General features: G+C 51.5%; 29 protein-coding genes across 43 annotated transcripts; 13 read left to right on the top strand and 16 right to left on the bottom strand.

The window, feature by feature from the left end:
- Positions 1-9413: 9413 nt before the first annotated feature.
- Positions 9414-15536, bottom strand: FGF8 (fibroblast growth factor 8). The gene is made up of 5 exons (XM_065746535.1): positions 15505-15536; positions 15356-15392; positions 13534-13714; positions 10290-10396; positions 9414-9701 (listed from the first exon to the last, which is right to left on the bottom strand). Exons 1-5 carry the CDS (start codon positions 15534-15536, stop codon positions 9414-9416), a joined length of 645 nt encoding a protein of 214 aa, XP_065602607.1.
- Positions 15537-21071: 5535 nt separating this feature from the next.
- NPM3 (nucleophosmin/nucleoplasmin 3) lies at positions 21072-24087 on the bottom strand. The gene is made up of 6 exons (XM_065746052.1): positions 23976-24087; positions 22853-22938; positions 22237-22356; positions 21884-21977; positions 21609-21725; positions 21072-21491 (listed from the first exon to the last, which is right to left on the bottom strand). The coding sequence occupies exons 1-5, from the start codon at positions 24007-24009 to the stop codon at positions 21625-21627; spliced, it is 435 nt and encodes a 144-aa protein (XP_065602124.1). The 5' UTR covers positions 24010-24087; the 3' UTR covers positions 21072-21491; positions 21609-21624.
- Positions 24088-26391: 2304 nt separating this feature from the next.
- OGA (O-GlcNAcase) lies at positions 26392-46598 on the bottom strand. The gene is made up of 16 exons (XM_065746546.1): positions 46077-46598; positions 42651-42702; positions 42237-42334; positions 41015-41145; positions 40141-40312; positions 39090-39188; positions 38687-38971; positions 37972-38130; positions 36126-36736; positions 35603-35777; positions 32144-32229; positions 31169-31273; positions 29664-29749; positions 28478-28670; positions 27522-27681; positions 26392-26835 (listed from the first exon to the last, which is right to left on the bottom strand). The coding sequence occupies exons 1-16, from the start codon at positions 46261-46263 to the stop codon at positions 26699-26701; spliced, it is 2736 nt and encodes a 911-aa protein (XP_065602618.1). The 5' UTR covers positions 46264-46598; the 3' UTR covers positions 26392-26698.
- Positions 46599-48333: 1735 nt separating this feature from the next.
- Positions 48334-68420, bottom strand: KCNIP2 (potassium voltage-gated channel interacting protein 2). 5 transcript variants are annotated; one of them, XM_065746569.1, is made up of 9 exons: positions 68267-68420; positions 51174-51297; positions 50166-50322; positions 49871-49940; positions 49731-49801; positions 49450-49557; positions 49172-49276; positions 48883-48945; positions 48334-48652 (listed from the first exon to the last, which is right to left on the bottom strand). In XM_065746569.1, the coding sequence occupies exons 1-9, from the start codon at positions 68337-68339 to the stop codon at positions 48605-48607; spliced, it is 819 nt and encodes a 272-aa protein (XP_065602641.1). In that variant the 5' UTR covers positions 68340-68420; the 3' UTR covers positions 48334-48604. The 5 variants fall into 5 exon arrangements, with proteins under 5 accessions (XP_065602641.1, XP_065602638.1, XP_065602637.1 ...); XM_065746566.1 differs by having other exon boundaries at positions 50166-50286; positions 51198-51297; XM_065746565.1 differs by having other exon boundaries at positions 49731-49940; positions 50166-50286; positions 51198-51297.
- A 2456-nt stretch (positions 68421-70876) lies between these two features.
- On the bottom strand, positions 70877-178711 carry ARMH3 (armadillo like helical domain containing 3). Of its 3 annotated transcripts, XM_065746550.1 has the most exons (26): positions 178639-178711; positions 172564-172675; positions 172065-172121; positions 171783-171929; positions 170775-170882; positions 170300-170392; positions 169883-169957; positions 169082-169168; positions 163717-163773; positions 162322-162365; positions 160576-160636; positions 159915-159961; positions 159405-159480; positions 156552-156645; positions 153673-153774; positions 150600-150658; positions 149156-149221; positions 148028-148097; positions 146562-146622; positions 143638-143726; positions 130260-130342; positions 129629-129755; positions 126814-126889; positions 98386-98464; positions 77599-77715; positions 70877-72817 (listed from the first exon to the last, which is right to left on the bottom strand). In XM_065746550.1, exons 2-26 carry the CDS (start codon positions 172663-172665, stop codon positions 72725-72727), a joined length of 2070 nt encoding a protein of 689 aa, XP_065602622.1. In that variant the 5' UTR covers positions 172666-172675; positions 178639-178711; the 3' UTR covers positions 70877-72724. The 3 variants fall into 3 exon arrangements, with proteins under 3 accessions (XP_065602622.1, XP_065602623.1, XP_065602624.1); XM_065746551.1 differs by lacking the exon at positions 163717-163773; XM_065746552.1 differs by lacking the exons at positions 70877-72817; positions 77599-77715; positions 98386-98464 and adding an exon at positions 119993-120196.
- A 10-nt stretch (positions 178712-178721) lies between these two features.
- Positions 178722-184131, top strand: HPS6 (HPS6 biogenesis of lysosomal organelles complex 2 subunit 3). The gene is made up of 2 exons (XM_065746549.1): positions 178722-179033; positions 179162-184131. Exon 2 carries the CDS (start codon positions 179176-179178, stop codon positions 181624-181626), a length of 2451 nt encoding a protein of 816 aa, XP_065602621.1. The 5' UTR covers positions 178722-179033; positions 179162-179175; the 3' UTR covers positions 181627-184131.
- Positions 184132-184179: 48 nt separating this feature from the next.
- On the bottom strand, positions 184180-191000 carry LOC136054997 (prominin-1-A-like). Its single transcript, XM_065746579.1, has 25 exons — positions 190950-191000; positions 190610-190747; positions 190105-190166; positions 189802-190007; positions 189371-189491; positions 189193-189256; positions 188900-188989; positions 188526-188716; positions 188369-188440; positions 188195-188258; positions 187925-188084; positions 187682-187834; positions 187476-187599; positions 187270-187361; positions 187023-187107; positions 186798-186941; positions 186582-186653; positions 186370-186459; positions 186226-186279; positions 185898-185978; positions 185559-185627; positions 185392-185481; positions 185205-185317; positions 184946-184963; positions 184180-184681 (listed from the first exon to the last, which is right to left on the bottom strand). The coding sequence occupies exons 2-25, from the start codon at positions 190737-190739 to the stop codon at positions 184630-184632; spliced, it is 2397 nt and encodes a 798-aa protein (XP_065602651.1). The 5' UTR covers positions 190740-190747; positions 190950-191000; the 3' UTR covers positions 184180-184629.
- A 2113-nt stretch (positions 191001-193113) lies between these two features.
- Positions 193114-210033, bottom strand: LDB1 (LIM domain binding 1). 4 transcript variants are annotated; one of them, XM_065746561.1, is made up of 11 exons: positions 209853-210033; positions 196986-197088; positions 196447-196491; positions 196190-196265; positions 195928-196030; positions 195511-195683; positions 195212-195334; positions 194998-195081; positions 194687-194810; positions 194428-194570; positions 193114-194111 (listed from the first exon to the last, which is right to left on the bottom strand). In XM_065746561.1, the coding sequence occupies exons 1-11, from the start codon at positions 209875-209877 to the stop codon at positions 193881-193883; spliced, it is 1230 nt and encodes a 409-aa protein (XP_065602633.1). In that variant the 5' UTR covers positions 209878-210033; the 3' UTR covers positions 193114-193880. The 4 variants fall into 4 exon arrangements, with proteins under 4 accessions (XP_065602633.1, XP_065602631.1, XP_065602634.1 ...); XM_065746559.1 differs by having other exon boundaries at positions 194422-194570; positions 209853-210031; XM_065746562.1 differs by lacking the exon at positions 209853-210033 and adding an exon at positions 201176-201191 and having other exon boundaries at positions 194422-194570.
- Positions 210034-212101: 2068 nt separating this feature from the next.
- Positions 212102-222335, top strand: PPRC1 (PPARG related coactivator 1). The gene is given in 16 exon segments (XM_065746539.1): positions 212102-212197; positions 212200-212243; positions 212245-212470; positions 214375-214515; positions 214621-214773; positions 215072-215188; positions 215301-217863; positions 218151-218204; positions 218487-218547; positions 218757-218824; positions 219028-219805; positions 220918-221097; positions 221219-221282; positions 221473-221594; positions 221676-221827; positions 222009-222335. Coding segments are annotated over 16 exon segments (4923 nt in total). The 3' UTR covers positions 222113-222335.
- A 10111-nt stretch (positions 222336-232446) lies between these two features.
- On the top strand, positions 232447-288061 carry LCOR (ligand dependent nuclear receptor corepressor). The gene is made up of 8 exons (XM_065746554.1): positions 232447-232543; positions 260293-260358; positions 260782-260861; positions 268149-268281; positions 272710-272997; positions 275805-275898; positions 278646-287315; positions 287382-288061. Exons 1-7 carry the CDS (start codon positions 232447-232449, stop codon positions 279613-279615), a joined length of 1728 nt encoding a protein of 575 aa, XP_065602626.1. The 3' UTR covers positions 279616-287315; positions 287382-288061.
- Positions 288062-293790: 5729 nt separating this feature from the next.
- On the top strand, positions 293791-301743 carry LOC136054974 (uncharacterized). The gene is made up of 2 exons (XM_065746542.1): positions 293791-293853; positions 296990-301743. Exon 2 carries the CDS (start codon positions 297057-297059, stop codon positions 301428-301430), a length of 4374 nt encoding a protein of 1457 aa, XP_065602614.1. The 5' UTR covers positions 293791-293853; positions 296990-297056; the 3' UTR covers positions 301431-301743.
- Positions 301744-306694: 4951 nt separating this feature from the next.
- Positions 306695-336312, bottom strand: SLIT1 (slit guidance ligand 1). Its single transcript, XM_065746541.1, has 37 exons — positions 336095-336312; positions 330552-330623; positions 330209-330280; positions 329587-329658; positions 317441-317512; positions 317245-317316; positions 317001-317072; positions 316722-316885; positions 316494-316641; positions 315959-316030; positions 315763-315834; positions 315566-315637; positions 315330-315473; positions 315065-315228; positions 314971-314994; positions 314618-314762; positions 314426-314500; positions 314143-314286; positions 313760-313903; positions 313512-313678; positions 312771-312903; positions 311999-312067; positions 311723-311794; positions 311454-311525; positions 311237-311308; positions 310670-310833; positions 310407-310531; positions 310180-310277; positions 309602-309741; positions 309425-309518; positions 309185-309322; positions 308725-308962; positions 308521-308651; positions 308265-308419; positions 307906-308194; positions 307262-307473; positions 306695-307189 (listed from the first exon to the last, which is right to left on the bottom strand). The coding sequence occupies exons 1-37, from the start codon at positions 336310-336312 to the stop codon at positions 306942-306944; spliced, it is 4635 nt and encodes a 1544-aa protein (XP_065602613.1). The 3' UTR covers positions 306695-306941.
- A 4479-nt stretch (positions 336313-340791) lies between these two features.
- Positions 340792-359975, bottom strand: ARHGAP19 (Rho GTPase activating protein 19). The gene is made up of 12 exons (XM_065746555.1): positions 359905-359975; positions 352630-352895; positions 349520-349600; positions 348970-349179; positions 348196-348422; positions 347866-347952; positions 346878-346943; positions 345966-346154; positions 345148-345246; positions 344455-344547; positions 343909-343977; positions 340792-343451 (listed from the first exon to the last, which is right to left on the bottom strand). The coding sequence occupies exons 1-12, from the start codon at positions 359973-359975 to the stop codon at positions 343395-343397; spliced, it is 1515 nt and encodes a 504-aa protein (XP_065602627.1). The 3' UTR covers positions 340792-343394.
- A 1712-nt stretch (positions 359976-361687) lies between these two features.
- On the bottom strand, positions 361688-370533 carry RRP12 (ribosomal RNA processing 12 homolog). The gene is made up of 34 exons (XM_065746543.1): positions 370380-370533; positions 369810-370045; positions 369625-369708; positions 369364-369440; positions 369140-369245; positions 368936-369052; positions 368691-368829; positions 368395-368522; positions 368033-368131; positions 367868-367959; positions 367686-367797; positions 367440-367537; positions 367245-367359; positions 367027-367169; positions 366751-366872; positions 366567-366631; positions 366317-366479; positions 366046-366200; positions 365834-365901; positions 365557-365650; positions 365308-365466; positions 365153-365233; positions 364981-365086; positions 364783-364890; positions 364537-364694; positions 364336-364427; positions 364099-364254; positions 363751-363923; positions 363551-363667; positions 363268-363317; positions 362971-363049; positions 362668-362735; positions 362225-362307; positions 361688-362019 (listed from the first exon to the last, which is right to left on the bottom strand). Exons 1-34 carry the CDS (start codon positions 370516-370518, stop codon positions 361917-361919), a joined length of 3885 nt encoding a protein of 1294 aa, XP_065602615.1. The 5' UTR covers positions 370519-370533; the 3' UTR covers positions 361688-361916.
- A 223-nt stretch (positions 370534-370756) lies between these two features.
- PGAM1 (phosphoglycerate mutase 1) lies at positions 370757-373058 on the top strand. The gene is made up of 4 exons (XM_065747020.1): positions 370757-370961; positions 371075-371349; positions 371774-371954; positions 372052-373058. The coding sequence occupies exons 1-4, from the start codon at positions 370823-370825 to the stop codon at positions 372219-372221; spliced, it is 765 nt and encodes a 254-aa protein (XP_065603092.1). The 5' UTR covers positions 370757-370822; the 3' UTR covers positions 372222-373058.
- A 475-nt stretch (positions 373059-373533) lies between these two features.
- On the bottom strand, positions 373534-375191 carry EXOSC1 (exosome component 1). The gene is made up of 8 exons (XM_065747019.1): positions 375117-375191; positions 374921-375036; positions 374774-374848; positions 374512-374600; positions 374322-374355; positions 374136-374186; positions 373956-374040; positions 373534-373775 (listed from the first exon to the last, which is right to left on the bottom strand). The coding sequence occupies exons 1-8, from the start codon at positions 375145-375147 to the stop codon at positions 373669-373671; spliced, it is 588 nt and encodes a 195-aa protein (XP_065603091.1). The 5' UTR covers positions 375148-375191; the 3' UTR covers positions 373534-373668.
- Positions 375192-375308: 117 nt separating this feature from the next.
- ZDHHC16 (zinc finger DHHC-type palmitoyltransferase 16) lies at positions 375309-379855 on the top strand. The gene is made up of 11 exons (XM_065746108.1): positions 375309-375378; positions 376451-376703; positions 376860-377054; positions 377247-377335; positions 377560-377588; positions 377787-377920; positions 378168-378215; positions 378785-378870; positions 379146-379269; positions 379343-379413; positions 379687-379855. The coding sequence occupies exons 2-11, from the start codon at positions 376467-376469 to the stop codon at positions 379799-379801; spliced, it is 1128 nt and encodes a 375-aa protein (XP_065602180.1). The 5' UTR covers positions 375309-375378; positions 376451-376466; the 3' UTR covers positions 379802-379855.
- A 468-nt stretch (positions 379856-380323) lies between these two features.
- On the bottom strand, positions 380324-394674 carry MMS19 (MMS19 homolog, cytosolic iron-sulfur assembly component). Of its 2 annotated transcripts, XM_065746544.1 has the most exons (31): positions 394515-394674; positions 391900-391948; positions 391023-391123; positions 389399-389484; positions 388967-389041; positions 388339-388408; positions 388025-388153; positions 387741-387802; positions 387415-387501; positions 387051-387125; positions 386662-386739; positions 386206-386344; positions 385626-385780; positions 385331-385409; positions 384940-385065; positions 384558-384639; positions 384138-384235; positions 383692-383832; positions 383370-383525; positions 383035-383134; positions 382579-382681; positions 382409-382483; positions 382146-382272; positions 381950-382050; positions 381822-381878; positions 381550-381736; positions 381353-381435; positions 381104-381268; positions 380962-381021; positions 380771-380871; positions 380324-380696 (listed from the first exon to the last, which is right to left on the bottom strand). In XM_065746544.1, exons 1-31 carry the CDS (start codon positions 394600-394602, stop codon positions 380669-380671), a joined length of 3063 nt encoding a protein of 1020 aa, XP_065602616.1. In that variant the 5' UTR covers positions 394603-394674; the 3' UTR covers positions 380324-380668. The 2 variants fall into 2 exon arrangements, with proteins under 2 accessions (XP_065602616.1, XP_065602617.1); XM_065746545.1 differs by lacking the exon at positions 384940-385065.
- A 223-nt stretch (positions 394675-394897) lies between these two features.
- Positions 394898-398900, top strand: UBTD1 (ubiquitin domain containing 1). Of its 2 annotated transcripts, none has more exons than XM_065746573.1 (3): positions 394898-395111; positions 397874-398101; positions 398192-398900. In XM_065746573.1, exons 1-3 carry the CDS (start codon positions 395045-395047, stop codon positions 398575-398577), a joined length of 681 nt encoding a protein of 226 aa, XP_065602645.1. In that variant the 5' UTR covers positions 394898-395044; the 3' UTR covers positions 398578-398900. The 2 variants fall into 2 exon arrangements, with proteins under 2 accessions (XP_065602645.1, XP_065602647.1); XM_065746575.1 differs by lacking the exon at positions 394898-395111 and adding an exon at positions 395870-395933.
- A 411-nt stretch (positions 398901-399311) lies between these two features.
- ANKRD2 (ankyrin repeat domain 2) lies at positions 399312-401785 on the top strand. The gene is made up of 9 exons (XM_065746563.1): positions 399312-399933; positions 400104-400217; positions 400294-400455; positions 400574-400681; positions 400765-400863; positions 401039-401137; positions 401261-401359; positions 401441-401539; positions 401609-401785. Exons 1-9 carry the CDS (start codon positions 399814-399816, stop codon positions 401711-401713), a joined length of 1005 nt encoding a protein of 334 aa, XP_065602635.1. The 5' UTR covers positions 399312-399813; the 3' UTR covers positions 401714-401785.
- Positions 401786-402034: 249 nt separating this feature from the next.
- HOGA1 (4-hydroxy-2-oxoglutarate aldolase 1) lies at positions 402035-405008 on the top strand. Its single transcript, XM_065746564.1, has 7 exons — positions 402035-402762; positions 403046-403174; positions 403248-403375; positions 403482-403616; positions 403764-403860; positions 403988-404121; positions 404485-405008. Exons 1-7 carry the CDS (start codon positions 402555-402557, stop codon positions 404632-404634), a joined length of 981 nt encoding a protein of 326 aa, XP_065602636.1. The 5' UTR covers positions 402035-402554; the 3' UTR covers positions 404635-405008.
- A 731-nt stretch (positions 405009-405739) lies between these two features.
- On the bottom strand, positions 405740-407810 carry MORN4 (MORN repeat containing 4). 2 transcript variants are annotated; one of them, XM_065746577.1, is made up of 5 exons: positions 407790-407810; positions 407046-407142; positions 406770-406884; positions 406551-406660; positions 405740-406321 (listed from the first exon to the last, which is right to left on the bottom strand). In XM_065746577.1, exons 2-5 carry the CDS (start codon positions 407110-407112, stop codon positions 406173-406175), a joined length of 441 nt encoding a protein of 146 aa, XP_065602649.1. In that variant the 5' UTR covers positions 407113-407142; positions 407790-407810; the 3' UTR covers positions 405740-406172. The 2 variants fall into 2 exon arrangements, with proteins under 2 accessions (XP_065602649.1, XP_065602648.1); XM_065746576.1 differs by lacking the exon at positions 407790-407810 and adding an exon at positions 407467-407601.
- Positions 407811-407977: 167 nt separating this feature from the next.
- Positions 407978-414476, top strand: PI4K2A (phosphatidylinositol 4-kinase type 2 alpha). The gene is made up of 9 exons (XM_065746129.1): positions 407978-408394; positions 410866-411066; positions 411241-411372; positions 411455-411608; positions 412168-412229; positions 412417-412516; positions 412710-412843; positions 413116-413175; positions 413295-414476. The coding sequence occupies exons 1-9, from the start codon at positions 407987-407989 to the stop codon at positions 413454-413456; spliced, it is 1413 nt and encodes a 470-aa protein (XP_065602201.1). The 5' UTR covers positions 407978-407986; the 3' UTR covers positions 413457-414476.
- A 71-nt stretch (positions 414477-414547) lies between these two features.
- On the bottom strand, positions 414548-415995 carry AVPI1 (arginine vasopressin induced 1). 2 transcript variants are annotated; one of them, XM_065746077.1, is made up of 3 exons: positions 415724-415995; positions 415241-415534; positions 414548-415168 (listed from the first exon to the last, which is right to left on the bottom strand). In XM_065746077.1, exons 2-3 carry the CDS (start codon positions 415522-415524, stop codon positions 415048-415050), a joined length of 405 nt encoding a protein of 134 aa, XP_065602149.1. In that variant the 5' UTR covers positions 415525-415534; positions 415724-415995; the 3' UTR covers positions 414548-415047. The 2 variants fall into 2 exon arrangements, with proteins under 2 accessions (XP_065602149.1, XP_065602148.1); XM_065746076.1 differs by having other exon boundaries at positions 415241-415995.
- A 134-nt stretch (positions 415996-416129) lies between these two features.
- Positions 416130-418483, top strand: MARVELD1 (MARVEL domain containing 1). The gene is made up of 2 exons (XM_065746075.1): positions 416130-417180; positions 417314-418483. Exon 1 carries the CDS (start codon positions 416179-416181, stop codon positions 416866-416868), a length of 690 nt encoding a protein of 229 aa, XP_065602147.1. The 5' UTR covers positions 416130-416178; the 3' UTR covers positions 416869-417180; positions 417314-418483.
- Positions 418484-420347: 1864 nt separating this feature from the next.
- On the top strand, positions 420348-424909 carry ZFYVE27 (zinc finger FYVE-type containing 27). The gene is made up of 12 exons (XM_065746098.1): positions 420348-420586; positions 420654-420724; positions 420815-421001; positions 421123-421218; positions 421397-421509; positions 422172-422302; positions 422632-422703; positions 422875-422895; positions 423084-423228; positions 423493-423539; positions 424384-424465; positions 424670-424909. The coding sequence occupies exons 1-12, from the start codon at positions 420348-420350 to the stop codon at positions 424732-424734; spliced, it is 1269 nt and encodes a 422-aa protein (XP_065602170.1). The 3' UTR covers positions 424735-424909.
- Positions 424910-426999: 2090 nt separating this feature from the next.
- SFRP5 (secreted frizzled related protein 5) lies at positions 427000-429144 on the bottom strand. Its single transcript, XM_065746067.1, has 3 exons — positions 428625-429144; positions 427969-428046; positions 427000-427742 (listed from the first exon to the last, which is right to left on the bottom strand). Exons 1-3 carry the CDS (start codon positions 429142-429144, stop codon positions 427402-427404), a joined length of 939 nt encoding a protein of 312 aa, XP_065602139.1. The 3' UTR covers positions 427000-427401.
- A 1747-nt stretch (positions 429145-430891) lies between these two features.
- Positions 430892-435993, top strand: GOLGA7B (golgin A7 family member B). Of its 2 annotated transcripts, none has more exons than XM_065746068.1 (5): positions 430892-430958; positions 434200-434325; positions 434612-434764; positions 434851-434952; positions 435052-435993. In XM_065746068.1, exons 1-5 carry the CDS (start codon positions 430902-430904, stop codon positions 435142-435144), a joined length of 531 nt encoding a protein of 176 aa, XP_065602140.1. In that variant the 5' UTR covers positions 430892-430901; the 3' UTR covers positions 435145-435993. The 2 variants fall into 2 exon arrangements, with proteins under 2 accessions (XP_065602140.1, XP_065602141.1); XM_065746069.1 differs by lacking the exon at positions 430892-430958 and adding an exon at positions 433626-433658.
- Positions 435994-436234: 241 nt separating this feature from the next.
- CRTAC1 (cartilage acidic protein 1) lies at positions 436235-446075 on the bottom strand. The gene is made up of 15 exons (XM_065746065.1): positions 446022-446075; positions 443060-443256; positions 441596-441792; positions 440695-440825; positions 439998-440154; positions 439432-439566; positions 439071-439216; positions 438811-438947; positions 438155-438237; positions 437947-438047; positions 437696-437864; positions 437471-437616; positions 437327-437369; positions 436923-437066; positions 436235-436741 (listed from the first exon to the last, which is right to left on the bottom strand). Exons 1-15 carry the CDS (start codon positions 446073-446075, stop codon positions 436632-436634), a joined length of 1950 nt encoding a protein of 649 aa, XP_065602137.1. The 3' UTR covers positions 436235-436631.
- Positions 446076-446566: the final 491 nt, after the last annotated feature.

Genomic DNA, 446566 nt, shown 5'->3' with positions numbered 1-446566 from the left:
TCAGCTCAAGAATCCAGAGATCAGGCACAGTACGTCCACTGTAGCATGACTCTGCTGCATCTTTCCATACAGAATGTTTCCCCGTGCAACAAACAAGTCCAACCATCCATCCCTTAGCTTGGTCGCAGCATCCCTCCTCCCGCAGTGCGCATCCTGCTCGGGCTCGGTACCACCTTGATAGTGCCTATCTCGGGCCTGGATTTGTTAATAAACTCGGGCTCCCTCTGCTGGGACAGAGCTCACAATACTGGGGGGGTTTTGCGGGCGCAGGTTGCTTCCCAGCCGGATTTTTACCCTGCTGCTTCAAGAGCCGTTGAGAGAAAGGCTGCATTTTTCTCCTCTGGGTGATAACGGTGGAATAAATTTTGCACTGCAGCATCCTTTACTGCATGCTCTAAAACCTCTGGGAAACCTGCATTAACCTTTCTGTGACCTGTAAACTTGGCATCACCTCTGTTTTAACTTTTTGTATGAAGCTCAGACACCCAAAACAGTTCCAGCAGAGGAGAAACCATCTCTTCCCGCTGCCCAGGAGTATGCTGTGCAGCAAGACCCAGCAAAGGGAGCTGGAGGTGAAACCTGATAGGAAAGAGGTGCAAACCCAGTTCTTGAGCAGAGCAGGCAAAGCTGCAGAGAAGACCCTTCAGGGAGACGTTCCCAGCGGGTCTGTTACTCACCCCATCTGCTGCCTATGAATCCAGCATGCTACATTATCTCTGCGACCTTTAATCCACCCCTGGTTCCTTCAGAGAATGTTACTGCATCAACATTTTTTTTTTCCCCAAACAAAAAACTGCAGCGTAGCTCGGATTAAATGCATTTCCTCAGCAAAGCTCCTGCCTCCATCGCTCACTGCTGTGCTTCCTGCCCTGAGCTCGCTGCCGAGGTTATGCAGGCTGAGCTGATGCTCTGGTTTCAAGGAAGGTCACACGTTTCCTCAGCAGCTCAATACTGGCTGAATAACTTGAGGAGACCTGTTGAGGTCTGTGACAGCTCACTTCAGTAATTGGGGTGCTTGGGTTGCAGCTCGGTGCACTGTGCTGTCCTGCAGCACCCTGGTGCTCTCCCTACTGCCTCTAGTCTTAAATAAGATTTTGAAGAATTTTAGCACTTCGCCACAATGCACCCTTTGAAATAGCAGGGGCTAATGGCTTCAGAGTTTCTACCTCCATAGGGATGTTATAGCATTACATCAGAGCAAGCAGCAATGTGGGGAGGTTTCTGCAGATGAGCTCTCCGTAGCAGGTTGCAGACTCTCCTCTTGCTCTCCCTTGCCTGGGTGAGTGATCTTTGGACTCCTTGGGGATGTTTGCAGCAGGGCCCCCTGCTAGCATTCAGCAACAGCAGTAGCATCCCATGCAAAAAGCCCGGCAAGGCAGCAGACCTGGTGCAAGTAGCATTCAGGGCTCCCCTGGACTGCAGAGCAAATTCTGACCTTGGCTGTAGACACCCCACCTGCTGCTGCATGTTCCTGGGCTCCCATCTCCAGGAGAGCCACCCACAACACAGGCAGTGAGCAAAATAAATGCCATGACCTCACCATGCATAAGGTGATCCCGTGTCACAGTGTGGAGAGCTCGTCTAAAATCCCAGCTCACGGAGCATCACAGCTTGAGGGAAAACCCAATTGTGGTTTCCTTCTGCGGGTTTCAGCATCCCACCACTCCACAGAATGCAATGACCCCCATGCTGACAGCAGGGATCTCAGGCTCAGCCTTGCACCAGGCACAGCACACCTCCACTTGGCAACACGTTGCAGTGGAGACAGACATCAGGCACAAGTAATCCTCTGTGCTGCTGTCAAGTGCATGGCAAAAGCACAGCTCTGTGCATGGAGGTGGTGAAATACTTGGTTCCTTGCAGCGACTGAGTGGGAGTGAAGTGGCTGGGCCCCACCACAGGGGCTGCAAGGGCTCAGCACCTATCAGCCACTGCCGCCCTTAGGGGCTGGGGACGCTCCTTTGCCATCCAGCAGCGATGACTAGGAAGGAGGTTTCCTTACAGCTAACTGGGTGATGATGATCACGGGTCTGCGTCAGGTGCTGCATGTATTGCAATGGCCCGATCGTGCCTTCTCTGTCATTCAGTCATTCCCAAGGCAGTGCTGTGGGACAGCAAGCAGCTCCCCTAGCTCACTCTGCCCTAAGCCTGCATGAATGCCTCTGTGCTCACTGCTGTCTCTTCTTGGTGTAAGAGAACTGCAGATGTGGACACTGGGGATAAGTGCAACAAACCTCTCATCTGAACTAGCCCAGAGCAAGTCTACTGATGTCAGAAGAATGACTTCAGGTTTATCCAATCACAACAGAGAGCAAAAATATCTCTGACTTCAGCAGCTGAACATTTGAATGGCAGAGATGGAGCCCTCCTGGGCAACCACAGGGAATCAGCACTTCAGGAATCATTACACGAGCAAAGCTGCCATTGCTTTGGAGACGTGCTGCAGCCTTTGTGCAGAGGGACAGGAGTCTGCAATCGTGCCTCAGGTGTACTCCCATGCCAAGGATCCAATGAGGGAGACTGCCCCATGGGCATCACTGCATGACTGCCTTCCCAACATCCCCCACAGAGCTACACCAGTGACAGGCTCCTTCACCAGGTGCTGCAGCCAACACACACAGGCTCCACTTCACAGAAGATGCCAACAGATAGGAATCAGCTGAAAGAAATGGCTGCAATATGCAGAGAGACCTGGAAAACCTACCTTGGTGAAGCAGGATGGCACTGTGAGCTGGAAGGGTGAGTGCAAGACTAACCGCCAGGAGGTGAAGTTACTCAGTTTCAAATGAGAAATACCAAATGATACTGAAATGTGGCATCTCAGCAGGAAAGCCTTCCTTTCTTGCCTATGGTTCTCACTCAGAAGACACCAATCAGGATCCCCTTATCCGGGTATTGCAGGAGGTTGGACCGGACAGTCAGAGCAATTCCCATGACTTTAAAATGCATTCAGAGCAGGTTCCTTCCAGCCGGGATGTGGGACAGGGTCCAGCGTGCAGTCCAAGTTACAGAATCGGGCATGAGGTTTAGCAAAGGATCACTTTTGAGGCTTTGTACTTCATTTACAGCTGAGATTATTGCATATAGGCATCAGTCCACCTGCTGGACCACCTCCGTAGCTTTCCTTGGCCTCTTGCAGGGGACATGTCAGGATGTGGGACTTGAGCAAAGAAGCCCTGTAAATCCTGCACTGCTTCTCCTGCTGGATCCTCTTCTGAGAGCTTGGCTCAGGCAGGCTGGCTGCTGAAAGCAGAGCCAGCCTGGGGGCGATGGAGCCTTTTCAACATCTAAAAAAAGCCCCCAACAAAACCAACTGCTTCCATTTATAGCTTTCTGTAAAACAGAGAAAGTCAAAGCCCGAGCAGCAGCTCCATCCTGGAGGGATGCGTTTACCAACAGCTGCTGGGAGAACAAGGCAGGCAGGAGATGCAAAAACCAGGACTGCCATGTTCAGCCCAAACATTTAAATACACAAGGTGCAAATGTCACTTCTGCTCACGGATCCAAGGAGTGGGAAAACTGAGTTCTTGATTCTCCTGCTTACCCAGATTTCTCATTTTTCCCTTTGTAAGAATCAGGAAATTACAGACAGAATACTGATGGGCACCTGGGACAACCATACCTCCCCTGAAAGGCAGGAGAAAGCATCACATCAGGGAAAACCAAGGTCTGCACTTGGAGATTCCTCTGAAACAGCAGAGGGAACTGGAGGAAGAGCAGAGCAACAAGCTTAATCAAAGCCTGGGCTCTCTCCCAGCCTTACCTAGGTTTCCAAGAGTATATGACCTTAATAGATGTGCTCATGTCTGCAGATGAGTTTGCACTGCCTACCTGCTGAGTTGGACCAATATCCTGGGCTGCTCTCAAAGTGTTCCCATTCCCTATCCAATCTCCTGGCTGGCCACACAGATGGAAATGGCCCGTGGGAATTGTGGAAACACCTGAATATTCCAACTGGACAAACTCATCTTTGCACAGATGGAACAGAAACTGCCCACCAGAGAGATGGGCACCAAACACTCTCCATTCATGGGGGCTGCGATGACCATGAGTACCAGTGGTTACCTTACAAACAGGGCTGGAACATCACATGGTGAAGGATCTGTCTCACCCTAACACACTTTGATAACCTCATTTCAACCACAACAAGCAGAAAGCTGCTGCCTTGCCTGCTCTGCTGATGGCCCCAATGCCAGCTGCCTGCAAAAAGTCTTGGCTTTCATGGCATTTCTAGGAGCAGGTTGGCTCCTCCACGGCAGCCCCAACTGCTGAGAAATCAATCATGACCAGCACTTATCTGTTTGATGGTTAACAGCCCGAACTGAAGCCAAACTGGTTGTTAATTGGGATAACAACTGATTTCAAGGGGTTGTTCAGCAGGGCCCAACACTCCCAGCAATTGACTGGGAGCTGTAACTAGCAGCCAGCCGGCAATTAACGGAGCCTGGGGAAATTCGCAGGCCGTTACCAAAGGGCCAGCTCCCAGCTGGGCAGCTGCTTCTCCGGGGTGCTGGGCTGAGTGTGCAAATCAAGCCAGCACTCAGCGTTCCATTTCACATCTCCAAGCCAAATTTTTCCTACCAACGTACAGCCTGCGTCTTGTCATCCCGCATTTCAGCGGCATTTTCTGTTGTTGTTGGGTTTGGTTTTCTTTCAGTCAGTTGGTCTTCCTTTTGGATGTTGCAAGTGGAGTTTTTTCATGTTTGCAACAAGAATCCACCTTCCAGCCCTCCTCCAAATCCTTTCCAAAGTCTCCTTTGCTATGGCAGCAATTAAACCGGTGAGCACACCGAGATCTGCCATGATGGCTGGTGCCAGCTGGTGTGACTGACCTTACACAATAACAAGTCTTTGGGCATCCACTCTGGGAGGAACTCATAAAATGAGAGACTCCAGCCACCAAGGTGTTACTACAACGTAGAGTTGGTGAAACAATCACTGAGGCTGAGTTTTTCCATCTCCTTCTGCTATAAAAAGCTCTACAAGATGGAAAAGAGAAGAAAAAAACTGTTGGCCACATGGAAAGGAGAGGCCATCCCAGGAAGCAGAGACCCTTCACAGTGCCACGACTGCATCTGCTAGGGGTCCTCCAAACCAAACCCAGATAGGACCCAGATGGGAGCAGGGACACAGGTCAGGCATGCAGGTTCCAGCAGCCCTCAGTCCCCCATTTCCAGCCCATAACAGCAGAAGCTCAGCAAAAATACCTGGGCACAGCCCAACTTCTGGTTCAGGACTTCACAACCACAGATTGCATCTCATCCACAGCATCTGACAGCCACAAGAGACCTTCTGGTGCTCCAGCCCCTTTGAATGCAGGAGAGATGCTGTGCATTGCAGGAGCATCCCTCTTCCTCAGAGCAGGGCATCTGAAGCAGGCTTCATGCTGGAGTAGCATGGGCCACTACTCACAAGCCCTGTCTAACCCTGTCTCACCTTCTGTCTAATACAGCACAGCTTTTTTCTTTTCACCCCATCCAGGAGGGCAGCATCTTGCCCCAGCTGCAAAGAAGAACACGGTTGCAGCTCCCTGAGACCCTGCCCCAAACAAGATTCCTGGGGAAAGCAGGGGGCAGCCCTATTTCTAGGGGGAGCTGTTACCACTGGAGGTGTATGTGAGCAGGGGACAGAGATGCTGCAAATTGGAAGTGGGGTGGTAACGAGGAGCAGATGTGTAGGTGCTCAGAGCAACCCAGGTGCTTTGGAAGTGCTAAGTGTTATTATCATTGCCAGGAAGCAAGCTGCAAAAACCTACCAACTCCACAACCCCTAGCTCTATGTCTTCTCCAGGATCTGGGGCCGATTCCCTCATCAGCCCCAGGCAAATGGGAGCCAGAGTGGAGGTGCCATCAGCTGTGCCAGGACCACCAGAATCAGAGGGGCAGTGGAGAAAGGGGAGGGGTACAGACTGAGAAATGCTCTGCAGGAGCATTGGGACTGGTCCATGCATGGCCACAGAGGCTTCCTGCCCTGGAGACTTCCCTGTGAGAACACTGAGCTTATTTCTGCTCAAACCTTCACCTCCCTCCAAGGATGTTCCTGCAACACGTTGGGACCACAGCTAGGGGGGCTGGAACTGAAGGATCTTTAAGGTCCCATCCAACCCAGCCATTCTATGATTCTATGTGGAGCAGCTGTGTGAGAACAGAAATATGGAATCCCCTTCTCAGTCAGTAAGCATCCCTGCTTCTGTATATAAACCCCCTTCCAAGGAGGGGTCTTTAGAGAGCGGGGCTGAGATGATCCACACACTGTGGCCATCCCCCGCCCCCTCCTCGAGAGGAATTGCTCGCACACAAATGAAATGTGTGTAATTAATGGGCAGGGGGCTGGACAGGTCCGAGATGAAAGCGTTTCCTGGACTTGTCCTTCATTTGCATGGTATCAGAAGCTGTTCAGAAGGTGTGACTTTTCCCACAGGGAGCCCTGACTCGGTGGCACAATAAAGCCAGGACTCCTTACCCAGAATTAATTAAAGGAGGGGGATGGGGATGGCAGGGAGATGTTTGAAAGCTGAGCCTGATGCAATAAACAAACAGCCCAGCCCTCCTTCCCAACTGGAGTGTGCCCCATCCTTGCCATGCACCACAAGGCTCATGTTGCTCCATGGGCACCACATGGACAAGTTGCTGTGGGTTGACTCTGCAATGATGTCCAGGGGTGTTCATAAGGTGAGAGATGGGACAGAGCGCAGACATGTTCCAGTAGGATTGGTGAACCAAGCCCTGGTGCAATGGGGGGATACAGCCCTGCTCCAGCAGCACAGCTCCTTTTTCTTGCCACTTCCACCTACTTATTCTCTGCCATGGAATCATGAAGGCTGGAAGAGATCACTAAGATCATCAAGACCAACCATCAACTCATCACCACACTATGGCCACCAAACCACATCTCTCAGAGCCATGTTGCTGGGAATTGGGCACGCTGCTCCAGCCAGGATCAAGTGATATCAGCACAGGAACAGGGTATGAGGAGCCATTAATTAATTCACTTACTCATTAACTAAGTAGCAGTAGGCTCTTTAATCTTCCAAGCAAAGGCAAAACAACATTTGCTGGCTGGAAGCTAAATCTAGACACCTTCACGCAATAAACAAAGCCCCAAATTGTAGTGCTCCAAGGTTGTATGGTAACCCAAAAGCACTTTAATGAAAAGGGGCTAATTAACCTCAAACCAACCACCCTGAGAGAACCAGCAATCCTTGGCAGGAGCCAGGCCCGGGCACCTTTCTCAGCAGCACAACTGATAGCATGAGTTGGCAGGTAGCACAGGGCAGTGCTGGGACACATGGAGGTGTCCTTCCCCAGACTCTATCCCCTGGTCCCAGGGTGCTGGGTGACCCTGAGCATGGAGTGTTCATGCCATGCCCTCCCCCACACCATTGTCCCTGTGTAGGGGGGGGAAAGACAGTGAGGAGACACTTGGTGACCTGCCCGAAGCCAGTCCTGCCTTTCTGCTGCCCTTACCTGGAGCAGCCACCAAGTACCGATTCATCCAGGCTCGCAAAACCATTAAGAGAAGCAATTACACAAATTAATGAAAGAAAAGCACCCATTAAGACCTATCAAACACCATCTCCACCTGGGGAAGGGCCAGGAGCCATTCACCTGTATCCTCTGCAGTCTGGGGACAACACAGGCGTTATCAGTTCCAGCCTGATTGATACCCCTCCTTCCACCATCGTGCGGTCAACTGGAGCCAAGTGGGGCTACCTGAGAAGAAGCACTGGACATGCCCAGAGAGCTGTGGGTGCCCAAGGTCAGCTTGGATGGGGTGGGCACCCAGCCCACAGCAGGAGGATGGAAATGGGTGGGCCTCAAGGACCCTTCCAACCCAACCACTTTGTGATTCTGGTCTGACTCCATGAAGGCTTCATCCCATGCCAAGTTTCCATTTTACCATGTCCCCCAAGCACCAATGGATGTGCCTCCATGGGGCAGTGAGGTGCCATCACCCTATAAAACCTGGGAATTCCTGCAAGGAAAACCATGATTTCCATAAGAGAAACCTGAGTCCAAGAGCTCATTCACTCTCCCATCTCCACTCCCTGGGGAAGGGCTCACACCACGCAGCAGCCTCAGCCTGTCCTGCAACTCTCCATCCTTCTCCCCCCCCTCCCCCCCCCACCCCAATCCTCCTCCTCACAGGAAAGCAGGCAGGCTCAGGTAGACTGATACAAATTTTTAATGCACATATTAAATAAATATTTCAAATCATTTCACATTAAAATTTGTACACAACTGAAAAAAAATTCTCAAGGAAACAGGAAAAAAATAAAATTAAAAAATGGATGAAAATTCACCCCTGGTCCTGGCTCCTATCCAGTGTCTTTGTTTGCCCTCCCTGTTGAGAATAATTGCTTTAACCCTTTGGTGAGAAGCAGTCTCAGGGCAGCATGTGCGGAGTAGGGCTGGGGTTGCTCACTTGAGGGATTTCATCTTTCCCCATATCTGTTTCATCCTAAATAAAAATCTGGGCCTCCATCAACAGAGATAGTTATAGAAACCCTCTCTTTTCCTCATGCAAAGACGAGAGAGCAAACCTGGAAGAGACAGCCAAGAATGGAAAAGTCGAGCACCAACTGAATAGTACCACAAAAACAGCCCAAAGGGGCTCCGCAGTGATTTGTAAACTTCTTTAATTTGACAGATGAAAAACTCCATCTGATAAAAAAGAAGAAAAAATGATAATAATGTCATTTTTTGGTGAAAACTTCACATTCTTCAGATGGGAAAAAAATAAAAACCACCACAAAAACAGATATCAGCCATCGTGTGCTGCCTCACCTCAGTCATTCAAAAAAAAAAAAATGAATAATAGAAGAAATTCAAAGATGCTCCAATGGGTGAGCGGTGCCAAACCTGTCCGGGACTCTCTGTGGGGCACCCAAGGGCAGTTGTACCCGATCACAACATGGGGACAGAGCTGAGTCCTCCATCACCTCGAGGCGCATCCGTGCCCTCCATCATTATCCGACCTCTCTGGTGAGCATCCATTCAGCTGAGCATCCATTCATTCGGTTGCGTTGGATTCTCATCTTTCTTTTTTTTTTTCCTCCTTGCTTGTTTGTTTTAAATGACAATTCCCCCCCCTAGAGCTACGACAAAAAAAAAATACAAACTGAAACACGACCCCAAACACTAGGACATTCCTAAGTGAAGGGCTCTTCCCCCCCTTCACCAGTCTTTGAACATTTCATCTCTCGTAAAGTTGGAGTATAAAAATAGAGCCTCTTTCTTCTTTTTTTATCTTTTTCTTTTTTTTGTAAAAACAGAACAACCCCCAAATTATCAACAACTAGAGCGTGTAGTTCCTTTATCCTCCCCCCAACCCCCACTTTGTTTTTTGTTTTGTTTTTTCCCTTTAATAACCACATCACAATGTCTCTACGCCAGTCCACCGAGGGGCACGCGTCACGGGCGCACCCTGGCGCTGGAGTTTCGAGTCCTTTTGCTCCTGCGGTTGAAGGGGTAGTTGAGGAACTCAAAGCGCCGGTGGGGCTCGGTGGTCTGGTGGCCCTTGGGGAGCCGCTTCATGAAGTGCACCTCGCGCTGGTGCTGCCGGGTCTTGGAGCCCTTGCGCGGGCGGCCCTTGCGGGTGAAGGCCATGTACCAGCCCTCGTACTTGGCGTTCTGCAGCGCCGTGTAGTTGTTCTCCAGCACGATCTCAGTGAAGACGCAGTCCTTGCCTTTGCCGTTACTCTGCACAGGTGGGGATAGAGGGATGGAGCTGGGTGGGTTTTTACGGTCCCTTCCAACCCAACCAGTCTGTGATTCTGTGATTCTTAGGGTCCCTCCCAACCCAACCGTTCTATAACAGCAAGAGATGCCGGTGGGAGGGAGCTTTGAACAGCTAGAGGCTGAGCTCCTGCACATCAGACAAAACATGGGGACCAGGGAGAGGACCCTTGTTGGAGTTGTTGTTCCCAGCTGGGTTAACATCAGCCAGCCCCAAGAAATGGAAAAACTCTCCTGAAAATTCAGTACCCTGCCAGGATTTTGCTCATCCACCCCGGGGCAGGAGGATGGAAACTCAGAGGGAGCGTGACTAACCGGTGTGCCTGGGGCCTGCCCCATGGAGCATCTTAACATTCCCAGCCCTTGTACCATGTAATCGGGGAGAATAGCCCAGCAATCCGCCTATTTGTTCGGGGAGATACAAGGGCACTGGCCCACACAGCACCCCCCTCCCCTTCCCTTTCTGCCGGGCTGCAGGTTCCTTGTCCCCAGACCCCATACAGAGCCCTGTGCCCCCCAAACCCACCTCCCGACCCAGGGTGTGTGCCCTACCTTGCCGATCAGCTTCCCCTTCTTGTTCATGCAGATGTAGAACCCCGTGGCTGCCCCTTTGATGCGCACACGGCTCCCAAAGGTGTCAGTCTCAACGATGAGCTTGGCTGGGGAGAGCAGCAGGAGGAGAAAGAGGGAGGTCACAGGGACAGAGAGCCTGGCAATGCCAGCCTCACCCCTGCCACTACATCCCTGCACGGCCTTGGTCACCTCACTTCGTCACCTGGAGCAGCTCTGCCTTGCCCAGATCCACGTGGATCAGGTGCCACAGAGATGTCCCAGTAGGAAACAGGGAACTCAGGGGACAAGCCAGCTGCCCTGCACAGTGCTCTGCCAGCTGTCCCCAGCCCGTGGGGACAGCACACCGAGCTGGGGCTGCAGGAGGAGAAGTGACTTTGCAGCTGGCAGGAGAGGCGTGAAGGGTATGGCCATCCTTTTAATGCCTTTCACCTTTGCGTGAGTCGAGAGGGCGTATTGATTTGGTCTCAGTTTTTTAATGGAGGCATCGATTGACTTCCGAAGGAGCTATGCAAATTGCTGGGTCGATGGGCTGCCTATAAATAGACCTGTCACCTTCCCTCCTGCGGCCACCCTGGGAACAGGGCATCCTCCTCCCTGCCCTGTAGCCCCCCTGCAGCTCTTCTGCTGGGCCAGACCCCAAATCCAACAGCAGCAGCAGGGCTGTGCTGCGCCAGGTGCCACTCCACAAAAAGCCACCCAGGGCTGTCCCACCTCACCACCACATCCTGCCACACGTCAGCCTCCACTGCAGCCCGCCTGACTTCAGAGGGCACTCAGAGCACACAGCCTCCACCCCACAGGGTGCCCTGTTTTCCCAGCTCAGCAGAGAGGATGCTCAGTTCCTCAGGACCACAATGCAGCTCGCTTTCACCATCAGCCCCCAGCCCCATGGGGCAACGGGTGGCTTTGCAGCAATGCTGCTGAACAACAGACCCAGGCCACATGCTCACTAAACCCAGCCTGAGCCATGCCCCAGGACCACGAGTAGATCACTGCCTCCATCTCTATCACATCTTGATCCCACACCAAGCATAGGGAACTCTCCCACAACCCCTCACCACCAGCACCCCAAGAACCACCCCACACGCACAGCACAGCTCAGAGCTGGGATATTTGGCAAGATCTGCCCTCACCCCACGCCAGCCCCCTGTATGGGGCTCAGCATCCCCAAACCGCCGAGCCAGGGACCCCCATTCACCCGTATGGGGGAGGATTGATCTGGGAGGCAGTAAAAGGTTTGAGGAGAATCGATTTTTCCCTGCTCTCTCCCAGAGATAGGAAGAGCAGGGAGGGAAGGAGGGAGGGAGGAAGGGAGGAGGAGGGCAGGCGTGGATGCACGCGGTGCTTCCCTACAGCCCTGGAGTCACAGCCGCCACCCCACAGGATGGGGACAGCCCCGAGAGAAGGGACCACAGAGGGTAAACAGATTGACGGCACCACGGGATCGAGAAGCCGGCCGTGCTGCTGGGGACGAGGAGGAGTCCATCAGATATTGACAATGAAGACAGATAACCGAGAGCGCCGGGCTCGATGTGAAGTCGGCTGTAAAAACGTCAGCATGGGGAAAGGGGTCACCCGCAAAAATAAATCAGCGCCTCCTGCACGCCCGCCCCAAAATTCAGATGGGGAAAAAGAAATCCCACAGCAGAAGGAAGGGCCCTTTCTGACGAAGGGTGTTTCCTTCTGACAAAGGTTTTGGGGAGACCTTTTTTCTCCCTATTGAAGGGACAGAGCTTAACATTTTCAACTCTGTTCTTTTGCTGGAGTGACAGATTTATCCCAGAAAAGTTATGTTTCGTGCTCAAACTTTGAAGGGAAAGCGGCTACGTAAATGCTGAAAAAATGCAGCGAGACACACTTGATCCCCCAACTGGACTGCGAAGAGGAGAAAGTATTCAGGAAATGTTAAAAAAGGTGAAAGTAAGAAGCGATTTAATAGCTCTTCCAGACATGGGGGCCTCCCTGGAGATTCATATAGAACAATCCCGAACCTCTATTTTAACATTTACAGACTTGCAACTCCTAAAACTTTACATCTGAAAAACTGCTTGTTCTCTTTCTGCTTTAGATCAGCCATCGTTTTCCTGCCCCGCTCCTCAGATGCTTCGCCTCTTTTATTACGTTTTAATAGAGTTTTTTGAGCCGCTGCCGCCGCGCGTCCCCTCCTTTTGGCCTTATTTAAACCTGTCTGCTCCTGGAGGTACGGAGCCACCTCGAAAACCCCAGGTGTTATGGGGCTAAAGCCAGAGGAGGCTTTGGGGTTTGCTCGGCCCCTTAGCTTGGGAAGCTTCGATGCGGGAACTGCTCCCTGCTAATGCTGCGCGTGGGATTCCGCGTGCACAGCTGAAGATCGGCACGACATCAGCAGCCGAAGCAAAAAGGGGAATAAAAAACCAACACCAAATCAACCAGGGAAGGAAGCAAAGTGCTTCCACTAATCTCCCTCAACAAGAAAGGGAAATTGCGGCTAATGCCAAAGAACAACAGTTGGGATGGCTCTGGGTGGTGCATGCTGACACGGGCACCTCCTATCTGCAAGGGAATAGGGCACGGTGCCCCAGTGAGCACGGATGGGGCCGTCACCACTGTCCCTGTATGACAGCAGCGTGTGTGGACAAGGTGCCCTGCTTGTTGGTGAATGCAGTGTGGCACTGCTCTCCTCCCCAAGTAACCATGGGCTGGGGGCACACGGGATGCTAAGAGCGGCATGGCAGCAGGAGGGCTGTGCACAGCTCAGGCTCTGTGAGCTGCACAGCCCCCCAGCTTTGTCTCCTCCTCACCCGCAGCCAACACCTCACTGAGCCCACGCTCCTTGCTCAGGAAGGGGAAGCACAGAGGGAACGTGGGAGAAAACACCGCTTTGAATGGCTCTAACTCAGGGCAGGACTCCAGAGCAGTGCTTCACCTACAACTTCAACCCCTTTGCTTCTTTTCTTTTCCAACCTTGCCCTCTGTTTCTCCTCCAAAGGAAGAAATCAGAGACGCTCAGCACTGCCTGTGCCAAACCGAACCTTGCAAGTCAGGTGCACAACAGCAGCAAGCAGCACCCACCCCACAATCACCCAAACACACTGAGCACTGACCCCACCATTCTCCCTTCACAAAGCCCTGCACAGCCCTAACAATTTCTGGCCAACCAACAGGACAGGAACCACCCATGGGCACACAGCACTGCAGACACTTCCCAGCCTCCCAGCCCCCCCCCAGCCACATCTTTCCTTACCGTGCACGTCCCCGTCCTCAGCCATCGCATTGATTTTCTTGTTGTCCAAGATCTGCACGTGCTTCCCGCTGGTCCGGCTGTACAGCTGGTAGGTGCGCACGAGCCGCCGGCTGAGCTGATCTGTCACCAGGCTCTGCTCCCTCACATGCTGTGTAAAATTAGGTGGGGACTGAACAGTTACCTTTAGGAAATTAAAAAATATATGACACACCATTATAATCTCTACTCCTCAGAGGGGCGAACGGGCTGAGCAAGGATCGCCGGCGCCTGCAGAGGAGGAGCAGAGTCAGTGGGATGGAGGGATCTGAGCCCTTCGGGGACAGGGATCCCCCTAACGGGTGTAGGAGTCCTGGGGATGTGACCCCCAAGGTCTGCCAGGACTCAGTGGGTCCCAGCTGGCATACAGGTACCCAAGGTGGGGTACGCAGCTGCCAGGACTCCCGTTGCTCCCAAACACCTCACTCTTCACACCCAAACCTGCAGATGAGGCAGAGCTATGAGCTGTCAGGACACCGCTCCCCTCACCAGGTACCTATGGTACAGATCCCAGAGCACAGTACCCGTGCATAAGCCATCCCTCACCATCACCCCCAACCTGGTGCCGTCCCCATCCCAGCGCCGACCCCCAGCCCCGTAACAACAGCCGATCTGACCCCTCCAGAGCCACTGCTCCCGAGCGATTTTAGGATCAACCTGACCCGCTATCCTCATCCCTGGCACAGGACTCCTTTCCCCCCTCGTCTCCAGCCCCTCTTTTAAGTCCAGAAAGTTTCGCTGCTCGCTGACATTTATAAAGACGTATTCTGAGCAAATGTTAGCGGGTCGCTCCTTTCAACACCAGCAGGCCGGGACCACCCCCGCCTCCCCCACAAACGGGAAGATTCCCCACCACCAGCAGACCCCACTGAAAGCCGGAGCCTCCGCTGTCCCGAAGCCGCCCGGACAGCGCTATCTCCCCTCGGCAGTGCCAGCCCTCTCCCTCTGCCTCTCCTCCAGCCGGCGTTGGAGAACGCCGCCGACTCTCCCGGCCCTGATGAGGGTACCATGTGGAGGAGAGGTCATTAGCCATGCTGCTCCGTCTCGTCCTCCAAAATATTACAGCTACGTTTTATACAACCGCACACTCCTTTGCTGTGGGGCTGGAAACTCCATCTTTTTTTTTTTTCTCCCGAGCTTCCAATGAAATAATAATAAAAAGCGGCTTAAGGAGCGTTTTCAAAACGCTTCTGCACCTGTGGCCCCGGGGGAGGGGGTTTCGCCCCACTTTGCACACACGGGCACTGCCCCATCTCCCGCTGTCGCTCCTGGCCCCAGCGTTGCCAGCCAGCAGCAGCAACGTTCAGCTGGAGCAGAAGCTGCGCTTTTTAGTAAGGAAATGGATTTGTTTTTCTTTCTTGTTTCCCCCCCGTTCTTTCTTCCCCTCCTTCCCCTTTTCTTTTTTCTTCCCTTTTTTCTTTCCCTCCTTTTTTCATTTTTCCCCGCTTTTCATGTATTCTCCCTTTTTTACCTCCCCCCCCCTCCCCTTCTTCTTAATTCTACTTCACTTTTCAGATGAAAAAAAACAACCCCAGACAAGAGGAAGGGGAGACCCGCAGGGCGATTTGAAGAAGAACGGGAGGACCCAGCACCCGAAGCCCCTACAACCCGGGTGGGAGGGGGCGGGCTTCCCAACCCCGCACCCCATCCCGCACCCGGGGTGCGGCCGTCCTCTCCCCGCTCTTTGCAGCGGGGTTCGCGTCGTCCGCGGGACTTTAACCCGATCCCCCCTCCCGATCCCCGGCCCCGAGGGGCGAACAAAGCCGGCGGCGGAGCGGGCTCTTACCTGGGCTTGCAGGCAGAGGACGAACAAGTGCATGAACCTGGGGAGGGCGGAGGGGGGACAGAAAGCGGGAGAGAGGTGTGAGCCGGGGGGCTGCGGGGAGGAAAGGAGGGAGGGCTGGGGGCAGGCGGAGGGAGGGCTGCGGTACTCACACGTAGCTGAAGAGCGAGGAGCAGGGGTCCATCGCGGAGCGCTGCGGGGCCGGCAGCCCGGAGCCCGGCGGTGGGGTGAGGGGAGGGGGGGGGGCGCGGCGCTGCTCGGCTCCTCGGCTCCTCTCGCCCTGCCTCGCCCCGAGGAAAGGAGGGCACAAGCGGCTACAGAAGGGGAAAGGCCCCCGCCGGCCCGCCCGCTCGCCCAGCCCCCGGGGGAGCACGGCCGGCAGCCCCCCGCCGCGGGGAGCCCCCCGCCCCGCTCCGCTCCGCTGCCGGCCCGGGAGGCGGCGGGGGCGGAGAGCCCGGGGGGGGGCGGCCCCGGAGGGGAGGCAGTGCAGGGGGACCTCCGGAGGCGGCCGCTCGGAGGTGGCACTACGGACTCGGCCGGCGGAGGGACGCCGTCCCCGCGCCGTGCCTCAGTTTCCCCATGTGTAAAACGAGGGCTTAAGGGTCCGCGTTGTGGATTGGGGCCGAGCCCTCTCGCTGGACGTGCCAGACATTAAAAGGATTACCGGGGCGGAGGGGTGGGCAGAGAGTTTCGAGAGGCTGAGCAAACAGCGCAGCCGGGGGCACCGGGCAGCGGGACCCCCTCCCCTTTCCCCAGGACATCCCCGCCGGGCACTTACCTGGAGGGGCGGCCGTCCGTTAGCACCGGCTGCGCGGAGCCATGGGGCCGCGGCGGGACGGGGCTCAGCCCCGCAGCCCGGGTAGGGCCGCCGAGGGCCGCATTGTTCGGCGAGCCCCGCTGCTCCCGGCCCCGCCACCTGTTGCGCACCGGGGCGGGGGCTGCGGCGGGGCTGCGGCGGACGGGCGGGACCCCGGGGCCGGTACCTGGCCGGGGCCGCCTGCTCCGCGCTGAGTGACAGCCGCTAATTTGCCGGCCGTGCCCCGCTGCCGGTCCCCGCGCTCCCCGCGCCCTCCTTTATCTTATCAGAGCCCATAATTACAATTGCTATTTTGTTTCCTCGAATCAGCAATCAGCGCTATCTGCCGCCGCTGGAAAGGCAGCTCCTGTCAGCCGGCCTCTGAGTGACAGCGCACACACAGCGCTGCTGCGCGGCCCTCCCGCACCGGTACACACACACACACACACACACACACACACACACGCACACCCCGCACAGCCCTCCCTACCCTGCACGCTCACCGCCGCCCAGCTCGCTCATCCCCCCCTTTGCTCGGGCGCCCTCCAACGCTTCGCCCCAAACCGCTCCCCAGCGTCACCCCCTGGGGCTCACCCACCGCTCGCCCTTCTGCCCAGTGCAAAAGACCCAAGGGTTTTCCTAAACGCCGGGAGTGCTCAGCCCGCGGGTCCGGCTCAGAGAAAAGCCCTCTGCACCGACCCCGCGTGCTCCGTGCCCGCAAGCCGAGCGCCAGAGCGGGCGGCCCCGGGTGCTCCCGACAGCGGGGCGATCCTGCTTCTCATGCACCGAAAGGGAAGAGGTCTGGATGCGGCATCCCTCCCCCAGATGCCGCTCACGGTCACCCCTCCGTGGGCGCGGGGTCAGCCCACGCAGCGCCCGCACGGAGCGTGCACAGCCGCGCCGCGTCCGATTCACGGTGTGCCCGGGAGGGGGGGGAGGTTGGAGGCTGCCAGGGGCTGATGGCTCTGCGTGCCCCCTGCCCTCAGCAAACGGGATCGAGTGGCAGCGCGGCTGTGACGCGGCGATCACCCACGGGCGGCCACACGTCGCTGACACAATGACAAACGGTGCTCCCGCTGCCCTGTCCTTCCCTGCCTTTGTGCGGGTGAGGGATGCCGCGGGATGGGGAAGCAGGGCGCTGGGCTCAGCTCGCGTCTGGCTCTCCTGCTGGGTGGGGAAAGCCCTGCCTGAGATGTGAGGCTGAGCTGCCACGGGGCAGGGGAAGAAATCCCATCCCAGCAAAGAGCCGCCGACCTGGGGTGTCCCTACTGCCCCGGCTGTCGCCCCTGTTGGAGGCAGCCAGCACGGCCCCATGGGGTCCCGATGCTAAACGCTGTGGGTGAAGCATCAAAGACCCACAGAGATGTGAGCTTTGCTTCCTTCATCCTTTTCCGTAGAGCTGGGGATATCCGGGTTGGTATTTTTTCCCCCGGACCACCCTCTAGCCTTGCCGTGGCCAATGGTCAGCGCCCACGAAGGCAGCCCACGGGCAGGGTGCTGGTGGCCGGAGGGGACCCCAGGGCTGCCCCAGCTGAGCCGAGCCACGGAGCAGACAGCAGAGGGTCTGTCCCGTCCCTCCGCTGTGCAGCATCCCCGACAGCTCCCGCAGCTCAGCCGGGACCCCGCTCCGGCCCCATCCGCACCCACAGCCCAGGGGGACACTTCTGCCAGAGGAGGGCGCGGTGGCTGCAGTTCCTCGTGAGCTCTCAGCTCTGCTGGGACAGGGACCACAGCACCAATCCCAGCCGACGACGGAGGAGAGCAGCACCTGTAAGGCACCACCCCAACACCCATCCAAGGGTGAGAGGAGCTCCTCTCTGCAGGCCTGGATGCTCGGCCACACACCCAATGTCACATGGAGACCTCCCAGAGGAGCCAGAGGGACACCGCTCCCCCCTGCTCGTGCCCTCCCCAGCCCACAGCATTAATGGGGCGTTGTGGAGGCAGCAGCTCTCCTCCATGGCTGAGTGGTGCTGAGCAGCCCGGGGCGATCCCACCGCTCACCATTAACTCGGCATCCCCCCAAGGCCAGAACCCACCATGATGCATTACATGGGAATGACCTCGTCTGTGCTACCCACCGTGCCAGGAGCAGGGAGTGGGGGTACAGCCACTCCCCATTGATTCTCCTCTCTGTTCAGCTGGTGGCACCAGGGCTGAGCACGGTGGGAATGCTGGGACAGGAGAACAACAGCACTGGACTGGCTACTGGTGTAGCTTCATTGGGTTAACACACAGGGAGGGCTTGGAGGTGAGCCAGGGACATGGGTAAAGACCAGAGAGTGTCCAGGAGCAGTGGGGAGGGGGCAGCAATGGGGAGAGAGACCTCCAGGCCACACACATTTCCAAGGACAGAGAACTGGTAAAGGTCCTACCAAGTCCCACTGCTGGGCTTGAGTTAGATGGAAGCTGCCAATAAGGGCGCTCTGCATTGGGTCAATTAATAAAGAAGGTGATAGCCCCAGTCCTGAGTAATTTCAACACAAGTTTGGGCATTCTGGTGTCCATCTGCTCTGTACCAACAGAGACTGACCAGGAGACGACGGCCCTTGGGCGTGGGAAAATGGTGACACACACAGATGAGGATAAGCACATGTGATGCTTGAGCAGCTCCACCCCATCCCTGCCCCCCAGCACAGACCAGACAGCACCTCCAGGACCTGCTCCCAGTGCTGGCACAGCCCACCCAGCACCCTCCTTGTGCCCTACAGCACATCTGACTTTGGTTTGGGTCCTCCTGGGAAGAGGATGCCTGCACCCAGCCCTTGGGGTGGGCTAAGCCTAAAACCAACAACGGTGGCCGGGGTGGGGGGGGGGCCTGTTGGCTGGCTGTAACTCTACCTCCGTTTGTTTGCTAATAGCATCCACCCAAAATGCCCGTGTGTCTGTCTCCAGGCCCCTGTGTCAGTGGCAGCTGAACTGCTGACCCCAGGAGTTTGCAAAACACCAGGGTTACGGCCCCTCGGACATCCCAGCCCAATGGAGGCATTGCTCATCCTGACCCCATCCTGAGGAGCCAGCCCCAGGCACACTGCATGGGGATGGAGAGATGGTGGGGCCAGCGAGATCCAACCCCACAGGGGTTGGGTGGAGGGGTAAGGTGGGCATGCTCCCCATCACACCTGCTGCTCTTTGGACCAGCCCCGTGGACTTACCTGCTTATCCAAGCTCATCCCTCCACCAAAGTTCATCAGCACTCATCACAGACACCAAATCCTGCCCATCTCCCCTAGGAACAGGGGGACACCAGATCCAGCCACCAGACCTTAAAATCCCACCGGGCACAGCCCCATTGGCACCTGGCAGGGAGTCACAGCTGGTGGTGACAGCTCTGCCAGCATCGGGGCCATTCCAGCCCATAGTGATTAGAGGGGGCGGAGGGCAGGGCACCTGTGACCCCAGGGTATCTCAGCCGTGGATGTCAGGCACAAAGCTGCCATCACTGCCTGGGGACGCAGGAGGAAACAAGGTGGCAGAGCTGTGCTGTGTGGATGGAAATCCCCACTGTGCAGCAGTGGGCACAGACCGCAGCTATCTGACACCACCCAACCCCATTCCCTTCTAACACCTGCCCTGGGTGCTTATGGCTTCTGGCCCATCATACGGCACAGCCGTGCTCTGCAGCCCTGTCTGTGCTGGACACCCAGTCAGCCACTCGTACCCGAGGAAGAAAGCAAGCAATGTGAGAACAGAAGCAGAGTACTGATGGAGCAGGGGACCAGCCCCACCTACAGCGTGGCCACAGCTGTGCCTCACACGTACTGCCCAGGGTCAGGGTGTCCTAGGGATGCTACATCCCCTGGGATGCATCAGCATGCAGCCTCAGGGAGGGAGGAGGATGCTCAGGGCCACCCACATCCCAGAGCCCATGCTCCCCTTTCCCACACACCCCAGCATAGTTGTAGCTGAGCTCACCCACTCTCCTCCATCTCTGTGTTTGCCCAAGGTATTTGTGGCCGGTGGCACCTGCTTCGATACCATCAGCTCAGTGAAGGAAGCTGCTCACCTAGCGTGACCCCTGTAATCCCATCCTTCCCATTAACAGCCCCCCTTCCAGCCCCCTGCCATCTCAGCATCCATCTACCTCTCTCCAGAGTGCATCAGTCTGTGACATTGCTGGGCAGGGAGAGCAAACCTCCCCAACGACACTGAGGGAGCCCCTGGCTGTGCCAGCCACCTCATCCCCTCTGTATCACTCCTCACAGAACTGTCCCTCCTGCCACAGCCCCTTGTCCCAGCATTCCCAAGGCAATGAGCACCTTGGCATCCTCTCCTTCTATCCTACAAGATCCCAAATGCCATCTGACATCAGCCTGCACAGCCTCTCCCTCTCAGTACCACTCTCCTTGCCCCACACCAGCCGCTCCCCCAGCCCACTCTGGCAGGAGAGCTTGTTAAAAATGATCTATGGGCTCTTATCTGTCCCAGGGAAAAGCAGGACCAAGGGCCCAGCAGATAAATCAGCCCCGATGCAGTCCAAGCACCCAGCTGCTCCCACTGCACGAGTAGCTGGAAGGTTTGGGCAGAAGAGGGGGAGCTCAGCCCAGGGACTTAGTGCAGGTGAGATGGAGAAACCCTAAACAGGGCAGGGAGTGCCGCTCACCTCTGGAAGCAGACATGAGTTTCCTGACCAGGAGGGTTCAACAGACCCCACACACCCGAGGGCACCGGTGAGATCCCACACACACCAGCCCCGCTCTGCAGGGCCCCATCCCGCACGATGCAGCCAACAGCTCCTCACCCTGTACTCCCCTCTCAGAGCCCATCCCCGCTGCAAGGCAGGGCTGCTGCGCTGCCTGCCTGCCACCTAGCGGCCCCAAGGAGCCACCCAGAGCCCCCCACGCCCCCTGGGACCCACACCTCTCCCCCCGTACCTCGGTTTCCCTACAGGGATCGGCGACAACCCCGAGCACGGGAGGAACCTGCCAGCCACCACACCAAACCCACACCTTTATTCAGTGTGTAAAAACGGTCCTACAAAGCGGTGTGACCCAGAACCTCCCGCACACTGCGGCAGCAGTCAGCTCCCAGCACAGCACTCTGGAAGCAAGGACACTGCCTCCTGCTGCTGCTGGGGAACGGCACATGGGGCACTGCAGTGCTAGCAGGGCCATGCACGCAGCACAGGTCCAGGGCAGCAAAAAGGCACAGGGCAAAGACCGCCATCCCGGACCCCCAGCACAGGAGTGGGGAGATGGGATCACCTCTCAGGGCCGTGAGATGCCCACCACCCCCGAAAGGTACAAGAGAAACTAAAAATTAGAAAGAAATGCAGCAAAGGTTGAGGTCCTGGTGAGAGGTGTGTGAGGTAACAGCTGTCTGTGGAGAAATCCCAGCGAGCACCTGGAAGAAGAAGCAGACTGAGATCAGCATTCCCGGCAGCAGGACCCACTCAGCACTGGCACCCTGTGGCAGGGCAGCACCCACCACCACCCACTTCAGAGCTGCCCAGCCCCTCACCTCGCTGGGAGATGTGTCACTGCTTCCTTCTCTCCTTCTTGGCAGGCACGATGGGTGCTATCTCCTCCTCAGACACGTCATTGTCATCCTCCTCGAAGGAAGCGTCATCCCTGTGCACTGGGACACAGACAGGTGGGTCACTGACTTGGGAAGCCAGCACTGAGCACCCGTGCTGGGAAGCACCCGGTGCTGCTCTCATGTGCTCCTTGGCTGGAGCACATGCCGGAGCACGGCCCTTGCTCCTCCCAAGCCATTCTCCAGCCATGAACCCTTACAGATCTGGTGCCAGCCAGCAAGATGCACGGGGCCAGAGCCTGCTGCCAGGCGGAACGTCACCGGAGGCTGCAGCTTGAAGTTGTTCAGGCTCAGCTGCAAAGAAATGGAGACGAGTTGGTGGAAGCAGGACATGCAGCATCCCATGCTCCCTAGGCTGGCACTTGGCCCAGCTGGCCGCATCCCTCCCACCTCACCTCCACCCACTGTACCTTGTTTCTCCAGCCCCTTGCATCAGCCCCCACCACACGATAGCTATTTACGGAAAACGATCAGGTGGTCTATGCCACACAAGTTCCTTTGCACAAACTACAGAGCTGCACCCCCACCACCAAACGTCAGCTGGAGCTCTCACCAAGGGCTGGCACGACAACTTCAGGTTTGCCACCGGCACAGTGATCTCCTGGTTCTTGTGGTTTCGCCCGATGACCTCCACCACATTGCACTCATCCTTGGCACCATCAGTGAGGCACACCTTGGGAGGATACAAACTCCTGATGGGCACAAGCTGGCTGCCAGCTCCTGGGAGGGAGCCTACAGACCCCCCAGCACTGTGCCCTTCCAGCTGGGACAGCTGTTCCTGCAATTGCCTCAAGAGATGGCAGCTAGGCTGCATTTTCTGCTGACCAGACCCTTGCTGGCAGCTCCTGTGCTCCCAGGACAGAAGGCAATCCCCAGTAAGAGCCAAATACCTGAGCACGGAGAGCAACAGGCCAGGGATGCAGCTGGTGGGGGCCCCCAGCAAAGTCAAATACGAGGAAAAATATCCCCCTCTGCCCTATGGATAGGGTGTTCTAGAAGCTGCCTCCTGACATCACTTTGCTTCAGCAGCTCTGTACAATGACCGACAGCAACAGCCCCATGTGAGCAGCCAGGGCTGAGAGCTCAGCCCAGGGCATCTCCCGGCACAGCTGGGCCAGGGGGGGAGCGAGGCTGAGGATCTCCATGAAAGAGGCACAGTTCATTCTTACCACAGACAGGGCCAAAATGTGGTCAGAATCATCATCCTCATCCACCTGGAACGTGTAGCACTTGGTGCTGGCCGTCAGCTCGCAGCCTGGAAGCAGGAGCAAAGAAAACTGAAGCGAGAGTTACACAGCCCTGAAATGCCACACGGTCCCCAGGGCAGACAAGCTTGTGGCACCCCTGAAACACACCGCTTTCCTGCTGACTCGAGGTGACCCCCAGCTGCTGCACACCCAGCACAGCGCCCTACAGGGGCGGCCCCCAAGCCGCCATGAGACGGTGCCACAGGGCTGGAGGCCCTGAGACGTTTCGTCACGCGTGGCTCTGAACTGCTACGAGAGCAGATTATCCAACGGACCGTGGCAGGGAAATGGAGGCGGGGTGCGTTCGCCTATTGCAGGATGGCTCAAAGCGCGGAGCTGAGCCCTGCGTGCCAGGCGCCGGGCTCTCCATGGTGGAGGAGGAGCCGGCCGCAGCCAGCACGGCTCGGGGAGAGGCCCCGGCCCAAACGCCGCCCCGCACTCGGCCCGGCAGGACGAGGAATGAAAGCCAGGTGCCCGGAAAGCCGCGGGGCCGCTCCGCTTTGCGGGGCCGCGCCGCGATGGGCGGCTTTGGGCCGGGGACGGCCCCCAGCACGTGCGCGCAGGGAGAGCCGCCCGGCCACGTGCGGGGGCTCGGCCGGCTCCCAGGGGGAGGAAGAGGAGGAGGGAGGATAGGGCCGCCCACCCGGCACAGGAAGGAACAGCCGGGACGGGCCGGCAGCGCACGTGGGAACGCCGGCACCCCCACCCCCGGCGGCCGTACACGCGTGCCCGTGCCCCGGCCACGCACGTGGCTCTCCCTCGCGTCCCTCCCAGCCGCCCCGCCGCTCCTATCGCGCCACTCACGTGTCCGCGTCCCCCCCGCTCCCCTCCTGGCCATCTGCTGCCCCCAGCCCCGCTTACGCGTCCCTATCGCACCTTGTGCCCCCCTCCCCGAGTCTCCCCCACTTCCAGCCCCTCTGTTACCTTTCCCCACGCACCCCCCGCGTTTTAACCCTCCCCTCTCCCCCCACCTCCTGCTCCCAACTTATCTCCCCCCCCGTTCTCCCTCCTCCCACCCCATTAACCCCCCCCCGCTGCCGCTCACCGAACAGAACGCTGCCGGGGCCGTGCGGGTCCATGGGGCCGTGCGGGTCCACGAGGCGGGCAGTGCCGTGCCGAGCCGTACCGTGCCTTGCTGAGCTGTGCCGGGCCGCCCCGCCCCGCCCCCGGCTCCGCCCGCCCCACCCAGCGGCCGCTACGGATGGGCCCGGCCCCAGCGCTGCGGTCCGGGGGTGGGGCGAAGCCGTGGCCCGAAGGCAGCGGGGCTCTGCTGGGAGGGCTCGGCCCGCGGAGCGGCAAAGGCTCGGTGAAACGGCGTATTTATGGCTTTTCGCGCCCGCGCAATAAAAGAGAGAAGGGATATTAACCCCGGTGGGATCCTAGCGGCTCTTCCTGGCAACTGGCGCCTTCCGGTAGAAGGCTTTTTTCTGAAGCTGAGGGCGGTGAGCAGCCCCCAAAAGGCACTTTGGGCACGGAAACGCTGATGGAGGGGTAACAGAGTGGGGTGCAGCGGGAGGGAACGGCCCATCTCTGCTCCTTACAGAGATGGGAAGGCAGTATCCCGCTCCAGCACACAGCACGGGGAGCAGGGGGCTTCCCAACTGCTTGCCACGGTAACCTGCAGAAGCCTCACACACAAAAGGCACGTTTCTTATTTACATTCACTTCTCCATTTTTATTCTATTTCTTGCATGGTCTCCAAATACAGTTTTACAGGTCGGGTTTTTTTTCTTTCCTGCTACAGATAATGTTGATCTAAAAACAGATTAACGAAAGTGGCATTCCAACCTTAATGAAAATTCTTAACCATGAAAGATATGTCAACGTATCACCTTACAATCCTAGAACGATGGCATCTGCCTGACATTCCCATAGGCTTATACAATTAGCTTTTATAATAATAAAGTCATAGGAAGAGAAAATGTGGCAGCTCCTTTAAAAGCCAAGAAATAAGGCCACGAGCATCCTATGCTGTAACGCTATGGATCCAGATGAAATAAGTTGACTCTGGGATCCGTGAAGAAACGAAACAGAACACCTCTCCCGGCTGATAAACTGCAGTATCAGCTACTCAACGTGCACTCAAAGCTGTGTAAGGACTAGTGGCATTCAGCTCTTACATGAAATCCCACAGAACAACCCCGTACCTCTCTCTAAAAATGAAATGAACTTATTTCAACTTAAATAATTCCGCTACCGCGTTAAGAAAATAAAGAAATTGTTCACATTCTGCAAAGGAACAAAATAAATCCGGCGTGGCTGCACCGGGAGGCCGAGCACAGCACCTCCTCAGGGCTGCAGGCGTTACTGCAGCCTCAATGCCGGTCACTGGAGGTTGTGTAACGTCGGCGCGGCGGCAAGCTCGTGCAGGGAACCGAACTTCCGTCGCGCACCACTGAAAGAACCCCGGGAACTGAAGAAGGAAGGTGAAGACGGCCGCGGGTGAAAGGAGGACGGCACCGCAGCGCCGCCCAGCGGCCGCAGTGTGGCTCGCTGCCAGGCCACACCGCACGCTGCTGACTCCATCACACAGCCCAGGTGTCACACCTGGCTGAAGACACCGGATCCTGGCAACGTTTAAAAACGGGTAACCATTGAAATCATGAGAACAAATGTGCTTACTGTGGCATTTCGCATAGAAAAGTTACTCGATACAAATGTGCAGGACTTGAAGACCCTGGTTTAGTCAAGCTAGAACCAACAGGCTTTGAACCATGGTGGTCCAAGGATAAATCCCAGCTGCGGGCCAGCTCTCTCCCTCTCCCCATCTTCCATCCACAGCTGTGTACTAATGCCACCAGAAGTAACAGCTTCAGCAGCCCGCCCTGTGAACTGCTGCTTCTGCCCAGGGGAACCATGACACAGCCTTGAGCTGCAGGGGCGTGGCAGGAAACCAAGTGCCACCTGAAGGAAGGATCCTTGGGATCAGCACTCCTTACCCAACACGGTCAGTTTCTAGCCCTGGACATGAGGCACAGTTAAAAAAAAACAATAAAAAAACAAACAGAAAAGTCAGTGCTGAGGACAGATTTGCTCTCCATTGTGGTTTTATGTTATTCAAAAGTGCCATCTTGGACCTATATCCTTTCACTTTTTAAAAGAAAAAGTTACAAAAACCGGTAAACAAAAAGTTAGTCAGGATACGGCTAAGTTTATATACACTGAAATTTACAGGTTTGTCATTAAGTGACTTCTGCCACAGACCACTGCACATTTGTCCCTAACAAAGCACAAAGCTTGAACCAACGGTCATCAGAAGTGACAACGGGTCGTTGCTTTATCAACAAGCATAAAGACAGTCAAAAATCGAGCTGTCACTACTTATCTTTACATTTGCTGATTGACACAAGTAATCCCTCCCATGTCTGCAACTTCCAGTTGTGCCTCTACGACATAGAAACAAAACTGCACCTTTCACAGACACTCCCTTAGAGCAGCCACTTTTCTGGTGATACTCAAACACAACTGCTGTCAGCCACAACGCTGACTGGGAAGGATTCCTCTGGGAAGCTATACAGTCCATGCAAGATTCCTTGGCACTTCACACAAGACCAGGAGAGGACAAAGGTTCTCTTGTAAAGACAGTGTTTTCAGCAGCATTATCCTCTCCCAACAGATGAGTCTGAACTGTGATGGGTGATTTTCACATAGTCCCCTCACCAAGCTGGCTTACTGCTGGCTTTGTTCAGCTGGACCATATGAAGATCCCCACCACCACCTGCCCAGATGTTAAGGGACTACAGCACTGGAACAGTTTGCTACAGTGCTTCACAGGCTTCTTCCAAGGATAACAACATCCTTTGGAAATCCTTCCATTTTAGCAATTTCAAAACAGCCCAGCTTGCTGTAGAACTCCAGAATTCTTTTATCATCTGGTCTCACTTCACAAAAAGCCCCACGGGAGCCTGAAGAGGAAAAAAAAGAGGGACAGAACAGTGAGAGAAATACCGTAAATGTGCAGTTGAGTACTGGAGTCCCCATCTAAACCCAATTAAATCACTGATCCAATTCCACATGCAGCACGGTACCCAAAAGAGACCAGATTTATGGCAACATAGCCCACCATTCCCTAAAGGGGCCACGTATGGCAGAGATCTTGTCAGCGTGAACAATCCATGGCCCTCTGAAGATCTTTTATTTCACATAAAAGCATCCTGAAAGCCTGATGTTGGCTCAGAAAAAGGCACTACAGGAAGGTACAGAACTGTGTGAAAGACCTGTGAACCTCAGATGTGCAGTAGGGCAGGTGGCCAAGTGCTTTCCCATGCTGAAGGTTTTGGTAATTATTCACCAGTGCACACTTCCACATGTAGGAAAAAGCACCAGCATCGCTGCCAGCAGAGCAAATATGAGCATTTACATGATCGAGATGGCAATGAAAGCACACGTTTTGCAAATGGCTCCTTCAGTTCTTCCCACTTTCCAATTTGCAGGGTAACAGCTAAAGCTAAAAGCTACCTTTAATGAAGACAGCAGCAAAAGTTAATTATAAAGGACATCTAGATGGCTATTTACCTCAATCTACAGTGCCAACTATGGCAGACCTAATAGGAATTCAGAAAACTAGGCATTCTGAGTGCAATAAGCTTACCATTAGCCTTTAGAGAAGAGAGCAGGCAGGCCATCATGCTTTTAGCCACACTTGGATCTGTCACTTTTTTGTGGATATCGATCTTTATCAATGATGGGAAGTTGGCAAGGAATGATTCTGGCAATACTTCTTGTTCTTCATGGAAGCTTAGCATTATTTTCTGAAACAAATATGAGAAGTAGATATTCAATCATTGTTCAGCTTCTTATTCTCATTCATTTTTTAAGTGAGGTTGCTTTGCTTACACCTCTAGAAAGCACTTTTCAACTACATCTGATGATCACAAGTAGCTGTAGCTCTAAGCTTCCTATCTTCCCACACAAATCCTGCAGCTGGAAAAATCTCCAATGCTCATGCTGTTTCCTAGATTATTTGCCCCAAAGCCAAATCTGAAGTACATCAATCATACTACCTGCCATTTAAAAACCATTACAGGGCACTGGCTCAAGTAAACAAGCTACCTAACTTTGTCTAGCAGAAAGCTGCTGTCATAACAACCACAACTGGGGCTTCATCACACAAGGAACCTTTAAACTAGCACAGGCCACAGTCAGGGTTTTTTCAGGTCAAGCTTAGATACTTTCAAATCTATAATCTGCTATCTCCCACAGTCCTTCAGTGACAGACCAAGTCTCTGCTCAACACTGGTACTTAAGACTGGCTGAATCACTTCAGATTCAGAACGAGGCCCTCACCCTCTGGACCTTAACACAACTATAGCATGAACAATCCCACAGAAAGCCTTCAAAGCTAGCCACGCTGGTACTGAGCACCAAGGCAAAGGCAAACATTACAACACAACACTCAAAGGGTTACTGATACTACTTTCAGACTACAGAAACTTATGAAAATTAAGTTACAATAGCTTAAAATGCTAAATAAATACAAAGGATTGCATTTGAAAGAAGGAAGAATGTAGTTCAGCATAAAGTTCCAGTCTCATGGGTCATACCAACCTCTGCCTCAGACAGCTCCTTGTCACTATTTGGTTTAGTGTATTTTTCTTGCATGAAAGGGATCCAAGACATTTTGCATTTCTTAATGAAAGGAGTTACATCAACTGTTCCCAAAGCATAGCCACATATGCCATCCTCATCTTCCAAGACAAAGCAGTAATCCAGGCTGAGGGTGAGCAGACCTCCTACTAATCTGCAGAAAGATGCAACCAAATCAGTCAAAAGAACAGGCGCACTCATCACGTATTCTGGATGAAGCTGGGGTCACCCAAAGGAGTGACAGAGCTCTCCAGCAGCTTAAATGAATTACAAGGCTTCAATTAACAGACCACTCAGCTGTCAAAGCTCAGTGATGAGCAGCAATAGTTCAGAATTACCACAGGTTAGCTCTATATAGCTTGCTGTTCTGACTCACGACACAAACTTTCTTCACCTTTTGCTCTTCATATTCCTGCTGCCATTATCTTCCTGTTCATTATTTTTAATGAGACCAGTTACACAATCTTTCTTAATTAACTTCCCAACTCTCAGAGAAGCTTCTATACAAAGTTCTACCTAAAATATACACCCAAGACACAGCAAAATGCCCTGCAAAATGCCCTAAGTCACTCACTCTACAGCTCAAGATTTAATGCTTTTTTATTTTAATTTTTAAGCTCTCATCTCACTTGTCATTGTTTTAAAATACTGGTGCAGGTAAACTATAATATGCATTTCACAAATAAGAAATAAAATCAATGCAGTTGCCTGGCACGTTAAATGCTCAAAAAGAGTCCTTCAATTATCTGAAGAACCACAGTGTTAGAGGTGTTAGAGAAAAAGAGAAAAGAGCTATTAGAAAAAACCAGAATGTCACCACAGATACACATGATGTACTTTCACAAAATCTGAAGTTGTATTACGATGCACAAGTTTCTTACTGCAGATATATCAGCTCAATCTTTTTTTCAAACAGCTCACAACACGTGACCAGAGCATGAATTGAGGCACAAGTGTTAACATTATCTTTTAGAAGCCAAAATTTCAATTTCTTAACAATTACAGATGGGCTTTTTTTGCTTGTTTGTTTTATATCAGAAGTTTTGTACTCTGCACACATACACTCGAAAAAATTCAAATTATATACAGTGTCACAACAACATCTCTCATAACCTCTCCTGTCAGTTCACTCATATCTACAACGTACTTGTCTCCAATTAAGTCTGGTAAACTATGGAAAGGTTGATTGGCTCCATCAGCATACATTTCTCTGCAGATCTTATATACAGATGCCTAGGAAGACAGAAGAGATCTTAAAGTCATAAAACTCAAAAGCAAACAACTTTGTTTTAGAGAAATTTCATTAACAGCTCCACTCTAAGCTACCATTGGCACGATTTAAGTTACACCAAGCAGAAGTACACCTCTATATGAAAGGATCGATTCCCTGCCCCCTCCCCCCCTCAACCAAAGCTATCTTACAGTTGCCTGTCAAAAGTATTGGTTACGTTCAATGGAAGGAAAAGAAAAACTGGAGGTCAACTTTCTACATGTTTCTACAACTGAAGACTGACCCTGAAGGCTAGTTACTAAACTTTCACTAGATAGCACGATACCATCAATATCAAGGTTGCTTTTCAAAACCACCAGTGTTTGTTTAACTGCAACAAATTTAACCTCTGAAGGATTTGTACATCCTCACCCTGAAATGTCTTTAGCTGTGTTTTCTTAAAGAGATAACGTGTATCAATCACAGTTTAAGTTAGGGGAAAAAAAAAAAAAAGACAGCCACACTATTTTTAAGAAACCAGCTTTTAGTTCTGCATTATTGTATTGAAAAGGGCTCCTTCACTGTCTGTGAGAACACCACAGGACAGAGCTAGCAGATAAAGGACAAGTCTTCACACGATGGCCCTATGTGCCTGGCCAGCTTCAGAAGCTGAGATTTAATGAAGCTGCTAGACACTTATGCTTCAAATGAAACACATTTCAACCCTTTGCAAAACCAAGTTAAAGCAACAACAATCTTGATGCTGTTTAAACTATACTCACAAGGGCTACTAACTTGACACAACAAGTATTCATCTTGCCAAGACAGTAGGAACCCAAGAGACACAGGGAAAAAAAACTCCTTCCTCATTGAACATTAATATTAATCCCCAGTTTCAAATGCTCCAAAACAGATTTGATAACAATCCTTTAAAAGATTGGCCAGAAAACCTCATATTTGTATATAAGCAATAAAACCAGCTGACATATCACCCTTTTACAATTACATTTTGAGAGGCAATATCATCTCCAAGTTCTGCCTGTGCAGCTCTGAGAACATACCAGGAATTGCCAGAATAATTACTGGGTGAACAGGTACACACACCCACCTCTACAGTTATATCACTGCGTGTGCTCCCGCTGCAAGAATTCCACTATCAGCAGGGAATAATTTTAATCCGCTGTTCAGAAACATGGAAGGCATCACAAAAAAAAAAAGGAGGGGTATGGGTAGGGCGAGAGGCTGCAATTAAGCTGTGGGTGTAACTATACAGCAGCACAGTAGGCTGTTAAATCATAGGCAAATCCCTTATCCTCCATTCTTATGTAGCTTTTGTGCAAACACTGGAACATCTGTTTCATTAGAGGGTGAAGGGACGCACGAGGAACCAGTGTTGCCACAAAAGGACATGCATCAATAAGAACAAGAGGAGAAGCAGTTACCTCATCTTTGGGGAAGTAGGGTCGTATGGTGTACACCTTGGAAGTGGGCGTTAACGGAGGTGGTTGAAAAAAGAGGTCATTTGCCCCATCAATAGGCAGCAAACGCTGTGAAAACAAAATACTTAGTATGAGTCCGTGAACAACAACCCAAGACTCTTGGGCGTGCACTGCAGACTTCCAAATTAACATTTGCTATTTGCAGGCACCCCAGAAGAAGGTGGGGTTGGTGGGCTTTACAAATGCAAGACCTTACTTGAATAGAAAATATCCAATTGGTGTTTTAGAATATGCGACTGAGAAGCACATTAAAAGCCTGCTTATCTTATCTACTTTAAAGTACTTTTACCAATCGTATCTACACTGTCTCTGTATGAGAACACAATGTCAGGAGGAAAGGTTTGGTCTGAAGAGGGTTAACTGGCCAGAGGAGAAGCTTTATCCCAAAAGCAATGCGCTGACTCTATTTGCTGCGCGCAGAGCACCTGTGAGGGGGGAAAAGTATAGCACCTGAAAAATCCATGAACAAATTCGAACGTGCCATAAACAAATTTCACAAGAGGTTTTAGTGCGTTTGCCAATTGAAATCCTTCCAGCAAAACACATCGCTGCTTTATTTAAAGAGCAACCAAGATCCGTATCGCTGTCTCTTTTGCTCATGGAATTCCCATCGGTACACGAGCATGCGCGCATTGTGCAATTGCGGGCGCAGATAAAAATGCTGTGCGACCTGCAAAGAAACAATGTGAAATGTACAACTAAAGCCGCTGCGCTTCGCGTGCGCGTGGGACAGGCAGCATCTCCTTGAGAAATTACTGTAGAAATGGGAGGAAAGTTGTTTTAAACCAAGGTGTAAGGCTAATGGGCTTTGGACCAGAAAGCCTTCGGCAGACCAATCCTTCCAGACCTCTGATGTGCAACAAAAGGTTTCTCATAAAACAAAGAAAACGTCATTCAGTTGTGAAGTCATATTGATACCTGGAACTCTCCTGCTAGACCACCTCTAAAGGCCCAGGGTTCTTGGTCTCCACTTAAGAACTGTGCTGAAGATTGACTACGACACCCTGTTGAGATCAGATCCAAGCGGAGAATGTTACGAGAAGGGGGATTTCCTGGGTGTCTCACATGTCCAAAAAGCTAACACACACTTGTGGAAAAAGCTCTCTAACTGAGCTATAAATCCAGGGCGTTAGTAGAGGCTGTAATAATATACGATTAATAAACATTTTGTGCTCGTGCACCAACTGTGGTATTTCAAGTCTACAATCTCAAGTAGCAGGTCAGTTTAAGAACAGGTGAGGTGACTGAGACAGCACACCTCATCCAACACCAGACACAACATCAATTCCATAAGCCTGCCAGGCCTTCTGCACGGTTTTTTTTTTAGCAGAAGTTGATCTATGAGACAAGGACATCTTGGATGGCGTTTGGCTCAATAGCTACTATTGGAAATACAAGCGGTTGAAGAACAAACAAATTCCATTATCACAGCCTCTTGAAAAAAAACTGGATCTTTCTGAAGTCACATTTTTATTAATTATCATTTCTAGTCTTGTCAGAAAACTAGGACTGGCAAAATGTGCAAACAGTTTGGAACAGTTGAGATAGCCAGGGCAGCTGTATGAAACAGCGCTCTTGCAAGAGACTAAACAGATTTACAAAATCCAGGCCATACCTCCACAGTGCCACTGGAATGTTAATAAGCTAAGCCATGAGTTAATTCTAGTTCACACTAACTAGTACACCCAGTCTGTCACAGGTAATACTAGCTCTGCATCTTTAGCATCTCAGTTTTTCCTCTTCAAGTATTTCCGAGGCATCAGGGTTCCTACTGATCAGTCACAGGAGACCCATGGGTGTGCTTAGCTTTACAGAGTAAAAAAAAGCTCCCCTCAGCCAACTGACTTGTTACACTGTTCCACTAGCAAGATGCCATGCCCTTCAGTAACTAACATAACGACCATTCTGTTAGGAGAAAAATAACAGTGCAGGATCTGGAGTAGAGATCACCTGCCTAGTTTTCTGACAAGATGAGCAGCGCAAATATTCTTTTCCTTTTGCAGACAGCAGTCTAACTCCTGTTCAAGTAACAGTCCCAGATCAGTACAGACAAGTGTGTCGTGCTAGTCAGAGAGTCCCAAAGTGTGCCAAGTTTGACATTCAGTAGAATTTAGGAGTACACATTAAATGCAAACTACCCTAAGCACGGTAAACATCAGAAAGTATCCACACATCCGAATTTGAATTTGGTCAGCTCCCACGCTTTAGCATTCTCTCAGAAATATCCTCTTCACGTGGAAATTTAGTCAGTAACTTGGAAGACAGTATCTGTCTCTCCTTTGAGACTACAACTTAACTAGCACTTCCAATTATTACAGTAAAGAGCTGTGTGAATGAAGAGCTGTATAAATGAAAAACATAGTTAATGCCTTAGTCGCTGCGCAAATGTGACTTCAGCTCGTGCCTATCACACATCTAATCTATCTGAGCTGCCTCGCAGACAAAACCTGTCCATTTTAATTAATTAATGACGACGCGCTGCGAACATCTGGCGCTGTCCATCCAATAGCAGTAGAAACTTGTGCTGAAGATTCTCCCATCTGTACACAGTGGGGAAGAAGACAATAAAAGTCATTAGTAATCCATAGTACTGCACAGCCACACTAATTTAAGGGACTGAATGCTAGCTGGACTTGGGAGAAGAGGTGAAAATGAACATTCAGCGGACCATTGAGCACACCATCTTGAAAACTAATTTGTTTGGATTTGGACATGCTTGGTTTTACATATATTTACACTTGTGATAAAACACAAGCTAAAGACAGAAATATCTCCTCTCACAGAAGCATTATTAGTTTAAGTCTACTAAACTGTAAACATCAAACTCCTTCAGAGAATTTTTCAACTATCCAATGCCAGGCACGACAGTGGAAAGAACAGTGCCAAAGTTAGAGGGCTGGTATCTACAGAATTTCATCTCTGAAGGCAATTGTAAGTATTTGATGTATTTAAAAGACTTGAAATTGAATTTATAGGGATATGGGAAAACTGGAAACAATTTTACCTGAAATAAGGGAATGCAAGAAGTAGCTAATGAAGCTGAAACGTAAGCTGGGCCCTCAAAGTTCTGAGGTAACAAGAAACCGTGCTCTCTTTACAGAGAGTGGGTCTAGAGTTTTAAACAGGCTAAGTTACCAAAAAGAGCATTCTTTCTAGTTCAATGTCAACATACAGTAAGGATAGTAAAGCTGGGGGAGCGGTGTCTTAAAACCACACACACTAAAGCTTCCCAGCAGCGTCAGGCAGAGATGTTAATACAGTACAATGCTGCCAAGCTCTTCTCTGCACTTTATATAAGGCAGTTCTACAAACTCACCATACACATAAGGATCACTTCTTTAATGAGCACGTCCACAGAAAGCTTTTAAGTAGGGCCTGACTTATGTCTTCACAAGTCTTCTGTGTCTCTACTGTAATCTGTCAGTATTTAAGACTATGATTTAAGAATCCAAACGTTTGCATTTGACCAAGGTTGTGCAATGGTTAACCACTGTGAGACTTGTGACAGCTACAAAACGTGTGACAAGAGACCATCAGCTTTGCTGCCTGCTGTGTATGTCAAGCATATCCATAGCATATTCCTTACAGCTGCATTGAAACCTGAAAGTGAAATGAAGTCACTGGAATTACCCAGGCCATGCTGGTGCTATCTGCCAACTTTGGATCCCTCAAAAATTTTTCAAGAAAAAAAAATAAAGCCAGAACAAAAAGCATTTCCAGATCAGTTTATGTCTCAGACTAAATCAGTCTGGAGAGCTCCAGAATTTTTACCCACTGCCAGATAATAATTGAAAAACAACAACAAAAAAAATCAATTTCAAAGTGTTTCAAGAAAATAATTTTGCACCAGAATAGCCCTACACTACAGCTCGCATGCGCACAGGGCTGGGAGGATCAGCTTCCTCTTGGCCAGGCCCATTTAAAGGTCACTTCTGGAATTGTTCTGTTGAAGACAGCAACAGTGTTATCAAGACAGAGCAAGCAGCAGGTGGCTGATGTGGTCACATTTCGTAGAGTCATTGCCAATTACATACCAGGGTACCCAAGGAGTTACGTGGCGCAGTCCAGTGTGCATTCAGTCAAGAATAAGTTAAAGTCAACACTTACGTGTCAGATGAGATTCAAGTTTCATTAGCCCAAGAAGAAAAATCAAGGTCTCCAATCTTAAATATCCAGCAGACTTCACTTTAATCCAAAAGCAAATTCACAGCAAACATCGATTCACATAGTGAGACAAGAAAACCTTTAAAACAGGGTCAAACCAGACCCAAAGTTCATGAAAACATATCTGCATATTGCTTTGTTTTCCCCGTGGGCTAATTAAAAACACAAAAAAGATGCTCTATCTGGGATTATAATGGCTCCCAATGCACCTACCTAACCACTGCACAAAAGATTTCACCATTGACATAATACTCTTGATATCCCAGACGTAGGAGTACATATCATAAAGGATTGTTCTGTTGGCACAATTGGAGAGGCGAGTGAACATTCCCATCACCAAGCTGCACATCTCTTCAAACTTAGCTGCTCGGTTACGCCATTCTTCTATCTATGGATGGAGGCAAAAGATCCACAAGATCAAACACTGCCTTCTAAAGAGGACAAGTACTCTAAATAGAAAGGATGACTACAGTTCTGTACTTGAAATCACCACACGTGACTCACAAGTACTCTCTTACTGCTCTTGGAAGTGAAGCCAGTACACGGATCACTGTTTAAATGCAGGGCTTAAAACAGTAAATTCCACTGGATGAACAAAAGTCATTGTCATCCGCGGTTGTTACACACTACCTTTCAGCTTCCAGGAAATGGAACATCCATCTCTATTTCAGAAAACAGGCAACACTGCTTGGGATTTCGATTAAAAAGGAGAGAAACAAGCTTAAGTCACACTCACTTTTTCAGCATCCTTTCCTTTGCAGTTAACACTGACAACACTGCTATTTGCTCTAAGCCACTGGAATTCCCTCAGCATCTGTGCACCTTTGGGCCCATGTTCATATGGGAGATAAAATAAATCAGCAAGAAGCTGCAAGTCCTCTAAAGTCACTGGTTCTACTGCATAGAGAGGTTTTTCATTTGGCCCAGGCACAAATTGCTCTTTGTTAATTTGTTCATCAGTCTGCATGGGGGCAATATCACTACCAGAGTCTTCTTGCATAGACATCTCTGGAGACTTTGATTCAGCTATGCTCTCCTTATCAGTATCCATCGGCTTCAACTCCTCTGTCATCTTCGCTTCAGCGATATCTGTCAAAATCTGGTTAGCATTCTTGTCTGCATCATCTTGTTTTTCTACAACCATGTCCATCGGCTCCTCATCAGATTGTTTCTTCTCTTCCTCCTTTACCAAGGCTGGCGACTCACTGCTCAGCGCTGCGCCTTGGCTCATGATGGGTTCCTGGTAAACCGTGGTAACCACAGTTGATGCATTTAAAGATGACGGTGCCACCAGAGGCCCTACATCCCCTACAGCAGTTTTAGCTCCGCTGTGGGCCACTTGTCTACCTGAGGATAAGAAGAAAGAAGTTTAAAAGTTTCAGTATCAGCCAATGAACGTTCAAATCAGCAACTGCAAATCGTGAATGATTCTGTTATTGTGGAATCCAATTACGTAGCTTCCTTCTGGCACTTTGCCTGTTCACGTCCGTTCACTGGAATTCTAACCACAGACTTTACATTTTGGCAAGTTCCCCCTTCAGATAACCACTAAGCAAAGATAGGGAGTTCACAGAACGAGTTGACACACACTGCCAGCAATATTTCTGACTATGATAGCAGTACAAAAAGCTTTTCAATTTAACTTTTTCCCTCTGCCTCAACTGAACTTTTATTTCCATTCAGAGTAGACTTCAAAATAAAAAGTCAGATGCTTAAACACTTCAATCACAAAAAATCTTTAACCTGGGGAAACTGGAGATATTTAAGACCCCGATGAAAAAAATCTTGGCCAATTTGTTCTAGTCAGCCCTGCTTGAGCAGAGGACTTGGCTAAGGTGATCTGAAGAGGTACCTTCCAACCCAAATGATTCTGTGAAAGTGCAGAAAGGTGACACTAACTACCACTCCTCATCCAATGTTTTTGCCACAGCACAGCTTGGGAAAGATCCTTTTAAGCTACTGTAACGTTTCAGTACACAGAGCAGAGCTAGGAATCAGGAGAAGAGATTCTTCCACTCCACCAACAGTTACAAGAGAAGGCCACTCTGACCACCCAAAAACCATGTTTGAGAGAAACAGATTTTACCTCCAATCTTAAGCTCCCAGTGCTATAAGAGGTAAGTTGTACAATGCTGGAAGGAACTCAACTGGTTTCTGTAGACAGAAACTCAGAAAAACAAAGCCAGCTGAAAACAACTGGAAGAACATGGACTCTTCTGGGGCAGTAATATTGTTTGCAGTAATCTAAAACCCCCTTAAAAAAATCTTCCTCTTCTCTCAGGTCCCACAGAAATCTAGTGGCAACAACTGGGACTGACAAGACCCAGACTCTCTCCCGTCTTAAATCAGAAACGCCAGACGATCATCCTGCTTCAAGGGTGCTCCAGCTGATCAGCTGGATCACTAAAGGCACACTGCAGAATACCAAGCATTCCTCTTAATTAGGGTTTCCCTGATGAGTAAAGTAGCAAGTACTTCTACAGACTGCCAAGATCTGTAGAATAGTTTTTATCTAAGTGCAAGTATTAAACATTTAATCGCATTTTCCTACCAACCCCAGAATGATACCAAACCAAGCTCACTGCTGTATTGCTGAGGTACTCCAAACTCCTGAAGCCATTCAGTTAAGGCCAACTTCAGGGCCATCTGTGGGCTGTAGAGAACATCTGTTTCAAGATCTTCATCGCTCCCCTCATTTTCCAGTTTAATCTGGATAGAAACTGTACTGTCTTCAGTATCAGCTACAGAGAGAAGTTGATAAAAGAAGCCATGTAAGTTTCATCTAAAATAAAGAGAGATGATGATAGACAAGGCACTCAAGAACTTTCAGTCTTACTTCATAAAGAAGGACAAGGAATTGAATAAAACAGAAAAGCTACAGTCACTATCAATGTCAGCACAGAAACAGTATACAAGTTACATGTTATAGCATTCAGAGTTATTCTTTGATCTGATGTGCTTCTACCCCAACGTAATCACATCCACGGACACTTGTGTCAAATATAAACCACTAAAACTGTTGTTATTGATTCTGGAGATGTATCTGTAACCCAAGCTACAGATAAGTGTTGTTTTTTTTTTTGGTAAGCCTGAGATGCATCTGTGGATGCATAAAAAGTACTCCTAGTAAATAATTTGGAGCTTGTTATTTTTTTGGACAGGAAGTGCTAGGCTATCTTAAAAATAAACTGCAAGGAAAGTCTAGAACAATTAAAAAACAAAAACAAAACAAAAAAGAAAACAGTGTAAGCTACCTAGTTAAAATGCATGCCCCATCAAACAGGTACTCATACTTACTCATCACCACATCTTTTCTCACTCCATTCATGTTAGACTTGTACCAGGTTGCAAGTGTGTGAATAGCAACGTAATTGGCTTCAAATTCACAGTTTGGATTGGTCAGAACTCCCTTTAGTCGAGGAATGAGCTCAGTTGACCGACCTTTGTAAGGTCCAAGAAAAAGCCTCTTTTGATCATAATCATTAGCATGAATGTTGTCCCAAATAACTGGTGCTCTCCTAATGATCTTAGAAACTTCTTCGATAGACTCTACTGGAATGTCTTTGGATACAACCTTCGGACCTAAAAGTGAAATGCAACCATCAGAGTGCTTATGTGTGTTTTTTTAATTTCTTACTAAATATTTATGATAAATCACTTTGAACACCAACACTGAATTAAAACTAAAAAACTACTTTACCTGTCCATAACACATCAATGCCAGGAAGGAGCTTTTCTCCTACAGTTCGTAAATACGGAGACTGAGCAACATTTGGGTAACAGAAAGTTCCACAGTATTCTGCAAAGGAAAAGAGAACGTTGCTTATTGAAATACATACAGGTATGACAACATACTATCACTTGAGAATCCTCTAAATTAATCTCTAAATCCCCAGTAGTCTAAATTAAAAGAGCATTACAGTTTCTTCAGCCTCTGAGGCTTCACAGAGTGACAGAAAGCAAGAGTACAGCATCTATTTGAAATTGTTCAGTTGTCAAAATTTGGAAGAGAATGAAAGTCTGGGTTATCACACACAATACACAAAAGAATTAGAAAGAAAGAAGACTAAAGTGCAAACAACCAAAATAGTTTAAAATCACAACATACAATTTGTTAAAAGAAAGGAGGACTGCAACAGAACCAGAAGAGGCAAGGGGATAAACAAAGTAATTCACAATGGTAACACTGCTACTTAAGTTTTCCTTCTAACAACCCACACCAACAAGCACAGCAATACTGACTCCATTATAAGATATTCTTACAAGTGTTACATGCAGCTTAGATTAAAAATAATAATAAAGCAGCAATAAACCTTGAGAGTCACCTGCTATTTCAGATTTTTAAAGAAGGCAACTCAGAAATGAATAAAAGTGAGTAATCTTACTAAAACCACGTACCACTGAAAGAAGTGAGCACAGAAAGTGCAGCATCTCTGTTTTAAGAAAATTCTAGGAAACTAACAGCTAGCCCAGACTTTGGTACAAGTCATACAGAAGTCCTCATTTAACTTAATTTTTAGTTCTTTTTGAACCATTCCATCAAGCTGCTTCTTTGCTTGGGAATAAACTTCCCAGTGATGCATAGATTTGGCAAAACCTCTACATACAAATGACTTCAACCTTTCTTTATTCTTCAAATGACTCCCCAAATACTGCCTAAAGCGACAGTGAGACATGAAACCAACTTATCAGGCAACAAGATAACGGGTCCTATCGTTTGAGGCTGAACTAGAGGATTCATCTTGTTTTACCTGTAGGACAGAAAAGGAATGTGTCTGGTTCTCCTAGATACTGGTAAATTTCATTTGTTATGGAAACTTGAGCATGAGCAAAGGAGCTAAACACTTCTTTGTCTGCAGCACACATGTTGTGATCGATATCATCAAACAGCAGGGCAAAAGATCTGCAGCCAAACTGAGAAACCTAATACAAGAAACAAGAGTGAAAGTTACTTTTCTTAAAAATAAATCATGTAATTTTCAAGATCAAAACTATCTTTACAACAGGATAAAACATCTTAAATTAGAAAAAAGTAGTTGAGGAATTATTCTTCAGCTTATAAACCTGTAAAAAGGAAAAACTACAGGAACAGGGAAGAGAAGGTACATAAAAAGACAGGCTTTGTTATCTATTTACAATGAGTGTTTGTCTCTGATCCACTGCTCAAAGTTGCTTGACCTTTTACCCGTCCCAGTTCCTACAACAAAACTGATCTTACTGGACAGACAGCTGAGAAAGAGTTAACTCTGAAACAGCACTTATACAAAGGAGAGCAGTTAATTAAGGGAACAAAACAATATGTAAACACGTCAGATCTACCACCAAAAGATTTGCTACTGGCAGGGGTTCTTGCGATGGAAATGCATCTTAGCTTCAAGGTCCTAAAATACTCAAGACAACCTTCCAAGAACAGCCTTCAAAATCTGATAGCAGATTTAATTATTTTCTTTTTATCTAGATGATCAGTGGTCACTTCTGCAACACATATCCATTCAGATTTTCACTGAGACAACCTAGTAAAGTATGCAAAAGCAAGCACGGTACTGAAGTTTCTTTTATTATTATTATTTTTTTTTTTTTTAAGTTAAGTAGGACCACAGCTGCAGAAGTTCACACCACATTTACCTGGTCCAGCTTGCGTTTCAATGTGGATAGTTCTTTGGGATTTGAGAAAGTGATGTCAAGTCCAGGTGAGATTGCATAGATGAACTCTATTTCATGTTCACGTGCAGCTGATATTAGAGTCATGAGCTGCTCTGGAAAGCAAATTCAAATATTTCAGAAGGATTCAACAAGGAACCGTTTCACAACTGTACATAAATAACGAACTGAAGATGCCTGTTCTACCAGAAAAATAAAAATAAGAAATCAAGGAATTTGCTCAAATTCTAAAGAGAAAAAAAAAAGAAACTAAAAAAGAAGATCTCAATGACAAATAAGGATGAAGCCTGTTGTTACAGCATGCATATTGGCAGTTCTAGAATTTTTTCAACATCCATTTTTTCAACATCTGTCACACACCCCAAAACAATCCCTTGTAGGAATCACCTCGCATGGGGCTAACTCACTGCTCATAATACACATTTCACTGAACCTGCTGCACATTAAAAAGGATCGTTTAAACATCACAGGACAGAAGTAGCTGCTTTAAGAAATAAACTTCAAATTCAGTCTTACATACAATGAAGAAAATTAGCTCTAGAATATCTAATGGTATTTGTTGTTATTTGAAGTTCCCTCACAGTACCCTCTAAATAATACTTCTGCAGTGACAGAAAGCGGTACCCAACAAGGATTTCAAGGGGGTATCACTTATCCTCTCACTCAAGGAAAACAATAATCCCAAAAGACAGTAAGACACCACAGAATCTGTAGAAGACAGAGGTGGACAAAAAGCCTTGCATCATTTTTTACACAGACCTTCCATGTTCTGACTAGCCATAAGCTGCTTTTATAATCCATGCTCGCACAAAAGGCCAAACTATTTTTTTTCCTCTCTTTTATTTTATTCTTTTTCAATGAAGCAAACCATTCTGCTCCACCCTATGGCTCAGGGGATCAAGAGCCAGAGGAACACATCTAAAACTCTCCGAGGGACAGAAGGTGAGAAGCAATTTTGATAAGACAAAGCCTTGAAAGCAATTTTAGAAGGTATCTTCAGAGTTACAGTTAAAAGAAGCAAACCCAAGCTTGTATTAAAATTCCCTTAAATACAACTGCAGGTCTCAATGCATATTTGGAACTGGTTGCTGTGATTAAATACACAAGTGTACAGAGCAATGAGCAATTCATTAAAAAGAAAAAAAGCTACTCATCAAAAGCACGGAGTAGAAATAAAAGTAATTACCTGCTTCTTCCACAGAGTACATTTCCCGCCAGAACATCCTATGCTTGTAGTCATCCTTTGGCGCATACAGGTACGTATTTAGACCCCACTTCTGAAGCCTATGAGCACAGGATGAAAGCCTTAATTGTAAGAGCAAGCTACAGACTCAAATTCTGTCTTATTTGGTCCAACAGGGTTGGGTTTTTTGTTTGTTTTTTTAATACCCCCTTCATTGAAGATTGTGTTTTACTCTCAAATACACGCTTGATATGGGACAGATTTGTTTGAGACAGGACTGTGAATGTGCATCCCCAGAACATAGATATTATGCAAAAAGTTGCTCTAGGTTAAGCCTGAAAAGAATTTCTGTTCTAAGTGGAAGATGATGATTACATTACACTGGAATGTGCTGCAGAGAGAGGAAGCATGACTTGCCTTCTAAAAAGTTCTTTCCTCTGCTCCATAACCCAAGGTCTTCCATAAAATCCTGCAGGAAACAAGATTAAAGTTATCCAGTTAGAGGTTAAATAATGCCCGTTCCATGCAACGTTACATTATAATCAACCATTCCCATTTTCTTCCTCTCCCAATAAAATAATTCTACTACATTCATCAGAAAGTTTCCCAGAGCAGAAAGTAAAATATCTAGCTTGACAGTATTAGAAAAACATAATAAATCAAAAAGAACTAAATTTAAAATGCAATTAAAGCTTTTTAATTTCTCATGATCTAAAGACTGATAAACCTGGCCATTAAAGAAATTAATTTTCAGAACCCAAACTGAATTCCTGAGCACATGCTCTTCAAGAGACAAGTCAGCATTATTATAAAGGCAGACTGAAGAGTCATAACCTAATTGAATTATTGTTCCAGACACCTGGAAAGTACATGCCATTTTAACATGAATACTGAAAATGCCTGATGCTACTGAACAGCATTAAAACACTTAATTCGTGATACAGATTACAATCCTAAGTACATACACATAGTGCATAAATACATACTGAGCCAGTTGATACATAAAGAGTATGAAATCTTGAGCACTTGGTTGACTTGCCTGCAATCCCTTTACTCCAATTAACAGGTTTCTTGTCAAAATTAACTCAGTTCATCTTTTACTTAACAAATGTCTACCTCTCCAAGACTGCCTTTGAATAATCACACAAAAACAACTACAGATTTTATAACAGCACACCCTTGAGGTCACTTCTACATAAATTTTAATTTTCCTAGTTTAATTCTAATCTTCCCATTAAAAAAAAACTAACAAACAAACAAAAAAACCCACCTGGATAAAAATAGAGTGCTTTTTAAAGTAAAATTCACTTAAGTTCTCTGTGCAAACAGCCCAACCAGGAGCAGGCACTTCAAAACAACATCCTGGTAGTTTGTGCAGAGGTTGAGGACTAGAAAAACACCAACTAATAAGCATGTACTTTCAAACAGCATGGCCACTCCATGATGAACATTGCTCCTAATACCCAAAGCTCACAAGTTCCCACAGGACACCAGTTCAAAACGTTAACAGCTTCTTCGTTTTCAGAGCTATTCACCACTGTAAATCTGTAAATCCCTCCTATGGCCTGTCAAAGCTAATGCCATTGAAGCATTTTCTATGTATTTAATTCACCCACTAAGTGACCAAAGATTGCTTCAATAAGTTTGAAGCAGACTCAAGTTTTCAGAATTAGTCTCCCAGAGAGTGATCTAAGATTAACTGGCACTACAAAGTGGAAAAGCTGAGTAACTGCTTCTCACTGGAGCTGTGAGGTGACGAATTGAGGATGGTTAAACAAACGAGCTAACAGCTGCAGTGCATAACAGCCTCCAAGACCGTTCCACCCAGAAAAAAATTCACATTTTCACTACTTCATGCTGACTAATGCTAGTCTGAGGAAGCTCAGCCACTCACAAACACAACAAGTAACTGCAGTCCCTGGTCAACACCAGCCATGTCTCATAACTTGTCCAGAATACTTCTACTTCACCAACAATACTATTGTGTCAGACCTAGCTGCCCACAGCAGAGCAGGGGCCTACTGCAAAAACAAGGCATGAAGAACAAGAGAAACAGATGAAACAGAAAACTGAAGAGAACATGCTAATCAGAACTGATGCAGTACTTGTCCATCTGTCACCACATTTCTTATATTACTGATGTCATCAGCTGATGACTATCCTTGGATCTCTCTATCTAACTAAAATTGACCCGGTTTTGTATTACTGCCTCAAGACTGCGTGCCAGGTTCATACAAAGTCACAAGATCGTGCCAAGGATTCATATCCCAGCTGCCACACTCTCCATCACTAAAAGCCATGCTGTCCTGGAGGATGGGCACCATCACTGCACATTCCAGAGCTTAAATTTTATTACTCTCAAAATGGTGCATTCAACGGCCTGGAAGTTCTTCACATTCTTTGAGTGCATTCCCAGTATACTTGCCTGATATTTCACTACTTTTTGTCTCCTCTTCCTGCACAATACCCAGACTCTCCTGCTCACTGCTTTAATTAAACAATATCTCTAGGCTGTGTTTAGCTACTGCACTATGTAAGTATTTATCTTCGCTCCTGAAAATAATCTCTTTTTCTCTTTACCCAATAATTCTCACATTACTAAAGAGACTGGTATTTCCTCCTGCTCCCACTCACCTCAGTCAACACAGCTGCTGCTTTGTTTTAACACTCCCTTATTCCTTTTCTTCTGTACACATATTAAGGCTGAATGGATAACTCCCAGCTAACGCTAGACTGCTCCACCATGCAGGAGCCATTTTCTTGCTTCATTTTTACAATGTAGTCAAGAATGCCTGTATTTATAGCAGCTGCATCAAAATATATCCAAAGAGATGTACAATGTAATTAAAACACCCCCCCAAAAAAGGGTCACAGTGTACACGCAGTGGCTTGACACACTCCTGGATGTATAGGTGATCCCGCACTCGAGGTGCATTGTTCAGGAGTGTGAGAAATCGCACAGTTACAGCCTATGTTTCTGTCCACTACTACCTGCCTCCAAAGCATAATTCTTCACAGAGAAAGGCTTTATAACCAGCCCATCTCTCTCCACACTGACTACATTTAAGCCCCAGCAATGCCACAGACGAAAGGCACGAACGAGGCCTAGAGCACCTCACGCAGCGACATTCACCAGAGCCAAATGCTCTCTTTAAGATATGAACAAAAGGCTTTCTGCAAGCAGTGCAGATATTGACTTTGATAAACTGCCCGTTTCGCTTCTCATCTGTTAGTGCTTTTGTTCTTCTACTGGAGAGTCATTATAGGTACCAAAATAACAGCAGTCCACAGGAATTCAGAGGTATTCCAAGCCAGCTAATTAAGTAGGAAACAGGCCATTTTTCTTGCTGGCTTGCAACCATCTACCTTAAACAATTCAGCAGAAACGCACATAAATTCTGTAGTTACTGAGAAACGGAAAAAGAGCAGCTCTCTTCTGAAGCTTCTGGAACAACTTAAACTTCCAACAGATTCGGCATAAGAAACATCCCACAGCACCATTAAAACGCTAAACCACAGCACCGCAGGGTAGAAGGAGCACCTGATATTAAACAGCAGAACAGATATCTCCGGGATCACCTATTCTCTGACCCACTCAACGAATCTGAGCCCGCAGCGCACGGCTGTAGGGATAACCGCTTCCCTCCCTCTTTCCCTCCTCCCCCTTTTAACGCACACCAACATGCGAGCCGCCCCGGCCTCCCTCAGGAATCCTCGGCCCGCCGGGGGTGCCAGGCCCGCCCAGCAGCTGCCAGCCCGGGGCTCTCCCCGCCCCCAGCTCCCGCGCAGGGCCGGGGCAGGAGACAGGGCCCCGCACCCCCACACCGAGGGCACAGCTCTCACCTTCCACCACGCCGCAGAGGAAGCGGCGGGAACCCAGCGCCGTCTCCGTCTCCGTGTCGGTTTCCTCCCCCCCCGGGACGGGCCCCGTGGCGGCACCCGGCGGCTCCAGGGGAGCTCCGGGCACTCCGGCCGGGTTTGGGCTGCCCTGGGGCTCCTCCAACGCCGCCTGCCCCTCCTTCTGCACCATCCTGCCGCCGGCCGCCAGGACCGCCGCTCGCCGGGCCGAGCCCCTGCTGCCCGCTGCCCGCAGCCCCTTTGTCTGCGCCGCCCCGGGCCGCCGCCGCCGCTTCCTGTTTACCGGGCCCTGCGCCTGCGCGGCGAACCGGCCCCAACCGGTCCTCACCGCTCCGCCCGCAGCCCGGTAAGGCGCGGAAACACTGCCGCGGGGCCGGAGGAAGCTGGGAACGAGACGGGAGACCACGGCCGAACACCTGCCCCCGTCGTGCTGCCGGGAAAGCGCGGCCCGAGCAGGAACAACGGGCTGAGGAGAGGGAGTTACCTCAGGGAACTGGCGGGCAGAGGGGAGAGCCCGCCTAAGGCGCATGCGCGAAAGGCGGAAAAGAGCGCATCGCGCATGCTCAAGAGACCGGCGGGGGGAGGGGCGTGCCCGCGGCAGCTCACGGCGCCTGCGCGGGCTGCCGGATCGTGCCTAATGCGCATGCGCGAGAGGCCCCGGGGAAGGGGAGCGGGCGGCAGCGCGGTAGCACGCAGGTGCGTGGCAAGGGAAGGCGCATGCGCAGTCGGCTTTGTGTAGGGAAGCGTCGCGGACGGGGAAGGGGTGGGAATTGTTTACTTCGGATCTGCGCGTGCGCGCCAGGGACGGGCCCCGAGAGCGCCGCGGGCGCTGCAGCAGCATTGGCGGCAGCGCGCGTTCCCGCGGGCGCTGACCTAGTTATCGCAGCGCGCGGGTGGAAGGCTCAGGCCGGAGCTGTCTTCGGAAGGCGCGGGGATCGGAGAGGAAGCCCGTGGGCCGGCCTCCGTGTCCGTGCTGCCGCGGGGGGGAGGGCTCCGAGCAGCCTTGCAGCTGTCCTGTGCGCGGCCTCGCTCCTTTCGGCTCCCGCAGCGCATCTCCAGGGAGCGCCTGTGCTCAGATGTAATCCTTTCAGACGGCAAAAGCAGCAGTTGACGCGTGCAGCTGGGGAAGGCTGCCTCGAAGCCGGGAGCTTGAAGCAGGCAGCACGCTGCTCTGAGCACCGCGTCACAGCCCGCAGTGGCGGCTCCCACGAAGCTGGGCTGCATCCTGCCTACGTGCCCTCCCCGTAAGGCTGCTCCGTCCCAAGCACCGGTCCCTGAGCACCCTCGAAGTGCTGCACCCTGTGCAGACAGGCCCTGCTTCCTCAGCCATCCCCTCCCGAACATCCAACAAAGGCAGAGGTGGGGCCAGCAGTGTGCATAGCGATTGTGGTTAGATTTTATTTTTTTTTCTCTTTTTTTTTCCCTTTTTTTTTAACCCCTATTATTATTATTATACAAAATATACAGACTGGAGATGCCAAGCGGGTTGTGGGTCACCATGGGGCAGGGGTCACGCCATGCGACTGCAGCATGATGGAGGGAGGAGCCCTCCGCTCTGCGTGTGGGGGACAGTGGGTGCCCCGGGATGGGACAGGAGGTAACCCCTCGGTTGGAGTTGGAGTACCTGCCCTCCTGCCCAGGAGCAGGGCTGTGAGATGGACAGTGTGGTGGACAGACCTAAAAAACACATCACGTCTGCACGAGCCAGACCTAAAGTAGGCCCAGTGGGGGCTGCCCCACAGCTGAGGCTCAAGGCCCCACGGGGAGGGGGAGGGTCTGAACGGCTCTGACACCAGGGGCTCAGCCTGGTGTGGGGCACAGCCTTGATCACCCCTTCCCCATCAATACCAGCCACTGCTGCCCCACAGGACACAGTGCTGGGAGCAGCTGGGCCAGGCTGCAGACTAGGAGCTGAAGCTGGTGGGGCTGCACAAGGGGGTTGGTGTAGAGACATTAGCTCCAAGACAGGATTTGGAAGGATACATGGGTGGGACAGGAGTGCACACCCAGCTACTGGTAGCTGTTGGTGACAGAGGGAGCCCAGCACCCTGAGTGAGCAAGGAGGGGGACAACTTGTTCATGTCCCACAGAGTGGACATGTCCCCACATTAGGGCATGGGAAGAAGCCGAGCCAGTGGTGCCTGTTGTGAGACTCATAGTTCCTAGATGTGTCGCTGGAGGGTTTGGGCTGGAGATGGTGCTGGGGCTGCTGAGGGCGTCATGATGTGGACCCTAACCCTATGGCAGCCCAAGGTTGTGGCTTTCCCTCTGGGATTGGATGCAAGAAGCCCACCCGGGCCTGATCCCCTGTGCCAGCTGTGCCCACGCTATGGTAGCACTTCAATAGGGCCTCCCAAGGAATGCAGGGCCGGCCTAGGGGGAAGGGAACATCCAGGTGCTGACCATGTCTCTGTGTGGCAGCTGGCAGCAGGAAGGGCTGGAAGGAGAAGTTGAGAGAGGAGTGGGGTCTGGGCCCAGTAGCAGGAGAGCTCAGCTGGAGTCAGGTCCGGGAGCTAAATCACGTTGTCGAAGAGCTGCATGGACCGCATGATGTTCTCATCCTGCAGGGAGGAGGGGGGTATGGGCACAGAGCGGTTCTCTGGACTGCTCCCCCAAACCTGGTGTTACCCCATGGATCTTTTCTGTCTGCTCTGATGCACAGGACAGGAGCTCCGGGGCTTACAAGGGCCGTGCTGGGATGCACTGTCCCTCACCCACACAGGGATGGTGGCATGAACCTGGCTTCCAGAGCAGAGCCCCAGCAATGCCACTCTGAGCCCTGTGGCTTTACCTTCTGGCAGGACTCCAGGAACTCCTCGATTGTCACCACACCATCTTTGTTTCGGTCCATTTTCTGCAGACAAGCACAGCATGGAGGGTATGGCATGGACAGGGACAGCCCAGCACCCTCAGCCCAGGTCCCATGGCAGCTAGATGCAAAGCAGAGCACCTGTTGCCAAAACCCTTAAGGGAGTTTGAACCCCACTCTGTCCCAGGCAGGCTGCTCACTGAAGCCCCAGTTTGTCCCCAGCACAGGGTGTTTTCTGCATGCATGGTCCCCACAGACATGCCTGGCTCACCTGGAAGAAGTTCTCCACGTGTTCCCGGGGTGCTTCCTCCCGCATGGCTGGGTAGGTGTACTTGCCCATCATGTCGTAAATGGATTTCATGATGTCCAGCATTTCCTGGAAGGAAGGCAGAGTTGCGTTGCGGAGAAGCTCTGCCTCCGTATGGTTCCCTTCCCAAATGTTGTTCATTATGTCCCCAAAGGGCCCATGAGAGTCCCAAGAAAATGCCCCAAGCCCTGCCCTCATCCCTGTTGGCTACAGACCTGTGCCAGCCTGGACCCCTCTCCCACCTCTTTGGTGATGCAGCCGTCTTTGTTCAGGTCATAGAGATTGAAGGCCCAGTTCAGGCGGTCATCAATGGTGCCTCGCAGGATGATGGACAGCCCAGACACAAAGTCCTGGAAAGCAGGTCGTCACCCTTTGGTATGACAGCCCCACAGGAACACTGTGTGTCTTTTCCCTCCACCAAAAACTACAGAACTCTTGTTGCTTTGCACTGTTTTTCCCACTAACAAAGTCCTCCAGCAGCTGCCCATGGCACACAAATGGAGAGCCCCCAGCCTCAGCTCACCTCAAAGCTGACGGAGCCATCATGGTCAGTGTCAAAGGCATTGAAAAGGAAGGTGGCATATGTGCTGGAGTCTGGAGGAGGCAAAAAGTGAGAGAGGAGCCAGCCCCACAGGGACACTAGGGATGGGGACCTGCACTCACCTCCTTGTGGGAAGAACTGTGAATAGATCTGCTTGAAGTTTTCTTCATTGACGATGCCACTTGGGCACTCCTGCCAGGACAAATGGAAGCATCGTTCCATCGGCTTGGGGAATGGTGTGATGCTCAGCACTCCTTGCCCCTAAATACCAGTATCAGGCCACCCTCCTCCCCCGAGCATCAGGGGAAGCTTCATCCCCACTGCTGCCATCTGTAGACATTCAGAATGTGACAGCAGGGAGGCAAAAAGCAATTCCAAGGGGTGTGTGGCAGCAGAGAAGGAGAGAGGGCTACTCACATTCTTGAAGCCCCGATACAGGACCTGCAGCTCTTTGCGGGTGAACTTGGTCTGCTCCTGGAGCTGCTCCAGCCCCTCAGGGCGGTGGCAGACTGTGGAAAGCTCAAACTCATCCTCGACACTGTCTGCAAGGAAGCCGGGGGGGAAGAGAGGGTGACTGAAGCCGTGCTGTCCTGCCAGCCCTGCAGTGCTAGGGGCAGAAGGTGTGCTTAACACTGCACACCCCCGCTCAGGGCAGTAGTTTTTTGGGGTGTTCTGCTCAGCTGGAGCCAGTTGTATGCCAGGAGTGGACACAGCCCTGCCTGCTCTTTCCCAGCATGAGCATCTGTCTCATAGAGCTGAGACCCTGGATGCCTGAAGGTCTGTGCTGCACTGGGGCTTTTCCCTAGCAGGAGCCCTTCCACCCCTCACCTTCCCAACCCCCTACTCCAAACACCCTTGTCTAACCCCATCCTGCCTGCTGCACCCCATCTTCAGCCATGGCTTCTCCCCATTCCTACATCAGCCAGGGCCTTCACTGCAATCGTGTGAGGCTCTGGACTCCCCAGACTCTGCCCCTTCATACTCACCTCATCCTTTGGGGTGGCTCAGCCTATATATACCATGGAGCAGGCAACACCCCCACTCAGGGTGTCCCAAAGGGGCCAAGAGTGACCCAGTGCAAGTTGGGGGGGCTTTGTCCCTACTCATCCCCCTCCCTCCCCTTCACATCTCCGACACCAAGCTTCCAGCATCATCCTCCAGCCCTTCAAACAGCACCGGGGGGTGTTGGTCCCACTGCCCCCAGCCAGGTCCAGATACCACCATGCATCCCATCGGAGCCGCTCCAAGGTGCTGGAGGGGGTAAAACAGCCTGGGATCAGGCAAGGAGGGAGGTGTGTGCAGAGCCCATCGGATCAGACCCTCAGGGGCAGGACTGATCCTGCCCCCTCCCTCTCCCCCTTCCCCCCCACCCCCCACGCTGCAGGGGAGGGAGGACGGCAGCCAGCAGCACCGCTGGGGACACACACACACAAAGGCAAGAAGAAGCACTTGCTTTCGCTGAGCGAGGGGATGGATTTGGGCCGGCAGCAGGGCAGCAGTTTGAGGAATCGCTGCTTCAGCGCTTTTTTAGTTTGGCCCGGCGGGTTGCCTGGAAGAAAGAAGGAGTCACCAAGCAGAAGAAGAGTTAACAGAGCAGTGGGCCCCAGACGCAGGTTGTTCGGCACGTGGGGGGGGGGGGGGGGGGGGGGGAGCAGGACCAGCGCATGCACATGGGGATGGAGCAGGGAGGCAAAGCCCAGCCCAGCCCAGCCCAGCTCGGCCTTTCTGCTCCATCCCAGGACAAACCCGGCCCAGCTGCTTCCCTCATTGGAAGGAAATGGTGGAAGGGTGACCCTGGCCCGTGGCCAGCATCTCTGGACCCCATCAGAGCACAGCAGTGTGCAGCAGAGCCCAGCAGCCAAGGAGATGGCAGGGCTGGCCTCTGCCCTTTAGCCCCAAAACCAAATGCCTGCTCCGTGGGGACCTCACTCCACGTGGGGCTGTGCGGGATGGAACCCAGGATGGGACTGCATCCTCCAGGACACCACATCCTACACAGGGGCGCGGGGCCGGGGTTGATCCTGCTGGCCCATGGGGCTGAACGCGAAGCATGCCCCCAGCTCAGCCATGCAGCCCCACTGCTGCATGCATCTCCACCCCAGTGCAGCAAAGCCCAGGGCCCTGGGTAGGGACAGCAAGGAAGGGATGAGGTGTGGGGCCTTTGCCTCTTCCAAGGGTCCCCTGCTTCAACCTGGCCACTGCCATCGCTTCCAGGTTCCCCTGTTCTGCAACCCACCCCAACCCCTACCCCCCAAATCCTTAGTCTTGATCCCACTGTAGATCATGACCCATCTCCCCCAACCCGGCACTACCCCTTGGCCACATACCCGCTCTCCTACCTTTCCCAGGGCCACACATACTGCCCCAAGCTGGCAAACAGCACAGGGTGAGCAGTGCAGGTGGAGAGGAGGAGGAGAAGGAGGAGAGGAATGCCATGCTGGGCTCCAGCCCCCAAAGGCAGGCAGGCAATAGGACAAAAGGTGCAAAGTCCCTCTGAATTCATACCAATGGATTACCCCCATTGCTTTTAGGTGGTAGAGAATAGCTCTTAGAGGTTGCTGCCTCCACAGTGGGATGTCACACAAAGCCACTCGAAGAAGGCAAGTGTGTCCCAAGAGAGATACACCCTCAGCAGGGATGCTGCAAGCATGATTTTACCCAGCTATTATTTACATTGGGACATGGCACCTTCCAGCCTGCTCAGGATGCTCTGTACCCAGCCCTATCCCCAGCATCACTGCACTGTGGGACCAGCTCTGGGAGCAGGAGCAGCCCTGGGGACAGGGATGGGGCAGGCAGTGACACTGCTCTGGTGGTGGGACCACGGGAGGAATGGGGCAGGGGGAACCACGCAGCCAGACAGATGCAACAGAGAATAAACTGTGGTTGGACTCACAGGGGCAGCAGGTATAGGCACGTGCAGTAGGTCAGGTCGGGTGCAAGTTACACTTTAGTTTGTTATAAAGAAGGAAAAAGAAAAAAAAAATAACACAGGCGTTTTCTTAAGGAGGAAACAGAATAGGGCACAATTCTTGGGGACCCAGGGTGGAAGGGAGAGGGTTCAGCACATGCAGCTCAACAGGAAAGGGACACCAGGGCTGGTGCTTTGCTGTCCTGGCTTTGTTGCTACTGAGGGCTCTGCTGGGGATGGCATGCTGTCCCCTTGTCCCCAGCATCCACCCTAGTTGTGGTTGGGTCAGAAGGCAGTTCAGGGGCATCCTCAAGCACAAGTGGCCCCCAGGCACAGTTCCCTGCTCCTCTCTTGGTGCTGTGTCACCAATTGCTTCCTATCACGCTCTTGATCCTGCCCAGAGGGATGCAACCTGCAACCCCTTCATCTCACAGCGTCCTTGATGCTGGCTGTGATGGGTACGGAGGGAAACTCACAGACCCAAATCACACTGCGCAGAGTCTGCCAGCAGCCTTCATCCCAGACAGCACTGCTGGCAGACAGACTGGGATGGCAGCCAAAGGGGACAAGCAGCAACACTGTGCCTCTCTGCACTCCCACCTCTCCAGGCACAAGCAACAGGTCCTGCATCCCCTGTCCTGACTTATTTTGGGTTCAGACCCAGGTATTCTCCCCATCCTAATGCTCCCAGACATCCCAGCTTTCAGTAATCCAGCACCCCACATCCAAATGACTCAGATATCCCCCACTCCAGCATCCCTGATACCCCACATCCCAATGCCTCTCTCCACTCTAGCATTTTAATAATCTCCAATAACTCACACTCCAGCACTCAGAACTCTCATTTCCCCAGCTCCTTACACCCTGGTACCCTCATATCCTCCAAATGCCCCAAAATGCAGTCACCCTCCTAAACATCTCAAGAGCACACTGCAGCTCCTGAATACTCCACAGGGACAGGAGGCAAGGACCAAATTTTACACTGCACCCTCATCCCATTGCAACCCCACTGCACCGCATCCCCACCACAATTCTGGTCCAGCCTCCCCCAGTCATGTTGATGATGCCCAGGGCATGGAGCAGCTTGAAGCTGGAGCAGAGCAGCAGGATGATGCCTGCTGTTTGCAGTCCCTGCAGGTCCCAGAGTGCAGCAGGGACTGACATCCTCCAGCTGCAGTGCCAGACCCAGCAAAGCAGGAGACAGGAGAGTGTGGGATGCAGCAGTTTGGGGTCCCCTCATTAGGTACATCAGTGACAGGAGGCAAGAGCCCAGCCAGAGGGAGTTGGAAGGGAAGCAGTGTGAGAAATGATTAATGCAAGGCCGGAGGGAGAAGAGATTCAACAAGCTAATTATGTCTGGCTGGGCTGAGTGGGACGTGACACCGTGTGGAGTCAGAAGGGCGCGAACCACGGCCCTCAGGATCACTCAGTGCTGGGAGTTACAGGTGTTGGGGTCGGGACGCAGGGCCAGGTCCTGCCCTCTGCTTCCCCTTCACACCACAGGGGTGCTCGCCCCACTGGGAGGTTCCTTCCAGTCCCACATCCCCAGCAGCACCCACCAAGCACACCTCAGGAGCTCACCAAGATGATCCTTTCCACCCACCCCACAGATGGGGCCTGGCACTTGCTATCCCATCTCTCACAATCCGCAGCTCCATCTTATGTTCATCCACGGCTCAGTTACATGGGCAGCTCTCCCGGCCCTCTATCTGCCTGCCCAGCCCTGCTCCCAGCTGGGGCTGATTGCTCCTCAATTAATTATTGATACTGCACTTCAGCAGCCAAAATGGACAGCATTTTTCTTTGCCTGTCCCCTCTCCAGGACTTGGCCATGGCAAGCTCTTGGCAGGGGTTGGGGACAGGCACAGGTCAGGTGGTGGCACAGGGCACAGCGGGGTGACCGTGCTTGGCAGCGATTAACTGGCTGAAAAATGATGCCAGGTCCAGCATCACCCCTGGGTTGACACCAGCTTGGCCACAGAGATGGGGCAGGGGGGACTGGCTGTGGCTCCAGCACGGTGTGTGGGGGAAGTGCAGCCGCTGCGGTGGCTCGGGAGTGCTATCCATTAGCAGACCCAAACCATTAGTGTATGGTTTCAGGCTCTTTGCAGTCCACAGGCTGTCACTAGGCACAGCTGGTAAACAACAGGCAGGCAGGCCACTAGACACTTCCCCATCCTGAACACCAGCTGGGGCCGTCCCCAGTAGGCAAAGCATCCTACCTGCCACCTCTGGAGCTCAGGGGGTGACAAGCCACCAGGAGACACATGCAGCACTCAGGGCATGGCACCAGGAGCCTGCCTCTCCAGCCAGGTGTTTCCCTCTCCTCCACTCAGCCCTGGGGGGATGGGAGCTGATCCAGGCCACCTGGTCCCACTCTTGTCCCTATACCTGGGGCAAATCCCTGTGCTCCCCGGTGTCCCCAGCCAAGGGTACGTGCAGGTCCCAATGTGGTGATGTGGATAGAGAGGGAAGTTTGGATGGACTGTCATGATGGCACCATGAAATCAAGGAGTTCATGGGGATACAATTCTCCCTCTGGGTGGGCACAGGACCCCTATCCCCACCTCCTGCAGAGTCTCTTGCTGGGGACAAGAACTGTGCTCCTGGGGACAGGGTTCAACCAAGAGCTGGTTCCTGCCGTGCCCTGTACCCCCCTGTGGGGTTTGTACCGTGGGGCTCCCCTCTGCTTCGCCCTCCCCACTGTAGCTTGGAGCCAGTATGCCACAGTGCCAGTGACTTTGGTATGAGGCTTAGGGCAATAAAAGCAGAGGGTCAGGGGGAAGCCAGAGTCTGGGTCAGCTCCGGGACACTCTGGAGCTGTGATCCAGAAAAAGTTCCCATCACATCCTGACAGTGCACCCACAGCATCCTTCAGGTGGGTGGGCTGCATGCTCCCATCTCCTGCTCCCAGAACACCCCAGAGCCCCCAGCACACCCCAATCTCACACAGACACCTCACCATCCCTGTGCCACACTAGGGTCCCATTCCTTCCCCAAGTCCCTGGCCACCAGGACTGTGCACGGACACCCCACGCTCACCCGTACCAGCTTCAGACAGACACCACATCCCAGCACCCTAAGAGCATCCTTGGGGGCAGTTCTGGGGCTCCTCACATGGCCGTGACACTGGTTAGGTGGGAACCCACCTGATGGCCCCCTCCCACGTCTGTTACCTTCCAAGGACACGGGCTCGAAGAGGCCGAACTGCTCCAGCACCTTGATGAAGAGGACCAAGACCACCAGCATCGCGACCATCTCCAGGCCTTCCAGGTTCATGGTAGGGGCGTCTCATGGCCCCCCACCCACCTGGAGCCCCCTCACCCCAGTGCTGCAACCGCAGGGACTCCCAATGTCCCCAAGGGGGTCGACTGTCCCCCTGCTATTTGGGGCTGCGTGTGAGCGAGGGGTCAGTGTGGGGCGGTCACAGCAGCAAGCAGTCAACAGCCCTGTCAAAGAAGGGCTGTGTCTGTGAGTAAGCGCAGAGCAAGGCCACACGGGAGGGTGGCGGGGCATGGGGGTGGCAGGAGGCATGCCCTCCCCTTCCAATGACACTACTGCCATCGATTTTCTTAATGCAGTTGCTAAGGAGACGGGCTACAGATTATTAAAAGGCACTTGCTCCCAGCAGGGGACATGGCAGGGACAGGACACTGGGCACTGGCAACACACCCAGGATGTGAATGACTCAGTCTTGTCCTCTGCACCCCATATACATATCCACCCCACAGGGACCCACCTGGCCCAGAACCTCAAGGGGTGCCTGTAGGTCCCCAGAATCCAACAGGGCCAGTCTGGGGTCATGGCTGGGTATCACCAGTGACATGGAGCTGGTCCAGCTGCTGAACTGTGGGATCAGAATCCTTAAAGCATGGGGCAATGAGGGGCATACCCCAGACACAGAGCCCAGGGGGCCCAGCCAAGGTCAGGCAGCAGCAGGCATACGGGCACCTCCAGCACGCAGCCTGTGCAGCTGCCAGGGCTATATTTAGCTCCATGCATTTTTTACAGCATCCCAGTCCTTGCTCCAAGGGTGTCCCAGTCCCACATGGGGGAGCGGAGTGAGAGCACTCCCAGCATCAGTGCAGGGAACTGAGCTACTCCATGCTGCAGGTCCAGGTGGGGTGGCAATGTGCAGGCTGCAGGGCAGCCCCTGCCTAGCTGTAGGGTCCCTTCTGATGGGCCAGCACACTAAGACCTTTATCCAGCATAGGGGAAACACATCACTGGGGAGAGGCACATCATGCTGGGTGGCACCTGCTGGAGGAAGGGGGTGGTGGAGGTGCTGATGTCTCCCAGCGAAGGCCACCCCACACCAAACCCCCAGACCCCATTCCCAGCTGCAGGTTTGTCCCCTGGCAGGTGACCTAGAGCCTGCTGGCAGCATAACAGGGCTACCTGACAGCCCTGTGCTCAGCAACTCCTCCAGCCCCAGGGCTGCCAGCAGAAGATGCCAGCAAGGCATTGGGAGTGGCTCCGGGAGAGTGGTGGAAGCCCTCCCTGGGGAAGCATCCATTGGGCTGGAAGTTTGCAGGGCTGTTTCCTTTTCTTGGAAAGCAGTGAATTTCCAGGCACTGAGGCCACTGAGGCAGGAAGCAATGGGCCTGGCTCTCAACCTTACTCCCACCCCAAGTTACTCCTTTGGTGACAAGGTGACATCAACCTGTTGCACAGTAGAAGGAAGTTTCCCTGAAGCCAACTGCTCTTGCTGAGCCCACCCTCTCCTCAGCCTGGCTGCTCCCACGGCTGACGGCTGTCCCATGTGCTACCGGACTATTTCAGCAACCTAATTCTGTTCAAAAACAGCCTGGGTACCTCCAGAGGGGCCCCTCCATCTAAGATGTGTCCCAGCAAGGAGGGCTGGCTCTCTGCAATGCTCCTCCAGCTGCAACTGCCCTGAGGACAGAAGGAACGCATGGGATAACCCACGGAGCCAGACCCACAGCCTGCAAGGGGTGTGAGGGAGAACCAGACCCCACACATCCCATCAGAAGTGGGGCAGAGCTCACTGAAAAGCATCCCTGCCAGTGTGTGGCTACATTATGGGAAGAGCCTGCAGGCCCTGTGGAGGCAGAGGTCATACAGGTGGATGGAGAAACACATGCCCCAGCTTTACACGGCCCCAGATACACAGACCATTGGAGCTGCTTCAAGGTGCTGGAGGGGGTGAAACAGCCCGGGAGGGACCAAAACACTGCCTGAAGCATCTCCACTGGGCACCTCACCAGTTACTCTGGAGGTGGAATAGGAAACAGTGGGATAGTGCTGGTACCTGGAGTGGGCACTACCACTGCTCACACCACTGCCCCAGCCCAGCCGCATCGGGGGGGACAGATGGAGAGACCCGAGGAGAAGAGGTGTGCATAGAGACGCCCCCAAGCACCCAGTGCCCAGGTAAACCACCACGAGGCCTACAGAGAGGATGGCATCACTCTGTCCCCCCATATCCCCGGCCCCATACCTTCGATGCCGCTGATGATTTTGAAGCAGCGGGTGGTGAACCAATAGGAGATGAGGAGGAGGATGGCAATCAGGGAGGCATAGAGCAGGCTGTCGTTGTGCAGGGATGTCCTCTCCATGGCTCCATCCCCAAACCAACCCCACCGCTATCTGGGGCAGCCCTGCCCTGGCAGCCCCCACCACGGAGCTGGCCACGGCGGGCAGGGAGGTGGGAGCCGGGCGGGCGGGCAGGTAATTGGGAGCGGCGTGTGAGAGCCAGGCTCCCAAACCAATTACCTTAATTGTGCTCAGGCAGCACATGGCAAACAGTTAAAAATAACCCTGCGAGCCCCAGGGGGAGCCTGGCACCATCAGGCAGAACACAAAGCAGGGGGCTGAGCACGGGTATGGCTCACTACATGTGTGTCTGTCTCCATGAATGGTATCACCTTCAGGCTGCTCTGAGTCTGCCAGCTCCCAGTGACCCCAGCACCATGGGCCAAGGCAGGGCTCAGCTCCTGGGTGAGGGGACATGGCCATCCAGCGAGGGGCAAGGAGCACAGGGTGTGGTGTGCAGTGGGCTCTGGCTGTCCCCCAGGATACACTGTGGGACCAGTTGGGTGCACAGCTAATGACATCTGCCCCCAGTCCCCTGGGGGCCCAGCCTGATGGATAGGAGCCTCTCCTTTTTATTTTATTTTATTTTTTGGTTCTCGGGGCCATCATCCATTAGGGAGTGTTAAATTTAGGTTACAGCTGATCCCTTATTACCTCGCTGCTAATCAGAGCGCGAGCAGATTATTAATAAGCACATTAAAATATTGGCGAAATGCTATTTTTGGGGAGGTGAAGTCACAGTTTTAATCTGGTTAATTGATTGTGTCATTTCACTTTTCCCTCCATCAGTGACCCGTCCTTGGCGAGCTCTCTGGGGCATCCACCCCCGAGGGTGCCCACCCAGGGGTCCCTGTGCCCGCGCATGCATTGAGCTCCTTACACTGCACAGAGGAGCTTGTTCCCAAATAGGGGCTGATGGAGGCACAGAAGCTGCAGGGCACAGCACCTATGCACCACATGGACCGAAACAGTGGTGTGGGAGGAAGGGATGGCACGAGGGGCAGAAGGCTGTGCCAACCCCATATCCAAGCCCCAAGCCTTCAGGAGGCAGAGACCTGCCTCTGTGTTTCCCATCACTTTGGCTGTTTCCCAGTGCAGAAGGATCCCAAACATCATGGGCACCCTGCGTGGTGGCCAAACAAGCCCTGGGGCTGCTTAACACTATGTGGATGAAGCATCCACTATAGACCAGCCCAGCAGGGGAGCAGAATGAAGACTTGGAGGACATCCTTGCAGGTTGTGGGACCACGAGATCTGCTCTCTACCCTGCCCCACCACCTGCAGCTCTGCCCTCACACCCCACTCAGCTGACTCATCCTCCACCCCGTGGAGCTGATGGAGGTGGGGATGGCCCCAGTGGTACCCAAGGGTGATAAAGGGCTCACACAGAGCTCCACTGACATGGTGGCCCCTGGGGCTGGAAGTGGTGGGGAACACCTCCATCATCATGGGGCATGGGGCCACGCAGACACGGTGGCATGGCTTGCAGGGGACACACCGCTTCCACATCCCCACAGCCATGGCACTGGCCCCACAGCTGCACAGAGGGTACCCCCACCTTCCCCGTGCCCCACGAGGAGGAGGCAGAGCCCAGCATGGTTTTCCAGGCAGGCTGGGTCCCAGTGAAGGCAGTACTTTGCCAGCTCACAGTGAGTGCCAGCCCCACTGAAGCAGTGACGTGGCTGTGCTGGCCCAGCAAGGCTTCCCCACACTCCCAGCATGGCACATTCCTCCCTGCTTTCACCAGCATGGGTCTCTGTACCATGCTGAGCACTGCCACCACCCCATGGCCCCAGCAAGTGGTGACATCCCTATGATGTGCCTGCAGAAGTCAGGAGTTAGCTGCTGGCCCCCATCCAGATGAAGGGTGGGAAGGGAGTCTCTGCCCTTTGAGAGACAGCCTCACCTTATACACAATCCCTCCACCTGGGGCTGGATCTCCAAGCACTGCTCAGCATCCCCACCCCAAATAACTCCGCAGACACCACCTCGCAGAGACCTCCCCACCCAGCACAGCCACGCACCCGCAGGGCAGCACCTACCTTGTGAGAGGGTCCCGGTGACAAACTGGTAGAAGAAGCGGATCACCCGGCCCAGCTGCCTCTTGCAGCGCTGCTGGCAGTGGCTCATGGCTCCGGCTCACTGGGGAGGGACCCAGCCACAAAGCCGGCACAAAGCCCCCAGCTCCCCTGAGCGATGCCCAGGGCAGGACAGAGCCTTCCTCTCCCGCACCGATCCTGCGGGCATGGGCGGCAGGAGCAGCCCTATGGGAGGGCAGCGCAGCGCGGCAGCCTCCAGGCCCCGCTCGCAGGCAGGCAGGCACGCAGCCGGGAAGTTTGGCGCTGGGATGATCCCGGGAGGAAGCGGCTGTGAGCTGAGCTGCCACCTCTCTCCAGGCTTAGGGGAACCGAAGCTCGCCACCTGCTGCAGGTCAGTCGGTGAGACGCCTGGGTGAGCTCCCCGTGCCGTGCCAGCCCGCTGCCCACACCGTGCAGCAAAGCACAGAGTGCTGCCGAGAGATGCTGGGGGTCAGGGAGCCCGGCGGTGCCAGCCAGCTCGCCAGGACAGCTGGGTGGATGCAGAGCCCTGGCTTGCCCCTGGCTGCCGGTCCGCCCCTTGGCACCGGCACGACCCGGCACTTCACGCCCCGGCTCCCCGGGAACCAGAGGCAGGTTGGTATGGCAACCCGCAGACTCCACAGGTCCCGCTGACCAATGAGGCACTGCTGGATCCCAGGGCCGCCTCTCTCCAAGAGCTGGGAAGGATGCTCCTTCCTGAGAGGAGCCGACAAGGAGAGCACCGTGCATCCTCCAGTCCTGCTATCCAGTGCTGTAATCCCTGGGCACCAACCACCTGCTTCATCCGTCCAGTGCTGGGAGCACCCTGCATCTCCCAGCAACAGCCGGTGCTGTGAGCATCCTGTATCCCCAGGTACCAGCAGTCCGACACCACGAGCATCCTGCATCTCCCAGCATCAGTCACCTGGCACCATGAGCATCCTGCATCACAGGCACCAGCTGTTCAGAGCTGTGAGCATCCTGCATCCCTGGGCTCCAGCCGTCCAACACCACGAGCATCCTGCATCCCCGGGTACCACCTCCATATAGGGGAGGAGATGAACCTCGTGGGTTTAAGGATGGGAGGAAAAGGAGCTGGGATCCCAAGCTGCCCGGACTCGGAGCTGCTCGCTCAGCTCAGCCTGGCAGTGAGCTGCTGGTTTCACGGTGTGTCAGAGCCAGGAAGAGTCAGGCATGTGGCGGCAGTGGGATTTCCCGGCTCCCAGAGCCAGCCGGAGATGTAGACTGGCAATCACCTCCCTTCCCGAGTCCCATTTTCCCAGCTGCAGTTCCTTCTTCACATCACATTTACCCCACACACTGGCGGGTTCTCAGCTCTGCATCCATCCAGATTCTATTATCTCATAAGCTTCATCACTTATTAATGGGGGAGGGAGTGAAGAAAAAGGGACCTGATAGAAATGATGGCTCTGGCTCCCCTGAGGGTGGGAAAGGACGTGTGGGCATGCTCCAGCCAGGCACAGTCAGACCACCCAGTGCCCTCATATGTCCCCCATGGGAGCCCCAGGAGAAGGAGCTGAGCCCCACAGGGACTGATATGGGATAACCTCCCCCCTGTTCCCCAAAATAAGGGCCATGCCCTCCAAACACAACACCCCGTCCAAACCTACCCCTATGGACCTGAGAGCTTCCAGGTCCCCTCCCACCACCACCACACGGGGACAGGTCGGGGGGTACCTGGCAGCCCCACTCTTGGCTCATACCCAAAACACGGCCACGGAGCCCTTGGGACAGCAGAGAGGTGACAAACAACCACAGGAGGGTGCCAGAGCCCACGCCACAGCAGCAAGGTTGGCAGACCCAACCACACAGCAGCACCCCACTGCTGGCAGCGAGCCCCTACCTGGCCCCAAAGCAGCCCCACCGCAGGGCTGGCGGGAGATGCCAGCATCACACCACCACGGCCCTAGGCAGGGTTCTGCAGAAATAGATACGCAGACACAAAACGGGGATGCTCATCCACTCCCAACACAGATTTTCCTGCTGGACATCTGTCACCTGGGTCCTGACGCCGGGGACACCTGTACAGTACCCAGCTCTGTGCAGCGCCGAGCACAGAGCCGTGCCACCATGCCACTGCTGCCGCCTGACGCTAAGAGGAGCCCCCGTGCAGCTCAGCAGCAGCACAGTCATAGGGAGGTGAGCTGGGGACATGGCTCATTCAGACAGCTGGTGGCACAGGGGACAGCGGGGGACACGTACAGGTGTGTCGGAGCATGAATGTGAGCAAGGCAATGGGTGCAAGCAAGGATGCAGGGGGGGTTGGTGAAAGCCTCACATGACCACTGTGCTCCCACGGATGAAGGGCCAGGGACAGCACTGCTGGGGAGGGGACAGCAAGGTTCACCCCAAAATGGGGACAAGGGACAAGGAGATGATGTCCTGGGCCCTGCGAGCCCCTGATCCCCAGCAACATCACACTGCCATCGATGCAGCCAGCCCCGCTCCCAGCCTGGGCACCCGCAGACTCCAGGGCCCGGAGTAGTGCCAAAAAGATGATGCCGAAGAAAATAAATAAGGCAGCTAATGAGGTAATTTGCATAGCTATTAGCAGGCAGGATTCTCCGCGGATCTGACATGGGATGCGCTGTCACAGTGAAGCCCCAACCCCGAGGGCTCTGCGGGTGCTCTGGGAGAAAAGCACACAGCCCAGCAGGTCTGCACGGGGCCACCAATGGCCTCCAGTGCCCACCTGCCCACCTTGGGGCTGGGAATGCCACGGGGTGGGAGGAAGGGTCGGAGTGGGGCAGGCACCCCAGTATCCATAGGACATGGCTGTGATGTGCCACATCCCCAAGTCCCTAGGAGCTGAACTGCCCCCACCCCGGCCTCCAGCCTCCAGGTTACGCCAAGGCACCAACTCCTCTCAGGCTGCGTTTTTAAGTCAGTTCTGCTAAATATTTCAGGGATTTACACAGAAAAGCTCTCTGTGCTCAGCAGCACGTCAGCCCTGTTGGCACCACGCGGACGTGAATAATGCATGGCACCAGGGAGGAGAGATGGGGTGGGCACGCTGTGGGGGGATGTGCCCTGAGACCCTCTTTGAAGCACAGCTGCATGCAGGGACATTGCCATCTGTGGTGTGGCACACAGAAGGGCATCTACTCACCCCAGAGCAACAGCAGTGGGGCCAGCAACCTTTTCCTCCTCAGATGCCCACCAGCTGCATGCCACCAGGGAGGGCCACTGGCAGTGCCACCAGCACCACCAGCAAGGCCACTGGGAGGGCCACCAGTTCACATGCTCAGCCACTGCTGCAAGCCCAATGGAGCCCCCCAGTGCCTACCTTTGTAAAGTGACGTTTTGGGGACAGGAAAGCTATTTTGGGCTGTGTCAGAAGCCGTGCTATCGTGTCTTCATTTGTCTTCAGAGTGTGTGAGGGTACTCTCTAGGAGACCCTTGGAGACCTATTTCTGACCTTGGAGGGGGACTGGAAGCTCCCAGACCTGCAGAGTTGAGCCCCCAGGAGACGCCAATAGGAAAGGAGTGCACCTGCAGTTACTCAGGGTGAGCACAGCCTCCCGCTGCAAGCTCTCAGGAATAAATACTAAATAATCAGAAATAATCAGGAATAATCAAATACCACCCCCGCACCTGAGCTCACGGGAGGATTTTCGGGTCTAATTAGCAGCAGACTTGTACCATTGCTGCCTGGGCTCTGGGGACGGCTCGTCGGGGTTCCCACGGAGTGAGAGCTGGGTGGTAATTAGCCAGGCTTGACCCCAAACTCCACGCTGTGCTAGGAGGAAGGGAGGGGGAGGAACTGATGAGCCCAGATGAGATCCCCCCAGGCTTTGATGAGCCTCCCAGCACTACCCGACCAACAAGGGGTTAACAGCCCCTCACTTCCCAACAGTTATTTAATTAAGTAGCAATAAAAGGGAAGCGGTATTATCAGAGCGCGGCGGGGTGGGCTGGGAAAGCAAGCAGCACCGAGGGGAAGGCACGGCAGCTCGGGACTCCCGCGCCCCCTGGGCAGCTTCCCCCCGTCTCCGTGGGCTGCTCTCAGTATGAAGCACTATCTCCCCCTGTTCCCCCCTGCAGGGCTCAGCACCGGGTACCGCCGCTTCCACAGATGGGATTTGTTGGGCCACTGCGGGATGTTGCTTTCCTCTGCGCAGCCCCCAGCCCTGGCCGTGTCCCTTCCTCTCGCTAAACGCAGCCCAACGCAATTAGGTTTCCCCCCTGCCTGACTGCAGCATCCTTACACCGAGCAGGAGGACACCAGTGCCGGGCAGTGGCCGTGGGGCAGCCGGCACAGGGATGCTGCAATCCCGCGGCCCCACGCAGCCTCTTCTGGAGCAGCGGACGCCGATGCGGTGACAGTCCCCTCCATCGCGCCCTGCTGTGCTCCAGGAGATGGGGAGAAGCTGTTGGGAGCGGAGGGTGTCGCTGCCCGAGCCCCGTCCCGACCCCAGCGTGCGGGCATCGCCCGGGAGCGGCTCTCGCCTTCGCCCTTCGAGTTACGCAACCAATTATTCCACGCGCATTAATGACTTTGCAGCAAAGGTGGAAGCGGCGGGAAGGATTCCTGGAGCCGGGAGCGAGTCAGGGCCGGGGAGGTGCTCAGGTCAGCACCTGTGCTGCTGCACCAGGAGGGAGACCGAGGTGGGGGGAAAGGAGACCCTTAGGGACGCTGGCAGGAGGGGGGCAGGGCTGAGGATTACTGCTTCTAAACCCATCTGGGGGCCGTCCGTAAGCAACGCCGTTTTTTAAAACTCAATCTAGGAAGAAGCAATTATCCCGACGGGCCGGGATTGGAGTCCCTCCGCTCGCCCGTCCCCCCCGATCCCGCTAACGAGAGGGGAATGGTTCCCAGCCCGCGACGGAGCCCCATCCCGGGGTGCTGGGGCAGCAGCCCCCCCACACCGCCCCGGCACAGCGGGGATCCGTCCCGCTGGGGGCTCATTCATTCATCTGCAGCGCGATTACTGCCCGGGGCCGGGATCCACGCCGGCGGCAGGAGAGCGATTTGCCGGCAGATGGATTTGTCATCTCCCGAGCACAGCAATTTGGCTTAAATGAAACCAAACCACTTCTCCTAATGAAAACACCACTAATGAGCCGAGCCAGCAAGGGGGGGGGGGGGAGGGGAACTCCATTAATGGGGCCTCCCGGGCTCCTGGTACCAGACCCGTAGGGCAAAGGCTGTGCCCAGCACGTCCCCATCACTCCAAACCAGAGGTGAGATGTTCCAGGAGCAAACTCCCCACACGTGCATCCCCAGCCACGTGCAGTGGGATCCGCACACCTTGGCCAAAGTTGTACAGAGCCATCAATTGTGCGTCGTGCAGGAATCCGATGGAGCGAAGGAGCTCCGTGCGCAGCCATCCCCCACCGCCCCGACCCGCAAACCCCAGCCTGCAGCGCGACCCCTACCCCTGCAACCCCGGCATCGCAGCCCCATCGCTGGTCCCTACAGAGCCGCAAAGAAGCCAGGACAGCAAAGGGCCGAGGCGAGGAGCAGACAGAGGGAGGGGAGGCAGCAGACAGACGAGGCAGTCAGGCAACACTCCCATCCACCCCCCCGCGAAGGTGCAGCATCCGCCGAGGGTGGGCGTGTTGGCACAGTGGGTACCCCCCCACCCCGGAGACCCCTTTCCCACACCACTCCCCACCCCAAGCAGGGATCTCCCACGGGGGGGACTGGGACAGCCCGGCTTCCAGCCCCGCCTCACTGCCGGGCAGGGCAAGCGGAGCAGGGTGGGAGTGAGGGGTGGCAGCAGCGGTGGGGGGGAGCAGAGGGCAGGCAGCAGGCTGGGACCTCTGGGCAGGGCGCTGGGGGGTGGGCTGTGCACCCCAGGGTGTCTGTATGCTGGCATGTGGCAGGCAGGGAGCTGTACACAGCTGTCACTGTCCCCCTCCCTGTGATGCACCCCGGAGCGCAGCACGCAGCATCCTGCTCTGTCCTACAGCTGCACGGCCCTACACACTCACTGCTACTGGGGGTCTCATCTCATGGGGGGCTGCAAGAAGAATTGTGGGGTCCCCATCTCCCCGCCGGGGGAGGCATAAGGGCCCCAAAGCTCTGCTGATGGTCTCTGTAGCAGTTGTTCACCCCCTGCTAACACTGCGGCTGCCTTTGGGGTGGAGCAAATAATTCACTCAGGGCCCTGCAATGCAACGGGAGGGAGAAAGCAAGGGGAAAGTGACCGCCCTAAAAGCAAATCCTCACCCCTAAAGGCAAATCCCTCACCCCGACGAACAGCAGCCGGAGGGTCCGACCTGCTGCAGGCAGCCTTATGTCAGCCCTATGCCGGTGCCCGCTGGTCCCATTGGTGACGTGGGACCGCTGACCCTACTCCCCCAGGACCCCCCGTGCTGTGGGACCCCATACCTTCATTCCTGAGGGCAGAGTGGCACTCAGGTCCTGCTTCTCCCACGCTGAGGGCCATGTCTCTGGACACAGGCTGCGCTCGCACTAATCACCCGTGTCATTAGCGGGCCGGAGGACTCATGTAATTTATGGACGGCTTTTATTTCTCGCTAGCGTCATCTCCCTATCCCTGAAATGGACCCTTTTAATTTCCTGGTGGCGTTTCTCCCCTCTGCCCAGTGCTGCCCATGTCACACCCGCAGACACGTGCAGCCCCCTCTTCTCTCAGGAGCTGCTCTCAGCTCTCCTGTGCTCGAGGTTCAGGTCCTCGCCTCCCTCCCCCCCACTGGGGGGTGATGGACACTAACCAAGGGATGATTACCGGGGCTGTGCCATCTCCCGACATCAGACAACCTCAGGTCACATCTCACAGTGTGAATGTCCCCAGGTCTTTGCTGCAGCAGGATGCTGATCCCTAACGGAGCTACAGAATGTGGGATGAGGGTCCCCTCGATGGGTCAGAGGACACAAAGGCCAGCCCTGCCAGCAGGGCTTTGCTACAGCCCCGTGTTCCTGGGGGAGCCAGCAGGCTGTGGCTGTGCCAGGAGCTGGGCCGGCTGCTACAGGGCCTCCCTGTGACCCCATCCCTGGGTCTGTGCCGCGTGCTGCGCTCAGAGGCAAAGCCCGGCCCTAAAAGGTCTCAGCCTGGGAGAGCCTCGGGTTTATTTTTAACCTCGCTTTGATTTAAATCCATATGGACGTGTTAAAGTTACCGGAGAAACCAAAAGTTGTGTGTGGGTTCCAAGTTCCTACACAGCTCAAAAATATCTCCCCGCAGCACGGTGGTGCAGGCAGCCGGCAGCACGTCCCTGCGTGGGGCCGCCTATGGGGTGGGGGTCCTGTCCTGCCCAGACATCCCCTCGGAGCTCCTGAAATCCACTCTGGAACACATCCGGAGGAGCATCACGGGGCCGAGTGCTCCATTGCACGGGATCCAGAGCGGCTCAGCTCCGTCACAACCCTGGGAGGTGGGAGCCCCACTGCACAGCTGCTGACACCCTGCAAGGGGATGGGATTCGGCCAGATCCACAGAGAGCACGTGGGGAAGGAGAAGGGCACGAGGTGCGATGTGGGGAAAACGGGGTGGGATTGGGAAGACTGGCCGGGGACGAGGATGGAGCGGGATGGCACGGGGTTACAGATGGGTCGTATGTGCTTCTCTGCCCTACAGCCGTCCCAAAGCTGGGGTAGGGCTGCTGCGTCCCAGGAACACCCAAGGGAGGAGATACGGAGCTCCGGGTGCCGCTGGGGGGCCCAGCTCCCGCGGGACCCCGCTGCCGGGGCGCTGCCGCGAAACCCCGCCGTCCCGAGCGGCGATGCGGGAGGCGGGATTAGGGGCGGCCGGCAGGGACCCAAACAACCCAACACCCGCGGAAAGGATGAGGGTTGTTTCCCCGCGGGGCTGCCAACCCACCCCCCCACCCCCCTCGGGAGCAGTGCCCCCCCTCGGGACCGGGGCTGCCGCTCTGCTCTAGCGCTCCGCGGTCGAAGCGGGGCGGCGGGGGCCGGGGCTGGAAGCGGGCCGGGACCGGGGCGGGGTGGGGGTGGGGGGGCGATCCCGAGCGGCTGCTGCACCTTCCGCGGGGGCGGCACTCACCCGTCAGCTGGTCGTAGGAGCCGTCCAGGTCGCGGGAGTCGGACAGGCTCTCCTTCCTGCCTTTGCTCCGCATCTTCTCCGCGGTTGGGGGGGGAACCGCGACGGGGCGCACGGGCTCCGCCGCCGGGCAGGGGGGGCCCGCGGCCGCCGCCTCCCCCCGCCCCGCGCGGCTGCGGGAAGGGGGCAGCGGTGCCGGAGCTCGGCTCGGCTCTGCTCGCAAGAGCGCGCCGCCGCTGCTACCGCCGCCGCCGCCGCCGCCGCCGCCGGGGCTGGGCACGGCCGCCCCCTCCCTCCCGTCCTTCCCCGCCTCCTCTCCCCGGAGCCGCCGGCCCGGCCCCACCGCCCCGGGGAAACTGAGACACGGGGAGGAGGGGGCTGCGGGTATACGGGCGACCCCGCGGTCGGGGAATGCACGGGGATTGGGGACGGGACAGCCGGGAGAGCGCAGAGTCCTGCACGCCGCTGTGGGCATCCCCACCCCCTTTCTTGGGATCCATAGTGGGGAAAGTGGAGCCCTGGGGGATGCACTGTCTGGTGGAGAAGCTGGACTGCAGCCGGGCAGCGGAGATGTGCAGTGCCAACGCAACGCAAAGGCACAGAGAGGGCGGCCCGAGCCCATCAGGATTCCCGTCGCTCCCATTCCCGACACTATTTGTCCCAAGATCCTCCCCCCACCGCAGCCCCACAGAGCAAAGCAGCATTACAGGGACAGGCGGCCCACGGGGGCACACGGACAGCGTCCCACGGCCCCACAGCCACACTCAGTCCTGCTGCTGCACCCGGCTATCCACTGTCATCCGTGCCCGAACCTATTTGGGGTACACTGAGAGCCGCGAAGACCCCACGGCGCAGCAGTGCCCCACGTCACGAGTGGGGACGGGGTGCACCTGCCAGCGTGTGGCACCCCTCGTCCCCTGCTCCCTGCAGGGAGATGGAGGGCAGAGCATCGCGCCCCGATCCCCATCGTAGCCCACGGGGACCGCGGGGCAGAGAGGGAACGCGGAGCAGCGCGGAGGGAGGGCCGCGCTCACGCGGCAGCGTGTTGTCAGCGTGCTTTGGTGTCAAGCCACGAAAGCAGCCGCCTTAGCGAGGCAGCGATGCTTAGCAACTGCCTGCATCTAAAAATAAGAGCCATTTAGCAAAGAAAACGCGGCAGAGAAATGCTCGGAGAGCTGCTGGGGAAACACGCTTTCTCCCTGTGGCCACGGAGCCCGAGAGGAACCCCCGGGACACCTCCACCAGCCCCACCTGCAGCTCCTGCATTGCTATGCTCAGCCACTGTGTCACATCCCCGCCCTGGGCACATGGCAGACCATGGGGACCGGCTGCACCCCAGGGGTGCATGAAGGGAGCAGTGCTCGGGTGCACCCCGTGGGCTCCAGCACCCTGGGCTCAGTGCTGCAGGCACAGCCAGCCCGGAGGCACTGCGTGGGGAAGCGGTCACCTCCTGCCACCCTCCATCCACTGGGAGGTGAACACAGCTATTTTTATCCCCACTCAGTGCTCCTGCAGCACAGCGAGAGATGCTGTGCCAGGATGAGAAAGGCGGGGGGCTGCAGGGAGGCATGGGGTGCCGTGGCTCATCCTGAGCCGTTCCCATGCGCACAGCACGAAGGGCCCGGCACAGCAAACCCAGGCGATGCCATTAATCCTAGTTTGGGGATGGGTGCTGCTGACTCCAGGATGCAGAAGGGCTGCACATCACGGTGAGGGCTCTCCTGCTCTCAGAGCACAGCCCCGCAGCTTCCCCCTTCCCTCCATGGGACCCCAGGAGCTCCTGGCTCCAGCAGCAGGCTGGCGGGACTCGGAGCCACAGCGAGCGGCAAGCCCAGCTCATTTAATCTACTCAATTGGATTCAATTTCCAGCCCCGTGATTCCATTAGCCCTGGAGGGACAGCACAGGAGAGCAGAGGCTGTGGAGCAAAGCTCAGCACGCACTCCATCGGCTGCCAAGCCGGGCCAGGGCCCGAAGCGCAGGTGGGCAGTGGGCGAGGTGAGCCTGGCCTATGACCCCACACACTGTGTGGTCTGGGGGGAAGGCACAGCAATACCCTGCCCCATGTGGATGCCTGAAGCTCCCTCACTGAAGGCAGCCCAGTGAGCAGGATGGGGAGGGGACCGTTCCCCCTGAGAGCCACCTCTCACTCAGCTTGGCCTGAAAAATGGGACCTGTATGAGCCATGAAGGAAGGGTTGATACCAAGCATCACAGTAGCACTTTCAAATCAATTTTTAATAACTCTCTCCAAAGTTGAGCTCAAACTCAATTTTTCTCCTATGGAATTTGGTCATTATTTTGTAAATTATTTGTTTCCCTGCAGCGGCAGCCTCATTTAAAGGCAGGAGTCCCATTTCTCCCCACACTCCCCAAGCCTCAGAAGCAGCTCTTCCAATAATAGACTGGGTTATGAATTAGGTGTAATAAAACACAGTCAGGGAAGTGTGGGGTCACAAGGCAGCCCTGAGGCGGGATGGTGGGGCTCAATGGCTCTCTGCCCAGCTCTGCAGGGCTCCGCCACGACCCCTCTGGCTGCCAACACGCCGTGTGCTGGGAGCAGGGCCATCCCCCACTCTTGGCTCCGTGGTGACAAACACAGCACACACGGCACAGGCAGGGCTCTGCTCTTTATTGAGCTCTAGGAACGTATGTACATCCATTTACAGTGCTCGGTTCGGTGACAGAGTGACAAGAGGACACGTGCAGACACCTTCCCCAGCTCAGCCTCAGGTGGGGACAACCTCAGGGGCTGCTTCTCCTGCTCACAGCCTGGCTGAAGCACAGCAAGGGGACACCACGGGGAAGATGAGACCGTTCCTACTCCTTTGTCAGCAGAGAAACGTCCCCCCTCCCCGTGCCCCAGCCTGCTCTCAAGCTGAGTGGTTCCACACACTTGCATGGCAGTGCAGCAGGTAGGGTTTGGCTCAGCTGACAGAAGCCAGACAGCTCCGTGCTGCAGCAAGCATCCTCTGCGGGGAGAAGCTGCTGCTGCTGAGGAAAACACAGTGCCCAGAGGGTCCTGCAGCCAGCGGGCAGCAGAGGATGCAGCTTGTGGGATCCCACACTCGTGGCAGGTAAGGATGTAACGTTGAAGTAATTACACGTTGACACGAATAAACTGCCTAAAACTGGCAGAGAATGAGCACGACGTCACACGCAGCACTCCAACCTGTGAGGCTAAGAGCAGGGCTAGGCACTTTTTGTTTTCCTTCTCATTTTCTAGGAAAAAAAAGTGGATGTGGGATGCAAATTACTTCTTTAGCTCAACCTATCGAGTCAGGTCCTAACATCACTGCCGGGAGCTGAAAGTGCACCAACAGGGAGAAGGTGTTCATGCTGCATATCCCTGAGTTGGCAGCCTGCCCTACCTGGGCACCTCTGACACACTGAGCACAAAGGTCCCCTCCGTGCCCCTGAGCACTGTCCTGGAGCTCTTCCCTTGGAAGCTTGCTGCAGACTGCTGAGGGAAAACAGAAGGACACACTAGAAAGTGAATTAACTACTTCTGCAGCTGCACTTTAACTGCATAGCTGCAAACTACAAGGAAAAACTGGGACTTGTCAGTTCAGGAAGCTCACCACGCACTTGCAAACACAGGCAAGGCAGACATCCCTGTGAGGAAGAGGATTGTCACAATGCAGTCTCTGATGGGCAGCAAGGGGAGTGGGGAGGCACTCAGCCTGTCCTTTGCCCCACGGAAGTGGAATATCTAAAAGTTTCCCTCAAACCTAAGAAGAGCAGAGATGTGCTGGGCTGCTGGAAGCAACGGTGACCCCAGCCAGAGCTGGTCTCCAGTTGCACAGCAATCACTTTGGTGGCCAATATCCTGCACACCGGCTCAACTAGACCTTGAAAGCAAAATTTCTCCTTCTTTAGTAAAATTTGATGGCACATCAAGCAACACTTTCTGACACCTGAAACCAGCAGCGATCTGGGCCTACTCTCTTGGGAATCCATTTTACATCCCCCCAGATTTCCCAGCAGGATGGCAGTGGATTTGACCCATGGTGCAGGATTGATCCAGAGAGCTTTAAAGGCTCAGAGAACTTTCCCATAGAACAGATGAGTGACCTCCACCCAGCACTGCCTCACACAGCCAGAGTGACTTTATTGTTTTGGTTGTGAGCTCTCCCCACCTCTGCTATGAAGGTTTCCAGTACATCCTCCCTGAGGCTGCGGAGGGAATTTCCCATTGCTGCTTCACAGAAACAGCCACCCACCCCCCGACACTGTACAGAATTGTTTCCTCCTCCTCCTCCATAGGCTGACCACCTCTCCTCAGCCACAGTCCCATTGAAACACACGCCTTTGGGATCAAACACACAGCAGCAAGGCTCTCCCCTGGAAGAAGTGCAGTCCATTCTGCAGGCAGAAGGTGAGGGGTGACTGGCTGCAGATGGGTGTCCCTGCCCAGCCAGGCCCATCTCTCGTCAGCCCTGTGCAGCAGCGATGCCTCTGCTTCAAGAGATGGTGGAGAATTCCTTCAGCAGGAGCTCCTGGCTCAGCGTGTTGAAAGCAAGGTTCTTCCTCACGTTGATGCTGATGGACCGAACCTGATGGGACAAAGCAAGACGTTTTAGCCAAGGGATGCTTTTTGGGTCCCAGGAAGCACAGCGACTTTGACGCTGCTCAGCATGAAACTGTGACAGCTCCAGAGGACCCTCTGCAGCCAGACCTCTGTGGATTCAGTGCAGAATGCCCTGAACTTGACGCTGAATGGCCAGCTGTCTCTGAGGACACATCTTCACCCCTTAACGATGCCTGACTTGTGGCCACCCCCACAGGAAGAAGTGGGCAACCTCACAGCACAGCAGCTCCCATCCCTCTGCTCCTGCCCCAGACTGGGCTCCATCTCAGCTGCACTCAGCAATGAGAAAACAGAGTCAAACATCATCTGTGTCAGCACCTGTGCAGCAGTGACAGAAAGCAAAACTGACACGAGCTCATCCAAACATCGGGATTACAGTTCCCAGAGACTTGGAGCCTGTGATAATAAGGTTGTTGCTGACCTGGTTAGTGCTTTGTGCTTTTTAACAGCACTGGGGGATGAAATAAATAGAAGCAGAATGAGGGATCCAACACCGGGGGCTGGAAGAGAAGTTTGTGTTTATAGTGGTGAGGGCCCCTCCTGCAGCCCTGGGGGGAACGCATGGGGGGAGAGGAAGGGCAGAAATATGCTGTGAGTAGTGTAAGCCAGCATCCCTACTCTGTCCAGAAGCATTCCTGTGGTTCCCAGCAACAGAAGGAACAAGTAAAAACAAACTCCTGGCTTTAGGAACTGCTGCCAGGGCCAGGCATCAGAAGGACACCTAACTCATATACACGTACAGGTCTGCAAGAAGGATGATCAGCAGTCTTCACAAGCCAAGAAAGTGAAGCTGGAGTGACAAATGATGAGAGCACAAGGCTTAGCAGAAATTGTAGCTATGGGGCAGAGCAGAAGAAATTAAGCCTATTTAGTCTGCAAAGAGAAGCTTTAGGAGGAGCAGAGCAAACATTCTCCAGTATGTAAAATGAGGTCAGGAAGGGAACAGTGAGTAATACCTCCTTGGCTCCCCAGGGATGGGGCAAAACCTATTCAGCTTAATTTAAGACAAAAGATTTACATTGGAAAAGAGGAAATACATTTAACCCTATGGGTTGTGAAGCAATGGAAGGTTGTGAAGCTGAGGTTTACACTTAAAGATAGCTCCAGGTTTCAAGAGGAGCTTACTGCAACTTTGGCCATGAGTGGTCTAGATAGACCTAGATCTGCTTTAGCACAGATCTGGGAGAGGAGCAGGTGGGATAACGACACACAAGATGACCCCGACATTCTGCACACCTCTGCCTAGCATTTCTTCTGCTCCAAGAGAGCAAGCAGCTCTGAGCTGACCGGCTGGAAAGGTAAGAATAGCTCAAATTAAAGCTAAATCGAATCATCTCCAGCACCAAGGCTCAACACAGGGAGCGGGAGCTCATTCCTCTTTTGGGGTTGGAAGAGCAGCCAGCTGTCTGCCTGCAGCAACGAGGGACTTGAGGTGCTTCCTACAGGCTGGCTGAGCTGCTCCAGCCATGAGGGTACTCCCAGGAGCACTCAGGGTGCAGCAGGCAGGCAGGCTGCTGGCGTGGGAGCTGCCACATCTCTTCAACGGAGCTGATACAAGCCTCAGAAAGTAAGCTTGGAGCTGTAGCATTTGTTCTGCAAGGAAATAAAAGCAGTGCATGTGTCCTTTCCTGCTTCTGTACAGAGCACGCTGAAGAGCTTTAAAAATTGTTTTCTCTCTATTAGTAGCTTGGATCTCATTTAACCCACAGATTTTGGAGAAATGGGGAATGCATGAAGTGCATCCCTTGGAGAACAGAGAGCAGAGGAAAGGATGAATGAATGGGAGGCATTAACCACATAATTCAGTTCTAGTTTGGGTCATTATAGGAGTATGTGTACAATGTTGCACAAATCCAGCTATCCTGTAGCAAGTTCCATCAATTAAACCTGTTTCCAATCAACAAGATGCTCTTAAGAGATTTGTACAATGGGAGGAAGGTTTACACTGACGCCTATATCTAATTAAAAGTCAAATTAGTGTAATTTCCCCTGCAGAAATCAATCCCTAATCAGAGTATTTTGAGACTCTGCTGAAACCTATCCAGCTGCAGACAGTGAGCGGCTTGGAAAGATGATGAATCTCTTTCTACGTATTTCTGCAGCTGCAATGTGAAGGTCCAAAAGCCCACATCCATGCCATTCATTCTATCAAAGCAACACAGATCTCAAATGCCATCCCTGGTGTTTCAAAGCAAAAAAATAAAAGGTAAAAAGCCTCCTAACTTCCTTCCTCTAGGTCTTCAAAGGCAGCACAACAGGCCAGGCTGATACACACACTCTGCACAGCACCTTCCACCACAACGTGGCCACAGTGCTGCAAGCCTTTGAAAACTTCTTTGAAAAGGGAATGGGAGAAGAAAGCAGATTTTTCTTTGGGATTAGTGAGAAAGAGCAGTGCAGAGGCAAAGCCAGAGCAGCGAAGCAGTGCATTAGCAAAGCATGTCAAAGGAGTGAGAACAAGATTTCTAAGCATAAAGGAGCCAAGAGAATGGCCTGGGGAAGTTTCTGCTCACCCACTTAATGGGAGCAAAGAGAGATGAAAAGAAGGCTGAGAGGAAAATGGCTCCTGTATGTCATTCCCCACCAAGCAGGGTTTGCTTTAACGCAATCCCACAGTTAGAGACAGGGATAAGAAAACCAGGCAGAAGCTGGAAAAGCCTTCTTTGCAAACAAATTCTGTTTAAGAAGACAGGATGATACCAGTGTGAGCTTGGAAGCTATACTGGAAACCAGTAGTTCACCGGCAGCCATGCTCCTTCAGAAGGAGGGCCCACAAAACAAATTCATTTCACTTTTCCCCCTGTGAAGTCCTGCAATCTCAGCAGCTAGGCACACTAGGTATGGGGATGTTATCCAACACCACACCAGCAACAACCAGAAGCTGAAGTAAAAGTCAGTCAGCTCTCCAGTCTGAAGAGGATTTGGGCAGGGCCTTTCCCGTATGAGCTGTAAGAACAATTAATAAAGCCATCAATTTCTGTGCACCTAGAGGAAAAACAGCATGGAGGACAGGAGGAGAGCTGGGTTTGCTGAAGACAAATCATAACCTATCACGTTGATTTCCTGCTGTGCTGAGGGAACAGCTTAATGGAAAGCAGGGGATTTTCTGTAGCTGTGAGTAAAAAACCTTTAATAGGGTCCCAATTCTCAGGGCATCGAGAGAAGTGTGGATTAAACTGATTCACAACTGGGTCAATCAGCACGTTTAGACAGTAATTATTCAGGCATCACATGCTCTTGAAGAGAAGGTCCCAGGGGTAGCTGGACTGCTAATTTTCAGAAGCGGGGACCAGATTATGTTAAACAGATTCGTAAATGATACACAATTTGGAGGAATCACACACACATACAAAAAAAGATACTACGAGGGGAAAAAAAAAATCAGCCACACTGTTTTGAAGCTGCCATGATCTTAGAGCTGAGAATGTCATTTTAATCAATCAGCATGATCAGCCTGAGCTCCTGCCAGGCCACACGGAAAGTGGGACATGCAGGAAGCACGTGGCAGAGAGGCTGGGCAAGGAGAAGCTGGCTGAGGAGGGCAGGAGCCCCTGGGACAGAGCAGATGACAGCAGAAACATGGATGTGTTTTATTGCCAGGGTACAGCAACGGGGGGAGCCTGTGTCACAGGGAGGCTTTGGTCACATTTCCTTGCATGCATTCTGGATACGGCATCAAGTAGCAGGGTAGGAGAAAAGAACAGGCACGCAGCAGCAAAGAAAAACATGAAAGTGGTCAGAAGTGGCTTTTGCCCATATCCTAACTCGGGGCTTAGTGCTGAAATGACCTAAAAACATGAAAAGGTTAAACAGTATGCTGCATAAGGGATCAGAAGCAACTCAGGCATGCCTGCTCTGGAGCAGAGTAGACAGAAGGAGGCGTAACGTTCCCAGACTCATGCAGGCTCGTGATGGAGTGGGCTGGCATCAGTTACTCATCAATCAGCACGGACAGAGCTGGAAGAGACAACCACTCCTCAAACTAGTGGAAAGAGCTGCCAGTCAGAGCCAGCTCCTCTCACTCAAGTCCTGATTCAAAAGTGAGAAAAAAACAGGCTGTCCTCGGGGCCACCAGCTACTACAAAAACATCAGCTCTGCTGGATGGGAAAATGCCCCAACCCAACAACTGCGATGCAGCTCCCTGCAGCAGGGTGAGCAAATCAGCCTGCTGAAGAACAACACAGCTACCAGCCCAGATTATATGGACACTCTTTTGTCTTCAGTGAATTGCTTTTTGTGGTGTCCTCTTCTGGGGCAGGAGGAGATGTTTCTAGAGAATGCCGTTGCTTTCTTTCCCTGGGATTTTGGGAGTGATGGAGGAAAGCCTGTGCAGGCAGCTGTGTGACCAGCATCACGTGCTGCTCAGTCCCACAGTGTGCGGCCTCACGCACACAACAGCAAAAAGACTCATGCTCTATGCAATAATACCAAGGTGGGAGCAGTCAGCTCTTTCAACATGCACACTCATCACCACAAAGCACAGTAGATCCCCACACAACCAAGGAACAGAGACTGCTGGTCTGAACAGCCTGGTGGTTCCTCCCTAGCCATATGCTGCAGGGCAGGAAGCTACAGGGAGGCTTCAGATCAGACAACACACAGCATCTGTTTGGATTCGACCCGTTGCTCCACCTTTGGGTGCAGCCCCCAGTGGAGTAATTGGGCTGTTCAGCTATATCCCGAATGTCCCTGCTCAGACCGTAAGCAAAAGCTTCAGAAAAAGAGCCATTGATTCTGCAGCTTACCAGCTCTTTGAAGAAGGCAGCCTCCTTATGCTGCTCAGAGTAGCGCTCATACTGATCCAGTCCATCCTGCAGCTTCAGGGTCAGCGTGTCATAGTTGGAGCGCACCACTTCCAAAACCTGCCAAAGACAGTCAAACACAGCACAAGAATCAGCAGCTGCAGATGTCGTAACACAAGAGGAACAAGACTGTGGTAGATCACATCTCTGGCACCTGTTTTTGCAACATAAATGGCTTTAACAGTCAATATTTGGTACGTGACTAATGAAATGGAGGTGGGCACGAAAATATTCCCAGTGCCAGTAAGGAACAGCCCTCAAATTTACAGAATTTCTGCTTTCACAAGAAAAGCAGACGAGCCTCTAACTAAGGCAGCAGCAGTTGCCCAAATACAATTACATCACAGGAGATGTAGATACGATCTCATTAAGTTACCTCATTAAGGTAAGCTAATTACCACGTGCACACCCAAACATAACACGGTAGGCAACATGCAAACACAGGCTTGCCTGACCCCTAGCTCCTCACAGTGCTAGTTTTGCCAGCACATCACTTGCTTGCTAATTACAATTCACAATCTGCTTAAACGTTGGCTTCTACAGTGGCTCAGGTCACCCTCCATTCTGAGCACTGCCCTTCTCTGCCAATGGGAACAAACTTGACAGACATTAAGGTAAAGCCAAGTCCGTAATGAATTGTGGTATTAAGAACAAGTGGAGCTGCACATCCAGGTTTTGCTGCCCAGGAGATACCTTTTTGTTGCCCGCAGTTGCTGCAGCCAAATCACTCTGCTTACATTGCTGCCTTACTCTGCACACAGCACTGCAAATTTGTAATTACATGTCTCTGCCCTAACAAACTATTTGCTCTCCTATCTAGGGGACATCAAGAGGGACTCCCACAATACTTCTTGGCTTCAAAGCACTGCCTGGACAAATTCATTCCTCAAAGCATTTGTGAGATGGTAAGTGACAATGATCTTCCTACCAGGAACCATGTAGTGTGTACTCCTGGGTAAAACGTATGCTTGAAACAGTTCTCTTAGACACAGGACTTCCTTTCCAAGGCTGTTATCATTTGATCTCAGAGCTAAACAGAAGCATAGAATATCAACATGTGAAGTTTGCACTACAGGAGCTTACATGCAAGCAGAAGAACGATACAGGGTGAAAAGAAGAGTACCCTGTGCCACACGAGCTAGGAGCAGAGTCCCGCTAAGGCAGAACTCAAAGGACATCACCCAAATGAGGACTGGACATAAAAAAGGGGCTCGGAAGTGGTTGCCTGGTGAGACGGTCCCATGGTACTCTTTTCACAGCTCAACTGCCCTCCAGCACTCCAGAGACAAGTCAGAGAAAAGAGCCAGCGTTTTGTGAGGTTATTTAAGAACATCCTGTCAGCGTCCTGCTGCTGCAGCCACCTCTCTGGGAGCACTCATTCCCTAATTCTGTTTGTCAGCTCCACTAGCAAAGGAAGAACTCTGCAGTAACAGCCATCTTCAAATTCAGTCTGGCCCTGTTATTGCTGCGTGCAAAAGTTGGGAGAAAAATCACAGAGCCAAGAGCAATGACAGAAGACAGAAATCTAGGTAGAGGAATGATTTACTTTAGGTTATGACTATCCACCAGGGATAGAGATCAGAAGTATAATGCACCTTCTGAGCAACAAAGCATCCAGCAGCTGGCGTGAATCAGAGGGCTGTCCTCCCGTCACTTGGAGGAAGCCAAATTGACCAAGATTAGTAAGACACAGGGGAGATGCCCTGTCTGAAAGGTGAGGAGCAGTTCACTGGAGGCAGCAGTGAGCCTTGTAAGCAGCACCCTGTAAGTCAGCCCTCTTGTGCCACCTCTGAAAGGCAGCTCACAACTGTGTGTGCTGCTCCAATAGGACAGGGAAGAAGTAAGAGGCCCCAAGACCCTGCTGTGTTACTCACTCCTTTATCATGATCTCTGCTGTGAACTTGGGATCAGCTTATCCCTTTAGCTGTGTACAGTCATTGGTCTCCCTGCCTTATCTTCTTTTAATTATGAAATAGAACTTGAAAAGAAAGGGTAAGTTAAAAATAAACAGCTTCTCTTCACTGCCTGATAATTTCCCTTTCTTGCTGCTGCTGAGAAAAAAAATGCTACGTGGGATCTGAGATAAACCCACTCACAGATCATTTCACTTATACTCTGTAATGGATAGGAGCTGTTACTGAGATTAGGACCTGCCATCCTCAAGACAATTCCATCTGCTCTTTAAGATGCAGCTGCTAGACAGAAGAGAGGTTAAAGATTGCAGCAGAAGGTATTAAGAACATCTAATGTGAAGGTTTGAAAGGCATCAGCATTCTGTACAGATGACAAATACTCACATCCTCCGTGCGACAACATCCTGAGCTGGCATCCTTTGCCCTTTTTACACCTGTTTTGACTTCTGCTCAGGAAAACTACTGCAAGGATGCCCTTGTGCGTCGAGTGCACAAGACCTTTAACTATGCCTTTCTGTCAGTACAAAAGACATAGGAGAATTTAACTTTGAGATTGAACCATTTCTCTTTCAAGATCCTGCTCAACCTGGTTTCCCTAGAAGGCTCCACGGAAGAGTAGAAAACATCAGTTCAGAGTCATAGAATCATTAAGGTTGGAAAAGACCCCTAAGATCCTCTAGTCCAACTGTCATCACATCACCACCATGCCCTCAAACCACATCCCTCAGTCCACCCTTTTCCTAAACAACCCCAGGGAGGGTGCCCCCACCATCTCCCTGGGCAACCCGTGCAAATCCCACACTGCTCCTTTTGAGAAGAAACTTTTCCACACATCCAACCTGAACTTCCCCTGGCACAACCTAAGGCCGTTCCCTCTCATCCTATTGCTAGTTACCCGGGAGAGATGGTGAAGTACAAACAACTGAAGAGCATCTCATCCCCATCCCACCCAGGAGAACACAGTCAGCAGCAAAGCCAGAGGCACAACACACTTCAGTGACCAGTAACTTTTTAACCTGCAGAACCTTACATCATCTGCAGCTAGCTACACAGCACAGTGTAAAATTAGGTAATGCCAATTTGTGCCACCCAGCAGCAAACCTGGCAGTGTGCAGCTCTGAGAAGCAAGTACAAATAATGACAGAAGACGAGTGAAAATAGAAGGAAGAAGAAAGCAAGGTCTCTGCACAGTGTTTGGAATCAACATAGAAGATGACAAGAGTGTAATTGGCCAGCCATGCCAGAGCCTTGCTAGAGCCTCTCTGTACCTGTGAGATGGTCATTAGCTACCAGGGCACAAACGTGGTTGGAAAGGAACCAAGTGAATGACCCTGCATTAAGCAAAGACCAGAAAGCTCACAAGGATGGGCTCAGCAAGCCAATTCCTATCGGGCTAGCAAGGCCCTGCAGGATGAAGCTGTGTTTCTGTGCCAGCTGTCCCCACACTAGAGCATGGAGCATCCCTCAGCAATGCTACTGCCTGGATACAGTGTAGGGACCACAGAAAAACAAACAAACAAGCCTCCTGACCTCTCTAAAATGGCCCTAGAGTGACCATCACAGGGAATTAGCACAATCCCACCTCCAAAACACTGTGAGCACATCCTGCAGGCTGTCAGGCTCAGAGGAAAGAGGCTAAAAGAGACATTAGGGTTTCCTATTCCAGTAAAAGCCTGACGCCCATTTTATACTGGAATCCTCCAACTGGTTTCTTTCCTCCAGGTTTAGTACAAACCTTCCCCCCACATGGATCTGCACACACAACTCACGGTCCCTGAGCGTTTCTCTACAGAGAATCCAACTGAATAGCAACATTTCTCACTGCTAATGAAAAGGCTGCTGCCACCTGTTCTACAAAGAGGCTATTGCCTCTCCATAACGAAGTGCTAGATAATTGACATAAATTTTACAATACTATCTTCTAATTAATAAGAAAAATGATTTTTTTTTCCAAATGGTATCACACTTCTCAGAGAGCAACTTAAAAGTTGCTGACGCAGGCTGAAGTCTCTGCTAGAATTAATCCCCAGAAGTGCCAAAGATAAAGCAGATAACAAAATAATTAGAAGTTAAATAAAAACAAACACAACTGCCACATTTCCTAACAGACTCTGCCCAGTCCCCTGCTGTACTCAGCTCCTTCTCCCCTTCTGCAGAAGCCAAACTCAGAGGGGATCCACTCAGGCTGCCAGCACTACCCAGGTGTGCAGTAGCAGCTCCCCTTCTCCCACCCTGGGACAAGCAGCAGCACAGAGCTCTCTGCCCCGGCACTACCTTACCTTTGCAGCTGTTCTGGAGCTAAATTCAGTGCTGGTGCTCCAACATCACCCTTCACCCCCAAGCTGATCAAGCCATGAGTCTTAATTCCATGTTCATGAATGCTAAGAGGAAGAGGAGGAGGATGTTGCTATGACAGTCACAACTCAGATTTCTGTGTACAGCTCACATCCGTGGATGCAGAGTGGGTCTGATGAACACAGCAGGAAAGAAAGATCTGGGCACAAGATGCAAGCTGTCACACTATGCATATACAAGATATGCACCATGTTGCCATTTCTACTCCTGTGCCCCAGACCCCCTGCACCAGGCTCTACTCTGAGGTAGAAAAAAGGACTGTACTGGTGCAAGGACTAAGATACGAGTGGTCTGCTCAAGTTACTGGAGGGGGAGAGGTCTGCAGAGGCACATCCAGCTACCCAGGAGGAGAGGAGCTTGGGAGTTAGGTCTGTGAGTGTCAGTTTTGGTCCTTCACTGCTGGTGACCACACCCAGCTATAGCTGGTAGTTCTGTTGCATGCTGCAGCACGCTGGGCACAGCCAAACAAAACTCCCCATGTCCCAGATCCTTCCTGAGAGCCGCTTTCATCCATATGAACTTGCAGTACCGAAATCCAGGCCTTGCCACTGTCCTACACAAGGCAAAAGGTTTTGATAGTAGGTGAGAGAGTTTTTTGTATTTTACCCAGCATCATCAGGGAAGGACACTTCACACCCCCTTTTACTCATATCTCAGTACACAGCCATTCTGTTGGGCTCAGATTTTCTGCAGCTCAGACTTCAGTTCACTGATCATACAAAGACCTGCAATCTTTAGAGGCACAAGCCTAAAAAGTTGACAGTTTCCAACCATGGAGTGGGAGTGTTCCATGGCATTCTTTCCTCCTCTGCCCACCAGGTGCCTCTTTGAAGGATAAATAATTGATGAGCTGACTCAGAAACAACTGCTGCTCTCCCAAGGCTGCTAGCAGAAACTACATCCTGCTTTCGGACAAGAGTGATCTGCTCCAGAAAGGTTTCCAAATCACCACCTATCAGAAGCCGGAAGGTATTCAACTCTATTGGGATATTTCTGAAAGCCGTGAAAATTCAAGACTAGTTGGATCAGTGAGTCTTTTCCCACTGTTAAATAGTGTTGGATAAAAGCTATGGAGGATCTGATCTCATGAATACCCAAAGCCAAACCATCATCCAGCTCCACCAGGAGGGAGCTGCAAGTGCACAATGAAGCCCCTAAAAAACTCCTAAGGGACAAATCAAGAGGAAATCCAGGAGGAAAATGTGTCATTCATGGGAAGAAAATGGCTATGGTGTGTTTCTGCCATGAGGATGACCATCCATATACTGCACAATGCTGGCATTTCCAAAGCCCAGGCAGGTGAAAAGATCAGAAGTTCATGACACCAACTATCTTTAAGATTATCAATTCATAAAATAAACACCCTCTAAAGTAGACTTTCACAGATGGGAAGATCTGGCAGGAACTGGAGGAAGGGAAGCCCATAGACTTCCCTGCAGCTAGAAGCTTTGGGAGGAAGGCAGGCAGCAGACAGGATGATGGCAGGAGCATTAAACGCTGAGATAGATCGATCTGCTGTTTTGGAGTTACAGCCCATTTTGAAGTTGTGAACCCTTGTCTCCAGCTGGTGGCATTTATGAAAACATTCCTCACTGCTACGTATGCGAGAGCACTTGCAATTCTGCCAAGGCTCCAAATGCACTGCAGATAGCTATGGACTGGACCGTTAATTTTTTTATTTCCCCATTGTGCTCACAATTAACTTAAGTGCTGAAAAGCGATGGGCTGTTCCAAGAGAAGCTTTTATCTACCAGCTGCATTCTAGCACAGCAGTAAATCAACTGCTGTCACCAAAACAAGAGGAACCACATCCTTAAGCTCACTGTGTGCTACCTGTACAGCCTACCTGGCCCGCTAGCATTTTGCAAATGAATGCTGTGATCTGTGTACATTTGTCAGAGCTATCCTCTTTTCACAGAGGAAGATTTTGTGTCCCTCTCTAGAAAACAGCAACAGCTTTCCAACATTCCAGTTAACTGACCAATTAAGGTCAGCAACCCCGGTGCCCAAAACAAGATAAAAGTTTAGAACAGTTCCTAAGGATGTAAGCTGTGAGCTGCTGCTCCAGTCAAGCTGAGAAGCCAGGACACACGCAGCTGTTACAGAAATCAAAGACAGTTATAGGAACCTAAAAAACAGCAGCTGAAGATTTTAAGAAAAGGTCAGACATAAGACCTTTCTAGGCACAGCGGGCAGAAAGCATTCTGGCAAATTCTGAAATAGAAATACACAAGTCTGGGTTAGATTGCCTTGATGAGATGGTAACAGCACGCCTGGTGTGCACCAGCAGAAAAGGGGAAGAAAAAGAAGTTTGTTCCTAGTAAAGAAATTAAGATTTATCAGAAGACGGTTGGCTCAGGAGACAAGCTGCGCAAAAAATAAAATAAAGAAAAGCACCAACCTTATCATTCAATTTAACCTGAAAGACAGAAGCAAGCAGATTTAGAATGGCTTGGGTTGGAAGCTGACCACAAGCAGTAAACGAACAAGTCCATTTTAAGATGGGGAAAACCACAACTTTTAAAAGTAAGTCAGAAGTTCAGAGAGCCAAGATATCAGATAAGCATGTTTATCTCAACCCAGGAGTACTATTTTGATTCCAGTTCTCTCTTTCGTCCCACAATGGGGACAGTGAACAAATGGCTGTGTGGTGCTGAGCCACTGCTGGGTTAAAGCCTCACAGTATTTGCACTACTTTTGCAGTTGTTTTCCAAAATAAGGGCACTTGAATCGATGTTCAACATTCAAACCACGGGCTATAAAAGACTTATGAAGAGGCAACACAGCACTGCTTTGTTTCTGTTTTGATTTTTCATTCTCTAACACTTCCTAGCCCCCTGCTTGACTTCCTGGATGACTGTGGAGCCTTGAGCCAACGCTGACAGACTTAGAAGAACGATTCCCAGAGTCCTTCCCTGCATGGCAGTATCTAACAGACTTTCCTACAGCTTCAAAGCTCTAAGAGCCTTATAAGCTCAATCTGAAAAAATTCCCACTAAAGAAATCAGAACCAGTTTGTTAGCTACAAATAGCAGCTTTGCCCCTGGGGACAAAAACTGTTGTAGCAGGATGCTAGGCAAGTTAGCTAACAGGGAAAGGTGGGCACTGCACTGAAGTTGATGCGTTGACTCAATCCATATGGAAGTTTTAGCTATTAATGTCTTTGCAGGTCTGGAATTGGAACAGACAGCTGTAAAACTGCTGGATGATCCATGCAAACAGAAAATCCTGCCATTGCCAAATGTACACTCTACGGCTGCAGTTCCCAAACTGGTTTAAGTTGACCTAAGTGCAGGCTACCTAAGCTATAATACTGAGCCTATAATTCCTCCTTCAGACGAACTCACTTCCAAATTAAGGCATCCCAGTATGCAGCTTAGTGCATTTGGGACACAAGCACTGGAGGTGCTTAACGATGGGGTGTACCAGGCGTAGTTGAGAAGGGGCAAGGAAGAATAGACTATGTGTCTGTCCCCTAGGAACTGAGATTGCAACTATGTCAGCAATGAGATTCCTACAAAGGAGACAGAATCAAATCAGCCCCAATTGATTCCTTGTTCCTTGTATCCTACTCTAATGTCTACTGTGCAGCTAGGAAACAAGGAAAGAAAAACATGTCTGATGACAACAGAAAGAAGAGAACCAAATGATTTCTGATATGACGTGCTAAAAGAGAAGATCTTGTTGACATTTTAATTTGTTAAATTATCCCCTTCTGTACTGTTGGAATGTGTAATTCATTTCAAACTCAATCTGGGCAATGACCAGAGCTGAAACAGAATGATTGTGTTTACGCTTGGAAGCATTCATGGCCACCACAAAAAAGGTCTTTCGCCTGTAGAAAAAATACAATTAAAAAATCACAGAGCTGCTTAAAGTTGATTACTAAGTTAATTTGAAAAGAGCATTTGAAAGGCTAGCAAGACAGCTGGAAACACAAAGGCTGCTATCAAAGAGCATCACTTGCAAGGGCAGGCCCTGTGAGATGCTGAACTTAGTGGGCTGAGATGCTCCTTGACTGAAATGGAGATGTGGTGGAGGACAGTTGTCAGCAAGGTGAACCTGAGGGGGAGCAGAGATTTGGGCATGGACCATACACAGAAAACAGGTCAGATTTTTTAAAAATGAAACACCTGCTTGTCACTGCCCTTCTCAGGGAAAGAAGTGTGTGTGCATTCTCTGAAACAAACACAGAAGCTCTAAAAGTTGCTGACTCCCTGTTATTTCTAGCCATTTCTCCTTACACCTAACAGAAGTAATCAGGGCCAATAACTATGTCTCTAGAAGGATCCCTGCTCCTGTAAAGCAACACCTTGCAGTCCAAAGATAATTGGAGGACCAAAAAGGGTTCTGTGCTGGGAACTTTGTGTTTATCCCTGCAACATTTGTTCTTACAATCTTCAAACCTGCTGGCGCTTCAGCACCAGCTCTCTCACAATTCCAGTGCACCCAGCAGACACTTCAAGGCTCCACAGAGGACAAATGCTTTCAGGAGGTGTGGCTGAGAAGGGGCTGAAATGAGGCATCTCACCTCAGTGTCCATGCTACCTCTGCAGAGGTTTGGCTGCTGGGTGGACAGAAAGGACAGGAGACAAAGGGGAGGCTGATTGCTAATAGGCCAGATAAGATGATTGTGTTGGCTCTATGCCCACCTTTGATGCTCAAGGAAAAGGTGACTTGTGCTGGCACTGAAACCGTTCTCTCCTAAGGATGAGGAGGACAAAGCACACACTTCTACTGCAAAGCACCTTCGGCTGTAGAATCCTCAAGCTAAGCTGTTCAGCACACGCAGCAGCGAAGTGCAAAACTACCTGTCCTCTGAATCAAAATGCGCGAAGATGGGATGCATTTGTGCAGCACTACTGAAGGCTTAGCCAGGAGTGATACTGCTCTCACCTGGGGACAAAGAGTTGATCACCAAGGCTTCTCTCTTGATTTCTCCTTAGCCATATATCTGGATACATATCTCCAGGATCAGTAACAGAAATATCAACTCCACAGCAATTCCTGCAGTGCTCGGAGGACATCATTGTTCTACAGCCTAAAAACCCCTTTGTGAGGATTTAGTGCCAAGTGCCTCTTGGACATCAAACATTTTCAAAGCTATTAGCTCTGATGGGTTTTTGAATAAGGCTCAGGGAAGCCACTCGCTCGCTATTTCTCATAAGGAAAAGGTAGCTCTGACCTGGCAGGATAAAAATTGCTGAGAAGGAGGGGGAGGAAGAAAGCCCACACAGCCCACGTTCTCTGTGAGCAAGGAAATGAGATTTGATTTACTCCGTGGTTCTGGGGTGTGTTCAATTTCAGCTTGAATTTCTACTGCATAAAATTCAGCTTGGCTGCGCAATGTTCCCATTAGAGACTGTCCAAAGCAATGTATGGCAATACATGCAATGATCTTTGAAACTGAAGGTTCAAAGTGAATTATTTTTAAGCATATTTTTGCATATGCAACCCACAAACCTGTGTCTTCCAAGAAGTTGGAAGATGACAAAAAAAAGCAATTAGACACAGTGCATACATAGCTCCTTATTGTTGCCAATTAATCCATTTCTTCTGCTCATTGGTTAATTTCCTCTTACTACACAGCAGAGAAGGACTCTGGGACTGTTTTCCACGTTTCAAAGGGATTAGACAACACGCAGAAGTCACTCACTGAAAGGACTTAAGGGCTTCAGTTCAGGGATTAATAACTCAGCTGCTTTTTCTTCAGATTTTAAAACCACTAATTTGTATCGCATCAGCTCGTGGTTTTATTTGCACAACTATTTTTGTTTTAATGGGAATCTTAAATCCTGCTCCTCCCAAATTGCTGCCGCATTGCCCTCTTGATATTATTCTTGCATATGAAGTTTTGACTCTATTTAAAGAGGATTTCATGCTCACTTAGCAGATTTCTTAAGAAATTGCACCTTATGCTATTACAAGTGTGCTCATTCCTGCCTAACCAGGCACATCTGCTGTGCAGCCCACTGAGGAGCTCAGCATCAGCAGGGGCAGCTTGCATGGAAGCTTTGGAGCAAATACCTCTACATCTCCATCTTGCACATCAGAAAAGCTCTACAGGAGCTGAGTCCACACCTCTAAGGTGAGATAAAGCACATGGGTCTGTTATCACCTTGGGTTCACAGAGAAGACAGTGGTGTCATGTTCATCCCACTGAGCCAAGGGACAGCAGCTGAAGGGGTACACACTTCTGCATTTAATGGGCTCCTGATCTCACAGTTCTGAGCCCTGCATGGTGCTACAATTTAACTCCAATGCTTCTGTACTCTTGAGCTGTGTGAAGAAAATCCAAGCAAGTTGGCCAGCTGAGAAATGCAGGTACTAAAAAGCGCTGGATTTTGTTGTAAACATGCAGCAGTCAGACTATGGCAATACCCAGTTCCTTCCATATGCCTTTTAAGGACTGACTGGTGGCTGTGCCTGGAGCTCCAGTTTGGTGCGTGTTTATAAATGGTAATAAGTGGAGCTGTTCACTTGGTTTACTGCTTCTAGACGACAACTGCCAGCTACAATCAGCTCAGTCTGAGCAGGAGGGCAGGCCTGGCAGCAGCCACAGAATGCATCACAGCAGCCAGCGATGGCTGTGTATTGGGAAAGCTGTCACTGCTCTCCCTTCTCATCTCTCAGAAACACATCAAGGACACTAATTAACAGGGCATTCAAGGTATGCTAAGGATAAGAAGAAAGAAGGCCTCGTGGCCTTCTAAAGGCTAATCGGAAGATGACTTCAGGGGACCACTGAGCTTTTCCTGTCACATAAGTCTCCAGAACTGTCTGATACTCAGAAAAAATTCAAAGATCACAAGAGACGCAGAACTGAGAAAAACAGAAAGAAAGTGACCTACTTTATATTCTACCATCTCATGTTGAAGAAGCGAGGCCTATAAAATGCTGGAAGAGACACATGTAAAGGAATCCTCTCAAATACATTGCTGTTGCAGCACCACGATGGCACACAGCTCCCCACAGAAGAAATGAGGGCAGAGGAAAACCCAGGTCGAATAGGGTGGCAGAACAATAATTCAGTGCCCAGAGAAGAGAACAAACAGCAGGAGCTGCAGAGTATGAGAGGGCTGCGAGGTGAAATGCCACTCACCACTGCCCCAGGAGGCAGTGAAGCCTCTGCCAGAGCCGTACCTCAGCATCTAAGAGTCCAATCACCTCCTCCATGAGACAGCAACAGAGGATAGGTGTGATCTCAATCACGTTGTAGATCATTTCTGCAGCATCTGTTCTCACGTATACTCAGAGAAGGGGCAGAAGAAGCTGCAGCAGGCTGTGAGCACCTGGGCACAGCCATGTAAGAACACTGGCAATGAGGTGAGCACATCCCAGTTTGGATTTGCTTTGTAAGCCACAGCCCTCCTGAGAGCTGGAATGTACTGCTTTCTGTGAGAGCACAGGAGCATGGTATTCCTTCTGTTTTTAAAGAGGAATGCCATCAAAATAAAATACTCCTACTCCCCAAACAGATTTGCCTTGTGAAATATCTGGCATCATTCACTTTTTAAACAAAGAACAGCAGGATGGAAACAAGCAGCCGTTTTCCTTCAAGCATCTCAACCTGACCTTTTCCAAGAAAGCTCTCCCTGACTTTTGTAAGCTGAGGTCACACTGAGGTATGTACGAGTTTATGTACAAAGAGTGTACAATTACCTCCATCTTCAAACTATACTTCACTCAGGTGAAAGGCTTCTGGGCTAGGATGAAGGAGCAGGTGATGCCTCCAGCCAGCAAAGCAGCTGCAATGAGACCATGGGCTGCTGGTTTGACTTAACAGCGGAGATCCTGATGAGCAATTGGGGCAGGCTGGTCTGCAGCCCCACTACAGAGACCAACTTCTTTAGGTTTGCTATGACATGAACTGCCCAGCCCCAGCATTGCTGAGTCCTTCTTCTGAAACATCACCATGTTAAATAATGACAGACACACCTCAAGCAGTGCTGGAATATTATTCCTCTGGGCACTACTGAGAGTGGAAAGCTCAGCAAGAACTGGATGATGTGAAGCTGTCATCAGCTGACGGAATTAAGTTCACATCATGTTAATATTCTCTCCTGCAAAAAGTGTGTCATAAGCTCAGGTATCTGCAAAGAAGGCTGAGATGAGGCATCACAGCAGCTTTCTTTTTATTCTGAAAAGGGGAGTTTTAGCCCAGCGACAGCCCTGTTTTCTTTCTATGCCTACAAAGCAGCTTGTAGGTGGTACTGTAATTAAATAGGTCCATCACTTAAAATAGAAAAGCACATCCTTATAAATGAGGAAAGAATTAAGATTCTGTAGTGAGATGCTTCCATCAAATCACTGGCTTTCAGGAGCATTAGTTACCAGCACAAAAACTTCCAGTTAAAAAAAAAGTCTGGAAAAGAAAAAAGAAAAAGATGAGTGTCTTTGTTGCAACTAGAACAATGGTTCGGTTACCTTGAGTACTTTTCACTTCCCAGATGCTGCTAAGGAAATACAACCAGTGGGGAGCTGACAGCACTGCCCAAAGAGACAGGTTCTTACAGTAGCATCATGATGATATTATAACTTCTGGCTCTTCACTGTGTTAAACACACTCACAGGGCTCTAAGACAGCTCAGACCATGGGCAGAATGGCTCATTTTGGTCTGCAAAAGATTGTGAAGACCTCCCAAAGCCAAAGCTTCCCCACCAAAGCAGATGGCTAACCATATCACACCACCAGTTGCTTGACCTGCTTCCAGTGCTAAATCACACTACCAGAAATACATCACATCCTTTGCTGACATTAGATGTCACTGCACAGAGCAGTTCTCATCCCTGAGCCTTAAGTTCAAACATTCCTTAGTGGGTTCTGCAGACAGGTAGGCTTAGCAGCAAACTAGAGTGCGGTAGGGGCTACGGGAAACAGTGTTGTTAGATGTCATTCTGCAAGAAACTCTCCTGTACTCCAAATATTAAGGATGTAACTGCAAAATTTCCACGCTTCTACTACTACCAGAGGTCATCCTAAGTAAGCTCTGCTTTCACGCAGGATAAAAGCTTCCTACACTACAGCTAACACTGATGCAAGTGTGACAACATAACTTTATTGTAAGTGGTAATTGCTGTTGAGTTGCATCTGGAATTTCTTATTCCAGAAATCCTCATTACTTTCAGACAACGGTCCAGCCTGCTCCATCAGCTCCTTGTCTGAGAGGCTGGAAAATACTCTCCTTTTAGCAGTTCTTACTGCCAAAGCAATAGATGGAGATCCACAGGTTGGAAAAAGTGAAAGAGGAATTCCGACGAATAACTGCTCCGGTGAAAGCAAGCACAAGGCTAAGAATTAATATCCTCCCACAGGCCTGCTCTCATGCCAGCAAAGAGGCAGATGTTGCTGCTGAAACAGCATGTGCTGCTAGCAATACTTAGCCCCCCAGGAGCTTATTTGTGCCTTAACTGAGCCATGGGGAAATCCAAGCGCCCTATGACTAAGGCAGGGGAATTGATTTATAGCCTCTGGCAGATGCAGAATCATCTTTCCCAGCTTCATCTCTGGACATACATCCTTACTCTCTTTGAATGATGTATCTCAGCTCTTTGAGCAGTCCCACAGCTTGCCTCACATCTCCCATGAAAACAGGAAGAGTGACACACATCAGAGATGCCTCTTTATTAAAATATTTGTCTCTCAGCATCCTACTGCAGACAAGGAGTCTGAACTTACCATCTAAACATTCAAATGCCAAATGTTAGAGAGCCAAGGGAACAAATCTTCCAGCTGAGTGAGCTCTGTTCAGGTGCAGCACCATTTGGCTCAGCAGCATTTACTCTCCTGCTCTGGGAGGCACAGAGACTGCAAAGCTCTATTTGCTTCCCACTTCGAAATCATAGCAGTGACCCAATTTGTCACTTTAGGGAAACAGCTGCAGCTCCAGCTAGATGATCCAGGGGAAGAAGGCAGAAAAACATCATCTGTTACAGCAGGGTACTACCGGAGAGAAGGGATGCTGGCGATCTCTGAAGGCAGGGGGGGTTTATCCTATAGAAGCCCCGGAGTGAGTTTGGATGGAAGTCACTGCAAAGTCTGTCCCCTTTTGGAATAGAGCAATGTGATTCCAGCAAAGGCCAGATAGTGCTGAGGCTGTAACTGGCACAGCAGGCTATAGCCTGCCTCCATTAGGGCTCTCAAGCAGAGGGGCAACAGAGAGAAAAGAAGCTTAGGGTGGAGCCTGGGACAAGAGTAACAAAGTGCAGTGCTACAAATCCAGCTTTGCAGAGAATGATGAAAGAGAAGTTTGCATGGTAACTTATGCATTATGCACCTGGCAACAGCCAGTGCCTATTGTTCCTGATTTCACAAGGGATTAAAAACTCTCCTCAATCTGAAGTTCTACAAAAATGCAAATGGAATTGCGCATTCTCGCAAGCCAGCCATTGACAGTTCCTCCTTTAATCGCAGATGTGGAAAGTTGTAATTTAATCTTTATAAATGCAGACTGTTTTGATCCTTCTGTTGCAATCCTCTGCAGAGCTCTCCCTGCCCCACACAGGCGCTCAGCGGTGACAGCAATCCCTAAACGTCACCTTGCACTTTGCACAGTGCACCATGAATGCTGCCCGGCTCCCTCCGGGCTGCCCTTCCACGCGGGAAGAGATGGGCTCAAGGTTTGCTCTGGGCAGCCAGGCAGCAATTCAGACATAGCCTGCAGCAGCCCCATCCTCTAGCTAACTAGGCCAGGAAAAGGGTCTGTGGGTAAGAAACTATAAAACCAACCTAGCAGGCACGTAGGGCTGCTCAGGAAGAAGAGCAAGCCCCCTCTATGCAGCCAGGTCACCTGGCTATGGCAGCTTCCAGGCCCGTATCAGTCCCAGTGGTTCTAACAAAAGGCAGGCAAGGATGTGAAAACAGCCATGAGAATTGAAGGAGAGTCTTGCTTCGAAGTTTAATGGGCTTATTTTGTTACCAGTTTGTACTCTGATGCAGTCCCTAATCTGCCCAAGAGGACAGCTCAAAAAAAATGACAGGAAGCAAGACAAGTTGAAGCAAATGCTGCTCTGGGAGCAGCCAAGGTGAGGCAGGGTCACACTGCCTCTGCCACAGGATCAGCCAGGATGCTGGAGCAGTCTATGTGAGCCTGGAGAAGGGAACGGGAGACTTCCCCCGTCTCTTAGTTCAGTTTTCTCAGCCTGAGTTAGGAATACATCTCTCCACCAGCAGATTTATTTTTGTGTTGTTGTTTTGTTTTTTTTTAAATAAAACCCTTCTTTTGTCACTCTTTCAGTCTACCACACTTGTCCTCCCCACTCCAACGACACAGACTTTATTGCATTCTGCATGTTAATAAAAGGCACTGCACAGCACAGAGTCACTGCTCCAAGGCTCACCTCCAGCTTCATATCTTGTAGCAAAGCTAATCAGTCCTTGAAGCCTCTTCAGAGCCACTCAGTTTGGCACATTGTATAAAAACATCTGAGGCATTGTGCAGATATTTCCCCAGTAAATCGAAGAGAAAGGGGAAAAACCTAGAGCAAAGAGCCCTGATCAGCTAGGCAAACTAATGATTTGCCAACTTCAGAAGAAATCCTCTACAGAACCCTTCAAAAATAGCTGTGATTCAAATTTCACCTGGTACAGCTCAGATCTATTTAAACAATAAAACCTGTTTCAAGCCATTAATCTTAAGTAGGTGTCTGTAACAAGATCACGAAGACCAGCACCTCTGCCTAATTGGCAAAGACATGAAGACCTTAAATTAAGGGTTTGCCTTGGTGACCCTTCAGCTGGAGTCTCACATACCTACTGCTGAGCACAACACCGCACTAGCAAGCTTCATACTTTCTATCCCAACATTCACTGCATCTCAGAACTAAAGCAGTGTTACATCTGAATTATTGACGTATTTCTGGAGCCCTCACGACATGCTGTATTAATGTAAGAGATTAGGAGGAGTTACTGTAGTAGTACTTTGCACTGATGGTACTCAGCATTTTAAAAATATCAAGCACACACATGCCAAAGGGTTTTAACTCTTAACCCTGCTGCCAGCAGTGCTGAGAGAACAAAGCATGTTGCATCAGGTAGTGCTTTTACTGCTAGTTATGGAAAACAGCAAGTTGAATAAACCATGACGTCAATGGCTCTGAGTGAGAATACCTTGGGGCATCTAAAACCAATTGTGGCGTTCTGTGCAAGGCACTGACGTGGCTGAAGCTGTCTGAGCTGTGCTTTGAATCAGTGCCTTGCAGCCCCACCTGGGAACTAAAAGCCATGTGGATTAGGTGGCTGAGAAGGGGGAGAAGGCAGACAGACCATCCAACACCAGAGTATGACCTCAAAAACAAAACACCTCTTTCTTTAAGATTGTCTAATCAAACCAGATTGCAGCTACCCGAGTTATAAACGTATTACAATATAGAATGACCTGACTGTTCTACTCATTTGTCACAATTTCAAAACCAATACAGCCATTCTGTTTTTCCATCACAATCTGTTCTGGCTCCCAGCACTTTCCATCTGCAGTCACTGCACGAATATACACAGTACAGGTGCTACAACAGCCTTTCACACTGAACTTGATGCCACCTCCACCCCTGAGGTACCTCATGTGACTGTGAAGAGTGAGGAGCTTCATTTAGAAAAAGCACAGCCATGTGCTTGTGACTTGCAAGCATCAGCAGTCCTATATGCCTGCTCTCTCAAACATAGGACCCTTACAGTAGAAACCACAGTGAGAACAAATGTCAAAGAGAAAACGAGACCATTGTGAGCAATTCCACTACCTCATTCTACAGCAAACTGGCACAAGACTTGCTTGGCATGCAAGGCACCACAAGATATTCCTGGTCTGAGAAGACTTGATAAAAAAATAAGATAAAATAGCACTGTGTCTCTTTCACTTCAGCTTCTCCAGGTTAACTGTTACACATCCAGAAAAGGCAGATGTGAGACCCCATTCAGACTTGTGTCCTGTGTCCTCAGCCTGCTTGTCTGCACCTGTTCTTGTGGAGCAATTCTTTCCTGTGTTGCTGTCTTCTCACCACCTTGACTACTTCTCTGCAACTGCTTCTTCTGAAAAGCATCAGGAGCTTTTTAACTCAGATACAGCATGGAGAAACTCCACCGCCTTTCACATACTAAGTACAAGGCAGCCCAGTCATCTGGAGTGCACAGATAAGCCCATGAGTTCACTGCACACAGGGTTACTCTGCCCTTTGACTTGAGAAGGGGCCTAAATGTCTTTGAAGACCAGGGAATAATCACTTACATGGAATAGCTAAAACTACGTAGGATTGACCATAACTGCCAGTCCTTGTAACTGCGCAGCATCCTAGCATCCTTCACTGCCTTAAAGGAGAAGCAGGCAGGAGCCAGAAGTGCTGTGGGAGAATGCCACATCAACAAGAAATTAACACTGGAGACAGGTTTAACAAATCAGCAAGTGAAGGGAAGAGGATGACTTTGGTTTGGCAATCAGACTCTGCAGAGTGGCACTCCTAGCAAGGCTGACATGCTGCTTATAGCTTGAGGTGGCTCATCACCAAAACCTGGCATGGGCTCACTCCTTGGAATCTCTTCCCAGTATTTCCAGTGTGACTGCTGAGTAAAGCACAAACCAGCCAGCAAAGCAGTGCCATGGGATCTTGTGAGCCTACTTGCCTAGAGCACAGACCGATGTGTTCAAACATCGATTCCTGGAGATCTACTGGACTGAAAACGTACAGCAGTAGGGGCTCATTAGCAATCTATCCTTAGAATAGTCTCATGCCCATCTTCTTCAAGGGTCTATGAATCCCCTCAGCAAGTAATAATGTTAACATTAATGCTTACAAATAAAAAAGGAGAAAGCACTTAAATGACAGACTGAGAACAGTAATAAATGGACATTAGTGATTAACAAGGTAATAAAACCTTCAATAGGATTAGGAAAAGAACAAGATAGAACAAAATCTCTTTCAGCTGATTACTTAGCTACTTTTAAGGGCATTAAAAATAAAATAAAATTAAGAAGTTAATCTAACGCATGATCAGGGCACCAAAACAGTCAGGAAATAGCACAGTGAGTCTCATACAGGTTCAAGCAGAAGTCTACAAGTTGTGTAGGCTCCAGTGAACTGGAAGCAATTCAGAGCACCTGGAAAATGCCCCTCAGACAGAGGTATGTCAAAGCCAAGCCTGCCTGATTAATAGGAGACTGTCAGATACCACAGAGGAGTAGGTGCAGTCATATGAAAATCTGCCAAAGATTAGCTTCTGGGAACAAAAGCTTCATTAATATAAGAGTTTTTACAATTATGAGGACCAAACAAACGTTCTCAGAGAAAGAAGCGCCAATCTCCTGAAACTACTCAAATAACAGAGAAAACCAGCAGTCCCAAACGTAGCATCTCCGTGTGCATACACAAGTTAACAATTACATTTTAAATGTCACCGTTAAATGTTTCTGTGCTGTACACTTGAGAAAATAGGACTGGAGAGAAGGATCAATTTTGTGTAGAAAAGATTTACACAGAGAAGAGGGAAGGAGAACTAAGTAAATATAGAGGTACAGCTGGAAGGGGGAAAAAAAAGACCGCAGTGCCCAAGAGGTGAGCTTGATGCCCCCAATCCGAGCTGAACCACTAACACTTCTTAAAAACAACAAATTCATTTGTCTCACAACGGGCCAGAACCTGGCCTCGACCTCAGCCATCTACCACCACCTTCTGCATTCCCAGCATGCAGGATGGCTACTGACAGAGGGGAAGCCACTCTCCAAAGCACAGACAGGAGCTCACTGGCTCAGAAGTAGAGGTGAGTCCTCTCCCTCCGTTTCTTCTGCAGCAAATTGTGGAGAGCTGACTAAATACCCTCTCTGAGACCACACAGCCCCTCTACAGTGACATCTCTCTGCAGTTCCCTGGGGCCTATTACAGTTTTGCTTTGTTTGATGTCCTCCCTACGCTGAGAGAAACTATGAAGGGAGAGAAAAGAAATGTGTCTTTCAGCTTCCTAATCATCTTCCTCAGAATGCTCCATGCATCAGCACTGATTTCATTATCTGCCTGCTGCTACAGATTTTATTTAAAGAGTAACACAGGGAAGAAAGGATTTAACTTGACCTCCCTGAACTGCTGGAGGATGAAAACTATGAAGAGCTGACAGTGAAAAGCTTGTTTCCTTTCACAGTCTAACCTAAACACTATGCAAAATTCCCTTCTATCCAAGCCTCCTTTTAAATTGGGCTATCAAAGGCTTTCCTTTTTTAGAGGCCTGAGTTACTGCAATCAGTAGATCATCAGTGAATGAGGATTGATAACACAAGCCCTCACAAAGCATAGCTGGGGGTACAGTGACCAACAAGGGCAGAACAATACAGAAAAATTGAGTAAATTAAAATCAATGTTCTTCTAGCCAGCTATATTAAGAAGAGAATAAAAAGCAGTAGGATCCATTCTTTTTTTCCCCACTGCATTAGTGCAGCATTCAATGTGAGACTTTGGGGTGTTATATATTACAGATCAAGTGGGATAATAAATGGAAAGGTTAGTGGGAAGCATGGGAGGATAACATCAAGTGATGATGAAAAGTATTCTGGACAGGGGGTGGGGGAAAGAGAGAGGGGAAAAAATGAGCTGTAGAACAAGATGTGGCCAGGACCTTTAACAAACACAAGCACAGGACCCCAGATCAGTGGAAGCAGCAACCCAAAGTGACCCAAATGAGGTCTGTTCTGAACTGTGTACACAGCTTCCGCTTCAGGAGGTCCCGAGCTCCTGACACAGCTGTCTCTGGCTGGCTCCCCAAAGTTTTATGGAAGCTCTTTTTATTTTGGCTACCACGACCTCCTGCAGTCATTCGCTTCTTCAAGAGTGATTAACATATAATCCAAATACTTTATTTTGGGAAATAGGCCATCTCTTCCCTTTGTGAGACCCTGCACAGCAGCCTATTTTCAGGAAGCCTCATTTATACATTTATGCAATACAAGCAGGACATGAAGAGAGGAAAACAGGCCAAATTAAGGAAGGGAAACCTAACCTTATCACCTTTTTTTTTTTTTTAATTTAAACTTTTCTTTTCCCACCCCCTCCAAAATCCATCTAAAACAACTGTTCAGGACACAGAATTCAATTACCCTATAAAATTTCTACCACTTGTTGCCTAAGTTCTAAATGCCCAAGGTATGCCCAGCAGTTCTCCAACACCTCCCTGACAAGCAAGTTCACTGCCAAAAGCTTCCCATCCCTTTTTTACACAACAGCATTCTCAGTCTCTAACCACACTTGCTGACAGTGTGGCTTATTTTTGTAACTCCTGCCTTTTCTTCTGCATTTACAGGACCAAGCTGTCTGCGTGCAATAGTAAATTTGGCTAAGGCCTCATTCGTCTTCCTCTCACTACGTCTGAACAAGGAACAGGAAAGCCCCACCCTTGCCTGCAAATCTACAGTCACAGTGAGCACGGGGCACTCCACAATACCTGTATTCCAGAGAGCAGAAGGAAGAGATGGTCACACATCTGGCTTACCTGATCCTCAGAGAGCTGTGATATGTGATTCACTGCAGCGTAAGACTCGATCTTCGGGTTGAAGTGATTAATGATGGCTCTGAAACAAAGAAGGGAAATTTTCATAGGTCTCCAGAACAGCTCAGGGATGCAGCATAAACTCCCTGCCAGCTGAAGTCGGTGCACATGGAGCTCTTGGAGAGCTTCTCCCCCAGTGCACTACACCATTTGCTCTGCCACAGGCTGGGTGCCCAAAGCAGATCAAGTCACACTCACTGGAAAATGCAAACACAAGCACTACCATACACGAGGGTCCATTTGTCCCACAAGGTTTAGGACTGTGCCTGCGGCAGTAGCAAGAGGAGAACTTGCTGGGAACAGGCTGCAAACTACTCAATTCCAGCAAGGACAGCAACACTAGAGAGCACTGTCCCATCCAGCTCAGGAACCATACCACCTGATCCTCCCCAAAATCAGCACTGCCTGACATTCTTCTCTACATAACTTCATTGCCTAAGAAGTTGAAGCTAGTGGCTTTTTGTGGTAGAAGTCCACCCTGGTTTGAAGGGCAGTAGTCAGCTCCTCCCTGTGGCTGTCCATCATTGCAGCCACTCCTTTGACAACCACCGTGACTTCAGTTCTCAATTTACATCACTAGCAATAACATACACCAGTGTTCTAAACACAGCAGCAGGAACAGCACTTCTTTGTTTTGAGTCTCTGACTGCAGCAACATATACCCGACCCTCCCCTCCAGGTGGATCTAAAGACAGGTGAAAAATTGGGAAAAAAAAACCCAACAACAACAAAGCTGCAGCTGGTATATTGCACAAGAACTTCTTTACAGTGAGGGTGATGGAGCACTGGCACAGGCTGCACAGGGGGGTTGTGGAATTTCCTTTTCTGGAGATATTCAAGACCTGCCTGGACACCTACCTGTGCGACCTGGTGTAGGGAACCTGCTTTGGCAGGGGGGTTGGACTCAATCTCTAGGTCCCTTCCAACCCCTATGATTCTATGATTCCTCAGGTTCTCCTCTGCTTTCCAGGTGCAACTGAGCAGACAAATGGCCAGACAGTAAGGGCTCCCCAGGCTGGTGTTTGCAGCTGGCCTGGCTCTCAGTGGTGAGACTCACTGCTGAGGTTTGGGCTCACGATGGGAGAGCCCATACCAGTGCTGGTGCAGATGTGTGCTGACAGTGCCTGGAGAACACTTGCCAGGACGAATTACCACTGCAGCAGCCATCAGGGCTTTTGCTCTCATGTTCATCAGCACAAAAACTCAATGCAGCTCCCTTTGTTGCACTCTAATGTGCTCCTCCTCCCCCATTCCTCCCCCTGCCAGAAAGGCTTTCAGCTGCTTTCTCAAGACCTCATCACAGCTAAGAGCTGGTGACTGAGTTCAGGAATAAGTGATGTTCCATGGGTAATCAAACTGATGGAAAGAAAACTAGCTTGGAAGCATCCTCACCTCTTTAAGGGGATGAGAAGGAATAGAAGGGAGGGAGGGGAACTGAACCTCCAGAATCATTGCACTGTTCATAGCCTGTTCACAGGACAGACAGCTCCCTTGGCTATCCCTACCCATCAGTACGTACTCAGTACAGGGGCTCTGCAGTCTCACTCAACAGCTAAATCAGCAAAGCAAACCCTTGATGGCCCCTGCCAGGCTGCTGCACACCCTCTCCTGCCGAAGCAGAGCAAAGAGGCAGGGAGAGACGTGCCCAGCCTCTTCCCATTGCAACCCAACAAGAGAACAGCTCCCATGAGTCACGATCACACTCTCCATTACCCAGCCTCCTGAATGCCAGGGCTTTCAAGTTGCATGTTTCATGCCTGGCTGGAGTCGTATTTACACTCCTACAGGACACACTACAAGCTATTGGGGAAAAAAAAAAAAGGGAATGCAGATTTACGACAACTTAACTCTGGCTTGACAGAAGGTTTGGCAGCTCAGTGGGGTTCAGTGCACTCATATGGTTCCAACATTTACCAGGGAACAGATTTAGCATTCATTTGTATCCAAGTGCTGTGAAGCACTTCAGCATGGGCTGCCTGCTCACACGTCCCTGCTCGGATCTGAGCTAGTGGAGCAGCACCTGCAAGCACAGCTGGGATTCACCCAGGGAGAGCCAACTCAGCAACCAGCTGCTGTTGCAGTGAGAAACAACAGATATTAAAGATAAGAAAGAATTCAAGCCTTCCTCCTTTCCCTAAAGGCACACAGACAACTCTTCAGCAACTAGAAGTTGAGCCGTTTAATTTGGTTCAAAGAACTCTCTCACTAGGAAGAGCTCCTTCCCAACCTGACTTTTTGCAGAGCTGTTTCCCTAAGCCTGCAGGCAGCCTGAGGAAGAGGAGCACAAAGGGTTTGTTTTGCATGCTGGCTTTGCACAGCCAGGTTCTCACTGCTGAGCACACACCATGGAGGCCAGGCTCTGCATGCTCTCCTTCTCACACCTGCAATGAGAAATCCCATCTGTAGCCAGCAGTAACAGCCCTTCTGCATAAACCACTCCAGTACACCTCTTCTGCTCCTCCATCTCCTGAAAGCTGTGCTGTCCCCACAGTGTACTTTTAAATAACTGTCCTCCTGGGCTGCTGCAAACAGCTGGAATTTCACTTTGCAGAGCTGCCACTCCAGGCATGTGCTCCTGGAGGCGATGGGGGAGCACAGCTTTCAGGCTCAGTCTCCCCCTTATGGACAACTGAACAGCAGCTTTGCCATCATTAGTTTGCACACCAGTGCCAAACAGCTGAGCCTTGGCAGTGTTTTATTTTTACACTGTGATTGCCTTGATTGTTGGGCTATCAGCCAGTGCACAGTACATACAGGGAGGAAAAAGGAGTGGTTAAAGCTCTCACGGAGGATTCCTGATAGGTTGTGCTATCAGATTTTTGTATCAAGGGTGGAAAAAAAAGAGAAAGAAGGGAAACCTTTGTTCAGTATTCAGAAAACACTAGCATCTTCTGCACAGCAAGGAAACTGTAAAATGTCATCTGGAAGGCAAAACATCTCAGTGCCCCACAGGCTCTGCTGGCAAACACACACACTTATTTGCACAGCCCAGGTCCTGGTGGGGCTGCCCGCCATTTGTCAAACACACTGCAGAATGCTTTTGGGACACAGATCCCCAGGGAACAAAGAACTCAGCAGCTCCAGAGGGATGTCACTCCAACAGCGCTGCCTCCTCTGACAGATTCACACTTCAACAGTTACCCACAAGAAAAAAGACTGTTGCTGGATGAGGAAGGAAGTTCAGCAGGCACAAGGGGGTAAAACAACAGCACAGTAGCCCTGCTTGTGCTCTCAGAAAAACACTCTCTCATCACTCCACACAGCTCTTAGGGAGCAAGCTATCTGGATGTCACAGTGCCAGAAGGCAGGAAGAGATGCATATGAACCTGTACTTTTTTTCAGGACTCTTGCATTTATTTTTGCATATATTGCATACTTACTCTCTGCATTTATTTCCTTGGGAAGAAAGGAATAACTGCAGGAAAAAAACTGAAGTGTTCCACCCTGATTTAGGAACCTGGGCACCAATGAAGCATTTATTTTCATTAGCTGTATTAATTATTAGCCAGTAAAACTGGGTCCCACTGAAACTGGTGCTGTACAAACAGCGGTAGGAAGACTCTGTCCCAGGAGAGCTGATGGTCTCAAACGCAAGAGAAGAGGGAAAGCTCAGAAACTGGGAAAAAAATGCAGTGGCAAAGAAAACATAATGCTGCTGTATTTACTCTGCGTCATGAAAGACTTTAGCTAGAAATAAACCAAGGATTAAAAAAGAAACCCAACCAAAGTACTGAATGAAGAAGCAGAGAGTCAAGGAAAAGGAGACAGATAGGATCAAAAAAAAACAGAGGTGAAGAGTGCAGCACAGAGATGATCAGAGCAATATCAGCTTATCACAGGGCAGCCTGTCTTCTGCAAACTGCAAAGCTCTGACAGCCAAAGGTTTCTGCATCAGCTGCTTGAGGTGACTACAACTGGGCAGTCTTCAGCTGCTGCTGGCCTTTTGCCTCAAAAAAGGATGGGCTGGAAGGTGAGATGTGGGAGAAAGTCAGGCTGCCCAGAGCCACTTGATAAATAGAACTGTGCTGCCCTTTGGAAAAGCTGAAGGTGGGAAATATTAAGAGACAACTTCTGATGATGCAGCGTGCTGACAGCAAGAGGCTCCTGTGAAAACTGATGTGGCATGCATAGAAAGAAGAAATTTCATCGATTCCTCGGTTTGAATTGCCACTAGATGTAACAACATCTTCTAGCCCGGGTGCATCCACAGCAGCAAGCGGTGTACCCTGCCCACCCTAACCTCGTGGTCTGGGTCCAGTGTGCAGGGAAAACAAAGTCACCCTGCTCAGACAGGCAGCACTCCAGCACGTTTTCTCTGACCTCCAAAGTCTCCCCATCATGCTGTTGCAGATGAGCTGTCTAATACCCGCTCCTGCTTGACAGCAGTTACATTTCCAGAGTCCCAGAAGACCACACCGTCCCTCTTGTCCTGAGAAGTGAAATTAAGCACTCGGGAGGTGCTGAAAGTAGGCTAAGGAAAGAACAGAAGAGTTGCAAAGCTCATTAAGAAGAGAGGAATGCCAAACTATCACTCACTGCATGAACCTGATCTTTGCACCTGCTCTGCTGGCCCAGCATGCAGAGCCTGACATAAAAGTGTACCCAAACACTTCTTGTACAATCAGGACAGCACCACAAGCTCATTTCTTCCTACATCCTGCTTGAGGCAACACAGAAGCAGCAGTACACGGCTGATATTGACCCCTTCTCACCTTAGCTTCTCTCTTAACAAAATGGGAGTCAGAACAATTGCCTCTACAGTGTTTTCAACCAACAAAATGAAGCAAGCTCAGTGTTTTACTATGCAGTATCTTTCAAACCACTCAAGCACAAGGCAGCCAGTAAATTACACCCAGGGACCAAAATGAACAAACTACCACCCATCCCCTTCCCCCACCATCACATCCCTCATTGCTAAGACCTGCGCAAAAGCTCCCAGCCAGCAGCCTGCCTTCCTGCAGCAAGCTGTGCCTCAGCAAGCCTTTGTTTGGGGCAAGGATCCTGCTGGCACCGCTCTCTCACGCACACCCAGCACTCGAGGCAGTAAAACCCCATCTGTTCGGTGCCTGCAACAATTAGATTGAGTTACTCTGTATGTATGGCTCCACGTGGCAGGAGATGAGAGAGTATAGATTATTTTATCGCATGTCCATGAGGCATTGCTGTAAGCATACCTACCTGCCATACCTAAGCTATGAGCGCCAATTAAACCCAAGCAAACTCCCTGGAACAGTTCACTAATTCTTCCTTCTGCTGTGGTTTAACTTTAGTCTGTTAAATTTCTCTTGTTCCTGTACTTTAATGAGTACTGACATTAGGCTGAAAGACCACAACACACAGGAGGAGGCATCTTCCAGACACAATAAAAAAAACTGCAGGGAAGAATCCAAGACAAAAGGGTATTTTAGTCAAAAGCACTTGCTTTAATGCTTACAGAAAACATCTGAGTCAGCACTTGTGTAATTTCACAGAAGAAATAAGCCTGCTACACCTGCTCAGTTCTGCCACACTGAAACCTATTGATTGCGACGACAGGCTCCGCAGCAGAGGGAGATACATGGTCTATTTATTTAATAAGGAGGGACAAAAGCTTCCAGCAGTTCCCTGCACTGTTTTACCAAGCCCCATTCAGCAAGAAAAGAAGCAGAGGATGTGACTCATGACCCCACATGCAGCTCCGCAGTGTACCTTTCCACTGTTTGCTGGGTACTAACCCAATATCTTCCTAGTACGACATGCTGGTCTTCTCAGAGTTCACATTCATACATTTAAGCCAAGCAAATCAAATACCTCCATCCTCACACCCAAAACACATCAACTTTGGCTTCTTCTCTAAGGAGGTCTTCATGGGTGAGTAGTTAACCCTTTTGGGATGGTGGCATCTCATTGATTCACATTTTCACACAGCCAAAGCACCACACAAATTGCTCGTGAGACTCTCCCAAGTGCATTCATTAGCTCAGTCTTAGCCTACATACATTTCTGTTCCCTTTTCACAATTAGTAGACTTCAAAACTCTGTATTATACATAAGCAATAGCACTGCTAGTTTAACTAATAGGAATAACAAAGTAGAACATTTTGCCTGTGCACTGGGAATGGAAGTATCTGTTGAAAGACAGGGCACGGACCGGATCTCTCTTCTCATTTGCCTGCTGGTCTGTCACCGACTGCTCTTCTACAATGAAGCTACAACTTGATAAGGAATAAATTCCTTGTCTTGATCATATAATTTACAAGAGAAATCAAGAAAAGAAGCATTTTAAAGTGATTTATCAGACAGGTTTGTGGAGCCACATTCTCCATGAGGACCAAAAGTAAAGGACTTCTGGCAAATATTTATTCTCAGCATCCCCTCTAAGTGGGTCAGCATCTTCCCATTGTTTTATAACTCACATTATAGACTTCCATCCAAGCCTCTTGAGGCACAAGACACCACAAAACCTCAAACAGCATAAAAAACTGCAATATCTTAAATTAGTTTTATGCCCATTAGTAACTTAATTAGAATCTTATCACAGGATGCTTAACTTTAAGGGAAGCAGAAAATCTGGCTGATTGGATGCCACATTCAGTGCACAATACCATGTGCAATGCAGGCACCAGCTTCCAAACATACCAAAGTATGAAATTTAAGAAGTGCAAGTCACCCACTGGGACCTTTAGAAGTTCTCTGAGAAAGGCAATGACGATGGCTGCAAAACAGTCGACATATGTCATCAGCCACACCTTGTCCAGAGAACTTGGAAATGACTCTTATTTCCTTCATCTTATTTCCTTGTCTGATGGGAGCCTGCAAGTATTGCACGTGGTCCTGAGCATCCTAATTGCACACACCACGGCAGCAAATCTCCCTTCAGATAACAGAACATAACCTTATTCTTTTGACTTCCCGTAAATCCTGTGTCTGTGACAGAAGTCACAGAGGGAAAAGAAGGCACTGAGGAATCTGCATTTGTCTGGAGTGACTGAGCGAAGAACAATGCAGTCGAGCTGTGAAGCAGCTGGGATATCAAATCACACAGAGAAAGAGATGAAGGAATATTGCCTAAGCAAGAATCAACTGCAGTCAAACCTACTACAGGAAGAAAATGAAGTTGAGTCCCACAATGATATTTAATTAACTTAATTACAGTAAGTGTCAGCTATAGCTGTACAGCCATGTAATCATCTAAACAGAATTCACAACCTTAACCGCTCAGTCACTACCTACTACCACGTAGAATGAAACCTGTATTTATAGTCCAAACCTCTAAAAATACAAGACACTGTAAAGCTCACAGTATTTCCTTGTCAGACAGGTGCAAATGAGAATCACCTCTGCTAGGAAATACCTGATAGAAGCCACCACAGCAATATCCCTCTCCTTGTCTGCACCAAACCCAGGACCAAGACCAAAAGATGAGTCTGAAGACAACCCCTGCCAGTCCCAGGGTGAATGCCATGTCCTCAGTAAGATGTCTCACACATCACCTGGTTAAGTTGGCTTTCAGTGCCAAGGTAAGCTATACAGCCAAATACCACTGCAGCTGAATGCACAATGTTCTTGTGATGGTATTTATTTTCTCTCTGAAAGCCTGAGGTGTCTGTAGTTGATTAAGATTCTCTTTTCCCAAGACAGCTATCTGACTGATGGACCAGTGGAGAGCTTCATCTCATCACAGGTATGTAACTACGATGCTAGACCTCACGTGCACCTATCTATTTAGTTCCCTTAACTAGGTCTGCTGCCCTGAAGGTCCCAGCTCCCTCCAGACCTCAGTGATCTCACAAATCTACTCTCAGTATTTAAGGGGTGATGATGAGAAGTAATTTATTGCAGTTGAACAAATTACCAGTTGACCTACTGACAGGTTATTACACCTGTTGTGACTGCAAAGGGTGGTCATGCCAAACTCTAAGACAACCAATTCACCTATACTAATAGCTCATTTTGCAACAGTGAGGACGAGAACTGGGGCTCAACTAATCACAGCCCAGCTGATAAGTGATTGTTAAGTCACCTGCCTACAGCAAGGGTTTTCAGAACCACTGGATGTGCTGTAGGATTGCTTTGGAGGTTTCTTTTTAGTTTGTGGTTTAGGTTTACTGCACATGTTTATGCTGCCCCAAGCTTCAATCAGATGCTGACAACAACCGTTCACAGCTGAACTGGCAGCCAAAGGACAAAACTATGTTTTGGGAGCACATTTTCTTGTGCTACATGAAGGATGAGAGAATTATTTTCTTGTCAAATTCCCACTCTCACCAACCATCATACCTGACATACATATGCTTGCTGCTGCCTCAAAGCTTTGGGTTTGTAACTTACACCTGCATTTACTTTTTCTGCTCTGTTCTTTTTACAAGTGTTACTGAAGGCGAGGCCAGCAGAGCACAATTTCTGTTTATAAATGATTCTCCAATCTAAGAAGCGATGGAGCATCAAGCATTTCAGAGTTAATTGCTGATGTTTTCCCATAAAATAAGACAAAGCCCAAACTCCTACACCACTCTATAACTGATGTCTTTCTTATGCTTTGAAAGTTTTAGTGTGTTCTTCAAGGCTCATAAGAAAACAATGCAAAAAAAATAAAGCCATGCTTTTTCATCAGTTACATAGGATATCAAACAGGTGGCAGAGGATTTGCAAGCAGCCATGAGGCCTGGACTTTGCTCTGTGAGCTGACCTTTGGCTTTTTTCCACCGTAGTGGCTGATTTAGGACCACACACTGGGGAAGTACATCAGTTCTAACAGCCTCCACAGTGACAAAAGAAATCTCCATAACTGCATTAGTTTCTTTAAGTCCCCTCTGATTCAGAATTGCTCCAAAACCTAAGCCTTCAAAGCTTAACAGGGCTGTTGGAATCTTTAATTGACCTGCTGTTATTACGCTTGCATTGGCAAAAAAAAAACAAACCCACACAATGCTTGTATTAAGATACCTGAACTTTTCATCAATTCCCTTAAGGTTTTAATTTCAAAGACTGAAGGTGACCCTTCCACCTGGTCTGCTCACTGCAGCTGGCACATCCCTATCCTTCCTGCCACACTACACCAATGCCACATCTTCATGCAAGGAGCTACATCTCTCTGTGTCACTGTGAACCAGCTGTCACAATAACATCTCAACACTAGAGATGTTTGACGTAGCAGTGCTGCCATACAGTAAGAATGGAAAGTTCTTCAATTTAAGCATTCTGGGAAACAGAAGGGGAGGCATATAGTGGGGAAGAGAAAAAAAAAGGGCATTTTGCACACATACAGGTCACTATTGCAAAGTTAAAAGCTCCCAATAACTACTGTGCATACTATGAATGATATGGCAGATTTCCCACATTTAAAAAGGAAAAAAAGATCAGCATGATTTCAGTTACCTTGGCTTGCATCCATTCTGAGTACATGCAGAATTAGCACTGAGGAATTCACACTGAAACTTCTGACACTGTAACTCAGGTTAGACGCTGCTCTAACCTGTCTGATGCAGCACTGCCGGGTGGTTGGAGTTGCTGCAGAAGGCCTGTTAGCACAATGTGAAACAATCATGCTGCCCATTATTCATCTACCAGACTGTGCTTTCCCTTCACCCACACTCCCCTTGCTTAAGTCACCACTTTACTTTATTTAGAAAGTATTTCTCACCATCAGCTTTCTATGTAAGCTACCTTGCATGGCAAAATTTCCCTGTCTGCAGCAATAGTCCTACTGGAATTAAGCCACGCAAGCCATTATAGAACTCTGATTATTATTTTAAATACCAGACCAGTCAGTTACAGAACCCATTCAATATCAGAGGGATTAACTGCTGCTTTAACAGCTAACATGTACTAGCTGAGAGACACAGTAGAAGTGATACAGGCTGTGGCAATTGATGCTAATGAGCAATGACATCAGTTTGAGAGAGCCAATGCTTGGCACCATATTTACTATATGAAAAAGAGAAAACTGCATAAACATCTCTCTCAAAAAAAAAAACAACAACAAAACAACCCAACAAACCACAAAAAACCAATAACTAAAGAAACCAGAATGCTTTCTGAAGGGCAGATCTATATCAGGTTTTGCAGACAACCCACATTGTGACACTCAGCAAGAAAGACGACGAAAATTAGAATAGAATCAAAGGATTTTAAGATTTAAAAATCTGGATTTGTTTCAAATTCCAAGTGATACTCTATGATCTTAAACCTCCATGAAAACTGCATATTTCTCTCATTTGATCAAACACTTCATTTGGACAAAATTCAAGATTTCAAGCCGAACTCTGGCATACCAGAATTCAGGAGGAAAAACTGTAACAAATCATACTGAAACCCTCCAACTGTTAAAGAAATTGGGTATTTCAAAATAAAAACTGACAAATATTGCCAAGTATTTTGATTGCAGACTGCCACTGGAAAATGATTCTATCCAAGCTCTTTCCAAACTATCTTTACTGTAAACCCATCAAAGCTCTCACCTGAGCAGGAGCAGCCCAGGAGAGCAGGAGTAAACATGATGTTTAACCTGAACTGCAATAGCAAACCTGAATGTCAACAAACCTTAATGACTTTCTGCACCTGAAACCTCTGCCATTATTCAACAGGCAGAATTAAGAGCCAGCATGAAAAGAGCAAAGACTGAACTGAAGCTCCTGTAGATGGTCTGCACTTATGCGTTCGGGCAGATGCTATGAGCTCCAGAACAGGCTGTGCTTTTTCAGACCCTTCCCCAAGCCAGCTCTTCCTGACCCAGGAACAGAGCCATATCAAGTATTGACGGCCTTCCTAGTTTCATTAAAAGGCTTTTAACACATCATCAATCACACCACTACCAGTTCTAAGTGATTTTAGTCATTTAACAGAAATGGAAGCTAACTGTTCAAGGTCACATTCTCTTCCAGCTCATGCCCCACCTTCACATACAAAATGCTGCTGTATTCAAATTGCAAGATGCCAAGCCCTGGAAGGAGGTAAGCAGAACATCTAATGTCAGAGGGCACCTTAATGTCCTGACCTAAAGACTTGAGCATCCCCAAGGTCAGCATATAAGAACACCAGCACCACAATAGTACTTCCTTGCGTGTATGTCTTTGTTGCAAGTTATCATAGAGAGACTTCGCTGAAATAAACAGCATATTTAATCCTTCTCCAAGTTTGAGGCCAACACCCAGCATGGATTTTGTGCACCCATCCATCTACTCCACAACTAAACATGGAGGCTGAGCAAAACTGATTCAGGAAAAGATAATTTTTTAAACAAGGAACATGACCGGAAAAAAACAAACACTTCCCTGAAGTCACTCAAGCTTTTCTTTGTCATTGCAACTTACTATAAAGCCACTGCAATTTTAAAACACAATGGGGAAAATCCCTGCTCCTCTATAGAAACTGAAACCTGTATGGGTGAAGATACAAATGACAAATGTGAGATCGATCAGCAGTTTAAGTCCAGCAGCAATTTCCCCACACTCCCTTACAGCACAGCTCCTCAGCTCTGGCCTGTACTCACAGAGTATGGCCATGACTGCAGCTGCAGAAAGATGAAAAGGTTGCAGCCCATCACCATCACCTTGAATCTCTCCTCTGCCCCCTGCTCTCGAGAGCAGCAACAACTCAATAGGTCTCAGGGCAGTCCTGTTTAATTGCTGCACTGATAAATTTCATTAGACTTAAGGCTGACATATAGAGGTAATTCTTCCAATGCAAAAACACAAGCCTGAAGCACAGAGATCAAGAATTAATTTGTTAAATTTCAAACACAAAATGAGACCTTTGATCTAGTCTTTAGCCGATTTGTGTAACTACAAGTCACTGGCTCAGCTTATTTGAACTTCTACATATCACAGGCTGATGCGTTTTACAGTGCTACCCTTTGCACTGTGTATTCCCAAAGCAGCAGCTAGCTGGAGCATCTTTCATAAATGCATCCTATTTGGATATGAAGAACCAATCAATTCCACAGTTTACTACAGTGGTTAATTATCTGTCAAAAATGAGAACCTAATTTACAGCTTCAATTTGGTTTCAGGGTCTAGCCTCAAGATCCATTTGGGCATTTTTCCTTCCCAAAGGTGCTTGAGCACTCTGAAGACAATTGCTCAGCTTTAGTTTTAAGGAGTGTAAGACACTAGAATCTCAGAAGCATTTTTGCTAACCCCTCTGGCAACTGAGTCTTCTCTGTCCTCTTTTTTTTTTTAGTACATTTTTTGAAAGTCATCAGATTAAAATGCAAAAAGTACATGATTGTAAATGATTGTAAAAGTCACTTTCCTGGTCCTGCTAATATTTCAGGGGTCAAATGAACCTCTTCAGCTGAACACTTCATGAGAGACCTAGAGTAAAGCTGCCAGTCAACGCTTCTTATATCACTACTTCGCAAGATACAGCACCTCTTTGACAGGCTAGCACTGCCTGATGCATTAAAAAGCAATTCAGATCACTCTGCCTCATCCCCTCCTTGATTGAACCTTCTGCCAGTCTTCCAGTAACTGTAAAATTTATCAGAAATTCGTATGTCTTTCCTCATCACCAGAAAATATACCACATAGCACTACATTCACTCCCATCACCTACGAAAGCCCTTTCTTAGAAGTCTTTGCCTTCTGATGATGCTCCACCCATATGTGCTTTGCCACATCACTTATCCTCCAGCAAATGCTAACCTATGACTCCAAACTCCTAAAAAACGCCTACTGAAGGGCTGCCTGGTTCATGTGGTTCATCTGCTGTAGCCAAGACAAAGAACCTGATGCTAATACAGCCTGAAGAAGAATTAGTGAGTTCCAAAATTGGCTGGTAGCTGTAGCCAGCCATATGCCATTTGATCATACCAGCAGGTTTGGCATTATCCAGTCCAGAATAGTGACAGAAAGACAAGTCTCAGCTCTGAAAATAGGATGCACTCACGTTTCCTCAATTAACAACGCTCATGCCACACAAATACATTCTTCATTTTGCAACTGTGGTAACTAATATCAAGTAACTGCCAGGGAAACATTGATCAGAACAAATTTATGAGCACGCAAATACATTCTCTCTCTTCTACAGGAACCACTGTCCATCAGTTGATCTCCCCAACATAGAGGAGAATCAAAGCTCCACGACCACAGAACATTCTGAACTCATCCTCCTTCCACAGCTATGATACGCTGGGTATTTCTAATAGTGCAAGGAAAAAATCCTCACTCTAGCAAACACCACATCCCTCTACCTATTTGCTTTCTTTACACATAACAGACAAAATAGAGCAAAAATCCAATTACATTTCCATAAACAGGTCACCTCTAAAACTGCCATAAACTTTCCAGAAGACTGCCAAGAAGTTCTCTCACAGATCTGGACCTAGTCCAAACCAAAATATATTTTGGTGCCTTTAAGCCCGTGGAATCTCAAAGGAACAAACTATTCATCAACACCCCCTACTAAAATGTATTCTGCAATGTTGCTAGCACAAAATGGCAGTTCTCTATGAGTGGGCAAAATTAATTATTTAGTGTATTTATATACGTACAGGCTCAGACAAACTGCAGTCCTTCTGATGAAGGGGCATACAAATGTGGGGATTACATGGACAAATCACAGGCACAGGACTGGATTCACTATACTTACACTGTGTGTTTGTATGTGATTTACAATGAGTTTCAGATGAAATTTCATAATACCTTTAACTTTAAAAGGTGTTGCTTTATAAAGTTGATTACCACTTTCAAATACCTAACTTCCCACCTCTGTGTGTTGACTAATACATTAAAACTGAGTAATACAATATACTATCTGCTTGGCAACTATTGAGAAACTCCTAACCATGATTAGATTAGCACAGTTCAGCCCAGACCAAAATGATATCTGGGATGTTCCTACAGCACATTCCATCTAGTACGTATGCATTATTTATGTCATTTACACAAGGAGAATTGAAGGCTTTTATAAACTAAGATACAAATCAATACAAGCTCTTAGCAGATGGGGTCTTAGTAGGGTTCCACAGCAGCACCACTCCCCTCTGAGAAAACTCTTTCAACTGAATAGCTGACAATGCAGAACTGAGGGTTTGCTTAGAAAGATGTGAACCAGAGGCACCCTTGGCACCCAGCATGGTGAGAAACATTGTACTTGCCTCCTTTATAGGCTAAACAGTAAGGGCCGTTTCCATGCGACAGGTCACCTATACTGCTTCAAAGACATCAGACTGTAAGCAAGACATAGCTCTGCTTTATTTCACTCCCCAAGCCACAATAAAGCAGCAGTAACACAGATGGCTTTCTCCGTCAGAGGCACCATGGATTAGGGAGGAAATGGATAGAAGGTAAATTCAGCCTGGCACTTCATCAGGTCAGCAGTGTACTACAGAGCAGGCACTTGCAGTCTCTGCTGTGTAGGTACCTGCAGCAGGCAGCACAGAGAGGGGCATAACTAGCCTGGCAAGACCATCACTGAGCAGGAAAATCAGCTGGAGCCACAGAGCCTTGGGTCTTCACCTCCATACAAACACAGCCAGCGCCCACAGCTGGGCCAGCAAGAGCTGGCAGATGACAGTACAGTACACTGCTTCACATCTGCCTCTTTCCAGATAATGCACTCTTAATCCACCGTGGCTGGTCTTCATAGATAAATGCTCTTCACAAAGTACAGATCATTATTTGAGGCACTCACAGCAGAGGTCTCACCCTGATCCATTTGTTTTCCTAACCCATCTAACTCGCGCACTGAATGAGAACTGATGATTTTGGATTTAGTGAAATTGAGGTTTGCCTTCAGAGATTTCTATTTATAGAGCAGTGCAGGAGGATCTGCAGTATTCAAAAAGAAAAATGAATGAGTGATAAATTATCCATCATGTACTTCCTTTAAACAGTAACCTGCAACAGAAAAACGAGATTATGTCCCTGTACAATTCATGACTCTGCAAAGGTTCAAGTAAAAACATTTTGCCCTCTTAACAAAACAAAACACTAAGGTCCTTTATTTTCTTTTTTTTTTTTTTTTTTTTTTTTTTTAATCTAAAGGTCTCAACAACTCATCTGTCTTCAGCTGACAAACTATTGGGAAATGAACCAGTGAAGACCTTTCTTTCCAACAGCTGTATTTGAATCAGGGCTAGCAAGAAAGAAAAAAGGCAAATAATCCTGTTAGTCTTAATTAAAATCATGCCATGCTCAGCTGGCATGGTCTTCACTTTCACGAGGCTTATGAGTTCATGATCCTGACAGCTCCTCCTGAGTTCTTTCTGGAAGGAGGAAGCAAAAATATAAAATAAAGGAAAAATGAAGATAATAATTGGAATTCTGAATCAAAATCAAGGGAAGAAAGATGTTCCAAGGCTCACCTCTCACCAGTGCTCCAACTCTCTGCCATTCCCAGAGCACTGCCAATGACTGCTGGATCAGAGATCAGCTCAGAAGAAAGCAGTCATCCCTCTTCTAAATAAATCACCCAAGGACAACCACACACAAGTGGCAGCAGAAAGACACAAAGGTTTGAGGCCCTCTTTTCCATATGTAAAACTTATGTAGGTCAAAATGACAGCAAGTGATCCCTTCCCATAGCAACAAGCCCCCCAGCAGACACTTAGCATGGGATTTCAGCCTCCTCAATCCAGAAGTAGTGGTAGATTTAACAAACCATATGTATAACCCAGACAGGTGACTGTAAGTGAAATGTTCTTCATCCTGAAAGTAGTGGGACAGGGATGCTGGCACATTGCCTTACCCTTGGTAAAGGCTTTGAAGTAAATAGCTGACGCTTGAGAAGTTGCTGACAGATAAAATATACATAAACATTAAAAACTGCCACACTGAGCCAGGTAGCAAAGGCCAGCTCACTTTCCTGAGTCTGAAAGAAACAGAAGCTGAGGGAATAGTATAAAACAGGACATGAATAAAGTGTTGCTGCCTCAAAACCAACTCTGGCTTCCAATCTAGGCAGCTTAAGGTGATATGTGAGGCAGAGCAACATCAGTATGATCAGTAACAAGTGACACAATTTTCCTCCATTAGCTTACATAATCACTACCTCAAGTTCACACAACCTTTTAGCTACACCCCAGCTTAACTACGTTTTACATAAAGGAGTATCGCTTTGGTTTTAACTTAATCTTCTGATGCACCCTCTTCCCACAGCTGCTCTTCCCTGTGACATTCGCTGTCTTTTATTCTCTGCCATCTCTCTTCCAGATTGAAGCATTGTCACGTAAACAAATGCTCTTCATCACTCATTTGGTTCCATTCCTTCTGTCACCCCTTCACTGTTCCTTCCTGACACTTCCCTAGTTCTGCTACACCATTTTCAAATTTTCTCAGGTCTGAATCCACAACAAAAAAGACTTGATTAATTAATACAAAGACTTGCCTTTGGGGAGTAGAAGTATAACCCACTGCTTCCTTGGGGACAGCGTGTGTTGAGAGGAAGCAACACACAGGAAGCAGTATATGAAGTTGAGAGAAAACCAAAAGTAGATATTGCAGCTGGTAAGGGAGAATCCCTTACTTTAGATCAAGAGACATGAATGATTTCAAAAGGAGGAAAAGAAAAAAGAAAAATAAGGAAAAAAGAAAAAAGAACACTGCTGTGGGAACATTAAGCTATGTGTAAATCCCAAAAACTCAGTGTTGTAAAAGCACAGGAGTAATCCTGTGCATGCATATGGGCTGGGTGCACGTGTAGTCCAGGAACAGACTAGCATCCCAGAGACCTGGGCAGGTTTTACAAAGAGAGCTCAAAATTTTGTGACGTTTTCCTCAAATTATTTCCTCTTAGCCTCCATAGCTTTGTTTCAGATATTCTTAATTTCTTGCCCCAGATTGGTGAACATACACAGGGCTAGTACCATTCCTGTGTAGCACAGGAAAGAGAAATCTCAGAGTATATCTTCTTGTAGTGTTCTGCAAAGGAGTTTGAGACTGTTTCTGAGAAAGGGGTGAAGGGTTATAAAACAATGGTCAAAAAGAAAATAGAGACATCTTTCCTGGGGCTAAGAGAAAGCATGCTGTGCTGAACAATTTAATAATTAAATAGAACTAGAAAATACCATTGTAATTAACATACAAAGAACCAGCATGGCCTAGCTAATCTCATCATGAAGAGATTGAATAAAGTAGTGTGCGTTTTATGGAGCAATTTAATCTGGCAAGCAATTAATCGTAAGAGCACTAAGTCAAACGAATAGATTTCCCTTTAAGGAGATCACATTCATCATCTGTAATGTATTCTAAACTGCAATTTGTTAGCCGGCCCCTGAATTCTACAGACGACATTCACTGTCTTCCTTTAGTGAAGAAGTGATCCCTGACTGACGGAAGGAGTGGCATCAGTCTTTCTGAAGCAGCGAGCCTATTAGCACTAATAGGTTCTGAACCACTGACACAGGAAGAAAATAACTTACAGAAAGACATAGCAAGTTTTTACAACCCTTATACTTTAGAAAAATCTACAATGCTATTTACTTGGATGCTTGAACTGTGTTTTAACTCACTGTCCATCCCCTTGGGTTTGAGCCATCGCACCGAGAACCTCAGCATGTTTCCCTTACCTGGGTCCCCTGGCACATGGCCGGGATGCTCCACCTCTCTTCCCTCTCACATCCTCAGCTACAAGACTGCCCTGACTAATTCTAAATGGATCTGCTTAGATTGCACGGCCCTAACTGAACACAAGACCTCCCCAGATCCTCAGTGCTATCAGTGTTAGAAATCCTTTGACTTAACTTTTATTTATGAAGCTCCATGCCTGTTTGTCCACGTGACAAAATACCTTCCAGCTTCAGAAACTGCTCCACTTGCTTGTTTCCCACTACATTAGTAAACAGTCATTTTCATTTTGCTGGACTGTGCAAAGCACACCTTAAGTGCCCTTTTAAAGGGAATGATGATGGCTCCTCCTCCCTGTGCCTGTACCCACCCAAGTCCAACTTGGAACACAATTTCTCTTACTGGGAAAGGATCTATTCTGCATGTTATCCTGCCTCCCTGTGCAGCAGTATCACTGTCCTCAAGTGAACAGTTTGGATGCTGAAGATTAGCAGGCTTACAGAGACAGCTAAACTCCACTAAAAGATACATGGCAACATCTCACATGATCTGGAAACCTCACAATGTTCACTCAACTCAGTCATGACTAAGGACCGTGCATGAAAAAAAGACTGCTAGAGACATGCAGCTTCTGACAGCATCTTCCTGCCCCGCTGCCACCCCGAGTCCATTCCAAAGATGGATTCCCTCCATAGAGTTGTGCTGCCAGCAGCAGACTAATGATGAGATGAGACCTATGCCTGGCTGCCTTCAGTCCTCTTCCATCCTGGTAATTTCCTTCATCCCCAGCTCAGGTTGCAGGCGTGAATATAAAGTAGCTCCATGCCAAATCAAAGCTAAATAAAGACTAGTGGAGATACAGCACGGAGGAAAAAAGCATACAAAAAAATCCATGAGCTGTGTTTCAGACCAAATTCAATGGTATAGCCTCAGTCAGAGACTCAAAACCCATATTAAACTGATTATGAGTAAAGACTGCTTTACTGCATTGTCAGGAAGGTCTGGGGAAGGATTTATTGACACAAAACCATGCAAAATACAGATTTGATTATTCTAGATGATAAAACAAACAAAAAAAGACAGCAAAAAAATAGCTACACTAGGAAAAAAAACCTCTTTATGGATAAGCATCTAAACTCTTCTGGCCTGAAGACAAACAAGTAGAATTGTTTCCTGATGTTTTCCTGCTATATAACATCATATTTATAATTAGACTGATACCACATTAAAATGACAACAAGCACAGGCACAATTCATTTAACAATTAATCTACCCTAGCTATCATTTTCACTTGTCATTAACTGCCTCTTAAATGCCCTCAATTCTATATAACCGTAGACTCTTACTTTAAACACAACCACACAGGGGAATATGCCATTACAGGCATTATTCAAAGAAGTGCTTTCTGTCCTCATCACTAACCACGGCATTAATCATACTGGAATAGTTTCTCCTCACAAATGTCTGAGTTGCATAGTCAGACCTCACCAGCAGGACTCAGCTGGATGACAAGTTCACAACCAGCAAACACCGGGCATCTGCAGCAACACACACTGCGAGTGCTTTGATTTTTGCCCCTTACAGAGAAAGAAAGTAGATGTTGAGCACCACAAGCTCCTCTTGATTTCAAGAACTGCTCCCCATTCAGCACCTTTAACTACTGGATCCAAGGTAAATACATAGCTCTGAAGTCAAAACAAAACCAACCATCCTTCTCTCACATTTGTCCAGGCAGGAAAGAGGCTGCTCTCTGCAGAAGCACTGGGCTGGCTGGAAGGGACCTTTGGAGGTTATCTGGTCTGACACCAGGTTGCTCATAGCTTTGTCCAGACCAAAGTGAATAACTCCACAGATGGTGACTGCTCAACCTGTTCTACTTACACATCACCTATTTTGAGAGGAGTTTAGAAAGCACCTCCAGGACCACACTGATTTACCTTATGGTCAAACTTAAGATCTTGGAGCCATCTTGTTTTGTGGCTCTAAATTCCAAATCAAGCAGTGCTGCAGAATTATAAGGAGAACATAAAATATTTTCTTTTAAAAGTAAAGGCAATTAGTCTTTGAGTGTGTATACTACCCTGCTCAAGACACCCCATGAAGGGCACTGCAGAAGTTATATCATGTTCACATCTCCTCTGTCAGCAGAAAGAATATTAATTAGCACAATACAACCTTTTAGAAAAAGCATCCCGTTTAAAGTTTCTCATCCGAAGTCTTAGCTACATCATGAGTTTCTTTAGAAGATATTTCCCCTGCCCTCAAAGCACATCCCAGCTACATCTTCTACAGTAGATGGAAGTGTTTTTTTCACAGTGCCCAAAGACACTGATGAAATTCAGTGTTTTAAAGTTTGAAATCATCTCTCATTTGGGCACAAAAAGTTACATTGCTTTCCATTCTATAATCCATAAGATGAGAAGAAAAATGTCACTGTAATTAACACAAAATGATGACCTAATTAATCACTAAAGCAGCAAGATGACAAAGCTTTTGGGCTTTCAAAGTCTTCTAGCAAAGTCAGGCAAAAGAACTGCCAGGGAGCTTTTCAGGTCATTCCATATTCGACCATCCTCAAAATAAGGCACAATTTAAACAAATTGTTTTTATTCCTTATCAAGTAGACATCTAATGTTCCAAGGTCCCCTACAACACATCAGCAACCTTCTGCTCAAGACACACTGCCAAGTCTCAAGTCCAGTACTTCAACTGAAACTCTAGGCAGTGGCTACTCTTACGGTTTGCAATACTTGCAATAATTCACAGCAGTGAATAAGGTGAACCCTCCTGTTTGGCCACATGCATACCAGGGTACTTTTTGCCCCAGAGTAACATCCTTCAACTAAAGCCTTATTAGCATGTGATATCAAAAAAATCTGATGTCCATCACAGGTGATTTTCACTCTGTCACCATTACCTTAATCTATTTGGCCTTGACAGCTGAGAAACTGTTAAACAACTGAGCACTGTGACTGCCAAACCTTTCCAGCTAGCTTCTCCTGGGACAGGTAACAGGACAAGCTTACATCAAGCTTAGCCTCAAAGCTGAGGAAGACACGGCTACTGCAGAGGCACTACCCCCATTATTTTCTGAATTGTTCTTCCAGCTACAAGAGTTAGGAAAAAAAATCAGTAATAAAGCAAAATTTTGCACTCCCGAACAGGGGCTTTCTCCCAGATATCCTGGCACTTCAGCTAACAGAATTTAGACCAGCTGAACCCCAAATGTTTCTTATGGTCTCTGACTGGACACAGCCCAAAATATTTTTATATTTTGGAGGAAAAATCACAGCTCAGTCAAACTCCCTTTTTTCCAACTCCAGGTAGCATTTTATTTTCACCTTGCCATAGGGACAGCCCTGGAAACACCAACTGGTATCTACTGACTGCTGCAAAGATCCTGTGCTGGTAAGATGAGACAGTGTTCTCTGCCTTCAGTAGGAAGGGCTCCTAAACAAACATTTTAATTTTGAATGCTAGGATGCATGTTTCTTTTAATGCACAAAGGCTTCTAAACAAGATGCCCTCCTCTCAAAGCTCCCTGGGAAGGGAGCTCCAGATTCTAGCGTGCTCTTCAAACAATGTATTATCTTTGCTTCTAGCACACGGTAGCTACTTCTGTTCCCTAGCAAACAGGTGTACTTCATGAGCAGATACTTTGTCAATTTAGTCCTAAAGGAAGAATCAAGAATGGGACATTTACATTTCTAGTGAAAAAGAAACCAACAAATTTCAGGCCCCCCACTAGTAGAAGAATACAAGAAATACATGCAACCAGATTTTTAACAGCTTTTCTTCTAAGCACACATCCCACAGCCCAGACTTGCAGAGGGAATAATAACTCCGGCTGCTGCTGTGAGCAACAGATTTCTTTTAAACAGAAGAGCAAAGCAGCATTATTCTACATCATTTTTCGAGGAATAAGGGTGTTATTTAAGCTCACAATGATTTTACATTGTTTGGGTTATGAAGAAAGCTGCTTAATGTTCTCCTTCCATTAAAGCAAATCTAGAAAGCTAGACTTGAGACCAGTGGAGATCAGAGCCCCTTATACTTACCCAAAGAATAAGAACAGCGTGGGCAAAGTTCTGGCAAACTATAAGCAGCTGTTTCAAACCGTGCTTCAGTCACGTTTCAGCAGGGCCAATTTTGGGGGTTGAGAGAAGGTGGTTGCTAAACCTCCTCTTTTCTTGTTTCTTGGCTGCAAGAGGGCTACCAACAAAGATGTCAGGCTGAAATCTGTCAGTTAGGATTTGAACTCAGGCCAGCTACGATACCAGAGAAATAATAAAGGTTGTTTTTGTAAGCAAAATGAAACAATACAATCATCTAAAGTGAGAAACCTGCAGATCTTTTTGGATTTCGTAATGCAGCAAAAAATAAAAAATAAAACAAAATAAATACTAGATGCTTATGAAAATGCATCCTAGCACAATAGTATATGCTTTGATGTATTTTTGAGCTCACACAAAACTTGCCTGGACTCAGCAAGGGAATTCAAGACCAAGGTAACTGCAAACAAATGAGGTGACAAATAACTTCTGACCAATAAATACTATGTCCATCTCTGAGATAAATCAACAGCAATGCCAATGGTAACAGACACTTCCCATGACTTTCATGTTTCTTCAGAGAAACGTATTTGGTAAACAAAAGATGACAGAACTTCTTGTGTGGTGCCTCACTGCTTTACACCACAGTCCAAATTAACTCAATCAAACAGGAGATGACAACTGCAGCAATAAATGCCTTTCACTTCTTCCCTCTCATGACTGCTCTCTCTAAGCTCCAGACCCTGAATTCACTAGCACAAAAACTGAAAACTGTGTGCCAAACATTATTTCCAAAGCTGAATACTCTGAACACTAGGCCATCAGAAAAAGTCTGCTAGTAGCTTAACTAACTCCATCTCACAAGTCTGCACACATGAATTCAGCTAAGAGGATCTACAGACAGATTTCCCTATTCACAGGGTAGTTGCATTTGATAAAGAGTAGATGAAACCTCAGTAGCAATACCTCAGTAACAGAGGTTAACTCTGCTAAGGAGCCTACGGACCCTGTGTAAGTTTCCAAAACGTTCAGATTTTGAGGAAGTAGCAGAAAGATGAAGGCTTACAAGTGGGTGAACTTCGCAGAAAGCTGTTCATCTTAGGAGAATATCACACCAATTAAGACATCTGCTGAACTTCAGAAGAGACCTCCACGCGGCAGCTGTGTGCAGGAGGGCTTCCTTTCTGCCCAAGAACAGCCCTCCCTTGTGCAGACACACAGTCCCTGCATAGGAGCTGTGGTACACAAGCAAATCCTTTGCACATTTCCTCTTAGAAACCTAATCTATTGACAATACCTGAAGAATGGAGATGAAAGCAGCCAACAGACATCAGAAAGGCTAAAGAAACCAGGCAAGCAAGGCTGCCATTCTGGGAAACACATCCACTTCATGTTTATCCCATGCTGCAGCATAGCTTTCGAGCATAGCAAAGAAAGCAAGCTGTGGCATCTTGGGTAAAGGCAATACAAACAGCTCTGTTCAAATGTGCATCAGTCCTAGAAACCTTTAGGTACCACAGAGAGAAAAGTTAATCCTCCCAAAAAACCAATGCAGAAAAAGAAGAGCCAAGAGAAAACAGGCTTGACACAAAAAGAGTCACCTTTCAAACTGCAATGGAAGTTACTGTCAAAAAAGGGGAAGGTGACCTGGGATGCACCTGACCGACAGAACTGCGCTGCTGTGCTGTGGAATTGGTCCACACAATGTCACTCCACAAACAGATTTGGTCTCTGGATTTGGGCCAGTGGCAGACAACATTTAATTAAGCCACTGCATGAATGAGAAAGAATGAAGGAAAATTATAGCAGAATGAAATTGGCTAGCACTCTGTAAGCAAAGCACACCGAGATGAATCAGCGAGTAAACAAAGAGCAGTAGCTGAAATCTAACAACACTGCCTTGACAGGAAATCGTATATTGTAAAACCAATGAAACATTCAAGTTACACAACTGGAGAAAAACCCTTAAAGTTAATAAAAATACTGGCAGCGTGGGTAGAATGCTATGCAAAGATGAAACAGTGTACCCTGAGATAGCAATGCTTCTTTTTCTGGTCTTCCATTATTGCACTGCTGATCACACTGGTCTTTCCAAGGAGGCCTTTGCCTTTGAATCCACTCCCATCCTTTGTCAAGATGCCAGCTAATGCCATAACCTATCCATGTCAAAATCTGCTGCTCCCAGATTAAACTTTTTCCCTACCAGAGACTGCAAGGTCAGGCGAAAAACAAGCCACAGCTGAACTCTGAGTAACAACACTCTTCCACACAGTCATCATGCTATCCCAGGAACTGCTCTGCTGTGCCAGCTTCCCTGTGCAACAAGAGAAGCATGCAAGAGCAAACCTGTGAAACAATACAAAGGGTCTGCTAACTTTGCTCTTTCAAGTAGCAGTGGTTACAGATTACTAAAAAAAAAAACCTTAAAAAAATCAAGACAGAATCCTTATCCAGGATCATTTTTTCAGGTCATCACTTGAAAAATGTGTTGAAAAGAAAAATTCTTCAATTAAATACACATATTTCACATATGGATTTTTTAGTAACAATTAGATCCTTAACCTCAGCAAAATTATATTAGGATTTAAAGTACCAATAAAATATGTTTATGAATTTCTCTTTGGCTTTCATCACTTTTTTTTTTCTTCCTCACTTTTCTAATTTGTTAACTATCTTGTAGCAGCCCCTGATCCAAGTTCAGCCCCACTGATTAGTAGTGACAGCATGTCAGAGGTCATTACCATTAAACACACCTCAGCAAACAATTTAATGGAGCTGTTATTCCACCAGTGGCAGCCCTTACTGTCGTGCTGAAGAAAAACTCCAGAGGAGGCCGAGCTAACCTGGAAGCTGGAGCACCCTCTGCTGTCAGCACTGAAGGTCCGAGCCCAGCAGAACTGCTGCCTGACTTCGAGGTGCTCAAGCAGCAGCATGGTGCCACAGGCAAACGCTGCCTAAGGGAACAACAGCTGAGCACCTTAACAGAGGCTGATGCTGTATCTCAGAGAAACTTGTGGCTGTAGGAGAGAAGGAATGACAGAGACAAGGGGAGAAGCCTCCACCCTAGAAAGAAGCACACTTCTGTCGGCAGGTCATCTTTCATACGTCCTCACAAATGCTACAGCCACCCATTACAACAGGGCTAGGTCAGCTGCACTTGGCTCTTTCTCTCCCATTCCAATTCCTTGCTGTAAAGCAGGACAACGCTGAAGGTATGATACAGACTGCTTGCAGCTGCTCGGTCTCTAAAAGATCTCTGAGTGGAGTCACCTCCTCTGCCAGGTTTTCAGTAAGTGCAGATCTATGGAGTGAGGGTAATTTAACAAAACACAAGATACAGCAACTGAGCAGGGATTCCAGGTAACCTACAGCAAACGAGCACGTAAGTAAAATTGCAAATGCTCCTTTAGAGTTCTTCCGCAGCAAGCATAACCATTGTATATACATCCATGCAATGCTTTAAGTGCTCCTCCAAATCCCCAGCCTCTCCTTTATGAACTCAAAAGCAGCCATAGGAGAAGAGCCCCTCCTAAGCAAAGGGAACATCACACCAGGTGGCTCGTGTGGAACAGAAGTAGCTGCAAGATGGGAAAGTGAATGAAAGCAGCCAAGCAAGGATTGCATAGGATGCTGTAACAGCACATAAACCATGCTTGGGGGAAAAAAAGAAATCTATTACCTATGCCATGGTGCAAACGTACTCCATTAAAAGTGTTTTGAGTGAGAAAAATAAAATTGCTTTAAAAAGGATGACAGGATCAAATTTCAAACAATGGGGAATTCAGTCTATTAACCACTGAGTTAATCTATTTATTCACTTTGGAAAAATTACAGATCAAGAGAAGGTCTATTAAAAGAACAGGAGGCTTTAGCTGCCACCTTCTTCACTGAGTAAGCAGTCAGAAGGTGCCCCTTTGAACTCCGCATTAATAACATTCTCATTAAATGCAAACCTGCACAATGTTATCTTAAGGAGGCTCATTAGCTTCAAAAAAATTACTTTTGATACAAGTTGCTTACTTCCTGAGAGGTGAGAAGGTGAGTTTTCAAAGCCCTAATTGCCAGAGCTTCTCATTTCAGCCCCGTCTGTGCTACAGCAGTATTGTGCAGTCCATCATATCTCAATCATTTACGTAAAGCAGAGACAGATAAAAGTTTAAGCACTACTGTGACACAGGACAGCAATACGGATCACTAATTCCAGTGTGGTATGCATGACTTCAGCCAAACGAGGTTATTATTCTGTCTTCTTCACAGTTCCACTTTCTTTAAGCTGTACAGAAATCATGAAGCACATCTAAAAAGAAGTGTGGAGATAAAAGAGGAATACCACCTGCCATCTCTCAATAAACAGAACATTCATGATTGTTCTTTTCACCATGGTAAGGACTAGAATAATCATGTAAGCTAACCAAAGTGTGACTTTGCACTGAAGTGGTGCAGCAAACAGATAATCATTGCTTATAAAAACCTTCCAGAGCAATGGAACGTGCTGACAAGAAATCCAACATGAGGAGTATTTCTCTAAACTCACTGTCTTGAGGAGAAGGGCATCAAGTAAGAAACAGTATGCTAATCCTACCCTAAGGGGAAACCAAAGGGGCATAATCAACAATGTTGGGTTCAAACCTGCATGTCCTTAATAATGCAAAAGATAAGTAAATGTAAGAGAACATTGTCACGTGTTAACACTGCATTTCTCCAATAAATCCATCAGCCTGACAGCCTCATAGGCTTAAGGCTCTTACTCCTCTCAAGCATCTTCTCTTCCTGTTTCTCTTGGCTGACTTGGGCTTGCAGCATCTTGGTGTGCAACACAGAGCCCTAAGTATGTGTGCATGCAGTGCTCTGGTGTGTGCTCGTGGTCCAGCAGTGACAGAAGCACACAGCTTCGGTACAAAGTCTGCCTAAGGACACTGCTGCAGCCAACAGCACGGGACAGAATGCTTATCCCCACAGACTGCACAGAGCTTCAGACCCTGGAAGGCTCCAGACATTCCTGAAGGAATTGTCATCTTCTCTTTCTCTGCTGCATGATCTGCAGCTTTCAAACACCTAAATTCAGTCTTCAGGCAAAAAAGAAATGTTGCATCATTACAAACCCCTGATTTCACACATTTTCCATTCTTTTTTACACCCCCCCCCCAAACAAGTAGAGCACCTTTGAATTTCTTCATCTTCCAAGAACAGGCTGGTCTGAAATACACTCAGTTAAATAATTAATTTTAAATGTAAAGGGTTCTTTATTAAACATGAGAAGTGAAAAAACACTTTTTTTTTATTTAGGGGGTAGGGAGGTAGGAAAGGGGATAAGCCAAACAGACCAACTTGTCTAAAGCCTAATACCCTCTCCAGGCCTCAAGTCATCTCTAAACGTAGACCTCGCCTAATCTCCCTGACAAAATTAGTCATTTGTGAAAATGTCAAAAGCAAGTGAAAGACCAGATGAAATTTTAACATACATAAGTAATGAGGCAGAGCAAGGGAAAACCTACCAGAAGTCTTCAAGAGAAAGGTGTCAGAGGCCCCACTGGCCCCAGACAGCACTGTGCACTGAGCACGTCTGATGCAGGCTGGGAAAGCTGTCACAATACTACTTGTGTGGTTGTAAGGATTGTCCTGTAACTAAGAAGGGTTATAAAACCAACTGTGAAGCTGACAGTAAGTGAACAATCAAAATCTTTGCTGCACAAAGCAGAGTTGAGCACAAATCTTCTATGACCACTTGCTTGGCTGTTTCTGTTGTTTTTATTCTAATTTTTTAAATCTCTTCCCAGTTTAGACTTCTCTCCCTGTATACACAGAGAACTGCCATGTCACAAACTGTGTCACGTTAAATTACATTACTTTGCCAACAGCTATCTGTTGTGCTGCTTCATTCAGGGTGCATTATCTATCTGCAAGCACTCATTTGTCTGTTTACAAAAAAAATAAAAATAAAGATAGAAAAAAATAAATCATCCAGAAATACACGTGAAGTTATTAAGCTTACAGTCTTACAAGGAGAACCTTTAAGGTGGTTTATAGACATTGACTGAATTGAAAGATGTCCTCAGAGAGCCTGTGCTACACAAACTCTCTTGGAGTGAAGAAAATGACAAGCATTAGCAATGAAGCAGTACTAAGCTACCTAGTGTTACATAGAAAGGCACCACGCCTCTTGGAAAGAGCAGCTAGGAAAAGAGAAGGCAGTGATGGAGCAGATGCTTTTTTCAGTATAAATACTCATTTCTTTTCTGGTTTGTTTGTAAACCAGACACTAAGTAAATTCTCTCTCTCCTTCTTTCCAGTCAAACAGATCTATAAACCACTTGTTCCAGCACCCCATGCTCCAGCTTTGTCAGTACAAGCGACTTCAGAAGACACAAAATTACTTCTGCTACAGAGGAACAGAGCACAAGAACACCCAAGATATTCCCTATCCTTACAAGCAGTGCATAACTTCTGTCTTTGAGCGAGAAAGGAAAGTTTTGAAAGTTTTAAACAAATACTAAAATGTTTCTGAACGATCAGCTTTAAACGCACACAGAAATCTTGTGATTTTAGGAGAGGCTTAGAATCTGCTCATTATAGCAGTTCCATAGGCCCCTCTTCATACCTTCACAGAACTGCAGTAGAATCATGCAACAGAAATCCATTAGCAACACAATCATCCTGACAGCGCAGCACTGTTCCCTACTGCGAAATTTCTCCCAAGGATGCTCAGAGCAGCAATTTTGCCCAAGAAAGTAAACAAATTCAAAACCAGGTTCAATAAACAAATGTCAATATAAGAATGTAGTCACATAGGACTAAAAAAATCTCTAAAATGGTTATTAACTTCTGCACCTTACCTAATGTTGACTAATGCATGGGTCACCTTGCTTGCAGGCTCTTTCCATTGACCAGCATTGGTAGAAATCCTGAGAACTGAAAGGAAATGGCAGTTAAAGCTGGCACAGAACTGGCCACTTTCTAATCCAAAACACCTAAGATCCGCTTTGCTGAGATGGCAGTCTACAAACCAGATCAGAAGAAAGTTCATCTTTGTGACCATCTGTACTGCAAAGCAGAAGTGCCCTTTAAAGCCCATCTAAGATAATTAAGAAACACAGAAGAGGTGTACAGAACACCATGACACCTCAAAGGCAACAAGCAGAGGGGACACAGACTCCATCTTCCTGACTTATCACCACACATTAAAGCTGCTCTCCCTCAGAAAGATGACGGCATCCCAAACTTTTATTTCATACATTGCTATTCTCCTCCAGCTCCTACTTAGGCAAAGTTCCACCTGAGCTACACCCTTTAATTTAAACCTAACCCAAGAGCAATGGGTTCTCTACTGCTCTGTGCATCTTGAATCATAGAGAGAAATTACACACTAGCCTAGGGAAAAACTTTCCCTGTAGGAATGAATGTGTTGCTCTGCTGCACAGATGGTCTCTGACAGACTTGGGAGCAGATCTGAAAACATTCTGCAGGAGGAAAAACTTCAAGGGAATCCATATATATATATTTTTTTTGCTGCCAGCACACCCAAAATATTTACTTAGGTCAGAATCTGTAGCATTTCTGCAGTGGCAGTTACCTGTACATCTTTTGTTAAGCACCAAAACAACATAACAATAGCAAGTGTGAATCATTTTTCTGTTTGCCTGAACAGAAATGAATTTACATATATGTAAATATACATAAGGTTTCTAGGGTTTCATTCTACAAAATAGGTTTGCTCTGGGGTTAGAAGTGAAGAAATAGCACTTCATTCAAATTTAGGATCATCTAGAAACACAGGTGCAACAAGTGAATCCCAAAGCACGGTGGCTGCAAACTGATGCTTATTATTGCATAAGAGAAGTTTTCAGTCTTTGCAGATCTGGATGAAGTTCAGACTCATGAAAAGAAAAATAAATTGATGATTTATATATATATATAGTTTAAATGTATATAATTAAATATAAATATCAAAACAACTAGATTCTACCTCCACTCCCAAAGTAAAAAGTTTCAACTACTTCCACAAAATAAATAAATAAATAAATAAAGCTTATCTTTGCTGACAAATGTCCCAGGACTAAGGGACAGAAAAGTGACTGTAGTCTGAGTAAGAGGGTTAACAAACCTAAGGGAAGCTGTTAGGATAGCAGGCTAAAATGTGATTTTACCAGCTCAGTGCTATCTTCTCACTTTCCTGTGCTACAATTTTGTGCCATGTGCAGAAAGAATAAAATAAAAAGATGTCAGCATTAAGTAATATGATTCTGTCAAACAGAAGGTGCTGCACTTGAATACCTGAAGTAATGCCTGAATGGAAACTCTGCATACATCTAGGATGTTAATTCAAAGCGGTTTGTTCTACTTATCAGGATGGAAAATAATCACACAATAAGTGAACAGTTCAAACAGGTCAGATCTGCCTGTATAGCCTAATTGTGTCTGAGTGCGTTACTCTTCCATTCCACCTTCCTTCAGCTTCCACAGGGGACTGGTTTGAAATGACGCTGGAGGTAAAAATCACCTCATCTCAATAGCTGCAATTTTGTGAGTGGGAAATAAGTTAGCAGAAACTCTTTTGTGCTCAGAGAACAAGAAATGGCAAACTGATTCCTTACAGAAAGGATGAAAACCATAGGAAGTTTATACAAAAAGGCAGCTCATTCTGCTTGAAATTGTAGGGAGTATGTGGCCCCTTTTATTTTGGTGTGGACAACTCTCCAAGCTAGAAGAGTCCTTCAGCTAACTACCTCTGTCCCACTACCTTTTCAAGTTCCCTTACATCCTTACAGTAACTCCTGTTGTTCGTAGGGTGATCACAGTGAGAAGGGAACAGACATAGCATGGAAGAAAGGTCCTTCTAGAACAAAGTAAGCAAAGAACACAGTTTTATCCTTTTCTTCTCAGCTTCAAGCATGCAGGCACTACATCAGCCTTGCTGCAGCTACCCCTGGCTACAGGCTCCTGTGTATACACACTGCCTGTTTTTGTCTCCACACATTCCTTGCTCTCCTTTGTTCCTCTTTTCCCTGCTGGGTTTCACTTGGTGGCATTCCAGCATGTCTCTCTCCCTCTGATGGATGGCAGCTTCTCCTTGTTTACCCAGCAGGCACATTCCTCAGTCCAGTGATTTACTTGTCATTGCAAGCAGGTTTGTGAGAGCTGTGTTCTTGGTTTGTGTTGGCAACAACCGCAGTAGATGTGATTTGCCTAGCACAGCAAGCTTCCTGTTATAAGTTTCTCAAATTCTTTTCCAAATTCTAGCTTGCATTGAGTACTTCACTATGCTGGCTGGTTCTGCAGCATGTAAGCACCTTCTGATTTGAAGCTGCCAGATGTGACAGATGCATCCCATAAACTGATCAAACTACACAAAAATGCATGAAACAATTAATACCACATATGAATTTGTTGGTACAATTGTCTCTTTCAAATCAAAGTAAATAGCTGCTAGAAAGGTAATGGGGCTGCTTCTATTTTTTTTCTGACTAAAAATATTTATCACTCTAACAAGTTTATTCTTCTCTCAATTCTTAATTTACCAAACACACCAATACATAAATTATATCCACTCGAGAGAGGCATCAGCAGGTAGACACAAAACAGCAGACAAACAACTCCCTCAATCACTCATTTCAACTCAGTAATATTCCTGACCAGGCAGGAGGTACTCACCCATAGAATAAAGGTTGTCAAAATTCTGATGCATCCGAATGATTTCATAATACAGCTCATCATAGCTGCTGGGAGTGGGGAGGAAGGTGTCTCCATAGGTGATGAACATGTTGAACAGGTTTACAACCTGTACAAAGAGGTGAAAAGAGGTTGCAACAGGATGTTTCCACAAAAGCTATTCTGTTTATTCCTGTAGCAATACAGGCTACCTTCAAAACCTTTAAAGAAACAGCTCTTGGCTCCATTAGCCAGTAGCATTACATTCATTCGTTGCTCAGTTATCTTCCTTACAGTACAGGAGAAACAGACAAGCAGCTTTAACACTATCACACCTAGGGCCAGGAAAATGGGTTTCTGGTATCTTGTATACAAAGGGACATGCAATAACAAAAACCATAAGCAAATCTGGAAAATTAGAGTCTTTCCTCACAAAAGTTTATTTCAATGATGAGACCCTACAGTGTCTCCAAGCACTCCTCTTTCTAAATATCTGGCAAAACCAACCACAGTGATATTCCCCAGCTTTTTGCTTTGTTCTGATATCTCCTTACCAGGCCAGAAATTCAAAATTCTTTCCTAACATTCGTTCAAAATTATGTTGTTTAAGAGGATTTGCTTTGTCTGTACTCACCATAAGAGCAAGGGTGAAGATGTTGTGTTTGGCCAGCAACACAGTCTCATTAGACATGAGGAACTTCAACAAGTTGATCAAAGCTAGGAGGAAACGTTTATTTTTTTGAATAAAATTAAAAGCAAATTCATTCTCAGCAGGTCACTTAAATACAGATGCACTTTCATTATCCAGTACCAACTCACCAAAATGCAAGCTGCTCACTTCATAAATTTATCAATCTACACATGGAGTTGTATATTTTCCTCCTAAAATTCTGAGCTGGACAGTTATTTCAGTATCCTGCATTTATTTTCCTTCACTGACTTGCTAATCAAATTCACTCAGGCTCAAGGTAAGTCATTTGTTAGCTCAGTTCACTTTTTTTTCTTCTATCTGCCAGATCTTCAAGTGAGCCTTAGAGCTGGAGAATCCGACCGTCTCCTTTCTACTTCGCACATCACCAACATGATGTGTGCAGTCAGCCCCAAACTGTCACTCCTGTCGATACACGTGATTTTAAAATGACAAAAAAATAACACAAAGAACCCACAGCACTGCTTTCCTGTAGCTGCTGCAGCAGTACAAGGATGGATACAGTACTTTATTGTGTCAGCTATCTAGGGCTGTGCTGTGAAGGCTACAGATCTGGTTCACACTTGTCTTGAGAAGGAAAACAAAGGCTGCTGCTGTAACCACCCAGTATCAGTTAGCAATAGCAGGAATTAACAAAAAGGTTGGCTAAGAGAGCTTTAATCACACAGACTTTACAATAAGAAACTGTGTTCTATACCCTCGAGTGAAATGGAAATTTCTTTAACTTGCTGCATCCCATTCTTCAAAATTTCAAAAAGAAAAGCTACTCTCTTCCACATGATATCTGCACAGGACTGAAAGATGATTCTTAATGTACACTGCTCTGAAGTCAAGAGGTTTCAAGACCTAAAGTAGCCAAATTAGATGATCTGAAAGGTTGAGCTGGAATGCCCAAACCATTTCTTCAGAATGTTCTTGATTACCTGCATCTACTGATGTCTTACAGTTAAAAAAAAGATTCTGTTAACCTTTGCCTTTTCCAGTTTGTGACAGCACTTCTTCAAAGCCTTCTGCTGCTCATGGCTTGAGGCAGACAGGAAAGAACATCAAAACAGGAGACAAAAGTTCAGCAGCCCCGGGAGCAGCTTGGGACAAGTATCTCGAGTCAGTCTCCAGCCATCAAACAACCAGAATTAATTGAACTCACAAAATTCACTATGGCTTGTCAGGCTCTAGGAAGATATGAGTGATAGAAAGCACATTCTGCAAATTTTGGATGCTGAAAGAGAAAACTGACTGGTCAGTGAGACACAGCAAAGAGCAGATTTGAGATATGCCATCTGAGCTGAAAAAAGAAAATGACCACAGATTTATAAAGTTTAAATGAGGCATCAAATTACTAGGCAATATATGTTTGAAGGTGATAGTGATTACACTACCACTATTTACCCAGCTATTACACACTACTGAGCGGCCTGCAAGAAAACCAACTATAGTTTGGGAGAATCCTGCTGCAAATAGAGAGCAGAACCCTCAACTCGGCCCAAAGGCAAGAGCTATGGAATAGGAGTAGGTAAAGTCCAGGAAACAAGAATACTAGTAACTTTCAAGCCCCAGCACGGACTACACCAAGCAATCATCACCCCACCATAAGACTCAAATGCCTGGGACCAAAGGCAGAGCCTGGACCCCACATCAACCTGGAGCTGGAGCTGCTCCCCATCAGGTATTGTGCCGCAGAACAAGCATTTGAAAACAAAGAAGTAGAAGGTACAGACGGCTCTCTGCTGGAGCAGAGATCCAGCTAAAAACAGGTTTCCAAGGTAACCAAAGCCTCCACAGCAAAAAGCACGGCCTCCTGCAGTCAGCGCTATGGGCTGCAGACAGCTGCCATGCCTCTCCATCACAGCACCTCATGGGCCATTTCTCTCTTGTACCCATAAGTACAATTTTACCTCTTTCCCAGCCACAAGACTCCATGCAACCACCTCTCCTGGCCCTGTGTGTGGCTGTTCAACTACTTGCAGCTGAGGTGCCTGGAAGCAGAGCAGCACAGCTCTGGATTCTCCACAAGCAGCATGAAGCCTTGGATTTTTGTGCTGTGCCTCTCGTGCTTTCTCCAGAACACTACTGAAAGGCCTTTGGCAGCAGGTGGCCATGCAGCAGGAAGGCAAACCACTCAACATCGAACACAGTGAAGGTGAAAGCTGCTCGTGATGAGGAGACACTATTTCTAAAGGAAAGCATAAGCATCACTGTCTGGAGCAGTATGCTCTGAGTGACAAGGCAAGCAACTGTTGATGTTTATTTCTCCTGTTCCAGTTTGAAAGACAAGATATTGCTGCTGCTTGAAATCAATCCTTGCACTTAAATTACACCGCATCATAGCCCACTATGCTCAAACCACACTGCTCCTTCATGAGGATGAAGCAGGAGAGGGACAGTGCATATGGAGAACTCACTGCTGGGATCAGCACTGGTCAGATCCTCTTGGTCCACAGTCACTGTGGGCACTGCACAGGTAAATACCCAAACGTTTGGGAACTTCGCATTCCTAGAAAAGCGTAGGGCACTTAACGACACCAGTGCTCAAAGAACAACCTGTGTTGGCACATTCTGCACCATTCAAGCTGCTCAAAGGAACAAGAACACTGTGAACAGGAGTCCTTAAATCCATGACTACCTCAGTAGTCTCTGTAATGTGCTTGTTAAGGCACACCCTGCACTGAAAATGAGGACAGCTGTACCCTGGAGTTTTCAGAATTAACAACCCTCAGACCCTGCTTCAGATGCCCAGTTCCCTTCAGTGACAACTACACACCCCCCAAAAACCCCTAGAGCAAAGGTCTACCTGGCCAAACACCCCTCCATTCCTCAGCTCCAGCAGGGCATCAGTACTGCCACCCCTGAGCAAGCTGAAGCCAAACTAGATGTGTCCTTCCCTGCTGCAATAAACTGTGGGTACAATCTGCAGGCTAGCCAGGAAATTACCCATGTTTGTTCCCAATGGAGCAGCAGTTCAGTTTCTCAGCTGCACAAACAGACAGAACAGCAGCCCATGCTTCAGCTCAGCCATATTAACCAAATTTGTGTTCTTGGATTTAACAGTGATGGATCTGAGCAAAGAGATATATTTCAGTATGAACTGGAAAATATTTTTTTTTTCAATCCTCTTGAATATCTTTATATACAAGCTACCTGCCTTTGACATCCCAGGCCATGATACAACACACCACCTCTCAAAATCCATAATTTCACATTGTGGCAGTATCATCAGAACTTCTTCAGCAACAAAAGCTGTGGCAGGCTGTAACTAAGCTAACCTAGCAGCAGCTAGTGTTTGCATGCAAACTTGTGACCTTTGCTGAGAACACCAGCTATGCTTCCCAAATCAACAAGCAGAGAACAGAACCATGGACACCCTCATATACAGCCTCAAAAGGAAGTAGATAAGCACACAGAATGGACTTCAATTGGGCATGAAGCCATATGACTGGCTGAACATCACAGTGGTGTAACTCATCCACATCATGTTTTAAGCAATTTTCCCTCCCAAGGATTATTATAGCCAAAGGATGAAAAATGAGATCACCAGCTTTTACAGATATCCTCACAGCTTTTTAAACCAAAATGACTGCAGTGAAAAAGGTTCTTAGCTGCCCTGCCATGCAGCTGTTTTTGAGTACTAACATTTTTCCTTATCAGCTCCTGTGGCCAGATTGTCTGCTGAGGACCAAGTGCTCCTGCTCAGTCATTTGCTGCCCTTCTGCAAGCCAACCCTCTGAAAGGAGGCTGCAGAGAGATGGCTTCTCTTCCTCTCTTCTACTAGGAAGGAGACAATTCCAGTTCTGGACAGATGCACTTCACTTTCTCCTTCCCCTATTCCTCCTCCCACAGCAGACTTAGCTTTTTTTTTTTCCCCCTGTAAGCATTGTTTCAAACAGAAACAAATTCAGCTTTGGCATACCTGGGATTCACACAGTTTTTGTTCTTTTAGTGTCTCAGTGTTTAGCATTTGGATCACGTGAAATGCAACAGGAGTGCAGGGACCAGTTAAGCAGAGAAAAGGGGAAGAAGGAGAAGTAGCACTGTCCCTTGAGTAAGTCAGAATGTAACACAGACACTTCCACAAGCATCAGAAGGCTCTGATGTGCTACTGCACAACAGAGCAGAAGAGAATAGCCCTGAGAAACACATCAATGAGATCTTAGATGGGTTAAGCACAGTATGGAAGCCTCTGTCACTGCATCTGCTGTGCTCCCAGGTCAAAATTCTTCTAATAGTGCATATAATGGCCCTCAACAAAGGAACAAAGGAAGAAAAAGAAGATGTGAGGGCTCCCCAGAAGCTGCACTATAACATCAATTAAGAGGGATCCTGTAACTTTACTAATATCTTTTAATTTTCTACCATCACAATCTCGGGGCACAGTAGGAAAAGCAGTGATTTCCCCATTCCCTCAGAAATTACCATCATACCATCAGATATCCAATGTCCTGCTTTTAGTACTTCCACTCACATCCCCCTTAGGGTGATCCACAGCCACATAGCACGGCAGGGGAGCTGATCATGACAACTGGCCCAAAGTTCTCTGCTACAGATCTGTCCCTTTGCTTCCAAGCTGCTCAACATCACCAAGCTACCACAAGTCCTACCTGCACCAGGCCAGAGCAAAGGCTCACCTGAGCACGGTGTTCTGCCCCAAACAGTGGCCAACACCAAAAACCTGTCGAGGAGCTGGAAACCAGTCAATGCTTTCTCAACATATTCTTCCAGATTCCATAATTCAGCATGACTCCCTTCACATGTTAGGGAAACCACAGCACAGACTATGGAAACAGTCTCACACAACAAGGCAATAACATAACCATGGATGGGTCCAATCTCCTGTTCTAGACTGGCAATCATTAAGAGCTAAGCCTGAATAATCACATGTTCCAATTGTTTTCACTGCACAGTTACAAGGAAAAAAAAGAGACCCTGGAACAGAGTAATCACCTGTAATAAATGCCATATCTGATGAGAAATTCACAATCAAAAGGCTGAAATTTGAAATACAGAGATGACCTGAGCATTAAGAGGGAGCAGATCTGGCCATGTTCAGCGTGGGCAAACACTCAGTGAACAGTGATCAAAACAAACTCAGCAGGAGATGAATATCTACAGATAGGGTTTGACAGAGAAGAACTAGAGGTAGTTTCCAAATAGAGCAATAGGAAGAGGAAACGTGTCCAAGAAATAGCTACATCATTATTACAAACTAATGCAGCAGAATCCCCCAAGGCACAAACTACCCCAGCATCCCTGGACAAGTTAACCAATTACTCAGGGACAGCACTTGCAGATCCCTGTCAATCAGGCAAAGCACTGGGAACAAGATCTTTGCACTGATGCTGCAATCCCCTCCAAGGAGGGCAGGGGAAGAGATTTAAGCTCTGTCAGCACCACTACATAACATGCTTCAGCTTCTCTCCTTTGCTCCAATAACGAGGGAGCAACATGCTCTGGGTTGAAACAATTTGCCTGGCTGGCTAGCTCCTCTCCCTGCTGCCACCACAGGGACTGCCAAATTCGTGCACCTAGCTGCCAAAGCTCTGTGGCAGCCAGCAGCCTGCTACTGGCACGTCCCCATCCCCAGCACCTCTACAGCTGTTCCTCTTCTCCCTCCAGCTGTCAAGGTATAGCAGGAAAGCAGCCTTAATGAGAAACAGCAGCATGCCAGAGGGCTGGAGCACATGCTGGTATAACCCACGGCTCCCAGGATCAGGTGAGCAGGCCAATTCATTTCCAATCCTTTACTTTCTTTATATAGCTCCCATCCCTGGTACTCACTGTTCCCACCTAACTGCAGCCAATGGTGTAAAAATTGCAAGCTTAATGGAAATGCTGCTTGCCAATGCCAGAGAAATGCTGCTTGATAGCATCCCTGCAAGCAATAGCAATGAAAACAAGTTTTCTAGCTTCACCTAAGCTTCACCTTCACCTATTGTTACTCAGATAACAACATATTCTTAAAAAGGTAGATTTTTAATAGGAAATAATTTAAAAGCATGCACTCATAACTTCCACTCCTTTTTAGAGGAAAGGGAAGTCTTGAGCTTAACTCTATCTTGTCTGATAGTATAGGCTCACTATTAATTCAATAGACTTGAGAGTTAAGGTTGTACTTCTTCCACAGTATCTAAAACCAGAGCCAGTTCAGAAAGAAAAAGAACAAAGAGCAGAAACATAAGTAAGGGTTTGGAAAGACAGTGAAATAAGGGGCCCAGAAGTGCTGCTTCAAAAAGTGAAAAGGGTGAATAAGCTCAGAATAGTGTGTTCTGAGCACTGCAACCCCTCAGTGCAGAAGAAGAAATGGCTGCCAACATTTCTGGCATTTCTATCATCAATAATGTGATAACCTCACAGGAAACCATCCTCCCTCTCACTAGGTCACCGTGTTCTGTAAGCTCTGAGGGATTCACAAACGAATTCCTCAGTGTTCAGCTGCATGTAAAAAAAATAATAATGGTGTTTTTTGTTGTTGTTGGTGGTTGTTTTTTTGTTTGTTTGTTTTTTTACAGGATAGAACAACACATCCACATGAGATCTGCCAGGTATGACTAAAAGGTGTTTGATGAAGAATTCCCATCCTGATCACCCCAGGCAATCAATAACAGCAACATATCTGTGAATCTGTAGCCATCAGCAGCTGGAACCAAAACTCATCACGGGTTATGATAAAACATATTAAAACAAAGCAATGGCCATTACAGATAAGTAATAGTACACTAAGAAACATGCAAGTAAAAGGAGATACTTCCTAAAAATAACCAACTCATGGAATTTTGAATATTCTCTTTTACAAGAAAGCCACTCAACTTTTGCACTTCTCATGCTGTCTACTTCAGGAGATTTACACTAACGCATTTCACCAAACACATCTACATTCTTACCATAGAAGAGTTTTAGTCTGGGCTGAAAAAGTTAACATGGAAAGGTTAATAAGAAAGTGGCCAAGCAGTCAAGGGTGACAGCACCTGATTCTTTCTCATGAACTTCATGCATTGACTGCTTGTAAGCTTTGTAAGGCGAGACTGGGGTTTCCTTCAGGGCAACATGGAAAGCTACAAGAAGTAAAAATTAAAATAATAGTTTAAAAAATCAATTCATATCAATCCACAACATATAGTGTAGCCAAAGATAAGAATTTTATAAAATCATCTTTTCATCCTTTCCTAAATTCACTGAAGCAGCAAACAGGACTAACAGTTGCACCCTGTACCAGGCTTGAGCCAACACAGTACTGTGCGTCCAACCAAGTGTGAGTAAATCTGCAACTCCAAGGGCAACTCCACTATCTGCTATACAGCACATAACAGTCACTGCCATTAGTTTGACCAACTCTGTTCTTTTTTTCAGAAACCTTCCCAGAATCAACAAGCACAAGTGCTTGTGAACCTGTCCTACTATACAGTTGGTACAATTTATTTTAATTTCAGAGATAAAGTAAAAAGCTTGCCAATTACCTAACTTAAAGTGAAGTGAGCTGCCTCAGTCAAGAACATTACATACAAAGACATGCCTCAGACATTACATACAAAGGAAGTTAATCACAACTCTATTACTGATTTACCGAGTCATTTAGAAACACGTGTTAAGTCCAAAAACCTCCACTTAATCACTCCACTCACTGGAACAGTAAAGGACATAACTCAGTAACACTTCCAATCATATAAATACTAGTAAGATCATTTAATAGCAGAAACTTCAACTTATATAACTGTACAAGCTCATTTGTACAAACCATCAGCTCAGGTGTATAAAACTGCTGCCACACGTGGCATGTAGCAGCAGCCAGCAAGTGCTGGTTTTGTAGTCCCGCAGCTAAGAATCTCAGCCCTTGGGATGTTAACACAAGAGATATGAAATCCTGCCCACGTCCTTGGCAAAGACAAAAGTCACAGAGTGATGTTTGGGCTGTTTCAGCCATGTATGCAAAAAGCATGCAAATTAAGAAGTGCTGGAAAAAAACTCACTCAGGACACACACCTTAACTAGATACTAGTTTTCATTCCTCAAGTTTCCCACATCAAAGCAAGGTCCCAGGAAGACGTTCCAAACAAGAACAGGAAAATTTAAAGTTAAAAATGATGAATAGATCTCTCTTTAGCTCACCAGATTAGATAATTTCTCATCTTAACTTCATACCCAGTAACACCTCCTAGCCTTCCCAGTCCTCCTGCAGAAACATTAAAGACCTTTCACTCCTCCTGCTACATCGGCTTCCCAGAATGACCCAGTTCTGCCCGTTCTCTCCAGCTTCCCATACTCAGAGCCTCCCAGCCCTTATCACACGCAATCACCTCAAATTTTCCAGCCTCCCAGACTCAAAGACCAACCACACCTCTCATCCACCCCATCAACTCAGAACTCTCATTCCTGTTACAGCTGCTCAGTTCTCCTTTACCCCACCTGGATCCTCCTCTTCTTGCCTCTTCCTCTCCATTCCTGGTAACCCCAACTGAACTAGTGCTGTTTTCAGCAGCTCCATCCCTGGGAACAACAGGGGAAGGAGCCTATTCTTCCCACTTTGAGAATACCACTTCACAGGGTGGTACTCTCCTTAAAAACTCAGCATCATCTTATACTCCTGAATGAGCTGAGGCTCTCCAGCTGGGCATACATGCCTGGAGCTCTGTCACATGGACGAGATGCAGCTTCAAAAGGTTGGACTGGCATCCCACAGCCAAGAGGCACGAAGAAATGATCCCATAAAGCTCACGCTAGGTAGTGTATGTTAACATTCAAAGGTCATAAAACTCTAACATTTGTTCTGTAGTTCCCTTCAGAGTTTACAAGCAGTAGAGTCAGAAAGCATTTTTGCTGGAAGGTACTTAAAAGGACAAGTCTTACATCATAATTTTTCTTTCTGAAACAGCACAGTTCATGTAGATTTAACAAATAGGCATTCTTTGTACTCATTGCAATTTTCTGTTATGAACACATTTTACACTCAACACACAAACTCCTGGTCCTTCTGTCCTATCTCTACACATAACCTTTAGCAATTACCTTTGAAAATGCTTTCATTATTTCTTTAATTATTTTTTAAGAAGTCTTTAAGTCATTTTCTAACTGAACAGCTCTATATCCTTTTTCTCATAGCAGCTAGCGATCAGGCATTTTTACCACTGAACTAGACTGTCTGGTACACCAGTAGATGAATCCTATCTCCATAAAAGTTCCAAGAAGACAGGCTTCCCTTGCTAGGCAGCCACTGCAGAACAACAGCAAGACTAGAGATGAAGGGGAGATGCAACATCATCTGATTTCCAGTCTGTTCAGCAACTCAAATCAAAGTCTGAAGCAGACTTTATCACTAACTAGAGAATCATAAATGCCACGGTTATCAAACAGTATTAGTAATAAGTATTTGGTATTTCTGTTGCTGAAATACATTTCACTTCTTTAGTACTCACCCCCCTAAAAGTTTCAAATTATTATCTACACCTTATAAAAATGAGAAACTGACAAAAAGTTCCAAGCAGTCCACACAAAGAATAATAGTATATTTTGTTCAGTAGCATTGCCAAAGTCTACTCTGTTAATCCCAAAATAGAAGTAGATAAATACTAACTTCTTGATGATGGCATTTGAAGCACCTTCATTTTAACAGTACACTCAGCATCTGTCAAAAACGACCAGTCTATAGGATCAGAAACTATAGCCTGCACATTACAATAATTTGGGAACTGAATTTCAGAGCTTCCTATAACGTCAAAACTCGTTTTTTAATTCAACTTTGTATTCAATTGTCCTAATAACTAGCTATTTCAGCATTATTCACTATCATATGCATTTTCATGTGATATACTCCTGCCATTTTAAGTCTGTATTAGAATTGGTTTTCAGTTTCTTTAAACATTACTTTTACCTAAAGCAAACCATAGCAACTGCAAATAAGTTACCTGCACCCTCTAAGCTCAGAGCAAATTGCTCAAGCATTACTAATTTTGAGGTGGGAGAAGTTGAAGAAGTGAGGTATTTTTATATAAAAAGCTTAAATGACTCACAGAAATTCTTTTGGCATAGCTTATACATACTTGACAACAAAAACATATATAGCACCTTCCATCGCCCAAGTACTGCACATACTAGCTAAGAAAGAGTTCAACAACTAAAACTCAACCTCAGGTCTATAACCAGCAAAATCAAACTCCTCACATGACGTAAGCAGAACTGAAGAAAAACATTAGGCATAACATGGTATTTCTGAAAGTATGGGACTGGTTGTTACCAAGTGGTTTCCTCACTACCACTGTTAAGTACCTTACACTTGATACCCAATAAATTAGTTGCTTCTAGAAAAAAAAAATTATCAGCTACTTGGCATAACAGCCCTGGAGATCTGCAAATTGCCCCAAGTGTCTATATGGGAATAGGGGAACACAATCATATCTACATATGGCTTCTGACCTTGGCCAAAATTTCCATGCTCGTCACCAAGAACATTATACAGCCACAGAAGAAAAACTTGCAAAAGCTCAGAAGGAAGAGCCACGTACAACCACAGATGACTGAATAGAAAATAATGAACTGCTATAATGTTAAGTAGGAGCTAAGATCAAGAGCACTGCAGACTGCACAGACAGTTGGGTATGAGGAGCCAAGCATGTGGCTCCACTGCTTTTCTCTGCACTCTTTGCAACTTAAATCAAAAAGGCAAAGGAAGAAACTTTCCTGAAGTTCTGCCGGACTTCCACACTGAAGATAAAGCATCCACAAAGGAAGAGCACCTGTCTAGCACGTGACACACAAGTGGTTTTCCTTAATTAGAGAATAGCTAATATTAGAACCAGTTAAGCAGAGGGCTCTATACACTGCTACTGCTTCCACCTACAAAGTCTTAGTTCCTCCGCACTCCAGACTACCACCTCATCCCACAGTATTCCCTTTGTCTTTTTCTCCCACTCATTTTTCTAACTGAAACAACTCTCCTCACGTGCCAGGTACAATTCTTTGCCTTCTTTTCAAGGCTTTCTTACATCCATTCTCTTCTCCTCAGAGAAGAGTCCCACTCAGCTATGCTGGGCGCTTCCACTGCTATCACTCACACTGCACAACAGGGACTATGCTCCACTTGTCACACAACTTGCCTTTCAAGTAGACAAGCGTGGGCTCGAAGACCTGTAAAACACACCTGATGGGGGCACCTGAGATCTCAGACCTTACAGTTGAGTGTGTAGATGTTCCCTTTCAGCTGCTCATCTGGTAGCAACAACAAATCCTCCATCCAAAGCAAAAGTCTCAAGGTGAACGTGCTCACATACAGCATAGAAATGAATACAGAAGTCTCTGTACTCTGTTTTGGCACTGTCTGATGGATTGATCAAGACTAGAAAAAAAATCCATTCTTTCACATCAAAGGCAGCAATGTCTTGGGGAATCAATGAGCAGCCTTGACAGATCTCAGTAGGGATAAGAGTTAATTATGAAATATCTCAAGACAGAGCTGGCAATTAGCATTTAGTCAGCCTCATACAACACTCTAGAAATGCACATCTGGAGCAGCCAGGATGTGTACTTCTGCAGGTGCACATACCAGTCAACACAAGAACTTTCCAGCCTGCATGAAGCACCTAGCAGCAGCAGAAGAATCTCAGTTCACTTCAACACTTACTAGGAAAAAAAATTTGAAACACTTACTGTAACTTCTATATGAGAAGATCTCCCAAAACACACAGAAATCCATAGTAAGCGCAGAGCTCTTCAGCTACATCAGCTGTGCAGACATTCTTGGTCTTTCACAGAAGCTTGATCCATCAGAGCTTTTTATATGACTACTTTGCTTTTTAAGCATGTGCAGTACCTAACATTTCTGAGGCACTTTACATTTCCCAAGCACTATGCAAATACCTACAGCTAATTTAATTAAAGAGCATTAACAAGGACATCCCTGTATTTTGAATTTCAGTGTACTGTATGGATTTTTTTTTTCCTCCCTAAAATAGGGAAATTTAAGAATTGAAAAATGCCAGAAGGTGTACTCTCTGAACTCTGGAAGAGTACCCTCAAGAAGAAAACCTTATTTTGAGACACCTATAATGCCAGTGTGTACCTAGGAATGGATCCAGTTTGCTGCTCACAAGATGCTGCACACAGTTAGATGCAATTTCTATTCACAACATACATCTACACTGTACGTGCTCTTCTCCTGAACTAGTACTGTGCTGCAGCCATGTCTCTAGGGGCTCTGATCCAAAGACAGCAACAGAACAGAACTCACTAATCCCTTAATTAGGGACCCCCAATTCACCTACACAAATAATTTCAGAAGCCTGAATGGGCCACATGTCACATAAGGCAAAAATTTAATAAATGAACTTGACTCAGATTGTTGGTTTATTTGTCTGTAACTACAACTCAGCTGTGCAAAGCTACTGAAGGAAGTACTTAGTGTTAATTAAGAACAGCTTCAGAAGCCACTCACCACCTTTTCAAAAGTCATCTGCTCTCAAATTTCTGATAGCAGTTGTATTACACCAGCAAGTTGCTGATCCTAAATCTCAAGTACAGCTCCAGACATACACAATTAGGGTCATGTTTCCCTTCAATTTTCATAAACCTCTTGTTTAAGCCACCACAGCTTGGGGATTAACTGTACTTTCCTAGCTGAGCTACTTCATTACTCACAAAGTTAGAACAGGAGCACACACCATAACCACTAAAGAACCTGTTACATCTAATGATCCATTCTGCCACCATCTTCCATACACAATGACTGCATCATAAAACAGTCCTACAACACAATGTCCACCAGAGAAAAAAGTCAAACCTCTTAGGACTCTTTTAAGAGATGCCAGTTATATAAACCAGACTATCTGTCATCAATGCAAAGGTTAGAGTCAAACAACTCTCTTTCTTCCCACTGACACTGCCAGGTTGCTCTCATCAGCAGGAGTCATACACACAGTTCTATGTACATTCACTTCCTACAGTGGAAAGGAAAAGTAGTGTCCACCACCATTTTACCTAAGAAAATACCTCCCTTCTACTTCCAAAGAACTGACAGAAACACTACTGCAAAAAACATTTCATTTCTCCAATCAGGCGAAGAGAGACTCAAGTAATGAAGAATAAAGGCACTCAGATACCATGGTGATCATGGCCAGACGAGAAAGTAGATTAGCTATCATTATGATAATGACCTGGCTTTCTAGAAGAGGTAATTTGCATGTAGCAACTAAGCAGTAAAATAAAGATGATTTAACAGAACTGATGCTTGCTGCCTAACCTTACAGCCATAGAACAAGCAGCCACAGCCACCAAAAAGACAGGCTTTTTATATTTGACTGTCTCTGCAGATGCAGGTGCGAAGTACCTGACCAGAGCTCCCTCCAGGTGTAATGAAGCCTCACTCTGCATTTCTTCTGGTAACACAGCAGCTTGTGCACAATCTGAATACACCGTCTGGAAAAATAAGTAAATAAATAAATAAATAAATAAGGGTAAAGGATTAACTGCATTGTATTTTTCAGCAATTTTATATCAAACCTGGAAACATCAGAGAAAGCAGCAGGGAAGTAGACAAATAAAAACAGTAACAAAGGAAGAGGGGGCTCACAGTTTTGGGCTCCAGAAGGAAAGCAACATCCATCAAAATGAAGCAGATTAGACCAGAGAAAGAAGCCCGTACACCACTTTAAGCTCAACATGATTAGTCTGATTACAGGTGCAAGATTGCTGTTTACATTTAATTAGTACTTTCCACTCTTTGTTGACCCATAAGCTCTACAAAAGGATTTATCTAACTTGCAGGCTTCCTAAGTACAAGGTACTGCTACCAGATTTTGGAAAATCTGGTCATGATGGAGCTTTTCTCTTTCTTTGGCCCAACTGAAAAGGCTAAAGGAATTTCCACAGTGAAAGCAGAACTGCAAGACTTTCACTTGGACTTGATGATGCACACAGTTCAATTACATTTAAAAAAAATAATTTCAAGCTTAAGCATGAACTTAGGAATGAACAAGCAATACACCTACACAGTCTGAAATCTCTCAACAGAGAGCTCCATACTCATGCACTCTCCAAATCCTACAGGCCTCTATAGCCCAGAGTACTTATACAACCTCTTAGTCATGCAAACATACTCCAAAACCAAATCAGAATTAAATATACAATATAGTGAGTAAAATAGCATGCACTTGCCATCATTAAGGACAAGACAGAAAATATATTCAAACTTGAGTTTGTTAGACCAATCTACTTTAGCTATCGACATTTAGGAAAAAAGGAAGAGTTCAAATGAGAAAAAAACCTTTTTCCCTTAAATTCTTATTTCTCAAAAACATCTCATTAATATGAGCATCTTTCTGAAAAGATACTACAGAGACACTAAAAGTCAGGCAAACAGAGAAATCAAATTAAAAGTTTTTGCATAGTAGCTGTTCAAGAGGAGGTGAAAAGTTCAAAATAAAGCTTTAAAAAGCCTTAATAATATACAAATGGTGTAAGTTCATCTTTTCAGACTCTTACATGATCCCCAAAATATGATGATGAGTTAAGGACTGGAACTTCTAACATCAGAAGAATAAAGGTAAAATAATTTGTGATAGCTGAGCACCACATTAAATGCTATATTACAAATTGGATTTTGACAAATTCAACCAAGATAAGAAAGTAAAAACACCAAGATAGCACAGACAGCTACCTCGAACAGCAACAGCCCTGCGGATACAGCTACTGCCTCTGATGTTGCTGGCTTTCCACCTATGTATCCAGATGGCTGAAAGACTACACCTGGCCTCTTTGAAAGAACTATTTAAGGCACTGACCAGCAAAAACCAGGCAAACACTGAAACATTTCTTTGTAATTACAGCAGCATTACTGCAAAATACTCTGCAGACACATTTCAGCACTGAAACCTACTGGTTACACATAGTAGCATATTGTTTTCTGGGTGAAAGCAAGGCACAGAGAAAAAAAAACCAGAGATGAGGAAGGGCATGGCAGCCCTAGTACCCCTGCCTGAGGGGCCAAAGTACCAGCTAAAGCTCTACAGACTCCCAAACCACACTGCTTCAGTGTGGAGGCTGCATCCATTCTGGTAGGGCGTCCTTGTTTATTCAGCTTTACACTAAGAATTCATAATATATGTGACAGATAAAATAACACCTCTAGTCAAAGGAACCTGGATTTATCTTTTAAATATTAATATGTTCTCCATTGAGCAGCTTCATATTCACCTTTAAAGTGTAATGCAGAGAAGTATGACACTATTTGTGCATTCAGAACACCCACTTTCTTTGCAATAACAGTGTCTGCTATGGGATGGTTTCAGACAGAAATGTAGTGTAAGGACTGCACAAACATGCCAAAAGGAATGGATACGGATGCCTACTGATAGTTACTACAGCTCATTATCTTCACTCTCAAAGGTTTCTAGATGGGACCTTACTTCTGAGCCCAAACATTTCATATCTTTCTTGTGAAATCTCAAAGCACTACCTATCTACAATTAATTCTGTTATTGTCATTACAGATACATTTCTCACAAATAAGTAATTGAACTACACAACCCTTGCAAAGGCCCTGTAGTTTTGGGGTTATTTGAGCAAAACTGGAACATGCTGAGAAGTCACCTTCAGGGAAAACAGCCCAACTATCTGTATCTCTTCTACAGAATACAGGGCTGTTCAAGTCTGAGGGAAATTCAGTACTGTATGAACAGTCAGAACAAAGCCAATGATCTGCCTAATCCTATTGCTGCCCTTCATGCCAAAGCAGAACAAAACACTCTAAGAGGCAAGTGGGACACAGCAAGTACCCTGTTCTCCTCTTCTTTCCCCCGACTAAGTTTTACCCTGACAGTCTAGCAAGCCATTTCAGGTTTAAACCTCTTTTCCACTCTCCACATTGCTTGTCAGGCTACACATCAATCATCCTTTTTTTTTTTTTTCTTCTCAAAGCTGTCTTTTCAACTTCTAGATGAAAATTCAGCTTCTGGGAAGAGGAATTCTTGCAATGAGGGTGTATTTTGAAGCTTCTTTCGGATTGAAAAGCTCTTTGTATTTGATCAAGTAGATTAGGAAATCAGCCTGAAAGGTGGAAATTCATTTTGCTTTCAATTTTCCTGGCATATAGAGTGTTTTAAAAGTATAAAAAGTTGCTGGAAGAGTTCATGAAAAGCCATTCTACTCCCCACCACCCACAAAATGTTATTTCAGCCAGACTGTTAGCATGACTAGAATTCCACCCAAATTCAAACTTCCAATGAAACCAGGAGACATCCTACAGACACTTACATGTAGAGATCCATAGGAAATTCTTTCATCATGTGTGTCACAATGAATTCCACCATCAAATCTGATGGAAAAGAAAGTGATAAAGTTAGTACTGAGCTTGCCACAGTTAAATTCTAGTAGACAGTGAGGAATTCAAACTGATCCCTACAATCTTACTACCAGCTGATGATCCTGCTTAAAAGAAACACATTTAAAATTTTTCTTTTTATTAAGGAGAACTAGACATTCTCTGGAATTAAAAAGTACACTGAAAACTTACAGCATGTTTTCCACCAGTACTAGTCAAATGAAGAATAGACCATGAATTCTGATGCTTGGAATAGCTCTCATATTTCAAGTCCTGTCACTAGTGGAGAAGTCCTTTGAGAAGCACGGTTTAGAAAATTATTCTCATCAGAAATAACACAACAAAAAGGTTTCCATTCAGAGATGTCACAGAGAACACCTGTTAATCACCAAAATAAATTCTGAAGCAAGGAACTCTAGCCTGATCTTAACACAGACTACAGTTCTGCTTAAGACTCATTCAGCACATAAAAAATGTCCCTTTAGGTTATCCCACTGTGAGTAAAGAGCTCAAAGCTACAATTGAAAGAGATAAGTTACTACAGTTCAGCCACTAAACGCTAATCAAAGGTGTGTGCTTTCAGTTCAGCATAAAATGCTTAAGCTGTGCCACTGGTAACAATGTGGAGATGTAACCTCAAAGGGTCCCAATAGGCCAGAAATATGACTGAAGGGTGAACAAAAATAAGTCCAGGGCAAAAGCATGAGATATCTGGCAAGTCTAGAAAGATTAATTCCATATTTGTTCCATTGTGCCTTCAACAAACACCTGCTTGAAGATGCTGGACTCCAAGATTGCCTCCATTTCATCAGGCTGAAAAGCCAGACTCCATCCATCTCTGTATCCATTTATACTTGTGGCCTCCATGGCAATAAGTCTCACAATTCAATCATGCACTGCATGAAAAGCTTTCAGCTGTGCCTCCGTCCACAAAACAAAACCAACCCTTGATACTGACAATCCTATTGTGGCTTTTTCCCCTCAGAAAAGGCTAAATGCCCAGCAAGCCTTCCTCAACAAGCATTTGTCTTTTTCATAGGTTTGTTCTCATTTCATCATTTAGATGGTACTTGCAGCCTGCTGTCACTACAATCATTTAAAACTCCAAACTTATTAATCATCTGTCCTCCCTATTGTTACATATTCAGGTAAAAGGGGCCAACAAGCTTCTGCAAAACTTACTGCAAATGTATACAGGACTTCTTGCTACCTAACGGCAATCTTGGATTTAATTTCTCTGTGAGGCAGCCAGGCAGAGAGATGGACTGTACAGTGCTGGAAATCTTACTTAACTGTCCTATTTTTAAGTCTATACACCTCTTAATCTACACATCTCCTGTTTCTGCTGCAGAACAAAAAGAAGCTTTGGGAAGCACACAGGCCCTCTAACAGTACTCACCAAGCACTGCACACACCAGTGGGCGACAGGGCAAGTTCTTGTCTGCTGCTTTCTTCCTGTGCCTCATTGGCTTCAAACACACAAAGATGAAAGGAAGTCAGAATAAGCCTGAAGTGACATCCTGTGTATTACTGTATTTTTCATGCAAATATCACCATCAGCACAGAATTCCCCTTTTTTTCCAGCTGCTATCTCATTTATATTCATTCTGAAGGCCACAGCTGAAGCAAAATTTGGCTTGGTTTTCAGCATGCTGACCACCAGGTTTTTGTTACTCTAGCTGTATAACTACAGAGCACTGTAATATCACAGAACAAAAAAAAAAAAAATCACAGCAATTCCTTTTCCTCAAAAACATATTGCTTTGCTCCTGATCCAGAAGCCTGATCTGCATTCTTAACAGCACATGCAGTACCAAATGGCTTTGGCCTTGATTGTAGTGAACCAGAAAGGCTAACTGAGCATCATATTTGCTGTCAAGTGGGAAAGACTAGCACCCTCACAGTATGCTTATTTGGATTAGTGACTCTTTTGAGCACTCTTCCAGCCTCAGATGAGGTGGCAATCACCTGCACCCTAGAAACAAAATGCCTTAAGTCAGGAAAAATACTTTGTTACCCCTATCTACAAAGCTTCATAAGCTAGATAAGGACACTTCCTCCACAGATACCTATAGGAAAAAGGTATAGAAAATAGAATAGAATATCTAGAATAAATATAATAAATAGAAAATCTTTCACCCTCAGGAGAAAGCATAAGCCAAATCAGAGAAATCAGTGCAACTCCAGCTGGCTATCAATATATCACATGAGGGCTAATGCTTGCTGAAGGTTAAGGCAGAATATTGTCACCTATTTCCTCAGATACCTTATAGTACACAGCAATTTTCCAACTACATAGGTCTCCAAATTCACAACAGTGCAACCAGCTCCTTATCCTTCGAAGGAGTGAGACATTTTGGGAATGATTTTAAAATCATCCTCTAACTGCTGCATTTCTGACAGCATCTCTACATGCCTTAGCAAACTAGGTTAGATGTATGTGACATAGTTTTCAGCACACAGGAACTTGAATCCTGTGTTATCACTCCAAAGAAAAAAAGCAAAGTATCAGTAGGAAAAGACTTACCATCCTGTGCAGGTTTACTCGAAAATTCATGTTGTCATCATGGAGAAAAGCATTAGCATATTGATCCTATGGGAAAAAGGAGGAAAAAAAATGAAAAGGGAAGGAATGATGAATAAGAAAAAAAACTACCTGCCCACTAACTTCCACTTGCCTCTCAAACCATGCACGTTCCACTGCAGAGCTCCCAATAAGCAGCTATAACACTAAAAAAACCCCTGTAACCTCCTCCTGTTCCCAGCCATGTCTCCAGTTCCACAAAGGTAAAACCCTCTCAATCTCAATTCCATGTCACACTCTGCACTGTTCATTTTGTTCAAGATCCATTTTCCATTCTGTTTCTCTTCTCCTTGAAACTACGGACTGGACTGCACACATTACAGCATCAAGATTTCAACAAGTGCTATATAACAAACACAAGTCCCTGTAACTTCGTGGAGAAAGGTTGTTTTTTTTTTTTGTTTGTTTTTTGTTTTTTTTTATAGTCCAATCACACCAGAAGTCACTGCATGCATGTAGTAGCAAGTAGGTTGATCAGCTATCCCACTCCTCAGGCAAAACCAAAACAAGCTCTAAATCAAACTGATTACTCCAGGCAATGCACAGCCAGGTAAGGTATTAAACACACTCTCTAAATCAAAGCCAAAGCCCTTGATACGTAGGAACAGAATTTCTTATATTATCTAGCCATCTATCTCTCTCTATATATATATCTTCATATGTATATATGAAGAGAGCTCTTCAGTGCAAAGTCAATTATAAATATCAGAAATACAACTGTACCCTGAAAAAACACTACTTCAGAATTCTCACACTATTCTATCAACATTGCTGATTTTTATTCTTTGCTAAGAATGAAAGGTCTTCACTTGCAAGCAAGCAAAATGCAAATGCCCACAAACTCAATCACCATTCAGGACAAGCTGCCAGGCAGGCCATCACTGTACATTTCCCATGAGATTGGAGCACCTCCACCAGGACCTGCTGACACAGACTGCTGGTATTGTTTTCTTGTCCTACTACCAGCTTTCCTACTACTCAATAACTGCAACACTCTTTCAAGACTTATAAAACCGTTCTCAGGCAGATAGGATACAGCACTGCCCATGTTTACCATGAGCAGCACATGGGTGAAAGACATTCACACATTACTCATCTGAAAACGTGTAATACCACAGTGCTCAATAGCTAAGTGAGATCAGGCTGAGGTTCACTATTTTCTCTCTTTGTCCCTGTGAGTTGGCTAAACCAAATATGATGATCCAATTTTTAAGTACATTTTAACAGTATGGCATCGGCTTTATCAGCAAAACATCATGCGCCTGAGGGTCTCATTACTAACAACCACTGTAGATCTTCAGCTCCCAGTGAACAGGAGGCAGGGGATGTGCACACAGATAGGGCCCTGAAACACACCATCTGCTAAAGAGTCTCACAAGAAACCTACCTCTGCTATGCATGTCAGGATAATCAGACACAGCTTGCCACTGTGTAGCCGGTGCTCATCTGCAAAGAAGCAAAAACAGTTCCTGCATGAGCCACACAATCCTGGCAATACTGAAGACTGAGAAAGCTTTTGCAACAGGAGATTTTTAATACTTCTGCTTCCTCCATGATAGCTAATAGCATAACCGCTTCACACTGTACACTCACCCTCCAGCCTGGGCGCTAAATCCCATTAAGTTTTTCCACTCAAAGTGTCTGACAACAGCCAACTTTCTGATTTGAATCTTCATCACCACTGTAACTATCAACGAGGCTTCTGTCTCATTTAGTTTTACTTTCACAGGTATTCTAAATAGTGTTAATCACTGCCTTCCTGACACAGTGGAGATGTACTTTTTCCCCTCTCTCAGATGGAAAGACATCAGTTTTGTTGTAGGTTATGAAACAAGCCAAGTTTTGGCAGAGGCACAGCACAGCAGAACAAGCATGTCAGGAGTTCATGCCCTAAGTTTTAACCCCACTGCTGAGAAACATGACCTAGTTTGCCCTATGTAAAGCCACAAATGAATGAGGCCTGCAAAGCCAAAGGAGTCCCACCCTGGTCACGTCCTGCAATCAGCAGCTTAACTATGCAGAGCTAGTCTTGCTACATGGAGAAAGAGGAGAGGAACTTTGAAATGGGAGAGTTAAAAATCTCTCCTATGTCTCCTTACCTCAGCTTAAGTGTGTAAGTGAAAAGTTTCCTATCCTAGCAAAGCAGGAAAAATGGCTTCAAGAAACTGTGATACACCAGAGCCTTATTATTTTCCTACTGTAAGGCTTCACTGTACATTTCTGTAGGTGCTGCTAACACCTCTCTCTGGGGATTGTGCTGTAAAGGCTCCTGAAAGCACTAAGTACTCTGCCTTCAGCCAACACGTTGTGAAGATCTTGCCATTTTCAGCTGTTATGGGGCATCTATGCAGGCAGTTACATGCACAGATGCTCTATACCTTCACAGCACTCTTCATTAAAGGAACAAAGCAGACCACTTCCCACAGGGAGATGTATCAGTATGAACCCTATTTTACAGATGGGGAAAAAAAACCCACAACACAGTGCTTTTGTTTCTCCCAAGGCAGCTGCCTCTGACTGGCACAAGAGAGAAACAGAGAGGAGGATCTAGCAGAATGCTGTCTATTAAATTATGCTCTTTGGGATAGGACTGGAACAACTGCCTAGTCCTGGAAGTGTAACAAACCAGTCTCCTCTCTGTGTTCTCATCTGTCTCAAGACAAAGAGAAAAGTTCTGTGTATTTTTTTCCTCCCCTCGTTACCCTACTGTTGTCAAATGATCTCTCCTACACAAGAAAAGAAAGTTAGGCAGAACCCAATATATCCTTGCTAGAATTAAAAGGCAGCAGTTTGGAAGGCACACTTCTTTGTATGATTGATCAGTAGAACTATTGATACAAACTGCCATCCATCACAGAGGCAAGGAGATTGTCCATCAGCCACACAAAGTTCAGTTGTTTTACATGCCAGCACCAAGGGAAAGAAAGGAGCATCAAGTCCTGTCTCATACTGGAATACACTCATCTTTACTGTGATAGCTTGCTTATCACAGAACTCCCTCTATCAAGATCTCGTTCCACCTGAAGCTAATCTAGTCTAGCGGTTCATGAGGACAAAATGCATATTTCCCATACTACAATGAAAGTGCAGCAGTTAAATTTAAAAATGTCAAATTGTTCTACAGACTTGGATCAGCAAGAGAAGCCCTGAAATAAGCAAATGAGAATTATTAGAGAGCTGGTAACACCCTCGTCATGTGTACAATCTATAAAAAATTACTGAGCAAAGATTGAGGTTGTTTAAAGACAAAAGCGAGAAGCAACATGAAAGCAGACTTCAAATACATAACAGATGTCACAGAGAAAAAAGAAATCCATTCTCAACATCTGTCCTGGGGAAGATAAATAGTAATTTAAATCACACTAAAGAACTTAGGATGCACGTGAAGCTTTCTCATAATAAGGGTAGTTAAACACTTGAACAGGTAGTCTAAAAATTATGCTCCTCTAGCAGTACCTTATTCAACCTGTAAGCAACAGCTCTCAGAAAAGATACAGGTAGACCTGATTCTGCCTTGGTTCTGAAGAACATGCTAAATACTGCCAGAAAGTACTTTTTAGTCCCAATTTTAATTATTTGCCTTTTCCTCAAGTAGCTTGCATATTGAACAAGAACAAGAGTGCCAGAAACAACTTTCCAGCAAATTTTTGCACAGGAAAATTCTCCTACACAGCATGTTCTTCTTTTACAAATGTTCATCACATTCAATAATCAATGCATCATAGCTCTTCAGCCATCTCCCTACTTTTGTTCAGCTGGTATGTCTTAACTGTTATGTTACAGCAGTGTTAAGTTGGCAATGGGCTGAAATGCAGAAAAAAAGATCACTTGTTTTGTTCACACTATGGTCCTACCCCCCAACCACTGGGCACAAGAGGACCCTTGGGTACATGAACATCAGCAAGCTTCAACTCCAGCAAAATGAAATGAATCCCACTCCAAAGTCATCAGAAGAAACAAGAGCCACAGTATGGAAATGCATCTCATCAAGCACATTATTGCCAGTACAGCAAAGATCGCTGCTGCCACATTTATAATTAAAGAGTTGTCTGTTTGACCACCAAGTACCAAAGGACAAAGGCAATATTTCCTTCTAATGCTGAGCTTTGCCTCATGTGTCAGACTAAACGTACTTTGAAATATAGCTATCCAGCACAGTTTCTCCTCTCTGAGGGAAGGTTTGAAATCAGACATGCTCACAACTCCTGCACAGGAAAGAGCTTGGTTATTAGGTATTATTATTACATTCTTCCCATAGTTGACTTCTCTTCTGCTTGTATTCAGTCTCTCCTAGTCTTATATAACTGTTATCTTGCAATAAGAAATTGTTTCATTTTCTCAGAAGGTGGAACCTTCAGTCATTTAAAAGGACTGCAGTTGGCTTCTAATTCTGGAGATGTGTTCCTATGCCTTCCCCATTTCAAGAAACACTGCTTGCTATATCAACAGAATTTACTTACCTTTTGTGTCCTGCATCACAATGGAGCTGTACTTCAAGAAGGTTATCAGCAAGTTGCTAGTTTGTACATCAGCATCCAAAGGCAGCTCCGCAGAGCTTATAACTGGAACAAAACAGATAAGACACGCTTACCCTCCACAAACACAAAACAGAAGTACACATAACAAAGTCACAGACTGGATAAGTCTGGGACAGAATCAACTTATCTATAGAGTCACCTGAGTTCCTCATCCTGCTAACATGACTGCTCAGCAAAGATTTTGTTTTGAAGAGTGGTATTAGTCCAAAGATCATTTATCCTGCTCTAAGGGTAGGATGGGGTGCCCTGCGAAGTGATATCCTTCTCTGTCCTACTCTACCCACTTCAGGAGATCAGTCTGCTATTTTAGCACTCATCCATTTTCCTAACCTAAGGATCTCAAGATATTCTCACCAATACTTAATTAGGCCCCATATATAACTGTACAAGCTATATGTGTTATATACAAGTTATATACAACTTAGAGACAAGGGTTTGATTTAACAGTGCCTTCTATAATTCAAGCTGTAAACCTTGTAACCCTGGAATGAGGTAAATAAGGTTAGTTACCCCTGGAACTAAAGGACACAGGGAATGAACCAACAGTAAAACATAGGAGTCTTAGAACTGAGCACTGAGACCCGCTGTACAGTAAATAAAGGTTCTCAAGGAGCTCAGGATTACACAATCCCCTTGAATACAAAATTGTAGCCCTTGGAAACAACAGGCTAAATAGATCAATGTAACCTTGTTGTTCAAATCACATCAAAGAAATAACAATGTGGCTTTTAGCTTCTAAGGGATGCACACCCGCAAGCACTAGCTGTTTTAGTCCATTCAGTCCTGAAATGGTGCCACAACACGTTGCTAGCACACGCAGTTTGCTGGCAAAGTCCAGGCAATGACACTGGAAACTCTTTAACCTCCAATGTTAAGAATAGCTCAAAGAATCAACTAAAAGATTGGGAAAAAAGTATTTATATCTGCAGCATGTCCTTCCAGAGCTGTTACAATGAATGCAATGAATGAATATTTAACAACAGTAAGCAAACTGACATTTAGATAACTATGGTGACAGGCACCCCTCATTTACATATTATGGATTAACACTTTGTAGAAAAAGTCTCATTTAAAGAAAAGAGGAAATCACTCTGAAAATCTCATCACTGCCTACCCTCATTCACGGTACAGACATTGCATTATTTACCCAAATATTCTGAAACTTTCAAAGGCTCTAATTCACATTAAAGGCTAACAACCATAGACATTTCAAACCAGAATATGAACCCATTTTTAATCCTAGTCAGCATTATAAAGTATCTGAAAACCATAGATGAAATTCCACACATTACTGAAACTTGAAAATAATTCATCTGAGCTTTTATTTTTTTCAAATGCATGTAAAAGAAGAAAGCAATCTTTTCATTCCTATGTCAAAATGCTTCTTTCTTACTCTCAGCCAAAGGCGAGTTTAAAAGCTGAGTTGCAAGACATGCGAAAATGAGGAAAATTCTGACATACCTTTAAAATAACAGCAATACTAAAGAACTCAAACATAACTAAGCCAAGGTCAACAAAAAACAAAAATAATAATAATCACAGAGCAGGGATCAGCAAGGTGACAGCAAATACAAATAGAGAATGCTTCCTGGTGTAATTCCTGCACGCTAAGATCAATTCCCATCCTTAAACTTGGTAACCTCACATGCAGAAGAAAGCCTCAGGCTTCTTAACATCAATGCCTCTACTGAAAGCAGGATGGAGTTTTTGTTTTGCTTTTGATTTTTGGTAAATAAAATTAAAAAAAAAGAATAATATGAACGAGCTGTAGATATGGTTAAGCATAAATGCTTTCAGTTGTATAATAGTGTGGGCGTGGACACATTTGCAACGAACACGTTGAACACAAGCCCACAAAATGCCCGTCCCTCTACATTTTATGCTACACAAAATGTGTAACACAGGGAGACTTGAGACATAGGGAGCTTTTTAACTGAAGCTTTTGATATCCATGGTAACCAGACAGAATCCATCCACAAGGAGGATCATCTTTAACTAGGATATATCAGCTATTCAGGTCATTTGATAACTAAGTAACCCAGGCTGCTCATTCCCTAAAACATTCCCAAATTGTGCTCTATTCAAAGCAATTCTCTTCTTTCACTGAATTCTTACTTCAGATCTATGCCATTAAAGTAGGTGGCAACAGCTGTTTGATTTCTTTCCTTAAAATGGACTATATCTATCCATGATAAGCAAAAAGGGTTTTATTTTCAATTATTTTTAAAGAACATTTATTTGGGCACATAACCTCACTTAGAAGAAAGATCTCAGCACAAGCAGTCATTTACAAATCCTAGGAGACAAAAGACTACGAGAGGGAGGAATATCTCAACTCCCAGGTTGGATTCTAATCCCAGTTAATTCAAAGCTGGGGACAACTGCCTTAATGGCAAGCAGGAATCCACGGGGATTCTCTGTAAAATCTCCTCCAATAAGGAATAATCCCAGGCAGGGAACTTGATGCTAGAAATACTCAAAAGCAAAAGCCTACAAAGAATAACTAACAGGTGGGGTGTGCCTTCACAGATACTGGGACAACACTGTTTTCAGAAGGAATATCCACACAGCTTCATTAAGAAATGCACAAGGCAAAAGAGGAACTACAATAAACATCTTTCAAACACTTAAATTCATGTCAAATAACATTTCTTGCTCATGTTCAGTAGGGCAGATCTCCCCAGGAAGAGAACACCAGGTTACATCTGCTCCAGACAGACCTCATTAGCTGCTGTCTTGAGAAAGTGCTTTGCCAGCTATTTGTTAATTGTTCATCCCCAGGAGATCATTACATTTCTTACCATCCGAAGAAGGTGGGGTGGTTCCAAGCGGAGTGACAGGTGTTGTTGGGGTAGGACTTGTTGGTGTTGTCATCAGCCCCATTTCAGGATGGCTCTAACAGAAAGCATAAATCCCAAATATACACAGGTTAATAGCTTCCCTGTGAGGAACTCATACAGGTCACTACTTGTACACTCACACACAGACAACTTCACTAAAATCTCAGGAAACTTCAACCCCCTCCTCAGAAGAGGAATTCTACACTTTACAGCCATGGACATTTACAATTAAACTGTAAATTGATTTATTTACTCAGCAAAACATACAACATATCAAAAAGCAGTAGCAGTCCCCAACAGACAAACAACATACCTTTCTCCAGCACAGATGAGAAAAAGGCACACAGAAGCCTACACTGTTTATAGCTTCTGATCACCCCAAAGCTAACCCAAGGGTGAGCACCTGAAGTCTTCCTTTACAATCCTTTTATTTCTCTTTCTAAAAGAGAATTCTTCTGCCTCCTTGCCCTCCACCTGCTCATATTCAAAGATTATGGTTATTTATTTCTTCCCTCTCTCCCTGTAAAACTCAGACACTGGAGAAAAAGTGCATAACAAAGAACACTACCATTATTGATCTCTGCTTCCATCAGTCAGTTATTCAGCCCATTTCATCTTTGCTAATAGTTGCCTGTCTAATTACTGCTTTGACTTTACTTTCAGCAAGCTTCCAGCTCTATCCAGACTGGTGAGATGGTAGGCAATCTGCCATGCTATTTTAAGTCAGTCTGCCAAGCAGAGTGTCCATTTCATAGGGCAAGTTTTACATAAATGTATCATCCGCCTTAATATATCATCACAGTTTGAAAAAGGAAAGGGAAATAGAAGTACTGGTTTGATGTTAGTTCTTTCTTCACAAGTGGACAGCCTCCACCCTGTCCCTGAATATCTCATATTATGAGCAACTGTAAATATGTGGTTTTTATGGGAAACACGGATATACACTAAACACAAGTTAAGGACAATTTTAAATTATTACATATACTAATTGAAAATTTAAAATGCAATTTTTCATTGAAAAATCTTACATAAAACAAGTTTGCTTTCAGATTTTGCTATGGTGTTTACCTTACTCTTCCCAAACATTAACTGTCAGTTAAGAGATAATAGTGCCACCTAGCAGCAAAAACTGAGGACCAACAAGCTGGTAAACAAAAACAATTAACACCTCAGGCATCATCACAGGTATACTTCAGCCCTCTTCATGCACGCTCACAGGAGCAGGCAGTCATTCACACAGTCCCTGTCCCAGCAAGGGACACAAATAAGAGCTTTCATCAGTTTTCATGAAGTTTCCCAAAAGACAGCATGCCCTACCCTGACCTTTCTTAAATGAAGGATAACAGACAATTCACCCAAGAATAACATTAGAACCAAACTTCAATCAAGTCCACTAAACAAGTGGCTGTTTCAGCTACCACTTTCACAAATAACTAACCCATTTTTTCATTATTAATGAAAGATCTTATGCCAGCTTATTTTCCCATTCTTCTCTTACTCTCTCCTCCCTCAGGGATACTTTGGCCACGAAGGCCTGAACTGGTACTACGCAACCAGAAGCAGTTGGGATGAACAACCTGCAAAAAGCAGGGAACTTAAGCAAATTAACCACCCCCAGAACAGAAGCTTTTTTCAGAGGCCATAGATCTGCCTGTCAGTCTTCTGATACCAACACCACTGCCAGGAGCTCCCCAGAGGCCCACTCCCTCCATCGTGCCACGTGCCTAGCTAGTGGTGTATTACACAGCAACTCAGAGGTTGGAAGGGATCTTAAGAGATTACTGAGTCCAAACCCCCTGCCAAAGGCGGGTTTCCTACAATAGGCCACAAAGGTAAGCATCATCCAAATGGGTCTTGAATATTTCCACAGAAGGACATTCCACAGCCTCTCTGGGCAGCTTGTTCCAGGGCTCTACAAGCCTTACCTTAAAGCTCTTCTGCACGTATTGCTGCCCTCTGATGAGCTGAAGTAGCTGGGAAAAGGCCTTAACTGTTCTAATGTCATTTTCTTCACAGATTACTAGCAGTTCTTGCAAAAACCCAAATTACCATACTAAAATGTAATGCCTTCCCAAACTCATCAAGCCATTCCTCCAGCCAGCCACAACACAATCATCAGATCAGACAGACTCAGTATCTCTTCCCCATGGTGACAGTCTTTGAAAACTCATATGCTGATTAAAAAAAGCATCCAGAGGCCTGTGTTCAGAGGTACAGAGCAGCCCACTGCTACTCAGAAGGTCACCATAGCTCTGCTTCTTCACCATAAAAAGCACAAGCAGTGCTCTATTCTGACAGCAGTCACTGATTAGTTCCTAAATGAAGGATACCTGCACAAACAACATGTAGTATGTGCATATCCAGACAGAACAACTCATCCAGCTTGGAGCTGGATAAGCTTCTTTCCCTCATCTCTAATTTATCATGGGTATGAATTGCTCCAATAGCTGCAGCACTCTTACTGCTACAGTCAACTCACTGCACCCTCTCTTATGGCAGTACTACAAAAAAATTGAAAGAACTCCAATCAGCCCTTCCACCCAGAGGGAAAAGTGGCTCCTTGCATGAGCTGTTCCCTCAAAACTTTGAGCACTTTCTGGCAAGGCAGGAAGCATTTTCCTAAAATTAAAATAAACCCAGTCCCTGGTTTGCTTTTCATCTTTTGCATCCATCTACATCTGTGACAAGCACCCAGAGGGAAAAAAAAATAGAAGAGAGAAAACAACTTCTCTTTTCACCAATTCAATTTCTGACTCTTTAATTTCAAAAGGCATCTACTAGTAAGGGAAAGGCAAACATAGTACAGAAACTCACTTGTGCCAGAACTGTAATGAAGTTCCGGTTTAAGTGGACAGCTTCATAGAGGGCCAGAAGTATTGCTTCATTAGTTCTGTGGAGAGGACACAGACAAGAGCACAGTTAATTAAGGGCTAACTCCAGATGAGAATCCTGAGAGCAAAGCTTCTGAAAGAATATTTTCTTCCCAATCATTTTAAACTCTGCCCCTGCAATCCACTTTTGTTTCATTATTAGTAGTACTGATCAGTCCACAAAAACATCTATTTTTGGATTTCAACTACAGCTGCTGCTCTCCTCCTGCAGAACGTCTCCCTTGCTGCTCACTCCCAAGCAATGTTTTCCTTATTAAAGCCCTTTCTTTTCAAGGTAGAGGTCTCTACAGACACAACACACCCTCGTATTTATCACTTGCCCCTTTTATTTGTTTTGTTACATTAACACAGTTAATTCCCCATGATGGGGGAGATCACGTTGATCAGAGCACTCAGTTGTCACTCACTGTGGAAATCATATCTGTACACTTACTGGACTGATATCTTCTCATCAGCATCTGCTATGAACATGCTGCCCACCTATGGAGAGAAAAAGTATTGCAGAGGAGGAATTTTTGAAAGCCATTGAACAAGAGAGAAGACGCGGATTTAACTAAATCAGAAGTACTCTAGGAGATGTGCTCTCATCCACAGCATAAATGCAACTTACTTCCCAAAACCAAAGAAATACAACTGGGAAAGCTTCTCAAAGGACAGAACAGGATGACCATATACAAACCCCGTTTTTTTCTTCTGTAACTGACCAATGCTTAATCTGTCAAGTCACAGAAAAAAAAAACATTGCATATTTTAAATCCCAGCCCTGATTAGTCTGTGGTTCTGTGAGACAACAACAGGGATTGCTTCCTGTCGGTGTACCCCAAAGCAGTAGCAGTTTTACCCACATCACTCCTGACAGATAACTGTCAACACCAAACTACCCTCATTTTTTAATCCACTTTCCCATCCAGACAGCAATATGCTCCTCAGAATACAGTTACTTGTATACTTAGCTGTATTTGGTTTAGATCATATCAGTCCATCCCTCCTACAGAAATGCATTCCAAACCGAGTTTCTGGAAACTCTCACCCACCTGCTGAACTTCCAGGAAGTCCCTGTTTTAAGAACAGAACAACATCATATCCTTGCTTACCATATTAGTCAGGGCTGAGAAGAAACCACTCTGGTGCTCCTCTTCTTTATCTTTGTACTGCCTGAACAAAAAAGAATCAGGATAAAGCTTCAAGTTTAGAAAGGTAACTGCAGTTATCTTCTCTAAATCCCCACAATAGAGCTTCATCTGATCAGGATGCAGGTGGGAGAAAGTTCCAACATTGAAAATTCCTTTTTAAGAACCCAGAAAAAGAGAAGCAGAGGGTATTAAAATACCTGTGAAATGCTTAAAGATAAAGTGACAGTGCTGAAAGATATGACTCTGAACAATGCCTGTGCCATTAATACAGGATACATTCAGTCTGAACTAACACTATGGGTATATTTCATCTTGAACTAACCACACAGTATACTATGAACCATATGAACACAGCCTGTAACTACAGGGTACTTTCATTTCAATTATCATCAGCTACAGAGTAAACCACACTTGATCACCATGGCCAGGAGAACCCACAAAGACCATTAGACTAGTTCATGACCCAATCCTGCCAGATCCCATATTCCTCTCTCCAGAAGATGACAGGTTGCAAGGTGGTTCAATGAACTGCCCTACTGACAGCTGTCCATTCCTACTTGTCTTACTTCCAGGGCAAATTAGAAAGCACGAAGATGTTCTGGAACAGTCTAGTAAACATGACAACATAAGCAAACATCAGACCTATCATGCACATAGACATGATCCAGAAACACAACAGCAGTCATGAGCCACAGGAGGCCCTTGACTAGGACTGGACTTGGAACAAGTCATCAACAAATATTTTGGGCACCTCAAATTTAACCTCATGTGTTCATGAGGCACTGAAATGGGGAAGCAAAGCTCACAGGGCCATTTACTCTCTTTCATAAAGGAATCCAATTACACTTCCTGCATCATGCAAAGATAACAACTCTTTAACCTTCCTGGAATTCTAGTAAGATAAGCAAACAGATCACAGCCTAAGACAAGTTTTGTCAGAATAAAGGAAGGTGAGTGAGTGTAAAACAAAAAGCCCACTATGTTAAATATATTTATACAGTTTGTTGACTCACATCATCTTGTGGGTATATCTGTAACAGTGGATATTCAAACAGAAATAGAATATATTCCTGGATACTTTTAGAATTCTTCTGCCCCCCAGAAAACTTAGGGTTACTCAAGTAAAACTGCTATGTATTGCCAAATTTTCTGAAGAGCTTTCTCCTTAGGAAAACTTAGATATTTTGTATTGTTACTTATTAAACTGACATTGGGAACATACTATCCCTCCTGTTGGCTGGCTTACTGGCTTTTTTTCTCAGGAGTTACCGCTGTCCAATGCTTGCAAGAACACAGATCTCCTCATCAACTCTGATGTGACATGTCAACAGCCCTGGATAGATCTGTTTGTAGATCAGGTTTCAGTTAAATAAGAGAAGTATCCAGAAAATCATTTAGCTTTTCCAATTGAGCCATAAGATTTTACACAAAGTTCATACAGAGGTAAAATCCACAACAGTAAAAACACACAATAGAAATCCTCCCCTACAGCAAGATCTCTCCTGACACACATCTGCACAGCTGGTACAGATGAATCTACACTTGCAATGACAACAACTGAGCAGAAGTATCTCCAAGCATAAAACTATCCCCTGCCTCTCCAGCTGCATCAGAACTATTAAAGGACAAATAAGGTAACTCTAAAAAGTTTCTTGAAATGGAATGCAACTAGCATGCATTTGAAAACAAGAGATGCTTATGCTTTACCTGTTGTATTCCGATAAAGCCTGGGCAATTACAAGTCCCATTCCCTGCAAGTGTTTAAAGAAGTTTATATTAGAAATTGTAATGCAGGAAAACAAACACTGAACACACATCGCACTCCTGCCCCCAAACATACCACAGTATGATGCTAGGAATTTCCCCTGCAGCAGTTTGTGCTTTTGTTGTATAAGTGTATTAATTCAAACAAACAAAAAAAAGGCACCAAAATTTAAAGTTGAATATCTATTAAGTACAGAGGAGAAAGTTTATTCTCCTTTGGCCACCAGAAACATCTTACTCACTCAAGAAAACTCAACAAAGTGGTGACAACTCCAGAAGGAAGTTGGTGTTAGAGGAAAAATATCCAAAAGTTCAAAACAAAGTGTTTATACACTAATGACCTTGTCATTTCTTGTAAACAGCCTCCACCACTCCACAGTTACCGGTCATCCTTCTCTAACAAGCTAATTAAATTAACTCAAAATAGTTGTTCTCATCCTTTAGTTAGCACAGTTTGCTTTTACTTCACACCCAAAGGAAAGTTTCCAATCCACATCTCTCCTCAGCTAGACGTGCACTGACACCTTGTATCGAAGCTTAAATACACTGTAGATGCTGCCTAAGTTTTGTAAAGTACAACTGGGGACTCTTGATTCCGGTTCCAAAGAGCTACAGTAAATGAGTTGTGGACACGTAAAAATCAGGTAACACTGCACTCCAGAGCAGATGTCCTTCAGCAAAAGCCATCTTAGGTAAGCAACAGCAAGGGACACATCGGCATTTGACAAATTGTAATGCTGTAACAATGGAAAACAGAGCAACAATAGTGGGGTAGCAGAGTCCCAGGCTGCAGCAAGCGAGGATAAGCCCAAGTGTAGCAGCCATGGATACAGAAACAAAGGAAAAAAGTTGCTACATACTGCTCCCCTTGGAAAGCCTCAGGTAGGCACCCATCTCCAGTGAGATGCTCTTACCTCCCCTGCCAACCCTTAAATGAGATCTGGGAAGGGGTGGATCCTGGCTCCACTCCTGGTCACTCACACTGCATGCACCTGAGCTCCCCTGGGTTGGCCCTGCCTTCCCACCAGGTGCTCAATCACTGCTTCAAGCTGTGACTTAGCATTTCCACTACACAAATGTCTCATAGATCAACCTTAGCATGTTCTTTGCTACCTAGTCTTTTAACCACCCCCATCATTCAACTGATGACCAAACTGTCCAAATCTGGAGTTACCTGACATACAACAAGAGTGCAGTTAGGGCAGAAATCCACTACACTGGTGTTCTTTGCAACAGCACTGCTCCCAAATCCTCTTTGCACCAGTCATCAAAACTGCATTTGTTAATCTCTCATATGGAAGAGCATCCCCAGCAGCACCAAATAAGTTAAATACTCACGTTGAGTGTGGCCTCATCATCCACAATAGAGAGCTTCACGATGTAAGGATTCACTGACTACTCAGCAGCAGGAGAGAAGAAAGAAAGCAAACTGGTTTTAAGTTCCCTCTTCACAGAATAAGAAACCATCTCTATTATCTTTCAAAGGCTACCCACCCACCCAGGAAGAATTTCCCTCCTGCCTCACAAAGCAGAATGCACACAAAGCACCAGAAGTCACGTTGCATGGTATAGCTGCTATGTTTGGGATACCTTCTCTTTACCTCCTTAGCAAGACAGGCTGCTGATTTCATTGCAATGGAGTCTCTGCTCCTTCACTAGCTGGACTGTCATCCCTGAAAGTGGAACAGCTGTCCTGACAGCCTGTTATCAGTGACACACACACAGCAGGCACAAGCAATGAAGCTGGGACTCAACATCACTGCTCTGATATCTCTCTTCTGCAACACCTCACAAAGATTGCTTAAAGGAAGGAGGACTCAGGAAGGCATGACAACATTATACAGACTCATCTGCTGCAGGGTTAGAGCGCAACACTTAACAGCTTATACCACTGAGAGCCAGAAGTCCCTGGAGAATATACATTCCTTGAACTAAGCTGAACAAAGCACACAGGCTCCATCTATAAAGATAAGGCTTAATAATTTAGGGAGCATTTTAGATTAGCAACGTACATTTGTTTTTCTTTATGTCAGTGCAAAGTTAACAAGGTTGACTTGGAACTAGGACAGAGAAGAAAAGATTCTGCCTGTGCAGTTAAGTCCAAAGTGGATGGGATGAGCAAAGCAGGCATCAAACAGAGCCTTACAAGTCAAGCAGTTATCTGACTGTTAAGCTCAAGGCTTAACAGCAGGTTAAAAGCCAGGCTGATCATAAAACAACACACACAATTATTCTGTGCTTTTGGGAGAATCAGATTTTCTCTGGTCCAGGGAAAAAACTGATGAGAACAACCAGAAGCTCAACCATTCTGTCACAACCTGCATTGTCTGCTGCCTCAGAAAATAACACAAAACTCACATAGAACCCACGTGTGCAAGAAACATACAAAGATTTCCTAGAGGCTGGAGGAGAGGCTCCTATCAAGTAAGAAAATACGCTTCCTTCTGTGCAACCACGATCTTCTGCCATTTAGTCTATGTCAATAAAGCAGAAGCAAAACTCAAAAATTTGTAGTTAAAATACAGCTTTAAATTCATTCCTTCTAATGCATCTTAGTTTTACCAATTTTGATCATGTTCTCATTATACCATGAAGAGTAACTCAGGCCAAGCCTCTCCATCCCAGAGCTCACACAGAACACTGGTCAACCTGTGACTCGTGACCAATAAAAGTGACAAAGTTTTTCCAGACAACAGACAGCAGGGCTATGGTGGATTAAGGGCGGTGAGGTGTTCAAAACTCCCAGATAAGCAAAGTGGGAGATACTGCACTGACCAATGCAAACAGGCGGCCCTGAGACCTCAACATACATTCCATACCATCACAGAATGGATGGGGAGCAGGTCCCTTGCCATCTTCAGCCCATGAACAGCTCCTCACACTCCCACTGCCCTCAGCTCCCCAAGATGTGTACTACATGTCATCTGCTCCAGAGCCAGCAGTTCCAAATGGTTGCTTCCTGCTCATCTGTGATGAACTTCAGCAACCTGCAAGTTGTACAAGCACCCCTAAGCCCCCGCCCTCAACCCCCATATTCCCTGCCTGCTTCCAATCATGTTATATCAGTTTTCTTAGCTTTCTTTTTGCTGGAAATTACTGCTAAATGCCTGGAAGTCTAAATTACACCTGCCACTCACCAATGCATGCAAACACACAGTAGGCTTGAAGAGGGGCTGATAAGCACCTTGAAAACTCAAGAGTGTGTCAGTGAAGTGGTGACACAAACTTAGAAATAGCTTTGCCTCCAACTGCCTCCAGAAAGAAAACGAAAATATGATCTTCATCTCTTCAGAGAGCACACTGCCATCAGAGAGTAAATACTGTAATATTAAGGCCTTCTCTTCAGCGATAAGGTACAGACACAAATGCCTGGAATGCAGGAATACTCAAGATGTCCTCTATGAGCTAGTCACCATTAGATACCAACAAGCTCAAAACAATGAAGGTACAAACTGGAAGTGATGATTACCAAGTAATTTCTAAAAGATAAGATAGTTAAAACCAGATCAGAAACATAATCCCCAAGCAAGGCATGTCATACAAAGTGAGAGCTACATGAAGAACCACACAGATGTGACAGAGGGAGCTAGATCTTCCCTGTAACTCTAACGTATCTTAAGGTCTGGCACAAACCTACAGGAAGCAAATCTTCGCTAAGAAAATAAAGCAGAAAAAGGAAAGAAAAAAAAAAATCAAGCTACCCATATACAATCTCAAGTTAGATGCTTAACTTCTTTTCATGTCTGTAACACAAATGAAGCCCAGAGTCCACTTGATTATCCCCCGCAGGATTTTCCCCCTGAACATTCATTAGGGATGATTCAGCAGCTTTGCTGCCAGCGCTGATGAGGCCATCTCCTCCGCAGGCAAGGCATCTTGCGGGGAATTGGAGCTTGAAAAATGACTCTTTTTGTTAAAGAGATACATTTAAAAATCTTTCAAGTTCTGAAAGGACTTTTTTTATTTTCATAATTTCATGACTCTAGCATTGTTAAGTCTCTGCAGCAACTGCTGGAGACTACATCAAGGCAACTAAACATGAAGGGCTGTCTGATACACGGTATGCAGACAAGAAAAAAAGAAAAGAAACATGTTTTCACTCATTACTTTTCAGTTCTGTCTACTGAGGGACACAATACACAATTCTACTTGAAGAAATTAGCACATGGATTGATTCCTAGATAACATCTATTTTAATCTATTTAAAAGTCACTGCTTGGTTTTATGCTATAAGTTGCTATTCTAGCAGCCATCCCTTACAGCACTGAAAAAAAGGACACTGAATATTCCTCATTGCAGTGTTTCCTCTGCTTGGCATCCTTTTGAGCAGCTAGCTTCGCTATTTCCCAGTGTAGTCAACAATTCAATGCACTTCTGTGTCTCTCCCACATAGCATCTAGGTAAAAAATATTCTCTGAAATAAGGAATAGGATTATTAGACCAAAAAGTAGAACTGAAGAATAAGGACGTAGTTGTAACAAGTTTTGAGAATCATTAGGTTTCAGATCAGTGACTTCTCTTTAAATGTCCTATGTAAAGACACACAGTTTTTACTTCTAGAATAGAAGTTACTGAGCAAACCAAGATCACAGCTACACTAGTAATGAAGACATGGGCAGATATCCCCAGGCAATTGGAAGGGAAAATAGAAAATTCATATCCTAAAAATATGGAAGAACATATTTGTACAGAACACACAAGTATTCACATTAAAGACAAACACAACATCACAGGCAACTAATGAATTTCCAGCCTAATTACATGTGCTTAAGCAGCTGGAACCAGACAAAAAAAAACAACACTATCCACAGCAGCACAGTTAACTAAAAAGAGAACTCCAAAGGACTCAAGGCATGAAAATGTGCCACAACACACTGAGAATCAGGCAACCACCAAATTGACTTCAGAGGCTAAAGAGCAAAGAATAAAAGATGGTGACTTCACTTCAGGACAATTATGACTGTATTATTATAGGCACTGCTTGCAGCATGTGACACTTATAATAGGCAGTGTCAAGAAACTGTCTTATAAAAGCCTTAACTGAGTTGGTTTCAACCTTACCAGATAAAATACTCAAACTGATTTTTCACTCACTCCACATCTGCCTTAGGTGGATTGTTTTTTTGTCTTTTTGGTTTCTTTTGTAAACATCAGCACAAACCATCATTTTCTTTGGTAGTTCAGTTTGAAGTCATCTAGAACAACATTTCAGCACTAATTGACCCCAACTCTAGGTGTTACTGCAAAGAGCAGAGGACAGCTCTCACAGCACTCTGCCTTACTTAGGAGATAAACTGTAGCACATAGGGAATGTTCTCAGTGATGGGTCTAGAAAGGTCTACCCCTTCTGACCCAAACACGTAAATAAATACACTATCATTTAATGAGGAAAGAAGTTCCTTAGTGTGGTTAGGTTGCAGTTGGACTTGATGATCTTGAAGGTCTTTTCCAATCCGAGCAATTCTATGATTCCGTACTTTGCTCAGATGACACAAGTTAGCCAGGTAAGACCTTGGACAGATGTAGCAATCGCAATTTCAGTTAAGATTTCCACCTGTAGGTGTAACAATTGCAGTGAGAGCTCTGGTCTTCCCACTCCGTCCTCATCAGTAACAACACCCATCAGATTTTTCTCACCACCCTATGCTGAAACCAAACTGCACGCTCCTGTTACACATTACCACGGCACAGACTGAACAGTACGTAGTTCTGGATTCAGACAACATCCACAGGAATGGGAAATTAATAGGAACTGTCCTGTCACCGAGTGTACTCTGTGCCTTTACTTTTTCTCTAAACTCTATCCATAATTCAAAGCAAGCTCAATTACAAAATCACACGGGTTCCCCCCTCCCAGTTTTTCAACCAAGAAGAGGATATTCCAGAATTTTTTCACACTTTCTACCTGTCAATCTACTCAGAGCAAAATACTACTAATTGTGGGGACACAGGGGGCGCACTAAGGAAGAAATGAAGAGTGATCACTCAAACATCACTCCTCCTGTAAAGAAAAGCAAATGTTATCTAGGTGTTTTTCGACATCTGAAGTGTTTCTTTTTCAAGGTGATAAGCAGAGGAAAAAAATAGGGACGGGGGGGAGGGGGGGTAGAACATGACACAAAGTAGCACAACCAGTTTACAAAAATAAAGAGGAATAAAGCTTTTCAGAGAACAAACAGGCAAAGGAAAAGATTACTCTTGGAAATGCTAGCACTCTGATGTTTCAGTTCATTCTTTGGTCACACCTTCAGCATGCCTTCTGCCTTCTGGGATCTATACTCAGTCTGCTAGTCAAGTTCTGAATCACAAAATCAGTCCGAAGCCCAAGGTGACTGACAACTAATTTTGCTTCAGAGATCATACATAAGCAGCATCACATATCAAGAGGCAAGCATGCAAGTTCTGCACAACACAAACTCTTACAAGAGGACCATCCCTAGAATACTTTCAAAAAGGAAATGAGTATCTCCTATGTAGTTCCTCATGCATGCACAAAACAAACTGTATATTAAATACACTTGATCACACACATACAGAGAAAGATACAATTAGCATAATAGGACTGCCCTGCAAAGTTCCTGTAGCTTTCATAAAAGCTACAGTCTGTACTACTAAAAACTGTACTGCAGGCCTTCTTAGTAACCCAGAGGGCAGTATAAAATAACAGAGATAAGACATTTCTGATACCCAGCAGAACACTTACCTCATACTTTCTGTAGTTCACTAGCAAGGCAAGCAGGACAACAGCATCATAGCCATGTTCCCTGCGACTAAGTGGGCTGGAGAGAATCTGAAATAAAGGAAGACTTACATTACTCTTTTCAGGCCTGCATCAGGAAGCTTGCTGCAACTCTGAGAACACAAACAGCAGTACGATGTGTGTACAAGAGCAAATTATATCCTAACTGAAAGAGGATATTTATGACTTAGGGAGCATCAGTGCTTTGAGAAATGTTGCACAGAGAGAAACTTGCTTGTCACAGACAAATGTATACATGCTTTCTGGGCAATAAGCAAATATATTTCTCAGCATCACTGGACATCTCAGTGCATCAGTGGCATTTTGTGTTTTTTCCCAAATCCAGCTTCACTTGTAAAAAGTATAATTTATCAAGGAACAGAAAAAAACTCCATACATCCAGACTGCCTTTTGAATCAAGATCCCCTAGGAAAGGAAGCTCCTGTGAAATTAGCCCATAAACCCATTCAGCTTACAAGGACAAATGACTCAAGTGAAAATACCTTAAATACTCAGCAATGACTGAGAACAGCAGGCTGAAGTAAGAATCCATAATCAAATAAATAAATAGAATCTATTTCTTTTACTCTAAATAATGGTTTACTTTTTACCTATCCTCTGTGCTACAAGTAGAAGCAGCACACACTGCCAGTTGTTTTTTTTTTTTGTTCTCTTGTGCAGCATTGAAAAGGCTGAAAAGCAAACATAAGACTGAAAAGAAATACATGGGAGAATAACCCCTGCAGTAGATGGAAAAAAAATTACCTGTAATATAGCTTCAAATATGCTGTTAATCATCACGTACTCCAGGATGGTGTTCTGGCTTATGTTATCTGTCACCTAAGTACAAACACAAGTTAAAATCTCAAAGCCTCCCATGATGCTCTAGCTGCCTCTGGCAGACAGCAGGAACAGCAGTGTTATACTACCAGATTGACACCTTTGTTCAGAATCTCTCACTTAGTCAGCAAGTCAAGGGTGTGCTGAGCACTACAGCCAGACACGAGGGAAAATCTGCCCTGTTTCCTACCACTGCCATCTCTGGCAAAAAGTATGACCCATGGACTGAGCTCCCACTTCCTCTGTGGACTGATGCAAGACAGCTGCATGACAGCACCACCAGTGGCTGAAAAAGTCTGCTGCACTGGAGGTAGGGGGTGAAAAAGCAGAGCCTTTATTTACCGTCACCAAGCAGAGGAGTAGCTTCAGACACAAGCTTTTTAGGCTTTCAGAACCTTCTGCACAGAGTAGTGAGTCCAAGCTCTCCATCAGATTCTAAAAAAAACCAAAACCAATCATACAAATTCAAACTGATATTCAAAACTATTTAAAATATTCCTTATAAATTTGAGATTCACGAGTAGCAACACAAAGCTGTGTTATTCCAAAATCAGCAATTGAGCCCCGTCCTGGTTTACACTGGGACGTAACTACTGGATATACATAGCTATATACCACAGACTATATTAACACCATTGCTTCTCATTCCTGCTTTAATGTTGACTACATTTTTATGACTGCAGAGATAACATCACGATCATTCGTCAAGTTCTGCCTAGATGCACAAGAGGTTTTTGTATACACACCTGTCTACAAAACACTGCCCCTGCAACACAGCTGCTGTGCAAACCACTTCCCTACATAGGCAAGGCCTCACCTTCATACAAAGCTCTGCCTTATCAAATCCCACAAGCATGTTGATGATGTCAAACCCAGAAGTAGATTTGTTCTTCTGATGGACGCCCCGAATCAATGCACACAACGTCTGCAAATGGAAAATTCAGAGGATAAGATGTAAGGTAACACCTACAACTTCCACAACAGAACTTGCCCTAGAGCCCTCTCAGAGCATTGGCAAAACACAGATATTTTTTCAAATAGCATCAGCATAGAAGGAGCTGTACCTGCTATATATCCTCTACCTCTGATGTTTCTGAGGAATATATGCTGTATTCTCAGAACTCAAAAGAAAGCAACCAGAGAAGAATGTATTTATCCACATTTTTCCTATCCTGTCATATTCCTATCTTACAGACTTTCCAAATCTGAAATTTATATTCTGCACTTCTACAGTTGAGAAAAGCTAGGATAAACACGTTCACCAACTGTCAAGAAGCAGCTTGGGAACTAATAACAGTAAATGTCAAGACTGAGGAGGACAGTCTCACATACAGGGCAAGCACTGGTAAGGAACAGCAGCTTCTAGTTTTGTTTGATGATTCTTGACAGCTTCCAGCCAGGAAGAGTCCATTAGGGACAGTCCCCTGTATAAAGTTAACATCAGCTTCTCCACTGCTTTGTCATTTTTTATCCACAAGGAAATTAGAAAAAAAGGAGGGCAAAATGGAAGAGAAAGAAGAAGACAGACGAAGCAACACAAAGTATTCTTGAAACCCCAAAATGATATCTTGCAGTGAGAACATGCCCCTCCACTGCCATCTATCTCATTCTGCAATGCCAGATCCTCTTAAATTTTGAAACAAGCTACTGTTTCTCAAACACTATGAGCACATGTAACCTCTGTCAACCAGAAGCAGCAACTGCTCTGTAGGTATCATTTCTCTTCACAGCTAAGGAAGCATGAATAAGATGCTTGATAATGGAGGAAAACATACTGCCTCATCAGAAGCAGGAGAGAGCATTTCCCATCTCTCAGCTGTGGTACCTGTAGTGCATTGACCACTCTGATTGGGTGCTCCTCACCCAGTGCCTGGATGCAGTGCTGAAACAAGCAGTTGATGTTATCTTTTATCTTCATCAACTCTTCCCCATCCAGAGCCTCCAGCTTGCCTTCTAGATATTCCAGGTTGACCTGCCAGGTTAAGGAGCAGACCACACATGTTACACAACTGCTCACACCTTAGGAAAGCAAGTCCTTGCACTGACAGTCTGCTGTCTCATAGGCAGAATGGCAGCAGCAAATCAGAGAACATTCAGTTCCTGTTACCTTCATGAGGAACAGCTCCTCCCAAAACCTAGGGTTGCTTTTACTGGGGTCCTCTGTCTGAAAGAGAAAGGAACAGCCAATGAGAGCAAACAATAACAAGTCACTCAGGCAGAATTTGAACAAAATTACGATTGCAAGTAGGTCAGAGCCATTGGATGACCAAGTGGTCTAACAGTACAGCATGCTCTCTATGAAGATCCCCAGAAATAGAACAGCAAACAGAAGCAGCTCTCATTTGAGATGCTTATGTACATTTTCTGGATTACCTTTTGAGAAACACTTGAAAAGCCATAACGTCATGCAGGTGACAAATGGTCCTGGCGGACATCGGGATAAATTGACGTTAAGGAAGAGAGCAGATTACAGAGTTCTGCATGACAGCAGAACTTGAAGTGCGTGCCTATGCTGTGCAACATATCCCATGGGAAAAGAATCCAGCAGACAGAGCCCTCAGCACAAACTACATAAAATTTACCAGAAGAGGTGCCCAAGTCCTTACCGTGAAAATCTCATCATACATCAACACAACCTTCTCTTTCAGTGGCTTCTTAGAGGCTGAAGATTTCCGGAGCAGCCCACCTTTCTTCTCTGTTTGGGCCATGTTGGATGCCCTGCAAGAGAACAAAAAAAAAAAAAAAAACAATGCTAAGGAACCTTGAACTTTTCCTCAAGGGATACCTAGCCTGCTTCAGCCATGAAAGATGTCTTCACTATACCAACAAACACTCACAAGCTGGAAGCAGAAGCCTTAATAAATATCCCTGATGAGAAATCGGACCAAAAGTCTCATCCAGTCCTATCACATATTACAAAGAAAGGTGCTAAAGTTCATCCACAAAGATGATGATAGAGAATAAGCAGCTCATCACTGAACTGTGGAATGGTTGAAAGGAGACCTTGGGATCACCAAGTGCAACCATTCTGCTTTAAGCAGGGTCACCTAGAGAACATTGCTCAGAATCACATCCAGAAAACAGTCCTTGGTCCCTTTCACAGCAAAAGGTTTTCTAGAAATGCAAACAAGGTTTCCTATAATTAAGTAATTAGTATCTAATGCTTCCTGGTTACCCTAGTGAAAAAGAAAATTATCATTTCTATAAAACAAGCTGCTTGATAGAGCAACAGCCACAGCTGTAGCCCTGAACCATTTTCAACTGTCAAGACATTTCAGAGGCTGACAGAACGCATGACTTGCCACGCACCCTCAGCCCCACATCTGATGCAACTGAAGCACATCACCACCCTGGCCTCACAAAACACATATTCATCTGCAAGCTCAGAATTTTCTGGCAAGCATCGCAGATTCAGCAGCATTTCTAGCCTCCTCTATCACTGCAGCACATCAGAGGTACTCAGCAGAAAGGGAACGCTGTCCCCTGTCATATCTCAAAGCTCCAAACCCTCCTCCCAGTACCTCCAGAGCTAACTACTCACATGGCAGCAGCACACCTCAGGCAAAAGCACAGCTGAAGTCATGCTCCAAAAAAGCCACACGCAGGCCGTGGTGGCAGCTGCACTCAGCCATGCTGAATTATGCACAGCGAGGTAAGCACACTGCAGCCTGCCTCTGGGACCCCACAGCTTTCTGAGTTGGCGGCCATGGAGACATGTTTGGATTTCTCCACCCCAGACTGCCTGAACACCTTTCATAATCATGGCACACTCGGATCTATCCTTCTCTCAAAGGACAAGTACTAGCAACTATCAAACATCCCTTCCAGATCTCTTGTGCATTCTTGCCTTTGCAGACAGCTATGGATCATCTTAGACTACAACAACGTTCCCAGCTAGGACTCCCAGGCTCCCACAGCCTGCTACAGGAAATGTCTGGGGCTGGAAAAAAAACACTGCAGCCCTAACCCAGCTGTGAGGGCAGGAGGTTTGCCTGGATGGGAAAGCAGCAGGGCAGGACAGTGGGGGATAGCTCTCACACCTGACAAGCTGAGATCTACATAGAAAAGGAGTGAGGGGCTGTCTCTTTCAGCTAGGATGGGAATATGAACAGCTGGGTGGTTGAGAGCCAGTTTGTACATGTCAGGTGACAGCAGAAACAGGCCCGGGGAATGCTGATAGAAGAATGCACAGGACCTGCAGCTCTGTAATCTACACACACACAGATATCATTGCTGTCATCTAGTAGGTCTACAACTCAGGTGGAGAAAAGGTTGCAAACTAACAAATGAAAAAGAAAATATTACTCAATCATCTTGATAGCTTTCTCTTGTACAGATTGCAATATTTTTAAACTGTCATGGGAAATAAGACATTACCCTAATTAGAAACATAACTGGAAACAGAGAAACCTATTAAAAACCAAATCAAGAGCAATGTCACTTTTAGCCTAGCAATATAAATCTCACCCAAGATTGCACAAAACAATTTCCCCAACTGGAACTGTAAGCTTCTGAATGTCAAGCAGCTGCCATGCCCAGCACACAAACACATCCATCAGCGTGCTTCTAATTGAATCACAGCTAACGAATCCCAATGTCAAAACTCATAAACTAACTCACGGCACTTCCAGGTCAGTGTTCTCAGACCAAACACACCTGTGCATGGAGGGATCAGTACACTGTTTAGCCCCTGAATGTCAAGCACCACATTTTAGCACTTTTCCCACATTTTCCAGAAAGATGGAGAAGCCTAAATCCTGCAAGGCACACACGCCTGATGCTCAGTAAGCACCAGAGGGACCGCGTGACCAAAATTCTCATCTGTCAAAATGAGACTTGGGATTCATATTCTCTCAACCAGGGCTGCACGCAGTACGTAGAGATGACTGCTAGAGGCAAGGATTAAATAATGTTCTTGTTTATAATTTGCTATTCTACAAATGAGCATATGGAGGAGCAAAGGGAGAAAAGTAAAAGTGGCCTTTCATGCCAGCACTCTATTAGGCTTTGCTTGTTTCATGACCTATGATGATCAGGTCTTACAAATGGCTTTTTCTTTTCACTTTATGCAATTACATTCTCTAGATGTCATAAAGACGGAAAGAGGAAACTGCTTTTTGCTAATGGGGACCTTCCAGGCAGCTGCAGAAAACAACAGTCAACTGCGACTTAGAAATGTTTTGTGCAGAGGTACCAAATTATCAGGACACCATGATAGTTTATGAAAACAATGCTAAATATAGTTAACAATTATCCTGTAAAACACATTTGGAAAGCGTCGGTGCCATTTCCACATCTCAGGTTCATGTGGCTAATTTATTCTGTCAATAGGTCAGTGCCATTAACACAAAGTGTTAATTTGCTAAGTGAATCCTGCTGCAGTCCCAGGGCAGAGAGAAGCACCTGCACATGGATCTTCAGAACCACTCTACGCTGCTGGGCTGCAGAAGGTCCAAGATGCTTCAGCAGGAACTAACAGAAACCTTAGCAGAGCAGGAATTCTGGCAGCTCAAAGGCACGAAGATGAAAGCCAGGCAGGCAGAAGTGGAGGCAGACTCTCTCCTTATCTCTCATCAGCCCCAGGATCAGCTGATCCAGCCAGGAACAAAGCCACAGAGCACATCCAGCCATCCGCCTCCCAGCCACTCCATTCCACAGCTCATACCAGAGATCCACATCAAGCCCGTGACATTCAGATGAACACATCCACATCCACAGGAAAAAGAAAAGGGAAAAAAAACCTGACATTTTGAGCCTGAGGTTTAGTCAGACCTTAATACTTTCAAGGTTACACAATACACACGAATGTTTTTTTCAGTGTAGAACCACCAGAAATACACCATTATACCACCTGGCTAAACAGAAAGTAAGCAGATAACACCAAGTGGGATTTTCACGTATGTATTTAATTGGCAAACCATTTATTCTGCATCTGAGAAAGGTAGTACAAATGATGTGCTCATATATTAGTCTGCCAATCTCAAATTGATTTTAATCAACGCGAATGAAAGCTCTGAGTAAGACACTGTCCCTCCCTGAACCCAACCCCTTGGCTCACTGCTGCTACTAAGATCAGGCTTGCTCGTTTAGATGATTTCCAGCTGGGTAATCAGCCTGACCCCAACTGCACACACCTGGGACCAGCAGGATCACGCTTCGCCTTCTGAGGCATTTGGCAGGTACATGCTTAAATCTAGAAGGAGAGTCTTTCAAAAATTCTCTAGACCATGGTCAAGGGATGAATCTCTGCCTAAAGCTGGCCTATGGTTTGTAAAGTGACACTGCAATCCACTTGAAATTCCCTGCAGAAACTTGCACTGAACTCACGTGATGAACCTGCAGGGCCAATATTGGGCCTAAGCAATAGGGCAGTTAAAATCACAGGCTCCAGCACTCATCCATCAGAAGAAGCCACAGTCAGCACAAGAGCTTACAAATCCAAACACGGACAGTGCCCTGACCCAGTTTAAGCCCCAGCATTAACCCCCCAGCAGGAAGCTGTAGTCTGGGCAGAACACCAGTGAAAACAGAGGGGAGGGACTGGTGGGCTGTATTTTGTCAACACTTAAGCAACCAGCACAGTCAATTTTCTGTTATAAGCCCTTCAGCAGCTTAAACTCTGCCAACTCTAGCATCAGCAGTTACAGCCCGTGCTAACAGGTCCGTGCTACCTTGGTACTTCATCCACTCCTTACAGCTTTATTTGCGTATCATTCAGTGGAATGAAAACAGCTCAGACCATATCTCCCTCTGCAACAGCAAAGCACCCAGCCCGCCTGCCAGGGAACTGCTATCACTCACAGCACAGAAGCCTTGGATCGATCTGGCACCATTCCCAAGTGCCTTCATGTAATATAGAGCAAGAAATACATTCTGAGGTTGTGACAACTGAAACCCACACATTCTCTACTTTTTTTTTTTGCAGTACCAAGTAACATAACCTCTAGCACAGCCTCAACATACGTGTTACTAGCTGGCCCTTCCACCCCGCTCAGAGCAGTAGCGGTGCACGCTTCTATATCACACAGCTTATACAGTTACACCACTACTGACCTATCTTCCCCCCTCTGAAAAACAGGAGAAGTGATTTCTAACACAGATATAGCCACAAGCTTTCCCGGCACCTGCCTTAGCAAATGACATAAAGGAATACTATCCGATTACATTTTTGACACTTCAATCATAACCGCCTTTAATTTCTCTCTGTCCAGTTAAAATAACACCCAACCCACCAACTTCACACCACCAAGCAGTTGAGCTTCTTCCTGCCGAGCCCATCCAGATACGTGTCACATGTTTGCACCTCCATCTGTTCAGACCATTTGTCGAAATTAATTTTTTCATTTCATCACACTTCCTTTCCATGCTTGTGGCTTAGCTCTCTGGTGCGAGAAAGTTTCTTTGGGTTTTCACTTTTCAAGCCCCTCAGAATCCATTCTCCCCAATTCACCATGAAATACCCCACACTGCCTCCACACCTACAACTAAAAGCTCATTATATTTGAAGACATTTTCAGATGTCTTCCTTCTGAAGGAAAGCACTGTGCCCTAATGTTCCCCCCCTGTTTTCCTGGACCTTCAACCATCTGTGTGGTTCTGAGCCCAGGCTGAACACAGCACAGCAACACAACCTCGGCCCTGACTTCTGAGGAAGCTGCTGCATTCCAAGACACTGCAGAGCAGGGACACACAAGGTAAGGAAGGCAGAACTGTGGAAAGGTAAGACTGAGACACAGACCACTAGTAGCACAAGCACTCAAGACAGACATAAAAATGTAGAAAATATTAAAATAAGTCAACAGTAAGACAGAACATAGCAACTCAGTCATTGTGGGCCACCGAGCCTGACCCATCCGCTCCTGAAGGATGCCAGTGGCTGCAGGATGCCTCAGCAGAGGCAGTGAGCAGCAGCACACCCAGCTGAGTGCCTCATTAAAGCCTCAATGCTCCTTCCCTGCACACTACCTGATAGCAATAGCAGAGCCACAGATTGGCTGGGTAGAAAGAGACCTTGAAGCCCACCTAGTCCAGGGCCATCCACCCGCTCAGGGCTCACCCAACCCAGCACCCCCATGGATGGTGCACCCAGTGCTCGGGCAGCGGTGCGGCTGCCCCACATCCCTCTGTGTGATGAACCTCTGCCACAGTTAGCTGAGGCCGCTCCCCCTTGCCCTAGTACCACGCAACCGCTCAAAGAGCCAGATTCAAACCATTTAATACCTTTAAGAGGTCTGTATCTCACCTACAGAGCCTCTCTGCATACAGCAGGGGAAAAAAAAAAAAGCCTTAGGTAACAGACAGCATTACGTTATACCAAGAGGACAAGTCAGCCGGTCTCCTTCCCCCTCGCCTCCTGACATTCCTCTATCCCTACAAAGCTGAAGCAGCCCTAACCACCGCGCTCTCCCCGCTCGGTGCAGTGGGTCGGAGCGGGACGCAGGACGCGCTCCTCGGACAGCGGAGCAGCAGGCCTGGCCGCAGCGCTACGAGCTCCGGGCAGGGCCTGGGGACGGGACAGCCTGCCTGTAGCCGGGCTGCGCCGAGGGGCTCCCGCGGAGAGACCCAAAGCAGGCCGGGACCGCGGCACTGCGAGCCCGTTATTGCGGCCGTGACTGCGGGGCGCGGGGGCGTGTCTCGCCCCGCGGGGGGGGTGGGCACCGCGCCCCCTCCCCGCCGCTTACCTGCGCTCCCGCCGCTCCGCTCCCCAGCGCGCGTGCGCGCGTCTCTCGTCGCCTCGCGCACGCGTTTCGAGGGGCCCGGTGCCGCGCGGTCCTAGTGCCCACCGTACGGCCGCTGTCGGTGCCGTTCCGCCGCGCTCTCACCGGGTCCGGCCCTGCGCTCCTCGGCGGCGATGGGGGTGGCCTGTCGGGGCCAGCGTCGGGCCGAGGGCCCGGCTGTCCCGCTTCGCTCTTGTCGCGGGGCCTGGAGGCCGGGGTCGCGCGGTCGCTGTTGAAACGGCGACGGAAGTCGGAGGGGGGCGGCCCGGCCCGGCCCGGCGCCCCGACGGGGAGCGGCTCCGCCCGGAAGCGGCCGCCTCGTGATTGCGCAGCGCACAGCCCAGCGGCCGGCCCGGCAGGTAGGGACCGGGCTCGGGACCCCGAGAGCGGAGGGGGCGGCGGAGGGGTCGGGGGCGTGGAGCGGGAACGGAGGGCCGGGGGGGCGGGGGCCGCGTCAGCGGAACCTCAGCCTGCTGTCGCCGGGCAGGGCGGGCCGCCGAGATGAAGTTGGCCGGGACGCTGCGGCAGATCTCCGACTTCAGCGACTTGAGCCGGGGCCGGCGGTTGCAGGAGCTGCTGTGCCACGGCGATGAGCCCCGACGCGTCCAGCCCAGCCCCGACGGGAAGCACCTCGTGGTGCTGCAGAAGAACCGGCCGCCCCCTCTGTCCTGCGTGGTGGCCTTCCAGCTGCAGGGCAACGGCGGGGCCGAGCTGGACAGGAGCTGGCGGTCCCCGCAGCCGGCCCTGGCGGGACTGGTGTTCCCACAAAGCTCCGCGGGCTGCTGGGCACTGGGCATCGTTTGGGAGCACGGCCGCACCGAGCTCTGGCGCTTCGTCCCAGCCGTGGGCTGGCAGCTGCTGCAGACACTGGAGCTGTGCCAGGGTGCCCGGGCACGCGTGGTGTCGGTGTGCAGCCAGGCAGCCAGCCTGGTGTGGTGCGAGGAGAGGCCGCCCCTGGACGCTCACTTGGACATGAGCAAATGTGCCTTCAGGTTCTGTGTCTGCGCTCGCGCTCTGGAGCTGGGGGAGCAAGGCGTGCGGCTGGGCCCTGTGAGGATAGTCCTGCACAACTGCCCCGAGTACCAGGTCCTGGCGTCTCCTCAGCACGTCTTCCTGGTGCCTGCTTCCGGCAGCTTCGCCACTGCCTCCAGGTTTTTCCTCATCTGGCATCCCGAGCAGGCAAAGCTCACCATTGCAGCCCCCTCCGCAGGCTTTGTCCACAGTAAGGTGCTGCACTCCAGCAGCGAATCGGACTTCAGGAAGCTCCTGCTTGGTTCTGTGGGTCTTCTCTCGGCTTTTGCGCCTCTGGACATTCACACCTGTGCCATGTCTGGCTGCGAGGCTCTGCTGCTGGTGAGCAGGAAGGGTGCTGTGAGCATGCTAGAGGCAGGTGGGACACAGAGGCACATCTTTGACCTGGAAGCGGGGCCCCTAGCCCAGGGTGATACTGTTGAGCTGAAGACCTTTGGCAGCACCTTGGCCTGTGTGCTGGCTGGGGTTCTTTACCTCATCGACCAGAACAGTGGAAGGCTTATAGTAAAGAAAATCTTGAGCATGAAAGAGGTGCATTTCCTGACATCCCCAGGAGAGGAGGATAGCATTCAGTTCCTCACTCCAACTGGTATCTACAGCTTTAGTTTCTCCAACCCCGAGGACAGTGGCAGGCCTGAGCCATGTCTGGTGGAAATGGTGTTCGAAGAGGCCTGCAGGTACTACCAGAGGAGGAGCCTCAGCAGCTCCAAGCTGACGGTGGAGAAGTTGAAGAAAGGTGGGGCGTTCCAGGCTCCCGTGGCCCTCACTGCCATCCTGCAACACAGCCTCTACCAAAAGCAGAAGCCAGCCCGAGGCCTCCAAGACACTTATGCCAAGCTGCTGAGCACAATCAGCCTGGAGCTGCAGAGCTACCTCAGCCTGGAGATCCTCAAGACCTGTGTGGTGGGCGCCTCGGAGAGCGAGGTGGAAAGCTACTGCGAGGAACTAGTGGAGCAGGAGGTGAGTCGTGTTCTACATTCTGACATGGACAAGGACAACTTGGCCTACCTGAACTCAGTCTTTACCTCCTTCCCCAAGGCTGCCTGGAAGGCCACCAGGAGCTGCCTGCAACTACAGCAGAACGGGGATGGCCTCTTGGTAGCACGGGCCACCCCAGAGGTTTGGAAGAAGGTCCTGGGAGGGCCACAGCAGGAGGACGTGGGCCAGAATGGGGTGGTCCCACTCTTTGAGCTCATCTGTACCTCCTTCCTGAGGTTCAAACCCAAGTGGCTGCCCAGCTTTGTGGAGCTGACCCAGCAGTACATGAGCATCTCCTGGCCGTACAGCAGCAAGGAGGGTCCAGAAGGCCGCGTGCCACTGTACAAGAGGGCTATGAGCATGCTGGCCAGGAAGAACAAGCACAGTGAGGTAGATGATGAGTTGGAGCTTGAACTGCTGCTCTGCAGCAAGAGGCCTAAGGCTGTGCTGCAAGCTCTGCACCTTCTCATCCACCTGAAACAGTGGCAGCGGGTGGTGGAGGTAGCAGAGAAATTCTCCAAGCTCAGCCCTTTGCTTAACAAGGAGATATTCACCATGCTGCTGGCGGAGTTTGCCCAGCACCGGGAGCTGGACCCTTACCTGGACACACTGTGGCCTCTGTGCCCCGCTGAGCTCAGTGCCTCAGACATCCTCACCGTGGTCCTGCAGCACATCCCTTGCTCCCAGCAGGACCCAGTGCCCTTCTCAAGTGAGGGGAACCAGCTGACTGTGGGCTTGCTCAAGCCACTGCTGCAGCGGGTCATGCAGCGTCCCTGCGTCCACGACGAGATGTACTCGGATGCCTTGCAGAGCCCCACCTTCCCCCCTCCCACCCCACCCCGAGAGCACAAGAACCCCTCAAAAGCAGCAGGCAGCGATGCTCTTCAGCCACCGGGGGCAAGGACCTCTTCTTCAGCACTGGTGCAGGATGACACTGTGTGAAGGGGAAAGCACAATGGGATCCCAGTCCTTGGGTGTGAGGGAAGGGGAAAGCCACGTGCACCCCAGGAAGCCCTGCCCTGCCTGGCAGCAGGGAAGCCTTCTCCTTTTTGAAGCCTCGAGTGCACAAGGGCTGGAGTTGGGTGCCTCATTTGAAGCCAGGGCAGGCTTTCTGGTTGTTTCTAGCAAGTGCAATTGTTTGTGCCCCCATGGAGGAGCAAATGCCAGGTGCATTTGTAGATGAAAGCACTGGTGGCATCGCAGGACTGCAGAGCTGCTCCCTGCCCAAAGCACTTTGATTTTGGTTTGTCCTTTATAACTTCAATTCTAGTTTTCCAGTCCTCTGTGAGCGGTGGTCTGGGCCATACACAGCCTTTCCCCCTTTCTCTGCTCAGCAAGTAGGTGATGCCTCCAAGCTCTGCCTGTTCCTTGCAGTGGGGTCACTGAGTCGCTGCTCTGGGCTCGATGCCACGGTGCAGCTCTGTGTCCCAGCATGCACTGGCAGCTGCAGTGCTTGTCTCGCTTCAACTCCTATGGGAGCAGCCCTGCATCTGTGACCAATTGCAGCTACTTAGCTGAGGAGAGCAGCCTAATTCCCTTATCTCTCCATCCCAGCCGGTACCTAAATACTCTTCCGAGCTGAGAAGCTGGCAGCAGCCCGGGCAAGCTTGGGGCTGGCCCTGCCTCTCCCTTCCCTTTGTGGAAGCTTAGATTATGCCACAGGACACCAGGGCCCTCCATCCGCATCTCTCCTACCTTTGCCCTTTGCACACAAAGGGGCTTTGTAAGGGTTGTCTGGCTCACATTGTGCCTCTGTTTGCAAAGTCAGTGTAATGTGAGAGCAGCCATGCAGGAAGATGCAGGTTTCAGCTTGTTCTTGGTGCTCAGAGAGCCCTGGGCCGTGGTGCAAAGGGACCCCGGCCATAGAGCCATCTGGTGCCATGCCAGGCTGGGAGAGGATTCCATATCTGCCCATGTGTTAGTCCTCCTGAGAGTGGGGTCAAGGGGAGAAGACAGACTGATTTTAAAAATAAAGGTTCCTAAAGCAGTCCTGCAGCGGCAGTGGATGCTGTGAGGGTGCAAGCAAGGGAGGAGGGCAGCTTGTGTTCACTCCTGCTGAGCAAGAGCTGAGCTTGGCTCCCAGCGGGACTGCATCCTGAAGACCATGTGTTGCTGGGAGCAAGGAGTGCCATCTGTGCAGCACAGCCTGCAGCTTTGGTGCTGTGAGCACCCCCAGAGGCCCCTGTGTGGGTGTAGGGGAGCTGTGGCAGGGCCCTATGTTGGGGTTAGCAAAAGGAGGGTTTTTCTCTAAAGCTACGGCTTGTCCCTTTGTTCCTGGCTAGAAGATCAGCAGCAGGGTGGCTTGCTCCTGCAGAGGCAGAGCTGCCCTTGGAGGAACCCTGCTCAAAAGCAGAGACGTGCCAGTTCCTCCTCCAGGCAGGGACTCAGCTGTGGAAAGTCCCTGTGGTGGAAAAAAAAAACCAACAACCCAACAACACAAACCTGGCAAAGGGGAAGAGGAACCTCTGCAACAGTTCTCTGGAGGCGGGCTGGTTACTGGGCAGCTCTGCCTTGGGCTGGGCCTCGTGCTGCAGCCGTGGGGTGCTGCCTTCTCCCAGCTGCCATTCAAGTGAGTGCCCTGGTAGCACCGCGAGCAGCCCTTGCTTCTTCCCTGAGCAGCTGCCACGCCATCTGATGCTGCCCTAGGCTGCCGGGCTGGGCAGGAGGGAAGAGGAAGAAGGGAATGGGCCATGGCTGCTCACAGAGCTGCAGCCCCAGGGAATGGGGTGCTGCCATGCGTTGGCAGAGGTCACACAGGGCAAAAGGCAAGTGTGGGGCTCCACGTGTGGTCAGGACCTGTGCTGGGGCAGACAGCAGGAGGTAAGGCAGCACGGGTTCAGGTAGCTTCTGAATTAAAAAGGAGCCTCTGGAGGGTCAGAAGCAAAAGGGTAAAGCAGATGTATGTAGCAGAGGGTGAGCCGGCCTGCTCCAGCTCATTGCTCCCTCTGATAAGACTTGGACTTTGCATTGAAGGAAATGAGTCAGGCTGCGCACGTACACCTCCCTGCCTGGCCCTTGGAACGGTCCCAGAGCTTCAGCGAAGGAACAGCACACGCTCAGCCCATAAACAACGTGCAGCTCCTGGGGAGCTCCAGGGGACAGGCAGGGGCAGCCAGCAGTGCATGGGAACCTCCACTGAGTCCCCACCCGGGAGGAAACTGTCACCCTGGGGAGCACCAGGATCACCAAGGAACAAGGCACTGACCACAGCCTCTGCCACCGAGCAGCTCCTGTTCTGCAGCACTGAAGCAAGGCCCTGCACCGTGATGGGACATCACCCTGCCCCGCTGACAGTGATCCTTAGGAGACAGCCCCTTTGGTCCCGTGGGCTGGCTCAGGCTGCAGGCTGAGCTGTGGTTGGCAGGGCAGGGCTCACTTGCAATTCAGAGCCCTGTAAGCACAGCCCCAGCTTGTGCCAGCAGCAGGGAACCAGGTGCCCCAGAGCCCCTCTTGCGTAGATGTAGATGTGCACAGAGCTACCCCATACCTAAAACGTGCAATCATCTCATTTATTGTTTTACACCCAGAATCACAGCATTGTTGAGTCAGGCTCCCTGCCACAAATAAATACTTACATTGGTTATAGAGTGAGGTGCTTGGGTAAGGTTTTCCTCAGCCAGCAGCATCTGTCTGTGCACACATGGTCTGGGGGCTCCTGGCCCATCCCCACACCACAGCACAGCTGTGATGAACCAAGGGGAGATGCTCTGCTACCTCCTCTCCCCTGCCACCACCCCCAGCCGATGTGGGGTAGCAAAGCCCCACCTGGGGCAGTGCAAAGGGCGCACCCCTTCTCCTGCAGGCTGTCACCCAGCTTCAGCACACTGCCACTTATTGGAATGTGAGGAGGGGGCTCCCAGCCTGCTCCCAGTGCCAAGGGAGAAGGTGCAGCAGACAGAGCAGTCGTGTTCAGTGTCTGTAGTGCCTGTGCTGTGGTGATGGAGGTTAATGCCTTGTAGCAGGCCGAGGGATTTTGTACAGGTTGTATGCAGGTCCTCTGCAAAATCAAGGATGCCTGCGTCACCCCCAGCCACAGAGGGCAGCAGGGAACAGACAAAAATGCACTGGGAAGACCCCTCTCCGTGGTGCAGTGCCCCAGAAGGAGGAGGGAGGAAGATGGCTAGGGGACCCCAAAACAACACCACTGTACAGGCCTCACACTGCTACCTGCACCCCACTCAGCTTGTGCTTGCCCAGTTCCTCTCCTTGTCCCCCATGTCCCAGGATTTACCCCAGCTAGGGACCCATCACTGCTACTTACATCTCCACAGCTTTGTTCCTAGGGGAAAGGAAAAAGGGAACAGTGTCAGTGGGACAGAAGGGCCTCTTGAGAGCCCAGCGCAGCATCACACTGCAGGATGGGGTTCCCCCAGGGCACACGAGGAAGGTGCAGAGTTATGCTGCCCCTGAGCATCACTGCTGCAGTGGCACACAGCTCCTTTGGCCCCAGGGCAGTTCATCAGAAGGGTGGTTTGCAGAGCAGACCCCAGACCTGCCACCATGTCAGGGCAGATCCTCACCTGTAGTCATTGTCAGAGTCCATGCGGCGGTAGAACTTGGCAAGTCGCACGGCCACGATGATACTGGGCAGCAGGAAGACAGTGCACCAGCCCAGGCTGAACCAGAAGGTGTTCTGGGAGCAAGGAGCAGCCATCAGCTGCCACATCAGCATCATCTTCCACCCCACACTCATGTCACCCCACTCACCAGAGAGTCCAGAATGTGGTCGCAGGCAATGGCCTCCACGTTATCCAGGCTCCGGGCTACAGGCTTGCAGCGTGCCACGTCCCTCCTCAGCTGGGGATAGAGGTCACACTGGGGTCCCCCCAACACCATCACCCATTCCCCTGCCCCTCCAGGTCAGGCTCACTCACAGTACTCTTGGCCCAGGTGATGTAGGTCTCAAAGAAGCCCAGCAGCTCCTCCAGGAAGGCCCACGTCTCCTGGGGGGGACAGGCAGAGAGTGGGGATGCTGCACCTCCAGCTCACACCGTGCCCCACATCCCTTTCGTGCCAGGATCAAAGCCAGCATGCCACCTTGATCCGGCAGTAATGGGGCTGCAAGATGCCCCCAAACTCCTTGCCAGAAGTGGGGGCACCCGGGGGCACAGGGGACCCACAGGAACTGAATGGCATCCCTGTTGGGTGGGGTCTTGGTGGGGTCAACTCAGTCACATCCCCTCGTGCCCCACAGCAGGGCAAGGTGAGCTCACGTTCTTGATGATGTTCCCCATCTCCCTCCCCAGGAACGTCTGTGCGGTGCTGGCTTTGTCCAACGTGGAGTTTGTCTGTATCTGAGACAAAAGGAGCTGTCAGCAGCACGATGTGAGGAGCAGGGTTTCCACATGTCCCCAGCCCCGTGCAGCAGTGATCCCTGAGATGCAGCATCTTTGAGCTGCCATACCAGTGGGGCTGCCCCATGCCCCATAAACAGCCCCATGGGTGCCCCCAGGCCGCCCCCTAGCCACAAGCTGTGGGTTAGGCCCATAACAGGGAGTGCAGGAGCAGGGGTGCACATGAGTTGCCCCATGCGTGGCTCACCTCGAGTTGGGCAGCCTGGCTCTGCACCAGCTGGATGTTCTCCTTCAGAGTTTTCTGGGGGTGGTGAAGAGAGAGAAACAGAGACATGTACCCCATGGCTCTACCCCAACCCCCCAGTCAGGGCCCCTTCCCAGTGTCGCTTACCAGCAGCCCTGAGAAGCTGGTGTCCAGCTCCCTGTCCAGCTTCCGCAGCTCAGCAGCATCTGCCTTCAGGTCCCCCTGCACATCCACACCCTGAGGGAGAGGCTCTCAGCAGTGCCCACCAGACAACAGTGGGACCCCACTGCCAAGCCTCATCTGCTCTGGGGCATAAGGGGCTCCCCTGCCCAGGGCCCCCAGCCAGGGGACAGTCTCACCGCGTTGTCCACCAGCTGCTCCAGTTCCATGGCCAGCTCCTGCAGGCTGCTCACCGTGATACCCTGATCCAGCTAGGTAAAGGCACAGTGCTGAGGCAGGGTGGGGGTGAGGAAAAGAGCCAGGCTGCACCCCATCCCCGTGGGGCAGGATGGAGCCAGGACCCCATAGCAGAGGGGACAACATCCAGACCCCCTCTCCTGACCCCAGCCCCACACCTGCTGCAGGGTGAGGGTGAAGTTGGGGGGCTGTGCATCACGGCAGGCATTCAGCAGCAGCTCCCGCTGGCTGTCATTCAGCACAGAGATGGGGTTCAGGGTGATGTTCAGCTTCTGGAAAGCCACTGACATCTCCTCCGTGTACTGCAGGGTGAGGGGAGCTGTGAGGAAACGCAGTGCCAGCCCCATATCCCCACCTGGGTTGTGTCCTCCCCTCGCACCCACCTGGCTGATGTTCAGGAGCTCATCCAAAGACACCTTCTGGTCCAGGTGCAGTGTCTGCCATAGGGCAGCGTCCTGCTGGCACTGACTGGGGGATTGGGCATGGGGCTGGGAGTGAGCCGGGTGCCCCCCCCCGCCCAGAGCATGTCCTTCCCCAGGGGACACCTCACTCCTTCCCTGCACACACCCCCAGGACAAATCCTGGCCCAGGGGGACCCAACCTGGGCGTGCTGCCCGTGGCCATGCCCACCTGTAGATCTGCGAGAAGGTGATGGTGCCGCTCTCGTCACCAAGCACCTCAGACAGGTTGAAGCCAGGGATGAGGCCGGGTGTATCCACGAGCTGGGATGCAGGGAAAAAGAAATGGAGCAGCCAGTCACGGCACAAGGTGGGAGACCAGGGAGAGCCCCCAAAGCGTTCCCAGCCCTGGGTGAAGGCAGAGGCAGGGGAGCCCACCTGGAAGAGCTGCTGGCTGTGCCAGGACTCGCAGACCAGCATGTAGATGTTCCCCCCCAGGAAGAAGGTGAGCAGCACCAGCAGCATCAGCAGCCAGGAGAAGATGAAGCTGAAGCCCACCCCCCTGCAGCACAAAGCTCCATCAGCACGGTGAGCACACAGCCTGCACACCTCCCCACACATCCCTGCCCAGGAGCCCCACTCACGCCATGAAGAAGTTCCCTCCAGTGTTGGAGAGGCAGCTGCGCTTGGTGGGCGGTGTGCTCTCCTTGTGCCCCAGAGGCCCCAGCAGCAGCCCACAGGTGTTGCACAGGACCACCAGCAGCACCATGCAGCACAGCAGGGCACACACGCTCCACCTGGGGCAGGAGGATGAGGTCAGGTCAGGCTGAGAGCCCAAGGAGCTGGGAATGTTCAAGGATGGGCAGCAGTTGCAGTGGTCCCCCTACCTGACCCCATCCAGGTTGGTGATTGTCTTCTGGTGGTCCCCCAGCACAGCGCTGGTTTGGTTCACCAGGTTCCCAGCACTCTCCTCTATGTTCTGCAGCGGCAGCTGGTCCTGCAGGCTGCGGATCTCCTGCCTGATGTGGCCCAGCTGCTCCTGTGTCTCTGCAGGGCATGAGGACAGGGATGGGTCACTGATGGAACCGATACCTGTATCCTGCTCTTCCGAGTCATCAGGGATGCTCGATCCCCATCAGCACAGTGGCTCTGCTTACTTCTCACCACATCCCGGGACTGCTCTTGCACTTTCGTGGTGGCCTGCTCCAGCACGTTGACCACCTGCAAAGGGACAGCACCCAGCTCCCATTCCCCCTCCCAGCCACTCAAGGCCAGCACTGCACATACGCACTCCCTGAGCCCCCCACCCTTCCCCCAGCGCACCCCCTCACCTCCAAATCCCCCTCTATGCCGCTGTCCAGCACATCCCGTAGCACCTCCAGCTGCCGCTCCACACCGGGCACCTGTAGGCACAGCTCAGGGTGAGGGACCCATGGGCTGGGCAGGGAGGTGGGGGACACCCACGGCATCCCCCCCCCCACAACTCACCGTGCTGTAGTTGGTCCTGAAGGCCACACCATTGGGTGAGACAGTCCCACAGGGCTGCCCGCAGCGCTGCAGGGTGGCCTCAATGTGTGCCCGCAGCGTGCCCAGCCGCCCATCATAGGTGCCCTGCAGCTTCTCCAGGTGCTGGCAGGTGCTGTTGATGGTGCCAAAGGTGGATGCCAGCATCTCCATCACTGGGGAGAGGCAGCAAGGGACATCCAGAATTGCACCCCAAAGCGCCAGCATTCCACCCACACTGGGGATGGGCAGGCACAGCCCTCCCCAGGGGCCTTTCCCAAAGCTCCACATGTGCACCCAGCACAGCTTCTACATCCCCCCGTGCCCCCCACGCTCCCCCAGAATCACTGGGATATCACCTCCCAAAAGGCTCTGCAGGGATCCCAGTGCCTCATCCACACTGCTCCTGATGCTGGATGCGATTCTGCCACCCAGGAGGGGCCCGATGTCTGCAGAGATGGGGGGGGAGGTCAATGCAGGACCCCACTTGGGCTGCACTGAGCAGCCCGAGCCTTGCAGGGGAGCTGCTAGAAGCATTACCCTCACCCCAAACTTAATCCAACAGCAATGTGCTGGAGTCCAAGCCCCAGAGTCATGCCAGCTCGGCATCCCCAGCCACCCCCAACCCCCCCCCGTCACCGTGCACACTCACTCTGCAGGCTGTCACTACTGATGTCCAATGGGACGTTGCTGCTGTTGATGACAAAGCTGACTTGCTGCAGGGGCAGAGATGGGGCATCAGTGAGGGGTGGGGGCCCCTTGGGGACCCCTCCCCACCTGCAGCCACGGGGCTGCCGTCCCCTCACACCCCGCTTGGGATACAGGCGTGCCTGGGGGATGGAGAGCAGATAGGAGTGGAGATCGTGCACAGTGCTGTTGATGTTGGGGAAGGTGCTGCTCACGGACTGCGAGAAGCGGGTGTTGCTGATGAAGGCGCACACATCACCGGCCCTACAGAAGAAAGGCAGTGGGGTCAGCTGGAGTGGCACCGAACCAACGTGTCCCCTCGGACCCTCCAAACGCGTGTGCAGACCGCACTGCCGAGCTGCCCAACGAGGGACCCACGCCCAACCCCACCCCTCCTGCAACGGGGAGACCGAGGCACGCGGAGCCCCGCAGCGATGCCGCCGGGAAGGGCTCGGCCCCACGGGTCCGCTCCCCACCGACGCCGCTTCCTCTCTCCTTTGTCCCTCCGCGCCGGAGCCGCTCCTGCAAAGAAAGGCAGCTTCCTGCGAGGCCTTCCCTGCCGCCCAGCACTCACAGCAGGAGCGCCGACAGCAGCAGCACAGCGCTGTACAGCACCCGGCGCCGGCTGAGCATCCTCCGGCTCTGCTTCTGCGACATGCGGCCCCCGCAGCGCCCGCAGCAGCGGCAGCAGCAGAAGCAGCATCCCACCAGCGGCACCAGGACGGCGAAGAGCAGCCCGATGGCCGCACACACCAGGAAGCCCAGCTCGTAACGCAGCAGCTGAGAGAGGGAGAAAGGTGGCATGAGGTTGGCACCTCCGGCCCTACACGGGCCCCGAGGGACGAGACGGGGTTCGGCACCACGGCCGCACGCTCACCTCCTTCTTCTGCTCCTCAGACATCACTTTGCCCTGCGTCTGTGCCAGATCTGCTATCAGCTCTGGAGCAGGGAGCAGAAAGGGCCGTGAGCAGGCACCCTCCCTAACCCCAGCCCCAACCCTAACCCTATTGGCTTTGGGACTCCCAGCACCACCCAGCACGTGCAGGGCACCTTTCCCCTTCTGCACGTCCCTTCCCAGCCGTGGCACCACACAGCCCTCTGGCACCCCAGGAAAGCAGCACCAGTCCCAAACTCTTCATTCTGGAGGCTCTGGGACATCTCCCAGCAGTGTGTACGTGACACGTGGGTTGGGGATGAAGTATTCTGTGTGGACAGGGGCAAAGTCTCCATCTGTGCTGCTTGCTTTACCCCAAGGACCTGCCCTATCTTCTCCTATGGACCCATTATGGGCCGCCTCCGTGCCCCATGACACGATGTGTGACCCTCCTGACCCCACCACTGACACAGATGACTCGGGTAGCCCTGGGACCCCCCGCACGCACCCAGGGGGAGACCGTGGGGCTGCACCAGCCGCAGGAAGCCGTGCACCATGCGGATCAGCCCCAGCGTGCTGCTGCTGGGCTCCTCGAGGCCGGCACTGTACACGGGCTGCGAGATGTTCCCCAGCTCCATGGTGGCACCTGAGCAGAGAGGGGACAAGGAGGTGGCACAGCTACATGTCGCACCGTGCCACCTGTCCCCAAGCAGGAAACGGAGGGCACCAGTATCCCACAGCCTAGGGTTGGGATTTGGGAGGGGTGGGGGGAGCGGGTCGTGCCCAGGAGGAAGCGGAGTGGCTCATCTGGGGTGGGGGAGGGAACAGGGGGGGAACGAAGTACTCACCGCCAGCTTCGGTGCTCCGCCGCACAGCTAGCGCCCGGCTCTGTGGCTCGTTTCACTTTCAGCCCGGTGATTGAAAAGCAGTGCGCTGGCAAACGCATCGCCCCACCCTATCCCGGCCACCGCCTGGCTCCCGGCCACCCCGTGCCTGGGTCAGGGCCACCAACAGCAGCAGCGCGTCCCCAAGCACGATCCCATAGCACCCCCACCGTCTGCCTGCTGCTGCCCGTCCCATCCCAACTCAAGTCTGCTCCCCCACAGAGCCCCCATGATCTTCCCAACCCCACATCCCTCATTAGCCCTTGCTGTCGGTGCCTCACTCCGGGACAGGCGCTGGGGAGCCATACCTAAATGCCCTTCTACCCCTGCCCCACTGCAGCTCTCAGTGCCCCGGGTATGAAGCAGCTGGGGGCTCCCCTCCTGCCTCCCCCAGCGCTGGCTGCCTGCAGTTCTCTCTACCTCAGCATGGGCCCTGGGACAGGGAAGGATGCAATATCCTCGGGAAAAAAACAAACGAACAAAAGAACAGGGAAGAGCTGCATCAAATTGGTTCGTGCAGAGTAGGTGCTGAAGTGGGACTCCCCCCGAAGTTTGGAGGTGGATTTTTTCCGGCTGCTTTACCCCAGGGCGTGGAGGCACACGGAGCTCAGCCTCTTCCTGCTGCTGAGACCCTGTGCAGGAACATCCCTAAGCTGTTTCCTGGTGCTCCTGGAATGGCCGAAGCCCCCCCAGTGCACTGCCCAGGAGCTGAAACCCTGAGGGTATGGGGATGCACCTTGGCACCAGCGCTGGCACACGGCACCCCAAGGCCCTGGGCTCAGAAATAAGTGCTCGGGACAGCCTCAAACCGAAAAGTCGTTTTATTGGTACCATACATGACTCATAAATGGCACAAACTATGGAGGAAAGGGGAAAAAAACAAAAACAAAACAAAACAAAACAAAAATTAAAAAAAAAAGAAAGAAAAAGGCATTACAGTGTGCCTGGGGAGGGGGGGCAGCGAGGGGGCACGTTACCACTCCATGGGAACCCCAGCGCCCATCGTACCTAACTGCAAAGCAGAGACACCCCCCAGTGCCGTGGGAGCCTTACCTGGGGGACCCCATGCTTGAGGCTGGCGATCTGCAGGGCTGAGACCTCAGCCACCAGGACATGGGGATCAACACAGGTGTCCCACTGGGTGCTGGGACTTGGGATCCGGGCAGGGCCAAGCCTAGGGGCTCAGACACTGCCTCCCAGCCCCACAGGAGGGAGGGGAGGACACAAAGTCCACCCCAGCACAGCCACCCCCCACCTGGGCGAGATGCAGGCTGCACCCAGAGCCCCCATGCTCACGGGGCATCTCCTGGCAGCTCCCACCCAGCCCTGTGGGGCTCATGGGCTGCTGCCCAACGTTATGGAGCTGGGAGGGGGCTGGAAGAGAGAGGGGGGTGCAGAGCCCCCCAAGCCATTCCCTTGCACACTCACTCTCAGCGCTCCCACACGCACATTCTCTCGCACGCACTCACTCAGCACAGCCCCATCCAGCCCCCCGGGGTAGGGATCCTCCCCCAACCTGGGCACATACCGGGGGGGGTCACAATGCAGCCAGACCCCCAGCTCTCCCCACAATGCCCTACTGAGGAAGCAGTGGGGGGAGGCGGTGAACACACACACGCACCCTCCCCATCGTCTTCAATCTTCACCTTGGAAGGAAGGTGGTGGTGATTTGTTTTTTTTCCTTTTTTCTTTTTTACCAAAAAAAAAAAAATCCCCCCCAAAAATTCTTCTTGTTGTTTCCCCTAACATCAATGGAGGCACCTGCTCTAGTGATAACACATTGAAAGAACAGTATCGTACACACTGTCTACAGCGCGGAAATGTACAAGCACGAGGTACACGAACCAGGGCGGGGTGGGGGGGGGAGGAGCAGGGACAACAGCACACAAGATTTACATGGAGGAGGGAGGCAGGGGGGGGCTGCCCCCCGCCCCCTGGAGGGATTAGAAAGGAAGTCTGCAAAGTCTCTCCTTGGTTTGAAGCTCTCCGAACTGGATATAAAATGAGACTCCCAAGAGAAGAAGCCTGTACAAAAGTCAGGACAGGGTGAGAGCGCTCAGGACAGGGAGGGGGGCATTGGCCAGGGAGGGAGGGGAGGGGGGGGGGGAGGGGTTGTCCCATTTTTTTTTTAAACTTACAATTTTAATAATATTATTTAAAAAAAAGAAAAAAACAACAGACAAAAGTAGGAGGTACTGGGAGCCGGAGACCACCAAGGGACTCCGGGTGGAGACGTGGGGGACACTGGCTTGGACCCCCCCCCCCCTCCCCAAGCCCCCCAGCTCCCTCCCTGCTGGGCGCTTCCTATGTACACAGTTCCCCAGCAGGGCCCTGCTGGGGGGAGCGAGAGGATGGGGACCAAATTGGGGGGGCAGGAGAGGGGGGAATGCCCGGCAGCTGACCCTGACACCCCTCCGAGACAGCAGCGGGGGCTCTGTCCTTGGCCGGCCCCCCCAGCCCCACGCTGGGCTGGAGGCGTGCATGCACAGGGAGGTGTGCACACAGCAAACACCGCTGTCAGACCCAGGAAGGGAGAGGAGGAGGACCCCACCGCAGGGGGCTGCAGCCCCGCTGCGCCCCGTACAGCGGGCAGGGGCTGGGCACAGCAGGAGGGGACGCGAGAGGCTCTCCGGGGATGAAGAAGCAGGGAGTAGGAAGAGGGAGAAGGGGGGAATAACGAAGCTACGGCCCCGACACCCGCCTCTGCCCTGGGTCTGGGGGCAGCAGGCGCGGGGGGAGCAGGGAGGCGGCGGCAGACGCGTGCCCCCAGCCGTGGGTCCCGCCGTGGTGCGGCGCTGATCCGCACCAGTACCTCGCCGCTTCCCAGTCACTCTCTGATGCAAATGTACAGGTAGATCGGTTGGGACTGAGTCCGCGGGGGGGGGCGCGGGGCCGTTACTGCGACGCCTGCGACGTGGGGTTCTCTGACTTGCTCTCCTGGCTGGAGGGCGGTTTGCTGTTCCAGGGGCTGTTGGCCCCCAGCGCAGGCGAGTTGTTGAAGCTGTCCTCGTCATCGATGCCGTTGGCGGCGTCGAACTGCGTGTTCTCCAGCCGGGTGATGAGCCGCTCGTCCTCGTCCCCGAACTCCCCCCCCATCAGCGTGGGCTCGCCTACCACCATCACATCCTGAAAGGGGAGACGGTCCCGAAACATAATCGAGGTGGGGGGAGCCCCGGCCGCCAAACTCCCCCTCACTGTCAGCACTGCAGCCCCTTCCTCGGTTTCAGGGCTGCCTCCTGTTCTGGGCTGAGATTCACACTCTGCAGCGGCTGAGGCAGAGTAGTGGGGCCCTGGGGCAGCCCCCTGCTTTTCCACATCACCAGGAGAGGGCGGGGAGCTCGACAGGAAGCCCTGGGTGTGTCCCTTAGCCACTCCCTGGGGCTGGGAGCCCACCCCTCCATCCCGAAGGAAGAGAGAATGGAAACGGGATGCTTACAGGTACCTGACTGGACAGGGCAAAGGTGCTGGCCGGGCTCTTCTTCTTGCTGTTGCTGTTGTTGGTGTTTCCACCACCGGAGCTCATGGTGCTGCCCCCAGACATCTTCCTTTTCCGGCGCTTGCTGGGCTGCTGCCGCGCCGGCTCCGCTGCACCGGGAAGGAGAAGCGGTCGGTCAGCCCCATAACCTCTTCTTTGCAGACACCTCTGCCAGCACCACCTCCTCCTGCCCACAGCACGCAGCCCAGAGGACAGAGGCACTCACCAGGCGGCGCGACCATCCGCTGCCACTTCTGGAACAGGCAGGTCTTGAGGCAGTCCCGGGGACTGAGGCTGTAGGTCTTGTGCCGTGACATGAGCTCCTGCATTGGTTCTAGGATTACACAGAGCTGGGGGGAGCAGACATGCAGGAGGTTAGACACTGCCACAAGATATAAAGATATCCAAGAGCCCCTCTGCCGTGTCGCAGCAACCTGAGCCTCGTGCAGAGCTCACAGGCTCCGCCACACTTGCAGAGTGTGCATCATCTATCCCTCTTCCCCTGCACTCAGCCCGCTCTGTTCCCAGCACACGTACTCGGAGGTAGTTGAGTGTGGAGTTTGAGAGCCCACAGCGGGTAATGTTCTTGGATAACTGGTCCAGCATCTGTGGGTCCTGTGCCTAGAGGTGAGAGGGACAGCGCTCAGCTGGGGACTGTCCCCCGTGCCCCATCCTGTGATGGGGTGGGGGGTCCCGCAGCAGAGAGAGGAGCTCAGCAGCCCTGCCTTGCGCTGGGAGGAGTGCTACTCACATGCATGGCAAGGATGCTGCGGGGGATGAGCTCTCGATGCTGGCGGATGCTGAAATGCCACGTCTTTATCCTCATCATGTCGTCAAACATGAACTCCAGGTAGAGTCGCCCCTCCACGCACACCTGGGCAGGGAACAGTGTCAGGCACATGCTGCCACCCTGTCTTCTCAGCCCAGAACCCCGAGAACCCTGTGTTCTTGCACATCAGGACACCCTTCCCTCAGCTTTGGACTGCCTGGAATGGGTTTCAGACAAACCCAGGAGCCTGCACAGACAGGGGATGTGTGCCCAAGGGGTACCTGGGTGAACATGGGCTTGCCGTGCTGGGTGACCATGGTGCACTGGTCGCAGTCCAGCGAGACAAAGTTGTTGTGGAAGGACTCCTTGGGGTGCTTGAGCACGTAGTAGAGCTCTGTGGCCCCTCCTTCAAAGATGCTGCGGAAGTAACGAGGAATCAGAGTCCGACCAATTGCTGGAGTGAGAAAGGGAGAAAAATTATGTCAGTAAAACTGGCTTGTCCAGGTGTGCTTCCCTAAAGCCTGGGGGTGCAGGTGGAGAGGGTCCCCATGGCTGCAGGCAAGCGGGCTCCACCTCCCTGCCCCTGCCTACCTGTGCAGCCCCATCACAAGGCAAAGGCTGTGGAAAGGGGTACTCAAACTCAAGCTCTGGGGACCCCAGGGGGGCAGCCCCAACCCCACCACTCTGCTGCCACTTACTGTATCTCTTTGGTCCATCCTCCAAGCAGAAAGTGATTGTTAGCATGGCATCGTCCTCGAAGAACTCTGTGGTGAAGGCATCCCACCACAGATTGTCACATTCCTGGGTACAGCAGAGAGATGCCGGGTTAGGGGACAGGAGACAGGCAGCCCAATGCTCAGCCCTTGGAGGGCTGCATTCAGGTAAGCACCATGAGAGGTTGCTTCCCTGCTACCAGCCACCCCTCCCACTTGTTTCCCAGCCCAGCCCCTGGCTGCCCACCTCTGTCCAGTTCTGCAGCCGCTTGTTGAGCTCAAATATCCTGTAGTCAGTCTGATTGCCATAGGGCGTGTGCCTCCTGCCAGGGAGCAGAGAACATGTGGTCAGAGCAGGGAGCAGCAACAGCGTGGGGATGGGGATGCAGGGATGGGGACATATAGCAGGCCAGTGATGTGCCATCCTCATCTGCCCCATCCACTGACCCCAGGTCAGTCCAGGGCAGGCTCCCTGCTCCCTCCCTGCCAGCCCTGAGTACTTACCCAATGCCAGGCTCCAGGTATGTAGGTGGGTACATGGGAGTAGGTCTGTGGGGGAGAAGCAACACAGCTGGGTCAGCAACAGGCAATCCCCTCACTCCTGGGCTCCACAGCCCCTGCCCTTCTCCCCACTGTCAGCAGCAAGCAGTCAGGATGCTGGTGTCTGACAGCCCCACAGGGGGACCTGCATCCCAGAACTGGGCGCTGACTCCCAGCTCCAGGGGCCCATTCTGCAGCTCCCAAGAGCCATGCCCTGCTCCCCCCAGGACTGGGGCCAGGAACGGGGAATGTGGCAGGAGCTGGGATTGTTCCCTGTCCTGGATCATCCCAGGAGACCGGCCTGGCAACGGCTTTGGCTTGGTCCCAAAGTGCTGGGGAACTGGGGCTCCCTTGATCCCAAATGTAACCCTTTCTCCACTCATCAACACTTGCTCTGATCTCTTGTGCTAACTGATCTCCATGTGCTGCAGTCTCACTACAGCTCTGGGGAAGGGATAGGAGAACCCCGAGCCTCACCAACCCCTCCCCAGTCCCCAGCTCACCCCACATCTCGATCCAGCATGGTGCCCGGGTGGAATGGGGGGAAGGCGTTGCCGTTCGGGGGCTCCTTTGGCGAGTACAGCTTGAATGACTTAGAGGAACAGCCTGCAGAGAGAGGGAGGACATGGGTAAGCCAGCGGCACTGACAGCAGCGGCACAGAGGCACCTCATCCCTGCTGCTGGGAGGAGGAGGAGATGGAAGGATGAGGGCCCAGCACTGCTGGGATGCCCTGACCTGTGCTGGAGCAGCCAAGTCCCCGACAGCACAGTCCCATCCCCAATGCTGGTTGGACCCACTGGTGCACAGAGTTTGTCAGTTCTCAGCCAGAGCTTGTGGGCTCACCACCCTGGGGGCGGTGCAGCTGGTGCACCGGGGAGTGACTGGACCCTATCCCCCCCAGCCCCCAGCCCTTCGTGCAGCTCCTAATCCCACCGACCTGACCCGGGAATCACATGGGATCTTTTCGCTGACCTTTCTATCGCCATGGAGACGGGTGAATAATCGCTGGGCCGGCAGGTCCCCAGGCAGCCACCATCTGCCACTCAGGCAGGCCAGCGGTCACCGGGTTTGAGACGGAAGGCGATGCCACGAACCAGTCCCCCCGCACCCTGCCATCCCCCTCACCCCTAAAAGTAACCTGAGGGCAGCAGGGGCTCCCACGCCGCCTCCTCCCACCCCTGGGCTCCCCGCAGAGCCCTGGCACACCCACAGCCGGCAGGACGCGGCACGCCGGGCCGGGCGATGCCGAGACACGCAGTGGGAGCAGCCGCTCCCCGCAGCCGGGCGGGCTGCCAGGCAGCACTGGCTCCACCGGCTCGGCCTGCCCTGCTGCTATGGGGGATCCCCGGCGGTGCTCTGTGGCAAAGCGGGCGCGGGGGGACGCGGGGTGCGCTGCTGCCTGCGGGTGTGCGGGGAGGGATCCAGCACAACGGGATGGGAATGGGCGCATGAAAGGAGAAGAACGTAAGGATTAAAGAAAGCACTGCTCCCAGCTCTGGGAGCTGAGATAGCTGTGGACCAGTACGGGATGCCCCACAGGCAGGACACACATCACCCGGTGCCATGCCACATCTGGAGGAGTCAATGCAACTCATCATGCAGGAGCCCACTGCTTCTCACCCACTCCAGTGAGGGAACGCACAGGAAACTTTCCATAGGTGTCTGAGATGCATCAATCCACCCCGCACAGAGTGCACTGGTCACCACATCCTCAGCAGAAAGGAAAACCAAACCTGAACCAGCAGCTCTCATCCTCTGGTGCTTTGCTTTTACCCACAGATGAGAAGGGAGGAAAACACTCCCGAGGGCTCTGCGTCCCTCAGCCCTGCGTGGATTGGAGCTGACAACAAGTACCCTGTGTGCACAGGACAGTCTCATGGGGTGGGAGGGACCCTCCACAACCTCTGCATGGAGTAGGACATGGGGATGGCTGCAGTTCCCACCCAGGGCTCCCCAAACAGATGCTCTATCGATGCACTCTGGGAGCCAGGCTGCCTTCATCCTCCTTCCTCTTCTTCAGAGGAGATAGGGCACAGCCAGCTGTAGGCAGCTGTGTTGGACCTGGGCACGGCACCTCAGACAGCCGCCCCAAGTGATGCTCAGTGTCAGCCCTGTGTGGGCATCACCATGTCCCCTGACCTCAGAGGAGGGACTCACATCCCAGCACCAGCCCGGTGCCCACTGTCACACACACCACCTATCTACCCACCTGCAGGGCTGAAACTTAGGAGGACGGTGGCCACAGAAGTGTCGTGAGCTGCAGCCTGATGGAACAGCACTGCGGGAGATAGGTAGGGAAGGAAGCAGTGGTGATGGCCCACCGCTGTCCCCACTGCCTGCCAGGCCCAGGAAGGGAGGGCAGGGAAAAAGTGGTGCAGCCCTGCAGCCAAGGACGGCTGTCAGTCCCACGTGGCGCATGGAGATCCGCCATCCCGGGATGCACCGCTCCGCTCGCTGCCAGCCACAGCGAGGAGTAACGAGCACTGCACACTGGGACACGTAGTCTCCAGGGAATGGGCTGCAGAGTGAGGCTGGACCACATGCCCCCGGCCCATGGGGGCTTGCCTGCATCACAGCAGTTCGCACAGTGCCACCAGCCCAGGTCTCAGGTTAAAGCAAACAGAAATAGCCCATGCTGTGACCTCAGAGCAAATGCTTTTGCTTGCTGCACTCGCACAGCTCCGCATTGCTGTCACTGGGGTCAGGGCTTGGGATAACTGCAGCGCTCAGGATCTCTCCGCCTGATGCTCAGCTGCTCGCCATCCTCAACACACAGCCCCAGGGCCAGGCACAGCGTGGGCCAGTTTGTTACTGGGAACAGCCTCCAGGCATGCCCAGCACCCAGGAATGCTGCCTGCTCTTGGAGCTACCAACAGCACCAGCGTAAGCACACAGGGAACAGAGAAGCCCAAGTCCCCAAAAGAGCCAAGAGACCCCAAACAGCTCAAACTGAGCTCCAGCAAGAAGGGAGGGCCAAAGCCCAAGAGCAGTGGGCTTGGCCAGGCACATCCACCCAGTGCTGGAGAGCTCCTGAACCAGAAATGAAGCACTGCAGAACCACATCTACCTGTGCTATGCAGCCCAAGGCAAGCCCTCTCACCCTGGCATCCCCAGCTGCAATACCGGTCCGCCTGAAACAACAGCACACCTCGCTGCCACCGGTGTCACAACCCATGTGTGTGCACTTGCAGTGCCATCAGCACCCACAGCATCCTGTGCTCTGGGTCACTGGGGGACAGCTGGTTTCCCAAGGAGCACTGCTGTTGCTCCATGGCTGTGGTTGGCCCCCTGTGCAGCCCTCAGGTTCACGTCAGAGTGCTCAGTACCCCTCCAGGTGTGTGCCCGGCACGGAGCAGGCAGTGCTGGGCAGAAGAGTCTGGAGAAAAAGCTGGGACAGAACATCAGGAGACAGCTGCAGCTGGTGGTGCTAGGATTTGGGGATTTCTACAGCATCACGAAGGCGAAGACCAAACTCCTTCCTCCGTTAGTGACAACCACAAGGAGAACACTCCAAAAGCCGAGCCCTTAAGGAACGAAGACCCCCTGAATTCACTGTGACTCACAGCAAGCCATGGGAGCTGACATCCAGCCAACTCTGGAAGAGCTGCTACAAAACCACCAGGACAGAGTGCTGAGGAACACAGCAAGTCACTCCAGCAATCAGCGCCGGAGGATTCTGCACCTGCTGCAGGAGGACAGTGTGCCCTGCTGTCACTGCCAGGAGCCAGTTCTGTAACCCCAGGAACGGGAGCAGCCATCGGTGCCACGTCCCAGCCAGGCAGCCCAGCCCTGGGGCAGCACCTGGGGCTTTTCTCTGCACAGCCCTGTAGTTTGTACCCAGGCTCTGATAAGACAGCATGGGGCTGCTGTGGTGAGGCTGGGAGCTCAGGGTGTGCAGCCTCATGCTGCTCCACAAGCGCTTATCTCATCATCCCCAGGACTGCTGGAGGTCAGAGCGCGGCTGAGGTCAGGGCATCCTGCCATGGGATGGCAGGGGAACCCCCAAACACAGCCCCACGATGAGCAACCAGGCGAGGAGCAGGGTCCCCAATCTGCACGTGTTGCTGTCCACTCCCAAAAGCATCCCCAGCCCCAAGGGCTTTGTCTATCTGCCACTCACATCCCTGCACCCCCCGCACCCCTAAGCTCTTGCAGGGAGACGCACAGCCCCAGTGCTTCGCACCCCTCCGGTGCTTTGCTCCCTTCCAGCGGGACTCCCGGAGCAGCGGGAGGGGATGAAGTTGCAGCAGGAGGTGACAGCGGGTGCAGGGGCACCGTGAGGGTGTGGGGCGGCTGTCAGGGGGCTCAGCCGAGGGCTGGAGCCAGGGGGGGGGGTGGGAATGAACAAAGGGAGCCGCGGGGCACGGCGGGGGGGCTGGGGGCGAGAGGGGCGCGCGGAGAGAAGGAGATGGAGGAGATAGGAAGGAGAGCTGGAGGGAGGAAGGCAGGGCCGGGAGGGGCGGCGGGCAGGGGGCCGGGCCGGGCCGGGCCGGGCCGAGCGGGGTCGGTGCCTCCGCTCACAACTTTGCGGGCGGGACCCGGCCCTCCCTTCCGCCGCCGGGGCCGAACCGAGATAGAGAGAGAGAAGAGGAGGGAGGGAGAAAAAGGAGGGGGTGCGGGGTAGGGGGGGAGGACGGGAAACTTCCCGAGGGCGGCAGGCCGGGCCGAACCGAGCCGAACCGAGCGACTCACGGCGGGCGGCGGCGGCGCTGGGGCGGGGGTCGGAGCGCGGCAGCGGCGGCGGCGGCGGTGGGGCGGGCGGCGGGGCGGCGGGCCGCCATGGGGGCGGCGGCGGGGCGGGGCGGGGCGGGGCGCGGGGCGCTTCCTTTGTCTGCGCCGCGCCGACCCACAATGGCTGCGGCGGCGGCGCGCCCGCTGCCGGCCGTCTGTCCGTCCGTCGGTCTGTCCGGCCGGCCGGGGCACCGCACCGGCCGCACAAAGGGGCCGCGGAGCGGGGTGGGGCGGGACGGGCCCGCCGGCACCGAGGGGAAAAGTTCGGTGCTGCGCAGCGCCGCGCCGGGATGTCCGCACCTCCCGAGTGCCTCTGTACGGCCCTACGTGCAGCTGTACCTATGTATGCGTGTATACGTACACCTTTGTGCATCTACACCTACCTGTATGCACCTCCATACGGCCCCTGCGCACCTACAGACGGACCTACACGCACACCTCTCTATACTCCTCTGTATAGCTACACCTATCTATACACCTCCGTACACCCACACCTATATATGTACCTATATATACACCTGCATACACTCCTAACCCTACCTTTACACACCCCTCTGTACACCCACACCTCTACATGTACCTACACACACACCTAATACCCACATGTACGCTTCTATACAACTCTACATACACATATACCCTTATACACACATCTATCCACACCAATATATACCTGCGTACAAATGCTTATGTAAACAACCATCTGCACACCTATATATATATGTGCCTATACACACTCATCTGTATGTCCACACCCATGCATACACACAACTGTCCATCTCTGTGTGCCTATACACCCATCCATGCCCCTATAAAAGGAAGACGCCCGGGAGGAGCACCCATTCAACACACACCAAAACGCCTTATAACCCACACAGCACAGAATCACAGGACATCGCACGGCACACCAGGATCACCCAGTACAACCACTGGCTGCCACGCAACATCGCCTCTGACTGCCATGCCAGCCACCTCCACACCAGGAGGAGCAACAAAGGCGTCAAGCAGGCATTAGCTAGCACAGCAGCTGCCTGCAGGCACTCCGTCCCTCACCCCAACACCTCAGCGCCAACAGCATCATCAGAACAAGGGCATCTCCAAGCCCCCCCTGCACACTGTTTGCTGCACCAGTCCCCCCAAAGCAGGGCAGGGCAGGGCCCCACCCCACAGCACAGGGAGCTGCCAGTTCCACTCCCAGAGCAGCTCCTGGGGTTGTGAGCACAGCCCAGCGCTGAGCTTGGCACCAGCTGGAAAGTATTTCTTTCCCTGGGAAAGCTGCAATAAAAGTATACTTTTCTCCGGTTTGCTTTGATTTTTTTTTCTTTGAAGTTTTTCAGGATTTCTCCTGCTTCAACTACGTTCCCTTTCCCTTGGTTTTTGGCCCCCATGCAGCCCCCAGCTCTGGGGGGAGCTCAGCATCGGGGCCGCAGCAGGCACACACATGCACACATCCATGCAGCTCACCCGGTTCATGCTTGCACGCGTGCTCACAGGCCATCATGCACATGCACGCCTGCTGGCACAGCTTGGACACATCTGCACACACGCCTTGGGCACACACGCCCTCCTACGGCCCTTCCCTACCCCAAAGCTGCAGGGTGACGCAGGCCCAGGCCTCGGGGACACGCGATGCACGCACAGCCGGCACACCAAAACCCTACAAGAAGGCCACCCCACCCTCACAGCAGCCATGGCCATAAAGATCATGGAGCAGCACCCACGGGTGCACGGCCTCACATCCAAAACCCCCAAGAAGTACCAGGACCGAGCAACCCACAGGGACCGCTCACGTGTTCCTGTTCAGCTCTGACGACAGCACTGGCCCAGTCCACGTGGCTGCTGCAGCCCCAGCTGTTTATGGTTATAGCCGAGTTAATAATTAAAGAGATGCTGGATGGAGAGCAGAAGGGCTGGGATGCAGCTGGGGAGCACAGTGCATGTGGCAGTGATGGCAGGGGTGCCCCTTCCCCACGATGTGCTCCCACCCGCAGAGCAAGCAGCCGATGGGAAGAGCACGGTGGGGACGGGCAGGGATGCTCTCCACTACAAATCTTACCCCCCTCACTTGGAAATCCACTCTTCGTCCCTGCCTCTCCAGGGGGGAATTCTCTCAGCTGGATCGGGGGAGGGTCTGGGGGAGGTGGGCCCTTCTTTTTCTCTGGAGAAGGCTCAGCTCCATCATCGCTCCCCCGGAGAGCCTGGGGGAGGCTGGGAGCTCAGCAATGAGTCATGCTGGGCAGGCAGTGGATCCTGGGGGCTCCGGGGATTAACCCTTCCAAAACAAAACCATTTCCAGACACCGAGATGCATGAGGAAAACCCGGTTAACAAGACGTGCAGGAGGAGCTGGTGAGCAGGGCAAGGTGGGGAGTTACAGGCTCAGACCCTGAGCATCTTACAGGGAGCAGAGGGAAAGACCTGGATATGTGATAGCATCCTGCAAAATGAACCAGGTGATGGAAAGCCATCCCCAGCCCTGCAGCAAGGGATGCAGCCAGGAGACGCAGCCAGGAGCTCAGCCTTGCCCTGACACTGGGCTCACACCCTCGTGGGCTTCATGGCCACCCACAGCAGCCAGCCCCAGCCCCTCTGGCAGCAGCCTGGGGAGAGCCTGCCAGCGCCACGGGGTTTATGACTCCAGACGCTCCAGGTGGATTCTCTCATGTTACAAGAATGGTTCGTTTTACAGCCAGTTTCCTGGCCTGGGGCTGGTCTCCACAGCCTGGCTGGGTTGGATCCCGTGCAGGAGAACGATGATGGGGTGGATGGGCTGAGACAGGGGCACACAGCATTGCCAACGGTCACTAGAAATTGTTGCCAAAGGAGGTGCTCCCCACCCATTCACAATGCTGAAAGCAACCACTCTCTAAACCCTCATTCTTCAAAGATAAGCAAGGAGGTTGGCACCCCGTGCCCACCCATGGGAGTCATCAGTGGGGAGGATGCTGGAAACCCCCCAGGACTGCACACGTGGGACATCTTGCAGCACCATGGCTGCACATGGTGTGTTACCAGCAGGTAACTCTACCAGCACAGCCCACCCCTTCCCCTCACCCCTCGTGCAGCGCTGCCGAGCTCTCCGAAGCAGCTCTCCGAATATAGCAGCATCAAATAGCTCTATCAATAATGCATCGCTTCTGCTTCCTCTCGCTGCTGTGTTTTTGTTGCTAACATGTGTGTCCTTCCTGTTAACAGCTGCCTCCGCTCTGCCAGCTAGGCCAAACAGGGACACAGCCACCGCTGGATGGGGATGGCAGCTCCCACTCCCCACAGCTCTGGGTCAGGCACCATCCAGCCCCGTTCCAGGCACGACACAGGACAGCTTGCTGCTGCCCCAAGCCTCCTGCAGTGTGCAAACCAATGGCATGCACAGTGCTGCTGCACACACGGTGCTGCTGCACACTGCGCTCTCCAGGGCACTTGGCACAGAACCAGAAGGACGCATCCCCCTCCTCCTGCCATGTCTTTGTGCAGGCATGGCTCTTCCTTGGCACCGTTTCGCCCCAAAAACCCAACACCAGGCTCCAGCAGTGGCTCAGCCCCACGGTGTCCACACTGCCATTCCCCGGGTGCTCCTGCTGTCATGCTCCCACACATGGCTGCCCCAGGGCTGAACCACAGACCAGTCAGTTCACACCAGCCTGTGTGCCCAGGCTTGCCCCGTGCCTGGTGGAGCAGCGCGCTGCGAGCTGCTCCTGCCAGCAGGGAGGCAGGAGCTGGGGCAGGCACCAGCAGCACTCTGCAGGAGCCTCTGGGCTGCGTGCAAGGCTAGCAGCATCTCCCCAAAAAAGGATGTGTGCCAAGGGGTCCTGTGCTGGAGGGTTGAGCACTGGGCTCTGGGGAAGGGGGCTCACACCCTGCTGTCCCCCAGGCAGCCAGCATCCCGGCGCAGCTCCACCTGGGCTTCGCTGCAGAAATCTGGCTCTGGTCCCAGCACAAGCCCCGCAGCGCCGAGGAGAGGCCCAGGGCCAGCGGCTGCTGCAGAGAGCAGGGGGCCCCCACTCACCCACCACACGTGGGGCTCCCGCACCGGAGACCCCTGGGACATGCAACCCCCTGGTCTGCAATGGGCAGGGCATTATCTGCACCCTGCAAGCAGGGTGGGGTTGGAGCAGAGCAGGGGCTGGCATCTGTGGCAAGGCAGATTACACCCTGGTCTAACGTTTGTGCTTGTCCTGGGAGCAACCTGCTTAGGAGGGAAGAAGACAAATGGCAGCAGAGAGCCAGGTGTGAGGGCTCCAGTGGGGTCCTGTCTCTCCTGGAGCCTGATGGTACAGCACGATGGGGGTGTGGAGCTCCTGCAGGTACCTGTGCCCACAGCAGGTGTCTTGGCACACAGCAGTGTCCGTGCCTGTGTGGGCAGGTGCACGCAACCCACGTGCACAACCACGCTCCCACATCATGGTGAGCATGCTGCTCCCCCAGGAAAAATAATCATCAGCAGCCCCATCCCAGGTCTGGGGGTACCAGCCACCGTCCCCATTCCAGGTGCGGTCAGCAGCAGTTTCACCACCCCACCAGCTCCCCAATGCCCTCCCCCTTCCAGCAACAGCAGGAAACCACAGCTCAGCCTGCAGGCTGCCTGATAACGGCTGCCTGGCCCCAGCCTGCCTCCCCAGGGGCCGGCCAGGGGGCACCCAGTGCTGCCCCGCACCCCAGTGCCCACCACCCACTGCCACTCCCTACTCATCACTCCAGCGGCAAGATGGAGAGCTCCAGAGGGAGAGAGCAAAGGGATATGCCCAAAGCACGTGCAGAGGAGGCCCCCAGCACCATGCACATGTGCATGTCCTTGTGTGCATGCAACTCGGATGTGGCCAAGGAAATCCCACAGCAAAGGCAAGAAGGTGGCATGAAGTCAAGACAGGAAATCAATGTAGAGGTGCAGGGGACAGGCAGGGGACGCTGGTGCCACTGCCATCCTGCTGCAGCTCAGTGCTCCTGCCCTGCTCAGGGCATTCAGCCCCAGCGCTGCAGCATCACATGTACTCAGGAGCCGGGCACTGCCCCGGGGGCCTGTCCCGCTGCCAGCACCCACTCTTCTCCACGGGGCTGCCCCCACAGTATCAGCTTTCAGAGCAGCTCTGTGCTGGCACAGAAGAAGCAGACAATACCATTTCTGGAATAAACTCGGAGAGCGGCAGACAGGCACCCAGCACCAGCCGGCTGGTTAACCCATCACAGCTCTCCCCAACAAACCCAAGCTCACAGCAGGGCGAGCTCACACGGGCACAGAGGAGACATGCCATGCGTCTGGGGCCCTAGGCTGCAGTTTACCATCCGAAAAAGCAGATCACAAGGTGAGCATGGGGCAGCAGCTACCTCCCCCTGCTCTCTCCAGCCCCAAGGAGCTGGTACGGCGCACACAGCACCCATCAGGTGGATGAGGCAGACGGCATCTACCATCATAGTATCACTAGCAAGGTGAAGACAAAACAAGCAGAGGCTCTGCCCTACAGCTCCATCAACTTGCGGCAGGGTGGGGAGCTCAGGGAGAGCGTGGCAAGCCCAGGGATAGCATGGCTTTCCCTTGCAGTTACTACCACTTGACAGGTGAGGCCAGAACACAGGGTGTGCACTGACAGCCAGAGCTATGGGGTCCCACCTGGGTCAGTTTTTTCCCTTGCTCAGAAGCATTTGCAGGCAGTGACATGGTTCATGGGGCTGAGAGCAGACTCCTGAGTGCTTTCAAAGGGCAGCAGGAATGACAAGCCGCATTTCCAGTCCAGATTTCAAAGCATTTTGAGCACGTGCTGTAGGGCAGAAGGGCCGAGCCCCGTGCAGGATGAGAACTCAGGAATTATGCAGGAATTAGGGTGAGAGGCCAGGGGCAGCAGGGCTCCCATCAGCTGGGCACACCTGGGGGTGTTGTGGTCCCCATGCTGGAGCTGCAGCACACATGCTCTGGCTGCCAGCACTTGGACTGCACTCTGCCATCTCTTCCCCTAGCATCTGTCGCAGGAGGCACGCAGCACAGCTCAGCTTGGTTGGAGGGAGAGACCCCCCATACAGGGATACCACTGTCCTCCCTCTGTCCCCACCACCCACCCACGCTGCCTGCACCAGACACACCCCCTCCAGGGTGACCAAACCTCACACCCCAAGGCTCTACGCAACGTGGGCCAGGAGGAAAACCCCTGCAGGGCTCTGTGCAAGCCAGCACAGGGACAGGCTGGGTGGCTCAGAGCTCTGCTGCCAGCACGGGGCTTCGTTCCCAGCTCAGCAAACCCGCTGCCCGCTGACCTTGGGCAAGCCGCTCCCCCGCTGCGAGAAGCTGCAGCCAGGCGTGCTGGGAGGGGAGCAGGGAGCCCCGCGCAGGGCACGGCAGGGCCGCGTGGGAGGAGGGAGCACGTCTCGCTCTTCGCTCCCCCTCCCCGGGGGCCCCACAGCACCAACACCGTTACTATGGCAGAAAACATCACCGTCATGTCTGCTCAGGTTTTTGTTGTTGTTTGTTTGTTTTTCAAAAGCCCACCACACCACACCTCTCAGCTCCAGGTGCTGAGAGGGGCACGGAGGGCTGAGTGTGGGCCCAGGATGGCGGCACAGTGCTGGGTAAGGGCTCTGGCCTCCTCCTCCAGCCCCAAGCGCAGCGTGTTTACTTCCTGGCACTGCCTGTGAGGCCACTGGCTCCTGGGGCACACCTCGGCTCAGCACCATCCTCAGGGCACCCTCGGAGCTCCCAGCCTCCACCCTCGGGCCCACGATGCCACCCCAGCCCTGCAGTTCCAAGGGGCGCGTGCCTTCTGAAGGGGGATGCTTTGGGGGGCAAACCCCTGCTGCTAGCATCTCCCAGGCAGGAAACTCCTCCAAGTTAATGCAGCCCCCAAAGAGCAGCCTGGGCAGAGCGGCTCATTAAATGCTTCTGGCTGGCAACAGGCCAGAGGCAGAGCTTGTTTTTTTTGTTGTTTTTTTTTTTTTTTCTCCTATATTCCGATAAACAGTCTGGGGAGAGGAGGGGGGAGGGGGTGGCAGGGAGCTCTCTGGATGTGCCACCAGCCCCGGGGCAGGCAGGGAGGGGGGACAGGGGGACACACGTGTGCGCACACGCACGCATCACCCTCCCCCCTCCCCGAGAGCGTGTGGGGCTAAGGGGGACGGCGACAACCGGGCCGCCGCCGGGGATGCTCCGGGCCCACGTCGCCCACCAACATGGCGGTGACATTCCCGGTGGCACGGGGCCAGCTCCCAGGGGACGCGTCGGCACCGTGGCCCCACGCCGAAGGCCCCGGCATTCAGCCCCGTGCTGGGAGCGAGGGGGCCCGGGGGGAGGCGGGCCGAGCCCCCCCCGGGCGCGCGGTGCCTGCGGGGCCGGTTGGTGCTTTAACTGTTTGGCCTGGCTGGGAGGAGGTTCACGTGACTTTCTGCTTGAGGAAGCAGCGCTCTGGCAGCTTCCAGTGGGAGATGGAGGAGGCGGTGGGGGAAGGGGCCGCCTGCCTGCATGGAAGCACGGCGGGGAGAGAGGGAGGGGGGGCAGCGGCGGGGAGAGGGCGCGGGGTGTTCCTCCTGTCCTCCCTCAGCCCAGGGGGATGCGGAGATGGAGCGGTGGGGGGGGGGGGGGGGCACGGGGGTCGTGCCCCCAGGGCTGCGGTCACACCTCCCGCCCAGCGCACCCCCCGCCCCCAGGCCAGGGGTGCTCCGCGGGACGCGGGGCCTGGAAGAGGAGGGGACGGGGCCCCGCCGGCACCGTGATCCTCACAGCACGGCCGTCAGCCAAAGAACGAGCGTCCCCATCGCGAGCGTTGCTCGCCCCACGCTCCGTTCCCCGACGAACACCCCCCCGTGCACCCAGCGCCGGGGCTGCCGCCGCGTTTCGCTCCCGCACAGAGCATCCCGCATCCCGCTGCCTGCCGAGCATCCCCGGAGCGCGCTGAGACCTCTCCGCCTCGGCACACCCCCTTCTCAGCTCCTCAGGGCTCGCGCCTCGCTCGGGGCACGGCCAAAGCCATTCCTCTCACCCATGGAGGGGGGAAGTCACCCCACGGAGCCGTCCCTCGCCCCGCCGCGGGGTCAGCCCTCACCGTGCACCCACGTGCCCGGCCCGCGCTCCGCAGCGCCGTGCCCGCGGGGCGCCAGCGCCAGGCCTCGAGGGTCCCGGCCCCACAGCCCCTACTGCTGCGGGATGCCGACCCCCGTGTCGTGGGGTCCCGGCCCCGTACACAGCTTAGCATCCGAGCCGCAGGGCTCCCAGCCCCGCAGCGAGATGCAGCGCTGCAGGGTCCCAAACCTTCCGGCAGACCTCAGCATCCAACCCACGGGGTCCCCAGCCCCACGGCCAGCTCCTAACCCACGGGGTCCCAACGCCGCCGCTGCGGGGTCCCGACCCCATAAGCAAACCTCAGCATCCATGACGCGAGACCCAGTCCCACAGCCGGTCCGCGTGCCGTGGGGTCTCACTCCAAAGCGGAGCCCAGCCCCGCGCCCGCCCCAAATTGCCCACGCTACGGAGACCCCAAACTCGGCACCATCCCGCGGGGCCGCGACCGCAGGCCCTACAGCGCAGACCCCAAATCAGGCATCATCCCACGGGGCCGCCACCCCAGGCCCCACAGCTCGCGGCCCCCACGGCTGAGCCCACCGCGGTCCCCCAGCCCCGCGCAGCCCCCCGTCCCGCCCCGTCCCGCCGCGCCCGCACTCACCAGGGCATGCACAGCCCACTGACATCTTCACATGCCTGGCCTGGCCGGGGGTCGCTGCGCGCTGCCCGGGCCGCGGGGGTCTCGCATGGACGGCGCGCCGCGGGCTCCGGCGCGGCGGGAGGTGGGCGGCCCCGCGCGGGCCCGGGCAGGGCCACGGCCAGGGGCGGGCGCGCCGCGGAGCGGGGGAGGGGGAGGTGCGGACGGGGCGGGGGCCGCGGCGGCGGAGCGGGAGCGGGGGCGGCTGCGCCGGCGGCGGCGACGGCTAGCGGGCGGGAGGGCGCGCGGCGGCGCATGCGCGGGGATCTCCCCCCGCCTCCTCCTCCGCGGAGGCGCGCGCGCGCACGCGCGCCCCCTCCCGCTGCCGTGCTCGCGCCCGCACGGGCGCGCGCCCCCTTCTTTCCTCACGTCGGCCCCGGGGCGGGAGCCGCCATGTCAGGGCCGCGGCGGCGCCTGTAGCCGCGGGGGCTCCTCCCGCTCGTTGCGCCGAGCCCCGCCTCGTGCCGGGCCGCGGCACCATCCCGAGGGGCCTCGCTGGGGCACAGCGGAGGGGGCAGTCCCGCCCTGCTCCGTTCTGTCGCCGCTCCTGATGCCGCGCACTTGCAGCAGCCGCACGGCACGGCACGGCACGGCATGCCGCCCGCGGGACCTCAGCCCCTGCCCCAGCTGGGACAGCCAGTGCCGTCCGAGTGCGATTCACATTCCTCTTCGCTGAGTTTCAGCATCACGTGGCTCCGAGCTCTCCTTTGCGGGCTGCTCCCGTTAACCCCCGGCGAGCTGCGGTTGCCGAGCCTGCTTGGCGCCGGGCAGCGGTCGCCCGCCTCCGCTCCCCTGCTCAGACCTGAGCTCCGTGCTCTGCAGTGCTGGAACGCAGCCCCAGCGGCAGCAGGGTGCGTTATGGCAGGTCTCCCCTGCCCGGGGGACGCCGGCAGCGTGGCAGTGTGGAGCTGGGAAGCTGCAGATCCGTTTTCTTAACTGCCTCTTGTTTGTTCTCCCTTGCGTGAGCAGTCCCTATCGCTGCCCCAGAGCCAAGAAAGCACGCACAGGGCCGGACTGGGGGAGGGAGGCCCTTCTTGTGCGGGAGAGACTGCATGTGCAGCTGTGGTCCTGCATGTCTGGTGTGGGGGATCGGCCCTGCAGGGCCCCTGATGCGTGAAGGGATGGGGTGCTGAGGTCACCATGGGAGAGGAGGACTCCCACACAAATTTGCAGACCCAGAGCAACCTGACTGGCTGCGCCTGCATTTGTGCAGGGCATGGGTGGCAGTGAGAGCCTTGGGAGGTGCTGCAGGCCTGCAGGAGGAGGAGGTGGAGGGGAGCAGCTCCCTTGCCACCAGCCTGCTTGTTGCTGGGGGAGCAGCCAGCTCCAGGCAAGGGTGACCAAGGGAGGAGAGGGGCTGCAGAGGAAACCCCTTGTGGCAGGGGGGAAGAAAGGAGACTGTGTTAGATCCAGTGCATGGGGATGAATAAAGTATCTGTGCCCTGTGATCCCACAATGAAATGCAGCCAAGACAGGTCTCTGTCTCCAGGGGCAGATGGAGAGTCCAGGATGTTATGTTCTGGGATAACCACTGGGGATCCTCTATGCTGTGCATTGTCTCCCATTATGCAGCACAGCACAACACCCCCAGGAACTGAAGGGGAGCCTCAGGAGGTGACAGCACTCGAAGGAACTTGCACAGTATTTAACTTAGAGTAGCAAGACAGAGCCAAGCACCCCAGCTTGACACTGTGTACATTCCCCATGCCAGCTGCACGCTGGCCTTGGCCAGAGAACACCGTACATTTTGCTGCAGTCACACCGGGCAGGCTTACAACCAGGGGACGGGGAACGGGGCAGAGCTCCAAGTCCTTGGGGTGGATGGGAGTGGTGCAACGCAGTTAGGGGTGAGGGCCCGGGGAATGGACAAGACGGTGCAAACTGGAGGCACTTCGCGGACCCCGCTCCCAGCAGGGCACTGCACTCTTCTGCGCGTTATAGGGCAGCGAGGGGCTACGGGAGGCATCTCCCGCGGCAGCACCCAGCACAACCCGGTGCTGAGCGAGATGACAGCGGGAGCAAGGTAAGGAAGCAGGTCCCCCCCAGCCCCGGCCCGCTTCTCAGCGCCCACGTGGGCAGCAGAGCCGGCACCGCGGGAAAACGCGCGCCCGCCCCGCCCCTATTGGGCGCTTCCCGCCAGTGACGCCCGCGCCGCCGCGCCCCCCGCGCGCCGCGGGGTGGGGCCACTACCCCAGCCTTCACCCTCTACAAAGATGGCGGCGAAGTCACAGAACGTGCCAGCATTCAAGATGGCCGCCTCTCATCGCCACCGCCCACTTCTGCTGGGCGCGCACCTCGGTGCTGCGCGGTGCCGGCGGCGAAGGGGTGCATTCCCGGCGTGCCTCGCGCGGCGGCTGCCGGGAGCTGTAGTGCGGGGCGGCCTACGGTCACGTGTCGCGCCCGGCAGTGGCCGCGTTGGGAGCGGAGGCGCCAAGATGGCTGCGCTGCGGGGCGGAGCGGTGCTCCCCGCGGCCGGAGCCGGTGTCGGGGTCTGCGGTACCTCGACCGGAGCCGCCTCGCGGGGACCGGCGGGCGGCGGCGCCTCTCGCCAGCCGGCCCTGCGCGCCGGCAGCCCCCTGCAGGTAGGCGGCGGGCGGCGGCGGCGGCGGCCGCGCCGTGACACGTGGAGGCCGGGGCGGCTCCCGCGGCTGCGGCACCACGTGTGCCGGTTGCGGGCCCCTGGCGCGGGGCCGCGGCCGTCACTGGGGGGCCGCCCCGGGCCCGGGGCTGTAGGGAGGGTTCTCCGGAGGGTCCCCGCGGCTCCCGGCGCCGCCGTGGCGGGGCGGTGTGCGGGCGGCGGGCGGGTGTTGCCGTCGGAGCGGAATCCGCGCGGTGTCAGCGGCACCGGGGGGGGCGGGAGGACGGGGCTGGCGGGTGTGTGGGGGTCACCCGGTGGGGTCGGGCGTTTTGGGGCTGCGTGTCTCTGCCCTTCGCGGTGCGGTGCCGCGGGGCACCCCTCGCGTCGCTGCCCGTATTCCTCGGCCGCGTCTGCGATGCGGTGCTCAGACCCTCGCTGTGCCCCCACTTCCCTGCTCGGGCACGGCTGTGGGAGACCCCCGCCCTTCGCACCGTAGTGCCCGTTGTTGACGGTGCCGTCTCCGTGCGCGACCCTCCCTGAGCGCCGCTGGAAGGGACCGTGCCCTGAGCTGGAGCTGTCTGCCCTGCCCGGGGCGCGGCCGGGACACGCGTGTCCCCGCACAGCTCTGCGGGGCGAGCGTCTTGTGTGTACGTTTCTGTGGAGCCTATGATTTCTGGCACCTGGGAGAGCCCCACAGTGCACTTTTGAGGCTGTAGGCATCCCGTGCTTTCCCTGCTGAGGATGCTCAATGTACGCCCTGGGCGCGGCGTGCTCAGAGCTTCACCATCCCCGTGACTTTGAAGCCAACCATGGGACGCAGCAGGGGCTCTGCAGGGAGCAGGCCGGGCGGGTTTGTGCCCCCGCCCCGACGCGAGGGCAGGAGGAGGTGCCCAGCCCCAGGTGGATCAAAGGGAGTCCCTGGGGAACGCAGGTGACTCAGGGCTGTGGGACTCCTGGCAAGGTGCTGAGTCAAAGGAGTCAGGGAGTGCTGGGAGATGGCCTTCCCGCCGGCTGGGAAGAACCTTGGGAGTGGGAAGATTTGATTTCCTTCCACGTGCTGGAAGCAACCCCAGGAGTGTGACCAGTGGCTGCATTGGACTGACCCCTGGGCATGGGGCTGGGCTTCCCCACCTGGGGTTTGACTGTGTTTTGGGGGGAGGAAGACTGCCTGGCAGCTCCCTGCCGGCTCTCACAGGGCTCCATCCTTGGGGCACTTTCTGTCCCCGGCTGCGTTATCTCTGCTGAAGCCCGTCTGCAGGCAGGAAACCAAACACTGTCTCATGCTAGCAACGTACCCGCGCTGCACCTCTGCTGCAGGTGGGGGTTGTGATGCAGCCTTACCCCAGTGTGCCAGGACTCTGGGAAGGACCGAGAGCTCAGGGTGCTGGGGGCCAACAGGCAGAAACATTTTCAGTACTAGGCTATGAGCACAGACTGCTCAGAGCAGTGTTGGTTTCAGCCCTAGCAGTGATGGCTGGATGCATCCCTGTTGCTGAGCCCTGCACATTTTCTAATGTTTTGGGCTTATCTGAAGCACCGATGGCCAAAGCCAAAGGAGCATGTGATGGTCTGTGGGTGCTGGAGGGAAGCATGCATCTCCCCTGCCCACTGAGCACGAGCAGTGTGCTATCAGACACGTATGGGATGTGCTGGGCTTCGTTCATTCCTCCTCACCAGCCCCAAAACTGCTGGGTGAGAGCTTTCCACGCGGCACTGCCTGCAGTGGTGGAAGGGGGCCTGGGATTGGTGGCACGTTGTGGGGCTTTGTGCAGTGGGGCGGGCTGGTGTGAACTTCCACAAAAAGGGACAGATAAAGGTCCCTGTGCTGCCCTCTGACCTTCTTGCTCATTTGGACATGCGTGGTGATGGTTTGTGGAGTGCTGACCTGTTTTCCCCTGCTTTCTGTAGTGTTTCTCTTTTGAGGAGGATGACCTGAACTTGTCACTGGATGTGGAAACCATCCCAGAGGCTGAGGAGATCTTGGGGACAATGCAGAACTACCTTGACTCCTCTGTCATCTCCATCATCGAGGACCTCTCCCTAAGCGAGGTGGGTCCCTGTGCATAGTGAGTGGTAGCCTGTGCCACTTTGGGTCCCTTCTGCCCCGCAGGAGGGTCCTGGTGCCCTCTGAGCCAGTGCCTGCTCTTCCTGCAGGGCAAGGCCTGCCTGGATGCACAGAATGAACTGTCCCTGCTCACTGCCATCACGGAGATCTTGGACAGCACAGATGATGAGACCCTGTCCCCCTTTGACACTTTCATGGATGCGGAGCTGCTGACCTCGCTGCGGGAGCGGGAGAACCCCTCAGTGAGTGGTGGGATCGTGCCCAGGGTGGGCAGGTTGAGCTTCAGCCCAAAATGCCCAAAGGGTCTCTGCTAGATGCTGGCATGGCCCAAGGCATGTGGAGGTGGTGCTGTTTCTCAGTTCCTTGGCTGTGGGGTGACAGAAGGGCTGAGCCCTTCAGCTGTGGTTTTTGGAAGGGTGGAAGATTCACAGCAGGCCCAGGAGCTCTTTGCCCATCTGCGCAGCTACCTAGGGTGAGGTGACAACAATGTTGTGAGCTCTGTACCTTCCATGCCTCATCCTCCATCCGTCTCTCCACCAGTTCCAGAAGTTTCTCAGCCTATCTCGGCCAGTTCTTGAGTGCAAGAGCCCTGCCTTGGAGCAGCCGAAGGGTCTGTGGTCCCTCAGCAGCAGTGACAGCGTGGCTGAAGCTGGGAAGGTGAGCAGGGAGATGTGGAGGAGTGGTGCTGGGGTTGTGATCCCTGCAGCACAGCTGAGAGAGTGTCACGAAGTGTTGGGAGCTGACATGAGCTCTGGTTTCCTCTTCCCAGACTGACGTGGACCTGGCTTGGGACTGCATTACTCACAGCCTGGAGGACCCATCACCACCAAAGAAACAAACCTGCAGCACCCCACGGGTGGAGAGGAAGCAGGGGCGGCCCCGTGCCTATGAGCAACTCCCACTGCAGCGTAGTGATGGGGAGGAGGAGGAGGAGGAGGCTGCCTCCAGCCTGGAACTGGACAATAGCACTGAGGCTGCAGAGTTCTGCTTGAATCCAGCTGAGGTGGTGGCAGAGGAGCACGAAGACCCCTGCGTCATCAACACAGGTGATGTGTCACTGAGTGAGCTGGTGAAGTCCATGCACCCCTACTGCTTGCCCACCTTCACTGTGTGCCTTGACCCTGAGACTGAGCCCGTGGCCAAGGAGCTGCTGAGTGGTCCTGTTGTGTTGGAAATCGTGCCCAGGGAGGGGGAGAACGTGGAGATCCCCGTGGTGCTGCAGCCCCTGGCCACCAGCTTCCCTGGTCTGGAGTCCCAGCTGCTAGGCACGGAGAGCGTTGCAGAGTCAATCCCAGTACACAGAGAGGAGCTACCAGGAGATCCAGCACCTGAAACTGGGATAGAGGAAGAAGAGAAACCACCTGGGCAGGAGCCCTTGTGTGAAGCCCCAGAGAGCAAGACCCCCGTGGAGACTGCAGCGAGCAGCAAGCGTGAGGTTTGCGAGAAGGGACGTGGCCGTGAGAGATCAAGGAAGAGTCGGAAAAAGAAAGTGGAGGAAGGCCCAAGTGAGGAGGGTCGGCCAGGCAGGGACTGCATGGCACAGCGGCTGCGCTCAGGCAGGGCACGGCAGGCAGCACGGCCCTCGCTGCAGGTCTCTGACTTCCTGGCACGGCAGCTGGAGCAAGCACGGAAGGAGGGGCAGATGGAGCTGCATGCTGAGCGGGCACCACGTCCACGTGGCCGCCCCCGGGGCATGGCTGGGGCTTCCCTGCACATGAAGGAGCCCCCAGAGCTGCCGAAAGAGTTGGAGCCAGAAACGGCAGATGCAGTGCTGAAGAAAAGTGAGGCTGCAGTGCCTGTGGAGAAAACCACAGAGGAGCCACTAGCAGCGATGCAACCCAGCCCAGTGGAGCAGGAGGACAAAGGGGCTGCACAGGCAGACGTTGGGGAGCTGAAGCAGGATGCAGGCATGGAGCCCCCTCAGAGCATGCCCACAGCAGGGCCAAGTGAGACCCTGCCCAAGGAGGCTAAGCCCAAGGCCCTGAGCCTGCGAGAGTATCGCATGCGCATGCAGCACCGCCAGTCCAGCTTAGGCAGCAGGAAGGAGGGCAAGAAGCAGGCAGCCAGCAAGTGGCCCAGTGTCCCTGAGCCTCCCACCGAGCTGGCAGACATCCCCTGCCTGGTGGCACCTGTACACCCACCTGCCAAGACACCCCACACTCAGAAGAGCCTGGAGAAATCTGCCAGTTCTTCTGCTGCATCTCCTCCTGCCAGCAAAGTGCCTGTAGCTGCAGTGGCAGCACCAGCTCCGGCACCTGCATCAGCCCCACCACCTCCAGTGACTCCAATACCTTTTGTTGCACCTACCGTGCCCCCAGCCGCTGGGGCAGCTCCTGCTGGCATGCCACCACCGCCCACTACTGGTTCTTATGCCGTGTATCCATCTATGCCTTCCTGGCCCTGCTTTGGTCCACAGCCCCTGGGCTGCCATGCTCTGCCCCCACCGCCTGGCGCTGGGCCACCTGGCACCTTCCACATGATGCCTGGCCTCCCACCCCCACCCATGGCCTGGCCCCCGCCAGCCATGCCACCCCCGCCACCTTTCGTTCCTGGTGGCCCCTATGGTCCCGTGGGCTGGGCCCCCCCATCCTATTGGCCAAGTGTCCCCATTCCACCACCTCCAGTGCCTCCTGTGGCATATGGTGATCCTGCATTGCAGGGTGCAGTGGCCTCTTCCATCCCGGGTGGTGGCTGCCCAAGCACAGCCCTCCTGCATGGGCAGGCTCCTTCAGCCCCAGAGATGCCAGCTGTCCCTGTGCAGCTGTCCCCAAGCAGCGAGACAGGGACTGCAGGCAGCCAGGCCAGACCAGGGGTCAGCAGGGTGTCAAATCCTAGGAGGCAGGTACGTTTGGCAGGGGAGAGCTCCCTTCTCAAGGGACCCTTGGCTCCAGCCCCTGCCCAGCCACCGCTAGCTCTGTCAAGTGCTGCCACCCAGCCCAGCAAGGTCCCTCCTGCTGCACCAGCACCAAACGTGGCTGAGTCCACCCCACCCTTGGAGGAACCCCCACCTGCAGCCCCCATCCAGCTCTCAAAGGTCCCCCCGGCTGTCATTCCTACAGAGGTGCCAGCTGCTGCTGTCCCTTCTGGGGGGTCCCCTGGCACTTACCCCACAGAGGATCCTGTCAGGCCAGCCAAGACCCCAGTGGACAAGGCTCCACTAGAGCCACCCAGCCACAAGCCCGTCACCCAGGCTCTAGCACCTCTGCCAAAACTGTGCCGGGAGGGCAGCAAGCCACCTGTTGCACGGCCCTGGAGGCACCAGCCACTCATCAGCCCTGCACAGCCCAGCAACAGCAGCCAAGACATTGTGCAGGCCTTCATCAGTGAGATTGGTGAGTGGGGTGGAGGGCTGCTGGGGCTGCTTCCAGCAGCTGCTGCCCAGTTGTGTGAGGGGTGGGATGGCAAAGTTGTGTCTGTGGGCTTGGCCAGTGTGATTGGCAGTCTTCTAAATCCTCATTGCCTATGGTTTGGGCTTACTGTGCCTAAACTGGTCCTTTTGGGATTGCAGAGCTGGGTGCTCCCATCCCTGCTGCGGGAGGCTCTGGAGCTGCTGTTGCTTGAAGTGTGCCCAGGGGAAGAGGGTGGAGGCAGAACTGACCTGTGCTTTCTCCTGGTGCAGGGATTGAAGCTGCTGACTTGTCCAGCCTGCTGGAGCAGTTTGAGAAGTCTGAAGGTGAGGATGCAGCACGTTGTCTCATGTAGGGTCTCTTCTGTGTCCCTGTACTCCTAGGGTGGTAATACCTTGTGTGGGTACCTTGTCCAGGGGCTTCTCTGCCTTTCTGTCCTTTCTGTTCTGAGACAGTTGTCCAGAGACCTCTGGGGCAGCTGAGATGGTGATGGAGGAGGAAAAGGCAAAAGCTCTGCGGAGAGCTGGACTGCCTTGAAACCTTTCCTCCACATGCATGGTCTGTCTGCTTCCTCCTGCTCTGCTCTCACCTACCTTCTCTCTTTTCAGTCAAGAAGGAGGAGGCCCCTGTGCAGCCCCCTGAGGACAGGCAGCCAGCAAGGAGTGCTGGGTGAGTACAGGGATCTCTGTGCGCTCCAGCACGGAGCCCTGGACTGCTCAGGACCGGCAGGAGGGAGGCAGGACTGGGATGTGCAAGGTGCATCCTTGTAGCTCTCAGATACCATGTGTGCCTCCTGTTTGGGCAGCTTGGGTATGATTGTCCCTGAGAGTGGAATCTGGAGGCAGCTGCTTCTGACAGAGCTCCTTTGCCCTTCTCAGGTCAGAGCCCCAGCCAGAGAGGAAGCCCCCGGACAGCCTGCAGGCCTCGGAGCTGGCCAACGTGGCAGGTGATGCCCAGGAACAAGGAGGGGAGCTGCTGTAGCCCTGACAAGGGCTTCTGTGGGGCTGGGAGCTGCCTGGAGGGGAACCCAGGGCTTGAGGGGAGCTGGGAGCTTGGGTGAGGTCTCCAGCCAGGTGGAGTGGAATGAGGGGTGCTCCCCTTTTTCTTCACCAGGCCCCCCTTCCTGACAGCTTTGTGCTGCTCTCACAGGGCTCACCCCCCCGGCGACCCCTCCCCACCAGCTCTGGAAGCCCCTGCCCACTGTCTCGCTGCTGGCCAAGACCAAGTCACCTGTCTCAGCGCCTCAGGAAGGGAGTCAGAGGACAGCCAAGCTCACAAAAGCTAAACCCCTGCCCCAGAGCAAGCTCCTGGGGAGGAGCCCGGCACCTGGCAGCGCAGCCCCCAGCCATGTCTGTTCAGGCGACCATGACTACTGCATCCCACGCACGCGCCTGGAGAGCAGCAGCATTGCTGGCACGCAGCCCCCTGCGGCTGAGGGCGGCTCCCGCTGGAACGTCAAACACCACCGGGACATCACCATCAAGCCCATCTCCTCCTTAACCAAACGGACGCTGGACCAGCCCAAACCGGCCCCTGCTGCTGCAGTGGGGCCCAGCCAGGTGTCCCCAGGGGCTGCCTGCCTGACCCCCCTGGATTATCGGACTAGCGTCCCCAGCAAGGCCATCACCGGGGATGACAGCTCCTCCACCTCAGTGCTCCTGTCCCCAGCTGCATCTCCCTGCCGGGACCAGGAGGTGTGGACCCCCAGCACCCAGCCTGGCCGTGTCGCTGCCAAGAAGTCCCTGCGCTGCTACCGGAGACCCCAGGACTCGCCCAGCCCCTCTGCAGGCAGCTGGAGGGCTGGCCGCGGCCGTGCCAGCCGCTCCTTCAGCTCCAGCTCGGATGGAGCTAGCGAGACTTCATCATCATCCTCATCCTCCCGATCCCGGTCGCGGTCACTGTCCCCACCGCCCAAGCGGTGGCGCGGGTAAGTGGCAAGGTGGTGTCAGTTTGCTCTTTGGGTGTTGCCTGATGGATGATCTTTTGTAAAGGTGTTTCCTTGCGGTCCCCCCTGAAGGGGTGAGCAGCCAGACAGTTTGGGGTCTGACTGAGTGCCACCTCTGGGCATGGCCTTCTTGCCTCTCCTGGAGCACCACCACATGCTGGCACACCTGCGAGCCCTTGGCTATGCCTTGGCTTTTGGGTGCTTCCTCTGGGATTAATGCAGGTACTGGTGCAGCCCTACACATGGGAACAAGATAAGCTGCAGTCACAGCAGGGAGCTGCTGGGGGCAAGCAGGGGAGGGCTTATCTAGCTTTGTTGTTCTGCTGCTTCCCCACACTCCTTATCGAGGCAGCTGCAGGGTGGCTTTCTTTGGTGCCTTTGTGTATCTGTGTGCCTGCAGCTCAACCTAGCTGGGCTGGGACTCCCTCTGCCCCCTTTTCCTGGGCATTGTATTGGGTAATGTCCCCGTCATGGGTAATTCCAGCCTGACCTGCTATCCCCCAAGAACTACAGGTCAGTCCCTGGGCTTTTGTTTGTCATTGCAAGGGCTGGCTGTGGGCAGCCTGTGCAGAGGGCTCTTGCTACTGCCTGGGGGCCGCACAGCTTGAACCTGGAAGGTTTGGGTTGCTTTTCCTCCACTTAGGGGCAAGGGGTGGATGCCATGGCCCACGGCATGCGTGGCTGGAGGCCCTCAGACTCTCAAGCAGGGTAGCTGCTGGGTGCCACGCAGATGCAGTGGATTCATTAGCACTGTGTGCCATGAGGAGTTCAGTGCAACAGTCCCACGTTCTCTGGGTCCTTGCCTGGCTGTGACCATGCTGTATGGTTCCTTGTTGCCCATATCTTACTCTTTAGAGGCTGTGTGTCATGACAGCCTATTCCATTTAGGCTGTGGGATTTGGAGCAGCACCTCTGCAGTGCCTTTGTATGGCAAACATGGGCTGATGTTTCCATAGCCAGGCTCACCCTGGGGGTACTGATGGGTCCTGTCTATGTGGCATGCTGGGTGCTTTGGCAGAATGGAGTTCTTTTCCTTCCCCAGAGCCTTGTGGTGCTGGACAGAGATGCTGAGCTTTCTCTCTCCTTCCTTCCAGGTACCGCTCGAGATGTTCCCACAGCTCGTCTTCCCGCTCCAGCTGTGGGTCATGTGGCAGGTCCCGGGACAGGTCCTCCTCTTCCTCCTCCTCATCGTCCTACTCCTCCCAGTCCCCTTCCCGCAGGCAGTCCTGCTCCCGATCGCCCTCTCCCTGCAGGAGGAGTAACAGGCGGAGAAGGTGAGTGGCTCCTTCCACAAAAGTGATCCTATTCCTGAGGCATCTTCCTTGTGTCTTGCTCTGGGGATCGCTCTCTTCCAGCACCTTCCTGCAGCTCACAGGTCTGCTTTCTGCTCTGCAGATACAGCTACGATGCACAGGACCACTACCAAAGGCAGAGGATCCTCCAGAAGGAACGTGCAATAGTGAGTGGATTTTGGGATGAGGCTTAGTGGGCGTGGTGATGGGTCAGCAGTTGTATGAGGTGGTCTTAGAGGTCTGTTTCCAACATTAATGATTCTATGAATGCTAGATGTGTTGTTGGGCAGGGAAGCTGGAGATGGGGTTTGGGGCTCCCCAGATCATCAGCTCACAGGATGGTGCTCCTGCCTGCAGGAGGAGCGTCGAGTTGTGTTCATTGGCAAGATCCCCAGCAGGATGACGCGGTCGGAGCTGCGGCACCGCTTCTCGGTGTTTGGGGACATCGAGGAGTGTACCCTACACTTCCGCTCCGAGGGGTAAGAGCTCTCCTTGCTTTTTCTCAGCTCCTCAAGAGGGTGATGCAGCTGTGCCTGCACTCATCTTTTTCTCGCTCCCAGGGACAACTATGGCTTTGTCACCTATCGCTATGCCGAGGAGGCCTTTGCTGCCATTGAGAGCGGGCACAAGCTGCGGCGCCCAGATGAACAGCCCTTTGACCTGTGCTTCGGCGGCCGCCGGCAGTTCTGCAGGAGGAACTATGCAGACCTGGGTGAGTTGCTCCCTGGATCCCTTCCTTCCCATGCTCCTACCTTCCCACACTATGCAGGTGGTTGGATATCCCCCGGCCCCATCCCTCCCTGCATCCCCTCCCAGCTTAGCACTGGTTTTGGATGTCCAGACCTGTGGCGGTGTCCGTATGTCTCAGGGCAGGCTCTCCCTGTGTCTTCCAGACTCCAACAGAGAGGATTTTGATCCAGCCCCTGTGAAGAGCAAGTTCGACTCGCTGGATTTCGACACGCTGCTGCGGCAGGCACAGCGCAGCCTGCGGAGGTAGCAGCAGGCACGGCGGAGCGCCCGCCCCCGCTTTTATACTCAAATACAAAAGACAAAAAAAGTATGGAGAGAAAGATGAGGTTTTTAAGAAAAAGAAAAAGGAAAAAAATTTGTTTTATAACCGATATTTAAGGAGGACGGGCAGTTTCCCATCAATTGGAAGGGCCCGGGTGAGTGGCAGCCTCGGGCTTGCCCCAGCCGTGTAATAAATGTGCCCAAACCCAGCTCTGCCTCGTCTTCTCTTTGGTATGGCCCCAGGAGTGCTGAGGGTGGGCAGGAGAGGCTCCTTGCATCTGGCCCTGGGCCAGGGAAAGGTAGAGGTACCTTTTGTAACACCATGTGCTCCTTGGGTTTGGGATGCCTGGGAAGTGGGGCGGGATGGGGGGTTTCAGAGACACTCAAGTGTCTGTGTTAACCCCTACGTGGCCTAACGTGGGGTGAACAGGTTGTCTCACTGTCTGTAGGTTTTGGGGCCACATGCACCTCCCGTAGTGGCCACGCAGGGGCAGTGCAAGATCCCCATCCACAGCTGCTCCAATGGGATATGGGGGCTGCAGCCCTACACCATGGCAGCAACTCTGGGGACCCGCATGTGTGAGGATGGTGATGTGTTCCTCTTCCAGCCTGCTGCTTGCTTGTGTTCCTGCTCACTGGGAGAGGGGTTTGGCATCCGGGAGTGGGGTGGGGTGAGTACAGTTGGGAGTGGGGTGAGGCACTGGGGCAGGCTCCCATTCTGCCTTTCTGTGAACTTTGCCCAGGGGAGAATTTGAGGAGGTGAATGCATGCAGGGGGGGTCAATAGGGAATGCAGCTGTCCAGAGCCCTTGGCTGGGCCTCTGCACCCTGCTCAGTGAGGGGCTCTGTGGGCAAATCCAAACGTGCATAGCAGGGCCTTATGTGCTGGGGGCCAGGAAGGAGTTGGCCCCCATAATTTCTCGGCATGCAGGCAGCCCCACGAGCACAGCATCACCCTACATGCACACCCCTGGGCTGCATGTGGTCCCTGCTCCTGTGGCTGAGGGAAAGCAGCGGGTGTGAAAGCGTTTCTGTTGCCAAAAGAATTAACACCCTGCTGTTGTGCCCTATAAATCTTTCAAGTGCTGGAGGCTGGCTTTATCCCCCTGCGTTGCAGTTTAATGGTTTCCGTTCTCAATAACCCAGCCCTGTGTTCTGAGGTTATTGATTTAAAGTCTGTTGTGGAGGCTGTGAGAGCTGCAGAAAGGTGCTTTCCTGCCGCCCAGCTGGTGGGTGGTGAAGGCTCCCCAGACAAGGTTATTTGGGGCCTCAGCTTTCCAAGGACTAAGTACCCACATCACTATGGGATAGGGGAGCTTGATAGGACCTGTGATGCTCAGCCTGGAAGCACACAGACACCAACCACGATGTGCAGTAGCACACATTGTCTTCACTGGTTCTTTCCTCTGGGCTTCCAGACCTTGGGGTTCAGGTTGATCCCACTCCTCTGAGATCTCAGAGGTCCCCTGAGAACTGGGAAGGATGCTCATCCTGTTCTAGGGCTCCAGCATCTCTGCCCTCCTACACTGCTCACCCCAAATCCCTGCCTGGCTCTGGTGGATAGCCAGGGGTTGTGTGTGTGCTTGAAATTGTGCAGGTGAGAGGTTCATTTCCACGCTCCCTCATATAGCTGCTTTGAAGACACCCCATGTCCTTGTGCTCACATTGGGATGGCCTCGGAGGACTGTCACATAAGTGACTGTGGGTAAGGATGGAATGAGTGTATTATAGGTGCCTTTAAACTGAATGCCTGTTCCAGACACTATCCAGGCACTGCCAATGCTTTCTGAATCCTTCGATAGATAAGTCTGCAGCTGTGATGTCCCAGGAAGCAAGGGGCCATCAGGTCTGCAGTCTGGTGGTAGCAAGGGATTTGTGAGAAAAATGGTATAGGATGGAAGAAATAGTCCTGAAATTGGAGAAGTGTTAAAGAAGAAAAAAAGGAAATCTCTCAAAAAAATGTAACCTTTTTTTTTTGTTGTTGTTGTTCTTTTTTATCAGTCCAGGAAAATTCCCTCCTGACCCTAATCTGGCAGTAGTGCTAAGCCCCATCTGAGCATTCTGGGAGGGTAACACTGGGAGCACCCGGGCATGAGGTCCTGTGCTGGTCTCCAGTGCTTCAGGAGGAAATCTCAGCACTCTTAGAAGCTAGTTAAGAGGGAAATGATTGTTTCTTTGTTTTCACACTGACCAGCAGAAGCCTGGAGGCCTGGGGCTGAAGCAGCACCTCTTTCAGAGCACCTGGCAGCCAGGAGCCACAGCCTGGGCTGCATGCCCATCAGCTGGTGCTGGTCTGTCTCTATCCAGACGGTCCTTGTGTGCAGTGAAGCTCATCCTTCCTGGATGCAGAGCTGCAAGGATATTCTGGAAGAAGTCTCCCGGTGCCTCACGCAACGGCGATAATGTTTCTGTCTGCTAAAAATAACTTGCCTGATGCATCTGAGCATCATGCCATTCCTTTTTCACAGAAGAACCACAGTACTGTTTCGTGTTCATCCTTCAGTGCAGCCAGGTCTTTTTAATCCTTCGGTGTTTCCATTTCTTTAGTTTCTAGCAAACATCCTTCCTCTTTGCTGTTTGGCTGAGTATTGCTCCCTGTGACCCCACTGAGTGATGGTAAAACCTATTGCTGGGCTCTGACTGTGGCTGGTTCCCTTCCCTGGTGCTCTCCTTGCGGTACTGGATGCCTGCTCCTCCCCACAGGGCTCCCGGGGCAACCTCACTGCTCTCTAAAACCACAGCTGAAATAATGTTGTGTTTCACTTCGTGATAAATCAATAAGGAAATTTGCCTTCTCTTTTGTCAAATACCTGAGCCCTGCCATTCTGGTGCTGTTTATTGCCTGGTATTCACTGGGAAATTAAGGGCTCCCATAATTGCACAATTTCTGCTCTGTATTCTTCTTGTAGCCTTAGAGACAGCAACAGCATACGTTTATGGCTGTACCTGGTGTGCAGCCAGCCCCAGAACACCCAGCCAGGGCCCTTTTGCTGCTCTTTCTCAGGACACAGCCACACCACAATGTCTCTCGTTTACCCTGAGAAGATGCTGCTTAGGTGACAACTGAGCCACAGGCTGCTGGGACAAATGGGCTTAGCACTTCCTGGTGTAACTCTAGGGAGACCCACAGCCCATGAGAAAATACCACGTGGGGTGAACAGAGCGTGGCTGGAATGATAGCTCAGGAGGTGAGCTGTAAGGTTGTGAAATTGTGATCTTATCAGTAGTGGGGACGGGCTGCGCTCCCAGGTGAGCGCTGGGAACTGCATCTTTAAACAGCTTATTTTTAGAGACAGGAAGCATGTGGAGAAGCAGCAGAAAACGCACTCGCTTTGTTACCTAGAGACAGCTGGGACTTGTCCTGAGGAAAGGAGCTCTCCACCAAGCACCTGGGGGCAAAGGGATTCCTGCATGACACCTGTTTGCTACAAGGCTGCACCGGCTTAAAAAAGCAAGGTTAGCAGCTCAGGACATGCAGCTTGGAGAGTGTGTTTGGCAGTGTGAGTCAGACACACTGACAAGCACAATGTCTTCAGCCCACCTCAGATCTCCTGAGGTGTGCACAGGATGCACACAGTGCTGTGCACTGAAGATATGTGGACCAGATGAGGTCTGTCTGTGGTACCTCAGGATGCAGCCTGGCACTAAGACATGAAGTGTGCACTTCCAGCACCCCTGGTTGTGTTTAGTGTAGGGTCAAAGCACTTGGTTGGTTAAAAATACATATTAAGTATATGGGGCAAGATCATAACCTCTGGGGGAAATGCATAGTAAATGCATGAGGAACTAGCTCAGACTGTGCTTGAGCTTCCACAGGCTCTGAGGCCTGGCTATAGGGCAGCCAGGCCCCTTTGGTCCATTTTTGCCAGTGGACAGGACCATGGTGCTGCTGACTATCTCGCGTGACTAAAGGGACCTGCAGGATGTGCCAGACCATGAACTATAGCTGCCACCAGGGAACAATGAATAAGTCAGTGTCCTTCAGATGCTGCTGGAGTCAAGGCTCCAAAAAAGGCAGTGCTATTCATGGCCTGGATCAAAGGAGTAGGTCAGAGCGGGACAGGATCTCCGGAGTGCCAGTAGCAACCGGGGGAAGGGGTGACAGCAGCCAGCATCACTTACTGCTATGGACAGCTGTTCCCTTAATCCCCATCTCTATCAATATCTCTAAACATCTCCATGCAGGAGCAAGGTCGCCGAAGCAGCAGGCTTGGTTCTGTCTTAGCTCACTCTCCCTCACACTGCTTTGGCTAGTGGCTAATTCCTAATTGTAGGCTCTGGTGAAGTTGCCTCTCTTGGCTGCCCTTCCTTCCAAGTTTGCAGTTGGGCCCTCTGTTCCCTGTAGACTTCCTCCTACTGCACAAAACATGTTTCCATTAGCAGTCATCTTGTTTTTAGCGAGCTGCTGTTCAAAAATGATTTTGGCTGGCCTGAATGTGTGGTAGATTTTTTTATTTAACTTGCCAGAATTTTGGGATTTTCTCTGCTTAAGCTTTGGCCGCAATGTACGCTTGTTGTACATTGAAGGATGTCTTTTTTACTTCAGAATGTCTTCTTCTCTCAGCTGTGCAACTGTGCCATATTTGGAGATTATTCTTCGTTAGCATATTGTGACTGGTGGCATATTTGATGCTTTAAACACAGGGTCTCGGTGTCACTCACAAGCATTTTGTCCTTTCATCAGCTACTTTAAAATTCTTTTTATTCCCTGAATTTTATTCTTGCTCCCTTCGGAGGGAGAATGCACCCATCTCCCTTTTTTTCAGTTGCATCGCACTGCGTAGTACTTTTGTTCTCTCTTTTTCCTCTCAGCAGTGATGAATTTGAGCACATTGTGTTTGCTATGACAGAGTTTCTGTTCACTCTCACATTTCTAACTCCTACTATGCACTACTCATGACTAACTCAAGAGTTCATTCTCTACATGGGTTCCTCTGAGAGGTCGTTCTGAGGACCATTCAGGGCTAAAAATACACTCTTTGCTTCATTCTTTGACATGGCACCCACCCAGTCTATCTGGGGGTACTTAATACCTCCCATTATGATCGTGTTTTCTCCACTGGCAAGTGCTTTAAGTCCTCCAACTGTTTTTCACTCTGCTGTCCTAATTGAGTGGTCAGTAGTATGTGCTCAGTATCTGACACATTTCAATGCACAGATTTCTCTGGCAGTTGGAACAAAATAAAGAGGCTTCCAGCTGAGAGACCTCCCTCATCTTTGGTGATGGAAGCAAGCATTTTACGATCGCTACGGGTTAAGATCAGCTCCCTGTGTACAAAAACATGCCACTTTTCATATGCATAGCTGTAATCCTTGACAGGTTGAGGGGTATGGTAATCATTACCTATTTTCCTCCATCTCTATTCAGAAGCTGGCTTTTAATTTGCTGGTTTTTTATTCTCAATGACCAAGGCTGGCTTAAGTAGCAGATTGCACACAGCATCAAATAATGCAGTGATTTCATATCTGGATTGCTTTGCAGTTCTTGGGTGCTGGACACAGCTCTAGCAATAACCTAAGGAGAAGGGTCGTTCTGACCCCATGCTTTGCTTTGCTAACAGTACTTGCAGAATCCTTCAGCTGCATCCAGCACAGAAAAATATTTAGTGTCTGATTTTGAGAGGATCTCTGTAAAAGAATGATTTTATCTACTACTGCCTTTTATTTTTTTTCTTTTTTTTTTTTTTCTTGTATTTAAACCCACCCTGAGACTTTTGGTGGTACAGCATCAGGCAGCCTCTGCTTCCGAAGGAACCACCTGGAGCAGCATTTGTTGCAGACAGCTGGGCGCTTCCAGCTCTGTTCTGGTTTCATTTGAATGTTCCCACATCTCCCTAGAAACAGTGTCAAGCTGACTTTGCTACATGTTATAAGTTCGGGAGAAAGCAGTTATAAGTGCATCTTGCTACATGTGCCCCTCCTTTTGTTACAAAGGTGACCTTTTCTTGCCTGACTGTTCAACCCTGCAGTCTGCCTGTTTCTCTAAAGGGGATAAACTCTGCGCACAAACCCCTGCCCACCTTCCAAATCTGTTCATTTTCATTTACAATTACTGATGGCACATTGTCTTGTGCATCAAAATCCATCCTAAACTCAACGGAGATCCCCTTTGCTTTCCACATAGCATTCTGTCCTTCTCCATGAGACTGTTACAACATGGGACAATAAACTCTGAAACAGGGATCTTGCTGCTCACTCCATCCTCACGGATGTGTGCACTCCATGGTAGTTTGCATGCACAACAGTGTAAATCACAATATTTCCCTTCTTACTTTCTGCGGACTGTGCTTTCCTCTCATCTGCCAGTTTCCTCCCATTTGCTACGCAGGATGTTAGGTTGCATCCACAGTGCAAAGCAAGGGCCACAACTTTTCTGGGATGGAATGACTTTTGGGAGTGAATTTTGCCACTTAGCAAACACTGATTGCCTTGACAAAGGTAAGTGTTCCTCCCCCATAGGCTTTCCAAGTTGCAGTGTTCTCCCTTTGGCCTGTTCTCAACCACAGCCTGCTCTATGATTACACCTTCCTTTCTATTTATTTTTTTGTTTGCTCTAGGGGAACTTTATTTAAGTGTGGGATAGATTGCACACGTTTGCGTGAGATCGTCCCTGGAATAGTGTTAGAACAAGCTTTGAGTCCTGGCTTGATTATTTTACCTCTGTAATCTCAAGTTTGCTGCAGGGAACTATCCTGTTGTGGCGAGAAAACTGAGAAGAGGGTATCTCTCTCTTGTTCCTATAAATCATTAAACAAAGGCAATATATTGGAGATAAGCCAAGTTCCTCGGAATAAGGCATGTTTCTGCTTAACCTTCAGTGAGGTCTCATTTGTTGCTCTACTTGACAAGGCGTAGCCTGCATTTGGTTCTGCTTGTCTGGGGGCTCCCCAGAGGACTCGGATGCTCGCTCTCAGTCAGAACCTCATAGTGTGTGGTTAGAAGCAGAGCTTGCCTGATGTGTTAAATAATATGCTTTGCTGATGACTTGCTGTGTGTTACAAACTTAAATTTGAATTATTATTATTTTTTTTTTCTTACTTTTGTTCCTACTTTGAGTCACTGTCTCCTGAGAGGCTCCTGCTGAGACTGTGGTGCCCACTGGGTTGTCCATTAAGGTAAGAGGATTGTTCAAGACTGCCTGCATAAGTCCCACTTCACTGCAGCTGGTCTGTTTTGCTCAGACACATGCTGTGCTGATGCTGTTCTCCATGCAGGATTGCTGCAAGCCGCACAGGAGCCAGACTCCTGCAAACCAGCAATTTGTACTCCAGCCCCTTCTCACATTTCTGCGTACTTAGACCAGAGAGGCAGGCCTTTTATAGGGGGGTCAAATCCTGTTTCCACTGAATTCCATAATCACAATGCTGTTTCATGGGGCCATTTTTTCCCCTCATTCTTCCTGGCCTCTGGTACCTCTGGGGCCGTAACAACACCAGGTGTGGTGCACATCTTGTGAGAAGACAAGTTTCTGCTCTAATGCCTTTTAGAGTATTTTCTGTTCCTATGGCAAAACGGATGTTGGAGAGACTTACTGTAGCATCTGCCTTGAAAGCTTTACCTCTGAGATGCCAGGCCCTGCTCGGTGTTAAGTGAAATTGTCTGCAGCTCATTAACATCAAAGCATTTTCTCCACTGGTCTGGGCAGCTCAGTAGTAACCAGCAGATGAACCAGAGAACAGCTACACTCTCTGCTAAACTTTGTCTGCAAACAATTAACATCAAAGGGGAGCCACCGTGAAACAGGGGGAAAACAATGCTCCTACTGCAGTGAGCCTCATGTCTGGTGGGGAGCAGGGGGAGGCCTGGGGCTTTGTGCTGAGGTGTGTGCAGGAGCAAGCAAAGGAGCGGCTGCTGGTGATATTGCCCACAAAGCTCTCCAGAGCTGTTTGGAGCATGATATAGGCTCTGGTGTATCAGACCCCAGCCAGCCCAGTTTCAGGATTAAGTCAGCTCTGCTGTCACCTCAGCGTGCTTGAGGCTGTTTTGCCACATTGTAATCGCTCTTGCAGACTTTCCTGAGGACGGTCCCACTGCGCTTCATGCCCTTCTCTAATTCTCTAACCTTCTGAGGTCTTGGCTAGTGATTCCTGAGCTGCTCCTCTTTCTAAGTAGACTTTGACCCTCTGTTTGCCTTTCCCCACAGGAAGTTTGTTGATTTAAGCCATTTTTTCAGGTTACCAGACCATTCCCTTGCTCCAGCTCTCTAGTTTGTTCCTTCCTCATCTTCCTCTCTGCTTTGGCAATGGATAAGAAAACCAGGCTGTTGGCATTTACCACACTAATAGTCTGTGATTAGCAGTGGGGAATAGGAGTAGTTCAAAAATTAATTAAACCTCTTTCTCACTTTCTGAATGCTTGACCACAGCTCTAAGCTCAAAAGCTTTTTGTCAAGGTGCTGTACCAACACAGAACAGAAACATGGGGCTATCTCAAAGAGATAAACATTGATCTGCAAAGAGAAGGTTGCAACCAACAATATCAACAAAAAGAACACCAAAATGGTGCCTCTTTAATAATAATAGCTGGGGTCAAGATTACAGATGATGCAACTACAGTGAGATGTGACTGGCCAGCACGTGCTTCCTTCCTGCCAGCTCTACCATGGGAGTGCTCACTGCCAGTCACAGGCAGGGCAGAGCACTGCAGGGCACAACTGAAACGATCATGAGTCAAAGTTGTAGGAGGTGACTTTCAGGTGCTCCTTGACAAAGTACTTTCTCCTGAAGGCAGGCACGCTTTGGGAAAAGTGTATGCAGTTCTGTTCACGCTTGCTCAAGGGAAATATCTTTGAAACCAGTTGATACGCTGACAGACTTCTAATAACATCTAGGCAAGAGCCAGATCATTACAGAACTGCAGAAATTTGTCTTGTCCATCCTAGAAAAAGGAGGGTATGTGGAGGCTATGTACAGAATGTTGTTAATGTAGAGCAGGGGAGAAAAGCTGCTGAGAAGACAACTCCAGTATTGTTCAGATGTGAGTGGCCACTTGGGACAGGGAAACATGGGGCAGCCTCCAGAAAGGACTTGGCAGGAGCAGGATGCCAAACTTGCTTTGATGGGAAATTCATCAGTTTAAGACCAGCATTGTATGGTCTGCACCTGGGCCATCTCTGTCAGAACAGGAATATGATCTAAGGGTGGAAGAAACAAGCAGACGGTGACAGCTTGATGGCCATGGCCATGTTGCCACTACCATGAACAGCAGCCACTGAATCTCAGGCCCTGATGACCAGACTTAACCAGATGTACACTGTGAGGATGAGGGGCTCCAAACAGTTCTGTACCCCTCCAGAGCAGGCCTGGACACAAGTTGAATGTTTTTCCTGCAATGAATTAGAAACCATCTCCTAAACTTGTGTATAAAAGTCCAGATACTAATCTGCTCTTTTGCCATTATTTAGCTCCAAACAGCTTTGTCCTTTCCTCAGAATTTATCTTCTTTCCCCACTTGAGCTGGTGGAACACTCATATTTTGTATTTGCTTTCTCTCTGCTGGACAAGCCAAGCTGAGCTGTCCTGGTTTCCTTTTGTAAGGCAGGCTCCTACCTACACGCACCATGAGCCCAGAGCTCTGTAGTAGGATGGGCAGCAAATCCCAGATGCGATTGCTCCTGTATGGGGCACAAGCACTTCTCTGTCTCCACAGAAAGCATCACCTCTGGCACATCCTGCTTCCACATTTGCGTGCCGCCAGCACTGACCCCTCTGCTTTCCCAGCTCCCTAATTGGGTGCAGCTTGGCAAGGTCAGGGAGGGAGGGTAATGACTCTGGTGGCTGGGGTGGGTGACAGGAGGTCGTGACTCCTGGGTTTCATCTCTGGCCTTGCTGCTTACCCAACTATATTTCTACTTGACTGCAGAGGAAGAAGGCCGTCTGCTGAAAAGCTGCGGCTACAAATCCCTCTCGCCTGCTTTACTAATGGAACACAAGGCGAGGTGTTTCCTCCCACGTGGAAGAAGGGTGGGCAGCAGCAGCTGGTCCTGGCTATCAGGACGTCCCCGCCACGGCGGGCACCGCTCGGCGCCGTGACCCGCAGCGCGGCCGGGACGGACGGACGGACGGAGAGAACGGCGCCCCACAGCGGCGCCCCCGACGCGCGGGCAGGTGGCGGGCGTGGAAGGCCGCGCGGGCGAACGCGCATGCGCGCGGCGGGAAGGGGCCGGCGGCGGGGCGGGGCGGCGCATGCGCGGCGCGGCGGGGCGGGCGCCGAGGGCGGGTGGGCGTGTCGCGGCGCGGCGCGCGGCCCTTCCTTCCCGTCCCTGCCCCCCTGGCCGTGCCCGCCGCCGCCCCCACCCCCACCCCCGCCCGCCGCCCAGAAGATGGCGAGCCCGTGCGGGCGGCAGCAGTGCTCCATCGAGAGGCGCGGCGTCCGCCACCAGCTCGATTCGTGGCGACACAAGCTCATTCACTGTGTAGGTGAGGGACGGGCGGCGCGGCGGGGAGGCCGGGTCGGGCCCCGCGGCGGCGGCGAAGGAGAGAGAAGAAGAGGAGGGAGCGGCGGGGCCTGCGGGCCCTCCCCCCCTCCCCGCTCGGCGGGCCGCCGTGGGGCGAGCGGCGCCGGGCCGGGCCCCGCCCTTTGGCGGGAGGGAGCCGCCCGGGGGTCCTGCCCTTTTGTGCGGCCCCTGTCAGCGCCGCAACCGCTCCTCCCCGCCCGGCCCGGCCGCGGCCCCTTCAAACTTGTTGACGGGCGGGCCGGGCCGCGCCCGCCGCCGGGGAGCGGCCGCTGTCATTGCCCCGCCGTGGGGCGAGGCGGGGGAAGGGGGGGGCGGAAAGTTGCGGGTGGGCGCGGGGAGCCGCGGCGGAGGGCTGTGTGATTGCTTTCCTCCTCCTTTTGATTCATTTATTTATTTATTTTTCTTTTTATTTTTTTAATTGTTTTTAATTTATTTTTTTCTCCCCCCTCTTATATTTTTATCCTTCTCACCAGGTGCAAACCTTCGTCTTATTTTTTAAATATGCAGGCATGGCCCTAAGCTGGCGGTGGCCGCTCGGCATAGGTCATCTGTAACAACATTGGCAGATTTCACTTTGGTTCCTGGCGTGCAGTTAAACCTCTTATTGTCAGTCAGCCTCGCATCCTGGTTCACGATCAGGGATTTAAAACACCGTTTTTGGTTACACCCGGAGCTGTGCCCGCTGTTGTGTGGGCTGTAGGCTTCACATGTACCTTAGTTCGTGTATGTAGACCTGTGTGTTAGGTGCTTGTTAACTCCAGATTAATCAAAGCAATTAGCTTGCTTGGAGGATGAAGCAATCCAAGGGCAATCCATTGCTAAGAAACAGCCTCCTTACCTGAAGGTGCTGGGTTCTCCTTCCAACTGCTTATTGATGTTTCTAGACTCGGTTTAGAGGGGTTTATTTTGATTCGAGCCGGTAACTTTGTCCTGTTAGGTATATTTTGTTGGCTTACCTCTCTGCCTGAGCTGGATTGGTTTTACTTGTGTCTCCTTTTCTCATCTCCTCTTACCTTGCTGCTGGGATCACCTGTTCTCATCCTTTCTCAGCTCCCTGCTTGCAGTGTGCCATCTCATCTTCCCCTCTGTCCTGCTGCTTTGTGCTTGGGGCTGGGAACCTGCAGTGCTGCTGTCCTGCAGATCAGAACCTAAACAGAGAGCTCTGAGAAGGAAAGGGGGGAAAGAATGCTTTCACCCCAATGCTAGAACCCCAACAGTAGCTCTGAAGTGCAAGAATTGTCTGTTCATTATGTTGCTATTTGGGAAAATCTGTGTAGCCGAAGAAGTTGGTCATCTACAGACCCAAAGAAAACACGTTATTAAAGTTCTTAGCAGCCCTAGGTGTTAAAACTTACTATCAGTACACCCCCCCCATCATTCAAACACACCCTGTTGCACTTCCTCATTTAAATCACCCAGAGGAGCTGCTTTCTCCTTTATCCCTTCCCTGCACTTAAATTTGATATACATGTGTCTCCCCGAAGGATTTTGCTCTGAAAGTTGCTCTGTGTGCACTTAAATAAAAGGTGCTGCAGACACTGCTAAGCACAAAGTTGCTTGGGTTTTTTGTTTTTGTTGTTTGTTTTTTGGAGATAGAGTAAGTACAAAAACATTTTTAATAAAATAAAGTCCAAAGTTTAACAGTGCTGTGTGACTTTTATCTTGATGGCACTGTGTCATAAATAGTTTCAGCCTCAAATTGATCAGCTTTATGAGGTCTTGGGACCTGCCCTATTCCTAGTATGAATCTTGCATAAATTGTTTGGTTGTGTAAGTGTGTTAATTGTAACCTGTTTTTGTTTTGGATTACTTTTTCTTTGGAATTACTGTATGTTTATCGTACTAACCTGGGATATCCAGGTGGAATTGCACTGTTACCTTAACTGCTTGCTCCAAATCTCTGTCACTGTAAGTGGGTTTGGACAGTGTTCCTTGAGGCTTATGAACTTATGCGTGATGTGTTTGGTTTTTTTGCTGTGGTCATTTTTGGAAGCCTTAAGAATTTTTCCCTGAGGGGGAGAAAAAAGAAAGATAAATACGGGGAGGTAAAGAACCTTAGAATTCTTCTTGTTCCTTCACAAATACCAATTGCTATTGAGCTCTGAAAGTGAATCTGAGATGTGTGGGGTTCTTTGGGTTAGCAGCGTTCCCTGAGAAGTTATTTTCCTAGCACGCAGCATTGTTGTCAGAAAACATGAGGCCTGTGGTTTGAACTAGTGCATTTGGCAATTAAAAAATGGCTTCAGCAATTCACTTTTACCTCTTGTTTCTGTAACAGGCTGCCCTGCTGGGCTGGGGCTTCGTGACAGGTTGTCAAGCTAAAGTTGTGCTCCCAAGAGGAGAGGAAACACAGGAGGACTGAAGAACAGCCCTTACCCACAGTGAGCCAATTCAGGGGGTGTGTGCTAGCAGAAATCACCATCTTCTGGGGGAAATAAAGTAATGTGCCAGTGTATTGTCCTGAACTGACTCACTGTGGGCCAAGTGTGTACCAGTGCTACCGTGAGGATGAGGGTGAGAATGCATGGTGGATGGAGGGGAGAGGAGTGAGAGCATATAAGGAGAGATGCAGATCACCTAGAACTGTCACGTGGTTGTGCCTGTATGGTTTTGGTGGGAGCTGCTCTTCCTTGAGCCTCTATTCCTCAGCGTGCATTTTGAGTCCCCATTTTACTTTCTCACAGGGGATAAGGTGGCTGATGGGGTACGTGTCAATGGAGAAGGGGTTTCTCAGCTTGTTGTGCAGTGCACTGGGCTGTTGAAGCACACTGTAGATAGGTGAGCCCTCTTAGTATTTTGATTCTAGAGACACGATAGACCAGATGATATCTGTTTGATGCTGACATACCTGTTCTCTGGACCAACCCAAGTGCTAGTGCCTTTCTCAGTGGCCAGAAGCAGATACCTAGATGTGGATGTACACTGAGCCATTTTTTTTATGTGTGTCTGTTTCTCTCCCAGCCTCCAGTCACTTGCTGTACGTGCACTTGCTGAACTGGAAATGGTTAGTGAGATGACATTGCTAAGGAGCTGAGAGTTTGATGGCAGAGAGAACCACAGATCCCTGAAAACCTCCTAGAAGCTTTTAGGCAGGCAGTAATGGCATTGCAGTGCTGTGTGGTTACTAGAGGGATAGTTTCAGGTATTCACATGCATTTCTACTAGCTGGTGATGCTTGGCCCTTTGTTAAATATTAGCTGTACTCCTAGAGACGCCCTGACTGAATTACAGCTTGTGCTGGGGGTAGGGAGAAAGGGAATGTGCTAGTTCTCTTTAGCTATGATTCTAGTTTGCGTAACAAAATGATCTAAAAGGAAAACCTGCAATATCTGTTTTAGGTTTCCAACCATCTTGAACTCTGTCAGTGTTTCAGTACTTCATCTTATTTTGACAGCTTACGAGTAAAATCAGCTGAACAATTTCCATTTAGTTATTTATTTCAAACAGTTGCTGCCTGTGACATCCTGCAACCCAAGTACCTGAGCGGTGTCTGTTCCTGGATAGTGATTTGTTCAGTAGTAGTAGTAGTCTTCCAGGGCTTAGGGCAAAAGTGTGGACTCTGTGGAGGAAATATGATATATCAGGAAGTATTAGAAGTTAATATTAATCAAGTGAAGGTGCATAACGGAATAATTCTGAAATCTTTATTGGCTTTCCTTATCTTGATGATTATGTGGGTTAGTTCCAGCCAGTATTATAGCTGATAGAAACTGGCTGCAGCTTCCAAAATACGGAACAGTTAGCCCCATTATCTCACTGGTTTAGAAGTAGTCTTGAAGCTCCAGGTCTTTAGCATAGTTCTGGTTCAAAGGGCAGGCTGTATTTCTTTGATCCAAAATAAGAAGGTTGTTATAACCCTGATGGTGATGGGAAATAGCAATAAAAAGAAGTTAGCAGAAATTGGGCTGAAGTAAAAGTTTAAATATAGAGCTGATCTACGCTGGTATCTGTCTCCATGCCCACAGCAAATGTGCTAGTGGTGCTGTTTGCCTAATTTCAACCTGCATGTAGTGTCGATGCAGCTTGTGGTAATTTGTATTAATATAAATCTGTTGTACAGAAACTTGACTGTGTAGTAGCTAAAAGCTTGTTTAAGAAGATCTGCTCTGTGCGTGGTTCTTGCCTGTTTGCAGTAGAATGCAGGGATGGAGAATCACTCTTTTATGACCGTTATGCCAGGAAAAAAATTGAGGCAGCTGTCATTTAAAAATAAAAATCTTTAGTTCTGAGGAATGAAACTTACAGCTTGATATTTAGCTTTACTTTAAATGTTCAGGGAAGGATGGTATGCATCTGAGAAGGTGAACTGCGGGGGAGGAATCTAGATCTGTTTCAGATATCACTTCTGATTCTCCACAAATCACTTAAAATTTACCCTCTGTTTTCTTTTCCTGTCTGTAAATGGAGCATAACTTCTGCCCTGGTCGTGGCAGTACCACCAACCAAAAGGATACTCAGGGAATCTTGACAGACCCTTTGTGTTATGCCATCTCGCGTTCTGCTTGCTGCCAGATGAGATTTTGGACAAGGCCAAATGACTGGGTTTGTTTGGCATTTTAATGAAAATCTGTTTTCATTTGTACAAAGTAGTAACTATCATTTCAAGGTGGGAGGTTTCCTTCTTGAGGCACGGACATCCTGCAAGAAGTATGTTGGTTTTTTTGCTTAATTTTTAACTAAGAACTTGTGACACTCAGCCTATTCACTTTTAATAGATGTTCTCAAAATGAATTACAGTAATTACAACAGAAAATTGTCCAAATGCATCTAGATGAAATCTTTGTAGAATTTGCATACAGACCTCCCCCCTGCACATGTACATGCATCCTGCTGATAGCAGCATTTAAGAAGAGTCCCTGTAGGACTGTTTAAATTCTTTGAGCCCCTTTGGATAGTTTGTGTCATATACCAATATAAACTCAAATAGTATTGTGTACAGAAGTATAACAACTGCACTTTCATTAAGGATGATAATAATAATCTACATAATCTACATTTGTTTGCTGAGTTGTCTAAATCCTTATCACGCAGCACTTAAATGCCTTAATGCTCTGCCATCTTAGGCTGTCTTACATCCAGACAAGTTTTGTATGCAATTTTTGTCTGAGTACTTGTGCTCTTTTGTTGCTAGTGAAACATAGCAAAGAGAATACTCCCTAAAAGTCTGTTTCGGTAAAGCTTTAGGAAAGTGGGCGTGTTGTAGGGTCAGAGGGAGGTGGCCATCTCATGCTGATGGGGGTAGAAATGACACTGCTACGTATTTCATGTGGGGCTTAACAGTCTTCTACCTCTCCCTCCTGTGCATGCATATTCTCACTGTTAAAGAGTATGAAGCTTTGGTTCTAGAAGGTTACCTGGATGGACACCTTAATTCTCTGAGAAACACAAGGCTTCCAGGGTTGCCTGAGGTTAGACAAGTTGGTCTGGCCCAATCTAGGCTCTACCTCTTGCCGTGGCAGTGCTCACTGTCACTGAACAGAAGGCTCTGCAGAGCCAGCAATCTTCTGGTGCTGCTGGGTGACCTGAATCATCTTGCTTGGGAGTGAGGTGAGCACCGAGCTCATATGAAGCACTGTATGGAATTGCATCCACAGGGTGAAGGGGAGGGAGGACACTGACTGCACCTGGCTGGGAAGCAGTTGATTTTATTTTATTTTTTGTGCCATGACATCTCAGGGGATGGAGAGGCAGAGAGTGGTGTGTGATACCAGTTAAGCAGCCCAAACCCATGTATAAGTCTTAAGTTGTCTTTTATTGAGTAGGTGCTAATTTCTATATGCATTGTGTTCCCTTGCATGAAGCACTTTTCCTGGCTCTGTGTCTGTCTTCAAAGCTCTATGTCTCATACTGTGCTCGCTCTCTAATAATGAACTGTGGGCTTTGCTTTCCCAGCCATGCTGGCTGCTCTCATCCAGTACTACCATTAATAAGTTAGGGCTTTCCACTGTTTCTCCCCAGGGTCTCTGCAGGTTTTTGGGGATCCTTAGAGTTCTTCCTGATCAATCCATGTGGCCTCAGCTCCCTCTGGGAAATGTGAGAGCTTCAGCTCCTTTCTTTTTCTCTTGAAGAAAGTTGTAATATTTTTTCTTGTTGTCATTGTATGGCTTTTGTTTTTGTTCATCTTCAGAGCATTTATCTCTTCCCTCAGATTGTATTTGTCTTCCATGCTGTGTGGCAGTGGCATGTGCTCTTTTATGGCGAGTTGACAGAAACTCAGCTCTCAAAGCTGAGTAGGAGATTTAAGTAACGTGTCAACGCTGCCTGCCCATTGAGATGAAGTGGAGGTTATGGTGTTTCAGCATTCCTGCAGGACATCACTTCCTATGTAAAGTTGCTATTAGATGATGTCTCCATTTAATGTTTCCACTTCCGTTAAAAAGAAGAGAAAAGATAGGATTCCTGCTGCATTTTCTAGAAGCGACTGCAAAGTGGCTGTGCAGGGAGGACTTGCAGAGAGACAAAGGATGCTCCTTATGCCCTGAGGACCATGATATTTTATGGAAGGGAGAAGGGGGAGAAAAGAGGACTGGACAAGAGCCTAGTATTCATTAACAAAGGAAGCTTTCAGAAGCTGAATCCAGCAGTGTGGAAAGATAGCAGAGGCCACCAGGCAATCTCTTAACTCTTGAGTTGAGTTTACTAATGAAAAATTTCCTGGTTCTCTTTGAACTTTCTTTTCTACACAGTGAAACATCTTTTTTACTACATAGTGAGCATATTTCAATATCTAGCTGGAGAATTGTGCAGGTCAGTCTGCCTGCAGTGACCTTCCTCCCACCTCAGCTGCTGTTGGAGTTGGGTGGTAGTGGTCGTATTTCGGAAGTGGAGTAACTGGCAGTAAGAAGAGGAACGAGTAATCAAGCTGCAGCGTTGTTCACTTCTCGATTTCTTTTTTTCTTTGGTTGCATTAACAAAAGGATGTGAAAGTTTCACCCCACAGCCTGCAGTTCACCACAGTACTCCTTCCACAGCACTGACACTCTTTGTGTCATGGTGTTGGATTTGGTCACGCACAGCAGCTTGCTGTTTGGCTTCCACTGGAACATAGGCAGCACCTAACTACGTTACCTGTGTAACACAATCCCAGATCAGCCTCCTGCCTTGCAAGGACAGACTAGTCCTGCAGCTGTTCAACTTTCCATAGCAGTTCTTGTGCAAAAAAAACCTCTTGTGTACTCTTAATGAACCAGCAGCCGTTTGGGTCGGTTTTGTCGTGGGGTAGCCTCGGATCAATGAGAGCAAGCTGCTTGAGCACCTCAACCAGGATCTCTCCTGACCAGAAGAGCCCCCTTTTGGCTTGTGTTTTGCAGACTTGCACTTCTTAAGAAATATGTGTTGCAGTTCAGAAAATGGATTGTGATTAGGCCTTACCAGCTCTGTTTAAATGCTCCCACACTTGCTTGGTTTTTTTGCCTTATTCCGGATGCATCCATTTGTTTGTTCACTTTTTTATCCTATTCACGATCAAGCGGAAAGTCAGCAAGGACTATTGCAAACGTTGTCTCAAGTTTGGTTGCCTTCTGAGTTAGGTTTTGTAATAGTGGCAGAAGTGATGAAAACTGCTTTCTTGGTGGTCCCTTATCGTGGCCTCTTGAAGCATTTCTGAAAACGTGCAATCAGATGGTTTGAGTGGAGAACAAGTTTTGCAGAGGTGAGTACGTAATAACTTCCATTTTACTCTGCAAAACCAAGAGAATAGAAGTGCATGGAAGTCATTTTACTTTCTGACATAAGGAAACCTAAAATCAATCTTCATAAAGCAGTGGTTCCATTTACTTCCTGTAGAAAAGGCGGAGCTTATCTACTTCATCTCTTGCTTTCCATTTAGTATTTTAAGGTGATGAGTAGAATTCAAATGTACGTGCGAATGGTGCTGTAATATCTCTTGGGATTTCTCAGCCTTTTGTTTGTCTTTTTGAATTAAAGAAGGGCCCTCTGCCTGACTTCACGTCCAAAACAGACAGTGAGAGAAACTTCCTTTAAAAGAAGCATCTACGGTTTTCTTTTGCTTGTAGTTTCTCAGTCTAATTGATCTCACTGCTATGTAAGGAAAGTGCCCTTTGCTGGTTGTAAATGTTGTTTGGAAAAGTTGTTTTCCTCTTCAGCAGAGGTGGAATGTTTCACTGACCTCGGTGGTTATCATTCATCTGCATTCACCTGTAGCTTAGACAAAATTATAAGTAGTATAGTACAGGCATTGGTGTTTCTTACTAAATGCTTATGTAGCACCTGCAGTCTTTTTTCCTTATAATTCCCTGCCCTCATTGTCATCCTGTGCTTTCATACAGTCATAAAACACATCTTCTGGTGCTATACGTTAATATGTTATGAGGACCTAGTTCTTGTATCTTACAGGAATATTTTTGTAAGCTCTTCACAAAATGTGTGCCCTCTGCAGCTTTTCTGGAGTGATGTGTGCTGATCTGGGCGACTTCTGTGCTCTGTTGAGGCAGGCCTTGCTGAGGTCCTTTGGGTATGCACGCTTCACTTTGGCAGGAATGCTGTGTTTATCTCTTGAACAAGCCTAAACTGTCGAGAGAACTTTTGTTTTGCCAGGACACTCTGAAGTCAGTGATTTTCAGCCTGGAGCTGGCAAGAAGCAACTGTGGAAAAACAATCCTATTGCCAGTCGTGTAAGTTGTGTGGGGTCTTCGTGTATTTCAGGAGCCCACGGTTAAGAGATTTACTGCTCTAAATGATTTGTAAACAAAGGCTGCTTTCTTTTCCAAAGTAGCTGTAGATGTTGGAGTATGATATGATATTTAGTTATCTGTTAGATTAGGACTGAAGTTTCTTTCCTTTCTGTTCTCATACCTAACTATTTTGAAGTCAATTTTATCCAAAAATGGATATCGCTAAGGAGGTTCATCCTGGAAAACTTCAGCTTGAAAGCTAACTTCTGGAAAAAGGCTAGGATTAAGTAGGTCTATTAAAGTGCTACACTGCCTGTAATCAAGACTTCTGCATTTTTCTCCTTCCAAGAGCTGTGTTGAGAAGGCCAAAATCCTGCTACAGAATCTGAAGATTTCATTACAACTCCTCCCTGGTGTGGCTGTGGATGGAATGTTGAACGCATGGGCTCCTGTGTATGCTGATGTAGTGTCAGTGCCATGTGTTGATGGATACTCAGAAACAAAAGATAAACTGCCTCTTTCTGGTCTCAAGAAGGGCAATTCATTTACTGTAGTGGGTAAAGGCTGTTAGAAACACGGTAAGGACTGTAAGCCATTTGGTAATCCTCAAGCATGTCGGGCACCGAAGCCTGAGCAGCACTCATCCTGTCCACTCTATTTTCTGGATCCATAACTGAGCTCACAGACTGAGTGCAATAACAGTACAAAATTGAATGTGGAGTTCAGAGGTTACTCCGTTCAACAAGTTACTCAGTTTCAAATTAGATTAAAAATTGACTTCATAAGTTAAAGACGTTGCAGAACAGTAGTCCACCCTGCCATGGAGGCTCCTTGCCTCTAACAAACAGATCGGTTCTTGTTCCTAAATCATCTGTTTGCCTGTGACTAATCTTGAATACATATCTTCCGGCTGCTTGTACTTTGAACTGAATTCTGTGCTTCCAAATGTGAAGAGCACATAGGGCTTGCAGTTTTTTCTACCCCAGGTAGCCCAGGGGCTCCTGTGTTAGGAAATGCATTATGCAGCCTGCGTATAGTGGGTGACATAGGGAAGGCATGCAGGGAGAAGTCGATCACAGCTTTGTTGGTCTATCCTTACTGGCATGCTGGTGAACTTTAACAGCTAAATGCACTTGTGATGACACCTCCCAAACTTCAGAAAGTAAGCAGTTATATTTGGAAACTTTTCATTTGGATTTTTCGGCACTGAAACGACTAAACCTACTTAACAAAAAGTCTTTGTGAAAATGTTAGCACCCAAGAAACCAGCCTCTCCTTTCATGGTCGCAGACTTTTCAGCATCCTAACCTTACAACCTGCTCGAGGTCCTCTCCTTTCTCCCTTTCATCCAGTACTGAAACTTGGAGGGCTTTGCTTCTTCTGTAAGGGAAGAAGAGAAATAGTTCTTTCATACTTAGTCTCAGGGAAGAGGCAAGTGATTTTCCTGGTCTCATCTTTAAAGCAGTCAGGTCTTAGCTCTCAGCATGCCGTGGTGCTGCCTGGAAGGGTTTTTACGGTTCTGTTTAAGCAGCACATGGAGCTAATTGCAGAGCTGCTTTCTGCTGGCAGACTTATGGGTTTAAGAGCGTTGAATTTTCAGCGTAGTCGTGAGATTCTGTTGTTGGTGGCAAAGCTTTCTTTTAAAAATAATTCTTGCTCTGAACACTGTGATTTGCTGCCCCTTGGTTTTGCCCATGCAGTCGTTCCTGGCTCTGTTTGTAAACTGGATCTGAAGTGCCCCTGAGATGCCAGCCCTCCCTTTGCAGAGACTGCAGGAGGACATGGGCACCTGCTGCATCTTGGTTGGTGAGTGAGCTGTCCTGTACAGGGATCCTTTCCTGGAGGCAGGAACAATCTTACTGCTGGCAGTCTGTGCCCAGCACAGCGTTAGGAGTGAAAGCAGATTTGGTTGATCTTGGGCACGTGATCTTTCTCTTCGAGTGGCCTCACTGAAGTCATAAGCTTGCTCTAACTTTTGGAAATACCATGCAGAATGCTTGTCTGCAGCCTTTGGATCTCCTTGGTGATGCATTTTCTTACTCGAGTGGCTCCTCCCTGTTAGCTTGGTGTGAGGGGAGGTGGATGAGACAGCTCTGAGATAACAGACATTGGAGCCTTGGGGTATCCCTGGAGTCTTTCTTCTAGAAACCAGTGACGGAAAGTGAAGAGTTCTCTAAAACTAGGTCTCATTTGGCATAAGTAATGGTCAAGCTTCACAAAGAGTGCTTTTAGAAGATGAGATGATAAATGTTAATAGCTGTGTAATTACTTAGCTGGTTTGGATCCACTGAAGAAGGGCGAAGGTGCATCTGAGACAAAATCAGAAGTTTTTCTTGCTCCACTTCTGGAGTAAGTGGGCTGTGAGTACCATGCTAAATGATATGGTTAGTTGGGCTGGGAGGTTTGTCTGTGAAATCCAGACACGAGAAAGAAAGAGGTCAGTCAGACATGTACAAAACAGTGCATGTTTCAGTGGTAGTGGTTTTAGATAAGTACCTGCTGTCCTCCTGTGAGTGATAAAGAGGCATGCTCTTCTGAACCCTTTGCTAAGTCAAGTTCTAGCAGGGAGAGGCTGCTGAGGGAAGGAAGGCAGGTGCTGTGGTTTGTGCTAGGTTGTTGTTTGGTTTATCTTAAAAACCTAATAGAAATTATCTGGAAAAAGCTATTCTAAAGCCTTATTGTCTTCAGTTCATGAGTTAAGGTTAGGACAACATAGAGCTGCAACAGAAATCCTTTATTTTTGGAAAAACTGCATCAGAAAATGGTCCTCAAGAATACTTGATAGAACACAGTGCTGGCTTTTGAGCTGGAAGCTGTTCTTTTTCCAAACTAAACATAATGGGGTTTTTTTTGTTTGTTTTTTGAAACTGGATTACGTTACCGCAATAAAAAGAGCTCTGGAGACAGATTCCTGAGAAGGAACTAAATCTTTCTCTCTGAAAAATCTCTGTTTCAGTGGAAAATATCAAAATGCATTGGGCATCAAGCTTAGGATGCATCGACTTGAATCAGTATCTGCAGAAGATGCTACAAGGAAAATTCAGTGCCCTTTTTTCTTTTAAGGGGGAGGGGTGTGTCTCAGTCACCTTACACTGAAGCCACTGTAATAATGCGTTTCAGCATGGCTTTGAGGGGACTGCAAGCCCACCTGCAGCCCTTGCTCAACTGTGAATATGTGTTGCATTCATATTAGGTACAGGTTTGGGTAGTAAACTGGGTGCTGATTTCTGACAAGTAACAATTTTTGTTACTTAACATTAGTGAACGGTGTGGGAAGTTACAGATGCATAATTTTGACCAATAAAAAAAGTCCTTTAGGAAAAGTTTTTGTCCAATGGTGGGAAAACAGAAAACATGCAGCTGATGTGTAACAGAAGCAAGTTTTCACCTAACAGCCATCTGTGGTACTGATCCCTGAACCACGTTGTCATGTTGCCTTGCAAATGCAAGATGAGTGAGCATCTAGGGGGTAGAAGAGGATGAGTGGGATCAACCTTGTCAGCGGAGAGTTGGGTTTATCGTGGATTAAAGTGGCAGGTAATCGGTAATAGTAGCTTTGTGACATTGAAGACATTGCAGAGTTCCTCATAGCGGTCGCCTTCAGTTAGCAGTGGTCTATCTTCTGGTAACTTTAGATAAGTGAGCTGTGGAATTTTGAGTAGTCTTACCCTGCTTTTCGTGGTTAACTTCCACAGTGTATTTTGTACACATATACTTTGCTGCTGTTGAGTTTTTTCCCCTTTCTTGAAGGACTTGAGTTGGATAAGGCTTGTTTTGTACCCGATGCTGCCTAGCCGAGTGAATATTCCTCAAATTGCAGTGTGTCTCCAGTGAGTAGATAAATCTTCAATCCAGTGTGTTTATTTTATTGACATTAATAGAAAATCATAAACTGGTGCTATAATGAAGACGTTAGAATCATCATTACCTGTTGGCAACAAAAAGTAGCTTCCAGAGATCAAACCAGCTGAATCTCACTGTCTTTGTATCCTCTTGTAGGGATCTATATGAATTTCTTGATTCTGTTTCCTACAGAATAATGGTAATCTTCACTCTAACCCAAAAGTAGAATAATTAACATACATTTCCATGTTCATGTTAGTTTAATCCCTTAAGCTAAGGGTTTAGTTTACCTGTTTGAAGACCTGCACTTTAAGCCTTTATGGAAATAAGAGCAATCGTGGACTTTTTTCTTTATGATACAAGTTGGAGAGATGGGCTAGTGTACATCCTAACCCCAGGATGTAGGAGCCAGGCAGGCCTGGGGACTGGGCTTTTTGGCTGGTCAGCCAGTCACGGTGCACATTCACCATGGCTCCTGATTTAGAGATCTTTGTGTTTACACAATATTCAGAGTTGAATGAACAAAAAACCGGCAGGTATAGCTAAGCACAGTTCAGCATGTGTACTGAACTAATCTGCTACGATGTGTCAGCTGGCAACCCTTACACAACATTCAGGAGAGTGTGCTGGGGTTAAGAGCTGTTCCCTAATTGTGACTTTGCCTGTTCAGCAGCTGGCCCTGTTGTCTTCTGTTGGAGTTTGTGATCCTGCAGGCATCTGAGCCTGGACTGCTCACCTGGTCTCAGCAGCACCCTGCAAGATCTCTTGCAGTGTGTGCTGTGATCAGCTTCAGCTCCTTTCTTTTCTCATAGGCATTGATTCTCCTGTACCTTCACTGTAATATGCACATCCCATGCTTTTCATGTGAAACCAGAGGCTTCACTAGAAATTGCCTCCATGAGTTTTATCTCATGTTGACGCTGATTCTTCAGAAGGGGTGACCAAAAGGTACTTAGCCCATGTCTCTAAGTGCAAAAAGGAAAAGATCGATTTCTCATGTCCAAAGTCTTGCATCTTCATAAAACGCATTGAGTTCTTCCATGAGATGATGTTGTTCTCAGCTCTGACCTGCTCCTCTACTTTAAAATGGTGCAGTACCATTACATTTTGTGTGGTGCTTGTGCACAGCTTGTTGGAATCTCCATTGAAATATGGAAGAATGAGCCCTATTATGGAAATAGGGAAGAGTGGTAAGGACCGTTTCTTTGTTCTTGCCATCGCACTGCAAGCTGAAGCTGTTGGATGTCATACATAGCATGACTTAGCTCAGAAATTATTTAGTTTAGCAGTTGTCTGGAGGAGGCAGGAGGGAAAGCCTTCAGTCTCCTGTTTGGATGTGATGATGGTGTGCAAACTGAAGCACAAGTCACCGTGCTGGAGCTTATCCTAAAATGCAGCAGGATGATAGGCAGAAATATGGCTTCTATTGAAAGGAGGTTTCTGTTCTTTTGTGGTGTTTTCTGTTTCTTTTCCTTCTTTTCCCCTTTTGATCTGCGGATTGCCCTGGGTATAAAGCACTGGGTTCTTCACTGAAACCTCGTTACTGAGGGTAACAGGTCCTGCAAAATTACTCTATTCTGTTTATTTAGGAATGAAGTAGAATCAATGTTTCATAGTTTGTGCCTGGAAGCCTTCCTGAAGAGCAAAGGCTTGACAGCCCTCAGAGATGCACACCGGTTACTTAACCTGCTGCGTTTGAACTTAGGTGCAGGGGAGAGGGAAGGATCTTGTAGGCTGTGAACAGGAGGAAGAGCAGACTCTGCCTTTAGCTTGACCCTACAGCAGACATCTGCTGCCATGGGTGAGTAGAAATCCTTGTTCTCAGAAAAGCAACTTGAAGGCAAAAGTGAAGGGTAAAAAGGTTTTAATTCTCTTCTTGTGAGCGGTTGAACTAGCTGTTTAGGTTTCTTTGCTCGGGGACCACATGAATAAATCTGAACAATACAAGGTTGAGTTGCACCTGTAAAAATGGATTCATTTTGTTAGCTTCCTCCTGTTTCTGCACAAAGCCTCACGCAGCAGAAGTACTGGAAAAACCTGCTGCGTAGGCTTATGCTAACCGTATGTTAACTTTGCTTAAAAAAAAATTAAACCCTACCTCCTGCAGAACTTGATTTGCCATTGAGAAGAGCTTTCCACTTGCTGGGAGTGAAGGGGAATTTTTCAGTCCCTGGCAATTGTGCGAGGAAATGGCTATTGTTACCCACTCAAAAGACTGTAGAAAGAACTTTAATTTCTCTGCTGTTTGATGCTTCTGCAACTCCAGACTGTTTTTCATTGCAAATATTCGGCTGACTGTCCGCTGTTGCTGCTTCTAGGTTTCTTTCATTTCACTCTTTCTCCCTGTATCCCCCATATTTCTTCTCCATTGAGTGTTTGAAGTTATTTTTCATGAGATTTTTGTTTCAAAACTAACTTTATTTTCTCTTCAGGGCACTGATGTATTCACTAATGTTTGCAACATCTCCGAACGTAGTATCCTCTGTGAATTAACTAACATGCTGTTTACCCTTTCTTCCAGATCCAGTTTCTGATCCTACTTCCACATTTGGGAGTATGCAAGGGACAAACGCATCTCTTTGCGTAGCTTGACTGGATATCCCGAGACTAGGATGTTAGTATATTTAAACCATTTTTTGCATTAAAATGTTGCCAGTATCTTAATTGCACATAGATTATTATTATTATTTTTTAATGTAATTAGCTTTATTGGCGTTATGCATATTCAGAAGCCTGCTGGTAGGAACAGTTTTTCCGCAGTCTGACTGCTGCTTATTGATGACTTCAAAATGGGTGCAGGAGAAGGGAAAAAATTCCTGGTTGCTTTTTAAATGAGCCAGCTTTATTTAGTGCTACAGCTCTAGCGTTCATTCTTGAAAATCTTGGCTCTTTGTCTAATAAGATTAACTGTAGGTTAATCCAGGAACATATACAATCTTTAGACTGTGTTGGAGATATTTATGAAAGACTGCTTCAGACTTCTGAATGAATGGATACAAGCCTAGGAGAGATTTTGAAATACTTGAAATAGTCAAATATCTGTAGAAATACCTGCATCAAGTAACTGTAAGATTTTGCACACTGGATTTCTGCATATATATAAATTAATCCTCATATTGCAGGTTACCTAACTCTGGAACTTGTAAGGAAACAGTTATCTGGTAGGGTAAAACCCTACTCTGAGCTGTTTGTTGCAGAACTGATAGTACAGCTTCCTTTAAAATGTATTCTGCGATTGTGTAGTTATTGTGAGAGGAGAGATTGCATGTTTTCTGTTATATAAGCAATTATCTGGTGATAATTATCAGCTCAATGATTAAGAAGTCAGCATTAAACTAGTGTGCTATTTTTAAAATATGTATTTTTGACTTGATCGCTTCTTGGAATGTCTCGGATTCAAGTATGACCACTTTAATGGAATGATTTATTGAAGCACTACTGTAAGCAACTATTTAAACGACTGAAGTGAACAGGATGCTGATGGCAGTGTTCACTGTGTAGCTGTGGATTCTGCAGGCTCCTCTGCAGCCTTTGTTTTCCAACGTGCTTCTGTTCTTGTCCCCTTGTAAAAGAAGGAACCTCTCTCTCTTTGTGTGCTTTCGAATTTCTTTTGTGAAAGCTCTTACCAATATTTTTGGCTACCGCACTGAATTAATTGGTTACAGTTTGTGTTTTCACTTCTACTATCCAGCTTTGTGTGTGGATAATAAATTTGGGTGAGACTGCAGTTCTTCCTTGGCTTAGCTACTTCTGGCAGATGTTCTCTGAAGACCACGTGCTTGAGATGTGCAGTGTTTTGCAACACTTTGGTGCATTGAGTTTCAGTGGTTCGTTCCTTCACTCACCCTTCTGGTGCTACTCCAGTGGTTATATGGGAAAGCAAATTTGTTGTGATCACTTTCAAGTTTTCAAGGGAGCTCAAGGTTCGTTAAGTCTTATTGATTATTTTAATTTCATAAAATCTGGAGCACAGTGTGCTCTAGCTGGCTAATATTCCTTGAGCATGGAGATGTTTCTGGTGTCAAAGAACACTTAAAAATCATTGCCTGTAGAGAAATAACCTGCAGAGGATAGAAGGTATGAAACTGATTGGTAGCAGCAAGTAGGCTACGTGCATTAAGTTGTTATCTTTGCTTCTTGTGCATGCTGTCTCTGGCAATTCCTCGTTCATTCTTCATGTTGTATTTGTTCATTAGGTGTGTATGATACTCTTTAATAATATGTAATAAAATGATATGTAAATAATTCTGGAGGGAAGAATGCCCTTCAGGGAAGATAGATGCAAAGTGTCACAGGCATGAGGTTACTTTGTAGCTTTGAATACCTGAGTGCCACTGGGACTTGAAATCGTTTAGAACCAGGTGATTCAGGTGTAAGTGGCAGCAGTTCGTACCCAATTCCTGCGCTGCTTATACAGTTGTCCTTCTGGCAACTCCTAGGCAGGGATTAGGAAATCCATTTATGGGATTCTTTTCTGAAAGGATTGTCCAGAAGTTACCAAATAAATAAGTAAATAAATGCTGCTTTGGATACAGTAGAAGCGGATGGTGACCCTGATCTGAAGAGCTGATGCTTTTCTAATGAAGCAGAAACTGCAAAGTGCTCCTGTTGTTTCTTCATACAGAGGTTGTTGCAGATATTTTGGTCTCCATTGAATTCAGAAGCACAACGTGTAGTATACCAACCTTTAGAAGTGTTGTTTGTGTATTACCTGGAGAGTTAAATTCAGATTTTAAACAGATAACTTGTGATAGGCAGCTTCTTAGAAGGCTGAACGTTCACCTGGTTCCTCTTCACTATCTTACCACCAAAGAGTCACTTGAAGATCTGCAGAACATCCTGAGCTGTGCCTTCATTCTTTGAACAGACCTGAAGCAGTAACTGATCTCCTAAGGCTTCTTTCTGTTGAGATTCCAGCTGCAAAATCAAAACAAGGCCTGCTGTTTAGGAAGGCTGACCGCACGTATATCTTAGTAGCAGTTTGATGTTCTTGAATATAAACCCCCTAATGTGGTTAACTGTGGGTATATTGGAGAGTCTGCTGTAGTTCAGTGACACTGAGGAACTTAGTGTGCAGAAGCTCAGTGGTACTGCTGTCTTCTCTCAGGTTCAGATTGCAAACGTTGCTTCCAAGTGACAAACTTCAGCTAGAAGGAAAATGAGTTGTGAGAGGGATGGAGTTGCCTCAAGTCAAGTAGTGTGGATAATGTGACTTTCTGAGTTACGGAAACCTGATAATGTGTTAGAATAAATGACATGGCGGAGACTGAGCTCTGTCAAGCTGCGGGGAACTGCTTGGTTTGGGGAGACTTAAAGATGATAGCAGGAGCTGGAAGTGCTGCATATGTGACTCATTGAAGTGCAATTGAAACTGTTAAATATGCTTGTAGACACCAAATTCACTGTAGCTATCCAGAAAAGATACTTGGATGTAGCTTTGATATCCTGCATGGCCATCATAGGAGATGCTTTCTCTGTTGTGTTACTTTCGCATCAACCCAAATGCCACAATTTTTATTCTGAATGTGATGTTCAATTCTGATCTAGTACCTGTTTCGTGCTTCTGTCTTTCATCTGAAGAAAACAATCCCAGAACAAGAAAGTCAAGTGGAGGTCTTGATTTCAGCAGTGCTGTTATCTCGGCTGTCCTTGGTCCTGCCACTTGTTCCTGCTGGCGTAGCTGGACTACAGCAGGAAATTGTTCCTGCCTGGAAATAAAGCAGGAAAAAAGAGATGGTGTTTTTTCTTTTTTTTTTTTCTTCTTCTGTATGCACTTGTTCAGTTGTTTTTATCGACAGTGAAAAGGGAAAAGTGTGGATAGAAACAACGGTAACAATGTTAAGCAGTTTTTCTTCTATCCAGTGTTGCTGTCAAAGAGGAAGAAAAACTCACTGTAATCCCACTTGTAGTAATATGCAAAATACCCTACAGATACCGGGTGCCTCTCCCATGAGGCACATCTGCAGGAATAGCTTATGGAATTGATGATGTGTATCTGAAGCTGAGAGGTTAGTAAGAATTGCTATATGAAATGATGGCAAACACTACATCTCAGTAAAAGTGAGACAGATTTATTGGTTGCTTTGTCTTTGAGGAAAATTTCCACTGAACACCAAAGGTCAGACTATTTCATCGCTCCTTACTACAAATATCTTGCATCTGTGTGTAGTTTTGCTCCCTGCTCCTAGCAATGCTCCATCACATCTGGCAATTTCAGTTCCTACTACTTATTTCAGCGCCGGCAGTTTGGCTGCTATAACTTTTAGTTACGAAGTTGTCAGCAGCCCTGCTTACTTCTCTGCATCTAAAAGGAAGTCAGGGCTCCAGCTTCTTTGTTACTGTGGCACAACCCCAGGTGTTGAATGAAGGACAAGTAGAAATATTTCTGCTACTGTTTAATTTTTCTGACACAAGAGTAACAATAGTAATACAACTATATCCTCAGTGCTCTGTGCGAGAGTTAGTGTGCTTGCTTACTTTGTCCCATTGTGCTTTGCTACTGTTATGCTAAGGGCCACAAAGCTGGCTGGGTTGTTAGGCGCAGCAGTGCTTCCTTTGCAGCGGTCTCTTTGTGTTTGCTCCTTGCATTGTGTGTGCTCAGAAGCATTGCTTAAGGTACATTTTGAAGTGTAACTCAACTCTGACAACTAGTTGTTGTGTTGTGTTCTGTAGCTTTTGCTTTTTGGTGTTATAAAACTTTTACGTGCGTGGGTTTATTTTTACTTGCTGTTTAATTTAAAGAGAATAGCTTTCCTTCTGTCTCACTTCTTGTGATCATTCCTTGTTTCTGTTAGCTGCCTGGAACACCCAATGATTTCACCTAGGTCATCATTTCTGCCTCAGCTGAGACTGAACTGTCGGTCTGAAAAGGCAATGGATGTTATCCAGAGTTTCTGGAAAGCCTTCTTAAGAAATCGGGTGTACTTCACAGTAGTCAAGATTCAGCTTTGTTTCTGTGATCAAGTTCCTTCTTCTCACTAGTGTTGTAGTAAAACAATCACTTGACTTGATAAAGTGGTGTCTCCTTGCATGTCTTAAGAATTGTCAGGAAGCTGTCAGCTGGAGTCAGAAGGCCTATTCTTCATTGGGGCAATTATGTAATGGCTTATGCCAGAGGTTTCTTTAGCTTAAGATAGACTCTTACAGTTACAGATAAGAGTGAAATGGCTCCTGACTTACCTGTAAGATAGAAGCTGCCACATATATTCACCTCTCAGTTCAGAAGCATTCAGTAAACTTTCACAGGTCTGTGAAAATTATAAGTAATGCAACTATATTTTGTTTTCTAAATAGAATCACGCTTCCATTCCACTTTGCAGACTTTGTATGTATTTGAATCTCTGCCTTTGTCAAAGAGGTGGAGATGGAGAAGGATTGTATATAACCTGAGATCAAAAAATAGGAAAAGATGTAATGCACTGAGCTAAGCCAGTAATAAATGATGATATAACTGATCTCATGTTAAAAAATTGAAACTAAGACACACTCCAAGTATTTTCTAGAGTGAAATGATGGTTTAGTAGATGCTTTTGCTGCTGGTGGCCTGTGTTTATGTGGGTTCAGCAGCTTGTGCCTATCCTTCCTGGACTGTTTTCTAGCTAAACTGTTTCAGCTGCTCTGGTTTCGTTGGGTGGCTACCTTGCAGATGGGATGATGTGGGTCATCCCTGAGTTGATTGAAGAAAACCTGTTTAAATAGGGCTGCTGGGAAATATAAAATGAACTGTATGTGATGTAAGCTCTAACTCGAACCTCTGGCACACTTTTGTAGCATACCAACACTCTGCTTGTGGCAGTTTGTTCCTTGCCTGTGCACCCAACTCTGTGGCATGGACAAACTGTGGCCATGAAATGAAGCAGAGCAGTGAACTGACTGTGCTGAAAACACTGTCTCTTCTATGGGAGGTGCTTTCCAGCCAGAGCAATTGCATCTGCTGCCAGGCTGTTGTCACCCTGCACTTGGGTAGCATGGTGTATGGAGGTAAATGCTGGTAGGTAGCAGTGTCCCCCTCATTTTGCCTCGCAGTGTAACTAACAGCACTAACATCTTGTTTGTGCTGGGTATGAAAAAATTGCTTTAAGTTTGAGAAATGTTTGGGATTCTAACAAATTTGTTATGTAGTGCTTTGTGCTATTGAGCGCTCTCATTCCTTGGCTGTTTGGCTCTTTGGATTTGTTAAACTTTCTGGCTTGTTGGTAGAGTTTCTCCCCAGTGGAAGTTGCATCCGGTTGCCCACTGAAACTTCACACTTGCAAGTTAAAGAAATAAGAGCACCATTTTTGAGTTGAGATACATCCTGTTCACTTTTTAGTTTCTTAGATCTGTTTTTTACTAGGTTGTATGCCTCCACTAAGGAGGTGGTAACTGGGTAGCTATCTTTCTGTGATGTCTGTGTGCTCTGTTTTATTTCCTAGAGTAATAAAATGCAAGTATGTATGTGGAAACATGTCAGAGTTAGTCCCTGCCTTGGTGGTGATTAGCTGTAGGGGAAACCAGACAGTTGTTTAGTAAACCTCCTGGTCTGCAGCTGACCTGGAAACCAAGAGCCCAACACCTCGACCTGATCAACCAGCCAGATTAATAGTGCAATATGTACACATTGGAGTGTCTTCCCACCCCTCCAAATTTATGTGGAGATTCAAGCTCAGGGTGACTGCTGTAGCTTGAAGGTGGTGTTGAGACAGCCATGGGGAGGAATCCTCATCTTAATTCTGCATGCCTTAGTGTGATTCTTGACTTGATACCAAATTAAAAATAAAAGCTTCGGGCAGGGGTCAGGAGATGATCCATGTTGTGCCATTTGTACTTCTGAGCAAGCTCTACAACTTGTTCCTTCTGTTTATTTTGTTGTTTTTTTCCTTTTCTATTTTTCTTTGAATGATTTTTCTCTTCCTGTGAGTGGTGAGCTCTCTACCAGCAGGAGTGTTAACGTAGAATGAGAAGACCTATTTCAGTTACCCACACTGCAAAACTGGCCAATAAGCTGCTTACTCTGCCTTTCAGTTCTCTCCATATAGTGAGAGATACACCTTCTTTGAGGGGATGTGTCAGGGCTCTTTTCTGTCATGAAGACAACAAGCTTTGTGGCACTGTTGCTGTAGCTGCCTTTCTGCCGTGCTTAGCTCATTAACTTTTAAATGCCTTACTGCAAGTTTGATACTCCATCAGAGGAAATGCACTTAGACTTGATTCTCAGAGGAAAAGGAATTGCTTGAAAGGGATGCTTGAAGAGAAGAGCAGGGCTGGCCTGCTGCAACTTCTTTATAAAGCTTTGAACGCGAAGGAAGTCTGTCAGAATGCGTGATCAGAAGCACTTGCTATCAGCAGTACTTCTCTACTGCCTGAGTAGTTTTTATCCCTTTTTCTTTTTTTTCTTTTATTTTCAGCTCCCTACTTGGTAAGGTACAGTAACAGTGAAGGGTTGTTGGGCAGAGCATGGGCCTTGTTGGCTTCTTCATGAAGCTCACCTCCCAGAGGTGTTTTTCAGTGGAAAATATGAGTTTAGGGCTGGAGGATTCTTTTTCTTTTGAGCTCTAAGGGCCTTAGTGGATGCTACTGCATACTGTGCTTTGTGTTCCTGTGGTCTCTTAGTGGCACAGGAGAGTTATGTGTAGTCACCTAGGGCTTGGTTGCACTCCTTCTTCCAAACAGTTCCTACCTAAACATCCTTCAGCAGGTTGTTCTTTTCTGTATGCATGTGTTGTGTTCTTACAGAACCACGTTACTGATGTTCAACTGGAAAGTTGTTGTGTTTACAAAAGCATTTGTTGTCTTTGGAGCAGGGATGTCTACAGTAAGTTCCTCAGCAGTGGAATTTTGTTAAAAAAATTTTGAAATGTCAACTTAAAACTAAAGCAGCTGCATTTGTTCTCCGGGAAGTGGAGATAAAGTTGTTCTCACTCATAGTTTAATTTGACTCTATTCAGATAAAAAGATTTCTCATCATAGGTGAGAAATGTTTTGCTGCTCAAATAAAGGAATGTTCACAACTTGTAAAATTATACGTATGTCCTGAGATTCAGTGTATATTAATAACTGCCCTGTGACTTTTTTTCCCCCTCCCTTGTTGCTTGGTCTTGCCTTTCTATTAAGATGCCTATGACTGAAATGTTCAAGTTTAATAGATTTTTGTCCTAAAAGGGACAGAATTCCCGTGTTACACGTAGATTGTAGGGGTTTTTTGAATTAATTTCTGCTTCAAATCCCATAGCTGTGGATAAATATATCCAGTCTTGACCAGAAAATCTTAGCAAGAGAAATCCAATAAAAGCCTGATGTGCTGGTAGTGGATCTTCCTGTTCTTTAATGAAAATCCTGATGTTATGAATGTAAGTAGGGGCAGAGTACAAAGTGAATTGATGTTGGTGGTCAGCCTGTGCTTCTCAAAGTGCCACTGCCACAGCCCTTGCCCAGTGAAAGCATTGTGCTGGTTGCAATGCTGTGTTCTTCTGTCTTGGTGTGCCCCAGCAAAACCGAGGGTGCCTTACATCTGGCTGAGCTTGACTAGCTTCCAGTTTTAGGCACTGGATCTCATGGTATCTTTGAGAAGCTATTTTTTTCTTGTCCCTAGATGTGTCTTTTGGCTTTATGTAGCTTTTCCCTTCCAAAGTGGTATTTGATTGCATTTGGCTTAGTGAGCAGCCCAAGTGTCCTGGCCCCTCTGCTGTTCACTGCTCTTCCCATCTCTGTATCTCCTGCAGTTTTTGTCTGCTTTCTTCTGAGCCAGCAACCAAAATATTGAATGGCATAGGGCCAAGAACCAATACTTGCTGCTGTGATTTTTCCCATTGACGTAAACATTTCAGAAACTGTCACTTAATCAATTTTAATCTATGTGTATTGGGCTGATTTTTATTGTTTGGTTGGTTACAGTCAAAATATTTGGTACCATGCCAAAGATGTTTCACGTATTTGATAGTATTATATCAAACCTGTTACTTCTGATCGTGTTTTCAGTTTCATAACATTAAAATTAAATATTTTCATAAACCCACGTTGACTGACACTGTTTCTACTGTTAACTCCTTAGCGAGCTGTTCTGTGGATCTTGAAAACCTTTATCAAGTTGAAACCTCAATACAGATCTGCTCAATGTTTTGACATTTCAGAGGGATAACCATTTTTCCATTAAAAAAAATAAAAATAAAAACAACAAACAAGCAAACAAACAAATAAACCACCCACCTCAATAGCGTTTTAAGACGGTTTGCTCACGAGTGTGAAATAATCCTGAGAGATTTTGTTGCTAAATGGTGTGCTATGCCATTCCATTGAAAGTTTAATGTACTGCCTCATTCTTATGGACTTCTTAAAGGTAATAGGCATAAATGCCTTCTTTTTGGTTTCCTATTTGCTCACCTTAAATCCACGCACATCTCTTTGCTCAGACCTTCATAACACTTTGGGATTTTGACTTGTTCTCTACGTTCCTCTGCTGCTCGTCCAGCCTGGTGTCTCTTTGTGCTTGTAGTCACAGTCATTTTATTACTATTATTATTTTGAATAATATATTAGGTTTTTTTTTTTGGATGTCTTTAACAGAGTATGTAGTAGCAAAGAGTAAAGACAGACTGTAGCCCTTTATTTTTTTAACAGGAGTCAGATCTGAGGGCAGTAAAGTGGTTTGTGCCTTACTGCTATGACAGGATATATGGTTATATATTAAGGGCTGAGTTACGTAGTGAGTATTAAATGGCGTGTTTAAGCTATGCTGTATCAAGGGGGGGGGAAAGTGTTGTTTGATAAAGCAAGACTCATGACAAATGTGTCAGTGACAGTCCAGAAACATACCCACACCTACTGGGTATCTCTTGGCTTTTAATGGGAAGTATGTGTCTTTGGCTAATCCGTGATGCTGGAGATCAGCCAGTCTCATCAACCATCATCTTCTCTGATGGCTTCTCCAGGAGCCTGGTAGCTTCTCAGTCAAAGGAAGAGCTCTCAGCTGCAGGGCAGAAGGCAGCGTGAGGCTGCAACTGGTTCTCTTCAAAGCGTGAAGATAAGCTGTTGTGGTCTTAAACTGTCAGCCAGTAAACTTCAATTAAAGTTTATATTTGCATCTTAAAGTATTTGGCTATGGAAAGAAGGATGGAAATGCCCCAAAAGATGAAAATAAAGTAGTGAAATTTGACCATGAAGGAAACTGAATGCTCAGCTTTTTTTTATTTCTTTAATTTTCTGTACATGTTGCTCTCAGTTTCAAAATGGCACACCCATATTTGGATATTTTTTTGTCAGAAGGTATTTTAGGGAGCAGTGTTTCTCAAATACTGCCTTACTTTTAGAGCTAATAATTGTCAAATTGTAAATAATGTGTAACAATCTGTAAATTTAACAGCATATTCCACCCTTGCTTTCATACAGAGGGTTTTCTTTGTTCTTCACCTTTTTGTTTTGTTGACTCTCCATGTGTTGCAGTCTTCTCAAGTGGAGAGCTTTTTTCTAAAGCTTTGTAGATGTTTCATTCTTATTAAAAAAAAAACAAAACAACATGTGTTTTTCTAAATTTTTATACAAACACTCACAGACATTTTTCTTCTAATGGGTCACCAGTAGTGTTATAAAGGTTAAAAGCATGGCTGCTCTAATTGTGAGGGGTGTGGAAAGGAGAAGCCCCTACAATATTGGCATCTTCACCCCTTTTCCTCTTGTGTCATCCTGTTGCTCCCGCAGCTTTCCCACTGGCCCCACTCTTCAGCTGCCACGACCATTCAGGGGCTGAAGTACAGATGATGAAAACATGGAAACAAGAATTTAGCAGAGGCAGCCATGTTAATCTCTGTTCCATTTGAAATGCAGGAAAATATCATCTGCCAAATGGACAATCGGTGGGGAAAATAAATGCTCTTTTCAAGCTTCTAAAAGTAGTGACAATGGAGAGAAAAATACTCTAAAAAGTAGGCAGCTCCTTTTTCAAGATTGTGTTTGCAGTGTATTATGCATGATGATACCATACAGAGTACACAGTTGTTCTTTTGGAGCTCGAAATGACTGAATATTACATTGCAAGGCTTAGATTGTCTTTACTGCATTGCACCTTGCGTTCGGGGGGAATAGGGCTTGGCTTCGCAGCAATTTCACCAGTCTTTAGTATAATTTTTGAATACATTCATGCTTCCCTTATTTGCCTTTTTTAATGTCAAGCATTGCACATAAGATGTTCTGCTGTTGCTATGCAACTGCTAAATCCAATATTTAATATTAATAAAAACCGAGTGGCATTAGCATCACTGAGAACAGTGGGCTAGCAAACTATGATTGTACAATATCCAAGCTGTAAAACTTGGCAGGGACTTCAGCATGCAATTGCGTGCATGGCAAACTGTGGGGCATGAGTCACTGGCGGTTACTATTTTAAGAGTGGTGAGTTTGAGTAAAATTCTGAGCTCCCTTGATTTTTATTTATTTATATATACATTTTTTTTTGAACAGAAAGATAAGGAATGAGTTTGATTAGTTGTTTCATTTCAGATACAAGATCGGAGGGGTCGCTGCACATAGAAGGGTCAGTGTTCTAAACCTCTGGGTCAATACCCTGATTCTCCTGTTTTTCTTCTAGGTCAGGTTGGTCGCCCTTTCCCACTGTTGCTGCCACTTCCCGAAGCCCGAGTTGGCTTTTTTTGGAGGCAGTGCTTCTTCTCTGCCTGACAAGGTGCTGTTCAATGGGATGGATAGTTTTTTGCCTTCTCCTTTTCCACCTTGTTTAGTGGTATCTCCCCTATTTCTATTTACTCTTGACTATAATTTTACCATTGCTCTTTCACTTTTTTTTTTTAATTTCTTCTCTGTTCAGTGCTTTCAGAGATGAGATTTTTAATGTCAGCCTCTTAGAGGTGTTAGATCAAGAATGATGTTTTGCTCTACCAGTGCTTTGGCTCTTGAAGTCATATTGCAAGCTACAAATTCTGCAGGATCTTGCATCTTGTGTGTTGTGATGTAAATGCACTGAAACTCTTGCTGACGCCCAGAGGAGGGTAATGCTACTTGTCCCTTTCTTTTGAAGACAAGAATGTTGTCTATAAAACAGCCATTAGATCTATATGTAGTCTGGGTTACTTTATTATTGCTTTTTGTTTGTTTGTTTGTTTTGCAGTGTAATAATTGATTTCTTTCACAGCACGCAACCATTTGAAGTGGTTTCTTAAAAGGGCATTTTCACGTAGTTTATCTATTCCTGATTCAACCATGCAAGTTTCTCTAAATTTAAACCTGCATTTTCATCTCGTAAGAAAATTCTTTTATTTATTCTGCCTCTCTCATAATTCAGGCAAGTAGAAGTTGCCCAGTTCTATACAAACTGTTGCTAAACCCACAGTGCAAATGTATTGCAGGAGTAGGGAAGGAGATGCAGTGAGTGATAATCCTGGGTTTTGTGGCCTTGGTGGAAATACGTTTTTATAAGCAGGTGGACTTTGTCTGTGCCACTTAAAATAATCTTTGTACTTTTCATTTCACTCTTGTTAACTTGACTTCTCCGCAGTATTGGGTAGTTGATAGCTCAGTAGGTTTTACTGCCAGCAGGAGTTTAGTGCAATATTGATTTAACGTTTCCAAATAATGGCAGTAATTTCAGTAAAGGCTTTCCCTCTTTTAGAATAAACTAAAATTGGTTAGATTTATTTTAAGTGTGGCATCAATCATGGCATTGGAGTAAATCAGACTGTATTTTAAATGCAGATCTTTGACTCGAGTGGTATAGTGATTAGAATTTGGTTCCTTAGGGGCACGGCATTGCTGAATCCCTTTCCTTTTAATTTTCTCTCTTCAAACCTGTAACTGCAGAAAACATTGATTACAGTGTTTGTTGAAATTCAGAAAAGTAGTGCCACTCTGAGATGGAAGGATGTATTATAATGAGTAATTTCTAATTGCAAAAGCGTGCCTTTTTTCTGCTTTGAGGCTTAAGCAAGATAATTTTTCCCAATACCAATTACCTGATGTTGTGGAGCACACTGTAGAATCTACAACTTCCCATTTTCTTTTCAAAATGGCTTATTTCAGTGTTGTAATGTTTTTTGTTTTTAACCCAGCTGAGAGCAGGAGTCAGTGGGCTCTAGATTCTGCTGTGCTTTGTCAGTAGTTCAGTCATCACAATTGACCCATGCGTCTTGTAATGCTAAGAGAAAACACGTTGAGCTCTGTTCTTGGAACAGATAAATATAGAACTGCTATTGTGAATATTCTTGTAGTGACGTACTTAATCTAGAAAGCTAACAATTCTTTTATTTGCTTTTAGGGTTTGAAAGTATTCTAGAAGGCCTGTTTGGACCTGGATTATTAAAAGATCTCAGTTTGTTTAAAGGTATTCAATCTCTATGTTTGTATCTTGTTCTGCATTTCTAATGACAGAAGCAGCCCCAGCTCTGCCTCTAGAAAATGTGTGTTACCGTGGTGATTTGTGCCTTTCCCCCTCCCCCAGGCAGTGCTCACAGTTAGTTTCATATTGGCTAAAATTACTAATGAGTGTGCGTTCATCTTTATGTAGCTGGGAGTGTATTTGTCAGTGCTCAGGAAAAAAAAAACAAAAAACATTTGTTGTGCATAGATAAAATGTATACAGTTTGGTAATCTGGGGATTTAGAAATATGGCTGAAATGAAGCTTGCATCCTCAGAATGCAGGCAAGAATGTTGTGAAACAGGTATTTAATTTGGCATTTCTCTTTTGGCTCCAGTTATGTCACGGTTTATGAATATGAAGTAATCTGCTATTCCTCTGATTTACAGACTGTGAGCCTGAAGGTGTTTCTGATTGGTCTTTTGATGAAAATTGTCTTTTCTGCTGCCTGAGAAGAGAAAAAGTGAAGGTAACAATGCAGATGTGTGAAGCTTGTAGTTGTAGGGGAGGGACAAAGGGAGGGAGTTTGCTGCTCCTAGTTAACTGAGCACAGAAAACCTGCAGCCACCTGCCCCTCTCCCTTCCTTTGTAAAAAGGCTTTCTTAATTAAAATGATACGCATTAATGAAGAGACTTTTTCTCTGCAACTTTTTCTTTGTGGTACATGAGGAAGATTTTTTTTTTGTGTGTGTATGTGTATGCGTGTAGTGACTTTTTTAATTTGTTTTTTGGGTTGTTTTGTGTTTTTCTTGTTGTTTTTTGAGTTCTTTGTAGAAGATCTTTCTGGGATCGTGTAACTCTTCCTGAGGGAGCCAAACTGTGGCTTGTGTATGCTTACCACAGTCAGACACTGGGCTTATCTTCAGTATGGAAATGTGGTCCATTTTAACCACCTAGAGGCTCATTCCCTATCTTGGAATCTCTTTCCCTGTGGGCCATATTCTTTTATTAAAGGGCTTGTGTGTATGGCAAGTTTGCTATTGTGCTTGTTTATAACCATGTCACAGCCTGAATGTGGGCAGGTCAGCTTTGCCAACATTTTACACCTGTAGTTTGTTTTCTTAACCAGATTATAGCTGTGTATGAAACAAAGGTTACCACACTGTATGTGATTGCTGCTCAGCCCTTGTGTTGAAATACTGATTGCTCTGTAGTGTAAGAAGGAAGGCTCATCTGTCTTGGGAAAACATCATTTCCTGGATCTCTTAACTACTATTTCTTCCTGCACAATGTAACTGTGAGTGCAGAGGGGTTCTCTGTAGACTTGTGAATGAAACACAATCACCCTTCCCTCTGCAGCAGCTAACGTATGACCTCATGGTTTGTTCATAAAGGAAGTACCTTCTTGTTAACAGAGGGGCTTGCCATGTTGCCAGTTTATGCTTATTTTTAGTTTACACTCCTTGTTGAAGCACTGTGAGGAGGGTTAGAAATGCTTGATTTAGAGTAGGGATAGGGTGTAACGCTTTGAGACTGACAGCAGGTAAGCTCTATGTGTACTTATGCTGCTAGTAGTTCTGTCTTACTTGACTTACGTCGTTTCATATAAAGACAAAATTCTGTGTTGAGCATAGTTCCAGGTAAGTTCAGAAATGAACTTCATCGTGCAGTCAGTCTGCTTGTGTGCTGGGAGAGTCTGATGGTGGTAGATCTTCAAATAGACTGCCTACATCTCAATCGTCCTCATAGGTCCACAATAGCTATGATAAAGTTCCTGAAAACCCATTATTTAGGTGAAGACTGAGAGCACTGTATAGAGTGCAGATTAGACATGCTTGTCTTATTCTCCTCAAACTCCTACACAACCTTTTGGTCAAAAGCTTGTGACTCTTTTTATTTGCAGTGTATTGTGCTAGGCTTTCTGTCACTGAGATCTGGTGATGTGTTCTTATGCTGGAGATAGTTGCTCATCTGGTTCCCTCTTGTACTGTGTGATGTTTTTTTAAATGGACAAAAGGACACAGATTTGGTCAGGTCTGGTGTTGCTCCGTGGGGCAGTTTTGCCATCTGGGTCTAAGGAGGTTTAAGGATTGTGTGCATGGAATGGCACAGAATGCAGCAGGGGCACGCAGCCTCATTTGCCAAAAGCATGATGTGAGGGGAAGGAGACAAATGTGAGTTAACAAAGGCTGCATTAGTGTCAGTCACTATGGGCTTGGGTGGAACAAGTTTTATAAATAAAACCCGTATCTGTCGCTTTACATTTCAGTAGCCAAAAATGTCTCTTTAAACCCTTTATCTAACAGCTGATTGATAAACAGAGACAGAAAAGAGTGGTTTGTATGAATGCTTATTTGCTGTGTGGCCAGATATCTCTGGCTGGGGGATGGAGAAGTGGAGAACAGAGGTAAAGCAGTCCATTCAAACCAGATTTGTGACCTCTGTTAATCCTGGTGGTTCTCCTTGCACTGGGCCTAGAGATATCTGAGTCTGCTTTGGAGTACATGGGATTTTTTTCCTCTCCTCCTTCCTGCCCTCCCTCAGCCTTAACACCAACTCTGTTGCAGTGGTGGTTTTATTTTATTTTTCATTTTTATTTTTGTGGGAAATTGAGAGTGAAAAATATGTCTCCTTTGAGACCTAGTGAGTGCTTCATGTGTTAGCTGTGGGCGATGGCAAGGTGGGAGTGTCTCCTTTCCTTTGTGGGCATGCTGAAAATGCTGCCCTGCTGGCCGTTGCATATGTCATTAGCTTGCAATATGAACTTCAATATAGCTCTTCTATCGAGGTCTTCAAGTAGTATGATTTTGATACAGTTATCATCTGAAATAATGCCTGAGATTTCATCATTACTCTGAAGTTTGTAACTCCATTGGGTATACAGCCAAATGATGGACAGTTAAATCTGGAATGGTACCAGTTTTGTTGGAAATCAATTCCATCCAATATTTGCCATTTGTAATGATAACTTTAACTCTTTGGAAGGAGTTGAAGGTTCTAACTACTAAAACTACAAAGACCTGTCTGTTCCTTTACATAAGATGGTTGTAGTTGTGTTATCTGTGCCTCAACTTCTGATCTGCCTCTTTGTTGTTGATGTGCTTCTTTTCACTTTTTTACAAAAAGAACTGAGTAGGATGGGATCATCTGGATTTGTGCCTGCATAATAGTGGGGACAGACTTAAAAGGTGTGTCATGGATGGTGCAGCTGGGAGCAAGATAGCCACAGTCACACAGTATTCTGGCTGAAACTTCTATTAGTGAAACCATCAGTGTAATCGGCTTTCACCTTTAGTTGATATGAAGGTACTTATTCTAACAAGTTGAAAAATAATAAAAATCTTCAGTGTTTTTTTTTCTGAATTTGCTTGTAAGAAAGCTCTGTAACTTGGGAGGCAGGTGGCTGTGTTTAAGGAAACCTGGAGGATGAGAGCTGAAGGCCCTGATTGGTTTATTGGCTGAGCCGTTTGGGGAAGAAAACTGCCCTTATTCTCCCACCCTTTTCAGTAATGCTAATTCTTGCTTTTACAAGCAATCAGATTCAATTACATGCATTCTTCAAAGGAGGGGAAACCATCTGCTGAAGTATTCTGAAGAGATTAATTTATTTGTAGCAGTAGTTCTACTTGCAAATGCATGGATTTTTTTTTTTTTGCCAGCCAAAATACAAGATGGTTTTTGATAGAGGATTGAGACAGTAAAATACATATGAAGTTAGGAGTTAAATCTCCCAGTCATATTTTTGCCCATATCCTAAGGGTTGTATGCAATAACATAAAGCTTTTTAGAAATTATTTTTTTCTTCTAACATAGAAAGCAAATAAACAATATCACAATTATTTCAATTGTATGATCAGAGAGAATAATTAGTTAACTAAGGAATTGCTTCCAGATCATTAACACGTGCACACTGACAGCATGAAAGACAGAGTTAGCAGCTCTAGCAGCATACTTGGAGCGAAAGGAAACAGATCATGTTCTGTGGGGCCCAACTCCACGAGCTCCATTTGGCTGATCTGCTAATGTGGTAATTCCCAGTTCCCTGTGGGCTTTATCCTTCACAGAGAAGACTTAGGATGTGTGGTTTCCAAGCTTTTATTTTTTTGTGACTCCCTTCCTTCTAAAAGGTACAGATAAGACCAATCCATTCAGATGAACTGAACTTGAAGTGTATCTGGCTTCTTCTTAACTGCTGTTAATTTTTCATTGTGTCTTATAAGACAGACATCACTACAGAAGTCTGTGGCTCTATCTGGAATGTTTGTACCATGTGAGGTGGTCTGGTGGTCTTGGCTATTATTTGCTAGCATGGAGAGTTCAAGCCTTGTTTAGGATTTATATTATTTTTTGGTTAAAATACGCAGATAGAAAATATCAAAAAGCACCACAATTCTTAAATCAGGGAAACGACCCTCTAAGAATTCAGTTGAGTTCAGTTCCTTTGGGAAAAAAATGTATTGTCTAAAGCTACCTAATGAAATTCACACACATGGGTTTTGTTTTTAATTTATAAAAAAAAAAATAGCTGAGGGGGAGGGACAACACTAATCTCATTTGTTGGTAAGAGGAGAACAAGAAGGATAATACTCCTAAGCACATTAACTATTTCATAGATATATTTAAGCTATAAAAATAGCAAGAGAGAAAACAACAGGGAGCGTATTCTGGAGTCTCACGCTGCTGATGACAGAGGGCTGACCTGCTGCTTCAAGTGCCACAGGATTGCCTGGCTTCTCTGTAAGGACCTCAAGCAGCTGTGGGAAGAAGTGTTGTAGGGTACAGCATGTGAAAGTTACACAGAGCAACTTTGAAATTTCAACCAACTTGGATGTTGCTTTAAACAAACACCTAAAGGTAACATTATGCCAGTACTTAGTTATGATTAGTCAGAATGACAGCCTCTGCATGGGGTGTCCATCCAGTGAGGAGGAACATGTTTTGAATTTCATAAATTTCTCCAGTCAGTTATGCTGGTGAGTGAGGAAACTGTGGTTTCTCACTATAAAATCCTGCATGCCCGGTAAGTGAAGGATGTCTTAAAAGTAATTCAACCATCTGAATTTGTAGCTGATGTCAAACTGGGAACAGTTGCAGGTGCTTCAGATGACATGCTTGGAATTGAAACTTCAGTAACGGGGCAGACTGAAACTTGTTTTATCCATCAGAAGTTACATATAGATCATAGTTGATAGCAATGGAAAAGAGAGAAACTGTTTTGGGGGTTATATGAAGAGAGGCATGTCTTAATGCTGGAAGAGAAAATTCCCCTCCTGCCAGATAGAGTGATGCTGCAGGTTCAGGGAGGGGATGCCAGTGACGTTCTGGGCCATGATTCCCATGTGAAGAGAAGCACAAAGAAAACAGAATGGAAGTTACTAATGTGGAGAAACAGAATTTTAAGCCCTAGGATATTTCTAACCAATGCTGATCGGTTTATTAGCATTTATCATTAAAAAAACAAACAAACAAAATAATTTCCAAACAATTGCACACAATGAAGAAAAACTTTTGGAAAAGGACTTTGAATAATAATCACAATGAAAATCAAATCAAAACTATGAAAACTTGAAGTTTTCCTTGAGGGGTTAGCTGGCTGAAAGATTGCTGGAGTGATTTTTACAGGAAGCGGTAAGAAAAGCAACCAAAAAAAGCAGTAAGCAGGAATTATTCTGGTAAACTGTCTGGTGTGGTCAGTATGGGGAGTGCTCAGCCAGCATGGTACTTGCTCTGTAACATCTCACCTGTGAAAGATGCTAGGAGCATGAGCAGCACCTTATGCAGCATGAAGAATGTCTTGATTTTAAGCTTCTTCCAGAGTTACAGTTTATTAGATCAGGCTGAAGGGGTAACATTTCCTTTAATTCTGGATTCTGTTTGTCCTTTGAATTGGAAGAAAGTTTTTTTCCAATGGCTTGCAGGACTTGAGCCGGAGGATTCTGATCGACTTTGGTTGATCTCATCTAGTCAAAATCCCCGTGCATCAGATTGCAGAGACCCCTTGTAAGTAAAGCTTAAACGTTTGTTTTTGAATGGGTTTGTACCTATCCTCGTAACCCCAAAGGATAGCAGAGCTTGGCTGAGGTTGGCAGTCAGTAATGGGGGTAGATCCTGCTTGAAATGTTGTCAGACATGGGAACACCATTTTGAAAAAGAGAATGGAAGTATGTTTTAAGGCATCTAACCTAGAAGATAACTCTAACGAAAATATTGGGTTTACTCTCTTCATATTTTTTCACTGTGAAATCCTGTACTGACACCTCATATTTTAAATATCAGAGAAACATATATGTGTGCTCAGCCTGTTTGTACAAAGTCTGGAGCCTCAGCACTGCTGCTGCGGGTGTTTCTGGCATGGAAGTGAACACTCATGCTCTGCTTTTGAGTTCCAAGCCTTCTGAGGACAAGCTCAGAAATGCTGGCCTTTTCCTAGGGGATCAAGCCTGGGTTCTCTCTGATACAGGAAAAGAAAGGGTCGGTCACTTTGTGAGAGCTTTGACTGCAGTACTGCACCTTCCCAGCAAGTGTACTATGAAGCTCATCTCTCACCTTGGTCATTGCATACTCCTCTGTTGGTTTGGCACAATCTTCTGCTTTCTCTGTAGCCTGTCTGAGATGGGTATCCCCCTTTTGCTTTTGACAGAGAACTTTTGGAAGCTGGTAAATGACAAACCTCCCAGTGAGAGCCCATGCTGTATAGGCCAGAGTCCACAGCATTCGTGATTACCCTTTGCACGTAGTTCATGTGACTGCTGCGTTCGTTAATTTACTATAGGCCGGTTATGTAACCTCCTTTCATTAAGCCTCTTGGAGCAGAGACTTACAAAATTAAAAATGACTTCTTGCTTTCATTTATTGTGAATTATAAGTGCATGGCCAGCTCTCTCCTTCTTCCCTTTTAGTCCCGTGAGAACATGAACCTGAAATCAATTTGTATGCTAGAGGCCAGAAGCTGGCTATAGTCGAGGTATTATGGTAACTGATACTATGTAAAGGTTAACAAAACAAAACACTCCCTCAACCCAAAGAGTGGTTGTGTATGCATTCCTACAGTAGGTAAATACAGGTAACTTCAATATTGCTTAAAATGAAAGTGGGAGGAAATGGCCCCGAAAGGGATTATTCTCCTGTGCGAGAGCAAGGCATTAAAATGAAAGAAGAGAGAGGAGGGCGGGTGGGGAAATCCAGGCTGTTGTATTTAGTACGATTGTAGCCATTGTCTTCCAGTTTCTCTTTAATTAGCCTAGTTAAAAGACCAGTTTTGAAATATTCTTGAGATCTCTTCCAGTTGTACAAGGGAATAAACTTCAGTTCACTGTGGGTATTGTAGACAGTGAACTTGCAATTACTTCACTAAAAAGTTGCTGCTACTGAGCCTCTTGACAGAGAACCTTGTTTGTTGCTGGTGCTTGGGCATCTGTTGCTCTGTTTGCATGAATGCTGTGTAAATGAAGGTGAATTTTCTCTGTACTTTGCCTTTGGTGTTGTTTTTCCTATAGAACCAATCTTAAGAGTCAAAGAGCAAGTGTTAGATGTGCAATTGACAGCCCAGTGTAGTAAAATACAGAACTCTTCCTTCTGGTGGGCTGTTATTTGCTACAACGCTACCAAATCTTCCAGTCTTCAGCTGCATTTACAACAAGAAAACAGGACAAAGTACAATGTTCTGGAGCATCAGAAAATTCAAGTTTTGATTTGAATAGATACGACCCTGTGCCGAATATCTAACAAAGCTTTGAATATAGTAAAATATTTAATGCCTAAGGAACTATTTGTTTTTGAGTCAGGAAGATCTTATAACTGTTAAATATCTTTGCAGGAGCACTTAGTCAGTCTGGATGAGCCAGCCTCGGAAGCTGGACAAGAAGCTCTGCTTAGACAAGAGCAAGCAAAAATCATTCGTTTTGAAAGGCAAGCAGAAGAGTTCCTCAATGCAGTCTTTTACAGAAAAGGTTGGTTTTAATGGGGGGGGGAGGGAAATGATATCTCTTGACGGTCTTTTTGCATGTGATGCAAGTGTCAAAGATTGGATGTTCAAGTTGTCATTGTATGGTCAGTGTTTTCAGTTGCAGTTTTTATATGCATTAACCAAAAGTGAAAATTAAATCTCTAATAATGTAGCAGTACCACAGCATGGTCTTGGGAGAGAGGAAGAGAGTGTAAGAGCTTTAATCCCAATGTAAAACTCTCCATGAGAACACAAGTGTTCTTACAGTTATGGAGGAATTATTCAGCTCTTATCCAGCAGAACTGCTGCTCTGAAGTCAGTGTTTAGGTGAGTGATGATAGGTGGGATATATATTTATATCTTCCATTAATTTATTGGTGGGATTTATATTAATTTATTTTAAGAAGTCAACAATCTACTCACAGTCTGTGGTGATTTCTACCACCTCCTGCCCTAGAAATCCACAATCCAAAATATAGTTGGAATAGTGTAAAGGGGTTTATATGGAAAATTCAAAAAGTGAGCAGCAAAATGAATGGAAATTCAGTACTGTGCAATATGCTGAGAACAATAATGCTAGAAAGTCCTGAAATCTGTTCTGGAGAGTCACATCAATTAAAGCAAAGTGTTCAGAAGACATGAAACTCATGTCACTGTTTTCTGTCAACCTGAGAAATAGGAATCCAGCGGTTGCTTCCAAGTGCATCCTGAGTGAAAGTACATTGTACTTATCAGTCTAGCCCATGTGTGAGAAAATCTGCCAAATCAGTAATTCCAACCTGTCTGCTGGGGGACAATGCAAGGCTTCAGTTTAACAAATTTCAGATTGCTGTAGCCGGTCTTCAGCCCATCCTCACAATGACCAAAATATTTAAAGGTGTTTTAAGCAGATAGCAGTATTTTAGCCTTTCTTTTATGACTCAGATGAATAAATACAAACTGTGTAGTATGATGAGTTGCATGAAGTATGGCATGTCAGATGGCAGGAGAGATGGTTACTGCTTTACTACTGATAGTTCAGATAATGCTTTTATTCCAAGACTGCCTTTATAGTGGCTTGTTTTTTTTCTTTTAAAGATATATATATATTTAATTTATCTCATCTCTCTTTAAATCCAGAACTGATTTAAGAAAATAATATATAGAGAGAACGTGTTTTTGTTTTTTTTTCCATTTCTGTTTTCTTGTGGAGATGGAGGCTGTGAAGAAGTGCCTTTTCAGCACTTTCAAATGTTTTGTTAGGTAGCTCATCTCTTTACTCTTTCAAAAAGCTTAACATTTTGAGTGACCTGTGGGCATACTTCATGAGACATGAATACTTCCCTAATCATAGGAAAATTGTTTAATGCTTTCTGTGGTCAGGTACACAGAATGAGAATGATGAAATCATTTCAGATTAAAAAAAACAAAAACAACAAAACTCAAAGATTTTTAGTTAATGTGTTCTTGCTTTCCCTTCTCCAGCAGAAGTGAGCTTGGTGCAAAAGTAATTAATAAGGGAGGGGAAGGAGCTTGGCGGGAACTTAGTTCTGAGACCTTAATACATTGTTGTCAAGCTTGGCTGTAGTGAGATTGCTTAAAGAGTTACTATAACTCATGCCACTGACATGAGATCCCCAAGCGCTGTCATACCACAGAGGACACAAAGAATGGTAGAATTGTGATGCTCCTGGTTGCTCAGAGGTACTTGGCTCTCCTGACTTCATGCCAGTAATTAGTTCTTTTTTATTTTCATCCCGACTGCAATAGTATTTGAGATTGTTGTTTTGTAGTCAGTGTAGATCAGGGAAAATGCATGTGTTCTGTGAACAGGTGCCTGTTGCATGTCAAGGACATGAACTCATGCGTTTAACATACAAAAATAACGAGCAATATTGACAAACTTTCAGAACAGGCTGCCCATTAATCTTACCTATTTCCTCTCTGCTTAGTGCCCATGGCACTCTGACCCACTAACACCTCTATCAAATGTTTGTAATTCCAGTGAAAGCAGAGTGGTACTACTTAGTTCTCCGTTACCTTTATGTTGTGACATGATAGGACTTCTTTTTGTTGATTTAATGAAATTATACTTCTTTTTTTTATCATTGTTTCCCTTTTGTGATTTCAGTATAGGTAGAATACACAAAAGCTGATGAGGATTTGAAGCTGGGTTCTACTATTTTAGATAACTTACTGTAGATAAATGTTGGCTGTATTCATAATCTCTGAGAATCTCTGTGCCTTAAGCTAAAATTTTCAAATAAATGAGTCACTTGAAATCAGTGTGAGCATTTGGTTGATTTTCAGTGATGCTGCAGAAGCACCAGCAAATATTTTGCACTCTCTTTTGAACAGTTTTAATCCTTGGGATTTAAATTCAGGCTTTGTATTAAGCAATAAGCTTTTAACGTGCTAGGTAAGTACCCTTCTGCTTGCAAGTTAGAGGCCTGAATTAGTAAGTTTATCTTGAGCAGCTCTCAGTAGTTGCTCTTTGCTGCTTCTTTGAATTAGCAGGTTAGAAAGATGCATGCCTGTGAGCACAAACAGTATTTTCTCCGTGAACTTGGAAGCACATTTAGCTGCAAGCTTCATTGGCTTGTTCATATGAGTGTACGTGCAGAGGAGAGGCATGATTCTTCAGTAAATGTAATCTGTATAGATCTCAGCATTCATAGCAGACCAACATGTGTACACTTTGAGCACGTCAAACCGCTGGCATCAGTGTGATCAGACTGCCAAGTTGATGCTTCCTTAGAGCTTTTCACATGTCCTTCAGCAGGTTACAAGAGAGAGCTTAAAAAAGGGAGGAAAGATCATGTTAGCTGGAAAAAGTTTCCACACTTCTTCCCTGTTACAGCTTGTGTCCTTGTGTAGATCCTTTAGAATGAAAAGGAGAATATAAACATACTTAAGTAAGTTTGCCTCGTCTCTTGGTGGCTTCTTAAAACGTTAGTGTGTCATGTGCTTGGCAAAAATAAAGATCTCATAGACTTCACAATAAAATAACTATTTACATAAACAGCCTAGAAATTTGCAGCTACTGTTCCACTGTAAGATTGCACATGGTGACTGTGTAAGATGTTAGATTTGAAAACATGTACTTAACAGGAAGGAATTTCAGCTCAATGAGTACTTAAATCTCAGTATGGTTTTCCATCAAAAGGCATAGTTGCTGCTTACTGCTGCTTGTGGGTTTATGGGCAGCTCCACCATCAATCCTTCATGTCAGTCATTCTTTACAGGTGCTCTACAGCTGGTTGTTGGATTGATGTATATTTGTCAAAAATGGTGATAAAAGGCAAATTAACACAGAAATGTCCCCCACATGATTTTTCTAATGTTTCTGATAGCTTGATCTTGATAGATTGCCTTTCAACCTAGGCAATTTAAAAAAGAAAAAACAAAAAAGTAAGCACTCTTCTATTGTTCCTTTTTGAGTGCAGATTTTAAATTTGTTTGGTCTTCTAATGCACAATTTTCTCTCCAGAAATAGAAAATCAAATCTTTTGAGCCATTTTGGGAACTTATTTAACAAACAGTGACAACTACAAAAGAACCAGCACCCTGATTTGCCCAAAGAAAGCAAGTAGTGCTTAAGAGGAAGTGGCAGGACTTAGCACCTGCGATGCAGGAGCTGTGGTTTTGCTTTGACTTCATGAATTGCTACTGGTCTAAAATAGTGATTTGTATTATTATCTTTGTGTTGCCCATTGTATTATTATCTTTGTGTTGCCCATATACCTAAATACCTTTGTATTTTTCACTGTTTGATGAGGGAGATAAAGGGGGGAAAAAAAGGGATTTCTAACTGTTCCATTTCATGTTCTTACCATTAGATTTAGCAGCTCTTCTAGAAATAGAATTGCTTTTCTTTTGACACCTCTTGTTTTTTGGAAAAGTTCTTTGGGTAATATCTTGTGCTGCACTGTAGCACACTGTTAGATAAAATGAGGTGGAATATGCACTTGATCCTCATTCAAATTATTTTGAAGAATCAAAATGATAGGGCTTTATTTCCCAGTAATTTTATGGGGGACTGCTGCAACTCTGCTCTCCCCCACCCCTTTGTATAGCTGCAGGTAAGTTACTCAGTTCTTCCACTGAATAATCTGTTCAATTTTTCGTAATGAACTTCTTTACTTGATGCTTTTCTTTGTGGTTCCAGACTTCCTTTCCATTTCCACACCTTTTAAAGGTGATTGAGTATGCTTGAAAACAAAAATGAGATTGCGTATTTTTCCTGGGAAATTGTTACTCTGGGAAGTTATTTGTACCAGAATTAGCTGCAATTCTTGTTCAGGTATTCTAAGAGTAAAATACTTATTCTATAGAAATGCTTTTATCTTTGCCTTGCTTTTTGTTTTCTTTTTGAAATAAACAGTGACTTAATATAAAAGCTGTTTTACTTAAAGTGCTTCCTTAAAAAAAAAAAAATCTCTAATGTTTCCAGACAGTCCTAGGGTCTCTGACCCCAATATTCCCCTAGTGGCCCGTGAGATCATGCAGCGAATGATCCGACAGTTTGCTGCTGAATATACCTCAAAAAATAGCTCTACTCAGGACTCCAGCCAGCCCAATAGCACAAAGAACCAAAGCCTGCTGAAAGCATCTCTGGTCGCCTCCTCTCCCACGGCTGCAACTGCTCAGAACCCTGTGCTCAGCAAACTTCTCATGGCTGACCAAGACTCACCTCTGGACCTTACTGTCAGAAAGTCTCAGTCAGAACCTAGTGAACAAGGTAGGACTCTTAACCAGTGTCTTGCGTCCTGTTGCAATCCACTCCTGGCATTCTTGTTAAAGCAAAACGATCACAAGTTTGCACTTTTATGTAAAATGTGAAGTGGAAAAGCAGTAGATGTCATCATGGTAAAATAATGACTAGCTAGAAATGGCTGGGAGAGAAGATAATTCTTGAGAGAAGGTAGGCTCCTAGACTGGAATGATTTTTCTGAAGAAGGGCAAAGGGGATGGATGTGCTCTGACCTCTGGGGACAATTGTGTTGCTGGGAGCTGCAAGAAATAGCCTGCTAAGTGGGCTGTACGCTTGCTGATAAGGTGCTGCGGTCATTAAAACTGTACCGTCTCCTTCCTGAAGATCAGTGCAGAATCTGACTGAAGGACTGATTGGATTTATTTTCTTTCTGGTCATAATGTAGTCAGATTTGGTGAGAAATTGCTTTGTGACGGCTGGCTCATACGTTCAGAAAAAGTCTGTTTTTTTTTTTCCTACCTTTAAAAATAGACTTGTTCAGCAAAGCACAGATTGAGTGACTTGTAACAGTGTTGCAGAGCTTGTTTTAAGGTGAAAACCTTGCTTTCCATAAAACAAAAAACAAAACAAAAAAAAACCAAAAAACCCCACAGTTTTTAACAAGCAAATTCTGCGAGTGATTTTAGTTATGTGAAAGGTTCTTTTTCTGAAAATCTGGATTAGAAGCTATTGTAACTGTGTTTGACTGAGAGGATTTTAATTAGCCTCTTTTCCCTTCTTTAGAAATGTGCTTAAAAGTGTCTGAAGTCATTTTACTAAATACAGTGTAGGCTGTCCATCCTCAAGCTGTCCAGTGCCTTTAAACCAAATGAATGCCAACAAATAAACCAATGAAATCCTTGAGCTCACTGTACATAGTTGTAAATATTCCTTTATCCTGTCAGTTTATATACAGATATCTTGTATCTGTAAGAAGGTTAATTTTTATGTCCAACCATGTTCAGATTGGACATCTGGACGCTTCTTACACTTACTGGGAGTTGTTGCCACATGTCAGTTACAAAATTGCAGTGAAAGGTTATATGGTATTTTTTCTAAGTGAGGACCCATGCGGTTTAGCTGATTGGCATTTATTTCTACCTAATGTTATTGAAAAGTGAATGTAATTCCCTCATGTCTTTTTTGCATATGTGTTTATAAAAGTTAAACTGTTCTGATCTTGAAGCTTTTCCCTGAAACGGAGGAGAGAATTGGTTCTCCTTCTGTGTTGGGCTTTTTTTTTATTAGAGGGTTATGTTGTTAAGAAGAAAGCATATATATGAACTGCTCTTTGGTGGTGAAAAAGCTTGGAGATGATTTATAATGTTTGTTACTTGTTATTGAATTAGAACACGTGTATATTAACTTCTAAAGTGATCTATTTGCTGATGTGGCTATTTTTCCAAATTTACATAATTAGGAAGGGGTCTTGCCAAACTTTCTAAGGAGAGATTTAAGAGGCTGTCTCGGAGACTGCTGGGGGAGCCTTTTGGTGTACTTCCATGCTAGAGGCCTGAGGGGAAGAAGCCAGTTTGTGAGCTCAGGTCATGGGGCTGCTCCCGCTTGCCCTCAAGAACTCTTCCGATGGGGAGGAGTGAGGATGGAGCCCTCGCCTTGCTCTGCTCTTGCTGTGTCCCCTTGAAGAGAAGGTGCTGCTCCATCCCCTCTCTGTGTCCTGGGCTGGGTGCTGCAGTGCTCAGAGAGAAGGCTGAGCTCTCTGCTTGCTTAGGTTTGGGTAGTGAGGTGTTCCCAAATGTGGTGGGTGGAACAGCTTTCTGTAAGTTAGCTCTGTTTCACTCCCTCTCTCTTTTTTTTCCCCCTCCATATGTCAAATGAGAACTTAAAGCAATCAAAGCCATCTTAGATTGCTTTTGTGTTTGGAGGTACTTGAGTTAGTGAGCAAGTAGCTCTGAAACATCTCTCATTTGCCTTGCCAGCAGCTTTCATTTATCTTTGCCTCGTAAATTCCTTGTTTCAGAGTTTCCAGGAATTTCAGATGGCTGTGCTGCTTCTAAGGCAATGTTGCCCTTATTAAAATGACCAGAATTTCAAGTTATTTCAGTGCAATGGGAACAAGGCTTTTCTAGCATGAAGCAGTCCCTTTGCTGTTGCCTAGAAATGAAGAGTTTATGTGAGGGCTCACAAAGGATGCAGGTGAGCACAAGGAAGTGCCATTAGTGTGTGTCCAGAGGAGAGTGGCAGAAGCATCCTAGCAGGAAAAGCTGTTAGATAGGTGGGAGAGGTGAGGGACTGAGGTGACACAGTGAAGGGGAAAAGCAGCAGCTCTGCCATCAGGGACCCAGGAGGGACATGGAAAAAAGGATGCAGCTGATTGCTGGGGGAGGAGCCCAGTGCTGTGCATGTACACCTTTTGAAAGTGAGCTTCCTATATTAGATTCTTACATTAATCCAAATCTATGGAGGGATATTAATATATAATATAAAACGTGTATCTTTCTGTATATACACGACACTGATTTAAAGCCTCCAACACGTAAGTAATTTGTAATGTCTCATGCCTTAGACTGTGTTGTGTCCTGAACCATCATTTGTTGCCAATCACTTGTTTTATGGCTCTTGTAACAGATGCCAAATTTTGTTGTGACTTCTGAGGACTATGCTGGTCACTTGTAAGCCACATGATGACCAAGTCCAAGCCTTGAGTCACTGAAAAAATAAAAATAAAAGATGTTATGTGCTTAATATGACGTTGGCCCAAGGAATTGGCTTTGTCAAGGATCAGCACGGCTGACTCTGTTTCTTCAAACACTGAAGTGATTCTGTCATCTCTACAGACGGCGTGCTTGATTTGTCCACTAAGAAGAGTCCTTGTGCCGGCAGCACCTCTCTGAGTCATTCTCCAGGATGCTCCAGTACTCCAGGAAATGGGTAAGAGAAAGCAACTTACAGTGACATTTTACAACTGTTTTAACTAAAAATGTATGTTTACCACTTGTCAAAACTAACTTATTTTTGGTGTTAACCCTCTGGAGTAATGTCTTTCAATGTATGTTTTGGTAAATACCTTCATCCCACCTGCCAAATAAGAGTTGTTGCAGACTGAGACAGGCTTACCTGCAGTGAAGAGCTCTACTATCTGTTATTTTGGGTAGTTTAGTTTTTATGCTACCTGCTTCTTGGATTCAGTGGAGAAGCAAGTTCAGTTAAATGTCTGAAGACTGTATATGTAATTTTTTAATGCTTTGCAGCAGAACTTAAGTTTCATTTAGTTTAGATGGAAGTTAACTAAGGAAGAAGTGTATTTTAACGATAGCAATAATTTGGGTGATGAACCAGAGTGATTTGATTCAAATCACTGCAACCTTAAAAAAAAAAAAAAAAAAAAAAAAAGGGCCCAAACCTGCCATATACATATATAATAAATAGTGAAGTTGGGTGGCAGGGAAGTCTCATAGTTCTGAATTCTCAACATATGTTTTCTTAGGCTTTGCGATTGCACTGAATTATTTTTTTGTAAGGAAATATAAAATACATGATGTACTACTCTGGCTTTAGCTCAAGGTGTGAAAGAATGTTATCAGTAGTTACTTCTAGGCTTCTTGTTTCTAATGTTCACTTCTGCATACATTTGAAAACCCTTTATTCCAGTTAGGTTTGAGTTAATTGTACTGGAGAGGCAGTTTGGGAGTAAGAGGGGTTTTGGGTGTTGATAGGAAAATTTTGTTTGGAAGCTGCTGTGAACTGCTAGTTTCACTAGTGAAGTGCAGAAACAGTGTGTGAATTGAACTCCTATTTAATTGCTGGATTTAGACTAACAGCATTTGGAAAACTTGAAATTTTAAACTAACAACTCACTGCCAGTATCAACCTCATGGACTGCTAACAACAGATGTAACTGCTGCATTTCTTTGGGGAAAAATTCTGCTGTCTGAGCTTTTCTCCCTTCAAGATTTCGTTTCCCATTTAATATTTCTAGTGGTGAAATACTTCAGTCCTTGTTTAACAGTTAGCCTTAATACTTTGGCACAGTTCTTTAGCATAAACCTTCCCCACCTTTTCAGAGTTGAACCATCTCCAGCATTGTTTTCTTACAGAGGCTGTCTAGAATCTGTCAGGACAGCAGATTTTTTCTCGTGTGTGTCCCTGAAGTAAGAGCTGAAGCCCAACACGGGGATGGCAGGGGCAGCATCTGGCTGTCCTGGTCAGCTCTGTGGGTCAAGAGAAGATGTTCTGTACTGGCTCTTGTTGTCGCTTGTACAGGTGTGTGGTAGATGATGGCACAGTCTGTTTAGCATCAGGGAAATCGGATGTGACCTTCTGTTGTAGTTAGCTGTCGGTGCGACCTTTCTTTAGGTGTAAAAATACAAGTGCTCATTCTGATGCTTAATACATGCTCTAGAAGGGATGGAGAATATGCACTAAGTTCTCTGGAATTAGCAAACTTATTATGTGGATTTTGTTCTGAATTCATGCTGACTCCTGTTACTCAATTCAGCTATGACTTACTGCATCCTGGGGAGAAGCTAGCAGTGTATATGTATGTTAAGCACCGTGTGTGTTACATGCTGGGTCCTTTCAGTGGATGCCTTTGCTCTGAAGATTTGCTTTTTTTCTGGTCTTAATGTGAGGTTAAAAATAACGATGTAGCTTTTCAGTAGTATTTATTCAATTGTTAAATAACACCGATTCATCTAGAGAGCTTCTCACCAGCAAAGCCTCCCTGAGCATTGTAACACTCGTAGTCTTTCTTGCTGGGGATATCAAGCTTGGGGAGGTTTGGTGGTGGCTTGTGAAGCTAGTTTCTGGCTGATGGGACTTAGTTACTCTGAAGATTAAAACACATGCATTTGTCTGCAGCAGTACTTTGTGTCGTAGAAAATGCTCGTGACAAAAGGAAAACAGTAAAAATACGTGCTTTTTTTTCCCTGCTATTAACCTTTGGTCTGGACTAAAGTCTGTAGTTCGAATTTGGGATTTTTTTTTCTTAGCCACGTTAATCGCTGTGTCAAATGAGACTCAGGCCTGTGTATGTACACAATTAGTTGTTAAAAGGGCAACTTGGTAAGTCTAGTGTTCTTCTTTGTGATCTGCAGTATCTCAGTTTTCATATTTGGTGCTAAGCATTTTTTTTTTTTATCCTGAGCAGCATTTCTTCAGTGTGATGTAAGCAAACATCATCCAAGGTTTCCTCCTACTCGTAGGTACTGCAGGTGGCAGTCATATTTGCATGTTGAATATGTTGCATTTCTGGCTTACTCTTTTATTACTGTACTTGTTTAGTGGTAACGTCACACCAGTAACACAGTTATGTATAGATCTATGGCGATTGACTCCTACTTTGTAATTAAGGTGCTATTTTCAGACGCTTGCGCGAAGTCTTTTCTACTCCGAGAATTTGTGAACCCAACCAGAGACCAGCCAACAGGTTTCGTTTTTCTTTGCCCAAAAAGCTTCTCTTTTTTTAGTGAACAAGTTTTAAAACTGACTGATGCTGAGACTTATTAAAAAAATAAAAAAATTAACAAATTAAAATAAAAACAAAATTTAGAGAAAAGTAAATATCGCAAAAAGTGATGTTACCCAAGCAAGGCCTTCTAATAAAGGAGTGGCCCCCTCACCCATCCCTCCCTACCTGTGCAAGTCCTGCTCACATCAGTTTCCTTCCATCCAATTAGGCGACCTGGGAGACCCAGCCAGCACCATCCAGAGGGACTACAGAGTGGTGATGGGGTACCTCCAAGAAGCTTGCAGGATGGAACCAGGGAAGGTTATGGCCACTCTACATCTCTTAAAGTACCGCTGGCTCGATCACTCCAGATTAGTGAAGAACTGCTGAGCAGAAACCAGTTTTCTACAGCTGCCAGCCATGGGCCATCTGGACTACAGAATCATGGACAGCACTTAATATTATCCAGGGAGGCTTCTTGGGCAAAACCACACTACGAATTCAATTTCAGCCGCATGAAATTCAGGGGAAATGGTGCACTCAGCAACATCAGTGACCTTCCTTTTCTTACAGAAAACTCTGCCTTTCAAAAAATGGCACTTCAAACTAAACAGGATGGGAAAAAGGACGTGAGCCATTCGTCTCCTGTGGATTTAAAGATACCACAAGTTCGAGGCATGGACCTTTCTTGGGAGTCCCGCTCTGGTGACCAGTTCAGCTATAGCTCTTTGGTAATGGGTTCACAAACGGAGAGCGCGCTTAGCAAAAAGTTAAGGGCTATCCTTCCAAAACAAAACAGGAGAAGTTTGCTGGATGCTGGACCAGATTCCTGGGGCTCAGATGCTGAGCAGTCTACCTCTGGACAGCCATATCCCACCTCAGATCAAGAGGGAGATCCTGGCTCCAAGCAACCTAGGAAGAAAAGAGGGAGATACAGACAGTACAACAGCGAGATACTGGAGGAAGCAATCTCCGTGGTGATGAGCGGGAAAATGAGTGTTTCCAAAGCTCAGAGTATTTATGGGATCCCCCACAGTACACTGGAGTACAAAGTTAAAGAGAGGCTGGGCACTTTGAAAAACCCTCCAAAGAAAAAAATGAAATTAATGAGGTCGGAGGGGCAGGATGTTTCAGTAAAGATTGAATTAGATCCCCAGGGAGAAGCAGCACAAAGTGCAAATGAATTGAAAGATGAGTAGGGATGTTGTAGAGTGCCAATTACTTTGCAAACTGGGTGAGCACTACTGCATAGTTCAACCACCATTGAGCACACCTCATTCTCCTATTTACTGCAATGCTCTTTTCTTTGCAGTTTAGCATAGACTTGTGTGAATGCAAGTGAAAGGCGTGCTCTGAATGTCACATTTGTAAATTCTTTTGTAGCCTGATATGGTGCAGATTCCCTCCTTCACCTGCACACTACCCCTTTTTTCTTTTTTTTTTTTCCTTTTGCCTTTTGCATGTTTCTCTGTAATAGAGAGTTGAGTTACCTCATAAAGAATGCAGATCTGTGGAAGTGGACATCTTGCTTGTGCAGCCCACCTCAACTCCTGCTGTTGGATATTTTTCATGTTGGTCTTTATAGAAATAAGTCCACTTTGTTAAGCTGGTAGTCTCTTAAAACCAGGCTTTTTGAATGAGAATCAGACTGTCGTTCTTCAAAACGTTCCAGAACTCTTTTTCCCCTTCCTTTTCTTTGATCCAGTTGATTGAAAGATTTAAGCTAAATCAAGTTATTTAGGAATGACACCTCTCTTGAACTCGAAGATTTGCTTATTTGGTGGCTAATCAATTGGGTCTAATTAGGCTCTCTTCTATTTTCTTTCTAAATTGAACATGCTTACCATTCGCTGTCTGCTTAGTGCTCACCCGGGGGGGAGGGGAGGGAAAACTTACAAACACTACCTTCAGAATATGTCAGTGAATTATTTGTAACACTACCTTCGCTGTAATTTTGTTAGATATTTTTGAAGGGTGATATTTGACTCACCTGCTTGAGGATGTAGCCTTATCTCACGGAAGACAAGCTTCTCATGGTCAGGAGCAGTCAGGGTACACTAAATGATGTATTAGGGTATGCCTCATTATAACAGAATTAAGGTTCTTTGTGACCTTCATGCTTTTTACAGACTTGATTCTGAGTTTACTAAACTATGTGGTTCCAACAACTAGTTTAAATGACTCTAATCTGGGGATGGGGGGGATATGTGTAACAAACTACTGTGATCTTGTGCAAAAAGAAAAAAAAAGCCCACAAAACAGTGATCTCAAACGTTACAACCTCAGTAGTCTGCCCAAATATCCATATTAGTGAAGGAGCTTGTTAATGTTCAGGGAAGAAGTAAAACACTGGTAGCCTGACCTGGCTCAGGCTCTGTATCATATCTAGCTGTAATACTGTCAGGGTCGAGCACTCAATGAATGGGTGTTTCCTTTTTAAATATTACAGTTGCCAGTAGCAGGAAATAATCTTAAGTCCTGCTTTTTTTTTTTCTTTTTTTGTGTTGTTTTTATTTAACCTGTTTTGATAGTGGTTTAGCACATGCTACAATAAGCATTTAAAGACCATAAAAGCACTCCGTAAACCACAGATCATTTTTTTGTTTGTTTGTTTTCCAATATTAATGATATCTTTACCATTGCGTGGAGATCCAGGATAAGCTTTGTACAGAACTTTTGTCTTCGATGCTTTCTGCGGGAGTGGTCAGTAACTAGGTGGAGCTTACTGGAATTTCCACAACACGACCAAATCAGAATTGCTGGTTCTTCAGGTGGAAACAATTTGATCTTAATCTGTGCAAAAGGTAGATAGAATTACCACTTTTTTTTTTCCCCCACTTGCACAACCAAAATAAGCATCGGCGTTTTTGTGTGAGAGCATTAAGTGACGTCAGTGATTGAACACGGTTTCTAACAGTTCACGGGAGGATGGCTTCAGGCAGTGCTAGAGATGCTGAACGACCTCGGGAGCACTGGGTTCTGTTCGCCTCTGCCCCTCCCCAGCAACTTCGAATTTTCAAAGGTTAGGCACACCACTGCTGTCGTTCTGAATATGCACTGCTCGTTCTTGGAACGGGCTGGGCGTTTGGCCCCAGCTATCCTTTGTTTTTGTTTACTTGCTACCTTTTAGGACTCGCAGTCTCGGTTCCCCGTGGCTCTCTAGCTGTAATGCAGCATTTCAAGCAGTTTGAGCTCAGTGGCAGTGTGTAAACTCTGCAATACTTTCCAGTTTAGCGGAGGATCGCAATAAGGTGCGGTTAAACGTGTGGTTTCATCTGCTGTAGGAAGTTTGCTGCAAGTTGAAGAGAAGAAGGAGTAACGCAGTTTTACTGTTCAGAGAGGTTTGACCTTTTGCAGTTGTCTTTATTTAAGCAACACGAGTTGAGTTTTATGAAAACTTGTCACTGTAGTGTATGTGGAGTGCTCATTTTACTAACCTAAATATTTTGTATGTGTATGTTGAAGTGGGTGACAATCGTGCAGCAGAAGAATGGTGTGCCTACCCTTTAATGCTGCAGTTTTAAAAGAGAAATTTGTCTCGTCATTTCAGACTGTAGGCTAAGAATTGTAAATAGATAGTGAGAAGTCGAGTACTCTTTATTTGCTTTGGTTAGAAAGTGGATATTAAAAAACAGAAAAACAAACCAAACGCGTAACTTTCTCAGTTTAAACGTCCTGAGACCTGAAGATTGTAGTACTCACGTCTGCAAAGCTTTTGAACATAACACTTGATCTGTGATAACTTGATATTCAGGTAACCTTTCTTTTTTTCGAGAAGCTTTTGAACAACCGTATTTCCTCCAAAGGTCTCTGTTGAAAAAAGGAAAAAAAAAAAAAAAAGAAGAAAGTGTAGATTATTTTTTAAGCACTAATTGCATTACGGTGGTAACTGCAATATAAAATAGCCATTATTGTTTTGTGAAGCATGGTTGAGATTAGTTAGTGGTCCCTTTTTAAAATTTCATGAGCCTCTCAAAAAATAAAAACAAATTTAAAAAAAAGCTGCTGAATATTCAAAAGATATATATTTTACCTTATTGTAGGTTTTGTAAATTTAGTCTGTAAGATTCAGGTGCACCTTTTAATGTTAACTTTTGGTTTCAGAGTCCCATCTAATGTATTTTCTCTGAGGTGATTCGTCACGTGAGACTAGTATCACTCCGAGTGCTGCAGTGATCACGAATATTTCCTTTTTCACTACGGATTTTTTACAGGCGCTTTCAGTGTAGCTAACTAGTAGTATATGGGATCATTTTAAATATATGATTGGGGTTAATGTTTGTCCATTAGCATGCTTGATTTTCTGCTGACCAGCAGTTTGCATGGCCAAAATCCCCGGTTGACCATATTTTGGTGTGGGAAGGTGTGGTTCACTGCTGTCTTTGTAGCAAAAGCCTTGTTTCTCATGTTATTTCCGCTGAGTGGATGCTTATGTTACTTGGATCACTTGGACAGGAGCTAAGGTTTAGAATCTTCCTCCTGCTGCTCTTTTGAGATCGCATTGACGTGTAACATAGACGAAGCGCAGCCCTGTACCGATGGAGGCGCCGTCAGGAGGCCTTTCGGGTTCTTTTCATCACTGGTTTGCTCTTACTCCCGAGAACGTCCAGCCGGTGTAGTGATTGGACTTAGCAGTATTGTTGTGTACTACGTTGATGTAGCTGAAGAAGCCTGACAGCGAGAAACTGTGAATATTATTTGTGGCAGTCTCTGAAAACTAGTTTTTCAGTCCAAGTATCATGAAGGAGAATCCCTCTCCCCTACCCCGCCCCGTCCTAGAAAAGTAATTTTATATTTTGTGTGTATAAAGTTTTAAGACTCAAGTTTCATATTGTACTGAAGTTTAGGTGTCGCTTGGTAAATCTTTGCTGCAGCATATAATTGAAGATGAGTAAGGCTTAGTGTGGTAGGGGTCCTGGTGTGGAGTTAATTATCGTACAGTTCTGGTGAGAAAGCCCAACATGTATGAAATGTGTCTTTTTTTTGGTCTTTTTATTTTCTTTTAACTTTATTTGGACTCGTAAGATGTAAAAGTGCTATTTTAGAACTCTGACCTACTACAAACTATTACCTCACTTTCAGCCAGCTGGATCCTCATTCCACAGTGTTGTAGGCATTGTTGTGGCTGTAATGCTTGAGTACAGCTATAGAGTTGGACGTTTCCAGTTGGGTATTGTAGGGACACGTATCTGGACTTGCTTTTTTTATTTCCATCAGGAGGCTTTTTGTTTTTTCTCGGTCATTTGCTAATATCTATTTTTAAAGGCTCAAGATGGTTTCCTTGAGAATTCCTCATTTCTTCCTGTTAAGTGGGGATAAATTAGGAGAGGTAGCTCCACGAGCGGTACAGGTATGCCTTTGCTTTCTCCTCTTTGCAGATCTCCAAATCTGATGCTCGCGTGACCAACCCCATTGCTAGACCTGAAATTGAGCTCTGAATTCTCACTGACACCAGGAAATGAATGCTGTTAACAAACGCAGGTGTACAGATGAGGCAGTGCCCCTAGTAAGGGAGCACGTTCAAGCAATTCTTGTACCATCCTTTTTTGTGGAGCTTTCTGGTGTTCAGGGATATTCCCAAGCACGAGAGGCAACTGCAGATGTGTTTAGACTGGCTGGGAACAGTCAAGGAACGGTCTGTGCTTTGTCTTGTGGCAAGGCCCATATTGGAGTCTGAGTATTTCTTTCTGAGGACCCAAGGGTACATTGCCTTCCCCCAGAAATTCACAGGAACCGGCAGCGTGATTCAGAGGCTTTAGGGCTGAGTAAGCTTTGTATAGGTTGGAACAACTTTTTAGTTCTGATTGAATTGCTTTTTATATCATCTGCAACGAGTGTTATACAGGCAAAACTGGAATTATCGTGTTTCTTTTCAGTTTACGTTGGATTAATGCTCTTAAGATGTCCTTGAGTCTTAGCAGGAGAACACGGTGTCCAAGGAGTGAAGGGAACGCTGCGCTGCTCCCTTGTTTCTCAAAAACAGTGCGGCAACATCTTGTAATGTAAAAAGCTTTTCTTCAGCAAAGACAAAATTTTAACTCTTGAGTGTAAGAATGCATACACCTATTGCAGTCCAGACTCTGACGAAGGCAAATTTATTGATCTGTACTGGAAACTCTTACCACGATATTTTAAATATCTTCAATTCTCTGCCGGATGTTATAGGCAGGATGGGAGGGCTGTTTCTCTCATTCTCAGGAGGATCAGAAACTTCTAGGTTTCCCCCGCAAGTGTTTCAGAAACAAAACGTAGCTTCAGTCTCTGTCAATATTGCTCAGCACCAGTAGATAATGTCGGCTAATATTGGTGTTAGAAGCTGTACCTAAAAGAAGATGCTTTGAGAGCAGTTTTGGTACTATCAAGGTTTCTACTCAGTCTTGAGTTATGTGGAAAACTCAGTGATTAGAACCTTCAGAAACCTGAACATCTGCACTGCCAGTCTTGTTAGATGTAGCCAATATAATAATCACTACAGATACTCATTTCTAATTATCCAGTATATAAACACCACGTACCGTGATGATCACTAAGCAGAGAGAGATTGTAGACTCAGAGTGATCCATAGATGTGCTCCACATGTGCCAGAAAAAAAGCTGCTGGTAGCTGCAGCATTGCGGTGTCCGTCCATCTCGCTCCTGGCCTTGGTCTGACCAGGCCAAGTCTCTATAGCGATATTACAGCAGCAGTTTCAGGTCCTGTCAAACTAAGCCTATATTCAGGTATTGTCACGGAAACCTTAGTATTAGGGAGCTGTAGCTAATCCTGACAGGAGTCTCTTACCCAGCTGCAAGGTCTGTTTCCCTGGGCTAGGTGCTGGAAGGCTGGTTTTTCTTTGGCCTGTCCCAGGACGTTTCATTCACCTTCTTCAAAAACAAGCTCTCTCCCCCCTCCCCCTCCCATGTTTGTCCCTACTTCATTGGTAAGTATAACCTAGAAGTGCTCAAGAAGCTAATTCTACCTGATGGATCAGGGATTAGGAGACAGACTTCATTCTGACTGGAGCAGGAAAAGTTCATGTCAAAGTAATTTCTGTAGTCATTACCTAATACAGTCTCAGTGTGTTTTCCTACTCAGAAATAATGAAGATGCTACTACAGTGACTAATACAGTTTATCAACTACTTGGTGCTACATTTCTCAAATATTTTTGCAGATGATGTTTTTTACGCCTGCATGAAAGCGTGTAAACTTTGCCGTCACTGTAAAAAGCACTTGTCTGACCTATTCTAAAGTACCAGAAAAGGGATAAATAACTGCAGCACTTTTTCTGTTACAATGCCAGAGTCTTAATTAAATCTGGTCTTCAGGTTATGAAAAATCTTAAATGTACAATCTCGGATCGTTAGCGGTTTTTCAGGTCAGATCACGAGTTCTCTTGGGATATGAACCTGTCTTTTAAGGAACAGAAGGAAGAGATGTTCTGAAGTTCAGGCAGGGGATGTACGCACGCCCGGTGTTTTTAACCGATCCCTCCAGTAGGCCGTTTCAGGGCTTGGCACTTGGAATCTGGGATGATGGGTAGGGAAAGGGAAGTTTCCCAAACGGAGAAATCATTTTGGACCGTTGTTTAACGTTCAGTTTGAAAAATATATCACGAGAAAAATGGGTAGGGATTCTTTCTCCCTTATGCCTTCAGGGAATGAGTAGTATTTAGAATCTCTGGCTGAAATTCAAGCCTTTTTACCATGTAAATTTTTAATATAAACTCACTGACTTGCTTTTTACATCTGAGGACTGAAAATGAATCTTAATGTTTAAGTTGTGGAATGGTATATTTCTTAAATGAAGGGGGAACATTAAAAAAAAATAGATTAGAATACCAGCATTAGTGAGCTTAAGGAATTTTAGTATGTAATAGCAAAGTAGAGCAAAGTATTCGATTAAAAAAAAATTAATCTTGAATTGCTAGTCTGTAACTAGGTGCATTCTAATTTAGCAGGTGAATATTCTTTACTTATCGATATATGATGGGCTTTTTGCAAATAGAAACCTTTATCTGAGTCCCACGTGTTGCTTGTACTGATGGGATCTATGCTTACAGCAGCTTACTGCTGCTTTAAAATGTATAAAATATGTTTTGAGTGTTTGCTCATAACTCTTTCTAACCTCCACTTGTTAAATTGTCAGACATTGGTATTTTATCAGTCCGCAATGTAAGTGAAACTAATGTTCTTAGGAATCCAACTTGTACACACACTGTTTAAAAACCCTCAGGGACAGTTTACACACTATCCTCACTCAATTCAGGTACTTGTACTCTCTTCTTAAACCTAGCAGTGACTTGTATTTTGTTTTGCTTTTCTTTTGACGTGCTGATAGCACATCCTTGATGAATGTCAACTTAAAACTCAGTTCAGGTATCCAGGTATAACTCAGCCAAACGGATTTTAAAGCTGCATATTTACTCTCCAGCACACAGTGCCTCAGACACTTATAGTGGCATTCTGTATATTCAGTTATTACTACTGAGCAGATCGCGTGGGGGTTCCTGGTATGTATTGTAAGAAATTCCTATGTATATTATATAATATGTATTATATTATATACATATATAGTATATATGTTATCTTAAACTTATATATTTTAAAATGCCACTACTAGCCAGCGCAGCTAAAAAAGAAATACATTCCCAGCCGCCCCGCCGTGCCCCGCGGAGCCGGCTCCTTAACGTGGCTCTTGCTTCTCTCTCACCATAACTACTTCTAACCTCAAGCACGGGTCCTTGGCTGTCTGACCTCTACACTCTAGTTATGCAATGTCCTTAGAGAATTCTGTGCACTGGCCACTGTGATGGAAACCAATGGGCCGGGAGTGCTTTGAGTTTATGAGTAATTGTTCTGCCAAAGTTTGGTGTTCGTACGACAAGCGTGTGAAGCTGCCGGATAATCGGCAGAGGTCGCGTCCCCGGAGCTGAGCGCCCTCACATCGCGGTGCGCTGCCGCCCGAGCGGGAGCCCTGCTGCTCAGCAGCACCTCTGCTTTGTTGTTTGACACTTCACACCTAAAAAGTCTTCTCTTTCTATTTATGTAACCCATAGTCTTTGAAGAGTATGGTAAATGGCATTTCTCTCTGACCTCTAGAAGTTCAAGTGTCATGGGAAAAAAAAAAAAACAAAAAAAAAAACAGGAACCCCCCCCCCTTTACTCTTATGGACCTCATTTCAATATACTGTTTACAGTTTGACGGAATTGTATAATTTAATATTTCTCTTGTACTGTAGTTTATATTTATTTACAGATTTTTTTGTACTGTGTGATTTGAATTTTTTTGTTCCTTGCTATGATCAATGTTTTATGTAGTAGAGCACTTATGATCACAAATTAAGGTTTTTTGGTTTGATTGCACTACGTTAATTTTTTTAATGCAGTTCTGATTTTTTGACTGGACTAAATAAGCTGTGTCTTAATGTATGTGATAAGTACTTTTAAATTTTTATTTCACGTGGTCCATTTATTTTTTTGCATTGTACGTCGAAGCGCTAATTCTCTTGTTGTGCATGTGTAAGATTTAATGGCTCCATTGTATTATTTGACCATGTCATTTTGGAAACACATTCCCAGCTGTAACGTTGTGTATGGTAGTTTTCACTGGATGCTAGACTTTTCAAAACCACTATTCTTCTAATAAATTTTGTTGTGAAAAACTTCCAGGGGTTCCAATGCTGTTGTTTGTGGCGTGCTTTCTGAGCGCCCTGCTAGAAGCTGAGGGGTTGAAGTGCAGGTGATGCAGCCAAAGAGGAGCGGGGGGGAGGAAGGGAAGATGGCAGGCAAAGCCCAGGCCGGGAGGCCACGCTGCTTTTGTTTCGTGTTCCTGTTCAGGATTGGTGACAGCGCTGCCCCGGCAGCCGGGCAGGGAGTGCTTGTGCAAGCTGACGTGCAGCTCCTGAGCTCTAATTTGCTCTTCCCGACTGCCCGCCTTAATTTCGTCCGCAGTAAATAATTTATTCGGTGAAGAACAAACAGTCTCTCACGAGAGAGAGGAAAAAAGAAAGTAGCCTTGCCCATCGAGCACTTAGCAAGGTGGAAACCGCGGCCGTCGGAGCCTGCCTGGGAATCCTTGCTGCTGCCTGCTGCGCTTGCAGTCAGCTCGCTCGTGGTCTCCCAGGTGTAGAGGTTTCTGCATTGCCCCCTAACAGAGCAGCTCGGTGCTGCTGTCCTGCTGTGGGGCAGTGACACCACGCTGCTGCCCGCCGTGCTCGGGTTGCTTTCCCCCAACCACGCTTTGCGTCGGGTTGAACTACTTCTAACGCCATGCATTATTGATACCTAAATGCTGAATACTAAAAAGTAGGTTACAGTAAGTGTTGTGTAATGGAAGCCACGTGGGTTCAGGCACTGCTGCCAGCCTTCGTGTTTGGTCCTAGGGTGGTCTGGAGAGTAACGCACGGGGACCTCCTGACTTCAGGAGAGCTCGCGTCGTGCTGCGCCTGTCCAGCCCAGGTTCCTCCTGAGAGCTTGCTTTTCTCATCGTGTGCTGTTGAAAAGTAGGCTTCAACGGCGGGTTTGCATCTACTAACGTGATTTCCAGTGCCCTGTTTTTGTATTTTAAGATACTTAGCTGTGACATTACAAACAATCGTATTTCTCTTACACTAATCCTGGTATTAAAAAAAATAAAGCTAAGGTAGCTTTGTGCCGTCCTTGGCTTAGCTTTGCCTGGCAAATAGCTCCTAAATGGTTTGCTCAGAGCCTTACACTGCTTCAGGACTAGGAAGTCTTTGTGTAAATAGCTTGAAAGCCCCGTGCTGTAAACTAGCGTTTATCGTATCTTTTTCTGTACGTCTGAATACATCTGTCGGATCTATGAAAATAGCCTCCGAAAGTGACGAGCCGTGTTCCCATCTGCCATTCTTTTGGATGTACTGCGTGTTGCAAGCTTTTCTCACAACATTTTTAATGGACGCTTTTCATCCTGCGGCGATTGGAAAAACCAAAGTTTTGTTATTTTTGTTTTCCTGGAGGACTTGCCGATGGTCTGGCACTTCTAAGTTCAAGTTTCTCAGCTTAAAGGAATGAAGTCTCAAATTCTTCTCTTGAAGTGTTCTGTAATACAACTCCATGTAACGAAGAGAATGCTGTGCCCCGAGCCAGAAAGAAGCACTCACGCTGTGTTGTAGATGTGGAAAAGGACTGCGATTAGAACTGTTAGGCAGCTTACAGAGTCTGCCAGCTTCCCTTATAGCTAGACGTGAGTAGCAGCTTCTTGGACCTGCTTAGGGATGGGACAGCACGGTGGAGCCGCCTGGTGCTCTCAGTGCTGGGATAAGTGAGAGCTGAAGGCACAGTGGCAGTCTGAAAGCGGCGTTGAAGGCAGAGTTTGTGGTGGTGAAGCAAATCTGGGAATGCGCGAGTTGAGACAATGAAGATAGCAAAGAGATTAAAATAAAAGGCCATCTTTCTAATGTAGTTATTCTCGAGAGACTGGAGTAGATGTTACGGAGCTGGAAGGATCCCAAATAATGCTGTGTGTGGGAGTGCTGCTGTTTCCTCCGTTCTGGTTCCCTCAGTGCAGCCTCTGTGTTTTATAATCCATCACATCCTCAGTTGTCTGGTGGGGAACTCAGAAGAAATCGGGCTGATTTCACAAGCAGATTGGTTCCTGAGTTCCTTCTCACACATCTCCCAAAGAGCCCCATGCAGAGCCACATGTGAGAGCTCGCTGCTGATAGCAGGAGGAGGAGCACACAGCCATTGCACCTGACTTTCCTAGGTTGCCTTTCAAGTATCAGAATTCACAGGTAATATTCAAAAAGAAAAAGAAAGCAACAAAACTTTTCTGAAGTTCCCTCATCCGCAGATGTCCTGCACGCTGTTCTCTTAGGCCTGCCGTGCTTTGTTCTTTGCTGACGTGCACCAAGATCCCCACATCACATGTCCCAAATCCCTCCTGCCCAGCTCGCAGCGCGTGGGCTCACTGAACTCACTTTGGAATGACATTCTGGACTTCGAAAGAGGCTTTTGTGGTTCCCTTTCCTAGTAGCAAACCTTTGACTGCACTCCTCTCCTCCCCGAGCTTTAGCTGGAGGCTTCGACACTGATCGTTAAAAGTTGCTTGGACCATGTGGGGGAAAAATTGATGGAGGAGCTCCCACATGCAGCGCTGCTCTGTGCCGTGCTGCTGCCACAGACAACCCCGTGTCCCCTCTGCAGGGCTGGGACAGCTGCAGCTCCCACAGAGAGGGGACTTCAAAACAGATCCTGGCGTGCTTAGTGTAGCGTTCAGTCTTCCTACATACATAGGCCTAAGTGCATCTCATAGCGAACAGCACGTGCCAAGCCTGGCACACTTTGGGGCCTCCATCCCCTTTGGGTGAAGGCGGCAGTGTGATTTTTCTGGGTTTTCTGATGTTGTGCTGCACTCGAGGTGGTGTTTCTGAGAGATTCCCTTAAAAGCAGATGGACAGATCTGAGGTGTTTGTATCGGTTTAAAACAAAACGTTCAAGGGACTCTAAAAAAGGGATGCCTTAGGACTCTGGTTTTGTGTAAGAACCTTCTGTAGCAAGTGTACTTTGTATGTAAATGCAAGTCTTCTTCTGATTTCTCATTGTTCTGATCTTTCATCAGCATTTGAGGGCTGAAGGCTGTGCCAGCTTGCTCTGTACCTGGATGCTTGCTCTTGGTGGACACGTTGTCAGCCCTGGGACCTCACTGCTGGCTTTACAGAGCTGTGACCCTGTGCTGGTGCATCAAGCTCAGTAGATTGTCGCTTCTGTTTTGGGACCCGTGCTGGCTTTTCCCTGCTAGGCACACGCCCACAGGCATGTGAGGCAGCCGTGCCTGTTGGCTGCTCGTTCATTTCAGCCCATACCTATTGACATTCTCCACTGATGCCTTCACTTCTGGTTGAACGTAGTCTGGGTTGCTCTGTGCAGCAACGAACAGCAAAAATAACATCTCTGTAGATGTAAAGGAAATGTGCCTTGCGGTGCCTTTAATGAGCTTATTGCTAGGTGCAGAAGTCACAGGGGGGAAAGCTGTGGGGGCACTGCGGGGTTCAGCCTGCCGTGGCCCTCACTGTGCATGAAGGTGATGCACCGCTTTGGGTTTCTCCAAGGGATCCTCTCCTTTGCAAGGATCAGTTGGTGATAGGTAGATTTTTCCTTTCGTTTTTCTCTTCCTGGCAAACAAGCAATTGATGGTTTTCATCCCGGGCACGGAGAAACAATACCTGTCATTATGCTGCGGGGAGGAAAATTGCAGACATAAAGTATGCTTTAAATGCAGCATCCAATTACAGAGGGTAAGCTGCCAAAATCAAGGACGCTCTGAATATGATGAATAACCCTAAAGACAGCCAGTTACATCTTTAACAGTGACAGCGTTACGTGTTAAGCAAGGCGTACTTCCCTGCCTCCATTTGCCACAGAGCTGGATGATATGGGATACAGGCAGGAGATGGGACCTGTTTTGGTTGATGCTGGCCATGGCTGGACCAGGTTTGCATTGGTTTGGTCTTCCTCTAGCATTGGAGTGCGTGGAGGCATAAATGATGGAGAAAAATGGCTGTGGGAGGAGAGAGGATGCGCCATGTGTTTTGGTTTCTTAATCGTTATCTGACTATAAAATTAACCTTCATCATTTAATGGTAGCTGAGCGGCAGCTAAATTAACCCACTTTCCAAATAGAACGTGCCAAGCCCATCAGCTCTGCACCAGCCCGTCCCCGGGGCTCCTGGGGCTGAGATCCATGCTTTCTGCCTTAACCCATTTCCCAAGCAGCGAGCCTCAGAGGTGCACCAGGTGTCGGGCTGGCTGCTCAGGACGCAGTTTGCAGATCATACAGACCTGGAGCAAAGTGCTGGTTCCTGTGTCAAAAGGCATTTTTGCACGGTGCGGCGAAGCATCACCATGGGGAGACACACTCTTAGGAGCTGTGATGCTGTTTTTATTAACAGCACGGGCTTGATTATCCCAGGCCCAATTATCTGAATCTCCAGGCTACCTGAAACGGGGCCGTGTCCCCCAACATCTGTTAATTGCACCCAGGATACCCTCTGCTCTTTGGATGCATCCCAAGCTGTGGCTGTGCTGAGTGCTTTGAGCTATGGTGGTGGCTCTACCCAGCTGCTGCATTCCTTTTATCACACCCACACTGGGGCAAAAAAACATATATATATATATATTCTGCAAGTACTACCATTGAGGGAAATATTCATTGTCATTTTTTCTCCCCCAGATGTCCCTGATAATTAGAAAAATTAGCAAGGACAATTCTGGGATGTCTTTGAAACCTGGTGTGTAGAATAGTGTTTCCAACGTGATGAATTTCCCTTGGTTTTAAAGCAATAGCTCAATGGTAAGGTTTTTAATTAGTCATTAAATATTGCATTGGGAGTACCACCGGAGATGCTGAGCTGCTGCGGAGTACGGTCAGATCAGTTACGTGGGGAGAGGAGGCAATGGCAGGAATGTGTCGTGATCAACCTATCTGAGGCTGTGTTCTGTTTAATGTAAAACCAGCTTTGGTTGGTATTTGGCTACAGGTGGGGAGAAGGTTGTTGTAAATGTGTAAATGCTTTGAAAATGTGGAGACACTACTCTGAAGGGTTAGATGCCAGACTCTGTAATGGATGGATGTTGTTTATCCATCAGTTGGTGTCCAGCATGACTGGTGTGCAGCTGACAAAAGCCAACCCAACCAGGCCAACCCCATCCTTAACTTTTGCTTCCTGCTTTTCAGCTGGGCGTGAGCCATAAAACCCCGAAGTGCATCACCAAGGGCAGTGTAAATTTGGTGGCCTTGAAAGCTCAGCAGTTCTATTTCCATCGTCGTTTGGGCTGTGCTTTGCACAACTCAAGCTTTTAGTCTGGAGAGGAAAACTGCTTTTCTCTTGGCTGTTGCGTGAAGCCTCAGCCCTTCCCTTGCTGCTTTCCCATTTTGTCAGTGCAGCAAGAGAGAATGCCTGTAGCACCCACAGAGGTGTGAAGGGACTCATTCATCTGTGTGGGGAGTGTGAGGTGCCAGGCAGATTTCTGAGGATTGAAATAGCGTCATTTAAACCGGTACACCCGGTGTCAGCCTTTAATTGGGGCTTGGGGAGATGACCTGAAGAATGCCCTGCAGCATCCCTGCCTGTGGCTGCGTCCTCCCCAGGGCTGCATCCCTTTCCTGGGATCTCTTGGGGGCCAACGTGGGGCAGAGCGGTGGCAGTGGCTCAGTGCGCTGGCGTGGAGTGCTGCTGAGGGTTTGGCTTCTCCTTGGTCATTATCAGGCCCCGTGTTTCCAGTCTCTGCTGGTTTGGGGTGGTGCGAGGCTGGCGCTGCAGACGAGGGAGGGGAGAGGTCACCCCCATAAAAACTCAGAGCTGGATTTTATAAGTTTATAGCTATGTTTTGTTTCTTTTACAGAACTGTAATCCTGGTGCTTAGAGTGGTCTGAAAGGAACAGAAACACTTAGCCTTGAACTTTTGTTCTGCTGCTGCTTCTTGTGCCTCTGAGGTACAAAACATACCTGTAAACTTATAATCCATCCACTTATAATCCATCCAACTGCTGGGCTACAAAAGGAAACCCAAAAAGGGTTCGTGTTCAGTAGTGAGGCACTTGGGGTGGGCAAACCAGAAGATTGCCGTTGGCAATTGGCAGGTTTTCGGGGACCAGCATTGCAGGTAGGTTGGTGTGAAACAGCTAATTTCCTTTCTCTCCATTTTAATTTCCCTTCTACCCTCAAAAATACGCTTCTGAGTCACAGGCAGGCTGCCCCCAGAGCTTTAAAGGGGAGAGAGAGCACGCCACGAGCTGGCTCTGTGGGGTGGGCAGCGCACTGTGGGCAGTGCAGGATGAAATCCAGAGAGCACGTGGCATTTCCCCCATGTAAATCCCATTACAGGTGCTGGGGGTGTCCCCAGCACGCAAGCCCCCAGCCCCACCATCATGGCCATATGCTCTTCACTGGCAGCCCTGGGTCCCCCCAGCAGCAGTCGGGGGGGGCTGGCTCCCAGCCCCACGAACCGGCAGTGCCACAAAGCAAACAAATGTATTGCAGCATGCAGCTATGCAAATAGCTTCAGAGCACAGCACGTTTTCCCCAGCATTAATTGCTACACCGCGGCGGTTGCGTGGCAACAGCTCTGTGTGTCTCGCTGACAGCTACTGCCCCTTGATTCCTCTGACACCTTCTGTGACAGGCAGAGAGGAGGAGAGAGTGAGGAGAGCTGGGAGGGCAGCGGGGGCTCGGGTGGCAGGGTGCTGGTGGGACAGTGGGGTGCCTTCTGCTGGCGGGGGGAGGTGGCAGGCAGGCTGGGGTCTGTGGGTGGGTGCGTGACTAGGCTGGAGGCACAAAGGGTGGGCACCCCAGGAGCTGCAGCAAGCTGGCCATGGGGCTGGGCTGAAGGCTTTTGCAGGTGCTGGGCAGGATGGCACGATCCTCATAGGCAAACTTGCTCAAGGAGAGCTGTGCTAGGTGAAGGCTGCAGAGGGCTCCCTGTGTGTCCCCTGAGCCTTGCCTGTGCTGCCTCCCAAAGGCACATCCCCAGTTCCCATCCTGCAGTCCTGTCCCGCTGCACCTCCATCAGCAGGACAGAGGAACCCGTTGGAGCCATTATGTCCCCATAGCAGGTACTGCAGGGCTGTGTTCAGCCCTCTGATAACCAGAATGAAGAGATGCCCGCCTGGGGTAGGCTGAGGAGGGGGCAAATGGGCTTGGGGTGAGGAACTGTGTCTCAGTGATGTTGAAGCTGAGAACCGTGAGATTATGTGACCTCAGGCACAGGTGAGCGGTGGCACTGAGGGTGAGATGGGTCTTCTAAGGACAAAGGACACTGAGTCCTAGTGCAGTTATCTCCTTTATCAACCAGGAAAAGTATCTGTATCTGTTTTTTTACATTTACAGCTTAGCAAACTGTGCTTATCTAGGATTAACTCTTCAGAGCGCGGCAGGGCGTAGGGTGGCAGTGAGAGCCGTGGTGCCAGCCAGATGTCAGAGGAAAAGAGGCGAGAGCACAGGGAGATGCACCCGAGGTTTTGGGCGCCCACTGTGCTGGGCAGGACATGGCACTTCCCAGATCCTTGGGACCCGCTGTGCCGGTGTGAAGCCATGAGACCAGCACTGCCCCAACCTGCTGCAGGGCCGGCAGCGGTGCTCCCAGAGCAGGGACACTGCTGACAACCCGTAGCCCCTCCCTAGTGAGGGATCCTGTCCCCACAGCCTGCTTTACCCCTCTCACCACCTACTGCTGCGGGATCTCCCTTGGCACCAAAAGCAGCCAGGGTGAGGACAAAGCATGCTGCTTGGCCTTCAGTTCCTTGTTCTGAGGCATCCCAGTGATGGCTGGGGGGGCGGGGATGGACAGGCTGTGGTGATAAATGTGGGAAGATGGCTGCCACTGCGCAGAGCTGGGATCCTGGGCAGGTAAAGGGAGACCTCCATCCCAATGGAAGGAGCTGTGCAGGGCCCTCCTCTCCTTCCTGGTGGTAGGAGAAAGATGTCACCCCATTGTTACCCACAGGGCGAGAGGAGGAGCTGAGCCACACAGGGATCCTCTCTGGGACAACCCTTCCATGCCGGGCTCTGGAGAGGGGTCAGACTGTCCCTGAGTGCTTTCATTTCTGTTCACCCCAGGTGGAACCGGCTGGGGCTGCAGGAATGTGTTTGGCTGAAGGCAGTGGGTTTGGTGGTGGCCACACAGCATGTTCTGGGGTGCTGGGGCGTATCTGCCATGTGTAACCTGCTCAGTCATTCCTGGAGGTGCTGGAAAAACATTGCCTAAGAAACTGAGCTTGGAATTTGGGCACACTGGGATGCGCAGGGCTGGCTAGTGGATGCTGGGAACAGCATTTCTGGGCAAAGAGAAAACCACGTGGCCAAACTCAGAGTCCAGAGCAGCCCATGGGATGCTTCCATCTGCTGAGTTTGGGAGTGGTACGGGTGGGGTGGGATCTGTGTTGTGCTTCTGCTGGAAGCAGGCGTGGTTTTGGCACCATGCTCCTGACAAGTTCATACAAACACTGCGTAATTATCCCTCAGCCTCCCCACCGATACGTTCTATTTAATTGCTTCTGCTGAGCAGAGAAATGATAATCACGATAATCACCTTCTTTAAGAGGTAGCTCGTGGCTGCGAACCTGTATACAATGGTGCCCACCTTCCTGGGTGAGCACTGCAGGTGGGCAGAGCGAATTTACCAAATGGCAGTAAACCAAAGCCCAGGGCAAATAGCAAGGCACAGCAGCACGGAAGGGTGCGTGGCCGCAGGCGTGTCCTGCGTGCTGGGAGCCCTCCAAAACGTGTGTGTGTGTAGGTGTGTGCACTCATGCTCATGTGTTCCAGAAGTGTTGGGCCCGTGCGTATCACAAACTGCAGGAAGTATCATTCTCTGCAGGAAGTTTGGGTTTGCTGTGAACGTGGTGCTTATGCACCAGTGCTGCCTAGGGGAGAAGTGCAGTTACGGTGCAGCAGCAGCAGCGTGTGATGAACAAAATGCTGTTCATACCCTGTGGCACTAGGGTGCTTGATCTCACCTGGGCATCCGGTGATGATGGGTCTGAGTGGGAGGAGAAGGGTTGTTCCAGTTTTGCAGCATAATCTTTTGTTCCTGACATGTGTCACTGACGGCTTCTCTCTTTGTCTCTCTAGTGAGGATGCAGCAGAGGCAGTAGCAATAGACTCTAACAATCAGCCCAAGTCTCCACTGGAAAAGTTTATGGTCAGACTGTGTACGCACCACCAGAAGCAGTTCATCCGTGTGCTAAACGACATATACACTGAAGTACAACCGGACTGTGAAGGCCAGCAGTCGTCTGAATCCGAAAGCATGGAGGCCTCCACGTGTGGCTCCGGTTGTAGCCAGCAACGCACTGAAAACCAGGATAAGGGTGCTGCGTGTACTGACCCGAGGCCCCTTTCTTCCTTGGAGCCAGGGCAGCCGGGCACTGACAGCACGGGGCAGCCTGCAGAGCTGAAGCCCGCGGACAGGGCAGAAAGCCCCAGCCCTGCTTTGAGGAGAGACTTCCCCGACCCCCCCAGCACCCGGCTGCGCTCTGCCAGCCCAAAGGACAGTTCCACCCAAGGATACCTCAGCACGTTGAACTCTTCCTCTTTGCATTTCCACCATGCCACAAAGAGCCTGGAGGGGCAAGCTGCTGGCCACGAACAAGACCCCGGCGTCAGAAGGTGTGAGGACAGCAAAGACCAGGGAGCAGGTAAGGCGCTAGTGGAAGGCTACATCTCTGTCAAAGTGGCCAACGTGAACGGCAGCGAGGACGGCTTGGACAGCTGTCTGGGCTCCCAGAAGAGCTCTTTCAGGGCCCTGCCGGAGGAGCCCTGGGACCCTGGCTTTGCTGTCAGCCCTCCTCGCCGCGCGGATAAAGAGAACACGTTACAGTGTGGCTCGAAAGCATCTTTGCACCAGGACCTCGATGCGAAAGAACAAGACATGAGACCAAAGCCAGACAACCACCTGCACGCCGCAGCCAAGGGCAAGGCGGGCTGCCACCTGCACCCAGCCGACAAGGGCCCGCTCGACAAATCCAAAGAGGGCTGGCTGCCCGCTGGCACCGCACCGACCTCCCACCGTGCCCCCGCCGGGCACCCCCGTGCCAAGGCAGCCTCCCTTCGGCCCTCCCGCAAGAGCAAAAAGGCCTCGGGGCTGCGGATTAATGACTACGACAACCAGTGTGATGTGGTCTATATCAGCCAGCCCATCACTGAGTGCCACTTCGAGAGCCAGCGTGCCGTGTCATCCCGCAGGACGGCACGGAAGAGTACGCGGGGGTATTTCTTCAATGGGGAGTGCTGCGAGCTGCCCACCGTCCGCACGCTGGTGAAAAGCTCGCGGGTGGAGGAGCGGGGAGGCAGCGCAGCGCAGCGGACGCAGGCGCTCGTCGGCACAAAGCCGACGCTGGTGCTCTCGGGGGACAGCTCGTCAGGGGCAGGACGGGATGGGGAGAAAAGGGTTTCACTCCGGCTGCTGGCCAAAGGCGTGCCAGCCGGCAGAGAGATGAAGGGCAGGGGTGAGCTGGGCTCTGTGCAGCGGGAGCTGCGGGACATGCGGGTGCTGCGGTCACGGGAGGCTGCTGCAGCTGTGCCCCTGTTCTCACTTTCTGCTCCACCCAGCCCTCAGATGGAGGACAGCGTGGCTGGATCGCCATCCCCGGGTTCCCCCTGTAGCCAAGGGGCTGAGGGCTCGGCTGCCCTAGAGGTTGGTGCGGCTCCCTCTGGGGATGGGAGCTCCAAGGACAGCGATGCTGTGCCAGCTGCGGGCTGTGCTGCCCTTCCTGCCACTGAAGCAGCCGTCAGGGAGGAAGGTTCCCCAGATGCGAGTGTGCAAACTGCTCCAGACCTCCCTGCCAGCCCAGAGCCGGGGTCCCCAATGCAGCCCTGCCCTGCTCTGGATGCGGCACCTGAGGCTGACACCAAGGACCATGCAGAGCTCCCGGGCACCAGCAGCACAGAGCCCTGTGGCTTGCATCCCGCAGAGCCCTCTCCGCACTCTCCAGAGATACAGGCTCCTGAGCAGCCCCCTGCCACTGAGGGCAGGGATTGTCTCCCAGAACCCCCTGCCACCTTGCAGGGCGTGGAGGTGAACAAAAGCACTGATTTTATACCAGATGCCGAACTATCAGTTGTGCCAGGTGGCACCTCCCTTGAGCAAGAGGAGGCTGCACCAGCCATCATAGCTCTCCCTGTGGACTCAGAAGGGGAGGCAGAGCAGAACAACAGCCCGGCAGGTGAAAAGGAGCCTGCTGAAGAGGAAACGCTGCCTGAACCCGATGGCTCGGAAACAGCAGAGAAAGACTCCATCTCTTCCAAAGAGAGCCTAGACAAGAAGCGAAAGAAGGGAAGGAGGACGCTCGTGGCATCTGACCGGCGCCTCCGAAGCCAGCAGTCTCAACCACCCGCTGAGGGCAGCACTGAGGACGCTGGTTCTTCCAGCCCTGTGCACCTTCCTGACCTTCAGATCAAAGCCTCCAAGAGTCCTGGTGCTAAGCGGTTCAAGAGAGAAGGGAACCTGGATGGGACAACACCCTCACACTTCCCAAACGACTGCTTCCATAGTGTGCTGCTTCAACACAGTGAGGGGCAGAGCACTGGGCATACTCTGGAGAGCAGTGCTGAGGAGAATGGTGTCACCACCAGGCAGACCTATAAAAGCATCTTAGCAAAAGAAACTGCATCTGAGGGAGAAAATTCCTGTGAAGATGACCCCTCTGCTACAGGTGACCAAAGTCAACCAGGTGAGATGCTGGATATCTGTGTGCAGACTGATGCCGAGAAGAGCGTCCTCCTCCTGGCAGAAAGCAGCATGCCTGCAGGCAGTGTGCAAGCAGAGGTGAAGCTGGACAGTGTTGGTGCAAAGGAGGAGAGCTCTGACAGTGCCATAGACACGGGGAAGCTGGAGCAGTATGAGCCGGTGGGCAGCCGATCTCCGTGTCCTACCAGCAAAGGTGGAGGAAGCAAGCATCTACCAGCGAAGGCTGCCAAGCACAAAAAGGTCACCCCGCAGTTTTATAACTTAAGGCATGCACCCGCACCTGCTGACACTGCACAAAAGAGCTTGCCAGGGAAGGAGTCTATGCAGGCTGTCCCCAGAGCCGGGGATGAGTGCAGCTCAGAGAATGATGATGCCCTGGCGCTGGAGGATATGGATGTGGAGGACAGCAAGCCGAGGTTCATGGAGTGGTGTGCCGAGGAGGAGAACCAGGAGCTGATTGCCGAGTTCAACACCCAGTACATGAAGGTGCAGAAGGGATGGATCCAGCTGGAGAAGGAGGTGCAGCCAGCCCCGAAGGTGAAGAACAGAGCTGACAAGCTGAAGGAGATCTGGAAAAGCAAGAAAAGGACACGGAAAAGCAGAGGGGCCCTGGAGGTTCAGAAGCTGTCTCCCGTCCAGATGCTGTTCATGAAGGCCTACAAGCTGTCTGACATCTGCCAGTGGTTCCTGGAGACCACCGAGACCCGCTCGCTGGTGATCGTGAAGAAACTCAACACGCGTCTCCCGGGGGAGATCCCCCCCATCAAGGTCCCCATGCAGAAGTACTCCTCCTCCGGCCTCTACCCCAGCTCGCTGCAGGCTGAGCGCTTGAAAAAACACCTGAAGAAATTCGCCGCCACCACGCCGGCCCGCAACAACCTGAAGAACCAAAAGCTGTGGGCCAAGATCCGCGAGAACGCCGACAAAGCCGAGGCCGAGGAGGGCATTGCAGCCGGCCAGCCTCCTCCGCCTGAAGCTGGCCCCGAGGAACCGAGCCAGGAGCGGGGTGCTCAGCCCACCCCCAGCCTGCCCACGCAGGCCAGCACCCGCATCCTGCGCAAGTACTCCCAGCTGCGGGGCAAGCTGCGGGCACAGCACCGTGCTGCCCGCACCGACCGGCGTGGTGACGTGCCTGCTGAGCAGCCGGGCCCTGAGAGCAAGCCCAGCCGCAAGAGCCTGTGCATCAACCCGCTGATGTCCCCCAAGCTGGCCCTGCAGATCAAGGCGGACGCCTTCCCTGCTAAATCACCCGCAGCGGATGGAGCAGGGAAAGGGCGGAAAGGGAAGAGCAAAGGCCAGGAGGAGCCCTCGCCCAGGGCCGAGCAGCTCAGCAGGAAGAAGAGGACTCTGAAGGAGAGTGAGGCCACGCAGGAGCGAGCCGGCTCCTCAGGGAAGGACAAGGTGCCGACCAAGAAGGCTGGAAAAATAAAGCACTCGGAGGTGAGCACCAAGGCTCCCGCCACCCGCAAGCAGGTGGAGAGGAGCAGCAAGCTGGCCAAGAAGTTGTCTTTGAAAGAGAAGAGAGCCCCGAAAAGGCAACTGGAGAAGGTGCGGCTGCCGGTGCGGAAGGGCAAGGAGAACACTAGCCGCCGTGCCGCACCGCCGCCTGGTCACGAGGAGCTGGGCCCATCCCCACGGCACAGGCCGCTCGGGGAGTCCTCGACGCGGGCGCAGAAGATGGCCAACAAGAAGGCAGGTGGGGGGAAGGCCCTCCCCAGGGCCGTGAGGAAGGGGCAGGAAGGCGGCAGCTCGCAGGGCAAGCGGAAGCTGCGGGCGAAGGGGGACTGCTCGCACAGCAAGCGCTCGCGGCTGGATGCCAAGTAGCGACGCAGCGGTAGCCATGTACAGAACTCCTGTATAGTAGTAACCCTTCCCATGCATTAACTAAAGCTGCTTTTATAAGCTGTAGCAAGCCTTTAAAATCCGCAGTTACAGGATCACGCCCGTGATGTTAGGCATCGGAAGCTGTGTCTGGGGCGGAGAAGAGGTCAGCCTGTCTGGCTCTGCTGTTCAGAAGGAAGTGTCTGCAGTTCGGATGGTCCTGGGGCTTTTGAACTCAGAACCAGGCAGTTTTAGTTAAAAGTACAGTGCCTTATTTATCACTTTAAAAATAAAAATAAGAAGCTCATCTGTGTGATTTGGAGGCTTGCGTTTTATACTTGAGGCACAAGCACTTGTACTGTAGCAGAAAGAAAACCACCTTCGTGCACATGAAGTAGCTTTCAGCAGTCTTTCGGTGCGCGCCAACATTTCCCTTCCCTTCAGCATCCTTCTGTCTGTCTGTGAGTGGCATTTCAAGCAAACCCAAACCCCTTTGCCATTGGTGAGGGAGAGGAAGGTGGATGGGACACGTGTCAGTTCTCCCGCAGCTGCCGGCGGCTCTCCAGGCATTCATACGTGGATGTCACCCGGAGGCTCAGCCCCTGTCCCTGTCCCTTTGCACGGCTGCAGCTGATTTTCCCTATAGTTTGCATTCACTTTTGTACCAACACGCACCTCGCTGCTTGTAGGAACCCCAGCGTGAGCATCCCGTGCAGGAAGCAGCAAGGCTCTGGTTTGACAACTCCTTTCCCTTCCCTTTGAATCACGCAAAAGTGAGCTCTCTGAGCAGTGACAAAGTGATTAAATCTTGCCTGTCAGCCCCTGTACAGATTAATACGGAGTTATCTATGACTTTAATTTTTACTGCATGTATTAAATATGTCAAACATTCCATCAGGAAAGATTTAAAAGCGTTTCAGGAGAGGTGCTGGTGGCAGCCATAGTACTGCTCTGTACCTTCTCCACGGGTCCTCTCCCCTTCGCTTCTCCGCCTGCACCCGCCTTTCCCTTCCCTTGGGCTGGGGCAGAAATGCGGGACCCCCTCCCCATATTCTGTATTTAATTTCTCTTCTACTTCTCGGGGCTGTCCCTTCCTGCCCTGTGTTGCGATGGCAGCTCCAGGTGGTGCTCCCCAGAGCTGTGCCGCAGCTTCGGCACACATCGGATGGGATGCTGGGCATCCCACAGCACGGGAGGAGTGCGAGGTGTCAGGCTGAGGGCTGGGAGCAGGCCAGGTGACAGGCTGCCTGGCGAGGTGGCAGGGTGCTCTTCTGTTTTATTTGACAGTGACAGGCTTTGTCTTTGATGGGTAACGTGCAGCTGCCACTTGTGGCTGAGTGACCGCAGCCAGCACTCGGGCATGGCCCAGTCCAGGTCAGGGTGGGCGCAGTGGTGCTCTGTGCGAGCTCTCTGCATCGCAGGTCGGCCAGGGATGCTCTCACCTCCAGAAAAACAGGATGGCTTCCTGCTGGGAGGCATCTCCAGCTCCTGCTGCCTCTCAGGAGCTGCCATCCCCTCGTCATGTCCTGTGAGTGTAGCTTCCAGGTCTTGTGGCCCACGAGGCGTGCTTCACCACGTGCTTCGTGCTTGTGAGTGCTGTGTTTTGGGAAAGGACGGGGGGATGTTTTAGTATGCTAGCAAATGAAGGGGTCTGTGTGCGAGGTGGCCACCTGGCAGGGTGGCACCGCCACTGTTTCTTCATCAGTGCCCAGATACGATTTTCTTCTCCCTCTCTTCCAGTCAGCATTGCCTTGCTCCATTCCCCATTTACTCGCTGACATCCTCTTACCAGCCCCAGCGCTGTGCCCGCAGTGCTCCCCGATCGTAGCAGTACCGGCTGCTGCTGCTGCCACCGCTGCCCCTTCAGCTTTTTCCTTGCTGGCTGACTTCTCATCCTACTCACGGAGCTTGCCTCCATCCCTGCTCCCTGCTCCGCATATCATAGCGTCCGTTCCGCCCGTCCCTTCGCTTGGTGGTTGTGAAATGAATCCATCTGTTCTAAGATGTTCTCAGGAGTTTGTATTAAGATCACCCCTAGGCTTAGCGGAATCACGGTTCCCTCCCCTCCCTCCCTCCTCCCCAGACCCCCCCCTGGTTTGAGAGCACTTCCACCGGGCCGTGGGCAGCTGGCGTTTGATTCAGGGCACGTTGGCAGCTGTGGGGCGGCCGCAGAGGGCACCGTGGTGGCCATCATGGTGTCACCCAGCCCACCGGGCCGCGTCGCTAGCCAATGTTTTCTAAGTCTGTTTGTAAGAGTACCTAATTTTAAAATGAAATGTGAATATATATTATGTGTAGGTGCCATGTAAGATAGTGTTGTGCTAGGCGGCAGGATGCTAACCTACTTTTTAAGCTTATGGGGCAGGAAAAGATGTGTTTGTTCGTTTGTTTGTTTTTCTCTCTCGATTCTCACGGATTTAATATTGTAAATAGTTGGGTTTTTTATATTTATTTCGTGGGCTTTCTGTAGGTTCATGTTCCGACTGGTGGTCGGTGTGGCTGCCTGATGGTGCAGGGGGACGGGGCGGCTCTGGGTCCCGTCCCGTCGGTGTCCAAGCATTAACTCTTCATCTCATTTCTGATGATGTCGGACCCGGTCAGAGGCGGCGAGCTGGGAGGGGGGGGTGGGGGTCTCCAGGGTGGAGGCAATGCCAGCAATAAGATTTGTAGTAATAATGTCTGCTTGGGTGGTGGAGGGCTCATCCCAGTGCGGGGTGCGGGTCTCGAGGAGCTGCCCCAGGGCTGTCACAAGCAGCTGCTCTGACCCCAAGGTGCCCAAGGGGTAGCTAACCTCAGCCAAGCTGGCCCTGTCAGGTCGTTGCCTCTTTGCTTGCCCTTCTGCCATGTTTATGGGAGGGTTTGAGGTCGGTTGCCTGTTTGTGTGTGTTTTTCCTACGTGTGCGTGGCTTTTTTTCCTGGCTGTTTTTAACCCCATTTTGCTGCACGCATCCCATAACGGGACCGGCCCCACTGCTCGGTGATGGGTCCCTCATTTCAGAGCATGGGACGGGAGTGTGATGGAGGGCTCCTGAGAGCCCTTCGCCTTTGGAACTGTGGTGTGGTGAAAAAAAATAAAAAAGAAAAAGAAAAAAAAAGAAAGGAAAAGAGAAAAAAAACAACCCAACCAACCCGATACGTTCCCTGTTGTTCTTTTCAAGATGCTCAACGTTTTAATCTTAGTTCCGCCCCGATAGCAAATGTTTTCCCTTCCTCTGTGTCCGCTTTCCCGGAAAGAGTTGTGTTGCTCTGTTCATTTCCTTAGGGTGAACTTTAGGCACTGATCCGAGCGGCCCTCCTGTCCGGTACTGTATGTCGGAGCCTGACCAATGTGAACTCGGAACGGGGTGCGGGGAGCGCGGCCGCTCGCTCGGCGCCGTGCGGGGGGAAAGCGAAGCATCTGCTGTGAATCTTGTCAGAAAGGTGGAGAGGGGTTTCCATTAGATGATGTTTACATACCTCACCTGACGAACCTTTGAACGTGTATATATAAAAAAAAAAAAAAGAAATAAAATTATATTAAGTTGCTTTAAATCGATATGTATAGCTATAAGAGCTGGGTCATTTGAACTTGGGCTGTGTATCGACTCTCTCAGTGTTGACATTTTGTGAACTCTGTGCTCCTGTCGTTTAGACTCTCGAGGAAGCTGTGTTCTTGTTGCAGGTAAAGCTCCCTGACTCAGATCTGAGCTCCTCACGGACTCCCACCGCCTTGTTTTCTTTTCTCCCTCTGTTGTTGATATTCACCCGATGATGAGCTTTCTAAAGGTCCGTATTTTATTGCAGCTTATTAAACGTTTCTTTGATATCAGAGCCGCTTTGCTGTGATAAATGCAGGAGGGTGGGGCCGTGGATGGCACACGTGGGCCGTGGCCATAGGGTGCACCCAGCCCAGATCAGCCCCACAGGAACATTGGGTCCCCCACTGCCCACGCCGTCCCCACCCCGTGCCCCCTCTGCGTGTCCCCATAAAGACAATGCCGGGCCTCTGAATGAATCAATGTCGTGTTCACGTGGAGGACAACAAAGACAATATCGAACATCTCCTAAAACAACACAGCCTCTGCCGGCGGAGGGTGCCCTCCCCAGCCCAGCGCAAACCGGCGGCTGCAACAGTGACACACACACACCGCGCGGGCCAGACAAAGCCACCGTCACGTTCCTGCCCAGTAGCATCTGTAAACAAAAAGAAAACAGCGTTTGTTGACCTCGAACATAGAAAAATACTATAACAAAATGAAATACAAATATATATTAGAATCTGTAAGTATTCTGTATAAAGAGATACTTTAGCGGTTAGCTTACAGCAAGAACAGAAACACAACACAACCGAGCTCCGGCGGGGCCGGGGGCTGAATGAGAGCGTCCCACCGTGCCATGCGGCACAGGGTGCTGGTGGCACAGACGTCCCCATGGTGGTGGCATGTCCTGGGTGCGTGGGGACAGCGATGGCGCCCATCAGCCGGCTGCACCCAGCAGGATGCGGTGGAGCGCTGGTGTGATGTGATGGGGAGAGCTGCGGCCACAGCCCTGGGGGTGACATGGCGATTTGCCCCAGGTTGGCCCCGTCACCCTCGGTCCTGGGACGCCAATGGCTGGCACACAGCGTGGTGCCCCTGCTGCCCTGCCAGCACATCCCCTGGCACTGCAGTGTGGCGGAGCCGCTGCCCCAGTGTGACAGCTCTGAGTCCTGCTGGGGCCTGTGCTGGCTGCTGTGTCACCTCCGGGCTTGCCATCTTCGTCCTTCAGCTGGCCCAGCATCCACACAAACCTGTGCCCCAGAAGCCCGTCTGGGGGTGCTCCAGCACAGCCACCCCCCGCACATGGCCCAGCAGGGAGAGGGGCCACGTCCCTGTGTGCAGGGCAGGGCTGGCACTGCCCGGTGAGGCCGATCCCGGATCCATCCTGCTTGACCCAGCGTGTCCCCAGTGCAGGCGAGCTGGCACCATACACTAGCTGCGAGGGCTGCTGCAGCAGGGCCAGGGCCGTTTGGGGAGGGGTACTTGGGGGTGCTGGGAATCAGGGGTGCTGGCACGGAGCTCAGCCCTCCTGGCAGCTGTGGCACACAAGGCGCTGCAGTGCCAGGAACAGCACAGGGTGCTGGGATGGTCCCAGCTGGAGCCAGGGCGCAGAGCGGGCACACACATTCCCCTTGGCAGGGGACAAGGTGGAGAGATGAAGGGAGAGAGCAGGTGGAGGGGCAGAGCAGCTCCCACACGAGACACACTTGTGTATCTGCAAGTTCTTAAAAAAGTCCTCTATCTACACACTTTCTTTGTTTGTGGGTTTTTTTTTTCTTTTTTTTTCTTTTTTTTTTTTCTTTTTTGTTTTCCAACCCTCTAGATGCAACACATCTATCCTCCTCCAGCCCCGGTGGGCTTCTCCGAGTGGCGGGAGCTGCGCTGGGCTTCGGCAACATCCCGGCCCCTGGCTGCGGGGCAGAGCGAGCTCTTGGTGCCGGCGGATCCTCACTGCCCCCCACCCCCGGTGTCCGCAGCAGCCCCCGCGCCCCGGCGCTCAGAGGCACGGGCTGCAGCCGCACTTGCTGGGCTTCTCCACCTCCTCCACGAAGGTCGCGCCGTTGCTGCACTCGAAGGCGTATTTCCTGCGCCGTGGCCGCAGCCCGACGCAGCAGCCGGAGCCGGTGTCACCGCCGCACGCGCCCCGGCACCGCACGTAGGGCACCGGCCGCGTGGTCTGGCAGATGGCGTAGCCCCGCTGCACCTGGTGGTAGTCCCGCACCGGCTCCCCGCGGCACTCGGGCTCTGTGGGATGGTGAGGATCAGCGTGCGGTCCCCCCAGCGCTGCTGCCCCGAACCCACAGCTCTGCCGCCTACCTTGGTCACAGAGGGCCCCGCTGTAGCCGCTGTGGCACTCACATACAGGCTGGCCGCCCGGGGTGAGGTGGCAGCGGCCGTGGTGGCAGGGCAGGAGGTGGCAGGGGTCGGGCGGTGCGCTGGGCTGGTTGCACAGGGCACCCTGGTAGCCCTGGTGGCACTGGCAGCTGTAGGAGAGGGCGTCGAGGGGCAGGCAGAGCCCGTGCACGCACCTGTGGGCAGCCACGGCCATCAGGGGTCTGACGTGTGACACATCAGTGCCTGCACTGCGGTGTACCAGCACCAGCACAGTGGCGGCATGGCATGGGATGGGTCAGGCACAGTGTGGGTAAGGAGTGGACATAGGTGGGCACAGCACAGCATGGGGCGGGCATAGCTGCTGCAGCCGCAGTGGCGTGGCTCTGGCGCAGCATGGCACTGGTATGGCACAGACACCATGCGGCACTGAGCCATAGAATCGTGGAAACGTGAAGGTTGGAAAAAAACCTTCAAGTCCAACCATTAGCACATCCACTAACCATAAACCTCAGTGAGTCAGCTGTGGATGGGGCAGATGGGCTGCTATGGGGCACCAAATAGGACAGAGCCACTGCGGTGGGGCACAGCCCTTGGCGTGGGGCAGCTGGGAGGGAGGGGACACTCACTTGTGCCCCTGGCAGGGCCCGCCGCGGGGTTGGTCGCAGTGGGGTCCATCCCAGCCGGGCTCGCAGTGGCAGACGGGTCCCTGTGCGCTGGCGGGCTGGCAGATGCCGTGCAGGCAGTACAGCTTGCGGCAGGGCTCGCAGCCCGGCACCACGCCAGGCGTCATCCGCGTCTTGGTGAAGTCCTGCAGCTCATTGTTGATGTAGAGGTTGCGGATGCACCCATGGAAGCTGGTGCCATTGAGGAGCTGCCAGAGGCGGAAGGCGGCTGAGTTGACGTCCACAGGCATCCCTGAGGAGAGCGGGGCCATCAGCACAAGCCCAACTGACCCCGTGCTCCCAGTGCCATGCCAGCCCCATACCCCCGACATAGAGCGGGGCCTCGCTGTTCAGCGTGTAGTGCTTGCCCGAGTTGTCCATGGTCATGGGGCTGCCGCCATCGATGGAGAGGTTCACCATCTGGTCGAAGGTCACCAGCTCCACGGTGTGGAACTGCCCATCGTTGATGGTCTCGGCACTGGGAGGGAGGGCTGCGTCACCGGGTGCGCTCCGTCCCCCATCACATCACCGTGCCCATGCAATGGGGTTAGGGCAAAGGGGAGTGGGGATCCATGGTACCTGTATATGGCTGAGCTAGGGTGGGTGCCGGGGTCATAGCTGACCCTGACATGGCCCTGGTACAGCTCCACAGCCATGTGATCGCTGTCACCATTGTACAACAGGATGCCATTGTCCTCAGCCGTGGAGACCTACGGGTGGGAGAGGTGGGACCCTGCAGCTGGCGGCCACCCCCCATCACCCCGCATCACCCCACACCCTCACCTGCAGGGTGATGTTGGCCCGGGGCCAGTCCTGCAGGTCGGTGAACTGCAGGTACGTGTCACGGTCCACGAAGTTGACGCTCAGCAGTTTCTCACACTTGGGGCCGCCGAAGCCGGGCAGGCACTGGCAGAGGGCGCGGGAGCCCCGCTCCACGCAAGCCGCCCCGTTCTGGCACTCGGCGCGCTCGCAGAGCCCGGGCTGCCCGGCGGTGTGGGGCGGCATCTCGCACAGCTGTCCACTGCAGGGCCGAGGGTGTGCTGGGCATGGGGCAGGGGCAGCCCCCTCCCCGCCGCCCACAGCACCCACCCGCTTTGGGGTCCCCACCAGAAGCAGCATCGGAAGGAAGCGCGGATGCTGAACCCTGGGGGCCCCTCCTGGGGTCCACACTTTGGGACGTGGTGGCCAGGACCACCTCCTGCGGGATGACACCTCACCGGCCCGTTAGCCCCCCCGGTGGTACCTGTAGCCCTCGGCGCAGAGGCAGGAGTAGCCATTCACCTCATCCACGCAGCGAGCATTGTTCTGGCAACGGTGGTCCTGGCAGTCATCAAAGTCCTCGCTGCAGTTGGTCCCCACATAGCCGGGTGCGCATTCACACCTGGGGCAGCACGGGAGGGGTTACAGTCCCCACTGTGCCTCCCCCAGTGCCTACCAGCTGCCTGCAGCCCCCTGAAGGCAAAACCTGGGGACTGGGGCTCACCTGGGCCCCTGGCTGGTGGGGACACATGTGGAGCCGTGTTGGCATGGGCTGAGTTCAGTTGAGCAGAAATCTGGTGGCTGCTCACAGAAATCCCCTGTGGGACAGAAGAGGGGGTACTGGGGAGTACCCATCTGGGCACATCCCACAGCGGGATGGCAATTCCCTCACTCCAGGTACCTGCGTAGTGAGCAGGGCACAGGCAAGTGTAGTTGGTGGCACCAGGCACACAGGAGCCTCCGTTCTCACAGCTGTGCTCCTTGCAGGGATCACTGGTAGTGCGGCAGCTCGGGCCCTCGAAGCCCACTGCACACAGACACCTGTCCCAGGGTAGGAAACACCGTGTTGGGGCCATCTCCTCAAAACGTGGGCAAAGGACCGTGGTAGAGCCTGCTCCCATGCAGAGTGCTGAGGAGCACGGCCCTGCGTGCCCCTGCCCAGCACTGGTGGAGGATGCTGAGGACGCTGAGTTGCCAAGACAACGAGCTGAGAGAGGCCATTTAGTGCAGAAGGATGCACAGCCCTCCCTCCACCCACAGCCCCACTGTTATTTCCAGCTGCTAATTGCACCCTGCTTCCCAGAAATGCCTGAAGCATTCGGGGTAGCCAGGGTTGCATGGGGGTACGGTTGCATCCTGTGCTGGCTCGCACAGCCACCAGTGATGAGGGTGGATATCCCGGAGGAAGAAGACCCCAAATCCCCATTAGATGCTGCCATCCCACTGCCCAAATTCCGTGAGTCCCCCCAAACTGCTGACCTGAAGCTGTCCCTGTCCCCGTCCTGGGGCTGGCAGGTGCCCCCATTGGCACAGGGGTTTTGGGAGCAGCCATCAAGAGCCACTTCACAGTCCCTGCCCTGGGGACGGAGGGAGATGTGGCAGCAAAGGAGGAGGGGGGATACCCCAATCCCCATTCCTCCCCAGTCGCTGTGGGCAGGTAGAGCCCTGCACCGTGCACTCTGGGCTGCTCGACCCAGTGCCACTACCTTGTAGCCGACGGGGCAGGCGCAGCGGTAGGAGCCGAGCGTGTCATTGTGGCAGGTGCCCTGGTTGAGGCAGGGGCTGGAGAGGCAGGGGTTGCACTTGGCCTGGACGCTCAGGGCCGGGGGCCCTGTGGGGAAGGGTAGAAGGAAGGAAGGAGGGGTGTGGCTGTAAGCACTGGGGGGCAGCGTGGAGCAGTGGGGCCGTGTGGAGCATCTCCACACCATGCAGAGTGGGAGGCACAGAAGGGCGAATAGACAGCACTCACCTTGGCACTCAAACTTCTTGGCGGGGGTGGTGAGCAGCAGCTTGCCTTCCATGTCAGGGGGCCCGGCGCAGCGGGCAATGCCTGGCTCCTTGTAGCCCGTCTTCACCCAGCTGGAGAGCCAGCGCAGGTTGCAGCTGCAGTACAGTGGGTTGGCCCCAATGGCTCTGCGGGGCAAAAGTGGGGGCACTGAGCGTCATGGTACCCCCCCTTCTGTCTGTGTCCTGACCCTAAAGCATCCCAAGCCCAGTCCCACTGTGATGGTGGCAGAGGGGAGCGGAGAGGGCAGCACTGTGAGCGGGCACTGAGATTGGGATGGGTGTGCACTGCATTCCATTTCCTTTAGGTGATGCTTGAGGAGGCAGCAGCGGCACGAGCCGGCAGTGCTGGGCTCTGCAGGGCTCTCATTGTTGATGGATGGAGGAGTGCTAATCCTACAGCTCGCAGCAAGGGGCAGGGGTGGTGGGGATGAGGGAGACAGGAGCAACAACTGGGGACATGCCAGGAGTGGGAAGGGGAGGCAGCCTAGGGAAACCCAGGGGGTTTTGGGGTCCCCAGCCCTGGACTCACAAGTGAGACAGTGAGGTGACATCCGCAAATATGCCCTCAGGGAGGGTGGAGATGTCATTGCCATGGAGAGACCTGCAGAGGACAGAGAGCCCCATGATCCCATTGGCTCCAGGAAAGCAAGGGCAGCCTTGGGGCTGCACCCAGCCAGCTGCTGGGTTCAGAGCCCACCAGAGTGTCACTGCTGCCCCCGGTGCACAGGGGACACAGGGACACTCACAGCAGGCGCAGGGAGCGGAGGCCCTCGAAGGCCAATGGAGGGATGCACTGCAGGGAGTTGTAGCTGAGGATCCTGCACAAGGGAAAGAGGAGGCAACACAGAGGCCAGCCCAAAATGCATGCTGCCCCCCCCCCCCCATCCTATCCCCCACATCAGCTCAGGCCACAGCTTCACCCAGGTGGAGGGTCCCCTGGTCCTTGGGGTCCCCTAGGAACACCCTCCCTGAACCAGGGCAGCCTGGCTGTCACGCTCCCGGTGACAGCACTTACAGGGTGGTGAGCTGGCTCATGTTGGTGAAGGAGGAGTTGCTCAGCGAGCTGATCTTGTTGTTGCTCAGATCGCTGCAAAACACAGACACAAGGGCTGCAGCTGCACTCATCCCTTCTCGCTGCCCATCCAGCAGGGCACAGGGACACGCTGCCCGACAGCCACATTCCCACACAAAGGGGTCTGCAGGCATCCCTCCTGGGGAGGGAATGCCATGGGGACAGGCCCACACTGCCATCCCCAGACCCCGGTGGTGAGCTCTGCTCTCAGCCACTTACACCAGCTGTAGGTACTTGAAGGTGGAGAGCTGCCCTGGCACCTGGGTGAATTGGTTTCCATCCAGGTAGCTGGAAGGGGAAGGAAAGCACCTCCGGGTCAACAAGCAGCAAGATATCCCCTTTGTACACCAAAACCCCAGACTTTGTGCTGTGAGAGCACTTCCGGCATCACCTCCCTGCATCCATGGGGCTCTCGGGGACACCCTGACTGGCAGGGAGCTGCGCACGTGCCCGCCCACAGACCCTACAAGCTGGTGCCTTGGGGGCCGCTCCCCAGCAGCCTGTGTGTGTGCACAGCCAGACGTGCCGTGCTGAGAGTGTGGGTGGCCGTGTTTGCAAGGCATGTGTGAGATGGAGCTGAGGATGAGGTGAGAGGAGGGTGTGTGAGACGGCGCTGTGGTGTGAGGGGGTGGCATACATATGCATGGATGTGTACTGCATGGGCCGGCACTGGTCGCAGGCTGCTGGGGACTGCAGAGCCCTGGGGTGTGACAACAGCCCCTGCACATCACCCCTTGGGCACAGCTGTGGAATCACAGAATGGTTGTGTTGAATGGGACCTTAAAGCCCAAGCATTTCTGCCCCCTTACCAGATTGGCCCCATCCAACCCCGCCTTGGGCACCCACAGGAGTGGAGCACTGCCCTCAGGGGTGATCCCTATGTTCCCGGCCAGGACAGGGGTGAACCCCATCCCCAGGGACTCTGGGCACAGACCCCTGCCCACAAAGCAGCAGCAGGGGGAGGAGGGCAGACCCTTGGCAATGCACTCACAGCTCGGTGACATTCTTGGGGATGCCCCTGGGCAGGGCCTTGAGGTGTTTGTTGCTGCAGCGCACCACAGTGTCGAGGCAGGTGCACTCCTGAGGGCACTGGGGCCGTGGGATGCAGCTTGTCTCCTCCTGACCTGCACAGGGCACAGGAGACACAACGTCACCGGGGCACGGCTCGTTGTCCAGCAGGCACTGTGTGATGCTGGGTTTGGTGCCTTGCACTTGTGACAGGGCAGCACCCATACTTGTATCTTCTCTTGGCCCCAAAGCTGGGGTGCAGCCCTGTCTCAGCTGACACCTGGATTTGCACGCAGTTCTGTAGCTTGTGGAAATATGGGTGCATTGCATTCCATTCTATTGCTTTAGGGGTTAGGGTCAAGCTTACAGTTAGGTTTGCAATGTATTCTATTCATTACCCTGCTTTGCATTGCATTAGGGTTGCGGTTAGGGTTTGGACAGGGATTCGGGTTAGGGCTGCACTGCATTCCATTGCATGGCTTTGTATTGCATTGCATTTGATATCACTGCATTTCATTTCACTGGACTGTCTTGTATTTCACTTAGCAAATTGCACTTCGTTGCACTGAATTGCATTACAGTGCATTAGGATAAGGGCTAAGGTTAGGGTACCACAGAGGGACCTGGGGCATCCTTAGGGCTGGGCACCACGAGCTGGGTGACTCCAGCTCACTGCGGGGACAGATGGATGGCACGGGAGTAGGGACAGGAGGGTGCGAGTTACCTTCCTCACACCTGAAGTCAGGGAAAGCCACGTCCTGCAGTGGGATCTGCCGGAGGAAGTCGGGGTGTTGGCACCGCGGGTTCCCTGTCACGATCTTCCTCTTGCGCAGCCAGTCCCCGAGCCAGGCCAGCTGGCAGTTGCAGTTGAAGGGGTTGGCCAGCAGGTTCCTGCACACGGGAGGGCATCACCTGAGGTGTGGGCCTGAAACCCCCAGCAAGGGGCTGTGAGCATCCCCAGAGTGGACATACAGTGTGGAGAGGGACTGCAGCGTGTCGAAGGCACCCGGTGCGATGGTGCTGATCTGGTTGTCGTACAGCGAGAGCAGGCGCACGTTGCGCAGTCCCGTGAAGCTGTCATTGTGGATGCAGCTGATGCGGTTGTTCCTCAGCATCCTGCAGAGGAGAGGACACCCCATAGGTGTGGGACCCGGCAGATCCTGGGGGGGCAGGAGCCTACACACAAAGGCTGCGGCTCTGCCTTGCAGACAACAGTCCCAGCTCTGGATGCAGATAGGGGATTGCCCCAAAGCGAACCCACAGTGGAGCCAACAGCACCAGCCTGGTGGCATGGGCAGGGCTAGAGACACCAGGAATGAGTGACAGCCTCAACCACACAGCTCAGGGACACTCACAATGTCCTCAGCCCGTCCAGACCCCGGAACATGCTGCTCCGCACTGACTCCAGCTGGTTGACGGTGAGGTGCAGCTCACTGACCGACGTGGCCCCCTCGAATGCCCCGTCCTCGATCTCTGACACTTTGTTGTTGCTGAGGTTGCTGTGGGGAGGGAGGAGCATCAGGCTGCATCCTGCACCGCCTCCCTGTGTCCTGCAGCTTGGGAGGTGCTCCCCATTTTATAACCCACATCATGTCCCCGCGTACCCTCCCAGCCCCCCCCGTGCCTCCTGATCCTCACATTTTCTTCAGGTGAGGCAGCTTCTTGAAGATGCCTGTGGCCTCCAGGATAGAGATTTCATTGTTGTTCAGGCGCCTGGGGTGGGCGGCAGGGAAAAGAGATGGCTGCAAAGGGCCTGGCAGAAACCAAACCCTCAGCAAAACCCAGTGCTGGGGACACGGTGGCTGCAGGAGGGGAGGGCATGGTGCTTACAGCTCGACCGTGGACTGCGGGATGCGCTCTGGAATTTTAGTGAGCTTCAGGTTGGAGCACTCCACCACACCAGCCTCGCAGCGGCACTTCGGGGGGCACACCACATCGCTGTTGCACTCGCTGTTCAGCTGGTAATCCTCTGTCCCTGCGCACCAGTGAGGGCAGAGGCTCAGGGCTGCACCTGGCTGGGTTCTCCCACACCCCAGCTGGTCCCTAGCATGCACCCATAGCCCTCAGTGTGCCCAAAGGAGGGGCCACGGGGGGACATTATCCACAGGGGACATCTGTCCTGGGTACTGCACCACATGGGCACACACACACACACACTCACACACATGCGGTTCCCCCCTTACCTGGGATGAAATACTGCTCTTTGGCTGTAGAAAAAAAAAGCACATCAGCACCAATGAATGCACAGCCCCCAGAGGGGACAAGGGCGGTGCTCACCCGAGCAGCGGAACTTCTTGCTCTTGATCTGCCCGATGCGCTTGTTGGCCAGGCGCCGGGGGCTGGCACAGCGGGCACCGCTGGTCTCAATGGGGTTGGCACGGAGGAAATCTGCCAACCACTTCAGGTTGCAGTCGCAAACAAAGGGGTTCTGGGCCAGGTGCCTGCATTGAAGGCAGTTGGTGACTGGCAGCCTGTAGCGTGACCTGCCACCTCCATGCTCGTACCCCCCAGGATGCCCTCCCACAGCCACGTGGGCACTCACAGGGTCTGGATGGCACGCAGTGAGGTGAAGGTACCCTTGGCCAGGCTCTGGATCTTGTTATCGTAGAGAGAGAGCAATGAGAGGTTCTGCAGGTCCTGGAAGGCATCCGCGCGCACGCAGTTGATCTTGTTGGCATTGAGGAGCCTGGCAGGGAGGGAGGGAGGAGATGCCAACCCTGCCGTGCTGTGACCCTGGCACCGAAGGTATCCCCACAGAGTGTCCCACCGGAGCCTTACAGCAGCTGTAGGGCAAAAAGTCCTCCGAAGACACCCTTGGGAAGGTCAGTGATCTTGTTGCCATACAGCACCCTAGAAAGGAGAGACAACACGAAGGGGACAGGTGGCAGTGGCATGGTGCAGCACCAAGCAGGTGCCACCTCCAGCCAGGGGGACAAGGTCCCCATGCCCCCTTTGCCCCCGGTGTGAGCACTCACAGTGAGTTGAGCGAGCGCAGTCCCTGGAAGGCATCGGGAGCGATCTCTGCGATCTGGTTGTTGCTCAGATCTCTGAAATCCAAACGGAGAAGGTAAGCTGATCCCCTTGTCCCCATGCCCCACAGCCTCATCCTCCTGCTGAGGTGCTCATGGCAGCAGGATTTGGGATGCTGGGGTAGGGAGGCTGCATGCTTACATCCGCCGCAGCTTCTTGTAGGGGGAGAAGGCCCCCGGGGGGATGGACTTGATGCCATTGAGCTCCAGGCGACTGCAAAGATACAGGGGAGAGGTGAGACTGGGGGCTGGCTGAGCCCCAGTGCCCCAGTGACAGGCTTGGAGGTGCTGAAAGACCCCAGACTTGCATTAAATCACCCCAAAAGAGCAGCAGGTTTCACCCCAGGGACAACTTACATATTGGGGCTTTTTCCATCAGGGAGGGTGATGTGGGGGGAACTATGGTGGTGGGGGGCACAGTGGGCAGTGCTGGGTTTTGGGGCAGCACCTCCTGCCCCCAGCAGCATGAGTCTGGGGGTGTTCTGCATGCCTCACATCCCAGCAAGGGCTTTGCGCTGTAATTGGATTCCCTTAAGGAGATTATTTCTCTATTTACATTTTTAATGCAGCTAAATCCAGGGCTAAAGCTGGGCAGTGTGAGAGCAGGGTGGCTGAGCCCTGGGACGTGTCCCCACGTCCCCCAGCTTCAGGTGGGGACTGTGGGGTCCTGTACTCACATCTCTGTCATGGTCTCAGGCAGGTTGGCAGGGATGGCTGTCAGCCCCTTGCCCCGGCAGTCCACGATGCCATTGCTGCAGGTGCACATCGCCGGGCAGGAGCCAGAGGATAAGCTGCAGAGCTGCGTGTGTGCTGCATCAGCTTGTCCTGCAGGGACAGAGCCCACAGTGTGAGCCCCAGCCCGTCAGCAGGGGTGGGCTGAATCAATGGGACCGGGGTCCCCTCACCGGAGCAGCTGAACTCGTTCTTCTGGATCTCAGCCACGTTGAGGCCGCGGAGCTGCGCCGGTGCCGCGCACTGTGTGAAGAGCCCGATGGTGGGACGCTGGCGGAGCCACTGTGCCAGCCAGGCCAGGTGGCAGTCGCAGAACAGCTGGTTGGAGTGCAGGCGGCTGCGGGCGGCCGGGGAGGTCAGTGCTGTGGGATGGCTCCTGCCCGCCATCCCTGACTGCCCCCATTTCCCCCACCACTTCTGGACCCTCCCGCCCCGATGGGCCCCACACTCACAACGTCCGCAGCTTGGGCATGTGGTTGAAGCTGGAGACGGGGATGGAGGTGATGTTGTTGTTGTTCAGGGTCCTGCAGGAACGCAGATGGAGGGAGGTCAGGGTGGGCAGGTTGAAAATGGGAACGGGAAATGGTCCAGTGGGCACTGAACCCCTGGGAGCAGCAGCACCCATCCACCACCCCTTATAAGGCAGTTGGATGGAGAGGTGTGGGCTGGGGACTCCAGCCACCTCTGTCCACTTACAGGACCTCCAGGCCCCGCAGGGCACGGAAAGCCCCATCCTCGATGCAGCTGATCTGGTTCTTGTCCAGTTGCCTGAGGGAAAAAGCAGCAGGAGCATGGCTAGGATGTCATGGGTGCAGAGTTCCCCACATCACCTGCCACTGAGCCAACCCCAAACCCTCCATGCCAGCCCATGCCCGTCCCCGCTGCCACTTACAGGTTCTTGAGATCGGTGGCCCCACGGAAAGCTTTCCTGGGGATGGCCTGGATGAAGTTCTCACTCAGGTCCCTGTGGGAGAAAGAGATGGGAAGAAAAATGAGCATTGGCTGCAAGACACAGAGCTCTGTGGGACCGCTGTGCCCACAACAGATCCCAGGGATCTGCAGCCCCACAGCCGTGCTGGGGTGATGCAGCCCCGCCTGGGGTGGCTGCACGTGCCTGGGTCTGTCCAGCACTGGGATCCAGCTCCAACACATGGAGCAGCAGGGTGCAGCTCTGGGAAAACCCTCAGTGCTTAAATATCCCATGTCTGCTATAATTACAGGTCCCCACTGACTAACTGGTAATTACACTCAGTGGCTCCAGCAGGCATTCCCATGGAGCCTGCCCTGTGCATTAGAGGGCACAAATAATGGGGTCGTTAATTTATCTCTGTCCATGTAATCGCCTGCACTGCTCAGTCCTGACATCCCACTGCAGGGGGATTGGGTCGGGACAGTGGGACAGCATCCACTCCTACCCATACCCTTATTTCCTTGAGGTAACACATCCAGCATTGCCCAGAATCTGCATGCAAAATATCTGGAGGTCTCCGAGCTGGGATTTCAGCCCAGCCAAAAGCACTATTACTACAGCAAGGGAACCTTTCCAGAGGGAACCACCAGCTTGCACTGCTGCACAAGGGAAAGAACAACCCAAGGAAAACAGGCTCATTCAGTGTGCTAGTGGGATGTCCAGCCACCTCATGGCTGTGATGTGGGACCAGATGCACAGACTCCTTCCCACTGCATTGCATCACTGGGAGAGCACCTTTGTGGGATGCAGTCTCCAGTGAGTGCATGTGGTACTGGTACATGTACAGGTACTGATGTGGTGGCACCACCTGGCCATGGCCCCAGCCTTATTCCCACTCTGAGCAGCATGGTGTCAGGGCTCTCCACACAGCTGGGTACCCAAAGAGGAAGGCAGCACTGCCCTGAGCCTCTTCTCCCCCCACATAGGACTCACATTCCTCAGTGGCTGCTCGAGGAAGGGATCCCCCAGAAATAAATCCACCCAGATACCTCCAGCACAGGCCCACTTCCATCCCTCACCACACAATCACTGCTCTGCACCACCCTGGGCGCAGCCTCCTGTCCCTCACCATTTACCCAGTCACAGTGTGGCCAAGCAGGGGAAGCTCCCGGCACACTCTGCTCCCACCAATGCATTCAGCTCCCCCGGACAAACCTGGCTCACCGTTCCACTGTCAGTACATGGCAGTCCCAGCGTGCCCCCAGCCTGCAAGCTGCTCACTTATGCTCACTTAGAGGGCTCAGGAGCCCAATGCAGCGTAGAGGACGCGGTGCATTTTGCGAGGCCTCCCAGCTCCACAGCTTTTTGTGACAGGCACTGACAAAGTGCTGTGAAGCCAAGCGGGACAGATGCTGGATCGAGGCTTTCAGCAAGGCCCCGTGCCGGGTTTCGCTGCCAGCACAGTCACACAGCTGATGATAACAGGACAAACACATGCTTTGCCTGCGGGATCCTTGGTGCCCGGCACTAGAGCGAGGCACGGCCCCTTCCCTCCTGGTGTTGCATCGCTCCCAGCTATGTTTGCTTTACACTTTGGCACCGAGGAAACAGCAGATGGCACGGCTTCGCCTCGCTCTGTCACACGGCTTGCGGCACCCTCAGCTGTGCCAGTGCCACCGTGCTACCCTCCTGCCCAGCACTCCTCAAGCCTTGAGTTCAGGAGCTCCTCCTCCTGACCCCCAAGCAGCTGGCTCACCCGCAGCCCCTGCAGCCCTTGGCCACGGGAACACACGGCTCCCCGCAGCGCTGCGGGGCTGAGTCGGGAGCGCGGCACGGTGCCAGATGCGGTGCCAGGCACGGTGCACGGCCCCCATGAGGCTGGCAGGGGCTCGGCAGCGGGAGCCAACCCCCCGGCGTGCCGCCCTGCCTGACATTTAGCGGGGCACCCGAGCAAAACTGTTCAACATCACTTCCCAGTGGGGAGCCCACTCAGGCAAACAAACCTTGGCTGCATTAATCTCCACCGCCAGAGCCCGGCGGGCCGGTGGTGGGGAAGCCGGGGCTATTACCACGCTCCCATTCTCCCCCCTAATCCTGACTTCACACTTTAACCTGATTGAGCCTTGTTTGGAGAGTTGGCTCCCTGCGCGCCGCCAGGGGATTAGGGCTGGACGCAGCAGGGAGGTAATCGTTTCCTAGTGGCGTCAGCCCCATGGCCCCCAAGCCCCCCACCGCCTGCCAAGAATGCTGTGGGGCCTGGCAGCCTCCAGTTTGGGGCTCCATGTGCCAGAGCTCACCGTGCCATGGATCCCCATGCCCTAGATCCCTGTACCATAGATCTCTGTGCCATTGATCCCTGTGCCATGGCTCCCCAACTTGGGGCGAGTGAGGTGAGTAGTGGTGGGGTCCTCATATCCTACAGAGGCATTTTGGACTGGGATAGATGCTCCTGCACCCCAGACTGTGGGTGAGACACTGGATGAGACCTGCCGGAGGAGGCTGTGAACTCTCCAGGGTACCTGCAAGGGACCATCAGCCACAAGACCACGGTGCTGTGATGCAACCTGATGTCCCCACATGTGCCATTTGTCCTGGGGCACAGGGTCAGACAGCAGGGGCTGCCCCACCAGCATGACGCACACCACCTCCACCGCCTGGCAGATGACAGGAGCAAGCATGAAGGGGCAGAACAAGTGTCCCCGCATCGCAGGAGATCAATAGACCTATCAGCACTCACATCAGCTGCTGACAATCACATCCCCCCCCAGAGTTCCCCTCCACAGCCCCGCAGGCGCAGGTGAAGAGCGGCTGCACCAAGCGCCAGCACCCCACAGTGCCAGCATGACATCAGACTGCTGGATTTTTAATGGGCCCTGCCAGCCCAGCTGCAAGCAGGACCAAGGGGACAGGACAGCACCGTTTCTGCCTGAAAGTGCCACTCCTGAGGTCAGCAGGGGTCTGTGCACTGCCAGCTGCCATCCACCACCTGCTGTGTGCGGGACAGCGGAGCTCGAGGCATTGGTGCTAACAGCACAGGAAAGAGATTGCGTGGTTCCTGGAAGAGTCAACCTGGGCACGGCCACCATTCGGCTAGTAGGGACTGTCCCCAGCCAGGAAGCCTCCTCCCATCAGCCTGTCACAGAGGGACCTGCAGCATGCCCCATCCCTACCAGATGCTCATGAGGGATGCGATCCCGGGGTGACCCTAATGCTGGCACCCCCGGCCCAGCTGCAGCTCTAACCTATTCCTACCCCTCCTGGGGCTGCTCCAATGGAGGTTGAAGGGTGAGCAGCTGGCTGGTACAGGGAGCATCCATCCTCTCTTTGGCAGCCGGAGCGAGCACTTTGTCAGGTGGCCCCAGCCACTGACAATTACGTGCTGAGTAAATCGATGGGATATAATTGGACTATTAAGATCTCATTATCCTCCTGGCTCCCGGTGCTGCAGCCTGCAGCGTGCTGGGGAGGCCGCGACCTGCATGCAGCCAAAGAGACTGCGTGCTGCCCTGTGAGCCTGGCTGGGCAGTGGGGGTGGGATACACGGAGCTATGTGTCATTTGGTGCACCCTAACATGGGACCGGGGCAGCTCCAGGGTGTGCAACTCTTCTGCTGAGGGGACAGGATGATGGCCACCACCTACACATGTTCTCCCAGTGCCAATGGTGCGTCTGCAGCAAGTGGCGGTGCATCAGTGGCACAGGACTTGGTGTGGGCACAGGGGGCATGGGGATGTACAACGACCACAGTGTTCGTGCAATCCAAGCTTTTCTGAGCAGCTCCTGTGCGGAATGAGCTGCACATCCAGAGGCACAGGGCCCCAACTCCGCAGGAGGGAGGATGTTGTGCTAACAGAGGATCTGGCTGAGGAATAGAAGGGAGGGTGGGCGGGAGGTGGAGGGGGAACAAAACATCTGCCACCCACCCTGGAGCCTCTTCAGAGAAGGAAGCAAGTTAAAAAGCAGCAGCTCTAATAGCAACACAAGCAAAATAATAAGCTGCACGCCCTGTTTGCCTGTCACCGCCCCCTCCCCACGCCGTCCCTTTGTTCCAGCAGCTCCTTATCCATGGGAAGGGAAGTGGGCATGCAGCCCAACACACAGCTGACGTGGCTCCAGGGTGCCCACTGCAACACTGAACACCATGCTGGGTTGGGCCCTGCTGGGTGCCAGCAGTGTGCCATGCTGGGCACCAAGGAGCATCGTGCGCAGCCCTGCAAAGCTCCTCCAAGGCGTAAATGAAAAAGCAAAGAGCTCTTCTGCTGAGCCCTGTGGGGAGCTGGCTGGGCCTCTCGTTAGCAGCCTTGTCCCAGGGTTTGCTGAGCTGAGAGCTAATTGACTCCCAGTCTCTGAGGCTTATAATTGCTAATAAGTGTGAAGCCAGCCCTGCCAGCCCTCCTGGATTCCTCCGAGGTGTGAATGAAGCTGAACCAAGCAGCCTGAACCAGCCAGGCTGAGCTGCCTGGCCAGGCAAGGTGCCGTGCTGCCCAGGGCTCACCAATGCCAGGGCAGTGCTCCTGCAGTGGCAGCTCCCAGCCCTGCTCCTGGCTTTGGGAAGGGGTGAGGCAGCTGCTCTGCACCCTTTTTTTTTTCCTGAGAAACAAATTCCAACACATGTGGACTAAAACTACACCCCGGTCTGCCAGGGGCTCTGCCCGCTCCTGCATCTCTTGGATGATTCTACCCAACTTAATTACATTCATGGGTATGAAATCACCAGTAAGTAATTAGACAGCCCCATTCCTGCTTAATACGCCAAAAGCTGCCTCCTAATTAAATATTATAGGGATTTAAAAGCATTTCTGACAACATATTAGATATGTAAAATGCTGCAAATTAGCTGGCTCCACCACTGAAACGCTGCCAGGGAACAATGCGTCTTCGCGGCTGGGAAGAAATCTGGGACATCGCCTCATGTAAATTGGGAGAAGGGCCCATTCTTCTTGCATTGCTTCTCTGTGGGGTTTGGGATTGGTGGAACACAAAGGCTGCAGTCCACTCCATGGCGCGCAATGGGAGCATCCCACTGACAACCTGCATGTCCAAAGTGGGGTGAGCCATCCCTGCTGCCCCTCCCCAGCCAAAAAGCAGATGGCTTTGGACTCATCCTCACATGCAGCCCCTGCAAGTTTGGATGTTGGGATGGAGCTGAGGGCCATGGGATACTGCTGGGCAATGCAGCCCAGCCCAGCTCATTGCCATGGCAGTGCAGAGTTCTTCCCTTGAAAGCAATACAGAGACCAAGAGGTTTGTAACAGAAACAGCCGGGAGCAAAGGAGGGGAATGGCACCAGGTAGTTGTTTGCAAACTCATACGGTGTTTGAAATTCACACTTCAAAGTTAATAACCAGCAGTCTGGGCTGCCTTTTCTGCGTGTGGAGGCAGGGAGCAGGAGAACTCCTACCCCAGAAGCTGGGTTTTCCCCCAGAAACATAGCTCAGAGCCAGGCTGGAATGGGGGATGCAATCCCAAACCAGGCTTGGCATGATAATGCCCTCTTGCTAAACCCCTGGGATTCAGCATTTAAGTGCACCAAATCTGGGCTTTGGGCTGGCTTAAAAAGACACCCTGATGGAAAATCTGCCCCCAGCCATCTGCAGCCTCTGTGCAACATCCCAGAGCCTTGCGCAGGACAGCAACTGGAGGCAAACCTCCTTCTGCAGCTGGGCACCGAGCCCACTGCTCAGCCCTGAGCTGGTACAGAACCCTCTCTGGGGCTGCAGCGTGCATCACCCCTTTCCAGGGAGCAGCAGCCTCATCCCCTTGATCCAGGGACAGATCAGGGCATGGGGATGCCACGCGCAGCTGGCCCCAGCTGGGGAAACGGTCCCACACCCCGATTTGCAGTAGGAAGAGGATGTGCAGCAGCGCTGCCAGTAGCCTCTCCCCCTCATTATTTTTTCACCACAAGAACTATCCTATCCCTTATCAATAATTCACAGGTACAAACGATAACGCTCACTGCCCCGGTCTGGGAGCCACATGCTCCTGGCAAGGGGGATGAGGCTGGGCGATCGCTATTGTTAAGCGCATTATGTGGGGAGGGGGGAGGTGGGGAGGATAAATATTTAACACTGTGTCTCTGAGCAAACATCCATGAGGGCTGAACACGGGTTGTACACAGAGCTCTCCCGCCCCGCACGGGGCTGTTAGCATGCCTAAAGCTATCAGAGCAGGAGGACCCCCCCTCTCAGTGCTCAGCTTTGAGAGGGCTGCTGGAATAGGGCCCTTTCCTGCCCTATCCCCTGTACAGAGCACAAAGATGAGGCTGTTACCTCAGCCAGGAACATCCCCAGCTCCCTACAGAGCTGCATCGCGGGCCCTACCTTGGTGCTGCTGGGTGGCCACGCTGTGAGGCAGCGTCACAAAAGGGACACAAAGAGCCACACACCGCTTCCTCTCCCGGCCTTTCTTTTTGCCTTGTCAAGGGGCAGCTTGGTGTGTAATTCCCCAGGGTGGGAGGGGAGAATAGGTGTCTTTGTTGAAGAGGCTGGAGGGGAAAAAAAAAAGAAAACACACCCGCAAAAAAAAAAAAGCCAAAAACAAAACCAAAAAAACCCAGCACAAAACCCAAGCCCAGCCACAGGGATGGGGACACAAAGATTCCCAGAGCGTGCGGAGGAAGTTCTCCAGGCAGAGGACTGGGGAGCAGCAGGCTGCAAAGGACACTGCATGCACCTTTTGCCCACCGAGCACTCAGTGGAAAACAGCTCTCCTTGGTGCAAAAGCCACATTTATGCCCACTCTGATTTTGTCTGCATTCTGCCTTCAGCTACTGAGCAATTTTATGCTTTTTATTAAAAAAAAGAAAAAAGAAAAAGACAATTAATTAATAACACATTTATAATCAGGCTTCTCCCTGCACAGGTACGTAGGGACAGTGATCATACCCCTCCTAGCCTCATCCCACAAGCACTAAAGAGGCCAAACACCACAATTCCTCTCACTTGGAGGCAGCTTTTCCAGATCCCCTGTGATCACTGTCTCATTTCCCAGCACCTCTGAAGCCCAGTCCCCAAAGCAGAAGCACAGCTCACGTCCCACGCAGTGAGCCCCACGTCACTTGCCCATCCATCTCCCCTAACCCCACATCCTGCAGCATGCTGTGCTGCTGCTAAGTCATTTTCAGCATCCCCATGTCCCCAGACACCGCTCTCCGCCTTGGAGCCATGACCTACATTTCTCCCAGCTGCATGACCTCGCGTGCAGCTGATGCCTGTGCGGGTGTTGCAGCAGAGCCGTGTGCTCCCATTCACCCTGTGGCATGGGCGTTGTGCCGCACCACCAGCCCCAATCCTTTCCCTCTCTGTCGAAACCCATAGTTTCTTCCCCAGCTGTGTTACGTGCACGGTGCTCAGCGTATTCTGGAAGAGCAATGGGCAGCCAGAGGGTTGGCCAAAGCCAATGTTGTCACCAAGGGATGGGGAACCCAGTGGGGTGCGAGCAGAGCCCAGCCGTGATTCCCCAGCGAAGCCACCGGCCAATCACGCTGTCTGAGATGCTATGCTGATTTTGCAGAATATTAATGTTTTCATTGCCATATCCTTCAGGCAAGAGGAAAATGACTTGCAGAAGTCTCGGTATATCATGTCAGCGCCGCCGCTACTTATCAACCCAATTTGTCAGCTCGTCAAAAAAAAAAAAAGATATCTGGTTTGTTTGACGAGAGCAATTTTCCATGTGGATTGGCATTAATTATCCTTAAATTTCTCCCTGATTACCGCCCATGTCGCTGCCGGCACTGGGACCTGCAGTGCTGTACTCACCCCAGTGCAGGACCTGCCTCTCTCCAGGCAAGGAGTGGGGTCTGCGTGTCCCTCTGGGGTCCTGCCTGCCCTTCTGGACCCTTTCTTCCCTGCAATGGGAGCCTCCTGGAGAAGCTGAGCATTGCTTTCTCTCCAGTTAACCCCCAGCTGGGGTTGGGTTGTGAGGCTGTTTCCCAGTCCGGGATGCCCATCTGGAAGCCATTAGGCACCTTTAATCCCCCTCATCCATTCTGGTGCTGTCTGAGCTCCCCCCCAACCCAACGCACACAAACGCTGCCATTCAAGCAGTTAATTTAAACAAATTCTGCCCAGCCGCCACCTCGAGAAGCGATGAAAAAACCGAACAGGGCAGCTCAAAGCCAAGGGGGGAGAGTAAAAGAAAAAATAATAATGAAAGGAAGGAAGAAAAGAAAGAAAACCACTCGGATACCCAGAAAGACCAGCTGCATCCTCCCGTCCCAGCCAGTCCTCTCTCGCAGGCAATCAGATAGCATGCAGGCTGTGTAATTGGATGGCAAAGGATAGAGAGAGACATCTTAAAGCTCGGGTCTAATCTCATTAACACCCGGCTGCGGGGATGCTGTGAAATTGCAGGATGCAGGAATGAGCAACACGCTGCTGCGCCTGTGGGGGAAGAGAGCAAGAGAGGGATGAGGAAATGCCTCTGGTCTGAGAGCAAGCCATGGAAATGCCAGTGAGCATCGGGAATACGGCCTTTTCCTATTCACCCTATGTACAACAGCCACTGCCACAGACCGGCACGTACCCAGCAAAACGCACATCCGTGCGTTTTGCTGGGTACGTGCCGGTCTGTGGCCAATCTGGACCTCGATCCCCCTGACAAACACCCTGAGAGGGTCCTCCAACCCACATCCCCAGGACCCCGTTGCCCAGGCGACCCACAATAGCGCCGGCCCCTGGGAAAAAGCATCCTGAGCTCAGGACTTGGCTTGGGGGGGTGCCCACCCAACCTGTGGGGTTGGACAAAAGCCCCTTTGAGTGCCGCAGCCCCCGTTGATGGGCACGGAGATGGGAGGGCTGAGGGTTCCAAAGAGGTGCTGGATGGGTGTGGGGGCTAAGAGAGGTTTTTGGGGGGCTAAAGGGACCATCAATTCCCAAACACTCAAGGGATGGCCAAGCTCCTCTCACCTGGAGAAAACCTCTCACCTCCAACCCTGGAATCTGAACAACTCCTTCTCCCGCCAGAGCAAGGGGGGAGGATGAGGAACACACTGCAAGCCCCCACCACCATTTCCTGGTTTATGGACAAGAAGACAGCGAGACGACTTTGGTTACAAATGGCTCCCTTGGGAACAGTAAAAATTTATCCAGCTTTTCCTGTCCTGAAGGGAAATACACATACAAACGAGGACCGGTGCCTTGGGGAGGTACAAAAACACTGGGGGAGGGGGCAGATATGAGCCTGTAATCCACAGCTTTTGTGGCTCCAGGGGGGAGACCACTGCCATCGATGTCTGGCTGGTTAAGTGAGGATAAGCCCGAGATGATCATTCATTACACACAGCCAAGAAGCTGATCCACACCTCCTCAAACCCACCCCCGTGCACGGCCCATCACCACATCTGCAGAATATGCGTGCCGGGGCACAGAGTTACCATCTCCTTTAAAACCACGGCACAATGCTCCTTTCTCCCACGTCCTGGAAATCAAACTACCAAAGGATAGGGCTGCTCACAATGCTTCAAAATTGCTTTGAGCCTTCCTTCGAACAGAGCCATTAAAGCAGGAGGAAGGAAATGCCTTTATTCTGCCACCAAAATGCACTGACAATGGGATCTGCTCCTGCAAGCGCTTTTTAACTCTTTCAGAGGAACAAAGGTGGTATGGGGCACAGTTGAAGGCAGCGAGAGTTGCAACATGCAGTGCTCCTGTGCAGTTAGCACCCAGCACTGGGAAGACAGATCCTCGCTGTCCGTTTGTCTTCTTCGTGGAATGTAAATTCCTGTTTTCTGGGTCAGGGTGGTGAGCAGGGATGATCTGCATGGGACAGCACACAGAGGAGGCCCTCTTTGTTTCAGCCCCTTTGCCTTAATAACATCAGGAAAGTTAAATCAGAGCTGTGCAGCAGTGCTGAGGGGCAGTGGGGCAGACCTGAGGGGTGAGCACAGTGCTGGATGAGAGTGGGAAGCACCAGGGCACTGTGGCAGCCCCTCGCCGCTTGCCTGGCAGCATCCCCACGAGGTCACCTCCCCACCTATTAGTGGCACATTTGTTTCCCCGCGTTTCCTTAGAGCTGTCACGAGCCACACTGACTCTTTGTTCCCGGGGGCTGCAGCAGGGCCTCTTCTCCCCCTCCCCAGCTGGTTGGAGGGAGGGGGGTGGTGGTGTTTTGCCTCACACAGAACCCGCAGCCCCCCCAGCCATCCCCCTCCTGATTGGTATTCGGGGGGACACATCCTAGTATGGCCCCCCCACCCTGCTCTGTCCCCGACAGAAGGGTCTTTGTTGGGGAGCGCAGGGGGATCCCTGCACCCAGACACCAGGACACATCACCTCACCCCAGTGTTTCTCCATCTCTCCCACCCAGGGTTTCTGTGGAGCGGTCACTGATGCAGTCTCGCGAGCAACGCCTCCCACGCGCAGCCAGCCCCATCCAAGCAGGGCCCGCTTTGTTATCCCTTCCTCCGACAGCTCCTTTTTCACTTGTCACCCTGTTTTGCTACTATGCAGCTCACAGCTTCCTCCTGCACAGTCGTGGTCTCCTTCTGAAGGAGGCAATTTGCATTTTCTCAAGTTATTTATCATCACCCGTTTTTTTTCTCCCTGGTTGCTTTTGTAGGGGCAGTTTGGGCTGTTTCAGGGCCAGACACGGGGATGGCAGTGAGGAACCTGCCCCATAGCTCACAGCAATGCTCCCTCCTCTATCAGAGCACCCAGCTGCAGAGGTCACCTTCCTGCCTGGGTGATTTTCCCCAGTGGAAGCAAAGATGCATGTTTTATCAGCTCGCCACTTTGTGGGAGACGCACCCCCCAGCCTGCCACGCTTTGTTCTTCCGTCCGGTGCTGACAGTTTAATTAAACTCGGTTTGAGATGGGGTCACCTGGGTCAGGCACTCTCCAGCAAAACCTCAGATCTGCGCCATTTCCAGCCAGAGGCACTGCTTAATGAGCTGTCCGCTCATTAGGGCAGGTAGGGATAAGGGAGGCCACACAGTGTCCCTCACCACCATGGGTCCAGCACGGCCCTTTTGCTGCCACTTCCCCTGGAACCACCCCGGGGGCAGCAGGGCAGGACCCAGCCCCACGCACAGCCCTTCTGCACCCAAACCTCCAACCATCCATTATCTTGATGTACAAATGCTCTCTATAGCCCAGATATGAGCAACTCATTGCAGCTCATGCGGGGCTGGGAGACCACAAAGCATCGCCAAACCAGGTTCAGTTTTGTCGCTGTGATTCAGGAGGAAAAAAGCCTCTCTCCGTCCTGACCGGAGCAAGGTTCTCCTCTCTGTGCCTGCAAGAGATCCCTGTGGCTATTACATGGCCAGGGGCAGGGAGGAGGTGATGGGGCCACCCCAGATCCATTTCAGCAGGTCAATAAGCATAGAGCCTGGCGGAGAGGCTCCTATTTCAGCTCAAGCAGAGCCAATTTCAATTTACCTTAAACCCATTCCCCACTGACTCATATCCCCACAGCCCAAGCCGCACTTGCTGCAGTTTCAGAGTGTCCTTATGACCTCTGGCATCACCGCAGCAGCATGGTTTCAGATCTCACCTCCTGCTAAGGCAGCGTGACTGGATGTCTAGACTAGTTCTGCACTGGACACCCTTTCCCTGCCTCCCCAGCACAGCCCTGGGGCAGGAAGGCACCAGGAGATCCAGCAGCAGGTCCCCTAGTGCTCCCCAAGGGATGCTCCAGGGACCCGGTACCACCTATTGCTGGGGGCTGCAGAGCCCAATGGGTACATTAATGTTTTGTGGTGTTCTTGTTGCACAACGGGTGGCTGGAGGATGGGCCATTGCTGGCACCGCGCTACGGCACAGCTGAGCTCGACAAATGCCATTTGATAATTAATTGAACGCCTGTGCTATCAGCTGCCATTACCTAGGCCCATCGCTGGCTCTCGGCCACCATTTCACACATCCCACACTGGCAAACCCACACGGCGGTTTAACCCTTCATTAAACACCGGCACCAACTCCTGGCACCAGCCACAGCCAGCATTGCCCCTGGGCACAGCCACGTTCTGACAGCATGGGGACCAGTGATGCAGAGCATCCAGACACACTCAGTGCACAGACCAAGGCACCACAAGTTTAGGACATGGCAAAAATAATCACCAACCAACCAACCCAGAGGCTGCCCCTCCTGCCCCGCACACCCCTGGCAGGGGAGGTACTCACAGCCTGGACAGAGCCTGGTTGTGCTGGAAGAGGAGCTCAGGCAGGGTGTGCAGCTGGTTGCGGTTCAGCCGTCTGTAGGAAGGAGGAAAGGGTCACGATAAGGGGAGAAAGCAGCCAGTTTCACCCAGGATACAGCTTTGGGTGGCTCATGCTCCCAGGTGATGGGAGCCAACTGGGCATTAATATATTTACTCACAATATTGCCATTATACACAGACAGGAGTCCAAGCTGTTAAATGCTGATTGATGCTTAACTGCGCTGTTAACCTGCTGCTCACTCAGCTCCTAATATTTGCTTGAGCAGCCTTGATGGGGTTTAAGCTGCTGAGCTATTTTATTGAATGCTGAACAGTAGCTTACAGCTCCCTGGTTCACACGCAGGACACAGCTGATAACAATGGTAGTGATTTGTGTTTAACCTGCCCCTCACCTCAAAGGCATCAGAGAGGGCTTTAAGATCTGTAGAAACAGCAATGGGTTTGCTACCCTCACTGCTGTGCATCAGCAATGCTGTTTGAAGTGAAGCAGCACAGATGTGCTGTGGTTAATGCAAAAAGTAAAGGATGCTTGCAATGAGCAGAACTGGCTGCCCCACACCACCCACCCACACACCACAACTCACAGCCGCTCCAGCTCCTTCATGTCATCAAAGGCCCCACGCTCCACCACACTGATCTGGTTTTCCATCAGCTGCCTGCAGAGAGGGACGCAGAGAGAAGGGGTTGGCTTTTGGAAGAGTAGTCCCCAATCCAACTCAACCCAGCCTAACCACTTCTAACCCAACTCAACTCAACCCAACACATTCCAGCTCATCCTATACCAGTCCAATCTATTTCTCCCTGCTGGAAGCCCACCATGCCCCAGCCCAAGGCTGATGCCCAACAGCAGGTGGTCCCCAAAGGACTCAACCCCATTCCTATCCCCACTGCACCACAGGCTGAACATGCTTCTTGCTGGGAACTCACAGGACACGGAGCTGCTTCAGTCCAGAGAAGTCATTCTTGTGGATACGCGTGATGTTGTTACCATTGAGCTCCCTGGGAAGAGAAGAGGCAGAGGTCAGCATGAAAGCACTTGAGAGCCATGCAGCTACCTGGAAACCCCCCAAAAAAGAACAAGCAAGGGATAAAATACAGCAGCAACCACTGCATCTTTCGTTGTGAATGGTTGCTGGCTCTGGAGAGGACACAGCCCCCAGCCTCACTCAGGGACCAAAGAACAGAAAGGGGTGCCTTGCTCCCCCAGCATACCTGTCCCCCAGGACAGACATCCTGCAGCCATCAGAAATGCAATATGCAGCCCAGCAAAGCCAGCAGCTCCTGCCTGGATGTAAATCGCCCCATGGGGCAACGCAGCAAAGGTCTGGCAGGCTCATCCTGAATTCATGGAGCCACTCAAAGAAGGCAGGAACAATGAGAAAGCCAACAGCTGTTCCTCAGAAAAGTAGGATGGCTCCAGGCATGCAGCTGCAAGACACCCACAGACATTAGGATGGGTTCAGTGCTCGGCCATCTCACATCACTGAAGCAACTGCCGGGAGAATAAGTCACACCCCAAGGACTTCTGCCAGCCCAGTCAGATCCTATGTCCCACCTCTTGGTAGAAATAAGGAAGGAAGGCTTTAGGAAGAGTGGCCCCCAACCCATCTCAACTCAACCCAATCCATTCCAACTCATCCCATCCCAACCCATCCCATCCCAACCTGATGCCTGCCTCCATCAGTTCCACGACCATGCAAAGAGCAGGTCATTGCCAGGATGGCCCCAGAGGCAGCGAGCAGTGTGTAGGGCCGCCCAGTACAGCCTGCACAGCCGCACACCCCGGGGTGCTACCATTGTCTTGCTGAAATGGCTGATAATGGCTAATGAGTTCCAGCTCAGCGTTATAGCCTCATAATTACACAGCTATTCAGTGGCTGAGATTGCCGGGCTCCCGCCATTATCCAGCCGTGTGTGCCTGGGTTGGGAAGGAGGCGGAGGGGGGCATGTTACTAGGACACAGATGAATGCAAGTGGGGAATGAATAGAGGCTCCCCAGCCCCGGCGATTAAACCGAAACCCATGCTCGGGCTCTGCAGCCCCCCGGCTCACTCTGCATGGCACCAGCCTGCGGTAAATGATGACCCTCACTGCAACATGGGAATGAACAGCAGGTAAAGCTTACTTGTAAGAAGGCAACCCTGCTATGTAACTTCATGCCATTTTCCCCCCTCGGTTCCTCCCTAAATCACAGCCTGCCCTGCCCAGCGCTTCACCTCCCCATGGTCTGGCTGCAAACTGTGTTCCCCCCCCCGCACAGTGCCTGGGGACCGCCTGGCAGCACTGCTGGGCAAGTCACTTTCACTGTGACTTCAACCTTGAAGTCCCAGAACCTCCTTCCATTTCTCCCCGGGAAGAGGAAAGTCATTACAGTAAGCGATCCCCTCACGACGGTGCTGGCGGATCATCCCACTCCCACATGGGATGTCTGTGTTGCACGGGGCTCATCTGCTGGATTTGCATAGTCTGGGTTTATATTTGGTTTCTATCTTTGGATGGCTTATTCCACTCCCGGGGGCACTGCTGCATCTTTTCTCCTTGCAGTGCCTGAGCTACACCAACTCCGTTACAAACTCAGGGAGTGCCAATGCTGAGCAGTAATTCTTCAAACGCAGCCAATGTGAGTGATATGTCCCCTGGTGCTGATTTACTGGAGGCAGCACAGCCTATTTCTGCCCTGCTGCAAAGCATCCCCTTTTGGCACGCAGAGCCCACGCTCCAGCAAGCTCACGTCTCTCCCAGCCTGGTGTCATCTGCAAACACCATAAGCAGCTCTCTTCACTCTGGCGGGGACGGCAAGGAGAACAAGACCCCAGACTGACCCCTGCGCACAGCAATGAGGGACAGAGCAGCTGCAACCTTTCATCTTACACTTTCATTGCATTTTTCAAGACTTTTTGAGATTTTGGCTGGCTACATTGTGCTGCTGCATAGCCTTCCACAGCCCTGGGGTAGCAAATTCTCCCCAGTGCCAGTGCAAAGGGATCCTCACTGCATCGAGACCACATGAAGCTGGGCACTGTGCTGTCTGGGCTCATTTCAGAACAACTGCTCTATGGTGAAGAAGAAACCAAGCCCACACTGCCGGCCCCCAGAGCACGAGGCACTCTGTAAGCTTTTACGAGGTACTAACCCAGGTTAGCATTGCGATAAATTTTTAAGCGCTACAAACAGCATTGATTGTGCCACCAGTGCCGAGGAACAGGAAGGCTTTCTGCCCTCCCTAAGCTCTCTCTGGGGTTTTCATGCCAGAGCCATTAGCCGACAGCAGTCAGATGTGCAGCATTGTGGTGTGTCTTCTCTAAACACTCTCTGTCCTACAAGGTGCAATCCTGCCCACACCTCGCTTTCCTCAGTGCTCCCGGCATGGGGACAGAGGGACGCGAGCACCCCACTGCTGGGGTGTGGGATGCTGGTGCCCAGCCCCCACCTCCAGCTCTCCCATAGCACCCCATGCTGGTGCATTCCCCCTCGACAAAGCATGCAGGGCAACGTGGGGTGCCCCCTGCCTCCCCAGCTCTGCATGTTGGAGCTCACTTCTCTCCCACTTGCAGTGCCAAGCGCTGCTCCTTGGCTGCATCGCTTGAAAAATTCATCTTCCCTTTTTTCTGATCTTCCTCCTCCTAGCAGCCTCTCTCCCCCATAGGACGCTCGCCTCTGCTATTTTGAGAGGCGAGTGCATCCGAAATGCACGCCAGGAAGGCAGGCAGGCAGCAAAGCCTTGAAGTCTGGGTGCCTCAACTGCCCCACCTCCCCCTCTCCCCCTGCCGGCTGCACTCCCCCCCAAGCATCCTCGTTTTATAGCTCACACAAACCGCCCCGTGCTTCTACCGGAGGAAAATTCATTAGAAAACATCGACGGAGGAAAACAATGAAACAGGGGAGCGTGAAACTCAAGGCAAATGCATGCAGCGTAATGAGGCCGGCTGTGCAGCACGCACAGCTGTGAGCGTGGGGTGCTTCCTGCACCGCTGCCACCGGCGCTCCGGGGCTGCAGCAGTGGCATTTGCAAGCGCACGCGAGGGGCTGGCAATTAAGCCGGGAGCGGCTTCCCCTCCTGGCTCAGAGCGGCACAATGCATCACCTCAGAGGAGCGAAGTGGCAGCGCGTTTAAGGCAAAAATATCTATTTTAAAGGATGCTATAAAACAGAAGCGGGGAAGGGTTTATAGGAAGCAATTGCTGTGCAGGGTGAGAAGTGGTCACCAGAGGCCAATCCGCCAGGCTTTATTGCCTGTTACCCGTGACTTCTCCCAACCAGGGGACAATAGATCCTCTGCTATCAGCCTCAGCTCCAGCAATACAAACACGACATAGTTTTTTAAACTAATATTTTTCCAGCATGCAATTCCACGGAGAGAGAGAACACAGCGTTACCATGGCAATATATAGACAGCATCTGCCTTGGACGTAGCTGAAGGGAGAAATTGGAATAGAATTGCAAATTTCCTCTGTCCAGGAAGGCTCCTAAGGAGGCACGGTGCTGGGCTGGCAGCGATGGGGTGCTGTGGGGTGAACAACGGGGCTCAGCCCATCAGAGGGGGGGAAAAGGGGCAAGCGGGGCAACGCTCTGCCATCAGTGGAAAACTTCCAAAGCAGAAGCAAGCGCAAGGCAATCAGGCTCAATTCAGCCCTCATTAGCGAATAGCCGCGCTGGAAGCAGCCATTTGACGGCGGTGAATCCGCACCGATCTTACTGCCACGGGGAGAATTACCCAACAGGGCAATTTGCTCTTCAGAGGCGCTTTCATAGAAAGCCACCAAAGGGTGTGATCCAGAAGCGATGTAGCTCACACCTCACCCCAGGTGCTGCTGCCCCAGCCCCATACAGCAGTGCCCAACACTGCCCGGGGAGCGCTGCAGGACGCCTGTGAGAAAGCCTTCTGCCTGCAGACACCGTGCCAGATGCATGGTGCAACAGGCGGGCTGGCTGGCAGTGGGGACAGCCTGCTCCTGCTGCATAGCCTGGGGGCACGAGCTTGCAGCTTCTTTCTGGGGAATCTGAACTGGCTGCTGAGCTGCTCCAGTACAGTCGCACTGCTCGGAGGTGGGACCTGCTATGCAGACACCTTGAGCACCTGAGTGAGGGCGTGCAATACCGCTGCAAGTAGTTTTCCAGCAAATAACACCCGTGAGAGAGCAGCACATCTACCTCCTCCCAGCCGCCAGATCTGACAGCAGCTGCACAGAAACCCCACAGCACCGCATAGGGATGGGCAGGGTGCCCAGCAGATTGGCAGAGACCAAGGGGAGAGGTGCCCGTGGGGCGGCAGAAAGACACCCAGGGACACAGCCCACCCATCTATCTCCTGCATCGGAGCAATGCTAAGCACTGCCCAGTGTGGAGCAGCTGCTGCAGAGCCCACCGTGCTCCCCAAGGAGTGGATAGAGCTGGTGCAGGAGTGGCCATGCCCAAGCCTTCCCCCAGCACCGGGCATCCCAGAGCTCACAAACCAGCTCTACAGTACTGCAGCTTGTGGTCAACGGGTAATAATCACTTGGAGGAGGATAATTATGGCAGGAGAAGAGAAAACCCCATGAATGCAGTGCCCCGCAGAGCTCCTGGCCCTGGGTGCAGCCAAGGCGGCTGCCAGGCTGCCTGCATGCAGACTCTGCCTGCCAGCCGCAAGCACAGGGCATATTCACAACCCACTGAGCAGCAGAGTGCAGCACTGGGGCAGGATGAGCAGCACGGGCAGCTGTCCCAGGGACTGTGCTCAGGGTGCGGACAGAGGGGACACCCGCTGTTCCCGAGCAGAGGAGAGAGGCTGGGAGCAGCCCTGCTGGGAGCAGAGGCACCTGTACACCAGGAACCTATACGACTACACTGTGACTGCGCTCCACCAGAGAAAAGTTCTCCCTACGGGGGCCCACTTCGGAGATCTGAGGACCCCCCGGTGTTTATGGGAGGGGAGCTGAGGAGGAGGATGCTGGTGCACGGGGCTGGAGGTTGCTCACACTGCGGGATGCAGAGAGCATGGGGATGGGACCCGTTCCCCAGCCCAACGCACATTACTTTCAGGAGAGATTCCCAGAGACAAAGGGGTGCAAAGGAGCTCACGGTGGTGAGGACCCACAAGCAGCCCCTCCATCCGCACGGGTGCCCAGAGACAGGTCACAGTGGGAGGGACGGCCACGTACCTGCACGTGGACACACATCTCCACTCACACCCGGGCACCAGTGCGAACATCCTTGGAGCAAGTAACCCCCTGAGCGCCGTTCCGACTCCCCACCAGCTCCGCGCGCTGCACACGCGAACACACGCGGGACCCCTCGCGCATCCCTCCCACAGCCAGCCGCACACGCACCCTGCCCCGTTGGGCGCTAGCACACGCACAGCTCCCACCGCACCGCCGCGCCCGGGATGCTGCGGGCGCACCCCCTCCGCGCACGTCCCCTCGGGCTCCCGCTCGCAGCCCCGACGTGCTCCCTCCGCCGCGCCCCGCACAAAGGAGCCCCGCGGTACTCACAGTCGCTCGGTGCCGCGGGGGATGCTCTTGGGCACGGCTCGCAGGGCCGTACCGTGGCAATCCACCGTGGTCCCGCTGCAGGCGCAGAGCGGCGGGCAGGCGGCGGCGCGGCCCCGGCACAGCGCAGCGCACGCCAGGAGCCAGGCGGCGGCACGCAGCCTCGCCGGGACCCCCGCTGCCCCCCCGGGGGTCGGGGCCGCGCCGAGCGGCACCGCCATGGCAGCGGGCAGCTAAGCGGAGCGAGCGCTGCGCATCACCGGGAGCGCGGCTCGGTTTGGCGCGGCACAGCCCCGTCGGAGCGCACTCACACTCCTCACTGCCGCCCCATCCCGCAGCTCAGGCACAACCTCCGCGCTGGCTCCTCCCTCCCTCCGCCCTGCCCGCCCCACCGAGCCCCCCCCCCCGCCCGTTGCCACCGCCCCTCCCCGCGCCCCTGGCGCGGTAGCGAGAGCCGTCGGGGCTCCGTGCCGCGCTAACCACGCGGCTGCGCTCGGAACACCCGGGCTGGGCAGAGGACGGGGAACGAGCGGTAGAACAGGACAGCCACAACCTCTTCTCGGAGGGTACCAAAAGCTCCAGCGTGCTCCAGGCACCCTTTGCCCATTTTCCAGCCCCCCCCCGCTCCGTCCCCATTGCCCAGGTGAGAGCGCACAGACGCCGGGCGCGCTCGCAGGAAACCTGCGATGAACCCTCGGGAGTGCAGCTCAGCTCTGCTCTTTGCCTTACGTGCAGACAGCAAATCTAACAGTCCCAGGTGAGGTACTAATCCATGCCCTTTTCCATTCTCAGGGAATATCTCAAGAAATAAAGCAACAAAAAAACCTTTGTGACCAATCCACCAGAAAGGCAAAACATACCTGTTTCAATGCCAAAAAAAAAAAAAAAAAAAGCCAACAACAACAACAAAAAACCCACAAAGAAACAACAAAAACCAACAGAACACGAAGCCAAGAGATCTCGTGAGCTTGGCCCCATGCTGTTGACACTTCAGAAACGTGAATGTTGCATTCAGCATCATCTCCCCGGAGGTCCACAGGTGAGAAGCAGGAGGGTGTAACTGGGAGGGCATGTGTTAACAACGGTGCCTGTAACACCTGCGGAGCCTCCCAACCCCTCCAGCTGTAGGGAAACCTGCAGGCATTTCATAACGGCAGGCAGAGCTCTGGCCGCAGCTTTCCTCGGAGGAGGAATGCAGAGATGGCAGCAGGTCCTGAGGCTGGGAGCACTTCTTAAATCAGTGCCATCTCATACAGCATGGAACAAACCAATGGTCCTTAAGCAGAAAGAGTGAAGGGTTTGCTCAGGGTCTTTCTCCAAGTGAGAGCCACCTTGCACACATAGGACTGCATTGGCTTGGCGCAGACTGGCAACCCTTTCCCATCCCAAATGCTGGCTCCCATCATCTGTCTGCATTTTCATGACATCTCCTTCCTCTGGCCCCACTCCCAGGAGGAAGCTGTGGTAGAGAAGCATGAAAGGGATTTGTTCCCTGTTGCTACACAGCAGCCCTGACAGCGAGGAAGATGAGCTGCTTCCCAGGGGCTGAGAGCTGAACCCGTGCTGGCACAGCATCAGTGGGGCTCCTGTGGGGACACTGGTGGCAGTGACACTGAGGAGCACCCAGAGGGAGACGAGTCACTGTGCTTAAGAGCTTGGCTGAATTTCTGGGGATGAAAGTTATTTCCCAGCAGCTCCGTGTTCCCCAAAGCCACCACCAAAATGGGATGGCTTGAAGGTATGGGATGAGATCCTCCAAAAGTGCTACATGGGGTGATGTTGGCTTTGGAGAGCAACATCTGCATGGGAAAGGCCCAGGATGCCACTGAATATGGATGATTAGCTGGGAGGAAAAGAAACCCCAAACTTTCCTTTATCAGGGGAGGCCTGGTCCTGCCGTCTGCTGCCAGGATCTGGGCCAAACTGCTTGATAGAGAGAGAGACCATCTGGATCGTCTGATGGGCTCTGGGTTTGGTTAAAGTGAAGCAGAAGCCTTTTTTCTATTTTTTTTTTCAGGAAAGGAGTTTCCATGGGAAGATCTGGAGAAGGATTCTAGGGGATGCGCCAGACCTGTCGTGCGAAGAAATGCGAAGCAGCTACAAAGCTTCAAACAAAGTTTGCTGCCAGCTTTAAGCCAAATTCCCTCAGGGCAGCATCTGGGCATCATTTCCATCCACCCAGGACAGGCTGCAGTGTGCCACCACGCTGGCCAGCCCCTTTGCTTCCCAGGCAGGGGCTGCAGGACAGCGGGATCCCACCCTTCCCTTGGCAGCACTTCCAGCAAGCACCAGGGCTTTGGGCTGGAGACATGCTAAGACATCCCAGGGACCCCTGTAGAGGCTCAGCTCACGTGGGGAGGACACTTGGAGGCCTTGGAGTAGGAGGCATTATTGAGGGGGGGCTAGTGTTTTCGCCCCCCTTGCACCTGTTGGGCTCACACAGAGTGACAGTACCCTTGGTGGGTCTGTTGTGGAGTGGTGCAGGTGGCAGGGCTGCTGGGATCCCGGTAAGTCAGTAAAATAGTGTCAGGCAGGGCTGGGGGTGCTCTTGCTGGTGACCCTCCAGGGTCAAACTTTACCTTGTTGGCAAACACCAGCAGCATCACCCTACAACCACTGCCAACATTGCCCTTGAGACACTGCCAGCACAGCCCTGTGAACACTGCTAGTATCGCCCCATAGGCTGTGCCAGCAGCAATCTGCAAGCACGTTCCCATTGACTGCCTGGGGACCTTGCCACTGGGACAGAGCAAAGGGACCAGCACCCGTGCCCTGCTCTTGGGTCCTTCAAGGTGACGTGAGAGATGCTGGAGCTCTGCTCATGAGGAAAGCCTTCACACCAAGCAGCCCAGCACACGTGAGAAGTGCTGTTCCCAGCGGGGCTGGACACACAAGTCCCAGATGCAGCAGTCATTCCATATCTGTACACACAGGGCCTGCCCCACTTGCTCTGCCTGGAGCCATCCATTGCCCTCCTCGACGAAGGGGACCAGAGGGATAATTTACTGTTTAATAGACTAACCTTCTATTTGCTGTTGCCACGTGCATCCAATGCATTTCTCCATGGTGCCATGAACTCCTCTGCCATAAAGCCCTGCCTCAGGAGCAGGTGGGCCCAGGAGACACCACATCCCTGAGCCATGCAGCACTGCACCCAGGAGCTGGTTCAGCTGAGATCCCACCAGCAGCTCCCAGCATGAGCTCAGGGTCAGCATGGGACCCAGTGTCCACACACTTGCACAGTTTACTAGCTCCAGCACGAAGCCCTCACCAGGGAGATGAGCAAACAGAACTGAACAGGGTAGTTTATTTGTGCCATGAAATATTAGCTCACATCAGCTGATGAAGTTGTGAAGCCCAATAACTGGTCCAGCCAGTGCTAACATATATTGCTAGCAGTGTGTGTGTTTCTGTCTCAAGCATTGCCCTAGGCAGTGAGATACAGTGGCAGCATGACAGCTTCTAGCCACACATAAGAATTTAAGGGAAAAAAAAATCCTATTTCATCTCTGAACCAGGGCAGAACAGTTTGGGGAAGAAAAAAAAAATCAAGACAACTTGCAAACATTTAGATTGCAGTGACACTCTGCAGAACTCATTTGCAAGTCTGGGCAGTGCACTTTAAGATAAAAAACTGTTTAATGAAACGAAGGAGGAGTGCTGCTTGTTTGCTTTGTAATGTCACTGCTGTGCAGAAGGAGTGACAGGCCAAACCAAACACGCTGATGGCTGAGGTCCCCTCGGGGGCTGTACCTGCACCCCACGCTTGGGCCCAGCAATGCAGCGAAGCACCAGCACGTGGGCTGTGGATTCACAGGCTAAAAGAGACTCACTTTTAAAGCGCTGTGAGCAGACTGAAGCTGTCGCTTTGAATCACAGCTGCCTCAGCGTTATCACAGAGGCGATATTTGGATTTGCAGTATTCAAAGTAGCTGCTGTGAGTTTTGCAGCTCTTTATTCAGCATTTTCAAAGCCAGACGAGTCTCCCTGGACCCCCAAGCCCACTTTCAAGTGCAGAGAGGTCCATGTGCTCCCAACTCCCTGAGCTCAAGGAGCCGTGGGTCCCTAGGTACCCAACCACAACCCTGGAGGGGAAATCCCACTTGGAGCAGACCCTGCAGAAACAGTACTGCTTCCCAACACAGCCCTCCACTGGCTTCTCCTGCTTGATTTTCAATTGCATGTCGAGGATGTTAATGAGCGTCTGAGCTACGGCAGGCAAGCCCAGGGCATTTCAAATGGAAGAACTTCACAGGGAAATAATCTGCATAAAATCTGAGACACCATTATTAAGAAGGAAGTAAAAATGCAAGCAGAAAGCATCCTCCCTCAGCAGCCAAGAAAGAAATGGTTCTAAAGAGAAAAATGTATTCATTTGATCCATTATTTATATAAAGTGCTCTTTGTAAACCTGATTTCCCATCACCCCAGCTGACAGCAGGGGGAAGACAGGAAAGGAAGAGGCCCAACTTTCCACCTCTGGGGGAGGACAGCCCACCTGGGCATCCTGTGTTGCACTTGGATCCCACATGGGGGACAGGCAGCAGTGCCATGGGAGTACAGAGCCGTGGGCAGGCAGGCAGTGCCTCCAGGAGAGCAACACTGGAGTTGTGAGCAGACAGTTCTTCCCTTCTGAAAGTGGTTGCACTGCTGAGCCCTTGGTGTCCCACTGAAACTGCTTAAGCGACTCAACAAAACCGTTAAAAATAAAAGCATTTAATATGGGGTTTTCACAACAACACACAGAAAGGCAGCAGTCTGAAACAGTACATACATAGCATATATAAATAAGAACAAAGATTAAATATGCTTTGGAAATGAGAGACTGGGAACAGTTAGCGGCTGCTCTGGGAGGAAGGAAACATCCTTGTGAGGCATTGCACAGAGCAAATGAACGCATCCACACGTGACTGTGGAGTGGTGTGAACGTGGGGCTGTGACAACCAAGAGTCCTAGGGGCTGAGTCCCTGCTGTTCGCCTCCATCCTCAGCATGAGGAGAGCAGCATGGGCCAGAGGCATGGCACCAACCCCAGGACCTCTCCAGGGATTGCACCCGTTCTGTTAGCAATGGAAGGCATGCAAGACATGCAGAAAATACTTTCTCGGGGCTAAGCAAATCTCAGCAGTACCAGAAGCCAGAATCTCTGATGGAGAGAAGAGCTACTTTCCTCTTGTCTGTACAGGAGCACTGTATTTAGCTGGAGGAATGAGAATGCCTTGCTAAGCCAACATCCAGAGATACAGATATGTCCAAGTACGCTAGGAGCAAGAGGGGGAGAATAGAGGTGGGATGGACAGAAGGACAGCCACCTTCAGTGCAGGAAGAACAGAGGCAGCAGGAGCAGACCCAGCTGCCCACACACTGCCACCTCACCCTGGGCTCTATTCCAAGGGGAGGCCATTGTCCACAGGGCTCTGCCAGCAGCACACCGCTCCGCAGCAGGCTGCAGGGACAGGGCAGAAGCACACTCAGCCAAACACACTGTGCTCTTCAGAGGAGCACAAACTCAGCTTCAAGCCCCTGGAGGGATGGATTACAGACACACACATCCAAACAGCACATACTGTTACCGTAGCAAACAGCCTCTGCCCTTCCTCACAGCATCCTCACCTGAAGCATCTGGTCCCTGAAGAGCCAGAGCTTTCTTTGCTGTGACAGAGGCTTCTAACACCAAGAACTCACAACTCCCACATCTACTGTCCCACTGCCCCTTACATTTCCTCCACTCTGGGGTCAGACTGGGGACAGGCACTCCTGATGAAGTACCATGAACATCCCCTTGGACATAGCACAAGGCACGGAGCTCTGTAGCTCTTAAAAATAAAATAGCAGTACAAAAAACATGAATAACTCTGCTAAGCTGCACAGGGCTCCAACAACCCATTCTGAGCCAGTCAGACTGAACTCCCTGTTCACATCCCCATATTCACACCTCCTGCCACCAGTTGTCTCCAAAAGCTGTCAAGGACAGAGCTCTAACTCCTGCCGGCTGCTGGTTCTTAAAGATTAGAAGACAATTATAATTGGATTCCAGAGATTATTTCGCCAAGAAGAGCTGATAAGTGTTTAGATGGTTCCTCAACTGATTAAATCTTTATTTCACAGTAGTGACCCTGCATGTCTCCTACCCCAAAGTGCTTGCAGACAGGTACTTGGCAAGATCAGCTCACTGGAGCACTCCAGCTTAGGAAGACAGCTGACAATGGCCAGCTGTGATGGGGGTTTATCTCTCTCTAGATGGTTTCATCTCATTTCTGCAACTCAGGGCAAAAAGCTGAACCTGGCTCCAGCCCTTTCTCCCAGTTTAATGATTAATCAGCCAGTTGCCTGACCAGCCAGCCAAATACCTTGAGCCAAAGCCTTTGGCACCATTTGCAGCAGACCACAAATGACTGAAGCCCTCTTGCATCTCTTGTACTGCTGCTATACTGTGCAAGCAACTATCAGATTCTGTCTGTGTGAGACATGCCAACATCTGAAATCCAGGCTGCCTTACCCAGGACAGTTTTTGTCAGCCTCCTGTCCCTGAATATAAGCCACTTAACTTCCCTGGAGGAACACAAAGCAAAAACTCTCCTTGCTCAACATGCAGAGCCAGCAGCAGCACAGGAATGTAGAAACATAAAGGCAGTGCGCAAGCACTGCCACCAGCTCAACCTGAAAGAGTGGTTCAGAAGTGGCTTTCCTCATGCTCCATTTGAAGTGATGGCACCCAGACTCTCTTCTGTGCTCAGTACCACTTTGTGCACTCCAGCCCTTCAGGGATAGCAAGGCAAGAAGGACCCCATGGGAAGCAGAGGTCCCGGGAAGCACAGAGGGTCTGGCTCCAAAGGAGGTCAGGAGGTAAGGTTAACTGTTGGGAATGCAGGCAAAGGTTGGAGTCCATCACTATCACTGCTAACAGAGGGAAGGAAGCAAAACAAGTTAACATTAAAAACTCAGAGCAGAAGGAATTAAAAAAATAATAATAATACAGTCTAACAACACCACAGAAAGCTGGGAGTGCAAACAGGGCCCTGCAATACGAAGGAGTCTCCAAGTAAGAAAGCTCTCCAGCTCTTCCCAGAGCCAGCAGGTCAGACATGCTGCACAACAGCTTTTGGTTAGATAGTGGTCTGCCCCATAATGAATGAAATAATATAATTTATATACAGAAAGAAACAAGGCCCTGCAGTCTTTGCAGAGGTCCAATTTTGAGAGTGCTGGCACGCTGGTAAGGGCTACCGTGAGCCTGCAGTGCTGCAGCATGTTCACAGCTTGTGAGGCTGGGCATTCCCCACCCAGCACTGGTACAAAGCAATTCAGAGGGACGATGAATCCTTGGAAAGCAGGTGGGCTCGCATACGTCTACAGGATTCCTGCAGCAGAGAATTAGAGCAATTGAGTATTGAGACACAGAACGTCATGCAAGTAAAGGGGGATCATTATCCTCTGCCTGCAAGGTTATCTTTTCCCCACTATTTACCAAAGCAGAGCAGAAGACAAGAGGCAGTACGCAGACACTACCATCCTGACAGGCTGTTAGCACCAGTCCATGCTGCTAGCTGCCCTCCCACCTTCCATGACAACCAGCCTGGCAGCTTGCAGACAGAGGAGCTGTACATCCTTGCTTGGATGGAAGTTGTCAAGGTCTGGTGCCCAGCATGCCATCTGCTAGGCATGGAGCAGACTGCTGCAGCCAGGGGACCACAGCAGCCACAGCCAGAGGCAAAGCCTCATGAACACGGCATCACCTCTGTAGGTCTCTCTGTCCTTTAGACAACAGTTCAGCATGTAAGTTCTACCAGGAAGAACATTTACATTTGTGTCTCTCACCTCTTTCTGGCCCTCCAATGATTTCACTTTCCCTTGAGACATGTGAGCTGGAGATCCACATTTCTGTAACTGAACAAGAGAGAGGAGTAGGAGCAGAGACAGGGAATGAAGTGATATCTGCAGTCTTCTCTGGGAGCTACCTGTACCACCAGAGAACAACCACAATCCAAACCCACTTGTGGCATGTCTGGCCTAGGGAACAGATTTATCCAGAGGCAGCCGGCTGTGTACGACTTGTGGATGAGGATGTGAGAGGGAAGGGGGCACAACAGAGTAGGAACACAGATAATGCCAGAGGGACAACTCTGGAGTGAACACCTAGTGCTGCCACCCATGCCTTGATGGTGCCTTCTTTATCTCTGCACTGATCTTCTCAGAGCAGCTTCCTAAGGCCTTATCAGATCATGCAGAAGAAACTCAGAAACCTTATCTTGAGTAGAGAATAGCAAGCAGCCCCCAAAGATCACTCAAATGAGTGTCTGAGTAACAATCATACTCCCTTCCCACATGTTCAGCAATGTCAGCAGTGCTGGGAGCAGCTCTTACCAGATGGACATTCTCTTTGCTGACTCGTTTGGGCTCCGGTGTGGTCTCTCTGCTATTCCTCTCCTGTATAACTGGGGTTCCCAAAACCTTCCTCTGCAGCAAGAAGAGAGGCTGTTTGCTATTGCTTAGAGCACAGAGAGGAAAGGAAATGGAAGGAGCAAGATGCACAGCTGATAAGCAGTTGTATGCTGGGAAAGAAAAGAGGAAGCCAGGCTGGAACAGCGATTGCAAAGCAGAACCATCTGAAATACCATACCACCAGGCTAAGCCTGCCTGATTCTGGAGGGCCTGGGAGCTGACACAAGGTCTGGCCAGGAGCCTAGTTTGTCAGAAGCAGGTACTGCTGTAGGGCAGCCTACAGTGTGCTCACACCTGTGCTGACAGACTAGAATACACTATCAGCTCCATGTCAGTCCTCATCTCATCTCATGAAGCAAATAGGCCTTCAGAAAGACACACAGACCCTACAGCAAAGTGTTTCAGCAGAGCATTTCATAGACAATTACTCTTTATACTAGCAAGGCTTATTTTCACTGCGCTGCCATTCCAACCCCAGCAGATCTGTGTTGTTTAGCAGCCAGTACTTTGAACAGTCCCTACCTCTGAGAGGCTTATTCAAGGCAGGGCAAAACAAAAGCAGAGAGCAACATCAGAAACTCACAGCAGAGGGCAGGGGTTGGAGGCCGTCCTCACCTTAATGAGGCCACTGAAGGAACGTGAGCGAGCACGCCGTGGTGCTGGGGGTGTGGCCACATCAGAGCTGGGAGTAAGAACTGAAGGATGCTTACTGAACTAGGAGGAAACAGGAAGGCAGAAGGTTAGCACAGTTTCGTTTACAGTCACACAAGCCCCTTGCTGCTGTGTGCTACTCTACTGCTGCCCTCTGGCTAAGCCTCTGGGTGGCTTTTCCACACCCTGAAATGTAGAAGGAGCTCATAGCTGCAGGGAGTGGGAAGCAGAAGGCGGATACATCTCCCACACAGGATTACAGGGAGCTTGGGATTTATGCTGGATACCAAGTTAGAAGTTAAAGCAGAAAGGGGTCAGGGAAGGAGCTGGAGGCTTACAGCCAGGGCAAGTGCTGTCTGTGCTGCACAACATCTCTGGAGCAGCAGGTTGGCTGGCAATACTCACTAGCCTAAAAGAGACCAGTTTGTCCCAGTCCCTGCAGGCAAAAAAGGAAGGAACTTTTCCCAGCCTGAGGCAGAAAGATCAATAAAGCCATAATCAGGACTAGGAAACTGCCGGCTGGCAAATCCTTGGCTCAAAAAACAGCTCAAAGCACAGCTTGGTACAGCAAGCTTCACTGTCAGCTACCTCCAGGAGAGGCCACTTCCTTCTCTGCCTCCATCCAGCTCTGCCTCCATCCAGCTCTGCCTCCATCCAGCTCTGCCTCTTACAGAGCCCAGAGCTCCTCAGCCAGCTCAGGACTAGGGGCAGCTGCCTTTAGCCCTGTGCCCAGAACTGTGCTGACAAACACACCCCCCAGAGATCTTTCCTTCCCACACTACCTGCCGGATGAGCTTCTTCTTCTTTGCAGAGTCAGGCATATTGTGTACATGGCGAAAGAGCTCCCTCAGTGCCTCCTCTGTGCGCTGCTGGGTCTCCTCCTGATGGCAGGAGTCCAGACGGCTTTGCTTCTGAGACTTGAGGGGTTGCAGTTCCTTGGAACCAGGAGATGTTAGCAAATCCAGGTCATCCTGGGAAAGCGGAGACAGTAGTCGTTTCCCATGCTTTAATCCAAGTGAGCCACCCATCTGAGTCAGACTGGGAAGTCTCGTGAGCTGCCTCACTCCAGTGGATGCACAAAGCTGTGTTTTCCCTACCCCTCTGCAGCACCACTGCACCAGCAGGCCCTGTGCCAGGAAGAGGTGACAGCAATTCAAAGGTGACCCCACTGCTTCTTCCCTCCCTTCCTGGACGCCAGCTGCAAAAGCCCTTCCAGGTTTGAGAAGGGTCAGTGAGGCTCCTTGCAGTGCATCTGCCTTCTTCTGCAGCTACGAGGCAGAGAAGCATTTGTCGGAAGAAGCAGACAAATATTTCCCCAGTGGCAGAAAGTAGCCTTTGTCCCGGCCCCTCTACCAAGCAGCCTGGTCACAGCAGCAGATGCACCAGTTTGGAAGGCAGAACTCCATGAAGGAGCAGGTGCTGAATGTACTGGGCACAAGGAATGGGTTTGCTACTAAAGAGGAGCTGGTAGCTTTCCCTGTGCTTTTGATTAACAGATGCTTCAACTCTGCCCAATTTCCCTAATGCAGTTGCCTGCACTACCACACCATATGGTTCTCTCACTCCTGCTCTCTAACAGATCCTCTTTCATGATTTGGTTTGTTTTCAGCTTTTTTCACTCACAAAGGTCCCCCTCATATTACTGTGGCCTCTGCCCTTTCTTGGAGGGCAGGCACCACAATCGCTGGCCTTACCTTTGATGTGTGGGCTCTGGATCCCAGGTAATGCAGCCTAGCACACTCCCTGATGTAAGCTGGGGCCTGTGATGATGAACAGAGAAAACACACAAATAATATGCTTGGCCCTGGGGCAAGGGCAGCTTCATCAAGAGCCACTCTTCAACCTTGCAAACAAGCCTTTTCCATCAAGACTGCTGTTTAGGACAGAAAAAAACAATGGGACTTCATGTCCTTACTGGAATTCCTACTCAGAGTTTACAGTTGATACATGCAGCCAACACTGGGAGAAAAAAATACAAGCTAGGTTCCATGGAAGTTTTGTCCAAGCAATTCCTCCAGCTCTGAGCTGGCCATACAGGGGTCTGACAAATAAGGCAGAAAGGGAGCTCTCTTTGCAGAGGGCAAGTACACAAGAATGACAGAAAGGTCCTAGGAAGTCAAGAGACAGACAGCTGCAGAAGTACTTCCTTGGAGAAACCAGTAGACGCTCTTGTCCTATCACAGCACCCTACTTTGAGCTACAGGGAAATGCCCAAGGCTACAGACTTTGCCTCTAACAGCAATGGTCATCTGCCCCTTGCAGAGAAGTTCACAACCAAGCAACCTGCTGCACTAAGGATGCAGCTCCTGACAGTGCACACCCAGGCCAAGCCCCTCCATTCTCCAGAACTCAAGGGAAGCCCGGTTGCCAAATGCCCCAAGGAAACAGGTTTCCCAGCCAGGAATCAGGTGCTGGGTGTCCAGCAGAGGGTGGTATTACACTGCACCGTGCTTCTGACCTGCTGAGGCACAAAGGCCACCTCCAGGCTGTCTTCCTTCTCCTGGGCTGCATGCCCAGCAAAGGCTTCCTCTCACTAAAGGAACAGCTTCTTGCAGAAATCACATTCTCACTCCAGAAAAGGGCACCCAGAATATACCCCTGCCACCTGGGATCTGTGTGGGTAAGGAGCATTCAGACTCCCACAGAAGGAGCAGGGAGGGCAACACCCCAAAGCATGATTACCTTGAAGAGTTTCTGTGAGTGTTTGATCATGAAGGTCACTCCATTATTTAGCTTTGTGATATTCTCTTGCAGATCATTTGCTGTCACCTGGCAAAAGGACACAAAGGCACAGATGTTTGAAGGAAAGCAGTAATTGCAAATGAAACCTAGAGCAAGCCTGGACTAAACACAAAAACTGAATCCTGCCAGACAGCTCCATATCACCACCCAGCCTCCAACCTCTCAAATAATTGATTGTATTAGCACAACCTTCCCACATAGGTTCTTCCCCTGCAATCCTACCAAACTTCTGCTTTATACTTAGCCAGCAGATACTGAAGTGTCGCTCACATTTCTGGGCCATAGGATGTGGGGTGCAAACATGAGGGCGAGATTGTGTGCAGACATCTTGTTCTTGTCCTGCTTCTTGGCAGTCTGGTAGAGCAAATCCAGCAGCAGTTTGAGCAGGCTGCGGTTGGGCGCAGGGAGGATCAGGAAGAGCAGCTGGAGGGCTTCAATTTGGCGTTCTTTGTCTGGAGTGCTGGTCTTATTCCCCTTCTCATCAAACAGTGTCAAGTCTGCCAAATCACAGAGCTGAATGTGAAGGACATGCACTGGCTACAGGAGGCCTGTCAGGTGGCAGTCTCCCTTTCCTCTTCCCTCCTCCCAACTTCTGCCTAGCTCCTGACCCTCCATCTCCTTCTCCCAAGCCTACCCACCTGATGTGTTAATCTCCTCCCACACAATAACGCAGTTGCTAAGAGTTTTGATGGATTGAGGGCAAGGTAAGGTAGTTCAATAATGGTCTTTAAGAACAAATAAACCATCCCCTAGTTCAGGAGAATCCAGGCTTAAAGCGGAGTCCTAGGTTACCAACACAGAGTCCTCTCTTGGGCTGGAGCAAGAAGACTGGGCCATGCAGGCCTGGTTAGATTCATTCTGATGTTCAGCCCCAGTCCTTCCACCATGAGATGGAAATGGAAGGAAGACTTCTCCTTACCATGCATTTAGGATTTGCACCTTAGGATCTCCCACAGCCTAGTGCTCGGCTCTGAAGCATTACCAGCTTTGTAGGAGGCTGGCTTCATTCCCTCTGCTCATTGCTGCCTCTCGTTGCTTACTCACCTGCAATTTTGAGGTGGGCATGGAAGTGCTTGTGTGTCAGCAGGGGCTCTGGTAATTCACCCAGGAACATCTTAAGCAAGGTGGCCACATCATTAGAATGAAACTCCCCAGAGTCCAGGTCAATATCTGTACCGCTGTTCAGAGCATCCTTTAGGATCTGTTGCCTGATGCTGTTGCCTGGCACCCGAAACAAACCTTCTGCTCGTAGATCTGTTCAGTGAAGGGGAGGAAGAAAAAAAGGCCACCGATTGTTCAGAGGCTGATTCCCATTTCCTTACTAAAGCTGTAGTATTTGCAGAGCTCGATAGAAAACCTCAGTGAGGTGCATTCAAAGCCATGACTTCAAGCTGGCTCCCACAAGCAGAGTATGTGCACAGGGAAAAGAGATCAACTCATTACCGAGGCAATCCTGGGGAACAATCACCTAGTTCTGACCTTAAATCCTACTGATTGAGAACTCTGCTTTCCCCCCTGGCCTGCACCACAGGGATCTGGGGCAGGGCAGACAGACATCCCTTCAGAATAGGAAGAAAAAGACAGAAGCACTTACTTTTATGCAGATACTCTATTAACTGGGAGACCTGAGCGATGCCTTCTTCTGTCAGTGGGGAACCAAACACCACTCCTTTCTCTGCAGAACAAAAGATAATGTGTTCAAGCAGCTCAGAGCACAACAGCCAAATAGAGGTGCAGTCCCACAGAATAGGATCTCAGAATGCAAAAACAGTGCCCCCAAATACAATGAGTGGAGGTCACAGGGACCCCTCACACACACACACAGATATCATCTCATGAGCGCTCCCAAAAAAGTCACTTCCTTTCACCATGCTGTACTTACAAGGGCACTTCATCATCCCGTTTCCTACCTCAGCTTAATTACAGTTTTTATCAGCTAAGGCAAACATTCACTAGCTTTTGAAAAGAAACAACACCAGAACAGATGCTTCAGTTTTAAAGGGTGTATCATCTGCAAGTCTGAACCCTACAGGAATAGCAGAGTAGGAAAGGTAGATGTGACAGCTCAGACTGCCCAGGTGCACACCACAGCACTGCACTCCACACCTGGGAAGAAATGCCCAAGTTAACACTCGCTGTGGCTTGACATGGAGCAGAGCAGGAGGACGTATATCTGTGAGTTCACAGGAGAGGGGAACACGTACTAGTGGGAGAGAAGGTGTGATTGCGAAGTGAGAAAAGCACCACATCGGTTGGTATAACAAAAGTTATCTCCCCCCACAAACTTTGTGTCGCATCTTTTCTCCCCTCATAGCACACTGTGATTTTACTAGCTTTTGGTCTGCTCCATTACAGATCTTACTGTTCTGTGGTGTTGATGTTCACAGCATGTGGGAAAGATCTGGCTAACACTGTGCACTTCTATAGCAGCCTTCCCGTACAACTAAATTTATTCCGCCTGAAGAATGTTTCACTTTCTTCCAGGACTTCTGAAATGGTAAGCCACCAGGAGCTCCAGCCTCCTGTTAAATCAAGAACTTTCTGACCTCCCTCTGATAAAGCATATGCTTCAGTCTCGCAGGAAAAAGGAGGACAATGTGACCTCTTGATCCACACGTAAGATTTGAAAGGCCTGAGAGCAAAGGGAGAGAGTGATTGGCAAAAGATTCTTGTCCTTGAAGAAAAACTAAACTCATTATACATTCAACAGATAGAATCAGTAGTAGACAGGAAAAGGAGAGGAAAATACATCATCTTGAGACATGCCTGGCAGATTGGATTTACTTTTGAAGTCAGAAGCTGTATATCTGAATGAGAATTTGATTCTCAAAGAAACTTGAAAGAAGCGTTCAGAGAATGGATGCTGAGTTACAAAGGCTTAGATGTTCTGGTGCGACGACTTCTGAAAGTAAGCAGCAGCATGAGATTGAGTTTCCCGATGCCCAAAGAAGTTGCAGTATTTGCAGTTTGATCAGCTCAGAGTAGTATGGTTCTTGGCCTCTGGCTTTGAAGAAATAAAACCTGTTTGTTGTTCTAGCTGGTCTGTAACACGAAGGAAAACAAATGATGGCTCAAAGATGAAACAGACAACACATGAAATTGATTTTCTCTGTAAGCACAAACTCCTTTTCCTCTGAGTTTGGCCAAGGAGTTCACAGACAGTGCCTGTCAATGAAGAGAGACACTGCCATTGCAGCCTGGGAGCACAGCCAGCAGACTTGGAAACATCTGCTAACTGTAGCTGTAGTGAGACACATGGCCATGGAAACACTGAATGGGGGAAAGAATGGTTCTGGAAGGGAGATGTCAGGTCTGAAAGCAGGTAACAGCGGTGCTCCAGCAGAGTACAGATCATAAAAAAAAAAAAAAAAAAGAGTAAGAGAGAGAGAAGACTCACAAGCCTCCACTAGAACATTTTGACAAGAACAGGGAAGTTTCCATATGCAATAAGAAAAATGTTTAAACTCAATTACTCGTTTGCTCCTGCTTGCCAAATAACAAGTATCTAAATGTAAGGTGTCCTGCTGCTCTCCTGGAGCAGAGGCAGGAGCAGCACAGGCATGAGAACAGTGTAACTGTAGTCTGGGGGCCGTGTGAAGAGCTGTTATTACACAGCAGCAGGGCAAATCACAGCAATAGGCTAATTCTCAATTAAGGATCTGAAGTACTTGGTTTGCAGTACTTGATTTCCCCCTGCAGAGCTGTCCAGCCCAGGGAGAGCACATCTGCTGACATTCCCACTGGAACCGGAAATGGAGGGCAGGAGTCAGCACCAGAAAAATCAGCCTGACTTGATAAAACAAGGTGGAAGCTTAAGTTACCTTTGCATTAAGGTTGAAGACAGAAAGAAGCCATACTCAGGCATACTAGCATCTGCCATCTCAGAGATGCTCCCAAGAGCAGAATTGCTTAAAGGAATTAGAACCGTTCAGCTCCTGGCTGCCAGCATTTGGAGGCAGCTACCCACAGCTTCTCTGCCAGCAGACAGCTGGTCTAGCTAGTAAACCACGGCAGACAGAAGGATGCAAGAGGTGTCCAGATGGAGATAGTTTGTCTAGATGAGAGACAGCATTTCACTGAACTTCTAAAGGAGAATCAGTAGTCCCTCGAACCTGGGCAGAGGTGGGGAAGGCACATAGAGCACCTGTCAAGATATAACAAAACTGAGTGGTACTGTGAGCTAGCAAAGAGAAGAGGACCTGAACACATCTGTGCTCAAAAGCAAGGCTCAGATTTCTGAGGAGCAGGCAGAGACCACTGCTTCGTAACTCCAGAAGAAAGCTCCAGCTGAGTGCTCGCCTCAGAAGAATATGTGAACTCCCCAGGCTGAACCTGATCTTGAGCAGTGAGTCAGCAGAGCTTTGTCACTGGGACCAGGACGTGGATTAGAGCTGCGCTGCTATTTGGATGTGAGACACTTACCTGTCATACAGATCTCTGAGCTGCACAGACAAGGTCTTCAGGACGGCTGGCATAGAAAATGGAGGAGAAAGTGGGCACTGAATGAAGTCAGTGGCCTGGAAAACCTGGGCATTACTGTTCTTCACAGAACCTGATGTTTGTGGTCTTTATTAATACTCCATCACTAAAGAAGAAATCTAACAAGCTAAGGAAAACAGAGCATGAACTGCCATGGACAAAATCAAGCACGCTGCATGCAAACACAAGGCCAACTTGGCACATATTTTAAGAACACATGCTCACCCTTGCGTTTCAAAGACATCAGAGAACGAAAAAACCCAGAGGCTGTGCTGTTTGCTCCAGGCAGCTTCGGGTCCTCCTCTCCCATGAGCTGGGCCAGCTCAGCCCCAGGCAGGTCGATGAGCCTGGTGATGTTGCTGACAACCAGCTCCGTGAACACCTCTGGTTTTTCATGGCGCAGCTTTTCCACGAAGAAGTCAGGATTGAAGATGATGGGCTGGCTGCGAAGGGAGGAGTCACTGCAGATGACGAGATTGCAGATGGCATCACTGGAAAAAAAAAAAAGTGGAAAGAAAAAAAACCATAAGAACTTCTCATCGCTTTTTCACAGCCAGCTGGTGTGCCCCAAAGGAGACATCTGCTGACACAGGAGCCACCAGTCAACACCTGTTGGCCCTTGGTGAGTGTTCAGCACAGCATGGATACTTTCCCTTTGAAGCAAAAACATTTCTGGCCTGTTTGCACAACACAGCCCGTGACTAGCACGCTCCAGAGTGCGATGGTAAAATACGCAACACATGACAACACCTAGCTAAGGAAACTGTCATTGCATCCACATTGTCCTCGCTCAGGCAGCTATGACATCTAATATTTTACAGTAACTTCCCACTCTGAGTCATAAATAAGTTTGGTCCTGTCTCATTTCCTCCTGAGAAATTCGCTCCTAGTGGCCTGAAAGTTTAAATCTCAATCAAAATATTCGCATGAACAGCTTGTACTCATCAGTTCTCATCCCTGTTCTATCATCAAAGCTGCCAGCTCTTTGGTTACTGCTCTCTGCCACCACCCACAATAACTGCCCAGCTCTGAATCTGGAGTGAGTGTGAACCTATCAGGATTAGCACAAGCTGCTCAAGATCAGTCCTCGAGGAACTCTTAGCAGCCTTTCTTTCTAGTACATCTCTTTCTGGCTCATCCACGTCTTGCCTCTTCTTCAGGCTGTCCTTCATCTGACCTCCCAATTCTCTACTGATGTTGACTTTTTCCAGTTGGATAGCTTTTCACATGGCATGAAAGCCACATGGGAAAGGGATGCGTGTGAGACACTGCTCTAGTGAGGGTTACAAATAACATACATTGCCCTAGCATAGGTTAGGTAGATTACATTTCCCACATCTAAAAAGAAACAGTTATCAAAGAGATCTCAGTTTAATCACCACTCTTAATCATGTTCATACCGAAGCCTATCCCAATTTCCATCTATCTCTAGGTCTTTCATTAGTCTTCCCACCTCTGTCTGCACACTCTGAAGTCAGGCTCACAGGGCCCCTCTTTTACCTAAAGCTAAGAATCAGTGTCATTATTCTCCAGTCACACACCACTGCGATGCCATACTTTGCTCTAAAGCACGAGTCCAGCCCTGCAAGTTGGTGTGCCAGTTCTTCCTCAGCTCTGGGCGGAGGCTGCCTACCCACCCAGCTCACACACACTGACTGCTTTCACTGCATGACATTTTCCAGTCCTTTAATCATTCTCGGGCTCCCATACAAAACTTTCCACTGTTTCAACATTCCCCCTCAGCTGTGAGCTCCCACTGGACGCTGTTTTCCATCAGCAGCTGCTAAGCACACAGGTAACAGGAAAGATGAGTGCATTCAGAGGGGATCACATCAGTCCTAGAGGTTCCTGCTGCAGAGCACACTCCCCCAAGCACCAGAGCCTCTTGGACAGAGCCCATGGTACTGTGTTCTGACCACAGCTGAGCTCACTGGTCCGCAAACCTGCTTCCAGAAGGCAGCCCTCCGGACCTAAGAGTTATCCAAATGGCTGCTGTATGGCTGAGACCTGAAAGGCCATCTTGGAGAGATTTCCAAGGAGTGAGACCAGAGCAGGAGGAAAGCTGGGACAGGCTGCACAGGGAGCAGGGTGCTCGTTGCAGTTGCAGGGAACCAGGTGCTCAGCAACACTTGCACTGTGAGAACCCCCAGCCGAGCCATGTTCCCTTGCCACTGCTCCCCGTGGATGCCAGGCTCCTTCAAGGAGATGCAAGGAGGAAGGTCTGCAAGGCAGACATAGGGCAATCTGCCAGGACAGAGAAAATTTTAGAAAGCTCTTCGAGGTTCTCAGCTGCGCTGCTCAGTGGCCCAGAAAGCATGCTGCTGGCTCCTAATGGGGGCCATATTTCCCCGAGTACCTCCCAGTATGTTTTTTTTGGTACTTTGTTATCTGCCATATATCAAGACTGAGATGCAACGACTCGATATCCGCTGCCAAAAAGGAACTACCCATCGACCTGATCACATTCGCATTTCATCACGCAGGGCTGCAATGCGCGAGCAAGTGCCAGCTCTGCCCATAATGCGGAGCAAGCCCTTTGCCTGAAACCCATGACAACTCATTCTGTGGCAATACAGATCCTGAGAAGGGTTAATAGTGAGTGTATGGGCCCAGTGACCCTGCCTGCAATGATCCGTGCGCTGTTATTCACTCACTAGCAGTTTTGTTTCCCCACAGAGAAGATATGCAAATACTTTGCAGCAGTTACATCAAGCATCACAGATTATCTGCTCCCTCTGACAATCGGATATCTAGATTCAGAGAAAGGAAATTAAACAATTTTGTCAGCTAGAACTGACTGACGTGAGTTTGCCGCACAGACGGTGTTAGAGCTGGATCAAGTTTAACAACATTTAATGCAAAAATAAATAGAAAAAATTAAATTTCTTACATGAGTGCTGAGAGCTTTTGGAGAGGCATTAGGAAGCAGAGACAGGGGAAAGAACTTGCTCCTTGTTTCCAGCAACAAAAGAAACCTGCCTGTCCCAGCACAGCCTATGCAAATCCCACGCATGCTACGAGACACAAGGGCGCATTATTAGGGCTGAAAGGCCCCCTTGGCACACACTGGGCATCAGCCTTCACACAGAGACAAAACAGAAAAGAAAAGCTGGACAAATTGATTCATGTCTCTTGCCAAAGGCTGCGTAGCTGGCGTTTAACGGCAAATAACTCCTACATAGAAACCGGGGTTTTGAATTAGGAGCAGCGTGGTATTAAGTGCTCTCCACCTGTATCTAAGAGGAACCCACAAAACAGCCCCAAATCTACCCTGTGTTTGCCATGAGGAAAGCCATCCAAACGCATTCCCAACAGCATCCAAGCACAACCGATGTCACAGCACCGACGGGACAACAACCAAGTCCCCGCGCCACGCAGCCCAGGAGCACTCCGCACCGCTGCCCTTCACACCATTACAGCCTTCCAAAGACTCTGAGCTGGAAGGGCACTGCTCGCTGCCACATCTGCTGTGCCTTTGCTCTGGGCTCCCCATTCCACGTCCCTCCAGCAGCTGGGAGCAGCCCCGTGTGCTCTGATAGTGGCACAGCCCTTCAACGAGCCGCTCAATTCCGAGAGGTCACTTTATTAGCAGCTCTTTGAGGCGCTGAAAATTTGCCTTTGTATAGTTATGGCTAATCAAAATGGAAATGGGAGGCTAGCCCCTATTTCTGAGCAAAGAGAAAGCCCCCACTGGCTTCACACACAATACCCCTGCCAATCCCCACTGCTGCACACGCTATAACCTTCAGAAAAAGCCATGTGCCCCATCTGCCGTTTTCCCGTTAAAAAAGGAAGATGGATGTACTCTGCCTACACCCACTTTGTGTAACAGCAGCAAAGGGGAGACAAACATTTAGTTAGTTTATTGCTGCTTTTTTTCCTTACTTGCAATTAGAGTTATATTTTTATACACTGTGATCTAAGATGGCTTTATGACACGTCAAAAGACAATACGATAAAGGACCGAATGGCTTCCACTCTGATCCCATGAATAAAGCCAAATCCCAATGAATAATAAAACCTTGTACTAATAGGGTTGTGATTAAGACAGCAGATTAAAAAAAAATCAGCCCTATATTGTGCTGAGCTTCGTGCCATTCTGGTATCTTTCAGGAGCAAAGCCTGTGATCCCAGCCAAGCCACAAAGAAAGCTGTCTGTCACACACAGCGTTCTTGCTTCAGGCATGACAGCCCCATCATTTCATGGGGAGTGGATGGTGCAGGAGGTCAAAATCATGATGGATCAATTAATCCCTAAGGTAACTAGATCCAAACGGGGGAAATGCCTTGGAAACGAGGACAAAAGTGAGATTTTAACCAGCACAACCTGGTGACTGCACCTGGGGCACGAGCAGGAAATTAGTGCATAGGGAAGCAGTTATGTTCAGATGGGTGAGACCTGGCTGCTCCAGAACCATTCGCAACATCTGCACAAGCTGCAAGTCCATACATGCAAAGGCAGAAGGAGATTCCAGCAGCATGAAATAGAGCATAAGGAGAACACAAATAAGCCAAGAAAGAAGGATGAGGCACCTCTGGGGCAAGAAATGAGCTGTGTTTTTCTAGCTGGAAAAGGGAAGAGCTGGAAGCTGCAGATTTCAGGGCAGCCCAGTGCATGTAATTCAATGGGCAGTATCCAGCCCCAGTCCACTTGGTGCACTTTGGATGTTGTCGCGGAAAAGCTAATGCCTCAGTCACACTGCAGCAGGCGAGTCTTACCAGACAGGAGAAAAAGGATTAAAGAGCTTTTGAAAATAAGGCAGATAATGGAAGAAAATCTCCCCGTATAATAACAAAATCTTTCGACTGAGGAACAGCCAGGCAAGCAGCGAGCACTGAGCATGGAGCGATAAGCAGACACTGCTGGGGAACACAAAACACAGGGATTCTGTGCCTGGCTAAGCACAAAGGGAGATGGGATGGATGCGCTTGGGCTCATGTTTCCCTGGGGAGAGAGAAGGAGCATCGTCCCCACGCTGTGCCAGAGCAAGGAATCAATTAATGAGGGCGTCTGAAGGCAGTATTCCAGAGCCAGATAGGAGTCATCCCATATTTTGCAAAGAGATGAAAGGACCAGAGCGGAATGATGTGAAATCATTTTAAGTACAAAAGGACTAGAAGACAAGTTATTTCCCAGATTTAAAAAAAAATAGAATTAAAAGAACTCTGGTGGGAATGGGCTGCAGAGACATGAGAAGTGACTTCACTGTTAAGGTTGTTTTGAGGACTATACTTGGGACTGACATTCTTGTAAGACAGCATCACAAAGATCACATTCAGCCCTCAGATTTAGCACAGTAACTCCCTATAGGGTGACTGATTTGCCTCTGAAAAATGTCAAGAAAAACACGCAGCGATTTTTGCCGAGGGTTATACTCATGAGGTCTTTAAGGGCAAAGAGAGTCCTTTTGTGATGAGTGCAGAGCGCATAGCACAGGGAGTGCCAAGCCTTGACCACTGTTTCTAGGCTTCATCCTAGTGAGCCGTAATAAAAACTGCCTTTTTTAATTGTTGCTTTGCTTTCTTCACAGCTAAACAGATGACATGGAGTGATTCAGCCTTTTGGCTATGGGAATCAGATAATAATATACAATTTAAACAGCAGGGAACCAGGGAACAAAGCTGCTATTATGTGATAGCAGCCTGTGCTGGACAACCTGGAACTAATGCAACACTCAGCCATCTTTTGGGCATTGGGTAAACTGGATATCCAAATCCCTGCTCTCATCTACAAATTAAATTGTCTCAGCAAAAGTCTTGAGCATACCTCAGCAACATCAGCTGCAAACACGTGATGTGAACCTGGAGACAAACAATCTGGATGATAAAAGGGCTGCAAGAAGGGGAAAGCAGGCTTGGAGCAAACTGAAAATGGAAAGCATTCCCGTTGGCAAGGCAGACTGCAGCAGCAAGGCAGTTGGACACACACAGAATACTGAGAATTTCGCACTTCAACGCAAAATACTTCAACTTAAACCCCAGAGAATTCTTCAACGGTGTTTTTCAGAATATCCACCGGAATACTGTAACGTCAACAAAGCCACGCTTCAATCAGCCTGCAGCACATCAGAGCACCCAGACGCCTGCTGGTGCTGAGAGGCAGACTGAAAGGCACCTTGGGGCTGCAGACTCACTGCAGAGCTGCTGACAGAGCCCTGCCTCGTGTCACTGCTGCTGTTCCAGCCGATCCCGCCGTGTGCCGTAGCTCCAGATCCTGCCCAGCACTCTGTAAGCACACAGGAACACAGCTACTGCCAGGAACCTGGTACTTCTGCATTAGGGATTTGCAGGTTCATACATCTGCCTTAATGCTAGCTAAATTAATAACAACACCACTGCAATTTTCATGATTTTCAGTGCAATGCAAAGATGGTAAACGTATTTATTTTAAATATAAACCTTTATACAAAGCAGCAGCCTTAGATCCAATCATAATTTCACAGAAACCACCAGCAAAATGGATCCTTTTAGATGGCAGCAGCTGCCTCTCCTCATTACTGCTCTATTCACTTTTATCACTATGGCACTGGGAACCTCAGTCACAGCTGGGGACTCCGCCGTGCTCCGTGCTGTACAAACACAGAACAAAGGCAATCCCTGCCTTCAGAGGGCTGCGAGCTGACGCTGAAATGAATGCTGGAGGGATAGAAAAGAGGAGGAATCCCAAGAGGAGAGGCAGCGCTATCAGTCACCACGACTGATAGAACTGAACTCGCCAGCTTTCCTGGAGACACTATTAAAAAGGAGGGCGAGGAAGGACAGGGAAAACAATCAGGTCACGCTGCAGACAGAGAATGAGGGAAAGCACAACTCGCGTGCAGGGGCCGCGTGGGGATGTGCACAAAAAGCGGGGCTGGGAGCCCCGGTGTGGCAACAATGGGGCCAGGGGCTGCTGGTGGGGCGGTGGGACCGGGGCAGCCGCTTCCCTGCGGCCCAAGCGTCCTGCCTGCCAAGCAGCAGGTGCTCATCCGGAGGCTTTCAAGGCCGGGTTGGATGCAGCCCTGGGGCCCGGTGCAGCGCTCAGCATCCCCGCCTGCAGCAGAAGGTCGGAACCAGACGATCTTTCAGGTCCCTTCCAACCCAACCACGCCGCGATTCTGCGTTTTATCTTTACCCACCGGAGTCCCCCGTCGCGCGCACAGCGTGCCGGAGCCGCGGGGCTTCCCCCCCAAGACCCCTCGGCACCGCGGACGGGCAGACGCGGAGCGAGGCTGGGGGGAACCCAGCGAGCAGGTCGGGGCCGCGTGGAGGAGCCGGGCGGGGAGGGGCGGCCCACGGCCTCCGAGTCGGAGCTGCTCACCGCCGCTCGGAAGAAGTGCCGCTATACTCCGCTATGCCAGCCCGCGGGCAGCCCGCAATGCGGCACTGCGGGCTGAGATGGGCTAGGCCGGGCTGCGCTCCCCGCCGACCGCCGCTCAGGCTCGGGAACACCGACCCCCAGCCGCTGCCGCCCCGCACCCCCAGGCCGCGCCCCGCTTCTTATCGCCTCCCCGCTCCTACCTGCCGCCCCGCCGCGTACCGGTGGCCGGCACCCCCGCCGCCATCTCATACCTGCCGCCCCGCCTCCCCATTGGTCCTCCGCACCACCCCACGGGCCCGCCCCTCCCGGCCTTCTCCACGCTATTGGCTGGAGGCTCAGCCGCCTCGTTGCCATTGGTCAGTTCGAAAGGTCAGTTCAACGGCCGAACCGCGCGGATGGAAAGGAACAACCCCCCCCCCCCCTCATCCCTGTGCGCGGAGCACGCTGGGAGTTGTAGGCGCCCCGGCCGCGCTGAGCTCTGTTCAGGCCCAGGCGGCTGCAGGGGAGGTAGGACCTCACATCACCCCTTGCCCTGCCCTACAGCACGGCTCCTGTGGGACGCGGACAGAGCTCTGAGCTCAAGCACAGCTGCTGGTAAGGAGCTGCTTGACTTGGAGCCAGGCTTCCTGGGCTCCAAGGGTTTTCCCTCCAAGGGTTTCTGTTGTATTACATGATTAATTAGCTGATTAACAAGATGTTGTGGAAGAATCTGTTCTCTGGACACTGGCTCAGGCAACACCCTCCTCTGTGCTAATAAAAGTCTTCTGCTCCACGCAGGCATGCACTAATTTAAGCAACAATGTGCAAATGAAGAACAATACGGTCAATAATCCGGAGCTTTTAAATGAATTAGCAACAGCCTTCTCCAGGCCTTGTCTCCAAGGAGATAAAAACAGATAGACAGATAGCTCTAATGAGCCCACAGGTGTCAGCAGTCTTGGAAAGCGATCACTCTTTTTCTCAATGTCCTGTCCTCATAGGATGGAAGGGTATCAGGCCCTGGCAACGGGGCTTTAGCTGCTGCCACTTGGCTCCTGCTGGCTGAATATGGGCAGGAGGTACTGCTGGAGCTGTCTGTCCCGTAAGCCAAGGCTGCAGGCTGCCTCCTGGCAGGAACACAGCAGCAGGACATGGGCACATCAGTGGCTAAAGGGTCCAAGAGTGAGCCCTCTTGAGTGCTGGACAGGGACAGCTCTCCAGCCAAGGCACAGCAATATCAGTACAACAGTTCCTCCTTACCCCAAGGCTTTTAAAGGGATCTTAAGAGAAAAAGAAAACAACCAAACAAAAAGAAGCAGAGAGCCACAAACTGGATTTGCAGCCTACAGAAAGCCTGCAGTAAGAGGCTGAACAAGCACAATCCGTTCAGCTTATTAGGATACTGAAAAGTGTTGCAATTCCACCATGTAAGCTACCGTGACAGGAAATGACAAAGGACTAAAGGATTTTTAATACAAAAGAGGGAGGAAGATATGTTCACAAGTACATATTCTTCGCAATGTGAGCCATGGGACCTGTATCCTCTATTTGCTGCCCTCAGCTCCATTCTTTCCTTCAGCATGCTTTGGCCAAACTCCACCTTCTGGGCTCAGCAGAAATAACTGGGTGAAAAGAGCTGGTCACCTAACCTGGGCAGCTAAAGATCCAGGATTACTTGCGCTGCTGGGAGGTAGTCGGAGCAGAGCAAAGGTCCCATCTCAGCTCTCTCAGGCAAGAAAAAAGCCCAGACAGTGAAGTTAGCAGCAGCAGTTTTTCAGCCAATAAGAAAAAACATTGCAGCAACTCTTCCTGCCTTGCAGTAAGGCATGACTGAGATGGGCAAAGATGAAGAACCAGTGACAGCAACAAGACAGACACCGCAGAGCACTCCTGCTCCAGCCCCTCCATCCCAGAACCTCTTGCATCACAGGGGACATGCTGTGTGGTGTGTAGGAAAGAAAGAAGGACTCCAGGCTGAATATTAGCAGGAGGTATTTGTCAATATAGAGCTCATTACATGTTATTTATTCTCTCTCACGCACACACGCATGCACACCTGCAGCAGTCACCCCAGCACCTTCTTTTTTATGCACAGAAGGACAGGGCTTGGGCCAGAAGTCCACAGGGGTAGCTTCCTAGGGAGCCTGCACTCACAATGGCCCTGTCCCCCAGTGCCTGCATGCCTCAGGTTATCACCAGTCCTCAAACAGGTGCACAGAGCATCCACAGCTTCTCAAGGGTGGCGGTTCTTCAGCCGGTTCTTGCGGCCAGCCTTGGCCCCGCGCTGGGCACCCTTCATCAGGCCCTTGAACTGGCCCTGCATTTTTGCCTGCTTCCTGGAGGGAGAAAGGAGCAAGCAGACAGGTTAGCGTGGGTACAGGGCACAGCCAGCTCCCGCACAGGCCTGTGAAAGGTGGCTGCAAGGAATGGCACAGACACTGGCAGGGAGCTCTCAGACCACAAAAAACAGTTAACAATGAGCAGAATCAAACCCAGGATATCCCTCGTTCCCTACCCCACACCCTTCCTGCTCAGTCCCACCTTTTGTTCAGTTTAGCTCTGTTCAGGGGGATGTAGGCATAGGGGTCGAGCTGGCCCTTCTTCTTCACATCACCTTTGCCTTTCTGTAGGAGATACCAACATGGGAGAAGATGCAGCATGATGGGAGATGGGAGTGTCCCATTCTGGACTGCTCTGGTACACAGTCGCACCAATGACTATGTTGCAGTGGAGTGCTAGCTCAGCATGTGGCTTCCCAAGGCTGATCTCCCACCCAAGTAATGCCGCAGCACCAAGCACGCAGTGTGAGTGGTGAGCAGGAACTGCCAGGCAGACTGGAAATATTATTGAGTACTGAGCATCGAGCAACTTCTTGCGGAGCACAGATGCCCCCCAGTGCTTCCTAGCCCACAGACCAGCAGAAATCCTGCCTCAGCAGAGCCAAGACATCTGTCCGCAAGCCCAGCCACCTCTGAGGCCCTCACCTTGGATCTGTACTCTGCACCAAAGGCTGGCTTCTTGTCCAGTGGCCGGTGGATCCCAGAGCCTCCAGCTGGGAAAGAGTGTGTGTTGAAAAGTGGGACCAGGCCCCAGACTCCTCCCTCCCCAGCTTCCACACTGGGAGAGCTGTTCCTCCAAGCTGCCTCCAGCTCTTAGGCATGAGTACAAAAAGGCAGCACAGAAGCGTAATAACTTTACAGGAGCAAAGAACTCAGAGCCAGCTGCCTTGGAGGAGCCCAGCCTGTTCTAGCATATGCAGAGTGGGCACATGTGTGACACGCAATTACCTCTGTACTGAGAGTAAGTCCCAGTCTCTGCTTCATCATCATCTGGCTCCTCTCTGAACCGACGCTTCTGGCTTTTCTTCTGCAGAAGATAGATGTGGGGTTACTACAGCTAGCTTGTCCTTACACTGCTGTCCTTCCACGGACCCGTGACCTCCTGCTTCTTCACACAGGTCTCAGAGACCTTCCACACCCACCACACATCCTCTGTCCCACTGCAGCCTCCTGCCCCACTCCAAGCAGCTCCCAGGCAGAGCCATAGCTCAAGCATCCCATGTTTCCTCTGCATCCTATACTCACACTGCGAAGGCCCACTTCTTGCAGCACATCTGCCACCTCCTCATCCGCTCCTGGAGCACAGGACAAGGGAGTCAGTGCAAGATGCTGGCACAGAGATCCTAGTATCATGCCAGCTTCCTGGACAGGGTGCCCTCACCAAACTGGCCCTGGCAATGTACTGCACCCTGTGACATGACCACACCAATGCTTGCCACTTCAACCCACAATCCCCTAAGTTTCCACACACAGAGGGGTCAGAAAAAAAACCACACTAAGTATCAGAGCAAGTCCAGCCACACAATACCTTTGGCTTCATTATTGTCCATCTCCTCCTCCTCATCGTGGATGATCAGGCGCCCATCTTCAGACACCTGGAAGTCATGCCTCACTTTTCTGGACCTCTTCAGACTTGGCTCGGTAGCTATGCACAGAGATGGGTCAGGGCCTGGGGAAGAACCCACTCCCCCGTCATCTGTACCCCACTACAAATACTCTGTTGCTCACTCAGCACTCGCTGGGACACATTGGGGTCCAGGAAGTTGAGAGGCTCATCCTCCTCCCCTTCTTTCAGCCATGCCTGGCCCTTCTGCCGTGCTTGCTTCTTCCGCACCTTGCCCCGCCGCTGTTCTTCCTCTTCTTCCTCTTCCTCCTCTGAGTCTGCCAGGATCTCCTCCATGCTGGGCACAAGGCAGAGAGCACAATGCAGACAGAGCAAGGCAGAGATGCAAGCTTCATCCTGCCCACAGCAACATATGCCAATGCCAATGATTTCCTCAGCATCTCTACAGGCATCAGCCTAGCAGATCCAGCACCAGGCCCTCTGCTGAGGCTTCACCTTTGGCCCATCTCTACCTGTCTCCTCTGGGCTGGGCCAGTGCCTCCTCCTCCTCTGTCTCTGCAGCTGCTTGCCTCAGGGCACGCTGCTTGCGGCTGCGAGCTTCAGCCTTGCGGATGTTCACCAGAACCTTGTGGAACTCAGCTGGCAGCAGCCCCTGCACCAGCTCGAAGCTGGGGAGACACAAAGCCATCAGTTCCTGCAGTGCAGGAAATCCTGCAGTGCCCAGCACTGCCCCAACAGCCCCGGCTCACCCGAATTTGCGGATGAATTTGGTGAAGAGGTTTCTCAGCTTCATGCGGAAGTGGCGCCTCATGTCATCTGAAAGCCTGCCTATGGCCTCCAGCTGCCAGCACAGACAGGCCTCTGAGGTCAGAGCACCCCAGTCTCTCACCCCTCTCCTGCACCACCCTGCCACCTCCCTTCATCACTCATGCCCCATGCAGATCTCTCACCATGGTCTGGACATGCTTGGCCAGCAGTGTGGTGTCAACCAGCAGCAGCACAACCTTGAGGAAGCCCAGGGCTGACTTCACCACGTCACGTGTGCGAGAGCCCAGCAGCAGGCAGATGTTCTGCAGCAACTGCTCCACCACACTCAGCTCCATGTGATCTGCAGTGTGGCAGCACTCAGTGTGCACTAGTGGGCACAGCCCTGTCCCGCTGCCTGGCAGTGCTGTGCCCCTGCAGCCCCTGCTCACCTTTGAACTCAAAGAACAGGCGTGTGAGTGCCAGCACAGTGCAGCTGATCATGGTGACTGAGCCCGTCAGCCCCGCGTAGATCAAGAGCAGGAACCGCTCCATAGCCTCTGCAAGAGGGGACAGTTCAGGACATGGGGCAGGCACAGGTTTGATGCCCTAGATGAGAGCAGCCATGGGGCTGAGCAACAGCTGCTTACCTTGGGGAGTGGGCCCAAAGCGGATGAAGGCATGCCCCATCTCCACCAGCAGCATGAAGGCATTCTTGCGGGCTCCCACAGACACCTCCTTGGTGCACAGGATGACCTGAAGGCACAGAGCATGTCACGACCCCATGGCACCCCTGAGGGTGCAGCTGAGTCCCACACTCACCTCTGGAACCAGGGCGGTGACGAAGGGCTCATGCTCGGCTGAGAGCTGCTTCACAACATGGAACAGGCACTTCAACCGGGGCTGTGGAGAGAAAGAAGCCAGCACAGTCACAGGGACACAGCCCATCCCCTCCCTGCAGCAGCCCTTGCTCTCACCCTTTTGGCTGGGGACGCCGCACTCTTGAGTGAATCCAACAGCACTGCCTGCAGCTCTTCCAGGTGTGAGCGGACAAAGGCCTGGCAAGGGGCGTGAGGGGCAGCACACACCTCCTCCAGCACACGGTACGCCTTCTTCTGCATGCTGTGCTCCTTGCTCTGCAGGGACAAGTGGTGACACTGCTGTCAGTGTGGCCCTTGCCACAGTGAGAGGCTCCGCTGCACTGCTAGGGTGGGGAGCAGACCAACCTGGAGGGAAGGCTGGATAGTCCGGTACAGGGAACCCAGGGCTTGCTCGTCAGCATAGGGAGACATTGCCACCACCAAGTCCAGAATGGAGAGCCTGCAGCACAGAGACGTAAGGAGAGAGAGCCACAGGGCCATCAGTGCTCCCCAAACAAACTTAAGACTCTGGCTACGAGCCCTGTTTGATGCATGAGAAAGACATATCCCACAGGAGACTGAGTACTGCTCAGCAGGAGGGAGTCAGCAGATTAACCCATCAGCATCAAGCCCTGGGTGTTACCTGGCAAACTCTGTGCTCTCAGGACTGGTCAGCTTCTCACTGGCTTTCTGCAGGAACCCACACACCATCTGCAAGGCAGGCACAGAGTCAGTGAGGCTGCTCCTCCTACCCCTATGCACTCCTGAGGTCAAGCTGCAGGATCTGAGCAGGCTCAGTGCCAGGAGATAACGGCTGTGGCCAGCAGAGCCTGCCCCATCTGCCCAGATACTCACCTGCGGGTCCGTGATGGTCAGGTAAGCACGCACAGTGTCCAGCACAGAGCGGCGCTGGGCACTGCTGCCCCCATCCTCCTCAGGTTGGCTATACACGTTGAATAGGATGGGCAGGAAATTTTTGGCAAAGCGACCCACTTCTGCTCGCTCTCCATCTGGAAATAGAAAGACAGGGGTGCGTGCATCAGCATCACACCCCACATCTGCCTTCACTGGGTTGCTGCGGGGAACAGGGACAGCTCCCCTTGCCACAGCAGTGTCTGTGCCCAACCTGTCCCGCAGCCGTGGTGGATGAGGGTGCGCAGGGCCTGGCACACAGTGGGGCGGAGGTCTGGGCGCTCACTGATGGCCATGCCCAGGGTGCGTGCCAGCCCCTTGAAAGCCTCCACCACATCTGTCGGGCGGGTGCAGAAGCCGGGCAGCAGAGTCCAGACCTAGAAGCAAAGGAACCAGTGGGAAGCCGGGGTGCCATCCCTCAGCCAGTGTGCTCAGACTGGCACTGCAGACAGGCACTCCGTTACCTGCCACTGCAGCGTGTCGTAGATCTTGGACTCCAGGCTCTTCCCAGCCTTGGCAAACTCCAGGGCTGCAAAAGAAGAGGGGGAAATGAACGGAACAGCAGAGGTGGCTCTGCTCTGAGATGTGGAGCTCCTGCAGCCTGCCTAGCACTGCGTACCTGGAGCCCCGCTACCCACCGCTCCTCACCTCTGCTCTTCAGCGTGGCTGCCAAGGGCAGGAAGTAGCTGGTGAAGAAGCCGAGCCGTGCTCCCTGCACGTAGTCCCGCAGCACAGGCAGCAGCCAGCTGCGGGGGAAATCCAGACTCTCCCTGTGAAGCGAGCACAAGGTCAGGGAACCGTGAGACTGTGGACATGGAGCACAGCCCCAGAGCTGGGCACAGGGAAACTCTAGGCAGCCTTCTCTGCCAGAGCTAAGTGCCCTCTGCTGCTGGACCCACCCTACCAGCCCAGAGCCATGCTCACTCCTTGCCGTCGATCTGCAGGGGCACAGCTTCCAGCAATACCTCGGGGCCCATGGCACCGACTGCGGCCCCCACTGCCTGGTCCACCTCCGTGGTGTAGGGGAAGTGCGGGGAGAGGCGCAGGTCACACAGGGACTGCAGGCACTGCAGGGACAGGCAGGAGGCTGAGCAAGGAGCCACCAAAGTGTGCTGGTCCTGTGGCCTCCCCATCCCACTCACCTTCCTCATGATGGGATGGCACTGCTTCCCACACACCTCGAAGAAAACCTCCAGCACTTGCAGCACACTGTCCCATGCTGCGTGGAAACGGTACGTCAGGCCTTCCTCCACTGACCTGGTAGGGAGAGGGAGGTGGTGACAGGGACCACACTGGACCCATGGGGACAGCCTCTCCCACACCCCTCCGCTCCTCACCTGAACATCTTGCACAGGTAGGAGCCAGGGGCTGGGGCAGATGCAGAGACAGTGCCCAGTTCATCCATGTGTGGAGCAATGCACTCGCTCAAGAGGGTCTGCAAAAGCAGAAAGTTTGGTGCTGAGCTGTGGAAATGCCAGCCTGGAGCCAGACAGAGGTGCAGGACCCAGCACAGAGCAGTCCCAAGTGCCCAGGCAGACCCCAGCCTGGCCACAACAAGGACCAGGGCAGTATGCACTTGGTACCTCAAGGGTCTGTGCTGCAGCTGCCACCACCTCCGAGTGCGGGGACAGGAAGCAATTCATGGTGGCCGAGAAGAGACGGGGCAAGTGAGCCCAGCACAGGTCCTTCTGCAGCCTGAAGAAAGGACAGGATGGTGAGAGATGGAGCTCAGTCTCCCCCATGCCCAGCACTGGCCCCTCCTCACCTGCCCAGGTTGATGTGTGCCCTCTCCATGGTACCCAGCCAGGTGAGCAGTGGCTGCAGGTCACTGGCACTAGGCACATAGTCATACAGCGCCTAGGGAAGCAAAACAGTATTGGGAACAGTGATGCCAGTAGCCCCATCCCTACCTATCCCTCCCCACACTCACAGTGATGATCTGGGCATTGAGCTCCGCTGGCAGGCAGGACGTGCTGGGCTGGGCACTGAACAAGCTGTGGAAGGCTTGCATGGCACACGATGTCACCAGCTGCAAGGACACGCTGTCAGGAGGAGTGCAGGAGTCCGTCCTCCACACCCCAACCCCAAAGCATGCTCTGCCCAACCCACAGGGACACCCCATCTCCAGTGGGGCTTCCCATCTGTGCCCCCCTCTTCTGCAGACAGCCAGCTCTGCCTGGGATCCTCTGCTTTAAGGTCCTGCAGATTCCCAGTAGAGCAGCCTGAGACCTTCTAGGGGTGAGGTGGTGGCACTGGGACGGGCACCCTGAGCAGGAACTTCGGGGAACTGACCACGTGGCTGAGAGTCATGACTCTGAGCAGGGTCTCGCAGCACGTCTTCAGCACAGCCGCAGGGAAGCAGGGCAGCAGGTCCCGCAGGAGGGCCAGCATGTGCAGGGTGGTGGTGGCCTCTTTGGCACCTGGGGGAGCAGAACAAAACCCATGCTTGCAACAACAGCCTTGGGAAAAGACCCCATGTCAGAGCTGGGATAAACTGAAGCCCCCTCCGGGAAGAAGAGAACAAGACAGATGGGTTAAGGGCTCTCCTAAACTCTCGCAAGACCCCTCACCCCCTTGCCCCTACCTACCTCCAGCTTTTTCAATCTCCTGCACACAGAACTTGGCACTGGGGGGTGCAGCAGGATGGTGCTCAGGAGCCCCATCTCCAAACATGAACTCGCTTCCCCTCAGGATGGAGCACACACCATGCTGAGCTGCTTTCCGAACCTGGGGGTGGGTGAACATAGGAGCGTAGAAACCATGGGCACAGAGAGCAAAGCCAAGCCCCAGGACTGAGCCCCACAGCAGCAGCCACCAGGTGCTGGGAACCCACCTTGGGTTTGGTGTGAACGCAGAAGCTCAGCAAGCCATGGTAGACCTGGAGAGTGACAGGGTAACTCCAGGCTGTCAAGTCCTGTTTCCGCAGCAGTGTGGCCAGGCAGGAGAGGACCTATGAGGGGACAGCAAGGACACTGGTAATACCCCACATAGACCACCCTCAATGCACCAGCAGCCCTGCCCCATCTCTGTGACTCACCCATCGCAGTGCAGAGGTGGACCTGCTGCAGGCCTGTGAGGATACGATACTCATGAAGGCTTTGGAAGCATCTGAGAACTTCTTTATGAGTACTGGGCTTGGGACTCTGTAGGGTGAAGGGGCAAAGAGCTTGCAGTTACACAGGAATTGGCACACCCAGCCTGCCCTGAGACTGTGCCAGACCCCATCCTGCCAACTGTCCCCACTCCCTGCGAGCAGCTCACCGCTTCAAGACAAGGTTGAGCAAGTAGGCAACAGCAGCCACCGACTCAGGGGAATCCACCGCCTCTAGCGTGGTCATCTGGGAATAAAGGAGGAGCTTGTAGCAGGAGGATGTGCATCAAGCCAGCCTTCCCCAAAACTTTAGGGAAGGTGCCAGAAAAACAAAGGGCAACCCAATAGCGTCTCTGCTGGAGGATGCCTAACTCCTCCAACGTGAGTGCAGCCCCCCTGGGAACTCCCATCAAACTGTGGCAGTCACTCACCAGTGCAGCAAAGTACTCAGTCTCGGTCTCTTTGCCCCCTTGCGAGCGGATCACATCTGTCACAGCTGCCAGCACAGCACAGATCTGTCAAAACAGCAAGTGGAGCCCACAGCAACCTCAGATTCTTGCTCAAGATGGGAGCTATGCCCCAGGACCCCCACATCCAGCTCCACTCTTCCTGGTACCTCTTTGTGTGCAGCAGAGTTGGACTCCCAGAAGCGCTGCACCTTGCTGAAAGTGACGTTGGTGCAGTCGCTCAGCCCGCTCAGGAAGGTGCCAGAGGATCTCTCGGTGGCGGCCTCACCAGCATCACCCTCCTCCATGGGTATCTGAGAGCTGCCGCTTGGCCGCTCCACACGCATGGATCCCGACTGCAGCTCATTGTGCAGTTTCACCGCGTCCACCGTCAGATTGCTTTTCTCTGCCGGGTGAGCAGACCTAGGGTCAGGCTGTCCCGCATCCCCCCCACCCTTCCCTGCCGGTATGGGATGTGGATGTTGCCTCTTCTATAAGAGAAGCACCGTAATAAGGAGTGCAGAAGGCTGAGGCAATGAGCTTAGAGGGAAACTCAACACTCGTCTGAGGTGAAGAGGCTCATGCACCTCTGCCCAGATGGCTGAGGGTGCCCAGGTGGGACGGGACAGAGGCCTGGATGGAGCAAATGGCAACCAGCCCACGGCAGAGGCTGGAACGGGGTGAGCCTTAAGGTCCTTTCCAACTCCGTGCCGCCCCCCACCGCCCCCCAGGCCGCTCACCGGCAGGTCGGCTGTAGAAGCGGCTTCGCGCGGCCAGGCGGTGCCGCCGGGTCTCGGGGTTGCAGTCGCTGCTGTGCCCCTTTTTCCACCGCCGCACCTTAGCGGCGGTACCCGCCCGCAGCCTCCCGCACCGCGCCATGCTCGCCCCGGCTCCACGTGCCGCCCCCGCCCCCGCCCCCTCCACGCCTCACTTCCGCTTCCGGCGCCCGCCGCCATTTGCAATGAGGGCAGCGGCGCCCTCATCGCGGCGCGGTGACGTCACGGCCCGAAGGTCGCGCCGCCCTTCCCGGCCCCGCCATGCGCTACGTGCTCCCTCGCCCGCCGCCTCCGCCGGCCTGCGCATGCGCGCCTCGCACTGCCCGGCGCGGGGCGGCGCGGGGCGGGTCAGTCGCGCGCGGCGGCGGCAGCGGGAGGAGCGCGAGAGCGGGACAGCCACCGGCGCCATGGCCGCGTACCGCCTCGTGCTCGTCCGCCACGGCGAGAGCGCCTGGAACCTGGAGAACCGCTTCTGCGGGTGGTACGACGCCGACCTCAGCCCCGCCGGGCAGCAGGAGGCGCGGCGCGGAGGAGAGGCCCTGCGAGGTACCGGCGGGTGCGGAGCGGCGGCCGTCCCGGGGCGCGGCGGGGACCGTTACGCAACGGCGCGGCCCTGCGCGGCCTCTGAACGTCCCCCCCTCCCCGCCTGTCCTCCGCAGACGCCGGCTATGAGTTCGATATCTGCTTCACGTCGGTGCAGAAGAGGGCCATCCGCACCCTCTGGAACGTGCTGGACGCCATCGACCAGATGTGGCTGCCCGTGGTGCGGACGTGGCGCCTCAACGAGCGGCACTACGGGGCCCTCACCGGCCTCAACAAGGCCGAGACGGCTGCCAAGCATGGTGAGGCCCAGGTGAAGATCTGGAGGCGCTCCTTTGACACCCCCCCGCCGCCCATGCAGTCGGACCACCCCTTCTATAGCACCATCTGTAAGGTAAGGGGCTGCCGGGAGCCCTGGGTGCCTCGTGGTACGGGCCTCCCACGCTGCCCTTCGCTCTCCGGTTGCAGCATCGGTGACAGGGGCTGGACTGGGGCCATCCTGCACTCTCCCTGCAGAGGATGAACCCCAAGGGATGGCACGGAGTCAAGGGGAGATGTTAATCATTAGTCCTACAGCCAAAGCTCAGGTGTTTGCTCGGCAGCAAGCCCTGTGCTATTGCCCCCAGGCAGGGCTGGCAGCTAAAGGCTAACCCCAAAGCATTTCTTCATGGGTGCATAGCCACAAGCCAGTTCCACTCCCGTTCTCAGCCTCTGTTCTCAGCACTCAGCCCCTGGTGCCACCTTTCTGGGCTGTGCTGCTGCTGGTGTAGACCCCGGGGGTGCTGGGCTGTGGTGCAGCTGTGGTGGTGTTACTGCAGGATCGTCGCTACGCTGACCTGACTGAGGACCAGCTGCCCACGTGTGAGAGCCTGAAGGACACCATCGCCCGGGCCCTGCCCTTCTGGAATGAGGAAATTGTCCCGCAGATCAAAGAGGGCAAGAGAGTCCTTATTGCGGCCCATGGCAACAGCCTGCGGGGGATTGTCAAGCACTTGGAAGGTACGGCAGCCATACATGTTGCTCAGGATCCCCCACTGCCCCAGCTACGTTCGAGTGGGGCTCGCCCTTGCTTTGAGTAACCACCCTCTGTTTGCAGGCATGTCAGAAGCGGCCATCATGGAGCTGAACCTGCCCACCGGCATCCCAATCGTCTATGAATTGGACAAGAACCTGAAGCCCATCAAGCCCATGCAGTTCCTAGGGGATGAGGAGACGGTGCGCAAGGCCATGGAGGCTGTCGCTGCTCAGGGCAAAGTCAAGAAATGAGGCCAGGTGCACAGACTAGCAAGTAGATGAGCCCCCTCTATCCCCACCCCTCTGCGCACACCCCACAGCTGTAGGAACTTGGAGCTGCAGAGCTGGAGCAGGGAGCAGCTCCCCAGGATTAAGCCCCTTCCCTCTGTACCAGGCTTGCCTCTGTGGGCAGCCTGGGGGGTGAGGGGCTGTGTGCACAAGGGTCTGGTGTGAAAGGGAGTCCTCGCTCTGCCAGGCAGCAACTGCAGCTGTATGTTGTGTGTTTCCAGCCCTTGGGGGGATGCTCTCAAGCAATCTCTTGCCATGCCTGGCTTCTTTCGCTTCCCTGGCAGCTCTTGTCATTGTTACTGTAGTTCTGTTGCTTGGTTTAGTTATTCCAGGAGCACGGGAGCAGTGGGACATGTGCAGGAGGGGCAGTGACCAAGATGGGTGCCTGGTTCCCCTGGGGCTGTGAGGCACAAAGACTAGGATGCTTAAGACACCGAACAGGTTGAACTGTGGTGCATGCTCCCATGTGCAGCACAGCACCCAGAAACAGTATTTGCAAACCCTGACCCAGCTCTACCAGCCAATGCTTTAACTTATTGCTTTTGGACAAAGGAGAGAGCGTGCTGTCTGGGAATTTGTATTTGCCACGTGCTTCCTACAGCCAAAGCCAACCCTAGTCCTGCCTCACAGAAGTTGTGTAGATGCCATTGTGCCCCCATCCCACAAATGTGTACTTGGCACTGTCATTGTAGCCTCCCCCACTGCTGCTGTAGTGAGCCTGGCTTTGCACTGGGTCAATCTAACTGTGCAACGGTAGCAGTTTGTCTTGTTCCAGTTCAATAAAAGATTAATATGCAATAATTGGATGTCAGCGTTTTTTGTGCCATGTGCTCCTGGGCCACATGGAGCCCCTGCCTTGCCTAGCATCTCCTTTCCTGTGCTACCACGTGTCCATGACGCAGCAGTTGCTGCTGCCTTGTGGGTGCAGGTGCTTGGGCTTTGCACAGCAAAGCACAGTTCTGCAGTCCTCACTGCAAGAGTGATTTCATTTTGACTCATCCTGGCTTAGTGGCTCTGGGCTGTGCCACACCCCTTTGACTAACAAAGGGCATGCATGGCCTGAGGTGATAAGCAGCCCTGGGGATGAGTACAGCAACAGGCATAGCCCGTGCTGTGCCACAGCCTCAAAGCCCCTCTCAGTGCTCCCCAGGCTGGAAACACACTTCCTCACCCCTACACTGCTGGGGGAAACAGCCCCTCCAGCAGCTCTGGAGCAGAGGGACTACATGCAGTCAGAACAAACCCCAGGGGCAGTTAACTGAGCAGAACACAGAACTCTCAAAAAACAGTTTATTACCTACAGCACAAATACAGAATCCATCCTGCTGTTCCAGTCTCTCAAGCACGGGGCTGCAGAGACCCCACGACAGCAGCCTTCCCTCCTGGGTACCCCGCACCCCTGAGTGGTCTGCTAGGTCTGCAGGAACTGCGGCTGCACGCGGGCCACCTTACGGAAGTCCTTGGTGTGTGTCTGTGGGCACTGCATCTCACACCAGCTGATGGGCACCATCTGCACCCCTGTGGGCAACCCAGTCAGCCGTTTCCTTCCTGCTTACTCTTTTCTCATATCTCCCATCCCCAGCAGCCCAAGGCCTCCTGCTGGGGCCCCCAAGGCTCAGCAGCAGGAGGAGAGGAGGAGAGCATTTGCTCCTCAAGCTGTATCAGCTGCTCCCCACGTGGAGATGGGGTGACTCCTACCTGCCTCACTGTGTGCCACCACCACACCCAGCTCGTTCTCTGCCGTGCTCAGCAGGTAGTTGGACTGTGCATCCCCCAGCGAGATCTGGTTGGGTGTGGGTTAAGGGAAAGATTCCCACACCCCACCCAGCACAAACCCTTCAGCCCTGTGGGCCCTTCTGCTGCAAGGGAAAAGGATACAACTTTGGCCAGGACTATGTCACCGGGGCGGAAACTCTTGTAGACTTCTACCTGCGTGAGAGGGAGCAGACAGGAGTGCGTGGAGAATGAAGGTACTCCTCAGCAGGCACCCCATGGGCAGCAGCAGGACAAGAGCTGGAGAGGGGGAAGCTGTGGTGGCACAGCACCCAGCAGTGCCCCGCTGACCTTATCCTTCTCAGTGGCTCGAATGTCTTCCCTCCTGGAAAAGGAGACACAGGAATGCGATACCAGAGCGAGCAGGCAGGAGCTGCCCCAGCCTCCCTGGACACCAGCCAGGTCTCGCTAGATGTCTGACGGCAGCTGCCTTCACCCAGCTGCCCGGCGCCAGGCAGCGTGCCCCCTGCCCTTTCCGTACCGTATGGTGCCGCGGAAGGTGGATTTCAGCGGCGTGGAGCCAACGAACAGGATGTTCACTTTGGCAAAGCGGGAGTTGATGCTGCACACCTGCACGGAGGGACAGCAGGCAGTAAAACAGGCAGTCAGCGCCTGCTCGGCACGCTTTGCACTCCGCTGCTCTCCGTAACTCCGGGTGCCGCCCTCCAGGCGGAGCTGCGTAAGGAAAGCAGAGCTCCCGGCCGCAGGGACACGCGAGGGGCCGCCCCAACGCCGGCACCCACCTTGCAGGTCACCACGGCCCCCACGCCGGGCAGCAGCTGCGCCTCCGCGTCCCGCACCACCGACACCACGGGCAGCTGCGGGCACACACGGGCTCAGCTCGGGGCCTCCCCCGCCCCGCAGCCGCCGCAGCCCCGCTCCGCGCTCACCCCGCCGCCGTCGGCGCGGCGCTGCAGGCAGCCGGCCAGCGAAGCGAAGATGGAGCCGTGCCGCACGTAGGTCCCGCCGCCCGCCGAGGCCTCCTCCGCGCTGCACAGCCGCTCTCCTGCGGGACGCCCGCTCAGTGCCGGGACCGCCCGACCCGACCCGGCCCGGCCTCCCCCGGCAGCGCGGCCCCGTACTCACCGGGCACACAGTACCGCGCCGGGGGCGCCATGTTCCGAATCTCGCGCGAGCCCTCAAAGAGCCCTTCTCCTATTGGCTCCCGGCGGCAAAGCGGCAATGTAAGCGGCGTGCCTATTGGCTCGCTCTTATCCGCTGGGAGTCGTAGTGCGGCGATGCTTCCCGGCGTGCTCTGTGCGCAGGCGCGGGGCGGCGGGCTTCAACCGGGGCCGAGGGAGCGGCGGGGTGCCGGGCATGGCGGCGGGCGGAGGGGAACGGGCGGCAGGTGGGCTCGGGAGCGCGGACCCGGCTCCTTAGAGCGGGCGGTGGGGGGTGTCCGAGCAGAGCGCAGCGTCTCCGGGAGCGGGGGCGGCGCCGATGTCGGCGTAGCGCGGCTCCCGGTTCGGGCGGTGGGCCCGGTGCTGCGGTGAGCCGCGTGCGCCCGGAGCCGGGTGCGGTGCTGCCGTGCTGCCGCCTGGCGCTGCGCCGAACGGAGCGCTCCGCGCGTGCCTTGGCACCACCCTATGGCGGCCGTGCTGCTTAATATTGATGGCCGTTCCTGCACGGGGGCCCCGACCCGGCGGATCGTTTGCCTCATTTCGGGGCCGGCTCGGGTTCCTCCTTGCTCTCGAGTGGTTTGAGGGGCTCGGTGGGGGAGGTGAGCGCTTGGCTGAGCGTTCCTTTGCTGCCCCAGTGGCGGCAGCTCGGCCCGGGGCTGCACGCGGGGCTCTCCGTCGGTGGAGCGTGGCGTCGTCCTGGGACCGGGGAGGGGAGTGCAGGGCTGTGAGGTTGGGATAGGCGTGGGATGGCCTCTGCGACTTGGTCCAGACGCTGAGGCAAATGCTGCTTGCTGCCTTGTGGGTGCGAGGGCAGAGCACGTGTTTTGTGAGGGCTCCTTCATTCCTGAATCAGATGGGAAAGGCTGGTGAGGGGGGGTACCCCGTGGTTTTCGATCTTTCCCTGTGTGCCCCTGCCCCTATAACGGGCACAGTGCCCCAGGTGCCCGCGCTGTCTCTGGTTTCCTCTGAGTCAGACTCTCCTTGTCGCTCCCCATCCCCCTCCCCTCCTGGAAAGATGAGATGGGAGCAGGGAGCATCTGAGGTCAGGCACAGAGGCCCGAGAGCCCTGTGTCCCCCCTCTCCATGCTCAGAGTTCAGAAACACGGCACTACAGCTTCCAGTTCGGGATCAGCTCCACCTGCTTCTGCCCTGCATCCTGTGCAGGGTGAAGGAGAGCCCTGCCAGAGGAGAGCACCTGGCAAGAGCTGCACCGTCAGCGTGTCTGGGGGGGGGGGAACACCCTCCCCGTGGGACAGCGGCAGCGGGGCGGCCTGCCCACACCCGGCCTCTTTTGTGCAGGTGGGGCACAGCAGGGATGAGGAGTCGGCAGCGGATGTTCGCGGCGGTGATGCGCCTGCTCCTCAAGTGCCTGCGTCTGGGCCGGCGGCGGCGGTTCAAGCTGGTGCGGCAGGCGGGGCAGCTGTGGCACTACGGGCGCCTCTGCCTCCGCTCTCTGCTCTACAATTCCTTCACCAACGGCGACGTGGTGCTTGACTCCCTCTTTGAGCCTGTCTACTGGCTGGTGGACCACGTCACCCGCTGGTTCGGTGTGGTGAGTACCTTCACTGCAAGAGGGGACAGGGGTTTGGGGCAGCGAGCATGCTGTTGAGGACACTGAGTCCTAGGGCTTGAGATGTGCTGCTCCAGGCAGGAGGCAGCCAAGACCTCAGCGTGGGGTGCTCCACTGACCCAGGTCCCCTTTCTCTAGGTGTTTGTGGCACTGGTGATAGGGTTGACAACCTCTATTGTGGCCATCGTATACATCTGCCTGCTGCCCCTCATCCTGCAGACATACACACCTGCCTGGATCTGCTGGCATCTTGCCTACGGACACTGGAACCTCATCATGATCGTCTTCCACTACTACAAGGCCATCACCACCTCACCTGGGCACCCACCACAGGTGAGGCGCCAGTGGGCAGTGCAGCCTCTCATAGCTGGGTGCTGGGGACTGAGCTGATCACTGGGAGCATCCTGATGGCATCGTTACAGGAGGCCTCCTCCAGGATACGGCTAGGAGGGGAAGCAGGCTTGGGAGTGTGGGGACAACACATGGGGGCTTGGGTGCACATCCCCTTTTCTGACCTGTGTGCAGGCCAAGAACGATCTCACTGGCGTCTCCATCTGCAGGAAATGCATTGCCCCCAAGCCAGCTCGCACCCACCACTGCAGCATCTGCAACAGGTAAGGTTCCCTGGCCTCCTCCCCACCACATCAGGCAGTGCCTCTGCCACCTGGGGCAGGATACTTCTCCTTCCCTACTATGTACCACCAGAGATGGGCCCCTTCCTCTCTGCTCTGCTGGCTTTTTACCTGCCTCTGAAGGGCTGAGGGAGGGCTGGCTGCCCTCTCCCAGACACAGTGCAAACTGCAAGCACCAACACTCGTGGTGCTCTCCTCCCTCTTAGGTGTGTTCTGAAGATGGACCATCACTGCCGTATCCTTCTGCAGTACTAACTTTCTGCACTCCCTGAGGAGCCAGGCCATGCTTCCTCCTTCTCTCCCTGCTCCAATTCTGTTCTGAGTTGCCCAGTGCAGGGAAAGGTTCGGGGAGCCTGTCTGGGTGTTTTGACCCCTGTGGGGTGGGTTTGTACTAGTGACTGTAACAGTTACACACCTTTAACCCCAGAGGCAGCCTGGCTCAATAACTGTGTGGGGCACTACAATCACCGCTACTTCTTCTCCTTCTGCCTCTTCATGACCATGGGCTGCATCTACTGCAGCATCAGCGGCTGGGACATGTTCCGGGATGCCTACGCAGCCATTGAGGTGAGCAGGCAGACCCAAGCCCCTGACCTGCCATGGGAGAGGTAGTGCTGGCATACTCAGATGCTGCCTGGTCTCCCTGGGCTAAGCTTGCTGAACAAGGCAGAACCAGCCGTAGCGTTGTACTCACTTTGCTTCTCCTCTCCCTTCTCCTGTGAGGTCCCTGCTGTCCTAGTCCTGTGAGGTTTGAGGGGAAGGGCCCTTTCCTCTGAGCCATGTAACTGGTGCCCTGTGTTTTCCATCCCCCTAGAGAATGAAACTGCTTGAGAAGGAGAGACTGCAGGTGGCCGCCAACCAGGTGGGACATCCCTGCTCCCCAGCTGCTCCAGGCAGTGTGGAGCAGAGCTGCCCTGCATACGGGGTCTTGCTCTCAAAATTTCAAAGCCCCTGGCCAGAACCAGCCCCCATGCTTGTCTCATGGGTCACAGGGCTAGGGCTGTCTGGACAGCTCTGCTACAGGCACTGCCTCCAGCAGTTTTGGGTCTGCTTCCCTGTGTACTAAGTTTTCAGTGGCTTTGGCTGGTGGCAGCAGCAGCATTGGGGCCAGGCCACTGTTTGGCATGTGCTACTTTCCTGGGGAAGCTGCAGCAGCAGTACGTACACATCTTACCCTGAGCATCATCTTCTATCTGGTGCAGTCACCTGCCCCCTGAACTTCAGCCCACTGCTTGTCACTCATATGCCAGCTCTCGAGTGGTGTCTGTCTTGTGGCTGTCTTCGGCTGCCTCCCCCTCACCCCAGCTGTTGTGTTGGCTCTGGTGCCAGTCCTTTCTAGTTGCCTCATTCTTTCATCAAAGGAGCACAGCATTCCCTGCCTGACTTCACTATAAAAAGTTTTGGTAACAATGCCCCTCTTTCCTTTTTCAGACATATTACCAGACTCCACCACCCCCCTTCACCTTCCGCCAGCGAGCTTTCCACAAGAGTGTGGTCTACCTCTGGGTCCTGTGCAGGTAATGGGCTTACGTGGGCTGGGAGGGTGCTGGGGGAAGCTGTGGGGTCCACTGCGGCACTGCTGTGCTGGCCCTTGTATGCCACCTTCCTGGGCTAGGCTGCTTTGCTCTAGAACAGACATCCCTGCCCTCCTGGCTCTTGGGCTCCTGAGAAGTGATTTCAGCTCTCTAGCACATGGGATGAGAGCCACCAAACCACCTGCACTTGCTCAGGAACTTGCTCAGTTATGATAGCAGTGAAGACCTGTGTGCAACCTGCTGTGGCTTGTCCCCAGCTCAGTAGCATTGGCCCTGGGTGCCCTCACACTGTGGCACGCTGCCCTTATCACCCGTGGGGAAACCAGCATTGAGAGGCACATCAACAACAAGGAGAGGCAGCGACTGCAGAAGAAAGGCAAGGTAAGCACAGCCCCCAAGCTGGGAGGGCCAGCCAGGCAGAGCCAGACTTGATGTGCGTCTCCGTGGCCCACAGGTGTTCAGGAACCCTTACAGTTACGGCAGCTGGGATAACTGGAAGGTGTTTCTGGGAGTGGACGTGCCAAGGTAAAGCACAAGGATGCTGGAACCCAGGAACCAACCAGCTTTGCAGGGCACAGAGGACCCAGACCAATTTTTGGGGCCAGCTGTAGCACAGCCTCCAGCTGCCTCAGCTTTGCCCAGGAGCAAGCTCTGGCTGAGCCAGCACTGCTGCAGAGGCATGCCTCTCCCAGGCTGTTGTGGCAGCTGAGGGCCACACTGATCCCTAACAGCCCTGGCTCCATTCTGTGGTGCCAAGACTTCAGACTGTTGCTGCAGGCTTTCTTTCCCTCCCCACAGGCACTGGCTCACCCGTGTCCTGCTGCCATCTCCTCACCTGCCCCATGGGACAGGCCTGAGCTGGGAGCTGCCTCCCTGCATGACCGAGCAGCGCACACCACTTCTGGCCATCTGAGGCCTGGGAGCTGCAGCAGTCCCTCCCTGCAGGCAGGGGAGGGCACAGGGGACCCACTCCGGAAGGCAGGTGCTGGCACACACTGCTTAATGGAGCCAGAGCTCTAGGAAATGGGACTTCATTGAGGCCTGGTTGCCTGCTCTATCAACGCCTCAGTGGCTGCAGGCAGCCCTGGCAAGGGGGGCAAAGCTACTGCTCCCCAGGCTGGATGAAGGTACTGTCCTCACTACGCACCAGTGTGGGCCAGGACAAGGCTTGGTGTGGCTCTTGGGCAGGGGGCAGAGGATGCCCTATGTACCTGCAAAGCCTTCCCCAGGGAGACTTTTTAAGAGCATCCAATAAAGGTGTTTCGTGTTGTTTTTTTTTTTTAAAGAGTGCTTGTCTCTTTCCTGTGGTGGGGGACACAGCTGGCTGAGGGCAGAGGGAGGCCTATGATTCCAGCTTGCAAGGAGGATTAAGCACCTGCATCCAGCCCCTTCAGCTGTGTGACATAGCACAGGCACCGTTGTCCCAGCCTGGGCTGCACTGAGACCCCACGTGGCATTATCAAAACAGAAAAGTTTATTCCTCTCACACATGGGCTGCTGCACACAGCGCCTGCGTGCACAAGCCTGCCCTTGCAGTCCACATGTGGCAAACATATCCCTCAGTGTCCCTGGCTACAGGCAAGCCACAAGCAGCACAGCTCCTTCCCTCTGCTAGGTGCAGGAGGGCCAGGAAGCAGCCGCAGGGAGATGCTGCCTGCCTTCCCCCATTCTCCAGCCCCAGTGCTCCAGGCAGTACCAGGCTCCAAGGGAAGCTGGGTCTGCAGCGTTGACAGGGTCCCGGTCAGATTGTCAGTAAGCACGGGGAGGGGACGCAGGGTGCTCACCTGCCCGGGCTCCCCACCAGGAACCTGTGGAGACAAAGACTACCATCAGTCATGTCCTAAGCTCACCAGCTCGCCCCCAGCTCCAGCCTCGCACTCACCATTCCCCTCGTGCTGCTACTGCCTCCTTCCGCACCAGCCTCTTCTTGTCATCCAAAGGCTTGGCCAGTGCCCGGATAACTCGGGCCTTGTGTGGGAGCAGCTGGGGGACAACCATTGCTCTCAGTAACGGCCCCAGGGCTGAGTCCTCCTGGCATTTACACAGGCAGGGGCAGGAAGCAGAAGCACTTACCACCATTGTGGGCAGGCTGGTGAGTGCGTGGGCACAACGCAGGGCAGCGATGCGGACAGCCTGAAACAGACACGAGTGAGGGATGGAAGGGGCAGGGACACAGGTGAGGGGCAAATGGTGCAGAGGAGAGGGGTGCACACACCATGGCAGGGCTGGTGGTGAGGCTGAGGAACTTGGTGACCAGTGTGTCGATGTGACGGCTCATGATCTGGGGGGCTTCGAGCAGCAGCGGCTGGAGGCAGCTCAGGGTGGAGAGCTGCACCACACGGTCTGAGCAGGACAAGGCCTCAAGCAGGAGGGAGAGCAGCTGTGGGCGGAGAAGACACGTTTAAGAACAACCCTGCTGTGCAGCCTGCCCTGCTGCAGTCCTCGTGCTGAGGCTAGCTCTCACCGTGGGCAATTCTGTCACCAGCACAGGCTTGGGAAGGTGGTTGAGCACATGCGATAGACCCTTCAGGTAATTGGCCTTCACATCTGTGGCAGGCAGAGATGGTTACAAGTAGTACAAGGAAGGAGTGGACGCTGGCTCAGATCCCCAGGGGTAAGGGGACACAGGGTGGTGAGGCCAGGCTGGGGCCAGCTGCTCACCGGCACCAGCCCCGTGGAAGCCTTGCACCAGCTTGGGCACGTTGTCAGTGAAGAAGCGCTGGCGGAACATGATGCGCACGTCGGCGTGGCAGCCCTTGTGCAGCACATCCGGGGACTCAGCCATGAGCAGGGAGAAGCCATCGGCCGCAGCAGGGCCCAGCTCCATGTCACTCAGCAGGCCCAGCAACTGCAAGGGAGAGAGCATTTTTTCAGATGCCAGAGCAACTTGGGCTACTGACCAAGAGCAGGGGGAGTGCCTCACTGCTGCCTACCTTGTCTGTCAGATAGGAGCTCAGGGGGTGGTAGCGCAGCACCAGGGCTTTGGTCACCTGTGCAGGCAGAGCAGTCAGCACCACGCAGCTCCTGGGGCTCTCCCCTCCCACCCACAGACATGCCTTACCCAGAGCAGCAGGGTGAGTGCCTGCATTCGGTGAGGGCCTTCTGCAAGGCCAAGCTCCATCCTGTTCACTGCAAGCTGCAGGACCTCATCCAGCTGCTGGCCTGGGAACACAGAAGGGGAAGGCTGAGCTATTTCCTTGCCAGTCCTGTCCAGTGACCCTCCCCCCCACGCCCCCCAACCTGCCCAACCCCCTTACCTGCTGGGTGCTTGTTCACCAGCCCTGCAAAGCACTTGGAAGCTGTGGTGGCAGTGAAGGGACAGTTGCAGGAACAGCTCAGTGAAAGCAGTTCCCGGAGTAACTGTTCCTGCTGAGGAATTACCACCTAAGAGAAACAGGAAGTGTGTTACAAACTAGGTTCACAGCTACTCCCTTCCTCTGCCCATGGAGATTGCTATGGATCTGGACAGGACAGTGCTCAGCCAAGGCCCTTTCTACCCTTCTCCTCCTCACCAACTTACATTGTGGGGTAAGGAACAGACAAAGGCCATGAGGAGGGCAACTAGGCGTCTCTGTGGCTCCAAGCACTCCCCATCCTGTGGGGGAAGAACAGCACCCACATCACCATGATCCTTGCTGGCAGCCTGTGCCAACATCCTCAGTCTTTGCCCCATTAAAACACCCCACACACCTCGAAGGGCTGGAAGGAGCAAGGAAAACTGTTTTGGGGCAGAAAGGAGACCTCTCCATCCAGGAAGAGGGGCACCACATGAGATACACTCTGGGCAGCCAGCCTAAGAGAAAGGAAACATCACAATTTTCACTCAGAGGGTGGCGATGCAACTGCAAGAGGTTGCCCAGGGAGGTTGCAGAAGCCCCATCCCTGGAGGCATTCAAGGCCAGGCTGGATGTGGCTCTGGGCAGACTAGTCTAGTGGCTGGCAACTCCGCACACACCAGGTGGGTTGAAACTTGATAATCCTTGTGTGGTCCTTTTCAACCCAAGCCATTCTATGATTCTACGAATATGCTGCTCTGGGAGTGTTACCAGAGAATTCCTGAGTACCTCCTCTGTGGGGCAGCAGAGGGGAAAACAGCCTGCCCTTCCCCATGAAGCAATGTCCAGCATCAAACACAGCATTACTCACTCAGGGCTAAGGTGAGTGGTGGCAGCACTGATAACAGGGACCATGGCAGTCAGCACCTCCTCCTCCAGCAGCGCCTTGCTTACCAGTGGGTGGGTGCTCTCTGCAGAGAGTGGGTGAAAAGGGACATGGTGGAGGCTGCTGCCACCGCCCAGAGGCAGGCACAGCTCCTTGATCCACACTGGTCATGGAGCACTGCCGCTCTGCCTCTGGCCAGGGGTCCGCAGTGCCCGCCTCTGCCGTTGGGTGGCAGCATCAGCGTTCTTTGCTGGACCAGGGAGCCCACGAAGCACAGAGCACAGCTGTCCTTCCCTCTCTTGCTCGAGCTGCACACTTACCTTGTGTGGCAGCCTGCACGGCCATAGCCAGCAGACATGGCACCACTGCCTGGTGGTAGTACCAGCAGCCCTCTGCGTCCTGCTGGCACTGCAGTGCCACGCGGTGCAGGCTCTGGCACACAGACACCATGTCTTGGGCATTCCCGGCCTCGCTCCCTGCAGGGCACACAGCATCACATCAAGCAGCCGATGCTCGCACCCCCATATCCATGCCAGCAATCAGGTGCGTGGCCCGCATTTACAGGGCACCAACACAGCCTTCCCCCTCTGCACCTCCTGCACAGTGGCACGGCATAGAGTTGCCTGCCACCAGCTGTGTTACCTTTCTGCATCTTCTGGAGGTGCTGCAGCAGGACAGGGACCGTTTCCCTCACAATGCTGGTGTGCGTGGACACAGCTGCCAGGGCCTGCAGGCAGCGCTGCTGCAGGGAATGGGGATGCCTGGAGCCCTCCTCCTTCCTCTCTGAAGAGGATACACACCTCAGAAGAAGGTTGTTGGGATGGCTCTCGCCCCCCTACAGTGCTCTGCTTGAATTGTAGCAACACGGAAGGACCAGCTCAAGCCAAGTCCAAGGCACCCCACCCAGTCTGTGACTGGGCAGCTCAAGGGCAGTCCCAGCTGTGCAGTCTGTGTTTGATCCCCAAACACAGCCTCCTCAGTGCCAGTAACACAGCACGTATGCTAGGAATTCCCCAACAAGGAGAACCATATGGCTGGTTTCACCCCAGTTCCAGAAGTTAATCCCTTTCCAAGGCTGCCAGCCCTACCTGACTGCAGCTCCTCTCCGAGCCTGGGTACCATGCGCCCAGAGAAAACTTTGGGGTAGACAGGGGCCAGAGATCCAGCTGCTTCCATCGCTGCTTCACTGTCAGGAGGGAAGAGCACAGGAGGGGCAATGTAAGCAATGCAAACTCTGGGCTGTTTGTGCACCAGCTGCAAAGATCTGAGCCAGAATGTACCTCCAGAAGCCCATTTCTCAGGATTCTGCCTTTTTCACCCCATTGGCAGTACAGAGTCCCTTGCATTGACAGACTCATACATTCTAATTCCCATCTCAGAAACCACGTGGATTACCCCTTTGCTTTTACACCCAGTTATATTTCGCCTCCACCTGGACTAAACCCCTTCCTGTAGGGGTCAAGTTTTATTCCTCTTCCCAGAGTGTGAAGTGTCAGCCCAGCACTCACCTGCTCTGGGAATCTTCCTCATGCAGCGTCAGACGGACAAGATGATCTACAACCAGCTCCAGGTCAGAGTGAGACAGAAAGCCTGGAACAAGAGCCATAGTAGAGTAATGCCCTTGGCTAAAGACTAAGATCCTGATATTCTGGTCAGCATCCTTCCCCCTTCTTGTCCAGGCTATTAGCAATGCAGCAGCACACAAACTCCAGAGACACAAGGCACCCAGCATAAGCAGGCAAGATAAATCAAGTGTTCCCAGAGCTCATGGAAGGGCTACGAAGTGCTGCCACTCCTCCTGTGCACATACATGCAGCACAGGCAGCTGACAACAGCTCCAGAGCAGGGCAACACCTCCCTCTGCCTCCCCCAGGGATGTGAGCCACCAACCTTTCAGAGAGCCTAGGACAGTTAGTGCCCTGATCCCGACCAGCTGCAGCTGCACACTGGGATCTGTGAGTGCTGAAAACACCACAGAGCAAACCGGCTCTCGGAGCGACAGCAGAGCACTCTCATCTGGAAACAAAAGCATGGAGTCACAGCCTGCATCTGGCCGTCACAGCACAGCCACCACCGCAGCGCCAGACAGACACCTTCCGAGGCCCTGCCAGTTCACATCCAACCACATAAAACCCCTGGGGCAGGCTGAACATGTAGCTATCCAAGTCAGAGAGCTTTTCTTCCCAGTCAACATAAAGGAAAGTGAAGGTAATGCAGTGCCAAAAGCCCTCAGGGTCACACTTAAGGGAGTCTGGGTTCCTCCAGGACCAGCAAACCTCACCTTCTTCTACATGTCCCCACTTCTGCTGCAACTCCAGGAAACCCAGCAGCATTTCCAAGATTGTCCTTCTCTGGCTGCTCTGCAGGGATACAAAGGTGTAACCCAGCTCTCTGTGACTGCTACATCGCAGCCCAGTGCCACAAGGCGAGAGGGTTAATGGGGTGCCCACCCCACCCACAGCCAGGGAAGGACACCCACTTTGACTGATGCCCTCTTCCTCTCACCAAGCTAAACAGAGACACAGGGTGCCCTCAGCCCTGCCGCCAGTGAGGGTAGAACCCAGGGTGCCCCTCACCTGTGAATGCTTGTTGTACTGCTCCAGCAGCAGGGGAAGGATGCTGCAGGTGAGATAGTGGTAACTGCGGAGGGAGGCACTTGCTGCTGCCTGCAGAAGTTTGGCACTTGGCCACACCAGTTTCATGTCAGGCTCACACAGATGGTGCCTGCAATCTAAGATAGGCTGGGCATCAGCCACACCGGCAGAACTGCCTCTGCCTCACGTGCAGGGCACAGCTGATCTCTGGACTGGGATGTGCTGCGGGGACACAGCTCTGAGCTGCAGTGCAGCCTTCTAGGTAGAGCTGCTGCCCCCAGCTCCAGGCACACAGCAAAGCTTTGGCTGTCCCAGCCCATGCAGAGAGGGAAGCAACTCCATTCAATTTGTATTTCACTACTGTATCCTCTTCTCCTCCCACCTACCACCCAATACTCCCCCCTCAGAGAATCCAACAGCAGCTATAAAAGCCAGAAATAGAAGAAACAGGCTTCAAGGAGAACATGAGCACAGACCACCTCCTTTGGCTAGGATGCTTGCAGGTCTGGGAGTGCCAACAGGTCAGGCTGCTCAGGGAAGGGCAGGTCTCCCTGGCAGCTACCTTGCAGAATGCTGCTAAGGAAGGAGTCCAGCAGGTCCTCGGCATCTGAGCTGAGCACAGAACGGGAGAGACAAGCAGAAAGGGCGTGCAATGCAGAGAGGCACTCTGCCTCGACCTTCTCACTCGCTGTCTGGAACACCTGCGGGAGATGCCATGGGGTAAGCTAAGCCATGTGCTGACCCCAACCACAGCCTTCACATTTCCAGCATGGGCTGAAGGGGCTCAGGCTCCAGTATATCTTCCTGTGTGCCTCGAACAAGCAGACCCTACAAGCTCCACAGACACACTGGTAGAGATAACCTGTCCCCCCTTCAACCCCACTTTTCATCTGGGCTATTCAAGGTCACAGGTGGGGGCTGGTGGAAGAAATGGGGCTCTACTAGTTTGGCTATGAACTCCTGCTCAGGAGGAGTCCAGCTGTGCTGGAACATTTGTTAGGGGCTCTGCAGTACTCACCTCCCTGCGCAGGGATGACCACAGGCTGGGGAGGAATTCCTGTAGTTCCTTCTGCCCATAGATGGCACAGCAAGCAGTCTGTAAAAAGGAGCCAGGAGGGAAAAATAAGAAATAAAATAAATTATAAAAAAAAAGTGCCAGTAGAACACAGAGCAAGGATGCTGCCCACCCTGGCAGGCTCAAGGTGAACTGCGTGAACCACTCAAAGAAGAGAGGACAGAGTCTAACTAGGATCCTATGCAGGCCTAACTAGGATCCTGGAAATTGTAAAACAGGCTCTGCAAGGGAGAGTCTTTGGCTGCCAGATACAGGCGAGGAGCTTGGAGGTGGCTGGTTACTACTAGCACTGTCCAGCTGCAGGCAGAAGGGAGTGGTGGATCCTTCCTTACCAGAGTCTGCAGGGAGTCAAGTTTGGCACTTTGCAGGTCTGAATCCATCTTCTCAATGAGGAGAGGGAGCAGGAACTGCAGAAAGAGATTGTTAAGACTCATCCTGCCCTTTGTACCGCATTGTCCACATCCCTGCAGGGCTGTAAGCTCAGCCTTTGCCAGGAGAGGCAGAGAAAAACATGCAACAAGGAGCAACCTCCACACTTCCAGCCCCAGGGACAGGGGGAACACAAGGAGTACCAGGACACAAGGGATCCCCTGGTGCAGGCTTCTGCTCCCAGTTGTTTACTTCCTGCAGAGCTGCACTAGGAGTTGCAGTATTACAAAACACAGCCTGTGCTCAAGAACCTAAATTGCTACCTACCTCAGCAAACTGTGGTGTGGAGGCTAGTACAGCCCGGAGGCTAAGGATCAGATCTTCTCTCTGGATGCCGTGTGGGTCATTGGGAGGCTGGAGAGGAAGTACAAAGAGCAGGTCATGAAACACCCCAGATCAGCAGTCAGCTGAGTCTGCATCACCTCTTATCCAGCAAGGCACTAGCAATGTCAGTCTCCACAGCCAGTCTAACAGCACAACAGTACCCAGGCTAAGACTCTTGCCCACTCTCTCCTTCCATTCCCTGGAGGAAATGGAAAACCCTGAGAAAGCACCAGAAAGAACAGGCTATAGCATGCAGCAGACTCACTCACTGGAGTAAAATCAATAGGGAAGTAGCAGGATGTCACTTCAAACAGCTCCTCCACAAAGGGACCTACAAGGAGAAAATGAAGAGGGTGATCAGAGATGCTGAGTAAGTGGGACACAGCTGCCAAGCCTAGCATCTGTGACAGGCTGGCTCTACAGTCACTTCCTAAGTCATTTCAAACACAACCCAGTCCTGCTCATACCCCAAGGGCCATCCCTCCAACAGCTCAAGATAAAAAAAAAAAAAAAGAGCAATGCCCCCCATTCAGCACAGCAGACACAGGCTTACCCAGGGCATAGTTCTTGACAATGAGATCACGCACAATCTGGAAGGCCACCATCAGGTTGCGGGGATCTTTCTCACCATCCATCACCTGGATGAAGCCGAAGGTAAAGTCGGCACCCAGGCCCTTCAGCTCTGCAGGAAGAAGGTGCAGAACAATCAAGTTCACCAACACTGCATGAAATCAGCTCTGTTTCCCCAGCCCCACAGCTCTTTCCAGCTTTCTCCAGGCAGTGCCACAGAGCCCTCTGAGCAGCAGAAAGCAAGCTACCTTCCTAGCCCTAACAACCTCAGAGTGGTTCTGGCATCTGTGCTCTCACCTTCTTCCCTGGTGGCCATGAAGTTGGTGATGATGCTGTAGACTGTGTAGCGGTCCTGCTGCAGCAGCGACTGGAAGGAAAAGCAGAGGAATCAAAACAAGCCTCCAATACATGGCAGCATTACTACCCCACCATGCAGGAGCATGCACGTGCCCTTGACAAGCAGGCAGGACCCCTCAACAGCTCCATTGCTGCTTTCTGGCACGTAGATCCCATTTACCACATGAAGAGTGTACACATGGCTCATGCAATTGCACCTGAACATGACTGACTGCATTCAGCACTGAATGAATACACTATTACGATCACACCTGGGCCACACATGCTGCCCAAGGCCTTCCAAAATAAACAGTCATAAAACAGAGAAGAGTTTGGGAACTAGGGCCACTTAAACAGTCTGGAGAACAGAGCAAAGGAAATAATCTTCATCAGGCTGGCAGAAGAGAGGAACCTCATCTGTCTTCTGCCTCTTGCTCTGCAGTGAGCCATGCTGGCTCTGAGTTCTGCAGGAATACTGCATTGCTGCTGAAGGATGCGCTACACTGCACTGGTGCAGAATGCTGGCAGACCTTCCTCAGTCACAGAGAATATGAAACAGAGATAGGAGGATGGAAATTACACTGCTCACCTGCACATGCACCTCCTGGAAGATGGCTTTGAGCACAGAAACTGCTAGCCCTGGGGCCAACACTTCACACATACTCTGGGAATAGGAAGAGAAAAGCAATAGGAATGATGACTGTACAGCAATCACCTGCAGGATTCTCTCCAGGGGGAGCTTGTCACCCCACAGACACATCAGAAAAAGACACCTGTCATCAGTGCTGTCCCCAAGGGTAGCAAGAGAATCCTCAACCCAAAACGGCAGAAAGTCACGGCAGCCTCTACTCCCCTGCAGGGGGCACAGCAGGAGCACAAGGCAGGGCAATGCCGCAGAGCTGTAAGCCCAGCTGGGCTCTGCTCCACAAGCTGCTCCAACCCATAGCCTTGAATTGCATTTTCCACCCAGCATCACCCCTCCGCCATCCTCATGCTGGGAGCTGGGGAAGCATGAGCTCACCAGTGCACGGAGACCCTGGAGCACTGAGGGGATCACGAGGTGATGATCTTGCAGCCGGTTCTCATAAAACAGGACCAGGTGCAGCACTGTCAGAAACAGATACCAATATTTGTTAGCACCTGGAGTCACAGCTGCAGGATGAACAGTGAGAATGCACCATTCATCACCGTGAGAGAAACTGCCACCGCCGAGTGCACCCACCTAGCTCTCACAGCTTCCCCCTCCCATTACAGAGCAACCCACTGAGTCCGACTGCTGCAGGGCAGCACCCATTGCAGAAGCTCTGGTATTGGGGCTGCCTGAGAGGTGTTTGCCCTGGCCTGTCCAGACACGTGAGTGCAAACACAGGCAGGGAAGCAGCAGACGCCTGCTTGGCCAATGCTGCAGGATGTTGTGGGGTGGAGCAGGAGCCCTGGCTCCCCCACGCTCAGCTCCACAACACGTTCCCGACCCCTGAGTCATGGCCACGGGCGCCTGCACAGCCCAGCCTGGGGAGCGGCAGCAGGAAGCAGACTGGAAGAGCCGGCTGGCAGCATCCTGCACCCACAGCTGCTGCAGAAACTCACTCCCCGGGAGGCAGCCTGACGCAGTGCTTGAGAAATGGACTGCGTGAGGAGAGCCACGAAGGGAGATGGGCTGGATGGAACGGCTCTCCCCCTGGGGATTGTTCCTGACCACCCTACTCCAGAACTGTGAGTGACTCAGCTGTAAACCCAGCTCACTCCCCTGACTCTGCCAGACCTTCCCTCAAGACTTTCCACCTCCTCTAGTTCCTCTAGAACTGCCCCATCCCTACCACAGTCACACCTGACTCCAGCTACACCTGTAGCTCTGTGCACAGTCCAGCACAGCTGCCCTCAGCTCTGCTCAGTAACAGTATGAGACTTACATCATCAACATCAAACCAAGCACTTTCTGCATCCGCCCTTCCTTTTCATCACCTCATCTACTCAGCTCATCTACCTCAGCTACTTCCCCCTGGGTCCTACCAGCCTGCTGGCACAGGTTCAGCTGCCTACCAGCAAAGCTCCCATCCCGTGTCATTCCGGAAGCACTTATCGGGTTTCCTTGCTGCAAACCAGCTGCTTAGAGGCATATAACACAGCCAAACCTTCTTGCTTACACGTACAGGGAATATTCCTCTCTTACCCCAGCCCTATTCTCCACTCTCATCCTTATGCTGATCTCCCCTCCACCCCAGGCCACAGGGATCCCTCAGAGTTAACCTAGGTAGGCCTCAGGGCTGCAGCATGACTCGCTTTGTGAATGACGGTTTTCCTGCAATGAATCACCACCCAAGGATTCTGACATTCAGATATGTCCTCGAGGCTTCCCACGCAGTGCTGAGCATGCCTGGGTGCACAACACCCACACACTGCTGGGGGCACCAGCAGCACCCAGCCTCAGCACACTCAGGGAGTGACCTGAATTGTGCAGCGAGGGTGGCAAACAGGCTGCAATATGGGGCCCCACATCCTCCTTGGACTTTGACTCAAGAGACATATTCAAAGTTGCCATGGTGCTAAATCAATTCCCTTGCCAAATGCAGGTTAAACTCTTTTCAGGGCACAGGCTTGGCCCTCAACCTGCTCACAATCACTCCAGAGTTCATAGCAGCCCTTACCTTCCTTCTCCTGGAGCAAGGAGTGACACTCAAGCAGGACTTGGGACAGCAGTTGGATGCCTCGCCCTCGCATCCGGGGATCTGTGTTTTCCAGGCAGAACCTAGCCCACACATGGTATAAACCCAAGAGGCCTGATGTGAGCAGAGATACCCAAACACAAAGCATACCCCAAGCAAACACATTACAGATATGAATTAGAGCTGCTCTCCAGGCAGGGGGACAACAGCACAGTCCTGCCCAACAACCACACAGGGTAGATGACTCCTGCTGCCTTGACCACGCTGTTCACAAGCACCTGGCCTCACACAGCAATACATCCAAGGTAAGAGGCCTCTTCTCAAGTCAAACCAAGGAAATTGCTCTTGCACCATGCTTGGCAAACAAAAGTCAGGTTCCCAAGACCACAATGGATGAAAAAGGGCAAAAACTCCTAAAGGGAGACAGACAAAGCTGGAAAGAAATGAGGTTCCCCAAGTCCCAGCCCACCACAGCTAAGAGACGAAAGTAAAAGCTGAGCAGCGGTCAGTTCATGACACAGCAGTGCAACTGTGTGGTCAGGCAGCTCCTGCTAGGGAGTCTAAGCTGCAATGTGCTCTGTGGCTCACTGCAAGCCACAGCATCTTCCCTCAGTCCCGGCAGAGACTTATGGCCCTCTCCAGCTCTGCCCTTTCCGGAGGGCTCCTGTGCCCTGGGAGGGCAACGTGCAGTTAGCAGACAACGCACTTGCAATGTGTCTGTGTACCCAGTGGTGCTGAGGGCAGCTCGCACAGGACCAGCTGCCAGCATGCACGCTTTCCCTTCTCGCTGTCCCTTATTATGGGAATCTCCCCTGCAATAACCTTACACGATGTATAATGTATACACAGCTTTCCTTACCCCAGGGCTTCCACAAGCTGCAGAACAGTCCAGCTTCCATCTTTCACCCCTGGAGAAAAGAGATAAAGAGAGTAAACCAAAGAGACTCCCAAACTGTCACTGAGGCAGAGGACAGCTCCCCTGATGCTCCCTAGGGGACAAAAGAAATCATGCTCTTAACAAGCTGGTGGTTGAGCCCAGCAGCCCAGGCACTAATGAGCACTCAGCTTCCATCATCTCTACACTGAACAACACCTGCACAAACTCCCTCCAAGGCAGAGAGCACAGAAAAATATGGTTTTGTGGTTAAGAGTACAACACAATGCTGAGACTGCTGGAGTGTATTTGCAGCTCTGACTCAGGCACCCTGGCCAGGTTGCTTCACTCACCTCCTGCAACTGAACTGGGGGAAGAGTCACTCCCCAGGAGGCTTTGGTGAGGATCTACTGCATCCTACAAAAGCCACGGTGGAAGGGCAGCTTCTCTCCTCCTACTCCCATGGCCAGTGTGACACTCACCAAGTAAAACAGCTTTGTATACCTTTGGTCCCCAGGATTCACTGTTTTTGCACAGGAACACTCACCCTTCTGCCCTGCTGAGGGCTTGCATACACAATTGGTGGGGCACTCATCTATCAGAAAGCCTAAAGGTTTCCTCTGGGTCTGTTCCACGCTGTTGCCAACATGTACTGGCTCATCCTAAAGCAGTTAATTTCAGTATTAAGTTGTGCTGTTCATCAGAAAGAGGTCTCTGGGGTTGGAAGAAGGGATGACAACATTTTCTGACAGCAAGCAGCCCTGGCTCCAAAGACAGCAGTTCCAGTCCCACTTGGCACAGAAGAGAGTGAGATAGAACAAGCAAGGAAAGCCATGAGGAAGAAGGGTCTGGCTGGCTTCAGGATGGACAACCACAGGATAAAGAAGAGGTGCCTCGAGTGAAACCGTGAGCTGCTGGCACAGCTTCTTGCAGGAAAACAGAACTGTGGTAGCAAGCAGACACTGTGCTTGGGCACAAAGCAGAGTGTTCCCTCACACATCATTCAAGAGCACAGCTCCTGCAAGCTTGTGCCTCTGTCCTTCACCACAGTGCAAAAGGTCTGAGATACACTAGTCCCAGAGCTGAGCACTCAGTTGCTCTGAATTTTCAAAGCACGAATGCAGTATCTAGACAAAGCTGCTGGTGACCTCATCAACAGGAAAAAGCTGAAGAGTGATGTTCTGGCCACAAACAGCCACCCATGTTCTTGCAGCTATGAACCCCCAATCTCTGCTCCAGTGAGCTTGCTCAGCTCTCAGAGGTCTGCTCAATTTCACCGTGCATAAGGGAACCACACCACCCGAGCAGCACACAGAGCAGCAGCAGGACACAGCACAGCTGAAGTGCGAGTTCAGCTCCAGCAGGACCAGTTGTGCACCTTGAAACCCAGATTTCTCCCTTTACTCAAGTGAAGGGCTGCCTTTCTCCAATGGTGTTCCTGTAGTGTGAGGCTAAACAGAAGCAAGCAGTTTGCCCTAAGCTGTATTCTTACTTGAAATCCACCATCAGGCTTCCTTGACACCTCCCTTTCACATGCCATCCCTTCACATATAATTTCTGTATGCTTTTCCACTCTTTGTGTCTCCCTAGCTCCCTTAAAACGTGAGCACAGTAACTCCCAGTGAGCACGATGGATTTCTCTAACAGCATCATCCCTCTCTCCCCGTGTTTTAATAAGAACAGCCTTCTCTGATGCACACTGACCTATGTAGCCTCTGCTGCCTGTGACAGCACCAAGGTCCAGTTACACTTAATTTAGCATTCAGCAGAACACGAAAGAAGCTCAACGTGTTTCTTACAATAACTGCACAACAGGCCACGAGGTTAGTAAAAACCTCTCCTTTCACTCAAGGATACATGCTGTAATTTAATACTTTCTGGTGTATGACTCGATACAGGGTCAGAGAAACCAAAGGACGCCTACCAGACCCCCTTGCTTTCAAGGTAGGTTTGTCACAAGTGCCATATGGCTGATGAGAGACAGGGACAGCTCTTCTCTTTGAAGAGACAAAGCTTTCCCCAGGCATTTCTGTAACGTGACCACAGATGATAATAGCAGCTGTAAGTTTATCTTTCCCTGCCTCTATCTGCTCTCACCAATACTTTCCAAAATGCACCAAAGTCGTTGTCCACAAATGCACCATCCTTAGAAATCCACTTTCCAGAAGCTACGAAGTCCCTGATGTGCCAAAGTCACCAAACCGCTGCTCCAGGCAGAAATCACCCGTGGAAACCAAACGCCACTAGTCTTGCCAGGGAAACAGAAATCTTAGAAAGAACCCTCAGAGCGCAGGCCGCAGACCCAAGGGGCAGAGCTGCCAAGCACATGAGCCGTCTCCCAGAGCATCTCAGCAAGACTGAGGACCGCCCTACCACACGCAGCAGCTCCTGCTGTGCCCGTGCCCGCAGTGCCACGGCTTGCAGCCCCGCGCTCCCCTCAGCTCGTGCATCCCCACGTTCTCCAGCCCCGCTCTCCAGCCCGAACCAGCCCCATCCCAGGCCCCGACCCGCACCACGTGCCATCCCAGCACGCAGCCCCGCCCCGCGGCCCCACGCCCTGACGCCCTGCCCCACCGCCGTGCCCAGGCCCCGCCCGATACCTGCCGCCAGCTCCGCGGCGCGGCCGTCCTGCTGCCCGCTCACGAAGTCTCGGACGGAAGCAGCGAGTGCCTCAGCGCCCGCCGCCATGACACCCCGCTCCCAGGACAGCGACCGGCGCCGCTCCCGCCGTGCGCACGCGCAGCCCCGAGCGCCCGCAGCACATGCGCGCGGCCTCGTCGCCCCTTCCTCACCTCCTCCCCCCACCCCAGTCCATGGGAGGGCCGGCACCGCGGGGGGCGGGGCCAGCGCCGGGGTACGGCGGCTCGGGAGGGACAAAAGCGCTGGGCGGAGCGAGCGCGCGCACGTGGGCGGTGCTCCTCGCGGAGCGGCGGACGCGACGGGGCGGTCCATGCGCACCTGGGGGGGCGGGGCGCGACGAGGGCTGTCGTTGGCGGTGGGGCGGTTCGGGCGTTCACTGTCGGGTGGTGCGGTCGTACGGTGCGGGGCCCCGCGGTCGTGCTCAGCGTGGAGCCGGGCCGGCCCCATGCGGAGCCGCCCGCGCCGTCGCCGCCGCCGGTGAGCCCCCGCCATGGGCGGCTGCGTGGGGCGGCAGCGCCGGGAACGGCCCTCCGCCGGGAGTCCCCGTAAGAGAGCAGGTGAGCGGCGCCGGCGGTCGCGGGGCGTCCGGTTGCGGCATGCCTGGGCGGGGAGCTGTCCGCCCGGTACCGGGAGCTGTTCTCTCCTCAGCGGCGCTCAGCCGCCGCCGCACTCCGCTCCCGCTCGGTTCCCTGGGTCAGCCCCGGGGTGCTCCGCCTCTCCGCCTTGCCGGGGATTCCCCCGCTCCTTCCCCGTGCGCCCCGTCGGGGCTGCGCCGTGCCGGGCACCTGGGGCGAGCTGCGCGCATCCACGGCGCGACACCGAAGTGCCGCGGGTGTCTCTGCCGGCATTCCCTCATTGTGCTTCGCCAGCCCCTCGTGCCCCCAGCGTGTCCCTGTGGTGTCCCCGATGCGTCCCCATCACCGCATGCTCGAACCGGCCGAGGCAGGGGTGCGCTCCTGCTGTCGCAATTTGCCCCGTTGCTCTCCGGCGTTCCCCAGTGGGCCCCGCCAAGTGCCGGGCGGGAGGCACGGTGAGTCACACCCCGACAGCTGCACCCACACGGGGAGGAGCAGGAAGCGCCGTGCAGAGGGACCCCGACGGCCCTGGGCCGCTCCCGGGTGAGGACAGGCACGGAGCAGGCAGTGGAGTAGGATGCTCCTGGGTACCCAGAGGAGGGCTCGGATCCAGGTGCCCTGTGCTCCCTGTGTCCCCTCTGGCACTCCTTTCCCTAGGAACACAACATGAGGTGGGGGCTCTGAGCTGACACAGCTTCTGGGTAATGTTTGGGAACACCCAGGGGGTGACCCTGTGGGGTGCAGAGTGCTGGAAGTTGTCTGTCTGGGAGCAGCCCCGCTGAGAGCTGAGCTGTGCTGGAGCAGGTGAGCCAGGTTGGGCAAGCTGCCTGCGGGTCCCACTGGCTAGAGAGTGAGCACAGCTGGGCACCTCCTGACCCCCTGTGCTCCCTGAGGGCGTGGAGTTGCACAACGGGCTGGGAATAGAGCAACACGAGGTGATTAGAGGCTGGGTCCAGGCTGGGTGGCAGCAATAAATAGAAGAGGCTTAGCTCCTGCCTACCTGGACAGGGCTGCCAGTGGCTGTGAGATTGCAGTGGGGCCACAGCCCGTCCCTGCTCCCACAGACCAGGCTCCTGGCCACACTGCCAGCTTGGGTGCATGTCTGCAGCCCCTGGATCCCGCTTCCTTGCTGAGAGCACCAGCCCTCTTCCCTTTCCTGGAAGTGGAACTGGGGGATGGTGCCGGCTGGGAGCTGTGCTGTCTGAGTCCATCCCTAACTCTGTGGGACCTCCTTTCCCGGCAGTGCTATCTGCTGTGCCATCCTGTGCCTGCTCCCAGCAGCTGCACGGGGCCACAGGCACAGTCACTTCGGGCAGCAGAGGTGACAGCACCCTGATGGAGCTGTGGGACAGGAGACCTCCATGACCCTCTAATCCCCATGTGTCCTTGTCTGGCTCGATGCTGCAGAGAGACTGTACTGGAGTGTCCTACTCTTACTGGGACAGGGACATTCCCCCAGCCACTGTCCCTCTGCAGCTCGTGGTGGCCCAAAGACAGTGTGGTGGCCCACTTGCTGTGGCCGTGATGCTGGTGGCTCCCTCCTCTGCAATCCTCACTGTGTCAGTCAGGCTGGTGGTAGCTACTGTGCCCAGGGCAGGTGCTATCTCTGACCTTGCTCTGCTCTGCCACGCTGCAAATCCCTCCTGCCCAGCACCGTGACTGCTGAATCAACAGTGCTGGCTGCAGCCAGCTGCCCTCACTGCTCAGGGATGTGGTGCAGGCAGGATGCTGCCTTCCCCACCCTGCTTGGGACGCTCGGCTCCCAGCCCTCAGGGTGGTCATGTTCTGTGCCCTGGGCCGTGTGTCATATCCAGCCTCAGGAAAAGCCTTCTGGAGGACGTGACAGCCTGGAGCGGGCAGCAGTGGCTGTCCCCAGCAGTGGTGGCAGTCTTTAGTGGTGGCAGCACACGCAGGCAGGTGGCATACCCTTGCCCAGCAGGTCATGGCAGCACTCAGCATCCTTCCTGCCCCACCAGACTCCACTCACTCTGCACCCCTCAAGCATGTTGCCGGCTGGCTGCCCCACAGAGAGCAGTGGCAGGAAGGAGCTGTTGACACTCTTTGTCCCCAGCCCAGCTGGGACTGACAACAGCTCCTTCCTACCCCACGCTTCTGGCTCTGCTGTGAGGCTGGTGGCACGGGGCCATTCCCACAGGGCTGGGGCCTGCTGTGGGTGTTTCACAGCTTGGTGACACAGGTGTCCTCTGGTACAGCAAGGTACTGCCAGCCCAGGGACAAGCTTTTCCTGCCACCTGGCATGGCATCCAGCTGCAGCTGCAATGCAGGAAGCTGCTTGCAGTGCTGTGGGGCTGCTGTGGGGTCAGCAGGGCTTGGTGTGGCACAGTGCTGTTGCCTACTGCAGCACTGCCCTGGGATGGGGAGAGGAAGGAGAAGTCATGCCCCCCTCCTCACTGGGGCTGTGGCTCAGCCCTTGTAATCCCTTTCCCGCTCTGCTGCACCAGCTTATTTCCTGGCTAATTCCCCAAGCTATAAATACTGCTCTGCCTCAAAAGGCCCTGGGCCCTGCAGCCACCCCAGGCTGTCTCTGGTTCCCAGTCCCCATAGCGTGGGGGTGTTGACCGCTGCACCCCACTGGGATTCTGCTTCATTTCCTATGGCTGTGTTAGGAGCTGTTCCTTGGGCACCGCTGTGTGTGGCGTGGGGAAACCCTAATAGCTCATGGGTCCCTCTGCTGTATGGGGGGAATGAGAGGCCCCTATCTGAGCCTCCTTCTGCCCCCCCAGGCCGCAATGAACCTCTGAAGAAGGAGCGTCCCAAGTGGAAGAGTGACTACCCCATGACGGACGGGCAGCTGCGCAGCAAGCGGGATGAGTTCTGGGACACAGCGCCTGCCTTTGAGGGCCGCAAGGAGATTTGGGATGCCCTGAAGGCTGCAGCCTATGCTGTGGAGGCCAATGACCACAGCCTGGCCCAGGCCATCCTGGACGGAGCCAGCATCACCCTGCCCCACGGTGAGGGCCGGTGGTGGGAGGGATGCAGGAGCCGGGGTCCCCATTTGGGGATGCCCTGCAAGACTCTGTCACTCACCCCGCTGTCCGCAGGGTCGCTGACGGAGTGCTACGACGAGCTGGGCAACCGCTATCAGCTGCCTGTGTACTGCCTGGCACCGCCCGTCAACCTGATCCTGGAGCGGGGCGAGGAGGAGGTGGCCGAGCCGGCCGAACCGCTCCCCAACGCCCGGCGTGAGTTTGCCCTCAAGGTGCGCCTGTCCACCGGCAAGGACCTGCGGCTCAGTGCCAGCATGGCCGACACCATCGGGCAGCTGAAGAAGCAGCTGCAGGCGCAGGAGGGCATCGACCTGGCCTGGCAGCGATGGTTCTTCTCTGGCAAACTGCTCACTGACCGCACGCGGCTGCAGGAGACCAAGATCCAGAAGGATTTTGTGGTGCAAGTCATTGTCAACCAGCCACTGCCGCCCAGGAACTGAGCTCCGGTGGGAAGTGGGGAGGCCCCTTCCCACACCGAGGCCCGGTGGCACCTTGGGGATGTTCCGTGCCATGTCCCAGCCCTGCTGGGTTCATTGGGTCCCCTTCCCAGGGCTGTGGGCTGGGGACACGGGCACGTTTGCTGTGGAAGGTGTGAGACCAAATGTCTGCTGGAGGGCCCTGCCGTGGGGCTGCCCCTTGGGGAGAGGCTGTGACCCGCCGGCTGGGATCCTGCTGCCTCCGGCCAGGGGGCTACAGTACCGGGTGGAGATGTCCCCCCTTTGTACATAGTCTGTGTATTTATCAATAAAGCCTTTTCATCCTTCCTCCCTGCTGGGGCTGCCTGGGGACTGTCCCCTGGCTCATGTGCCCATCTGACTTCCGCTCCAGTGTCACCTGTCAGGGACAGCTGGACACAGGGGATCCCAGAGGTCTGAGCTCAGTTCCCCTTTACAGTCTTGGTCACCCCTGGCCACCTCCCCTCCCTCCCATCTCTGACACCCATGGGATACAGCAGCCAAGTGTGGACCTGGGCCCTACACGTGCCCAGGAGTGTGATGTGTCCTCATCTGTCCCTTCTCTGCTCAATCCCAGGGTGCATTAACTGTCCCGGCACGAGGTGCGCTGGCCTCATCTTACAAATAGGGAAAGCAAAGCCTGGAGTGGCTGAGCAATGTTCCTGGCAATGGGAACAGCTGCTGTCTCTGTCTGCTGGCCCTGCTGCCTGTGTGCATGCAGTAAGGAGACCAGGTGGCCATGGGGATGTTCTGGATGCTCCGAACCTGAGGTCATGCTCCAAAGCAGTATGGAGCCACCACGAGCATCCTGGCTGCCCAGGGTGGATGGCATGGACTCAGGACCCACTGGACTACCACATACCCTGGCACTGCTCCATCCAGGCTCTGGACCAGCTCTACAGGTTCTGCAAGCCTCAGGTCCCTGTGCTCAGTATGGGGGTCCCAGGCAGCCAGATGGGGAGGGGGCATGGGTTGCTTTAAGAGCATGCAGGAGGTGAGCCAGGGGCACCAGAAAGCAGCAGGGTGAGCTCATGGCAAAGCTGCCCCAGTCATGTGGAGCAGGCACAGCTGTTGGTGCCCTTGGGCAGTGGGACGGAGGGGCTGGAGGCATAAAGCCCCACCGCCAGCAGAGCTGCTGGGGCCAGGAACCCTGTGCCTGCAGTGAGGAGGATAGGCTGCGTCTTGTGAGGGCACCCCAGCAGGGCTGAACACCAGACAGACATGGAACTGGATGGGGAAAAGGGCAAGGAATTGGAGGTGGAACAGATCACAGAGCTGGATGTGGAAAAAGCCAAGGAGCTCATTGACCAGAAGCTGGCAGAAGAGGAGGAGGAGGAGAAGGTGGGTTCTTGACCATCCTTGGGGAGCTTGGAGGCTGAGGGCTACTGCGGCATCAAATTCCCAGCTGGAAGCACCCTGACAGCTGGCTACTGAGCAGAGCAGTTGGGCAAGTGAGAGTTCAGGGGCTTGGTGCCCACCCAGGACTCTGAAGCCTCCCTGTGTCTCCACAGAGACTGAAAGGTGATGGCCCACGGGAGCCACTGGCTGTGGAGCGGATGAGTACTCCAGAGCTGGAGGAGGAGAAACGCCAAGGCCCCCGGAACCGTGGCATTGAGGCCATCAAGGTGGGTGCTGCGCAGGGGAGTGGGATGCAGGAGGGCTCCCAGCTGGGGACCAACAGGGTGCTGCATGTCCCCACAGGGCCAGGATCGGGTGCGGAGGAGCTCAGTGGACCTGCGACGGGAGATCATTGACGTGGGGAGCATTCAGCGGCTCATCGAGCTTCGCAAGCAGCGCCGCAAGCGCAGGGAGGAGCGGGCGGCCACCCCAGAGCCCACCCCACCGCCAGAGCCCCAGGAGATTGTATGTGCAGGTTGCGGGAGGGGGGCTGCAGCAGCTGGGGATCCCTCCTGGAGAAGCAGGACACAGGGTGCCCCACTGTGCTCGTGCCCCAGACCTGCCCTGTCCTGTCCCGTCCCAGGAGGGTCCCGTAGAGCCAGAGGACTTCCTGAGAGCCGCCGTACAGGGCAAGATCCGTGTCATTGAGAAGTTTCTGGCGGATGGTGGCCCCCCAGACACGTGTGATGAGGTAGTGCAGTGCCCCTGGGATGGAGCTGCTCTGGGCTGGGGGTGTTGGAGCCAGCCACCAACGCCATACCTTGGCCCCTCCAGTTCCACCGTACGGCCCTGCACCGCTCCTCACTGGAGGGACACATGGACATCCTGCAGAAGCTGTTGGACAGCGGGGCCACTGTTGACTTCAGGGACCGGGTGAGGCTGAGTCCCTTCCCTTGCCTGAGACACTGGGCACAATATAGGGCTGGGGGGCCCTAAAGCAGAGCTAGGTTGTCTCTGGTGCAGTAGTGACCACGAGCCAAGCTCTGGCAGCTCAGCCTGGAGATTGGCTGGGTGGTGGCCCTGCTGGGACACAGCTCTGTGTGCCCAGCTGGACAGCACTGCCGTGCACTGGGCCTGCCGGGGGGGGAACCTGGACGCCGTGAAGCTGCTGCAGGACCGAGGGGCAGACCTCAACCTGAAGGACAAGGTGAGCCTGTGGATGCAGCTGCATCAGGGGCACTGGCAGGTCGCATGGAAACGGGGCTGTCCACGTGCTACGTTAGTGGAGAGGGGGTACTGATCCATTCCGGTGTCTGCTCCTCCCACCCAGCTGCTCAGCACCCCTCTCCATGTGGCCACCCGCACCGGGCACCTCGATATTGTGGAGCACCTCATCCACTGTGGGGTGGACATCAACTCCCCAGACAGGGTGAGTGCAACGCCCAAGAGAGCACTGTCCCCGTGTTCCCTTGGGGATGCGGTGCACAGAGCCAGGCTGTATCTCTCGCAGGAAGGTGACACAGCACTGCATGATGCCACACGGCTCAGCCGCTACAAGATCATCAAAATGCTGATCCTGCACGGGGCCGACATGATGGCCAGGAACATGGTGAGTGGCGTGAGATGTGCTTGTGCTGTTGTCTGCTGCACTGTTGCCAACCTCTATGTCCCCTCACAGGCTGGCAAGACCCCGACGGACCTGGTGCAGCAGTGGCAGGTAGACACGCGCCAGGCACTGGAGACCAAGGAGCAGCCGCAGGGGGAGACTGAGGTCCCAGCGTGATGGCACCAGGCAGGAACCAGCACTGGGTTTGGCTCCAAGGAGCAAGATCCTGCCAAGTCTCATCTGTGTCAATAAAACAGCTAAGAGGAGAATTTGGCTTCAGTGGGGTGCACTGGGGCTATGCCAGGGAGGTGGTGGGGTCAGGAGCTGGGTCATTGTGTCCTGACACCTAACACAGTGGTGTGGTGACATCATGGGGCCTCCGTGAGTGGTTTAGTGGCAGGGCTCCTTGTTGCGAGACATCCCAGCACTGTGTGCAGTGCTTCTCAGTCCCACCTGAGCACATACACTGAGAAAAACACCAATGAGGGGTGTTCCCTGAGCTGCACTGTGCTGGCACTGGGGTCAGCTGGGAAGCAGCAGCCATTCCCTTCCCAGGCAGCCACAGTACCCAGGCTGGGTGGTGGTTTCTTTTTCATTGCTTGATCCACCTGGAGAGGACACAACATCCACTCTGCAGGATGTCTCACTTCTGCTGAGCACAGAATCCAGTGCTCGCTGCCCACACATGCTCCCATTCACCTGTGTTTACAGGAGAACAATACCTAGAGCACATGAATCCTGCTTATAGCCCTGGGACTCCCTGCAGTGCCCATTCCCCTCCTTAACCCTACAAGTGCTGCATAACAGCTCTGTGTGTGAAAACAGAGAATTCACAGACAGTGCAGCCGGGGCTCATCTGGAGGAGTGCTGTCCTTCTTCAGTCTCCCAGAGAGCACTCAGCTGCTACCACCCCCATGTCACCCGCCCAGTGGGGCCGCAGCTCCTTCACGTGCCCTGTCAAACATTAACCCCTCTTGGCAAGGCAGGTGGCACAGGCTGGCTGCAGGACGCAGGCAGCATGGCGCTCAGCACCTGCCTCACCTCGGCACTGCGGCCAGCACTGGCAGCACTGTGCCGGGGGCTCAGCACTCCCTCGGGGCCACAGCCCAAGCTCGACCTCAGGGGCATCTTCCCACCCCTCACCACCCCCTTCTCACCCATACAGGAGGTGGACTTTGGCCAGCTGGAGGGGAACTTGCGCCGCTATGCCAGCATCCCCTTCCGAGGTAAGTGCTGCTGCCAGCCAGGGCCTCATCCAGACTGGCCATGAATGCTGCCATGGATGGGTCACCTACAGCTCCTCTGGGCAGCCTGTCTCTGCAGGAGATGTGCTTCAGACCTCTGAACATCCATTCAGAGCTACTCTTTGCCCCTATACTCATAATTGCACCCACCCTCTGCGTGCCACAGCATAGGATGCACGTCCACTGACAAGGATGTATGGTGGGAGGACAGGGGCTGCAGGAAGAGGCTGACAACAGGAATGCCCTCACCATTCTTACATTTCAGGGTTGGTGGTGCTGGGCTCCAGTGGGGAGTACCCCTTCTTGGCACCCCAAGAGCGGCTGGAGCTGGTGAGCCGTGTGCGCCATGCTTTGCCCAGGGACCGCCTGCTACTGGCAGGCTCAGGCTGCGAATGTGAGTGTGAGCTCGGGGAACATAGAGGCCATGTCCCCGTGGGGTGTCCCTCACCTTGCTGTCACTTCTCCAGCCACTCGGGCCACCATTGAGCTGACGGGCAGCGTGGCAGAGGCAGGGGCTGATGCTGCTCTGGTTGTGACGCCCTGCTACTACCGGGGAGCCATGAGCAGTGCTGCGCTGGTGAGGCACTACACCGAGGTGAGTTGTGCCCAATGCCCGCAGGCAGCCCCAGCTGGAGCAGCAGGATGGAGGACACATCCCACACGTCCCCACCCTGCCCTCAGCTTGGCCCTGCTGCCCACAGGTGGCCGAGGCATCCCCAATCCCCGTGGTACTCTACAGTGTGCCTGCCAACACTGGTCTGGAGCTGCCACTGGAGGCTGTGCTCACCCTGGCTCAGCACCCCAATATCATCGGCATCAAGGACAGCGGTGGGGATGTGAGTGACGAAGGGTTTTCCTGGGAGGGGAAATCCAGGGCTGGCCCCAGTTTCAGTGTCACAGCCCTTTCCTGAACCCCAGGGGTTTCACAAAACTCTGGGTAGGGACAGGGTGATACCCATGCCCTAGCACGTGTCTCTCCCCAGATCACTCGCCTAGGGCTGATTGTCCACAAGACACGGCAGGAGGATTTCCAGGTGCTGGCAGGGTCAGCTGGTTTCCTGCTGGCGAGCTATGCCATAGGTATGTGCTGCTGCTTCACCAGGGGCACATGGTGCTGGCATGGGGATACTGCAGGGAGGCAAGGGGCAAAGGTGCTGGCTGGATGCTGTGTGCTGAGCTCACTGCCAGTGTACCTCCATGCCCTCAGGTGCTGCTGGGGGGATCTGCGCCCTCGCCAACGTCCTGGGGGCCCCCCTGTGCCAGCTGGAGCACCTGTGCCGCCAGGGCAGCTGGCAGGAAGCCCACGAGCTGCAGCAGCGACTCATTGAGCCCAACACAGCGGTGAGTGGGCAGGACCCTGGGTCCTCTGTTGAGGGGACACCAAGGATGCAGGTTCCTGGGTGCTATAGGGGAGCACAGGTGGGCTGGGGGGACAGAACAGTTGCAGGAACTGAGCCCAGGCTGGAAGCAGCAGGTGGGAAATGCCAGCGCTTCTGTGCCAGGAACAGTGCGTGCCCTGGCGTAGGACACCTGCCTGACTGAGCATGAGGCTGGCAGGATATTTATAGGCAGTGATGGAGGAAGAGCTGCTCCTTCCCAGGGTCCCTGTCACACTGAGGTTGGCTCCTGCTATGCATCAGGGACACTCCTTGTGTGGGGCCCAGCCCTATCCCAATGAAAGCGGTGCATTGCTGTTTCCTGCAGGTCACTCGCCTGTTTGGCATCCCAGGGCTGAAGAAGGCCATGGACTTGTTTGGCTACTATGGGGGCCCCTGCCGCGCACCCCTGGCACCACTAAGCCCAGCCCAGGTGGAAGAGCTGAGATGCACCTTCAGCACCAATGGATGGTTGTGAGCCCCTGACCCAGCCCTGCTGCACAGGCAGCACTGTCTGCCCCTGCTCCTTTCTGCACCTGGAAGCTGGGGACCACTGGGAGCTGAGGATGTGTTGGAGATAGCAGTACATGGCCAGGAGGAAAACGCTTACCTCACTCCTTCCTGCTGGACAGGGATTGTGGAGGGAAAACCCAACACCCTAGCATGTCCCAAATTGGGCATGCACTGGCCAAAACAGACCCCTGGAATATGCACTCTGGACTCAGGCAGGAGCTTCCCATCCATGTGGGTGCCTGCCTGAGGTACTGCAGGGTCCCACCATCCCTCAGGGTGTGGATGCCCCATGCTGACCCAGCCACCCTCCAGAGCACTGTGAATAAACCTGCTGCCTCCCCTCCACATCTGCTTTCATGCCCATGCAAGCAGCCTTCTTCCTGGCCCTGTGGGCACAGGTCCCTGCTTCCCAGCAAGATGGACACAGCCCAGGCATTTGGCAACATGGTTTACTCAGCTGAGGCCCATACAGGCAGCAGCACAAGGCAGGGACACGGCAAGGCACGGGACTGGTGTGGGCACAACCTTCAGGGAGGGCACAGTTGGGCTGCAAGGGATGCCAGGACCCCGTGCCCTGGTAAGATGGACCATGCTGGGAGGAGAAGGCAGGTACACATGGGGAGAGATGAAGGATGCAAGTAGGGAGCAAGGTGGGGAGCTGCTCGCACCCTGCCTGCACCCTTGTCATGCCCTTTTCCCTGCCTGCCTAGCCCAGGCCTCCTGCACCAGACCTGACACCTCATGCTGCCTTGCCTCAGCCTCTAGCCCCAGTTTGGTCCGAACCTGCTTCTTGCTCATCATCACTGCTGCCTTCACCCAGCTCCTTCTGGACACAGCATGAATGGGTCAGGCCAAGTGTGCCCTGAACCCCATTAGTGGAGTTGTCCTCAAGGCAGCAAATGGGCTGGGCTGGCACAGTGATGAGGGAGACACAGTTGACTGCCCTTTCCGTGATCCTAAGAACATGGGGAATCATATCACCCTGGCACAGCCACTGAAACAGCACTGACGATACAGGCCATGGGGTGCCCACCCTATCTGGAGACCAGGGCTGGAGATGCGAGACATGATCCAGCCAGCTGCCCACTGCCTGCAGGCACAGGCACCCTAGGCAATGGGGCCAGGAGCCAGCCCCAACCCCTATCCTCTACTTGGTTCCAGCCACACCACCCCTCAGTCCCACTGATGGCTGCTCTGGTGGGGCTGGGGCCAGAGTGGAGGCTCCTGGTGGAGGGGGGAAGGCGGCAGTCAGAGGAAGGCACCATGGTGGCCCCACTAAGCATAGAGCCACCCAGGGGCACTTGGGTGAAGGGCACAGGGGTCTGTTCCCCCCACCAGCACAGTTTGGCAGGGAGATCTGCCCCATGCGGTGGAGGGACTCACGGTCCTGCCAAGGTTGGGTGGCTGGCGAAGGAACAGCTGGCAGTGCCACGGCCCTGGGCCAGCCAGTGCGCGGGGGGAGTCCCACTGCAGCGGGAAGGGGATGCGGGTGCCAGGGTGCCATCACGCTGTGAGGTTGTGAGCAGACTTGGAGGCAGTCTGTGCCCTCTGGATCACTGCCTGGCACTTCTCCCGCCGCAGCAGTTTGTTGTTCTCGAAGAAGCCCTCGTTGCGGGGCACCCCGTGAGAGCCATCAGGGAATGTCAGGAGACCTGGGAAGGGAAGGGATGGGAGTCACGGGGTAGGGAGCAGCAGACACTAGGGCCAGGCCTGGACAGATAGAGTAGGACACGCCAAAAGGGCAGAACAGCAGGGACAGGGGTGGGGCAGGATTTTGCTAAGCCGGGGCTGTGATGTGCTTTGGCGGGCACAAGGCACTGGCTACCCATCCTGCTGCTGCACCAGCACACCCCAAGCTAAGAGGAATCTTCAGGCACTCACCAAAGCCATACACACGTCCACCCTTGAACTCGCCCTCGAAGGTCATGCTGTCATAGCGGGTGAAAACGCCAACACCATTAAACTTGCCCTGCACAAACTCCCCCTCATACCTGCATGGGAGAGGGGACGTCAAGGGACAGGAAGTCTGAGAGCACACACGGCCAGGTACTCACACCAGACCATCTGTGCTGCGCTGAGGACACAGGGTGCTGCGCTCACCTGGAGCCATCGGCAAAGCTGAGCACGCCACAACCATGGAAGAGCCCATTCTCAAAGTGTCCCACGTAGGCAGTGCCATCAGCAAATGTCAGCTGGCCGATACCATGCCTACGTCCTAACAAGGGCAAAAGTAGGCAGTGTTGGATGGTGCAATGCCAGGGCCTGCCCACCGCAGCTCTGGATGGGGACGCCTAGGGCAGAGGAACTGCTCGGCCCCTGGACCATGCAAAGCCAGGAATCAGCTGAGCCACCCCACCCCAATCCGTCACATCTCACCTTCCTTCCACTCGCCGCGGTATTCCTCCCCGCTGGAGTAGGTGAAGGAGCCTTTGGTGAGGGTCATGGCAGCAGCCTTCGGAGCGCTGGGCAAAAACTGTGAAGGAGAGATGAGGGCTGGCGGCCGGGTGCGGGCAGCAGCACGGAGCCGCAGACGTGTGCAGCCTCGGCACGGCTCTAGGCACAGCGCTGACCCCGGACCCCGGCCCTGCTTCTGAAACCGCAGCCGCCAGGCTCAGGTTGCCGCCTGCCCCACCGGGGCAGCCACCTGAGCTGCAGGGGGTGGGGGGCCCGGGAAACGCGAGCGGGCAGCACCTGCGTAGGGGCTAGAGGGCTCGCGGGGCTCCAGCTCCACGCGGAGCCGCACGGGCATCCCCGGCTGCTGCTGTTGCGGGCAGAACAGCCCTGACCCCGCGCTCACCTGGCTCCGCACTCGTCGCCTACACCGCTCCTCCACTCCCCCACCGGGGACCCGCCGAGGGGTGGTGGCGGCGCGGCCACCTCCCCAGCCGGCACCCCACCCCGTCGGGCAGCGCCACACTACCGGCGTCCATTCCCGCCCGCCGTTGGCTGTCATCATGGAAACCGCTAGCAACGCGGCTTCTCATTGGTCAGTTCTGCTGCAGTGCCCTCGCCTGCCGCCATCTTTGTGTGGGGCAAAGCCCACACCCCCACCCTGCCGCCCCCCCAGCAGCCACATTTGTGCGGGGCACCGGGGCCTTCCCCGCGGCGGAGTCGACGGACCGGAGGAAGCCCGTGGCTTCTCCTCACCTCACACCACTCCTCCCGAGGCCTGCCCCGAGCACCGCCGTGGGATGGCAGGCACAATTCCCTTGGCAACAAGAGGGCAAGGCGGAGCAGCCATTGGGGGGTGGTGGCGCGATGACGTCACAGGACGCTTCGCGACATGACGCGACCGGAAGCGGCAGGCGGCGGGCGCGATGGACGAGACGAGTCCGCTGGTGTCGCCGGAGCGGGCGCAGGGCCCTGACTACGGGCTGCCGGGTGGTGCCGTGCGCACTCTCCCGCCCGTCGCCCCTCCCCAGCCTTCGCCGCCTCCTTCTCCCGGTGGCCGTGACCGCGAGCGGCAGCCGCTGCTGGAGCGTGGGGCGCGGGGCCCAGCGGCGGCGGCGGCGGCAGCGGCAGTAGCAGCGCAGGCCCAGGCTCAGGCGGCGGCGGCACAGGCTCAGGCGGCGGCGGCGGCACAGCGGGAACGCAATGATTTCCCCGAGGACCCCGAATTCGCCGAAGTGGTGCGGCGGGCTGAGCTGGCCAGCGAACGCGGCATCTATCCCGAGCGCATCTCGCAGGGTTCTAGTGGCAGCTACTTCGTCAAGGACCCGCAAGGAGTGAGTTGTGAGCTCCGCTCGATCCTGGAGGTGTGGGCTTGCTGAGCTGGGCGGTGTGGGGCTGTGCCCCTTTGGCATCCTTCAGTGGGGAATGTGTAGGGTGTTCCCCACTTAGAGCTGCTTCCCCTTCCCCCGTGGCTGTTGTGTTGCTTCTCTGTTCCTGTGGATGGGCAGCTCCTGACCGTGGTGACTTCTATCATAGGATGGGAATGTTGGCAGCTGGACGGACAGTGAGACTGGTGGGAGAGGGCTTCGAGGTGTAATTGATGCCCTGAGGCCTGCTTGGCTGCATGGCTGTGGTCTTTAATGCTGCTGCCCAGACATGAGTGCAGCACGAGGTAGCTCATCTTGTGACCTGTGGTGCTTGCTTGGTTACTCAAGCTGTTGCTCCTTTCTCTGACTGTTTTGCCTAATGCATACTAGGATGCTTCCTGGGAATCAGTAATGCATACTAGGATGCTTCCTGGGAATCAGCTTTACTGTCCATATTGTGCCTATTTTTCTGTCCCAGCTGGAGCCTGGCTGAGCAAGCACTTACAAGCAGGTTCTGGTGGAGCTGGCTGGATATGGGGCAATACAAATTTTCTTCTGTTGGATCTTGTTCTTGCTTCTTCTCCCTTCTGTTGTCTAATACGAGCCTCGGTGTTGCCAGCAGGGGCTGCAGACCAGAGTTGTAGGAAGAGGAGACCAGAGTTCAGTGGGGGATGCACTCAGGGAGTCAAAGTCTGTGTTCTACTGGCCATGTCACCTGGCAGGTCCTCTGGATTGCTCTGCCATGAGTGGATAGGGTGCACATCTGGTTCCTGTGACTCACTGCTCAAGATCACCGAAGCCTCCTTGCTGCTAAAGAGAGGAAGCACAGTGCTCTAGTGGGCAGGTTGGAAGCACAGGATGAGAAACTAGGGAAAACTTTTGTGCTAGTTTCCCTGTGGACTGCTGTGAGCTCGAGTTGTTCCAGGCAGGACTCTATCCAGTGTGCATCCTCTTGCCCTGGGGGTGGTGGCTGTGCCTTCATGCTGGCCCAGCTTCCCCTGGTCTGGCACCAGGCAGACCTGTCTTCTCTGCAGCGTGCTTCTTGGAATAAACTGCTGCCAGTGCTGCTCCCAAGGCACAGGACTGAGAGGGCAGGCTGTGCTGCCAGGCTCTGATCGCTGCTCCAGGGCTGTCCTTGCCCTGCCAGGCACTGCTGATCTGTGCTTGCTGCACACAGCAGTATGCTCCTCACTGCCAGAGCTCCCAGCAAGCCTCCAGCAGGCTCAAATCCAAGAACATGTTGGCAGTCATGTACTTTCTTAGGGGCTGATGAGGAGGTTGCCTCCCTGCCTGTTTACTTGGCCTCTGCTGGCTCAGAAGAGGGGGTTTCTCTGTGACCTAGGGATGCCTGGAGTGTTTCCATTCCCTCAAGCCTTCCTCCTCCTGGTTGACAAAGTCTTGCTCCCTGGTCTGGCTTTTGGTGCCTGATTGACTGCGTGATTGCACTGGGTTTCCCTGCTGGTGTCCTGGGACATGTGTTGTGTTCCAACACTGTGGCAGAAGCTTGGCTTTGGGAAGTGCCACCCACTCAGGCCGGAGCAGCCTCTAGCTCTTCTCAGGGTCAGTCTGCATGCTGCTGAGTCATCCTGGAGCGGGGCTGTGAGCCTGAAGCCTGCTGCACAGAACGCTGGGTTGCCTGGACCAGGGTAGTTGGCCTCACTTCTGTCCTGGGCCCTTGTCTCAGCTGTGTGGCTTGGCAAAGCTGAAAGTGTGGATCCTAGTAAATGGTCTTTGAGTGCCTACCCTCCCCCCCAATCTCTGTTTGGGCCCCACAGCACAGAGCTTTGGTTTCCTCTGAAGTCCTCCAGCCTTTCTTGCTGTTTAGGCCCCATTTTCTGTGGTCCATTTGGGATCAGCCTCGTTTGATGAATTTTGGAGTCAAGATAGGAATCGTTATTCCCTTCTGCTCTCTTGGATAGAAAAAATGAGTAGCCACAAGCAGTAGCTCTCCCCCCACAGTCCAAAGGTCAATAGGATAGGGCTAGAATATTTACCAGGGGACAGCATCATCAGCACTCTCCTGTGGTACATGGAAAGTGGTGAGTGTGTACAAAGGTCTTGGGACACTGCTTGCAGGTGCTATGTGGGAACCAGAGAGGGAGGCACCTTAAGAAAACCTAGGGTGAGGGAAGAATGCCTACCACAGTTCCAAGTTATAGATCTGTTGGCAGAGGAGGGTCCCGAGGGTGCTGTTTTGTTTTACTTGCTCTAGACCTTGCAGTGAGTGGCTGCAGCAGTCCCCAGACTCTTTCCCACCTAAGGAAGAATCTCTTGTATCTGGGGGTGGTGACTGGCAGAAGGCAGCAGGGAAAGACAGCAGAGTTGAGTGCTGTGGGAAGGTGAACTTGGTTGAGACTGTGCCGTTGTGGCAGAGCCACAGGCTGTCTCAGGGGTGAGTGCCCTAGCTCTGCCAAACACTGCTTTCCTCTTGCTCACAGAAAATTATTGGTGTCTTCAAACCCAAGAATGAGGAGCCATATGGGCATCTGAACCCCAAGTGGACCAAGTGGCTGCAGAAGTTGTGCTGTCCATGCTGCTTTGGGAGAGACTGCCTTGTTCTGAATCAGGGCTACCTATCAGAGGCAGGTGCCAGCCTGGTGGACCAGAAACTGGAACTCAACATTGTTCCTCGCACAAAGGTGAGGGGACAGATGCTGTGATCTTATCCTGAGGAGGGTTCCTGTGCTCCTGCCCAAGCTGTGGGGATCTTTGTACAGAGCAGAGCTGTGGGAAATCTGTGCCTTACTGATAAAACTAAGAATTGTGACAGCTGATGGGTGCACCTGCTGAATTCTGTGCTCCTATTCCTCCAGGTGGTGTATCTGGCCAGTGAGACCTTTAACTACAGTGCCATTGACAGAGTGAAGTCCCGAGGAAAGAGGCTAGCCCTGGAGAAGGTGCCGAAAGTGGGTCAGCGCTTCAACCGCATTGGCCTGCCTCCCAAGGTAGGGCTGCCAGGCCCCACGTGCCTGTCACTGCTCCTCTGTCCTCTGTGGTCCTCCATAACACAGTCTCTCCTTGCCTCAGGTGGGCTCCTTCCAGCTCTTTGTGGAAGGTTACAAGGATGCTGACTACTGGCTGAGGCGGTTTGAGGCCGAGCCACTCCCTGAGAACACTAACCGGCAGCTGCTGCTGCAGTTTGAGCGGCTGGTGGTGCTGGACTACATCATCAGGAACACAGGTAGGGCTGGCTGCCTATTCCTTTATATTCTGCTAATTGGAGAGAAGGCAGAGATTGGCATCTCTTCCTGGAACCCAGAACTCCTGTCATTGCTGCCTGGTTGCTGCCAGATGGCATTGCCTCTAGGTGGAGTGTAGCTGCTGTTGCTGCTCAGCTGGGAGACTGGGAGCCAGCCTAGGATCCACCCAGGTGCTGTGGTGAATATTTGCTGACTGCAAGGATCCAGGAACACTGAGAGACCCAGCCTCTGGTTGTGACACAGCATCCTATCTCAGGCTGCGTCTCCAAGTCTGTTCCAGCTTGAAATGGGTTTGGGTTGAACTCCCAAGGTTTGCAGGCTAACTTTTCTCTTGAGGCCTGAGGCTATGTGGACCTCTTTAGTCTGCAGAGCTAGTTGTATGGGGATTGATAATGGCTTCCTAGGCCTGCAGCAAGCTTGAGGGCTGTGGAGTAGAGCCTTGGAAGTCGATGTAACCTGAATTGCTATTGTGTTGGAGAAGTAATCCTTATGCTCTGCACAGGCCCTCACACTGATGCAGTTGGTTTTCTCTCCCTGCAGATCGAGGCAATGACAACTGGCTCATCAAATATGACTGTCCTTTGGACAGCGCAGGTGTGCGGGTGAGTGGCTCCTGGGCAGGGGCTTTGTGAGTCTGTCTGTTTCTACAAGCTGGCTGGCAGGCTTGGGATTTCCCAGCTGTCTTGATTTTCTGAGTCTGATCTTGTTTACTGGAAGTGGTAGACAGACTGCTTCTGTTAGGGAAGTCCCCCTCCACCCCTTTGTGACTGGTGCTCCACTTCCTTCCAGGACAGTGACTGGGTGGTTGTGAAAGAGCCCATCATCAAGCTTGCTGCTATAGATAACGGTTTGGCCTTTCCTTTGAAGCATCCGGACTCCTGGAGAGCATGTAAGTCTTTTACACTGTACTGAGGTACTCTGCAGAGCTGTGCAGCTCTGTTCTGTCTGTCCTGGAGGGCTGGAAGAGGCAGTAGCTAGTGCTGCCCCTCTGCAAACCTTCTAGCTGCATGGACAGCTCTGCCTCAGTGGCTGTAGGCATCTTTCCCTGTCGTAGCTCTAATGTCTGATGCTTCTTCCCACAGATCCCTTCTACTGGGCATGGTTACCACAGGCCAAAATCCCTTTTTCACAAGAGATCAAAGACCTAATTCTTCCCAAGATCTCAGACCCCAACTTTGTCAAAGACCTGGAAGAAGATCTGTATGAACTCTTCAAGGTGAACTGGGGAGGGGCTGAGGATGGTTTGGGAAGAAGAAAAACAGGGTGATCTTGGGGCTTCTTTGTCAAAGCTATAGTATATAGAAGTGTCCTCAGGGTGCTTCTGGGCTGAAACATATAAGAGCTATTCCTCTCCCAGGAGGTAAATATACTGCTTGGTGTGAAGAAGGAATCTCATAGGACAAGAGGAGAGGCTCACTTGGGAAAGCGTTTCTTGAATAGTGTGGGGCAGAGGGTGGGTGCTGATGCATTATTTGTTTTCTCTTGCAGAAAGACCCTGGCTTTGACAGGGGACAGTTTCACAAGCAGATTGCTGTGATGAGAGGCCAGGTAAGGCAAATGAGTGAGGTTGACAGAGTCTTGTCTTGTCTGGGTGGCAGGGAGTGGTGCTGGGATGCCAGCTCCCTTCCTCTGCTAGGACAGCTCAAGCTTTGCTCCATGTTGTGCAGATCCTGAACCTGACACAGGCACTGAAAGATGGGAAGAGCCCCCTGCACCTGGTTCAGATGCCACCTGTGATTGTAGAAACGGCACGTTCCCACCAGCGCACTGCCAGCGAGTCCTACACGCAGAGCTTCCAGAGCCGGAAGCCTTTCTTCACCTGGTGGTAGCTGTGGGAGCTGTGGGCAGGGCATGGCTGCCTTGGACTAGCACTGCAAGAGGAGCTGAGCTGCTCCCATGGCTGGGATTTGATGCTCTGGGTAGAGTGAGCAGGTGTGGCTGGAGGAGCCTATAGCTGGAGTGGAGGAGCCAGGTGGGTTGGATATGGTCTCTCTCCAGCTCCCTTGGAGCTGTATAGTATGTGTACAGCCCTGCCGGGGGAAGAGCTCAGCAGGAGGGAGGCATGGGGAGCAGTTGGGACCCTGCCTGTGCCTCCCTTCCTCGGCCTGCATGCGGTCCTGAGCACACCTGACCAGGCTCCCCAGGCCAGGGTCCGTCCAGCCCTTTGCACCAGCTGCCAGCCGTCCTCATCCCTGCTGCTGGCCCCAGGGCTGAGAAGGGCTGGAGGGGGGCTGTTCTGCCTTCTGCTTCCCCAAAGGCATGCTGTGCTCCTCCTCACTTTCTCTCTTCTGCCCCAACCCTGTGCAAGCTGCTTTCCTCAGGGGGAGTTCCTGCTGCCTGCTGGTGCAGTGGGGACCATAATGAACGGCTGTTCTCTGGCTGGGGGCTTGAGGAGGGAATATAAGGAGGACTCTACTTGTCTGCTCCCTGGGGCAGACTTGAATGCAGTTTGACACTGAAGGGAGAGGTGCTGACTTATCCTGGTGCGGAGGAGGTGGCTCTGGGAGGTGCTGTAGAGAGGGTTGGAGGTGCAAGTGGCCTCTGACCCTCCATTCTTATGGTCCATCCATCCTACAGGTCACTGCAGCTGCTCTTGCTTGGCTTTTGCCCCTGTGCCCAGTAAGGTTTCTGGCTGCTGTGCAGCCAGCATTGGGCTAGCCAGCACAGCTCCAGCTTTGCTTTTGTGCCTGGGGTCTTTTCTTACAGGATAGAGGGCTGCTGGGGACACGGAATAGCTGGAAGGGCTGTTCCTGCTGGGTGGGAGCCGTGCAGGAACTGGTGTACTGTGAGCAGATGAGGGTTGGTGCAGGCTCCTGGCTGCCCCAGTGCTGATAACCTTGTGGGCCCAATGTGTGTGTGTGTGGGGGTTGTTGTGAGGCAGTTAGTGCTCCCTCTTCCCCCAGAGCTGCTGAGCTGTCTTGTATAAAACGGTACCAGGGCTGCTGCCTGCATCTGCTTGCCTTGAGCTGTGACTTTCCCTGTGCTGTGGAAAGCTGGGGTTGGGTCTCGCTTTCCTGTTTGCCAGCCCTGCGGGTTGGGAAGGAAGTGAAGGCTGGGACTGTGCTGCTTGGGGCTGTGAGGGGAGGGCAGCTCACTTATGTGCACAAGGAGCTCAGCAGTGAATGCCCTGAGGGTGCTGAAAGCACAGGGGTGTAGAATTGAGACCTCACCTCCCAGGCCTGGCTACATCTCTGACTGACCCCAAATGTATTGTTCTAATGCACTGTAGAAATGTATGTAATGTATTTAAACCATGCAACTGTCTGAATAACAGAGCTGCAGTTCACATGGCCTTCTTATTGTCTCAGCAGCATTCTGGACTGGGGTTGGGGCTGTTCACCTGGTGCCGGGTCCATTGCAGCAACTGGGACCGCTGTCACAGCCACAAAGCCTCACGTAGACACTGCCATTCACCTTTTATTAACCACTGCACTCGTGTCCGGTACACTCGGTGTGCCCGGTCAGGGTGGCAGGCTCGGTTCCCGATCTCAGTGCTGCTGCGGGCTCCCCACCGTCCCCGTCGGGCTCCTTATCGGTGATCCTGTGGAAACAGGCGGCAGTGAGTGGGGCACGTCCCGGCCACGGTTCCCCTGCCGCCCCGGCCCACACCTACCGGAGGCGGCCGAAGCGCTGTAATGCCGCCGTTCCACCGCCGCGCCGCGCCGCTCTCCGCCGCCGGAGCTGCCGCAGAGCCCGTGCCATGCGGCGCTGCCCCGCGTAGCGCCAGACGAGGCGGGCGCGTTCCTCGGGCTTCTCGGCCCCGCCGCTCTGGAACAGGCTGCGCAGCTCCGGCAGCCCTACGCCCTGGAAGATGTTGGCCGAGGCCCGCTTGCGGCCGCGGGCAACGGGCGCCGCTCGCCCCGGAGGATCGCTCGCGACCGAGGCCGGCGTTCCCATGCCCCGGCCGCTGCGGACACCGGAGGGACGGCGTGAGGCTCCGCCCCGCCGCGGCCGCAGCTTCCCCGGGCGGGCTGCCAGCGGCGCGCCCAGGAACGCGGGAGGGCCCGGCTCAGGTCGGCGCCCGGTGCGCCGTCCCCGCCGTGACGCACCGCTCCCGTCACCCCCCGCCTCGCGTCCGCCAGCCCCGCGCACTGACCTGGGGGCGGCCGCCTCGCTCCCGGGGCCGCTCCGCTCTGCGCCGCCACCGAGCCGAGGTGCCGCCGCCGCTCCGCTCCGCGCCGCGCGCCCCGTCCATTCACTCGCGGGGCCCGCCCCGCCCCGCGCGGTGCCGCCAATCCGCGCCCGCTTTTCTCCTTACGGTCCAATCGCCGTCGGGAGGGGGCGTGTCCGCACCGCCCGGCGGATGGGAGGGCCACGTGGCGCCTGCGTCGTCAATAAGGCGCGGGAGGGGCGGGCGGACGGGCCTGAGCGGCGCGCGTCAGCCCGAAGGGAAATCCCGCGTGACGTAACGAGGGAACCCCGGGGCGCGCTCCCTAACGGCGCGCTCCTCCGTTCTCCGCGCGCGATGTCCCGCAGAGCTCCCCGGCCCCGTGCTGGGGGGACGCGGCGGCCGCGGGGAGAGGAGGCGGCGGGGGGCGGCCGCGGGGCCCCATGAGCGCGGTGGGCCGGCGGGAGGCGGGACGGGGGAGGAGAGAGGCCCCGTGCGGGGAGGCCCGCTCGACGCCAGATGTTGGGCAGCGGCCAGCCGCCCTCACTAAGTGCTGCCGGGGCGCCGAGTCCCTCCCGTCCCGCAGCCGGCAGCGCCCCGCCATGGCCCGCGCGGCTCCCCCGGCCGTGCCGCCGCCGCCCCCGGGACCGCCGCCCCGCGGCTCTCTTGGGCTGCACCGCGCTTTCCTGCGGAGCCCGCTGGGGCTGCTCCGCCTGGGGCAGCTGGCGGTGGGCGCTGCCTTCTGGCTCACCGTGGCGGCCCACAGGTACGAGGGAGCGGCCCACTTCGCCCTCTTTGCTGCCGTCCTCGTCTGGCTGCTCACGCTGGGTCTCTTCGGGCTGAGCGCGCTGGGGCGCTGGGAGCTGGTGCCCTGGCTCGGCTCCCGCTGGCTGCTGGCCAATCTGGTGCACGACCTGGTGCTGGGTGTCGGGCTCTGCACGGCCGCCGCTGGCATCATGGGCCACAAAGCCGGGCAAAAGAGCTACTGCAACCTGCCGGGCTACAGCCAACGCTGTCTCTACGGAGCCTACCTGGGAGCTGCTGTCTGCGGGGCTGTGGCTGCCTGCCTGTACCTCTTCTCCGGGCTCTACTGCCTGGCACGGCGCTGCCGGGACCAACGTGACATCGTCTGAGCCCTGTGGCTGCCCCGCTTCCTGCACGTGGACGGACCGCTGCCCTGCTTTAGGACGTGGTGACCCCTCTGCTCTGTCCCCTCCCAGCTGCTGCACCGCGCTTCCTCCACTGCCTCCTGCACAAATGGATGGACAGACGGATGGAGACCAGGATTGAGGCCACCGATTGCTGCACCAGCCCCTTTGCACCCTGCATGGATTGACTGACAGACGTAAGCAAATCGAAGGACCTAAGCTGGGAGCACCCAAATGGATCACAACTGCTGGGAGCCCTGCGGGGCCCTGCCTGACTCCTGCCCTGGGTGTACTCAGGTGGGTGCCAACTCTGTCCCTGGGGGAACGGATGTTGCGCTGGAGGAGTGGAGCAAAGCTGGGCTCAGCCCCTACCCTGCTGGCAGCCCTGTGGCCTCAGCGTTGCCTAATGGAGGCTCTGCTCTGCTTTCAGCTTCCCCAGTTCGGGCCCCTCCTCCACGTCCGGTGTCTTCCCGGAACCCTGTGGGCACAGCTCTTACCCACCCTGGGCACAGCCTCACCAACTGCTGCCCCAGCGCCAGGTTCCCCATCCGACCTTGGAGCTGAGCCCGGCAAAGCCCCCATCATTGTTGGAGCTGGTGGCAGGGAGGGTGGTGCAGGACGCCTCTGTGAGCAAGGCGGGGCAACAAATTCCTCCAGCCTTGGGGTTTGTGCTGCTCTGGGCTGAGAAAGGCGCTTTTGTCATCTGAGCCTGGAGCTTGGTGCTGGTGCCCTATCCTTTGGGCTGGCTCTGCATTGGGAGTGGGGCTCCCATCCCACTGCAGAGGCCCCTAAGCCTACCCAAGGCCTGTCTGCTCCAACCAGGACAGGCACAGCTCGTGCTGACTGGCTTCACAGCACTTGGATTATCATCCTGGAAAACTCTTTGTTGTGTGACTACGTGGCTCCATCTCCATCCCTGTGCTGTCCACAGACTGGTGATTGAAGGGTGACTGCGGCAGTGCCCTTGTAGGACGCGGTCTGCCTGTGAGGGGAGGGCTCCAGTAGTGAGGCCTGGACCAGCCCCACAGCCAGCTGGGGCTGTGTGGGGTCATCGGAAGCATTGAGCAGCCAGAGACTGGGAAGTGTTGGAGGAACACCATGCCAGAGCTGCCTTGGCTACCAGCTGTCCTCACCCTGCTTGAGGATACATTCTCCCGTTGCTTTCAGGGCAGCTAAGGACTGCCCCAGCCCCTGCGTAGGCTCAGTTTGGAGGTCTGTGTCCCCTGCAGCTGTCATCTGGTGCCTTTTTGTCGGGGTAGCAGAAGCAATGGCTTGGAGGGGCTGGGTTGGCACTAGATCACAGCTTCTATCACCAAGGGCTGTTTCAGCAGATCCCTGTGTGCTCTGGCACACTGACAGCTCCTGGGCCACCCCCTGGTAGGATGTGCTGTCCTTAGTCTGTGTCAGGGCTGGTCCCAGACACTGCTGGCCCCTGGTGCAGCCCTGAGACCCAGGCTGCCTGCGCACACTGAGGCTAACGCTGCCACAAGTGCCTTGCCCCACAACCCCACCCTGCCTGTTGTACCTGCCACTGTCCCACTGCAGCCCCTTCTCTGGTGCCTTTGGATTCACATTCCAAATAAAGCAATTTTTATGCTTGGTTGGTGTCTGGGGTTTTGTAGCAGGATTGTGACCTGCAGGAGACAGGAGATGAACCAAGCTTATACTTGGCTCTGCAGTCTTGAGATTTTCCCCCTGGAGCTGTGGTTGCAGGGGCCCACTGTGCTCTGGGGCCTTGGGTGGACTCCTGATGCTGAGCCACTGGACTCTGGAAAAGGAGATAAGACCCCTACCCCTGGGGACAGGGGCTGCCCCAGCTCTGCTACTCCCTCCAGGGATGGGGCAGAAGATGGTGCTTGTGTATCATAGAATCATAGAATAGTTGGGTTGGAAGGAACCTTAAAGCCCACACAGTTCCACTCCTCTGCTGTGGGCTGGTTGCCTGGCCACGAGTGCCCCCAGGGATGTGGCACCCACAGCTTCTCTGGGCAACTTTTGCCAGTGCTTCTTAACATCTAACTTAAACTTTCCATTTTATTTTAAAACCATTTCTCCTTGTCCTGTTGCTACCAGACCACGCAAAAAGTCTGTCTCCCTCTTGATGATAAATTTCCTTTAAGTACTGGAATGCTCTAATGTGATCTCCTGGAACCCTTCCCTTCTCCACACTGAACAAGCCCTGCCCTTTTTGCCTGTCTCCATAGGTGAGGTGCTCCAGCCTTCTGATAGATTGTGGTCCTCCTCTGGACCAATTTCAAGAGCTCTACATCCTTCTTTTGCTGACGGTCCCAGGCCTGGATACAGTACCCTAAAGGGGGTCTCACAAGGGCAGAACAGAAGGGGACAATCTCCTTCCTCTCCCTGCTGCTACCCTGCTGTTGCAGCCCAGGATACTGTTGTCTTTCCAGGCTGCAAGCACACACTCCTGACTCACATCCAGCTTTTCATTCATCAAGACCCCCAGGCCATTCTCTGCAGGGCCGCTCTCAAATTCTTCTCCCAGTCTGTTCATGTATCTGGGCTTGTCATGACCCAGTCACAATACTTCACACTCTGCTTTGTTGAATCTCATCAGGTTCCTGTAGGCCCACTTCACAAACCTTTCCAGGTCCCTCTGGCTGGTATCCCTTCTTCCTTCTGTCATATCAACTGCACCATGCATCTCATGTCATCAGCAAACTTGCTGAGGTTACATTCAATTCTGCTGTCTACATCACTGATAAAGATGTTAAAGCGTAGCAGCCCCAGGATGGACCTCTGGGGAACCACACTCATCACCTGCCTCAACCTGGACATAAAACGATTGATGACAATCTCCCAGTGCAGTCACACAACCAATCCTCAGTCCACAGAACAGTCTACCCTGCAAATCCATCTCCATTTAACACACAAGGATGTGGGTCTGGGCTCCTCCTGCAGCCCAGGGTTGCATGGCAGGCAATGAGAACCACACAGAGCTGCTTTGATTCTCCTGGGCTGAAAAGGTCTCCACCCGGGTTAGGTGCTGCCAGGCTGGGAGAGCCAGGGACACTGACACCTCCCAGGGCTGGGTGCTTTGAGGCCCAGGATCTGCCTGGTGCTGGCGTGACACAAGGCTGTGCTCCATAAGATGGATCCTGCTCGCAGGAAGGTGGAATCAGGACAGCAGGCTGCTCTGCAGGCCACTTCCACGCAGCCAAGGCAGTGCACAAGAGATGAACCCAGCCTCCTCCAGCGTCCTCCAAGCTGAGCTGGGCCTCAGGGTCGAACCAACCCCAGCTCAGGGCACAGCCGCAGACTGCAATGCACGAGCGCAGCACAGACCGCTCCACCCACGGCCAGGACGCCGCCGCTTCCGCCCTTTTGCCATCACTTGGGCGGGACTTCCGTACTCACCCCCCACCTCGGCTCTTCTGATTGGCTGCGTGCCGCGCCTCCGGGTGGCGTCACGGCGCACTGGCTGCTTCCTGGAAGCGGGGTCCGGTATGCAGGCGGTGGAGCGGGATGGGTCGGCCGGCGGTTCCGAGGCGGCGGTAGCAGCAGCGACAACAGCAGCAGCAGCCGTAACAACAACAACGGGGAGCGGTGACGTTTTGCTGGAGCCGCCATCGCCTCCTAAGGCCGCCGCCTTCGACCTGCTGGACCTGGTGCGGAGCTACCGGCGGCTTCAGCTGTACCTGGAGCCGCTGCGGGATGCGGCTGAGGGTGTCCGCTCCCTTCTCCGGTAGGTGAGGGTTGGGCCCGGGTCCGGGGCCACGGCTGCCGCGCCTCACCGTGCTCTGTCCCCTCAGGTGGCAGCGACCCTTGTGCTCTCTGCTCGTCTGCCTCGGCCTCAATTTCCTCTTGCTCACCCTCGACCAAGGTTTGTATGTGTGTGTGTGGTGGGGAAGAGGTGGCAGTGCTGGGCTGCATCCCGCTGCCCTGCTAACTGATGCTGTGCCGCTCCTCCCAGCTGCCTGGTACTCCGTGCTGGCCCTGCTCATCTTGCTGCCAGCCCTGCTGGGCTACTTGCAGGAGATGTGCTGTGTCCAGCCCTCGGAGCGGGAGCTGCTGCGCAGGAAACATCACAGCGTACGCCGTGAAGACCTGCGCAAGGTGCAGCTCTCACGCCAGGAGGCCCTCAGCCAGGTCAAGTGTTTGTGAGTGTCCGGTGCCCTCCTGTCCTGTGGCATTGCCTTCCCTGAGTTGTTCTGTGTGAGTAGAGCAAGCCAGGGGTGTGCGTTCACGGGGCCATTTCTTAGCTTTGTGGTTTCGTTTCAGCTTGATCCAGCTGGAGGAGTTCCTGAATGGGCTGTGCTGCAGCTGTGAGGCGGTGTACCGAGTGCTGTACTGGGAGAACCCTGCTGTCTCTTCCCAGTGAGTAGGACTGCGTTGGGTTCCCTGTGTAGGGCTTAGTGGGGGCAGGTACCAGGCCTGTAGAGCTGCTGTTGGTGTGTTTGGTGTTTTCAGAGAGCAGAAAAAGGACAAGGAGGGGGGCAGTGAGGTTTATGCTGTGGGAAGAACTGATTTATTTTGAGCTGCTGCTCTTTCCCAGGTTTTATGGAGCACTGCTGGGCTCTGTCTGCATCCTTTACCTGCTGCCACTCTGCTGGGTCATGGCCATCCTCAACAGCACCCTCTTCCTGGGCAACAGCCAGTTTTACCAAGGTAACAGCTCTTCCTGGGAGTGGCCTGTGTGGAGTGGGTTGTACAAAGGCCCTTTGATGCTGTAAACTCTGTGAATCTTTTGCAAGTGACCTCCTGTGAGCACACTGTCATGTGCCTGGACCTCAGAGGGCACTTAAGGTCCTGGGGTTGGTGCCTAGCAGAGGAGGATGGGTGGTGGGGTCCTGGGGCCTTGATCTGGAAGGTGAGATTCTCATCTCACGTGGCTCCTGTCATGGGTGCTTTTTCCTTGTACTGTGATGTTCTGGGACCTGGTAATGCAGCCTGTATGTGAGCATCACCTTCCCTCCCTGGCCTGGCTCTACGCAACTTGAAATACTCTCAGTGCCTGTGGCAAACCTATGACACGACTCTGCAAGTTCCCTGTTGGATGGGAGGAGAGCTGCAAAACATCTGACTGACTCAGCTTTGTCTGAGCCCCTACTGTTCCCTGGTCTGAGCTGGGACGGGTGGGGAATTCCTTCCTGTCCCCAGCTCATTAGGACCCTAACATCTGTGTGTGAGCTGAAGAGCGCTCAAGGCACTGGGAGAGGAATTCTGCAGGAACTCTTGACCTATCTTGGGTACTGGAGGTTCATTCTTGCAGTTGTGTATGTGGAGGGGCTGGAAGAAGGGGAGTCCAACCTTGTTTCCCCCCTTACCAGTGATAAAGGAGCTGAAGGCCTCAGTTGAGCAGAGTTTGGGCTCCAGACCGCTTGAGAACACTCCAGAGCCTGCCAAGCCCCTACTGACTGATGCCCCACCAGACCGGACCCCCACACCCACCAGCACAGAGGTAAGGGGTGGCATGGCTTGGAGACTGGAGTGGGAGCTGCAGGCTCAGCTCTTGGGTCTGGTTTTGCTTCTGTCCATCTGCACACAGTGGCTTTGCTGGAAGCCTGTGTGCCTGGCTTGGGAGCCAGTCTTGAATTACTGAGGAGGTGCCTTGCTTTACTGTGATCCTCATTCCATTCTGCTGTGTGTTTGGAGTCACCCTGGGGAGGCAGGGGCTAACCCTATGTTTTGATGCTCACGTTATGGGGCTACCAGTGAGCTTGTGCTTCATTCTAGAGCTACTTTGAATGGGGATGAAATAGGACAGGACTAGCCCTGAATCTCTTGCAGGACCTTACCCCTGGCAGTGTGGAGGAGGCAGAGGAGGCAGAGCCTGATGAAGAGTTCAAGGACGCCATAGAGGTTTGAGCCTGGTGGGAGTGGGTTGTGCCTGCAGGCCAGGCAATTGGGGCAGAGGACTGCTGTGACCGGGCAAAGCGGATGCTTGGGGAGGGCAGGAGTGGGGCTGGGCTCCTCTGCAGTCTGACTCCATCTCTACTTGCCTCTCCTCTCTGTCCTATGCTGCGGGGGAAGGAGAACCAGCTGCTGGTCATGGTGAGTACTGCTGTGCTGGGGTGTGTGAGCAGGCACCCCTCCCCAGCTGGAGTTAGCAGCCTTTCCCTGGTTTGGCAGTGGCTTGTGACACTGACATGTGAAGCATCCTGTTTTCACGTCTGTCTCTGGGGCAGGCTGCCCTACATCCCCCCTACTTCCCTCTGCTTATCTGGTTTTGCTTCTTATAGGAGGATGATGAGGGCTCTCAGTGTTCAGCAGACTTTGATCTCAGCCTCCCAGACAACGGTTTTATGAGCAAAAACGATGTGATCCGCAGCAAGGTGTCGCGCCTCACTGAGCGCCTGCGCAAGCGCTACCCCAGCAACAATTTTGGTAAGGCTGAGAGCTGGTGCTGCTTGGGGAACCTCTGCAGTGCAGGGTCTGTGCTGCTCCTGGTGGTGACCACTGAGCTGGGAGAGGACGGAGTGGTGTGTTACCTGCTAGGGCTGGCACCTCAGTGATTTCAGGGGAAGGGGTGTTTGTAGCTCTCCTGGGGGCAGCAGAATTGGGAGGGTCTGTACAACAGATGTGAGAGCTTTTGTGCCTCAGGATTTCAGGTGGCAGAGCTCTGCGTGACCCCTGCTCTGTCTCTTTCAGGGAGCTGCACAGGCTGTGGAGCTACCTTTTCTGTGCTGAAGAAGAGGGTGAGTCTTCAGTTTCTCCAGCTCACTAGCCACACTGGGGCAGAAGTTTTGTGCTATGTCTGGCTTGCCCTGGCTTTTCCTGTAGCTAGGATGGCTGCTCTCAGTCATGGCCCAACAGTGGATGACTTCAGCTAAGTGCTGGGTGTTGTCACATACCTAGATGGTGGCAGGGAGCCTTTGTGCCTTTTTGCTCCTTTGGAAGCTGCCTCAAGCCAAACCTCGATGTGCTGCCATACAAGACATATGCTCCTGTGCCCTGGTTTGGCCCATTCTTGTTACCTGAACACTTCTAGGAAGTAGAGCATGTGTTGGCCTGCGTGCTCATGAGGAAGTGGGAAGAAGACTCAAAACCACCACAGGGTGCATGACTAAAGGAGCAAAGCCACCCCAATGAGCCCTTTTATATGTTGTTCATCATGTAGTTCTGGGAAGGGTGCATCTCTTACCCTTTCCAGATGTGCATTGCAGTCCTCCTGCTGCACCCTGATCTCCAGACATGTGGCTCCCTCCCCTTTCCTCTTGAGTTAGTCTGATGCATGTCTTGGATTCTCTGGAGCTTGAATCCCTCCAGAGTAACAGCATAGGAAATGACAGTCTAAACCTCCTGCAGCCTGTGGCTTCAGTTCTTTCCTGTGATGTTAGAGCATACCTGCCTGCAGATCCAGTGTTTAGTCCTGGTGTCACTGACGGATGGCATTTCTTGTCACTGTGGGGACTCAGGGCTTGCACCCACTCTCTCCTTCATCAGGGAGCAATGCCAGCATTGCCTTGGTACTGGAGTTTGCTGGAACAGACCCAGCAGCTGCCAGTGTTCTTAATGTCTCGCTTCCACCTCTTTCCATAGCGGAGCTGCAGCAACTGTGGGAACAGCTTCTGCTCCAGGTGTTGCTCATTCAAAGTTCCCAAGGCTGTGATGGGAGCCACGGGTGAGTGGAAGGGGGAGGAGAGCAGGCCTTCCTCCTCCCACCTGTTCTGTGTGCTGCAAGGATTTGCCCAAGCCCTGGTGGGTGGGGGTAGGTGCTGTCTGGCTTGAAACAGAACCCTGATGGTTTTTTGTGACTGAAATCCCCGTTCCTTGGTGGGTGATGCAGTGGAAAGGGAGACATCCTGACACCTACTTTTCTTTCCAGCCCCGGAGGCTCAGAGAGAGACTGTGTTCGTGTGTGCTCAATGCAACCAGATGCTCATCAAATGACTACAACAGCATATGGAGGCTGTGCTGCCTCGTGCCCAAGGACAGTGGGAGCCCTGCCCTTCCTCAGTGGATCCTAGGCTGCTGGGTTCCTAGTGTGGTGCTGCCCTGCCAGTGGACACAAGCACTCACTGCTCCCCCTGCCAGTGCTGAGCTGAGGGCAGATCCAGACTCTTCACCATGCGGTGTGCTGCACCAGCTGTTTCCTACAGCAGAGCACTGCCCACAGCTCTGCCCCATTGCTGTGATTGCCCCCCTGGCCTGGCAGCTGCTCAGGAGACACTCCCTGCACTGACTGCATCCTGCCCTGAGCTCACCTGGTGTCTGGCTCTGTGACGAAGGAGCCATCCTTCCTATTCCTGCTCCTACCTCCATCTTCTGGGAGGGGCAGGGCAGCCTTAGGGCTCTCTCCCAACCTCCCTGATGAACACTGTGCGGGGTGACTGTTTTTTGGGATCAAGTCAGAGCTCTGCCTGCATTCCCAGGAGATGTAACTCTTGGTTCTGGCTCAGCTGAAATGTTGCTCATCACTCCTTGGCCCTACTGTGTTCATGTTTAGTTTCTCCCCTCCATGCCCCCCCCCCATCCCACATATTCAGCTGTAGCAGAGGAGGCAAAAGGGCTGTATGATTGGTCTGCAGCTACTGCAACAAGAGGTATGAGTTGGTGCTGCTCTGTGTACTTAGTGACTGCTGCTTTCTACTACAGATTAATATATAGAGAAAGACCAATAAACCTCCAGCCCAAAGCTGGCTCTTGTCTTCCCCCAGCAAATGCTGTTCTGCTCCCTGGTGCCTCTGTGGCCTTGGTACCCCTGTCCCATATGTGGCCATGATTGCCACCTCATTCTCTTGCTTACCTTGGTTTTTATTGCTGTGGCCTTGTTTGCCTTGTACCCAGGGCTGTGTGGAGCTGCTCTGGGCCGGGGCCTGATCCTGCTGGACCTGGGGTGAGGTGCAGCTGGGCTCACTCCCTGCCCCACTGAGGTGGTGGTCCCAGCAGCTGCCCACACGCACAAGGGTGACCTTTCCCTGCTGAACAGCAAAGCTCCCAGCTATCCCAGGAATGCAACCCTGGCTGCCATGCAGCTGGGAGCGGCTGTGGCTGGGCTCCCTGCCAACCAGCTGCAGCTCTGGGGTGATGGGGGGGGTGGGCTGGAGCCTAGACATGCTGTGGATGGGGGCAGAGGTCCCAGTGCTCCCCACCAGCCTGAGGCATCCTCTTGGCTGTAGGCCCCTGGACCCACCTCCTGAGCAAGCTCTGCCTTTGGGAAATGTCGGGAAAAGCTGAGCTCTGTGGTGATGGGCATCCCCACGTTGTGCTGGGTGTGCTCCAAAGGCAGCATAGTGGGGGAAGCAGTGTGCAGAGGGGCAGGGGGTTAGTTCAGCTCGTGGTGGGGGACAGAGAGCAGTTACTTGTCTTTCTTGAGAAAAACACTTGTTGAGATGGATGCGATGTCCGTGTATGTCTAAGTGTTCCTCAGAAAGATGCTAATGACGCAGAATACAGAGGGCTACAGATAAACACGGGCTGTGGGAGATGGGGTTTTATTTGTGTGCTTCGAGTTCTGCAGTAAATGATTTAATTGATGATGTTTATTCCAATGGCAGTCTGCTTAGCAGCTTCATTGGAAAATGCCTTCTACCAATATTTGAATTTTTCTTCCCCAGTTTTTTTTTTTTTGGTATTTTTTTTCCACATTGGCTGTGGAGAAGGGAGGGGGCAGGAACCGCCTGCCCCAGGCTGTCACAGGGGGTTGCTGCCCCACTCCTATGCTGGCTGTGGGGCAGGAGCATATCCTGCTGTCAGCATTGGTGCCTGCTGTAACTGTGCCTGGGTTTACAACAGGAGTAGGGCTCATCCCAGCACAGGGCAGGTGCCTGGTGCCTTGCTGGTGGTGCAATGCAGGGGGAGAAGTCAGGCAGGGGGTGTCCCGCAGCCTCAGTTCCCCTCACCTCCCCCAGAGAAGCTGTGTGAGGCCACCAGGTGCCGAGTAAATATCCTGGTATCTGGGTATCCTGCCAGGATGCCCTGTAATGCAGCAGACTCCAAAAAAAAATACTGGGTAAACAGAACTGAAGGGGACCCTGCTGCCTCTGAAGAAGGCAAATCGGGACTGCCCTGCTCCCATGCTGCAGAGCAGGAACTCCTGGTGCCCAGAGCTGAGGGGTACACTTGTTGCCATCCTCACTCCATGCATTCTCCAGCCTTCATCTTTCTTCTTTCTTTCCCTGCCCCTACGTGGCTACTTCCCAGATCCTTCAGGTATCAAGTTTGGATCCTTGAGCTGCCCTGTGCCTTCCTTCTATGCATCCCCCAGGATGCCCCAAGGTTTTGGAGCCCAAGAACCACAGGATATGGATACAGGCTTATCTCAGACAAAATAATTTACTGTAGTGTGGTTAGGCCAGGGTGTGGGGTGCTGGAGAGCTGGGGCCATGCAGCTCAAGGCTTTTGGAGCTGGGGCAGTAGCACAGAGGGTGGGTGTATGGGATCAGGGCAGGGGTAGGGAGTTAGGGTCTGGGGTGCAGCTGAGGGGTCCTATGTGCAGGAGGGGAGCTCAGGAGACTGCAGGGGTCCTGAGTGCAGATCAGGGCTTCCTTGAACACAGCTTGATTACAGAACTGGGGATGCAGAGCAGGGCGAGTGCAGGAGTCCCAGGACAGAGCCCTAGTGCTGCCCGGCCCCATAGAGCAGGGGATGGTACAGGGGACAGGGGTAGGAAAACATGAACTTGACGGCGAACTTCATCTCCTTGTTGTGCTTCTGCCAGGGGTAGATGGCGAGGAGCAGCAGGCGGCCGCCCACCTTGCGCCCCAGCACCAGGAAGCTGCCACTTAAGTTGTCGAGCTGGGGACAGGGACAGGAGCCTGTGTTCCTCATGTGCAGCACCATTTTCTTGGTGTCCTTGCGCTTGAGGGGACCCAGCTTCAGCACCTTCTTCTTCTGGGCAGCCACCAGACGCCTCTCCCCGTTCTCCTCTATCACCTCCTTGATGCGCATCTTCACCACTGTGAAGTTAGTATGGACCCAGTGACCCTCCCCCCCCCCCGAAGTTCTGCCTATTCCCCCAAGATGTCCTCTCTCGTGGTGCACCCCATCCCCTGCACATAGGATCCAAGGGGGTGTGTCCCATGGGGCTGTCCCCTCCTAAACAAGCCCTTTAACCAACCTCCTCAGGCTGCTCTGGGGGCAGCTGGGGATGCTGGGAGATTGGGGGATCAGGGGACTACTCACCGAAATCACTGGAGCACATCTGCTGCATCATGCCATCTGCCTTGTGTTCCATCTCACACTGGGTGCAGATCTTGGGCACTGCAGGGCCAGAGAAGCCACTGTCACCAGACACTGATGGCTGTCACCTGCACCAGCTCAGCGGGGACACAGAAGGGGAGCAGCCCTTCTGTCCCTGGGGAGCTGTGCCAGGTGATGCAGGGACATTTGGCAGCGCATGTTTTGGAGTCTCAGCACCCAGTTCCCAAGAGAGATAGGAAATAGGGCACCCTGCTTACTGGTGATGCTTTGGGGTAAGGGTGGCAGCAGGGTGAAGGGCAACACAACGTGATAGGATCCAAGGCTGCCTTCGGGTGACACCCCTTCCCCTGCCTGACGGGGCCTGCAGGAGTGAGGGGATGGTGCGGGTGCAGTGCTCAGGGCTGGATGCTCTTGGCTGTGATGGTACATGGCGAGAGGAAGGGGACAGCCCTGTGACAATCCCACAGTCCCACATTCGCCCCCAGCACCCATCCCACTCCCAAGCCGCTCACCCTGCTCTGTGCATGCAGCTAAGTGCCTCGGGCTGTAGGAGAAGGCATGGGGGCTCCTATACTTGCCCCGGACTGCATGGGGATGTGTGCGTATCCCCATCCCATCGCGGTGCTCATCCCACTTACCTGGTGGCGGCGTGACCTGGCTGTTCCCAAACTGCACAGCAATGCAGAGGTCGTGGTCAGAGGGGAACTTGCCGCAGTGCAGCATTTCGGGCCAGGGGAAGCCATAGGACTCCATGACAGGTGCGCAGGCGTCGCGTACCACCTCACAGAGCGAGCGGCACGGGTAGATGGGGCGGTCGAGGCAGACGGGAGCGAAAAGAGAGCAGAGGAAGAGCTGCGTGTCGGTGTGGCACTGCTTGGCGAGCAGCGGCACCCAGCTGCTGGCCTGCTGCTTGGCCTCAGCCATGGACTCGTGCTCCAGCAGGTTGGGCAGCCGCATGCGCTTGTAGCCCACGTCGTGGCACAGCTGCATGTCCGCTGGGATGTCGACGCACTGCGGCTCCCGCCCATAGAAGCGCCCGCGGGGCATGCTGTCCGGCTGCCAGCCGTAGTAGTCGTAGTGCTGCCCTTCACCTGGTGCCAATGCCAGTGCCAGCAGTGCCAGTGTCACCGTGCCCGCGGGGCTGCTCGCCCGCAGCATCGCCGTGCCTGCCGAGAGGGATGCACGGCCGCTGCCTGCTCCTCCAGCACCTCCCACGCTGCCCTTTCAAAGGAGCCCGCAGGCATCACCGGCAGCCAATCTGCTCTGGCTGCTGCCCCCCCGGCATGGCCCCCCGGCCCCACGCCAGGCCGCCCGCTGTGCTCCCGCCTTCCCTCCCTCCCTCGCACAGCAGGGTGGGTGCACAGGGATGCTCTGCATCCCTCTGGTGCCATACACTCAGGAGGGGACAGTGCACCTCGCTACCCACCAACACCCCCATCCTGCGTGGGGGCCAGGAGACACCTCTTCCTACCCCTGTGCCCCCTGGAGTAGGGGTGTGGGGATAGTCCCAGGGCTGCGTGGTGCACTTGTGTGCCCAGAGCTACCTGCAACCCCTGCTCTGTTCTTTGTCTCAGAGCTGGATTTTTTTGTCACCCCGCATCGTCCTGGGGCACCCCAACTAGTTGCTCATCATTGAGACAGAATGAGAGAGCTGGAAGAGGACATTCATCCTTTTCCTGGTGCCTGGGGCATGGGAAGAGGCAGAGCTTGCTTGATACCTCCCCGGTCCACATTCCCTCTTCCCCTTGGAGACAAGCCAGGGGTGCCAGGATGAGGACCCCATTAGAATGCCATTTGTCTCAGGGGTTATCTGGAGCACCCCCTCCCATTGCTGCAATCGATGTTCCGACCTGGCCAGCACTCCCACGCTGCCCCCAGCTCCTGCCTTCCGGATAAGATGCCTCAGTTAATGGGCGATAGAGCAAACAGCCCGGTGTGGGCTGCGATAGCAGCTGCCCTTTGCCCCAGGAAGGGGGCAGAGACCACTCCCCCCCTTCCCTCCCCTCTCCTTTCCCCCCAAAGACCCATTGGGAGCGGTCTGCTATGGGGCTGTGCAAAACCTCTTATGCCAAGCTCATGCCTGCAGCCTGTTTGTCCTGCCTGTGTCCTGGATTCTCAGTGCCCTGAGTGTGTGGTGCCCAGGGATGCACAGTGCCAAAGGATGCTCAGAGCCCAGGGATACTTGGTGCCGAGGGATGCTCAGTGCCCAGGGATGCTCATTGATTTTCTAGGATCTGATCTCACCTCTCCTGGGCCAAGCCCTGGAGATGGCACTGCTAATGTGTAACTGCCGGGGAGCATGATAAGATAGGGCCACCCATTATCAGGACTGCCCAGTAGCAGGAGGGAGGCACTGGGCTGTCAGAGGAGAAGTGAGATTGCCTGGAGAAAAATGCTGATAGAAAATAGCTAACCCATGATGGATGAGCTGGGGCAGGGCAGCTCAGCTAATTGCGACGGGCTTATGCTTGGAAGGGGCCAAGGACTGGGAGCTCTAGGGGTAGGGGTGGCGGTGGTAGAGGGAACCTGGGGGATGCTCATAAGGTGCCCATGTGTGATGCTGACCATGCCTCACCCTGAGCCCTGGCTGTTAGGGTCAGGGGAGTGAGAGACTTCCTACTGGCTTCTGGGATCCTATATCTCATGATATCTTCCCTAGACCTACAAAGTCACTTCCTGGCAGCAGGGTAGGGGGCAGCGGCACATGCATCCTTCCCCTGCCAGGTGTCCTGGGCCTGTGTCTCTGCCCCAGGGGGTCCCTGCTGCAATCCTCTTGCACTTGTTCTCATGTCCCCACCCAGCACCTCCGCAGCAGGCTGGAGGACAGACACTTGTGCCTGTCACTCTGCAGCCCAGCCACCAGCCCTGCCACTGCCTGTGTCACCCTTCACAGCACTGAGACCAGGACTGTGACCATGGGGGCTGCCCCTTCTGCAGTGGGGATCTCGGGGATGGCCAGCCCTGGGGACACGGTAAGGGGACATGCCCTGTGGGGGACTGCTCCACTTTCCCATAGAAGCGCTGGCAAGGGCTGTGCAAGGGGCTGCAAGGCACAAGGACTAACACTGGTGCGTGGCTATGGGAAGGGAAATCCTGCTGCTGTGGGAAGTGGGGCATGGGCACAGTGCTGCGGTGCCCAGACTCTCAGACTCTGTGCTGGGCACTTCCAGTAGTGCCCATATGCTCCTTGCACCCATCTTGCCCCACAGTGAGGTACGGGAAGAAGGAGAGGGTGGGAGGGGGGCACGGTGGGGCCAAGCCACTGGGATTGCAGACCTCCAGGGCGGGCAGAAGGTGGCAGTGACCATGCACTTGCCCTGCGCCCACACACACTCCCACTTGTCTCGCAGCCCCAGGAATGCAATTGGCAGTGCTCCGGGCACAGCTGTGGGGCCGCAGCTGCCCTGGCTTCATCCCAGCCCCTCGGCAGCTCTGCCCCAGCTCATAAATCCTGTGAGCACACAGAGCCACTGTGTCCCACCCGCCTGCCCCCAGTCCCATGAGGTGCAGGGATGGGGCATGGCTCATATCGGGTCTCCTCTGTGTGAGGATGGCATCACGCATGGGGACATGGGACCTCTTGGCAGTGCTGCTTCCCACTGTGCAGAAGGCAGCGTGCCCACCTCAGGCTGTGGGAAATTTGGGGCAAGGTCCCACAGCTCATGATGCCCATGGGGTAGAGGCAGTGCTGGGGTGCCTGGAGCTGGTGTGGGAAATGTCCTCCCATGCTGTGACACACACACACCTGCTGTCTCCCAGGAAAGGTTATCAGCTCTTTCTGTCCACATCCCAAATGTCACTGTTGTACTCGATAGAGCAGTGAGCTCACTTCCCCCCCCACCATTAATTAAATCCCCTCAGTGCTGTGTTAAGCAGCTGCCAGGGCTGGCACCGCCATGCTCACTTTGAAGTAGAGCCACTGAGTGTCCCTGTGAGGAGGAGGCACATGTCCCCTTCTGCTGCGTAAGGCCTGAACCCGTGCTGGGGCAGGGTTGCCGAGGGGGTGGGGTGACAAACATGGGCTGTGCAGGGCTGACCCTGGAGCAAGTGTTTCTTGCACCCATTGGAGCAGGAGCATCATCAGGGTGGTAGTACTGGGGCACGGCCGTGGAGCGGTTCACTTAGGTGTAGGGGATAATAGGAATAAAGGCAGCTCCTGCCACAGTCATGTGAGCAGTGCCTCTGCTGCCAGGGAACCTAAAAATATCCCCCAGGCTCAGCAGATGGAGAAGGCCCATTTGGTTACAGCTGGGGAGCCCATGATAGGGCATCTGGCAGGGGGTCTGGCAGAATCTGGAGGGGCTGGGGGCAGAGCAGTGGGGCCAGGGGCTGCGTGGGGGTGGGGAGCACTGTGGGGTCCTGGGCACCAGGCAAAGTGTATTCTGGAGCAGCATGGATGGGACATGTGCTGATCAGATAAGGATGTCCCACCAGAGGACACTACGTGTCCTTTTGTGCTGCAGGTCTGTGCCTTGTGGGGCAGCTGGAGCCCACAAGAAAGGCCCAACACTGAGCCCCGAGGGGATACACAGTGTTGCAGCCCCAGGGGACGGCCACTAGCCATGGCTCCTTCCCACCCAGCCAGCTCTCACCGGGGGAAAAACAGGTGGGCACAGCCCAGGGGATGCACATGGGGGTGTCAGGGACAGCTGTGCCCCCCCCCCCCCAGCTGCTCTGGGCCCCTCTCCATTGCGTGGGAGAGTGAACCTCATCTCTCCACAGGCGAGACATTGCCATGGCAACTGGCACGGCCACTGCCAGGCGGGAGGTGAGCAGTGACGTTGTGTGACATGCAGTGTGGGAAAGGGACCTGGGTGTGGGGGCATCCTGGGACACACCTAGGTATGCACATATGCCAGCAGAGGTGTGTACAGTCCCAGGTGTGGATATATGCAACCCCAGATGTAGACCTGTGCATCCCCAGACGTGTGTATGCGCATTGCTGAGGCTCTGCACCCACTGCTTTTTGCTTTCCTTGCCGGTGTCCCTGCAGGAGCAGAGGAAGGGCTCTCTGCCCTTCCACCCTGCACAGACCCTGTGCCACCAGACGTCACCCACTCCCCTGCTGTGCCCTCCTCCTCTAAGGGGAACGTCTGTTTTCTCCCCGTTTGCCATTTCTCTGCCTCTAATTGAGCTGTCAATGGGAAGAGATAACAGGGAATCTGTTAGCGCTCCTCTCTGATGTCTGCCTGCTCTGTGCTCGCGGCACCCGCTCTGCAGCTGCAAATTCTTCACGAGCAGTACTCAGCCACATACCCGGGCAGGGCGGGCTGCCAGCCCCACGGCCATCCCTCCTAGGTACCCCCCCTGTCCTCCCCATGGCACTCAGCCCCCCAATACTTCTCGTGCCCTCCACCCCGCGGCACCCCCGGGGCAGCCGCTTCCCAGCCACCCCCACAGCCGCCCCCGATCTGTCCTGCTCCCACCGGGCTCGGTGCGGGCAGCAGCGGGCGCCCATCCCCGGGGCCGGGCGGCTGCGCACACGTTGCGGCCGGGCCCGCCTCCGCCGCACGGCTCAGCAGCACCGCGGACAGCGCCGGTGCCGCCCGCTCGGTTCGGCCCGGCTCGGTTCGGCTCGGCCCGACCCGCCGCCGGCTCCGGTCCCCCCGGCGCGTCCCGACCCAGCGCAGCACGGCCCGGCCCGCGGCGCACGGAGCGCCATGGCCACGGAGGTGGGTGCGCGGGTGGTCGGGGCTGTGCGGGGTGGGGCTGGAGCCCTGCGGGGTCTGCACTCACGGAAGGGTCCTCGCGCATCCAGTGTGCCCGCGGTGGGGCTGGAAGGGTGCGGGGACGGGGCTGGGGTCGGGGTGGAGCGTTCTTGATGGAGAGGTCCTTTTGGGACTGCAGTGTGATGGGTCTGGTCATTCTGTTGTCCCCTCCATCCTCTTCATCCCTACTCTGTTTGAAGATCTATGGGCTGGAGTGGGTCCTGGTGCCTTGCAGGGTGCCAGGGCTATGCTATCCCAGCCCTTCCGGCTGCACAGCTGCGGCAGTCCTACAGCAGCAATTCCTTGTTCCCCTCCTCCTGACAGCATCCTGCTGAGGACCGAGGACCATCCCTGTGCCACCGCCAGGCCATGTCCCACTGTGGACACATGGCCATGCTGGGGTCTGTGGAAACGGCACCGTATTCCATAGCCCCACAGTGGGATGCATGCCTCCCCCCATCCCCTGTGCTGTATCCCCCCAGCTCACCCTGCTGCTGCCCCCCAGGTGCACAGCCTGCAGGAGCTGCGGCGCAGCGCGTCCCTGGCCACCAAGGTCTTTGTGCAGCGGGACTACAGTGATGGGACCACATGCCAGTTCCAGACTAAGTTCCCCCCAGAGCTGGAGAGCAGGGTAGGGTGCCTGGAGGTGTGCATGGGGGTGCCTACGGGGTTTAGGCAGCGGGAGAGGGCATGGGGTGCTGCGTGGCCCTGAGCCAGTCCCGGATTGCTGCCCTGTGCATAGTATGTGCCATTTCTCCTGGGGTCTGGGGGGCTCTGGAGGCACAGAGGTCTCGGTGTGGGTGGGCAATGGGGGCGGAGCAGCTAAGCAGAAAGAAGAGGATTGGGTGTTCCCCAGGGCATCCCAGGGATGGGGATTGCTGCTGGCCAGGCATCTCTTATGGCAGCTTCTGCCCCAGATTGAGCGTCAGCTGTTCGAGGAGACCGTGAAAACTCTCAATGGCTTCTATGCTGAAGCGGAGAAGATTGGGGGCAGCTCATACCTGGAGGGGTGCCTGGCCTGTGCCACTGCCTATTTCATCTTCCTCTGCATGGAGACACACTACGAGAAGGTGCCAATGCCCTGGGGAGGGCACAGGAAGCGGGGGGGCTGGGGAGGGCACCAGGAGGGTGCTCAGTGCTCCCGTTGCGCTCACAGGTCCTGAAGAAAATCTCCAAGTACATCCAGGAGCAGAATGAGAAGATTTACGCACCACGAGGACTGCTGCTCACCGACCCCCTGGAGCGTGGCATGAGAGTTGTATCCTCTGGGACAAGGGGGGTGAGGAGTGAGGAGGCACTGGCAGAGGGCAGGGGGGCTGTGGCTGGTGCATCTCGTCTGCTCCTTAACAGTGCCTAGATCGAAATCTCCATCTATGAGGACCGATGCAGCAGCGGCAGCTCCAGCAGTGGCAGCTCCAGCAGCAGCAGTGGCGGTGGGGGGGGGCGGTGACTGGCAGGGGGGGGTCCCTGCAGGGACGCGTACTGCCGGGACAGCCGCCTCTCTGAGATCCGCAGGCTGCACTACCAGAGCACCCGCTTCTGAGCCCAGGGTGGGTGGGAGAGGTCCTGGGGGCCACGTGTTCTCTGTGCCACGTGCCCCCCTGCGGTGGCTCCGCCCCTGCCCCAAACCACTGCAGCAGGCAGGGACCACTGCTGGGGCATCCCAGGTGCTTCCCACTGAACCAAACCAGTGCCAAAGGGCAGCTCCCCCTCGCCCCAAGTGAAGGAGCTCTCCCTGCAGTGCTCCAGCTGTGCTGAAGACAAGGGGACATGGCCCCATGCCCCTGTGCCACTTCATCTGCATGATGGTGCTGTGCATTTGCCCCATGTGCTCCCCCAAAGGTTGTGGCTGCATCCTGCTCCCTGCCTTCCCCTGTGCCATCCCCAGCCAGCTCCCTGTGCCAGGGCACGGGGTACAGCTTCTCCTGCACACACATCCCGCATGCATCCTCTCCCTCCCTGCAGCATGCAGTGCTCCTGTGATGCTGGAGTGCTGCAAGGAGGTGTGTCTCATGCTTGCACCCTGCCCATGACCCCAGAGGTGCCAGACCTGCGGAGTTGCCCTGCCACAGCACCCCTGGCTGCAGTACCCACACTTGCAGCCTGTGGTGGGGACCCCTTGGAGAAAAGAGACTAGAGGAGGGTCCCTGTGACATCCAGCACCTGGAAGGGAGCATCCAGGCCATGGAGCAAGGACCCAGCCCCATGGGAAGGTGGAGAGTGACCCCAGCTCTGGTGCTCCCTGCGGGGCACCCTGCATGGAGACTGACAGAGACCTTCAATAAACCTCATGCTTTGGGCCCTGCTAGCTGCCCTGCCTCCTCCTGTGTTGGGGCTGTGCTGGGACAGGGCACCCCAGTGCAATGGGTGCCACAGAACCGGTCTCAGATGGAGGGTGAGCATGAGGCAATAAGGGGGATGGCACAGTGAGTGCACGCTTTGCCTGGGGAGAAGGGAAGAGCAGGGTGGGGAATCCAGGACAGGATAGTGGCTCCCACCCTGCTGGAAGCCTGAGCTCAGCCAAACCAGCAAATAGACAGAGTATATTTTATTGGGGGGATTCTCCAGGAGATGGGCTGGAAGACTGAGCAGGGTCCAACTCCAAACAGCAGGGTCAAGAAGTTAAAAAACAAACCAGGGGGACTTTCCCCTGCTGGGCTGGGGGCAGCCTCCTCTGCTGGGGATGCCCCCCCAGGGCAGAGGGGCCTTGCAAAGCACACGTGGCGCAGGCCAAACCAGCAGGCACATGGCACGGGATCGAGGCGACGGAGCCAGCGAAGTGGGGGGAGCACTGGGGCTTCAGTCCTGGGCTGCAGTGTGGGGACGGTGCTGCGGTCCCTTGCCCCTCCAGGGCAGTTCCACATGGGGAGAGAGAAAAAGAGACAGGCAGAGGCTGGCCGCTCCTTCACCAAGGCTGCTCAGGTGTTACAGGCAGGGTTAAAGTGCATAGAGGCAAAGGCAGAATCCGAAGCCCAGAGAGAGAACACCTTGGGTGGCCCAGGGACAGCTCCCAGTGGAGGGGTATCCTCCAAAAAAGGCCACTTGAGCTGAATGGAGAAAGAGGAAAGGAGCAGAAAGAGAACTGTGTGATCAGCAGCAAGTGGAAAGCACAGGACCAGCAGGCTAGGGGGTTGTGGGGCTGGGGCACAGGCAGTTGCTGCAGGGTGCAGGGGATGGATGTCCCTGAGTGGGAACATCACCATCCCAAGGTGCTGCTCCATCACTCACCCACACATGCTGTGCCATCCTCATTGGGCTCGAAGCCGCGGGCGCAGCGCTTGTTGCTGCGGCAGCGGTACCCGCCGTAGGTGTTGATGCAGATGGGCTTGTCCCGGGGGCAGACAAATGGGAACTCAGCACACTCATTGGTGTCTGTGGGCAGAGGGGATGGGAGGGTGATGTGGCCAGGCTGGGAATTGCCAGTAGTGCACCCTGACTCCTGCTGGGCGTAAGCGTGGATGTGGCCATGCACAAGCGGTGCACTGCCACAGCTAAGCACTGTCATGTCCCCCACTTCTGCGGTGTCACTTGCGTCAGCCATGCATCCACTGCCCCCTCCAGAGCCCAGGCTCCCAGAGCACATGCCCAACAGCCATACTCTGGGTTTCAGCCATGCCTGTGTCTGCACTCACCTACGCAGCGTCCGTTCTCGTGCTGGGAGAATCCCTGCCCGCACTGCGTTTGGGGAGAAGCAGACACTGGGATGGGGCAGCCCCAAGGCAGCAGAGCTCAGCCCCGCATTCCTGTCCCCTAACCACCCCACCGTGGACCCTCACCTCCAGCAGGGTGGGCACTGGCGGCTCCTCTGTGTCCCGGGGATAGGGGACTTCCAGGACAGAGTTGGTCTCACTGCTGGCCACCGCTCGCACCAGGACACGGCCATCGGGCCATGTCACCTCCAGGCTACTGGCCTCGTCACGCCCTGTGGGCAGGCAGCCCATCACTGGGTGTGGGGAGAGCCAGAGGGGCCAGCAGCCTCTTGCCCCCACCCCAGGGCTCACCTAGTCCAAAGTGTGCCACGGGCTCCATCTCACACAGGTACCCTGAGCCGCCGTCGATGATGCGCAGGTGGGCACCGCTGCGCCGTGTGAACAGGACCACTTTGGCCCCACGTGCAAAGGCCCCAAAGCGGGTGCGTGGCACGACCCGCAGCCAGTTGTTGCCTGCACCCTGCAGGAGAGGGGAGGGAAGGGAAGCTAAGCCAGAGGGACACAGGGACCGGGACACCACAAGGAGCCCTGCCTTTGCTCACCTGGGTGCTCTTGAAGATGGAGAGTGGCTGTGCCATGGACTCGCCATGGGACAGGATCAGATCCAGCATCCCATCACCATCAAAATCTGTCACTGCACCTCCTGCACACACAGCATCAGCTCATGGGCCCGGCCCTCATGGTGGTGGCAGCACCCTGGCAATGCTGTGTCACCCCCAGCATGGGCCAGCCCTGCCCTGCAGCACCCACCAGTGCCCCGTCCCTCGGGCTCCAGTGCATCCCCTGGGTTCAGCTCTTCCACGATGGGGTCTGAGTGCTCCCTCCGGATGAGCCTATCGAGCACAGGCAGGATGTCAGTGTCAGCCCTTGTGTCCCCATGTCCCCCAGCAGCTCTCCACCCTGGAGCAGCCTGGCAGAGAGGTGACACCCAGAGGGAACAGGGCCATGCAGGGTGGTTGGCAACTGGCCGTACACATCTCACCCCTGCTCCATATGGAGGAGTGATGGGGATATCACAAGGGCGTGCATCTGAGCTGCAGTGCAGCAGAGCCATCTCCAAACCCAGATGCAACCCCTGGAGGCTCCCAGCTCCCCCCAAACCACTGCCTTCCACCCGCCCGCAGTGCCGACACAGCGAGGGGGTGCCGCAGAGCCGTGGTGAGGAATTGATCCCCACAATTAGTGGCAGCCAGGAACAAGCTTCCACACAGCTGTGATCAGCAGCGTGGGGACCCTAGGGGCTGCTGCAGGCACAGCCGCAGGGCGGGTAATGACATAAGGAAGGGCTCAGGCATGGCTCCTTGATGAGCAGAGTCAGAGCGTTGGCCATGCACGTGGCACCGATGGAGAGGAGCATGGCGAGGGCTGCTTGGCTCCTGCTGCAGGGCACAGCCCCCCAGCCCTACCGGAACAGGCGGTTGGCGGAGGAGCCGCGATAGGCAATGTTGTTGAAGAAGACCTCCAGCTCCTGGTCGTTGTCGAAGTCAGCAGTGATGACAGTGCGGACGGGGGACGGCATGGAGAACTTGGGTGTGGCGATGTCCTGCATGAGGGATGGGTATGGGACGGCGATGTGAGGACACCTCATCCTCAGTGGATCTCAAAGCCAAACTGGGGCTTAGCACCAAAGCTGGTGGTTGGGGATGTCCCAGCCCCCAGCCCTCACCCGAAATCGGACTCTCCCAGGGACCCCTGCCTGCAGATAGAGGCGGTGCGGCCCATTCCAGTTGCCATAGACGATGTCCACGCGGCCATCACGGTTGAAGTCAGCCAATGCCACCCCACGTCCATGCTGGTAGGGGTCATCCAGCCCTGCAAGCAGCAAGGGGACAGGGAGATGGGACCCTCCATCCTGGGACACTTCCTCCCCAGGACACCTCCTGGGAGGTAGACCTGTGGTCCCCCCCATGCCACATCCTTGCACCAGTGATGCTCCTCCTGTGGCCAATGGGGACATCTGTCCCCAAGGTCTCCCCCCTGCACTGTGCTCAGCCCATTTGTTGTCATCCCCCCCACAGTCTACTTACCCACCATGGCTGCCACGTCCCGGTACGTCCCATCCCCACGGTTGTGGAAGAGAAAGTTGGGGCTGTTCTCATTCCCACAGAAGATGTCTGAAGCACTGTCACTCAGGATGGGGCCTACAGCCACACCACGGCCCCCTGGGGACAGCAGCCAAGAGTAAGGTTATCCCCTGCTCTGAGGGCTGCATGTACTTGTACCAGTTCCAGCGCTCCCAAGACCCCCTTCTCTCCCGCCCTCTTCCTTCACTCCCTCTCATCAGGAGTTAATTGGGGCTGGCAGCCGCTTGTGTCACATCCAACCTAATCACTGCCATCGCCATGGTGACAGCACTCCTAATTAGCAAGAATTTACCACCGCAGAGACGGGGCACGTGGCAGTCCCCCATGGTGGCTGGCATGCACCCGGCATCCCCAGGCCCTAAAGATGCATCAGGGGGACAGCAGGGTCCTGCCAGGTGGGTGCCACGGACAGTGGGGTGGCCGCTAGGTGGGGCAGTCAGGCAGGCAATGCACGCCACGTGCGGTGTGGGTCATGGCACAGGTCACTGACGCTCGTGTCCCCTCCGTACCTGTGTATTTGCTGACGCCAGCCTGGGTGGCCACATCCACCAGCACCACGATGCCACGGGCAGGGTCACTAGCAGCCGTGTCCATCTCCAGCAGGGCATGCGGGCCCACCTTGCCGCTGGCATAGTTGGCGATGTAGATGGAGTACCTGCCCGAGCCCTGTGGCCAGTGACACCGCCTCAGCTCCCTGCGCCTCCATCTCAGCCCGTGGGGTTGGGTTTGGCTTCCATCCTCCCTTCTGTTGGATTCTCTAGTGCCCATAGCCAAGAGCACCCAGCACTGGGGATGGCTGCACTGTCCCACTGGGATGTGTCCTATCACCTCCACCGTCCCCAAGCTTAGTGCTGGTGTTTGGTTCATACCACGCTCCCAGCTGTGACAGATGCCCCCCATGTCCCCACCACCCCCCTTGTCCCGTGCAGCAGCTGGGCCCTGATTTAGCGATAATCATTGGGAAACAAACTGCTGGGGGAGGAGGAAGAAGAAAGAGCAGGTGACAGGGACATAAATCACCTCGACAGGCGCGTTTATCAGCCAGCAGCAACCGTGTGGACGGATGCCCGGAGCCTTGATGGCCGGGGGGGCTGCGAGCCCTGACAGCCACCAACCAGCTGCCAGGGGCACTCCCGGCCCCAGTTGGGTGGGATGGGGCCGGTGTTCAGGCGAGGAGCTGTCCCGCACCCTGCCCTGCCTGCTCACCGTGCGGTCCACGCAGGCAACGGAGCGCCCGGCAAAGCGGCTGGCCACATCGCGGTTCACATCATCACTCAGCAGGTCCTCCCAGCGGCCGTTGCGGAGCTTGAAGAGCTTATCCGTGTAGGTGGCCATTCCTATGGGATGCGGTCAGGGGTTCCCGCAGCCATCCTCCCCCTGAGCCCAACCCAGTGGGATGTGACCCTTTCTCTGTCCCCCCAACAGCTGTCACTGCCAGAGTTCCCATGACCAGTAGGTGCCACTGGGAGACGCAGAGAAGAATCAACTCATTAAGCTAAAACGTGTCCCAGTGGGGTGCAGCCCCACAGATCATCCCCATGGAGGCAAACATCAAAGCAGTGCCAGGTACAGGCAGCGAGCTGCGTTGCTGTCACAGTGGCAGTGCCTGATTTAGGGATGGGCACGCAAACAGCCACTGCCAGCCTTAGTAATTAGAGTGAAAGCATATCTGCAGCAGAGGGATGGTGCAGAGTTGGGATGGAGCAAGGACATGGGGAGCTTTGGACATCTCTTGGAACACAGGTGTCCCCTCCCCAGGGTTGGCACGTCCAGGAGCTGTGACAGCACCAGTAAGGCAGAATGATACTGAGTTGGTACAGAGACACATTGCTGCCACCATCACAGGGGTCAGCACACACAGGTATGCACAAGTCACGGTGGCACAGCAGCCTCAGTGGTGATGGGACACTGCCATCCCCTGTGGGGTGCCACGGGGAAGGCGGATGGTAATGCTGACTCAGCATCTGGCCGGGCTCAGCATCCCTCCCGCGCTGCCATCAATCAATGGAGCCACTCAACTGGGAAATTAACTCCAGCCCGCACACATCCCTCACGCGCCGAAGGTCGTGGGCAGCCTTGCCAGGCCCCCCCCGTGCCTGGAGCTCACCGGAGAAGGCGTTGTTGGTGTTGAGGAAGTAGATCTCCTCACGGCCATCCCCATCGATGTCACACGCTGTCACGCCGATGGCGTTGCCTGGCCGGTCCCGCAGAGCGTAGTAAGGGGAGCTGCGCTCGTCCTCTGCCACATTGACCAGCCGGCCCCGTGCCTTGTCGTACTTGAGCACCAGATTGGGGCCATTGTACCTGTAGGCATGAATGGACGGATCCTGGAGCTGGGGACAACATGACAGCCCCTGTCCCATCCCCTTGTGCACAGGGGGACATGTGCTGCAGCAGGCAGGAGCTGGGTGCTAGCAGCTTGATGGGCACAGCAAAGATGTGCACAGCAAAGACATGCACAGTGTGTAGTGGCCAAGGACCTCCTGCCTTCCTGCACACTCAGCTGTGCGGCTGGCTGCCATGGGAAGGCCTCAGCCTGGCATCGCACATCAGCCTAGCCTGAGCACCCCAGGCAGTATCAGGGCAGGATGGGGCAGGTTCCCTGCTTGCAGCCCTCTCCCAGGGCAGGGAAGGTAGCATGCATAGCAAATCTTTTCTGCACGCTGTGCCCCACAGGCCCTCTGCCTGCTCCTGCCCCGTGCAGCAGTAAACAAGTTACACAACGGGCGCTGTGCTGCTTACAAAACCACTCCTGGCTGCTTGGCTCAGCCCCGCTGAGTGCGGTGACCTGGGCCCAGCTGGATGTCTCTGGCTGCCCAGGTTTGGTGCACTTTGGGGCGGACACCCCCTGTCCATGCCCCGTACATCAAGCATGGTGCCAGCCCATGCTGGGCTTACAGGTGGGGTGGCATATCCCCTTCCAAGTGAGGGCACACATGCAAGCCTCCCTCATGGATGAGTATGCTATGCCACTGGCTCGCAGCCCTGCAAGGAGCCCTGCCACTGTCTCCACTGTTCCCTGCCAGGGCAGGACCTGTCAGCAGCAGCTGCTCTGCATCCAGCCCTGCTCGGGCGGTGGGGCAGCACAGCACACAGCTCCTGCATCACTGGCTCCTGCCAGCCCTTCCGAACCATCACACCCATACAGGACTATAAAAATCTCCAGCCAATTAAGTGAATCTCCGGAGAGCACTGAGTCCTGTCAGTGGAGCTGAGCTGGCTTGGTCTTGAGCTGCCTCTGTGCTGGGGGGTGGGACCCGGCTGCTGGGCAGCTGCCACCATCCCACAGTGAGGGGTTGCATCCCCAGAGCAGTGTCCCCATGCAGATGACATGCTGGCAGTGCCACCACACATCTCCTTCTAGGTGGAGGGATGGAAACATCAGTGATGTGCCCTGGCAGAGCAGTGAGACAACTGCCTGCAGCTGGGAGCTCAGCTGAGCACCACGTGTGCTTTCTGGAGAAAACAGGGAGTTTGGAAAGGCTGCCAGCCCTGGGACACTGGGCTGTGAGGAGCTCCCAGCACTGCAGGGCCATCATGTCTTGCTGTCCCCGAGGTCATCTGTACTCACCCCGCCACCACGATCTCAAAGTTGCCATCAGCATCCAGGTCGGTGACAGCCACGCCGTAGTTGAGCTGTGTGGGGTTGCTGTCATAGTCAGGTGGGAGCAGTCGGTGGGTGACGGCGGTGAACATGGGCTCACTGCGCTGGGAGCCCTCACTGAGCCAGGCCAGGGACAGCAGGCACAGCGCCAGCATCCTGGGCACCTGGGACAGACCTGCAGCCCCTCAGCTCTGCTGGCTGCACCACCAAGACCCCATTCCTTGGAGCCCGAGCATCACCCCTGCACAAGAGCAGCTCTTCCTCCACTACTCACCACCCACCCCACTCAGCGCCCCACAGCCCTTCAATTCTCCAGCCCCTAGACCTCAGGCACTGCCATGCTGTTCCAGTGTGTCTTAGTTTCCCCATCCTGCTGTTGCCACATCTGTTGGGGATTCCATGGGGTGAGCACCTTCCCAGCTGGACGGGGGGAGGGGGTGTCTGCACAGGGCTGCAGCCATGGGAAGGTGATGGGAGACTGGGAGGAGAGGCTCAATTAACCTGGACTGCGGAGGACTGTGGCTGCCAGCACTGCTGGCAAGGCTGCGGAGCTTTGGAGCTGGCTCTGACCTGGCTTTAGCGCGGGTGACAAGTGGGGTGGCACTCAGGACAGCTGCACTCACTGTGGGCTGGGCAGTCCCCTCCAGAGGAATAAAGCCCAGCAGCAGCAAGCTGCTTGGCACCAGCTGTGAACAAGACTCTGTGTGCCAGTACTCCAGCTGCAAGCAAGAGCAGCCATCCCTGCTCCCACAGTCTGAACGAATGGCTGGGATGCCCAGCAAGGGACGCTGCTCTGTGTGACCATGGCAGGGCTGTTCCCAGAAGACCAGCAGCTGGGAAAGGTGACCAGTCTCACTGCCAGGCTGCCCTCACGCCATGAGCCCTGAGTGCCAACTTGGAGAGAAGGAGTTGCCCAATTCTTGGCAGACAGTCACCATCAGCCTGCTGCTGCCTCCCTGGGGAGGGAAGGAGGTCCCAATAATCTTAGCACCCCAAGGTATATTTGGGAAGCATGGGGACAAAGCACAGAGCAGCTGCCCATGCGCAGAGACATAGGCACATGGTTGCCCTCTGATTTCCCAGCCAGAACAGTGCAGCATTCCCTTGTCTGGTGTCCCCCCAGGGGTCTGTCCCCATGCCATCAGAGCTCTGCATCCCCTCCAGCTTCTGCTCCCTGCAGCTTGGCCCACTCCCCAGGCACACCCCCACTCCATCCAGCTGCAGCCGGAATCCCTCCAAGCTGGATGAAGCTTTTCCAGGAGGAAATAATGTTTCTGATTGGAATCAAAAGGCTCATCCCCACTGATCCGGTTCTGGGTGCCATGGTGGGGGCTGCCCGGCCCAGAGCCAGGCTGTTTTGGGAAAAGGGAGGGAGGGCCAGGCTCAGTGCGCTGGATGCAAGAGGCCCTGTGGCTTCCAGCAAGGCACGAGGATGTTTGAAGCCATAGGGTTCTTCTTGCATGGTTGTTGCAGAGCTCAGCCCTCTCCTGTCCCAGCAGAGCCATGTCCCAGCTTATGTCTAGGCATCCAGCAGCAAGGTCATTCTAGGTGCTGCAGTCACACTGGGACTTCTGCTTAGCATGGAGCCAAGGTGGCAAGAAGGGACAGAGGTAGCAAGGCAGATGTGCCATGGGTGTTCACACAGGGCACAGCTGGGTAGTGCAGGAAAATGGTGCTGGCCCAACAGTTGCTCCTTGCCACTGCCATCCCCATGCAGGGCTGCTGCCAGCACTGCCCTGTGGGGAGTATGGGATGGGGTGAGTGCAATGCCAGCGTGCATGGAAAGGTCACTCCCCACAGATCTGCTACTGCAGGTAGGGAGATGCTCCCAGGGCTCCTCATGTACATAGCTGTGGTCCCCAGCACACATGGTGGGGACAGTGGGAGCTGGCCTGTTCCATGGCTGCCCCATCCCCGTGATATCGCTGCCGCCATGCTGCGTTTCCCAGATGTCACGCGTCACCACTGCGGCAACATCCCATCCTGGGCCACATCCCATCCCAGACCAGCACCGCCATCACATCGTGTGACATCACGCAGCAGGGGTCCCACCGCACCCCAAAGCCACCTCAGAGTAGTGACAACACAGTAACGTCACAGCACCACATGACAGCATGCTACATGTGCCCCTGTAACACCATATCCCCCTTCCTGCCATTCCCAGGCCACCACACCCATACCTGCCAGGGCAGAGGACAGGTGGGAGCCATCCTGCACTCAGCCTCCTCCATCCCAGGGTGGCTGTGGTGTCCCAGGATGCCAGAGCCCCAAGCAGCCCTGACCCTGCAGTGCCTCTGCTCCGGCCGAGCCACAAGCCCTAGTCCCACTGCTGTGAGCTCAGCGCTGCTCCACTCACATCCCTCTTGCAGACCCTGGTCCTTGTGTGCATCCCAGTACGGATGCTCCCTACGGGCTTCACACCCACAGCTCCTATGCAGAGGTGGTCCCTGTTCCCTCCCATGCAGGAGGGCTCGGCACCGGACCCGGCACGCTGGGGCTCAGCCAGCAGCAGCTCATGCAGTATGGAGATGAGCAGTCACCTTATCTCAGAGCTCAGCCCGAAGGGACATCGGGTCCTTGGGGGCGGGGGGGGCTCGGCCGTGGCACCGCGCAGCCAACCCCTTCCCACACAGGTGGAGGAGCAGAGGGACCCCTCCAGCCCCACAACGACCAAGTGAGGACGCTCCCAAAAAGAAGAGCTGCCCGTTCTCTCCCATTGCCCATCACCGCCCCAATTTCCCCGCAGGCGCTCCCCTACTGCAAGCCCCCCTCCTCCAAACCCCCCCACTCCCTGGCAGCAGCATCCCCATCCCATCCCCAACTCCTCCGCCCCCCTCCCTTCCCCACTTTCCCAACTTCCCGCACCCACCCCCGACTCCCCGGCAAAGTTGGCGGCGGGGCGGAGGCGCGGGGCCCGCTCCCTACTCACGGGCGCGGGGGGCTGCCCGGTGCCCCCGCGGCGGCGGTGGCGGGGGGAGCGCATCCCGCAGCGCCCGCCTCACCGCCCGCCTCCCGGTTCCGCGCCGCCCGACTCCCGACGGCTCCGGCCGCCCGTGCGGGGTTTATGTAGCGCTGGGCGGCCGCGGCAGCGCCAATGAGCGGGGCGAGGGGTGCCGCTGCCAATGGAGAGCGGGGAGGTGGGGCTGTGGCGGAGCTGATTTACTGCCCGAAATTGCAGTGGAAGCGCGGCCGGGCAGCGCTGGGCGATACGGAGCCAAAATACAATGGGGGGGACCCGCTGAGGCATGTGGCAGGAGAGTGGCTCGTCACCTTCACGGGGCGGTGGGTCGCTCTGTCCAGTCGTGTCCCACGCTGTCCTGCACTGCCAGGCTGCCCCCAAAAGCTTTGGGACTGTACGGTCCCGGCAGCGCTAACCGGGAGCTGGAGCTGGGTGTTGGGGATTGGAATCCTGGCTGCGGCCCTGCAGTCACCCAGGGATGCTTTCCCCCACGCTGATTTCCCCCCGCAGTGATT

The sequence above is a fragment of the Cyrtonyx montezumae genome, unplaced genomic scaffold (assembly GCF_038088225.1).
Source record: "Cyrtonyx montezumae isolate F1298 unplaced genomic scaffold, pur_monq_1.0 scaffold_4, whole genome shotgun sequence".
In the NCBI taxonomy this organism is placed as follows: Eukaryota; Metazoa; Chordata; class Aves; order Galliformes; family Odontophoridae; genus Cyrtonyx; species Cyrtonyx montezumae.
Note: the sequence above shows the minus strand (reverse complement) of the source record. Positions and strands in the feature narration are given on the sequence as shown.

What these genes read in the sequence shown, in the direction of transcription:
- LCOR (XM_065746554.1), top strand. Translation starts at nt 232,447, where the DNA reads ATGGCGAGCCCGTGCGGGCGGCAGCAGTGCTCCATCGAGAGGCGCGGC. An exon ending in AGATCTCAGTTTGTTTAAAG is followed by an intron (nt 260,359 to 260,781) that starts GTATTCAATCTC and finishes TCTGATTTACAG; the next exon opens with ACTGTGAGCCTGAAGGTGTT. An exon ending in TGAGAAGAGAAAAAGTGAAG is followed by an intron (nt 260,862 to 268,148) that starts GTAACAATGCAG and finishes ATATCTTTGCAG; the next exon opens with GAGCACTTAGTCAGTCTGGA.
- SLIT1 (XM_065746541.1), bottom strand. Translation starts at nt 336,312, where the DNA reads ATGGCGGTGCCGCTCGGCGCGGCCCCGACCCCCGGGGGGGCAGCGGGG. An exon ending in CTGCAGTCCCTCTCCACACT is followed by an intron (nt 313,679 to 313,759) that starts GTATGTCCACTC and finishes TCCCGTGTGCAG; the next exon opens with GAACCTGCTGGCCAACCCCT. An exon ending in GTCACCTCACTGTCTCACTT is followed by an intron (nt 310,834 to 311,236) that starts GTGAGTCCAGGG and finishes TTTGCCCCGCAG; the next exon opens with AGCCATTGGGGCCAACCCAC.
- ARMH3 (XM_065746550.1), bottom strand. Translation starts at nt 172,665, where the DNA reads ATGGCCCAAACAGAGAAGAAAGGTGGGCTGCTCCGGAAATCTTCAGCC. An exon ending in TGAACTACAGAAAGTATGAG is followed by an intron (nt 163,774 to 169,081) that starts GTAAGTGTTCTG and finishes GCTGCTGAGTAG; the next exon opens with TCAGTGAATCCTTACATCGT. An exon ending in CACAGCTCTCTGAGGATCAG is followed by an intron (nt 77,716 to 98,385) that starts GTAAGCCAGATG and finishes TGTCTTTGGCAG; the next exon opens with GTTTTGGAAGTGGTGCGCTC.
- ARHGAP19 (XM_065746555.1), bottom strand. Translation starts at nt 359,975, where the DNA reads ATGGGGAGGCGGGGCGGCAGGTATGAGATGGCGGCGGGGGTGCCGGCC. An exon ending in GGTACGCGGCGGGGCGGCAG is followed by an intron (nt 352,896 to 359,904) that starts GTAGGAGCGGGG and finishes TTTTTTTTCCAG; the next exon opens with TGATGCCATCTGCAATCTCG. An exon ending in GCAAAGAGAATGTCCATCTG is followed by an intron (nt 343,978 to 344,454) that starts GTAAGAGCTGCT and finishes TCTCTTGTTCAG; the next exon opens with TTACAGAAATGTGGATCTCC.
- FGF8 (XM_065746535.1), bottom strand. Translation starts at nt 15,536, where the DNA reads ATGGACCCCTGCTCCTCGCTCTTCAGCTACGT. An exon ending in TCCTCTGCCTGCAAGCCCAG is followed by an intron (nt 13,715 to 15,355) that starts GTAAGAGCCCGC and finishes AATTTCCTAAAG; the next exon opens with GTAACTGTTCAGTCCCCACC. An exon ending in AGGGGAAGCTGATCGGCAAG is followed by an intron (nt 9,702 to 10,289) that starts GTAGGGCACACA and finishes CCACCTGTGCAG; the next exon opens with AGTAACGGCAAAGGCAAGGA.
- LDB1 (XM_065746559.1), bottom strand. Translation starts at nt 209,877, where the DNA reads ATGTCAGTGGGCTGTGCATGCCCTG. An exon ending in ATGCTGGATCGAGATGTGGG is followed by an intron (nt 196,492 to 196,985) that starts GTGAGCTGGGGA and finishes TCTCCCCCACAG; the next exon opens with ACCTACTCCCATGTACCCAC. An exon ending in GCAGCATCCTTGCCATGCAT is followed by an intron (nt 195,082 to 195,211) that starts GTGAGTAGCACT and finishes TCTCACCTCTAG; the next exon opens with GCACAGGACCCACAGATGCT.
- HOGA1 (XM_065746564.1), top strand. Translation starts at nt 402,555, where the DNA reads ATGGCGCTCAGCACCTGCCTCACCTCGGCACTGCGGCCAGCACTGGCA. An exon ending in GGCAGGCTCAGGCTGCGAAT is followed by an intron (nt 403,175 to 403,247) that starts GTGAGTGTGAGC and finishes TCACTTCTCCAG; the next exon opens with CCACTCGGGCCACCATTGAG. An exon ending in TGGTGAGGCACTACACCGAG is followed by an intron (nt 403,376 to 403,481) that starts GTGAGTTGTGCC and finishes TGCTGCCCACAG; the next exon opens with GTGGCCGAGGCATCCCCAAT.
- HPS6 (XM_065746549.1), top strand. Translation starts at nt 179,176, where the DNA reads ATGAAGTTGGCCGGGACGCTGCGGCAGATCTCCGACTTCAGCGACTTG.
- LOC136054997 (XM_065746579.1), bottom strand. Translation starts at nt 190,739, where the DNA reads ATGGAGCTGGGGAACATCTCGCAGCCCGTGTACAGTGCCGGCCTCGAG. An exon ending in GCCCCACGGTCTCCCCCTGG is followed by an intron (nt 190,167 to 190,609) that starts GTGCGTGCGGGG and finishes TCCCTGCTCCAG; the next exon opens with AGCTGATAGCAGATCTGGCA. An exon ending in ATCTGCTCTCCATCCCCCAG is followed by an intron (nt 189,257 to 189,370) that starts GCACGCCTGTAT and finishes CTGCCCCTGCAG; the next exon opens with CAAGTCAGCTTTGTCATCAA.
- LOC136054974 (XM_065746542.1), top strand. Translation starts at nt 297,057, where the DNA reads ATGGTCAGACTGTGTACGCACCACCAGAAGCAGTTCATCCGTGTGCTA.
- NPM3 (XM_065746052.1), bottom strand. Translation starts at nt 24,009, where the DNA reads ATGGACCCGCACGGCCCCGGCAGCGTTCTGTTCG. An exon ending in ACATTTTGGCCCTGTCTGTG is followed by an intron (nt 22,357 to 22,852) that starts GTAAGAATGAAC and finishes TATCCTCCCAAG; the next exon opens with GTGTGCCTCACTGATGGTGC. An exon ending in TGCTGGCTGGCACCAGATCT is followed by an intron (nt 21,726 to 21,883) that starts GTAAGGGTTCAT and finishes TCTGTGTCCCAG; the next exon opens with TGCACAGGGATGACGCTTCC.
- CRTAC1 (XM_065746065.1), bottom strand. Translation starts at nt 446,075, where the DNA reads ATGCGCTCCCCCCGCCACCGCCGCCGCGGGGGCACCGGGCAGCCCCCC. An exon ending in CCGGGCAGCCCCCCGCGCCC is followed by an intron (nt 443,257 to 446,021) that starts GTGAGTAGGGAG and finishes GGTCTGTCCCAG; the next exon opens with GTGCCCAGGATGCTGGCGCT. An exon ending in CAGTGCCCACCCTGCTGGAG is followed by an intron (nt 437,370 to 437,470) that starts GTGAGGGTCCAC and finishes CCCCAAACGCAG; the next exon opens with TGCGGGCAGGGATTCTCCCA.
- ANKRD2 (XM_065746563.1), top strand. Translation starts at nt 399,814, where the DNA reads ATGGAACTGGATGGGGAAAAGGGCAAGGAATTGGAGGTGGAACAGATC. An exon ending in GTGGCATTGAGGCCATCAAG is followed by an intron (nt 400,218 to 400,293) that starts GTGGGTGCTGCG and finishes ATGTCCCCACAG; the next exon opens with GGCCAGGATCGGGTGCGGAG. An exon ending in CCCCAGACACGTGTGATGAG is followed by an intron (nt 400,682 to 400,764) that starts GTAGTGCAGTGC and finishes TGGCCCCTCCAG; the next exon opens with TTCCACCGTACGGCCCTGCA.
- KCNIP2 (XM_065746565.1), bottom strand. Translation starts at nt 68,339, where the DNA reads ATGCGGAGCAAAGGCAGGAAGGAGAGCCTGTCCGACTCCCGCGACCTG. An exon ending in ACGGCTGCATCACCAAAGAG is followed by an intron (nt 49,277 to 49,449) that starts GTGGGAGAGGGG and finishes CCTTCCTTCCAG; the next exon opens with GAAATGCTGGACATCATGAA. An exon ending in ACGTGGAGAACTTCTTCCAG is followed by an intron (nt 48,946 to 49,171) that starts GTGAGCCAGGCA and finishes GCTTGTCTGCAG; the next exon opens with AAAATGGACCGAAACAAAGA.
- PI4K2A (XM_065746129.1), top strand. Translation starts at nt 407,987, where the DNA reads ATGGACGAGACGAGTCCGCTGGTGTCGCCGGAGCGGGCGCAGGGCCCT. An exon ending in TCGTCAAGGACCCGCAAGGA is followed by an intron (nt 408,395 to 410,865) that starts GTGAGTTGTGAG and finishes TCTTGCTCACAG; the next exon opens with AAAATTATTGGTGTCTTCAA. An exon ending in TGGACAGCGCAGGTGTGCGG is followed by an intron (nt 412,230 to 412,416) that starts GTGAGTGGCTCC and finishes ACTTCCTTCCAG; the next exon opens with GACAGTGACTGGGTGGTTGT.
- PGAM1 (XM_065747020.1), top strand. Translation starts at nt 370,823, where the DNA reads ATGGCCGCGTACCGCCTCGTGCTCGTCCGCCACGGCGAGAGCGCCTGG. An exon ending in TCTATAGCACCATCTGTAAG is followed by an intron (nt 371,350 to 371,773) that starts GTAAGGGGCTGC and finishes GTGTTACTGCAG; the next exon opens with GATCGTCGCTACGCTGACCT. An exon ending in GATTGTCAAGCACTTGGAAG is followed by an intron (nt 371,955 to 372,051) that starts GTACGGCAGCCA and finishes CTCTGTTTGCAG; the next exon opens with GCATGTCAGAAGCGGCCATC.
- UBTD1 (XM_065746573.1), top strand. Translation starts at nt 395,045, where the DNA reads ATGGGCGGCTGCGTGGGGCGGCAGCGCCGGGAACGGCCCTCCGCCGGG. An exon ending in GAGTCCCCGTAAGAGAGCAG is followed by an intron (nt 395,112 to 397,873) that starts GTGAGCGGCGCC and finishes CTGCCCCCCCAG; the next exon opens with GCCGCAATGAACCTCTGAAG. An exon ending in CAGCATCACCCTGCCCCACG is followed by an intron (nt 398,102 to 398,191) that starts GTGAGGGCCGGT and finishes CGCTGTCCGCAG; the next exon opens with GGTCGCTGACGGAGTGCTAC.
- OGA (XM_065746546.1), bottom strand. Translation starts at nt 46,263, where the DNA reads ATGGTGCAGAAGGAGGGGCAGGCGGCGTTGGAGGAGCCCCAGGGCAGC. An exon ending in TGAAACGCAAGCTGGACCAG is followed by an intron (nt 40,313 to 41,014) that starts GTAAATGTGGTG and finishes TTCTTGTATTAG; the next exon opens with GTTTCTCAGTTTGGCTGCAG. An exon ending in AAGGAAAGGATGCTGAAAAA is followed by an intron (nt 35,778 to 36,125) that starts GTGAGTGTGACT and finishes CTCCATCCATAG; the next exon opens with ATAGAAGAATGGCGTAACCG.
- ZDHHC16 (XM_065746108.1), top strand. Translation starts at nt 376,467, where the DNA reads ATGAGGAGTCGGCAGCGGATGTTCGCGGCGGTGATGCGCCTGCTCCTC. An exon ending in CACCTGGGCACCCACCACAG is followed by an intron (nt 377,055 to 377,246) that starts GTGAGGCGCCAG and finishes ACCTGTGTGCAG; the next exon opens with GCCAAGAACGATCTCACTGG. An exon ending in TACCTCTGGGTCCTGTGCAG is followed by an intron (nt 378,871 to 379,145) that starts GTAATGGGCTTA and finishes GCTTGTCCCCAG; the next exon opens with CTCAGTAGCATTGGCCCTGG.
- MORN4 (XM_065746577.1), bottom strand. Translation starts at nt 407,112, where the DNA reads ATGACCCTCACCAAAGGCTCCTTCACCTACTCCAGCGGGGAGGAATAC. An exon ending in AGCTTTGCCGATGGCTCCAG is followed by an intron (nt 406,661 to 406,769) that starts GTGAGCGCAGCA and finishes TCTCCCATGCAG; the next exon opens with GTATGAGGGGGAGTTTGTGC. An exon ending in TGGACGTGTGTATGGCTTTG is followed by an intron (nt 406,322 to 406,550) that starts GTGAGTGCCTGA and finishes TTCCCTTCCCAG; the next exon opens with GTCTCCTGACATTCCCTGAT.
- SFRP5 (XM_065746067.1), bottom strand. Translation starts at nt 429,144, where the DNA reads ATGCTGCGGGCGAGCAGCCCCGCGGGCACGGTGACACTGGCACTGCTG. An exon ending in CCAGGTCACGCCGCCACCAG is followed by an intron (nt 428,047 to 428,624) that starts GTAAGTGGGATG and finishes CTGGCCCTGCAG; the next exon opens with TGCCCAAGATCTGCACCCAG. An exon ending in GATGTGCTCCAGTGATTTCG is followed by an intron (nt 427,743 to 427,968) that starts GTGAGTAGTCCC and finishes CTAACTTCACAG; the next exon opens with TGGTGAAGATGCGCATCAAG.
- MMS19 (XM_065746544.1), bottom strand. Translation starts at nt 394,602, where the DNA reads ATGGCGGCGGGCGCTGAGGCACTCGCTGCTTCCGTCCGAGACTTCGTG. An exon ending in CGCCGCGGAGCTGGCGGCAG is followed by an intron (nt 391,949 to 394,514) that starts GTATCGGGCGGG and finishes TCTTTTCTCCAG; the next exon opens with GGGTGAAAGATGGAAGCTGG. An exon ending in TGGTGACAGAATTGCCCACG is followed by an intron (nt 381,269 to 381,352) that starts GTGAGAGCTAGC and finishes CTCCGCCCACAG; the next exon opens with CTGCTCTCCCTCCTGCTTGA.
- EXOSC1 (XM_065747019.1), bottom strand. Translation starts at nt 375,147, where the DNA reads ATGGCGCCCCCGGCGCGGTACTGTGTGCCCG. An exon ending in ACCTTCCGCGGCACCATACG is followed by an intron (nt 374,356 to 374,511) that starts GTACGGAAAGGG and finishes CTCCTTTTCCAG; the next exon opens with GAGGGAAGACATTCGAGCCA. An exon ending in GGTGGCACACAGTGAGGCAG is followed by an intron (nt 373,776 to 373,955) that starts GTAGGAGTCACC and finishes GGTTGCCCACAG; the next exon opens with GGGTGCAGATGGTGCCCATC.
- AVPI1 (XM_065746076.1), bottom strand. Translation starts at nt 415,524, where the DNA reads ATGGGAACGCCGGCCTCGGTCGCGAGCGATCCTCCGGGGCGAGCGGCG. An exon ending in CAGCGCTTCGGCCGCCTCCG is followed by an intron (nt 415,169 to 415,240) that starts GTAGGTGTGGGC and finishes CTGTTTCCACAG; the next exon opens with GATCACCGATAAGGAGCCCG.
- MARVELD1 (XM_065746075.1), top strand. Translation starts at nt 416,179, where the DNA reads ATGAGCGCGGTGGGCCGGCGGGAGGCGGGACGGGGGAGGAGAGAGGCC.
- GOLGA7B (XM_065746068.1), top strand. Translation starts at nt 430,902, where the DNA reads ATGGGGGCTGCCCCTTCTGCAGTGGGGATCTCGGGGATGGCCAGCCCT. An exon ending in TGGAGACACACTACGAGAAG is followed by an intron (nt 434,765 to 434,850) that starts GTGCCAATGCCC and finishes TTGCGCTCACAG; the next exon opens with GTCCTGAAGAAAATCTCCAA. An exon ending in TGGAGCGTGGCATGAGAGTT is followed by an intron (nt 434,953 to 435,051) that starts GTATCCTCTGGG and finishes AACAGTGCCTAG; the next exon opens with ATCGAAATCTCCATCTATGA.
- ZFYVE27 (XM_065746098.1), top strand. Translation starts at nt 420,348, where the DNA reads ATGCAGGCGGTGGAGCGGGATGGGTCGGCCGGCGGTTCCGAGGCGGCG. An exon ending in AACCCTGCTGTCTCTTCCCA is followed by an intron (nt 421,219 to 421,396) that starts GTGAGTAGGACT and finishes GCTCTTTCCCAG; the next exon opens with GTTTTATGGAGCACTGCTGG. An exon ending in GGCTGTGATGGGAGCCACGG is followed by an intron (nt 424,466 to 424,669) that starts GTGAGTGGAAGG and finishes TTTTCTTTCCAG; the next exon opens with CCCCGGAGGCTCAGAGAGAG.
- RRP12 (XM_065746543.1), bottom strand. Translation starts at nt 370,518, where the DNA reads ATGGCGCGGTGCGGGAGGCTGCGGGCGGGTACCGCCGCTAAGGTGCGG. An exon ending in TACCTGTGCAAGATGTTCAG is followed by an intron (nt 367,360 to 367,439) that starts GTGAGGAGCGGA and finishes TCTCCCTACCAG; the next exon opens with GTCAGTGGAGGAAGGCCTGA. An exon ending in CGGCGTCCCCAGCCAAAAGG is followed by an intron (nt 365,234 to 365,307) that starts GTGAGAGCAAGG and finishes TTCTCTCCACAG; the next exon opens with CCCCGGTTGAAGTGCCTGTT.